Raw genomic sequence first — 415,668 nt, forward strand, 5'->3', positions numbered from 1 at the left:
CTCAACCTGTAGCCCACATTAGTAACTAGTAGCGTGTGGCATAAGTGGTGCTGTGTGACTTCTGAGCTAGATCACAAGAAGCCTTGCAGCTCTTCCTTGTTCTCTTAAAACTCTCACTATGTGGGGATGCCAGTTGACATGTAAGAATTCCCAGAACCCCAGGACTGTGGCATTGTGAGGAAACCCAGGTCAACCACGTGAAGAGTCACATGGGGACAGATGCATCGTCAGCCCGTAGCCCTTCCAAGCATGCCAGCTGAGGTGCCAGACATGGCGAGTAAAGAAACCATCCTGCATACCAGTCCCTTAAGTTTTTAGATAACTTCTCCAGCCCCATCTGACTGTAGCTGTGAGAGACCCTAATTGAGAACCCTCCAGCCAAGTGCAGTTGACTCACAGGAAATCCAAGGGATAAAAATCCATTGTTCTTAAGGCTTTACATTCTGGGATAGTTTGTTACACAGAAATAGGTAACCACAACAGACACTGTTTAGCTTCCATATTTTTCTTGTATTATTTTTTTCTGCTCCCTGTTGAGGGAATCAAGCTGTTGTGACCTCAGCTGGGAACCTGACCACTCTTCAGGGCATGGATGCTGAAATGATGTTCCTGAGCGACCAGCAGGGAAAATTGCATGACATGTAATTATATAATTAGGCATTTCTGTTTAGGCTCAGGAAATAAATATGAGGGAATGGACACTGCTCTTCCTCAAGCTTCCTGGGAATGGGATGGGGGGAGCTAGTATCAGAGGATATTTCTGTCAGGAAGTTCCTAAAATGGGTGTTCAGAGAGGAAGAGGGCCTCTGTTAGAATTTCTGTCTCAATCATGTGAACTATTTCAATTAAAGTTTGTTGTTGTTTTTTTTAATTCCTCGGACAGCAACCATATGGTTGTATTTTGTTTGGAGGACAATTAGATTAGAATCTTTCCCAAGATCTTATCTTATGGTGCCCTCAAAATTGTCCATGTTTCTAAGAATGATGGTGTTGACAATCAGTGTTATATTGTCTTTGATTCTGTTCTATTAGCCTCTCCTTCTCAATAGGTAAATAACATCACAGCATTTGCTTTTCACCTTTCATTCCCAGATCTTCAAGTGTAGATTTGTCATTATAATTCATTCTTGGCCTCTGATGGACAGTTATTCATTGCCTTTATTGTGTTGACAAGATCATGTTTGTTTCAGCAGCCTGTGCTGTTCCTTTCGCAAAGTCAAGAGTTCATAGACATTAAAATATCTTCAGCTCTTTACTGAAGGAAATATCATCTTCCTATTAGTTTATAGTAACCTCATCTTTTAGATGAAAAAGCAGGTAAAATCCTAGACCTTCTCAAGGTCTGAGCTTCATAGTGTTCAGGTGGAGAGCTGGTGTGGATTTTAACTGTTTTCCACCTAATCCTCCTTGTCTATGCAGGCAGAACATGACTGAAGGGTTACTTCTAGAGTTCATCCAGTAATGCTGAAATAGACTTTGGCATTAGACTGATGATTCAATTTCAAGCTATTCTTGTTTAGTTGGGGATCTTAGGTGTGGTACTTAAACTTTATACCCTAAAAATTCTTTTTCTTTTTTTAAATATAAATTTATTTATTTTAATTGGAGGCTAATTACTTTACAATATTGTATTGGTTTTGCCATACATCAACACGAATCCACCACGGGTGTACACATGCTCCCCATCCTGAACCCTCCTCCCACCTCCCTCCCCATACTATCCTTCTGGGTCATCCCAGTGCACCAGCCCCAAGCATCCTGTATCATGCATCAAACCTGGACTGGCAATTCGTTTCACATATGATATTATACATGTTTCAATGCCATTCTCCCAAATCATCCCACCCTCACCCTCTCCCACAGAGTCCAAAAGACTGTTCTATACATCTGTGTCTCCTTTGCTGTCTCTCATACAGGGTTATAATTACCATCTTTCTAAATTCCATATATATGTGTTAGTATACTATATTGGTGTTTTTTTCTGGCTTACTTCACTCTGTATAATAGGCTCCAGTTTCCTAAAATTTCTTATATGTAAAATGGGAACCATAGTATAATGTAATGTTTAAAGTCATTTTGAGGGTTACATGAGAGATTGACCCGAAAGTGAATGTCTAATAAATGTTAGCCACCTGTCACTTGCTCAAGTGTTTTATAGGGTAGGTCACTGTTGTGATTTGACTTATTGATCACTACTCTGGAAAGGTTAAAAGTGCACCTATTACAGGGACTTCCTTGGTGTACAGTGGATAAGAATCCACCTGCCAATGCAGGGGACATATGTTTGATCCCTGATCCAGGAAGATTCCACATGCTGTGGAGCAACTAAGCCTGTGTGCCACAACTGTTGAGCCTGTGTTTTAGAGCCTGTGTGCCACAACTATTGAGTCCATGAGATCCTGAGAGCCACTGCTGAAGCGCTCACTCCTAATGCCTGTGCTCAACAAAAGGAGCCACTGCAAGGAAGTCATGCACTGCAAGGAAGAGTAACCCCTACTCGCCGCAACTAGAGAAAGTCAGCACACAACAAAGACCCAGCACAACAACAACAAAAAATAATGTAAAAAGCGCACTTATTACAGTCTTGATCTGCATGCTCTTCAGATGGCTTAGATCTATCACGTCCTACCTGAAGAGTTTATGGTGTTCTTCCTGGATTGAATCCCCAGGCTTTCTCTCATCCAGTTCATCTTCTAGGGCATAACTTTGAGAAGGCCACTTCTCTGCTCAGAAATTTTCAATGGCAGCTTGGAGCCAATCTTAATCAAGTGCAAATTTCTTAACTTGGCACTCGAAGGCCTTCCCCAGTTGAGCCTTGGATCTACTCTTCCAGATTTAGTGTGTTCCCTCTGCTCTCACCAGACAAGGAGAGTCTCATGCTTCTCCTAATACATAGCTGTGCCCCACCCCCTCACACCTGACTACTCACATGGTTCACTGTTTGAAATACACATCATCCTCTATTTCTATATCCCCAAGTTCTACCTACCCCTCAGTGAAGCCCTCAGTCAACAATTGTTTCCTTCATGAAGATTTCTGTTATCTCTCCTGCTTGGAATCATCTTACTCCTCTAAGTATCCAGAACCTGATGTTTATACTTCAGTTATGCAGCAGTCTAACCATCTCATCCTGTGTCACCTTTTTCTCTTTTGCCTTCAATCTTTCCCAGCATCAGTGTCTGTTCCAGTGAGTTGACTCTTTGAATCAAGTGGCCAGAGTTTTGGAGCTTCAACTTTAGCATCAGTCCTTCCAAATGAATATTCAGGGTTGACTGGTTGGATTGAGATGGTAAGATAGCATTACTGACTCAGTGGATGTGAATTTGAGCAAACTCTGGGAGATAGTGGAGGACAGCCCATGGGGTCACAAAGTTGGATACGAAAATTTAGTGACTGAACAACAATGCAGCAGTCACAACCTATCTTTCTTGTTAAGATGTAAACTTTATGAACATATTTCTTACCCATATTTTTATTTGCCATAGTACTTAGCCTGGTCGAATCAGTGCTTCCCAAATTATCTGTGAAAAGGAACCAGCTTTTAAAAAATTGCAATCTATTGTGGACTAGAATGTTTTTAAGTAATAATAAAAATGAATTATTAGAGAAAAGAAATAAAAAACAGACTTACAAAATGCAAGCCTAAATATGTTATTATTAGAATCAATAGACATATAATTATCTTCTCGAAGTGCTATAAATGTATCTAAACACTCAGTTTCTGTACTTTTCTCATCTGCTACTAGTAAGAATTCATCAACTCTGTCAGATAATAGAAAAAAGTATATTCGTTTCTTCCCTGGCACAGAGCTCCTAAAGCCCTTGTGATTTCCTAAGTAACAAGCGCTAGGAGCATCTCCTATTCTAATATTTGGTCTTTGACCCTGGTTCCTGATACAAGGCTCCAAAAACCCTTATAATTTCCTGGGAGTTAGGAGCGTCTTTTATTCTAATGAAGTGACTCTGGGTGAACTCCTGAATAGTTCCTGGATGGGGGCTAGTCACTGGAAAGACCAAGCCTTGGTTAGAAGCTTGAAATGTTCCCAGTTTTATAGGACTGGGCACTTAACCTGGGGAATCCCATGCCATCTCCAGGTAGACAGAGTCAGACCTGGTTTAAATTGTAGGACGCCCGCTAGTGTTGCAGAGAATTCTTGGGTAGGGGAAAGTACCCACATATCTGGTGTCAGAAGTGTTGTGAGTGTGGTAGATATACGAAAGTAAAGGAAAAACATAGGAGAAAAACTTAATTTTTCCAACTCAGACTGGCACGGGTCCACAGACCACACACTGAGAAGCATGACTGTATAGAACTGGTCTGTAAACAGGTCTATTGTATAAGTAAATCCATGGAACAGAGAATGTTTTATAGCAAATTTTCTCCTGTAATTTTCAATTATTGTCTCAGGTTTATTCTTTGAGAATATAGGATAATTAATTGTTAATAAACTATGATGAAATTTGCTCACACTGGCTTACTTCTGAATGTTATATTGGTATGTTTAAACAAACAAACACAAGTATGAGTTTCTTTCTGAGAGAAAAAAGGCAGAGTGGTTAAATTGCTATATATCAGATGTTCAGAGATATTCCCTATTGAAGAAAAAACACTTCTAGGCTTAGTGTTTTGTCTTAAATAATTTAATTTCAAGAAATATCTTTTAAACTCATAAATATACATCACACAGTTTCCATGGTTAGTCAGGAATTACACTGAAAGTTCATTAAATCACATCTAGGGAATTTAAGTGAACTCAAGTAAGTAAATTAAGTGCTGAGTTAATTAAGTTGTTAATTAGTTAATTAACTGTTATAGTTTTAAGTGATGCCATTAATAAACTGACATAAATTTCAGTTTTACTTTCCTATATTTAGAAGGTCTTCATAGAGCTGTAAAAGCTTGAGGGCCTAATTCTTTCCATAGAGTTTTGAAGCAAATACTAACATATTTATAATAAGATTTTTATTATTTAGGATTGAAGGCATTTTGAAACAATTTGTCTAATTGCCTTTTTTCTTTTTCTTTTGTAAATCAGAGGATACTCTCTTCACCTGCTTTGTCTTAATGTAAAATAAAATATCTAAGGGAAAAAGCAGAAAAGTACTCACAGTGCATACCCAGTTTTATGTGTGCCAAGACATTTTCTTTTGGTATTGTTTTTAGACAAGAGGGTTTTGAAAAAGTAAATTTCAATTATTTGCTGTGAAACAAACCATCCTCAAACTTGATGGCTTAAAATGGTAGTAAATCATTAATTTAGTCTACAGTTCTACAAATTGGAGAGGGCTGCATGAGGACAGCTCATTGGTCCTGACTGGGACTGGATGATCCATTTCTAAAATGGCTCATTCACACAGCTGGAACTTGGTGCTGGCTTTCGGCTGGGAGTTCAGCCAGGGCTGACTCCTGAGCCTTGGACCTTCTCCTCAAGATCCTTTCCACATGGTTGCTTGGGCTTAATCACAGCATGGTGGCAGACTTCTTTGAGTGAGTTTTAAGAGGCCTACATGGAAGCCGAAAGGCTTCTTATGACCCAGCCTCAGAAATCACTTAGAGTCAGGACTTCCCTGGTGGCCCAGTGGCTAAGACTCTGTGTTCCCAACGAAGGGGGCATGGGTTCAATCCCTGGTCAGGGAACTAGACGCTGCAGCTGAGTTCACACGCCACAGCTAAAGATCCCACATGCTGCAACTAAGACCTGGTGCTGTCAAATAAATACATAAAAATAAATATAAAAGATAAATCACAGGCTGTCACTTCTGCAGGATTATATCAGTCAGTTGGGTCACCAAAGTCAGTCCAGATTCAAGGGGAAGGGAATGACTCCCTCTCTCAGTGAGAAAAGTACCAAGGATATAAAGGAATAATTCAGTTCAATAAATTAAGACGGATTTGTGAACTCACATAGTAGGCTCTGATATTGAAAAAGGTGGAGATTAAAAATTTTTTTCTCCATTAGGGATACCTGACAGGGAGCTTAACATTAAAATCAAAACCATAAGCAAATAATGTAGTAGACGATACACTGGATTTAGATAGAAGATCTGAATTTCAGTTAAGGTTCTGTTGTAACTATCTAAGAGACTTTCAGTTCAGTTCAGTTCAGTTGCTCAGTTGTGTCCGACTCTTTGCAACCCCATGAATCGCAGCACACCAGGCCTCCCTGTCTATCACCAACTCCCGGAGTTCACCCAGACTCACGTCCATTGAGTCAGTGATGCCATCCAGCCATCTCATCCTCTGTCAACCCCTTCTCCTCCTGCCCCCAATCCCTCCCAGCATCAGAGTCTTTTCCAATGAGTCAACTCTTCACATGAGGTGGCCAAAGTACTGGAGTTTCAGCTTTAGCATCATTCCTTCCAAAGAAATCCCAGGGCTGATCTCCTTCAGAATGGACTGGTTGGATCTCCTTGCAGTCCAAGGAACTCTAAAGAGTCTTGTCCAACACCACAGTTCAAAAGCATCAATTCTTCGGCGCTCAGCCTTCTTCACAGTCCAACTCTCACATCCATACATGACCACAGGAAAAACCATAGCCTTGACTAGATGGACCTTTGTGGCAAAGTAATGTCTCTGCTTTTGAATATGCTATCTAGGTTGGTCATAACTTTCCTTCCAAGGAGTAAGCGTCTTTTAATTTCATGGCTGCAGTCACCATCTGCAGTGATTTTGGAGCCCAAAGCAATAAAGTCTGACACTGTTTCCACTGTTTCCTCATCTATTTCCCCTGAAGTGATGGGACTGGATGCCATGATCTTCATTTTCTGAATGTTGAGCTTTAAGCCAACCTTTTCACTCTCCTCTTTCACTTTCATCAAGAGGCTTTTTAGTTTCTCTTCACTTTCTGCCATAAGGGTGGTGTCATCTGCATATGTGAGGTTATTGATATTTCTCCTGGCAATCTTGATTCCAGCTTGTGTTTCCAGCTTGTGTTTCTTCCAGTCCAGCGTTTCTCATGATGTACTCTGCATATAAGTTAAATAAGCAGGGTGACAATATATAGCCTTGATGTACTCCTTTTTCTATTTGGAACCAGTCTGTTGTTCCATGTCTAGTTCTAAATGTTGCTTCCTGACCTGCATACAGATTTCTCAAGAGGCAGGTCAGGTGGTCTGGTATTCCCATCTCTTTCAGAATTTTCCACAGTTTATTGTGATCCACACAGTCAAAGGCTTTGGCACAGTCAATAAAGCAGAAATAGATGTTTTTCTGGAACTCTCTTGCATTTTCCATGATCCAATGGATGTTGGCAATTTTATCTCTGGTTCCTCTGCCTTTTCTAAAACCAGCTTGAACATCAGGAAGTTCATGGTTCACGTATTGCTGAAGCCTGGCTTGAAGAATTTTGAGCATTACTTTACTAGCATGTGAGATGAGTGTAATTGTGCGATAGTTTGAGCATTCTTTAGCATTTCTTTGGGAAATCCCAAAGCCTTTCTTTGGGATTAGAATGAAAACTGACCTTTTCCAGTCCTGTGGCCAGTGCTGAGTTTTCCAAATTTGCTGGCATATTGAATGCAGCACTTTCACGGCATCATCTTTCAGGATTTGAAATAGCTCAACTGGAATGCCTTCACCTCCACTAGCTTTGTTCGTAGTTATGCTTTCTAAGGCCCACTTGACTTCACATTCCTGGATGTCTGGCTCTAGATGAGTGATCACACCATCGTGATTATCTGGGTTGTGAAGATCTTTTTTGTACAGTTCTTTTGTGTATTATTGCCACCTCTTCTTAATACCTTATGCTTCTGTTAGGTCCATATCATTTCTGTCCTTTATTGAGCCCATCTTTGCATGAAATGTTCTCTTGGTATCTTTAATTTTCTTGACGAGATCTCTAGTCTTTCCCATTCTATTATTTTCCTCTATTTCTTTGCACTAATCACTGAGGAAGGCTTTCTTATCTCTCCTTGCTATTCTTTGGAACTCTAAATTCAAATGGGTATATCTTTTCTTTTCTCCTTTGCTTTTTGCTTCTCTTCTTTTCACAGCTGTTTGTAAGTCCTCCTCAGACAGCCATTTTGCATTTTTGCATTTCTTTTTCTTGGGGATGGTCTTGCTCCCTGTCTCCTGTACAATATCATGAACCTCCGTCCATAGTTCATCAGCCACTCTGTCTAGCAGATCTAGTCCCTTAAATCTATTTATCACTTCCACTGTATAATTATAAAGGATTTGATTTAGGTCATACCTGAATGGTCTAGTGGTTTCTGATATTTAAAAGGAAGATAAGGAGCCTGGGAAGACCGTGCGCCGTGGGCTTGGACCCGCCCAGTCCACTGTGGTCCGGAGGACCAGTAAAAAAAATAAATAAATAAATAAAATAAAATAAAAGGAAGATAATAATATCTGACCTATTGGTGTACATCACAGAGCAACTGAGAAGTTCAAATAGGTTGCTATATAGAAAAGTGTATTTTAGATAAAAGAACAAATTATGTGTATTTGGCTGGGCATTCTTACTGCCAAAATACACCCATTGGATTTTCTTTCTCATATGCATCTGTTGTTAATTAGTCTATACTGCATTTTATTTATTTGTATATATCAGTAACCCAGAAATATTGAATTACTGTCTTCGTTAGGAATCATGACTGCATGACCTCAGGCAATCATTCGGAGGATAGAATTATACATTAGGAGCTTGGGCTTTGGGATGGGCAGAGTTGGGGAGGTATAGGCACCTTACCTAATTTTGAAATAGTACCTGTGAAAGAGCAGTGCTAGCTTGACTGGAGGTTGAGTTTCTGCTGCTGCTGCTGCTACTAAGTCGCTTCAGTCATGTCCGACTCTGTGCGACCCCATAGACGGCAGCCCACCAGACCCCGCTGTCCCTGGGATTCTCCAGGCAAGAACATTGGAGTGGATTGCCATTTCCTCCTCCAATGCATGAAAATGAAAAGTGACTTTTGCATCAGGCCATAAATCTGGAAGCATGAGCCCTGGTGCAAGAGGGTGTCAGTGGTTGCTAAGTGGTTGGAATCAGTGGTGGTAATCATGGCTGTGGCCCCACAGAGGAAGCCAAAATGATCTCAGCTGATCCTAATGAGGTCTTGCCATCAGTGAGCCAAACAATTGGTATCTGAGAAGTAAGTGTTAGAGATAAGAGTAAAGGAGTTCAATTCAGTTCAGTCACTCAGTCGTGTCTGACTCTTTGCGACCCCATGTACTGCAGCATGCCAGGCTTTCCTGTCTATCACCAACTCCCTGAGCTTGCTCAAATTCATTGTCCATCAAGTCAGAGATGCCATCCAACCATCTCATTTTCTGTCATCCCCTTCTCCTCCTGCCTTCATTCTTTCCCAGCATCAGGGTCTTTTCCAACATCAGTTCTTCACTTCAGGTGGCCAAAGTATTAGAGTTTCAGCTTCAGCATCAGTCCTTGCAATGAATTTTCAGTGTTGATTTCCTTTAGGATTGACTGGTTTTACCTCCTTGCAGTCCAAGGGACTCTCAAGAGTCTTCTCCAACACCACAGTTTAAAGCATCAGCCCTTCGGTGCGCAGCTTTCTTTGTGGTCCAACTCTCACGTCCGTACATGACTACTGGAAAAACCATAGCTTTGACTAGACAGACCTTTGTTGACAAAGTAACGTCTCTGCTTTTTAATATGCTGTCTAGTTTGGTCATAGCTTTTCTTCCAAGGAGCAAGTGTCTTAATTTCATGGCTGCAGTCACCATCTGCAGTGATTTTGGAGCCCAAGAAAATAAAGAGTAGAAGAAGGAATTGACTAAATCTAGCCTAAAGATTAATGGTTGGAGATGCTTAATGAACAGGACTTTGATGTCCCTCAAGAGAGCAAAACATTCCTGTGTCTTTATCCTGAATGTAAAACTAAGTGGAATATCTGCCCAGCCACTGGGAAGGTATGGGCCTTGTGGGTTGGGTCTTGTTCAAGTGTTAACTTAACAAAAGTAAGAAAGCTATAGACCTTCTTCTAAAATCTCTTCAGGCCTTTCTTTGACACTTAATCAGTGTTGTACATCCCATTTCCCTTACTGCAAGTGAAATCCTGTAGGGCAGGCTGACCTCTTAGCAAAGGAGGCTTAGTCAATGCTTGGTGAATTGTATTTCTGTGTGAGTCTAAGATATGTTATAGCAAATGTTAGATTGGATACTGAGGAAAAGAGATCTTATTGCATACTTGTCATAGATATTGGCTTCCTTGAAGAGTGGGCAAAAGAAAGTGGAGACAAACCATTTTGGGTAGTGAGTCAACTACTTTTGCTGCTTCCTAGTGCATCCAGGGTTCTCAGGTGCAGTTGAGTGGCAAAAAATGGGTAAGATGGGCTTGACTGAGACTTCTAAAAACTCACAAGTTCGGAGTTGAGTGTGCACAATGTGTACTTTGTAGAAGCAGAATTCTACTCATGGGAGAAACATCTATGTAAGCTTGAGATAGCACCAGGGACTTCTCCCAGTGTAGGGCAGAAATGGGGATAGAGAGTGAATAAAACAAATATTCCACATGGTGATAAAAGTGTAGTTGTAGAAATGGAAGAGCATTATTTCCTAAGACAAGAAATCAATAGATGCAAACATTATACAGAAATTTTCTTTTGTCTAGTCAGTCAGGAGATAAGTTATTTATCAAATATTCAGGATCTTAGAATGTCCTGCTAGGATTATACTTCATGGGAAACACTGTTGATTATTTATTCAATATCCATTCTTTCTTTCTTCTTCAATAACAGAACTCAAAATTGTTGAATCTGGCCATGTGCCTAGCCATGAGATGACATTTTCAGATTTTGTTGCAGATACCAAGGATTCAGAGGTGACAAAGTGGGGCTTTCCAATAATTTTTCTGAAAGGGCAGAGTTGGCTGTGAAGCATAGCTTTTGTGCCACTCCCTTATTTCTTTTCTTCCTGCCTAGAATGCTAACATGATGGTTGGAGTTGCAGCAGCCATCTTGGGACCATGAGGCAAACCTGTGGCTGAAAGTTAAAAAGTACATTATTAGAACAGAAAGAAAGTGTTTGTGTTTTAGATGATCATGGAACTGCCATTCTAGTCCCAGACTATCCACCTCTGAAAAAGTCTCTCTTGTCTCAACCAGTAGTATTTTTGGTTTCTGTTGGTTATAGTGGCCAAGATAAATTCTTTCTTTAGGGTATTTAATACAATAAAATTATCTCAACACTATAGAGATAATAAATTTATTTTACTATCTTTTTAGCCTCTTCTTATTCCTGAAACAATTAAGCTATATTATAAGGATCCTTAAAATACAAGATAGCATAAGCTAAAAATGTCAAGCCCACTCTGAAAGTGGAAATATCAAAAAAGATGTTCTTAGCGTACTTTTATCCCCCTTCAGTTTTTATGATTTGTATCAGGATCTTTGAATGCCTTATAGCTATCATTATGGAAGTCATATGTTGGAAATTCTGGCTAATAGAGAGTCCTATTTAGTTGAATTCCACTACAGAGAGCTCAAGGTAGTATAAGAGAAGCTGCTCTAATTGGCCATCATTTGTTCAACTTAGCAGGGTAACTACAGAGTAACTTTCCATTTCTTTGTAAAACATACTGAGTCATGCCCTCTATAGCTTGTTAAGTAGTACCCAGTCCTGTAATCAGTTGTATTTCTTCTGAAATTTCTCTGTACCAATTGTACCTGTTATAGTAATCACGTACTTTATTTCAATGTATGGTTTGGTATCTGATAAAAGGGAAAGAAAATAGTTGTTTCTATGAAAACTAAGTTAAATGTTTGAAAAGATTATAAAGATAAATTTTCCATGAGTTTTTTGCTTTTGGATTGGGTATGAAGAAGTCCATTGTAATTGGAGAAAAGAAAATCTGTCAAAGAATTTCCAGTTTGCTTTGAAAGAATCTTTAAAAAGTATTGCATTTTAGTGTGGTGTGAAAAAAAATCCATGGGGAGCTCCAAAAGAATGGACTCAGAGTAAAAAAGATAGACCTATATCCAAAATTGATTCAGTTCAGTTCAGTTGCTCAGTTGTGTCCGACTCTTTGTGACCCCATGAATCGCAGCACGCCAGGCCTCCCTGTCCATCACCAACTCCCGGAGTTCACTGAGACTCATGTCCATCGAGTCAATGATGCCATCCAGCCATCTCATCCTCTGTCGTCCCCTTCTCCTCCTGCCCTCAATCCCTCCTAGCATCAGAGTCTTTTCCAATGAGTCAACTCTTCGCATGAGGTGGCCAAAGTACTGGAGTTTGAGCTTTAGCATCATTCCTTCCAAAGAACACCCAGGACTGATCTCCCTTAGAATGGACTGGTTGGATCTCCTTGCAGTCCAAGGGACTCTCAAGAGTCTTCTCCAACACCACAGTTCAAAAGCATCAATTCTTTGGAGCTCAGCTTTCTTCACAGTCCAACTCTCACATCCATACATGACCACTGGAAAAACCATAGCCTTGACTAGATGAACTTTGTTGGCAAAGTAATGTCTCTGCTTTTGAATATGCTATCTAGGTTGGTCATAACTTTCCTTCCAAGGAGTAAGCGTCTTTTAATTTCATGGCTGCAATCACCATCTGCAGTGATTTTGGAGCCCAAAACAATAAAGTCTGACACTGTTTCCACTGTTTGCCCACCTATTTCCCATAAAGTGATGGGACCAGATGCCATGATCTTCATTTTCTGAATGTTGAGCTTTAAGCCAACTTTTTCACTCTCCTCTTTCACTTTCATCAAGAGGCTTTTGAGTTCCTCTTCACTTTCTGCCATAAGGGTGGTGTCATCTGCATATGTGAGGTTATTGATATTTCTCCTGGCAATCTTGATTCCAGCTTGTGCTTCCTCCAGCCCAGCGTTTCTCATGATGTACTCTGCATAGAAGTTAAATAAGCAGGGTGATAATATACAGCCTTGATGTACTCCTTTTCTTATTTGGAATAAGTCTGTTCCATGTCCAGTTCTAACTGTTGCTTCCTGACCTGCATATAGGTTTCTCAAGAGGCAGGTCAGGTGGTATGGTATTCCCATCTCTACATGTGTATTTAAGTGTTTTAGTTAAAAATGAAATGTTTAAGGTACATATGTTTGTTAATAATTCACCACTCTATCAGACATTTTAAGTTCATTATTCCATTAGGATGGTAAGATGGCTTCTGCCGGTGTGTACAGAAATCACAGTGCAGGCATGTCAAATAAGGCAATGAAATCCAAGAAGTAGTTAAATGTACCAGGTGGAAAGTAAGTGATGCTGGTATTCCTGCTACTGTGTTACCCTTTGCTGCTGGTGGGGGAGCAGACATTACTAATCAATCACAGTGCTCAGTTGGCTCCTTTTCAATGTTGAACACCAAGTAGCTACTACCAGTCAATCAACTGGCCCATGATATGAAATCTGTTTGTCAACCATGATTCTGAGTCGGATAGTATGGTAGGTGAAAGTCATGGATTGGCATGTCACTTGTGAGGCTGTGCAGGTTGGCAGTGTGTTAGGAAGATGTAGGGGAAAGGAGATCTGGTTGGGACATCCATCATTACATGGATTCCTAGAGTCCATCTGACCAGTGTTCCCTACCTCTTCACTCCATCAGTACTTCTTTCAGAATTATACTTTTGATAGAGAGCATGATCTTGTCAGAGATAAAGTTCTATTGGGCTGTCTTTCAGAGTCACTGCAGCTGAGACATGCCTAGGTGCTTGGTCTTGGCAGCAGAATATCCAGGTTTGATCCTAATGCCATTATTTCCTACACTAAGGCAAGTTACTTAACTTCAAGTTTCTGTTTTATCAATAGTGAATTTAATAGGATTAAGTGCATGGAAAGTATAAAGGACTGGTTCCTACCACCTTCATACTCTCTACAGCAGGGTTTTGTAAACATGAATTCATAAGCTTTGAAATCCTACACACATTTTTACACTCAGGATCTATGACTTGCATCAGATTCTCAGAGGAATCTGAGATTAAAACAAAAGTGAAAAATGACAAGAAAAACTTAAGGTTTTTTTGTTCAGAGCAGTAGTTATCCAATTTTAATAAATCATCTGAAGATCTTGTTAAAATGCCAGTTCTAATTCAGTAAATCTGGGATGGAGCCTGAGTCTCTACATTCCTAACAGGCTCCTAGTTGACTCCAATGCTGCTGATCCATGGATCACACTTGTTTAGCAAGGGTCTGAAGTGTCTACTTCTTTTTTTCCTTTTATAATGTGAGAGGCACTGTAACAGTTTTAACTCATGACCTATGGGGTTTAGATAGCTGGAGTCTGCTTTCTGGCTTTGACCCTTACTAATTCTATAATCTTAGATAAGCTGTTGAACTTTCTTCTGCCTCAGTTTCCTCATCTGTAAAATGGGGGAAATACTAGTACATCCATAGTAAGATTGAAGGAAAAGCTCTATGCAGTCATTGAAAAAGACCAGGAGCTGACCGTGCCTCAGGTCATGAGCTCTTTATTGCAAAATTCAGGCTTAAATTGAACAAAGTAGGGAAAACCACTAAGCCATTGAGTTATGACCTAAATCAAATCCCTTATGATTATACAAAGGTGACAAATAGATTCAAGAGATTAGATCTGGTAGACAGAGTGCCTGAAGAACTATGGATGGAGGTTCATAATATTGTACAGGGGGCAGTACTATCCCAAAGAAAAAGAAATGCAAAAGGTGAAGTGGTTGTCTGAGGAGGCTTTACAAATAGCTGGATAAGAAGAGAAGCAAAAGGCAAGGGAGAAAGGGAAAGATATACCCAACTGAATGCAGAGTTCCAGAGAATAGCAAGGAGCAATAAGAAAGCCTTTTTAAATGAACAATACAAATAAATATAGGGAAAAAATAGAACAAGAAATGGTAGAGATCTCTTCAAGAAAATTGTAGATTTCATGTGAACATTTCATGCAAGGATGGGCATGATAAAGGACAGAAATGGTAAGGACCTAAGAGAAGCAGAAGAGATTAAGAAGAGGTAGCAAGAATACACAGAAGAACTACATAAAAAAGGTCTTAACAACCTGGATAACCACAATGATGTAGGCACTCGCCTAGAGCCGGACATCCTAGAGGGTGAAGTCAACTGGGCATTAGGAAGCATTACTACAAACAAAGCTAGTGGAGGAGATGGAATTCCAGCTGAGCTATTTAAAGTCTGAAAAGATGATGCTGTGAAAGTGCTGCACTCAATATGCCAGCAAATTTGGAAAACTCAGCAGTGGCCACAGGACTGGGAAAGGTCAGTTTTCATTCCAGTCTCAAAGAAGGGTCATGCCAAAGACTGTTCAAATAAGTGTACAATTATACTTATTTCACATAATAGCAAGGTAGTGCTCAAAATCCTTCAAGCTAGGCTTCAGCAGTACATGAACTGGGAACATCTAGATGTGCAAGCTGGATTTAGAAAAGTCAGAGGAACCAGAGATCAAGTTGTCAACATCTGTTGGATCATAGAGAAAACAAGAGAATTCCAGAAAAAACATCTACTTCTGCTTCATTGACTAAGTGAAAGCCTTTGACTGCGGATCACAACAAACTGGAAAATTCTCAAAGAGATGAGAGTACCAGACTACCTTACCTGTCTCCGAGAAACCTGTATGCAGATCAAAAAGCAACAGAATTGGACATGGAACAGGTGACTGGTTCATAACTGGGATTGAGTATGACAAGGCTATTCAATATGACAATAGCTCCAGTTGAGCTATTCCAAATCCTAAAAGATGATGCTGTGAAAGTGCTGCACTCAATATGCCAGCAAATTTGGAAAACTCAGCAGTGGCCACAGGACTGGAAAAGGTCAGTTTTCATTCCAATCTCAAAGAAAGGCAATGCCAAAGAATGCTCAAACTACCGCACAATTGCACTCATCTCACACGCTAGTAAAGTAATGCTCAAAATTCTCCAAGCCAAGCTTCAGCAATATGTGAACCGTGAACTTCCTGATGTGCAAGCTGGTTTTAGAAAAGGCAGAGGAACCAGAGATCAAATTGCCAATATCTGCTGGATCATGGAAAAAGCAAGAGATTTCCAGAAAAGCATCTATTTCTGCTTTATTGATTATGCCAAAGCCTTTGACTGTGTGGATCACAATAAACTGTGGAAAATTCTGGAAGAGATGGGAACACCAGAACACCTGACCTGCCTCTTGAGAAATCTGTATGCAGGTCAGGAAGCAACAGTTAGAACTGGACATGGAACAACAGACTGGTTCCAAATAGGAAAAGGAGTACATCAAGGCTATATATTGTCACCCTGTTTATTTAACTTATATGCAGAGTACGTCGTGAGAAACGCTGGGCTGGAAGAAACACAAGCTGGAATCAAGATTGCCGGGAGAAATATCAATAACCTCACATATGCAGTTGACACCACCCTTATGGCAGAAAGTGAAGAGGAACTAAAAAGCCTCTTGATGAAAGTGAAAGAGGAGAGTGAAAAAGTTGGCTTAAAGCTCAACATTCAGAAAATGAATATCATGGCATCCAGTCCCATCACTTCATGGGAAATAGATGAGGAAACAGTGGAAACAGTGTCAGACTTTATTTTTTGGTGCTCCAAAATCACTGCAGATGGTGATTGCAGCCATGAAATTAAAAGACGCTTACTCCTTGGAAGGAAAGTTATGACCAACCTAGATAGCATATTGAAAAGCAGAGACGTTACTTTGCCAACAAAGGTTCGTCTAGTCAAGGCTATGGTTTTTCCTGTGGTCATGTATGCTTGTGAGAGTTGGACTGTGAAGAAAGCTGAGCTCCAAAGAATTGATGCTTTTGAACTGTGGTGTTGGAGAAGACTCTTGAGAGTCCCTTGGACTGCAAGGAGATCCAACCAGTCCATTCTAAAGGAGATCAGCCCTGGGTGTTCTTTGGAAGGAATGATGCTAAAGCTGAAACTCCAGTACTTTGGCCACCTCATGCAAAGAGTTGACTCATTGGAAAAGACTCTGATGTTGGGAGGGATTGGGGGCAGGAGGAGAAGGGGTCGACAGAGGATGAGATGGCTGGATGGCATCACTGACTCGATGGACGTGAGTCTGAGTGAACTCCGGGAGTTGGTGATGGACAGGGAGGCCTGGCGTGCTGCGATTCATGGGGTCGCAAAGAGTCGGACACGACTGAGCGACTGATCTGATCTGATCTGATGACGAGGCTATATATTGTCACCCTGCTTATTTAACTTATATGCAGAAAACATCATGCCAAATGTTCATTTCATTCTGGATTGAATGAATCACAAGCTGGAGTCAAGGTTGTTGGGAGAAACATCAACAACCTCAGATACGCAGATGATACCAGTCTAGTGGCAGAAAGTGAAGAGGAACTGAAAAGCCTCTTGGTGAGGGTGAAAAAGGAGAGTGGAGAAGCTGGCATGAAACTCAGCATTCAAAAAAACTAAGATGCCATCTAGTCCCAACATTTCAGGGCAAATAGAAGGGGGAAAAGTGGAAGCACTAACAGATTTTATTCTCTTGGGTTCCAAAATCACTGGATGGTGACTTCAACCATGAAATTGAAAGACATTTGGTCTTTTAAAGCAAAGAAAAGCCACGACAGGCCTACATAGTGTTTTAAAAAACACAGAGACATCACTTAACCAACAAAGGTCCAATTAATCAAAGCTATGGTTTTGCCAGTAGTCATGTACAGATGTGAGAGTTGGACCATAAAGAAGGCTGAGTGCCGAAGAATTGATGCTTTTGAATTGTGGTGCTGGAAAAGACTCTTGAGAGTCCCCTGGACAGCAAGGAGATCAAACCAGTCAATCCTAAAGGAAATCAGTTCTGAATATTCATTGGAAGGATTGATGCTTGAAGCTGAAACTCCAGTACTTTGGCCACCTGATGTGAAGAACTGACTCACTGGAAAAGACCATGATGCTGGGAAACATTGACGGGGGGAGGAAAAGAGGGTGACAGAGGAAAAGATTGGATATAATCACCAACTCAATGGACATGAGTTTGAGCAAACTCTGGGAGATAGTGGAGGACAGAGGAGCCTAGTCCTGCAGTCCATGGGGTCACAAAGAGTCCGACACAACTTATTAACTGAACAACAACAAAGTAGGATTGATATAAGGGATACATTATGTTTCACACATTTATTTAACCCCTATGTAATGAGCAGTCTCAGTCTCAGTTGGCTCCTTCAGACTGCTCATTATATAGGGGTTAAATAAATGTGTGAAACATAATGTAGCCCTCTCTTAGGGAGATAATATAGCAGAAAACCCTTATTTAGTCTAATTTTTTAAAAACAAACTAATTTGGATTCTAGAACATTTCATTTTCCATGTAATTCCTAAGTAGACAAATAAGACCTGGTACCATAAAGTAGTAATCGTGGTGGAGTGCTTATGAAGAGTGGCAGACAAGATCAGGGTCACTCTGCAGTGTATTGCAGAGAGGGTTGCTCATCCAGGTCATGTAAGGGTGAAGAAGCAGCTCTGGATCAGGACTGTCTACCAGCTGAGTACCCGCCCTAGAGCATGTGCCTCCTCTAGGGGCTGGACACTAATGAGCGCATCTGTTTATCTCTGCTCTTGCCTCTGCCCCGTGCAGTTAGGCCCTCAGATCACACAGGAACAAGCACTTCCCAGACATGCAAGATTGGGATGAGGAAGATTTTCCCATTTAGCATTACATTACGCCTGCGCCATAATGTTATTTCTCTTGTCAGCGTATTGTGTTTAGCACGTAATTCTCTTCTGAGAGAATATTTGTAAACAGTGATTCCTCTCCTTGACCCTGCCTTTTGGATCTAGTTTTTTTTTTCAAGTAAATCAAAGCTGTGGCTAAATCATGAAGCAAGAAGATTATCTGTTGATTCATGTATGTATATTTTTCATTTTAAAAATGGGTCCGAGGGAGTTCCCAAGATAGTGGAATAGAAAGACTCTGAGTTCACCTCTGTCATGGGCACAGCAAAACCACAACTATTTACAAAATACCTATTAATGAAAAAGACTGGAAACCATCAGAAAAGAGCTGCTACAACTAAAGATATAAAGAAGGAACCACAATGAGTTGGGTCGGAGGGGCAGAGTTGTGGTATTGTCAAGACCCACAAATGGGAGAATAATTACAATTGCAGAGTTCTGCCCAAGGAGTGAGGGGTCTGAGCCCCGACGTTGGGCTCCCTATTCTGGGGGTCCTGTGCCAGGAGGATGTGCCCCCAGGACATTTGGCTTTGCTGGCCAGCAGGGATTACTTTCAGAACCCAGAGGACTGTGGGAAATAGAGACTTCACTCTTAAACGGCTCACACAAAATCTCACATACTACAGGACCTGGGGCAGAAGCAGTAATTTGAAAGAAGCCTGTCAGACCTAAGCTGATTTGGAGAGTCTCCTGGAGATGCAGGAAGCAATTGGAGCTTACCCTTGGGACACAGACACCAGCAGCAGCCCTTCTGGGGAGCTCATTCTAGTGTGTGGAACCTGGTGTTGGCAAGTGCCATTTTGGAATCCTCCTTCGAGCTTATTAGCCTCAGGACCCAGCTCCATCCCAGCCTACCAGCCTGTAGGCACCAGTCCTGGGATGCCTGAGGCCAAGCTACTAAATGGGTGAGAACATAGCCTCACCTACAAGAAGACAGTCTTCCCTAAAAGCCCTTGAGCCCAGAGACAGCCCTGCACATGGCCCTGTGTACCAAAGGGCCCAGCAACTGGCCTCAACACCAGTATGCAGGCGCTGGACCTGGGACCAGGTCCTTGCAGCCAGTGACTCTCAGGCTGCTCTCCACTCAATAGTGGGCAGGTGTCAGTCCCAGCATCCCCTGGAATGTCCCCACCAGAGAGCTGTTTTAGCCTCAAGAACAGCCTCACCCATCAGTAGGTGGACACCAGTTTGGAACATGGCAGCCCCATAGCCTACTGTAATTCGATGTAGCTCACCTGTCAGCAGAAAAGTACCAGCCCTGGGACTGACTGGGCCCTGACCTTGCACACTAGTAAGCCAGCACAAGCTTTGGGACATCCTGGACTCCACAGGCAGCCGTGTCAGGAACCAGCCCCACCCACCAGCAGCTTGACACCAGCTCTGGGTCCTCTGGGCCATCTATCCAGGCCTCAGGACTTGGTCAATTAATCTAAGACAGAAGAGGCAAGAATATACAATGGAGAAAAGACAGTCTCTTCAACAAGTTGTGCTAAGAATACTGCACAGCTACATGGAAAAGAATGAAATTAGAATATTTCCTCACACCATATACAAAAATAAATTCAGGTGCAGTAAAGACCTAAATAGAGGACTGGAAGCCATAAAACTCCTAGAAGAGAGCTGTCTTTGGCATAAATTGAACATAATCTTTCGGAGGTGAGGGGAGATTTGTCTCCTAAGGCAAAGGAAACAACAGCAAAAATAAATGGAACCCAATTAAACTTAAACTTTTGCACAAAAAAACTTTTACACAAACCATGAACTAAATGAAAAGACAACCTACTGAATGGGAGAAAATATTTGCAAGTTATGTGACTGGTAAGAGGTTAATATCCAAAATATACAAACAGTTAATACAACTTAATATTAAAAAAATGACCTAATTTTAAAATGAGCAGAAGGCCTGAATAGATAATTTTTCTGAAGAAGTTAAACAGGTGGGCAACAGGGACATGAAAAGTTCTCAACATGGTTAATCATCAGAGAAATGTGAATTGAACTACAATGAAATATCGCCTCAGACTTGTCAGAAGGGCTATCCTCAACAAGACTACAAATAGCAAATAGTGGTGAGGGTATGGAGAAAAGGGAACCCTTGTACCCTGTTGTGAGAATATAAATTGGTACAGTCACTGTGGAAAACAATACGGAGGTTCCTTAAAAAACTAAAAATAGAACTACCATATTATTCAACAGTTCCACTCCTGAGAATATATCCAGAGAGTGAAGCCACTAATTTGAAAAGATACATGCACCCCAGTGTTCATAGCATCATTTACAATAGCCCAGATATGGAAGCAAACTGTCCAACAAGAGATGAATGGATAAAGAAAATGTGGTCCATATACACAGTGGACACCTTCCATTATATATATGGCATCACTGATTCAACAGACACGAACTTGGGCAAACTCCGGGAGATGGTGAGGGACAGGGAAGCCTGGCGTTCTTCAGTCGTGAAGAGTTTTACATGACTTGGTGGCTGAACAACAAAGCATATATGATGGAATATTACTCAGCCATAAAAAAATGAAACGTTGCCATTTGCAACAACAGGGATGAACCTGGAGTGTATTATGCTTAGTGAAATAAGTCAGACAAAAAGACAAATACTTATGTTATCACTTATACATGGAATCTAAAGAAATAAAAAAAAAACTAGTGAATATAACAGAAAGAAACAGACTCACAGATACAGAGATGGGGGAAGGGACAAAATAGTGGTAGAGGATTATGGGATACAAACAACTATGTGTAAAATAAATAAACTACAAGGATGTATTATACAGCACAAGGAATACAGCCAGTCTTTTATAACTACAAATGGAATAAAAATCTATACAAATTTTGAATCAGTAAGTTGTATACCTGATACTAATATGACACTGTAAACCAAGTAAAGCTCAAAAAAATTACATGAAAAAAATGGGTCCAGGTATATGCAGATTAAAAAAAAAGATTAAAGTTTTTAGGATTTAATTTGTACAGATTAGTTTCTTTCGACATCAACTTTATTGAGGTACAAGTTATATAAAAACCACACTAATCTTAAATGCATAGGTCAATGAGCTTTGACAGAGTGTGTACCTGTCATAACCAATGCCACAGTCAAGATACAGAACATTTCCATCACCTCAAAAGGCTTGCTTGTGCCCATCTGAAGTTTCTCTTGCCCCAGGTAACCACTGGTTTGATTTCTACGATCATAGATGTGGCTGTTTGGGATCTATCATGCAAATGGAATCTTATGAATGAACCATTTTATGTCTAGCTTGTTTTGCTCAATCCTCATTTGAGCATCATCATTTTGTTATGGGTATCAATAGTAGAATTTTTTTAAAAAAACATTTCATTTCATTTTGTCAAAATGTCAACCCTTATGCTTGCATTATAAACCAATAATATGTGCACTTTGAAGCACGTTTTTTGTGTTTTCGCATAGGGCAACTCCAAGGTTGAGAATACTGCTATGTGCTGACATATTTGAGCAGCTCTGCGGTTTAGTCGCTAAGTCGTGTCCGACTCTTTTGCGACCACACGGACTGCAGCCCGCCGGGCTTCTCTGTCCATGGAATTTCCCGGGCAAGAATACTGGAGTGGGTTGCTATTTCCTTTTCCAGGGTATCTTCCCCAACCCATGGATTGAACCTGCATTTCCTGCATTGGCAGGTGAGTTCTTTACCACTGGGAGTTCTTTAGCCACCAGGGAGACCCTGGAGCAGCTCTGAGTATTTTGTAATCGTGATGGCCCTATGGGGTAGTGGGAAGACTGTGTATGGTCACGGCACCAGCCCTGTCACAGATTATGAGCGAGTTTCACCACCCAGTAGGATTTCGCTATCTATTTGTGTTAGTCTTTGCTGCTTCCTGAGGCTCATTCTGGGGCTGACATGTGTGTGTGGTCTTGGGGATGGTCACTGAGCCATGGAGCCAGCAGAGGGAGCAGGAGTCAACAAAAATGACAGAACTTGGTCAGCATTTTGAACTGGCCCCTGTGGTACAAGCCACCTTCAGCACAGCGAACCCACTGTTCCAGACTTCAGCAAGTCCTCTGGGAAACCAATTTTCAAAGTGACTTACGACTCTGGATATGATCTTTCAAACAGATTTCTCTGATTAAGTGAGATTGTAGTTTTTATAAAATACTTTAAATATAAGAGATTTGATTGCAAATGACAGGGAAGATTAAAAAAAATAAGAGATCCCTTATAAGGATGTGGATCCCTTATAAGCAAATAAAATAGATTCATATTAAAAAAAACTTTTGTAAAGTAACCTTTAAATGCTATAATTTAATAATTATTACCCTAGAGAAGAATCTTTAAAAAAAAAAGTTAAAAGGGGCCTCTCAAGGAAAAAGGAAACATAAACAAAATTAGATTGAGTCATCAGAAGTATAGTTTATAGAATTGTCAAAAATAAAATATAACCTAATGTTATCTGAAAATAGAAGTGAGTTTTTAAAAGTGGTTTACTGGGAATGATGAGGGGAAGGGACAGTTAGGTAGTTGGGGATGATCATGTACACACTGCTATATTTAAAATGGATAACCAACAAGGACCTACTCTTAGCACATGGTACTTGGCTCAATGTTATGTGGCAGCCTGGATAGGAGGGGAGTTTGGGAGCTGAATCTCTGCTGTCTACATGAAACTGTCATAACATTGTTAATTGGCTATTCTGTAAAACAAAATAAAAAGTTTGATAAAGAGTTTTAAAAAAGAATCTATTAATTAAAAAATAGAAGCAATTAAGTGATTTTACTCTGAAGCCAGATCTGTAGAAGTGCAGTTAAATGGATATTTCATGCCATGAAATTCCCCTCAACTACCATGTCAGCACCTTCAGCTCACAGAATTATTTTTGTTCGCTATTCATTTGCTTCTATAAACATAATTGATGTTACATGAAATATTTATAATCTTATATTTGGTTCTCCAATTCTTCTCATCATAATATCAAACAACCTCTAACCAAAGAGGGAAATTAGACTGGATGTGGGTTTCTGGGAAATATTCTGTAGGCTTTTGAACACCAGGCCCACTTCTCCTGCTACAAAGTGTTGTTTTGAAATAGTAATAACTAGTTTGGTGAAGACTTTTGTCATTTTCAAATGAACTTGATAATAGGTGAGTAAGAAAGTCAAATATGCGATGACTGGCATCTTTCAGGTAAAATTGTGCATGCTCAGTCGTATCTGACTATAGACTGTAGCCTGCCAGGTTTCCTTATCCACGGGATTCTCCAGGCAAGAATACTGGAGTGGGTTGCCATGCCCTCCTCCAGGGGATCTTCCCAACCCAAGGATTGAATTTACAGCTCTGTGTCTCCTGCACTGGCAGGCGGATTCTTTACCGTGGTGCCACCTGGGGTCAGAGAATACTAAAAAGGCCAGGGAAGATGAATGAGAAGAGCATAAAGGGAAGGGTGGAAATTAAAGAAGACCTGTGTAGATAGAGACAACCTGTATCTGCCTTGCATCAGAAAATCTTTCACTTGTTGTAAAGCTACCTGATGAACCTTTATAGAAAAGATGAATCTAATGTTATTTAACAAGCCTGTACCACAGAGAAAGAAAGAAGCATCCTGATTATTTTTATTAGGCCAGCATAACACTGATCCAAAAACCTGACTAAGATAGCACAAGAAAGAAAACCACAGACTAACCTCACTTTTAACTGTTGATGCAAAATTCCAAGTAAAATACCAGCAGAAAGATTCCAGCAGTACATTGGAGAAAATATACCATGACCAAAAAATTTTTGCTCTAAGTATTAAGTCCATTTTAACTGGGCGGTTTTAAAACAAAACTGCAGGGCTGGAACTGCAGTTTTAAAACTTTTTTCAAACAGTTTTTTTTTAAAACAAAAAAAACAGATCAGTGTTTGCCAGGGGATGAGGTTGGAGAATGCCTAATTACAGTGGAGAAGCAACACAAGCGAATTTGAAGGGGTGCATGTGGATGAACTATTCTGTGTCTTGATTGTGGTGGTGAATGCATGCCTCTTAGCATTTGTCAGTAGGACCACACATCAAGAAAGTGAATTTTACTGTATGTAAAAACAAGTATTTTAAAATGTTAAAAGCACTCAAAAGCAAATTAAAAAACAAAACAAAACAAAACAGAAAAGCCTCTCACTGTAACACAGCCAATAAAGTCACTGATTGATTAGGTAAGAAATAAAGTGATGGTAACACATTCAGTTTTTCAACTGTAAAATGGAGCTAATAGTAATACTTCTTTCCCAAGGTTGTTATGAGATTCTGCCTTGCACAACATCTGGCACAGAGTAAATTATTAATAACCATTATTAGTGATGAAGGGTAGCCATTAAGTATACAAATCCTATAGGAAAATGCCTGGGTTCAAGTTCTGGTTTGCTCACTTGTTAGTTGTGTGAGCACAACTTGAGTAGTCATTGAGTAAGTCACTGAGTAAGTCATTTTGCTTCTGCTCCTCTTAATCCTCTTATTTTAAAAATGTGGATAATGACAGAGCACACATCAGAGGGTCAGTGTGAGGCTTAACTGAGTTAATCACAGTAGAGTACATGGGACAGGGCCTGGCAGTGTGCAGTAAAGAGAGGAGGGGAGTTGTAAAGAAATGGTGTCGGGTGGGAGAAAGGCCCCCAAATTCTGTGAGTTTATGAAAAAAAAAAAAAAGAGAAAAAGGAAGAGGAAGAAGAAATGACGGGAAAATAAAGGGTTGTAGACATTTGTTGATTTTACTGTGGAGTTGTTAGCCATTAGTAAAAAACATGTGACAGGACATAGTTTAAAAAATGTACCTTGTTAAAAAAAGATGACATGATCCTCTACATAGAAAACCCTAAAGACACCACCAGAAAATTCCTAGAGCTAATCAATGAATATAGTAAAGTTGCAGGATATAAAATTAATACACAGAAATTCCTTGCATTTCTATACACTAACAGTGAGAAAACAGAAAGAGGAATTAAGGAAACAATCCCATTCACCATCGCAATGAAAAGGATAAAATACTTAGGAATAAATCTACCTAAAGAAACAAAAGACTTATATATATAAAACTGTAAAACACTGATGAAAGAAATCAAAGATGATACAAATAGATGGAGAAATATGCCATGTTCATGGATCAGAAGAATCAATATAGTGAAAATGAGAATACTACTCAAAGCAATCTATAGATCCAATGCAATCCCTATCAAGCTACCAACGGTATTTTTCACAGAACTAGAACAAATAATTTCACAATTTGTATGGAAATACAAAAAACCTCGAATAGCCAAGCAATTTTGAGAAAGAAGAATGGAACTGGAGGAATCAACCTACCTGACTTCAGGCTCTACTACAAAGCTACAGTCATCAAGAGAGTATGGTACTGGCACAAAGACAGAAATATAGATCAATGGAACAAAATAGAAAGCCCAGAGATAAATCCACGCACCTATGGACACCTTATTTTTGACAAAGGAGGCAAAAATATACAATTGAGAAAAAACAATCTCTTTAACAAGTGGTACTGGGAAAACTGGTCAACCATCTGTAAAAGAATGAAACTAGAACACTTTCCAACACCATACACAAAAATAAACTCAAAATGGATTGAAGATCTAAATGTAAGACCAGAAACTATAAAACTCCTAGAGGAAAACATCAGAAAAACAGTCTCTGACATAAATCACAGCAGGATCCTTTATGACCCACCTCCCAGAGTAATGCAAATAAAAGCAAAAATATACAAATGGGACCTAATTAAACTTAAAACTTTTGGACAATGAAGGAAACTATAAGCAAGGTGAAAAGACAGCCTTCAGAATGGGAGAAAATAATAACAAATGAAGCAACCGACAAAGAATTAATCTCAAAAATACACAAGCAGCTTATGCAGCTCAATAACAGAAGAATAAATGACCCAATCAAAAAATGGGCCAAAGAACTAAACAGACATTTCTCCAAAGAAGACATACAGATGGCTAACAAACACATGAAAAGATGCTCAATATCACTCATTATCAGAGAAATGCAAATCAAAACCACAATGAGGTACAATCTCACCCTGGTCAGAATGGCTGCTATCCAAAAGTCTACAAACAATAAATGCTGGAGAGGGTGTGGTGAAGCGGGAACCCTCTTACACTGTTGATGGGAATGCAAACTAGTACAGCCACTATGGAGAACAGTATAGAGATTCCTTTAAAAAAATGGAAATAGAACTGCCAACAATCCCACTGCTAGGCATACACACCAAGGAAACCAGAATTGAAAGAGATATGTGTACCCCAATGTTCACTGAGACCAAGGGAGCCAAAACAAAGACAATAGCTTGCTACATTACTACAGTGTCAAAGGCAGGGTGAATTTGCATTACAGGAGTGTGAACATTTCAAGGCAAAGTAGGTCATGAAACAGAGACCTGGAGACTCTGTTTAATGATTCAAACCTCTTATGCAGCCCATTGAATAACAGGGAGGTTTCTCTGTATGACCGTAGTCATCCTCTAGTCACTCAGGATGACTCCAGTGGATGTGTTGCTAGTGGTCATAGGGAGCTGGGGAGCCCCCATTGGATCTTTATCATTGGCCTCATCTCTAAAAATCACATAAGTCCCAAGAATATGGGAAAAATAATAATATTTAATAAAATGAGAAAATTTTTATCTGTATGTAAGTTAATAATATAGAATATGAAATTCTGTATATGGACCTAATTTGGTCAAACATATGCACAGAAAATGACTTGAATGAAACATGTTAAAATAGTAAAGAATGGTTGTCCCTGGGTGAGAATTACAGATGACATATACTCTTTTCTTTATGTTTTATATCTGTTATATTTTCTATAATAAAAATGTTTTACTTTTTTAAATGGAAAAGAAGGGATATTAATACATTTAACTTAAAAGGAAGTTTCCTTTCCAAATTCATATCCCTACGTGTTGTTTAGCAACGTAAGTCTGTTTGCCATTTGGTGTGCTTTTCAATAAACACTTGAATTACTGGCCACATTCTCTAACCTCCAGATGAAGCTCAAAGCTTCTCAGTCAAAAAAAAAAAAAAAAAAAGGCTTCTCAATCTTATTTCAGCTCCAAGAAAGAGAGTCTCTGATGTAGGTCAACAGCATAATGGATATGTATGTGTTTGGCTGATTCACTTTGCTGTACATTAGAAACTAGCACAACATTGTGAAGCAACTATACTCCAATAAAAATTAATTTAAAAACAACATAATGAAGTCCTCAGAAACCCAGCACAAGCCACAGTGGTTGGAGCTTGAGTGGGAGTGATAAAGACATCCAAAGCTCCCTCTTCCCATGACATGCTTCTTTTGGGCCACTTCCTGTCACTTCTCTTGCTTTCTCCTCTCTCAGCTACTGTAAAAAGATGGTGTCTGTATTAATTTGCTAGGGCTGCCATAACAAAGTACCACAGAGTTTGTGGCTTAAACTACAGAAATTTTATTTCTCACAGGTCTGGAGGCCAGAAGTCTGAGTTCAAGGTGTTAATGGAGTTGGTTTCTTCTGAGAAACCAATCTCTCTCCTTGGTTTGAAGACAGCTGTCTTCTCCCTCTTCTTCACACAGATGGTCTTGCTTCTGTGTGTGTGTCCTAAGGTGCTCTTCTTTTAACAACACTAGTCATACTGGATTTAGGTCTACACAAATGACCTCATTTTATCTTAATTACCTCTTTAAAGGCCCTATCTTCAAAAACCAGTCATACTCTGAGGTACTAGAGATTCAGTTCCGTTCAGTTCAGTTCAGTTGCTCAGTCGTGTCCGACTCTTTGCGACCCCATGAATTGCAGCACACCAGGCCTCCCTGTCCATCACCAACTCCCGGAGTTCACTCAGACTCACGTCCATCGAGTCAGTGATGCCATCCAGCCATCTCATCCTCTATCGACCCCTTCTCCTCCTGCCCCCAATCCGTCCCAGCATCAGAGTCTTTTCCAATGAGTCAACTCTTCGAGTGAGGTGGCCAAAGTACTGGAGTTTCAGCTTTAGCATCATTCCTTCCAAAGAACACCCAGGGCTGATCTCCTTTAGAATGGACTGGTTGGATCTCCTTGCAGTCCAAGGGACTCTCAAGAGTCTTCTCCAATACCACATTTCAAAAGCATCAATTCTTTGGCGCTCAGCTTTCTTCACAGTCCAACTCTCACATCCATACATGACCACTGGAAAAACCATAGCCTTGACTAGATGAACCTTTGTTGGCAAAGTAATGTCTCTACTTTTGAATATGCTATCTAGGTTAGTCATAACTTTCCTTCCAAGGAGTAAGCATCTTTTAATTTCATGGCTGCAGTCACCATCTGCAGTGATTTTGGAGCCCAAAACAATAAAGTCTGACACTGTTTCCACTGTTTCCCCATCTATTTCCCATGAAGTGATGGGACCAGATGCCATGATCTTCATTTTCTGAATGTTGAGCTTTAAGCCAACTTTTTCACTCTCCTCTTTCACTTTCATCAAGGGGCTTTTGAGTTCCTCTTCACTTTCTGCCATAAGGGTGGTGTCATCTGCATATGTGAGGTTATTGATATTTCTCCCAGCAATCTTGATTCCAGCTTGTGTTTCTTCCAGCCCAGCGTTTCTCATGATGTACTCTGCATAGAAGTTAAATAAGCAGGGTGACAATATACAGCCTTGACGAACTCCTTTTCCTATTTGGAACCAGTCTGTTGTTCCATGTCCAGTTCTAACTGTTGCTTCCTGACCTGCATATAGGTTCAAGAGGCAGGTCAGGTGGTCTGGTATTCCCATCTCTTTCAGAATTTTCCACAGTTTATTGTGATCCACACAGTCAAAGGCTTTGGCATAGTCAATAAAGCAGAAATAGATGCTTTTCTGGAACTCTCTGGCTTTTTCCATGATCCAGCGGATGTTGGCAATTTAGATTAGGATTATAAATTATAAATGTTGGGGGGATAATGAGGCAAAGAGCTGACTCATTGGAAAAGACCCTGATCCTGGGAAAGATTGAGGGCAGGAGGAGAAGGGGACAACAGAGGATGAGATGGTTGGATGGCATCACCGACTTGATGGACATGGGTTTGGGTGGACTCCGGGAGTTGGTGATGGACAGGGAGGCCTGGCGTACTGCGGTTTATGGGGTTGCAAAGAGTCGGACATGACTAAGCGACTGAACTGAACTGGGGGGATAAAATTCAGCCTGTAAAAGAGTTCAAATTTTTTTCTTTCTGGACTAGGTCTGTGCTCATAGAGTCAAGGAAAGGGAAAAAAAAATGCTGCTTGAATTTCCTGGATTTATTACGGCTCACCAGGTTAAGACATCAGAGAGGGATTTGAATAATTTAAGCCCAAATCTGCATTTGTCTAGAGTATCTATTCTGGGCACATAATCCTCTTAAAACTGTAACTATACAAGGCTGCTTGAGGATTTGAAATCTTGGTTATCTCTTCCTTGGAGACATAACTAATATATCATTAGGTTCAACTTATCACCAAATTATTGGATGGTTTCTGCAAGGAAAAGCAAATTTGAGAAAAGTGGTATATAAGAATCTTATTCAATAAATGATGGGGAGTGGGATATCATGAGGTAGGGTGGTAAAAGAGAGGTCTACTCTGGTCATATTACCCATAATGGTTGGTCAACATTGACAGTCTTTGCTAAAAATGAGAAGAACCCTTCTGGGCAACTCATGTGGAATTTTAAGGAAGAAGTTATCTCTCCCCTTTGTCCAAGGGATAGATATTCATAGCATGTACTTTGACCTCTTCCCAGTCACAAAGAAGAACACTGAAAGTTTTGTAGTGTGGAACTTAGGTCCTAGACCTATGAAAGAGACAAGCTCAGATCTATGAATTTTGCCTTTGCCCAGCCAGCAGATGGTGCCATTTTTCTAGGAAACTGAACCAGAAACAGTTTACCAACTGAAGAGTTTGCCTAAAAGAAGCAGAAGATGTTAAGAAGAGGTGGCAAGAGTACACAGAAGAACTATACAAAAAAGATCTTAATGACCCAGATAATCACAACGGTGTGATCACTCACCTAGAGCCAGACACCCTGGAATGCAAAGTCAAGTGGGCCTTAGGAAGCATCACCATGAACAAAGTTAGTGGAGGTGATGGAATTCCAGTTGAGCTATTTCAAATCCTAAAAGATGATGTTGTGAAAGTGCTGCACTCAATATGCCAGCAAATTTGCAAAACTCGACATGGCCACAGGATTGGAAGTTTTCATTCCAATCCCAAAGAAAGGAAATGCCAAAGAATGTTCAAACCACCGCACAATTGCCCTCATCTCACATGCTATCAAAGTAATGCTCAAAATTCAAGCCAGGCTTCAACAGTATGTGAACTGAGAACTTCCAGATGTTCAGCTGGATTTAGAAAAGGCAGAGGGACCAGAGATCAAATTTCCAACATCTTTTGGATCATAGTAAAAGCAAGAGAGTTCCAGAAAAACATCTATTTCTGCTTTATTGACTCTGCCAAAGCCTTTGACTGTGTGGATCACAACAAACTGGAAAATTCTGAAAGAGATGGGAATACCAAACCACCTTACCTGCCTCCTGAGAAATCTGTATGCAGGTCAGGAAGCAACAGTTAGAACTGGACATGGAATAATGGACTGGTTCCACATTGGGAAAGGAGTACGTCAAGGCTGTATATTGTCACCCTGCTTTTTTAACTTATATGCAGAGAGCATCATGTGAAATGCTGGGCTGGATGAAGCACAAGCTGGAATCAAGATTCCTGGGAGAAATAGCAATAACCTCAGATATGCAGATGATACTACTCTTATGGAAGAAAGTGAAGAGGAACTAAAAAGCCTCTTGATGGAAGTGAAAGAGGAGAGTGAAAAAGTTGGCTTAAAACTCAACAGTCAGAAAACTAAGATCATGGCATCTGGTCCCATCATTTCATGGCAAATAGATGGGGAAACAATGGAAACAGTGACAGACTTTATTTTTTTGGGCTCCAAAATCACTGCAGATGGTGACTGCAGCCATGAAATTAAAAGGCACTTGGTCCTTGGAAGAAAAACTATGATCAGACTAGACAGTATATTAAAAAGCAGAGACATTATTTTGCTGACGAATGTCCATCTAATCAAAGCTATGGTTTTTCCAGTGGTCATGTATGGATGTGAGAGCTGGACCATAAAGAAAGCTGAGCGCCAAAGAATTGATGCTTTTGAAGTGTGGTGTTGGAGAAGACTCTCGAGAGTCCCTTGGACAGTAAGGAGACCAAACCAGTCAATCCTAAGGGAAATCAGTCCTAACTATTCATTGGAAGGACTGATACTGAAGCTGAAGCTCCAGTATCTTGGCCACCTGTTATGGAGAACTGACTCATTGGAAAAGACCCCAATGCTGGAAAAGATTGAAGGCAGGAGGAGAAGGAGATGACAAAGGATGAGATGGTTGGATGGCATCATTAACTTGATGGACAATGAGTTTGAGCAAGCTCCGGGAACTGGTGATGAACAGGGAAGCCTGGCGTGCTACAGTCCATTGGGTTGCAAAGAGTTGGACATGACTGAGCGACTAAACAGACTGAGTGAGCCAGATTTACCTTGAACTTTCCATTTGGCCTTCAATGAGCTATGTGGGCACCACACTCACTGTGTTTCTATAGATGCTCATGTATAACCAGTTTCTGTTCTAGAAGATTGTATTTATCTTAACTGCAGTTAAACACACTAAAATCTTCAAGCTTCTCAGTATATCTAATCCCTATTCAAATCTTCCTAGTTATTCCCCATATATCTTTTGTAGCAAGTTTTGTTCAATTGAATCCAATCAAGGTTCATCCATTACATTAAGTCATTTTGTTTGTTCAGTCTCTTCTAGTATGAAACCCCTTTTCCCTTCCTCCTACTTCAAACAATAATTTTTTTCTTTTTAACAGACCAGGGCTATTGTCATTTAGAATGTCCCACATTTTGGACTTGTCTGATTGTTTCATCATAGAAACGTCATTGTTCTTAACTTACATGCCTCAGAAATCAGAGCCAGAAGGAACGGTTTTATATGCTACAAGTTGTGGTACACAGGCTCTAGAGCACGGACTTAATAGTTGTGGCCCATGGGCTTAGTTCCTGTGTGGCATGTAGAAGCTTAGTTCTCAGATCAGGAATCAAACCCATGTTTACTGTGTTGGCAGGTGGATTCTTAACCGCTGGGCCACCAGGGAAGTCCCCAGTAGAGAAGTTTTCCTTTATAACCTAGGAATTAATTATCCTTGCTTTTATAGGGGCAGTTAAATTCTTAGTTTTGCCTTTTTAATTTCCAATTTTCAGAGTAAGTAGTTGAAGTCAGTCATTTCCACTGGTGCCAAAATTGTTTTTCTTTTGCCTTTTTAAAGAAATAATCATATACATCTATAGGTACGTATGGCTTTTCATACATTGACTATTTAACAATTTGTTATAATCATTATTCTTTTTGATGCTAAATTTTTCCAGATTTGACCAGTGGAAGCCCTATAAGTTAGTGACTGTGTTTTATTGATAAGATCTCATAATACTTTTAGTAAGTGCTTCCTTGCTTTCTGGCAAGATATCCCACTGTGTACTTTCCCTTCCCCAGATTTGCAATCTTATCTTCCACAGAGAAACTCTGGTTCCTTTTATTAGTGAGAGGTATTTAGAAGCCTAGATCCAGATGTGAGGAGTGCTAATTGCTACTGCAGTTTCCTTGCTTCCAGATGCTTTCAATGGATAGAATTAGGAAACATATTTCAAAAAATCAAGAGTTTATAATAATATTTCCAATTAAAATTTAACACTATATTTTTTATTCTCTTTGATTTTATATATATATATATATGTTCGTTTTTACAGTAACAATTTTAGTTCCTAATAACATTAACAAATTTACTTATTTGCTTTACTCTGCAGTATTTTAAACAATAGTGCCAATATTACTACTATAAAAAATGAAGATTTCTTTACTTTATACCTTTCTTTTGGCCTTTATAACATATCTAACTAATATGGATAGCAGTGTACTTAGCTTAAAAATCACTTGAGAAATTTTGTCCTCTGTGTGATTATGTTAAAAATTTGATAAATGTGTTTCAGTTTGCTTCATTTTGTTTTAAATCCAGCATTCAGTTCCTTTCCTCTTCAGTTAATTTTATTTTTGAATTACAGAGAATACTTATATGAGTCAAAGGTCAAAATTGGTAAATATGTAAATTCAGAGAAGTCTTACTTCCATTTTTCTTGTCCTTTTTAAAAATTAGTTTCTGTTTTATTATTCCATGTTTATTTTTTCAGTAACAGGTAAGTGGACCTAACAGGAGCAGAAGATATTAAGAAGAGATGGCAAGAATACACAGAAGAACTGTACAAAAAAGATCTTCACGACCCAGATAATCACAACGGTGTGATCACTGACCTAGAGCCAGACATCCTGGAATGTGAAGTCAAGTGGGCCTTAGAAAGCATCACTACGAACAAAGCTAGTGGAGGTGGTAGAATTCCAGTTGAGCTATTCCAAATCCTGAAAGATGATGCTGCGGAAGTGCTGCACTCAATATCCCAGCAAATTTGGAAAACTCAGCAGTGGCCACAGGACTGGAAAAGGTCAGTTTTCATTCCAATCCCAAAGAAAGGCAATGCCAAAGAATGCTCAAACTACTGCACAATTGCACTCATCTCAGTGCATGCTAGTAAAGTAATGCTCAAAATTCTCCAAGCCAGGCTTCAGCAATATGTGAACCATGAACTTCCTGATGTTCAAGCTGGTTTTAGAAAAGGCAGAGGAACCAGAGATCAAATTGCCAACATCTGCTGGATCATGGAAAAAGCCAGAGAGTTCCAGAAAACTATTTCTGCGTTATTGACTATGCCAAAGCCTTTGACTGTGTGGATCAAAATAAACTGTGGAAAATTCTGAAAGAGATGGGAATACCAGAACACCTGATCTGCCTCTTGAGAAATTTGTATGCAGGTCAGGAAGCAACAGTTAGAACTGGACATGGAACAACAGACTGGTTCCAAATAGGAAAAGGAGTACGTCAAGGCTGTATATTGTCACCCTGCTTATTTAACTTCTATGCAGAGTACATCATGAGAAACACTGGACTGGAAGAAACACAAGCCGGAATCAAGATTGCCGGGAGAAATATCAATAACCTCAGATATGCAGATGACACCACCCTTATGGCAGAAAGTGAAGAGGAACTCAAAAGCCTCTTGATGAAAGTGAAAGAGGAGAGTGAAAAAGTTGGCTTAAAGCTCAACATTCAGAAAACGAAGATCATGGCATCCAGTCCCATCACTTCATGGGAAATAGATGGGGAAACAGTGGAAACAGTGTCAGACTTTATTGTTTTGGGCTCCAAAATCACTGCAGATGGTGACTGCAGCCATGATATTAAAAGACGCTTACTCCTTGGAAGGAAAGTTATGACCAACCTAGATAGCATATTAAAAAACAGAGACATTACTTTGCCAACAAAGGCTCGTCTAGTCAAGGCTATGGTTTTTCCTGTGGTCATGTATGGATGTGAGAGTTGGACTGTGAAGAAGGCTGAGCGCCGAAGAATTGATACTTTTGAACTGTGGTGTTGGAGAAGACTCTTGAGAGTCCCTTGGACTGCAAGGAGATCCAACCAGTCCATTCTGAAGGAGATCAGCCCTGGGATTTCTTTGGAAGGAATGATGCTGAAGTTGAAACTCCAATACTTTGGCTACCTTATGCGAAGAGTTGACTCATTGGAAAAGACTCTGATGCTGGGAGGGATTGGGGGCAGGAGGAGAAGGGGACGACAGAGGATGAGATGGCTGGATGGCATCACTGACTCGATGGACGTGAGTCTGGATGAACTCCGGGAGTTGGTGATGGACAGGGAGGCCTGGTGTGCTGCGATTCGTGGGGTCACAAAGAGTCGGACACGACTGAGTGACTGATCTGATCTGATCTGATCTGATGTATTATCCTCTTGTTTTTCCATCATAAAAAGTAGAATACTATAAACTCTGTTCCATAATTTGTTTTTTGTTTCATTTAATACCATCCTGAAGATAATTCCATATTGGTATATAGAAGTCTTTTTCATCCTGTTTTTATGGTTGTGTGGTTCTCCAGTGTGTGGATATTTCATAGTTGATTTATTCATTTCTTTATTGAAAGACAGGTGGACCTGTGGAAATATTTTTAAATTTTTGATATTTTTAGATGGAAATTTTTAAAAATGTGTCTCAGTCTTTTTTAGAGTGATTTTTTTTCTTGATGCCTCATGTTCTGATTTGTTTTTCTTTGAAGTTTAATGCTTCAGAGAATAAATCTTGTATGTCTTTGGGGGATAGTTAAATGTTGCTGCCTGGCTGCTTAGAGAGGAGGGAACTGCACTCTAATTATTTTCCATACAAAATTTTCAACCAGTCTTTAACGCTTGCTTCTCTCCCACTGCAACTGAGACTACTGATTTCTGAGCCTTTCAGGGACTTTGTGTGGGGGTGAATCAGCATCTCCTCATTGTTTTCTGTTCCATAGGCATTTGAATTTCAGCTTCCTTCAACTCTGCCAAGTCAATTTTGACTTCTTTATCTGCTTTCCACTCCCAGAAATTTTATTGAATTAACACTCTCTCTTCTCTGGTTCTTTGCCCTTTGTCTTTAACCCTTTATGGTCATTTTAATGGGCTTTTAGAAGTAAGCAAAAATAATGCATAACTAAAAGCCCCTCAAGCAGTTTAAATCTTCACTATTTGGGAAGAAATATTTTATTTTTGAAATATTTGAAGATCCCCTAAAGCCCCACCATGAATCCTAATGTGTATTATACTAGAATTACCTAATTGTTACCCTGGTGTTGGACACTTAGATGGATTCCAATTTGTTATTACAGTAATGGCACAATATGAGCACATTTGTACATCAATTATCATCCACAATTATGGCTATTTTTCTATTTAAATTGTTTAAATTTGCGTTTCTTCAAGTATATATTTTCTCCCATACATGTATGAGGATCTGCATTTCTTTTTTTGTGAATTGCCTATTATGTATCATAATATTTATGTTATATATTATTATAATGTTTAGATATGTTAAATCATTTTACTTATTGCATTTTTTTCTGGTTTATTGTTTGTCTCTTAATTTTTGCTTACTTTTGTAGGTGCAGACATTTCTCATTTTGCACAAGCACACCAGAATTTTCTCTATTTCTTCTATCACTTTGAAGCTTAAAAATATATTTGCTTGTAGATATTTAGTAAATATTTTCATAGATTTTCATAGATAAAGATGTGAGAATCATTAGCATAGAGATCAGAACTGAGATTGCAGCAGCTCAATATGGGGAAATATGGCAAGAGAAGATTTGGGGTTGATGAGAACTGAGGTTTGGGAAATACCCACAGTAAGGGAGAGAAAGAGAAAGTGGACTTGGTGAAGAACTAGGCAGAGAGGTGCCTGAGAGAGCTGTGTTGTGATTTAAGTACTCTGAAGAGTGTGAAAGCCTTATGAAGCCTAAGAGGATCCTTCCTGAGTGTTACTCGTTCTTGCCAACATGCTCCAAAACCATTCTTGCAAATGCTTAGGCGCATCTGAAGACAAGCATGTTGAAATGGAGAAAAAAAGTGTTAAGTTTCTGTGTGATGTAAGAGCATCATACCAGGCCCTTTTGTGTAAATTTACCAGACCCTTCTTAGCACTTAGAATCACTGTTTTCTCAAGCAAATCTAGTGCTGCAGATGAAAAATGTCAGGGAACCCAGCCCTCAACTATTTCTTTTCTCTTCCTATTCAAGATGAGTTATTAAGTAGCTGGATGCCAAGACTATTGTTTCTTTGCTTTTGTTAATTTTTAAAAATTTTAATTTAAATTTTTTTATCAGAGTATAGTTGATTTACAGTGTTGTATTAGTTCTCTGTGCAGCAAAATGAATCAGTTATACATAATTCAGTCTTTTTTAGATTATATCTCCATATGAGTCATTACAGAGTAGTAAATAGAGTTCCCTGCATATTTTGGTTTTGGTTTAAATTGAAGTATAGTTAAAGATTACTATTTCTCAAATAGAAAGTTTAGCTTTCCAGAGCATTAGTATGTACCTTCCCTTAGGAAACGTGAATAAGAGCTACAGAACTTGCCACAGTTGATGGAGAACTATGATTTTCCAAATAGGATATATATTTTTTAAATTGTATTGAAATATAGTTGATTTACAATGTTGTGTTTAACTTCTGCTGTACAGCAAAGTGACTCAGTTATACAAAGTGACTCAGTATTCTTTTTCATATTCTTTTCTACTATGGTTTATCACAGGATTTGAATATAGTTCCCTGTGCTATATATAGTATACCTTCTTGTTTATTTATCCTCTAAATAATAGCTTGAATCTGCTAACCCAAACTCCCAGTCCTTCCCTCCTCTGTCCCTTCTTCCCCTTGGAAACCACGGCCTGTTCTCTTTGTGAGTCTGTTTTTGCTTGGTAGATATGTTCATTTGTATAATCTGTTAGATTCCACATATAAGAGATATCATATGGTATTTCTCTTTCTGACTTATTTTGCTTAATATGATGATGTCTAGGTCCATCCTTGTTGCTAAAAATGGCACCATTTCATTCTTTTTTGTGTTTAATATTCCACTGTATATATGTACCACATGTTCTTTATACATTCATCTGTTGATTGGCATTTAGATTCTTTCTATGCCTTAACTATTGTGAATAGCACTGCTGTGGGCACAGTGTCTTTTGAATTACAGCTTTGTCTGGATATATACCCAGGAGTAGGATCGCTGGATCATGTGGCAACTATATTTTTAGTTTTTAAAGGAACTTCCAATACTGTTTTCCATAGTGGCTACACCAATTTACATTCCCACCAACAGTGTAGGAAGGTTCCCTTTTCTCCACACCCTCTCCAGCACCAAATGGGATATTTTGACCTTGCTTCTTCCAATTCTTGGACCCATTCTTGGTATTTTCTTCTATTTCCCAACCTTTACCATCACGACTCTAATGAGAACTCTATACCACTGTTTTGCAATAATAGCTGCTGGAAAAAAGCCCTCTGTATTTTTACGGGATTGCTTAGACTGGAAAGTGACGCTGGATTTATGAGGTTGTGGGATTTCCCAAAAGGGCAGAGCAGATAAGGGATGGGCCACAGGAAGCAAAAACTGTGAATCTATTTTTGCTGAAGGTAATAATTGGCCCACCATTTGTCAAGTAAACTAGTTATTTTGTAGATAACTTAAGTGTAAACTATATTCATAGTGAGATATCAGAGATCACTTAGGCTTTTGACCACATTTTTAATAGCATCACTGCCTAGTTCTGTTCAGTCAGTTCAGTCGCTCAGTTGTGTCCAACTCTTTGTGACCCAATGGACTGCAGCACGCCAGGCTTCCCTGTCCATCACCAACTCCTGGAGCTTGCTCAAACTCATTGTCCATCAAGTTGGTGATGCCATCAAACCATCTCATCCTTTGTCATCCCCTTCTCCTCCTGCCTTCAATCTTTTCCAGCATCAGGGTCTTTTCCAGCGAGTTAGCCCTTCCAATCAGGTGACCAAAGTATTGGAGCTTCAGCTTCAGCATCAGTCCTTCCAATGAATATTTAGGACTGATTTTCCTTAGGATTGACTGGTTTGATCTCCTTTGAGTCCAAGGGACTCTCAGGAGTCTTCTCCAAGGCCACAGTTCAAAAGCATCAATGCTTTGGTGCTCAGCATTTTTATGGTCCAACTCTCACATCCATACACGACTACTGGAAAAACCATAGCTTTGACTAGACAGACCTTTGTTGACATAGTAATGTCTCTGCTTTTTAATATGATGTCTAGGTTGATGATCATAGCTTTTCTTCCAAGAACGAAGTGCCTTTTAATTTCATGGCTGTAGTCACAATCTGCAGTGACTTTGGAGCCCAAGAAAATAAAGTCTGTCACTGTTTCCATTGTTTCCCCATCTATTTGCCATGAGGTGATGGGACTGGATGCCATGATCTTAATTTTCTGAATGTTGAGTTTTAAGCTAACTTTTTCACTCTCCTCTTTCACTTTCATCAAGAGGCTTTTTAGTTCTTCTTCACTTTCTGACATAAGGGTGGTGTCATCTGCATTTCTGAGGTTATCGATATTTCTCCTGGCAATCTTGATTCCAGCTTGTGCTTCATCCAGCCCTGCATTTCGCATGATGTACTCTGCATATAAGTTAAATAAGCAGGGTAAGTATACAGTATACAGTATACAGCCTTGATGTACTCCTTTCCTGATTTGGAACCAGTCTGTTCCATTGTTCCATGTCTGGTTCTAACTGTTGCTTCCTGACCTGCATACAGATTTCTCAGGAGGCAGGTAAGGTGGTCTGGTATTCCCGTTTCTTTAAGAATTTTCCACAGTTTGTTGTGATCCACACAGCCAAAGGCTTTGGCATAGTCGATAAAACAGAAATAGACGTTTTTGTGGAATTCCCTTGCTTTTTCAATGATCTATCGGATATTGGCAATTTGATCTCTCATTCCTCTGCCATTTCTAAATCCAGCTTGAACATCTAGAAGTTCTTGGTTCACATAATGTTGGAAGCCTAGCTTGGAGAATTTTGAGCATGACTTTGCTAACCTAACAAAGTAATGTCTAGTTCTGTTGGTGGTGGTGATTTAGTTGCTAAGTCGTGTCCGACTCTTGTGATTCTGTGGACTGTAGCCTGTTAGGCTCCTCTGTCCATGGGATTCTCCAGGCAAGAATACTGGAGTGGGTTTCCATTTCCTTCTCCAGGGGATCTTCCTGACCCAGGAACTGAACCTGGGTCTCCTGCATTGCAGGCAGATGATTTACCTACTGAGCTATGAGGGAAACCCTCATAGCTAGTTCAGTTAGATTCCACTAATTTCATTTAGATTAGTGACATATTAATGGTATAGCCTCTCATCTTTCAGGGGCCAAATGCAGAGTATTCCAAACAAATTACCCCTGTGATGATTCTTTGGATGTTCTAAAGATTGCCTTTTAGTAACAATTTGAACATTTGGGTTTCCATGGCCTTAAAATCCAGTGCTGGTTAAGGTGACCCAAGCCTAAACCTTGGCTCTTAGTTTTCCATTCTTATGAGGATTACTGTGATGAAGGAGCAGTGATTTGAATAAGCAAACATTTACTGAATACCAACTGAGTGCAAGAGCTAGTGATGCAGTTCTTGTTGCACTTTCTGAGTAGAACACCTTGTGTGCACTGATGCAGGAAACAGAGGCAGGGAGGGTAGAGGAAAACCTGGAAAGTTTTCAAGATTAATTAGCACGAAGGTGGGGCATTTGGGATATCTGGCACCAGATAGTAATCAACAGTACTAATTATACTCTCATATTAAATCAGTTATGGTGGGTGAATTGGAGTTGTCCAGGCAGTATGGTTAAGGATGCTGCAGCTGTTGTGAACTTCTCTTTAAAACATGTTCACATGTTTCTATAGCTCAGGTAATAGTGTACTGCATTTTATTTTGCTCAGTTTTTCTTAGTGCAAATGATCCCCATTTTTTCAGTTGTAATAGAAAATTGAAATATGAGAGTAAGACAGACTAACATAAAAATCACCTGGAATGATACCTTCTCCATCAAATCACTGCTACATAGTCAACACTTTTTATTTCAGTTTCTTGAGGGTGTTCATAGTGCTGTAAGGGGCATATAGTGGATCTTGAGGCATAAATTCTAAATTGTATGGCTTCATTATTAGAGGGGAGAAGACTCTGTAATGTGTTCTTTTCATTAGTATTTCTGTTGGGAGATTAGATGGCCTTTGAGACTGTGTAGGGCTGGCTGCTGGGTTAGAGAATGTATTTCACTCTTGGAGCACATGCGTTCTTCAGTAACATCTTTCTGTGAGGTTCAGGTGGATGGCATGTACAGCCTGGTGTGACCTGTCTTTAACTGCAGTTGGTTTTTAATAGACTAGAATTGTGCTTTAGTCTTTGGGCACTGATTTCTGTGCCATTTTCATGAAATTTAATTCAATTCACCGAAATGTGTTAAGTGCACAGGATATGCATTTAATGCATTTAGTTTTCTCACATAGCACATAAAAATGAAAAAAAAAATCCCTTTCTCTTGTTTTTTAAGAAAAAAAAAAACCTGTGATTAAGAATGTTTATGGTCAGTGGTGACATATACTCACATAGGATGCCTCTAAAGAGGGAGAATATGCTGTCCTCTGTATTTTTTGTAAATTGGTAGTTATATCTAGAGTCTGTTAACTCTAGAGGATTGATCAGGTTTGAATTGAATCATTTTTGGCAAGAACACATCCATCGGTGGTAGTGAGCATATGTGCATTAAGTCATAGAATTCCTGGTTGTCATTCTTCTGTCCTGTTAGCAATCCTTGATGATATTTGCCTAGATCCCTTAATTCATTAGAGGTTGCAAAGTGTTGGTATTTTAATTCTATCTTTCCTGCTTCATTTATTAACTGGTATACTCTAGAAAGAGAAATGTCTCATCAAGCATTTGCTTACCACGAGATAATTTTTATAGGGACGTCAGGATAAATACTTAATTTGGGGGCTGAATGGCATTATTATTTTTGCTTTAAAAAGTCAACAGTATTTTAAGAAATTTATAATAATAATATAAAAGATCAAAACTCTTGTATCTGTCTAAGTAGTTACTTTTTCTGGTGCTCTTAATCTCTTCTTGCAGATCAAGGTTTCTATTCCATAGCATTTGCCTTTAACTTTTGGAATTTCTTATAGTGCAGGTGTTTGCAATGAATTCTTTCAGTTTTTGTGTATTAGAACGTCTTTAAAAATTTTGAAAAATATTCTTGTGGGTTATAGAGTTCTGGGTAGATAGTTTTTTTCTTTCAATTTAAGAATGTCATTCCATTGTCTGTCGTCCTCCATTGTTTCTGATGAGAAGTCAGGTCTCCTGTGTGTAATATGTCAGTTTTCTCTGACTGCTTTATTTTTATCTGTGGTTTTTAGCTGTTTGATTGTGGTATGCTTAGGTGTTGTTGCTGTTCTAATCTTGCTTAGGGTTTTAGTTTTAATTTGTTTCGATTTTGCTCCAAGTTGATATGTTTAGTCAATTTTGGAAAATTCTTGACTATTATCTAGTTAACTATTTCTTGTGTCCCATTTTATCTCTTTTTCTATCACTCTAATAACACATGTATTCGAATATTTTATATTGCTTCTCAGATCTCAGATGCTTTATTCCACATTTTTACATTGTTTTTCCCTTTTGAGTTTCCTTTTGCGTAGTTTCTTTAGACCTATTTTCAAATTACTTCCTATTGCAGTGTCCAATCTGCTGTAAGGCCTTTAAGCGACTTCTTCATTTATGGTATAATTTTTACTTCCAGCATTTCCATTTGTTTCCTTTTATAGGTTCCTTTACTCTGCTGAAACCCTCCATGTGTTGTTCACGATGTTCTCTAGATGCTTTGACATATTTATCTTAAAGTCCCTGTGTAGTAATTCCTCCATCTGGGTGTGTTTCCAATGATGGTTTTCTCTCTTGACTTCTCATGGGTCACATTTTCTTTTTACTTCATGTTACTTGTAATTTTTGATTATAAACCAGCCACTTTCTTTAAAATAACAGTAGAGATCGAGATCAAGAACATTTACTGTTGCAGCTTTAACTTGATTCAGTTCTCCACTGGCTTTGGATATTTCAAATATAGGACTAGGACTTTCTCTTCAGTGAAGATTAGGACTGAACACTGGTGAGATTCCAGGAATCTCTTTTTACTTTACAGGTGAACTATCTGATTTTTGAGTTATGGGAGAGTTCTCTGTGCATTATAGGTTGGCTGTCAGCTTTTTGAGTCTTTGCAGAGTTCTCTTTGTTTTTCCAGTTCTGATCTTGCCTGGAGACACAGCAACTTTTGGAAGGCTGCTTCACAATACTCACGCAGGCTGGAGGACCTCAGAGGCATTTCTTTTGGCTCTTCTGTCCCACCCCCAACCTTTGGAAACTTCCCTAGCACATTTAATCCGCTAGAACAATTAAGACAAGAAGAAGTTTGTTTAAATAAGAGTGATGCAGAAATGTGTTTTGACCATTGAAATATAGAATCTGACTCTGAAGGGTACACATCAAGCTACATGGAGATGAAACTCCATGAGAAGGCTGCCCCCTTCCTTAAGAGCACCTGTTTTCCCCTGGGGAATGTCTCCTCCACTGTGAATGGAAGAATAAGTCTGACACCCACGGGTGCTGTGCTGGTGGATTTCCTGCTACCTGGAAGGAAACATCAGGAGAGAAGAGCATTACTCTTAACACTGCTTTCTGCCCTTTGCTTTCACTGCTCCATTTCCCCTAAGGTGCCAAGCTCATTCCAGCTTCTGAGTCTTTGCCATTGCTGTTCTCCTTGCCTGGAGTGCTACTTCTCTAAATGGTCTGGAATAGGGGTCCCCAAGCCCCTGGCTGCAGACCAGTAGGAACTGGGCCGCACAGCAGGAGATGAGTGGCAGGAAATGAACAAAGCTTCATCTGCTGCTCCCCTTCGCTCACCTTACCCCCTGACACACCTCCCCCAATCTGTGGAAAAATTGTCTTCTGTGGAACTGGTCCCTAGTGCCAAAAAGGTTGGGGACCGCTAGTCTAGAATGTAAGCACCACAAGAGCAGAGACTTCATCTGTTTTTTTCACAGCTGTTTCCCCAGTGCCCAGAACAGTGCCTAGCCTATAGTACAAACTCAGAAAATGATAGTAACTAAAGGAATGAGCCTTTTTCTCCCCTTCCCCAGTACAACCAAGGACAGGCGGCAATGGATGACTAACACTTGACATATCAGGCCCTTTCCTGGGATCCTCACTCTTGAGCAAAGGTGTTGGAGTGATGAGTGTAAGTGGGGGACGTTGGAGGTCGTTCACTGCTGCACCTGTAAGTGCCAGGAGAACATACTGAAACTGGTCCTTCCTCATCTGTGGCTTATGGAAACAGCCTCATTACTCTATAGCCTACACTTAATATTTTCCCTTTACAAGTACCACCTGAATATAGCTGGACTATTTAATTATAGGAAGCTTTCATCATTCTGTGTGCTTTTTGGTTTTGTTTTTCCTCTTCCTGGCTTGTTACATAAAGTTAACCACCCCCTACTCTTTGACATTTTAGCCCATACTTGTTTTTGCCAGGCACCTTTTATTCTTTCCTTCAGAGAAACTCTGTTTAACACAAAATGCATTTTCTTAATAACTGGTTTTTTGTATGATCATTTACAGCTAGTGGCAACCCTCAATGTCTTGCAGAAATAAAGGTTGAGAATGGCTAGTGTAGAAGCCAAGTTTTGGAAATTTTTCAGTACTTGTGACCATTGGAGGAAATGACAGTCAACCTTCCTTCCAACCTAAATATTGTCTGTAGGCTGAAGAAAAACCATTATTCCAGAATAGCCATAAACTAAAAACCCTGGATTGACTTTTTAGAAATATATACCATGGACGTTAGACAGTTTTCTTAGTAATGCTCCCCAGGCCCACCAGACTTTCTCCCCCACATTCAATACATATGAAAATGTGCAGAAGCAGTAAACACTAAGCATTTTGTTTAGATATTAAACTTTGAAGTGTTGCATCAATTTTTAATGTGCAAGCTATCCTTTAAAGGCTCCTCTAGGTTGCTGTTCTCTCTCAGAGAAACACTCGAGGGTCATTAGCCAAGCTCTCGGGTTACAAGGAAAAGGCCTACTTCAACGCGAACCCTCCTCAGAGCGGCTCCTGAAAGCCGATATGTAAGCAGAGGGCAGGCTGGCTCCGAATCACTTAAAGCCTCCATTTCTAAAACTGTGTTCGCTGAAAAGTTGCAACCCCAGGAATTTCTTCAGTCAACAGAACTTAGGGCTCATTTCTTGCAAACAATTGCTAACTGGAGGAGAATCGTCTAGAACATGCCTGCACAGCAGTTTTTATTGGTGGAATTAGGGGCCTAGGGGAGGAATGTCTCTGGAGTGAGGGTCACAGCCTTGTTTCCCCCCCAAACATGTCATCTGACAAGTTTCTGCAATATTTGAGTGAGAAGCCGTGTCTTGACTAACTGGGCTTCTATGGTAAGTGTGGCCATAGATGGACGTTCCCCACCGTTTATCCTTAAGTGGACCGTGGGTTTGTAAAGCATGGCTGCCAGACAAAGTCAGGACCACGGTACCTGACTTGGAATCAGTAGTAATGGTGGAAAGGAGCACCTATTATGAACTTAGTTTACTTCATCCATTTGTCTGTTCATCTGATCCATCACTTACTGCAATATTTATTCAGTGCCTTGAGGCCAGAAAGCCCTTCTGCTGTGCTTCAGGAGTGTCAGGCAGCTAGTCTGTTTGAAGCTTAATGAGCTATAGGGTGAGTGGTACAAGTTGAAGTTGGGTAGTCAGCCCATGGTCGCCTATGGAGGTTACTCTGTCATTGGCTTATGTACCCATTAGAATAGCCTCAGCCTCTTTAGCTACATCCTGAGAATAGGTAGGTTCATTTGAGCCTCAGAAAGATCTGGAAAGCACATACATGGTACAGTTTCAGACCTTTGAAAGCTGTGCTTTAATAAGACTTTGCTGCCAAGTTGTTTGGAATATAAATGTGACAAAGGATTTGAAAGGCAGGAATAATAGAGGATGGAATTGCTTGAAAGGTGCCTATTGAGACTTTGAGAACTTTGTGAATCAAAGGTTTCCTACTGATCTGCAGCTTTGGTACAAACTGAATATAACTAACACAGAAATGAAAGAAAAGTTTATGCTTTGGATATTCGGTCTGGATCTTCACTAATGACCCAAAAGGACGGGAGTGTGGTTGAAAATTTATGACTCCTTTATTATCTGCCTCCGTTAGCTTCACTGTCTAATAGGGTAGCCACTAACCACATGTGGCTATTTAAATTAAAATTGAATACAACTAGAAATTACTTCCTCTGTCACAGTACCCACATTTCAAGTGCTCAGTGGCTGCATGTGGCCAGTGGCTATTGTATTGAAGAGCATGGTTAAGACCCTGTCTATCATTGCAGAGAGTGCTACTAGACAGCACTGTGAGCAATCATGTGAGGTTAAGAAACGGAGATAATACGGTGTTTCTTTGAAATGCCCTTTCCTGTTCCCTGAGGGGTTATTCCAAAACTTCAGCTCACACAAGCTTTGTAGCTCACGCAAGCTTTGTAGCTCACCTCTTCCTTGTCTCTTTTAGCAGCTGGTTGTAACTCCTGCTATGGAAAATAGACATTTGGTGGTGACCTTTTATCTCTTGGCCCTCTATCCGTACCACCTGCTTCTTTGCATCTATACCTATATCCTCATCCTTTCTCAGGAAGGAAGCAAATCCCTCCATCTGTGGACTAGAATCGATTCTTTCGTCATATATATATATACATGTATACATGTGCATATATATATATATACACACAGAAGTTTTTATTCTTTTTTTTAAAATATATTTTTATTTATTTGACTGTGTTGGTTTCCACATGTGGGATCTTTTGTTTACACATAGCTTTTTATTTTGAAATAATTATAGATTCATAGGAAGTTTGAAAAAATGTAAAGTGGAGTCCTATATATCTTTCACCTAGTTTTCTCCCATGGCAACATCTTGCATAATGCTAATAAAATAATAAAATAAAAATAAAGCAAAAATTCATCGACGTTGATACAACCCACAGAATTTATTCAAATCTCACCACTTTCACATGCACTCATGTGTATGTGTGCATGTATGTGTGCCTATATATTTAAAACATTCAAGAAAGTTAATAATGTATTAATAATATAATAGCCTTTTGAAACTGGCTTTTTTTTACTCAGAATAATTCCCATGAAATCCATTCCAGTTTTTTGTATCAACAGATGTTTTTGCTGAACAGTATTCCATAGTGTGAAAATGCCAGTTTAACCCTTTACCCATGGAAAAACATCTGTTTGCATTTTTGTTTTCTCAGTTTTCCAGGCTATCACAAATAAAGCTGCTATAAACATTCATGGTTTTGTTATGTGGTTTTGTAACTGATGTGCAAACATAAGTTTTTCTCTGCGATGAATGCCTAAGTGTCCAAATGCTGGGCTGAATGGTAAGTCTAGAGTAGTTCTGTTAAGAAACTACTTCCCAGAGTGGCTGTACCAATTCACATTTCCACAGCGATGGATGAGTGATCCAGTTTCTCTGTGTCCCAGCCAGCATTTGGTGTTACTGCTATTTTTAATTTTAGCCATTTTAATCGGTGTGTAGTGATATCTTACTGTGGTCTTAATTTTCATTTCTCTTTAATTTTTGTAAACATGATTAATGGTATTGAATAACTTTTCATGTGCTTATTTGGCATATATCCTCTTTGATGAAGTATCTTTTCATGTCTTTGAGGAACATCTCGCCCAGTCTCTATTTGGATTATTTGTTGACTACTGAATTTCAAGAGTTCTTTGTAAAATACAAGGCATGTCTTTTCATACTCTTCACAGAGTCTTTGGTGGAGCAAAAGTTTTGAATTTTGATAGAAGTCTCTCTCCTATATATTTAACTTAAATGTTTAGCCTTTTTTTTTTTTAATCTAGCCTTTTCTATTGCACATTTTCCCTTAGTGCATCATGGTACATCTATCTTGAGAAATGCATCTACCCTGAAGCATGTTTCTTTTCCTGTTGTTATATCAGCTAACACTGCCATAGTTTAGCCCCAAAGAGACACCTGAAAGTCATCCTTGGCTCCTCTGATCCTTTAATTTCTATTCTAACCACCCACCCAAATCCTGTCTAAACTTACTAAACATTTCTCAGTTTCACTCTATATCATATTTTTATCCTCAGTGCTATAGTCTTAATTCATTGCTGTTGTCTTAAATCCTTATTATTTCTTGTCGGAATCATTGCACTGAGTTTCTAATTATACTGCTGGCTTCCAGTCTTGCCTAACCTAAAGCCGTTTCTATATTGCTACAGAATGATCTATCCCAAATGCAGCCCAACCATGTTATTCTCCTGCTCAGAAAAAATCCTTAAACACCCTTAAATAGCTTACTATCATATCCAGAGTAAGTTTAAATTTTTACACATGATGTACGGTGGCTCTGTGGTAAAGAATTTGCCTGAAATGCAGGAGATAAGGGAGATGCGGGTTTGAATCTTGGGTTGGGAAGATCCCTTGGAAAAGGATTCAGTTATTCAATTGCTGGGCTGAATGGTAAGTCTAGAGTAGTTCTGTTAAGTAACTATTTCCTGGAGTGGCTGTACCACTTCACATTTCCACATCCAGTTTCTCTGTATCCTGACCAGCATTTGGTGTTACTACTGTTTTTAATTTGGAGGAGGAAACAGCAACCCACCCCAGTATTCTTGCCTGGAAAATCCCATGGACAGAGGAGATTGGTGGGCTATAGTTCATTCATAGCGTCCCACAGCGTCAGACACAACTGAGCACTTGAATACTGTACTGCCTCATATCCCACTGCTCCCTCACACCTAGACGTTGGCTCCAGCCATTCTGGTTTATTTCAGTTTCTTAAATGCATTGCGATTTCTTGATTCTTATGCTCAGAATGTTTTCCCATGCTTCTTTGCTTGAGGCCTCTGATCTATATTCAAGATTCAACAGATGGGCAGGTCCTCCAAGGAGACTTCCCTGATGACCCTAGGTAGGTTTATCTCCTCTTTGCTCATATCAATCAAGGCAGGGACTGTATCTGTACATATGTATTTATTCCTAGGGTTTAACAATGTACTCGGTATATAGCCTACAAAATTACAGAAGAAATGAGTGAATCTTAGTCATTAGATCTCCTCAGTTTTGAAAGTACCCATTTCTCTATCCTCACTGGATAGTAATCACTTGAGGGCTGGAACTGTCCCTAGTCTCTATTCAGAGCATGTGCAGAATGCCCAGCTCACAGGAAATTCTCAGTATTTGTTGGATAAATCAATGAAGGGCAGTGTGGTAGACTCTAAGTTAATTTTTTTCCCTTTGCTTATCCTCAGAGGTGGGCACTGAGCCTAATAGTAAAATTGTTTTTTACTTTAAAATTGTGTGGAAAAGAACAGAAATTATTGATGGCTTAAATTACTCATGTCTGAGTGAGTACTTCTGGTTCAGGTACAGTTGTATCTGCCCTGAACAGCTACAGGAAGGCAGAAGGCTACTTTTGTTGTTCATAATTTAACAAGTACATACTGACCTTTCTGCCACTGGACAGCCACTGAGTAACAACAAGGATCTATTCTCATATAGCTTCAAGTTGGATCCTGTTGTGAGATATTGTTGGTACAAAAAGAGAAGTTAACCTTTTGTATAATCCTTTCTGAAATAGATAAGGTTCTTTGTGGTCTTATTAAAAGAACTCATGATGATAAAATAAAATTTATCTGACTAATTTTAGATTATTCTCTCTCTTTGATGCATGCTGAGATTCAGTGTACAGTATGTAAAAATTAGCCAGGGCTGATTCTAAGAGAACACTTAGAAAGCCTCCCTCATTTCCCTCATTCATCCATTTCCTCTATAAACTCTCTTACTCCTCTTGCAGAAGGGCCCCTCACCACCTTCTCACTCCCCAGGTTCCCACTGCCACAACTCAGCAGCACACCTAACCCTAGCATCCTGGATTAAATGGGACCTGTTATGCATTTATATACCATAGGGGTGTCATCTCATGTCCTAAAAACAGTTCAGTTCAGTTCAGTTGCTCAGCTGTGTCTGACTCTTTGTGACCCTGTGGACTGCAGCACGCCAGGCCTCCCTGTCCATCACCAACTCCCAGAGTTTACTCAAAACTGATGTCCATTGAGTCAGTGATGCCAACCAACCATCTCATCCTCTGTCATCCCCTTCTCCCACCATCAATCTTTCCCAGCGTCACAGTCTTTTTAAGAGTCAGTTCTTTGCATCAGGTGGCCAAAGTGTTGCATCAGTCCTTCCAATGAATATTCAGAAGTGATTTCCATTAGGATGGACTGGTTTGATCTCCTTTTAGTCCAAGGGACTCTCAAGAGTCTTCTCTAACACCACAGTTTAAAAGCATCAATTCTTTGGCACTCAGCTTTCTTTATAGTCCAATTCTCACATCTATACATGACCACTGGAAAAACCATAGCTTTGACTAGATGGACCTTTGTTGGCAAAGTAATGTCTCTGTTTTTTAATATGCTGTCTAGGTTGGTCATAGCTTTTCTTCCAAGGACCAAGCGTCTTTTAATTTCATGGCTGCAGTCACCATCTGCAGCGATTTTGGAGCCCAAGAAAATAAAGTCTGCCACTGTTTCCATTGTTTCCGCAACTATTTGCCATGAAGTGATGGCACCGGATGCCATGATCTTAGTTTTCTGAATGTTGAGTTTTAAGCCAACTTTTTCACTCTCCTCTTTCACTTTCACAAGAGGCTCTTTAGTTCTTCTTTGCTTTCTGCCATAAGGGTAGTGTCATCAGCATATTTGAGGATATTGATATTTCTCCCGGCAATCTTGATTCCAGCTTGTGCTTCTTCCAGCGCAGCATTTCTCATGATGTACTCTGCATATAAGTTAAATAAGCAGGGTAAAAATATACAGCTTTGATGTACTCCTTTTCCGATTTGGAACCAGTCTGTTGTTCCACGTCCAGTTCTGACTGTTGCTTCCTGACCTGCATACAGATTTCTCAAGAGGCAGGTCAGGTGGTCTGGTATTCCCATCTCTTTCAGAATTTTCCACAGTTCGTTGTGATCCACACAGTCAAAGGCTTTGGCATAGTCAATAAAGCAGAAATAGATGTGTTTCTGGAACTCTCTTGCTTCTTCAATGACCCAACGGATGTTGGCAATTTGATCTGTTCTTCTGCCTTTTCTAAATCCAGCTTAAGCATCTGGAAGTTCATGGTTCATGTACTGTTGAAGCCTGGCTTGGAGAATTTTGAGCATTACTTTACTAGTGTGTGAGATGAGTGCAATTGTGCGATAGTTTGAGCATTCTTTGGCATTACCTTTCTTTGGGATTGGAATGAAGACTGACCTTTTCCAGTCCTGTGGCCACTGCTGAGTTTTCCAAATTTGCTGGCATATTGAGTGCAACACTTTCACAGCATCATCTTTTAGGATTTGAAATGGCTCAACTGAATTCCATCTCCTCCACTAGTTTTGTTTGTAGTGATGCTTTCTAAGGTCCACTTGACTTCCAGGATGTCTGGCTCTAGGTGAATGATCACACTATTGTGATTATCTGGGTCATGAAGATCTTTTTTGTATAGCTCCTCTCTGTTTTCTTGCCACTTCTTAATATCTTCTGCTTCTGTTAGGTCCATACCATTTCTGTCCTTTATTGTGCCCATCTTTGCATGAAATGTTCCCTTGGTATCTCTAATTTTCTTGAAAAGATTTCTAGTCTTTCCCATTCTATTTTTTCCCTCCATTTCTTTGCATTGATCACTGAGGAAGGCTTTTTTTTATCTCTCCTTACTATTCTTTGGAACTCTGCATTCAGATGGATATATCTTTCCTGTTCAACTTTTCCTTTCACTTCTCTTCTTTTCACAGCTATTTGTAAGGCCTCCTCATACAGCCATCTTGCCTTTTCACATTTCTTTTCCATGGGGATGGTCTTGATCCCTGTCTCCTGTACAGTGTCATGAACCTCTGTCTATAGTTTTTCAGGCACTCTATCAGATCTAATCCCTTGAATCTATTTCTTACTTCCACTGTATAATCATAAGGGATTTGATTTAGGTCATACCTGAATGGTCTAGTGGTTTTCCCCACTTTCTTCAATTTAAGTCTGAATTTCTCAATAAGGAGTTCATGATCTGAGCCACAGTCAGTTCCGTCTTGTTTTTGCTGACTGTATAGAGCTTCTGCATCTTTGGCTGCAAAGAATATAATCGATCTGATTTTGATGTTGACCATCTGGTGATGTCCATGTGTAGAGCCTTCTCTTGTGTTGTTGGAAGAGGGTGTTTGCTATGCCCAGTGCGTTCTCTTGGCGAAACTCTGTTAGCCTTTGCCCTGCTTCCTTCTGTACTCCAAGGTCAAATTTGCCTGTTACTCCAGATATTTCCTGACTTCCTACTTCCTAAAAGCAGTATTCATTTGTTTTTAAGTAAAATGATTGTGGAGCATCTCAGAATGTAAGAACCAAGAAGAGGCTTCATGGTTCTTGCTATGCCCAGCATACATCAGAACTGCTTTTTTTTCTTTTTCCCCCTCAAAGATGACCAGTTAAGAAGGACAAGCTGTCAGGGTTAACCTTGGGTCTCTTGTGATCATTCACTTTAATGATTAGTAACTTCATTCCTGTCTAGCCACCTAGTCCCACAGTCACACCTTGAACCTTGTCATTGCCAGAAACGCCTCCATCTGAAGTTTCAACTTTGGATATCCTGCTGTCTTACCACAACCTCTGCCTTTCTCCTTTGCTTGCTCAGGTACCGAAGGATATAATCCTTTGATGGTATTTCCATAGCCAACCCACTGATCCCATCTCTTTTCTCTCCTTTTGTTTTCCTCTTCTCCAAGTAGATTCCATCATTCCAGGAATAATCACTCCTTCGCAAATAGTGTCAAATTTCCTGCAGTTTCTCTGTGATACTTATCAAATCCCCAGCCTTGCAAGAATCCTACGGTCTGTCTCTCTGGGTCTCCATTTGAGCAGTTCAGTGCTGCTAGACAGTCACATGAGCTTGTGGACTGGTTTCACTGGAAATACATGATCTTAAGCCTCAAATTGGCATTAATCTAACACTGCTTTCTTCTTCCTGGTAGTCTTTTTTTTGTCTTTACATGTCCCATGACCCTTTCCATCATCACTCTCAGCTGGTACCTCACCCTTAAAGTCTCTTATCTTCCCTGTTCATTAAAACTGGCAAAACAACAACAATAAGATATAACCATCATTCAGTTTCAAAAATTAACATTTTTATATCTTATTTAATTTACCTCTCTTATTTTTTTAAAAGAATTCCATACCAAATCTCAAAATCTTATGTTTTTCATTCTTTTGCATGCTTAATTATGCAGCTCTAATCAACAAGGACTTGGGGGGAAAAAACCTGCTCACTGTGCTGTTATCATACCTTCTACAATTAGTTGCATAATATTATCTAATAGTGGGTTTCTCAACCTTGGCACTATTGAAATTTGGGGCAAGATGATTCTCTGTTTTGAGGAAAGCTGTTCTGTGCATTGTAGGATGTCCAGGAGCACTTCTCCTCTCTGTCAATAGATGTTAGTTACCCCACGGTAACAGCTAAAAGTATCTCCAGACTGGGAGGCAAAGTTAACCCTAGTTGATGAACCATGGATCTAATATGAGTTTATATTTCAGTTTCCATACTTTCTCAACATGTCTTTTGTAGGTTGGTTTATTTGAATGAGGATGCAGAGAACAGTGATCATTATGCTTATCACTACCTTTTATGCAAGAGAAGACGGATGGGAAATAGGCCCAGGAAGAAAGGACTATAAGAGGAGAGGGCAGCAGTGGAGATGCTAAAGTTTTGAAGGTAGAAGAGAAGATATTCTTGGTGTAATTTTAGGGAGATTCTAGTGGTAAAGAGGGTTGACATCTAACAAGACAGCTGTGCCAAGTGCTCAGCAGCAGAGGGACTTGTCCATAGGCTGTGACTGTGACTATCTGGTCAGGAGAGTCAGGGCTGTGCTCTGGAAGACTGGCAGAACTTGGCAGGAATGGGAGCCTTCATTCATCCAGACAGTACACCGTTCTTAGATCCTAACTGGTAGTATGTCCTGCTTCTCTCTCCTAGTCACCAGAAGAAGACTGAGGAAATCAGAAAATATCCACATTTGAGAGAGAATCTCAAATTCAAATCTGAGCCCACCATACAAGATCATTAAATATTTAGAGAAAACAAATGCTATGCAAGAGATCTGATGACTGAAATGAACAAAATAACTTAAATCTGGAGGAAATAAAAATCAAAAGGAAACTTTGAAAGGTACATACTAAAATGCTTACAAAGAGTCAGAAGTAAATCCAATAATCACAAAAATTGACTCTTGGACAAGGTAAAAATTAAAATGAAATGTAATTGTATGCTGTTAACAAAAAGCATGCCTGAAAACAGCATATAAGATAACATATAAAGAGAAAATATGCTGGAAAAAAAAAGCAAATATTGTAATAGTAATAGCAGTTCAAATGGAATCTAAGGCCAAAAAACAGCAAATGAGTCAAATAAAAATATTTAATATTGATACCATGTACAACTCACTAACATTTGATACTCTTGAAAACTTTGTTACCCAAAGTAATGATTCACACTATAGGAACACAAACTGTTTAAAATACTAGGATAGATAAATTCCAACTATTAAGGGAGATTCCAGAAACTAACAGATTGAGTAAACAAATAATTAAGATTTGAGTGCTTTTAGTAATAGAGCTAACGAGGTATGTATATATAAATTTATCTATGTATGTATATTTCTGTGTTTATAAGGTTTTGTATTTACTGAAAAAAGCTTTAAAAAAAAACTCAGATGGGGCAATCACAAATATTTACCAGAAAATATTTATTTATCAGAAAAAACCCAAAATATATATCAATATATATTTCAAGAAATAAAATTATTCCATCTATTTATGATGTAGTTATGTAGTTATGTAGCTACTAGTTATGATGTAAAAAGTTAGAAATGAGTATAAAACAAAAATCTATTCACTTGATAATAATATTGTGCCTCTTTCTCTTATGAAATAATAAATATTGTTTATTTCAGAAAAATAATAAAATGAGTAAAATTTTGGCATATATAATCAAGAAAAAAAGTTCTTGTATAAATAGCCTTGAGAATAAGAAAGAAAATCTGACCACAGATTTGGAGAACATAAAAAATATTTTATGATTCATTTCTTCATTCAGTTAATATCTATCAATCTCCTATATTAATATACTATTTATACAATAAACTTAAGCATTTACACAATTTTTCTAAAAAAAATTAAACAAAATTCACTCAAGCAATATAAAATCTGAATAGCAAAAATTGAAGAAGTTGCAAATATAGCCAAAGATCTATCTCTTAAAATTTTTATCAGTCCCAGAAGTTTTTAAGTATTGATTGATATCTACTAAATTTTTATGGAACAGACAATTCCTATGTTATAAGAACTGCTCTAGAGAATCTATGGGGAAGGAAATGGCAACCCACTCCAGTATTCTTGCCTGGAGAATCCCACGGACAGAGGAGCCTGGCTGGCCATGGTCCATAGGGTCGCAGAGAGTCGGACAGAACTGAAGTGACTAAGCACGTACTAGAGAATCTAAAAGCTGGAAAACAATGCTAACTCATTCTGTGATGCTAAGGTGACCCTTGTGCTAAAATTTAACAAGATTTGTGCACACAGAAGAGAAACCACAGGCAAAGTCACTAATAAAGTTGACATGCAGGACTCCTATATAAAAGCTAACAATCAAAATCATACCTACATTAAAGTGATAGTATATTGTGATCAAGTAGACCTAACCTGACAGTAGAAACACAAGGAAGTTTCAATGTTAAACTACTAATCTAAATCACTAGTTAAAAGTTCAGAGAAAAAAATCATATTATGTCAATAGATGTTGAAAATATATTTGACAAAATTCAACACCAATTCAAGTTTCCCTGGTGGCTCAGTGGCAAAGAATCCACTTCCCAATGTGGAAAACACAGGTTCGATCCCTGGTCATTGAAGATCCCACATGCCGAGGAGCAACTAAGCCTGTGTGCCACAATTACTGAGCCTGTACTCTAGAGCCCAGGAACTGCAGCTGCTGAGCCCGAGCACTCTACAGCCTGTGCTCTGCAACAAGAGAAGCCACCGCAGTGAGAAGCCTGTGCACCACTAGAGAATGTCCCCCACTCTCTGCAACTAGAGAAAAGCTTGCAAAGCAATGAAGACCCAGCACAGCCAAAAATAATACATAAACAAACATTAAAAAGAAATTCAACACCAGTTCAAGTTAAAAACAAGGAATGAAAGGAAACCTTCTTATAAGGAGTTTCTCTTAGAAACCTACAGCAAAAGTCATATATAATGATGAAGCATTGGAAGCATTCTTTTCATCTGTGGATAAAGCACAAGGATACTAATCACTAGTGCTTGTATTGGAGGTTTTGACCCATGCAATAACACACAAAAATAAATAGGCAAATGTTTGAAAGGAAGAAAACATTTATTTCATTTGCTGATAACATTGTTATCGTTGACCCAAGGCAATAAAATGGCATGCTGATAGAACTGTACACTGCTACAGACCAACTACCATAGCAGCAATAGAAAAAAATGTCAAAGAATTAATCCTACTCAAAGCATTTGTTTTCACCACTGCTCCATCTACACCAAGAGCTCAAATTTATGGTCTTTATTGCTCCACCTGGCACAAGGAGAGAATTCCTTGGCTTCTATTTTGTATTACCAACTCCTGACCTGGGTGCATTCTGAGTGACAGAGCCCAGGTCACATGCTTGTGCCCTAGCTGCAAGAGAAGCTGGCAAAGTCAGTATCTAGCATTTTCACCTTCTTTACAAAAGATAAGTTCTGCCTTCCATGATTCATAAGGTGGATAGTTCCCTCAACCTAGAAAAGGATTTAGATGCTCTGCACTGAAAACAATGACACGTGTCCACTAGAAGCATCCCTATTCTCACTAATAATGATTCTTCAGTTATTCTGGAATTACCAGTAAGCAAAATGAAAAAAAAAGAAAAAAAGAGGCAAAAATAGACATAGAAATAAAGTTGGAGATTAAATTATTGCTATTATATATGGAGCTGGTTTGATTATTCTCCTAGAAAATACATGAGAAACAACTAAAATGTTTTCACAAACAATAGAATTCATCCAGTTGTCTGGCACAAAATTAATAAATAGATATATCTTTATGTGGCTTGCTAGATTACCTAATATAAAAAAACATGGCACTTACAATAGCAAGAAACATGAGCACTCAATATAAAACTTGAATAGGCTTCTGAAGGATGTAAAAAGAAGACACGAATAGAAAGGCATGCCATGCTTTTGGGCAAGAAATCAAAAATCCTGAGCATGTTACTGATATTTCTCCATAAATTAATCTATACATTTAACATGATCCCCCTCCAAAAATTTTCAGTAGCAATTTTATTGGAACTTGATCAGTTCAGTTCAATTCAGTTCAGTGGCTCAGTCGTGTCCAACTCTTTGCGACCCCATGGACTGCAGCATGCCAGGCCTCCCTGTCCATCACCAACTCCCAGAGTTCATTCAAACTCATGTCCATTGAGTCGGTGATGCCATCCAACAATCTCATCCTCTGTTGTCCCCTTCTCCTGCCTTCAATCTATCCCAGCATCACAGTCTTTTCCAGTGAGTCAGTTCTTTGCATCAGGTGGCCAAAGTGTTGTATCAGTCCTTCCAATGAATATTCAAGAGTGATTTCCATTAGGATGGACTTATTTGATCTCCTTTCAGTCCAAGAGACTCTCAAGAGTCTTCTCTAACACCATAGTTTAAAAACATCAATTCTTGGGCACTCAGCTTTCCTTATAGTCCAACCCTCACATCCATACATGACTACTGGAAAAACCATAGCCTTGACTAGATGGACATTGTTGACAAAGTAATGTCTCTGCTTTTTAATATGCTGTCTAGGTTGGTCATAGCTTTTCTTCCAAGGACCAAGCGTCTTTTAATTTCATGGCTGCAGTCACCATCTGCAGTGATTTTGGAGCCCCCCAAAATAAAGTCTGCCACTGTTTCCCCCTCTATTTGCCATGAAGTGATGGCACCGGATGCCATGATCTTAGTTTTCTGAATGTTGAGTTTTAAGCCAAATTTTTCACTCTCCTCTTTCACTTTCACCAAGAGGCTCTTTTGTTCTTCTATGCTTTTTGTGATAAGGGTGGTCATCTGCATATATGAGCTTATTGCTGTTTCTCCCGGCAATCTTGATTCCAGCTTGTGCTTCATCCAGCACAACGTTTCTCATGATGTACTCTGCATATAAGTTAAAAAGCAGGGTGACAATATACAGCGTTGACGTACTCCTTTTCTGATTTGGAACCAGTCTGTTGTTCCATGTCCAGTTCTAACTGCTGCTTCCAGATGTGCATACAGATTTCTCAAGAGGCAGGTCAGGTGGTCTGGTATTCCCACCTCTTGAAGAATTTTCCACAGTTTGTTGTGATCCACAAAGTCAAAGGCTTTGGCATAGTCAATAAAGCAGAAATAGATGTTTTTCTGGAACTCTCTTGCTTTTTTGATGATCCAGATGATGAACCAGACAATTTGATCTCTGGTTCCTCTGCCTTTTTGAAATCCAGCTTGAACATCTGGAAGTTCATGGTTCACGTATTGCTGAAGCCTGGCTTGGAGAATTTTGAGCATTACTTTACTAGCATGTGAGATGAGTACAATTGTGTGGTAGTTTGAGCATTCTTTGGCATTGCCTTTCTTTGGGATTAGAATGAAAACTGACCTTTTCCAGTCCTGTGGCCACTGCTGAGTTTCCCAAATTTGCTGGCATATTGAGTGCAGCACTTTCACAGCATCATTTCACAGCATCATCAAATCATTTCAGGATTTGATATAGCTCATCTGGAATTCCATCACCTCCACTAGCTTTGTTCGTAGTGATACTTCCCAAGGTCCACTTGACTTCACATTCCAGGATGTCAGGCTCTAAGTGAGTGATCACGCCATCGTGATTATGTGGGTTGTGAAGATCTTTTTTGTATAGTTCTTCTGTGTATTCCTGCCACCTCTTCTTAATATCTTCTGCTTCTGTTAGGTCCATACCATTTCTGTCCTTTATCGAGCCCATCTTTGCATGACATGTTCCCTTGGTATCTCTAATTTTCTTGAAGAGATCTCTAGTCTCTCCTGTTCTATTGTTTTCTTCTATTTCTTTGCATTGATCTCTGAGGAAGGCTTTCTTATCTTTCCTTGCTATTCTTTGGAACTCTGCATTTCAATGGGTATATCTTTCCTTTTCTCCTTTGCTTTTTGCTTCTCTTCTTTTCACAGCTATTTGTAAGGCCTCCTCAGACGGCCATTTTGCTTTTTTGCATTTCTTTTCCTTGGGGATGGTCTTGATCCCAGTCTCCTGTACAATGTCACAAAGCTCCGTCCATAGTTCACCAGGCACTCTGTCTATCAGATCTAGTCCCTTAAATCTATTTTTCACTTCCACTGTAGAATCATAAGGGATTTGATTTAGGTCATACCTGAATGGTCTAGTGGTTTTCCCCACTTTCTTCAATTTAAGTTTGAATTTGGCAATAAGGAGTTCATGATCTGAGCCACAGTCAGCTCCCGGTCTTGTTTTTGCTGACTGTATAGAGCTTCTCCATCTTTGGCTGCAAAGAATATAATCAATCTGATTTTGGTGTTGACCATCTGGTGATGTCCATGTGTAGAGTCTTCTCTTGCGTTGTTAGAAGCGGGTGTTTGCTATGACCAGTGCATTCTTTTGGTGAAACTCTGTTAGCCTTTGCCCTGCTTCCTTCTGTACTCCAAGGTCAAATTTGCCTGTTACTCCAGGTGTTTCCTGACTTCCTACTTTTGCATTCCAGTCCCCTATAATGAAAAGGACATCTTTTTTTGGGTGTTAGTTCTAGAAGGTCTTGTAGGTCTTCATAGAACCATTCAACTTCAGCTTCTTGAGCATTACTGGTCGGGGCATAGACTTAAGATTACCATGATACTGAATGGTTTGCCTTGGAAATGAACAGAGATCATTCTGTCGTTTTTGAGATTGCATCCAAGTACTGCATTTCAGACGCTTGTTTACTACTCCATTTCTTCTCAGGGATTCCTGCCACAGTAGTAGATATAATGGTCATCTGAGTTAAATTCACCCATACCAGTCCATTTTAGTTCGCTGATTCCTAAAATGTCGACGTTCACTCTTGCCATTTCCTGTTCGACCACTTCCAATTTGCCTTGATTCATGGACCTAACATTCCAGGTTCCTATGCAATATTGCTCTTTATAACATCGGACCTTGCTTCCAACACCAGTCATATCCACAACTGGGTGTTGTTTTTGCTTTGGTTCCATCCCTTCATTCTTTCTGGAGTTATTTCTCCACTGATCTCCAGTAGCATATTGGGCACCTACCGACCTGGGGAGTTCACCTTTCAGTGTCCTATCTTTTTGCCTTTTCATACTGTTCATGGGGTTCTCAAAGCAAGAATACTGAAGTGGTTTGCCATTCCCTTCTTCAGTGGACCTCATTTTGTCAGAACTCTCCACCATGACCCATCTGTCTTGGTTGGCCCTACATGGCATGGCTCATAGTTTCACTGAGTTAGACAAGGCTGTGGTCCATGTGATTAGATTGGTTAGTTTTCTGTGATTGTAGTTTCAGTTTGTCCTCTGATACCCTCTCCCAGCGCCTACCATCTTACTGGGGTTTCTCCGACCTTGGACGTGGGGTATCTCCTCTTGGCCACTCGCTGCTCCAGTGCTGCACAGCTGCTACGGACAATGTGGAAAAATAAATAAGCTAGAATAATTAGCAAAAATTCTAGAAAAGAATGATGGAATGTATTTGTCTTTTCCCCCCAACTTTACCAAGAAAAATTGACCAATATAATTGTGTATATTTAACGTGCTTAAGATGTACTCTCAGGGACTTTCAAGTATATAATACTTTATTATTAACTGTAGTCACCATGCTGTGCATTACAGCCTTCAAATTTACTCTTCTTATAACTGAACGTTTGTATTCTTTGACCTATATTTCCCTATTTCCCTCTTCCCAGCCCCTGGCAAGGGAGGGGTTTTTCTTGGTAAGCCTTAAAACAAACAAAAACACCAAAAGGATAAGATACGGCTCTTGAATATATACAGTCATTTGATATGTGGTAAAGATGAAGTTACAGATCATTGGGAAGTTATAGAATTGCTCTTTTGATTGGCAAAGATTAAAGATTACTAATATTCAATGGCGGAGAAGATGTGGAGAAATGTATAGATATGTAAATAGGCATGAGGTTTATGGGGAACATTTTCTTAGTATCTCTTTTGGAAATATATGTATGCCTTAACTTAATAATTCCACATTTAGAGATTAATCCCAAATAAATCTTTACATTTGTCCACAGAGGCCTTAGGGAGTCATTTTTAATAGGAGAAAATAGATTATGAGTATTCTTATAAGTAAATTAAAGAACCATGTGTCTACGGGAGCTTCCCTGTGGCTCAGTGGTAAATGAGGAGACACAGTGGTAAATGCAGGAGACGTGGGTTCAGTCCCTGGCTTGGGAAGATCCCCTGGAGAAGGAAATGGCAACCCACTGCAGTATTCTTGCCTGGGAAATCCCATGGACAGAGGAGCCTGGAGGGCCACAGTCCACAGGGTCACGAAAGAGTCAGACATGACTTAGTGACTAAGCAACAAAATATATCTATACTGTACAATATAATGCAGCAGTCAAAACAAATGAGGTAAAAATGAGAAAGTTCACATAAAGTGATATGTGGCATTTCAAAGACTAAAATTTTATCCCTCCCCTGACCCCTTTCATCTTTGGTAACCATAAGTTTGTTTTTTATGCCTGTAAGACTTTCTGTTTTGTAAATAAGTTCATTTGTATCATATTTTAGATTCTACATATAAGTGATATCATATGGTATTTGGCTTTCTCTAACTTACTTCTCTTAGTATGACAATCTCTAGGTCCATCCACATTGCTGAAAATGGCGTTATTTCATTCTTTTTATGGCTGAGTAGTATTCCAGTGTGTGTGTGTGTGTGTGTGTGTGTTTATTTCAGCCTTCCCAGGTGGCACTAGTGGTAAAGAATCCACCTGCCAATGCAGGAGACCCTGGAAATGCGTGTTTGATCCCTGGGTGGGGAAAATCCTGTGGAGCAAGAAATGGCGATCGACTCCAGTATTCTTGCCTGAAAAATTCCATGGACAGAAGAGCCTGGCGGGCTATAGTCCATGGAGTCACAAAGAGATGGACATGAGTGAGCACATACAGGTATATAGGTGTATATGTGTGTGTGTGTGTGTGTGTGTATGTATATAAGTACACACACACACATATCTACACACACACACATATACATATGGGCTTCCCACGTGGCTCAGCAATAAAGAATCTGCCTCCAAAGCAGGAAACACAGGTTTGATCCTTGGTGGGGAAGATCCCCTGGAGGAGGGCATGGCAACCCACTCCAGTATTCTTTCCTGGAGATCCCTGGCAAGGGACAGGGGAGCCTGGCAGGATAGTCCATAGGGTTACAGGAGTTGGACATGACTGAAGTGACTGAGCATGCACACATGCACGTGCACACACACACACACACCCACATCTTTATCCATTCATCTGTCCATGGACATTTGGGTTGCTTCCATGTTTTGGCTCTTGTAAATAGTGTTTCTATGAACACAGGGCTGCATTATTATTTCAAATTAGAGTTTTCTCTAGGTATATTCCCAGTAGTGGGATTGCTAGATCATATGGTGACTCTGTTTTAGGTTTTTAAAGGAAATTCTGCACCGTTTCCCATATACATTGGCAATTTATGAAGCTACTCGTCTCTTGCCATTTGTGGAGCTTATTGGAGAACTCTGGTCCTGGAAGGCCTCTGTAAGCCCTCTCTCTACAGCTGTATAAAGATTAAGACAGCACAAGAACTAGGGGAAGGACTGCCTGAGACAGTTCCTGGGGTTGAGTCTTTACTTGATTTTTCTCACTTTGAAAAGCCTTTGCATGTTTGTATGCTAGTTTTTATTCATTCCTGCCCTGACTCTCCATGACAGTTTTACAGAATAATTATATATTCTTAAAAATAGATCATCTTATTAGATTGAAATAAAGGATCCCTGGATGGCAGTGGGTATGCAAAGCCCATCTCAACATCCATCTTTTGAGATATTAAATCTCTGTGCCCAGTCAAAGCAGGCACTCCATCAAGCTGCTGTCTTCTTTCTCAAGGCCCAGGCTCCTGCGATATCCCAAATCTCAGCCTAAATAAGACACAGAATGAAGACATGTCTTGGCTATTAGAAGGAGCAAATGTATGTATGAAGGTTAGCTCTCATTGATTATAAAAAAGCATAGCTAGTTCTCTTCAGAGGATGTGCTTCTGTGAGAATGAATGGAATTGCCTAAACTGTATGGAAATATTTCTTTGAGCAAAGTTGTCTTCTCCAGAGGAACTGGAGGAGGGGGTTTCTGGTTGACAATGAAGCCTAGATCTCAAAAGATGGAGATGGCATTCTGAGGCTCCTGGCATCCTTTGCGCATCCTGGCAGGTCCTGGATATGCACACAGTCTCCCTGGGGGCATGGAAGGAGGATGACATGGCTATAGTTGTTAATTCTGAGTTTTAAAGATTTTACTGGGATGTCTGTCTCTCTCTCTGATCTGCCTATCTCTGTCTAGAAAATTCGCAATTTGAATTAAAAAAAAAAGACACGTATTTCTCTGATAAAAAGGTGAGAATTAATATAAAATTATAACCAAGAAAAAAAGAGCACATTTATCACAGGCTTCATTGTAAAGCTGCAAGTAATTCTAATACAGAGTCCAGTTTTAAAAACAGATTTTATGAGGTTTTCATTTCTATGAGTTTAAAGACTGGCTGCTTTGAAATGCCCCACAAAATACCTAAATGATGGATGCATTAGAACAAATGTAGTTTAAATTCAGTAATAAACTCAATCAGTCCTAAATTTTAAAACACAAAAACAGGTAAAATACGGCTGACACTGGAGTGTGAGCAGCACAGTTACTGCAGAGCTGATCTGGGGGTTGGGATCTGGCAGCAACCCCATGCTATTCCACCATCTTTCAAGAAGAGAAGCTTCTTTGAATTCTTTTGTGTCTCATTCAACCTGCTGCATGAAAGTACAATCAATGGTCTTTACTATTATTATCAACAAAGTGTTCTATAAATGTATTTCTCTTCAAGGACATCATTCCACTGTATGGAGATTTCATGTTTCTTAAATTCCTAGTGTAGAAGTTCTAGCAGCTGTCTGGCATTATTTTTTCTTGTGGATAAATAAGGCCATCTGAGTAAATATTGTAATTAGGACCATAATGGCTCGTTTTGATTGCTTTTAATAAATAACACCAACCAGAACTGTCTCTTAGATGTGACACTAATGATCATTAATGGACAAGCGGTTAGATTTACATTAGAATTTCTTGGCTGAAAATCTTTCTGAATGCAAACTACAATGCTGTTAAAGGAAAAAAATATGCAAAACTTTCTGCAAATGTTTCATTATCTTATAATAATCTGCAGGAACTCAGAATAGAAAAATGCAAGAAACTAGGACCTGGTGTAACTCAGCAGGTGTTTTGTGCAGAAAATATAGGTAAAACTGAGATAAAGAGAGCAGGATTGGACCATTGTAAGCAGGTCTAGGATCTGTTCAGTCTTCATTTTAGAAAAGGTTGGTAAAATTTGGTTAAAAATAAAAAGTCATTTGGTTAAAAATAAAAAAATTAAAAAATTTGGTTTAAAAATAAACTGTACGATGTTAAAATCTGAAACGTTCTAGCCCACTGGAAACCTTAAGATTATAGAATTTTACTTTCTGATTACCTAAATGGTCAGATAAAGATGGCTCACAGTGACATCACAAGCCTGTGATTCTTTTTGCAGTTACATCAAGTTGCAATTATATCTTTATGAAATTTAAAACAGATGACAACACCTTCATTTATTTGAAATTTGCCCTTTCACTCTCCTTCCTAAAAATTAGTCTTTCTATTTCTCTCACCTTCTTAACAGTCATTGATTATAAACAGATTCTTTAGAGACTTAAAGTTTATTTTAGCTTTCTTTAAAAAAGTAAAGAAAGAGGAATTAGGATTTTTTAAATTAAAAATGGCAAAAGTGAGCTCTGTAGGAGTTCCCAAGAAATCGCTGTCGTGACACTGGTAAGCATGTTCCAAGCAGAAGGTGAGTTTGAGCTCCAGACAGCTGCCAGCAGTAGCACACGCCCGTAGCACCAGAATCTGGGATCTGTCCTTTCTAGTGAGCCAAACTGCTGCCATTCCTTTGGACAAAGTAGGCTTTGGAAATATTGAGAAGGAAGCTACTTGTCGTCAGTACCCTCTCCTCGTCGCCCCATTTCTGTCACCATCACTTTGCAGATGGAGCACCTTATCCTATGTCATAACTCTCTGAAGCCCACTTTCCACCAGCCAGGACACCCCACCTGGGTCTGTGCATTCGTTCACCCGATTGTATGCAGGTTGACTGTGTACCAGTCATTGTCCTCATCCCACAATAAAAATGTGATATTGAACTGGGTCTTGAGAAACAATAAAAAAAAAAAACCCTATGAGATAGACATGTAGACAGGGTTGTTCTAGTTGGAGAGAAGAGTGTGAAGAAAGTCATGGAGGTTTACAGCTGCCTGACTTATTGAGAGGAAGGCAGGTAGTCCAACGTAACTAGAAGCAGGTTATGTGGCACGTGGAAGCTGGTTTGGGGGTAGAAAGAGGAAGGGGTGTAGGTGTCAGCTAGACTATGAAGGGGTTGAGCACTAGGTAGAGAAGACAACACCAGTTAGCCTGGTGAGAATTTTAGGGTAAGTTGGAGTGGGCATGGTGAGGTTTGCAGCGGGGTTTGGCAAACCAGAGCCTGTGGACCAAATTTAACCTACTGCCTGCTTTTGTACAGCCCAGGAATATTTAGGAATAGTGTTACATTTTAAAATCAAAAGTCAGGCATTGGAATTTCATAAAAACTCAAATTTAAGTATCCACAAAGTTTTATTGAAACACAGCCATGCTCATTTGTTACTCATTGACTACTTTTGTGCTACAAGGATGGGATTGAGTAGTTGGGACAGAAACCATATGACTCACCAACCCTGTAGCATTCGCTAGCTGGCTCTGTTTAGAAAGGGCTTCCTTGATAGCAGTCAGTAAAGAATCCGCCTGCAATGCAGGAGACCCCAGTTTGATTCCTGGGTTGGGAAGATCTGCTGGAGAAGGGATAGGTTACACTCTCCAGTATTCTTGGGGTTCCCTGGTGGCTCAGCTGGTAAAGAATCCATCTGCAATGGGGGAGACCTGGGTTCAATCCCTGGGTTGGGAAGATCCCCTGGAGAAGGGAACAGCTACCCACTCCACTATTCTGGCCTGAAGAATTCCATGGACTGTATAGTCCACGGGGTCCCAAAGAGTTGGATATGACTGAGCAACTTTCACTTTCTTCTGCTTAGAAGTTACACTGGGTCCTGTCCTAAGCCTTTCCAAAACAAAAGAGTAGAATATGAGTGAGGAAACCAGAGCAAGATGAGCCCTGCACAGATAGTGGAAGTTTTAGGGGACTTGGTTTAACTCATTTATTAATTCCAGTGATGTGATTTCCCCAGCACTTATTCTCTTGTAACATAGTTGGAAGTTGTAGCACATCATGTTTCCTTTAGTATGAGATACATGGGTTAAATTTTGGAAGAGGGGGTTTAAATTAAAAAAAAAATTCAATATGATTTCTGGGAAATCTGGAAGCCTATGTTGGCAGTTGTGGGTGACATGCATTTTCAGAAGCATTCACATGGTTGAAAAGTCATATGAAAAAGTATCTTTAAGAATCAGGCATCTAAATGAATAAAGGAAATTGCTGAAAGCTTTTCTAACCTTTAAAAAATCCATCTCTCTTTGTGAGAGCAGTAATGCCAATCATATTTCTCCTTCAGTGTGGGTAATTTTTAAATTCTTTTCATAAAGCTAAGAGACATTACCTTATACAATGTCTTTAAATTTTTTTAAAGCAATCCTTACTTGCCAGACCCTCCAAAATTATAATGACATAGTGTTCCAGTTAGAGGAAAAATAATAATTGAGAAAGTCCAGTTAAAGAAAGAGTAAAGCAGCCATAGGAGAGATAAATTGGTAGGTTGTGAGACCAAGGTCAAGCTGCCTGTGGGCTGTCGTACCTGATCTCAGAACATCCAGTGCTCCCAGCTGAGAACTTCTGCCTCCTCTGGGGTGATAAGAATAGAGGTTGTATCAACCAGAGATCAATTATAGCAAAGGAGAAACATTTCTAGTTCTTTTAAGCAGAAGGAGTTGTAATAGTGAGAGCTGCTTAGGAAATAAATGGGAGCCTGAGGAGCAGGGTTTATATGGGCCTTTGGGAAGAATTCTCAAGCACAGAAGAGTTTAGCAGCCAGGGGAACAACTATTTCTTCCACAAAGGTGGGGAGTCAGTAGCCTGAAGTTGGATCAGAAATCTTCATTTGCTTCCTCTGCTACCGACTCTCATGCCTAGTGCTTTATTTGCTTGGGCTCCAAAATCGCTGCAGATGGTGACTGCAGCCATGAAATTAAAAGACACTCGTTCCTTGGAAGAAAAGCTATGACAAACCTAGACAGCTTATTAAAAAAACAGAGACATCACTTTGCCGACAAAGGTCGTTTAGTAAAAGCAATGGTTTTTCCAGTAGTCATGTATGGATGTGAGAGTTGGACCATAAAGAAAGCTGAGCACCGAAGAATTGATAATTTTGAACTGTGGTGTTGGAGAAGACTCTTGTGGTCTCTTGCATGGCAAGAGATTGAACCAGTCAATCCTAAAGGAAATCAACCCTGAATATTCATTGGAAAGACTGATGCTGAAACAGAAGCGCCAATATTTTGGCCACCTGATGCAAATAGCTGACTCATTGGAAAAGACCCTGATGCTAGGAAAGATTGAGGGCAGGAGGAGAAGGGGATCATAAAGGATGGGGTGGTTGGATGGCATCACCAACTCAATGGACATGAGCTTGAGCAAACTCCGGGAAATAGTAAAGGACAGGGAAGTCTGGTGTGCTACAGTCCCTGGGGTCACAAAGAGTCAGATACGACTGAGCAACTGAACAACAAGCCTGGTGCTGCTGTAGACATACATCTCCACAACTGTCTTCCAGTGACATTTAGCCAAAGCAGCCAAAAACCTCACTTTCATGTTCCAAAGTGTGCCCATTTTGGCTTAAATATTTTGGATTAAGTATGTGATCAGAAGTATGTGATATTAAGAAGAGATGGCAAGAATACACAGAAGAACTGTACAAAAAAGATCTTCATGACTCAGATAATCACGATGGTGTGATCACTGACCTAGAGTCAGACATCCTGGAATGTGCAGTCAAGTGGGCCTTAGAAAGCATCACTACCAACAAAACTAGTGGAGGTGATGGAATTCCAGTTGAGCTATTTCAAATCCTGAAAGATGATGCTGTGAAAGTGCTGCACTCAATATCCCAGCAAATTTGGAAAACTCAGCAGTGGCCACAGGACTGGAAAAGGTCAGTTTTCATTCCAATCCCAAAGAAAGGGAATGTGAAAGAATGCTCAAACTACTGCACAATTGCACTCATCTCACATGCTAGTAAAGTAATGCTCAAAATTCTCCAAGACAGGCTTCAGAAATATGTGAACCATGAACTTCCAGATGTTCAAGCTGGTTTTAGGAAAGGCAGAGGAACCAGAGATCAAATTGCCAACATCCACTGGTTCATCGAAAAAGCAAGAGAGTTCCAGAAAAACATCTATTTCTGCTTTATTGACTATGCCAAAGCCTTTGACTGTGTGGATCACAATAAACTGTGGAAAATTCAATAAACTGTGGAATACTGAGACCACCTGACCTGCCTCTTGAGAAACCTATATGCAGGTCAGGAAGCAACAGTTAGAACTGGACATGGAACAACAGACTGGTTCCAAATAGGAAAAGGAGTACGTCAAGGCTGTATATTGTCACCCTGCTTATTTAACTTATATGCAGAGTACATCATGAGAAATGCTGGGCTGGATGAAGCACAAGCTGGAATCAAGATTGCCAGGAGAAATATCGATAACCTCACATATGCAGATGGTACCACTCTTATGGCAGAAAGTGAAGAGGAGCTAAAGAGCCTCTTGATGAAAGTGAAAGAGGAGAGTGAAAAAGTTGGCTTAAAACTCAACATTCAGAAAACAAAGATCATGGCATCTGGTCCCATCACTTCATGGGAAATAGATGGGGAAACAGTGGAAACAGTGTCAGACTTTATTTTTTGGGGCTCCAAAATCACTGCAGATGGTGATTGCAGCCCTGAAATTAAAAGATGCTTACTCCTTGGAAGAAAAGTTATGACCAACCTAGATAGCATATTCAAAAGCAGAGACATTACTTTGCCAACAAAGGTTCATCTAGTCAAGGCTATGGTTTTTCCTGTGGTCATGTATGGATGTGAGAGTTGGACTGTGAAGAATGCTGAGTGCTGAAGAATTGATGCTTTTGAACTCTGGTGCTAGAGAAGACTCTTGAGAGTCCACTGGACTGCAAGGAGATCCAACCAGTCCATCCTAAAGGAGACCAGTCCTGGGTGTTCACTGAAGGACTGATGTTGAGGCTGAAACTGCAATACTTTGGATGCTGGGAGGGATTGGGGGCAGGAGGAAAAGGGGACAACAGAGGATGAGATGGCTGGATGGCATCACAGACTCGATGGACATGAGTTTGAGTGAACTCCGGGAGTTTGTGATGGACAAGGAGGCCTGGCGTGCTGCAATTCATGGGGTCGCAAAGAGTCGGACACGACTAAGTGACTGAATTGAATTGAACTGAACTGATATGATCAGAACCCCAGCTGCAAGGAATTCTGGGAAATGTAGGTTTCAGGTTTCTATCCTCTATGTAGGGAGGCATACTGGAAGGAAGTGAGAGAGAACGTGGAGGCTCATCATTTGTGTTCATTTCCTATTGCTGCTGTAGCAAATTACAGCCAAACAACATAGATTTCAGTTCAGTTCAGTTCAGTTCAGTCATTCAGTCGTGTCCGACTCTTTGCGACCCCATGAATCGCAGCACGCCAGGCCTCCCTGTCCATCATCAACTCCCGGAGTTCACTCAGACTCACGTCCATTGAGTCAGTGATGCCATCCAGCCATCTCATCCTCTGTTGTCCTCTTCTCCTCTTGCCCCCAATCCCTCCCAGCATCAGAGTCTTTTCCAATGAGTCAACTCTTTGCATGAGGTGGCCAAAGTACTGGAGTTTCAGCTTTAGCATCATTCCTTCCAAAGAACACCCAGGGCTGATCTCCTTCAGAATGGACTGGTTGGATCTCCTTGCAGTCCAAGGGACTCTCAAGAGTCTTCTCCAACACCACAGTTCAAAAGCATCAATTCTTCAGCGCTCAGCCTTCTTCACAGTCCAACTCTCACATCCATACATGACCACTGGAAAAACCATAGCCTTGACTAGATGAACCTTTGTTGGCAAAGTAATGTCTCTGCTTTTGAATATGCTATCTAGGTTGGTCATAACTTTTCTTCCAAGGAGTAAGCATCTTTTAATTTCATGGCTTCAATCACCATCTGCAGTGATTTTGGAGCCCCCCCAAATAGTCTGACACTATTTCCACTGTTTCCCCATCTATTTCCCATGAAGTGGTGGGACCAGATGCCATGATCTTCGTTTTCTGAATGTTGAGTTTTAAGCCAACTTTTTCACTCTCCTCTTTCACTTTCATCAAGAGGCTTTTGAGTTCCTCTTCACTTTCTGCCATAAGGGTGGTGTCATCTGCATATGTGAGGTTATCGATATTTCTCCTGGCAATCTTGATTCCAGCTTGTGCTTCATCCAGCCCAGCATTTCTCATGATGTACTCTGCATATAAGTTAAATAAGCAGGGTGACAATATACAGCCTTGACGTACTCCTTTTCCTATTTGGAACCAGTCTGTTGTTCCATGTCCAGTTCTAACTGTTGCTTCCTGACCTGCATATAGGTTTCTCAAGAGGCAGGTCAGGTGGTCTCGTATTCCACAGTTTATTGAATTTTCCACAGTTTATTGTGATCCACACAGTCAAAGGCTTTGGCATAGTCAATAAAGCAGAAATAGATGTTTTTCTGGAACTCTCTTGTTTTTTCGATGAACCAGTGGTTGTTGGCAATTTGATCTCTGGTTCCTCTGCCTTTTCTAAAACCAGCATACATTTATTATCATACAATTCTGGAGGTCAGAAGTCCGATGTGGGTTTTCTAGGGCTAAGATCAAGGCATCAGTAGAGCTGTGTTCCTTCTGGAGGCTCCGGGATAATCCATCCATTCCTTGCCATTCTCAACTTCTAGAGGCTGCCCACTTGGTGGCTCAGTGTTAAAGAATCTTCCTTCCAATGCAGGAGATGTGGGTTTGATCCCTGGGATCCCTGGGTCGGGAAGATGCCCTGCAAAAGGAAATTGCAGCCCACTCCAGTATTCTTGCCTGGGAAATCCTGTGGACAGTGGAGTGGAGCCTGGTGTGTTGCAGTCCATGGGGTCACAAAGACTTGGATGCGATTTCGCAACTAAACAACAGCAAGAGGCTGCCCTTACATCTTGGCTCATGGCCTTTTCACGCCATTATCTGCTTTCATCATCACCTTCTCAGTCTCTAACCTGAAAGTATCCTTCTTACAAGGACTCTTGTGAGTATATTGGGCCCACCAAGAGTCTTAATTTAGTCACATCTGCAAAATCCCTTTTTCCATGCAAGGTAACACATTCACAGGAATTAGGATGTCACCATCTTCTGGAGGGGAGAGAATTATTCAGCCTAATTATTCAAATTAGTGAGGAAGGAAAATGATGTTTATTGAGTATCTGCCATGTTCCAAGAATGTTATATATTGTACATTATCTCATCAAACATTCACAACAACCCTTCAAGGTAGGCTCTATTATTCCCACTACAGATGAGAAAATGATATTAATAGAATTTCAGGAACTGGCCCATCATTTAGTTATAAAAAGAAGTGAGCTATGAAAAGACATTGAAGAATTCCAAGTGAATATTACTAATTGAGAGGAGCTAGTCTGAAAATCCTGCATGATTTCAAGTATATGACGTTCTGGAAAAGACAAATTATGGAGACAATAAAAAGATCAGTAGTTGCCTGGAGTTAGAGGAAAGAATGGATGAATAGGCAGAGCACAGATCATTTTTAGGGCAGTGAAACTATTCTGTATGATGCTATAATGGTAGATACATGTCATGATGCATGTGGAAAAGCCCATAGAACTGTACTATACCAAGAGTGAACTCTACATGATAAATTCATTAATAATAATTTATCAGTGTTGATTCATCAACTGTAACAAATATACCAGACTAATGCAAAAATGTTAATAATAGGGGACACTCTGGAACTGGGGAGGGAGTATATGAGAACTGTGTTTTCTCTTCAATTTTTATGTAAACCTAAATTGCTCTAAGAAATCAAACACATTAATTAAATTAACAACAACAAAAATTAGCCCAGCTGGCATGTGGCAGTGCTAGTAGTTAATCTCAGAAATGTTTGGTTCTGAGAATGCATGTGATTCAAGTGATCCTGCGAATTCTGGAGGTCCTGGTGCCCTCAGAATTTCCTAACTGGAGAATCTAGAGGCTGACAGCGATGCTGTCATCACAGGAGTCACAGTGTGCTTCTTCCTTTGTCACTGTCGATAGTTTTGACAGTATTGAGAGTGTCAGTGGGATTTAATGTGTTTCCTGCCTGGTCTTGGCTTACTGATAGGGGACTGTTAATTCCATTGTCTTTAAGTAGTCAGTTACAGGTTTCTCATGGCTATCATACACCATCTACCCATGAAATCTGCTTCTTCCAGAGGTGAATGAAGTGCTCTCCACATAGACTGGTCCTACTTGCCTGATGACATCTTAACAACAAAAAAGCATTGTTTTAAGTCTGAACTTTGGGGGAAACATTTGTTGGTAAGAATAAAAATTTGGCCAGTGGTGGCTCAGATGGTAAAGTGTCTGCCTACAATGCGGGAGACCCGGGTTCAATCCCTGGGTTGGGAAGATCTCCTGGAGAAGGAAATGGCAATCCACTCCAGTACTCTTGCTTGGAAAATCCCATGGATGGAAGAGCCTGGTAGGCTACAGTCCATGGGGTCACAAGGAGTCGGACACGACTGAGTGACTTTAATTCATTCATTCATTAAACTAAGAACTACCCTTTTCACTATTCACTCTTCACCTTCTCTTTGAGAGGAGGGAATGGTGTTGATGCACTGAAGCACTTGAAACTCTAGTTTTTCTGCCCTTTGTATAATGCATGCCCTTTGTATTTATATCTTTAGTGAGATCCTTTTATCAAAAGTCTTAACTATGAATTCTCTCCCTTCCTTTGCATGTGCCTGCGTGCTAAGTCGCCTCAGTCGTATCAGACTCTTTTGTGACCCCATGGACTTAAACCTGCCAGGCTCCTCTGTCCATAGGATTCTCCAGGCAAGAATACTGGAGTGGGTTGCTATGACCTCCTTCAGGGGCTCTTCCTGACTCAGGGATTGAACCCGTGTCTCCTATGTCTCCTGCATTGGCAGGGGAGTTCTTTACCAGCTGAGCCACCTGGGAAGTCCTCTATCCCTTCATCTTGTACCGAGTGAAATATATATATTTTGGTAGAGCATAGAGATTAGAAAATATAGGTGAATAAAAAGACAATAAAACCATGAAACTGTTATCTCTAGAGATAACTACTGTCAACTCAGGTGTATATACTTTTATATCACAATTAGGTTTATCTCATAAACTAACTCTGAAGATAAACTGTCCGGGGACCCAGGATCCCCTGATTTTGTTGTTCCCTTATTCTGTATGCAGGTTTCCAACTAAGTCTATGAAGGATACCTGATCTCAAACCATAATATCTATTCCAGGCTGAAGCAATGGGGAAGGGGATGGGGTGAAGAAAACACACCACTCCTTTTAGCACTTAAGAATCTGCCTACAATGCAGGAGCAGCAGGAGATGTGGATGCAGTCCCTCAGTTAGGAAGATCCCCTGGAGGAGGGCATGGCAACCCACTCCAGTATTCTTGCCTGGAGAATCCCATGGATAAAGGAGCCTGGTGGTCTACAGTCCATAGGGTCACAAAAAGTCGGACATGACTGAAGCGACCTAGAACACACACACACATACAACCTACTGGTCACAATTTAATCATGTTAGCTACAAGGGAGGTGGGGAAATATTTTCTTTATGTGGCCCTTAGCCCAATTAGCCATCAGAGATAGTATTAACTAAGAAGGAGAGAAAATAGATACTGGTAGATGACAATTTTTGCCAAACACTCATGTATGAAAAAAACAAACAAAAAATAGAATCATAACATTTTAAAAATTAAATTATTTTTGGCTGTGCTGTATCTCTGTTGCTACTCTGGCTTTCCTCTAGTTGAGGAGCGTGGTGGCTACTCTCTAATTGCAGTACACGGGCTTCTCCTCTTGTGGAGCATGGGCTCTAGAGCACAGGCTCAACAGTTGTGCGCAAGCTTAGTTGTTCTGTGGCATGTGGGAATCTTCCCAGACCAAGGATCAAACCCATGTCTTCTGCATTGGCATGTGGAGGATCATGTTTTTACTATATTCCTAACATGATTTTTTCCTTATTACAGTGTAATGTTCATGTCTTCCAGAGCTCTATGTATGTATATATGCATGTGTGTACATGCTAAGTCGCTTCAGCTGTGTGCAACTCTGTGCAACCCTATGGAGAGTAGCCTGCTCCCAGTGGGATTTTCCAAGCAAGAATACTGGAGTGGGTTGCCATGCCCTTCTCCAGGGGATCTTCCAGACCCAGGGCTTGAACCTGTCTCTCATATATACCTGCAAATGTTTTTTTAATGAAATTATTTTACTTTATGAGCAATGAGTTTCTTCAAATTTTTGATGTTATAAACAAGTTTGTGGCAAATATTCCTGCATATACCTCTCTTCAGATTTCTTTTACTCTTTCTGAGAATACATTCCTAAGAGTAGACTTTCTGAGTCAGATAGAAAGCACATTGTAAACATCTTTCATGTACATTTTTAGAAAAGTCTGGTGGCTGGAGCCAGCATGTAGCAACTCCTGAGTGTCAATTGTCTGCATTTCTTTCCAACTTCCTGTTCGTTGATGTCATGGTGGTATCTTGAAATTAGCCACAGTGGGAGCATTTACACCATGGAAAATAGCAAGTACTGCACATCAGAGCCATTTTTTTTTTCTTTTGGAGAATCAACTTTTAAACATTTACTAACACACTACTGGAAAGTAGGTATACAAATCTCCAGTCCTCACAGTTTATAAGGATTCATTATTTTCACCTCAAAATCCATACTAGTGCTTAAACAGTAATTATTCTAACTGTAGTATGTATATTCTAATATTGATAATTCAGGATATCTGTTGTTATCTCTGGCTTTTCTTTTTATAAGTTGTTTAGAGAGCAAAAACAATTTGGGGTATACTTGGATAAATTTTGTATTCAACCAGATCGGTATGGTCCATTAAGGGCAACCAAGTTTTGCAGAGACTTGGCATAATTGTGTGATAATTCCAAAAAGTGTCTGTACTTTAGAAAGTTGTTATTTCTAAAACCCTTTTAAATAATTGCTTTGGCACACATTGTCGATTTGTAAGGAACATCAAGCTTGGTGACTCATAGAGAGAAAAAGAGGAGAAAGTGATTGGAATTCCAGGAGGGCATTATCTAACTTTCCATGGCCCTCCCCTACCCTCTACTTAAGCCCACAGGTGAGGTTCATCCAGACCTTGACCCCTGCCCCACCTGAGTAGATGGCAAGCCACTCTACTAATGAGGTTATATAACCTATGTTGCAGTGGAATAAAAGTTTGAGTCACTGGGTAATCTAGTCCTAAGAAGCTACTAGAATTCTATGAGAAATTATAAATGAAGGGGAGGCAGCCTAGCATAATGAAAATAGTACTAATTTGAGAGTTAAGGTCTCCAGGATTCTAGGCCCCACTCTGCCATTGGGCCATGCAGAGTCTAATGACTTTCTCTATCATGTTTCTGCTCCACAGATTTCATTTACTGATCTAGCCAACTAGATTGGTGCTTCATTTTTCCTCACCACTCGTACATGTTTCCTGTGCTGCTGTGCTTAGTCGCTCAGTGGTGTCTGACGCTTTGTGACCCTATGGACTGTAGCCTGCCAGGCTCTTCTGTCTACGGGAATTCTCCAGGCAAAAATACTGGAGTGGGTTGCCATGCCCTCCTCCAGGGGATCTTCCCAACCCAGGGGTCAAATTCAGGTCTCCTGCCTTACAGGTGGATTCTTTACCACCTGAGCTACCAGGGAAGCCCATGTGTGTCTGACAAGCACCTACAAGGAGCTACTCAAGAAATTCCCATGTGTAAGCAGAGTAGTTTTCCACCCAATACATGCATGGGGTAATGACTTAACCTCTAGCTGACCATATGGTCTTAGACAAGCCTCAGTTTTCTCATCAGAATGGGAGTGTGGGAGGATTGGATTCAATTTGAGATCTGAAGTTTAATGAGTCTATGAAACCAATTAATCTGCATAACAAATGTCGGGGAATCAAAGTAGCCTCACCAATAGAAACTAAACTCCCTTTTAAAGGCATTTGATCTAGCTTCCACAGAGTGCTCTATGATGCTAAGATTGTATTTTATATATGCTATAATTTGGTTCTCACTGGAAGAGCGCAGCAGTGATGCAAGAGGCTGTTTGTAAACTTATGCCATTGGGGAATGCTTGTGCCTTGTGATTGTAAGGCCTATAACTCACTTACACACAGACATCAATATTGCTTCAAAGTCATTGGGGAAATTCCAATTATCTTAAAGCCATCTATAAGATATGTATCTTTTACTAAGTAATATGAATATGAAGTAAGATCAGGTTCTGGATCTGAGCTGCCCTCCATAGTGATCACCTATGGAGCATTTCAAATGGTATTGTCTCTGCAGTTCTCTCTTTTCTCTTATCAGAGGCAGTAGCCCCTCCAATCCAAGTTGGGTGGTGCAACTGAAATTATCATACACTGCCAAAAATTTCTTCCACCAACACTTTTGAAATGTTTGTCATTTGAGATGGTATTTCTGGGTTTCTGTCTCTACCATTCACTTGGTAAGAATGTTGTAATATACATTGATCACTGACACTTGCCTAAGATGGACAACGCAGTTGCCAAGGGTGTCAGTTTTCTAGGGTTAGTGTAAAAACCTGCCATAAACTTGGTGGCTTAAAACTACAGAAATGTATCCTGTCATGCTTCTGGAGGCCAGAAGTTCAAAACCAAGATGTAGGCAGGATTGCTTCTTCTGAAGGTTCTAAGGGAGAATCCGTCCATGCCTTTCTTCTAGCTTCTGGTGGGTGCCAGAAATTCTTGGTGTTTCTTGATGTGGAGATGCATCACTTCTGTCTCTGTCTTCACATTGCCTTCTTTCTGTCGCTGTGTCTCAAATCACCCCTGCCTTTCTCTTACAAGAACACCTGGTATTAGATTTAGGGCCCGCCCTTAAATCCAGGAGCTTCCCTGGTGGCTCAGACGGGAAAGCGTCTGCCTGCAATGTGGGAGACCCAGGTTCGATCCTTGGGTTGGGAAGATCCCATGGAGAAGGAAATGGCAACCCGCTCCAGTACTCTTGCTTGGAAAAATGATCTCATCTCAAAATCCTTAACGTAATTACATCTGCAGAAACCCTGTTCTCAAATAAAGTCTCCTTCATAGGTTCCAGGAATTCGGACATGAACATACCTTTTGGAGGGAGAGGGGGCACCATTTATCTCACTTTACCAGAGGAAACCATGACAAAAAAAGAACCTAGGATAATAAATTTTGACCGGAAAAGATGGTTAAAAGATTTAAATGGTGGTATTAAGATATTAAGTTGAAATTGGGGATAAGGTTGGGGATGGGAAAAGGAGAAGTAGTTTCCATTTTACCGGATGCACATTCTGAAAAGGGAGCTAATAAAGTATGAAGAAAACCTTGTCTTTGGTCTCTCCCTGCCAACTGAGTTCCTCGGCTGAAAAATCATTGGCTCTCACGCTGCTGGTACCAACTGCGAACCTGGAGGTGTGACTAGGACTGAACCATTATGTGTGTGTTGTTTTTTGGCTCTTTTATAAATTTGTTTATCATTCATCCATTTCACAAACCTTTAATGGGCACTTACTGTGTTCCAGGACATGGTGGCCTACCTCCTTCCTAAGTGCCCTGTTGGCATCTTCTGTCTCTATCTGTTGGCTGGGTTCAGGGTTCTGTGGAGTTGCAAATGTCAAATCAGTCACTAACATTACAGTCAAATACAGTTAAAATTACCCTAAAAAATTCCTTAAGACATCTAGGAAGTATACTCACATGGTTCTCTCTCTGTCTGAATAACTGGTTCAGACATAACAAGCAATCACAATAGGGAGACGAGCTTTCTTCCTCTAGCATTATTTCAATTGTTTTATTTTTTCCTTTGCCAAGCTTACAGAATAAAATTTGTGAAAATTATACAGGTATTTCATGTGACTCTAGCTAAAACCACATGAGTAAGCTGGTGGAGATGTAATAATGGAAACTTTCAAAACTGTGTGAGCCAGAGAAAACCATAGGGATATTTTATTTGCTTATTTAGAAGTCATTATTGTATAGTTGGAAGAGACATGGACTTGGGGGGTCAGACAGGTCTGTGTTTGAGAACTGTTTGATTACTGTTTGATTACTCTTTTCTGTGTGAAACAAAATTCCATAAGAGAGTTATGAAACCTACAAAAAACTTAATTGCCTCATGTTTATTTAATGGTGTCTCAGAAAGGGAACACCAGTCAGGTATCCCCCCAAACACAGAAAACAGCTGAAATCTTTACTGAAGATGTTCCACAGTAGAAGTCTGTCTATGCATATAGTATACTTTCTTAAAATTTCTTCTCTCACACCCTTTTTCCAGTATTTCACACATCACAGATGGCATTTAAAATTCCCATTTTTCATTCACTTAAATTTTGCAGATTCTCCCCAAATTGTCTACTCTGGCTTCTCTCTATTCCCTTCATCTGGCTTTCCTGATCTCAACTTCCTGTCCTTCTAAAGGAATATCTATGAGGTGGTTTTAGCTTTTTTTCAGTTCTCTTGACCACATTTTTCTCCCCAGTTAGATCCAAAAAACACAAAGCAAACCTACGCAGAAAATTTTGGATTAAGTGGGATTTGAACCCAGTAGTCTGATTTTGCTACTTTTTAGCTATGTGACCTTGGACAACTCAACCTGATTCTGATCCTCCTTTTTTTCTTCTTCTTAATTTTTAAAGTAAAGATTTACCAACTCGGTAAAGGTGATTTGAAGATGAAGTGAAATAAAATTATTTTTAGATTTCCTATCACAATACTATTTCAAATCCTAAAAGATGATGCTGTTAAAGTGCTGCACTCAACATGCCAGCAAAGTTAGAAAACTCAGCAATGGCCACAGGGCTGGAAAAGTTCAGTGTTCATTCTAATCCCAAAGAAAGGCAATGCCAAAGAATGTTCAAACTTCTGTACAATTGTGCTCATTTCACATGCTAGCAAAGTAATGCTCAAAACCCTTCAAGCTAGGCTTTAACAGTACATGAACCAAGAACTTCAAGATGTATAAGCTGGATTTAGAACAGGCAGAGGAACCAGAGCTTAAATTGCCAACATCCATTGGATCATAGAAAAAGCAAGGGAATTCCACAAAAACATCTACTTCTGCTTCCTTGACTACGCTAAAGCCTTTGACTGTGTGGATCAAACTGGGAAACAACAAACTGGGAAAATTCTTAAAGAGATGGGAGTACCAGACCACCTTACCTGTCTCTTGAGAAATCTGTATGCAGGTCAAGAAGCAACAGTTAGAACTAGACATGGAACAATGGACTGGTTCAAAATTAGGAAAGGAGTGTGTCAAGGCTGTATATTTAATTAATTGAAAGGAGATCCAACCAGTCCATCCAAAAGGAGATCAGTCCTGGGTGTTCATTGGAAGGACTGACGTTGAAGCTGAAACTCCAATACTTTGGCCACCTGATTTGAAGAGCTGACTCATTTGAAAAGACCCTGATGCTGGGGAAGATTGAGGGCAGGAGGTGAAGGGGATGACAGAGGATAAGATGGTTGGATGGCATCACTGACTCAATGGACATGGGTTTGGGTGGACTCTGGGAGTTGGTGATGGACAGGGAGGCCTGGCGTGCTGTGGTTCATGGGATCGCAAAGAGTCAGGCACAACTGAGTGACTGAACTGATATGCGAGCACATGATGTGAAATGCTGGTCTGGATGAATCACAAGTTGGAATCAAGATTGCTGGGAAAAATATCAACAACCTCAGATATGCAAACGATACCACTCTAATGGCCAAAAGTGAAGAGGAACTAAAGAGTGTCTTGATGAGGATGAAAGAAGAGAGTGAAAAAGCTGGCTTAAAACTCAACATTCAAAAAATGAAGATCATGGCATCCGGTCCCATCACTTTATGGCAAATAGATGGGGAAAAAAATGGAAACAGTGGCAGATTTTATTTTCTTGGCTTCCCAAATCACTGTGGACAGTTACTGAAGCCATGAAATTAAATGATGTTTCCTCCTTGGAAGAAAAGCTATGACAAACCTAGACAGCATCTTAAAAAGCAGAAACCACTTTGCTGATAAAGGTCAGCTTAGTCAAAGCTATGTCTTTTCCAGTAGTCATGTATGGATCTGAGAGTTGGACCATAAGGAAGGCTGAGCACTGAAGAATTGATGCTTTTGAATTGTGGTGCTGAAGAAGACTCTTGACAATGCCTTGGACAACAAGGAAATTAAGCCAGTCAATCCTAAAAGAAATCAACCCTGAATGTTTTTTGTAAGGACTGATGCTAAAGCCGAAGTTCCAATACTTTGGCCACCTGATGCGAAGAGTCGACTCATTGGAAAAGACCCTGATGCTGGGAAAGATTAAGGGCAGGAGGAGAAGGGGGTAACAGAGGACAAGATGGATGGATGGTATCATCAACTCAATGGACATGAGTTTGAGCAAACTCCATGAGATATTGAAGGACAGGGAAGCTGGGTGCTGTAGTCCATGGGGTCACAAAGAGTTGGATACGACTTAGTGACTAAACAATAAATCACAATGTTAGCTGGTCTTCGGCAATCAAGAATATGCCATCTTTCTCTTTACTCTATAGACAGACCTTTGTGAAGAGACAAATCATAGTCAAAGGCTGCCTGGTCAGTGTGGAATCAGATCCAATGAATGAAAGCTCTGTGCATGTTATATTAATTAACTGATAAATCCATGCCACCACTAGGATTGTTTTGCAATGGCAACTACAGGCCAGGGGTCTGCTTCCGACCAATAATTTGTTTTTGGACAAGTTCCCAAAATAAAGGAAGAATGTTCAAATACTAGCCCATCAAGATATTTCCAATGTCTGCTACATTAAATCATTTTTATTTGGTCTTTTTCTTCTCTTTCTGTAGATTCTTTTTTGTGAAATTAGTTGTAATTACTCTCACTGTTGGTACATTTCACAAGATTGGAAAATGCTCTATTAGTACAATGTATTAGAGCAGTACTAATGTCATAGTAAAGCATTAGAAGTATTTAGTCAATTAATAGGTTTTGGATTTATTCTACTTTCATCTTGGCTTCACCTTCAAAATATATTATTACTGCTATTGTTATTGTTGTTTTGATCTCCTTTTCTCCTTCCCCACTGCTACATCTCTTGATATAAGCCATCACCATCTTCTGTGTAGATGACAGGCTCAATCACTAAGACGTCTGTAACTCTTCCTCCCTATATAGCAGGATTGCTATCCACATAACAGTTGGAGTGGCCATGAGGCCATGTCATTCCTCTGATGGTTATCCACCTGTTATTTTATCTGGAATCAAACTCTAACCTCCTACAATGACCTCCAGTGCCCTAATGAAATGGTTTTGCCTCTGTAAGTCATCTCTTGCTTCTCTATTGATGCTGATGTTGGAGCCATGCTGGCCTGACATCTGCTAACACATTTTCCCTCAGGTTCCCTCTGCCTAGAGTGCCTTCCCTCCATCTTTACATGGCAGCTTCTTATCATTCAGATCTCTGTAGAAACTCCTTGGCCACTTCATCTTGAGTTGACCTGGCCCTCCCCCAATCATATCATTCTACTTTTCCTTCCTGCTATCCACTACCCTCTGATATTTTGAATTGATTATATAATCACTTATTGTCTGTCTTCCTACAACTGAAGTCTCTAAGAGATAACATGCGTACATGTATCTCCAGTGCCTAAGATAGTGCCTGGAACATAATAGGAGCTTGATAAACACTGTCCCTCTATACAGAGATTTACCATGGACTTATGTGTGAAAACCAAACAAATCCTTGGTTCTTTTCCCTCCTTGTTAGAGTCTTGTCCTTATTTGGGAGTGTCCCTTTCCAGAGCTGCGGGGCTCTGGGTCTTCACTAGGCTTCCTTATCACAAAGGGAAGAAATCCAGGTTTTCTGCATCCTCCTCCTCCTCCAGTCAGTTTTCTTTCTCCAGGCTGCTTCTGCTCTGTGTAGAGTTCAACTATCTGCCTCAATTTTAATTATTCAGTGTTGAATGGGCATATTTGCATATGCAAATATTTGAGGAATTGAAAGGGCAATTAACAGATGTATATTTGAGATTATTTAGAAGTATCTTTGTGTCTTCTGCTTTCTTTACTTCAGTGGCCCAGTAGTAATTCTGTTTTTAGTGATTCTGTGTTTCTCCATCCATCATATTTTCAGATCTATGCTAATCTGAGTCAGAGTTCTGGAAGATATTGTCTTAGAGTACAATTGAAAACTACTGTTTCAATGCCTTTCCAGAACCTAATAAAATATTTCAAAAGTACTTCCATTTTTCCCTATTTCTACCTGGTTAATGATTCTCTCTTCAAACTGATCAATAATTATTATTATAATTATTTAAAGACCTATATAAATGGGCACTATGTTGGATGCAGTGGCAGATACAGAGAGTAATAAGACCAAAGCCTAGCCCTCTGGCACCTTATAGCCCCACAGGAGGCAGGTGACGTGGAGACTAATTACCTTCAAGTTGGTGTTTGGAGGATGACATAGCATCTAGCATAAAACATTTGCCATCCCCCAAAGCTACCAATTGGGACTGGTTTTGGTGATTTCCCTGACATTTCCCGGAAAACAAAGACTTCCCTCTTGTGGTTTGTACACAAATTTTTTCAACTAACTACACTATTGAAGGAAAATGGACCTATATCATTTTATTGTTTAAATAAGCAAATGACCAAATTAAGTTCTTATTCTATTTCAGACTAATTAATAGAGCAGGCTTGCCCCAGCTGCTGACTCCACATTCTAAAAAAATTTTTAGAGCTTTTTTTCCCTTTCATTCACAGAAAATAAAGTCTTGGTGGGTGGGGGCATGGGAGAAGGAATCTAGAATCCAGAAAAGGTAGTGTCTGTTCCTGACTGCAATTTCTGAGCTAAGTGTAGTGGAATATTCCCCTGAATCCTTGAGAGGAGACAGAGCACTTAGATGGCAGCAATTCCCAAGGGTACTTAATTGCCCGTGGTATAACCTAGGGAATGGGTGAAGGAGACCTTGAGAGCGTCTGTTGGGAAGCAAGTCCTTTGCTGCAGCGCTCAGGCTGAAGAAAATACAGCCAAGAAGTTGATGCTGCAGCTGGGCACTAGGGCTCCATGTTAATGGGATTGAATTTTATTCTTCCTTTCCTTTTGGAACTCCAGTAGTCTTGTGATGCAGAAATTTAGAGTAGGGAATTGCAGAGTGAATAACTTTTTGCCCTCATTTAAACTGACAGTTTGTAGGACTTCTTAAAATACCAATTTTTATTTTTCTACTTTCTATACATTATTGCTAGAAACACATTGAACACTGAATTTCTTTTTTCTGAGTGACATATCACCACTGTATGAGAACAATCAATAGTCTTTATTAAACAAATATTTAGCAGCATCCTTTAACCTGAAATTTGAGTCTTTTTCAGGCTTTGTGTCATGAATAGATAATTCTGCTGATATCTGCCTTTGAAGTCTAAGAAACCAGATAACTTTAATCAATCCTGATACTTAATTTTTCTTTTTCCAAACCTTTTGGTTTACATTTCTTCATTACTGAGCTATAAATTGATACTCTTTAAAGCACATTATTATTATTAATTTTTTTTTTGCAGGTAAACCTTTTAATGCAATATTAACATAATTCATCCGAGTTTTATACAAATAAATGAAGCTACAAAAATATTCAAAGACTTTTTATTGAGAGTAACACTTAGGTTTTCCTCATGTTTTTTCATGTTCCTAATGGATCTATAATGATTCTTTGATTTAGTTTTATAACTAGAATTTTAAAGTTGGAGACATCCACTCAAATCTTTCAATTTTCCTAAGAAACAAAGACCTGGAGATGCTAAAATCACTATCCAAAGGACTAAACCTCAAGCCTTTGACCATCAGTACATTGTGTTTTCCATTTAATTGAGGGAGGCTGGGTGAAAAAAAATGACTGTTTAGCTGAGTCATAATCCGTGGTAGGAATTTTTAATAATTTATGATTCCCAGGCTTTTGCAACATTTACCTCTTTCCTTCTGGTGAATTTGCTAGTGTATCTGCGAAGAGCAGGTGTGAGAGCTGTGTGGTCAAGTGTATTGGGTGGGTGAGAGTGTGACTTTGAGAAGGCGATGGCACCCCACTCCAGTACTCTTGCCTGGAAAATCCCATGGACGGAGGAGCCTGGTGGGCTGCAGTCCATGGGGTCGCTAAGAGTTGGACATGACTGAGAGACTTCCCTTTTACTTTTCACTTTCATGCATTGGAGAAGGAAATGGCAACCCACTCCAGTGTTCTTGCCTGGAGAATCCCAGGGACGGGGAGCCTGGTGGGCTGCCGTCTGTGGGGTCGCACAGAATCGGACACGACTGAAGCGACTTAGTAGCTGCATAGAGTGTGACTAATCTCATTCTTAAGTGTAGTGGAAGAGCAATTGAAATAATAGCAGATGAGTACTTATTTCTTGTCCAGGCTCCATGTTAGTATTTTCAGGTGTACATTTCTGGACGTTGTCATTTGAATTGGAGTCCTGGTTTGGCCATGTCCGAATTGGATGACTTTAACCAAATTACATTTTTGTACCACAGTTGGCACATCTTTAGAATGAGTATAATAATAGTTCCTACTTTATACTTTATCCCTCCCCTTAGTCTCCCCACCTGCCCACGTCCCTCCCCTCATAACCATAAGTTCACTCTGTAAGCCTGTGCATTTGTTAATATTTTATAAGTAAGTTCATTTGTATCATTTTTTAAGATTGTACATATAAGCAATATCATATGATATTCATCTTTCTCTGACTTATTTCACTTAGTATGATAATCTCCACGTCCATCCACGTTGCTGCAAATGTCATTATTTCCTTTTTCTTAATGGTTGAGTAATATTCCACGATATGTGTATACATCAGTGGAATATTACATCTATATCCATTCATCTGTCGATAGACATTTAGGTTGTCTTGGCTATTGTAAACAGTGCTGCAATGAACATTGGGATACATTTGTTTAATGAAAAGTAAAATGCTAGTAATATTAGTATAAGATTAAAGTGATATTTCATGCTTGTAAACATTGGCCTTTTAATAAAAAGGGCTTGGAATTTTTAAAGTCTGTTTTTTTATTCTCTATGGTGTACAGTAAGGTTTGGAGATTTTAATTCAGTGTCGGGATTTTGTTGGACATGTTGATAAACAATGTGGGCCTCAGTTTTGCTATCTCTAAAATAGAGTCAGTTGTAGTCTCTGTTTATCTGGACCTTGTAGGATGTTGCAAGGATGAGAGACCATGTAGGTAGACGCTCAAGACTTGGAAACGATTATTATTCATCCCCCTTGCCAAATGCTTTCCCAGTGGAAAGGCATGATCCATCATGCATAAGTTAAAATTTATATTGTAACTTCTGAAACATAAAGGATTGTTTCGAAGGAAACTAAGATATCTATGTGCAGGAGGAGAGTGAGTAAAACTTGAACCACCTGCCCTGAATAGTGTAGGTTGGGAAGAAGTGGTGACAGGAGGACCATCACCCCACGTCTTGCAGCAGCCTACAGATCCAAAAGCTCGGCCACTGCCTCATTATCCTGATGACTCACAGAGCCAGAGTACTTTCCCTCTCCTCTGCTGTCCTTTTAAATTAAATTCATTGTTCTACAAGATGTCTGCGGTTCCCAGAAATGACGCAAGCTGTATGTGCCCTATTCGAAGTCCGGACATTTGACTCTCAGGACGTTCTCCCAGGAGACCTGGATCCTGCCACTCACCACTCCAGCTGCTGACATTTCCAGTAACTGCTCTTCTTCCTTCACAGAAGCTTAGAGAGGATTATGAATAGATGGATTTCTTTTTAAAAAGTCTTGCAAAGCCTACCTTTAAATTTTTGGGTATCTTTGCTAAAATAGAAAGAAAAAAGTCAATTCCTTTGATATTAGTTGCCCAAATGGGTAATATTTGACAGCCTAGAGAGTGCAAAGCAGGCATTTTACAGTAGTTTAAAAGCTAAAGGAGAGGTAATAATTAACACATTAATTAACCAGTTAATGCACATTGGTTCTTGTTCAGCCTCTCGTCCTTGAAACAGGCTCAAAAAGCTTTTAAGTCTTGTAAAAATGGGAGGCACACTTTCTTGAGCATCTTTTGTAACATGGAATAATTTAAAAACAGCAAGCATAACACATCCGCTCTGAGACCACACTTATCGGAAGTGTGGTTGGTCAGTAGGGAAGCTGTCCTGGAAATGTGCCCAAATAGTGAGTCAGCAGCTGCCATTCCAACCACATCCCATCTTTAAAGGATGGCGTTTGCTATGTAGTTTTTTTGTTTTGTTTTGTTTTTAATTTACTTATTTTTAATTGAATGATAATTGTTTTTCAATATTGTGTTGGTTTCTGCTATACATCCACATGAATCAGCCATAGGTATACATACCTATTGTCCCCTCCTTCTCACCTCCCACCCCTCTAGGCTGTCACAGAGAACTGGTTTGAGCTCCCTGAGTCATATAGCAAATTCCCACTGGCTATCTATTTTACATATGGTAGTGTATATGTTTCCATGTTGGGCTTCCCTGGTGGCTCAGATGCCTGCAATGCAGGAGACCTGGGTTTGATTCCTGGGTTGGGAAGATCTCCTGGAGAAGGAAATGGCTACCCACTCCAGTATTCTTGCCTGGGAAAACCATGGACAGAGAAACCTGGTGGGCTATATAGTCCATGGATCACAGAAGAGTTGGACTCGACTGAGTGACTAACACTCTCACTTCACTTTCCACTCCATTGCTGCCCTGCTAATAGGTTCATCAGTACCATCTTTTTTTAACCAAACAAAAAGATTGCCTTGTTATTCTCCCTTCCATTGTTAGCATTTTCCAATATAACCAGGGATGTTAGCATTTGACATTGTACAACAGTCCTGTAAAGTACTAAGGGCAGGCATTATTTTCCCCATTTCACAGATGATCAGAGGGGTCAATGACTTTGACCAAAAGCACACATCCAGCACATAGAACTGGCTCTGACATGGAGGACTTCAGATGCCCTCACCGTGGCACTGAATGCAATCAGAGCCCCTTGAGGTGGATGCAAAACTGTGGTGAGAGGCTGTCAAGGGAAGACCCAGAGCTCTGGGGGGTGGGGAGTGGTAATTTGGGAATATTAAAACATACACACTCTGCTGTAAGGACCTCCCATTGCATCAGTGAGCAGTGCAGGTGAATGCGTTACTGCAGAGAAGCATCCCTGTATCCGGAGCATCTGCAGTGTCTGTCTCTGAAACAGACAGCTCACTGCATGAAGACCAGGTTTCCAAAAGAGTGTAACCTTTAGAAGGTGGTGCTTGATGTAGAATATACACAAATTGTAATACAAATTATATTATAAGATATATAATAAATATACATAATAAATACATTATGCTTATATAATATAATAATTTCACATTTTTAGTGACTGCTGATCCATCCGCGGTTGACCCCTCTTTTGAGTTCTCTTCATAGAGGTCTTGTCTCTGCTTCAAGCTAGTGGATTAAATTTTTCTTTTTTTTGTTAGGCCCTTTGTAAAAACCAGTGGCCGCCCCAGGCCAGGAATAGGGCACTTTGCCTGTATTATTGTGTTTAACTTTCACAATAACTCTACTTTTTAAATCTATTTTATGGATGAAGACACTGAAGCTTGAAAAGATAATTTGCCCAAAGTTACGTATGATGTTACAGGTCAGATGTTCTGGTTATCTATTGCTGTATGACACATTGCCCAGGAATTTGATGGCTTATCATAACAATTGTTCTATTGTGGGTCAAGAATTTGGGCAGGGCTTAACAGAGAGAGCTTAACTCTGTTGCACGTGGCATTGGCTGGGTGGTTTGACTGGGGCTAGAAAATCTTATTTCCAGGATGGCTGACCACATGACTGTGCTGTTAGTCAGGGTCCTTAGTCCTTCTCCATGTGGCTGCTATGTGGCTAGGTTCCAAGAGTGTGTACTCCAGAAGACAGAAAATGGAAGCTGTCAGTCTCTTAAAGCCACATCATAGAAACGGTCATGATGATTCTTCTGCTGTATTTTATTGCTGAGAAAGTCATGGAGCTGTCCAAGACTCAGAGAAAGGGAACATAGACCCAAATTCTTATTGGGAGGAATGTCAAAGAATTTGCATGTTCAGTCTACCACAGCAAGGATGAGAATCCAGACTGTAGTCACTAGGCCATATAGCATCTCAACTAGTACAATACCCTATGCTTTTCTCAATCACTGCATCTCTTTGTATGACAGTGACTAGACTGTAAGCTCTTTGAGGGCAGGGATCTTGCCTTATACATTTCAGTTTGGGCATAATATCTACCTGAGCATAGTTAATGATCCATAAATGCTGAAGGAATGAACAATGGAGAACTGAGCTTTAATCCTGGCTCTGCTTCTATGTAGCTCTCTTAGCCCAAGAGGATATTGAACTACTCTAGGACTTGGCTACCTATTCAGTAAAATAAGGGTATGGCATTAGATGATCCTTAAAGCCTTCCTTTTCCCAGCACTACTGCTGTATTAGTCTGCTTGTGCTTCTATACAGAATACCATCAACTGGGCAATTTAAACATCACATGGTTATTTTTCATAGTACTGGAGGCTGGGGACTCCAGTATCAAGATGCTGTTCCATTTGGTTCCTGGTGGGAGCCCTCTTCTTGGCTTGCAGGTGGTCACTTCTTACTATATTCTCACATGGTGGAGAGAGAGAGAGAGAGGGAGAGAGTGAGCACTCTGGTCTCTTCCTCTTTTTATAAGGCTACTAATCCTGTCAAGAAGGCTCTACTGTCATGACCTCATCTAAACCTAGTTAACTCCCCAAGGCCCCACATCTTAATGCCTTCACTTTGGGGGTTAAAGCTTCAATATGTGGAAGGCATGCAGTCCATAACAACCATTCTACTAATCTACTCAAATAATTTCAAATGAAGAGTGCTCAGAAACCTGAGCAGGAATCAAGTAACCTGAGAGTGAAAAGAGTATAGGAAATGGGAGTGTTCTACAGACAAGTGCAGAGAGGCCTCTGGAGAGAAGGGCCTTTAGGCTCAGATCTGATACTTGAGTTACAATAATGGCACTTGGAATAGAAAGAAAGTTGGAGGAGGCTTTTTCAAAGGTTGAAGACACTGGATTTGGGAATTAATTGGCTGCGAGGGGTAGGAGAAAGTTGTAAATCAAACTGAGCACCTCATTTTGTACTTGGGTGACTGGGGGAATGCAAATTTATCTAACAGCAGTGGTCCCCACTGAAGTACTCTTGGGCTTCCATTGTGGCTCAGCTAGTAAAGAATCTGCCTACAGTGTGGGAGACCTGGGTTTGATCCCTGGGTTGGGAAGATCCCCTGGAGAAGGGAAAGGCTACCTACTCCAGTATTCTGTACAGTCCATGGGATTGCAAAGAGTTGGCCACAACTGAGCAACTTTCACTTTCACTGGTCCCCAACTTTGAATATACAGAGGATTACCTGATGTGCCTGGATTCCTCTCAAGACCACTCAGATTAGAATTTCTAGAGATGGGCTGGAACATCAATATTTTTTCAAAGTCCCTCAGATGGTACCATTGTGTAGCCAGGGTCAATGATTTCTAATATAGAGTTAAAGGCACTAGATTTCTAGATGCTATGGAATGATAAGAAACTGAGGACCAAAGACTAATAACTCCCAAATAATTTGGGGAATAGGTTGTATAGTATGTAGAATAATGGCTTCCCAAAGATGACCATGGAGCTTCCCTGGTGGCTCAGTGGCAAAGAATCTGCTTGCCAATGCAGGAGACACAGGTTCAATCCCTGGATCAGGAAGATCTCCTGGAGGAGGGCATGGGAATCCAGTCCAGTATTCTTGTCTGGAGAATCTTATGGATGGAGGGGTCTGGCAGGCTACAGTCCATGGGTTCACAAAAGAGTCAGACATGACTTAGTGACTCAACAACAAAAGATGACTACATACTAATCCTCAGAACCTGTTAATATGTTTTTACATGGCAAAGGGGGGTTTAAGGTAGCTAATCAACTGACCTTAACATGGGGAAATTATCCTGGATTATCTAGGTAGATCCAGTGTAATAAGGGTTCTTTAAAAAGTGGTAGAGAGAGAGAGAAGGAGAGAGACAGAGGCATATGTGCCATGGAAAGATAACCAGGGAGAGGCAACATTATTGTCTTTGTACATAGAGGAAGGCAACCATGAATCAATGAATGTGAGCTGCTGCTAGAAACTGGAGAAGGAGAAAAAATCGAGGATATTCTAGAGACTCCAGAAAGGAATGAACTCTGTTGACACCTTGAATTCTTGAATTTGACCTGATGAGACCTGTGTCAAACTAATGGCCCACAGAACTGTAAGATAATAAATTCGTGTAGCTTTGTGCTTTGTGCTCAGTCATGACTGACTCTTTGTGACCCCATGGACTGTAGCCTGCCAGGCTCCTCTGTCCATGGGAATTCTCCAGGCAAGAATATTGGAGTGGGTTGCCATACCCTTCTCCAGGGGATCTTCCCAACCCAGAGATCAAACCCAAGTATCCTGCATTGCAGACAGATTCTTTACTATCTGAGTCACCAGGGTTGTTTTAAGCCACTGAATTTGTGGTAATTTGTTTCATCAGCCTCAGGAAACTAATATAAGTGATTAGTTCAAGAAGGCTTCCTGGAGGAGGTAAATCTTGATAAACTTGTTTTGCAGAAACATTGTTGGTGGAGAAAAACTCAGGGAGATAGGTGTTATACATTTGAGTCCATAAGAAGAAAAAGTCAAGAAAACTCAAGGCTATATAATACCTACCCAAAGTGGTTAAAATAAAAATTCAGAGGAATGAGTGATTGTCACTAAATTCCCCAATGGAGTCAGAGGCAAAGCATTCTCAGGAATTTTTCTCAGAAATGTTACTTGAATTGTGATTAACTTCACAGCTTTAAAGGCTGACAAGACACTTGCTTTACCTGGATGGTTTTAAATTACTTAAGTCAGCAAAGAAAGCTGATAGAATCTGCAGCTTCCATACAGCTCATCGCCTGAATGTAAATCAGAGCTTAACATTCCCATCATTCTCTCTTAATCAGATCTGTAGACTCAACTGATTTCTTTTTATTGGGTCCTCCTGAATAAAACAAAAAACAAAAAAAACAGTTGGATAATCACATACACACACAAGATGAAAGAGAGAAAGAGAGAAACCTTTCATATGTACATTTATTCATTAAGATATATTTATTGAAATTTATGTATGAAATGAACTGTGTTAGGGATACATCAATGAATGAGATAGGCAATGTCCTTGTTCCCATAGAACTCACAGCCTGGTGGAGAACAGACAAATAATCAGGCAATTTCTAGTATAGTAGGTTGCTGTGAGAGAACATGAAAGGGGCAACTGACTCAGTATGAGGGTGGAAAGGGAGAATTAGATCAGAGGAGGCTTCCTGGAGGAAGATGACTTCTAAGCAGCATCAGTTAATAGTTAAGATAGTTAAGAATGGAAATTCTCAGGCTTTTTAAACAGATCTATTAAGCCTGAAATTCTCTGAGTGAGGCACAAAAATCTATGTTTTAGTATATCACTGGGTGGTTCAGATATACACTAAAGTTTGTGTACCAGATGATCATACCTGGCCTGCATGTGGGAATCACTTGGAGCATTTTTATACCTGATGCAGTCTCCCTGCTCTTAGAGCAACTGATTCTATTGGTCTGGAATATAGCCTGTGAAGCAGTATTTTTTTAAAGCCCTGGGTGATATTAATGTGGTTTTGAAGTGTAGTTAGTGTCGAGGTCACTCCTCTAAGCTGACAGCTGAAGCACGAGTTAGCCAGGCAGTGGGGCTGGTGGGAGGGCAGGAAGGACATTACAGGCAAGTGTGCCAAAGCCCAGATATATGTGGGCCCCTGATAAGGCAGGCTAGAGAGTCCACATGACAATATTCTGTGGCTTAAAATAAGGTTCATGGGTATGAGTTTAAGTGTTTATTGCAGTACTTCTTAAACTTTAATGTACAGAGAAATGATCTGAAGATCTTGTACAAACACAGACCCTTATGCAGGAAGGAGGTTCGGTCTCCCTCACTGTTGCTGAGCACACATGTCAGAGTGGATGGGGACTGCGACTGCAGAAGGATGTATGTATCCATAGCCCCAGGGCCAACATAAGGGTACCCAATTAGGGTGAACTGCAGAGGTCTGTTGCTGGGCAGGTATGTTTTGAGAGCAAGGAGGAAAGATGCAACCTACCACAATCTCCTAGCCTGCTCTTCCTATTATTTTCCATCAAGGTCGTACTGCTTTTAGCTGAGCAGTAACCCCCTCCACCCCACAATCTAGCTGAGTGTGTCCCCTGGCCAGGCCAGCAGAGCCGGCTCATTAAGTGACCATTGGAGCTCTCTGTAACTTGCCAGCCAGCCAGGAAGGCGCTGGCCGAGGAGGGGAGCTCTCTGGGGGCCTCTCTTCCCTCTTTCCACCTCCCCTGGCTGACAGCGGCGGTGCCTGCGGCAGAACCTCCCTCTGCAGCAGCCCCTTGCACTTGGCTCGCACTTCTGGGCGCTGTCCATGGTTGCAGCATCTTTCGGCGCGCCACGTCAGGAGGCCGCAGCGGGGCCCTGCGATTGGCGGAGGAGCCCCTCGCCATCCGCCAACACTCCCGCCCCCGCGCCCCAGCCCCGGAGCTCCGGCCCCACAGGCGCGTGCCAGCCAGCGTGCCAGGAGCGCCCTGGGGCTCCCGGGCGTCACACCCACTTTCCTTATTAGGGGAGAGTCGGACGCTCCGAGCGGGCGGCGGGGCTCGGGGTGGGGTGGGGAGCCCTGGGAGGCGACAGCCGAGAGCTCAGCCACAACCTCAGCCGCCTCCGAGCGGTAGGAGGGAGCAGCTGGTCGCTGCGTCCCAGGCGGCCACTTTCCGGGGACCCGGCTCCTCTCGCCCGGGAGCAGATAGTCCTCTGCGCCCTCCGGGTATCTCCGGTCCATACCTTTCTCAACGACATGGAAGAATTTTTGCAGCGCGCCAAGTCTAAATTGGTAAGTTGAGGGCGCAAAGCTGTGTGCGTTGGTTCGCGCGCGCGCGTGTTGATGGGTGGGCATTACAGCAGAGGAGGAAGAAACAACTTTGCCACTTAGTTGTCAGGGAGTGCGGGCTGTCCTCTGGAAAGAATCTCTGCGACTCTGGGGGCTTACACCAGGCAGTCTGTCTCCATAATCCGCCCCCAGAGGCAAAGCGCCGGGTGGGGTGGTGGTGACCTGGTCGAAGCTGGGCGCTGTGTGTCCAGCTCTGATCTCTTTGGCTTGTAGTTGGAGAGACGCAGATCCAGTCAAATCAACAGTTTGCCCCAGAAGGCTAGAGGATAAATGGATGTGGTGGTCCTTGCGATAAAAGAGCCCAGACTTCTGCAGATGCAGTACGCTTAAGTGTAAAGGGAAGCTGTACTTTAGCTGAAGGGGATGACAAAACCTAAATGAGGAAGTGGTAATGCCGACCTAGAGGAATGTGTGAGAATAGCAGTTTACCCGAGCATCCCTTACATGGGGCTTGCTCCTTCCTGGATCGAGTCTCTCTGGGCCCTATCTGTCTCTTGTGGCAGAAGCAGAAGGGGAAAACCTCAACTGTTGCTGTTGCTTTGGGGTTTTCCAGATTATCTGTCTCCTGGAAGCAGACCAGCGTGTTGGCTGACTCTGTTTTACTGTACTGCTGTCCAAACAGTGAAGGGTAGTTTCTCACTGTGTATACTGACAGTTGCTATACATTCTGGAACAACAGAGTCTAGCAGTTTCTTGATTCCAAATTGTTTTGGCTCTCCAGCATTGCAGTAATGAGCCTAATGGAAATGTTTCTCTTTTGGCACTTAACAAAAAAGCTTTTGCCCATTTGGAAGCAATATCTCTAATGAACACTGAAAGCACCTTTTATAGGCCTGGCATAGGAGGAATTGCATAATTTATGTTGCCTTTAACCTTTAAACCTTCATAAAAGCCAAAATACAAAGTCTGCATTAAGATGACGTCTTAATCACAAGGCACGGTATTTGCAGGGTTTTTTTTTTTTTTTTCTGTAACTCATTTACCCTTGCACAACAAAGGGAGTGAAGATGAATGTGTGATTCTTACAGAGATTTAACTGTAAGTATCCTTTAAGAGACCTTTAAAGTTGACTAATGCTAATATAAATACTTTGTTTTCTACCTTAAGCCTCCCAGAGACTGATAATCTGTGGGGATTTCAGAATAGAGGAGGTTTGTGATTGTTTCTGTGTTTACTGCTGACCCTCTTGTGGGTTTACTTGAGCACATGAAGGAAAAAACTGAAATACTTGCATTTCTTTTTTTCTTTTTTTGCATTTCTGATAGTATAACTATGCTCTTTGTTCTTTTTCTAACATTAAGTGAGAAATGATCAAAAAAGATCAATTTTGGCAACTTACTCATTTTTTCCATGGATAAAAAAATGTTGCTCAATCATCACGCAGTTGTAAACTGCACCTGTGTTCCACTCCTGTAACATTTATTTTAATAATAAACATTTAGATTGTGGGGTCTGATGTGAGCAAGCGGTTTGTCTCATTTCCGAAGAGCAATTGCTGAGGTGAAAAATTCCCTGTTTCAGATTAATTAGGTTAAAGTCATGCTTAAGTTTATTTACTGAGTCCTTTCATTAGAGGAACAGTTGCTCTTCATCATTAAAAAAAAGATGACAGGAAAAAGAAGTGATTGTTTGTAATACTATTCCCAGTTTCCTGCTTTAGCTGGAAGACTAATTACTGCTAATTTTATCTTTTTTCTTGTAATAGGTTTTTTGTTAGCGATCACAAGTAATCTTTCATCTTTCGCCACAGTAAAGGTGGTTTGGTCACTTTTAGTGTCACATTTTCCCCCACAAATTATATTTTCTAGATAAATCAAAGTTTTACTTAATATACAACATTCAACTATAGTAGTAGGTAAACCTTTTACTTTAGAGGAGATATATATGTATATATATATTCACTCTTTGTTTAGGAGAAAAAAATTAAGTCAGTAATTATGGCATTCATTTGTGAGAGGTTTATTCACAACAGAATTGTAGGGTTTTAAAAAAGTAGGTTAATTCTTTGGGAAACACTTTAGGAAGAAGAAAATTATCATGCTGGTTCTCACCTAGACTTTATTAGACCAGAACTAGATTGAATTTGGTGTTATCTTTAAGCCATTTTCCATCAGAAGTTGATATAGATTTCTCTCTATGAAACCTAAAAAAATGTCTAATGGGCAGGGATTATTTCCTACCTATTTGACTTCTTTCTTTGATATTCTGTACATATGATATATATCTTTTAATGATTTGAAATAACCAATTCCCTTTTAAAGTCTTAATGTTACCAAACCAAACTTGGGTTGGCTTCCCTGGAAATAGAACTGCATTTTCTTGTACCATAACCCAGTGTCAGTAGATTGGCTTTACTGAGTACAGGGAAGCCAACCCAAGTTTGGTTTGGTAACATTAAGACTTTGAAAGGGAATAAACATGTATAATATCATATAAGAAGTGAATCACCAGTCCAGGTTCGATGCAGGATACAGGAAGCTTGGGGCTGGTGCACTGGGATGACCCAGAGGGATGGTATGGGGAAGGAGGTGGGAGGGGGGTTCAGGATGGGGAACACGTGTACACCAGTGGCGGATCCATGTTGATGTATGGCAAAACCAATACAATATTGTAAAGTAAAAATAATAATAATAATAATTAAAAAAAAAAAAAACAAATGCAATGTTTATTTCAGGTTCCAAACAAGGAGTCCAGTATTTAGTACTCAAAAGGCCTGAACTCCCCAATAACTTTTAGGGAAAGGTTTTAAAAGTCATGGTGAGGGACAGGGGCATTGTAGGGTACACGATCAACTCATGAGCATTCTTCTGATTGGTTGGTGATGAGGTAATTGGGACCTCACCAGTTTCAGACCTTCTCTGGTTCCAACCACTCTGGGACCTATGTGCTTGTGGGCAGCATATAGTTAACTTCTACCTGATGGGGGTTTCAGTGTCTGAAAAAGAGCTCAAAGGATATAGCTCAGAATATTATCTATAACTCTTAAGAAGTCCTTGACTTTTTTTAATGGCTAAATTCTTATGATTTTGTCTTGTTTTTCTTTCTTTCTGCATTTTTTTCACTTCCCTGATCAAATTTATTCTTTGGAGCTCAAGGAAGGCCGAGGAGGTTAAAGTTTTTCCTGCAGAGGCAGATGGAGAACGCGGGAGGGGAGGAGTCTGCTCCAGGCAGGCCCTGTAGGGTCTTGTTGTGTTGCATTAACATAACCTCTTCATCACTGGAGCTAGCTAGTTTCAAAGACCAAAGAAATTTTAAATTGTAAAATGGAATTACTGTTAGCCGTAGATAAAATCTCCAATAACCAAAACTTTGGAGAAATTGTTTGTATGCCCTTTCTTCTGACTAGGAGCATTTATTATTCATCTGTCATTGTGAGGAGAGAAGCTCTGCTGTTCTAGGCCAGGCCCTTGGGTGGAGCAGAAATCTTTGAAGTAGAAGGAAGGTTTTTCATTTTTAATCAGGTAGCTTGAAGCTTATTTCTATTGAAATTGGGAGAGTGGTCTCCTAATTCTTTTTTCACCTCAGTTCTGCTAGTCCTCAAACTGAGGCAGATTCAGTTACTTAATCCCATCCGACTTTTCCTTAAATTTACCCTTCTGATACTTCCCCTTCATTCGTGAGAATATGTGGTATTTATGAGAAATGACAAAAGTAAACCTCAAGTATGGCCTAAGAGAGATCACTCTCTTCTGAAGCTCAAATGCTTCTCAAGGGGGCCTGCCTCCTGCCTGGTAAGAACTGGCTTGGGTACCTGCAGTTTCTCTGTAAAACACCTTAGCTGAAGGCGGAGGACAGCAAGGGAAATAGTCACTCCTTCCAAGCACAGTCTCTAGAAGTGGTGCCTTCTTGACAACTAGGGAACTGATTCAGTTATTTTTAAAACAATCAAGACACTAGAATTAGCACCAGGAGAGCAAGACCCCCCAAGGCAGTAGGGATGGAAATCAAAGGATGATGCTTGTTACCTGGGTTCCCTTCCCTTTAGGAGAACTCAGCTATGTTTCTTTTTCTTTTTTAAAACCAGTATTTATTTTATTATACAGGAGGATGAATATATCTTCCTGTTTTTACTGACCATTTAGAATTTTTTCCCAGTCTATTGAGAATTGTTTTGCAAAGCAAAAGATGATTGTTTTGCAGAGAATTATTTTTCAAAGTGATCCTTCAGTCGCTGTGGTTTATTCCTTTCTAAGTTTCGGCCATCGCAGATCAGCCTGAACAAGTCATTTCTGAGGGATAACCACACATCAGTTCAGTTCAGTCACTCAGTCGTGTCCGACTCTTTGCGACCCCATGAATCGCAGCACGCCAGGCCTCCCTGTCCATCATGCTGCTGCTAAGTCGCTTCAGTCATGTCCAACTCTATGCGACCCCATAGACGGCAGCCCACCAGGCTCCCCCGTCCCTGGGATTCTCCAGGCAAGAACACTGGAGTGGGTTGCCATTTCCTTCTCTAATACATGAAAGTGAAAAGTGAAAGTGAAGTCGCTCAGTCGTGTCCGACTCTTTGCGACCCCATGGACTGCAGCCTACCAGGCTCCTCCGTCCATGGGATTTTCCAGGCAAGAGTACTGGAGTGGGGTGCCATCGCCTTAGGTAACCCTTATTTTGAAAAAGTCATTATTTGATCCTCCAGCTATGTTTCTGATCTGGATACTCACTGCTCAAACTAGAAATAAGAGCAAAAACACATTTTCTTTTTCTCCTGCCAGTGCCCTCTTGACTTTTCCACCTGCCCATTCTGAGCTGAAATAGGGACAGAGATCAAATTCCATAGTTCCAGATCTATCTTTACATTTTAGCTGCACTTTCCATTTTCAGTTATACCATTTCTGTAGTGATATCTTAGTCATTCTTAGACTCTTTCTGTGGTAAGAGAAATTGAAGATGGGGAGGGAATGAGGGCTTTGAGCCCTAGCCTGTGATTTGGCAAATGTCCTCCAATGTCATAGTGGTTAGCTCAAAAAAGTGTTCAGGCCAAGACAGCCTTATGATGTCAGTTAATGGTCCAAGTTCCCATGAACTTTGGAGAAAAAGAGGAGCTAAATGAGGAATGAGACCCCTGGAATTCTGACTGGCAGGAAGCCAGGGTCTCTACCCGGGGCAGCCTGGCCGCTGAGCCTCTCCCACTGCCAGACCACACCAGCTGATACAAGTCAAGGGGTGCTCAGGGCTGGGGGTAGCTGCAGCCCTCGTGCCCTAGAGCTGGGTCATGAGCCAGCATTGGGGGAAGTGTCAGCTGCAAGCAGAAGGATACAGGGCACATCAGTATCCCAGAAATGCTGTGGGGAGAGGGTCACTGTCACCGCCAGAGTCTGGGGAATGCATCTGCCCTCGAGCAGTGCCGGCTGCAGGTGAAAGGCTCATTTCTGCAGTGGAAACTGGTCCATATGTGGACTTCTGTAGTAGAAAAATCCTGGGTGACCCTAAATGTCAACTGACACTCTGCTGTGTGGCATAGGGACAAGGAAGCACATTCAGAACTCCAAAGGACCAACCACATCAGAGTTGATAGAGGAGATGAGGTTTCAAAAAAAGAAAAACACTGCAGTGTGTCTGCAGAGGAATCATCTTGATTGGAAATTGAGAAATATATCCTTCCTGACTTCCTTTATAGAAACAAGGTCATATGTATCAATAAAAAGCATCTTTAAAATGAATGTTCCATGCCTTTTAAAGGGCCATGGTGGTAAGGACTAAGAAGGATGGAGATGCTGGTAGAGCAGTTTCATTTGGAAAGCTGAGCTCATTCTGATCACAGACTGCAGGATCAGCTCCCTCCCCATCATAAGCCTGGGCTGGCGCACTTGAGACTGTGCCTCCTGTCAGAGCATTCCCAAGCCTGAAACTCAGGAATCCAAAACACTTTTGCGAATGTGGTGTCACCGCCTTAGGGGCTGATGAGAAAAGAGCCCTTGATTGCCTTAGTCCTAGAGTCAGCTCCATTTCTCACTGCCTGAACTTTCAAATTGGAGAGCTGTGGTTTGTTCTGGCCCCAGGGCCAGAGAATGAGAATTTTTCCGGGTAAATCTCAGAGTAGATTGGTCTTCTCAAAGATAAAGAATTGGTGACTGCTGTTCGGACAGCACCTCGGGTCTGAGAAGATGCAATCAGGTGAGCAAGGACACTTTTTAATCAGAAATTTGGGGAATATTTTATAACTAGCTAAAAAAGCGACAGCTTTTGTATAACTTGTTTGTTTCTCTGTAGCATTAATTTGGGCAGATATTAGCAATGTTTTAGATTTGGTATATCCCCCTGGGGAGCTCTTGTAAGCAATAGTGGTCTAATGATGGATGGGTCACTCTTCCTTTACATCTACTTCTCCTTAGGGTCCTAGATGAGCAGAGAAAAGGGTGAGGGGTAAACACCTGGGTCTGAGTGAAGGCTTCAAAAGAGGAAAGAAGCTCTGGGACCAGAGAGGTCAAGTGCATGGTGTTGCCTTGGTCACTGATTCTTTTTGAACCCTAGAGTGATGGAGCTTGGAGTCTTTCTTTGAAAAGAAACTGGGGAGGGGCAGGGCTGATGTATTCAGGAGGCAGAATTCACAGGAACTTTGATATGACTGGTGTTCTCTGGGTTTGTGCAGTATGCAATCACACATTGCATTATGATTGTAATTGTATTATTACAATATTACATTTGTGCACATTGTAATTATGCACAATCACACATGGCCACCCTGCCACGGGTCCCAGAGTAACCTACTCAAAGTCTCTGGCAACGTTCCAAATCCATTTCTATCTGAGCTCTGTGGCTTTGGGCTTTGGTTTCTAAGGAAAAATCATCTTTCTTCTTAAGAGCTCTTGGGAGGCTAATTGGGCACTAGATCGCCCTGAAAAATTAGATCCACAAAGGTTAGGTCAGAAAAATTAAGCTGATATTACAGCCTTGGGTTTTTAATCTGAAAAATGAGATAATGACACCAGCTTTGCAGCCTTATCAGAAAGCCAAAATAATGTACCTACAGCCCTCGGCACAGAGCTTGAAACAATGGCTACTTTTGTTCCTTTGCCCCCAAGGTGTCCTTTCCTGCAGTTCCTTGTCTCAGTGAATGTCATTAGTATTCATCTGGTTTCTCCAACTGGGAACTTCCTTTTCCTCTATCCCTTCCCCACCCACCGAATCTCAGACATCCAGATGATTCCAATGGCCAGCTAGCCAATTGATCCCCTGCAGACCACTCTCCTTCCCATTGCTGCCAGCCAATGTGAAAGTGTCTTTTATTTCTGTCACATCACTCCCTTAAATCCTTCTTATCACTTTCCATTGCTCTTAGGAGAATAGACAACTCTCTTACCCTGACCCTAGGATCTGACTCATCTGCTGCCCAGCTTCTGCTGGCTCCTTCTCCTGGTTTAAATAACCCCTACCTCTTCTTCAGATCAGGCGAAGATGAAGGGAAAACTTTGCTGAATGACCCCTTTCCACCCAACCTCCCAGTTCATGAGTCTAAGTCAAGGTTTTGGGTGATGTTTTTAGATCATTTATCGTAGCTTGTTATTATATCTCTATTGGGCATGTGTGTTTGATTAATGAGAGTAGGGACCAAGGTCTCTGTATGGATTTGTTCCAGAGACCTGTACTCCAGAACCTGGTGCAGTGCCTGAAGCTCAGTAAATGGCCTTTGTTTGTTTGTGAGAAGCTTTTTTTGGGCAATTAATCATTCCTCATTATCTTTAATTAAGCCCTACGTGAGGGCTAAGTTGCTTCAGTTGTGTCCAACTCTTTGCCACCCTGTGGACTATAGCCCACCAGGCTCCTCTGTCCATGGGATTCTCCAGGCAAGAATACTGGAGTGGGTTGACATGCCCTCCTCTAGGGGATCTTCCTGACCCAGGGACTGAATCCATGTCTCTTACATCTCCTGTATTGGCAGATGGATTCTTTACCAATACCACCACCTTGGAAGCCCAGTTAAGCCCAAAGACCTTTCCAATCATATTTCCTAGAGATCATTTGACGCATTGCTCTCTTTAGCTGCCAATCTCTTGTCTCTGTGTTCAGCAATGGTTAGACAGATACTTTTTTCTCAGAAAAGAAATCCATGGTTTGTTGCCTTTGCAATAACAAAAATGTTGGAGAATGGGGAGGCAATGATGCTGCTGTTGGCGTCTTTCACATGAACCACACCAAGAGGACTAGGTTGTCTCTTTCTGTTGGTGATCGCAGCAGAAGATTGTTCAGTTCTTCCCACGGTAGTGACTCTGGTCACCATATACAGGTTACCAGTATCAAACTTGTTGAAATCAGTCATCTTGCCAGATTTGAAATCAATCTCAGTGGAGTCATTCATTTTGGAAGGGAATCAGGATAGTGGATGATACAAGCATCATGGGTCACCAGATGAGGGATTTTTGGTGCTACAAAGATCTTTCTTACTTTGCACAAATTGTACTTGGCTCCTCAGGTATAATTCAGTGAACAACAAAGCCACCCTTGTGTTGCAAATCAGACAGAAGTTTTCCCCTTTCTTGCCAATGCTGGTGACATCCTTAAAGCCAGCAGGTGGGCTGTATCAATTTGGACCTTGCCATCAGTCTTAATGAGCCATTGCATGCAGATCTTCTTTACTTCATTTCCTGTCAGCAAATACTTAATCTGTTCCTTAGTAAAAGATGAGGGGAAGGTACCCTCTCAGCTCGTGGGGACCAGTTGATGGATGAGGAGCAAATGCCCTGGTCAGTTTACTCAGCATTGGATGCTTTGGAGCTGCTCCAGCCTTCAGGGGCTTCTTGGGGCCACGAGTCATGACTGCATGTGTCCCAGTCTTTGAGACCTCATGGACTGTAGCCCATGAGGCTCTTCTGTCCATGGAATTTTCCAGGCAAGAATATTGGAGTGGGTTGTCATTTCTTACTTCAGGGGATCTTCCCGACCCAAGGATCAAATCCTTGTCTCCTGTGTCTCTTGCATTGGCAGGCAGATTCTTTACCACTGAGCCACCAGGGAAGCCCTGAGCCATGACTGTGCTAAGCACAAAAAGGTGGAAGTGTTTTTAGAATGAATGGAACCATAAGATAAAAGCCTTGCAGAACTCATAAGACACTATAGTGGCCAAAAAATGAATAAATGGATAAGCAGATGCAGACTTTTAGAGACCTGAATCTGGAGAAGGGCTGGCCATAGTATATGGGAATTCGGGTTGGTTTACTAGAAGGAGATGAGAAATGTTAAGGTCGAGGAGTGCCATACAGTGATTTTATGTGGTACACACTTTGTACAAAATGTTACTGTAAAATAATGAGCCTAGTTTTTATGCTAATTGCTTGGAATCTGTAAGAATTGGTGGATTAAAGCATGGATGGATTGGAGAGAGGCAAGGAAGGGTATGGGCACTCTGCAAAACCACACTGGGCATCAGTAGACAGAGTGGAACTACTGGAGCCTTAGATCTTCCACTGTGTGGTCCAAAGGGGAAAAATTAGACCCCCAGTCCCAGCCATTTCACCAAGCTGGCCCAGCTTGTTCTGCTGCTTCTGGGCCAGCACTAATGTCATGAGACTAGCAGGGAAGATTTTTCAGTCCTTGATAGGAAAGTTGAAGGCCTTCCAGACTGGCCTCATCAGTCAAATGACATTAAGACTGTTGCAGGTGTGTATGTACTAAGACAAGAATATCTCTTTCACCCACAGTAATAAAAACACGAAAATGATCACGGTGAATAGGAGAGCCAGGAAGCCCTATTTACATTTTATAGAAACAGGGATGATTTTAATTTGACTGAAATTTGTTGACTATCTGTCTTATCCCTAAGAAATATATTTTTCTGCTTAATACTCAAAACAGCCTTGTGAGGTAGCTATTATTTCCTTTTGCAGTTGAGGAAACTGAGGTTCAGGTGGGCAAGAAGTTTGCCCAAGTTTTCAAGTCAGTAGAGAACAGAGCCAGTGTTTGCTCCCAGGTCATCTGACTACCATTCCAGGACCCACTCCCACATCTGTGTCTTCCCACCAATATCCTGAAACATTTCATTTTCTTTAAATAAAATGCAAGCAACTTGGCAGGTTTATGGGAGTGTTGGGTAGTGAGTTAACTTTGACCCAAGAGAGGTTCATTTCTCTGTTTTTGATTATTTTATATTAAAATATCCTTGGATAATTGACTAATCAATCAATATTATTGAGAACCTACTATGAGAAAGTTATGGTGTGGGACTATCTATGATTTGGTTGAATAAATTGGGAGACTGTTTCACTGTATGCCCAAGTGAAAGAAAAATAAAAGACCAATAAACTACTTGGAAGATAGGGCCTGTGACTAGCTTTTAGAGTGACTGGAAATATTGTGGGTATTTAGTGAATTTTTGATAATGAGAATGGATTTTTTAAAAAGTTAGAATTTGCCCCTTAGTTGCTATCAAAGTTGTGAGTACAGTTTTTGGTTTTCCAGATTCCTCATTTTTTTTGAACAAACAACTGAGTTTTTAATGTCCTACAGTAAGCTTCCTTCTGCTTTTTAGATTTCTTATGTTAAGAACTGATACATGAAAATATGTGCAAACATTATTTCAATTTAGAAACTTATTTAGATTTAGTAGTATTATATATAATATTAAAGGACACTTGCTCCTTGGAAGAAAAGCTATGACAAACCTAGACAGAGTATTAAAAAGCAGAGACATCACTTTGCTGACAAAGGTCCATATAGTCAAAGCTATGGCTTTTCCAGCAGTCATGTATGGATGTGAGAGTTGGGCCATAAAGAAGGCTGAGTGCCAAAGAATTGATGCTTTCAAACTGTGCTGCTAGAGAAGACTCTTGAGAGTCCCTTGGACAGCAAGGAGATCAAGTCAGTCAATCCTCAAAATCAAATCAGAAATCAACCCTGAATATTCATTGGAAGGACTGATGCCGATGCTGAAGCTCCAATACTTTGGCCACCCAATGGGAAGAGCTGACTAGTTGGAAAAGACCCTGATGCCGAGAAAGAGTGAGGACAGGAGAAGGGGGTGACAGAGCATGAGATGGTTGAATGGCATCACCGACTCAATGGCCATGAGTCTGAGCAAACTTCAGGAAATAGTGAAGGACAGGGAAGCCTGGCGTGCTGCAGTCCATGGGGCCACAAAGAGTCGGATACGACTGAGTGATGAGCAACAATAACAACAATATAGTGAAGTTCTCAAAAATGCATTTTGAGCCAAACCTTTTTCCTCTGTAATTTTATCATTACCATTTCATTTATGAATAATGTACAATTAAATGTGAGCTCCAGTTCAAATCCCAGGTTCTGAATATAGTCAAAAGAATTCTTTTAAACTCACTATTAACCATAATTTCCATATCATTATTAAACATATTCATACACATTATCTTTTTAATTGGAGTATAGTTGATTCACAGACATTCACAACTTAGTGTTGTGTTTGTTTCAGGTGTATAGCATAGCGATTCCATTTCATAGATATGTGTATATATATTCTTTTTCAGATTCTTTTCTGTTATTGGTTATCAATTATTGAGTATAGTTCTCTATGCTATACAGTAGGTCCTCACTGGTTATCTATTTTATATATCAGATCAGATCAGATCAGTTGCTCAGTCGTGTCTGACTCTCTGCGACCCCATGAATCGCAGCAGGCCAGGCCTCCCTGTCCATCACCAATTCCCGGAGTTCACTCAGACTCACGTCCATCGAGTCAGTGATGCCATCCAGCCATCTCATCCGCTGTCGTCCCCTTCTCCTCCTGCCCCAATCCCTCCCAGCATCAGAGTCTTTTCCAATGAGTCAACTCTTCGCATGAGGTGGCCAAAGTACTGGAGTTTCAGCTTTAGCATCATTCCTTCCAAAGAAATCCCAGGGCCGATCTCTTTCAGAATGGACTGGTTGGATCTCCTTGCAGTCAAAGGAACTCTCAAGAGTCTTCTCCAACACCACAGTTCAAAAGCATCAGTTCTTCGGCGCTCAGCCTTCTTCACAGTCCAACTCTCACATCCATACATGACCACAGGAAAAACCATAGCCTTGACTAGAGGAACCTTTGTTGGCAAAGTAATGTCTCTGCTTTTGAATATGCTGTCTAGGTTGGTCATAACTTTCCTTCCAAGGAGTAAGCGTCTTTTAATTTCATGGCTGCAGTCACCATCTGTAGTGATTTTGGAGCCCAGAAAAATAAAGTCTGACACTGTTTCCACTGTTTCCCATCTATTTCCCATGAAGTGGTGGGATCGGATGCCATGATCTTCGTTTTCTGAATGTTGAGCTTTAAGCCAATTTTTTCACTCTCCACTTTCACTTTCATCAAGAGGCTTTTGAGTTCCTCTTCACTTTCTGCCATAAGGGTGGTGTCATCTGCATATCTGAGGTTATTGATATTTCTCCGGCAATCTTGATTCCAGTTTGTGTTTCTTCCAGTCCAGCGTTTCTCATGATGTACTCTGCAGTATAAGTTATGTGGTGTGTATATGTTAATCCCAAACTCCTTATTTGTTTTTCCCCTCCTTTCACTTTTGGTCACCATAAGTTTGTTTTCCATATCTATGGATTTATTTCTGATTTGTAAATAAGGTCATTTGTACCTTTTTTCCCTTCATTATTGTCACTCTCTTGCTGGAGACAGATAAGTTGGATTTGGCTGAGTGAGTAAGTATAGATAGAGTGAGCACAGCCTGGGTGTCACAGCTGGCAAGAAGAGCTGAGGTTAGGAGTTAAGATTTCTGCTATTTGCTTCACTTCTGCTCTCCAGACTGCCAGCTTAGCAATGGTGCAGAAGACTACTGGATGTACTAGGGACCCACACATGGGAGTGAAGGAAAAGAGGGAGAAAGGAAAGAAGAAGGGTGGGGATGGAATTGGAAAGGAAGTAGGAGAAAAGCAAAGAAAAACAGCATTCGAGGGGAGGAAAGTTTGAAAAGTGGTGAGACATAGAAGAAAATCTTTCCAAAAGCTCAGGATGAGTTATCTGCAAGAGTAAGAGCTCATTCATGTGTCTGGAGTTCAAAGTTTCCAGAAAACTGAAAATTACACAAAGGCAGCCTTCCTTCAGACAACTGCCATTGAGTATTAAAAACCTACCTTGAGAATTAGTTCTTTTCTCACAGGAAAATCCCCTAAATTGTCTTTCTGAGCTGATTGGTATGATGATATCTGAAAGTCATGAGAATGATGGGAATGCAGCAGACTCACAAATGCTGGCACCGATTTTATGTCATCCTCATTATTTAAGCTGGGCTTTGACAGGATTTGTTTCTCTGAGTGGGGTGTGGGAGGAGTGGGAGCCAGAGGTTGCCATTGCTGGTAACGTACAATAGGGAACTGCACAAACAAAACAGGCAAACAGACTTCCAAGAAGTGGGCCCAGATGCTCAGCAGGTGGCATTCCATCTGATGTAGGGTAAGCAGTCCTGAACACCTGCACAGACTCTGGCGGCCATAACATCAATGGCAGAAAGTTCACAGTAATGACCCTGAATAGTCAAGGAAGAAAAATTATTTAAGCTTGGTGTCCTGTTTAAGAGAAGGTGGGGGTATGTAAGCAATTTCATAAAAAAAATCCAACTCAGATAATTAATGTTAAAAAAAAAAATAGAACAGCAGTTGTTACATGGAGGGTAAGCTTCAGTTGTCTGGAAAAGTCCCTTGCATGGCTGAGCTCGTTCTTAAGTGAAGCCAGATATGTGAAATGTCATGGTTTATAGCAAGTGATCATGAGTCAGGATGGAGAGTGATGATGGTGCTATAAATGTGAGCCTGATGTGGGAAAGCATAAATAGGCCCATGGCACATATGAGATGTGAGAAGCCCCACTCTACACTCCCATTCTGAATCAAGAACTTTACTCTGGTTCTGGGCTCCATAAAGAAGTTGAAGCAATGACCTTGGGCCTGTAAAATAAGATCCCTAAGAACAACTGGAGAGGGAGGGGCTTCCTGCGGATGGATTTTCTATTATTTGGAAAGTTTTAATGAAAGATTTCCCCATTGTAGGACCCATTTCTTTCTTTCAGTTGGAAACAACAGGACTTTAAGAATTAAAGTGGCTTTTTTGGTTTACTGTATAGGACAGGGAACTATATGCAATATTTTATAATAATGGGAAAATAATTTGAAAACAAATTTACATGTGACTGAGTCACTTTGCTGTACACCTGAAAATAACACATTATAAATCAACTATACTTCAATAAAAATTAAAAAAATAAAGAAGAATAAGTGGCTTATTTTTAAAGAAGCCCAACAGTTCAATTAGGTCTTTTTTTGCTGTGAAAAAATGATCTGTTGGAGCTTCCCTGGTGGCTCAGTGGTAAAGAATCTGCCTGCCAATGTAGGAGACACAGGTTTGATTCTTGATCCAGGCAGATCCCACGTGCTGTGCAGCAACTAAGGTCATTCGTCATGACTATTGAGCCAGTGCTCTAGAGCCCAGGAGCTGCAACTACTGAACCCATGTGCCACAACTACCAAAGCCCCAGTGCCCTAGGGCCCGTGCTCTGCAACAAGGGAAACCACCACAATGAGAAGCCTTCGCACCCCAAAGAGAGAGTAGCCCCCGCTCAGTGCAACTAGAGAAGAGCCTGCATAGCAAGACCCAGCACAGCCGTAAATAAATACATTAAATTATCTATTAATTGAAGGGGCAAAAGAGAGATGTACATGTTTGCTTCTTGCTTTCCACAATGGAAAAGAAGGAAGGGCCCAGGGAAGAAGCTCAGCCTGATGGAGGAGTGTTTTGCTTGTCTCACACTCTTCATACACATTTTCTCTAGCAAGTGGCCCATGTTTCTGGCCAGACCAGCACCTTTCCCTGAGAGGACAGAAGTGTGTGACAGGTGGGGAGATTAGCTGCCCCTGCCACTGGTATGTCTGAGAGGACACGTGCTCAGTTGCTTCTCTGGGACAGCAGTGTCCCCAAGTCCCTCTCCAGGGAGGCTGAGGGCAGGTCGCTCTCTGGCCTCCATCCTCTGCTTTGTTAACACTTTCATCTCTTCTCTGCCCTTAGCAACCTGGTTTGGTTTGCATGCAGCATCTCCCAAATGAAATATCAGGTACAATTCTCTCATCCTTCGGCAGCTACCATATAAATGGACTCCCAAAGCCATTGACTTGGGGAGGCCTGGATTTTTTCAAAGAAAGGTGAACAGAATTTTGACCAATCCTTGTGCTTTAAGATCAAACCAGTCAATCCTAAAGGAAATCAGTCCTGAATATTCATTGGAAGGACTGATGCTGAAGCTGAAGCTCCAATACTTTGGCCACCTGATGTGAAGAACTGACTGATTGGAAAAGACCCTGATGCTGGAAAAGATTGAAGGGAGGAGGAGAAGGGAACAACAGAGGATGAGATGGTTGGATGGTATCACTGATTTGATGAAAATGAGTTTGAGCAAGCTCTGGGAGTTGGTGGTAGACAGGGAGGCCTGGCGTGCTACAGTCCATGGGGTCACAGAGAGTCAGACATGACTGAGCGACTGAACTGAACTGACTGTGGTTTAATCTAATATTCATTTTCGATTTTTACTGTGATCATCGGGAGAACTTTTTTTTCTTTTTAGATTGTAGGCAAATTGAAAACATGGTCTTAGGAAATGTATACAGGTCATATATATAGTCTTGGTCACTCAGCTGGTATCCGACTCTTGGCAACCCCATAGACTGTAGCCCACCAGGCTCCTCTGTCCATGGAATTTCCCAGGTAAGAATACTGGAGTGGGTTGCCATTTCCTTCTCCAGGGGATCTTCCTAACCCAGGAATCAAACTTGAGTCTCCTGCTTGGCAGGTAGTTCTTTTCTGTCTGAGCCACCAGGGAACAGGTCATAGAAAAAGATAAACCAGAGGGAGAATTTTATCCTATAGCTGAATTTTTGTGAATCTGACATAAAGCCGTGCAGAAAGCAAAGCCACCTCATTGGTGTGCAACTCGTCATGAGCTTGTCACTTGGCTGCCTACCCTTGGACCTTGGCCTGAAGCTCCATCACTCTTTTTTCCAGTCTCCAAAAAATCCAGACATAAACTCACTGTGGTGGATGCAGACCAAAATGCCATTCCAGAACTGGCTTTTAAAACATTTTGAAAAGTTCATTAGCTCTCCATACTGTTATATCACTCTGAGCCTAATGATGGGGAAATGTATTTTTCACATCTGTGGGATTATTCCATGTCAAAATAGCCTGCTGACCAAGCATGACATCGCTGTAAAAATCAGTTCACACACACACAGGGTTTCATAGAGTGGCATTTACATAGACTGCTCTGATGTATCTCATAAACATGGAGTCATGCTTCTGACTACTGGCCTCTTCATTGGACTTTTGCTCTCAGAAAGATTTATATGCATCCACCCTGATTGCTGTGTTACACTGGACACACCCTGGCCCGTCACTTCTGGGAGTGCTGTGGGAACAGGCATTGAGATTCTGTGTGTTTAAACAGCATTCTGTAGCTGTAAACTTTTATTAGTGATTTCTTGCTTTGACACTATGGGTTATTTTAATCACAGACCTTTACATTTGAGACTGTGATACAAGGCTAGATCCTTAACACTGCAATAGGTGACTTTAGACTGTCTATTTTAACCTCCTAATATTATGTTTTATGCTTTGTTTATTTATAAAATTATAAACATTAAAGCAAATTTGGGAAATAGAGGAAAGCTGAAAATGAACTGTAAACAATGGGAAAAAGCTTAAAAATGACTCATTTTCATTGGAGCATGGCTATTGGCAATATTATGGCAAGGAGTTTTCTTATTCTTTCCTGTGTGGATTAAAATAGGATATTAATACATTTTGGGCTTCCCTAGTGGCTCAGCGGTAAAGAAGGTAAAGAACCATACCCCCCCAACCCCCGCCCCTGGCCCCTGCCAATGCAGGAGACACAGGTTGGACCCCTGGGTTGGAAAGATCCCCTGGAGAAGGAAACGGCAACCCACTCCAGTATTCTTGCCTGGGAAATTCCATGGACAGAGGAGCCTGGTGGGCTACAGTCTATGGGGTCGCCAAGAGTCGGATACCAGCTGAGTGACCAAGACTATATATATGACCTGTATACATTTCCTAAGACCATGTTTTCAATTTGCCTACAATCTAAAAAGAAAAAAAAGTTCTCCCGATGATCACAGTAAAAATTGAAAATGAATATTAGATTAAACCACAGTCAGTTCAGTTCAGTCGCTCAGTCATGTCTGACTCTCTGTGACCCCATGGACTGTAGCACGCCAGGCCTCCCTGTCTACCACCAACTCCCAGAGCTTGCTCAAACTCATGTGGACATTACGTTCTGTCCACGGGGTCATAAAAGAGTCGGTTATGACTTAGCAACTAAACAACATTCATACATTGGGTACCCTGATTTTTATTTTACTTAACATAGCTTATTAAATATTTCCCTATGTAATAACATAGCATTCTGAGTCAACATTTTAAATGATAGCATATATTTTTATAAAAAATATACTGTGGTTGAACATTTTGATTGTCTTCTTTCTGCTGTTAATTATACTATAACAAATATCTTTGTACCTAAACATGTTGTGCTGTTTAGGATTAAGTCCTTAAAACAGTTTTTCAAATATGTAATTATTGGAGCAAAAGATATAAACAGTCTCAAGTTTCTTGCTAAATCTTTCCAAATTGATTTCTGAGTGAAACCCACCAAATTTTAAGACTTAGACTCAGAAAGGTTAAATTGTTCCACAGAACATTGTGAAAGAGTCAAATAAAATTTTCAGGTCTCTTGACACCTAGGTCTGTGCTCTTGACAAATTTGAGAGACTGTGCAGTACTACACTAATTTAAAAAACATGAGTCTGATCAAATACTCTGAAGCTGCCATGCTGTTAAATTAAGACAATCATAATACAATCTATGCCGCGTCAGTTACACATGTTGCCTGGGACTAAGAAGCAGAATCTGCCACTTTCTCTTTTTCTTTTGACTTCGTCTCTGAATTATTAGAAGGCAATGGCACCCCACTCCAGTACTCTTGCCTGGAAAATCCCATGGACAGAGGAGCCTGGTAGGCTGCAGTCCATGGGGTCGCGAAGAGTCGGACACGACTGAGCGACTTCCTTTTACTTTTCACTTTCATGCATTGGAGAAGGAACTGGCAACCCAGTCCAGTGTTCTTGCCTGGAGAATCCCAGGGACAGGGGAGCCTGGTGGGCTGCCGTCTATGGGGTCGCACAGAGTCGGACATGACTGAAGCGACTTAGCAGCACCAGCAGCAGCAGCTGAATTATTAAAAACAAAATAAAACAAGCCTGAGCCTTATGGAGCAGTCAAGCTAGTTGCTGTTATACTTGGTATGGTAATTCAAGCCATAGTATTACACTTCATAACTGCCTCCACCTATGTGATCTTATTTGATAAACCTTTGGTAGGACATGTTATTATATCTACATCACAGAGGAGAAGAAAAAGGCCAGAGGTGAAATCCAGCCTTGCCCAAGGACATGCAGCCAGTTAAGTGGCAGAGCTGAGTAGAGAGTGTCTTCTGAGTTCCATGCCTTTGCTTCCAATCTTATCAGTAGGTACAAAAACTGGTCTACACTTTCAAAAGGTAGTCTAAAGGTTTCAGTTGGAGTTTGCTTGCTTGGTTCCATCTCCATAAGAGAAAATGACAAGTAAAAACGTAGAGCCCATGTCTAAGAGGGGAATATCCAATGATGAAACACATTCGGACTGAAGTCATGTTGCAGGAAGCAAGGCAATGGCAATGGCACCCCACTCCAGTACTCTTGCCTGGAAAATCCCATGGACAGAGGAGCCTGGTAGGCTGCAGTCCATGGGGTCGCGAAGAGTCGGACACGACTGAGCGACTTCCCTTTTACTTTTCACTTTCATGCAAAGCAAGCCAGCTGAGCTTTGCAGTATTGTGAGATGGCCTCTGATGAACAGTTTGCAGATATGAGATTCGTGGGTGTGTCATTGGTGGAAGTGTGCTGAGCCCCCCAGGCTCTGGAGACCAGGTGTCACCTGTGACAGAAGAGAGGGACCTGAGAGGCAGGTCTCTGGAGGGCCTGTGGACAGCATCCTTCATACCGAGGTGGGGCGCCAGGTGCCTGGATATCGCTTATGTCAATTTTGGCTGAGAGATCTTTGTAATGAGGGGAAGGGAATTTAATTGACTGTAACAGGAGCTCTTTCCTTCTTATGAAGGAAGTGTCATTTTGTCAAATTCTCTCTCTCCATCCACCTTACACTATTTCTCCATTTGGGTCATATTCGTTAACAGGCCAAAAACTTAAGCGCACCCCATATTGATGCAATAGAGTAATTTTGCTGCTGCGGCTGCTCAGTCGCTTCAGTCGTGTCCAACTCTGTGTGACCCCAGAGACGGCAGCCCACCAGGCTCCCCTATCCTTGGGATTCTCCAGGCAAGAACACTGGAGTGGGTTGCCAGTTCCTTCTCCAATGCATGAAAGTGAAAAGTGAAAGGGAAGTTGCTGAGTCGTGTCCGACTCCTAGTGACCCCATGGACTGCAGCCTACCAGGCTCCTCTGTCCATGGGATTTTCCAGGCAAGAGTACTGGAGTGGGTTGCCATTGCCTTCTCCAATAGAGTAATTTTAGTTTCGTGCAATTTAATGTAGTTTAAGCTGAATTCTTCACTTTCAAAAGACTTGCACTAAGAAACACATAGATCTCCAGACTAACATTTCTTATCTCCATTGCATTACAGAGGCCACATGGTTGCTAAATTTAATATGCACAAAGATTAAGATGCATAGGGCACATTAGCCCTTGAATAGAGGGCCTGGGTTGCCTGTATCTTTCTTAAGAGTTTGATTCATTGATAGTGGTGAAAAAAATGAAACACCCAAACTGAACTGAAAGGAAATTTAGGGAGATAGAGCTCAAAGTTAGTCTGGGCTTGAAATTCTGTAATTAATGAAATTTTCAGGTTTATAGGACACCAGTTTTACTAAAAACCTAATATGACTTTTTAAAAAGGAGGAATCTATTCTCTAACAGGATGAGTCATATATGGTACAGTACTTTATTTATAGATATTGTGTTGGGAAGCTTTAATATATGCTAGGGAAATATACTTGGGTTGATATTTTCCTGTAAGCGTTGGGATGCGAGTGGAAATCACTGACTCTGAGAGACTTGGCTGTGTAGTTGTTAAATTATGCACATCTGCTAAATAATTAGCATGCCTGTGGGGGAGGAGGTGCTTGAAGTAAATCCTTGTGTGCCATGACTTCTAGCATCCAGCTTCTTTCTGAATACACTACTGTTTTTCTGAAGATAGAGGGCAGAGAACAAGGAGGACCAGATAAGAGTATTCAAGTTAAGCTAGTATCTTCCCATTAACAGTCTCCCTTGCCTGGCCTTCTCTTTGCCCTCATTTCCTCAAAACATCTTTCGCCTGCTTCTTACCCTCACCACTCACCCCTCAGAAAAACCTCCTTATGGCCAGCAAGTAATAGAACTGACATCTATCAGTATTTACTCTGCAGCTTACATATGTTATTTCATTTGGCCTTCACATCAGTCCTTTAAGAAAGGTATCATGGTGCTCAGTCTATAGAGGGGGAAACTGAAGCTCAGGGAAAGTCAAGTGACTTGTTTAAGGGCGCATAACTAATGAACATTGGAGCTAAATTTCTAGTATGCATACCTGAGAGTCTTAACCTATGTTTCCAGTTTAACATACATCAGGGGCATAATACACTTACTTTGGGAAGAGTGGTCATTATGGCAGCACTTACTAAGTTTTCCTGTGTTGGAAAGTCATCCTGGAATTGTAGTACAGTGCAGATTCTGAGTCACTGCAGTTTGGGGTGGGACCTGGGATTCTGCTCTTGTCACAAGCTCAGGTGATGCTGATGCTGCCAGCAGCCCACCCTCCTCCCCACCATAATTTCAGCAGTGAGGTCCCAGGGCGTTGATTCACTGGAGGCAGAAGGCACCATTCATGGCCCCTTTAAAGTGTGTGTCAATCCTGAATATTCATTGGAAGGATGGATGCTGAAACTGAAGCTCCAATACTTTGGCTACCTGATGTGAAGAGCCAGCTCATTGGAAAAGAACCAATTGCTGGGAAAGATTGAGGGCAGGAGGAGAAGTGGGTGATAGAGGATTAGATGGTTGGATGGCAATACCAATGGACTTGAGTTTGAGCAAACTCAGGGAGATGGTGAAGGACAGGGAAGCCTGGCATGCTGCAGTCCATGGGGTCACAGAAAGCTGGACACGACTGAGGGACTGAACAACAACAGAAGCTGGAGGTGCCCGCCCCCAGATGAAATGGAAATGTTTCCCAGAGGACGGGCTGCCTTACTGCGCTTTCCCTTAGAGCAGGGGACTTGATGGAGCAAACACAATGTTGGGGTCCAACTTTTTTTTCTCTTAAAACTTCACGGTTCCTCTCACCACTGTTTGGTCCCTCTCTTTTCTAGTCCTTATCTGTCTTTCAGGCAGCCCTTTGGCATCTGGATGCTCTGCTACTTTCTGTTTCTCCCTCCTCCCTGGTGTTAGTGGTGCACGCTTGTATGTGCTGCTTTGCTATGGATGGAGTTCCTTTATTATTTATGCCCTTTTGTTGTTGGCTGTTGCTTTGTCTCTCTGCTTCTCCGATGTGTTCTTTGTTCACAGTTTCGTACAGCCTACTTTGCCCGTTCCAATTCCTTTTCCCTTAAGCACAATTCTGCTTCTCTTGACCCTGTGGGAAGCCCAGAAAGGCTTTCAGGATGTCAGGTTCTGTGGGATGATCAGCAGCCACCTTAGAATTTTTAGGAGTCATTTTAGATACTGCTTTGCATCTGTCAGCTTTCACCAGGTTGTGTTCTGGTGGCAAAAATCCTCAGTGTCAGTGACTTTCAGCAGATAAGGCATATTTCACACTTGGGTTACAAGTTGCTGAGGGTCAGCGGTGACTCCAAGCCCATCTTCATTCTGGGATGTAGGCTAAAGGAGCAACGGTGGCTTGGGATTGGCTGCTCTTGGGGCAGAAGAAAAGTAAGATTGCTGGTAGGTTCAGCAATGGTTCTAAGAGCTTCCGCTCAGAACTGAAATAAAGTCCTGCTTCTGTTCCATTTATCACGTGAAGCTTTCTTTCTCTGTTGCCCCCTTTATCACACCAGGCTGGAAGATAGTATGCCGTCTCATAAAACAAGCTCCAAGTTAAAAGAATGGTGGTACAAGTCAGCATTCTTCCCGCTACAGCATTCTATCCCCTTATGGAAATCCTTAATCCCAGTAACACGTGAATCATTTTTACATGTATTTTTAAAACTACTTTGAATGTCATCTGTCTTTAAATAGTTCTTAATTTTTTTCCCCTTTATGTGGTGTCAGAACCTTCTCTTGGAGTAAATAATCACTTAGCCAAAAGGTGTGGCACATACAGAGCAGCTGCTGTGAAGATTTTAAATACATGGTAAACCTCTTCTATGGTTGTTGCCTTAATTCTGTCTCCTGCTGGTGGCTTCGTTCCAAAGTGTCCCTGTAGCTAGGGCATGTTCTAGAGGCAGAATTTTGTATGGAAAATAAAATGGTTACAGGGAATGAGAAGACCTGAATTGTAGTGATTTTCCTTTTACATGGGAGCAGTGTGGCCTTGGCAAATCCTTGATTCTTTCTGAGTTTCTGCTTCTTCAATTGCAAATGAGGAGCTAGGACTAGTTCAACAGTTCCAAACCAGGAGCTTTAGTACTTTGAGATCTCCTAAGTCAAGGATTCATTTTAGCATTTCAAAACTAATACTATTACATGATAAATAAAAACTCTCGAAACATGGAGTCTACAAACGAAAGAGAAGGTTAAAGGGATTCTATTATTAAAAGATTGAGGAACAAGAATCAGTTCTTATTTAACTTTCTTATACCACTTTCCACAAAATTGGGCAAATTATTCATATCTTCAAACCTCAGTTTTCTCATCTGTAAAATGGGGACAATTTACAGTCTGTCCCAGGGGGTTCAGAGGGTTGCTGTGAAGATTAAATGAGACTGTGCATGTGAAGCACTTCGACAGTGACACTCAATAAATTGTTTCTGTTTTCCTGTTTCTTCAAGGTAGGTTCAAAATTACCCAACGAGAATATTTTTGATTAAACTAGCCCCAACTAGATTATGTTGTAAATGTCTTTACCTTCAGGGTGAACCTGGAGTTGTAGTGAACCCAAGGTTGGCTGGATTGATTACTTTCTTGGAAACTGTAACCCGTATGTATTTTGTGCAAGCTCTTTATCTGGTTATGCCATCTATCAACTGATAGCATCTGGACCCAGCCAGAAGATGAGTGGGGAGAGGAGAAAAGACACGAGGGAAACATATGAAAACCAAAATTCCTGGAACAGAGAGCAGCATGCCTGTTATATGCTGTTTATACTATATGTACTCTGAATGATCATTGTTACCACTTAACGATGACTTATGTGCCTGGCCCTGTGCTAAGTACATTGCACACGCTGTCTCTTTTAACTTTCTTGCCCACCCTATGAGCTCTTTCATTTTCTGGCTAAAGCAAGTCACAAGGCCAGTCCAGATTCAAGGGTGGGGGAGAGATAGACCCACCTCTCTTCTTGATGGAAGAAGCTGCAATTTTGTAGGTGTGTGGATAAAAAGAGGGACCATTTTTGCAATCAGTTTGCAACAGCCTTTGTAGTATAAATAGTACAGAAGATCATGCATTTCCCTGGAGTAAGATACATGCCCAAGAAAAGGGGAGTCAGGTGCCAAGGGCCTCCTAGCATCATTCTCTTCATTACAGATAGTATCCAAGAGGCAAATGAAACTGAAATGTGATCCGATTGTTTGGTGCATTCTGGAGCCTGGGAAATCAGAGATAATAAATATACCCTTAAAAGAATATGTGAAGATGAATAGTTAATTAAAAGTAAATATATAAGGAGTGAAGCACCCGCAATCCATATTACAGTGAGGATGAACCTTGAAAACATTATGTGAAGTAAAAGAAGCCTGTCACAAAAGGCCACATATTATTGATTCAATCTATATAAAGTGTCTAAGATAGGTAAATCCCTATATACAGACTGCAGATTGGTGGTTGCCAGGGGCTGGGGATACAAGTGGACAAAGAGAAGGATCTGTTTAACGTGTGCTGGGTTTCTTTTTGGGATGATGAAAATGTTTTGGAACTAGGTAGTGTGATGGTTGCCCAACATTCTGAATGTACTGAATGCCATTGAATTGCTCACCTAAAAATAGTTAATGTGTTATTTGAACTTCAATCAAAAAAGTCCCAAATGTAGGGCTTCCCTGGTGGCTCAGTGGTAAAGAATCCACCTGCTGATGCAGGAGACATGGGTTCAATCGCTGATCTGGGAAGATCCCATATGCCACAGGGCAGATGAGCCTGTGCAGCACAACTATTGAGCCTGTGCTGTAGAGCCAGGGAGCTGGAACTACAGAGCTACAGAGCCCGTGTGCCACAACTACTGAAGCCTGAAAGCTCTATAGAGCCTGTGCTCCAAAACAACCGAAACCATTGCAGTGAGAAGCTCACACGCCACAACTAGAGAGGAGCCTCCACTTGCCGCATCTAGAGAAAAGCCCGTGCGGCAACAAAGACCCAGAAGAGCCAAAAAAACCCTCAAATATATAATACGTGTATGTATTTACTCATATATGTGCCCATGCATGGTAGTTTTGCTCTTTTATTAGTATAATGTTTCTCAGAGTTCCTAGTCTAAGGACCCTTTACACTCTTAAAAATGATTGAAGATGGCAAAAGCTTCTGTTTATGTATGTTACATTTATCAATATTTACCATGTCAGCAATTGAACTGGAAAAAATTTAACATCAATTTATTCATTAAAAATAACATAAATCCACTACATGTTAACAAAATAACGTATTTTATTAAAAATAACTATATTTTCCCAAACAAAAATATATAGTGAGAAGTAGCTAATCAGCTACTTATATGCAGAGTACATCATGCAAAATGCCAGGCTGGATGAAGCACAAGCTGGAATCAAGATTGCCGGGAGAAATATCAATAACCTCAGATATGTAGATGATACCACCCTTATGGCAGAAAGCGAAGAAGAACTATAGAACCTCTTCATGAAAGTGAAAGAGGAGAGTGAAAAAGGTGGCTTAAAACTCAACATTCAGAAAACTAAGATCATGGCATCTGGTCCCATCACTTCATGGCAAATAGATGGGGAAACAATGGAAACAGTGTCAGACTTTATTTTCTTGGGCTCCAAAATCACTGCAGATGGTGACTATACCCATGAAATTAAGAGACACTTGCTCCTTAGAAGAAAAGCTATGACCCATCTAGACAACTTATTAAAAAGCAGAGACGTTACTTTGCCCACAAAGGTCCATCTAGTTAGAACTATGGTTTTTCCAGTAGTCTTGTGTGGATGTGAGTTGGACTATAAAGAAGCTGAGTGCTGAAGAACTGATGCTTTTGAACTGTGGTGTTGGTGAAGACTCTTGAGAGTCCCTTGGACTGAAAAGAGATCAATCCTGAATATTCATTGGAAGGACTGATGCTGAAGCTGAAACTGCAATACTTTGGTCACTTGATGTGAAGAACTGACTCCTTAGAAATGACCCTGATGCTGAGAAAGATTGAAGGCAGGAGGAGAAGGTGTGACAGAGGATGAGATGGTTGGATGGCATCACCGACTCCATGGACATGAGTTTGAGCAAGCTTCAAGTGTTGGTGAAGGATAGGGAAGCCTGGCATGCTGCAGTCCATGGGGTCACAAAGAGTCAGACATGACTGAGCGACTGAACTGAACTGAGTTAATCAGCTCATAATTTAATTGCACAACTCCTTTTCCTTCTGGACAACCATTGGTCTTCAGAATGCATCAGAAATATTTTATGCATATGCCTTATTTTTACCACAGAGTATTAAAAGATGTGTTTACTCCAGGTTTGAGATTTAACTAACTTAGTGTTTTCTTTAACAGTTTCGTCAAGGACATTTGTAAATGAAACCAGCAGTAATTGTCCTGCAGGGTTGTGGCAGGGAAGAATGCAGCGCCTACTGGTCTACCTTAGTGCCACTGCTTTGATTCTTGCTAAGGTCCTGGCAGTTTTACCCACCATTGCTTTTGTTCCACTGTGCCCATGTCTGCTCAGCTAAAAGGGCCAGTAATGTCTTCTCATTAATGAAAATAGATTTGACTTCACAGACTCTCTGAAAGTGTCCCAAGAATCCCTAGGGGAAGCGTCTGAAAAACCACAAATGCAAGACTCTGGGTCCTTACAGTAAAGTCTAAGACTCATGAATTGCGTGTACTTAAAACATGCATGGCTTCCATTTTTTATTATTATCATTATTTTAAATTGGAGGATAATTGCTTTACAATGTTGTGTTGGTTTCTGCCAGACAACAATGAGAATCAGTCATAATTATGTATATATCTCCTCCCTCTTGAGACCCCCTCCCTCCCACCCACCTCCCATCCCACCCCTTTAGGTCATCACAGAGTGCCAGGCTGGGATCCCTGTCTCATAGTGCGGCTTCTCACTAGCTGTACACAGTAGTATGTATATATCAATGCTACTTTTTCAATTCATCCCACCCTCTTCTTCCCCTGCATGTGTGGCTTTTAAAAATGTTAGACCTGTTTCTTAAAAGACTGACTAATCTCTACAGTAGAAATAAAAAACAGGGCCATGTTTTAATCAAATTTGAATCTTTCTTTCTGATACAGTCCCGCCTATGGACTTTTCCTGTGCTCTTTGCCCAGACTGCTTCTTTTCCAGATATGTGATAATTCCTCTCTCACCTCCTTTGGGGCTTTACTTAGCTATCACCTCAGAAACCTTCTTTGGCCATCTCCTCCAAAACATTGTCCCTTCCCCAGCATGCAGACAGACAGACAGACACACACAGAGTTATTAATACATTTTCTGTTTTTTTTTTTTTAATATTTATCCCTATTTTATTTATTATTAATTTTTAAATTTTATTTTCCCCATTAAAATATAGGCTACATAAAAGCAAGGATTTCCTTCTTTGTTAAAAGCTCCTAGAGCAGTGTCTGGCACATTGAGGATCAGCAAACATTTGTCAGATGTTGTTGAATACAGCATAGCTAAAATGCAACTGTAGATATTTATCATGTCTTAGCAAAACGATAATGCAGGGGCAGTCCCAACATGAATTGCATAAGATGTGCAATGGGAAAAGGGTTTTGTGATACAATAAGTTTGTAAAATATTCTCTCGCTCTCTCTCTCCCCTCCCCCACATGGAGATTTGTAATGAACTAACATGAAGAGTCTGAAGGGCGTTATGATACATATGTTTAAACATTGTTAAACTCAGGGTTTTCCAAACTTTTTGCTAGTGTTCTCTGTAGCTCTAGTTCCCTGGGGAATACTTTCCAATACACAGCCTCCCTAACTTTTCAGCATGACTGTGATGGTCAATGGGAATAAAAGCTAGGGATTTGCCTAATATGCCTTGGGGAGTGATTTCAATGTAAGATACTATCATTAGGTCATCCATGTGGAAAATAAAATGTTTCATTTCATAATTCTTGATTTTATGTGCTGGTAAAACATTTTGGTGGTACAGAAGACTGAAAGTGAATCTGTATGTATCCATGTATTTTAAAATATATATGTAAGATAAGAGTAATGCCTAGTAGTTCAGATTGCTTTTGGGTGGGTGAGAAGGTGGGGGTTAATTAGAACAAGTAGTTGGACTTTTTATAATTTTAGAAGAGAGCTTGAGAAATGCTCTAATCTAATGATGCCTATCATGGAATAAATTAAATTGCTCGGAGGAGTGAATACTAAAGGAAGAAAAATCCCTGCAGACTATTTAATAATCTTTTTCCTCATAAGAAATCTTTACTGTGCACCTTATCACTTTTCTTTTTAAACTTTTCTAAAGTCTTTTTATTGAATTTGTTACAACATTGTTTCTGTCCTGTGTTTAGATTTTTTGGCCACAAGGCATGTGTGATCCTAGCTTCCCCACCAGGAATCAAACCTGCACCCTCTGCTTTGGAAGGTGAAGTCTTAACCATTGGATTGCCAGGGAAGCCCCATGCCTTCTAACTTCTCTTTTTTTAAAATATAAATTTATTTCAATTGGAGGCTAATTACTTTACAATATTGTATTGGTTTTGCCATACATCAACATGAATCCACCACAGTGTACACGTGTTCCCCATCCTGAACCCCTCCTACCTTCCTCCCCATACCATCCCTCTGGGTCATCCCAGTGCACCAGCCCCGAGCATCCTGTATCATGCCTCGAACCTGGACTGGCAATTCGTTTCACATATGATACCATACATGTTTCAATGTGATTCTCCCAGATCATCCCACCCTTGCCCTCTCCCACAGAGTCCAGTAGACTGTTCTATACATCTGTGTCTCTTTTGCTGTCTCACATACAGGGTTATCATTATCATCTTTCTAAATTCCATATATATGCGTTAGTATACTGTATTGGTGTTTTTCTTTCTGGCTTACTTCACTCTGTATAATAGGCTCCAGTTTCATCCACCTCATTAGAACTGATTCAAATGTATTCTTTTAAATGGCTGAGTTCCATTGTGTATATGTACCACAGCTTTCTTATCCATTTGTCTGCTGATGAATACCTAGGTTGCTTCCATGTCCTGGCTATTATTTTATTTTATGTCCTGGCTATTATAAACAGTGCTGCAATGAACACTGGGGTACGTGTGTCTCTTTCAATTCTAATTTCCTCGGTGTGTATGCCCAGCAGTGGGATTGCTGGGTCGTATGGTAGTTCTATTTCCAGTTTTTTAAGGAATCTCCACACTGTTCTCCGTAGTGGCTGAACTAGTTTGCATTCACACCAACAGTGTAAGAGGGTTCCTTTTTAATCCACACCCTCTCCAGCATTTATTGCTTGTAGACTTTTGGATTGCAGCCATTCTGACCGGCATGAAATGATACCTCATTGTGGTTTTGATTTGCATTTCTCTGATAATGAGTGATGTTGAGCATCTTTTCATGTGTTTGTTAGCCATCTGTATGTCTTCTTTGGAGAAATGTCTGTTTAGTTCTTTGGCCCATTTTTTGATTGGGTCGTTTATTTTTCTGGAATTGAGCTGCAGGAGTTGCTTGTATATTTTTGACATTAGTTGTTTGTCACTTGCTTCATTTGCTATTATTTTCTCCCATTCTGAAGGCTGTCTTTTCACCTTTCTTATAGTTTCCTTTGTTATGCAGAAGCTTTTAATTTTAATTAGGTCCCATTTGTTTATTTTTGCATTTATTTCCAATATTCTGGGAGGTGAAGTGGGTGATCTAGTCAACCAAGTGTTGTTCTAGGGGTTCAAGAACCCTAGATACTGGCTCATTTCTGGTCCTCTCTAAGTAACTTTTTATTATGCAGCCAGAAGCTCAACTTGACTGTGAATGAGAAAAACCAAGCTGAGGGGGCAGTGGCTTCTTCTTAAGAATGGTGTGGTTTACTTTCTTGCTCAGGACCATCTTGCTTGGTATTATTTTTCAGTCTCTAAGTTGTGTCTGACTCTTTGCTACCCCGTGGACTACATCATTACAGGCTTCTCTGTCCCTTCACTATCTCCCAGAGTTTGCTCAATCTCATGTCCATTGATTCGGTCATGCCATCCAACCATCTCACCCTCTGTCACCCCCTTCTCCTCCTCCCCTCAATCTTGCTCCTCTCCTCCGAAAGATTGCCACCTTCAAATCTCTTACACATGCATGTGCTTTAAGAGTAGAGACTGCTCCACTGCTGTTACCTTTCCTTTCTTCTCTTCTTCAGTAGAATTTAAAGAGGAAATTCAGCGCTCTAATTGGCTGCACTGTCCTTGAGGTCAGTCTGCATTCTTGCACTCAGAGTCATTGATGCCTTGCATCTCCAGTGGCCTTGGGGACCATCTGATTGACCATAGTGCTGACCTTTCTTTTGTGGAAAGGTTTTTCTGAGAAATCAGCAGGACCCAGCTTGTCTTGCTAATGTGGCTATTGATTCCTACTCCTGCTTTGCTGAACAGCTTGATCAGCCTCAGAATCTGTCAATAACAGCACCACTCCAAAACCCTCACTTCCTGCTGGGTCTGGATCATACTAAGGGTCATAGTATATCTTTATACTATACCTGAGTGGATTTTATTTTCTGTCTTGAGTAAGTGTATCCTCTAGACAGATATTCTTTCCAAGTCCCAGTGTTTGGAAGTGATATTATAAGAGGTAGCAGTTGCTTGTTCCTCTAAAAGCCTTTAATTGTGCATTATTTATAACCAAAATTTCCTTCCCTAAATACTAGATTATTTATTTGCCCATACTTGGTTTCTATACCCTACTGTACATTGAAGCATTAATAAACAAACTCAAGAGAAAGTCAGCAGCCAAAGGAGATCTCTTTTGAGCAGTATGATTGGAGGGATCCCTAAAAGGTCACCTTTAAGTCTTGAGTGCAGCCATACTTGGAATTCCCCCATTGGAAAGTCATTCCTTTGATTTTTTAAAATGAAAAATGTGTAAGTTCTCTTTTAAATTGCAAGTGCCTCTTTTACATCTACCTTCTTTTGTAGACTTGTTATAGATCATTAAAACTGAAAGGAATCTTAGCAATCATGTGCTCCAACCTCCTTATGTTGTTGTTGTGGTTCAATCAGTAAGTTGTGTCCAACTCTTTGTGGCCCCATGAACTGCCACGTTCCTTATGTTAGAGATGAAGAATCAGAAGCAGAGAAGACAGGAGTTCTGGAACGAGCATTCCCAGCTAATTAGTAGTAAAGTTAGAATCAGTACCCTGTGTCCCTTGCCTTTTTGCCTGGAAGCGTGTTGTATCCTATGGTATCCTGAGAAGACAAGTTTCTTTTATGTGTCAACCTATATTAAATTCCATTCCTAAAATAATTTCATGTAAAGCAGTTTGATTAGCATTTCTCTGGAGGTCACCATAATTCTAGAGATGGCAGGCATTGGGATAACGTGTATAAAACTTCCTCTTGGGTTTAAGTCACTTCTGAGATCCAGTGGTTATTTTTAAATAAAGTGGCATGTTTGGGTAGCAGTGATATTAGAAAGGTAAGTGCTAGAAAGATGGGCAGGCACTGAGGGTCTATTTGTCAGTTTCACTAAAAATGGTGGGATGGCCACTGGCCCGACCCCCACCCTCCACCACCAAATGTAATTGGTGGTGTCTGTGTGTGAGGGGAGGAGCCCTGGTTAGCACAGAAAGGGGAGATAGAGCAAATGAAGGCGAGTGAAACTTTAAAAGACAGTTGTTCATGTAGGTGTCTCCATGGAATCAGCATCACCCATTGTCTACTGTGGAAAAATCCTGAAAAGTTCAAAGGAAACTGGCCCCAAAGAGGGGCAGTGATGTGTCCAGGAGGAACCTTACCCCTAATCCCTCTGGCAGTGTGGGTCAGGGACATGGAGGGTTCATATTCCTCAGCAGAATAAGCTATTCCTTGCATTTATGAACTATCTTTAACTGTTTTCTGTAATTCACCTTGGCCAAATCCAAATGAGATTTTGAGTTCTGAGTATTAATTGTATATTTCTATTTCTGCTTAACCATTTAAATTGTTTATTTCTAAAACCCAAGACTGCTGCTCTGTGTCCATTGAAACAGGTTTTGCAAGGAGACTTTTGGAAGTGATTTCTTCTACTTCAGGGAAAGAGGAATTTCTAGTAGTAACGTATCATAGAGCCATGGTTCTTAAATTTCAGTGGGCATCATCTTCACTTGGAGAGCTTGCTGAAAACACAGGCCTGGGCCCCATTTCAGATCTACCTGATGAGACTATAGCAGATGGGACCAAGACTGTGTGTTATTAAAAATCCTTCTTCATGCCTCTGCATGGCCCTGTGATTTTGATGTTCTCCCATTTAGGTATTTGTCAGAGGGATGTGGGGCTTCCTAGGTGGCTCATTGGTAAAGAATCTGCCTGCAATGCAGGAGTTGCAGGAGACACAGGTTTGATCCCTGGGTTGGGAAGATCCCCTGGAGGAGGGCATGGAAACCCACTCCTGTGTTCTTGCTTGGAGAATCATATGGACAGAGGAACCTGGAGGACTACAGTCCATGGGGTTGCAGAGTTGGACATGACTGAAGCGACTTAGCACGCACGCACACACAGAGGGACATAGATAGGAAAGAAGGATGGTTGGCGGTGATACAGTTTTAACTGCTGGGAGAATCCCTGTGCCCAAGTTCCTAATTCATTCATTTATAATATTTATTGATGTGCACACATTTGGGACTTACCCAGATCATAAAAATAAATTTCATGCACATGGAATTAATGTTTTTAAATTGGTTACTAACCTTTTAGTGTTAATTTATTATTAATTAATGCAGCCCCCAGACACTACAGTGCTCCCACAGTCCCTCTTTCTAATCTCATCTTGTGAGAAGAGTTAATACACTCCTTCAGCTATAAGCTCTTTCTACTGTTTTCCTTTATCTCTTCTTTTATATTTCTCATATACACTGATTCTGAGGTATTGCTTGAGTCTGCAGTTCTAGCATTATTCCTGTGATGTTTGAGCCAGTTTATTAGAATTTATATGTCTGGTACCTTTAGATGTTAATTCTAAATTAAGCAATAATGCCAAGTGAGGCTCCAGTGACAGGATAGAAAATGTCGACTGTCTTTTACCAATTAGCTTGACCTAGGAGTGTAAGTCACATTTAAAAAATCATTTTCATTTCTCTTTAATGTCATAAAAATTTATTAAAGCCCTCTTTAGATTTTTAAAGTAATGACCAGCAGAGTCAGTCTTGATAATTGCTTATTTTGTGTTATATTCATGTGTTCTCTCCATCAGTAACAATAAAAAAAAATACTTGACTCTGGCTCAACACATTATACTTCCCAATGTTCTTTTTATTTATTTGCTTTGAAATTTCAGCTGCACTGGGTCTTTGTTGCAGCCTGTGGACTTTCTCTAGTTGTGGCATGCAAACTCAGTTGCCCTGTGGTTTGTGGGATCTTAGTTCCATGACCAGGGATCGAACCTTCATTCCTTGCATCAGAAGGCAGATTCTTAGCCACTGGACCACCAGGAAAGGACCCTCCAATGTTCTTTTGCCCTCATCCCTGCACTTTTTAAATGGTTTTGCTTGGAATCCTGTGAGTTTCAAAGAACATTATTCTTTTCCTTGTGTAACAGGTGAGACAACCGAGACCCAGCCTGACTAACAATTTGCTGTAGTGATTCAATTTTTGATGTTTAATGTAATTGTTACCACATGTGATTCTGGAGGCAGTAGGCTCTCCTTCCATTTAAAACTCCAAATGATGCCACAACCAAATCAGAAGCTTTATATGCTGGTGTTGCCTTTTGGTAGTCATAATTAAGATAGCATTTATTGGTGCTAATAATTCAGGATTACGTCTCCCTAATAGATGTACTGAGCAAGCACCACGGTGACAAGATAAGTTGCCCTGTTTTGTTCCATATGTCTGTGTTCTAAGTATTCCATAGTTTTAATTGGTTCCCTGCAGAATAACATTTACAAGCATATGGTATGGAAAATGCTGACTGCTTTTGTTACCATGTATTTTAGTACTTGTGGTGGCCCTGGTTCACTGGGCCTTTAAATGTAATTATGAGGTTATTTAATTCACTTCCTGGTATATTTTTTCTTAACCTGTCCACCACGTGTTAAATGCTATCAATATAGTGTATATGGTAGCCTGTGCACATTTGGGCAGAAAACTAATTCAAAAAAGCTTTCTCTGTCGATCTGTGCTGCAAGACGCCTTCTCCCACCTCGCCTCATGTGCGGTTTATAAAGGCACTGCAAGGCTGCCTGCAATTATGCTTCAGCAGAGGATGCGCTGTTTGGAGCCCAGAAGAGCCAGGAGCTCTCTGGCACCTTGTTTGGGAGATTTACCAGCAATTCGTTGAAAAGGGATTGCAGATGTGAAATTAGACTCAAGGATTGAAGAGGGGACCAGCTGTATTTTTGGATATCTGAGCTCCTTTGGTACTTTGGTGTTTTCCTTAGGGAGTGCTGTAGCAGAGTGCAGCTGAATTATTAATATTTCTGAGACTATGTACAAGCCATCTTTTTTTTCAACCTTTGTATTATGGAAAATTTCAAACATACACAAAAATGGAAAGCATTGCATAATGAACCCTCAGTGGACCTAGGATTTAGTGTGTTTGTTTCCCAGGCTGCCAGCACAGATTACCTACAACTGAGTAGTTTAAACAATAGAAATTTATTGCCTGACAGTTCTGGAGGTTGGAAGTTTGAGATCTAAGTGTCCCAGGGCCACGTTCCCTCTGAGGGCACAAAGGAAGGGTCTGTCTCAGGTCTCTCTTCTAACGTCTCGAGGACTCAGATCTGTTCTTTGACTCATAGATGGCCTTCTCCCTGTGTCTTCATCTTGTCTTCCTTCTATATGTATTTCTGTGCCCAGATTCCCCCTGTGTACAAGGACACAGTCATCTTGGATTAGGGCCCACCCAAATGACCTCATCCAGCTTAACTAATTACATCTGCAACAACTCCGTTTCCAAATAAGTTCAGAGACACTGGAGTTTTAGAACCCCAACATAGGGATTTTGAGTGGGTGAAACTCAACTCATAACACTTATCAGGAATTACCAGTGCTTTGCCAATCTGTTTCATCTCTTTCCACAGCATCTTCCCTTGCTTCTTTTTCAGTTGCTACAGTCATGTCTAACTCTTAGCGACCCTATGGACCGTAGCCCTCCAGGCTCCTCTGTCCATGGGATTTCCCAGGCAAGAATACTGGAGTGGGTTTCCATGCCCTCTTCCAGGGTAGCTTCCCGACCCAGGGATTGAACCCAAGACTCTTATGTCTCCTGCATTGGCAGGCAGGTTCTTTACCACTAGCATCACTGTACATTTTTGCTTCCTGGGGGATTTGAAAGCAAATCACAGACATCATGCCATTTCACCTGTAAACTCTCATTTTACTTGAATCTCCAGCTAGTAAGGAGTTTGTAGGGGTATATGTGTGTGTGTGTGGATTTCCCATAAATATTGTGCCCAGTCATTTTTGACTTATGAGAAGCATGGAAAGAAAGTAGAGGCTCCTGCTGCTTCTCAGTCTGGGAACCTCTCACCTCTCTTTTCTGGAAGAAAGATTTTCTCAAGAAGCTTCTTGACACTTTAGGGAAGCTACTGCTCCTGTTCTCTGTGCTCCCACACTGTTTTTTCAGTGACCTGTGACATATGAATAATCTTATTGTTTTTGTAGCAGGGTGCAGAAGAAATGAAAACAGACTGTTTGCTTATACCTCATTGCTCTGTTCCCCTCCCCTATTCCCTAGAAAGAGAGATTTTCCTAAGAGCTCATGGGGATCAAAGAGCTGAGAAGAAACCCATGGAGGGTGGGCTGAGAGAAGGGTCTAAAATGTGCCACTGAAGCTGCGTTAGTGGTGGGGCTGGCTGATGCTGTGCTCTCAGTGGAGATGATTGCAAGTAAGCATCAGTTCTCCAAAGGACCAATCTTCCAGTTGACAAGGACTCAAATGGGTATGACATGGTGTCCATTGTTGCCAGGTGGGGCCAAACAATGGAAACTTTCTAAATATGCCGTTGTCTGTGCTAATCTGTATAAAAGTTTATAGCTTTTACTTATTACAGTGGAATTACCTATATCATTATTGTTGCTGTTCAGTCACTAAGTCATGTCCGACTCTTTGTGACCCCATGAACTGCAGCACACCAGGTTTCCCTGTCCTTTGCTATCTCCTGGAGTTTGCTCAAACTCATGTCCATCGAGTCGGTGATGCTTTCCAACCATCTCATCCTCTGTTGTCCCCTTCTCCTCCCGCCTTCAGTCTTTCCTAGCATCAGGGTCTTTTCCAATGATTCAGCTCTTCACATCAGGTGGCCAAAGTATTAGAGCTTCAGGTTCAGTCAGGACCTGTCCTTCCAATGAATATTCAGGGTTGATTTCCTTTAGGATTGACTGGTTTGATCTCCTATATTGTAATTACCAAATACCATACTACCATAGTAATTCATGTTTGTTGGGTTTGCCTGAGATAATAAAAAGTTGACCATGATCATTTTAAAACTTAAATGAAACAACCTAGGAGGCAGAGGGAGATAGGGCTGTGCAGAGCCTTGGAGGCACCACATTACTAGAAACAGTCCCCACTGCAGTCAGCCCATGGGCAAGGAAGCTGTCAAATGCATGGCTTTGGAAATACCAGCCCTGGGGCAATTACCTCCTGTGATCTCTGCTCACCAGATTTAACTTGGGAATACTAAAGGATCTTCCATCCAGGATTCTGAGAATTTTGTGAAATGATGCCAGGATCAGAGAAACTGCAGCAGTGGCTCTGCAGTTGTCCTGGAGGCACCATTCACCTTGAATGCATGTGAATGGCAGCGCCTGGGCACAGTTCTGTGAGATGTAAATGGTGCCCCCTGGAGTAGTGAGACAGTGAGGTGCTCTCTGCTGTCACTGTTGTTACTAACTGGTTGTTGCCTCTTGAGTTTTTGTCTCTGGTTAGCTGGGGTTTGCTTACCAAGCAAGTGGAAAGAGAGGACCATCTCCCCCATCCAATGGTCCCACATTCTCTCCATCTTTTCTTGCTCTCATCCCTCATAGTACTGGCACCTTCCTACCACCTCAGCCAGAAGCTTAAAAACATTTTCTCCCCTTTTTTCCACCCTGAGATTTTAAAGATTTTAAGACATGGCTGAATTAAGAAGTCATACACCACACACATGCGTGCACACACACACACACACACATTACACGTTGAGGAGTCTCGCTCTCTTTTTTCTTTGATGAAAATTTGTATGTTATATGATCTAAGGGCTCTTAGTTGCTATAGCCTTCTGAAATACAGTCAAACAAACCAACAACAAAAAAGCTTGGGAGGGGAGCATACAGTAGGACTGATTTGTGAAGATAAACAATACTCTATTAAACAGTTGAAGGTCACTGCTAAGATGCAATGACTCCTTTGGGTCTCCAAACCACAGATTCACTTCTCCAGTTGTTGTTCGGTGAGTAATTGACAAGTATTCCTAATAAGACTATTTGTTTTTACATTAGTATCTATACATAGGGCAGTGGGGTTGCAGTTGTCATAAGGCAGAAGTGTTAGCTTATAGTTTCAAATATTTGGAATTTTCAGAGCAGATACCACAGTATTAAGAAACTAAGATGTAATATTCAGATTGTTATTGGAATTTTTAACTTCTGCTAAAGACATTACTCAGAAAAAAATACTCTCTTAAGAAAAATAAAATGGTAAGAAAATTCAAGTCTTTAATTAAAAGTTTTACATAATTCATCATTGAATATAGCCAGTAGCCCAAAATGAACAAAGTTATATTTTATAGGATTAGTGAAATATTTTAAAAGCTGATGTCGTCCACTTTACAACTACTTATTATGGTGAAAAGTTTGGTGGTTATTATGTATTGTTAAGGTTGCCAAATATTTTTAAACCTTCATTTGTCATTCTTTGGATATGTATTTTTTGTATTGAAAGTTCAATGTGACACTTATTTAAAAATTAAATAACAAAATCTTCCTCTAATACAGAAGGTTTCTTTTTTATGACTAATTATTTAAAACAAGGCAGAAAGCTTTGTTCAAATATTTTATATTAAAGGTAACTTTTTCATAATGAATTTAATTGATGATGCCCCTTAAAATGTCAAAAATAAAATTCAAATGAACATATTGAAATTTTTTCATATTGAGGGGCTATGTTTGGACTCTCCAAGCAATTCTCTCAATAGAAGAGAGTTGTTTACTATGGGCAAAATGTATGGGCAACTGAAACACAGGTCATTTAGTACTTAGAATCATAAAAGCATATTATCCTAGGTTTGGAAGGAGCTGATGCTTAGAAAACTGGAAACTTTTCATTGGAAAAGCTTGTTCTTCTCAGAGGGTGATACTTAATTTGTTTCTGCTTTTAAAACATATGAAACAGTACTTATGCACATATTTCTATATCTATCTCATCTGTATCTATCTCCTATGGCAGTATTCTGTGTCACCAGACAGGTATTTTAATAAATCTTTATTAAATACCCAACTACTGTGTGCCGGCTGCAGTTTACTTTTAAAATGAGTTTTGTATTTTGCAAAATATTGAAAGAGTGAATGAGAGGTCCCCGGGAAGGTGAGAGTTCTTCTTTCAATGAAAAACACACAGTGTAATAAATAATGGCATCATTAAAATTGTCATCTTTGCAAAGTACAGTCATTGCCCTGCATATCCCTTGTACACGGTCCCCCCAACCTGCATCACCACATCTTGCTGGAAGTGCAGCCTCTCCTTCTGCCTGCCCCAGCCGCTGGTCGATTCATTACTGTCATCTCTGAGAGGCTTTCAGACATTCCAGGTGTGTGGTGTCACCTGCCCGACATCCCTTCCAAATACAGACGTTCACTCGCGTGAGTATTAAAGCAATAGATCTTTCTTATGACAACAAAAGCTGACTGCAGCAAAGCAAAGCTTCTGGGAAAAGCCTTCCGAGTACATCTTGGCTTGTTCATGGGGAGAGAAAACCTGACTAATTAGCTTCAGCCCTCCAATCTGAGGGAGGAGAACTAATGAACAGATCAGAGCAGCCTGTGCCACACAGTGAGAGGCTGACTCTGGAAGAGGCAGCAGGTTAAGAGGACTTGATCTGAGGAAAGACTCACGAAAGAAGGTTCTGAGAACTTAGTGTAGTGAACGAAGTCTTTTGTTCTTTTCCATGAGGACCAACTAAAGAAAAGTTAAAATACTTATGAATCACAATTTTTCCAGTAAAAAAGGAAATACTTTTTTTTCCCCCACATGGCCCAGCATGTGGGATCCTAGTTCCCTGACCAGGGATTGAGCTCACGTCCCCTGCGCTGGAAATGTGGAGTCTTAACCATTGGACCACCAGGGAAGTCCCAAAGGAAATACTTTTTTTTTTTTAGGAAATACTTTTAATCGAGGAAAAAAAGTAAATTCATACAACTTATAAAAACTTTAAAGATGGGAAAAGTAGCAACAAAAATTAGGGCTGTTACTTATTAAATATTACTCTTCAGGGCAAATTTGAGAAGTAGTAGCATAAGAACAGCTTTCTAGTCTTTTATTTTCTGACTAATATTGTGTTTTGAAGCTCACTGGGTTGGGTGTTGCCTGCCCATCCCTGGGGAAAGGCTTTGTCCTAGAGATGCTTCTGCGAGTTGCTCCAGCTTGTATCAATGACCCCTATGGGCAGGCTTTCATTTTATAGAATTCCCTTGGTCCCTGTCCATCCTCTGGTGCAGCTACTGGGGAAGAGGGTGGTTAAACTAAAAGGGTTTTAGCTTCTCAGTTTCTACATAGGTGTTAACAGTAATGTCGCTTCCTCATTATTCCCATGTGCTCCTCATTCAAGGGGTTACTCACAGCAATGGAGTTGATCAAACTGAGCAGGCCTGGGAGTGTGTGTGTGTGTGGATATATGCTATAGAACCATCAACACCTGTCTGCACCCAGATATACATCCTATTTTCAGAAGGCTCTGTATTCTTAGCAGCGAGCCTTGAAACTGTGTTTAGATGGGTAGAAAATGACAGGTAAAGTGAAATAGTTCAAAAGTCATCATACCTTTTGTTATTTTGGATCTTCTCCCTCTGTTTTCGTATAAAGTATTTACTACAAAAATTTTGCAGAAACAGTACATGTCATATATTTACTGAGTCAATCTAAGTTTCCCATGATCTATTGATAAAAAACAGTTTATAAAGACCCCCACACTTTCGGCACCCACCTCTTGTTCAAAGTGCGTTTCTTCCTTCGGTAGATGAGGAGAGTAAAAGAGCAGGGAAGCAGATCTGAGTGCTTTAGTGAATCATGATTGAAATCTATTGGGCGCTATTTTTCCACCTCTTAAAAATTATTTTAACTTATTGCAGGCAGGATAAACATTCAGATACGTGCACATAGGAGTGTGGGAATAACATTAGACTGCCAAGATGAAGAGGGAAGAAAAGCAAACCCACAAAAGTAAAGCAAAGTGAAGGCTCTCAGTTCTTTATTTTCCTCCAGTAATTTTCCTGATGCAGATTTAACCTGACAGCCCTTGAAAGTCTCACTGGTTTAGCCCTCTAAATCCTAGTTCCACTGCAAACATTTTCTTTGTTCAATTACATCACAGAAGATTCCATTGGAATTATGTCAGGATCTATGGACTGGCTTTCTCAGGTCTAAGGCAGTTTGGTTTTCCAGTGCTGTGTGTGGATGGTATCATAAAAGCTGCTGTTCTCCTCTACCTCTACCTCTAAGACAGAGATGAAAAAGAGTGTCCAAAAGGGCATAGGGTGTGTGTGAGCGCTTGTGAGAGTGAGTGGGATGAGGAAGGTTAAGGGCTGAGGAGCAGGCAGACACATCACCTTCCTGGTCTGCTCTGTTGGTCTCAGTCTAAGCCCATGAGCTCAGAATTTGGGGTTCTTATTTATTGCTTCAGTCCATCCTTTCAACTGATATTTAGTTGAATGTTTTTACCAAGTACAATTCTAACTGCTGAGTCACCCCTAAGGATGGAAACCAAGACATACTCTGACTAGCTGCGCAGAGTGTGAACGGCCCAGGCTTTTCCCAAAACCTGATGAAAAGGGGTTTCTCTCCCTGCTCCCCTTCTTCCTTCTCTCTCTCTTTCCCTTCCTCCCTCCCTCTCTTTTTTCTTTCCTTTCTCTTCCTTCTTTCCTGAAAACCTCTTTGCTCTCTTGTCTCAGTTTCTCATTTACTTTTAACTATGTTTTTGAACACACACCACAGAGAGGCCAGAGAAAACACAGATTCATCATCCAACTTGAGAAATTATCAACATTTTGTGAAAAGGGCATTCTGAACTTGAACACTTAATCTTCTGCTTTGGGGAAAGCAGATGTATGTCTTATCCTATTTGTGAGTAGACAGTAGGAAGTAATTTGAACTTTATGACACATTTTCCACATTTTGTCAACCAAAAGGAATAGGACATAACTGCAAAATAGAGGTGCACACATGAAGTTTTGAAATTCCTTGGAAAAATAGTGCCTTGGGGCAACAACCTCACTAGCTCTGATTGTTAATACGATAAATACCCCTTTTGTCTTGAAATCACGCAAACTGGAATTTTAAAATTACTCTGCACTGGACATCCATTAACCACTTAAGTGCTGGAGCTGCAGCTGAGTAACACCTGGTAACTAATTATAGTGAAACCTGTCTGTGGGGGTTAATGGATCAGGGCCCAGCATTGGGCCTGCTTCACACACACACACACACACACACGCACACACATGCACACACACACACACACAGATAGCAAGTCATGTTTTCGTAGAATTCCACAGTGTATTATTCTCCCCTGCTTGAGACATTTAAAAACAAAATTACTATAACAGGTATATCTTCAGAATAATGAATAAATTAGAATGTGTAATAGAGTCAGAAGTCAAGTGTTTAAAATCCTAAGAAGAAAAGGGAAATATGTGATAATATGTGATAAATAATAGTCATAAAATCTGTTACTATAAAAAATCACTTTAAAGCATTTTTTGAACGTAACCCCATGAAGTAGACAGAATGAGTATGTCATAGTCTGGAGTGTGTATGTGTATGTGTGTGTGTGTGTGTATGTGTGTGTGTGTATGTATGTGTGTGTATGTTGTGGGGGAGAAATTCAGAGAGAGACCCCACTATGAAATGAGAGTCTTATACTTGAGAGAAGTATGATTACTTGCAGTCTGTAATATAATTTTTAACTTTGGGGCTATTAACAAAGTGTTAGTCCATACTACTGTTGTTTTACAAGAACATGATAGATATAAAAATTAAAAACCCTCTTCTGCCTAACTGTTATATCCAACCATTGTTTTCACTAACAAATGCTGCTTCGAGCATCTGCTGTGTGCAGAGCACTCACTGCTTTAGGAACTCTGGGGGATACCAAGTTCAAGATGTGGCCAGGGCTTGCAAGGAGCTATTGATCTAGTAAAACTGAATCTCTGATACTTGAATAGCTGACCCCCCAATGCATGGATTACTAGGAACTAAAGATTGCACACACCAACAAATGAAGAGATGTACTGCTTATTTTAATTTGTGTTTTTGACTTTTATTTCTCCATACTCCACAGCAGAAGTAGAATATTGCACCAAAGAGGAAGCCTGGTGGACTTTAGATGGAGGTTGAAGTTATTACTTCTTCTCCTCTTTATTTCTCAGTTCTTAGTTTGTCCTCTATAAAAAATGGTCTATTTTTTTCTTATACAAAAACATTAGTAGAAGTCTTTTGAGTTCATTCTCTCAAGACGTATATTTATTTCTGAATTCTGTTCATGTATTACTAGACTAGGATATGACACATCATAAAATGTAGTTTTAATAAAACAGAAAACTTCAAAGGATGAGATAAATAGGAGTTTATGTGGTTTGTTTTTTCTCACTTTGGAAACTATTGATGGGTTTCAACTGGGTGAACCCACGTCCTTTTCTAACTATAGCCTTGAGTAAATCTAACTTTAGTAAATCTAACAACACCAGTAGTTCCCTTTGAAACTGTATTTAATCTAGGATAACTCGAGCAGTCCTTTTCAAAACCCAAATGCAGATTTGTTCTGCTGTTGACAAAAGCCAGATGGTCCTTGGGAGCTTAATCTTGGGTCCTCTTTAAGGCCATGGCTTCCAAACATGTCACATTATTCTTAGACTTTCCTGCAGACCTACTAATTCTGAGTATCAGGGACGGGCTCAGTAATCTGCATTACAAACAATGTCCTAGTAGGTGATCCCAGTGCAATCAGCAAGATGTTACTGTCACCATAGCAGCATTCTTTTCTTCTGAGAAGCAGGACCCAGAAAGAAAGAGGCAGCCATGTGAAGTAGTGGGGAAAATATTGGAATACATCTTTGCAGGTCTTTATAGTGATCTAACTCATTTGTCTGATAATAGGTGCTATGGATAGTCTATAATTTATCAAACGATTCCTTGGTTGTTATACATTGATGTTGTTTCTTATTTGTTTGTTTTTTCCTTTTGCTTCTGTTACAAATATCTGCTTCGACAAATATTTCTCAGGATTTTATTGAATATCCATATTTAACAATGGATTTTGAATTACAATGAGGAATTTAAAATACCCATATTTATTGGTGATTTTATTTTTATAGAATAGATACCTAGAAATGAAATAAATGTTGGATCAAGAAGGGTCAACATTCTGCATCTTAAAGGGTACTGTCAAATTAGTCCTACATTGGGGACTAATTGGTTGTAGTATTCCTTACTACTGCCTGCAATCTAACCAGCAGTGGGTGTGAGCATTCCCAATTTTTTTGCCAATTTGATGGGCAAAAAAATTAAATTATTGTTGATCTAATTTGCATTTCCATGACTACTAATGAGACTGAATTTCCTTTCATTTATTCATTTTTTTCTTCTATTAATTGCCTATTCTCACTTCTACTGATAATTTCGTTGGTTGTCTTTTTCTCAATCAACGTGTAGAAACTTTTTTTGTGATAGAAATATTGCCCTTTTAATAGCAAGATGGTACAAATATTATGCAAATATTATCTCCTACTCTTTATTTTTTATCATTTTCCCCACAGAATTAAGTAGCCAAATCACATGTTATATGTATGTATTTTTATTGGGATGTACTTTACATGTAATACTGTGTTATATTATACTGTATTCTCAGGAGTATAACATTGATTCAATATTTGTATTGAATATTTGGGAAAATTTGTATTGATCATGGGGAAATGATCATTACAATAAATCTAATTAACATCCATCACCATAATAATTATAATTTTTTCTTTGTGATGAGAACTTTCAAGATCTAGTCTCTCAGTTCTGTCATTCTTTTAGGCCTATCAAAATTTCACTGCTTTTAAAGATACCTAATAGTGAATGATACATTCAACACCTTAGATTTAAATTTAAATTGCATCATCATTTTTATATGGGTCTAACTATAAGAGAAGTAAATGGATTTCAGTCAAAGCAAGAAACTAAGGCAGAGTCTGACCTGTATTATTGCAACGATTTTCAGAAAACATAGTAGGTAGATTGAGAATAAGATGGTAAGATAGTACAAAGTGTATCATTCATTGCTCTTTAGTGCTTGAAAAGATAATGTCATATTAAATAATGTATGCTTATTGCATACTTAATGCAACTTATTGAACAAGCTGTTCCATAGATGCCCGAGGCCAGAGAACAAAGTAATATCTTATTGATGTTTCCAGAGTTGAATTTGTTAATAATACAGTATTTTAATTCAGCAGTGAGGATAGAATAAACATCCTAAAATGATATGCAGTGAAAAATTCACAAAAAAATATGTCCATATGAAGACACCAGTGTCCATAGGAAAAAAATGACCTAAAGCACTTATAAGTATAATAAATATACTATTAAAGTACTATTTTGCCTAGCAATAAGATAATGCTTAAACAGAGCCGAAGATTTGAAAATCAGTTATTTCTGTAGGTGAAAATGTAAATTTCTAGTTTTCTAGTAGGCATTAAAATATTTACATTCTACATTACCTACGTTACCCAGAAATATAAAATTCAGAAGTATATCTTGAAGAAATAACTAGAGATGGGCATAAGAATACTATGTTCCTAATATTCCTTGCAGTCTCTTACTTATATTATCAAAAAATTAAATATTAAGTTAATTTAAGGTTAACTTAGAGCCACCCATAGACTGGGTGACTTAAACACCATAAATTTATTTCTCACAGTTCTGAAGACTGGAAGTCCAAGATCAGGGTACTGGCATGGTTGGGTCCTGGTGAGAACCACCTTCTGGAATTACAGAAAGCCTCCTTCTTCTGATCTCACACAATGGAGAGAGATAGAAAGAGGGAAATAGACAGCACAAACACTCTGCTGTTTTATAAGAGCACTAATTTCATCTTGAGAGCCCTACCCTCATGAATAAATCTATACTCAATTATTTTTCAAAGATCTCGTCTCCAAATACCACCACATTGGGGATTCGGGCTTCGACATTTGAGTTTTGAGGTGTGCAATTCAGTTCACAGCAAGATCTAAGCATAGCAAAGAGGTTAAAGACAGCAGAAGGTCATAAAGCTGTGTGGACCCAGATGTACATCTACATGAGGCTAGATGGAAAAGACTACACTTCTAAAGTCTGAAAAGAGGAAGGTTGAGAGATTATTAAAATCTGTGAAACCATGGAGGACAGACTTCTGGGATGGGGCATCTATTTAAGCTGAAAGGAAGCAGTACTGAAAGGAAATTAAAGGGCTACCCCACCAAGTTGGTAATAAATGTATGGACACAGTTCCCCCAAAAGTGGAATGGCTGAAAATGATAAGATGTAGGACAATTCCTAAAGGAGCTCTTTAGAAAAGGTGAGGATTTTGGGGGGATCATCCTTGACCTTTTCTGGTTGAAGCTGTGGAGGAAAAATAATAATGTTTTCCCCCAAAATTGTCCTTTAGGACATTGTCAGTAAGAGGATCTTGAACAAAAATATAAAAAATTAAATGCCTTAAGTAAAATAACAATTACAGCCCAAATCATTATTATGATTGAGGAAGTATGAAAACCATATATGAAGTCATTTCTTTTGAGAACATTGTATTTGCAAGATGGGTAGCAAACAGGTTGAGGAAGACGGATTCAGCTGAGAACAACAATGAATGTTTGAGTCAGTGTCAAATGCCCCAGCTAAAGGGATCCTGACCCCAAGGGCACTGGGGACCCAGATGCCCACCCAAGAAGAAGGGCCTTGTGCAGTAATAGCTGAGTGTAGCTTTTGGCTCCCCCCGTGCCTTCTCACAATGGCCTCTACGTTGGACCATCTAGAAGGGGTACAGATGCGCAGTCTGAGCCACTTATAGCTGAATTTGCTCAGATCGACTCTTGTCCCTTATTTTCCCCAAATGAGAGATAGTAAAAGAGGGCCTTCAGCATGTCAAAGAGAGGCTGAAGGAAAATGTTACTGAGGTCAGGTGGGAGGGCGGTGAGCAGGGAGGTTATAGACTATGCTTCTCTGACTTGATTAAGTTTCAGTTTTGTCAGTACTGACTGAGACAATTCAATTATGTCAAAATCATTTGAGTTTCGTCATTGAAAGCTTTTTGCCTTTTCCTAATTTGCTGGTTTATATTCATCTAGTACGTCACCAATTAAATTTGGACATCTATGAGAAAATCAAATATAAACAGTCTATGTCCTGAATTTGTAGATTCTGGTAAATGTTTTTGTTTTTACACATAACCTGAGGTACAGCTCTCGGAAGAAATCAGTTACAGCCTCCCAGTCACTTATTATTATTTATTAACTAACCGTTAGAATTAAACTGGACTAAATGAGGTAGCCAGTGGGCCAGAGTATCCTATTTGGCAATATCATAGAGATTTTAAAAAAGCACATATGATGATTCAAGGAATTCTATATATATAACCAACTCCCACACCCTTCCTTCATACCTAGAGATGTATCCTCACAATTGATACCATTAAGCCAGAAAGAATGAAGAATATCTGTAGTTTGGATCATGGAAAGAGGTCCATAGTATACTGTTAAGTGAAAATAGGAAGTCTCTAAAGACTGGGAATAGAAGCACTCCATTTAAAAAAAGAAAATATTTTTAGTTGAAGGATAATTGCTTTATAATATTGTGTTGATTTCTGCCATACATCAACATGAACCAGTTATAAGTATACATATATCCCCTCCCTCTTGAGCTTCCCTCCCATCTCCCACCCCATCCCACCCCTTTAGGTTATTACAGAGCCCTGGTTTGAGGTTTTCTTTTTTTTGTCTTTCTGACTTACTTCACTCTGTATAATAGGCTATAGGTTCATCCACCTCATTAGAACTGACTCAAATGCATTCCTTTTTATGGCTGAGTGATATTCCATTGTATACATGTACCACAGTTTCTTATTTATCTGTTGATGGACATCTGAGTTGCTTTCATGTCCTAGCTATTGTAAGTAGAGAAGAACCCTGTTTTTGTAAAGTATATGTGTCAGTATACTTGTGTAAATTTAAAATGTGGAATATTCAACAATATGTTAACAGTGGTTATCTTTGTTTTAATTTTTGTTGTGTCTGACTTTATAATGACCTGTATTTCTTTCCTTACCAGAAAAAGAAACAAAAATAAAGAATAAAATACAAAAGTTTCAGTTGGTGGAGGAAATTCCTATGTTTTGGGGACTTTGCATAGAGTGATAAGTTTTCTTCTTTGCTTTTTTAAACTTTTAATTAATGTCACGCTGTTCCCTCCAGCCTGTGCTCCCTCTGAGTCCCAACCTTTTCTCAGATAGTGGTAAGATTATAAGATGTTCAGGAGGTCAGAAGTTCTATACATCATCTTAAACCCAAGGCCAATAACAAAAGGCATCTTGCTCATTTACCAAACAAACAAAGAATGTGACTTTATCCATATCTGACAGAGATGATCAGGGGCTTTTGTCCTTGCCTTTGGAGGACCAGGTTGCTCTGGACTCTTTTGTCCCTGCTGCTCATTTGGCTGTGGTTCGTTATGCATCCCTCCCTCCTGGCTTTCCTGGTGACTGTGACTGGCCTGGAGATAGGGACTGAAAGGAACATTAGTAGCATGTAAGATTTCTTCTTGCCCATCTGTGAGTCTCCTGATTTAGAATCATGGCAGCCTTCAGTACACAGGGTTCTTCTGGGGAGAAACTGAGCCCTTTTCTGTGCCACCCGAGCCAGCCTCCAGGAAGGAAGACCCCTCATTGACTTGGAGTTAGAAGTAGTCAACTGCCAACTGTTTCTGTTCCTGGATTTCCTTGGAGATACCATCCAGTAAATTCAAATGACTTCTTTTTCTCTGGCATCTTCGTTTGCTGGTTAAAGATGAGGGACTAAGAAATAGGCTCTGCATCGGTGTGCGATGAGGGGACTCTCCAACTTCTGTAGGCTTTGTCTATAATGATCATTTCAATTCATTATTTTTGAAAACATTTGCCTGGGATTTTTAAGAAAAGAGAGTAGAGTAGGATGGGTATGGAGAAACCATAGTAAAACTGTGTTGCAAGGGCTTGTTGACTAAGGTTAGTTGTGGGGCTGTGGATGTAAAGTACCAGGTGGAACAGCTCTGTTTCTCAGAGGGTGGAGTTATTAAAAAAAAAAAGCGAAAACAATGGAGGGGCCTGAGCTAATGACAGGGCTCTGGAAGCCCTCTCTCTGATCAATGCTGTTTTGATCAGAGTGTGTTTGAAAGTGCTTTTGCCTGACAAGTACAATTTGCTTTCATGGGTGGTTGAATCTTAATGCTTAGATATTTCTGTGCTTTTAAAAAGAGGTAAGAAACTTCATGAAGAAATCTCATTATAGTGATGTATAGGATTACACTTTGAAAGCATATGAAGATTGTGATCTGGAATACTGGCATATTCAATATATTTTCTTTTATATGTTGATTATGAAGAGATTCTGTCCATCTATTCAGAAGTTCAAGGTATAGTATAAGTTGAGTACAGTATCTATTTCAACCCATTATGAAGATTCCATTTTGTTTTGGGCTTGCTCAGCACTGGATGTAGATAGGAGATGATAAATCTCTGTCTCCTGAGATTCCTTAATGCTTGGTGTGCTTATATCAAGATCAGGGAATGGCTGTTTTCCTGCCAAATCTACTCTCTCCTAGCTGGGAGTTTATAAAGTCACATTTTGAAAATGTATATGCTAGGCAATAACTATTTGTTGGAACATTCTGGGCATTGTCTTACTTTGTACCTTGGCCTGAGATAACTGGAGGTCCCTTTTCTTCACTTTAGATCTTTATTAATATCACCTTCTCAATGAACCTCATCCCAGGGCACCCTAGCCTGCTGCTGCTAAGTCACTTCAGTCGTGTCCGACTCTGTGCGACCCCACAGACGGCAGCCCACCAGGCTCCCCTGTCCCTGGGATTCTCCAGGCAAGAACACTGGAGTGGGTTGCCATTTCCTTCTCCAATGCATGAAAGTGAAAAGTGAAAGTGAAGTCATTCAGTCATGTCCGACTCTTAGCGACCCCATAGACTGCAGCCCACCAGGCTCCTCCATCCATGGAATTTTCCAGGCAAGAGTACTGGAGTGGGGTGCCATTGCCTTCTCCAAGCCTTCTATTCATCCTTATCTAATTATTGGCTCTTTTTATCTCCTTGCACTAAAATGCAAGTGCCATGGGGGCTGGGATTTTTGTCTGCTTGGTTCAGTGCTGAATCCTTAGAGATTAGTATAGTGCCTGGGACACAAACAGGATTTTATTAGTTGAATGACAATAATTAATTGAATTGGTAAAATTGTACATATGTCACTTTTATTTGGGCATAATTTGTCTGTTTGCAAATACTCTAGACCCCAATTTGAATTGTGTCAAGGGTCATAGACTTTAAGATTGAGCATCTATGAGTCTGTGAATATATAGGGATGTGACACAGGAAGGGCCCACAGGCCTGCTGTGAGGAGTGCAGGGTGTCATTGTGGTCAGGAGACTCTTCTCAGTTCTGTGAACCAGTTTCATGGTTGCCCCTGTGTGGAGCCACTGATGCAAAGTGGACCAAGTACCTTAAGGATACCCTGTTACCAGCCTCAGACGCCTGAACTCAGTCCCAGACTTTTCTGACTTTCTTTGACCCCTGTTTTAACTCTGATCATACGGCCAAGGTCATTTGTGGTAGGAAGCTTGAAAGTGGGACCCGTATTCTCTGGCTGTTGACCTCTGTTTTGAAAAGCCAAATCCTGCACATTCCTTGGGTTCACCTACTGGTTGAATTTATGTAACTAATTTCATGTTTTATTCCTCCAAGCAAGCAGAAATCTGTCTAAGCTTGGTTTCTACAATACTTGACTTTTGCTACCCTTTAATTATATCTTAGTGGGTTTGGGTAGGAATCAGGCTCTTAAGAACATCTGGAATGTTTTTTGAGGTTGAGTCTACTATTTTAAGGGTCACCAAAGGAACCTTCTGATTTTGATGTCCCTTTTCTTTAGTCTAACAATTTTAGCCAGCCTGAAATTTCTAGTCATCCTTTTGGATTGTGGCATAATTCCTGGAAGGTCTCTTTAAAACGAAAGTATGTTACCTTGGTGAGTAACACATTAATCTGGGAGTACTCATTGGCGTGGATTCGCTATGGAATTGCTAGTGAAGGGGCAGATAGATCCCTGGTAGGATGGCCACCAGAATGATGGAGGTGGGAAGATAGTGTTGGAGCCTGGGAACTGGGGCGTTGACTGGAGATGGCAGACATAGTAAATGATGCTGGAAGAAGTCATGACTTTGAAGGAACTTGATACATGGGAAGAAGGGGATTCAGGAAACAAATAAGAAAACATGAAGACAGGGATGTGGGCACCAAAAAAAAAAAAAAAAAACAACTCTCGAAGGTTTGTGTTGGGATCTTCTACAGCCTGACCTGCAAGTTGATACATGCTTTTTTCTCTTTAAATGAAGAAGGATGAATAAATCCTAATCTTAGAAGATTCCCCAGTTGTGAGAATTGGCCCATTATGTTTGGGCTAACAATTTTATTTAGCTCCTTTCTCTTTCTAATTAATAATTGGCTTGGGCTTGGAAATGCATTGACTCCCAAGTCTTCTTATTTTCCCCCATGTCTTCTTTGGTGCAAGCTGAAAGTTGAATGCAGAGCTGTGCTGAGGAATTACCAAACCTAGACAAGGAGGCAGATAGATCAGCTTTGGAGTAATTTTAATGCTATACTTTTATGAAGCCTTGCTGTATTTAACAGGCGTATTTAACATTCTTGCCCCCTCGATCCCCATCCCTGCTCATTTTGTAGATACTGAAGTCATTATGGCATTATTGTGTGATTAGTGCAGGGCAGAAGAGACAGAGCTCTTTGTACCAGGTCATGGGCTCTGGGAACAATCCTAGTCCTCTAACAGCCTCTACTGACCTATAAAAAGTGTTGTGAATCTTCTTACTGTCTGCCTTCCAAGAGATATGGGAGGAGAAATGACGTAATGTCTACTTAGACCTTCGAGCTTCTCGGAAGAACAGTCTACAGTAATATGATTTCTTAATGCATTTATTTGTGTTGTAATGGAGTATAATTGCATTTATCCCAATTTCTTTCTATACCTCTAAATCTGACAGTCTCGCACAGGGGAAGCAGTCTGGCTTTGGGAGTAAGAACTGGGTCTAGACTAGAATCCTCCAAAAGTACAAGTGTACTAGCTATAAAGTTATGAGGTTGAGGAAAGGAGGGTGGGAGAGGAAGGAGTGGGAGCTACAGGTGGTGATGCGGGGGAGGCAGTGGTTATAATTATCTTCAGAGTGTTTATAACATTTTAAAATCCTATTATTTTACTAAAGATCAACATGTCAATATATTTTAAAATATACCTATTTGTTTTAATTTACAATATTGCATACTGGACAACTTATATGCAATATTGATCCTGCCATCATTCTCTGTGCTCATAGGCTCTTTAATTGAGCCTCCTCCAAGATTTACCTTATTATGTTCCTCGGGTCACAGTTTGGTTGTTGAATAACTAATTTCTGAGTCTGATATGGTAGTTCTCTACAAATACCAACACGTTTATAGATTCAGTTGTAAGAGGCCTAGTAAGTTACTAAATAATCCTTTTTCTTTGTTCTGTAGAAAAAGGAATAACAAGTGTTTTTTTTTAATTGAAATAATCAATTAAACAAAATCAAATAACCGATTGAACAGTGGATTTTTTGAGTAGCTTTTTGAGCAGTATTACAATTGAGTTGGCTTTCTAGTAAGTCGTGAAAAGAGAAATTAAAACAAAAGATGAAAAGCTGAGGAAGTATACATAAGCATCATCCCTGACATTCCATAAATATGTCAGTTTAGGTTACCCTTATCGTTATTGGACAGTTTTGTTGTGGAATTTTCTGGTTGTGATTGGTTCTTTAGCACTTCTAATCCAGTGTTTTATAAGGAGGTCAGCCTTATATAAAGAATTTTAAGCAACTGTTGAGTTAACCAGGAAAGAAAACAGTATGTATATCTTCTCTTTCAGAGAGGTGACAGTATACACTCTTTAATAGCAACTGATTTGTATTTTTGGAGCAATAATACTGATCATATTACTTTCTATGGAGGGAAGAAAAGCATTACAACAATTTTTATTTGTTAAATTATAGAATATAATGCAGAGAGCGTATCCTGTCACTCAAAATGTGGCATGAAAAAAATAAATTTCTACCAAATAGTGTTGCACACCAGGGACATATGAAAAAAGTCATTTTTTCTCTCAAAGTGAGAAGAACATCTTGTGTAAAGAAATGATATAAAATACTAGGGAACTGTTCTTTAGACAAAAATAATCTTTTACTAAAAAGTGTTGACTTGGAGATATAGTTCATGTCAGGTTACTTTGTGGATGATCTTAATACAACCACATTTTTATTGGAGGAGGTCATTGAGAGCAGTGACTACCAGTTGACCTGAGAGCTAGACTCTGGCAATTGGAGGTTCCTCTTCCCCTCCCCATCCTTGAAATGTACAATCTGCCCATCAATCCCACAGCAGGAACTATTTTTACGGACACAGCCTTGAGTGAACAATGTGTTGTTGAGATCATGTGTCACAGAAGCCAGTTAAGGCCTCTACATAAACTTTAAAGATTCTGGTGGGCAGGTGTGGAGATACACCTGTCTTGTGGCTGCCCAAGGCAAGCCTTGTAAGTAGGTTCCCTTGCTTATTGAACCTGCCACCCACCCATCTGGAGTGGGCTGCATCTTCTTCAGTCTCCCCTTGTTCTCTGTATATGGGGGCCAGTTTCAGGTTTCACCCAGGAAAGTTCCCAAGGTTGTGAACCGATAATTTTCTGTTCTTGACAACTAACTAAAATTTTAATGAGCATTTCTGAATGTTAAACATGTTGTACCATTTTAGGCCCTTATATAAAACAGTTATGAGTTTTTGCAATTGTGTCTGAATATAGCTAAGGCATACATACTTTAAAAAGTTGAAAAATATCCACTTATGTTAATCTGTTGTTAAATTGTGATGTTTTATTTGAATTTGTTTCAGAATCGAAGCAAACGTTTGGAGAAGGTCCATGTGGTTATTGGACACAAATCCTGTGATTTGGATTCTCTCATTTCTGCCTTCACATATGCTTACTTTCTAGACAAGGTGAGTGGAAAGAAGGTCATGTATTTTTTAAGAAATTACTTATGTATTTTTTATTTTCAGCTGTGCTGGTCTTTCTCTAGTTGCAGGGAGCAGGGGCTCCTCTAGTTGCGGTGCGTGGGCTTCTTACTGTGCTGGCTTCTCTTGTTGAGGAGCACAGGCTCTAGGGTACTTGGGCTTCAGTAGTTGTAGCTCCTGGACTCTAGAGAACAGGCTTAATAGTTGTGGTGCACGGGCTTAGTTGCTCCATGGTATCTTCCCAGATCAGGGATTGAACCTCTGTCTCCTGCACTGGTGGGTGGATTCTTTGCTACTGAGCCACCAGGGAACCCCAAGATTATGCTTTTTATATTTGGATTATGATGTAACTTTTATAAACAGATGTTTTCCAGAAAAACAAGGAAGCTACTAACTTAATTTTTCATGTTCTGGTTTATTGTTGCAAAGAATAATGTATTATAATTAATTAATCAACAAATATTTATTGGTCACTTACTACATGTTAGGCATTGTTCTAATTATTTCTTACTGAGTCTCTGCATAAATATTTATTTCAATAGGATCGATTTTTTTCAAATAAAAAGTTTAAAAATGTTATAATTGTTGATTACTTTTGTGGAAATTCAGAGAACTGACAAAAGTAAGTGTCAGAATTTCTTGTTTGCCTTTGTCATTCTTGTTGGATAATCTTGCCTTTGGGAGTAGAAAAATATGTGCAAAATAATCTGTGAAGATTACATGAAGTATAGAGCACACTGGCTGAAATTTTCAGTAATAGAGGTGTTACCTTCCACATCTGTATTCTGTTTTTGCCTCTTAGCCTGACTTTGTACAGCAAGGTCATTCTCAGTTAACAATAATCTCCCTTGAGTCAGAGTCTTCGTACTCTGTGAAGCCATACTATAACATGCCAGTGGAGGTGGAAAAGACCTTTCTTTAAGTAAATTGTTTAAAAATATCCATTCCATAAATTCATCAACCCATATTGAAGCATCACTTTAAAGCCTAAAAAAGTATATTATGAGTGTCTTGGTGCTATGTCTAATTTGACACAATTTTTAGTTTTCTGGAGTGCAATTTGTTTTACTCCAATTTTGTTTGGATCCTTGACTCTGATGGTGTGCATAGCTGATCTACAATGATTTACATTCCCATGAAACCTAGCCTTCCAGAATGAGCCGTAGGTGGCAAGAATGACTTTAGGGCAGCAGCTGACGAAGTGCCAGGTAAAATATTCCGATTTTGAGATATGACTTTCTAATCATATTTATCTTAAAATTTGCTAAACTTTACAAGGGAGATTAATTGGTATGAAGAGAGAAATGTGCCTGTGTCAAGATATGCATTTAAATACTAATCTTATTAACGGGATTTTTTTTCTTATTTATTTTGTATTGACGTATAGTTAATTTTCAGTATTGTGTTCAAGAGTAGAGCAAAGTGATTCAGTTACTTTGCTGTACACTTGATTTTCAGATTCTTTTCCATTATGTCACAAGATATTAAGTATAATTCCCTGTGCTATGCAGTAGGTCCTTGTTGACTACCTATTATATATATATATTAATATGTATCTGTTAATCCAAAACTCCTAATTTATCTCCCCCAAGTCCTGCCCACCCTTAAGTGGGTTTTTTGACTTCTAGGAAAAAAGCATTGCTTGTCTTGAGAACATTAGAGTTGCCTGAACCAGACTGATTTTTAGACTGATCATGGCATGGATTCTTTTTTTTTTTTCCTTAATGGGATCGGAGAGGTTGCTTTAGGTTGTAGAGTTGTTGCTCAAAATCTCACAACTTTGTCCAGAGGAAAGTTTTTTTCTCATTTTCTATGCCACAGTGAACCACTGATACCCTTGTGCAGTCATTAGAATGCGTGTGTGCACACACATACACCTACCCACTAACTCCCCCCACACATAGAATCCTTCGCAGGGACAGATCTTAAGTCTTCAAGGAACTACAGTTTATACCTACTTAAAGGAGGAAAAGTTTTCCTAAATTCATCCTTCTGTCTATGAAATGAACATGTCAGATTACCATGTCATGGACTCTTCGGAAGTCATATAATAATAATGACAGCACTGCCACTAACTTTGATGTCTTGAATGAATATAATAACATCCAGCAAAAGGAGTGGGCAAAGTAGTTGTCATAGTACAATAAGGAGATGTGTGGCCTCTTTCCTCCTTCCAAGACTCACGACTAAGCATGGGGACAAATATGGAATTACTGAAGGGTCACATACTGGGAGCTTGTTAAGCTCTGTGTCTTCCTCTTAATTTGCTGCACCCTGCTCCCATCACGGGTCTGCATCTTCATTTTAATTTTTCCTAAGAACCTGGCTACTCCCTCTCAAAGTATGAACACATAGAAGGACAGGGTTTGCAGCTTTGCATGTCTGACTCTGTTTAATTACTTTTCACTCTGGTAGGTAAGCCCCATTCTATGGAGGGGAAAACTGAGGCTCAGAGAGGAAAATGGCTTTCTCAAAGTCAGACAGAAGAGTCGGGTTAGTTTTTCTGACCCCCACTCCAGAATAGGTCCTGCCAGAACAGGCTCAGACTGCATAGCTCTTGACTTAAGTTTCAGTATCAGGAGTGCAGTATAACTCTCGCAATTAATAAGGAAAAACATCTTGTTGTGCATAAACTGGTAATGATTATTACATGGTTGTGATTCTGTATTAGCCTGATAGGTGGGATAAAACCCATCTTGTTGGAATGTCTTTGTATACCATAGTAGTAGGTGATTCATTTATTTCACTCAACAAATATGTATTGTGCCAATATGTATTTGTGCCAATACAGATTGGCACAAATCTGTTTTGTGCCAGACCATTTTATGCACTTAGAAACATGAACAAAACTGACAAAAATCCCTGCTAGGAAGGGGAGATGGATGATAAAGATGTTAAGACTGTGTAATAAACACTGTGCTTGTGAAAGAGCTAGTGATGATGTGAGAACAAAGGCCATTTAGTTTAGGCAAAAATCCAGTCTTTCCAAACCCCACATTCTCTCAGTGATATTTAGGGTTTATTGCTATAGAGTTATAGTAATTTTTTAAAGCACCTTCATTTTCAAAATTCTCATGGAAAAATAAGTTTATTATTGTGAATCTGAAATTCTCTAACGTCTACCCATCTCCAGTTTCCCCCATCATTACAGTTTTTTTTAAAAGAGGTTTGTTAACATAATATTTTTTTTAAGATATAAAACATTAATAGAAATCACAATCTGGTAGTCTGTGAGCCAAATCTCGAGTTTTCACTAACCTACACAGTATTTTTAATTAAAAGGTTTATTGTGACATTGTAACAATTAAACATCACAGATAACACCCCCACATCTAGATTTCTAGCTTCTCTTGAGTAATTGAAGGATTTGCCTATCCTGGAATGGAATTTTTTGCATGGAATCAATTGACTGGAGCTGAGTGGGAGGCATCCCATATAGATGTGACATCTGGGTCTTTCTGTGTCAGTGAAGTTTTTACCTGGAGCTTCCCTGTTGGCTCAGCTGGTAAAGAAGCCACCTGCCAAAGAAGAAGACACAAGAGACACCAGTTTGATCTCTGGGTTAGGAAGCTCCCCTGGAGAAGGAAATGGCAACCCACTCCAGTATTCTTGCCTAGAAATTTCCATGGACAGGAGAGCCTGGCGGGCTATGGTCCACAGGGTCACAAAGAGTCGGACATGACAGAGCGCACACACGCACACACACACAGTCTTCCCCTGCCCTGTGGTCATCATTCTCATTTTTTGCTGATTCCGTAAAATGGGCAGATTTGTTTCCTATGAAGAAGAAAATGTATATATTTTAAAATTGTGGAGACGGTGAAATGAGACATAAAAAATTTCAAGAAAGGCAAGAGAAGTTTCATGTGGAGTAACAAGAGATTAACAAAAATTAGGGACCACTTAATCCATGGAAAATGCTCTGCTCATTGGGTTCATGAAAAACTGGTTATGAATGTAAAGTGGTTTAGCGAGACCAAAGGACCTTCATTCCCTTCCCAGTTACCCTCTGGCTTGAGAAAATGTAGTTGTATTTTATCCTCCTGCTGCTGTCAGTGATTCAGCCAACTTTTTTCTTGGTAGGTCAGCCCACCAGGGGTTCTCTGTTTGCCCGTGCTGAACATACCGAGAACTGAATTCAATTACTTCACTGAAACAAGGTTTATTTTAGAAGAGCTAAATATCTCTGAATCATCCCACATATTCCGAGATGAAATTAATCTGCATCAGCTAAATAATGAAGGGAAGTTATCTCTAACACTTGTTGGCAGCAACGTACTGGCAAGGTAAGGCTCTGGAAGGAGGTTTGATATTTTATAAAAGATTTTTCTGTGCCAGGTATTACCTTGTTCAGGTTTTTTGTGATTTGGAAAGATGTATTAAAGGCAGATGACATTTCGAAGAAAGGGAATGTGTTTTTTCTCTTATAGCAAAATTGCGCTTTGCCAAGCCTCTGTTTTCACTTTGGCGTTTCAGATATGACATCTTTGGGTGGAAAATACTTATAAAATAGACCAAAATTTTAATTTTAAATCATTTCAAACACTTTCTTATAGCAACGCAACAGTCCTTTATACTGATGCTGAAAATGTATAATGAAGATTGAAATTAACACTAAATAAAACTGAAAATTCTTAAGAAAGAAATCTTGGTGGTGAAATGGAAAATTATGTACATGGGCTAGGAAAGCCATTCAATCATTGGCTCCTTTAGTCATAGCATTTACTATAAAAGCAGGATGGATTCTATAAAGTTCATGTAATTTGAACTCCTTATTTTATGGACAAGAAATGTGAAACCCATTCGCAAATGACTTGCCCAAAGTAGCACATGCAGTTAATAGAAGAGTTTGGATGAGAACACAGATCTGTTTCCTTCAGTAAGTACTTAGGAGTTGCTAACTGGTGCATGGATCTACAGATATTATACATAAAGAGGAATAAGACAAATTTCCTGCTGGGGACCAGCCCAGCTGATCCAGGGTATTCGAAGAAGGAGAGACGGCCTAGGCGACTATTTATATGCTAATTAGAGATATAGGGAACAATAGAATGAGGATAGCTCAGTAGGAAAATTCAGTGGAGAAAAGAAGCTGAGTAGCTTGGTTTACGCTGGGAGACCAATAAAACTTCAAGACAAGAAGTTTGCACCACTTACGTGATGCAGGCGCCCTCTCGAATAGCGGAAGGTGTCTCACCCTAGACACCTTCTCGAGTGGGTCTTAGAAGCCCAGGCATGATTAGTAAGCGTGGTGGGTTCCGCGCTCCAGATGGAGACTCAGCTGGAGGTTAGAGGGAAGAATGACATGGGGAGACCAAGCTGGTGAACAAGGCCCGTAGCTTTATTTTTAACAGGGGCTTTTATACCCTAAGTTACACATAGAGGATAATAGGGGATGCAAAGTCAGCAGTCTTTGGTTCTTATCAAAAACCAAGGTTTCTTTCCTGCAAATGTATCGTATACAAATGGTTTAGGTGATTTACATCATCTTCTGGCCAGAAGGCCTACTAACATTTTATGACTCTTGACAAGGACTTATCAACAAAGACTTACTTTCTCTAAGAGTAATTATTTCAAGGTTTGGCACCATCTTCCAAAGATAAAATTGCATTCCTATAGGCGGATGTGTAATGGGTTTACAAAGAAAGAATTTATTACCTTAAGGGTCTAAAGTTACTAACACCAAGGCCACTACTTATTTTTTCTACATACCCACTATTAATTGATACATATTCAAGGATACAATTCAGGGATGTGAAAACTTGGCAACAAGCATTGACTCATCAATGAAATCCTTTACTAGTTTATTCTGACAGTTTTTAACTCTCTGAGAGGCTCTAAGCTATTTGAATATCTTTGCTTCCCATGCCTCTGGAGGCTGGGAGACTGTAAACAATCGTATGCATAGCTGCAGGAGTCCGGGTAAACTTGTCAGGTGAGTTAGAGAGCCATCAGAGGGGTTTGGATTTAAACACTCCTAATTGCCCAGGAACTTTATTAATTGGAGCTGTAAGTTAACTCTTTGACAGAGAGAGCGAGATGGTGGTAGGGGACAGCCCCCAGTAAAGTCAGAGGTGAGAGCACAAAGCAATAAAGTAGGCAGACTCTGGTTTTTTGGGGGAAAATGCTTGAGAATATCCGGGGACTCCTGAGGCTCGATCCCGCTTTGCGTATGCCGAGCCTCCTTCCTCATGACCTTTGTCATGAGTGGAATGCCTCACCGGCTCCCGCAATTTCCTGCCTTCACAGTTCTTACAACCCATCACAAAGAGTCCCATTTCAATAAGCTCTCTGTTGCTAGTGAGTGAAGAGTCCCCAGTTAAACATCTCAGCCCTCTGAGGTGATAGTTTTTTGCGACTTTGCCCATTTGCTAATCATTGATATGGCATTCACCCGTGGACATTGACCTTAGTATGCATGAAATAAAATGTACAAGTATCTGATTTTTTATCTAACTTTCTTAAGGAAGCATATTTAGGTATGAATACATTGTATTGTCAGTTGTGAAGTTCATTCAGTTATAAAGAGTTTGGAAAATGATCTGCCTCTGTAGGGTTGTTTTTATCCCTATGATACTCAAAACACTCAAAATTCTTTTGAATAATACTTATTAATTAGTTGTTAACTGGCTGAGAGTTATTCATAGGTTATTTGACTGACTTCCATTATCATTGTTCAGGTTGATCATGTGTTTGACTAAATTTATGTGTTAACTTTTTCAAACTAACTATAACACAAGGAGATACGGAAAGAAGCAATGCAAGATGCCAGAGAAGGGAACTATGAAATTTGTGTCAGTTAAGATTTTAGGAAGAGTTTTGTTACTGATTAAAATGGAAACATTTATTCTGGTTTTGAGACTGAAGTTGTGAAGCCTTGCTTTGGGATTGTTTATGAAATAGAATGTTTTTCAAAAATAAACTGCAATTTTCATTTCCTTCATTGCCATTTTTTGAGTTTTGGCAGACAGAATCAGGTCAGTTTTATCAACCTCTGTCTTCCTGCCTTTGATAAAAGCCAACTATATCTCATATAAAAAGAATGATGTAGAAATAAATAATCTAGAAGTATTTTTTTTCCAGCAACATAACTGAATGTGTAAGTTTTGGATCCAGATAGTTAAGAGTTTAAATGTAAGTAGTCTACTTACTAGGGCTTCCCAGGTGGCTCAGTGGTAAAAAATCTACACACCAAGCAGGAGATGTGGGTTTGATCCCTGGGTTGGGAAGATCCCCTGGAGAAGGAAATGGCAACCCATGCCAGTTCTTGCCTGGAAAATGCCATGGACAGAAGAGCCTGGCTGGCTATAGTCCATAGGGTTGCAAAGCGTCAGATTAAATAACAATAGCAGCAGTAGCAGTCTTACTAGCTGTGTGGTCTTGGTCACTGTTATTTAATTTTATTTTTACACAATATTTAAAGGTTACAATCCATTTACAGTTTTTACAAAGTATTGGCCATATTCCCTGTGTTTGTAATGGTCACAGTTCTTAACCTTTTCGTGCCTTTTTTTCCCACCTACAAAAATAAGAATCTTAATAGAACCCATTGAGTAGAGTCAGTTTATAGTATAAAATGTAATAATATTGAGAAAGTATTTATTACAGTGTCCAGCCTGTAGTGGAAACTCAGTAAATGTTAGCTATAGCAATGATTACTATTGTTGTTATTATTATTTTCCAACAGCCAAACAAGAGATGGAAGTGCTAAGGTGTGAAGGTCTTCAAGGACTTTTGGGGATGTAATTAATTAAAATGAAATGTGAAAACACATAAAGAATAAGTCATGTGAACTCATTTTTGGTTATTAAGAGGAAGTCATTTGTGTGGAAACAGAGATTAAATCATTCCAGAAAGTAAGAAAATATGCCCTCTTTCTCCTCCTCTCCTCCATTTGCTTTCCAGTGAGGACAAAACTTTAGAATCAGCAGTTGTCAAGGTCATTAATCCGGTGGAGCAGGGCGACGCCGGCTTAGAGTTCCGAGAGTCTTCGTCGTCTCTGGTGGTGAAAGAGATCCTCCAGGAGGCTCCCGAGCTCATCACCGAGCAGCTGGCTCATCTGCTCAGAGGTGAGAGATGACTCTTTCCATTAAATACTGGAAGGCTTAATGGAGTGTCTCTAGACTCACTCATGCATAAAGAGTGTGATCCATTCTTGGGTTAACAGTCCCTTTCAAGACCACGGGAAGCTTCAGCAGAAAGGCAGGGAGTAAAGAGTTTGTTAAAGAGTAGCATTATATTGAATATTAAAAATGTACATTTAGAAATAGGCATGAAGGATCTTTGCTGTTTCACTAGACAGGAATATTAAATGTTTCCACTCCACAACAGCATGGATATGGGCTGGAATTCCACATTCCTTCATTGAAATGTCTCCTGGTACTGATTCATGCTCGTTTATATAATACTACGTGGATGGCAAAGTCACCTACCCTCCTTTTGATGATACTGTGCAGGACTTTTATGGTTAAACTGCCACTTCTTTCTCTCCCCATCAGGTAGTGTTTTCCATCTTCACCCAGTTAGCTTTAAGCACTGTGTTCTCAGCACCCTGTCATCAATTACCCTCCTCATCTCTTTCCTCATCTCTTTTTCATCTTCCTCAGTGGGGTCTATTACTTCTAAACAGTGGTTTATAAGCTGGAAATTGTCCATTGACTTTGGTGCCACAAAATTACCACAAAAATTCCATATTGTCTCATGTAGGACAGTCTGGGGTTTTATATAAAGCTGTTTTTCCTCCTTTCAACAATCCATCTTGAACATGATAGACTAAGTTTTTCTCAGGAGTATTTGACACAGGGAGTGAAAAACAGTGATTAACAGGCTGAAACAACTAAAAAAAGAAAGAGAAGTCCAAGAATATGGTGACAACTCCTTTAAGGCTTTCCCCCCCCTTTTTCCTTTGCTTCCTCTGCCTCTACCAGAATTTGGAGGGAAAAGGATCCAGGACTTCTATAGTTCCTATAAATGTCTTAGAACCAATGGCCCCAGTCAACCTGTTTTAAATACTTTTCTGGCTATGGACATCTGTAAAACTGTTCTCTGGGAACCTGTGCCTTCAACTAAACTAAGTAACCACAATCATTTATCTCTGACAGAACAGAAGGGAAATAAAGGCAACTGGGGATCTTGGCCAAAAGGGAAGTTGTTTGACAGTGCAAATATGTGGTGCAGGCAAACACTAGAGAATATGTTTTTAAATTATTTTGAAACTAAGAAGTTTTGTTTATTGTTCAAAAAGATACATGTGTCATTTAGTAGGGAAAAATGTATTCAATGAACAGTTCAGCATGATTTTCCATAAGTAATAAGGTAATATCAAACTGTAGTACTTGGAACAAAGATATGACTTTGTTGCTGATGATGACAATGATAACGATGATAATAATGGTGACATTCAGATTTAGGGAATTAGAATCTTGTGGCTCAGATGGTAAAGAATCTGCCTGCAATGCAGGAGACACAGGTTCTATCCTTGGGTCAGGAAGATCCTCTGGAGAAGGGAACAGCTACCCACTCTACTATTCTTGTCCGGAGAATTTCACAGACAGAGAAGTGTGGCGGGCTACAGTCTCTGGGGTTGCCAAGAATTGGACGTGACATGTCCAACTGACATGAGGAACCAAGCCTTTGATGGATATTACACTTTAGATGCTTCTTGTTAGTTACCTTAGTTTTAGTTTGCAGAGTTGCCAAGAATTCGAACTATGGTAAAGGACCTTGTTTTTTTTTTTCATCATCAGAGATTTTTCGTAACTTTGGGTTTGAAGGGGCCTTGGGAAGCTGGCAGAATAAGACTGTCACTTCCTTGTTGCTTGGAAATTGGAATTTGGAAAGACACAGTCCCTTTCCCTGTGAAGACTGCCAGCACAGACACTGTCATGAGAAAGCCAAGGTTGCTGAAGCCTGGCGGTAGAAGACATGGGTGGTTTAACATAGTAGAAAGAGAGCTCTGGAGACCTTTGACTGAAGTGTGGCACGTGCTTATGCGTGTATACATTATGTGGAGGGGAGGTGGAGCATTTTGGAATAGTTTGGTCAAGATGAACTGAAGAATGATGATCCCATGAGTTTGACTTTAAAAGGGTAGCTTAAGTGTTTGGAGCAAGAAGGGCAGTGGCCACTTTTTAAAAGCTCCTGACTTTAATAAATATAGGAAAGGAATCAAGTTGAATTTTGCTATACTCACTAAACTGAAAATTAGATTTTATGGCTTTCTAATCATGTATTAACACCAAACCTAAAGGAGTGTTTTAAAGGGAAGTCTTTTTTATATGCCTATACATAATTTTAGGATTCATTATTTTCATAATGTAATTCTTTCTAAAGTGTTTTCTGTAGAAACAGCTATGATTTATTTTGCATTTTGGGGTGTTCAAGATGATCATTAATTTGACACACATTTCTAGACCATTTATTATGCATTCTTCTAGGTCTTGAAGGGGTGCAAATTTCTACACACACTTTTGCCATAAAGAATTTTGAAAAATGTCTGTTTCCAGATGTCATGATGTTAAATATTTAGTTAAGATTTGACTTGCTATACACTGAAGCAAATACATCGCTGGTTTGGAGACTTGCATGTCATCCATGCCTTCTTAGGGACAGCATGTTTGTATAATATTAGAGGTCCTTTTCTACTGTTTTCATGAGAAAAGTGCCGAGTAACCAAAATATTTTTGCAAACTCTTAAAGTAATCATGAGGCAAAAAAAAAAAAAAATTTAGTCAAGACTTGAAATAGTCCTTGAAAGCATCGTAATTGGACCTCTATGGAAGATATGTTATTATAAACTTTGTGCCAAAAAACCTGAATATACTCCGAACTAAGTACTTTGTCAGTCTAACTGTTCTTTGCCTTTTGTTCTCATGGTCACACCCTAAAATCCATCATGCTGAGGCTGGTGTGCTGTAAATGGATTTCTTGAGCCAAGATATTGATCCTCTCAGTCCTTGGAGAGGACCCTTAGTATGCCTCTTAGCCTGGTATACTGAAAAAAAAAAACACAAAAAACCCTGTGATTTTCAGTGTATTCCTTAATGTGCAAAAAGGTTGGGCCTATTCTTTTTTAGTATTTCTTGTTAGTTCCTTCTCTTCTGCTCAACTTCTAAGTATTGCAGTACCCTAGAACTTTGTCCTGGGGGCATTTTTTATCTGTACAGTACTTAGATTGCCTCATTTAGTTCCAAAATCTCACATGTGACACACAGGCTGTGACTCCTGTATCTCTAACCATGACCTCTCTTTAGAAGAGCAGGTTCATTTCCAGTGCCCATTTAACATCTTCACTTGCACGTCTAATTAGCACCACTACTTCAACAGGGCTATCATGGAACCCTTTGGTTCCCTGTACCTCCAAACCTACTTTTATCCCAGTTCCCTAATAGTAGTAAAAGGTACTGACAGCCACCCAATTACTCAAGCCATTCAAGCTAAAAGTGATGCTTGATTCTTTCTTTTACCTTTCCTCCCTCACTGATGCTTTGACAAGTCCTGCTGACTCTACATCTAAAACATAACCTGCATCCATCTACTTTTCTCATGATAACTACTAGTATTTCAATCCAAGTTACTCTCTTTGACTAATGCCATAGCTGCCTGACTGTTGCCCTATTTCCTTCATAAAATCTATTGCTTACAAAGTGATCATAAAAGTATAAACCAGTCAAGTCAATCCCCTGCATAAAATCCATCATACTCAAAATCCACACATTCCACCCTTACAATCCACAACACAATCTTGCCCCTGCCAATTCCAACTTCATCTCATGCTCTTTTCCCATTTTCCCATTGTGTGCTCTAGGAATAGAGGCCTTTCATCCTTTCAAATATGCCAAACTCTTCCACTCTTGAGGATTTACATAAACTGTACCTTCCTTCTGAAATGCTTGTTTCTATCCATCTACTTAGCTTTATCACTGTATCTCCTTATTCTTCTTGGTCCTTTATTCCAGAATATAAGCTTCATGAATAAGAGACCATACATGTTTTGTTCACTGCTCCATTGTAGAAGAAATGGAGTAGCCGTCATAGTCAATACTTGGATGCAATCTCAAAAACAACAGAATGCTCTCTGTTTATTTCCAAGGCAAACCATTGAATATCACAGTAATCCAAGTCTATGCCCTGACCAGTAACGCTGAAGAAGCTGAAGTCGAATGGTTCTGTGAAGACCTACAAGACCTTCTAGAACTAACACCCAAAAAAGATGTCCTTTTCATTATAGGGGACTGGAATACAAAAGTAGGAAGTCAAGAAATACCTGGAGTAACAGGCAAATTTGGCCTTGGAGTACGGAAGGAAGCAGGGCAAAAGCTAATAGAGTTTTGCCAAGAGAACGCACTGGTCATAGCAAACACCCTCTTCCAACAACACAAGAGAAGACTCTACACATGGACATCACCAGATGGACAACACTGAAATCAGATTGATTATATTCTTTGCAGCCAAAGATGGAGATGCTCTAAACAGTCAGCAAAAACAAGACCCAGAGCTGACTGTGGCTCAGATCATGAACTCCTTATTGCCAAATTCAGACTTAGATTGAAGAAAGTGGGGAAAGCCACTAGACCATTCAGGTATGACTTAAATCAAATCACTTATGATTATACAGTGGAAGTGAGAAATAGATTTAAGGGACTAGATCTGATAGACAGAGTGCCTGATGAACTATGGACGGAGGTTCATGACATTGTACAGGAGACAGGGATCAAGACCATCCCCAAGAAAAATAAATGCAAAAAAGCAAAATGGCTGTCTGAGGTGGCCTTACAAATAGCTGTGCAAAGAAGAGAAGCCAAAAGCAAAGGAGAAAAGGAAAGATATACCCATTTGAATGCAGAGTTCCAAAGAATAGCAAGGAGAAATAAGAAAGCCTTCCTCAGCAATCAACGCAAAGAAATAGAGGAAAACAATAGAACAGGAAAAACTAGAGATCTCTTCAAGAAAATTAGAGATACCAAGGGAACATTTCATGCAACGATAGGCTCGATAAAGGACAGAAATGGTATGGACCTAACAGAAGCAGAAGATACTAAGAAGAGGTGGCAAGAATACACAGAAGAACTGTACAAAAAAGATCTTCACAAACCAGATAATCATGATGGTGTGATCACTCACCTAGAGCCAGACATCCTGGAATGTGAAGTCAAGTGAACCTTGGGAAGTATCACTACGAACAAAGCTAGTGGAGGTGATGGAATTCCAGTTGAGCTATTTCAAATCCTAAAAGATGATGCTGTTAAAATGCTGCACTCAATATGCCAGCAAATTTGGAAAACTCAGCAGTGGCCACAGGATTGGAAAAGATCAGTTTTCATTCCAATCCCAAAGAAAGGCAATGCCAAAGAATGCTCAAACTACCGCACAATCTCGCTCTCATCTCTTGCACTCATCTCCCATGCTAGTAGGGTAATGCTCAAAATTCTCCAAGCCAGGCTTCTGCAATACATGCACCATGAACTTCCAGATGTTCAAGCTGGTTTTAAAAAAGGCAGAGGAACCAGAGATCAAATTGCCAACATCTGCTGGATCATCAAAAAAGCAAGATAGTTCCAGAAAAACATCTATTTCTGCTTTATTGACTATGCCAAAGCCTTTGACCATGTGGATCACAATAAACTGGAAAATTCTGAAAGAGATGGGAATACCAGACCACCTGACCTACCTCTTGAGAAATCTGTATGCAGGTCAGGAAGCAACAGTTAGAACTGGACATGGAACAACAGACTGGTTCCAAATAGGAAAAGGAATACATCAAGGCTGTATATTGTCACCCTGCTTATTTAACTTATATGCAGAGTGCATCATGAGAAACGCTGGGCTGGAAGAAGCACAAGCTGGAATCAAGATTGCCAGGAGAAATATCAATAACCTCAGATATGCAGATAACACCACCCATATGACAGAAAGTGAAGAGGAACTAAAAAGCCTCTTGATGAAAGTGAAAGAGGAGAGGGAAAAAGTTGGCTTAAAGCTCAACATTCAGAAAACTAAGATCATGGCATCCAGTCCCATCACTTCATGGCAAATAGATGGGACAGTGGAAACAGTGGCTGACTTTATTTTTCTAGGCTGAAAAATCACTGCTGATAGTGATTGCAGCCCAAAACTAAAAGAAGCTTACTCCTTGGAAGGAAAGTTATGACCAACCTAGATAGCATACTAAAAAGCAGAGACATTACTTTGTCAACAAAGGTCCATCTAGTCAAGGCTATGGTTTTCCAATGATCATGTATGGATATGAGAGTTGGACTATAAGGAAAGCTGAGTGCCGAAGAATTGATGCTTTTGAACTGTGGTGTTGGAGGAGACTCTTGAGAGTCCCTTAGACTGCAAGGAGATCCAACCAGTCCATCCTAAAGGAGATTAGTCCTGGGTGTTCGTTGGAAGGACTGATGTTGAAGCTGAAACTCCAAATCTTTGGCCACCTGATGCAAAGAGCTGACTCATTTGAAAAGACTCTGATGCTGGGAGGGATTGGGGGCAGGAGGAGAAGGGGACGACAGAGGATGAGATAGTTAGATGGCATCACTGCCTCAATGGACATGAGTTTGGGTATACTCTGGGTGTTGGTGATGGACAGGGAGGCCTGGCGTGCTGGGGTTCATGGGGTGGCAAATAGTCGGACTTGACAGAGCCACTGAACTGAACTGAACCACTGTTCTTTTCTCTGGTGCTGCAACAGTGCCTATCATATAATAGACCCTCAGTGAATCCTGTCATGAAATGAATTTTGCAAGATTTTTTTATATCCTTCTGTTTTATGACTATGTTGATTTAGTTGGTACTATGATATTGTATTAATAATTTCCATTTCATTCCAGCCCATCCCTCCAATATTCTTAATGTCCAGAATTTGAACATTGTTCCTTCCAATAATATCCTCACCCCTTTTTTTGCTTTTAGAAATCTTTGTTTTGGTATTTTTCAAGTGTTTGTTTCTGTTTTTCATTTTATATATATGTATCTTTTATATACATATATATATATAATATTAGCCTTTCATGGAATATAATACATGTCAGTTCAGTTCAGTCGCTCAGTCGTGTCCGACTCTTTATGACCCCATGAATCGCAGCACACCAGGCCTCCCTGTCCATCACCAACAAGAATATAAAACATAAATATAAAAATATAAATATACAGCTCAGTGAAATATCAGAAAAGGGACATCTTTTTAACAATTAATCAGGTAAAACGTGGAACAAGATAACCTCCTTGTGCCTCTCCCCATCACAGCTCTCTCCCTCTCTAAGTAAAGATAACCAATATTTTGATCTTTACAGCACATACCTTCCTGCTTTTCTTTAAATTTTACCACCCCTATGTGTTCCCCATAACCCTAGAGATTGGTTTTTGTCTCTTTGGTGTATTATATAAATGGTATCATATAGTGTACACTCGTCATTTTTATCATATCCCTTCTTTTATATTAAATGTAGTATCTATTTGCACAGGTCAGTCATCTATCTATCCATTTATTATTTATATTATTTTTTGTGTCCTTTATTTTTCCATAGAATATTCCATATGAGGTGGCTTACAAAAATGCATGTAAATATAATAAAGCAGAAAAAAGAGTCAGGGTCAGGAAACATACCAATAAATAAACCTAAAGGAGTAAAAGTGTGTTCTGTTTGAAAGTTTGAATATGAGCCTCCTGGAGTCAAGAAAAAAATAGAAATATAATTAACTGTGAAATTCATATTATTAGTGAAATAAACACATATACCAGTTCCTTATTCAAAGAATATCTAGGTCTGAAGGTTTTTCATTACATCATCCTTTTTGAAAGGACACCTAATATTCATAGACATTCTCCAACTCTTACACACATAATAGCGTTTTATACAGGTACTGGGCAGTGTATCGCACACTTTTCTGCTCCTCAATCAGCATGTGGGGATTTGTTCTAATCAGCTTGACCTTTAGTCTAGTAAAGACTAGACTGTTCCTGTTTCAAGCCTCTTTTTCTATACAGGCCAGTGTTTTTCCTAAATATAGGAAATTAATACTTTAAATTAGTCATATTGGAATCTTTTGTAGTCTTAGTCTTATACTCACTGCTCTAGCTATATGTCAGAATGTTTGTATGATGGGATAATATTATATTCAAATATGGGGTAGAACCTGATTAATATGGATGCTGTTAAAGGATCATTTGTATACCAATTAAAAGTAGGTGTCAAGCTGCCAGTGAAGAAATAACCTGCTGTGTTTATCTAATCATCTCCCCTGTCACTCTATCCTCTGGACCTTGGCAGGACAGTTATGGATAAATGCCAACAGGTGACACAGCCATGGCAAATGTGTGTTCAGGCTCTTTAGGGCATTTGACAAAGTTGACACAATTTGCATTTTCTTGAATTAATACTTCTTACAATAGTTAAATCTTGCTGCTGTCTTTTAGTAGGACATATCTCAAACTTAGAAATTTCAGGATGCAGCTCATGAGCATCAGTTTCATCTGAAAAGGCATAGACTGACTTATGGAGATTGCTTTCTAATTACTTGTATAAGAAATTATCTGAAAAGAGAATGTGCTCATTCAGATGAGATCATAAATGACCTTGATTTTTGGAAATCTGTCCTTTCACTTCTTCATCCCCTCCCCATCAATGTTTTTGCTGTTGTGGTTCTTGTTCTTTGTTTTATTTCTTTTCTCCTGACTTTTCATCTCCTCTTCCTCTTCTTATTTTCTTCCTCCTACTATTTGCTTCTAAGGCTTATTATTATTTTCAAACAAGTTACCATCTGTTCTGTCTAAAAGTCACATACAGTCATGGTGGCCTAAAGTTGGTGTTTGGTTACGCCCTGAGTTTGTACCAAAAGCAAACAATTATAGACCTGTGAGACTCCTCAACCTGTATTCATTTTCTGCAGAAATGTTTACTAGAGGGCTATTGTCAAATTTAAGGTCCATTAAATTGCTGAATCATCGCACTGAGGATTTGTGTGCCCACACGTGTATTTGTGTGCCCACTTGTGTCTTTGTGTGTGTGTGTGTGTGTGTGTGCGCTTTCTAGAACTAGCTGGCAATGATGAGACTGCAATCACTGATTACCAGGCAGGTTTCCATCAAAACCACAGCTCACTGGACCTTTCATGTTTCTTTTCTTTGTACAAGGCCTTGACAGAGCCACAACTTGAATAGTGAAACAAATAACAGCAATTGCTCTTAGCTGAAGAAGTGGAAAAACTATGCCCTAGGTTTTAAAGAAATAATTCTCTCCTTCTGTCGGTTGTTCTATTTGAATGTTAATAAAGAATTGTTGCTTGCTATTTTCGTAGCCTGGATTAACAGCTTCAAAAAGATCCTTTTAAGGAGATCTAATAGGAGAGGAACAGAGCCAGACCTTTTTTTTCCTCTCTTGCCCAAAGAGTGAATCATTCATCTCCCAAAATGGTTACAAAGTCCAGAAGGAATTACACGGCTGTTTTCCTTAGGAAGAGGGATGGCCTGAGTTGGGGGAAGGGGATAGAAATTATTTTTTCTGCTAGATATAAAATCAGAACAATTCCTCAACCTTAGAGTGTTATTTCTTTTGCCTTATAAAGATGAATTTTATTCTTAAATTTAGGCATTTTAAATTTATAAGATTACTAAGCATTTGAATAACTTGTTCCCTCTCCTTTGCAGTCAAAAATACAAATTGTATTTTCCATTTTTTTCTCCTTCTTTCTCCCGCCCCTCCCCCTCTCCATTATTTGTCCTTTAATTTTTTTTGTTTCAGTTTGAAAAAAATGATCCCAAGTGAAACAGGAAAGAGGTTTAAATCCCTTCTTTTCTGCAAAGAATTTATCATGCAGAATATGCCTTGACTGTGGTGAATGTTTTCCCCAAACAACTTCTGACTTGATTAGTTCATGTTTAATATTAACGCACTGCAATTGCTTTTGGGAAGAGGTCCTTCACTTCTCCATTCTTTTGAACAAAGAATATGTGGTTGATTTTTTTTCTCTAATGGAATGAAATATTTACTATTTTATTATAATTGCTTTCTTTGTTACTTGTTGGTAATTTATCATGGTCTTTGAAGAGCTGGGACACTTTTGTATACATGCATATGAATTTAAGGATTTTTTTAGTTCTGCAGATTTAACTGGAAGTTGTCAACTCCTATGTCAAAAATAGGTTTGATTTTGCTAAGAGGTGCTTTTGGCTACTCTACATCCTGCTACTGATATTTAACTTAAGTATGTTACTAAATGGGCCTCTAGAGTGAAGTAGAAAAATTTGCTATAGATGAATCCCTTGAATAAAGTTGGGCCATAGCCTTTCTTCTGCAGTAAAAACAACTCAGAGTATGGTGAGCATCTTTTTTACTTATTTTTTTTTCCTGCTTACATCAGAACATCATCTCTTTCTTAATTGTCAAGTCAAAATTATAATGTCAGAAGTTCCTTTTCACTGAATTATTCTGTAGGATACTGTTTAGTGCAATACCTGTTAGATTAATTTCTGAATACTGCCTTTTTCTGTATTTTAAAATTAAACTTGTTAAACTGAAGAAATTGGAATCTTGGTTTGACTGTAAGCCAGGCATATTTTTGTGAAATTTATTACTAAATATTTATATTTTGATGCCATTACAGTTTAATTTAGATTTGATTTTCTAATTGCTAAAGATTGTTTATAGAAATACAAGAGTTTGTATTACTGACATTATACCCAGCAGCCTTGCTAAATTTATGTACTGTCTTAAGTTAATTTGCATTATTAATTAGTTAATTCATTTGTTAATGAATAATTAATTTATTTGTATTTTCATTTTTAAGTTGATACACATATCATCTGTGAAGAAGTCAGTTTTTATTTCTTCTTTTTCTTTCTTTACACTTTCACCCTTTTTTGTTCTTGCACTTTTACTTCTTTTACCTGTCTTATTTCTCTGGTTAGGATTCACACTGCAGTGTTAAATAGAAATAGCATGCATCTTTGTCTAATTCCTCATTTGAGGTGGAGGTCTTTCATAATTCACAGTTAAGGATAATGTTTGCTTTTCTTATTTTTTTTTTTTTTCTCTTTCTTTTTAAATTGTTTTATTTTTCAATGTTTACAATATTGTGTTGGTTTCTGCCATACAACAATGTGAATTAGCCATAACCTTACTTGGTTTTTATAAATGCCCTTCATCAAATTAAGGAAGTTGTCTTTTATTTCTACTTAGCTGAGATTGAATAGGATTAAATCTTGGATTTTATCAAGTAGTTTCACAACTAGATCTTTACTGAGGTGGCCATTTGATATTTCTCTTCTACTAGGGCGCTGAATTACGTTAACGTTGGAATGTTAACTTGGGCCTTTAATTCCTAAAAAGCCCCTATTTGGTGACAATTCAATATCCTATTATATATTGCTATCTTGATTTGGGGCTAGCTTTAAAAATTTTTTTTGCAACTATACTTATGAGAAAGATCTGCCTCTGTTTCTTTTCTTGTACTGTCTCTACTGAGTATTGGTATGAAGATTATGCTGGATTTAGAAAATAAATTGGGAAGTATTTTCTCTTTCTAATCTTTGGGAGAATTTGTATAAAATTACTGTATTGTTTTCTTAGATGTGTGGAACTATGGATATTAAACTGTGGATTCATTTTAAAATAAATGGGAAACCATCCCAATTTTAAAGTTCTTTTCCTATCAGTTTGGCAAGTTGAGTTTTTCCAGAAATGTCCATTTCCTCTAAAATTTAAAATCTATTAAGATTATATTTATCTTTAAAAATATTTATTTATTTGGCTGAGCCAGGTCTTAGTTGGTACACGCAGGATCTTTAGTTGCGACATGTGGGACCTAGTTCCCTGACCAGGGATTGAACCCTGGCCCCGTGCATTGGGAGTGTGGAGTCTTAACCACTGGATCACTAGGGAAGTCCCCTATACTTATCTTTTAAAGTCATTAGAATCTGTACTATGTCACTATTTCATTTTTAATATTGGAAAATTATACCTTCTATCATTTTGTTTTTTTAATCATTTTCAAAAACCATATTAGTTTTTTCCAAGAATCAGTATTTTGTTTTATTTTCCTTATATGTGTTTCTTTTTTATGTATTTAAGTTTTGCTCTTATCTTTATTATATCCTTCCTTCTAAATCTTTTTAGTTGAGGTGTTTTTTTTTTTTTAACATCTCATGCTTTTGAGGTTATAAAATTTCCTCAGCACAGCTCTAGTTGCATCTTACAAGTTTAAATGTAGTATTTTCATATCATTCAATTAAAATATATTCTAATTTATGTTGTGATTTTTCCTTTTACCATGATTTGGAAGTATATTGTTTATTTTTCAATTTGGAAATTTCCTAGTTTTGTTTTATTATCGATTTTTAGACTATTTTCGTGATGGCTATAGACGATAGCTCATTGTAATCCTCTGAAATTTGTTGAAGTTTGTCTTAACAAGTGGCCAATTTTGGTTAATGTCTCATTTGTGTTAGAAGATAAAGTATAGTCTGATGTTGTTGATAATGCTAAATTTATGTCAGATCAACTTTTTTACTCATGTTGCTCAAATAATCTATATATTTACTGATTTTTTTTCCTGCTGGTTCTTAGAGTTGCTGACAGATGTGTACTAAAATTTCCCACTGAGATTGTGTATTTATCTCATTCTTCATCCAGTTCTGTCAATTTTTGCTTTACATATTGGGAAGCTATTAGGTAATGTTATTAGTAATGTTATTAGTTCATGTAAAGTTAGGATTGATGTATCTACCTGAAGGTTGATTCTTTAATAATAAGCACATATTTGTCTTAATCTCAAGTAATTCTTCTTGTCTTAGAGTATCTAATATTAGTATATTATACCAGTGTTACGTCTTTTTCTACTCTTTTACTTTCAGTCTTTCAATATCATTATTTATCTAAGGTGTGCTCATGTAAAAAGTATATTGCTATTGTAGTTTTAAAATTCAGTTTGATAATTTTTGTCTTTTAGTTGAAGTAGCCCAGCTGGTAAAGAATCCGCCTGCAATGCAGGAGACCCCAGTTCGATTCCTGGGTCGGAAAGATCCGCTGGAGAAGGGATAGGCTTCCCACTCTAGTATTCTTGGGCTTCTCTGGTAGCTGAGCTGGGAAAGAATCTTCCTGCAAAGTGGGAGAACTGGGTTTGATCCCTGGGTTGGAAAGATACCCTGGAGTAGGGAACAGCTACCCACTCTGCCATTTTGGCCTGGAGAATTCCATGGACTGTATAGTCCATGGGGTCACAAAGAGTCAAACACAACTTAGTAAATGAAAAACGAGCAACAACAAAAAAAACATAACATCAAATTTACCAACTTAAACATTTTTAAGTGTGCAGTTCAATAAAAAGTATACCCACATTGTTGTGCAGCAGAGCTCTAGAACTTGTTCGTCTTGCAACACTGAAACTCTGTACCCACTGAACATTCATTGTCTCTTTCAGTTCAGTTCAGTTCAGTCGCTCAGTCGTGTCCAACTCTTTGCGACCCCATGAATCGCAGCACGCCAGGCCTCCCTGTCCATCACCAACTCCCGGAGTTCACTCAGACTCACGTCCATCGAGTCAGTAATGCCGCCAGCCATCTCATCCTCTGTTGTCCCCTTCTCCTCCTGCCCCCAATCCCTCCCAGCATCACAGTCTTTTCCAATGAGTCAACTCTTCGCATGAGGTGGCCAAAGTACTGGAGTTTCAGCCTCAGCATCATTCCTTCCAAAGAAATCCCAGGGCTGATCTCCTTCAGAATGGACTGGTTGGATCTCCTTGCAGTCCAATGGACTCTTAAGAGTCTTCTCCAACACCACAGTTCAAACGTATCAATTGTTCGGCGGTCAGCCTTCTTCACAGTCCAACTCTCACATCCATACATGACCACAGGAAAAACCACAGCCTTGACTAGACGGACCTTTGTTGGCAAAGTAATGTCTCTGCTTTTGAATATGCTATCTAGATTGGTCATAACTTTCCTTCTAAGGGGTAAGCGTCTTTTAATTTCATGGCTGCAGTCACCATCTGCAGTGATTTTGGAGCCCAGAAAAATAAAGTCTGACACTGTTCCACTGTTTCCCCATCTATTTCCCATGAAGTGATGGGACTGGATGTCATGATCTTCGTTTTCTGAATGTTGAGCTTTAAGCCAACTTTTTCACTCTCCTCTTTCACTTTCATCAAGAGGCTTTTTAGTTCCTCTTCACTTTCTGCCATAAGGGTGGTGTCATCTGCATATCTGAGGTGATTGATATTTCTCCCGGCAATCTTGATTCCAGCTTGTGTATGTTCCAGCCCAGCGTTTCTCATGATGTACTCTGCATATAAGTTAAATAAGCAGGGTGACGATATACAGCCTTGACGCACTCCTTTTCCTATTTGGAACCAGTCTGTTGTTCCATGTCCCGTTCTAACTGTTGCTTCCTGACCTGCATACAGATTTCTCAAGAGGCAGATCAGGTGGTCTGGTGTTCCCATCTCTTTCAGAATTTTCCACAGTTTATTGTGATGTAATTGCTCTTACATTTGGGCTTAATATGTTGTTTTGCTATTTGTTTTCTACTTGTCTCAGATTTTCCCCTTTTCTCTATCTTTTTTACTGTTATTACACTAAATAAGGATTTTTACTATTACATTTTCCTTCATTAGCTTGTTAGTTATGAATTCCTTTTTAGAAAATTATTTTAGTAGTAATTAAGATTACAAAATACCATTAATTTATCTTATAAATCAATATTTTTACCACTTGCCTGATAATCCAAGAACCTTAGAGAAATTTGTTTCTACTTGAAGTTCTAAACTGAAGTTCAATCTTAAATTTGTTACTGTTGAAATGTATTTTAATTACACATATATTTTAAACTCCACATTATAAATGTTTTATACAGTGAACATTGATTTATTCTTACTCTTATATTTATATTCTCCAATACTTTTTCCTTCCTGTTTTTTTTTTTTTTGCTACCATCTATAATAATTTTCTTCTTCCTTTAATGTTTTTTGAGTATGAATTCTTCTTTTGACAAATACTTCCAATTTATATTTCTAAAAATGTCTTTATTTTGCCTTCATTTTTTCTTATATTTCAGTATGTATGTATGTGAAAGTCACTCAGTCATATCCAATTCTTTACGACTTCATGGACTATAGAGTCCATGGAATTCTCCAGGCCAGAATACTGGAGTGGGTAGCCTATCTTTTCTCCAACGGATCTTCCTGACCCAGGAACTGAACCAGAGTCTCCTGCATTGCAGGCAGATTCTTTACCACCTGAGCTATCAGGGAAGAATTCAATATCAGCAATTTTTTTATATCAGCACTTTGAAACTGGAATTTCAGTGTCTTTTGCCTTTCATCATTTTAGATGAGATAAGGGCTCAGTTTTAGTGTAGTTCCTTTGACAGGAATATATTTCTTTTTCTCTGATATATACTTTTTCCTCTGTGAGTTTTAGCAGTTTTACTGTCACGTGCCTAGAGGTAGTTTCTTTGTATTTATTCTGTTTTGGATTCATAATTTACTTTGAATATTAGGATAATCTCCTTCATTAATTTTGAAAAATGATTGGCTGCTCTTTTCAAATATTGTTCCGTCTCCTTTTCTCTCTCCTTTCCAAGGGGAACCCTATTGCATATATCTTAGACCTTTTATCTACGTCATCTATGTTTCTTATGATCATCTCTGTTTTTTGATAATTTTATTATTGGTTAGTTCTAATCCATTACTTTCCATGCCTTGAACTGGCCAAATCTCCCCTCACCTCAGTGCCTGTACACGTGCTCTCTCTGGGTCACGGTCTCCCTTTACCTTGCCTTTGCCTTAAGTCACTTATTATTCAAGTCTCGGCTTAGCTTAACTCTCTCTAGGAAACCTTTTATGACCCCTAAATTCTTGCCTAGATTCAGAGTACTGTGTTTTTCCTCAGTGATGTTTCTTATCCCCCTCATATTCAAAATGTATGTGGGACTTTCCTGGTGGCCCCGTGGATAGGAGTCCACCTGCCAGTGCAGTGGACATGAACGAGTTCGCTTCTGGTCTGGGAAGATCCCACATGCCTGAGCGCAGCTAAGCTCGTGCACCTCGACTACTGACCCAGCACTCTAGAGCCTGTGAGCCACAACTGCCGAGCCTGCGTGTCGGGACTGCTGAAGCTCAGGCACCTAGAGCCTGTGCTCTGCAGCAGGAGAAGCCGCCACAAGGAGTGGTGCACTGCAACTAGAGAGTAGCCCCTGCTTGCCACAACTAGAGAAAGGTTTGAGCAGCAACAAAGATCCAGCACAGCCACAAATAAATAAAATAAACTTTTAAAAACCAAAAGAAAATTTATGTGTTTACTTATTTGTAGCCCCTGAACAACTATAAGCTTCAAGCGGCAAGGCTTGCATTATTCCAGCCATGAATCATTAGCATCTAGCACGGCACTTGGCTCATAATAGGTGCTCAGCAGTTCTTTGCTAAAGGAATGAATGAATGAATAAGATGCTTTAAATGTATTTGGCAGTATTTATTTTTCATGATGATGTTTACATTTATTGACATTTTAGTATATGACCTTATACGCTGGTAAAATAGCATTATTTCTGTTTTTAAAATAAGCAAATAGAAACAGAGAGGCCAGATGACTTGCTTGGGGCTTTTCCAGGATTTTCAATGGTGAATGTGTATCTAATCTCTATGTACTGTAGATTTCCAGGTAGATGTCAAGATTATGTACCAAAGTTTTCTCCCACTCACTACTTCATTTCTCCTTTTACATTTTTACCACTGTAATTATCATTTGGGCTACACTGAAAGCTAGAGAGATGTATCACCCTGATTAATCAGTAATTTTGAGGATTTTTAGAGAGTTTAATCATTCATCACTAAGCAAATCCTCCTTTCCCCCCTGACTCTGTGTTAGTCTGGGCCCAGGGTATAGGAAAAGGGCATGTGACAGGTGGTAGCTCTTCCCTTTTAAGGTGAGATTATGTATAGAAATTCTAGAAGATTGTGAGAGGTTAGTCATTCATATTATCAAAGTGCTTTGTAATCGAAACCTGTGAGTTAGACCCAGCTTATGAATCATTATAGTTAGATGTTAGTAAACAATTTCAAAACTGTGTGTTTTACCTGGAAGATTGGGGATGGATTCAAAATTCACTACCTTATCAGATTCTTCTGCTGCTGACACTTTGGCTAGGAAATCCTTTAATTGTTAAGAGGAGAGAGTTCTTATATAAAATCAGTAACATGGTGAATGAAATGATTTTCTCTGTGATCTCTTAAAGGTATTCTTAAATAGAAATATTAAGTCATATTTAATATTTTTAAATAGTTTATCATTAACTTCTATCCTGAGAAAGTTTAAAACTAATGTGTATCATTTTTGTGTATTTGTGTGGGATGGGGAAACATTTTATTTCTTTATCTGTAACTGTGCCATAGAGTGTACCATACTCAATTCAGTTGTTGAGATTACTACTAGAAGAACAGTGAGGCAAGACAGACAGTATCTGAAGGGTTTTCTAAAAACTGCCTCTTGAATGTTACACAACGGAGGCCTCTGGTTCAGGCAGGAATCTGGAAGTGGAAGCAGAGTTCGAGAGACCAGAAGACACTGACTTTCCTGAGCCCCATCCTAGCTTGACTAGAAAGTTTAAGGGTGATTTTATTCATGCCTTTCAGGTAGCATCCTTTTTAAGTGGATGGCCATGGAGCCCAAGAAGATCTCAGAAAAGCAGGAGGAAATTCTTTCTATCCTGGAAGAAAAATTTCCCAGCTTACCTCCAAGAGAGGACATTATCAACATCCTGCAGGAGACCCAGTCCAGTGCTCAGGGTGAGTGACTGTCCCCCAGCTGTGTCGTAGCTGCCAAGGGGGGTTCGGGGTGTGGATTGTTGCTGGGCCCTAGGAGGTGCACTTGTGTGTGCCTTCACTTTCTTCCCTAATGTTCATGCTTGGGCAAAGTTTTTAGGAACATTGTGTTGGCTCACCTGGAAGCAGACAGTTCGCGCTGCAGGCCTTCCTCTGAGGCCTTCGTACCTGGATGCGTGGTTAATTCATGCATCTAATAGGCACCCCGGATGCATCGTTACAGGAAATCCCTGTGCTGGGAGGGCTCTATTTTGAGAATATGACATGAACAATGTCAAGCGCAATGGGATTTCATAAATGAATTTGAGAAAAAAATAAGAGAAGACTCTTAAGCAGATAAAATTATTCTGTAAGTCTAGGCTTTGTCAAGAGAGTGGATTCCCTACTTCAGTTGTTTAACAATAGTAATAATAACAGCAACAGTTCATTAAGTGTCTAGTATACATGAGGTTCTGATGGTACAGCTTTGTATGAATTTTCATACTGAGTCCTCATGACAACCCTGCCAGGTGGAATTATTATCCCCAATTTTCAGATGAAAACGCTGAAGCACAGAAAGGCATCTTTGCTTTCGCATCATCACACACACAGCTGGCAGGTGGCCAGGCCAGGATTTAAACCCAGGATTTAAACTTTAAAGTGTACAGCTTTCTCCCTTAGTTTGGAATCCTGCAGGGGCAGAGCCTGAAGCAAAGCAATATATCTGGGAGGTGATCCCAGGAAACACTGATAGGGCTTGGAGCACTTTAACCAGCAAGTTATCTTTGTGGGATATCAGGCCTTTATCCCACTAAGGAACTCTGGAAAAGAGTGTAAAATTTCATGGCAGAGTTTTCCTACCCGAGGGGTACAGTGGCGTGTTGGAACTTGTTTATTGGAGCTCCAAGAGCTGACTGTTAAATTTTCAGGTATTTTGTGAGTGGGTTGATGTTGGGTTGGCAGGTTGAAGTAAGCCACAGTAGGAGTATTGACAGCACAGAAATTAACGCCATGAATCAGGTTTTGTTAGGAGTATACCACTTGGAATGTTGAGGGTTATTAGTTGCAGGGACTGTTAATTTTCCTGGGGTGGGCTTTGATGGCCAGAGAAAGCCCTCAGGAAGAGATGCAGGTGCCGGTGGTTGAGCGACTTTCTGGGGCCTGAAAGTCAGAGGAAATGTGGGCGGGGCACCGACATGCCTGACACACCTTCTGTTACATATGCACATGTGCGGATATGTGTGCACGTGTAGCATGGTGATATGCATTTTGTCATTCATTTTCAAAACTAGATCGAACTTTTCATGTCACTATATAGTATATAAATCATTTTATGCTGTAGTATGACAGATGGCAGCTTTTCAATCTTTGAGTGGAAAAGAAATATTTAGTAGCTGTCTGTTTCCCCATACTGCTCTGATTGATAGTGTTATAAGTTGAGAGGGCAAATATTAATAATTGGCAAATAATAGTTGACTCTGCTGACTTAATGTACATCTGAGAAAGAGATACATGCTTTACTGGGCTTTAGTATAGGTCTTCTCAAGAGTTTAGACCTGCTCTGTTGTAAAAATGTAGGGTTAGAATTCAGTATTAAGCCAGATCCTTTCCTGTTTTCCATGATAGATTTTATTGAATCACATTGGTCTGCTGACTAAAATTATGCAGTTCTAGATAATTTATCCCTTCTGGATTATTCTCGCATCATTTAAGAATCCCATAGCTCCTATTGCCAGAGCCTATTACAAGGGTGGCCAACTTAATTATGATAGATTTATGGGTCATATTTATAAAGTGCATTGTGAGTAAAATTACAATTGAAAACATGGAGGCTTTCCTAAATGCATCCTGAAAGCAAATTTTGGCCTTCCTATTATTTGGTTATTTACATGGTTATGTTGGTTTTTCTTGGAGAAGGCAACGGCACCCCACTCCAGTACTCTTGCCTGGAAAATTCCATGGATGGAGGAGTCTGGTAGGCTACAGTCCATGGGGTCGCAGAGAGTTGGACACGACTGAGTGACATCACTTTCTTTCTTTTGACAGTTCCTTTTGGAGAAGGACATGGCAACCCACTCCAGTGTTCTTGCCTGGAGAATCCCATGGATAGAGGGGCCTGGTGGGCTGCAGTCTATGGGGTTGCAGAGAGTCGGACACGACTGAGCAACTAACACACACACACACACACACACACACACGTTGGTTTTTCTTACCTACTCCGCTTCTCTTCTCTGCTTCTGTCTGTTGTGGGTTTTTAGTCTGACCTCTGAGTATTTAATCTTCTGGGCTCCCCTGAAGATTACTGGTTTCAGTTGGATTTGGTCCACAGAAGAGTTAGAGATATATGGGGCATAGGAGTCAAAAGAAGGGGAAGAGACAGTTGTATTTCTTCCCTGCTCCCTTCCTGTTTTGGTGCTTAGTTTCTGGCAACCCCTCTTCTACTATTTCAGATATCTGTTTCCTTCACTTGAACTTCTGCTAGTATCTGGATGCCTCTCTTATTAATTTTCTCAGTCCCACCCACATCTCTGTAAGTGTCCTTCCATTAAAGAATCTTCTTTGGCATCCGGAGGGGTGAATTCTGTTTCCTGCTGGGATCCTCACTGATGCAAATATTATCACTATGTGATTTTTTGCCTTCATGTGTGTGTATTATGGTTAAAAGAGATAAGAGAGGGGAAATACTGAAATTAAGAGGGTGACGTCTTCAAATAAGGAGGGAGGAGGGTTCAGGATGGGGAACACATGTATACCTGTGGTGGATTCATTTTGATCTGTGGCAAAACCAATACAATATTGTAAAGTTAAAAAAATAAAATAAAATAAATATTACCAAAAATCTCCCTCAAATATAATGTTTTTTTCTCACCCACAGGTTTAGGTATTGAACAGACAATGCTGAAGAATCTAAAGGAACTTTCAGATGGAGAAATAAAAGTGGCCATTAGCACTGTGAACATGACCCTGGAGGTAAGGGTGGGAAAGCTTTTTTGGCAATGATGGATTTTACACAACTGCATTTTGAGCAACTGGAACTGTTCTCTCTATTGCATAGTTAGTGTTAATCTTTTGCTGCAAATACTTCCTTATGATGTATTTGACTAGAAATGTGCCTTATTATTTTGGATGAAAACACTGTGCTAAACCAATGAAAGATGCCAAACAAACCTGGACTCCCGAGATGAGTGCCATTTCATTCATCTCAGAATAAAACAAACATCTCAGAAAAACAAAACAGACCCACATGTGTATACATGTATGTGTATTTATATGTATGTAACCTATTTAGCAACAGTGATTATCTGTGTGTTTGGAGAAGGAAGTTTAGATTCACTTCCTTTATCTGTGCCCCACCCTGCATTATCCGTAGATCTTTTCTAAGAAACTAAGTTGTTCTTTGGATTCTGTAAGCTCTTTGGATCCATGTCATTTTGATAATCAATGATGAGAACTCTAGAATTAATAAGATCCTCCTTCCAATCTGTTAAATGAATGATCCAGAGTGAATATAGCTCTTGATTTTGTGTATTTCCTTGGTAAATTGTCTTTTGTCTACTTTGGGGCTTTTCAGTGACTTGCATGTTAATCCTAACTAGCCTAACTAATGGAATTATATTTTACAGAGGCACATTTGTGTGGTGTAGAAGTCTGAGTTTTTTTTTTTTTTTTTTTTTTTACTGTTACATTGCCTTGATCAAGTGATTCATCTTTAATTGAGGCACTGAACTCTCAAGTCAAGTTTATGGGGATAAAAATGGCTGAATAGGACTTGGTGTTTTAGGTTTTAGAACTGTATATTGCTATTCCTTTTATTTGTTTCATGGTAATGATTACCATATCACTGTGTATATTTCTAGGGCATGTGTAGGGCCATGCCTCAGAAAAACCAAGAACATACCAGGCTCTTTTTTTGTGAGTTCTTTGTAAAATTATTTCTATTGTTTTGATAATGTAGTTTGACTTGTGGATCCCATATGAGTACCAGGAGGTAGACTGTTGTCACTAAAGACACTCACATGTAATGGTGATGTAGTGCCTCATAGTATATAGTACACATTCTCATTGCATGTAGAAACTCAACTGTTTCTATGGACTTTTGCATTGATAAATGCTCCCTATAATTAGACGAAGATGTGATTCAATGCAGGAAATACATGCAATTTGGGATGTAGTAACCAGATAATCACCTTCAATTAGAAATCTGCTTTGTGTCTAGAAATGCAAGGAAGACATGGATCTTGCAAGGGTCAGTAGCTCTGAGAATCATTTCTCCAAGTTCAAGCCTTAGGGTTTTCTTTCTCTTTCCCTCCTCCCCTGTCTCCCTTCATTTAATGGCAACTTATTAGGTTTTAAATGCCTTGTTTGGAATTCCTTTCTAAATTAACATAGAGCATCTTGTAATTGCTTAGGGAACTGTCTATAGTTGGCAAATTATTTTAAGGCTATTATTATTATTATACACTTACTGTAGCTTTAAGGTACCTTCATTTATAATATAGGTGTATACAAATAGCTTTGTCAGATATGTTAAACTGTAAATGTTTGTCAAGGTGAGTAAGTGATAAAAAGATCATCTTAATCTTGAGAGTAATTTACATAGAGGTCCAGTAATTAATCAGGCCAATAAATACATCTCTGGAAGAGCTATATGATCTTCTGGGAGGAGGGAGAAAGATTTTATACATATAAGAAGGTATGCAGATTAAACTCTAATCAACTGAATGAGAGCTTTTCACTTTTGCATGGATATTAAGGATGACTGAGCAATGGAGAAGGAACTCCTTAGTATCATAGTGTATCTTCTTTGAAAGGGAAAATGTACACTGTTTATTTAAGCTTTTAGTTGGAAAAATCCCCAAGCTAAGGGCAGAGTTTGGTTTTCTCCATAAATCAAGCTGTGATACAGTGGCGTTTTCACAATCTGTCTGTGTTTGATTATATTTCAGCATTCCTTTCCTATCTGCATTTAAAAAATCATGATAGAATCCCACCATCTTATTTTGTGTATTTTGGAACAACTGTCTAATTGCCCTTTAAATCTAGATATAGTCTCAAAGAAATGTCCTTAGTTGCTATGGATTTCTAAATCTCATTTGTCCTCCAAAACATGGTTGAGACCTAGCTACTTCCTGATGACTCCTGGAAATTCTCCATTTCCTATTACCACTTGCAAAATTGACCAACTTAGGACTTAAAAATATACTGTATCTTCCATTAATTTTGAACTTGTTTTAAATATTTAGTCATAGTTAGACAATATTTTAAGTTAACTGGAGATAAAGATGGTATTGTTGAGTTCTATCTCGCTTTAATTTCCTGGCAAAATGCTGGAGACATAGTAGGTACTTGGTAAACACAAATCCATGTTGATGTCTGCCCTTTGTTCCTTTGATATCTGATTTTTATTTCCTTTTAAATTTAAGTAAGTCAGCTAGGAAAGCAAAGCCATCTATCTCTGCATCGAAAACAACTTACTTTGTTTCCTTCCAGTCAGTTTCAACGATAGCTGAAGGCTGAGATCAGATAGGTAAAATATAGGCCATATATTTGTCAGTAGAACTGCTTCTCCACTTCTTCAAAAATTGGTTACTTGTCCCTGGAAAGAATCACCTAGAAGTTCTGTGTGATACCAGGGCAATAAAAAAGAGGATTCCTTACATTTTCAATGGCCCTTTGCAATGCTGCAGCTCCACAGTTGTATGTGTCATGACCTTTATCTGCCTGGTGACCCAGTTAATTTTTTTGGGTGGAAATATTGAGAAAATGAGAAGAATTTGTCTCCTTGCGACACACATAGCATGTTCGTTGGAGGCAGCACTGGTTTGGGCTTTAGAAACCACTGCCTTTAACAGATGGGTTAATTCTACCACATAAAAAGAAAGCTGCTAAACCTTTTGCCTCTCATTTGTATTGTAGTACATCTCACAAATGATAGTTGTTCTAATTAAGGTTATATAGGTTACTGAAGGGGCTTCCCTGGTAGCTTAGCTGGTAAAGAATCTGCCTGCAATGCAGGAGACCCCAGTTTGGTTCCTGGGTTGGGAAGATCCACTAGAGAAGGGATAGGCTACCCACTTCAGTGTTCTTGGGCTTTCCTGGTGACTCAGACGGTAAAGAATCTGCCTGCAATGCGAGAGACCTGGGTTCAACCCCTGGGTTGGGAAGATCCCCTGAAGGAGGGCATGGCAACCCACTCCAGTATTCTTGCCTGGTGAATCCCCATGGACGGAGGAGCCTGGTGTGTCACAATCCATGGGATCACAAAGCATCAGATGCGACTGAATGACTAAGCACAGCACAGCACAGGTTACAGAAAAATCTACCCTTCAAAGTAAATAATTACAATAATACTCTTTCAGTGCTTTGTTCAATATATGAGGTCAGAATGAGTATGACTTTGAAAAGCAGTAGATAAAATGGTCTCATCAGAAGCATGGCCAGAGTGCTGGTTCTTGCAAAGAGTGTTGGAAGCTAGGACAGTGGAAAAGATACTGTTGTCCCATTTCACATGGTTTCCAGTTCATTATGAGTCTGAATACAACACACATCTTGTGGGGTGTATACTCCACATATTGGAATCTATTTCATTCATTATGGTTGTGCCTGATCTTTTGTGACCTTTTCATTGTTTGTCAACTAGATTATCAGAAAAGAGACATGGATGGTTTTGATTTTGTTCCAATCCTTCATTTTAATGGAGGAACCAGTAGAGAGAAATGAAGGTTATCAAAAACAAAAATCTATGTTGAAAACTTTAAATAATAAACCTTAGGGGAAAAAAGAAGGGAATTTATGGATATTAAAGAGTGTGCTTAACTGGGAGAAACTTGGCCTTTATGCTGTTGTCAGCAGAATGGAGTGATTATAAATCTTGGACCTACTTTACTCCTAGTAAAGCAGTATATCTAGATGTTAAGGGAAGGGAACAAAATTTTCCAGTCCAGTCCAGTGCCACTGCAGCAAATGAGATTGCTCATGGCAATACCACATGAATAGTTCCCTTGCCAACACCAAGTATTATTACATCTCCATTAAGCATCTCCCAAAAGGCTGTGAGTCATTACCATGTTTCTTCAGGAAGAACAATAACCAGGCACTGACTTGATCACTTTTGCTATGACTGATCACATTATGAATTATCCCATAAATATACTCTATCAGTCTACTGCCATAACAGAGCACCACAAACTGTGTGACTTAAACAATATAACCTTATTATGTCACGGTCTGGAGGCTAGAAGTCCAAGATCTGCTATTGGCAGAATAAGTTCCTCCTGAAAGCTGAGAGAATCTGATCTAGCTTCTGGTGGTTTGCCGGCAGTCTTTGGTGTCCTTCAGCTTGTAGAGGCATCACCTTGGTCTCTGCCTTTGTTGTCACATTATCGTCCCTCTGTGTATGTCTCCAAATTTTACCTTTTTAAGGCATATTGGATTAGGGCCCAAGTATAATGACCTTATCTTAACTATTATATCAACAATAACTTTATTTCCAAATAAGGTCACGTTCTGAAATGCTGAAGGTCAGGACTTCAACATGTAATAAAACTGTGAATGAACCTACTGTCTGTTAAGCACGTTTCATCTGTCACTCACACGTGTTTTTATCTTAAATCAGTTTCCTTTAAATGAGAAACAGTGGGAATTTCCAATTCTTGAAGTTTTGTCTCCTTTATTTGGAACTGGAGTCCGAGGGAATAGCTCCAACTCGTTTTCTCTCTGGGGCCCCCTCATGACCAGACTCTGTGCTATTTGAAACCTGGAATAGAACACATGGGATGCATTCTGGTAAAGTGACTCAGACCTCTGACTCATTCTGCCCTGCACAGAGATTGCCAGAAGAGCTGCACCTTGGAACACTGCAGAGGGAAAGATAGCAGCCTTTTCCCTTAGCATTCAGAACACAAACCAGAAATTATTCCCAATTCCCAATAAATTCCTTCCTAGTAAAAGTTGAACATCTACTCAGACTGCAGTGAAGTATCTTTGCACCATTGTAACTGGTGATTTCAGACTGAAAGAACCAGTCTGAAACCTGGTTTACCAATTTTAAGCATCAAATATGATTTTTCATTGTTTGAGCTTGGAGTTTTTTTGGAGTTTGGGATGAAATCACCTTGAATATTTACCTACCTTATTCTGTCATAAAATGTGTAGTGATATTTGAGGAAGTAGATATTACTTTTGATTAGCATATTCTTTAAAATGCCAAACACTTATGCTGGAGGTGATTTTTCAAATCTGTTCAGCAAATCAATGGAACTATGTGTAACCACTGCCTTTGTTTCCTTTTGGGTCCAGGGCTTCCAACTCCTACTTGTTGAGAAGGAGTTGACATTTGATGATGCATGCTCACGATATATCAGGCAGTGAACTTGCAAGCATTGTCCTATTTAATCCTCATAGCAACCCCATGGTAGAGGGGATATGATTACCTCTGTATTGGTTAAGGTAACTCTAACAGCAGCAACAGATGAACCCCACATCTCAATACATAAGACTCAATACATAACTTATCCATTTTTGGTTATGCAGCAAAATCCAGTTTAGTGTTTCGGGTTGGGTGGCCAGGGGTGATTCAGATACCATCTTTTAATACGTAGCTCCCAAGGTTGCCTGAGACATCTCCATCCTATCTCTTCAAGATGGAGAAGAACTTGGAGGGCCAAAATTGGAAGGTTTTATGGATCTTGTCAGAACATAGCATCTGTCACTTCTCACATTACATTGGCCCAGTCACATGGTTACATCTGACTGCAGGGAGGCTGAGAAATGCAGTCTAGTTACTTGCCAAGAAGGAGAACCAGTTTGATGAACAATCAGCCAGTCTCTGCCACAGTCTCCATCTTGGAAGTGAGGGTTTTGGAATCTGGGAAGGTTAAATCATTTGTCTAAAGCAGAGCTGAGACCAAAATCTGGGTCTGTTCTGTCCAAGCACTGTGTTTATTACGTGGGGTATGATGCCCACTCAGGGGCTCACTGGTAAGTCACCAGGTGTCAGTCATTGTCTGAACTCCAGGTGTCAGACAGCCTAGATAGACATCCTCAAGCAATCCTTGGTTGGAACTCTTATTCTCCATACTCTTGGTACCAAGCCTCTTCCTCTTTATGTTCATATCTTTGCTTCTTTAAAAAATCATTTTAATTTTTGACCTTGTGAAGTGAAGTGAATACCATGTGAAGTGAAGTGAAAGTTGCTTAGTCATTTCCGACTCTTTGTGACCCCATGGACCATACTGTCCATGCCATTCTCCAGGCCAGAATACTGGAGTGCGTAGCCTTTCCCTTCTCCAGGGGATCTTCCCAACCCAGGTCTCCTGCATTGCAGGTGGATTTTTTTTTAACAACTGAGCTATCAGGGAATCCACGTAAGTTCTAAGAATTCATAGTAAATATAATTATCAGCTCCTCAGATAGAGGAGATTTGGAAAAATAAGTCAAATAGATAATAATAATAATAATAAATAGTACTATGAGGTGAAGGATAGGACATGATGTAGGAAGGAAGGAATTCTGATGTTTTTTGGCTGCCTGCCTCTAGAATTCAGGGACATGGGTATTCTGGTTTACCTGCTTGAGATATAACTTTTTCAAATCTGTGTTCAGAATAGAGAGCAGCCCAATCAGTGGAAATTTTTAGTGGTAGAGATTAAAAAGAAAATGAAACAGTGTTACTTTTGAGCACTGTTGTAACTCCTAAAAGGAAATTCTGAGCAGTTGAGGTGTTAGGAGTTCTCAGTTCAAATCTGACTGAAGAGTCCAAAGGTGTTTAAAGCAAATGACAAGCACAGTTAGGTGGCTTTCATTGTGTGAATTTAACAATCAGTGTGTGCGTGTCATCTGAAGTGTAAATTACAATATGAAACTAATTCAGAGATAATAATTCATAGCTTCTTGAGGACAATGGCATAATGAAAAAGTGACACCTGAAATTAGAGTGTGGACTTGCGTTCCTACTCTGAGCTATGAGCAGTTCTTGGTAACCAGACATAACTGAAATGAGGGACTTAAAATTCCCTATTTAAAAAATGGTTTATCGTATCAGTGGCAACAACACTTTGTCTGAAAAAATGTCCTCAGCACCGGAAGCGTTTAAAATTTAGAATCCTTATAATTTGTAGGTAGGTAGCTCCTTTTGCAGATGGCCAAAAATATTTCAAGATACCAGATGAAGTCTACAAACTAGTCTCTCTAGAGTACGTTATGAAATTCCTGTTTTATATCTACAGTAAACTGAAGTTAAAAGGCAACTTGATGTTTTCATTGTTTTTACCTATTGTCCACTTTCAGATGGATTCTCAAAACTTGACCTAGCTAACCATACTTCTCTATATTTATTTCTTTCAGTGGTACAAAATAATACTTATCATTTAGAGATCAGACATTTCCTCGTTATGTGCTGTGCTGTCTTTGCTATGGGATGGCGTCCTGGACCTTTCTCCTTCTTCTCTGAAATGCTATAGAAATGTATCCATATGGAGGGGGTAGAAAAGAAGGAACATAGAAAACATAGAGCCTGGGGACTTCTCTGGTGGTTCAGTGGTTAAGAATCTGCCTTCAAATGTGGGGGATTTGGGTTCGATCCCTGGTCAGGTAACTAAGATCCCACATGCCATGAGGCAGCTAAGCCTGTTCCTATGTGCCACAACAAAGAGCCAGAGCAGCCAAAAGTACTTTCAAAAAGAGAAAGAAAGAAAACAGAGGCTGCTCCAGGCATAAACTCTTCTCAGGACCCAGGAATTCCCACTGACTTCCTGGGCAACTGTGCAGTGGGAATGAGATAATAAGATCAGATGCTCTGAAGACACTGCCCCATCAAGAGGCTGTGTGGAATTTAAGGGATGCTAACTTGGAATACAGAATGAAGCAGGGCAAAGACTAATAGAGTTTTGTCAAGAAAATGCACTGATCATAACAAGGCCTCTTGAAACAACACAAGAGAAGACTCTACACATGGACATCACCAGATGGTCAACACTGAAATCAGATTGATTATATTCTTTGCAGCCAAAGCTGGAGAAGCTCTATACAGTCAGCAAAAACAAGACCAGGAGCTGACTGTGGCTCAGATCATGAACTCCTTATTGCCAAATTCAGACTTAAATTGAAAAAAGTAAGGAAAACCACTAGACCATTCAGGTATGACCTAAATCAAATCCCTTATGATTCTACAGTGGAAGTGAGAAATAGATTTAAGGGTCTAGATCTGATAGATATAGTGCCTGATGAACTATGGACAGAGGTTCGTGACATTGTACAGGAGACAGAGATCAAGACCATCCCCATGGAAAAGAAATGCAAAAAAGCAAAATGGCTGTCTGGGGAGGCCTTACAAATAGCTGTGAAAAGAAGAGAAGCGAAAAGCAAAGGAGAAAAGGAAAGATATAAGCATCTGAATGCAGAGTTCCAAAGAATAGCAAGAAGAGATAAGAAAGCCTTCTTCAGCAACCAATGCAAAGAAATAGAGGAAAACAACAGACTGGGAAAGACTAGAGATCTCTTCAAGAAAATTAGAGATACCAAGGGAACGTTTCATGCAAAGATGGGCTCGATAAAGGACAGAAATAGTATGGACCTAACAGAAGCAGAAGATATTAAGAAGAGATGGCAAGAATACACAGAAGAACTGTACAAAAAAGATCTTCATGACCAAGATAATCATGATGGTGTGATCACTGACCTAGAGCCAGACATCCTGGAATGTGAAGTCAAGTGGGCCTTAGAAAGCATCACTACGAACAAAGTTAGTGGAGGTGATGGAATTACAGGTGAGCTATTTCAAATCCTGAAAGATGATGCTGTGAAAGTGCTGCACTCAATATGCCAGCAAATTTGGAAAACTCAGAAGTGGCCACAGGACTGGAAAAGGTCAGTTTTTGTTCCAATCCCAAAGAAAGGCAATGCCAAAGAATGCTCAAACTACTGCACAGTTGCACTTATCTCACACGCTAGTAAAGTAATGCTCAAAATTCTCCAAGCCAGGCTTCAGCAATATGTGAACCATGAATTTCCTTCAAGCTGGTTTAGAAAAGGCAGAGGAACCAGAGATCAAATTGCCAACATCTGCTGGATCATGGAAAAAGCAAGAGAGTTCCAGAAAAACATCTATTTCTGCTTTATTGACTATGCCAAAGCCTTTGACACTGTGGATCACAATCAACTGTGGAAAATTCTGAAAGAGATGGGAACACCAGACCACCTGATCTGCCTCTTGAGAAATCTGTATGCAGGTCAGGAAGCAACAGTTAGAACTGGACATGGAACAACAGACTGGTTCCAAATAGGAAAAGGAGTTCATCAAGGCTGTATATTGTCACCCTGCTTATTTAACTTATATACAGAGTACATCATGAGAAACGCTGGGCTGGAAGAAGCACAAGCTGGAATCAAGATTGCTGGGAGAAATATCAATAACCTCAGATATGCAGATGACACCACCCTTATGGCAGAAAGTGAAGAGGAACTCAAAAGCCTCTTGATGAAAGTGAAAGAGGAGAGTGAAAAAGTTGGCTTAAAGCTCAACATTCAGAAAACGAAGATCATGGCATCCGGTCCCATCACTTCATGGAAAATAGATGGGGAAACAGTGGAAACAGTGTCAGACTTTATTTTTCTGGGCTCCAAACTCACTGCAGATGGTGACTGCAGCCATGAAATTAAAAGATGCTTACTCCTTGGTAGGAAAGTTATGACCAACCTAGATAGCATATTCAAAAGCAGAGACATTACTTTGCCAACAAAGATCCATCTAGTCAAGGCTATGGTTTTTCCAGTGGTCATGTATGGATGTGAGAGTTGGACTGTGAATGAGGCTGAGCGCCGAAGAACTGATGCGTTTGAACTGTGGTGTTGGAGAAGACTCTTGAGAGTCCCTTGGACTGCAAGGAGATCCAACCAGTCTATTCTGAAGGAGATTAGCCCTGGGATTTCTTTGGAAGGAATGATGCTAAAGCTGAAACTCCAGTACTTTGGCCACATCATGCGAAGAGTTGACTCATTGGAAAAGACTCTGATGTTGGGAGGGATTGGGGGCAAGAGGAGAAGGGGACGACAGAGGATGAGATGGCTGGATGGCATCACTGACTCGATGGATGTGAGTCTGAGTGAACTCTGGGAGTTGGTGATGGACAGGGAGGCCTGGCGTGCTGCGATTCATGGGGTCGCAAAGAGTCGAACACAACTGAGCGACTGAACTGAACTGAACTGAACCTCAAACATGACTATTGGACATGGGTGCAGAGGCAGAGAGAAAGAAGGCACTGGGAGGAACTACATGCCACTCCAGGAAGCCCAGGTAAGTTGATTGCTGGTGAATGAACAGGGTAGAGTCAGTGTCCCAATTGTTGGTATTTTACTTGCTGCATCTCTGGTGGATACTTTGATTCAAATTTGTATGAAAATATGTATTATTTATAGCCATTCTTTCTTTTTATTACATCCCCACTCCCAACATATCCATACATCTACTTTGCACCAAGGACATGGAAGAAGAGGGTTGGACACTCCAGCTTAGCATTCCTGAGGTGTTGAGTCCACCTGGCTCCCCACTCACTGGCTTCTTCTTAAAGTAAAATGGTGTTCCAATTATCTACTGCTCTTTAAGAAGCCATCCCCAGAGCCTAGAGACCTAAAATATTATCTCTTATAGTTCTTTGGGTTTGGGGGGTTCAGATGGGTAGTGTTTACTCAGGGTTTCTCATGCAGTTGTAGTCAGATGGTAATTACCTGTGAGGTTGTTTAGGACTCAGTGGGCACGGGCTTCTCATAGACTGACACTAAGATTCCAAGAGAGAGCCATAGGAGTGAGCTTTCTAAGATGCAGATGGAAGCTCCAATTCTTGTTACGTAATTTGAAATATCTCAGAATATCCTTCTGTCATTTTTTATTGGTCATGCAGTTCCCTAAGGTCAGCCCAGATAGATGATAAAATAGAATTAGCAGTGGTGGCTGGCAAATGTTTAACAGTGGGCTCTCTGCGGGGTGGGGGAGGGGGGGGTAAATATATATATGTGTATGTATATCCACACATATTACTGGTATGCAGGATATATGGCACACAATTTACAAATGATATACTCTTTATTGTAAATTCTATAGTATTAGTTGATTCCTACAGTATGAGTTAATTAATTTTAATGCAACTCTTGTATTACCAATTGATAAACCAGTATAGTTCCAACAAGAATGTGGTTGATGTTTTTGGCTTTTTAACAAAAAAGTGAAACAATGAAGACTGTTTTTCTGAACTGTGCCTGTAACAACATGAATGACCTCTTCGCCAACTTAAAGAATAGTTTTCAAATACTGGAATAACGTGTCCTCAGAATTTTTTGTGTGTGTGTGCTATTCACAATGTGATGGCTAGAAACACAATCCATTTTTTTTTTTCACAATCCATTTTTAAGTGTGTAATTATTAACAACTTTTCCTCCATTACTTTCTTAAGACAGGCACAGAAAAGGCACAGCTCTTTTCTGAAAAGAGCTAGATAGTAAATATTTTAAATTTTGCCAAAAAGAAAAATTGAGGACTTTATGTGGGAACTTATATAACAACTGAAAAGCGTTTAGCTCATTGGCATACGGAAACAAGCAGTGGGCTGAGTTTGGCCTGTGGGCTATAATTTGCCAACATCTGCTATAGAAAATCAATAAAACAATTAAGCTAGCTTTGATTTGTAGTGTTTGCCAATTTTCATAACGTAAATACTCTTACCATGGGCAATTTCAAGGTACTAATGTGATATCGTCAAAACACGGTTAGAGGGGACTTCCTTGGTGGTCCAGTGGCTAAGACTCTGACCTCCCAGTGCTGGGGGCCTGGGTTCGATCCCTGGTCAGGGAACTAGATCCCACATGCCGAAACTAAAAGAGGCCATGTGCTGCAACGAAGACCCAGCACAGCCAAATAAATAGATGAATATTTTTTTTAAAAACACGGTTGGCTAAAAGAGCAGATCTGAGGTAGTATCCCAAAAAAGAAAAGAAGAATAGATCATCATCATGTTATACACTTCCCAATCTGTTTTTTTTTTTTTTACAAATAAAATGGTAATGCAGTTAAAGTGTATAACAGATGCAATAGATGTAAATAATCTCAAGCACATAGATAATGTAGTAGAATAATTAGGAAGCGATGAGTTTTGAGAATTTATGACTTGTTTTTAGTATGATTTATATAATGTGTAATATTTAATTTTTATAATGGCTGTGTTTAATTTATAAATGGTGGGTTTGCAAATTTCCTGAAAATTTTACAGTCATCTGTTACCAACCTGTACAAGTCAGTGAAAGCACACACACCACTGGGAATTAGACCCCAATTCTTTTTTTGTATATTTTTTTCATTCATTTTATTGAAGTGTAATTGATTTAAAATATTGTGTTAATTTCTACTGTACAGCAAAGTGATTCAGTTTTATACACTTATAAATTCTTTTTCATATAATTTTCCATTATGGTTTATCATATGATTTATCATTATGGAACTTCCCTGATGCCTCAGATGGTAAAGAATCTGCCTGCAATGCAGGACACCCGGGTTTGATCCCTGGATTGGGAAGATCCCTTAGAGAAGGGAATGGCAATCCACTCCAGTGCTCTTGCCTGGAGAAGTCCATGGACAGAGGAGCCCACCAGGCTACAGTCCATGGGGTCGCAAAGGGCTGAACATGACTGAACGACTAAAGCAACACATTGAATATAGCTCCCTGTGCTATACAGTAGGAACTTGTTGTTTATCCATTCTGTATATACCAGTTTGCATCTGCTAATCCCAAACTCCCAACCCATCCCTCCCCCTTGCCCCTTCCTCCTTGGTAACCACAAGTCTGATCTCTATCTATGAGTCTGTTTTACTTTCATAGATAAGTTCATTTGTGTCATATTTTAGATTCCACGTATAAATGATATCATGTGGTATTTGTCTCTGTCTGACCTACCTCACGTAGTATGATAATCTCTAGGTGCATCCATGCTGCTGCAAATGACATCATGCCATTATTTTTTACGGTTTAATATTTCATTGTATATATGTACCACATCTTCATTCTTTCATCTGTTGGTGGACATTTAGTTTGCTTCTACGGCCCAGCTGTTGTAAATAGTGCTGCAGTGAACGTTGGATACATGTAACTTTGGGAATTAGTTTTCTCTGAATATATGCTGAGGAATTGAATTCCAGGATTACATGACAACTCTGTTTTTAGGTTTCTGAGGAAGCTCTATACTGTTTTCCACAGTAAGTGTACCAACTTACATTCTAACTAACACTGTAAGAGGGTTCCCTTTTCTCCACACCCTTTCCAGCATTTATTTGTAGACAGAATGATGGCCATTCTGACTGGTGTAGCTACTACCTCATTGTCGTTTTGATTTATTTCTGTAATAATTAGTCCAACCAGTCCATCCTAAAGGAGATCAGTCTTGGGTGTTCTTTGGAAGGACTGATGCTGAGGCTGAAACTCCAGTATTTTGGCCACCTCATGCGAAGAGTTGACTCATTGGAAAAGACCCTGATGCTGGGAGGGATTGGGGGCAGGAGGAGAAGGGGACAACAGAGGATGAGATGGCTGGATGGCATCACTGACTCGATGGACGTGAGTCTGAGTGAACTCCGGGAGTTGGTGATGGACAGGGAGGCCTGATGTGTTGCAATTCATGGGGTCGCAAAGAGTCGGACATGACTGAGCGACTGAACTGAACTGAATAATTAGTGATGTTGAGCATATTTTCATATGTTTTTTGGCCATCTATATGTCTTCTTTGGAGACATGTCTATTTAGATCTTCTGCCCATTGGGGGCTTTCCAGGTGGCTCTAGTGGTAAAGAACCCATCTGTCAATGCAGGAGACATAAGAGACATGGGTTTAATCCCTGGTTTGGGAAGATCCCCTGGAGGAGGGCATGGCAACCCACTCCAGTGTTCTTGCCTGGAGAATCCCATGGACAGAAGAGCCTGGCGGGTTACAGTCCATAGGGTCACAAAGAGTCACACACGACTGAAATGACCTAGCATGCACGCCCATTTTTGATCAAGTTGTTTTTTTTTTTTTGATATTGAGCTACATGAGCTGTTTATATATTTTGGAGATTAAGCCCTTGTAGGTTATTTCATTTACAAATATTTTTTCCCATTCTGAGGGTTGTCTTTTTGTTTTTTTCTTTGTTTCCTTTGCCTTTTTGGCTTTTATTTATATTGCTTTGGGAGACTGACCTAAGAAAACATTGGTACAGTTTATGTCAGAGAGTATTTTGCCTATGTTCTCTTCTAAGAATTTTAAAAAATTATTTGTTTGTTTATTTATTTTTTGGTTGCATGAGGTCTTCATTGCTGTATGTGGACTTTCTAGTTGCAGCAAGCAGGGGCTGCTCTTTGTTGCAGTGCATGGGCTTCTCATTGAGATGGCTTCTCTTGTAGGGAACATGGGTTCTAGGCACTCAGGCTTCAGTAGTTGGGCTCATGCACTCTAGAATGCAGGCTCAGTAGTCGTGGAACATGAGCTTAGTTGATCTTAGGAATGTAGAATCTTCCCAGACCAGGGATTGAACCTATGTTCTCTGCATTGGCTGGCAGATTCTTATCCACTGTACTAACAGGGAAGTCCTTCTTAGAGTTTTGAGGTGTCAAATCCTATATTTAAGTCTTTAAGCCAGGTAGAGTTTATTTTGTGTATAATGTGAGGGTTTGTTCTAATTTCATTGATATACATGCCACTATCCAACTTTCCCAGTACCACCTGCTGAAGAGACTATCTTTTCTCCATTGTATATTCTTGCTTCCTTTGTCAAAGATTAATTAACTTAGGTGTGTGAGTTTGTTTCTGGGTTCTCTGTTCTATTCTGTTGATCCATATGTCTGTTTTTGTGCCAATGCCATGCTGTTTTGATTACTGTAGCTCTGTAGTAGTGTCTGACATCTGGGAGGCTTATGCCTCCTGCTTTGTTCTTTTTCCTCAGGTTTGTTTTAGCAATTTTGGGTCTTCTGTGTTTCCATCTAAAGTTTAGGATTATTTGTTCTTGTTCTGTGAAAAATGTCATGGGTAATTTGCTACGGATCACTTTGGGTAGTATAACCATTTTAACAATGTTAACTATCCCAATTCAAGAGCATTGGACCCCAGTTCTTGATGTGAGGTGAAGTGTATGCCCTTAGGGAGGGAAGGAATTGAACGTGGCCAACTTTGGAGACCATTTACCAAAGAAAGGGATTGCTCCTGGTACCCAAGACTGTGTAATCAGGTTCTAGGCTTTCTTCTGTGAATCAAGAAAAATTAGGATCTCTAGATGGGTAAGATGGGGAGGGAGGTGGGAGTGATGTTCAAGTGGAAAGGGACATGCATAAAACTATGGCCAGTTAATGGTGATGTTTGGTAGAAACCAACACTACTGTAAGGCAATTATCCTTCAATTAAAAATAAATGTAAAAAAAAGAAAAAGTAGGATCTTAATTTATGATTCCTTGTTTACTTATCTGATTTTATGCACTTCAGTCAGTTAATAATCTTGGCCTAGTTTAAGAGTGGGTAGGGCCATGCTGCAGCTAGAGATAATGGGTCATGTGCACAGTACTGAACAGCACTGGGTAATTAGTCTTTAGAGTCCTCAGTTCAGTTCAGTTCAGTTGCTTAGTCATGTCTGACTCTTTGCAACCTCACGGACTGCAGAATGCCAGGCTTCCCTGTCCATCACCAACTCCCAGAGCTTGCTCAAACTCATGTCCATGGAGTTGGTGATGCCATCCAACCATCTCATCCTCTGTCATCCCCTTCTCCTCCTGCCTTCAACCTTTCCTAGCATCAGGGTCTTTTCCAGTGAGTCAGTTCTTCACATCAGATGGCCGAAGTATTGGAGTTTCAACTTCAGCATCAGTCCTTCCAATGAATATTCAGGATTGATTTCCTTTAGGATTGACTGGTTTTGATTTCCTTGTAGTTCAAGGGACTCTCCTCCAACACCACAGTTCAAAAGCATCAATTCTTCAGTGCTCAGCTTTCTTTACAGTCAAACTCTCACATCCATACATGACTACTGGAAAAATCATAGCTTTGACTAGACAGACCTTTGTTGGCAAAGTAATGTCTCTGCTTTTTAATAGGCTGTCTAATCTGGTCATAGCTTTTCTTCCAAGGTGTAAGCATCTTTTAATTTCAGATGGCTGCAGTCACCATCTGCAGTGATTTTGGAGCCCAAGAAAATAAAGTCTGTCACTGTTTCCATTGTTTCCCCATCTATTTGCCATGAAGTGACGGGACCGGATGCCATGATCTTCGTTTTTTGAATGTTGAGTTTTAAGCCACCCTTTTTACTCTCCTCTTTCACTTTTATCAAGAGGCTGTTTCGTTCCTCTTCACTTTCTGCCATAAGGGTGGTGCCATCTGCATATTTGATATTTCTCCCGGCAATCTTGATTCCAGCTTGTGCTTCATCCAGCCTGGCATTTTGTATGATGTACTCTTCATAGAAGTTAAATAAGCAGGGTGACAATATACAGCCTTGACATACTCCTTTCTTGATTTGGAACTAGTCTGTTGTTCCATTTCTGGTTCTCCTGTTGCTTCTTGACCTGCACACAGATATCTCAGGAAACAGGTAAGGTGGTCTGGTATTCTCATCTCTTGAAGAAGTTTCCACAATTTGTTTAGAGTCCTACTTGGATACAAACATCACAGCTACCCCTGCCTCTACTCATTAGTCACCTCCCATGGTGGGGACCAAGGCTCTTGTCCCAAAAGCCTTGTCTTCCCCCTCTGGTCTCTTCTATTCAGCTAAAGACATTCAGTAATGTATCCTGGTTTGTCACCAGTTTCCTCCCAGGTTTTACCATCATGGGCTGAGCTAGTGAGATCTCATAACATTCTTTGAACTACATTTTTCACAAATCTTTTTTTCCCAGTCACTTCCTGTCTTTCCTATTATTTATAGGTTTCATAGTTTTTCCTTTTCCATACGACCCCTGCTCCTTTTCAGAAACCCTGATCCATTCTTCACTGCCACTTCTCCTACCTACATATTACCGCACTTTCTTCCAGTAACTTCTTAATTATTTGTAATTAAAAAGCCAATAAAAAAATCTTTCTATATATCATCAAAATGTCTAAGGCTCTTCACTTAAATGTGATATTTCTGGTACTCCTGTCACCTTATTTGGGAATCTCTCTTGTAAGTTCATGATCACTTTGGGAAATGGGCATATTACAAGAAGGCGTTTTGAATAAATTAATGTATCACTGCAACTTATGATAAATAAAAATTATACATTCTTAGACCTTCAAAAGTAATAAGCAGGCAATTCTGTTTTACTGAAATCCTTCAGTAGGAGCAGTAAGCTGAACCTTGCCTTGTGAAGGAAATGGAGCATCCATGCCCACCTTCCTGAGAAATGAGCTCCATGATATGCTAGAATTCGGCACCTCTCTTCTTAAGACCATTTAATAAATGTTGGTGTTTGGAGAGCTAATAGGTGTGCTTTGGTTCTAGTCCTTGTAACTTCCCATAAAATGACAAAGAATCCAGAACATAGCCTGTTAAATTAATTCATTCTCAACTTCAGCACTGCTGAGGGAATTAAGAAATAGCATTTCACAAAATATATTGGTGACAATTTGAACTTTGTATAGAATAATATCTAATTCTCTTTTGCATGTTTCTTTACAAGAAGGGAAACCCTCAGGACATAGCAATATGCTAGGATGACTGCTCCTTCACTCTGTAAATACATTTTTAAAGTGTACTGTTATGTCACTTTGATGGTTTAGTTTCTGGAAGGATTTGGCTAATTACATTTCTAGGAATGTACTCAGACCAGTTTTAGCTGCCCAGCATTACTTTTAATAGCAGCTGTTACTTACCTTTTCTCTCACTTATTTTCCTCCCTCACCTGCTTTTGAAGTTATTTTGCAGATTTGGAGACCTGACCTTGGTTTAAATTAGTTTGTCTGTAACACTCCTGTGAATCATCTGCAATATTTTAATGGTTAATTACTGCCTTGTATCAACTTGTCAGAGAAAAGCAGGCAGGAAAATTGTTCCTTTTTTTGTGTGACAAAAGAAACTTGTTCAAAAGAGAATCAGTGAAGTGGGCTGGTGGATGCCCCTTTCCCATCCGTGTAGGTAAATGCTGAATTGATTCCTTAAGTTATAAGACTTGGTACATACTGAGCTGAAATAATAAATTTACACCAAATAGCCAGTGGCAATTTAAATAAATAAGAAGACTCAAACAAAAGAATAATTTAGGATTCTTTCCAGAATAGACACCTTGTTCCTTAATCAACAGTGATTGCAAAGATTGGTTGTGTGGAATTTGTGGGGAAAGAGTGGGTTATGGTAGGTTGGTGGTGTCACCTAGTGGCAGAAAAGGTAAAACAGAATAAGGTGCAAGAACTAGGATTTGGTAATTGTCTTCTTTTAGTCTTTAATGGCACCCCACTCCAGTACTCTTGCCTGGAAAATCCCATGGATGGAGGAGCCTAGTAGGCTACAGTCCATGGGGGTCGCTAAGAGTTGGACACGACTGAGCGACTTCACTTTCACTTTTCACTTTCATGCATTGGAGAAGGAAATGGCAACCCACTCCAGTGTTCTTGCCTGGAGAATCCCAGGGACGGGGGAGCCTGGTGGGCTGCCGTCTATGGGGTCGCACAGAGTCAGACACGACTGAAGTGACTTAGCAGCAGCAGTCCTTCAAAAGAATAATTTAATGCTCCTTGTATTCATAGGGTAGCACTAGTCAATACCTCAAATATTTCAAAATTTAAAAATAGATATAGTAGTATCCAGCATTTGTTGAGTGTTTCAGATCAGTTCAGTCGCTCAGTGTTGTCCAAATCTTTGCAACCACATGGACTGCAGCACGCCAGGCTTCCCTGTCCATCATCAACTCCCAGGGCTTGCTCAAACTCATGTCCATCGAGTTGGTGATGCCATCCAGCCATCTCATCGTCTGTCATCCCCTTCTCCTCCTGCCTTCAATCTTTCCTAGCATCAAGGTCTTTTCCAGTGAGGAGTCAGTTCTTCGCATCAGATGGCCAAAGTGTTAGAGCTTCACCTTCAGCATCAGTCCTTCCAATGAATATTCAGGATTGATTTCCTTTAGGATTGACTGGTTTGATCTCCTTGCTGTCTAAGGGACTCTCAAGAGTCTTCTCCAACACCACAGTTCAAAAGCATCAATTCTTTGGAGCTCAGCTTTCTTTATAGTACAACTCTCACATCCATACATGACTACTGGAAAAACCCATAGCTTCGACTAGACAGACCTTTTTTGGCAAAGTAATGTCTCTACTTTTTAATATGCTGTCTAATCTGGTCATAGCTTTTCTTCCAAGGAGCAAGTGTCTTAATTTCAGATGGCTGCAGTCACCATCTGCAGTGATTTTGGAGCCCAAGAAAATAAAGTCTGTCACTGTTTCTGTTGTTTCCCCATCTATTTGCCATGAAGTGATGGGACCAGATGCCATGATCTTCGTTTTTTGAATGTTGAGTTTTAAGCTAACTTTTTCACTCTCCTCTTTCACTTTTATCAAGAGGCTGTTTAGTTCCTCTTTGCTTTCCTCAACTTCCATGGGAGCAGGTATAAGGGTGGTGTCACCTGCATATCTGAGGGTATTGATATTTCTCTCAGCAATCTTGATTCCAGATTGTACTTCATCCAGTCCAGCATTTCTCGTGATGTACTCTGCATATAAGTTAAACAAGCAGGGTGACAATATACAGCCTTGATGTACTCCTTTTCCTATTTGGAACCAGTCTGTTGTTCCATGTCTTACTGTTGCTTCTTGACCTGCATACAGATTTCTCAGGAGGCAGGTAAGGTGGTCTGGGATACCCATGTCTTTAAGAATTTTCCACAGTTTGTTGTGATCCACACAGTCAAAGGATCTGGCATAGTCAATAAAGCAGAAATAGATGTTTTTCTGGAACTCTCTTGCTTTTTTGATGATCCAGTGGATGCTGGTAATTTGATCTCTGGTTCCTCTGCCTTTTCTAAATCCAGCTTGAACATCTGGAAGTTCACGGTTCACGTATTGCTGAAGCCTGGCTTGGAGAATTTTGAGCATTACTTTACTAGCGTGTGAGATGAGTGCAATTGTGCGGTAGTTTGAGCATTCTTTGGCATTGTCTTTCTTTGGGATTGGAATGAAAACTGACCTTTTCCAGTCCTGTGGCCACTGCTGAGTTTTCCAAATTTGCTGGCATATTGAGTGCAGCACTTTCACAGCATCATCTTTTAGGATCTGAAATAGCTCAACTGGAATTCCATCACCTCCACTAGCTTTGTTGGTAGTGATGCTTTCTAAGACCCACTTGATTTTGCATTCCAAGGTGTCTGGCTCTAGGTGAGTGATCACACCATCATGGTTATCTGGGTCATTAAGATCTTTTTTGTATAGTTCTTCTGTGTATTTTTGCCACTTCTCCTTAATATCTTCTGCTTCTGTTAGGTCTATACCATTTCTGTCCTTTATTGTGCCCATCTTTGCATGAAATGTTCCCTTGGTATCTCTAATTTTCTTGAAGAGATCTCTAGTCTTTCCCATTCTGTTGATGTCCTCTATTTCTTCGCACTGATCGCTGAGGAAGGCTTTCTTATCTCTCTTTGCTATTCTTTGGAACTCTGCATTTATATGGGTATATCTTTCTTTTTCTCCTTTGCCTTTAGTTATACCATACATTTTATTTTTATTTTCTCAAACCTCCATGACTGCCCTTTGAAATAGGCCCATTATTATCTTCAGTTTGTAAATTAACTATAAAAGACTACTCTAGAAATGGTAGTTCATGACATGAAGTATTTGTGGCTATCTTTGGCCTTCCAACATTTTAGACTAGCATTCTTTTCATGATGCCATTATGAAATCTAATTTTCAGTGTCTTTATAATGCCTATTCCAAGAACATCTGCTGGTGATGCTCCATTGTTTTGGTTTCTAAGTGTGCTTTCATTTTAACCAAAACCAAATAGGTCATCTTGTATCTACCCGCCCATGGAGCCCTAACAGTGAGGCTCCCAACCTACACTACAGTAACTGACATACCAGCTCAGCTTATAACACATCAGGCTAGCTGATCTGAATTGAAGAGGAGGGTTTGAAAGCATGTATTCATCTCATCCATTCATTTAATCACCCACTAACATAATTGTTTGTCATCAAACAGTTTTATTGAGTAGCTAGTATATGATGAAATATGGACTAGATACTATAGTAAAAGCTTATGAGTGATTGGTAATTTTAATTGGCTTTAATGGGCCAATACAGACACCAAAGTTTCTGACTCAGTAGCTCTGGATTGAGTCTGATAACTTGTGTGTCCAATAAATGCCCTAAGATGCTAATGTTGGCTGTTCCAGAGACCACATTTTGAGTACCGTTGACTTAGAGCCACTTGATTCAGGTTCCAACTTTTGGACACGTACTCTTGCCTGGAAAATCCCATGGATGGAGGAGCCTGATAGGCTGCAGTTCATGGGGTTGCTAAGAGTCGGACACGACTAGGCGACTTCACTTTCACTTTTCACTTTCATGCACTGGAGAAGGAAATGGCAACCCACTCCAGTGTTCTTGCCTGGAGAATCCCAGGGACGGGGGAGCCTGGTGGGCTACCATCTATGGGGTCACACAGAGTTGGACACAACTGAAGTGACTTAGCATAGCATAGCATACACAGATACTGAGGAAGAAAAGTGGCATTCATCAGACTTCTAGCACTATGTTAGCTGCTTTATATTAGTTATCTTTTAAAATCCTGATGCCTTCCTTATGATGTACATCAGTCATTATTGTATTTATTTTACAGGTGATTAAACTGACTCAGAAAAGGGAAATAAACTACAGAGTGGGCATTCCAATCCAGGGACATCTGATTCCAAAGTTCTCAGTCTTTCCTAATTGTTCTTTGTTGGGTCACAGAGGAGGAAGCTAAATGTTAATATCAATGATTACCTCGTCTGTATCTTTCTGGAACTGTCTTACTGAGTTAGCTGGCTGTGGACATAATTCATGAGAGATAAGTTCTGGTATGAGAGATAAGAAAGTTCATGTTTCCCCAAAACTTAGTGGCTTGAAAGAGCAACAATTTATCATTTCACATAATTCTACTGGTCTTGTCTGAACTTACTCCTGTGGTTACAGTCAGCTCATAGCTCTGCTGAACTGGTTGATCTAGGGTTGCCTCATTCATGTAGGTGGAGTCTCAGCTGGGAAGGCTGGAATGAATAGCTAGATGGCTGAACCTCTCTCTAAATGTGGTTGTTCAGATCAGATTTCTTCACTTGAGAGCAGAAGCCTTCCAAGATGGTAGAAGCAAGAACTTTGGGCTCTTGAAGTTCAACAAGGTCCTGCCACATTCTCTTGATCAAAACAAGTCATGATATGGGGCCAGGCCACACAGAATGAGGAAAGAGACTCCACCTCCAAATGGGAGGAGCTGGAAATAATCTGTTAATCATTTAAAATCCACCAGAACCTCCAGACAAGACTCTATGTTTCTCAAGTAACATTTTTGTGGTTTTAATTGTCTTAGATTTTATTCAGAAGAAGGCCATCCTATCAGATGTTCTTAATAAGGCCATTGCAAGAGTCAAGTTACCAATGAACATTGGGAGAGGACAGTCAGGAAGTGAAGTTCTTGCTTTATAACTGATCTAGCTGATAAATCTGCTTCCTACAATGTGACTAGCTTCAGGGCTTCCAGATTTCTTTTCAGGCTTAAAGGTCTCCAGTAGTAGAGAAGGTTTTATGAACTTCTTTTTTTTTAAGTTTATAAAGACCTGCTTTGAATTTTCAAGAATTCATAAAAACAGGAAATTTTAAAGAGTAAAAAGACAGGATGATCAGGTTCAGTTCAGTTCAGTTAAGTTCAGTTCAGTCGCTCAGTCATGTCCAACTCTTTGCGACCCCATGAATTGCAGCATGCCAGGCCTCCCTGTCCATCACCAACTCCCGGAGTTCACTCAGACTCACGTCCATCGAGTCAGTGATGCCATCCAGCCATCTCATCCTCTGTCGTCCCCTTCTCCTCCTGCCCCCAATCCCTCCCAGCATCAGAGTCTTTTCCAATGAGTCAACTCTTCGCATGAGGTGGCCAAAGTACTGGAGTTTCAGCTTTAGCATCATTCCTTCCAAAGAAATCCCAGGGCTGATCTCCTTCAGAATAGACTGGTTGGATCTCCTTGCAGTCCAAGGGACTCTCAAGAGTCTTCTCCAACACCACAGCTCAAAAGCATCAATTCTTCGGCACTCAGCTTTCTTCATACTCCAACTCTCACATCCATACATGATCACTGGAAAAACCATAGCCTTGACTAGACAGACTTTTGTTGGCAAAGTAATGTCTCTGTTTTTCAATATGCTATCTAGGTTGGTCATAAAACCCTTAAGCTTAACACAGGGAACCCAGCTTGGTGCTCTGTGATGACCTAGAGGGATGGAACAGGGGGAGGGGAAGAAGGCTCAAGAAGGAGGTGATACAGCTTATTTGCATTGTTGTACAGCAGAAACCTGTACAACATTGTAAAGCAATTTTCTTCCGATTAAAAATAAATAAATACTTGGGGGAAAAATCCTAAGCAATATGAAACTGAGCGAGTTCATATTTGTCTATGACATAATTTAGTTTGAAAAATATGTTTGTACATCTCAAGCTTCATACTTGTAACAAAATAGTATCAGGCCCAGCAGAAACAGGTGGCCCATTCAATTAATATAATTTGAGGTCTAATAAAGTGAGTTGTTTTATTAGGTGAAGGCAGAGTGAGGGATACTGCTAGGAAGAGGTTAGTGAGCCTGAAAGGAAAGGGAAGGGAGAAGTTTCTAGAACCTGGAAGGAGAAGGTTGACAAGATAGGGCTATCTCAGAAAGAGCCTTTGGTCAAGGAGTGTCCAAGTTCAAAGTGACTCCAAACGAAAGGAAATAGAAGACTATACTCGCTGCCATCACTCTCCTCCCTCCTTCCCAGCACCTGTTCGGGTTTTCCATTGGCTGAAGCCAACAGGAAACCAGAGTCTAGAGGAGACTCTTGATGCTGTCCAGAAGGTCATTGTGTGAGTACTGGCAGAGAGCAGAGTGGAGCAGGAGGGAGACCCACTCTGCAGGGACCAAAGGAAGATGACTTGCAGGGAAACATTCAATTAAATGTTCAACTGATGGATGGAGACAATAGATAATCCTCTCCAAAGTCATCTGTGAGACCTGTTACAAAATTTTCAAAAGTAGATGAAATCTGATTTTGAGGCTTTTGAAGTTCTTACCATCTTAGAATGAATAAAAGGATTTGAATTTGGAAATATAAAAGAGACATTTGAGATAGAAGTGTCCCATGTGACTGGTGGGGGGGTCATCAGTTCCTTCCCTGGAGCCTGGGCAGTATGTTTTGAAAGGCCATCCAGAGAGACTCATAGATACCCCTTTCAGTTTGGGAGACACAGTGGGCATGTTTTCATTCTTGCCTGGAAAATCTAAAGGACAAAAATGTGCTGACACCTACGTTGACAGTGGGACATAGAATAGGTGGCTGCATGCAGTCACCTTCACCCCAAGAAAATTGTTGGGAGTAGTGGGTGCAGAGCTATTTATGCTAGGTCAGATCTGGGCTATGTGTGCAAGAGAGCCAGCGTGCATTATTTTTAATAGATATTGTACAAGTGGGCTGACTTGCTGGGGTCAGAGAGAGCTTCTTCAGGGCTGGGGGACATGAGAAGTGGATTCCATCCATCCAGGAGCACAGGGAGACAGGAGATGAGCGCAAGTACAGACCCACAGGGAGCCCATGAAGGTGACCCACCTGTGAAGTGCAGAGAACTCTAAAATATAGGTACACAGAAAAGTACTATTAGTCTCCCCAGTCACATCTGACTCTTTGCAACCCTATGGACTGTAAACGTCCAGGCTCCTCTGTCCATGGCACTCACTCCTCTGTCCAACTCCTCTGGACTCCTCTGTCCAACCCACTCCAGACAAGAATACTGGAATGGGTTGCCATTCCCTTCTCCAGGGGAATCTTCCTGATCCAGGGATCGAACCCTGGTCTCTTGTATTGCAGGCAGATTCTTTACCATCTGAGCCACTAGGGAAGCCCACACTGGAAAGTAACAGCCAAGTAATAACTTTCCTGCTTATCTGACTTCATCTTACTTTCCTCATGCTCCAATTCCAAAGTGGTCAGAAACTACAGTTGGCAAGATGAATGAGGAGTCGAAGGGAAGGTGGGGAAAGAATGAACTGATCACGCTCCCTCCCACCAGTACCTGGCCTTGCTAGGGGAGGTAGAAATTTAACTCTACTAAAGATTGCAATTTTGGCTACTCAGCTTAGGCTTCGTCTTGCAAGTGAAATGCCTGAGAAGCTTTGTTACCTAAGACCATGCGGAAAAATCTTTAGGTTTGCCTTTTTTTTTTTTTTTTACATAGGATCAAGGTAAGAACTAACCCCACAGCATGAACTAACTGCATATTTTTAGTTCTGCTTGCACTGCATATCTATACATATAGAGAAAGCCGAGCTACTGTTTCCTCTAAGATAAGGTGGTCTTGTCCCTCCCCCATTTCATACATTCCTATATGCCGGGTATTAGTTCCTTTGTGAGTTCTTTCTTCTTAAAAAACCACCTCAATTTTAACTATATGAGAATCTGTTGGAAGTTAGATGGAGAAAGCAGCAAAGGAGGTGGCAAACTGTGTGTTTTTGCTTATCTTCTAAGGATATCCCTGGGCTTCCCTGGGGGCTCAGCTGGTGAAGAATCTGCCTGCAATGCAGGAGACTCCGGTTCTATTCTTGGGAACATACCCCAGAGAAGGGAACGGCCACCCACTCCAGCATTCTGGCTTGGAGAATCCCAGGGATTGTATAGACTGACTGAGAGACTTTCTCTAAGGATATCCCTGGGCCTGCAACATTTTGTGTATATGAACCTGACGCAAAGTGATTCAAAACTGAACCATACTTGATAGGAAAGTATATTGATGTCAAGATGAATATTAAAAGCTAATATGTGCAGGACCAAGTTTGGGGTCATATTTAACCAAGTGACATAAAGAGAAGAAAAAAAGCTTCTTTCTTTGAAAGAGTAAGAATCCACTGTTAGAACTTTCCGATTATGAGTGTATATATTTGCAAACAAGTTTCAAATATATGATGCTTTCTCCTTTGTATTTAATTAAGATTTATTTACAAGTGTGAACTTTTGATAGACATCCTTTGTTTGACTTTAGGTTTTGTTGTTTGCCAGCTCTCCCATTTTATACTCATGTGTGTGTCAGGCACCACAATGGCACATGAATTTGTTTGTGTTGCTAAAGAAGCAAGTAAACATGTTAACATTTAATCTTCCAGTAATGGAATCGGAAACAAAAATCTCAGCAACTTATAATGCTGTTCAGAGATATTTTTCTGCTGCCTGTTGTGAGAAGTTAGGGTATGTAAAATAAATGATGTATGGAACTGTAGGAATGCGACTTTTCCAGACTACCTTATGTCTAAGGAACATTAAACATAGGGTTCTCGTTTAGCAAATAAATAACCATTCATTTCAATGGCTGCATAGTCTGGACTTTCGTGCATATTTTTGCAAAGATAAGGAGAGGCCATTAGGGATTTAATATAAAATAAATCGCCAAGGGGTCTTCTTGTAGTCCTAGTCTCTCTGCCACATGGTGTGTTACTAATGTGCATAAATGGGCTTAAATGAATTTGTTATCTGTATTACATTTGCAGTATGTATATATTTATATATTATTTTTTAATTGTGTTTAAAAATAAAACATTAAATACATCATTTTGGAGAGTTGAAAACGTAGAATAACGTAAATCAATCAGCTTCAATTAGTATTAAAAATGTCAGACTATTAGATTTGCCTATGGGTGTATTTACCCCACAGAGTTTAATATATCTTAGTTTTGTCATCCATGAGGTAGTCATATGGTTAATTTGTCACCTTATAAGAATAGACTGTTACAATCTAAGCTCGATTAATGACATAACGTTTATGCACCATTGAAAGGGTCCTTGTCTTGGTTGTTTTATTGATGCCCTAGGTCAGATTCTGAACATCGACTCTACCGGGTTCTGATGGCTTTGACTAACTGAGGAGCTTTACTGGTTTAATCTTATTTCCAGTACCACATTTACAGAAAGAAAGTGGCAGGATATGTTTTGTATCATACTAAATGATTTGATCATATTTATTATTGGATCCATCTGTAACTCACTCCAGTATTCTTGGCTGGAGAATCCCATGGATAAAGAAGCCTGGCAGGCCAGTCCATAAGGTTGCAAAGAGTCGGACGCAACTGAAGCAACTTAGCAGGCAGGCATCCATCTGGTAGTTACTGTAAGAGTTTACCTTTAGACTTTCTCTATTTTTTACATTGGTAAGAGGAAATTGTATTTTAAAGTGATAAATGAAAATTATTTCCATTATGGTTAATAACTTATAATCTGGTGAGATTTAAAAGATAGATATGGTCTTCTTTAGATTAGATTCTGGAATGCTTCCAATTCATTTAAATATTACATGTTTTAAAATGTAGTAACTCATCTCATAAGGAAAGCTTTGATGTCTGCTCAGTAGAAATAGCTCTGATTAAAGAAATCATCATTTTAAGAAATTAGTTACTTAGTGATGCCAATTAGTTTTTATTGCTTTTCATTAATAACCTGCTAAGTGATGGTGAGTTGTATCCATGCTAAAATTTCTATATCTTTTTCATATTGCAAATGTAGACTCTGGTATAAGTATATTCTAATGTTCTTCTGCTAATCAATTTTATTTGTGACTACTTTTTTCAAAGAAAGCAAAAATTGTTTTCTGAAAGGTATGCAGTTAGTGTTTCCTTTTTAAGCAGTCTTAGTGTAATATTATCATATGTAGAAATGTTCAATTAAAATATTTATTAGCTAACTACTAGAGCTTGGTTAATATCTTTTACTCATGTTTGTTTCTGAATACAAGTGAAATCACTGTTTTATGATCTACTACATGAAGAAAGGCAGTTGGGAGCATGTGCCTGTAACCTTTGCATTTGATTCTTGAGGAAAATGCTGCTTATTTTGACTTCTCTAAATTTGACCAATTTATCATGTGAAGATTGTTATCCTTTGCTTTTATCACTGCTTTACTGATGATGTTTATGGGGCATGGGCTTTAACAGCAGGAGGTGTTTTTTGAAAAATGTTAAGTGTAAAATATATCTTGTAATTTATTCATATGTTATCCAGTATTGGTTTCTACTCTATGACAATGTATGCACACAATCCAATATTACAAGTAATCTTAAATAGATTAAAATTGCTCTTGGTTCTCTATCAATCCAGGTGAACAAACAGAGGGCCTGAGGCTCAGTGCAGGGATGAGTCTGTGTGCAGAAGACTTGGGTTCAGTGTCCTCCTTTTTCTGAAGCACTAACAGATACAAAAGTTATTTAACCTCGAGGTTAGCAATCCATTGCCAAAAACATGCTACAGTGCTTTGGGCTAACAATTAAAGGTTAAAAAGATGAATTGGAATTTGGATATTTTAAATTTAAAATAATAACACCCATAAATGACAGTAAAAAAACAAGAACCTCATATGCATTTTGCTCTGCTATTTCCAAATAAATGATCAATCATGTCTCTGATAGTCCTAATCTAAATTGATCTCTTAGCTACTGCTGTTGCACATTTCAGGGGGCTATTTGCCACATAGGGGACATTTCAAGAAAATAAACTTTAGGGCAATGGTTCTCATCTCTTTTGTGGCCATTGAATGCTTTTTAGGTTTTTTGGTAGGTGTCACATGTGAGAATCAATAAATTACAAAGTACTCTAAGTCAATATTGATTTCAACACAATTGTTACTGCACAAAACAGAGTTTATGGTATTAATGAAGGGGTCCAGAGTGATCACACAATTTCCTGTTTGCCCTTGCAATTGTGGACCAGAACTTTTGCCATCCTGACCACTCTGGCTAAATGTGCTCATGGGTCAGAGTTCTTTAATGTTCTGATAGTCTGATACACAGGTGTACTTTGTCTAGGGCCAGCGTGGTACAACATGACTCCTCCTATTTTTAACTTAGAAAAAGTTACACCTCGCCCTACCCCTACTCTGAATCTCACAGGCTCCCTGTTCACTATTCTATTAAGACTCTGTTGTAGCAATCTGTATGCCCAATTGAGGCAAAAATAAATTTTACACACGGATCAAAATTTGGCAACATACCTCTGGCTTGCTCCTGGTACATTCATTGAAAGTACTGATCTTAAGTTTTGATATCACTGTCCTGCATATGAAGTCTTCTAGCCTGGTGACGGGGACTGGATCCTGTGTGACGCTCTAAGGAGTTCTTTTGTTGAAGTTAGCTCCAGGCAGGACAATAGACTGGAGAAGTGCCTTTCCTCAGTGCCTCTCCTGACAGTGGCCTGAATCTTATGATTTTCAGTTTGCAAGAGTCAGAGAAAGTCAAGTCCAAGGAAAGAGATTTTCACACCATCCATTTACTACAAAAACCTTTCGCTCCTAGATCTGTAGCCTAGTCGTGTGCTTGAGGACTCTCTCAGGATGGTAGAGATAAAGAGGAAGCCTTGAACTTTCTGTGACTGTTTGAGGTGCTCGGTGTAGGTCCCTGAGAACTTCAGATGCTTAATCTTTAGGCTTTTTCTTCTTGGTAAGAACTTCATACTTAAAAATATGCAATTATTCACCCATGTTCATACTAGCACTATTCACAGTAGCCAAGAGGTAGAAGCAATCCGTGTCCATCCACACAAGCAAAATTGATATCTGCATACAATGGAATATTTTTCAGCTTAAAAAAATAGGACATTCTGACACAGTTCTTTTACAGAATCGTTTCTGTTCCCTGCCCTCTTACGATGCTTGTTTCTTTGCACATCCTTCACGAGAGTCCCTGTTCTCTGTGGCCACTTCTCCCTGCTGTACCCTGACACTTGGCATCCTTTTCTGCCCTTTATCTCTGATCCTCTTGACCTTCTACCAAGTTCTTTTCGAGCATCCATAAAGTCCTATCACCTCTATCGCCCGAAGACTCACAAAGCCCTCACCTCCTCCTAGGCCCAATGCTTCTACCTTAGTTCACGCTCTTGCTCTTCATCCTTTGAACTGTATTGCAGACGCTCCTTTCTGCTCTGCACCCCCTGCCTTAGATGCACCCCTCTCTAATTCCTCCTCTTCACTTTCTAGATTTCGAGTTGGGTCATACTGTTCATCTGCTCAAAACCCTTCTGTGCCTCTCCATCACCTGCTGAATCAAGTCTTGCTCCCATTTTACTTCGGCTGCACTTTCTACCCTCCTTCCTGCTCTTCATTCCTGCCGCGGGAATGACGCACAGGTGATGTTGAGGGTTCTGTGTCCTCTAGTGGCCTGCGCTCACACCAGAACACATCTCTCACCACCACTGCTTTTCCTCCTCCTGCTTCCCTACGGGGGCTTCCCAGGTGACGCTAGTGGTAAAAAACATGCCTGCCAATGCAGGAGACGTAAGAGACGCGGCTTCCATCCCTAGGTCTGGAAGATCCCCTAGAGAAAGCATGGCTATCCACTCCAGTATTCTTGGCTAGAGAATCCTATGGACAGAGGATCCTGGCAGGCTACGGCCTATAGAGTCACAGAGAGTCAGACATGACTGAAGGAATGTAAAGCATACATGCCTGCCTGCTGACTCCTAAGCCCTTGAGACTCAGAACCTGCTTCTCTCGAGATACTTGAGCAAGAATTGGGATACTTAAAAATATGCAATGGGATATGCCTCTTTGCTCTTCCAGTTCTGTTTATATTATTCTATCAGAGTGTTTATCCCTTTGTTGTAAAACTTCTGGTTTGCTTAACTGTCTCCCTCCTCTAGACTGAGACTCTGAGTATGGAAATTTTGTCTTCTTGCTCTTCCTGTGAATTCCCAGCCTATAGCACAGCGCCCGCACTGAGTTGTCCCCTGTGAATTCAGTCCTAGTGAATCCATCAATCTCTTAATCCTCTGCCAGCTCCAGTTCTGTCTTCTAAATTTCCTTATTTTCCTCATTCAGATCCTTTTCCCTGCATTTATTTCTATCATTTTCACCATTCCTTTCCTGCTTTTCCTGAGTGTAAGGGGAGCCATTATAGTGAAGTTTTACTTTATTAATAATAGTCCTTGTCATTCAATGATATTGTTCTTATTTTTGGTCTTTGAGTCAATCAGTCCATGACAGCTTCTGCAGACCCTCTTCTTAGTTGTTTAAAATATTCTTTGGGGGTTGGCAGAATTTGTAGCTTGGGTCACTGTTAGAAGAGTATCATGCTTTCTTTGTCAATGTATGTGGCACAATTTTATTAATGACCCCCATATCTTTTGAATAGGATTTTTACACAAATTATACACATAATATTAGAATCGGGATTAAACAAAATGAGGCATCTATGAAGTGTTGGAATAGTTCTAACCAATAGTTCCAAATAGTTCCAACTTATAAATCAAAGTTCCCTTTGATTTATAATATTCTGCAATTGTTTTACAATAGTTTCTTCATCTCAATATCAATTTATTTGAGAAATTCTCTCAATATGAAAAGTCAGAGTCCAGGCAGAAGTGAGTAATTCAATACCAAATTAGTTCTGGTCATTTAATTAAAAAGTTATATATGATTTTTATGTACTCCCAAGATTTTGAATTAATGGGATATAATCATCATGAGTTATAAAAAATGGGATATATGACTCACTAAAAGTCCCATATTTGGATGGTATTAATGAAAGTCTGGTTTTTAACATGAATGAAATATTTATACTTCTTTGTCTTTCCTTCATCTGCCCTTTTTTGTCCTTCCTCATGCCGTCTCTCTTTCTCAAACTTGTTTACAAGAACTCATAGGATAGAGATAATGGGGACACATCTCTTCTGGAGAACTTACCCTGGCTCTCTCAGGGGCCATCACAACTCAAAATTAGGTTGGATTACAAACCAAGACAAGTTGAGTCCTGAACTCCCTGTGGATTGAGGGTTGTCTTGTCTGTTTCAAGATCCAGTGGTATCTGATAAGACGTAATTTACAGAATGACCTTGGAGGGACCAGTAAGGCAGAATTTTTTCCAAAGGCAGGAGTTTGTGTCAAGTGCTTGATTCCTCTCAACATTAGTCTGGGTCTTACCAGTTTGGTGACTGTAAAGTTAGGGTGCTTTGATAGTATGCAAATGTCCTTGAAGACCCCCACCATTGATGGTGGCATTATCCAGGAGAACGTAGACTTGATTTTAGGTCACCTGTGTGCCTGTAGCTGAGTCCTACACTGAATACATAAATATTATTTACATAGTTTATATAAATTCGTCATGTAGGTTGGACAGTGCTCCTTCTCTGCATCCAGCAGCTAGAGCCCAGCCACCTGGGCCAGTGTTGTTCACTTACACCCCCATTCACAGGTAAGGACTGTCTGCTGTCCCTGACCATATGTTAGAGCAGCCAGGGTCCATAACCTCCTCCTGCCTTACTTCATGGCAGGCAGAAGAGTGTTAGGGGGATTTTTTCTTTCTGTTAGGTCTAGATCAACATACCAAATCATTTGGGGAATAGTAATAATCATTGGTATCATGTATCAAATGATGTGTGTGTTCCAGACACTGTGTTTCAAACTTAACGTAATTTGTCCCATTTAATTCTTATGGCCACTCAATGAAGTGGTTACTGTTAATAATCCCGTTTTATGGAGCAGATGTCTTAGACTTACAGAGGGTATATGGATGTGTTAGTCGCTCCAGGCTTCTCTCTGTCCATGGGATTTCCCAGCCAAGAATACTGGAGTGGGTAGCCATTCTCTTCTCCAGGGCATCTTCTGGACCCAGGATTTGAACCTGGGTCTCCCACATTGCAGGCAGAGTCTTTATCATCTGGGCCACCAAGGAGCTAATGAGTACCTTGTTTACAGAGGGTATATGTTAATAATCTCCTCAAGGTTACTCAGCCTCAGGTGGTGGAGGAACTAAAATTTAAGCCCCAGCAATCCATGTCTAGAGGCTGAGCATGTGTTGCCTGTGGTGCCTCCCAAGTGATAAGGCATATGGCCTGAGTCTGAGTTCCTGCCTCTGCCTTTCGCTTTGTGAGCACATTTATTTATTTTCTCAAAACCATGGTATCTCATCTGTGGGAAAGAAATTTTAAAATCTACTTCATATAATTGTTTTGATGATTTAGTATGTGTAAAATATTTGGTAGTTGTGTATATGTATGAAGTGCTCAATGATAGTGACTGTCTTATTTAAAACAAAAAAGAAAGAAACTTGCCTTGCTCTAGACAAAGCAATGCTTGTTAAGAAGCCAGAGGGTATCTGTGGTTGCCTAAGTCCTTACTGGGTAGCTTCATCATGTCTTTAAAGGCTCATTCCTTTTTGAAAGTCAGATTGGAAGGAATATCAGATTTGCTAAAATTCTATATATGGAACAAGGAACTACCAAGTAGAAAGAAAAAGACTGAAATTCTAGACCTAGATTTTCAATATCCTGACTAGGTAAGCTTAAGCTAACCATGTCACCACCTCTGAGCTTTGTTTGTTTTAAGAATAGTCAAGGGCTGTGTGTGGGAATAGGGGATAGTAAATTCGATGTGCTTTACAGACTTTGAGTAAAAAATTCTATATTCCAAATATAAGCTAATTCAAACTAGTGATACTATAGTGGTTGAATAAATAATACCTAGAGTTCCTGCTCTCTTCTTGTTCTCTTCTTGTCTGAATGGAGCTACATAGAGGTAAGGGATTCACCATCCCAAGCCACTTCCAGGAAGCTCAGAGGTAAGGGATTCACCATCCCAAGGCACTTCCAGGAAGCTCAGAAGTAAGGGATTCACCATCCCAAGGCACTTCCAAGACGCTCACAGACAATATGTATTGCCATCAGAGGTTCTAATGAGATGGTCCCTTGATTGGCAGGGATGACCTTACCTTAGCTGGAGTGATTTCATTGTTCTCATTAGTCGTTGAGGACCCTTTCTACCGAACATGTGTCAACCTTTTGCCCTCCTTATAGAACACATTTATAACTTTTGCCTGTATTCCCTCTCTTGGAGTAATAACTATCATGTTTATTGTTTACTGTATGCAGTATGACTTACATTATTTACTTTATTCTTTGTATACCTATCACATTGTGTTTCAACGAGTATCCTTTTAGTCCACTAATTTTCAGCCCCTTCCACTAGTTTTCAACCCCTTCACCCCCTCTCAATGGCCTGAAAGTTCCATCTGCATTCTCCCTTATCTGTATGTTATCCATGCAGATGTAGCAAACCCCGCCTGGTGAAATACCTTGGATTTGAGCAATTCGTTTCACTAACACTTTATCTTTGGACAAGTTACTTAGCCATAGGCATCAGTGTTAATGTCTGTAAAATGAAGAAGATAACTTTTCAGGGACATCATGGGGATTAAAGAGAATGTCACTGCAATGAAGTACAAGCCAGCACACAATGAATGCTAGCATTCCGTGGGTAGCTAACCTAATAATGCCCAAATCTAGAAAGGGGAAAAAACCCTTTACATTAAAAAAGCAAAGTAAAAACAGAGTTGAGGAAATATTTACTAATTATTCACAGATTGTAGTATTATTAATGAAGAGTGATTACAAAGTATTAAGAAAATAGCCAAGTTCCTAATTTAAAAGATGAACTAAGGACCCAAACTAGTAAAGATGCTTAACCTTGTGCTGTGCTAAGTTGCTTCAGTCATGTCCAACTCTGTGTGACCCTATGGACTGTAGCCCACCAGGCTCCTCTGTCCATGGGGCTTTTCAGGCAAGAATACTGGAATAGGTTGCCATTTCCTTCTCCAGGGGATCTTTCCAACCTAGAGTTCAAACCCAAGACTCTTCATTGGCAGTCAGGTTCTTTACCATTAGTGCTACCCTGTGTATTTAAACCCTAATATATACTTTTTCTGATAAGATTATTCTTTTTTTTTTTGGAATAATGATGGCAAGAGTGTTCGATTCCAAGCATCAGGCCTATTTCTGTCTGCCCAAACCATGCCCCTTTGGGGAATGTGGGGAAGACTCCTGCTGCCCCTCATCCTTCTCACCTGCTCTCTGTGAGGCTATGGTCCTTATCTCCTCTGCACCCCACATCTGTACAGCCTCTGCCCTTGAGCCATGCAGGGAGTTGGCATCCTGCTCTTGGCTACTTTCTCGCGCCCTCTTCGGGAAGTGGACGCAGGTCAGCGCTGCTCCTGGAGGCTCCAGCCTATCTCAAGTGTTCAACCCGGCTCCTTCCACCTTCCTCCTTCCCAGCCCCAGCTCAGCCCTTTTCCCGGGTCCTGTCCACATCTTCCTTGAGGTCTCCCTGCATTGAAGCTTTCTTCCTTCTCTTTCTGATTCTTTCTGCTTCCTTCAGTTAGATGCTTCAGAGCTCTTCTAGAGGCAGAGCGGTCTGGTTCTTTTTCTTTTTTCCAATCCATCATCTATTCCTTGAGTCCTTTTGCCATTACTTAACAGTATGGATGCCCCATGATCTAACTTCTATGAGATAGAAACCAGAAAGTTAAATGAAATCTTGGGAATGAAAAGCACACTGTTTGCTATACTTAATATTTTGGGGACTTCCCTAACAGTCTAATTTTTAAGGCTTCACTTTCCAATGCAGGGGGTGCTGGTTCAATCCCTGGTCCAGGAGATAGGATTCCATATGTCTTGTGGCCAGAAAACCAAAACATAAAACAGAAGCAATATTGTAACAAATTCAATAAGGATCTTAAAAATAGTCCATGTCAAAAAAAATCTTTTCAAAAATTTATTATCTCCTACTTCTCATGTGTGTACTGTGGGACAAAGACCATATGGAGCAGGGCTTGCCTACATTTGGCTCTAGCTAAAAGGTTTTAGACTAACTCATATTCACAGGTCATCAAGGAGAAATGGGTTTCCTCTTTTCAGGTCAGGCTCACTGGCCAACCTGGGGTAATGGATTTTAGAACCCACAAAATGAAGGCAAGAAACAGTGGCTGTCAAGGACATTTTGACTCCAAAGATGAGTTATGAATATCCATTAATTGGAGGAGAGAGTGAGGAGAAGGCAGAAGTGAAGAAAGAGAAGATTTAACTGAGCACCTGCCTCTGGCCAGTACTGTGACTGGGTTTTCACGTGGGATCCTGTTGAATCCTTGTGAGGATGCTGGACAGTAGATCCGTATTTTCACCCCCATTTTGTGGGTAAAGAAATAGAGGCTTGCAAAAGGTCAGGGATTTCTTACGCAGGGAGGAACGTGTCCAAACCAGGATCCAAACCAGGTTCGTGGAAAGCAGAAAAATGGTACTGAAAGGAAACGTATCCAGCATCGCAGTTTGTTGGTCTTGGTTGTGAAGTCTTCGGAGTCTGAACTTTCCACAAAAACAAGGAGCAGTCTCCTGACAGAGGTAAAGGGGCGGGACACTTTTGGCTTCTCTCCTGAGTTGTTCATTTAGAAAAACAACTAAAGCAAAACAAACAAAACCCAAAACAAAAAACCCAAATACCAAGAAAGAAAAAAAACAAAACAAACTATTTTGTGTCAGAGAGAAAAGTCTCTAGATCTAAGACAAAAGAAACCTTGGTTCTCTAAATATTTGTCCTAATAGATTTTGACAGTCTCCTCCCGACCTCTGCTTTCTATTCTACTTCACAGTAATAGCAATAGACAAGTGAAAGAATCAGTCTTAAACTTGAACTCCAAATAATTAAAAAACTGTACTGTTCTTGACCTCAGAAAGTTTGGTCATGTGCTGTCTTTCCTTGGACTTGGGAGCCTTATTGGGTTTCTAACCATGTTGTATCTTGGATGCTTGCTGAATATGATGACACTTAAAATAAACTGAGCAGAATTAATTTGAGGATATGAAAATAATTTCTACTTGTGTGTCTCAGTCTGATATTTGCCATATGGGAAGCTCAGCATCCTCCTCGCAGCAGGCCTAATTTATGGCAAACACAAATCCACAGTCAGTGAACATGGGAAAACATAGCCCTTCTCCTCTTTATTTTTTTAAGATCGACTGTGGACTTCTTACTTTGCTTTGCCTGCACTGATTCTGATTTGATTAAATGCAGATTTCCTGGCAATAGGGGTGGGAAGTAGGTTGCTGCTGATGAGTACAAGAATATCAACAACATCATTGTCTTAATCAATTCAGGCTGCTGTAACAGAATGCCATAGACTGGGTGGCTTATAATCAACAGAAATTCATTTTTCACAGCTTTAAAGGCTAGGAAGTCCAAATTCAAGGCGCTGGCAGATTTGGTGTTCTCTGAGGGCCTGATTCTTAGTCTTCTTGCTATGTCCTCACATGCCAGAAGGGGCAAGGGAAGCTCTCCAGGGTCTCTGTTATAATTGTGTTAATCCCATTCATGAGGGCTCAAAACCTTAATCACCTCCCAAAATACCATCACAGTGGGGATTAGGTTCCAACAGATGAATTTTGTTGTGGTTGGTGAGGCGGGGTGGGGGTAGGGTGTGTGCTGGGGGTCGGGGGGAGGGTGTTGTTGGACACAGACATTTGGTCTATAACAACCACCAAAGTTAAGGTGAAGTTTTCTGATTTTTGTATTAGCTCAAGATGGCAATGTACTTATAAAAGGGCTTATCTTGAAGCTGTGCATTCAAAGCATTCCCTGCAGAAATGTAAAAAATTTATTGTCTACCTGAAAATACGAAGATGGAGCCTGAAGGAAATTCTGTTGAAGACTTAAGCTCCTATTTGGCCCTTTTTTGAGTCTTCCCAGGAAAGAATGACTCTCAGGAGTTTTTACTTGCTCTTCCCAGTAAGTCAGGACAGCTACTGTAACTCCATCTTGAGGCTCGTGTACGCATCTTTTCCTGAGACTCAAAACAACAAAACAGGGACTTAGATTTGGAAACTGACTTGGTCTGATGAACCAGACCTGTCTGAGCCTGCATGCCAGGAACTGATCAGCTCCTCTGTACTTGCAAATCTAAGTTTTGCTCTTTCCTTATAAGATGTGTGATCCCTGCAGTCTCTAATCACCAGATGGAGGCCCACTCAGGTTATCATCATCTTCAGATGGGGCTTCCCAGGTGACGCTAGTGGTAAAGAACCAGCCTGCCAATGCAGGAGACGTAAGAGACATGAGTTCAATCCCTGGCTGGAAAGATCCCCTGGAGAAGGAAATGGCAACCCATTCCAGTATTCTTGCCTGGAAAATCCCATGGACATAGGAGCCTGGTGGGTGCAGAGTGGGAGATGACTGAAGTGACTAAGCATAGCAGTCAGAATGGGCAGGTCATAATAACTAATACATCAAAGTGCTTCAGATGTGTGAAACACTATTCTGAGAGCTTTCTCTGCATTTGTTTAATACAACAGGATATCATCACCATAGTCATCAACATCCCCATTTTACAGATGAGAAAGGTTGAGTTTTATCCCAAGGACGCATGACTAGTCTGGCTCTAAAAACATTTGACCACTTCATCTCTGGAAGGTTTACAAAGGGATAATGAGTGCTTTGTGAGTTGAGTTTAAGGTCCAGTATAATAACTACCAGTTAGATTCACAGAATGTTTTTAATATTTTTTAAAAATACATTTACTTGTGCTAAGTGTACGCATGGTAAGACATGTGTCGCTTTTGATTGGAATAGATCTGGTTAGCAAGTTAATATCGATGACTTCTTCCTGTTCTGATTCTTATACCTTCAGTAAAACTAAGGAAATGATTACTTAGGAAATGCTTTGTCCTTAGAAGACAAAAATTTTCAAAGAGTAGGGTACTGTGAGTTCTGAGGCTCTCATGGTCTGTTACACAAATATTTTAAAACCAGTTGAGGGCACAGAGAACTTAGTTGATGATGCTTTCAGAAGCAAGTGACTCTTGAAAAGACTCAAAGGATGAAGAAAAGACAGGTAGAAGAAGGCATCCTAGACAGAGAATGTTGTGAGGGCACCTATGAAAAAGGAAGCATGGTGACTGGGAATGGCGAGAAGCTGGGTGTAGCTACAGGATAGTGTTGGCCTGAAACCAACAGACTGCCAGTTATTTCTCCAGCAAGGATGGGTTTATTGGGATCAGCAGGGAACTGCAGTTAGGGGTGGAGAAGGCAATGGCACCCCACTCCAGTACTCTTGCCTGGAAAATCCCATGGATGGAGGAGCCTGGTAGGCTGCAGTCCATGGGGTCGCTAAGAGTCGGACAGACTGAGCGACTCTGCTTTCACTTTTCACTTTCATACATTGGAGGAGGAAATGGCAACCCACTCCAGTGTTCTTGCCTGGAGAATCTCAGGGACGGGGGAGCCTGGTGGGCTGCCGTCTATGGGGTTGCACAGAGTCGGACACCACTGAAGCGACTTAGCAGCAGCAGCAGTTAGGGGTCTGTGGCTACATACAAATCCCTGCATGGAGGGAAGGAGATCACATTTATAGAAGGAAAAGAAGTCTGGGATGGCTAAAATAAGCAAAGTCCATGGCTTTTCATTGGCTGAGTTTTTGCCAGGAAAGAAGAGGAATCTTTCTACTTCCTGATTGGTCCCGCCATCATCACAGGATGTGAGAACTCCTCCTTGGTCTCCCAATTCTATTTAATTGAGGTTTCTATGAATTATTTTTTTATAATAGGAAAAGTAGACATCTGTAGTCAGAGGTGAATAGATAAGGAGAAGCTGGCCTGTGAAGGACGTTAGGTACCATGTTACTAGATCTGGCTTTCTCTTCTGAGCAGTTGGAGATTAGAGTCCAGGAGAGTCTAGTGACCATGGGTGCATTGCAGAGGTTGTTGGCATAAACAGGCCAGGATGGAGCTCCTGAAGGTCTGAATCAAAGAAATGCTTTTGAGTATGGAGAAAAAGGGATGAAAGTATGAAATATGTGGAATTTTCTGCCTCAAAAAAGGAAGGAACAGAAATTAGTAAGAATGAAATATATACAAGTATATACAAAAAAGATAATAAACGTGGCACGTGATTAAATTCTTTAAAGTCAGCAATAAGGATAAATGTATACTAAATTGAATAAATTGATACTTGAGAATAAAATAGTAATATATATTATAATGATGTAATCTAATAATAGAATAAAAACTACTTTGTTGAGAAGAGAGTAAGAAAAATTTTAACAAAGAATCCAAGTGATCTAGTATACCAAAACATTGTAAGAAAGAGTCATTTGGAATTAGGATTTTTGAAAAAAAAAATTTCAGCAAGTTTAACAAATTAATAGGACAGATAAATGTATGAGTTCCCAGTGGCAGTTCTCAGATGTAGCAAATTCTGTGACTCCTTGGTAGACCAGGGAGGTAGGGAGGGCTCAAGGGGGCAGGCAGCATCTGAGATCTTTCTCCTGATGGTTGTGAAGGTCCAAGAGAGATCTCCTATCTCCAAACAGTGCAATCAACCATACATCCTGCTTCTGTGACTGTCTCCCCTCAGACCTTGCATGCGAGTACTACAAGGAGCCACTGGGTTTTTAATTTGCATGACTCCATTGAGGATTGTGCTCTTAAGTGCAATCAGTAAAAAAATGAAAAGGAGACCATCTAGGAGGCAAAAGAAAGAGGGGAAGATAATGAGCTTGATTTGGAATGTTTTGAGTTTGAAGTAACCTGAAGTTCAACTAAGGTAATATACTCAGTAAGCATCTGGGCGTTCAGCTTAGTGGTTGGGAGGGAAATCAAGTTGTGTTGTTGTTTAGTTGCTAAGTCATGTCCAACTCTTTTGCGACCCCATGGACTGTAGACTGCCAGGCTCATTTGACCATGGGACTTTCCAGGCAAAGATATTGGAGTGGATGGCCATTTTCTTCTCCAGGGGATCTTCCTGACCCAGGGATCGAACCCACCTGCTTGGCAGGTGGATTCTTTACCACTGAGCCAGCTGGAAAGCCCATGGAAATCAAGACTTGAGAATTTTTGTTGTTCCTGGGGAGAAGGACCAAGTGACTGAAGAAAGGATTAGTCAGTAATGTGCTGGAAGTAAAGATAAAAACAGGGAAGCAAAAGCTAGAAGCTAACGTACATCAAAAAATAAAAGAGAGGGAAGGCGCCAAGATGGCGGAGGAGTAGGATGGGGAAAACACTTTCTCCCCCACAAATTCATCAAAAGAGCATTTAAACATCGAGTAAATTCCACAAAACAACTTCTGAATGCCGGCAGAGGACATCAGGCACCCAGAAAAGCAACCCAACTCCTCGAAAGGAGGTAGGAAAAAATATTAAAGACAATAAAAGAGACAAAAGAGGGAGGGACGGAGTTCCGTCCAGGGAAGGGAGTCTTAAAAAGAGAGAAGTTTCCAAACACCAGGAAACCTTCTCACTGCCGAATCCGTGCCGAGCTTTGGAAGCACAGAGGGCAACATAACAGGGAGAAAAAATAAATAAACAATTAAAACTCGCAGATTGCAGCCCTACGGTAACTCCCCAGCAGAGAAGCAGCGCAGGCGCCTGCATCCGCCATTAGCAAGCGGGGGCGGGCAGGGAGCGGCGCGGGCTGCATCGCTGAGAGTAAGAATCTGGCCTGAATACCCTGAGCACTATCTGAGCGAAATAATTTGGGCTAGCAAACCAGACTGTGGGATATCTACCATGCGAAAAGCCAGCCTAACCTAAGACACCGCCAGCCCGCGACGGAACAAAGGACTAAACAGAGGTAGCCAGCTGCAAACCTTCCCCCCGGTGACAGGCAGCCAGAGCCGGAAGGGGGCAATCGCAGCCCCAGAGAGACATTATCTATAAAACTGGCTTCTTTGCTAACTAAAACTTATTGGGGGTCTGGACGGTCAACATCTGCCTGAGAAGGTGCGCCGGTTTTACACCCAGATAACCAAGTGGCGGGGAGGCGATAAGTTGCAGCATTGGCGCTCGCCAAACACCTCATCACCTGAGCTGCTCGGACCTGGGAAGAGCACAAAATGCAGCCCCAACTGAGTCTGCGCCTCTGAGGACTACCTGAGTGCCTGAACCTGAGCGGCTTGGACCTGGGAGGTGCATGCAACCCAGGGCCAGCCTCGGATTGTTCCCGGAACAACCTAGAGCCTGAGCAGTGTGGGCAGGGAGGCTACACGCGCCGTGAGCGGGGGCAGACCCAGTGTGGCTGAGGCACTGCGAGCGCACGCCAGTGTCATTTGATTGCAGCATCCCTCCCTCCCTCCCCCCCATAGCGCGACTGAACAAAGAGAAGAAATACAGCTCCCCCACCAGAACACCGACACAAGCTTCCCCTAACCAGGAAACCTTGACAAGCCACCTCTACATACCCACACACAGCGAGGATACGCCACAATAAAGAGAACTCCACAAACTGCCAGAATACAGAAAGGACTCCCAAACTCAGCAATTTAAACAAGATGAAGAGACAGAGGAATACCCAGCAGATAAAGGAACAGGATAAATGCCCACCAAACCAAACAAAAGAGGAAGAGATAGGGAATCTACCTGATAAAGAATTCTGAATAATGATAGTGAAATTGATCCAAAATCTTGAAATTAAAATGGAATCACAGATAAATAGCCTGGAGACAAGGATTGAGAAGATGCAAGAAAGGTTTAACAAGGACCTAGAAGAAATAAAAAGAGTCAATATATAATGAATAATGCAATAAATGAAATTAAAAACACTCTGGAGCCAACAAATAGTAGAATAACAGAGGCAGAAGATAGGATTAGTGAATTAGAAGATAGAATGGTAGAAATAAATGAATCAGAGAGGATAAAAGAAAAACGAATTAAAAGAAATGAGGACAATCTCAGAGACCTCCAGGACAATATTAAACGCTACAACATTCGAATCATAGGGGTTCCAGAAGAAGAAGACAAAAAGAAAGACCATGAGAAAATACTTGAGGAGATAATAGTTGAAAACTTCCCAAAAATGGGGAAGGAAATAATCACCCAAGTCCAAGAAACCCAGAGAGTCCCAAACAGGATAAACCCAAGGAGAAACACCCCAAGACACATATTAATCAAATTAACAAAGATCAAACACAAAGAACAAATATTAAAAGCAGCAAGGGAAAAACAACAAATAACACACAAGGGAATTCCCATAAGGATAACAGCTGATCTTTCAATAGAAACTCTTCAAGCCAGGAGGGAATGGCAAGACATACTTAAAATGATGAAAGAAAATAACCTACAGCCCAGATTATTGTACCCAACAAGGATCTCATTCAAGTATGAAGGAGAAATCAAAAGCTTTTCAGACAAGCAAAAGCTGAGAGAATTCTGCACCACCAAACCAGCTCTCCAACAAATACTAAAGGATATTCTCTAGACAGGAAACACAAAAATGGTGTATAAACTCGAACCCAAAACAATAAAGTAAATGGCAACGGGATCATACTTATTAGTAATTACCTTAAACGTAAATGGGTTGAATGCCCCAACCAAAAAGACAAAGACTGGCTGAATGGATACAAAAACAAGACCCCTACATATGTTGTCTACAAGAGACCCACCTCAAAACAGGGGACACATACAGACTGAAAGTGAAGGGCTGGAAAAAGATTTTCCATGCAAATTGGGACCAAAAGAAAGCAGGAGTCACAATACTCAGTATCAGATAAATTAGACTTTAAAACAAAGGCTGTGAAAAGAGACAAAGAAGGTCACTACATAATGATCAAAGGATCAATCCAAGAAGAAGATATAACAATTATAAATATATATCCACCCAACATGGGAGCACCACAGTATGTAAGACAAATCCTAACAAGTATGAAAGGAGAAATTAACAATAACACAATAATAGTGGGAGACTTTAATACCCCACTCACACTTATGGATAGATCAACTAAACAGAAAATTAACAAAAAAAAAAAACAAACATGTATCTATAAAGCTCACTAAAGCAAAGCACAGTAAAATGAGGTATGGCAATAAAAGGCGTTAAATTTATCAAAAAAAAAAAAAAAAATAAAGTGCTGAAAAATTAAAGCTGTCAAAAAAAAAAAAAAAAATCCTAGTATTCTTGGAGAGCAAAGTCCCATGCCCGAGGCGCATGGGAAATTAGTGCTAACTTATCATTGTTTAATCACTCAGTTTGTGTCCAACTCTTTGGGACCCTATGGACTGTAGCCCACCAGGCTCCTCTGTCCATGGAATTTTCTCAGGCAAGAATACTGGAGTGGGTAGCCATTTCCTCCTCCAGGGATCTTCCTGACTTAGGATTGAACCTGCATCTCTTGTTTTGGCAGATGGATTCTTTACCACTGAGACGCCTGGGAAACCTGGTGTTAACTTAGGTGCATGGAATATACTCTCAAGAAAAAAAAAAAAAAAGCTCCTCCTATGATCCCACACCAGGGATGAGAGGAAGAGTATGAACCTGGACATCCTCTGAGAGAAGCCAGAAGCCCCAGCAGTCGGCTTCACTGTTCTGCCTGTTTCTTCCTGTCTGGAATGAAGTTCCCTGCAGGGACTTGACACCCCAAGGCATGACCTCACCCCCTCCACACACACACACACACACACACACACACACACAGGCTACACCGTGGACTCATCTAGTCCCATCAGCGATTCTCTAAGGCTCCACCATGACCTGTATTCCCTAACTCACATTCTATTGCCTTGTTAACTTTTGTAAACAAAAAATGTTTTGAAAGTTCTATAGAAGAGACCAAAGTATTATCATGTGCTTTAAACTGTGGAACAGACAAAATGTCTCCGAAGTCGAGATATCAAAAAAAATAAAATAAAAAAATAAATAAATAAAAAGTCCCCTAAATCAAAGACCAATTTAGAGTGTCTGTGAGACAGAGACCTGTCTCCCATTCCCTTGCTTGGAACCCTGCAATAAACATTGTGCTTTCTTTACTGCAACCTGGTGTCCGTAGATAACTTTTGCAGTGCTTCAGGTTAGCAGACGTGAGTTCAGTTTGGTTACATGGCATTAATTGCCTACTGTCTTCACTCTAAGTTAAACCACTGACCTATACTATGCCACATCCACATATAAAAATTTTCAAGCAAGAGAGAGAGGCGGGGAAGGAAAAGGAAGAAAGAAGGGAAGGAAAGAGAATGAGAGAAAGAAAGAAACAAAAGAAAAAAAAATAAATAAAAGAAGCCAGAGATGGTCGGAAGCTAGTATCAGTATTAGGAGAATTAAACTCATAACATTGGGCTGATAGACAGAATCCCTGTGCTCGACCCTGCTGTTGACTGGGGCTTATAGAGACAAGGACAGTGATTTCTCAAAGTCCTTTGTACCCTTGTTTCTGTTGACCAGTGTAAGCTTAAATCTAATATTTTTCTGATCTCTGCTGTTGGTATCATTTAAAGTTCTTTTTTTTTTTTATTCTTCATGAGCATCAGTTCAAAGATAACCTTTATTCATTGGACCATCAATGAGCAAGGAGGGATGGAAGTTCAGAGCTATCTGTGGGAGCACCTGAGCTGCCTGAATCCTCTCCAAGCCTAGTAAATGAGTCCTAAAAGATGAGAGGATTCAAAATCTGGCTTCTGCTGAGAATTGAATATTCCTCCAAAGTGCCTGATGCACAGCCCCAGCTGGGACCTAATGCAAGTATTTTGCTTAAGAGAACTTGCAAATGCGAGGTGCTTCTAACAATATGTGTCAAGCAGTGTGGAGCCGATGGTAGGAGTTAGATTTATGCATATTGTGGTTGTCCATTTCCAGCTGCTTTTGTGAAGTCAAACTTTTTTTATGTTAACGGATCACATTATTATCACATTTAGTGGAGAATAATGAGATATGATGGTGATACATCATTGGCAGCTCATAACGCCATTTGAAAACATGCTTGTTTTTAAGTCTGCAATAATGGGTCAGAGAGAGAGAGGCAGTCTGACGTGCACACAGTCACAACACAGCTCTGAACAGCTAGTCCTGAGTAGCTCTTTGTAAGTGTTTTTTTTTTTTTGCCAGGAGGGAACCTCAATAGTGGCTCACAAGAGCGCCCTATTTCTCTCAATTAAAGGGATAAAGATATCTCAAAGTTGAGATAAGTGACCTATGGGATTTGCTAAAATTCTGGCGAGCACTCCATATAGAATGAAATGGATAGAGGCTACCTCTGGGGATTAGCATTGCATGGATTCTGTAAAAAGTTTGTTTGATTTTGTAAAAAAAAAAAACATTCAGCTCACCCAGAGGCTACAGGAGTCAGAGGAGAACACAACACTTGCCATCCTGGACTGCCAGAGCCTTCTCTGCAACCAGTAGGCTGTTCTCCCCTCTGTGTCTCTCCTTCTTCATTCTCTGTCTCTGTTTTATCCTTGGAGGAGGAGTATGGACGGAAAGAGAAATGGAGTATATTATATAGAATGATATAAAGTTCTCTGTCTTGGCCCCACTCCCAAAGCCTAGGGGCATGCCCCCACAAAATTCCCTATGTGGCTCTTGTATCCCATCCCATAAATTTAACTAAACCTTTTGGAATCAAGCATTTCCTCCCAGCATTTACTATTTCATTGATAATAAATCCCATAAGTGTCCTTATTTTTTGTGAGGTAAGATAGTCTCGTTATTGGGTTGGCCAAAAAATTCATTCGGATTTTTCCATAGCATCTTATGGAAAAACCCAAATGAAAACCCAAATGAACTTTTTGGCCAGCCCTATATTAAAAACTTTACATCTTTCAAGATTTAGAAGGCGAGGAAAAGCCTCTTAGAGAGAACAATGTATGACTGATTTGTCTGGAGAATTAAAAATTGGAGAGATTTTGTTTGAGCACGTGAGAGGAGGTGATGGTGATGACTAATGAGGCTGAGATGGAGAGAGGCAAAGGCATGGAGAGCCTCAGTGCAAGGCTAAGCATTTGAACTTTATGCTGGAAAGAAACAGAGGGGAGGGATAAAGGACTCAATCATCTTTGGGTTGTAAAATACCAATAGTATACCTCAGGAGTTTTCTAGTTCCAGCAGTGATTATTTAAAACAATGTTTGCATAAGGATGTGGAAGAGAGAATATGTAATTAAATCCCCATAGCTTCATGTGGCATAGAATTCTAGAGTTTAAAAAAAAAAAAGGTTGATCTGTTAGGCTTAATTGGAACAACATTTTGAGCTTGGAAATGGACACAAAAGTGAAAAGTTAATTTCATTGTGGACAAAGGCACTTAGGACATTTGTGCTCAGATAACTCACTCCATATTCATCATCATGTGTGTGCTATTGAATATAGCCTTGGGAAGGGCCTGAGACTCAATGGAAGACAGTTTATCAATGCACTGTGCCAGTACTCTACTTTAGGAAAAACTGTCAATAAAATATTAGTCAACAACATGAACATATTTGGTCTTTGAACCAAATAGAGAATTTTATCCTACCAGTGTAGAAAGGCCACATTGCAGACCTGGAAACTAAACCTTGAAAATTAACATGAGTAGATTGACAGAGAATGTTGGAACCAGAAGGGGCCTTAGAGATCAAGTGTTGTCATGCTTTTATTTTGCAGGTTAGGAGATGGAGGCTGGGAAATAGAGATGGCTTGGTCATGGACAGGCAGCGGGGCTAGAATCCTGCCCTTGTAACCTGTGATTATCTCCTTCCCTGCTTGTTCACCTCACTGTCAGCACAGTATTTGGATTGGTTTGTTACATGTCTTGTGACTCCATCTTGCCTATTTCTCTCATTGGTAATGCTCACTTAGTGACTACATTTCAAATCCTGAATCATTTTTCAAATAAACATCCATAACGGGATCTATTTCCTTGTTTCCGCATTAAGGAGCACATCAATTTATGTTCTAATGTTCTTCCCCGACAAGCAAGGCATAGGGCAAAACTTGTTGATGTCCCAAGACGACGGCAGGGTGCCTCTTCCTGAGATGTGGGAGAGTGAAGAACAAACACCCAAGGATAAGAAAGGAGCCCAAGTAAGGATCTTAGACTCTGTGAGATAAATCCAAGAGCTCCAGACAGACCATAGGAGCCAGGCACAGAGAATGGACAGTACATCCCGGGAGGCCAGCGACTAGGCAGGATAGAAATGAGCAGAGGATGCCGAGGCCGTTAAGAATTTTTGAGGAGGAAATCCCATGCTCAGTGTTGCTTTATAAAGTTGCTATTTCTGTGCTTCCTTTTGTATTTGTGTGTGGAGTATCTAAAAGGGCAGAAAACGTGCAAAATCATGTCTCTTCAGATATTACACTTTCATCTTGCTGTTTTCAGTGACAACAGTTATCTCAGCTGCACCGGATGTGCGGCCTCTGTCGGGTGAGTCATCAGCCCCTCTTGTTTTCTTCCTGGAAACGTAGGCCACCGTGAAAGGTGACAAATGGCAGATATCAGCACTCCCTGACCTTTTGTTGGGGACTATACATGAGTTGTCAGCCTCTGGGCCTCACCAGCACTCTCTCTGTTGCTTCATGGAGTGCATAGAATGTTATTACCTGTCTCACTGGGTTGTTGGCGGGAACATGAAATAACCTTTGTAAAGCTTCTCTCGCAGTGCCTGGCACATATCTGGTGCCCCACACTTGCCATTCTCCTGAGCTCCCTTCCACAGATCCCACAGGTCATAGGACTTCTGGTTAGAAAATGCACAATCAAATACGGTTGATGTTTGTTAGTGATCTCCTTTGCTTTGGGCTCTGTGCCTCTGTTTAATTGCCATATCTTCTGTATGCACTGCTTTGGGCTTTTAAAAAGAAACTAAGGAAATGTAAGACACATAATGTGAGAGGTTAAGAAAGATGTTGAGGTTCTCTAATTCAAAGTTCTTGTTTCATAGACAGTAATCTAAGACCTAGAATATCTGCTGAGGTTACACAACTAAGTAATTGCAGGACTGTGGCTAAAAGCCATGACTTCTGGCTTCTGGTCTGGTCCTCATTCTGTCGTGTAACTCATGCCAGCCATCAAGACATCCAGTAGTCTTTGGTGCGCTAAGAAAAATAGTGCAATGATTCCAGAAATGCATCACCACTGAGACCCAGAGTGGACTAGCTCTTTGGTTATTGATCTTGGTATTTACTGGTATTTACTTGGTATTCACTAAGTATGTGTTATCAGTCTTGTTGTGGTGAAGGGGTTTGTTTAATTTAGTGAAGCTATGAGCCATGCCATGCATGTGTTATATTTCATTAAGCTATAAAGCATATAGTACCCAAGGAAATATCTCCAAAGATATACTGCTTGTAACTCCAAAATTTTACTTTTATTTGATATATTTATATAGAACTTAACACATGTACTTAACACAGGTACTCTCCTATAGGTTTTACAAAAATTAACTCAGTTAATCCTCATGATGATCCTGGGAAGAAGTTTTATTGTTATGCTCATTTTTCAAATAAAGAGAATAAAGCACAGAGATAATAAGAAATTTCCCAAGGTCATCTAAATATGAGGAAATAGAGTCTGGCTCCAGAGTTCATGGTCTTAACCACTCCACTGTATTGCCTCTCTAAAATGATGTATTGCCTCTCATAAAAATGCAGAATGTTTCTCCCAGCAAAGGCATTCACTCACTCTCTCCCTCTCTGGAAGTTCTGCTGTCTCACTTCTTCTCTAAGGGGTCTGAAGTACATTTGAGCTTTCCCAACACTGTCTAGGTTTCTGTGTCTCCGATTATCTTACTGACCGACATCCTACATCCAACATCCTACCATCCAACATCTCCATGGTAAAACCAAGTAAGCCATTTTAATTGACTCCTTCATCCATTCAGTATGCTGTTTGCTAGGTACTGGGGATAGAAGGAGATCAAAAATACATGGTTTTTATCCTCAGGGAGCTTTCAGTCTAGTGGGAGAGCTAGACATTAAACAAATAAGCACACAAATAAATGTGTATTTCAAACTAATTTAAGTGGTGTGAAGAAAAGCATCCTGGAGAAGGGAATGGCTACCAACTCCAATATTCTTGCCTGGAAAATTCCATGGACAGAGGAGCCTTGTGGGCTACAGTCCATGGGATCACATAGAGTCAGACATGACTGAGTGACTAACACTGTTCTAAAGAAAAGCATAGGGTGCTGCTGTGAGAAAATGTAACAGCAATATAACCGCCTTTACATTACATGGGGAGGTTGTGTAAAACTTCCTCGAAAAGGTCATTTTTAGGCTTATAAATCAAGGTACACCAGAGTAGGAGATTAGGGTTAACAGCATTGCAGGCAAAGGGAACAGCAGTGCAAAGGCTCTGAAATAGGAGATCAGATCAGATCAGATCAGTCATTCAGTCGTGTGAGATAGACCGACACATTCAGAAAATTGACAGAACATCCTTTAGGAACTGAATGGGTCATAGTGCATATGGGGAGGAGAATGGCATGACTTGGCTGGAGAAGTGGTCAAGTCAGATCCTCCAGTGCCTCACAGTAAACAGTGGATTTGTGAGATTTTCTTCTAAGTCCAATGGAAGCTAGTGTAAGACTCTAAGAAGGTAGGGACATGGTGAAGCACAATGGGAAGGAGGTAAGGACACACACAGATGAAATAGAGGTTTCCATTACAGACCAGGGGGGAGGTGACAATGTTTGGAAGCAGGATGAGGGGCAGTGGAGCTGTGGTAGACGAATTTAAGGTATACTTTTGAGTTATAACTAACAGTATATGTTGATGGACTGAGTACAGTGATTAAAGAGAAATATAATGCCTTAGATAATTCTCAGGTGTGTTGAGGGATACACTGCATTTGCTGAGGTGGGAAACCCTGGAGGTCAAGGTAGCAAGCACAGCCCCAGCTTTGCAGTGCAGTCTGTGTGGCCCTGGGCAAATCCACAGATATCACCTGATGCCCAAGCCTAAAAAACCATCTTGTTTTAGCCTCATCTTGCTTCTTGGTTTTAAATGAATCTTGAATACAGGTGGCCAAATTGGTCTCACAACTTTTCTTCCAGTTTAGGATTTTTGATATTTGATACTTTTTACTTTTTTCAGTGAAAATTTAAGTCTGAATTAGTGGTCATGGTAGGAGATTATTACTTCATTATTGCTTTGCTGGCTGATAACCAAATAAAGGTAGAAAATATTAATATAATTGGATCTTGTAGTTATTACTAGCTAGTTTAAAAAGACTTTGGAGGGATATTGTATAGGCCTGATGATTTAATTGCACCACTTTGGTAATCTCTTTTTATGCCTCTGTTGAATTAAAAGCTAACAAAGATAATTCCTTAAGAAAATACCATTATTTTTCCTAACTATGTAACCAACAGTCCTTGTCCCCAAATGGATTTTACAAGTTATGAGAATCTACCTATCCTCTGGATTAGTTTTTGTCCTTTCCTGTAATAAACTTGTATTTTATCACATGATTTCTTTGTGAAAAATATTTCTCTGCATAGAAGAAAGTTTATCATTTGGAATGTTAAATGCAATTATATTGACATATGGTGATAATGGGATAAAGCATACGGGTTAAAGGTTGCGGGAACCATGGCTTGGCAATTAGCGATGTAAATGAAACATTCATTATCCATCATGCTGAGAAGTTGATGAACTGTACAGTAAATCTGAGCCCACAGTCAGGACTGAGATAAGTCATTTCAGACAATACAGTGAGTATTTATGAGCATCAGGGACACTGTTCCAGATTCCTGTTATAGAGATTTCTTTACATATTGATTTATATTGAATAAAGACCTTACAAAGTCCAAACCACAGTGCTTTCCTTCCACAAGAATATATATGAGAATCTAAAACCTTCTCTTAAGAGGAAGTATTTTGAGAGCTGAAAGTGACTAGATATTGACAATTAATATTTTCCATAAAAGTCCATTCCAGAAAAAAAAAGATGTTCAGTAGATTACTTGTCTTGAAGTACATCCATGACATATTTCACAATAGAACCTTGATTTTTGAGGAAAATTATACATTTAGAGATCTCAGTCTTTAGAACCTTAATCTTGCAGGTTTGATTATGCACAAGTAACTGCTATTTTTCCATTCTCTACCACATAATTAAAGGACATTAAGATACTTCAAAAAATAATGTTTAAACTTTTTACTTTACCTATTGCCCATTTAATTATCTTGTACACATTCCGAAGTATTTCCTGTGAACATGAGTATTACCCATCCAGAAAGTTTAAATCTGATTTTATATTTTACTGAAATCTATTCTTTCAAAATTTTTATCATATAAAATTGTGCCTTCAAAAGTGAGAAGAAATCACTGAGGAAATATTAAAATATCTTTTATTAAGATAATTCGTGACTTATCTGAAAAACTCAAGAGGTCATCTAGGAAAAACGTATTGTACAGCCATGGTACTTAGTCTTTGCCCAGAACCAGAAATGCCTTTGTTAGTAGCTTTACTTTTTTTTTTTAATTGGAATATAGTTGCTTTAGGGCTTCACAGGTGGTGCTAGTGGTAAAGAACCTCCTGTCAATGCATGAGATATAAGAGGAATAGGTTCAATCCCTGGGTTGGGAAGACCCCCTGGAGGAGGGCATGGCAACCCATTCCAGTATTCTTGCCTGGAGAATCGCATGGACAAAGGAGCCTGGTGGCCTACAGTCTATAGGGTCGCAAAGAGGCGGACACGACTGAAGCAATTTAGCACAGCACAGTGCGTAGTTGCTTTAGGGGCTTCCCTGTTGGTTCAGTGGTAGAGAACCCACCTGCCAACGCAGGAGACATGGGTTCAGTCCCGGGGTAGGGAAGATCCCCTGGAGAAGGAAATGGCAACCCACTCCAAAATATTCTTGCTTGGGAAATCCTGTGGACCAAGGAGCCTGGTGGCTATAGTCCATGGAGTTGCAAAAGAGCCAGACATGCCTTAATGACTAAAAAACAACACAGTTGCCTTACAATGTTGTGTTAGTTTCTGTTGTACAGCAAAGTAAATCAGCTGCACATATACAAATACTCCCTCTTCTTTGGATCTCCTTCACGTTTAGGTCACCACAGAGCATTGAGTAGAGTTTCCTGTGCTACCAGTGTGTTCTCAATAGTTATCTATTTTATATATAGTACCAATAGTGTGTATATGCCAATCCCAATCTCCAATTCATCTCACCCCTCCTTTTCCCCCTTGGATCCATACCATTGTTCTCTATGTCTGTATTTCTCTTTCTAATAACCCAAAGAAGATCGTATTATCACCCCACTTTACAGATGAGGACCCTGAGGCTCAGAAGTGAGAATTGACCATCTAGTGATCCAAGTTCACACAACCAGTAAACATATGGGCTGAGCCTCAGACACCACCCTCTCAACCCCAAGTCTTCATCAAACCACTTTGCTACTGAGCTTACTCTGAACTAATGTCCCCCCACCTCTGACTATTCCTTCATTCCAGGCTTGCTCCAGTTTGGGAGCCTTCTTCTCGTTATCATCAGGCATCCAGTGCTTTCCACTTTAATCATCTCCCCGTATCAAACCAGAAACAATTAGCTTTTAAGACTGTAGGAGGGCTTCCCTGGTGGTTCAGTCGTGGAGTCCCCCTGCCAATGCAGGAGACATAGGTTCAATTCCTAATCTTGGAAGGCTCCATGTGCCATGGAGCAAATAAGTCCATGTTCCACGACAGTTGAGCCTGTGCTCTAGAGGCCAGGAGCCACAACTGTCAAGCCCACGTGCCACAGCTACTTAAGCCCACGTGGCCTAGAGCCCGTGCTCTGCAAGAAGAGAACCCACCACAGTGAGAAGCCCGTACACCACAACTAGAGAGTAGCCTGTCCAGCAATGAAGACCCAGCACAGACCCCCCAAAAAGAGACTCAGAGAAAATTATCCATGCCAATGAGCTAATTCATTGTTCCATATCTTTCTGGGATGGAAGTCCACATTTCTGCCTCGAGAGAATGCTGGCTATCTAGAGAAACAAGAGAATGAGAAATATGAGAGTTTTATATGAGAAAAAAAATCTATAAACCCTATGGAAATTATAGATGCTTGTGAAGAACAGAGGAAAAATAAAGTTTTGACTTACTGGCTAAAATTAGTATCATTTTTTGAGTTACTTAACATTTCTTTTTAACTTCCAGGTGCTCGCTTTATAATTTTCTATTTTGGTAACTATGTTGTATTTGATTACAACAGGGAAATATATTCAGTCATCATAGAATGTGGCTTATTCAGGGGATCTTTGGTCTATCACATAAAAAAACTCACAACAATGACCAGGAAGATGAAGGTCCTAGTATTTTGGCCAGTAACCCAGTCTAAACTGAATGTCTGGAAGGGAACACTTATAAGGCCTTACTGATTATGCATACCTTTATGCTCCTTGTAAAACAGCCCTAGATATTTGACTGAAATCAAAGTTCACTTGTGTTTACTGAATTATTAATTTTTTCTCATGAGTTGATTACTCTGGAAAACTGAAAATTGGTTTTTATAGTTATAAAGAATGAATATTTAGAAATAAAGTCAGTATTCTTTAACCTGTCTTTTCCAAAATCTGATACCTGAAAACTGATTTGAATTCATTGAAAGCAAACCAGAAACTGTAGAGGGCTTCTCTGGTGGCTCAGTGGTAAAGAATCTGCCTTCCAGTGCAGGAGACATGGGTTTGATGCCTGGTGCGGGAAGCTCCCACGTGCCACAAAGCAGGTAAGGCTTTGAGTCTCAACTATTGAGACTTCTCTAGAGCCCATGCTCCACAACAAGAGAAGCCAGTGCCATGAGAAGCTCATGTACTGCAAAGAAGAGTAGCCCCTGCCTGCCGCAACTAGAGAAAAGCCACAGAGCAGCGAAGACCCGGCACAGCCAAAAATAAATAAAATTATTAGGGAAAAAAAGGTAAACTGTAGAACCAGGAATGTTCCTTAGGAATGGAGATGATAGGATTGGAGAGTAATGACAGCAGTTACAATAGAAAGGGTAGGACCTGGTGTTGTGTTGAGCCAAGAGCAAGAGAGTTGGGGTCAGAAATATAGTTGTGTCACTGGCCTGAGGACCAGGTGAGCAGTCCCTGTGCATTTTTCAGAGGGTGTAAGACATAGGAGGATTGGGCTGAAATGGGGTGTTGTAAAATCAAGTTTACCCTCAAGAAAACTTGAAGAGTTCTAGGACAAATGTAAAGAGATAATACTCTTTCCATACCTGAAATATGGGTAGAGAAAGAAAATGCTTTTTAAAATGAAAAAATAAAACAGCAGTATTGTTCTCCTTTGACATCAATTTCAAAGAGATGTATGTTAGCTGGCTGTTTTCATCTACAGTCCCAGTATCATAAGATTTTTCTGTTTAGTCATTAGATCTTTCACACAAGTGTTTAATGAACAAGGGTGTGTTTTTCCCATGCATACCTGATTTTCTGTCTAATCCTACTCAGCTCAGTTTGGCAAGTGACAGGGAGACTTTTCTTCCTCTTTGGGATTGAAGTATTGTTTTATAATTCACGGAGTGATCCCAGTATGCTAAGAACTTGACATAAATGATCTCTGATTTTTACAACCTCTCTTTGGAGTCAACATTCGGGTTCCCATTTTATAGATGAGGAAATTGAGGCTCGGGGACAAAAGGTTATTCACAGCTGCTAATAGAATTTGCACTTACATTTTGCTGTCCCTAAAATCTGAAACCTCTTCACTGTCCACAGGCTCTAGATCTCACTTGGCCCCTCCATTTTTAACTTAAAAATTTTTTTAATTTCTCTCTGATTTAGAGAAGTGAGCGTATTCCTTTCCCTGTACTCTGCCCAAGGTTTTAAATAGATAATCTAGTTGTTATTTGAAACAATCCAATTAAGTTTAAAAATACCTGTCCTTTCCTAGCCCTGTAGACTTAAAATAGATCTGCTGTCTCCTACACAGTCATTTCATTTTGTTTTCATTTGCTCCTTCTCTTTATAGTTCCCATTTCTCTACTTGTTTTAGTTCATCAATTGCATTCCACCCTCTTTTTGTGGGGTTATATCTGCCAAAACTAATTAACACACAAGGTCTCCTAAGTAAGTTTTCTTATTGTTAAATTCTCTTTGTCAACCAGTTGTAACATAGGAGCAGGCAAGCTAAGATTCAACATGATTATTGTACACATTTGTTTAAGACATATTGAATAGTTTGTATGTGATGTGATGGCAGGATGAGTGCATGACAATTAAAAAAGTCAGGTAACATGAACAAAGACTAGATTGTCCAACATAAATAAATTTTTCTTTCAGTTTGTTCATTCTGGTATCCTCCCGGTGTTTAAAAAGCTTTCTAATTCTTCAATAGAGAAGGTTAGGGAGTACTGTGGCTTGTCTATTTCAATCCTGCCCAATTGGTGCATATATGGATTCCAAGTTTTCCCTTGAGCTGCATGAATTCCAGTGGTAACAGCAAAGTCCACTTTGGTAAAGTAAAAATGTGTTAGGAAAAATAAGTGTGTATAAAGTAATAGGAAATAGAAGAAGTGGTGGAATCTCAGGTAAGAAATTCCAAAGTAAGAAATTGTATTGTTTACTTGCTTTGATTTGTTTTTTATTCTTGCTATAAATTATTCCTTTTCTCAGACAGAAAGATTTTGGAGCAAATATGAACTTTTCCAGTTAACAGAAAAGAGCAAAAAGTGACCTGGTTGTGCTTCTCATCTTTGTTAGACTGCTAGTTTTTGTTTTCTTCTTGAAGTATAATTGATTTACAGTGTTGTATCAGTTTCAAGTATAGGGCAAAGTGATTCAGTTAGACATATATGTATACATATGTGTGTGTATATATATAAGAATATATATTAACATATAAATATATATGTTAAGAAAAGCTATTACCAACCTCTACAGCATATTAAAAAGCAGAGACATTACTTTGCCGAAAAAGGTCCATCTAGTCAAAGCTATGGTTGTTCCAGTAGTCATGTGTGGATATGAGAGTTGGACTACAAAGAAAGCTGAATGCTGAAGAACTGATGCTTTTGAACTGTGATGTTGGAGAAGACTCTTGAGAGTACCTTGGACTACAAGGAGATCAAACCAGTCCATCCTAAAGGAGACCAGTCCTGAATATTCATTGGAAGGACTGATGCTGAAGCTGAAACTCCAATACTTTGGCCACCTGATGTGAACTGACTCATTGGAAAAGACCCTGATGCTGGGAAAGATTGAAGGTGGGAGGAGAAGGGGACAACAGAGGACGAGACGGTTGGATGGCATCACCAACTTGATGGACATGAGTTTGAGTAACTCCGGGAGTTGATGATGGACAGGAAGGCCTGGCGTGCTGCAGTCCATGGGGTCGCAAAGAGTCGGACACGACTGAGCAACTGAACTGAACTGAACTGAATGTCCTTCTTCAGCTTCTTTTTCATTATGGATTATGACAATAACCCATAGTAACCCAGTTACAAGATATAGAAAATATTCCCCTGTGCTATATTCAGATTCTTTTCAGCATCTTATCCATTACGGGTTATAACAAGATACTGAGTATAGTTCCCTGTGATGTACAGTAGGTCTTTGTTGTTTATTTATTTTATGTATCGTGGTGGTGGTTTAGTTGCTAAGTCATGTCCAACTCTTGCGGCCCTGTGGACTGTAGCCCGCCAGGCTCCTCTGTCCATGGGATTTTCCAGGCAAGAATACTGAAGTAGATTGCCATTTCTTTCTCCACGGGATTTTCCTGACCCAGGAATCGAACCCGGGTCTCCCGCACTGCAGGCAGATTCTTTACCGATTGAGCTATGAGGGAAGCCCATTTTATATATAGTTGTGTGTATCTGTTAATCTCAAACTCCTAGTTCATCCCTCTGTCCTTTTTCCTTTGATCACCATAAATTTGTTTTCTGTGTCTGTGAGTCTGTTTCTGTTCTGTAAATAAATTCATTTGTATCTTTTGTTTAGATTTCACATATAAGTGATATCATATGATATTTATCTTTCTCTGACTTACTTCTCTAAGGATGATAATCTCTAGGTCCTCCTGTGTTGCTACAAATGAACTTTTGTTGTAGTTCAATTGCTCAGTCATGTCCGACTTTTTGCGACCCAAAGAATAGCAGCATGCCACGCTTCCCTGTCCTTCACCATGAGCTTGCTCAAACTCATGTCCATTGAGTCAGTGATGCCATCCAACCATCTCCTCCTCTGTCATTCCCTTCTCCTCCTGCCTTCAATCTTTCCCAGCATCGGGATCTTTTCTAATGAGTTGACTCTTTGCATCAGGTGGCCAAAGTATTAGAGCTTCAGCTCAGCTTCAACATCAGTTCTTCTAATGAATATTCGGAATTGATTTCCTTTAGGATTGACAGGTTTGATCTCCTTGCAGTCCAAAGGACTCTCAAGAGTCTTCTCCAAACCAAAGCTCAAAAGCATCACTTCTTCAGTGTTCAGCTTTCTTTATAGTCTAACTGTCACATCCATACCTGACTACTGGAAAAACCATAGCTTTGACTAGATGGACCTTTGTTAACAAAGTAATGTCTCTGATTTTTAGTATGCTATCTAGGTTTGTCATACCTTTTCTTCCAAGGAGCAAGCACTTTTTAATTTCATGGTGGCTGAATAATATTCCATTGTATATACAGGTATATATCTCACATCTTTATCCATTTATCTTTCATAGGCCACCTAGTTTTTGAAATCCATGTGTATGACTGCCTATCAATAATTTGAGTGCATGTGTGCTAAGTTGCTTCAGTCATGTCTGACTCTTTGCAACCCCATGGACAATACCTGCCAGGCTCCTCCATTCATGGGATTCTCCAGGCAAGAATACTGGGGTGGGTTCCCATGCCCTTCTCCAAGGGATCTTCCCCACACAGTGATCAAACCCGCATCTCCTGCAGCTCCTGCACTGCAGATGGATTCTTTACCACTGAGCCAATGGGGAAGTCCATCAATAGTTTACATTGTCAAAACTTGCAGTTAGCCCTTCTCCAGGTAAGAAGACTTTTGCAAAGTCACAGAGGCTGTCCTTGGTTTTTCTTTAAGAGTTAGCTAGAGCTTGGAGACAAATAATTCCCAGAGTCTAGAGACATATGTAGGAACCATAACAAGTGATTGGGTAGTATCAGACTATGTCTTGCTGTGTTTGCTGTGGCCCAAAATGACTAGTGTAGGTTTTTTAAACAACTAAGTAAGTATTTTTGACAAAATGATTGTGAACATTGAACTGAAAAATCCATCTCTCAGAGAGCCTTTATATATCAATAGCTGAAAAGCCATGGCAACTCTGTAACTTCTGTCTGTAGTGGGCAATGGTGTCTGCAAGGGAGAAGCATTGCATTTTGGCACTCAGTTCAGTTCAATTGCTCAGTTGTGTCCGACTCTCTGCGACGCCATGAATCGCAACACATCAGGCCTCCCTGTCCATCACCAACTCCCGGAGTTCACCCAAACTCATGTGCATCGAGTCGGTGATGCCATCCAGCCATCTCATCCTCTGTCGTCCCATTCTCCTCATGCCCCCAGTCGCTCCCAGCATCAGGGTCTTTTCCAATGAGTCAACTCTTCACATCAGGTGGCCAAAGTATTGGAGTTTCAGCCTCAGCATCAGTCCTTCCAATGAACACCCAGGACTGGTCTCCTTTAGGATGGACTGGGTGGATCTCCTTGCAGTCCAAGGGACTCTGAAGAGTCTTCTCCAACACCACAGTTCAAAAGCATCAATTTGTCGGTGCTCAGCTTTCTTCACAGTCCAACTCTCACATCCATACATGACCACTGGAAAAACCATAGCCTTGACTAGACGGACCTTTGTTGGCAAAGTAATATCTCTGCTTTTTAATATGCTGTCTAGGTTGGTCATAGCTTTCCTTCCAAGGAGTAAGCATCTTTTAATTTCATGGCTGCAATCACCATCTACAGTGATTTTGGAGCCCCCCAAAATAAAGTCTGACACTGTTTCCACTGTTTCCCCATCTATTTCCCATGAAGTGATGGGACCAGATGCCATGATCTTAGTTTTCTGAATGTTGAGCTTTAAGCCAACTTTTTCACTCTCTTCTTTCACTTTCATCAAAAGGCATTTTAGTTCCTCTTCACTTTCTGCCATAAGGGTGGTGTCATCTGCATATCTGAGTATGCAGATTTAGGTATGACATAAATCAAATCCCTTATGATTATACAGTGGAAGTGAGAAATAGATTTAAGGGACTAGATCTGATAGACAGAGTGCCAGATGAACTATGGACGGAGGTTCGTGACATTGTACAGGAGACAGGGATCAAGACTATCCCCATGGAAAAGAAATGCAAAAAAGCAAAATGGCTGTCTGGGGAGGCTTTACAAATAGCTGTGAAAAGAAGAGAAGCAAAAAGCAAAGAAGGAAAGGAAAGATATTCCCATTTGAATCCAGAGTTCTGAAGAATAGCAAGGAGAGATAAGAAAGCTGTCCTCAGCGATCAATGCAAAGAAATAGAGGAAAACAACAGAATGGGAAAGACTAGAGATCTCTTCAAGAAAATTAGAGATACCAAGGGAACATTTAATGAAAAGATGGGCTCGATAAAGGACAGGAATGGTATGGACCTAACAGAAGCAGAAGATATTAAGAAGAGGTGGCAAAAATACACAGAAGAACTATACAAAAAGATCTTCATGACCCAGATAATCATGATGGTGTGATCACTGACCTAGAGCCAGACATCCTGGAATGTGAAGTCAAGTGGGCCTTAGAAAGCATCACTACGAACAAAGCTAGTGGAGGTGATGGCATTCCAGTTAAGCTATTTCAAATCCTGAAAGATGATGCTGTGAAAGTGCTGCACTCAATATGCCAGCACATTTGGAAAACTCAGCAGTGGCCACAGGACTGGAAAAGGTCAGTTTTCATTCCAATCCCAAAGAAAGGCAATGCCAAAGAATGCTCAAACTACCGCACAATTGCACTCATCTCATACGCTAGTAAAGTAATGCTCAAGCCAGGCTTCAGCAATACATGAACTGTGAACTTCCAGATGTTCAAGTTGGTTTTAGAAAAGGCAGAGGAACCAGAGATCAAATTGCCAACATCTGCTGGATCATCGAAAAAGCAAGAGAGTTCCAGAAAAACATCTATTTCTGCTTTATTGACTATGCCAAAGCCTTTGACTGTGTGGATCACAATAAACTGTGGAAAATTCTGAAAGAGATGGGAATACCAGACCACCTGACCTGCCTCTTGAGAAACCTATATGCAGGTCAGGAAGCAACAGTTAGAACTGGACATGGAACAACAGACTGGTTCCAAATAGGAAAAGGAGTATGTCAAGGCTGTATATTGTCACGCTGCTTATTTAACTTCTATGCAGAGTACAGCATGAGAAACGCTGGGCTGGAAGAAGCACAAGCTGGAATAAGATTGCTGGGAGAAATATCAATAACCTCAGATATGCAGATTTTGGCACTAGAATAGGTTAAAAACAAAAACCAAGCAACAAACACAGAAATCTTTTTTCCTTTAGCAGCCTAGGGAGCAGAGGTTTTCTTGTTTTCCTTTGTCTTTGGAGACCTTTTGCAGTTGACTCCATAGTCTAAAAGCCTGGCATGGAGTTCAGGGATTTGTGAATTGAAAGGCAGCTTTGTATGGAAACAAGTATGCTGTTCTCTGACTTGTGTGGCCAGTTTGCTGCAATGTTGCTTTGTATCTGGCATCAGTAATGTGGAAGCATCTTAATGAACCCACTGAGTGGCATGCTGTTCATGTTGGCCTTATCACAAAGGAGCATTTATGTTGTCATTTGATGGAGTAAGCTGGAGTGGTTTTTCCTGCCTCACTCAGCATACTGTCTGCAAAACACACTTGACTGGTCTGTGGTCTTCATGGGCAGTACAAAGATTATGGTGACTTCTTCCTTGGGAAATGCTTGAAAATAAAAGCAGAATGCATTAGCAGATTCTCTGATCTACTCTTCAGCCAGAATGACATTTAGGTTTGGTTTTCCCATTTTCTGGTTCTTGCTGAATTTTCTAAAAATCAATGTGCGGAATGAATATTTAGCAAATTTTTAAAAATGTCAATTACCAAAAACTGTTTTTCATGTATACATTTTACAGCCATTCAGAACTCTGTTCAGTGTTACTAGAACACCATCTTTAAACTCTCTATTTAAACTTACCATTCTCACTCTGCCACCCAGCGAGCCCTCACCCCAACTCCATCTTACTTTTCTTCATTGCACTTATCTTCCCGTGACCTTGTTCTGGTTTGGGTATGTCTCTGGCTAGTATGGAGGATCCTGTGAGCTGGGACTTGGTTCACTTCTACAGTCTCACACCTAAAGAGTGCCCAGCACATAACAGGACTTCAAACAATCTTTATTGACTATTTGAATAAGTAATACATATTTAGCAGCTTTGGAGGATTTGACTTGTTAAAACTTATTACTTCTATAATTAAAATTGTTGATAAAGTTAAATGTTTTTGGTAGTAGGAATTATTCAAAGTGAAGACCTATAAGTTCTTTTTTAAAAACATGTAGCATAAAATAGAGATGCTAGTTCTAATCTAGAGGGTGAGCAGCTTTCTAGGGAAGAAACCCATACCTGTGTGATCCTTCTCTTTAGGCAGCAGTGCTGGGCTGGCAAGGGCGGAGGTGGAGGAGCAGGAGGAGATGGGAACACCTCTGACCTGCTGTGATACATGTGGCTGGAGAGCAACTTCCAAATCATGGAAGGAAGAATGCAGAGGGTCATAAAAATGTGACTGTACAACTCATCACCACCTCTAGCCCCTCTTGCTCTTTTGGGAGCCTGAGCAAGGAGCCCAGAGGATTAGAAGGACAGTGAAGATGAGAATAGCAGACAAGGGACCTGAGAGGTAGATGGGAGAGGCAACTGAATGAATACAGGAGCCAGTGTCTTCTTCCACTAGCTGAGCTTTTAAACCACTGGCAGAATTGTACTGGGAAGGCTGGTTTCATTTAAAGACTCATGATGGAGCGTTTAACACATATAGAGGGAGCCGATGAGTCTTTCCTATGTTGCTGCTAAGTCACTTCAGTCGTGTCCAACTCTGTGCGACCCCAGAGATGGCAGCCCACCAGGCTGCCCCGTCTCTGGGATTCTCCAGGCAAGAACACTGGAGTGCATTGCCATTTCCTTCTCCAATGCATGAAAATGGAAAGTGAAAGTGAAGTCGCTCAGTCGTGTCCGACTCTTAGCGACCCCATGGCCTGCAGCCTTCCAGGCTCCTCCTTCCATGGGATTTTCCAGGCAAGAGTACTGGAGTGGGGTCCCATTGCCTTCTCCTTTCCTATGTTAGGAGAGGAGAAAGAAGAGAAGTCAGCAAAGGAAGCAGGGAAAGAATAACAAGAGTGTTGTCATGCTGTCATAGAAGCTGAGGTTCTGGAAAATTGCTTTAGAAAAATAAAGGAGATGATCACTGTATGGCACAGGCAACTAAACTCAGTGCTCTGTGGTGACCTAAATGGGAAGAAAATCTAGAAAAGAGGGGATCTATGCATAGCTGATTTATTATGCTATACAGCAGAAACTAAGACAACATTGTAAAGCAAATATACTCCAATAAAAACTCATTTTAAAAAAAAGAGACAATCAATAGGATCAAGAGCAATTAAGCAGTGGAAAATGAGAAGAAAAGCCATACTGTTTGAGTGGGTTGTTAATTACTATAGTCAACAGTTTTAGTAGAGGGAAGGGTTTATGCCTTTGTTCAACAAATATTTATCCATCACCAAGTATGTCTGAACACCAAAGAATATTCAAACTACCACATAATTGTACTCATCTCACACACTAGCAAAGTAATGCTCCAAATTCTCCAAGACAGGCTCCAACAGTACATGAACCATGAACTTCCAGATGTTCAAGAGGGATTTCGAAAAGGCAGAAGAAGCAGAGGTCAAATTACCAACATCCGTTGGATCATCAAAAAAGCAAGCGAGTTCCAGAAAAACCTCTGCTTCTGCATTATTGACTATGCCAAAGCCTTTTACTGTGTGGGTCACAACAAACTATGGAAAATTCTTAAAGAGATGGGAATACTAGACCACCTAACCTGCCTCCTGAGAAATCTGTATGCAGCTCAAGAAGCAACAGTCAGAACTGAACATGGAACAACAGACTCGTTCCAAATTGGGAAAAGCGTACATCAAGGCTGTATATTGTCACTCTGCTTATTTAACTTATATGCAGAGTACATTATGCGAAATGCCAGGCTGGATGAAGCACAAGCTGGAATCAAGATTGCTGGGAGAAATATCAATAACCTCAGATACGCAGATGATACCACCCTTATGGCAGAAAGTGAAGAAGAACTAAAGAGCCTCTTGATGAAAGTTAAAGAGGAGAGTGAAAAAGCTGGCTTAAAACTCAACATTCAGAAAACTAAGATCATGGCATCTGGTCCCATCACTTCATGGCAAATAGATGGGGAAACAAAGGAAACAGTGACAGACTTTATTTTGGGGGGCTCTAAAATCACTGCAGATGGTGACTGCAGCCATGAAATTAAAAGACACTTGCTCGTTGAAAGAAAAGCTATGACCAACCTAGACAGCATATTAAAAAAGCAGAGACATTACTTTGCCAAAAAAGGTCCATCTAGTCAAAGCTATGGTTTTTCCAGTAGTCATGTGTGGATATGAGAGTTGGACTACAAAGAAAGCTGAGTGTCAAAGAATTGATGTTTTTGAACTGTGGTGTTAGAGAAGACTCTTGAGCGTACCTTGGACTGCAAGGAGATCAAACCAGTCCATCCTAAGGGAAACCAGTCCTGAATATTCTTTGGAAGGACTAATGCTGAAGCTGAAACTCCGATACTTTGACCACCTGATGTGAAGAATTGACTCACTGGAAAAGACCCTGATGCTGGGAAAGATTGAAGGCAGGAGGAGAAGGGGATGACAGAGGATGAGATGGTTGGATGGCATCACCAACTCGATGGACATGAGTTTGAGTAAACTCCGGGAGTTGGTGATGGACAGGGAGGCCTGGTGTGCTGCAGTCCATGGGGTCACAAAGAGTCGGATACAACTGAGGAACTGAACTGAACTGAAATATGTCTGAGGGCTTCCCAGGTGTCGCTAGTGGTAAAGAACCTGCCTGCCAGTGTAGGAGACTTAAGAGACACGGGTTCAATCCCTGGGTCAGGAAGATCCCCTGGAGCAGGGCACAACAACGCACTCTAGTATTCTTGCCTGAAGAATCCCATGGGCAGAGGAGCCTAAGGGGCTACAGTCCATAGGGTCACAAAGAGTCAGATGTGACTAAAATGACTTAGCATGCATGCAAGTATGTCTGAGACACCATCCTAGATAGTGGGGAATGTGGCCAAGAATAAGACAGATGAGACTATGATTTCATGGAGCTTACTTCTACTTGGAGTAGGGGGTGAAGCAGCTGTGATATTGGTGATGGTGGAGAAGATGATAAATAATAAATAAGGGAAATAAGATAACTTTAAATACTGATAATTTGAGTGTGTGTATGTGTGGGGGGGCATGAACAGATAGTGACAGTGGTAAGATGGTGAAGGATAATACTTCGATTGATTTAGAGAAGAAGTCCTCACAGAAGAAGTGATATCTGAACTCCCTGTAGAACAAGAAGAAGCCCCAAAGAAAAAAGGCTAGGAATAGCACATTTTAGGTTGAAATGGGGCAAATGCAAAGATGCAAAAGCAGGAACAAGAGTGATGTATTCAAGAACAAGAAGGCCGGTGTGACTGGCCATCCGAGAGTGAGGGAAAGTGGTACAAAATGAAATGAGAGAGGTGTGTAGGACCCAAACCATGTGAATGAAAGCAAGATTCCCCAAAGAAATGGATGGGAAGATGCATTGTCTGTGAACACGATCCCATTGTCTAAGAAGTTTCATTTAGCAGAGAGAAATAAAATGTTAACTGGTTCAGATGCAGAACCTAGTAACACGTATTTTATTTTAAATAATAGAGAATTGAGCATCCTTAAAGACAAAAAGGGAAGAATCCACAAGCAAAGAGAGAATTGACTCCTTTTCCTTCAGTGACCATTAGTAATATATTCTCCCCCCAAAGCACACAGCCACCCACTAAATGTTGGCATTAATCTCATACAGATAGGCTTTGCCTGGAGAGTGAACATATGGCATCCCCTGAAACTTTCAACTCTGCTTAGAGCTCATTTGTAAAATCTAAGAATGACACTGTACTTACATGGGACATTTAAAACTCCTAAAGAATAGACACTGGGAAAAAACAGAAAAGAATAGACACTGGGTCAAGGATTCTAAAGCTAGATGTTAGAAACCATCTAGTCTAACCTCTCTGTTTTGGGTGAAGGAGGAGACTGGGGCACAAAAGTATATTGGTTAGACCACGTTCAGAAAGCTAGACATTGATGGTGGAGACCTGATTCTGTCTCCTAATTCCTGATACAAATGTCTTCTCACTAGATAAGGCTGTGCCTTCAACATTAACATCTGAAAGTCCAAGGATGGATAGATGGATGGATCCATGCATGGGTTATTCATTTATCTATACAAGAAAGATTGAGCAACCACCCAATCAAGCAGTGTGCTAATGGCTAGAATTGCAAGTATGAGAGCTGTTTATAGTGCCTTTCACCACTTCATGCCCTTTCTTTCCTCAGTCTATTCTAGGCAGGTTTATAATCCTGCCCTTCTATTAGGATTTCTCTGATCAAGGTTATTTAAAACCTCTGTTGTCAAATTTAGGAGTAATTTACCTGTTCATATCTTTCTTGGTATCTCAGCAGCATTCAAACCAATTGATTGCTTCCTGCTTCATGACAACAATTTTGTTTTGGTTTATAAGACATAATTTTGTTCCGCCTTCTTCCTCCCATCTTCTAGAAGTTCCTTTTCTATTTCTTTTGCTGACTTCTACTCTTCAGCTTAACTATTAAATGTTGGAGTTCCCAGCTTGATTCCAGCTCATCTTCTTTTCTGCAACTCCATGCCCACTGTAGGTGATTGTATGTCAGTGATCCCTAAATGAACATCTGCTGCTCACCTCAAAACTTGCATCTCTCACTGGCCTGTTTGGCACCTCCATTTAAATGTCTGATAGGTAACTCACATTTAACATGTCCTAAACAGAACTTTTGACTTTTTCTTTAACTCTGCTTTGCACCATTCTCGTCCCTTTTTCTCATTAAATTCATTTTTAGCAAGTGTTTTCTATGTACCAGATTCTATTCTAGATATTGGGTATAAAGTCATGAGCGAAACAGACAAAACCCCCTGTGGTCCAGTAGTTTATGTGCCAGTGGAGGGAGAATGATCTCAAGGAAGCCAAGCTGATGATGACTTGTTTAGTCCAAAAAGTACCTTATGTTGCTTGTCTGGAGCAAACTAAGTTGCTGGCACTCAAGTGTATCCATTTAGACTCCTCACATGTCAACAGTCAAGTTCATGGAGAAGGGCCCTGCTCTGCAGCTCAGTCTGATTCTGTCTTCAGCTGCTATGTACCCACACACGAGAATGAGGAGTAAAGGATGTATAATCAGTCATTCTGCATGGCATACATTTTGAAAACACAAAAGAAATGGGGTAAACTTGGAGACTTTGGAAAGGGATGGGCAGAGGATGGGATTAAAATTATAACAAATATCTTACAACTTCTCTCTGATTTTGTTAAGAGATAAAATGAACATTTATGAAACCTGTGGGCTGATACAGAACAACTGGGAAAACTGGAAAAAGTGAATTTTAAAGGTGGGTTTTCTCCAGAAAGCTCAAGCCAAGCAGACAACGTCTTTGCACAGTCAGTCTCTCTCTCCCTATGTTTCTCCACCCAACACTCTTACCTCCTTTATTAACAGGTTATCCAGAGATGGCTTTGAATGACTTTTTCCTATATGAACCCGCACTATAATGTGTTTGGAAACACATTAAATCCTTGCAGAACTCAGATGCAACACTTTTTATGGGTGACCTGAACATAGCACAGTGAATTACAACACCAATATGGCAACCTCCAATTTGGCTAAAAGATCCTTGTTCCAACAGTCCTTTTTGCTTAAAGTTATCTGGTCCCATCACTTCATGGGAAATAGATGGGGAAACAGTGGAAACAGTGTCAGACTTTATTTTTCTGGGCTCCAAAATCACTGCAGATGGTGACTGCAGCCATGAAATTAAAAGACGCCTACTCCTTGGAAGGAAAGTTATGAGCAACCTAGATAGCATATTCAAAAGCAGAGACATTACTTTGCCAACAAAGGTTCATCTAGTCAAGGCTATGGTTTTTCCTGTGGTCATGTATGGATGTGAGAGTTGGACCGTGAAGAAGGCTGAGCGCTGAAGAATTGATGCTTTTGAACTGTGGTGTTGCAGAAGACTCTTGAGAGTCCCTTGGACTGGAAGGAGATCCAACCAGTCCATTCTGAAGGAGATCAGCCCTGGGTGTTCTTGGGAAGGAATGATGCTAAAGCTGAAACTCCAGTACTTTGGCCACCTCATGTGAAGAGTTGACTCATTGGAAAAGACTCTGATGCTGGGAGGGATTGGGGGCAAGAGGAGAAGGGGACGACAGAGGATGAGATGGCTGGATGGCATCACTGACTCGATGGATGTGAGTCTGAGTGAACTCTGGGAGTTGGTGATGGACAGGGAGGCCTGGCGTGCTGCGATTCATGGGGTCGCAAAGAGTCGGACACGACTGAGCGACTGATCTGATCTGATCTGATCAACCTTAAAAATGATCAAGGAATTTGTCCCAGACCTTCCAGGTCTGTTGATGTATAGTTTGGAAATATTTTAAAGCAATGAAAGTTCTATGACAGTATTTTGAAGTATTTTAAAAAATATGATAGACCTAATTGACACAGGTGGTCCCCAACTTACCATGGTTCAACTTACAACTTTTCAACTTTATGAGTGTGAAAGCAATACACATTCAGTAGACATCATACTTCGAATTTTGATATTTTCTCAGGCTAATGGTATGTGGTATGATACTCTCTGGTGATAGTGAGCAGTGGCAGCAAGCCATAGCTCCCAGACAGCCATGAAATCTTGAGAGTAAAGACTGATACACTAATAACCATTCTGCTCCCCCCAAAAGTTCTGTTTTTCTTTTACTGTCCAGTATTCAATAAATTGCATGAGATAGCACCTTATTGTAAGTAGGCTATGGGTGAGATGATTTTGCCCAACTATAGGCAAGTGTTCTAAGCACTTTTAAGGTAGGCCAGGCTAAGCTATGAGACTCAGTAGATTAGGTATACTGAAAGCATTTTCACCTTATGATATTTTCAGCGCATGATGGGATTATCAGGATGTTGAGGAAGATCTGTAACATTATTTGAATCATAATTTATGAGTCATTTAAAAATTGCATGTATAACCAATACAATAGCTCATGCTCAGTCACTAAGTCATGTCCAGCTCTTTGCCTTGTAGCCTACCAGGCTTCTCTGTCCATGGGATTTCCCAGGCAAGAATACTGGACTGGGTTGCCATTTCCTTCTCCAACAATAGCCATAAATTTCATGTAATGCTATAAATAATGTATTCTGAAAGCTAGATAGGGTAAATGAACTAACACATTGCCATTTGGAGCTTATGGTTTTTTTTTTTTTTTTTTACTTTGATCAGTGTTCTTAAGTAAAAAAAAAAAAAAATTAAAGACATATTTTTAAATTATTTAGTGAAAATTGTGTATTTTCATCAGTCTTTTAATGACTTGTTTTCCAGTGGAAATTCAGAGCCATCTAGTGACCAAAAATAAAATGTTTAAAATAAACATAACCAAAAAATATATAAATAAATCCTCCCAAGAAGGAGAAAATCAGTTACTTAGCCCTGGTCTTTGAGGCCCAAAGATAAAATTATATCCAGCTCATGCCTACAAAATCAGAGTTCCCAAATTCAATAAAATATATCTTTGGGTCCTTTGGGGCCCAAAGACTACAAACAAGACTTGGAACATGTCTTACTAATTTGTGCAGTGTTTGAATGCAGATATCACCTTATCAAATGAGATCTGTGTGACCTACACAAATAAAAGTTACTCTTCCTCACAGACTCTTTTGTTTTAAAGAGATTAAAAATTATACATTTATTGTTTTATTTAATTCAAATAATTTATTTTTGGCTGCACTGGGTTTTCATTGCTGCATGAGGGCCTCCTCTAGCTGTGGCAGACGGAGGCAGCGCTCTAGCTGTGGCGCACGGGTTTCCCATTGTGATGGCTTCTCTTGTCGTGGAGTGTGGGTCCTAGGGCTCATGGCCTCAGTAGCTGTGGCATGTGGAATCTTCCCAGACCAGGGATCGAGCCTGTGTCCTCTGCGTTGGCAAGCGGATTCCTAACCACTGGACCACAGGGAAGTCCTCCTCATATATTCTTATCCCTTTTCTTGATGATGTGTTCTACTCTTGAGCAGTTTATGTATTTTCTTTCTGGAGAAAAGAGAAGCTGTGGGTGTCTTTCAGGAGGTGAAGCTGATGGTGGAAGGAGTGAGAAAGTGTGGGGTGGTGCTCAGCTCAGTTCCCAACTGAGGATTCTATTTATAGTCATTTTGACCAGAAGGATTTGGGCAGTTCTGTTCATTCAGTGAAGCTCTGTTGAATCTTGTTAAGTACAGGTTTCTTGCTAGGCACAGATGTGGTAAATCTATGATGTGCTTGGGGAGCCAGCATGTTCAGCTTGGCTGGTGGAGAGCAAGTCTGAAAAGACACAGTAGGAGGTGAGGGTGGCGAGGTAAAACATAGCCATGATGTAGAGCACTGGGACACTTACATTTTACTTTTGGGGGACTTTGACTAACTTCATGGTAATATTTAAGAAGATTAATGTGATTACCGCATGCTGGGTAAAGAAATGACGGGAAGAGCAGTTAGGTTGTTCTGATAGTTTGGGACAGAAATCATAAGCATACAACCTAGAATTATTACAGTCAGAAACAGTGGTCAGAGAAAAGATGAATCTTTGGTACTGATATGGGGGAAGAATGGGTGGTCCTGTAAAGGGTCAATGCAAAATTTCTGTCCTAGATGATAAGGAAAAGAAAGATAATACCAGTGATAGAAATAAAGACCCCCAGGGAAGTAGCTGATGTGTCATGGGGAGAGTATGAGTTTGGTTCACAGAAAAATGTTCCGTGTACCTGCTATGTGGACACTGTGGCTGCTGTGACAATAGGCTCCAATAGCCAGTGACCCAGGGAAGAGCAAGTTAGTTCCCCTTCTACACCTGGGGGTCAGATTAGATGCAACTGATCAGCTCTTTCCCAGGTGCATCATTTTATTATAACTAATTTATTTAAAATCCAAACAACTCTGAGAGGTAGCTATTAATATGTGAATTATATCAAGGAGACAACAGAAAGTCAAAAAGAGGTAACAATGAATTCACAGTCACACAAGAACGCTGTGACGGAGGTGACTTTGGATGCACCGTTTCCAGGACACCTCCCTAAATTGTCTCCAGCAAGACCCAGACAAAGAGGTGAGCAAGGCCCCTAGGGTTGAGAACGCTGCCTGCACCGCTGTCGGTGCCCTCTAGCCAAAGGGCTTGTTTCTTTTGATCTGGAGTCTGTGTCTCCAGCCTTACCTTGCACTGCAGCAAGTTCTCGTCCCATTTGCCACCTTCTGATCTTCTCCTTCCTGAGCCCTCTGAGCCCTCCCAGGCTTCACTGCCTGATCTGGATCCCTGGTCAGGGGTGGCCATGGCACAGAGAAGGGTCAGAGACTTGACTTTGAGTTCTTAGCCATTTGCTGTTTTTTGTTTGTCTGTTTTCTGGACTAGTCACAGAAACTCCTTGGAGCCTCAGTCTTCTCTTCTGTAAAGTGGGAGAAATGCTACCTGCCTATCAGGATGGCAGGGGTTAAATGAGATAACGTAGATATAAGCACTTTTGTGGATTATGAAGTTTGCCAACAAAGGTCCGTCTAGTCAAAGCTATGGTTTTTCCAGTGGTCATGTATGGATGTGAGAGTTGGACTGTGAAGAAAGCTGAGCGCTGAAGAATTGATGCTTTTGAACTGTGGTGTTGCAGAAGACTCTTGAGAGTCCTTTGGACTGCAAGGAGATCCAACCAGTCCATCCTAAAGGAGATCAGTCCTGGGTGTTCATTGGAAGGATTGATGCTGAAGCTGAAACTCCAATACTTTGGCCACCTCATGTGAAGTGTTAACTCATTGGAAAAGACTCTGATGCTGGGAGGGATTGGGGGCAGGAGGAGAAGGGGACAGCAGAGGATGAGATGGCTGGATGGCATCACAGACTCGATGGACATGAGTTTGAGTGAACTCCGGGAGTTGGTGATGGACAGGAAGGCATGGCATGCTGCGATTCATGGGGTCGAAAGAGTCGGACATGACTGAGCGACTGAACTGAACTGAACTGATGACATGTAAGATGCCTGCATTCGTTTTGATACCCCAACTCAACAGGGCCATCATTTCCTCTCCTTGTTATGCTTACTTGATTCTTTGTCAACTCCACAGCACTAACCCAGAAGACCCATCAGAGCCTGCCAGACTGAGATTTATGCATGCAGATGCCTCTGAATCTGAATCACTAGTGGCTAGACAGGACTGAGGGTTCAATCCTACTTCTCAGTTTCAATAATCCAATGTTTAAGTAAGGTCTATACGGTTTGCCCTGAAAGCCTTAGTACAGTTTTACACATTAATAGTGTCAGATGTATATAAACTATAAACTTAAAAAGAACTTCTTTTGGAAGTGTAATTATTTTTCCTTTTTTTACATTTATCTAGTTTTGTAAGTTTTGAGTAATTTTTTATTATTGGAGATTAATTGCTTTACAAATGCTGTGATAGTTTCTGCTGTGCAATAAAGTGAATCAGCTATATGTATATATATATCCCTTCTCTCTTGAACCTCAAGAGTTTTGAGTACTTTTGAAACTTCATATTTTCTTTTAAAATCTCCTGATTGAAGATAACAAATGTTCACTGGAAACAGAAAATTATAGCTGAAAATTATTTTTTTCCAAATTTACAAAACTGAATAAGTAGAAGAAGAATAAAAGTAAGCTTTCAAATCGTGTTTTATGTACTTTTTAAACCATGTATACTTCTGAAGTCATTAAAGCTTAAAACTTCACTAAGACTTTTGGGATAGTTTTATAAACTAATGCTATTTTTCTCAGATTTTCTCAGAGTGTGGTCCATGGATGACAGGCACGGAATCTTGTGGAGTGCTTGTTAAAATGTGAATTCCTGCTCCTGCCTCAAATCTCTGGGGTAGGGGCCAGGAATCCACATTTTAAACGCATTCCTTATGTGATTCCTCATGAACTCATGAACTAATATTTATTTTCAGTGCTATAATCTCTTAACCATTCCACAAGAAACAAAGCTTTGGGTTTCATTGATATATTCTTCCTCACCCTGATTATTATCACAATTATTAATACCAATCAGGCCATTTTTGGCCATGATTTATGGGCATTTTCTAATACTAGTCATCTCCAATAGAAAAACTCAGAATAGCTTATGGATCATTTTGTTTCAAAAATCTCAGCCTTGTAAAGTAAATCAGACACAGAGGAAGAAATATCCTATGCCATCCCTTATATGTGGAATCTAAAAAGAAATGATACAAATGAACTTACAAAACAGAAAGAGTCTCACAGACTTAGAAAACACACAGTTGCTGGGGGAGGGATAGTTAGGGAGTTTGGGAAGGTCTTGTCAGTTCAGTTCAGTTCAGTTCAGTCGCTCAGTCGTGTCCCACTCTTTGCGACCCCATGAATCGCAGCACACCAGGCCTCCCTGTCCATCGCCAACTCCCGGAGTTCACTCAGACTCACGTCCATCGAGTCAGTGATGCCATCCAGCCATCTCATCCTCTGTCGTCCCCTTCTCCTCCTGCCCCCAAGCCCTCCCAGCATCACAGTCTTTTCCAATAAGTCAACTCTTCGCATGAGGTGGCCAAAGTACTGGAGTTTCAGCTTTAGCATCATTCCTTCCAAAGAAATCCCAGGGCTGATCTCCTTCAGAATGGACTGGTTGGATCTCCTTGCAGTCCAAGGGACTCTCAAGAGTCTTCTCCAACACCACAGTTCAAAAGCATCAATTCTTCGGCGCTCAGCTTTCTTCACAGTCCAACTCTCACAAGCATACATGACCACAGGAAAAACCATAGCCTTGACTAGATGGACCTTTGTTGGCAAAGTAATGTCTCTGCTTTTGAATATGCTATCTAGGTTGCTCATAACTTTTCTTCCAAGGAGTAAGCATCTTTTAATTTCATGGCTGCAGTCACCATCTGCAGTGATTTTGGAGCCCAGAAAAATAAAGTCTTACACTGTTTCCACTGTTTCCCCATCTATTTCCTATGAAGTGATGGGACCGGATACCATGATCTTCGTTTTCTGAATGTTGAGCTTTAAGCCAACTTTTTCACTCTCCTCTTTCACCTTCATCAAGAGGCTTTTTAGTTCCTCTTCACTTTCTGCCATAAGGGTGGTGTCATCTGCATATCTGAGGTTATTGGTGTTTCTCCTGGCAATCTTGATTCCAGCTTGTGTTTCTTCCAGCCCAGCCTTTCTCATGATGTACTCTGCATATAAGTTAAATAAGCAGGGTGACAATATATAGCCTTGATGTACTCCTTTTCCTATTTGGAACCAGTCTGTAGTTCCATGTCCAGTTCTAACAGTTGCTTCCTGACCTGCATACAAATTTCTCAAGAGGCAGGTCAGGTGGTCTGGGAAGGTCTTGTACACACTGCTATATCCAAAATGGATAACCAACAAGGACCTACTGTGTAGGACATGGAACTCTACTCAGTGTTATGTGGCAGCCTAGATGGGAGGGGGTTTTGTGGGAGAATGGCTACGTATATATGTATGTATATGAGTCCCTTCACTCTTCACCTGAAACTACCACAACATTGTTAATCAGCTCTACCCCAATAAAAAATAAAAGGTTTAAAGTCTAAAAAAAAAAAAAGACTCAGACTTAATCCTTCTCTAGAGCCATTACTACTCTACATAAACGACAGTTTTTGACAACTCACATCACTCAGAATGTATCCAAGCAATCAGTGGAAGCTTCTCTTTGATTTGGCCGGTTGACAGTGTTTATTCTGGCAGTAGTTAGTATATCTAAATATTAACTAATTAATCTAGCTTGTAATATTCACTGCTGGTTTCGTTGAATGAGGTGGGAGTAGGTCAAAGCTGCAGACCATTCGCTGTCTCCAAATGCAAACAAAGTAGCATTTGTTTGTAGGTGGAACCAAATGATTATAAATGAACAAGCTGGCCGTCTCCTGGGATTGGACAAAAAGGTCCTGTAAACGGAGAATTGTATCAACAAACAGCTGTTGGGAAAATACTATTATGCTGTAATAGCTGCTATTAAAATCCATTAGCAATCTTGATGGCCTGTTTGAATTTGATGCATCATTTGCTCTGAATAGCATTTTTTTCCTAAAGTTTTCTAGTAGAATTTATGCAGATTGATAGGCAAGTGCAGTGACATTATGGGAGATTAATACCGATTATACACTTTGCCTGCACTAGCTAATCCAGCTCTGAGAATACTGCAAGTACTACAGTTTAATTATCACTGGGGGAAAAATACACAGCATCCAAAAACATCCCCAGGGTCTACTCACACTTAGTGTGAAGCATCCGATTTGTTTCTATGACAAACGTTTTATCAATAGGCAGGTCCCCTGTTTCCCACTCTTAACAACCCGGCTTTTCCTCATTCTAGACTCTAGGGAGTTCTCCAGGAAGGACGCAGTGCTCTTGGCACACATGCCTGCCCGAAAACATTATATATCTAATGAGATTTTAAAAAACACATGTGTTGGCAAACAGAAGGCAGCTGTTGGAAGGTGGAGGGCGCGTCTAAAGGTTGGGATGAAACTCAAGGCGGCTGAGCTGCCGGGAAGAGTAGGGAAGTAGCGCCACCTGGCTGGTGAGCGAATCAAAAAGCTTCCAGGAGTTTGATTAACCCAGAGAGGAGAACGGTCAGGCCCTGGTCTGTGCCAAATTCCCGGTTCCGCTGCGTCCCATGGGATCAAGGATATACTTCGCGCAGATTAGAAGAGACACCAGGGTAAATGTACTATCCATATTGGGAGAATTAAATCACAACGTAATTTTGTATCTGAAAAAGTACTTCTTTCTGACAAATGCATCAATTTGCAAGATCTCTCATCAACTGGAGGATTTCCAGGTTTTCACCCTAAAGGTTCTGTAAAGACCTGCCTTTTAATAAGACTCTGGGTGTTTGAATGCATTTTCAAGTTGAAAAAGCAAGATTGGAGAGGACAGAGCAGTTATCTGGATTACCTTTTCTTCAGTGAAGGTACAAAATCTTAGGTAGGTCCCACATAACTTTTTCTTTAAGCAAACTCTCATATGACTGTCACTTACATTATATTTATCAATGTTTTGTGTGAGGATAGAAAACCATTGATTTAAAATACAGATTTACTTGAAATTCTGTATGATCAATGTTGTAAGTACTTTTAATTAGATCTTATGCACATCTTGAATCAGTTCCTTCCCCAAATTTTGGACTCTGGGACTTCAAGGTTTAGAATCTAACATTTAATAGGTTGAGAATTTTAGTTTGTTTAATGAATGAAAAATTTTAAATGGCCATTTTAGAAGTTCATCCTTTCTGTTCCTAAAAACTGAGTTCTCTTTTTAAAAAGTCCCCTTTACCCTATGGTCCAATAATATCTGCTCAGGTTATAAGTGAAACAGCAAGCTGGCAGTTGTGTTATGGGGCTGGAGATAGTGGGAGTTCATTGTTTTTAAATTACATTTTATATTTAGACTACTATTCAGAGGTACTTTGTTGATTATTCTGGCCTAAGGAATATTGAGTGATAAGAAATGGTCCCAACAACTTGAAGTACCAACTAGTCCTGGAATTTCATATGTTAGGTTAAAAGGCCACAGGGAGGTAGGAGGGCAAGGAATCTCTCTAAATCATTAACTTTGTGTTGTCAGCTGTTTGATACTTCATATTATTGCACTTTAAATATTTTTGTGACAGGTATTTTTTATTGAACACTTATAGTCAGCTCTGCTGTTATGCTGGTTCTGGAAATGTGGATTTATTCCAGTACAACTAATATATTAGGGAACAGCTTCAGCATAATACAAATTTCATTTTTAATTGTGCATGATTTTGTCCTTGAGAAATACCAGGCGAATGCAGAAAATACCACCTAACTGAATGGAGCCCAGTAGGAAGATACAAAATACATGTGCATCACACACAGACATCCCCTCAAATGTGGACCAGCTCCTTCAGTTCACAGCATGTGTTATAACCCACACCCATCCTTGTCTGGTGTTAGAACTTTCAGTCTGATTTCAGATGACCCTCCTTCAACCACTTCACAGTAACCCCCCAAGTTATAACTCTTCCCAGTGCCCATTTTGGAAAGCAAACTGTAAGTCTTCTCAAAGTGTTGTATTTATTATAGTATTTATTAGTCACTTACCATGTACAAAACTGCTACTATTTTTACTGGACTCCTTTCTTTTTATTAATGTGTCACTAACGAAGTCTTTGTGGATTGTTCCCCGTCCTTATGTTTCCAATAACCTCTGTAGTTTTTAATGTGCACTTTCGCATAGGAATTTTTTAGCCGGCTTGTGCCACATTCTAGCAGAACTAACTGTACTGTATGACTAGTGCTTCATATATATTAATGTATTTATTCCTAGCAGTGACTCAATGAAGTAATTACTTTTTTAAATCCTCATTTTACTGATGAGGAAACTGAGGATGAAGTTCAGTAAACTGTTCAAAGTCAGTTACTGGCATTTAAAGTTTCGTTTCAACCCACAGTGGGCTTCCCTGGTGGCTCTGGTAAAGAATTGGTCTGCAGTGCAGGAGACTCAGATTCGATACCTGGGTTGGGAAGATCCCCTGGAGAAGGGAATGGCAACCCACTCCAGTATTTCTGCCTGGAGAATTCCATGGACAGAGGAGCCTGGCGGGCTACAGTCTATGGGGTTGCAAACAGTTGGACACAACAGAGTAAGTTTCACTTTGAAACCACAGTGGGTATTTTCTATTGGCAAACGTTGTTGCTGTTTAGTTGCTAAGCTGTGTCTGACTCTTTTGTGATCCTGTGGACTATAGCCTGCCAGGCTCCTCTGTTCATGGGATTTCCAGGCAAGGATACTGGAGTGGGTTGCCAGCATATCCTGGTCATAAGACAGATGAAGTCACTGTTGAGCATCAATCTGTGGGTGAACTCTGTTTGGAATATTATTCTGAACTCTCCAATTCTGTCTGTCCCTCATTGCTCAGAGTCCTGCCCTTTGCTATCTCTTCTTCCCATTGTAAATGTCAGCCCTGCTTGGCCACTGGGTGAATTCCCTACCTCCTTTACATCCCAACTCAAATGCCAGCTTCAGCAGGGATCCTTCCCTGACTTCTCCAGGCAAGCTTGTGGATTCCTTCCCCTCAGTTCCCGACCAGGCTTCCCAGGTGGCGCTAGTGGTAAAGACCCTGCCAGCCAATGCAGGAGTCATAACAGACGCAAGTTTGATCCCTGGGTCTGGAGGAGCCCCTGGAGGAGGGCACGGCAACCCACTCCAGTATTCTTGTCTGGAGAATCCCATGGACAGGGGAGCCTTGTGGGGCTACGGTCCATAGAGCTGCAAAGAGTCAGACACGACTGAGATGACTTGGCACACACACGTGCATTTCCCAATTAATGCTCTTTGTTCATACCTCCATGGAACAACTTAGAATCTACTGTTCTCAGTTGCAGTAGGATTGCAAACTCCTTTAAGGTAGGAAACTTAACACATTTTTTGTATCTCCAGAGTCAGGCACTTGATATTCCCTTCTCGAACCATCTATCCATCCATCCACTTCTTTATTCATTCATCCATCCAATCATTTATTCACTCACTCACTCATTTATTCAGTAAATATTTATTGAACATATACCATGGGCCAGACAGTGCTTTCGCTATCAAGGACACAATATGAACATGATAAAATCTCTGCTGTCATGGACCTAACATTCTGTCAGAGGAAAGGGAGATGAACAATAAAGCAAGCAAGTAAATATAGAGTATGATTTTGGGTCTTGAAAAATGCCTTGAAGAATAAGAAATCAGTGTCAGGGAATATAGCAGACCTTTACTACATATCTGTTTAATAAGTAGTTGAATGAATAAAAAATATTTAACAAGGTAGAAAAGAGTGAAAAGGAAAGCTGTCTTTAACAAAATTTTAAGAACCAAAGTGATGGATTTATGAAATGTCCTATATACTTGATCAAGTGGAAAGCAAGTGCATAAATTGCCAGAATACCTCTGCAAGCATCTGAAGAAAGAAAATCGGAGGAGTTTGGCATGTAAAATCCAGCAAGAAGTTGAGTTAATGTTAGAACTACTTGAAAGTACTTTTATAAAAAATGATGTTCATGCTTACCCATATAAAAAAGTGAATTAGTAGGAGATTTGTTAGGCTATGGTAGAATGTTTTCTGTGGAACTGGTGAGTTTGGGATGTCCTGGAACATTTAAAAATTTTTTACTTATTTATTTATTTTTGGCTGTGTTCGGTCTTCATTGCTGCATGCCGGCTTTCTCTAGTTGCGATGAATGGACACTACTCTAGCTGTGGTGTGTGGGCTTCTCACTGCTCCCTGGCTTCTCTTGTGGAACACAGGCTCTAGGTGCACAGGCTGTAGCATTGTGCCACTGGGGCTCTGGGGTGGGGGCTCAGTCGTTGTGGTGCACGGGCTCAGTTGTCCCACAGCATGTGTAATCTTCTCAGACTAGGGATTGAACCTGTGTCCCCTGTATTGGCAGGCAGATTCCTAACCACTGGACCATCAGGGAAGTCTGTCCTGGAACATTTTAATTCATGAGAGAGTAAATGCAGAGATGGGCAGTGCTAACATGTCATAGATTGGCTGGCAAAAATATTTGTTGGAAACGATTCCAGACTGTTGAGTCATGAGACCTGAGGTCTGGTCTTTTGCCTCCTGACAGCCATGTGACCTTTTACAAGTTTACAATCTGAAACATGACAGATTTTGACCAGATCCATGGTTATCAACTTTGAGGACAAATTGGCATCATTTAGGCAACTTTAAAATTATAGTATTAATACTTTGGAGTCAGAATGCCTGACTCCTAATCCTTTTAGAATGTGTGGTCTTGGGAAATTTATTTAATTCTTCTGTGCCTCAGTGTTCCATCTCTGTAAATTGGAAATGATATTAATATCTATATTTACCTATCCAAAAGGATTATCTTGAATAATAAATAAATGAATCTATGTAATATGCTCAGAGCAGTGCCTGCCATGTTGTAAACACTCAACTACTCATTGTTATTATCAATATCCAATTAGGGAGAGTCAAAATAGATAGGAAAAAAGCTTAAGGAGACAATTTTGCCTCCATATAAGGAAAAAAATGTTCTAATGAACCTATTCAGAAATGAAGTGAACCATCTCAGGTGGTCATGACTTTTCCTATCTGTAGAAATGTTCTATCCCAGATTTTATAACCACTTGGCAGAATGAGGTATAAGAAATTCAATATTTAATACTTGGGTGGGTGATTGAACTAAACAACCTTTACAGCCCATCTCAAACCAGCATTCAATCTTATTCTCACTTTAATTTTAAAATTATATGATTTTATGAAGAACGTAACTAATCTGTCTCTCTTGAGAAGAAATTTCGAAGGATAACCCTTTGAAGGATGTCTTGGGTTTTCTTGAGATCTGGATGTGGTAGTTCTCCACATTTAAATCGAGTTGTAGAAAAGTTCACTGCTTTGAAAGTCATCACTAGTTTTGTATAGCATATGATCTGGATATTCCCTATTTCCTTTCTATCACAATAACTAGTCAAATCTATTTAGGTATTCACATTGGCTTGAAGTTGGCTGGATTAGTGAGACTTTCTAGTAATATTTTCTATAAGAATTTTTTTCCAAACTTGATCATTTCAACAAACCAAACAAACATTCTGCCACATTCCATTATGGATTTGTCTGCTCTGCTTCTCAAGAAGATACATATTTAGAGTTCTTGTCCTTCCACCGGCAAGGGCAGAAAGGGATCTGAGATATAGAGAACAGTCATTTAATGATCTGATTGTGATAAAGGATTTCTTATTCTTTAAAAGTGAAGTATAAAATGGAAAGTGGTTTTGTTCATAGCAACTATCCAAAGTGAAAACCTTAATGGAACCTGGAAGAAATGCTAACTTAAGTGTGTTTTTCATTCCAGGACTTTTTCTGACTCTAAATCTCTCAATTTAAGGAACTTCATTGATGAGTATCAGTGTTATTGAACTTACTGAGGTTTCGTGTGTGTGTGTGTGTGTGTGTGTGTGTGTGTATGTGTGTGTGTGTACCCTAGGGAATTGCTGCCATCTGTCAGTGAAGAATATCTAGCATTCTTGCAATGAACAGCTGTTTGTATCCATCCAGACTGCTTAGCAGAGTGTACGAGAAGAGGCAATTTATGAGGCAAAGGCGAGTTCAACTTCTTTTGCATTATGTGTATGTTAACGGTTCAGATTTAGGTGGGCTCATGTGTGGAGCCAAAGAGCTTGGCAAATTGATATAGCAGGGACCTTCTGTTGAACATTAATCATTTCTTTTCTTAAACTTTATACTTGTCTCCTAGTACAGCTCAGTAAATAACAATGCATTTCTATGCCGTTTGCATTTTGCAGCAGAGACCCAATATCAGTCCACATTCCCACCAACTATCCTTTGGTTATACGTTAGCAACTTCCAAATTCTGACTTTAGACATGGCCTTCAATTCATTTGTAGAGAGGGAAACATCTCTCAAGAGATATCATATAGCTCTCTTGGTTTTCATACAAGTACCTCAAACTCACAAGGCAAATGTGAACTTGTTCCCTAGTTTCTAATCCCAATGCTACTACCTTCATTCAAGGCTTCATCGTGTTTCACCCAGAATATAGCGACCAAGACAGCAATGAGCCCATGGGCGCCTTTGTGCAAATTAGGGCAAGATCCTTTCTTCTATTGACAGTGCCCCAGTCCCCAAAAATGGCTTTGTGAGTGGATCATGGCCTGGATAGTGGAGGTTATTTCAGCCCCACTCTCCCCTCTTGTTGGATACTTGAGCTCAGAGCACAGCCTACAAGTGGCAGCCCTGCCAGTGAGACTCTTACAGGCCCCATCTCTTTTAATGGCTTTCCTATCTTGAATACAAATCATCTGCAGTCTGCCCTTCACAATGAAATGTAAATCTAACCATATCCTGCTCCCTTCTTACAATGTTCATGGCTCTCCAGACATTCTGACTCAAGTGGAACTGCCCTGCATGGGAGATAAAGACTTTGAGCTTCTGATCCTTGTACCAACCTGCACTCCTTCAAATAATATCAAGATTTCTTTTCATTATCTTTGGAGAAGGAGGCCTTCCTAGGGATGGGAAATGTCTGAACTTTGGCCAGAATTCCTAGTAGAACAAAAGTGGAGAGAACCAAGGGAGAGAGTGGAAATGAAGGAATAAAAGAGCTATTTTCAAAAAGAAGAAATTCCCCAAAGAGATCTGTCGCCATCCTGAAGCAGTATTGCTTCAAAAATTCCTTCAGGGACTCATTTCTTAAGGGGACCAGGTGATTTTCATCCTTTGAGTTGTCTTTCCACATCCAGGAAGCAGTTGCTGAACAGAAGTCCAGGTAGTGAAGCAGAGGGCAGAACTTTGGGGTCCAGTAGAACTGGGTGTGAACTGAGGCTCCTCCTCTGACTACCTGTGTGACATTCGGCAAGTCGCTGCCCCTCTGAGCCTCAGTCTCCTTACCACCAAAACGGGTAAGGTAATAGGATTATTGTGGAAGATAAATGAAAATGAGATGATGTGTCTAGACTAGTACAATCGCCGGCACAGAGAAGAATCAGTAAATGTCTACTTTTACGTTAGTTGTGTGTGTATTCAGTCACTCAATCATGTCTGACTCTTTGCAACCTTATGGACTGCAGTCTACCAGGCTCCTCTGTCCATGGAATTTTCCAGGCAAGTATACTGGAGTGGGTTGCCATTTCCTCCTCCAGAGGATCTTCCCGACCCAGGGATCGAACCTGTGTCTCCTGCATTGGCAGGCAGATTCATTACCATTGAGCAAAAGACAAAAACCCACTTGACACTAGTTAACCACCCCCTTGCCAAAGCAGGAAGAAAAAAAAAAAAAGGAAAGGTTTCACTGGCTCATATTACTAACCAAGGACTCTCCACCTCTTAGCTTTGCTTCCCTCTGCGTCTCTCTTGTTCTGTCCTTCATAGGACAGGGGCTGTCTGAAGTTTCACTGTCAGAGACGACAAGCTTCTCTAAGCTTGGAAGGACATTGACTGATGCTTGTAGGGACACACCCCCCTTCCCGTTACCTGTCCCCAAGGGTACTGAGAGTCAGGTACTATGATTAGTCCCACCTGGACCAGCTGCCCATCCCTCTGGCCAAAGAAAAGGATCTGTTAACAGGAGAGTAAAGTGCTGGTTGGACAAAAGCAATGGGCAGCTACTACTGGTTTTCTTTCTCCTTTGCTGGAAGGTAAAAATCAGGACCCACTGAAGCAATAGCTTCGTGATCTTAGTCAGACAAGACCGTTGTTTTCTTGCCCTCTGTATACCCGCTGCTTGATCAGTCTCTGCTTCACCTACCCTCTCCTCACCTGAATGACCTTCTCACAGCGCCTAATCAGTAAAATGACTCCATACTTGCTCCAGGCCCCAGCTAATGGTTGTTCTAATCTTGAGATCAAAATGTCTCCACTGTGATAGCTTATCAAAGGGGCCTGTGAGGGGTGTGCTTTTCTGCTGGTTTCCTTGGTAACCGATGAGCCAACCTGATGTCAATTCCCCATATAACTGGTCACTTCCCTCCCACTACCCAAGCAAAGGCTGCTGCTGTGGCATTCTGGCTGCTGGCTGCTGGCTGCAGTGGGGGTGCCGCCCCAGGACCTGGCTTCAGACGTGTAAGTGCCCCCATCCATGACACATGGATGTCTCTGTAGCTGACTCTGGGCCCTTTCCTCAGTCTTGAGGCTGGGCAAGTACAGGGCTTGCAGGACTCTGGGGTGCAACCCCACAGGCAACTTGGTGCTGAGAGTGCGTTTGACCTGAGGCATTCTGCTGGAGCAGCGGTCCCCCCCTTTTGGACACCAGGGACCAGTTTTGTGGAAAACTGTTCTTCCTTGGACTGGCGGCGGGGGCGACAGGGGGGCAGCGGGGGGTAGGGGAAGTCTGTTCAGGCAGTAATGGGAGTACTGGAGAGCAGAAGATGAAGCTTTCCTTGCTTGCTCTTGGCTTACCTCTTGTTGTGCGGCTTGGTCCTAATGGGACAGACCGATAGTGATCTTTCGCTCAGAGGTCGGGGACCCCTGTGCTGAAGAACGGCTACTTCTGGGTAAAGCCTACCCAGCTGTGAGGAGCCAAGTAAAGATGCTCATCAAGGCATGAAATAGTCGACAGTGTCCTTTGATCTGGTCCCTGAAACTAGGTCCAAGATATGGAACCCTGGCAGATAAGTGAGGCACAGCCATGGTGAATGAAGGTGAGAGCTACAGTTTACATTGGCTAGGACTCAGGAGTCAGGGCTTCTGTTTCGAGGAGGATTAAACTAAGGCATTCATGGTGGGGTTAGAAGAGGAAGAGAGAGATTGTCTACCATGGGAGGAACATTGCACAAGCTTGGAAGGCAGTGCTGGGGTATGCCTTTGTAAAGCAGATGAGCAAGTTCGGCAAGTTCATGTTGTCCCACACCCGGATGTTTAGAGTCGGGTGGGTGTGGAGGCTGCCTGGGTTTAAGGCTGAGAATGCAAGAGGGGTGGAGAGGCATGGACATGAGGTGGGAGCAGACAGCTCCACCCTTGGGGTCAACAAAACCTTGGTCTGTGTGGTCCTCCAAGTCTCTGCACACCTTGTCACTGAGCCCCTCATCGGGGAGGTATCTCCCCACTAAAGGAAGTCTTCTGTGATCCACCCTTTATCCTAGAAGGAATTTCCCCTAATCACTCATCTAGTGCTTTAACTTCAACCCCCTTTATTGCTTTGACCTTGGAATGTTTGGTTAGCCTAATTTAAATCTTATAAGGATAGTTGTCAACTGAATAGAGGGTTAAAATAGCACAGACTCAACTTGGCATAGGAGATGAATCTGCAGAGTATTTTCTTGTTTGGGTGGATAATGACTTGCATTTTGTTCAGAAAGAACTGACTGTTTAACAAATGAGTTGCTGAAGGCGCCTCAGTTAACTCTCATAACCACAAGTGCTTATTAGTGCACTTGGACTAACTTGAGCATTTTACCCCAACGCTCTACAGTCTAAACCAAAGACAAGCTCATGGTTCTTTTTATTAGTCTCTCATTTTCTTTTTATTGTATTTTTAAAATTTCAGATATATACATGTTTGTTTTATTAAGAAAATGAGGTAAGATACATAATGAAACATGTAAATTATCCTGCACTCCCATATCTTCTATTACCTTTCCCCAAGGTAATTAATCTTAACAAATTCTGTTTACACAATTGCATACTGATGAATATACATATATATGGGATTATGGAATATGTAATTATGTTAACAATAAGATCATACTATATATATTATTCTGGAATTTTCTTTTTTCTCTTCATAGTATGTCAAGTAAAGATCTATACCTAACTCAGTCTTTTAATATTAAGTGATCTTTCTTTCTGTGGTTGAATGGGACATGACTGTCCTTTTAAGGAAGAGAGACTATACTCACAGAGGGACAAACTGTTTCCAACTTTTTGCTACCACAAAACAATGCTACATTAACTATCCTTGTACATATATATTTATATCATATTTCTTTTATTAAATAGAATAGTTTTGCAAAACTATTGTTGATTCTTAAGTTATTTTTAATATTAATAATGTCAAGATATTTTCTAAAATTTTGTTGTAATCGAAGTTCTTTCCAGTTATATTAGAGAACTGCTTTCCTGTACCTTGAACACCTCTGGCCTTTTTCTCCCTTTAAAATGTGAGACATCTTGATAGAAAAAATGGTATCACATGTGTGTTTAATTTGCTTTTTCCTTTGTTACTTGTGAGATTGGACTTTTTTTTTCCACATGTTTGTTGACCATTTATTTTTCTTCAATTGTAAGTTTATTGCTTTTGTTTTAAATTGAGTGGTCTGCCTTTATTATTATTATTATTGGCATTTTGGAAGGTTCTGTGTGTCAGGGATTAATAGTTGTTTTGTCATAAGTGCTACAGATAGTTTTTCCAGTCCATTATTTGTCTTTTATTTTGTGATGTGTTAAAACACCACTTTTAATTTTTTTTTAATTTTATAAAGGAAAAGAGTCTTCTTTCTTTCATGGTCTTTGAGTTGTTGGGTGTTCTTCAAAAGCTCTCCCACGTATAGGGTTATGTAAGTAGTATCCTTGATTTTCTTCAAATAGTTTACTTTTTAACTTTTTATATTTACATCTTTAATCTAGAAAGAATTTAAGTTTAGCATTCTTTCTTCAGATGTGTACCATTTACATTGACATCATTGATAAATCAAAATACTCATTTCCCAATGAGTTTGAAACACCAGCTTTGTTATATAATAGGCTTCCTGGACTTTTTATTCTGGCTCATGAATCTATAGCTGATATTTCAGTCAGTCAGTTCAGCCGCTCAGTCGTGTCCGACTCTTTGCAACACCATGAATTGCAGCACGCCAGGCCTCCCTGTCCATCACCAACTCCCGGAGTTCACTCAGACTCATGTCCATCGAGTCCGTGATGCCATCCAGCCATCTCATTCTCTGTCGTCTCCTTCTCTTCCCGCCCCCAATCCCTCCCAGCATCAGAGTCATTTCCAATGAGTCAACTCTTCGCATCAGGTGGCCAAAGTATTGGAGTTTCAGCTTTAGCACCAATCCTTCCAATGAACACCCAGGACTGATCTCCTTTAGAATGGACTGATTGGATCTCCTTGCAGTCCAAGGGACTCTCAAGAGTCTTCTCCAACACCACAGTTCAAAAGCATCAATTCATCAGCACTTAGCTTTCTTCACAGTCCATCGCTCACATCCATACATGACTACTGGAAAAACCCATAGCCTTGACTAGACAGACCTTTGTTGGCAAAGTAATGTCTCTGCTTTTGAATATGCTATCTAGGTTGGTCATAACTTTCCTTCCAAGGAGTAAGTGTTTTTTAATTTCATGGCTGCAATCACAATCTGCAGTGGTTTTGGAGCCCCCTAGAATGAAGTCTGACACTGTTTCCACTGTTTCCCTATCTATTTCCCATGAAGTGATGGGACCAGATGCCATGATCTTCGTTTTCTGAATTTTGAGCTTTAAGCCAACTTTTTCACTCTCCTCTTTCACTTTCATCAAGAGGCTTTTTAGTTCCTCTTCACTTTCTGCCATAAGGGAAGAAGACACACTGGTCATAAGGGAAGAGAATGCACTGGTCATAGCAAACACCCTCTTCCATCAACACAAGAGAAGACTCTACACATGGCCGTCACCAGATGGTCAACACCAAAATCAGATGGATTATATTCTTTGCAGCCAAAGATGGAGAAGCTCTATACAGTCAGCAAAAACAAGACTGGGAGCTGACTGTGGCTCAGATCATGAACTCCTTATTGCCAAATTCAGATTTAAATTGAAGAAAGTAGGGAAAACCACTAGACCATTCAGGTATGACCGAAATCAAGTTCCTTATGATTATACAGTGGAAGTGAGAAATAGATTTAAGGGCCTAAATCTGATAGATAAAGTACCTGATGAGCTATGGAATGAGGTTCATGACATTGTACAGGAGACAGGGATCAAGACCATCCCCATGGAAAAGAAATGCAAAAAAGCAAAATGGCTGTCTGGGGAGGCCTTACAAATAGCTGTGAAAAGAAGAGAAGCAAAAAGCAAAGGAGAAAAGGAAAGATATATGCATCTGAATGCAGAGTTCTGAAGAACAGCAAGGAGAGATAAGAAAGCCTTCCTCAGCAATCAGTGCAAAGAAATAGAGGAAAACAACAGAATGGGAAAGACTAGAGATCTCTTCAAGAAAATTGGAGATTCCAAGCGAACATTCCATGCAAAGATGGGCTCAATTAAGGACAGAAATGTTATGGACCTAACAGAAGCAGAAGATATTAAGAAGAGGTGGCAAAAATACACAGAAGAACTGTACAAAAAAGATCTTCATGACCAAGATAATCACGATGGTGTGATCACTCACCTAGAGCCAGACATCCTGGAATGTGTAGTCAAGTGGGCTTTAGAAAGCATCACTATGAACAAAGCTAGTGGAGGTGATGGAATTCCAGTTGAGCTATTTCAAATCCTGAAAGATGATGCTGTGAAAGTGCTGCACTCAATATGCCAGCACATTTGGAAAACTCAGCAGTGGCCACAGGACTGGAAAAGGTCAGTTTTCATTCCAATCCCAAAGAAAGGCAATGCCAAAGAATGCTCAAACTACCACACAATTGCACTCTCTCACACACTAATAAAGTAATGCTCAAAATTTTCCAAGCCAGGCTTCAGCAATACATGAACCGTGAACTTCCAGATGTTCAAGCTGGTTTTAGAAAAGGCAGAGGAACCAGAGATCAAATTGCCGACATCTGCTGGATCATGGAAAAAAGCAAGAGAGTTCTAGAAAAACATCTGCTTTATTGATTATGCCAAAGCCTTTGACTGTGTGGATCACAATAAACTGGAAAATTCTGAAAGAGATGGGAATACCAGACCACCTGACCTGCCCCTTGAGAAACCTGTGTGCAGGTCAGGAAGCAACAGTTAGAACTGGACATGGAACAACAGACTGGTTCCAAATAGGAAAAGGAGTACGTCAAGGCTGTATATTGTCACCCTGCTTATTTAACTTCTATGCAGAGTACATCATGGGAAATGCTGGGCTGGAAGAAGCACAAGCTGGAATCAAGATTGCCAGGAGAAATATCAATAACCTCAGCTGATGTTTAGTTGGCATCTATTCCTTGACAGTATTTTCGTGATTATACCAAACATATCTTTAGCATCATGAGAGATCACAACTTAATTTTGTAGTTTAGGGAGGAATTACATAAAAAAAGCTTCCCTGGTAGCTCAGACGGTAAAGTGTCTGCCTATAATGCGAGAGACCTGGGTTCCATCCCTGGGTCTGGAAGATCTGCTGGATAAGGAAATGGCAACCCACTCCAGTACTCTTGCCTGGAAAATCCCCTGGACCGAGAAGGCTGGTAGGCTACAGTCCATGGGGTCGCAGAGTCAGACACGACTGAGTGACTTCACTTCACATAAAGAAAAAGAGTCTTCTGATATTTGAGAACACTGTTAGTGTGTTTGATCTAAAAACTCAACTGTTGGAGAAATAAATACTACCTACAGCTACGATGCATCTATAGACCATATTTTTTTTATTAATCAGCAAATGTATTATACTTAAGGGAATTTTTTGGTTCATATGCATAAATAAGTTACTTTAAAATTTTTTATGGGTATAACCTGAGCCATTAAGGCTTGGCTAGAAATTCTCTTTGAAATCTTTATTTGGCCCCAACTCTAGGGAAGAATTCATCTGGTATGGAGTTCAAACCTTATTCCTTTAGATAAATGCAAGAAAAGTCAAAATAAATGAGATGTGATTACTTTTTATTTTTGTATAACTCATTGTTTAGTTTTGGTTATGATGGGTCCTCGTTGCTGTGTGTGCGCTTTCTCTAGTTGCTGCAAGCAGGGTTACTCTTCCTCGTGATGAATGGGCTTCTCGTTGCGGTGGCTTCTCTTGTTGCAGAATACAGGTTCTAGGCACATGGGCTTAGTTGCTCTGCAACGTGTGGAATCCTCCTGGACCAGGGATCAAACTCATGTCCCCTGCATTGGCAGTTGGATTCTTAACCCACTGTACCACCAGGGAAGTCCCTAGAAATTATTTTTTAATTAAAAATGTTTTCTAACTTCTGGAAACATAAAAACTTGAGTCAGACAACAGATAACCTAACTAGAGGAAATTTGGCTATCTACCTTAATCACTGAGAAATTTCTACTTAAATATAAAAATTTTAATTTTAAATAAAATGTTGAGTTAAATAGAAAGGTTTTATAAGTTATTCTAAAGCAAGTAAAGCATTTCTCTTGCAGTGTGTGGGAGCCACTAAATGTCTTCATTGAGAAAGTAAATTTGGGACAGTCCATCATTTGAATTAGAGTTTATATTAATGAGATTTCACTTTAATACCTTCTGGCTCTCTCCATTGACTCATGTTGGTGGTCAGTCAGATGACCTCTCAATGGCTAATTCTAAATTTGTCAGCATATAATTGGATTGCTGCTCTTTTTCACTGAGCAATGGATAGTCAATTTTTAACATCAAATTGGTGACTCAAATTAGTAAAGAATCTGCCTTCAATGCGGGAGACCAGGGTTTGATCCCTGGCTTGGGAAGATCCTCTGAAGAAGGGGATGGCTAACCACTTCAGTATTCTTGCCTGGAGTATCCCATGGACAGAGGAGCCTGGCGGGCTACAGTTCACAGTTTTGCAAAGTTGGACACGACTGAGCAACTAACACTTTCACTTTCTTTCTACATCTGTAAGGGCTTCCCCAGTAGCTTAGTTGGTAAAGAATCTGCCTGTAATGCAGGAGTTCCAAGTTTGATCCCTGGTCTGGAAGGATCCCCTGGAGAGGGAAATAGCAACCCACTCCAGTATTCTTGCCTGAGAAATCCCATGGACAGAGGAGCCTGGCAGGCTACAGTCCATGGGGTCACAACAATTGGACACAACTTAGCGACTAAACCACCAACCACCACCATCACCACTACATCTATAATTCCTTATCTGCCATTCTGAAATCCAAAAACTCTTTGGCAGTAAACTCTGACCTGATATTTATAGTCTTTATCCCACTTTATACATTTTGTTGCATAAATATTTGTGTGTTTTTAGCAACAAATTGTGCCCTAGCATAATTTCCATTATGTGCTGCATATTACCTTTCTCAAATAAGACATAAATCATGAATTACACAATACTGGTATTTGGGGAAAGGCTCAGTTACCTATATTAATGAAGGCATTAAAGAATATTAGTAACATCATTTATTGAGTACTTAAAGGCACTGGTTTAAACTGTGAGCTTGAGTCTTCACATGGAGACACTTAAAGACAGAGTTATGTTGGATACAACTGCTATCCCAATCAGGAATGCTGGCATTTATTCTCACTTCTTCTGTAAATTTGCCCATGAGATATTTCATTTCTGCAAGGTGGCGTTCTGTGTGGAAAATAGGGTTGTAAAAAAGTCACATCTTACCACAGCGACCCACAAGATTCTTGTTAAAGGCAAAGAGATGGATGGCTTTGCTCTTGGCCCCTCAAAGCACTTTGAAGCATTCATTATCCCCCTGGGTGAGAGTAATGGAATGTGCTAAGGAATCCACTCATCATGTCCTTTGGTCAAGGTCCTTAAACCCTTAGCTCCTCTTTGCCTGTTTCCTCACTTATCAAATGAGCTCAAAAGCCACCTTTGCCCATTTCACAGGGTGATTGTGAAGCTCTGATGAGGTAACATATGGAAAGGGCTGTGAAAGGTAAAGAAAAAAAAAAGTGGTCTGTGACACAGTCCCTTTCACTTCATCCTTCTCATCTTCACCAAAGTATCTTGAATTCTAAAATACAACAGTCAGAAGTCCTTATCGTTCAGAGTTCTAAATGTAGGTTACCTCGAGTTGGGTTCTCAATAGAAGGAAAGCAATGAAAACCAGGATGATGCTGAGTACTCACCGAAATACATGCCCCTCAACAGCCATAGTTTTGAGGCTAAAGTTATGTCTTAGAAACCTGCCATCTTCAGAGTGCCAGTGAGCTTGCAGACCCGCAGTGGTTAAATCAATAGTTAATGATGTTCGTCATGTAATTTGAGCCTCTAGTTTGTTTATGCTAGACCAACTTTATCCATACTCCAAACAAATTATCTCTTATAATTACCAGCCCGAAGATAAATCTCTAAATGTTTTTCTGATGATAGTGCTGTGGTTGGCAGGTGTTAAAAGTGCCTCCCAGGGACAAAGATTGAAGATGAGCTTGTTTCCGCAAATCCTTCAGGCGAGGATGTTGCGCTTTCTAGCCTGCCATGTGCAAAGGCGCCTTGTATGGTGCCCTGTTAATGAAATCTAATAGGCAAAGGTCGTATATCTTTACAAAGAAAAATGCAAAGCTGGGATGTGATAAATGGGCTCCGTGGGGCTCAGTGGATGAGGTTTGGTGAGAAAACCCATGTTTGAACAGTCGGCATGGTTTCTCTGTAATGTTTATGCCTTAAATATCACCCTGTAGTGATTCTTCTCACCTGGTAGAATGATTAAAATAAATACAAAAATAAGAAATCTCTGTGTCTTTAGTACTTTGAACCATAGTGACTGGTCATCCAATGTTAACATTAAACATTATCCACCAGAATAGTTTGCCTTAGAGAAAAGCTGGAGATCTTTAAAGAAATCCTTTTGTAAACCTACCTATTAGTAATGTATCAATGTTTCTTAAATGCAGAAGTCTTATAATCTATATATGTTGATGAGCATTATCAAAATAGTAAGTAATGCATGCAGATGTGCAGGGCTATATCCAACAATTTACGCTGTTTGGAAGTAGATTGAAAATCAACATGCTTGATTTTCATCATGCTACAATGCAAGAATAAGTTAAATTTGGAATTATAAAGAGTTAAATAAATCAGATATCATTGAATTGAATCACTGCTGGTTTTAGGAGAAGTTACTAGTTCATTTGCTGTAGTTGTACTGCTGAGCTAAGAGACAGTTCAATAAATCAACTCAAGCTTGATGGATTCTTCAATTCATTGAAATGAGTGCGTGGAAGAGAAAAGAAATCTCTTAGTATTCCCTCTTTGACAAAAGGGTATGCAAAGAGCCTGAATGGATGAATGGTTGATTAATTTTGCCAGAAATTTTCTTGACAGCAGGAAATGTGTTTTTGCATTACTCTGTTTGCCTGGGATTTATTTGGTAGAATATGAATTATTGCATGTAAATTTGTACCTGAGGCTATGTTGCTGAAGTAGATGGCTCCTGGTGAGGTTTCTGACTATGAGACCTATAGTATTTTTTTATGGTTTTGCACTCTGCCCCCTTAGGGGTTGCCCTATAGCAGTTTGTATAAATGTCTGCTCTCACTGACATTAGTAGTAAAGTCAAGCACTGACAATGATTCAATATTGAGCTTGGTTTGGGTGATCATCTATGGCCCTCCTAAGGAAGGATGGGGCTGGAGGCAACCAACTGCCGATGTTTGATAATTTCTAGACTCATCAACTGGCAGTTTACTTAGCCACTTACCTTTACGGAAGAGAAGACACAGGTATCTCCTTGTGCTTCTGCTTACAGTAAGCCTACAAATAAATATGTTTCTTAGTTTTATCTCATCAAGAAGAGGTACAACCACATATGGAAAGACCTAGGCTGCTATTAATGACACTGAACTTAGTGAGACTAGAACTAGGAGTAGCCTCCTACTTACCGCTTTCATACCCTTCCCATAAAGGTCAGTGTTCTTCTGCACATCATTTTCTGGATCACTGTGGAGGGTAGGAAAGCTTGTGGTTCTTAGGACTCTCCTGGGGATGTAGGTGATGCTATAATTGCTTCCATTGAGAACTCCTCGGCTGCCATATTCAGATGTGGGAATATTGGAAAGCCCAAGGATGAGTCTACTTATGAATTATTTAGCAAATATCCTGTTCATTTTGTCATCCTTCTAGGGGTAATACAGAACTTCCTCTTTCTTTTATGTACTGGACCAGAACTTATCTATAGTACATGGCACATCATATAATGCTTTGCCTAATTTTGCAGTCTGTATATGTTTTGTTTGCATACTGACACCATTTCTCAAATGCCTGTCACCATGGTGCTAATACTATCTCTGAAAATAAATGTATAGAGAAATTCTTTTTTATGGAAGTATAGTTCATTTATAGTGTTGTTAGTTTCAGGTGTACAGCACAGTGATTCAGATATATAGATATATAATTATATATATATATCCTTTTAAGATTCTTTACCTTTATAGGTTATTACAAAATATGGAATATAGTTCCCTGTGCTATACAGTAGGTCCTTATTGGTTATCTATTTTATATATAGTAGTGTTTATGTTAATCCCAAACTCCTAATTTATCTGCCCCCTCTACTTTCCCTTTTGGTAACCACAAGTTTTCTGTTTGTGGGTCTATTTCTGTTTCGTAAATAAGTTCATTTGTATCATTTTTTTAGATTCCACATATAAGTGATATCTTATGATATTTGTCTTTCTCTGTCTGACCTACTTCACTTAGTATGAATATCTCTAGGTTCCATCCATGTTGCTGCAAATGGCATTAGAAAAATTCTCTTAAAATAGGTTTACACACAGACACACACACACACAGATACAAACCCTACTAGACCACAAGGCTGCAAAATAATTTCAACCTACTATCCAAATTTGACTTTTGATATTTTCTGCTTAGATTACAATAAAAGAATGAAAAGTGATTAAAAGACAACTAACTTAAGTTCCCTTTTGTGTCCATATCAGATATGGCACTCAGAGTGAAATAAAGACAGATAGCATATAAAAATGTACTAAAACAAAACTCAAACTTGGGTTTTAGTCACTGCTCTACCATCAATTAACTACATGTGATACTAGGACTATTCCTGAAGCTTCTTGAACCTCATTACTCTTATCTGTTAAGTAACTATGGCTATTTTTTTTCTTGCTACTAGCTAGAGAATTGATAAACGTCAACTAAGATTACTTTGATCTTATGTAGAAAATCCAACATTGCTCTATAAACGTAAAATTTTACTTTCCCTTGAAGTGTCAGTACACCTTTAGGTTTTGATTCCTTTGTTCAGTAATAGGCTGCATCAGCCTAGGAAGCTAGTAAGTGACCTAAAATCTCTTGTGGTCAGCCTTCTAGTTACTTTTGCTAGTTCCCTGTCCTTGGTTACTAGGAGTCCAGCTGGTAGACTCCCCAAATTCTTTAGATCCCTTGATGACTTAATTTTCAGCCACTGAAGGGCTAGCCACTAGCTGTGATTAATGAGGAGAAAAACCTCTCTTCTTTCTCTCTTTCTGAAATGTAAAAAAGTAATGATTTAGAAGAAAGGATTTTCTCTTGAAGTGGCCTCTCCTCCTGCAAATGTTGACTTCTTTTATTATCATTTATCAGGTTTTCATAAGTTATAGACTTGTCTGTCTCTCTCTGTAGTTCTTTGGTTGTGACAGAAACTCAACTCAGATTTGCTTTAAGGAAAACAGGGAACTAACTGCTCTAGTAAATGATAATTCCAGGTGGACCAAGCTTCTGGTACTCTTGGACTTGGAGCCAAACTGTGTCATCAGAGCTTGTCTCTTTTTCTCTACCTCTCGCCTCTTTGTTGGCTTCTGTCTCAGGTAGCTCTCCATGATTCCCCGTGATGGCCAAGGGAGCTTCAAACAAATGTGATCCTTAGATCTCAGAGGAAAGAAGAAAGAGCTTCACATAACTCCTGTGAAGGCTCTGACTGACCAGCTCAGGTCATATATTTTCCTGGAACCAAGTGGGTGATATAGCCAAGTGGGTGAAGTACAGGTTGGCTGGGCCTGAGTCACCCGCCACACCGAGCTCAGTTTAGGAGTAAGGACAGCCCCACACAGCCGCACCACATGACAAGAGGTCCTCCCCAAAGGAAGGAATGACAGACAGAAAAAATGCACGTGTCTATGGCAAACTAAGAGCTTACCTTGTGGCTCAGCTGGTAAAGAATCCACTGCAACACAGGAGACCTGGGTTTGATCCCTGGGTTGGGAAGATCCCCTGGAGCAGCGAAAGGTTACCCACTCTAGTATTCTGGCCTAGAGAATTCCATGGATTGTATACACCATGAGTTCACAAAGAGTCTGACTCAACTGAGCAACTTTCACTTTCATGGCAAACTGCTGCTGCTGCTGCTGCTAAGTCGCTTCAGTTGTGTCTGACTCTGGGCAACCCTGTAGACGGGAGCTCATCAGGCTCCTCCATTCCTGGGATTCTCCAGGCAAGAATACTGGAGTGGGTTGCCATTTCCTTCTCCAATGCATGAAAGTGAAAAGTGAAAGTGAAGTTGCTCAGTTGTGTCCGACTCTGTGCGACCCCATGGACTGCAGCCTACCAGGCTCCTCCGTCTATGGGATTTTCCAGGCAAGAGTACTGGAGTGGGGTGCCATTGACTTCTCCATCATGGCAAACTAAATTCCTCTAAAACCTAGTATTTATTATTTATAATATTCTAAGCACTGTGCTAGGATCTTATATTAACTATCTCATTTAGTCCTCTATAAATTATGAATTAGGTATTATTATCCCCATTTTGGATGCAGAAATTAAGGCTTTGAGGCTAAGTAAATGACCCTAAGTCATGTAACTATAAATAGCATAGCTCAGAATTAGAGTCTGTCTCATTCACAGCCAAGGGTCTTTATTGCTTCATGTATTACATTTTCTGTTGTAAGTTCAGTAATAGTAAAATTTACACATTTTTTTGGTCTTTGTCACCTTCCCCACTGTCCCTGATAACCCCTAGCTTCTGAATACCCTTTCATCTTAGGATTGTTAAATCACTGAATATCAAAACTTGAAGGGAACTTACAAACGCCTGCCCACATCCCGTCATTTCAGTGTAAGGAGAGCATTTGGGGACAGAGAAAAACCAACTTGTTCTCTTGTTGCCCAGACTTGATAAGCCATTCCACCCAATAGTACTTAACCTGAATCTTCTAAAGAAAAGGATTCCAATAAATATTCTTTTTTTGATAATCAAACTATCTTTTAGCTACAGAATTCTTTAAATCATTAATATTATCTACACTTCAGAAAGAGAAAACCTAAAACTTTTTATAAGCAGATCACTTAAAAAAATCATTTCATGGATCACAAAATAACAAAAACTCTAAAAGAGCAAAATGATACTGTGTTTTATGGTGTGTCATCGAAAATCATGTCAAAATAAGGACAATTCAATGAAGTCTCTGACCTCTTGTGTTGTAAAGAGTTCATAGGATGTTCTGAAACCTTGTAGGTGAGGATTTTAATTATCTGTTTTATCCACTTTTTTTTAAACCCCCTTTTATCCACTTCAAATCTTAAATATCTAAAGAAATATCTGTGGTTCTAGGATGATTCCCAAGAAACTGCATAGTCAAAGAATGAAGACAGAGGCATCTGGTTTGGAACAAGTTCTGTTGGTCAGGAATGTCATTTATAAGTACAACTTAAGATGCTGCTGTCTGTCTTTCAGACGTTGCTATTGTGTGTATCTGTTGGGATGGGACTGGGGGAGGTTAAACCCAATGACACAAGGGGTGAGTAACTTGCTTCTTTTCCCCTCTTAAGGACTCACACCTGTGGCAGACTCAGTCGGGTAGCAGAGTGGCCTTTTTCAGCAGCTAAAAAAAATAAATGACTCTACTATTATTTTCCCAGCTTCCCAGGTGGCTCAGTGGTTAAAAAAGAATCCACCTGTAATGCAGAAGACTATGGTTTGATCTCTGGGTCAGGAAGATCCCCTGGAGAAGGAAATGGCCACCCACTCCAGGATTCCATGGATAGAGAAACCTAGTGGGCTACAAGTCCATGGGGTCGCAAAGACTCAGATGTGACTGTGTGACTAAACAGCAAGGTGATTTCCCCAGCTATCCTGCTGCCTAACTACTTGCAGAATTAAGGTCCTACTGTATAACACAGGGACCTATATTCAATATCTTGTAATAAACCATAATAGAAAAGAATATTAAAATGTATATGTATAACTGAAGCACTGTATAGCAGAAATTAATACAACGTTGTATTGGGTTGGTCAAAAGGTTTGTTCAGGCCCACCCCAGACCTACTAAATTAGAATCTGCATGTTAACAAGTCTCCAAGGTGATTTGTATTAAAGTTAGGCTCTGGGTTAACATCTTGTGACTCAGAAGTCCTTAGTTTTGTGGGGTGGGGAGGTAGAGTTGTATACCCTGCCTCTCCTAATAAAAGCTCTCTCGATCTTCCTATCCATCTCATGCAGAACTAGACACGTTCTCCGTTTGGCTCCAATATCTAGTAATGATAACCTCGACTGAATGCTCCCCATTCACTGACAAGTCTTTACAATGCATGGGGGCATGTGTACCCTTTAACCGAATCCAATGTTTACCAAGAGTCAGCTGTGTTTGCTCTCAAACCTGTTGGTACCAGTTGTACTAGTTCATATAATTACACAATTTAAAGAAACTGATGAAATAGGAGTGGAAAAAGATAGTTATTTCTAAGATGAATGCTTTGGAAACACTCAGTGAAATGAAATGTGCTCTCTGAAAATATGCTCTCAAATTTGGGTGAAACAGCTATAAAAAATTGAGAGGGGATGATAAAAATGCACAAGGAATCCACATTCAGATTGTTTCACATATGTCTAAGTTTTTATTCCACATTAATGAAACTGAAACTAGAAATGGCAAATTATGTGTATGGTCTTTGCAACAAAGAGAATGGGAAGCTCCTATAGACCCATGCTCATAAAATATCTAAAAGGTCCTGGCTCTATATGAAAAAAATATAAACACATGCATAATTTTAAATTCAAAATCATATAAAATTGCTATTTTATTTTATAATAGGACATTATAAATGTTGGTGATGGACAGGGAGGCCTGGCGTGCTGCGATTCATGGGGTCGCAAAGAGTCGGACACGACTGAGCGACTGAACTGAATTGAATATTACACTGTGTATATACTGTATAACTTTATTTTTAAAGAGTTAAGTAGAAGCGAAGAGTGATATTGCCTTCATGGACTCTTCCTTTTTAAGATTAGGAATTTGAGGTCCAGAAAGGTGAAATATCTTGCTTTGGCTTCCCAGGTGGCACTAGTGGTAAAGAATCTGCCTGCCAAATCGGAGACATAAGAGACGTGAGTTTGATCCCTAGGTCAGGAAGATTCCCTGGAGTCGGAAATGACAACCCCACTCAAGTATTCTTGCCTGGAGAATCCCATGGACAGAGGAGCCTGGTGGGCTATAGGGTCGCAAAGAGTCAGACACGACTGAAGCAACTTAGCATGCGTGCATGCGTGTGGGTCTCAAAGTGTAGTCCTCAGAGCAGCTCTATCAACATCACTCAGGAGCTTACTAGCAATCATGATTCTGGGTGGACCCAAGACCTACCAAACCCTGAGAGTGGGACCCAGGTGTTTGTTTCCAGAAGCTCTCTAGGTGAATCTGATACAGCTTAAGTTTGAGACCCATCGGACTTGAGAAATAGAACCTGGAGAAGAACCTGTTTCTCCATCAGTCTGGCCATTACAGTATCTGGCTGATTTGTCAGGTACTTTCTCTGAACCTGACAGTTCTTTCCCTCAGAAATTTTAGAGTTTATATAGTTTAAACAATGGGCTGCAACAGAAAACTCTCAGACGGAAGAAAGATTCTTTTCAACATACAAAGAGTAAAAAGAAATGCTAAACTGTACCTAAGGATCAGAAATTTCTAATGAACTAATTGACAGATAAACTTACTGTTAATACAGCTGTGGCTGCTTTTCTTGCTGCTATTGTCATAGGGTTACAACGTTTTGAGGGCTGACTCTGAGAGATACGAGGCTAAGTGTTTTACAGACTGTTTCATTTTGTAAAGGAGATTATTATCTTCATTTTTCCGGATGAAAGAATTGAAGCTTAACATGATCAAGTATCTTGCCTGAAGGTGCAGGGGAAACAGGATGTGGAATTAGGATTTGAATCATGGACTGTCAGATTTCAAAACCCATGCATTTAAGCACTTGCACATTTGGGGAGGAGTTAGAATTGCATTTTTAAAAATGAAGTTGTGAGCATCTGTTTTTGGGATTTGTGTTTTCTCCCTGACTCTGAAAGTTCACTCAATAACTATAGAGTAGAAATAAGAACTATTGATATAGTAACTATGTCTAAACAGCATGAATTAAAAACTGTTTCTTTTATCTGTGTATAACACTGTTCTTCATCTTAGCTGCACATTAGAATAATAGCTGGAATCCTCTGAAAAATATTCTGATGCCCTGGCCCTACCCTTTGCTGTTGCTGTTGTTGCTGCGTCACCTCAGTCCTGTCCGACTCTGTGCGACCCCATGGACTGCAGCCTACCAGGCTTCTCCGTCCATGCGATTCTCCAGGCAAGAACACTGGAGTGGGTTGCCATTTCCTTCTCTGGCCCTGCCCTTAGGCAGTCAAATTTAAATTTCATAGTGTGGGGTCTGAGTGTTTTTTTTTTTTAACAGCTCCCTGGGTTATCAGCTCCCTAAGGTATAGCCATGGTTGAGAACCAGTATGATATACAGATTCAGATAATTCAGGCTGAGAAATAAATTTTGATGAGTCTTCCCTTGTAGCCTGTTATCAGTCAAGGATGCTAGCCATTCACCGAAAGCTCAAGATGCCCCAGTCAGATTGCATTGCCCTCCAGTATCTGCTGTTTTCTAGGGTTACTATGTTTGAGCAAATGGCAACCCACTCCAGTATTCTCACCTGGAAAGTTCCATGGAAAGAGGAGCCTTCATGGGGTCACAAAGAGTTGGACACGACAGAGCACAGCAACAACAACATGCATATTATTGTCAGGAATCTCAAATAGAAAATTCGATTTAAAAAAATCCCCTATTTACCCTTAACTGACCTGGATTAATACAGTTTTTCTAGACTTAAACTCTGGGAAATACCTAGGAAAACATGTTTTTCCTGGCACAGGAAGTAGATGCTTTAGTACAATCCTGGCTCTGACTTTTAAATCATCCTGCTTTTTCTTTTGTTTAAGAGAATGAATATGCTGTTTATTTTATAAGCTTGCCAGTATAAACTCAAAGACAATTGATGAGAATTTAAAAATTTTACCAGCCTAGAAAAGGGAAATATTTGGCCAGTTAGTACAGAGTATTTGTGTAAAAGTTTCCTATCTAATTTTTTTCAAGTCCTCTCGCCTCTTAAACCAGAGAGAATTACTGAGGTATCCTGCTTATGCAATAATATTTCTGAAAGAGTTGAAGGGGATTTGAATTATTTAAGTTTGCAAGATTCTTCTATTATTCTCTGTTTTTCTTAGGTAGGGTGTTTTGGTCCTGCAGGTGACATTTGACAATGTCTGGAAATGTATTTGATTGTCACACCCAGAAGACAGAGTTTAGCTACTGGCATCTAGTGAGTGGAGGCCAGTGATGTGGCTAAACATCCAACAATTCACAGAACAACCCCCACAGCAAAGAATGATCCGCAAAGTCAGTGAGGTCAAGCGAGAAACCCTGCTCTAAAGTTACTACTTTCTACCTGTTATGAATTTAGATCTCCCACCCCTGCCCTTGGGGTATTTGGCTTGCTTTGAGCCTTTCTATAAATAGCTCTTATATAATATAAAATGATAACATAGAAATATAACTCTTGTGCCACCAGATTTAGCCCAAATACTCGCTGCCTCTTGGGTAGGGCCTGAAGATAATCTCTGACTTGTATGTAAAGCATTTTGATGCCCTGCACATACAGTGCAAATAGCAATGGAAGTTTGACAGTTAAAGGGGAGACTGAGCAGGAGCCAAAAAGACTATCCCTCACCATGACCTGAAAGAGTAGAGATTGAGGAGGCTTGGCCTCTTTATCCTGGATTGCATACTAGTATTATGTATTTTTGATTGATTAAGCATAATTTTCATTTTATAAGTCACAGTTACATGTAATATGTTACATTTTATATGTAACAGTTACATAGATTTTTTTGATCACTCTTTATAATACCTCTCTTAACTGAGATATAAAGTTGCATGAAATGCAAGTTAACTAAGGTTATCTCTCCCAGCATCATGTGTCTTCCTATAACTTGTGCTTGGTTGGCTGGAAATAAAACAGGGATTTGGGGAATAATGTGTATCTGTAGGTTTGTACAGATGTGTGTGTATGACAGCAAGAGATTGGGTAGCTCTTTGTGCCTGATATCTAGGGTGCCCACCTAAAGGTTTATCTGCTCACCACCACAGCCCCCACACCCCCCTGCCAAGAAAAAGTATCTTATCTTATCACTCTTGCTCTGACAGGTACCATACCTGTATTATGTGGTTTTTCTAATCCACCTCAATTGCTAGGTATCCAGCCCAAGTGGGAACAACCAGGATTCTTCCAGGGTTTTCAAACTCAAGATCAAGAGGGAGTGAGTCCTGAATAAATTTGAAAGGTCTACCCTGGAGCTGCTACCACCCACGTTTCCTGCCACAAGGAGGATGCTAATTGGTGGCAGGAGAGGAGAATGAAGCCAGGAGAAGAGGATGGAGAAGCTGAGTGGCCCCCACATCCCTAGCAACCCTTTCTCTCTTCTCAGCTTGTCCTCCACTTCTTCCTTTGCTTTTTTAGAACACTCACCATATCTTTGTGAAGTTTGAGTGAAAAACACCAGTTTGAGTGCAGTTTCTGTGACGTGGGGCCAAGAGAGTCACAGCAATACTGTGTTCTTACCTGAAAATGAATTCCTCAAGCTCCCCACACACAGACGTCTCCAAATGAAAATGAAACCACAAACCCCGGAGTGTTATCTGTTTGCAGGAGGGGGTTTCTGGTAATTAGATTAGAATTGCAACAAATGGCACACACAGACTGTTGGCTCTGCATGTGTGCTCTAAGATTGGTGTTTACCCTATTATATTCCAATTTAAGAATGTCATAAAGTTTATCACTGAGCAAATGGAAACTAGCAAGAGCAAATATGGATGGTGAGAGGTGTGTACCTTGATATATAGATATTGCAGACTCCGAAAGAAATCACTTTTGTTGGGTTGATAGCAAAGGGGACACAACCATATTCCCCACTTAAACTTGGTGGTGGTTGGGTATTTTTAGCAAATGAGTTGTCAGCAGAAAGGCTTCATTAGACCCATCAGGATATCTGCCCATGAAGAACGAATCCCAAACTGTACTGACAGTTTCCTTGAGCCAAAATGATGAAGCACCTCTGACAAGAGCCATATTGTGCTCCCCATGTGAGGAGCAGGAGGAACAAAAGAGACAGTTTGATCTTCATTTGGTCAGGTTAATATTGACACAGCTTAGAGAAATCAGACGTGTGTGCAGTGTACATGTGCAGTAACGGCTCTGGGGGCTTGACTGGTGGTGTCCATAAATCAGAAAGGGGTACCCAGAGAGGAAGGAAGGCTTCCTGCTTTCTTGAAATATTGTTCAAACGAGATGATTTATTTTTACCAAGAAAAATAAATAAAGCCGTGTTTAAGCTCATGGTTTAAAACAAGCTAATGGGTTTTTTTTTAAAACATCTTTACATAATTATGGAAATAATTTATTATTATTTGGTAGCCAGTGTGTTTCCCAGGTTCTGACATTGTAAAAATAAAGGATGCCTCATGAGTGGATTTCTTTGGAGAAGGAAATGGCAAACACTCCAATATTCTTGCCTAGAAAATCCCATGGACAGAGGAGCCTGGTGGGCTACAGTCCATGGGGTCACAGAGTCAGACATAACTGAGCACATGTGCATGAGTGGATTTTCCATTATGCATAGGTCCTGAGCTGTTCAGTCCCATACAGAAATCCTTATAAACATACAAAATGTGGTCCACTGGAGAAGGCAATGGCAAACCACTTCAGTATTCTTGCCTCCAGAACCCCATGAACAGTATGAAAAGGCAAAAAGATAGGACACTGAAAGATGAACTTCCCAGGTCGGTAGGTGCCCAATATGCTACTGGAGATCAGTGCAGAAATAACTCCAGAAAGAATGAAGAGACGGAGCCAAAGCAAAAACACCCAGTTGTGGATGTGACTGGTGATAGAAGCAAGGTCTGATGCTGTAAAGAGCAGTATTGCATAGGAACCTAGAATGTTAGATCCATGAAGCAAGGCAAATTGTAAGTGGTCAAACAGGAGATGGCAAGAGTGAACGTCGACATTTTAGGAATCAGCAAAATAAAATGGACTGGAATGAGTGAATTTAACTCAGATGACCATTATATCTACTACTTTGGGCAAGAACCCTTTAGAAGAAATGGAGTAACTATCATAGTCTATGAGAGTCCAAAATGCAGTACTTGGATGCAATCTCAAAAACAACAGAATGATCTCTGTTCATTTCCAAGGCAAGCCATTCAATATCATGGTAATCCAAGTCTATGCCCTGACCAGTAACTGAGGAAGCTCAAGTTGAATGGTTCCATGAAGACCTACAAGACCTTACAGAACTAACACCCAAAAAAAGATGTTCTTTTCATTATAGGGGACTGGAATGCAAGAGTAGGAAGTCAGAAAACACCTGGAGTAACAGGCAAATTTGGCCTTGAAGTACAGAATGAAGCAGGACAAAGGCTAATAGAATTTTGCCAAGAGAGCGCACTGGTCATAGCAAACACTCTCTTCTAAAAACATAAGAGAAGCCTCTACACATGGACATCACCAGATGGTCAATACCAAAATCAGATTGATTATATTCTTTGCAGCCAAAGATGGAGAAGCTCTATACAGTCAGCAAAAACAAGACTGAGTGCTGACTGTGGTTCAGATCATGAACTCCTTATTGCCAAATTCAGACTTAAATTGAAGAAAGCAGGGAAACCACTAGACCATTCATGTATGACCTAAATCAAATCCCTTACAATTATGCAGTGGAAGTGAGAAATAGATTTAAGAAACTAGATCTGATAGAATGCCTGATAAACTATGGACAGAGGTTCCTGACATTGTACAGGAGACAGGGATCAAGACCATCCCCATGAAAAAGAAATGCAAAAAAGCAAAATGGCTGTCTGGGGAAGCTTTACAAATAGCTGTGAAAAGAAGAGAAACAAAATGCAAAGGAGAAAAGGAAAGATATACCCATTTGAATGCAGAGTTCCAAAGAATAGCAAGGAGAGATAAGAAAGCCTTCCTCAGTGATCAGTGAAAAGAAATAGAGGCAAACAATAGAATGGGAAAGACTAGAGATCTCTTCAAGGAAATTAGAGATACCAAGGGAACATTTCATGCAAAGATGGGCTCAGTTAAGGACAGAAATGGTATGGACCTAACAGAAGCAGAAGATATTAAGAAGAGGTGGCAAGAATACACAGAAGAACTGTACAAAAAAGATCTTCACTACCCATAATCACAATGGTGTGATCACTCACCTAGAACCAGACATCCTGGAATGTGAAGTTAAGTGGGCCTTAGAAAGCATCACTATAAACAAAGCTAGTGGAGGTTACGGAGTTCCAGTTGAGCTATTTCAAATCGTAAAAGATGATGCTGTAAAAGTGCTACACTCAGTATGCCAGCAAATTTGGAAAACTCAGCAGTGACCACAGGACTGGAAAAGGTCAGTTTTCATTCCAATCCCAAAGAAAGGCAATGCCAAAGAATGCTCAAACTACCGCACAATTGTACTCATCTCACACGCTAGTAAAGTAATGCTCAAAATTCTCCAAGCCAGGCTTCAGCAATACATGAACCGTGAACTTCCAGATGTTCAAGCTGGTTTTAGGAAAGGCAGAGGAACCAGAGATCAAATTGCCAACATCTGCTGGATCTTCAAAAAAGCAAGAGAGTTCCAGAGAAACATCTATTTCTGCTTTATTGATTATGCCAAAGCCTTTGACTGTGTGGATCACAATAAACTGTAGAAAATTCTGAGAGAGATGGGAATACCAGACCACCTGGCCTGCCTCTTGAGAAATTTGTATGCAGGTCAGGAAGCAACAGTTAGAATTGGACATGGAACAACAGACTGGTTCCAAATAGGAAAAGGAGTACATCAAGGCTGTATATTGTCACCCTGCTTATTTAACTTCTATGCAGAGTACATCATGCGAAACTCTGGGCTGGATGAAGCACAAACTGGAATCAAGATTGCCGGGAGAAATATCAATAACCTCAGATATGCAGATGACACCACCCTTATGGCAGAAAGTGAAGAACTAAAAATCCTCTTGATGAAGGTGAAAGAGGAGAGTAAAAAAGTTGGCTTAAAGCTCAACATTCAGAAAACAAAGATCATAGCATCTGGTCCCATCACTTCATGGCAAATAAATGGGCAAACAGTGGCAGACTTTATTTTTTGTGTGTGCTCCAAAATCACTGCAGATGGTGACTGCAGCCATGAAAATTAAAAGATGCTTACTCCTTGGAAGGAAAGTTTTGACCTACCTAGACAGCATATTAAAAAGCAGACATTACTTTGCCAGCAAAGGTCCATCTAGTCAAAGCTATGGTTTTTCCAGTAGTCGTGTGTGGATGTGAGAGTTGGACTATAAAGAAAGCTGAGCACCGAAGAATTAATGCTTTTGAACTGTGGTGTTGGAGAAGACTCTTGAGAGTTCCTTGGACTACAAGGAGATCCACCAGTCCATCCTAAAGGAAATCAGTCCTGAGTGTTCACTGGAAGAACTGATGCTGAAGTTGAAACTCCAATACTTTGGCCACCTGATGCAAAGAGCTGACTCATTTGAAAAGACCCTGATGCTGGCAAAGATTGAAGGTGGGAGCTGAAGGGGACGACAGAGGATGAGAAGGGGATGTCAGAGGATGGGTTGGTTGGATTGCATCACCGACTCAATGGACATGAGTTTGGGTAAACTCCAAGAGTTGGTGATGGACAGGGATGCCTGACGTGCTGCAGCCATGGGGTCACAAAGAATCGGACATGACTGAGTGAACTGAACTGACTGAAGTGGAGCCACAGTCTAGCTCTTTTCTCACTGAGCCCTTGAATCCATACTGCGTTGAAAGTTTTGATGATTATGGGTATGTCCTTAAAGGAAATGTAAATTATGCTGAGCTTGTAAATAAGGTGATGACATATTCATCTTTAATTGGTTGTGAACCTTCCCACATCCAAGTATTCTATTATTAACTAGCTGTGAGAGACTGCCTAGGACCATCCTTTTATGAAGTAGAGCATATAAGCATCTTTTTCCAGGGCAACTCTGTTGGACTAAGATTGGTTCTCTCCTGATGGGGATGGTGAGCATGAGGCAGGATGCCAACGTGCTTAGTTTCAGGTTGATCCCGGCTTGTAAAATCCTGTTCTTATTCTTTGAAGCATATTGTATACTTCCCTGATGGGATGGATGGTTTTGTAAATGAAGGGATATGTAAACTTGCTACTATACTTCAACACCATCAGTAGTCACTGTGAACCCTTAAAAAGAGTATGGCGATTTGTTTGTGCCTTAAAGGAGGAATCAGAACTACAACGTGCAACTTTGTGGGGACCGCATAGGTTCATTAACTGACCTACAGCTAAACTGTGCTGTGCTTGTGCGTCTGTTCATTGTTTCCAGCGTTTCAAGACGTCCGGACACTACTGCCAACACTTTGCTGTGCGTTAACCTCTACATATGAAACCTAACAGTTGCTGAACTTTGTAAATATGTGAAATTTTAAATTTAGGTAGATGCAGTTTTTGTCTGTTTACTGCTCTTCTCAGCTTTATTTGATAAACTTGCATTTTGAGGGTTGTCTTGGCAGTTTTAACTTTAAAAAAAAATCAAGGTTGTGGCTTGCTTGTGTATACTGACAAGGGAGACTTGTTAATAATAAACAGAAGTAAATGGAGTAGCAAAACTTTTATGAAATTAAAAGTGGCATTAGTAGTATCTTTGAAGAATTTTCTCACTTGGGAAAAACAAGGGTTAGAACCTGGGCTCTGCAGTCAGATGCGCCTGGGAGCAAGTCCCGTTTTCACATGTGTGAGCGCTGCGAGACATCAGTTACTTGTTTTCTCAGTGCAAAACAGAAACGCTACCCACGTCATCTGGGCACTTTAAAGCTTAAATGAGATGATGCAAAGCACGTAACAGAGCTTAATGCAGAAATGGTCTGATTAAATTGTTTTAGGCAATATACCTTTGGGTTAAATGAAAATTATGTTCATATGTACATGTATATGTTCATTTATATATTGCAGTTAATTTTCACAAAATCTTTTTACAAAAGGGCTCTTTTTTTAATGATAATATGTGCTGTTTGGCTCTATTTTCAAAATATGATGCATAATATAGTTTAAATAGATCAGTGAAGTTTTTACTACTAAAATGAGTTGGCTAGCTTCTGGGAATAAGAACAATAGTTTTTTTTTTTTTTAATGACATGTGGTAAAAACGAGGTGAATATCTTTGCCTACCAATTAAAGTGTGTACGAAAAACAGAATAAATAAAATCTCTTTAATTTATGCATTTTGTGCTCTCATAAATCATTTTCCTGTCAAAATTATCAGACTTTATTATTGCTGAATATTTTAAACATCATAATGAAATATTGGTAGCATAAATCATGAAGCTTTCAGTAAGAACGTTTGTGTACATACCTCAGCATTTTTCATATATCTTGATTTAAAAAAAAAAATAGTCCTCAATCTACAAGTAAATCCACACAGTATAAATGTCAAACCATCCTCTTAAATTTCAGTAACTCAGCAATCCATGCTAACCATTGTGCTTACAAGGTAGTTATGGATTGTCATACTATGTTTCTAAGACTCATTCTTCTCAAAGATGAAACTGTGTGAGCTTGTATTTTAGTCTTGGTAATGATTTCTATATAAGCTTCCTATCTACAGATTCTATCTACTCACTTTTCCTATTTCCTGCAAGAAGAAAAAAAATTCAGACATGATAAATCTATAACTTGTTCTTGACATTAGAAAATGATTTATTTTTATTTTATTTAGTAAAAGCATTACTCAATAAATTTCATCTGTGATTTGCAAGAGAGACAACTGTTTTGGATTAAGTGTGTAGTCTAGAGTATTAGATCTAAATGGAAGGTACTAGCATGAGGAGTAAACTCCATTGAAGGTGATACCAACCAGGGCTCTTGGCCTTCCTTAAGCAATAGAAATTGGTAAGAGGCAAGCTTTTATTGGGGCCCCTGCTGCAGCAGTGGGGGGCAAAAACAAGTAGCAGTTTCCCTTGCTTACTCCCCTGACTGACTGATCCAGGGATCCGGGCAAAGCGGTGGCTTAGGTGGTTGGCCCATGCCTTTGGTGGTGAGTGCAGGGGGCACTCACTCTTGCCTGGAAAATCCCATGGATGGAGGAGCCTGGTAGGCTGCAGTCCATGAGGTCACTAAGAGTCGGACACGACTGAGCGACTTCACTTTCACTTTTCACTTTCATGCATTGGAGAAGGAAATGGCAACCCACTCCTGGAGAATCCTAGGGATGGGGGAGCCTGGTGGGCTGCCGTCTATGTGGTCACACAGAGTCAGACACGACTGAAACGACTTAGCACCAGCAGCAGTAGGGGGCATGCATGATACCTGATTTTGCTCCCAACACCTTGTTTTTCTCCCTGCTCTTCAGAAGTGGCAGTTGAATTTTGTGGTCTTTTTGTGTTGTCTTGTCCATAATTTGCCCCAACTGCCCACAGGTGTATTTATTTTTTAGTCCCTTATCATTTCTTTGTATTTTGTTGCTTAAGGAGACATTTGTCCAGGTGCAAGCATGCAGCAATTGGTCCAGGTCCCAGCCTGGCACAAAGGTAGTATGGCACTTGGAACGATGCAAAAGACTCTATCCATGGTGCTTTGGCTGAAGAAAAAATCACTGTACGTGTTTTTGTTTTATTTGTGTAGTGGCAAACTGAAGCTCGTTCATTGACTTTAACCTAGAATTAAGGATAAAGCATCCATTAATGAGAAACACTGCCTGATCCAGAGTTTTTATGTTATTTTACTTTTTAAAATGACTTTGCTTCAGGTGTAACTTCCTCTGTAATCTCTCATCTAGGAATTTTACATGTGATTCACTTCAGTGACTTGTGTGTGATTATGATTACGAAGTTCACAGTATTAGAATATAAGGCAAGAAATTGTAATATGAATAATCAGTTGCTGTACCAAGAATTTGTGAAATACTTTCTATGAATCTAATTATTCCCGTGAGTCCTAAGCATGACCTTTGCTGCTGCTGCTGCTGCCAAGTCACTTCAGTTGTGTCCGACTCTGTGCGACCCCATAGACGGCAGCCCACCAGGCTCCCCCATCCCTGGGATTCTCCAGGCAAGAACACTGGAGTGGGTTGCCATTTAGAGATTTAATGTTTATTGTCCATTATATGCCAGGCATTGGGCCTGCTTTTTGATACACATTAAGTTCTTAGTAATCTTAACAGTTTTATGAGGTGAGGGCTTACAGATGAGGACTTTAGAGAAATTAAGTAAACTCACTTAACACACTCAGCTAGTGAATGGCAAAGCCAGTTAGCCTCCAAAGACTTTACCAGGAGCTTCGGAGAAAGTACCCCAAGTTAATAGAGAGACACAATGTCCACTTTAATATCAAGATTCTTAATACCCATTGTATTTTAATTTCAATATATATTATTTGCATACATATAGAAGTGACATTCTAATTTTATATGATTATAGAAATTATTTTCTACTTTACACTATGTCCGATGTTTTCTTGTGTTATTAAGTATTCTTTGATAGTGTGGTTTTTAATACCAACATAACATTCTTTTATGTTACGGTTCCATAATTTATTGAACTATTTCTCTATTGTAGGACATTTAGATTGTTTCAAAGTTTTAGTTATTATAGTAATCTAGTGAATAGCTTTGTCCATAAAACTTTCATGTGCATATATAATTATTTCTTTGGAATATATTTCTAACAATGTATAAGAATGCCCATTCAGCCGTATTTACCAATTATAGGAAAAGAGAACATAAAACATTATCAAAGGTTTTCTTTGATTATTAATGATTTCAGGTATTTCAGTTGTGAATTATGTTCACCAACTGTTTTTTTTCTATTGCTATGTCTACTTTTTTGCATTGGTTTATAAGAACTCAGTTTCAAGGACATTAAACCTTTCTCTTCCCTGTTTTTTTTTTAAAAAAAAAAAAAAAAAATAGTAAATATTTGCATTGAGAAACTCTTGAGTGAGTTTTAAGCTCACAAGTATCATGGTTTTGGCTACATTTTTCAAAGCTCTGTCTTGGTCTTGTGTGAAGAACTAGTCATAGGGAAAGGAGATGAGCCACTTCAGAGAGACCAGTTGGGAGACTGTCACCCAAGTTCAGGGGAGAGATGATGGTGACTGTGGCCATGACAGTAATAGAGATGGAAAGAAGTGAGAGAAGTGTTTGGACTTGAGATATGTTTCAGAGGGAAAGTTAATAAGAGTTGCAGATGGATTATGTGAGGAATGAAGGGGAAAAGAGGATAAAGAATAATTCCTAGATGTTTGATTTGAGGAACTGGGCGAATGGTGGTACCATTTCATGCTATGGAGGAAACTGGGGTGGAGGTAGGTTGTACTTTATTTGAGACACTTATGAGATATTGATGTGATGATATCACATAGGTAAATCAGGTTAGCATTCAGGTGGATGTGATTTGGTTGTCACTGGCAGATAGATGATTTGAAAGCCATGTGACTGGATGAAATCACTAAGGAGAAAGTGTGAACAAGAAAGAGGTTAGAAACATTTAAAAGTTGACTAGGGGAGAAGCAGCAGCAAAGATGACGGAGGAGTAGCCAATGAGTTGAGAGAAAGTGTAATGACGGGGAAGTGAAGGAATTAAGTGTTTCAAGAAAGAGGGAAAATCAACCTCATGAAATTATTGGGAGAAGTCAATTAAAGTAAGAAGAGGAAATAGATTTTTGGATTTGGTGACCTGGAAATGATTGATACTTTTGAGAAGAGCAGTTTCAGTGGAATGATTGGAGGGGCAGAAATCTGACAGGAGGGATTCAGAAGACAATAGAATATGTACATATGGGTGTTGTAAGGAGAGTGGTTTTTCTCTCAAAGAATGTGCACATTTAAGGACTCAGTTGTTTATAAGACATTATTTAGATCACTTATTTCATGTGATGTACTAAAGCTAATAGGCATATAGAATAAAAACTAAAATTTTCAGAGTAATGGGTTAAGAACTAAAATGGGATTTTGTGAGAGAATGGAATTTTCCATTGCATTTGTCCAAGTACTTTCAACCACAAAAGTAGTACGTCTTTTGGACACTATCACTATCTTGGTTTTTGTATTAGTTAGAATATAGCCCTGCCATTTCTGTTTGCCTGCCCTTTGTCCTTATGATCTATCACCAACCTCTTCTGAGGGCCCTTGACATCTACACCTTGGCTTTTGGCCAAGAAATAGCAAGACCTTTCTCTCCCTACATTTTCAGGCTTTCTACTAATTTCAAAACCGGGAATTGCTCAAGCAAAATAACTCATGACCTCTAAAAGTCTCTAACGATCTAATCTCTAGATCCATGAGTGACAAAAGACTGCGGCTGGGACCACTTGCCTTTCTTCCTAACTGATATGTTGAAATAGTCTGGGCTTTCACCAGTCAATTTTCAGGTTTAACAATTAGTAATATAACTTCCTAAATTTCATGCAACAATCTCAGGCTGGGGTCATATTTCAAATATGGAGGGTTGGATGATGGGTGTAGAGGTGGTAAATGAAGGTTGTATTCCTCTATTTTCTAAACCTTTGGCAAATTGGGATATATATATGCATATAATTTTAACTTCAGGTGGGGAAAACATTTTGGAGATATTTGAGCAGATTAACAAATAGTATTTGTATACATGTAACTAAAACAGTAATTTATCAGGTAGAAGGCAGATGGGGGGAATAAAATGCCAACCTGTATCTACAGTGGGTTGTGTTCATGATGAAGTGGTATTTATTCAGGGCCAGCCTAGCTTGTCAGCAACATAAGAGGTGTCGCAGCACATGACTCCCTGTGTAGCTAGAAGACAATAATAAATTATCTCCTATGCAAACAGCACCAGCATAAAAGCAGAACAAACAAACCCTGCCTCCCAGATTCCTGAAGAATCTTACTCTTTTGCTTGTTTGATTCTGTTTTAAACATGAAATTCCTGGCATTATCCTAAAGCCAGTGAGATTGAATCTGGCTTGGGCAATTTTATTAGGGTGGATAGGACATAGTAGTTGACGATCTCTGTTTTGGGGTTACTGTAAAAGATAAGTATTTTGTTTCTTGGGTTCACATAAGTCTTTGTTTTATCAATACTCTGTGATCCTGTGGAATTCAGGGCCACCCAGAGGAAAACTGGGGAATTATACAAAGGAGCTTGATTCTAAGAATCACTTGAGGTACATAATGAAATTACAGATTCTTGGACCCAATCCTGGGCTGCTAAATGAGAACCTCTGACAAAGTAGCCTAAAAGTACACATCCCATGGTGATGTTAATCATGAGGCTGGAATGAACAGCAGGGAGCTGAGGGCCTGAGTCAGTAAAAGGCCCATGACAGCACTGAGTGCAAAGGGTTGGTTCACAGGAAAATATATAAATTAAAAATGGCTCCCCAGAGCAGTGCTTTTCAGATTTCCATGTGCATTTGAATTGCCTAGGATTTGTGGGAAACACAGATTCTGCTTCAGTAGGTCTGGAGTGTGACCTGAGACCCTTCTTTTCTAACAAGATGCCTGATGGTGCCAGTGCTGCTGGATTAGAGTTTAGCAAGATCTTGGGGCCATCATTTTAATACAAAGTCCAGAGAGATTGGAGCTAAGCCATCTTTTTTGAATAGCACATATTCCACAAGTAGGGCTTTGAACAATGCTGATTCTCTTGAGTGCTAATCTTGCACTCAGGTACCAGTAAAACCTGCTTTCTCTTGTGTGAGGGAACCAGCTAGAAGGGTCATGGTAATTACTATTGTGTGTCAGAATCTTTTAGAAGTGGTGTGTCTTCTTTCAAGGGTTTATAAATATGTTGGGGGAAATGAGTTTATGCACATCATGAAAAAATATTTTGAAAGGAAAATTCTAAGTCTTTTTATGCCAAAGCCTTTAGTCATTGGAGATAAGATGTACATGGTTGTTGTCCATTATTGTTTTCCTTTAGGACCTCATCTTTTTTTGCAATTCATAATAGCAAGAAGCTCAGCATTGAGATTCTTGATAGTTAACACCAATAATGATTTGAAATAATTTTATCTATTGAATGCACATTGTGTATAAGGTCCAATTAAAAAAACTCATTCTAAAAATCTACTTTTGTGAGTGAATTAATTTTTGAAGTACTTATTTAAAGATTCTTATTATGACACTTGGACAATAAATTAAATGCATGAAAGCTGACTGTGTGCATACTTCCAAAAGCTATTGTATTTGAGCATCATACATTTCATTACCAGGTCCATACAGTAGACCCTTTGTATTCATCAGCAATGTATCCTGAGATCTTTGTGAATTCCCATGTGCACTTCCTTGTAACCAAAAGTGAAAGTAGCCTCATGAGACAGCTAATGAGAGTAGTGGCCACAGGAGTAGACAGCAAGCCTCCTAGAGGCAGGGAAGCCACTGATGGGTTGGATCCACCCAATGGCCAGGTTTCTCATTTTCTCTCTCGGTGACCTCATCAACCTTGACATTCAGCTCAGCAGAATTACAGAGTACATGTATTATGGGATATTTCAAGTGGCTAAATAGTCTAAGCTACGAATATCAAATCCACAAGTGTTAAAGAGCTACCATATACAAACATTCATCTGGACATGAAAAAAGTCTGCACCTATATGTGCTGCACTGTTTAGCTCTTCATAATGGTTATTTGAGGTGGAGGTGTATGGTATTTCCACTTCCTATGGGCTGCTTTTCTGTACTGCTTTAATGTTTTACCAGTGCCATGCATAATTCTGATGACTTTGTAATCAGGAAAGAATTAACAGAATTCTTTATATCTCTTGAATGCACATTAAGGTGATTTTCATTGAGTAGAGCTATGGATTATCAGGTGAAGATTATGTGATTGTCATTTACAGGTGTTATTAATATTTTATATATATATATATATATACACACACACTATGATAAAGGATTATGTAACACAGGTTGGTTTTCTGTGTCTCTCCATTCATTCAACAAACTTTTCTTGAGCAACTAGTATATGCCAGGCATTATGCTAGGGGGTAACATATGGTCTTCAGTGTATTGTTGTAGGGAGAAGGCAATGGCACCCCACTCCAGTACTCTTGCCTGGCAAATCCCATGGACGGAGGAGCCTGGTGGGCTGCAGTCCATGGGGTTGCTAGGAGTCAGACATGACTGAGCCACTTCACTTTCACTTTTCACTTTCATGCATTGGAGAAGGAAATGGCAACCCACTCCAGTGTTCTTGCCTGGAGAATCCCAGGGACGGGGGAGCCTGGTGGGCTGCTGTCTATGGTGTCGCACAGAGTCGGACACGACTGAAGTGACTTAGCAGTATTGTTTTAAGAAAGAGAGATAACCATGCAGACAAAAAGTGGGTCTCATTGTAGTTAATAAAATTCAAAAAGGCCAGAACATTCCCACAGGTGATGTGAGCTACAGGTCTGGGTATACTCTGTGATGATGGGTCCCTTTTCCAGTTATTCCTTCCTCTTTAGATATCACATAGAAAGAGCAAGCAGATCTGACATTACATCCCTGACACAAATCTCCTAGATTTCTACATTGGAATAAAAAGAATTTGGTAAACTCAGTTGAGTATATCCTCAGGAATTCTGCTTGGAGTTAATAATCATTAGAAAATAATTACAGAAAAAAACAATAACTTCCTCCTACTTTTCTAGTGGGTTGTAATAATATTCTACAGACATTCCTATGTCATGTGAACAGTAGAAGGAAAAGTATGTTTTATAAAGTCAAACATTTTAGGGGAAAGATGGTAAGCTATTTGTTCCTCTCTAAACTGTTCTTAATGGTAACAACAACGATGCCTTCCTTTCTTGGTTTAGGAAAACAAAACAAAACAAGGAATGTATATTTCAAGCCATAGTATGAAAAATTTGCAAACTTTCTCAAAGTGTTTATTTCATTTGTATCTAATAATAAGTATCATTTGTAATACATCTTAAGACTGGACAAATTTGTGGCATGATTCACCAGAGCCGAGTAGCTTGATGTTAATATCAAATTGCCTGTTGTTTCAGAACTGTACATTTCACAGCAATATCACCAGTGATTTGAAAGCATTCACAGACAAGTTTGGTTTTGATGTCCTCATCCTCCTGGCCAGTTACCTGTCAGAGGAGCAGCAGCCCAGACAACAGATCGCTGTGTATTCTGAGAACCTAGAGCTGTGCAGTCAGGTAAGAACTTCCTTGACCCAACGATTTCACGAATCCCCATCTGCTGGCTCTCAGAACATGGGGTAGAAGATGGCAATGGACCGGTGGCTTAGAGAAATTAGCCCAAGAGATAAGGTCCTAGAATTTGAGTTTTAAGAAATGTTGGAGGCTGGGTTTCCCTGGTGGCTCAGTGGTAAAGAATCTACCTGCGAATGCAGGAGACACTGGTTCAATCCCTGATCTGGGAAGATGCCACATGCAGGGGAGCAACGAAGCCTATGTGTTACAACTATTGAGCCTGTGCTCTGGAGCCTGGAAGCTCCAACTACTGAGCTCACGTGTGACAACTACTGCAGCCCATGTGCTCTAGAGCCTGTGCTCCACAACAGGAGAAACCACCACAGTGAGAAGCCCATGCACCGCAACTAGAGAGTAACCCCTGCTTGGTGCAACTAAAGGAAAGCCCAGCGAAGACCCAGCACAGCCCAAAACAAATAAATAAATAAATTGATGGTAGCTTAAATGTTACTTTAAAAGAAGAAATGTTGGGGGTACTTTGCACATTTGGCTAGTTATTTCTCAAATTTTTAGTTTTGATGGTATAAATTAACTAATTAATTAATTAGTGTTAAGTGCTTTAATTCAGTTTTTAAGTTTTTAGCTGTTATGCTCTGTTACTAACCAGAATTGGCAGTGAGGTAAATGTTGGCTTTTTTTTCATTTTTTAATTGAGGTATAATTGACAGATAGCCTTATATTAATTTCAAGTGTACAACATAATGATTCAATGCTTGTATATGTTGCAAAATGATCACCACATTAAGTCTAGTTAACATCCATCATATATATAATGATATTTTTGTATAATTATATATTTTTATAATATATAATTTTTTTTTCTTGCAACGAGAACTACTCTCTACTCTCTTGTGTGCAAGCTAAATCCCTTTAGTTCTGTCCAACTCTGTGCGACCCTATGGATAGTAGCCCGCCAGGCTCCTCTGTCCATGGGACTCTCCAGGCCAGAATACTGGAGTGGGTTGCCATTCTCTTCTCCAGGGGATCTTCCCAACCCAGGGATCAAACCTGAGTCTCTTATGTCTCCTGCATTGGCAGTCAGGTTCTTTATCACTTGTGCCACCTGGGAAGCCCTTCTACTGTCTTGGCAACTTTCAAATATGCAATACAGCGTTGTTAACTATAGTCACCAAGCTGTACATGACATCCTCGTGACTTATTTGTAACTGGAAGTTTGTACCTTTTGACTCCCTTCATCCATATAGGGACTTTAAAAGAGCCCCATAACCATTTCTTTTCTTGGCTGAATCCATAAAGAGAAAGATCATATCTTTTTCACCCAAATAAAAGTCATCATCCTTTGGGTGCTGTTTGCTTTGAGGATTGCTACCTGGTAATAACTAACAAAATTTATTCCCTGACTAAATACCTGTTTGGTTCCCAATGCTTAATAACTGATCTGAAGCTTTAATCAAAGTTAGTATTTTGACACAGCCACTAATCAAATACCTTGGACACCTTGGACATGTCGGAGAAAAACATACATTTTTCAAAAAAAGTTTTCCTCCAGGTACTATAATAAAATTCTGTTTGGGTAATCAGTCAAACCATCTTGGTTGAGAGCTGAGTCTTTTAACCCAACGTTTTCATAATATAAGAAGTAGACAAAATTAGGACTTCCCTGATGGTGCAATGGATAAGAATCTGCCTGTCAATGCAGGGGGCATGGGTTTAATCCCTGGTTTGGGAAGATTCCATGTGCCATTGAGCAACTAAGACCCCCATGTGCTACAGCTACTGAGCCCATATTCTAGAGCCCATGAGCCACAACTGTTGAGGCTGCATGCTGCAATTACTGAAACCCAAACGCCTAGAGCCTGTGCTCTGCAGCAAAAGAAGCCACCACAGTGAGAAGCCCATGCACCGCCGTGAAGAGCAGTACCCCTGCTCACCACAACTAGAGAAAGCCCACACAGCAACAAGGACCCAGTGCATCCAAAATAAATAAGTAAATTTTTTTAAAAAAACAACATTCCTTTTTTAAAAAGTCAGTGAAAATAGGCCAGTGATATACCAAATCAGGCATATTTAATAACTAATATGGGACTATACATAATTCATTATAATATGGATGACACAGACATAGAACCATTTCATCACTTATCTTTCCTCACTAATGGCTTAGACACCTGGTCTACTCACAGATGGCTAGAGGTGAAGTCTCAACTCCCTTCTTTTCAACATCGTCACTTTCTGTCCCCCAAGAGATCCATTTCTTGACACTCTCCAGGTTCTCTGTGCCCTTAAGTCCAAGTGTGAACAAGCCCCCTTCTCTTGCTGCAGATGCATCTGATACCCTTCTGACCCATCTGTGAATTGCATCACCAGCCTGTGGCTTTTTCAGTACTTTGTTTCACACAGTTTCAAAGCTTTTGTTATGTCTTATAAATAAAATTTTATTATATCTTTGGTCACTGGTTTCCTAGGGATGGGACTAAAGTCTCCTAAGCCTCTAAAACAGTGGTTTCAAATCACTTTTTGTAGCAAACTGATTTAAATGTTGGTTAATCTAAAACAGACAGAAGTAGAAGATAGATGAAGGGATTAGAAGCCCTTGAGTTGACTCCACCCTGTCTCTCCTCACCAGCCCTCCCCATCTATCACTTAAGAGACATCTCCTTGAGATCTTAAGCAACACAAAGTCAGGACTGTTCTAGAGGAATCCTTCTTTGGCCATGTGGTCACAATTGGTTAAGGGTCAGCCTCTATAGCTCAGTTGCCTGAGTTCAAAAATGTGGCTCCATCCATTGATACCTGCGTGTTGTTGGTCAAATTATTTAAACTTTCTGTGTCTCTATTTCCTCACTGAAAAAATGGGGATAACAGGAGGGCTACTACGGGGCTTCCCTGGTGGCTCAGTGGTAAAGTATCCACCTGCCAGTGTAAGACACCCAGGTTCGATCCTTGATCCAGGAAGATTTCACATGCTGCAGAGCAAATGAGCCTATTGTGCCATAACTAATGGGCCTGAGTCTGGGAGCCACAACTGTTGAAGCCTGCATGCCCTAGAGCCCCTGCTTTGTAACAAGAGAAGCCACCTCAATGAGAAGCCCACACACCTCGACGAAGAGTACCCTCAGTTGCTGCAACTAGAGAAGAGCCCAAGCAGCAGTGGAACCCCAGTACAGTCAAAAATAAATAAAAAATAATTTTTGGAAAATTTTCTACCTTGTAGAATTATTGTGAGGATTAAAGGAGATATTGCACATAAAATCCTTAGAACTGTGCCTGGCATATGAAAGCAGTCAATGAATGTTAATTATTATTATTATTGTCTATGTGAGCTCTGTATTTATAACTGTTTTTGTTGTTATTACCTCCACTTATCCTCTGGGGCCATTTCAAAGGCCCAGTGTGCAAAATGTCCTCAGCATTTCCCAGGAAGTCATAGAGCTACAGCGCAGTTTTGGCCTCACATCCGCCTACTTTCCACGGAAGCTCTGTCTATTCTGGGCTCTGTCAGTGCTTCTGGGGGCAGGAAGAGAAGGCTGGAGCCTGAGTGCTGTTGAGAAAGCTGCCCCTGGAAACTGCTTCCTCTTCCTACTTTCTCCTTTACCTTAAAGCAGGTCTCAGCTGCCTATGACAAACAGGAGTCTTCCTTCTGCATCATTTTCCCTAGTCCAATATTTTCCCCCCAGTTTTGTCTACAACTAGCATTATCTCTGCCTTTTGCAAAGCTGAATTTTGCTCCTGTTGGATGATGGCATTAAGTTACACTGAGGAAAGGATTTAAGTAGTTTTATCTCTCTTTACCTATAACTTTTTAGAGCCAGCAAAACTGAGCAACTGGATTTGGGGTTCAACAAAAAGCCAGTTTGGTTGGATTAGAGAATGTGGTGGTAAATTAAGTTGAATTTGGTGTGTTTTTCATTCTACTATTCTGAGTTCTGTCTTTTTTTCTAGACAGATGAACACAGATTAATTTTATATTACAAAAAATTAAGAAAGACAAATTGCAAAGGGCAAAAAGAACCTGAGTGCTCACACAAATCCCTGTTCCTCCCCAACAGATCTGCTGTGAACTGGAAGAGTGCCAGAACCCTTGCCTGGAGCTGGAACCCTTTGAGTGTGGCTGTGATGAGATCCTGGTGTACCAGCAGGAGAACCCTTCGGTGACTTGTGATCAGGTGGTTCTCCTTGTCAAGGAAGTCATCAATAGGAGGTGTCCGGAGATGGCCTCCAACAGCCGGACATCCTCCACAGAAGCGGTGGCAGGCAGTGCCCCCCTCTCCCAGGGATCTTCAGGGATTATGGAGTTGTATGGTTCTGATGTAGAGCCACAGCCCAGCTCCGTGAATTTCTTGGAAAATCCTCCTGATCTCGGCGATTCTAACCAGGCCCAGGTGGATGTCAATGCGGACCTGGTGAGCCCAGACAGTGGGCTGGCCACCATCAGGAGCAGCCGCTCATCCAAGGAGAGCTCCGTGTTCCTCAGTGACGACAGCCCTGTGGGAGAAGGGGCGGGGCCTCACCACAGCCTCCTCCCAGGGTTTGACTCCTACAGTCCCATCCCCGAAGGAGCAGTAGCGGAGGAGCATGCCCGCTCTGGAGAACATGGTCAATCATTCGACCTTTTCAACTTTGACCCAGCACCCAGGGTTTCTGGGCAGTCCCAACCATCCTCCCGTTCTGCAGACTACTCCCCAACAGATGACTTCTTCCCCAACAGCGATTCCTCAGAAGGACAGCTCACCATGGGGTCTAAAGAACTTGACAGGAGGGGGATGGACATGCCTAATTATTCATCCAGTTCTCTCTTGTCAGGGGCTGGCAAAGAGAGCCTCGTGGAATTTGATGAGGAGTTTGTCCAGAGACAAGAAAGTCCCAGGGATAATTCTGAAAGAAATTTGAGCCTGACAGGTTTTATGCAAGATGAATCTCCTTCTCCAGAAAGTCTAAAAACTGTTGGAAAGAGGATCCCACCAACACCTATGAACAGCTTTGTGGAAAGTTCACCATCCACTGAAGAACCAGCTCTGCTCTGTTCAGAAGACATGACCCCCAAGACAGTCAACACAGGCCACCCAGGGCCACCTCTAACCCGGGCGCGATGCAGCAGCTGGTGGGATGGTTTGGAAATCGACTCTAAAAATATCGTGGATGCATGGAGTTCCAGCAAGCAGGAATCTGTCTTCCAGAGCCCTGAGTCCTGGAAAGATCATAAGCCAAGCCCAGCTGATAGAAGAGCCTCAGACTCTATATTTCAACCCAAGAATCTTGACTTCCCAAAGTCAAGTCCCTGGGAGTCAGAATTTGGTCAATCTGGGCTGGGCAACAAGAATATTCAAGACTCAGATGAGAAAAACTTCCAGTTTCAGGACATGCCCCCTGAGAAATCACGTTTGCTGAATGTTTCTCCTCATGGAACAAACCACCTGATAGAAGACTTCGCTGCCCTGTGGCGTTCTGACCGCTCTCCCACAGCCATGCCTGAGCCGTGGGGAAACCCCACAGAGGATGAGGAACCAGCTGCTGCAGCGTCATTCCCAGCCTGGAGTGCATTTGGTGAAGAAGGTGATGCCAAAGCTTTGAAAAATACTTGGAATCTGCACCCAACGAGCAGCGAGACACCTTCTGTGAGAGACCCAAACGAGTGGGCCATGGCCAAAAGTGGGATCGCTTTCCCTTCAGAAGACCTCGTGGACAGTTCACCCAGTGAGGCAAATAATGAAGCGGTTCAAAAAATCTGGGGCAAGAAGAACCATGACCCCAGGGATGATATTCTCATATCTGGAAATCCCACATCTGATCTGGATCATCCATGGAATAGTTCTAAGCCAGCAAAGGACCATCAGAACAGTGTGGTGGACCCAACAATTAGGGGCAAAATGTACAAAAATGTAGATTCTTGGAATCTTTTCGAGGAGAGTAACAAGGAAGGAGGTTCAGATGTCCCAGCACCTTGGGAGGACTCCTTCTTATCCTATAAATGTTCTGACTACAGTGCATCCAACGTCAGGGAAGACTCAATGCCCTCCCCCTTAGATACCAACTACTCCACCTCTGACTCTTATACTTCACCAACATTGGCCAAAGAGGAGAAAGAAACCAAAGACAAGCCACTCACTAAAGAGGAGGGTTTTGAGTCACAAGATGCTAATTGTACTGCAGGGGGCGCTGACATGCCTCCTCAGTCCCCGCAGCAGCCACCAAGAAATCGAATGAGTTCAGGTCCTGGGAACCTGGAAATGTGGGCTTCATCTCAGGCAGATGGTGGCACAGAAATAAATGCCACCCATAGCCCAGATAAAGATCTACTCCAAGTAGAGCCCACGGATGATCAGAATGTCTCCTTTGAGGATGACATGGGGGAAAGCAGCCAGTCCAGTTATGACGACCCCAGCATGATGCAGCTGTACAACGAGACGAACCGACAGCTCACACTTCTGCACAGCAGTGTTGACGCCCGGCAGGCAGCCCCTGACAGCCTCGACACGTGGAACAGAGTGATTCTGGAGGACACTCAGTCTACTGCAACCATCTCGGATATGGACAATGACTTGGACTGGGATGACTGCAGTGCGGGCGTGGCCATCACTGGTGAAGGTCAGGCACAAGGGTACATGGCGGAAGGTAGCGAACCTGAAACCCGATTTTCAGTGAGACAGGTAGAACCCTGGGGCGTGGAGTATCAGGAGGCAAATCAGGCAGACTGGGAACTCCCTGCCTCTTCTGAGCACAGCCTGGACGTGGCTCCTGATGAATACCACGTGCTGAATGAGAAAAGTGGGCAGCTGATCGCGAATAGTATTTGGGATTCTGTCATGAGAGATAATGCCATGTCATCATTAATATTACCTAGCCCATCGTATGCTACAGATACAGAACAGAGCAGATCACCTCCTGAAACAACCAGCTCATTAGAAAAAATTCAGGATAGTCACATTGCAGACGTGCTGGAAGCCTCTGAAGCCAGTGAGTCTGAAACAATCGATCCTGACAAGCAGGACACATGCAGAGGAACCCTGCCAAGTGATTCGGCATATTTGGTGACCAGACTTGAGAATCCAGAGCATTTTGCATGCTCAGATCCCTGGAAGGGTCCTAGCTATGGACAAAAGGAAAGTGAGAAGGAATTCCACGGAGCTGCTGATAGGGAGAATTCCAGTGATGAGCTAATGGATGGAACCTCAGAACCTTCTGGAAAAGGGCAAGGTAGCCAGGAATGCCCATCCCCAGCTGCATCTGATCATCAAGAAATCTCCAATGAACCAGGCAAAATCAGAAATTTTTCAGTGACTTCCAGTCCTCAGACCAAGGAACCCCAGGAAGTATTAGAGCAGGAGAAGGGGTCTTACACTCCAGACCCCTGTGATGTGCAAACAGAGGTGTCCGAAGATCACTTGCCAGCAAGAGAGACCTGTGAAGAGCACCTCATAAGCCCCAGAAGAAATTCAAGTGAAACTACTGAAATTCCAGGTAGGCTGAATTCCACAAAAAGTGTGTGTCTACCTCAAGTGGATGTGGAGAAAGCTGAAGAATGTGACATTCTGGAGCCAGAGAAAATTGACCAAGAGCCACCTGATGAATGTCCCCAAGGCCTTGACTCTTGGGATGGCCCTAAAGACAGTGATGTGCTGGTCAGTGGTGCAAGTTCTGAGATAACTATGAATCTCGAAGTTAGGAATACTGAAAACAGCCCTCCAAGAGCCAATTTATCAGGAAATGATGACAGAGATAGTATTTCTAGTGAGTATACACTTTCAAGTGCATCCAGTCCTGACATAAATGATTCTTCGGCTACATTGCCTTCCTGGGACCAAGGACTCAATACTGGGCATCAGAAGGAAAATCAAAATGATTGGAATACACAGAATCGCCAAGAATCTGAACTAATGACTACTGATGGTCATGCAGAAGTAGTTGCTGAAATGCAGGGTTTGGAGAAAAACAGAATGGACAGGTTTGAAAGGAGCTTAGATCACAAGGTTCCTAAATTTTTAGAGTTTTGGGGTGACTCAATAGATGGTGATTCCTTTTCTTCTTTATCCAGCCCAGAAACAGGTAGATATTCTGAATATTCAGATGCGTATCAGGAAAGAAAGCTAGTGGTCAGCCATCAGGAGAAAAATGAACGTGATCTTCCTGAAACTGTACAGCCAGAGGACACCAGCTTCATTTCAACAAGCTCAGGTTCTGATGATGATGGTGAAGGCTATGAAGAGTCAGTGGAGAAAGAGATCCATTCGGATACTTGTCAAGTGGCTCCGAGTGAACTCAGAGCTTGGGATTCATTGAATAAATCTAATAAGTCCTTGGCCACAGCAGATCCTGAATCTGAGCAATGTTCTGTCTATAGAGGCAGTCCAGAGCAAGCAGAGAATGAGAATAAGTCAAACCCATCCTGTGATGATCAACAAAGCAGCCCTGATCACTGGAATTTCTCACCAGTAAGGAAGACTGAATTACAGGTAACATCAGTCGATAAGGAGACAAGGTCTTCTCCAGAAATAGGGAGGACAGGAGATGTCATATGGCAAATATCTCCCAAAGCTGAACCAAATAATGAAAATTACTCTAAATTGGAAATGGCTGACTTCTCAACTGAGAGCACGGAGTGGTGGAAGCCCTCCCTACAGGAAGGGCGACCAATCGAGAGTGCATTTGAAGGAGAATTATCTAACTCAAGTGCTGTGCTAGAAATGAATTCCTCAGTGTGCGAAAACATGGGTCCTTGGGGAGTGCCCATTCAGGGTGATACTGAATCCCTGGCACTACATGGTACCAATCCTTTCAATGATAACCATCAGTCACCCTTTTTAGATCATAATGGGGAGAATGCCCACGAGCAGCTTTGGAACATTCAACCAAGGCAGCCAGACCCAGAAGCTGATCAGCTTAACCAACTTGTAATATTGGAACAAATTAAAGACACAGATTCCAGAGAACAAACCTTCATGTCTTCTGCCGGTGATGAACTCTCCTCTGAAGTGCCTACGCAAGAACAGTGTCAGAATTCAGTGCTGTCTGCCTGGGACCAGCCAGACTCGTCTTGTACTTACGCAGATGAAAATGGATGCATTGTATCTGGTGTAGCAACAACTGAGTGTCAAGAAACAAATTGGTGGGAAGAAGAAAAATCACACCCAAGTGAAATGACAAATTCAAACATGACCTCTGAAGATTTCCCTGCTGTCAGTTCTCCCACCCAGATGATGAACAAGTCAGGCTCTGAATGGAGTGACTCTACCCCTACTGAGGGCCCCCAGGGCACGTTTGTTCCAGATATTTTACACGGCAACTTCCAAGAGGGTGGGCACCTGGCCTCATCTTCGCCCGACTTGTGGATGGGTGTGAAACAGCCCTTCAGTGTGAAGACAGATGGTGAGAATCCTGATATACTGACTCACTGTGACCACGACAGCAATTCCCAGGCTTCCAACAGCCCTGATGTTTGTCATGATTATGAAGTAAAGCCAGAGACTAAGCAGCACATGGATGCTGGGCTGGGACCTGAAAGGGAAGCCAGTGAGTTATATCTCACCGAGCCAGAGATAGATGAAGAATCCAGACAGGAGCCTGGGCAGGAATTTGTCCCTTATACTTCAGAACTGTCCTCTGAAAATGTCATTCCACTGCCTCCAGTCAGCGAGCAGACAAACACAAATGACTCATCTCAGCCTTCCTCTCACGAGTGTTTTCCTGAGCCTTCTGAAATTAATGGTGAAGACAATGCAGGCTTAAAAGCATCAGAACAAGGAGCCAACCCAGATATGGCACCAGATTTGGAACCTGTTGACAGAACAATCTCAATGATTGAAAATGTGGAAACTGGTATTTGTGTAACTTACCAAGAGACAACTGTGGATGACAGTAGATCTTCGATATCAGAAGACTTTCTTCCTCAGAGGCAGACCGATGCAGGGCACTTGTTGGACCGTGAGCAGCCCTCTGTTACTGAGAATCCTGCCACGGTTCCTGATGCTTTGCTAGCCTCGGACACTTGTCTGGATGTCAGTGAAGCTGCCTTCGACCACAGTCTCAGCGATGCCTCGGGTCTCAACACATCCACGGGAACAATAGATGACATGAGTAAGTTGACATTATCAGAAGGCATTCCTGAAACGCCATTTGATGGGGAGACAGGGAAGCATGATATCTGTTCCTCTGAAGCCTCGTGGGGTGACTTTGAGTATGATGTCATGGGCCAAAATATTGATGAAGACTTAATGAAAGAGCCTGAACACTTTGTCTATGGTGTTGACCCTCCCTTGGAAGAAGATGCCCTGAAGCATGAGTTGGTACCTTACACACCTCCCTTTGATTTATCCTATCTCACGGAACCTACTCCTGGCATCAAAACCACAGAGGAATCTGGGACTCCAGAGGATGAGTCTCTGGGGAGCGAAGCAGCAGAGATACTGCTTTCTGCCCTTCCTGATGAAAGAAACCAGGAAAACCATGCTGAGACCACAGACAGACAGCCCGAAGGCCAGCCAGTTGTACTGCACATTCACGAAGACCCTGAGTCTGTTCCTTTGCCTGTCGGAATTGATGCCAACCCTGAGTTGTCTCCATCACACATTGACTGGGAAGTAGAAACAGATCGTTCAGATTCACCAGCAGGTGGAGACATAGGACCACCAAGTGGTAAGAAGCCTTTCATTCCTCCAGGCTTGAGAAATTGAGCTTTCATTCAATTTGTAAAATGCACTCTTCCTACCAATGTTGGTACAGAGGAACTAACTACATTTGCAGTGCATGCTTAACCAAGTCTTGACTTACTGCAGTAATATCTACTGCTTATATAATAACTATCCTTGAGAGTGCATGCAAATTAAACAGCTCTACAAAATAAAAGTATTTTTTTTTTTTTTTACAAAATAAAAGTATTTTTTAAACTCTCTCTCTTTAGATAGATCATTTGCAAAGATCACAAGTCACATAATGTGTTAATGAAGCCTTGTTCTCTCCTTCTCACCTTCATTTTTCACTTCTAGGTGCCAGTGAGGGAATATTAGAGTTGGAAGAAGAAAAAATAATTCCTACCAAAGAGCCTGAGCAGGTAAAATCAGAACATGGGGAGGAAAGGAACACTGAGAAGAAAGAAGATCGTCATGCATTGCACATGGATTACATACTTGTAAACCATGAAGAAAATTCACTGCCAGAGCCAGAGGCCTGTGAAGCTAGAGAAATCACATCGGAATTAGAAGAGCTTCACGTAGATTCCGAGGAAAAAGGGCTGCCAGAAACTCAGTTAGCCAGCTCCCCGGACACAGGTCAACCAGCTTCCTTAAATGAAAGAAATCATCTATCTACAGAAAGAATGTCTTCCAGAGATGATAAGAGATCATCTTCTGAAAGCCCTGGGCAAGACCAGAGTTGGATGGTCTTGGGCCGTAGTGAGGTTAGTGATCCATCATCAGAGACCATGGACTCAGGACCTGGATGGTCTGGTGAGGCTGTGGAGCCAGCCTCTGATCACAGCTTGGGCCAGAGCCCCCAAATACAGATTCTGGAAGAAATGAAGCCTCTAGAATCTTTAGCACTAGGTGAAGCCTCTGATCTGGGCAGCCAATCACGGAGGAGCAAGAGCCGAGGCAAAGCTGGCCCTGATGCAGTTATGTTGCAGCCTGTCACCCATGACAATGAATGGGAAATGCTTTCACCACAAAACATAATCCCTGAAATGGAAATGGAGGAGGAGACAGAGTTTCTTGAGCCCAGAACAAGGAAACCAAGACGGAATGGGTAAGCAAAAAAAACATTTATTTTTTTCCTGGAAACTATTTTGTTAGGGACTGGGGAACCTGTGAGGGATTATGGAGTATGAAGAATATCTAGATGATAGGAGCTTTGCTTACATGTATTGCAAAGCATAACATCAGTGAAAGCAGCTGCTAGATAACCATAAGGATAATGAGATTTGTGTACATTTTCAGCCAAAAAAGGCACTTTAGTTTCCATCCACAGTCTTACACTTACCTTTCTGATTTCATCTAACTTACCTAACTTCCTTCATCTACTCAATACCTGTTTTACTTTTAAATAGTTAATTGGTACTGGAGGGGAATAGATACACATTTATTCATAGTGCAAGGCAGTTTGCACACATTATCTTACTTAATTCTTACAACAGCCCTCAGGTGGTAGGTTTTAATTTTTATACATACTGGTGGAGGGTGGGGAGTTGGGGCTCAGAAAGTTTCTATAACTTGCCGAGAATTAAGTAACCAGAGTGGGCGCTCTGAGATTCAGTTTTCACCCCCCAAAACCTGTGTTTTCCAGCATATAGAAAAGGTGATTCTGTTTTTATGTGAGTGGGAATGAGGAGACTCCATAGCAGGCTTAAAATCTTAATGTGAAACGTGCATTCCTTAATTGACTGAAAATTTGCAAATAACCATCAAACCAGTAATTCATTCATTCATTTGCTGTTTGGATTTTGAGAGTCTGCTCTGGCCAAGTTTCTGGGTAGCCAGTGGACATCGTTCTTGCTCTCAAGTTTCCAAGCCCTGCTAAAACTGTTTAGGGTGGTTCATTTCTCTTCACTTGCTCTGATAAAGCACCCCTGCTTCCAGGGACAAAAGGACATGTTGTGAAAAGTATCTTAAGTTACATGTTTCCTCCTTAAAGTAGTGGAGAAAAAAGTACCTTTTTCTTACTCATTTTTTTAAGTTTAGTTTTTAGCTTATATTGGAGTACAGTTGACTTACAGTGTTATGTTAGTTTCAGTTGTATGCAAAATGATCCACTTATATATACACATAAATCCATTCTTTTCCAGATTCTTTTCCCATATAGGTCATTACAGAGTATTGAGTAGAGTTTCCTGTGCTATACAGTAGTCCTTGTTGATTATCTATTTTTATATACTGTAGCATGTATATGCGGAGAAGGCAATGGCACCCCACTCCAGTGCTCTTGCCTGGAAAATCCCACGGACAGAGGAGCCTGGTGGGCTGCAGTCCATGGGGTCGCTAAGAGTAGGACATGACTGAGCTACTTCACTTTCACTTTTCATTTTCACTTTTCACTTTCATGCATTGGAGAAGGAAATGGCAACCCACTCCAGTGTTCTTGCCTGGAGAATCCCAGGGATGAGGGAGCCTGGTGGGCTGCTGTCTATGGGGTCACCCAGAGTCGGACATGACTGAAGCGACTTAGCAGCAGCAGCAGCATGTATATGTTAATCCCAAACTTCTAATTTCTTCCCCCACAACATTTCCCTTTTGGTAACCATAAATTTGTTGTTGAAGTCTGTGAGTCGGTTTCTGTTTTATAAATAAGTTCACTTATATAATTTATTTTTAGATTTCACATGTAAGCGATACTATATGATATTTGTCTTTTCTGACTCACCTCATTTCATATGATAATCTCTAGGTGCATCCATGTTGCTGCAAATGGCATTGTTCTTTAATAGCTGAGTAATATTCCATTGTCCGTGTGTACCACATCTTCTTTATCCATTCCTCTGCTGATGGACATTTAGGTATCTTTCTCCTAATTATTTTAGGAGCATAAAGGGCTTTATACACCCATATGCTCTCTGCATGTCAAGGCAGCTGGATTTCAGCCTGGTTCTACCACTGCCAATTACGTGTTTTAATTAACCCTAGATTTAAGTTTCCTCATCCATAAAATTGGTGGGTTGGGCTGGAGGATCTCAAGTCTTCCTTCAATACTGAATCCTGCAACTTTAATTTGTGTATCAATAGAAAATGTCCAGAGAACTTTGACATTCACATTTCTCCATGAAAGGAACAGAGAAATCAGAAAGAACAGTGGAGGAATGTTGAAGGTTAGCAAAGTGCTATCGAGAGTTAAAAGCTGTGCCCTGTTCAAGTGCAGCTTCATAAATCCAGACATTTTCAGTTGGCCTAATCTTTCTTTCTTCCTGTCAAGCTGTTTCCTTCCAGAGAGACCTAAGATCCGTTATCAGAAAGAGAGTAGCAGATGGATCCCAGCGGCCCTGCTGGCACTGTTATAGATTGAGCTCAGAACACAGGCAGCCTTGAGTTGGCTGAGCTATTGTTTGGCTTCTTGTCTGCATTTTGCACATGCCGCTGAAATCCAGCAGATGATAGTGTTCAGTGGTGCCACTTCCCCCTTTTAATGAGATTTCTTTGCTCATCTCTTTCTGCTCAGTCCCTGCAGGAATGAACATTTTCTCACAACTGGGGAAGGGGACAGATTTTCCCACTGGGATTTGTTTCTCCTTTTACCTAAATAATTTACTCTGAAGTATTTGAAAGCTTTTCTCTGTGCTAGATTTTGGAAGGATGTAGAATTATCTAAAACAGTGGTTTTCTGAATGGGGCCCTAAAACCAGCAGGCCCTAGCATCATCTAGTACTTGCTAGGAAGGTATATTACTTGCTCTACCCCATACTTCCTCAATCAGGAACTTCACTCCTCTGTTTCAGTACCTCCTCCAGGGCATTCTGATGCACAGTAGTTTGAGAACTGCTGGTCTGAAACTTAGTCCCATCCCTCTAGGAGTTATTTGATAAAAGAGTTCAATGTAAATGAAAAGGTAGATAATAGTGTGATATTTAAATCAAGATAGTTGATGGCCAGTGTCTGTTTAAATATAATTAGCTACCAGTTATGGATATTTGCCCTGGACCAGGTTCTAAGCATTGTATATGCAGTCACATGTTACCATGGCAACCGCATGAGGTAAGGCTTATACAAGGTAGGAAACTGATGTTTAGGAAGTTTGAATTGCTTTTCTGGTTTATAGTTAAAAAGAGAAGAAGCAAGGATTTGAAAGAGCCTCTTTATGTCTGGAGTATGTGTTAATGCTAGTAAATTAAGAGAGAGGCATTTGTGTAGATACTTTTTTTTTAATGGGAGGATAATTTATTTACAGTGTTGTGATACAACGTGAATCAGCTATATGTGTACATATATCACCTCCCTCGCAGCCCCCTCAACCCATCCCATCTGTCTAGGTCATCACAGAGCACAGAGCTGAGCCCCCTGTGCTATGCAGCTCTTCCCACTAGCTAGCTGTTTTACACATGGTAGTGTATTAATGTCAGTGCTCCTCTCTCCATGGGCGCCACCCTCTCCTTCCCCCACTGGGTCCACAAGTCTTTTCTTTATATCTGCATCTCCAGGTTCATCAGTACTATTTTTTAGACTTTATATATATGTGTGTGTGTTAATTGTGTAGAATACTTTTATGGAGGAGGAACAAGGATGGCTTATTATCCAGCTACATCAGGAGGCAGGGTGCCCAGGACCCATGACACTTTAAAAGGCCCATGAGAAGTTTTTAACTTTCTTTTCAAATCAAAAGAAAAAGTGATTGTATTCCTATGTGATTTATATTCTGGTGTGGATTATATTTCTTTATACCAATGCAGATGTGAAACAAAGTTTTAGGGTTTTGTTTTGTTTTAGTAAGAGAAGGAGCCCATGGAAGCAAAATGCAAAAGACCTACAGAAGTCATGTTGTGGTCCTGAGAGGTGCAATTTGAGATAGGCATTAAAGGAAGGTCATAGTCTGGAAAGGTGAAGAAATGGGTGAGAGGCTACTGAGTTAACTGGGGGAGAGCAGCATAAAGGAAATCTGGAGACTGGAAGGCGATCACAGAAGCAATGAGAAGATAGCCATATTTTTCACACCAAAAACCTGGAGATGTCTGACGCATCATCTAATCATAGGCCAAAACCAAGACTATCTAGAAAAAAATATATTAAAATCTGATCTTCAGAAATAAAAGTAGGCTGATAGTATACATAAGATGATATACCAACTGCAACCTGACTTCTTGCCCTCACATCACCCAGCCACACCCTCTCTGAGCTCCCACACTGTTTGGAGAGCAGTAAACCATATTTTCAGAATCTGAGGGAGCATTGGAAAGATAACGTTTTCTCATTATACCACACCTACTGTCTCTTGTTAACAAAACTTATTGTGAGTGCTGGGAAATAAAAGTCTCCCTTGATATCTTCACCATTGTGTTCTAGTTCCTAGGACTCATCTTCCCAGATGCATTTGCCAACAGCTTGGTCATCTTCCAGGTGTAGACCCACCCGGGATTGCACGCCAGTTCCCCTGAGAGTGAAGCATATGCCTGGTCTTTCCTGTGTGGCCACAGAGAGCATCTGCGGAGTAATCTGTGGCACACAGGCTTTTCTTAAAGCAAGGAACCATGTATATGTTTATTTTAAGGAAGGTGTGGTTGCAAGAATGTCATGTGAAGAAAGGGTAAATGGTATTAGTGTTCTCCAGAGAAACAGAACCTATAGGAGCAATATGTATGTATGAGAGAGGGAGAAGGGAGGGAGGGGAACTTGTTCTAAGGAATTGGAATTGGTTCATACTGTTTTAGAGGCTGACAGGTTTGAATTCTGTGGGTCAGGCTAACAGGCTAGAAACTCAGGCAAGAGTTGTTGCAGTCTTGAGTCAGAATTCTGCAGGGCAGCAGGTTGGAAACAGGTAGAGTCTCTTTGTGGTAGATCTGAAGAGTGTTCCTCTCTTTTCAGGAAACTTCAGACTTTGCTCTTAAGGCCTTCAACTGATTAGATGAGGCCCACCCCCATTCCAGAGGGTAATCTCCCTTACTCAAAGTCTACTGACTTCAGTGTTGATCATATCTAAAACATATCTTCACAGCAACATCTGGACCCGTGTTTGACCAAACAACTGGGCACCATAGCCTGTCCAACTTGCCTCCTAGCATTATCAGAGGTTATATTCAGGAATCTGAACTATATACTAACAGCATGGAACTAAGAGAGGATGGAACGTTTGTAAATTCACCATTGGAATTATGTAAAAATGGGATGATTGCTATACAACTCTGTTGGCTTTCTATAGGTGTGGGGCAAGGATATAGCTGTGTGGGATGATAAAAGGAAATAATTTTCAAGAAGACTAGGAAAGCTGATAATACTTGCTGAGTCTTTTGTAGATTAATGCAGCAGAGGGCAGTGGGTGAGAAAGCGAGGAGAGGGATGGAAAAGAGGGGGAGCTGTTGTCACGTGTCCTTTTGAAACAGAATGTTTAGAAGTAACCTAAGAAGGCAATGGCACCCCACTCCAGTACTGTTGCCTGGAAAATCCCATGGATGGAGGAGCCTGGTGGGCCTCAGTCCATGGGGTCGCTAAGAGTCGGACACGACTGAGCGACTTTACTTTCACTTTTCACTTTCATGCATTGGAGAAGGAAATGGCAACCCACTCCAGTGTTCTTGCGTGGAGAATCCCATGGACGGAGAAGCCTGGTGGGCTGCAGTCCATGGGGTCGCACAGAGTCGGACACGACTGAAGCGACTGAGCAGCAACAGCAGCAATCCTTATATTTATGGAGCTGTATCTTTCAGTTTGGGGTATGGTTGGTTTAGAGTTAATGTTAGTTTCAGGTGTATAGCAAAGTGAATCAATTATACATGTATCCATGCTTTAGATTCTTTTCCCATATATAATAGAGTATTGAGTAGAGATCCCTCTGTTATATAGTAGGTTCTTATTATCTATTTATATTAATATATAGTAGTATATTTGTCAATCCCATTGTCTCCTAGCCCTGTGAGGTGAGTTATTTGATACTCCCTAAAATAAGAAGGCAATGGCACCCCACTCCAGTACTTTGCCTGGAAAATCCCATGGACGGAGGAGCCTGGTGGGCTGCAGTCCATGGGGTGGCTAAGAGTCGGATACGACTGAGCGACTTCACTTTCACTTTTCACTTTCATGCATTGGAGAAGGAAATGGCAACCCACTCCAGTGTTCTTGCCTGGAGAATCCCAGGGACGGGGGAGCCTGGTGGGCTGCCGTCTATGGGGTCACACAGAATCGGACACGACTGAAGTGACTTAGCAGCAGCAAAATAAGAAAAGGACTTCCCTGATAGCTCAGTTGGTAAAGAATCTGCCTGCAATGCAGGAGACCCTGGTTCGATTCCTGGGTCAGGAAGATCCACTGGAGAAGGGATAGGCCGCCCACTTCAGTATTCTTTGGCTTCTCTTGTGGCTCAGCTGATAAAGAATCTGTCTGCAATGTGGGAGACCTGGTTTGATCCCTGGGTTGGGAAGATCCCCTGGTGAAGGGAAAGGCAACCCACTCCAGTATTCTGGCCTGGAGAATTCCATGGACTCTATAGTCCATGGGGTCGCAAAGAGTCAGACACGACTGAGTGACTTTCACTTTTTAAAATAAGAAAGACCTTTTAAATACAATATATTTCATATTCCCCATGACCTGCTTCTTACGGTGATCTCTGTGCTTTCTTTTTTCTTTTTAAACTAGTGCTTTGGGGCCCTTTTTTCCCTAACAAGACTATGGGAAAGAATTTGTCTTTCTCCTTTTAAGTGACACCATTAGATCTTTTTACATTTTTTTCATGAGACCTTCTGAAATAAACATTTTCTGTCTATGACTTCTGGTTGAGAAGTTAGTACATTGGGTCTTACACCCATGTAAATGTTGAAAATGAAAAACGGGCAAAGGAATAATCCGTCCACTCTCTCTCAAGGCTGGTTAATGATCTGTTTGGGCTTTCAGAAGAATCAGGCTCTTTGAGCTCATACTGCCTCCTCTCTAGGTCTTGCTGTTTGAATGGGCTCTATCCCAGTTCTAAACATTTGCCCTTTCTCCAAGGTAAATTGATACTCTGTAAACTACAGTGTTCCCTTGTTTATTTACTGTTTTCTGGTTTTGCCCTGAACCAAACCTGGAAGACCAAACTTGGCACTGACTCTGTTCATTTATTTTTGTAATTATATTTTATCACTTGGTGTGTTATATTTGGTGACCTGGTGGTGATAATTAAGTGTATTTAATGTCCTTTAAATTGGCACTTCATTCAGGCCTTAGTCTCTCTCTCTCTCTTTTTTTTTTTTTTAGTTATTTTGGTGTCTCCCCCACCTCCATTCCACTTCTGCCCCAGCCACCTCTGCACTTCTGGCCAGCCCGTCCCAGAGTAGACTTCCAATAAGTGCTGGCAGATAGACAAATATATTTTCTTTAGTCCATCCAGTTTCCATTTGCAATAGACATGGCAAGTTTTATTATCCCAATTTCACAGACAAAAAAATTGATTCAATAAGAGAGCTGTTTAATGTCATCCAGAAATGAGAAAATGGTAAAGTTAAGACTTGAACTTAAGTCTTCTCCCTTCTAGCTCAGTGCTTGTCAAATGAGACAGAGAGTAACCTTTTTCTATAGATTCAATTTCTATAGATTGATGTATTTATTCCTATTCTCCTGTTGTCCCATGGAAAGTTTCAAGTTCAAGAGCCAAAGTTTCCAAAGGGAGAGTTTGAGGATAACTGAGTCAGAACTCACCTCTGACTTTTCACACTGTCATGTGACCCGTTACTGGGCTCTTTTCACACTTGAGCACTTACTTCCTGCCTCAGCAAATCCATCATGGCTACTGCCATGTCAGTGAGCTGCTTCTCATCTGTGAGGTGTGGCACCAACTCCAGTGGCTGGAGGCCAGAGGGAGGTGAGAGAATCAGACCCTTTGGTGTAAATATCTATATCTGTACATATATATATATTTAATATTCTATGTATTTGGCTGCACTGGGTCTTAGTTGTGGGACACAGGATCTTTAGTTGTGGCATGCTAATAACTCTTAGTAGCTGGCATGTAGGATCTAATTCCCTGACCAGGGATCGAACTTGGGCCCCCTGCATTAGGGGCGAGGAGTCTTAGCCACTGGACCACCAGGTAAGTCCCAGATGTGGTATTTTGTGGTGAGGAATTTTATAGTGAGAGAAAACCACGGGCACTAAGATGAGGTGATACAACCCAGCTGTCTCGTGGGAGAAACACCCACAGAGGAGCCCTTTTGTGCTGTGTTGGCTTCTAACTTGAGGAGAAATCCAAGGATCCAAGGTACTTCTCTGGCTGAAATGGGCAAAAGGTTAAACCTGAGGTCAGAAAAAAAGACCTCCTCCATGATAATTGATGGCTTTGAGGAAGACAAGAAGTCATGTCTTTTGAAAGCAAAATGTACTAGTGTATCAGGGACTCAGCAGGAAAGAGATGACACATTCGAATAAAGATAATTGAAAAATACTTAATAAAGGGAGTATTTACAAAGACAGTGGCAACTTTTGAGGAACTCACAAGGAATCGTGGGGTAACCCAGGAATAGTAACAGAACAGCTGTTGTTATTCCTAGGCCTCAGGAGTGAGGGGAAGCGGTGAGTCCCAGACCCAGAATGAGAACTTTGGGTAGAAAGGGCCATTCAACAAGGAGCAGGGCATGGTCAGCCTGAGGCATTCTGGAAGAAGGAGGCCTCCTTCCTTCTTCCTCTGATCTCCCTCCAGTGGCCCTCATGGGTCAAAACCAAGTGGAATTTAGAGAGTGAAGGGAGGGAGCCTTCCAGGGAGAAAAGCAAGGTAGAACACGTTGGAAAGTGGACCTGAAGAAGCAAAGAGAAGCTAGGCAGCATAACTGGCTTAATTGGAGAGTGATGGAAGCCTAGGTTCTGAAAAGTGGGCTGAGTTACATATACGTACAGGATCAGTTTGGTATACCTCCAGTGCATTGGAGGATTTGTTTTCAAGATACTTATGGGAGTTCCTTTAAGACAAAGGCTGTCAAAAAGTCACTCTAGGATTAGGTCACCCTTTGTAGAAATCCAGGCTATACCAATGGAGGAAATTAAAATATTTTCCCTTCATTTTAACTGTTGGCTAAAGGATATGGCTTTTTAAAATTGTTGATATAAGAGAGTTTGGTTCTAGGTAATGGCTGGGAGTGGGTTTTTTTTTAATTTTTAAATTTATTTTATTGAAATATAGTTGATTGATAGGGTTAATTTACAGTATTAACGACTGTATAGTAGAGTGATTCAGTTATACATGTATATACATTCTTTTTTACATTTTCTATTATGGTTTATCATGGGATATTGAATACAGTTCCCTGTGTTACAGTAGGCCCTTCTTGTTTATCCATTCTATATATAAGAGTTTGCATCTGCTAATCCCAAACTCCCAATCCATCCCTCCTACACCCTCTCTCCCCCTTGGCAACGACCGGTCTGTTCTCTATATTCATGAGTCTGCTTCTGTTTCATAGATAGGCTTGTTTGTGTCAAATTTAAACTGTACATATACGTGGTAATATGTCATATTTGTCTTTCTCTTTCTGACTTCGATTAATACGATAGTCTCTAGGTCCATCCATGCTGCTGTAAGTGGCATTATTTCATTGTTTTTTCATGGCTGAGTAGTACTCCATTATATGTATGAATCACATCTTTATCCATCCGTCGATGGACATTTAGATTGTTTCCGTGTCTTGGCTACTGTGAATAGTGCTGCTATTAACACAGAGGTGCATGTATCTTTGCAAGTTATAGTTTTGTCCAGATGTATGTCCAGGAGTAGGATTGCTGGATCATATGGCAACCCTATTTTTGTTTTTTGAGGAAGCTTTGCACTTTTGCACTGTTTTCCATGATGACTGTACCAGTTCACATTCCCACCAACAGTGTAGGAGGGTTCCCTTTCCCCTACATCCTCTTTAGAGCTTGATATTTGAAGACTTTTTAATGATGGCCATTTTGACTGGTGTGAGGTGGTACTTCATTGCAGTGTTGATTTGCATCTCTCTAGTAGTTAGCAGAAGAAGGCAATGGCACCCCACTCCAGTACTCTTGCCTGGAAAATCCCATGGACTGAGGAACCTGGTAGGCTGCAGTCCATGGGGTCGCTGAGAGTCGGGCACGACTGAGCGACTTCACTCTCACTTTTCACTTTCATGCATTGGAGAAGGAAATGGCAACCCACTCCAGTATTCTTGCCTGGAGAATCCCAGGGACAGAGGAGCCTGGTGGGCTGCCGTCTGTGGGGTCGCACAGAGTCGGACATGACTGAAGCGACTTAGAAGCAGCAGCAGCAGTAATTAGCAATGATGAGCATCTTTTCATGTGCCTATTGACCATCTGTATGTCTTCTTTGGAGAAAGGTCTATTTAGGTCTTTTGCTCATTTTTAGATTGATTTGTTTATTTTTTTTATTTTTTTTCTTTTTTTGAGCTGTGTGAACTGTTTGTACATTTTGGAAATTAAGCCCTTGTTGGGAACACCATTGGCAAATATTTTCTTTCAGTCCATAGGTTGTCTTTCATTTTGTTCATGGTTTCTATTGCTGTGAAAAAGCTTATAAGTTTACATTCCTTTTGTTTATTTTGCTTTCATTTCCATTGCCATGGGAGACAGATCTAAGAAAACATTGGTATGATTTATGTCAGAAAATGTTTTGCTTGTGTTCTCTTCTAGGAGTTTTATGGTGTCGTGTTTTATATTTAAGACTTTAGGCCACTTTGAGTTTATTTTTACATGATGTGAGGGTGTGTTTTAACTTCACCGATTTACATGTGGCTGTTCAGCTTCCAGGGAGTAAAATTTTTAATTCACTTACTTAAACTATTTGAAATGTTGATCAACTGAGAATTAGAATTTATGTTAGACTGAGTGAAAAATACGTCACGCATATGGTCCTTTATGTGTTCCAAACCGTACCCTGGATTAAGCCCAGCCAGCTGAGAACTATGTACCTTATCGTGTTTCAGAGGATCACACACAGTTTCTTTATCCTGTTTTTTTTTTTAGATTGGAATATAATTGCTTTACAATGCTGTGATACTTTCTGCTGTACAACAAAGTGAATCAGCTATATGTATACATACATCCCCTCTCTCAGACCTCCCTCTCACCTACCCCCACCATCCATCTAGGTCATCACAGAGCACTGAGCAGAGCTCCCTGTGCTTTATAGCAAGTTCCTACTAGCTATCTGTCTTACACATAGTAGTGTATTTATGTCAAACCTAACCTTCCAGTTGTCCCACCCTCCACTTCCCCCCTGTATCTATATGTTCACTCATTCGTTCTCTATGTCTGTATCTCTATTCCTGCTCTGGAACTAGGTTCATCTGTACCATTTTTTATAGACTCCACATGCGTTCATTAATAAGTCTCCCAGTTACTGCTTACATCTCTGATCACCAAGACCACTCCCTCCATCAGCCCTCAGTCCTTCACATCACACTCTTCCAGTTTGGTGACTTCGTGCCAGCCCTACTCTCAATCTAGGACTCTCCTAACATGGCTGGCTTATTCTCGTCATTTGTGGTTCTCCAGAGAAACCTCCTATAACTGCTTCATCTAGAGTAGTAATAACTGTATACAACCAAGTTATTCTAGTTCTCAATCAGGGGCACTTTTGCCCGTCGCACCTAGGGGACATCTAGCAATATCTGGAGACATTTTTGGTTGCCACAACTGGGGCCAGTACTACTGTCATCTAATGAGTAGAGGTCACACATGCTGCTAACTTCCTACAGTGGACAAGAGAGCCCCCCACAACAAGGGTTATCCAACCCCAAGGGCCAGCAGTGCCCGGGCTGAGAGCCATGCTCTATCCCACCGCCCTGCTCTGTTTTCTTCCTACCACTGTTCCTTCTCTGGAAAGGTCTTCTGTTTAGCTAATTGATTTTGTTGTGTCTGTCCCCACCTTGAGAATGGACCCTCTAGAAAAGCACACATTTGATTTGCTTGTTCATTACTATACCCCTGGTGCTTAGAACAGCACTTGCCACATATTTAGGGGCCCCATAAATACACCCAATGAAGGAATGGAAAAGAAAGTCAAGTCTGTCCAACATAATTTGCTTTTAATGAAGAAGATAATTACTAGTGTTTGCTGCTTCCCTTTCCAAAGGAGACATGCTCAATTTAGTTTGGCAGTGACATAGTTCAGGTTGCCGTAACAAATTGCCATAGATTGACTGGGTGGCTTATAAACAACACAAATTTCTTTCTCTAAGTCCTAGAGGCTGGAAATTCAAAGTCAGAATGCCAGCGTAGTTGTGTTCTGGTGAGAGCCCTCTTCCAGGTTTCGTACTTCCAACTTCTCATTGAATCCTTATGTAGTAGAAAGAGTGAGAGAGCTCCTACTCATGTGTCACTCTCATGACCTCACCTAATCCTAATTCCTTTCCGAAAGTCCCTTCTCCTAAAAGCATCATACAGGGCAAGGTTTAGGATTTCAACTGAAGAATATCTAGGAGATATTCAGTTCATAATAGGAATATGCATCTTTTCTAATGTTGCAAAAATCCATCTTTCTTTTGAGACCATAGTTACCTATTTTTGATATTCTCATACTTTTTATTATAGTTCTTCCAAGATTCTTACAGCTTTTCTGTTTGCTTAGAGTCTTGTTACCCATTTCATTCAGTTAGCCTCATGGAGAAAAACAGGTGTGCCTGTTGAGTTTTTTGTTTTTGTTTCTGCTTTTGTTATCCATTGCCTATACCAGTTTAAATTGCCAGGGGGGAAATTAGTCTATTTACTTAGTCATCTGTTACATCATCAACTCAAGTAGTACTTGGCAATATATCATCTTCAAAGACCTTTCATATTATTGCTTTTTCAAACTTCAATTCATTAAATAATAATTTGAAAGTGTTAGGCTCTCAAAGAATAACTAAAAGTCCCCAGGATTGACATCTACTATGTCCTTTTCATCTATATAATAATCAGGAAGCTACTTATTACATTTAAGCAGCAATTCTTTTTTTAAAAAATAATTGTAACTGCTCCAGTGAAATGAACAAGACAGTATATATCCTCAGATGCCCAGCTGTCACTGAACTAGGGCTGTTTTGCCTTGACACAGTCTGAGAGAAGATCCTGCAAGACAAGAGGAAACACTGTTGTTTGTAACAGATGTCCCATACTTCCCCATTTAATGAAGTGCTACTTAATGTTTTAAAGGTATCTATGATGGACCTGATAACAATAACTTAATCATTTTCCATGTCAACTGTTGACTTTTTTAAAATTTACTTTTAATTGGAGAATAATTGCTTTACAATGTTGTGTTGTTTTCTGCCGTACAACAGCATGAATCAGCTATATGTATATATATAGCTCTTGAGACTCCCTCTTGAGACTCCCTCGCACTCCCCTATCCACCCCTTTAGGTTGTCACACAGCACCCAGCTAGCTCCATGTGCTATACAGCAGCTCCCACTACTATCTAGCTACACATGGCAGTGTATATTGTTAGATATTGAGGACAGGTTCACTTACAGTGTCTGTTCTACAACATGTAACTCCTCTTTCTGCAGCTCCAACCACTACGTTTTTCCACCTGAGGAGGGACCCCCCCCCTAATGAGCCAGCACTTCACAAAGCAGAGACCCCATTTTTAGGCCTCACCCTGGATACCCAGGGTACAGCTGGTTCTGGAGCCATCTCTTCTCTGGTGACTTCTGGCTCAGCTTGACTTTGGAAACTGCACTGGTTTTTCGCTGAACCCTGCAAAGTCATGACCCCCTAGGGGCCCCACCTCCAATTCTCCATAACTAAACAATAGAAAGCATATGAGAAATTATTTTCATAACTGCTCATCACTTGGGAGAATTTTTGTAGGCTTTTAGTTTAAGTAGAGGTATAAAAATTCACTTCTTCCTCTTCTGCCTTCCCTACTGCCCTCTTACCGCCCCCAGCAGCTGTGGGAAAGACATGAAATGTCCTTCATTTTTAAGACTAGGAGCTAACATTTCTTAAATATTTACTATGGCCAGGTCTTCCATTGAGTAATTCACTTTCCTCTTTTATTGGAGTTAGCTCAATTGGAGAGGACCCCAAACTGCCCTATTCTACCATAGCACCCTCCCCAACTCACCTACCCACTATCTCCCACAAGAAACAAAAAGATGATGTAACATGGGACTTCTGACAACCTAGTTCTGAAGGTGGTGCCTGTAGTTACTTTGCACATTGATATGTTGCCTGATTGTGATCAGAAGTCTTAGTTTGATTTGTCTGACAATATATGTTTCCTTTGAAGATGATACTAATGAATGTATGCTTTTCATTCATATTTCATTTGACATAACTCCATCAAATATTTCTGTTGGCATTTTTAGAATTAATAAATTATTAGTAGCTAATAAATTCTTTTAACCCAGGCTCTCTGAAATCTCTACCTGGATTATCTTGCTTTAAAGTAACAGTACTGTTATTATCCATTTGTGAGTCAGCAGTCTGTAGTTTAGTAACTACTGGTCCAAAGTTGCTAATAAGTAGTGGAAATTAGATTTCAAACTCAGGACCTCTGACTCCAGGGTCTAAGTGCTTACTGGTCACGTGCCTTTGTTTCTCAATAACCAAAGCTGTATTGATCTTGGGCAAACATCCTAACTTTCTCTAGAACCTCTAGTTGGATTTCTTTATGTATCTCACTATGCCTCCATAGTCCATTTTTATTATGGTTTTTTTTTTTTTTCATTTTTATTATGGTTTTGACCACTGTCTGTGAAATGAAAAATAACGACACTATTATCTTACTGTATGTGCTGTGTAGCTGAAGGATTTTTTTTTTTTCTTTTTTTAAGAGGTTTCGGGGGAACTGTATTGCTTCCAGTCTGTGCTCTGAGCCCATTCACATTCAGTCTTATTTAGGAACAGGAGTGACAACAGTATTTCTGAGCAGACACAAAAATCAAGAGAGGGGCATTTCTGACTCCATACCCTGACTGATGTAGTCTATATTCCCAAATGAAACTCATCACAGCCCCAGCTCCTTCCCCTCACAGAAGCAGGCAGCGGTGGTGAGGGCTCACTGGGAGATCTGGCAGACCGGTGATCCTCCGTATTTAGATGTGCCCATGATCACGTGACCAGAAAATGGAGGCGACTCTGTATTCCCAGTTAACTGCTCCAGACAGGGGATGCTGAGGAGCCTTAACCGAGCATCCTTCTCACTCTGCAGCCTCCTCTGTCCTCAGAAGGTAGGTGTGGGTCCTGGTGCGGCTTTAGGAGGGTCGTTGAAGGCGGTCGGGTTGCAATGGAGAGTGATACGCTCACAGACTGGGCTATTGCAGCTTGGAAGTTGGAGGGGCAAGAAGGGAGGGAGTGACAGGATGCAGAGCTCTGCCCAGTCCCTTGCAAGTGACAGCTGGCAGCTGCGTTTCATTCCATATCAACTCATACTGGAAGGGCTTATGGTCCTGCATGCTATCTCCTACCCCTCCCTTGACAATCAGGTAATTAGGTAAATAGACTCTGCACAGCTATAAAGATTTTTTATTCGTGTCTGTGATGAAAATGGAGATAGAAAATCAAAAGAAATGACAGTTTGGAAACTGTTTAGGACTCTAACCTAATGGGTATTGAAATGTTATTTGGATTATTTGACAAGCAGAGTGGCCCTGATATGATGGCATTTTAATTTTTTATGTAATTACTAATAGTTATTGAAGCTAGTAACATGCACTTCTTTTTATTTCTGATAGATTTTGTAACCTTTAAATCTTACCCAAGTTCTAAGCTGCAGAAATAGGTCATCTTTAAAAATGGGCTTATGTTGTTCTCTATTGCTTTTTTTCAAAATCAAGACAGAAAATGATACTTAGAGAATATCAGTATTTCACTGAAAAGCTAAGTTATGTTAGAAACTAAAAAAAGTTATCCCCTGGTTAATTTCAAACAAGAAATGCATAGGTTATGAATTTCCTATGTGGAAACCAAAAAACTAGACTCCCATCTAAAAGGAGTGGTTTAAAGTGTGATTCTGCCTGAGATCAGAATACTGGTCATAGTGACTTAAAGGGTGGAGGACATGATTTCTATAAACTGCCACCCGCCATACCTCGCTTCTTTCATAGGAGCTGTTAATGTTGTGTGGATCTTATGTAAATTGCTATTTGGGCACAGCTTCTGGGCTCATTTCCCGCCAGATGGTCCCCCCCACCCCGACCCCCTCCTAGAGAGAAAAATAGAAGGCATCACTGAATGAGTCCATTTCAAAATGTTCATTTGAGAGTTTTCTTAAAATCATGATTGATCACATTCACACATTGTAAAAACTGGAGTCATTAGATTAAACTTCCTTGTAATAAAAAAAAAAAAACATGACCCATGATCTTTCTCTTAATTTAAAGAGACAGGTTATCTGGCAGGCAGAAAGTGCCTTTCTGGAAGTGTCTGTATCAGTAAATTACACTTATGCAGGCCAGTAGAAGCTCTGTAGTTAAAAGCAGCTTGGACTTCACTCTGCAACTCAAAGACAAATAAATAATCTGAGGCTGTTGGCTGTTGTTATTCACAGTCAGCAACACTTGAAATATCCTCAGGAGATTTCTTTGTAATGCAAAGTTACCCTTTGCATCCTAAATAAGATCTGAAGCTTTGTAGGTGCTTAAGGGTAATGAGCCAGTTTCTCCTTCCTATTAACAAGAAGTCAAATTAACTTTTTCCCAATGGTTAGGGCTCTCTCTGGTACTTTCCAGTGAATTTCCATTTGGATTTTCATTCTTTAATATTTTTGTACTCAGGGAAGGATTTATCTCATATTAAATAAAGGATCACAGTACTTTTTTTGACCTTTAGACTTCATATTTTCTAGCTAGCTAGAAGACAGTGGAGGGTTTGTACATAAGTTCAGGTACTCAATATAGGTTATGACAAGAAAGCTTGAGTTCACCTATAGCAAATAAAAGCTTGTTTTTTCTTATTACCTAGCCTGGAATTGCTTTGCCTTGCCAAGATTTTGCAGACAGAGGCTTTACTCGAATCAACTTCCTGCTAGAGCGGTATTTGAATTTGGGATGGGTTCTCAATTCCTCATCCAGTCTAGTCAGTAGGGTAGCTGGGGGAGAGGGGAAGGGATAAGAGGGGGCAGACGGAAAAGTAGTGAAGGACAGACTCTGTGCCTGGTATCCTGCCTGCATCAGAATTAACAAACAATATTTGGTTGCAGCTTTGTTTCTGGATTAATAATGGCAGGGATCATAGGGTATGGTGGATAGGTATACAAACATAGCAGGAGAAGAGGCAGGAGTGGACTCCCCTGTCTGAACGTGATGATCATGTGAGGGCTCAGTTTCGGTTGCTAAGATAATATGAGCTGAAAAAAATCATAGAATTCATTTTTTACTCACTTCCTCACTTTATAAGGAAGCAAGTGAGCTCTAGTTGGAGTGAGGGACTGGCTCAAGATCACAGTCAGTGACTGTGCCAGGATCAGAACTCAGGTGGCCTAGCTCTTTTAAATATTCTATTTATTTGGCTGCACTGGCTGTGGCACTCAGGATCTTTAGTTGCAGCATTCGAAGTCCCAGTTGTGACATGCTGGATCTAGTTCCCTGACCTGGGATGGATCCCGGGCCCCCTGGATTGGGGGCATGGAGTCTTAGCTACTGGACCACCAGGGCAGTTCCCCGGGGGGGCCGGCTCTTGATCTAGTGCATTTCCGTTCATCCCAGGGCCTTTGAGAAGCCCTTAGTTAAATCTGAGTTTACCTGGTAGCTCAGATGGTGAAGAATCTGCCTGCAGTGTAGGAGACCGGTGTTCAATCCCTGGGTTAGGAATATCCCTTAGAGAAGGAAATGGCAACCCACTCCAGTATTCTTGCCTGGAGAATCCCATGGACAGAGAAGTCTGGCGGGCTACAGTCCATGGGGTGGCAAAGAGTCGGATACAACTCTTTGTCGGACACACAAAGTGACTAACACTTTGCTAAATCTCGTCCTTGTATTTATATTTCTCAGAATTAAAAAACAAAACAAAAACAAAAAAATTCTACTGCTCTTCTATTTTAAGGGTAAGGTGGCATTTCCTAATTCCTTTACAATCCTTAGAAATTTGGGAGAAAGGAGACTGAACTCTCTTCTCAGAGCTTGTGCATTTATTATGAACAAGATGCTATCTACCCCTAAAGACTCCATGTGATGCAAAAGCAAAACTAATGGCTCTCAAAGGGTAGTGAATGAATGAGAGCTAAGTCACTTCAGTCATGTCCAACTCTGTGTAACCCCATGGCCTGTAGCCCACCTTAAAGTCAATTCCCTAACAGGTGGAACTGAGGGGCCCTGGGCCCTCAAATGAGGGAGAGCCTCACTCCTTCTCTTTGGTTGTGGAGGAACAGATACAGGATTCATGGTGGCTTAGTTGGGGGAAGAAGCATTTCAGCAGAAGGGAATATAAACCATGACAGTTTATATAAATCAAGACAGTTCTTGAGAACTGTCTATAAGACTTGGGAGCCTAGAAGCTCATGTCATCCGAAAGGTAGAACATTTGGAGATGCTAATGGTGGGTTAATCTAAATGGTGGAAAGTCCTGAGGGTCAAAGAAATTTGCATCAAATTGGGAAGCCAGTGCTTTTTTTCTTTTTGAGTAGGGAGTTGTGATTGGCAATAGACTGGCAGTGGTGTGGAAGAGATGGGAGGCAAGACGGGAAGTTGGTAGTCCATGTGAAATAGAATGGACTGAAACTGCCTAGGATGGAAAGAAGAGAGGCAATTATAGAACTGCAGACATGGAAGAAAGGCATAGTACTTGAAAATGGAGGAAGATATGAACCTTCTGGTGAGGTGCCTCATGAAGAACCAGCATACCATGACTGAGAATCTGCAGCCTTGCTGCCCTCAGTACAAGTTAATAAAAGTGAGCTGAAGAAAGCGTGAGGCTCTCTCATCTGAACAGTATAGAGTCAACTCTGGCAGAAGCACTTTCAGAAAGCTAAATCTACATCTGATTAGTCAGCCTTAGGTCATGGTCCCAATATTGGGCCGTGGTTTCTATGACAACACTTCCACTGTTAGCAAGAGCAAGCTTCTATCTAGATCTACAGAGGTGGACCGGTTGGAGTGGGATGTAAGGAAGATGGTGCCTTTTTCTTCCAGTTGTCCCCTTCCTTCATGGGCAGTGGCAGTTTGAAGACAGGGATCAGGCCAAATGGTGCCCCTCACAAGCTCCAAGTAGATTCTGACTCCTAGAGTAGAACAGAATAAGTCTTGATAGTGGGCATGGGGGTTGGGGACAAAGAAGGGAGGAAAGAAACAGGAGAGCTCAAATGTCACCTATCACCATTCCATCTCCAGCCTATCCACAAGATCCAGTCCCAATATCTCTTGTGTGGAGACTTCTAGGTTCATCTACTCGGCCCACATGTGGAGGAACTACTCCTGTCTCTGAAATTCCATGATTATTGCGCATGGATTTTACCCTACTGTTTTGTGTGAACTTGCATGTCTTTTCCTTCTTAGTCTCCTAGCTTTTAAATTCTTAGACACACAGAGAATGTGTGTCTGAATCATTCTCTTTGTAATATACCCTCCTCCAGACTAACACTTTCCACGTGGTTCTAGAACTGAAACATTTGTTAAATTCCTACCCTGAAAGAATAATAGCCTGAGAAACAAACAGTGAGGACCAGAGAAGCTATTGTACATCCATCAGGGCTTATGGGAAACTGGTTTGGAAGCCCTACGTGGATAATCAGATTTGGTTAGGGGTAGTTATGCCTTGAGACAGAGATCTTTCCAAGTCCCTCCAATCCAAAAATTCAGAACTGAACATAGGCTTCCTATATGGTGGCCTGTAAAACAGGTTTTAGTGTTGTCCAAATCTAATATGGAAACCCCATTCATAAAGCTACCATTGCCCATGAAGCAAGAGTAGAATACAAATTTTGCCACTTAAGCAGTTACATTTTTCTATGTTCAACTCCCAAAAATACCCAGGAAAGGTTGATGAAGTTGAAAGTTTATAAATAGCTCTTTCTAAAATAGGAGTAACACCTGTGATCTCAGGAGAGCAGCTGTGCACAAGATCTGTTAGGAGGGCAGGTAAAATGGAGATGAGAGGAGAGATAGAGAGATTATTGAGTATGGAAATGTCAGTATCGATAACTGAAAGAAGGATAGCTTGGCATGGAGTAAAGCCCCACTCCTGGGCTGAGCGAGGGGAAGTTTTCTTTGTTGATTAGAGTAAGTTCAGGGGTGATCAAAGGCCTTGATATAAGACCTGAGACTGAATTTCCCAGGAGAAGCCTCTAATCAAAATTTTCATGCACTTAACAGTTCATAGACTCGAGGCTTGCTTTTGACTTGCTTGGTCATAAGTGGCTGGTCTTAAGCTGTTAAATAAGTTAGTGCTGGGAAATAAAATTATCAGCAGGGACTTGGTAATTAGAAACTGTGAGTTTCTAATACCAGACAGAGTCTTGGAATCCTGTATACTGCTATAAATCTGTGAAAAACAATTATTTAAAAACATAAGCACATTTTTTCCTCTAAATGGGTATCTATATGTATACAATGAAGACATACCCATGTTAAAAAAAAAAAAAATAGCTAAAAGAATCAGCTCTCCCCTTGACATTGGCATAGCTATATGATTACTAAATATATCCCTCAGGAGAGTAGGAAATTAATCAAGTCTCATAAATTAGCTTCACAGAATGTGATTATACTGTACAGTGGGACATGTGTAAGTAAAGGTGAAGGCTTTTTTCTCTCAGCCATGAGGGACCTCACGTGGGCTTCTCTCCTCACCTCTAGATCTGTCAGATAGCAGTAGAAGGGCTTTCTAGTTACAGGAAGGACAGAAGGACTGATACACCCCTCCTTGAAACCCATGCTAATAAAGATCAGATACTGTATTCATTTGCTTGAGCTGCCATAACAAATGACCGCAGACTTGTTCAGTCACTCAGTCATGTCCAACTGTTTGTGACCCCATGGACTGCAGCACGCCAGACTTCCCTGTCCTTCACCATTTCCCAGAGCTTGCTCAAACTCATGTCCATTGAATCAGTGATGCCATCCAGCCATCTTATTCTCTGTTGTCCCCTTCTCCTCCTGCCTTTAATCTTTCCCAGCATCAGGGTCTTTTCTAATGAGTCAGTTCTTCACATCAGATGGCCAAAATATTGGCGCTTCAGTTTCAGCATCAGTCTTTCCAATGAATATTCATGGTTGATTTCCTTTAGGATGGACTGATTTGATCTCCTTGCTGTTCAAGTGACTCAAGAATCTGCTCCAATCTGTTCAAAAGCATTAATTCTTCTGTGCTCAGCCCTTCTTTATGGTCCAACTCTCACATACGTACATGGCTACTGGAAGAACCATAGCTTTGACTAGACGGTCCTTTGTTGGCAAAGTTATTTCTCTGCTTTTTAAAACCCTGTCTAGGTTTGTCATAGCTTTTCTTCCAAGGAGCAAGAGTCTTTTAATTTTATGGCTGCAGTCACCATCTGCAGTGACTTTGGAGGCCAAGAAAATAAAGTCTGTCACTGTTTCCATTGTTTCCCCATCTATTCACCATGAAGTGATGGGACTGGATGCCATGATCTTCATTTTTGAATGTCGAGTTTTAAGCCAACTTTTTTACTTTCCTCTTTCACCTTCATCAAAAGGCTCTTTAGTTCCTCTTTTCTTTCTGCCATAAGGGTGGTGGCATCTGCATATCTGAGGTTATTGATATTTATCCCAGAAATCTTGATTCCAGCTTGTGCTTCATCCAGCCCGGCATTTTGCATGATGTACTCTCATATAAGTTAAATAAGCAGGGTGACAATATACAGCCTTGATATACTCCTCTCCCAATTTGGAACCAGTCCATTGTTCCATATTCAGTTCTAACTGTTGCTTCTTCCCTGAATACAGGTTTTGCAGGAGGCAGGTATGGTGGTCTGGTATTCCCATCTCTTTAAGAATTTTCCACAGTTTTTTGTGATCCACACAGTCAAAGGCTTTGGCATAGTCAATGAAGCAGAAGTAGACATATTCCTGGAATTCTCTTGCTTTTTCTGTGATCCAGTGGATATTGGCAATTTGATCTCTGGTTCCTTGGACTTTTCTAAATCCAGCTTGAGCATCTGGAAGTTCTCGGTTCACATACTGTTGAAGCATAGCTTGGAGAATTTTGAGCATTACTTTGCTAGTGTATGAGATGAGTACAATGGTGCGGTAGTTTGAACATTCCTTGGTATTGCCTTTCTTTGGGATTGGAATGAAAATTGACTTTTTCCAGTCCTGTGGCCACTGCTGAGTTTTCCAAATTTCCTGGCATATTGAGTGCAGCACTTTTATAGCATCATCTTTTAGGATTTGAAATAGCTCAGCTGGAATTCTATCACCCCCACTAGCTTTCTTTGTAGTAATACTTCCTAAGACCCACTTGACTTCATGCTCCAGGATGTCTGGTTCTAGGTAAGTGACCACACCATCCTGCTTGTCTGGGTCATTATGATCTTTTTTTATAGTTCTTCTGTGTATTCTTGCCTCTTCTTAATATCTTCTGCTTCTGTTAGGTCCATAGTATTTCTATCCTTTATTGTGCCCATCTTTGCATGAAATGTTCCCTTGGTATCTCTAATTTTCTTGAAGATATCTCTAGTATTTTCCATTCTATTGTTTTCACAGACTGGATAGCTTAAATAGCAGAAATGTATTTTTTCCCCAAATTCGGAAGGCTAAAATTCCGCTATCAAGGTGTTGGCAGGATTGACTTCCTCTGAGACCTCTTTTCTTGGTTCATAGATGGCTGTCTTTACCTGTGTCTTTATGTCGTCTTTCAATGGGTGTCTCTCTCCTAATCTCCTCTTACAAAGACACTAGTCATATCAGATTAGGGCCCACCTCAATGACCTCACTTTAACTTAATCACCTCTTTAAAGATCTTATCTCCAGTTATGCTCACATTCTGAGGTTAGGATTTCAACACATGAATTTGAGAGAGGGGTGGGCATTCAGCCCATAATGGTTACCTTAGGAACATGGCAGCAGATGGGCCGGGAGTTCCTGCTGGTTCTGTGATTTGTGACTGACCACACACTCGATTTGTCATTCTTCAGTGTTGAGTCAAGGGTCACTTCAGGGGTTCCATAACCACCTTGAAGATTCAATGAATGTGGCAGGCTTAGTTGAGCCCCAAATCTTCTAATAATAATAAGCATAGTATTCAACAATATAATAGAACTTTTACCAAATTCCTTATTCATTATCTCTGAGATCTCACACTAATCCTCCTATCATACTCATTTGGCAGATGAAGAAACTAAGTCTTAGAGTGGTCAACTAACTTTACCACAGTGACACGGTTATTAAGAGGTGGGCATGGAGTGTGTTGATCGTAATAACTCTTCATGATAGATCGCCTCTCTGTGAGCACTGGTTTTTCTGAGTTATCTGTGGGCTGAGAGCCTAAAAAGGAACTCCTTGTAGGAGAATGACTCTGGGGACAGAGGTATGAAGGATCTTTTTACAGCTTTGAGTTGGGGATCTAAAGTAAGGGAGGCCATAGTCCTCAAAGAACACTGAAACCGTAAGTGTGATTCAGAACTTTCCCACTGCTAAGAGATCAGCTAAACCTAGATCTGTTACACCCTAACCCCTGGGAAGATGGAGGAAATGAGAACCAGAGGCAGGGATGGGAATTAGGGACTTTGGACATGGGAGCTCAACCCTGGGGTTGAGCGTGTGTCAGCTTCTCCTCCAATTCGATGTTGTCCTATTTATCCGGTTTCGCTTTTGCTGTCTGTGCTTTTGGTGTCACATTCAAGAAATCATGGCCAAATCCAATGTCGTGAAGCCTTCCCCCTATGTTTTTTTCTAGGAGTTTTATAGTTTTAGGTCTTCCTTTTAGGTATTTAATCCATCTTGAGTTAATTTTTATACATGGGGTAAGGTAAACATCCACCCTTGTTCTTTTGCATGTGGATATCTTGTTTGCCCAGTGCCTGTTTGTTGAAGAAACTGTCCTTGCCCCACTGAATGGTCTTGGTATGTTTGTCAAAAGTCGTTTGACCATTTATGTGTGGGTTTATTTTTGGTCTCTCTATTCCATTGGTCTGTGCTTCTGCCTTTACGCTGGTACCACTCTGTATTGATCTCTATAGCTTTGTAATAAGTTTTGAAGCGAAGAAGTATGAGATTTTAAACTTTGTTCTTTCAAGAATTGTTTTGGTTATTTGAGATTCCTTGACATTCCATATATTTTAGGATGGATTTTTCTATTTCTGCAAAAAATACTCTCGTGATCTGAAGCACCTGCCTTTGTAAACCACTTTTCTATTTTAATTTTTAACAAAATTACTGCAATAATAACCACAGCAACATCTAACTTTTCTGCAGCATCACCAAAGTTGTGCCAGGCAGTGTTCTCTATCCTTACTTAAATCAACTCATTTAATCCTTACAACAGCCCTTGACATAACTATTGATAATTTCCCCATTTGCAGATGAGAAAACTGAAACGCAAAGGGGAATTCTGCATCTTAACTGAGGTCATGCATTTAAAAAGTTCAGAGTAGGATTCAAGTGCAGGTGGTCTGACTCCAGAGTCTCAGGTGTTAGTCGCTGTTCTGTACTTTCCCTGGAAGAAGAAAAAATAGCATACAGGAGTTCAGGCTGCATTGGCTAGACTCTTGGCAGGTGTAGTCCAATTCGTGCAGATGTATTGAGAGGCCCACACATCTCACTGGGTTATGTCTCACAGCTGTGCTTTCCAAATTTTGTTCTGCATTAACACATTATGAAAAGGTGTGGGGGAGGAAGGGAGGAAGAGAGGGAAGAAGGAGGAAAGGAAGGGAGAGGGAAACAAGAGAAAAGAAAAAAGGTTCCTTGGTAAAAAATCAAGTAAGCAAAATCAAACATTTTATTTTCTGTAGAACAGCTCAGACTCTATGACAGGGATCACATGCATTAAAAGTCCCCAAAGTGTTAGTCGCTCAGTCATGTCCCACTCTTTGCAACCCCTTGGACTGTGGCTCACTAGGTTCCTCTGTCCATGGGATTCTCCAGATAAGAATACTGGAGTCAGTTGCCATTTCCTTCTCCAGAGCATCTTCCTGAACCAGGGATCAAACCCGGGTCTCCTGCATTGCAGGCAGATTCGTTACCATCTGAGCTACCAGGGAAGCCCAGTGTCCCCAAAGGAGGCTATAATAGATGGTGTTTCCCAAACTCACTGGGCACAGAGCCCTACGGCAGGGATCTGTAGAATCTCTCCTCTGGGACAGGCTTTGGGAAACGCTGGCTTAAACAAATGTCTGGACGCACCCCTTCTGTGTGTCTTTTGCCAGCAGGACTGTTTGGAAAACTCAGACACAAGTCCTCCTCATGTGTCTGTTTCTGTGTTTATCCCTGTCAGTCACAAGCCTCAGTACATGGGGAGCTGATGGAGAGAGTAGATTTCAGAAATCTGCCCATATCTTGCAGCAGCCTGCTTCCTGGGGTCCCAGGGGTCTGATAGGTGACTCCATTTTCAACCATAGCCAGTGACTCTGTGAGAATAAAAAGATAAAGAAACTTTATGCTAGAGGAAAGCAAGGAACAATTGGGCCACTAGGAAGGAAATACCAAAAATAAAAATAGGGTGGTATTACCAAAGGCATAGAGTGCTCAAGCTTCCACCATGTGTATGTTCAACAAAAGCTCACTGGATACTGGCTGCCAGACATTGCTGCCAGGCCCCCAGGGTCTCTGTGGGGCACAGGATGCCAGTGGACCCTTTAGGACCCAACCATTGGCCCATCCAGATGGAAGTGTTTTTATTTTCGGCCCCAATTTCTTCATCTGGCAAACGAAACAGACAATGATACCCTAAAAGGATGTTATCAAAAAAGTTTTAATTTTAATTATATAAAATATAAAGACAGATACTACATAAAACCAAGGAGTTGTTTTTTTCTTTAAAGAAAAAAAGAATAGTAAAATTTTCAAAATCCAGAAAAAAAAAATTTAAGAACAAAATTCAAAACTGAAAAACAAAAAGCAGCAAATCTAAAAAAATAAGGAGGTAGTAAGAGGAACCAAAATGAAAAGAACAGATAATTGGAAAAGAGAAATGGTTATGAGATAGAGTACAGCTATAGACTGCAAAACAGAATTAGATAAATTTTAAAACAACCCACTGCAAAAGAGAATCAGCAGTCACCATGTGGAGCAGATAGTGGCTGTGGCTTATTTATTTTAATATCCCCACTGGCTTGCAGAGATCAGACCTTCAGACAGTACTGGTGAGGATGAATGGATATGATAGACAAGTGGCCAGGGGGGCAGCAGGCCCTCTGCCAAAATCAGCTTATCAAAGGCTTGACTTCTCTGCCTTTTTTCAGTCATGTTAATATTCAGTTTTCTATGTGCTTTCTGGGCCTGCTGCGTCCTACTTTAATTTGGAAAACATCAAAACCCTGATAATACGACAGTGGGCTGTGACAGTCTACTATTGATACTGAGACACAACTGAAATTACTACTATCTAAGCACTTATTTCTAATATCAATGAATTTGTTCAAATGAGAATTTCTAGAAACTCTTAGGGAATCTTATTATATTTAAATTCATCTTTAAAGTGTTGCCCATGTTGGTGTTTTAAAAATTGAAACAACATAGAAAAGTAAATAAATAAAAAGTAAGAAGTCCCTTTCTCCCTGTATTACTCCATGTGCATGCTGCTGCTGCTGCTAAGTCGCTTCAGTTGTGTCCAACTCTGTGCGACCCCATAGACAGCAGCCCACCAGGCTCCCCCGTCCCTGGAATTCTCCAGGCAAGAACACTGGAGTGGGTTGCCATTTCCTTCTCCAATGCATGAAAGTGCAAAGTGAAAGGGAAATCACTCAGTCATGTCCGACTCTTAGTGACCCCATGGACTGCAGCCCACCAGGCTCCTCCATCCATGGGATTTTCCAGGCAAGAGTACTGGAGTGGGGTGCCATTGCCTTCTCCGACTCCATGTGCATAGCCACTACTAATAGTATATTTCTATTTCTTCTAGATATTGTCTATGCCTAAAAATATGTATAAATGTGCATGACTTTATATAAATTATATCATTCTAAACAAATACCACCTAGTGATTTATTAATTAAATATATCTTAGTTACCATTCCTGTCAGTACATTTAGAAAGTTTTTGCATTGATTTGCAGTGATGACTTTCATGCTATATTTAATCACTCACCTGTTAAATGTTTAGATTATCCTTTATATGTTTTCAAAAAGAACTGAGTAGAAAAATTCCTTTAGTGAAGTACTAATTAGACTATGGGCTTCCCAGGCGGCGCAGTGGTAAAGCATCTGCCTGTCAATGCAGGAGATGCAAGAGATGTGGGATTGATCCCTGGGTCAGGAAGATCCCCTCGAGAAGGAAATGACAACCCACTCCAGTATTCTTGCCTGGAAAATCCCATAGACAGAGGAAGCTTGGCAGCCTACAATCCATGAGGTCACAAAGGGTTGGACATGACTATATTTAGACTTTATTTACTTCAGTCTATTTGGTGGAAAAGACAATTCAGGTTCAAAGCTGAGGGCAAAATGGTACAAAGTACTCAATCTCCCTGAAACAGAAATGGCAAGAAACTCTTCATGATTGGATTAGATACTTCTCCCAAGGTGCCTGTGTGTTTTTCTTTTAGTTGAGGTATAGTTGATTTGTGTATAGCAGAGTGACTCATATATGTGTGTTAGTTGCGCTCAGTTGTGTCCGACTCTTTGCAATCTCATGGCTTGTCCATGGAATCCTCTAGGCAAGAATACTGGAGTTGGTTGCCATTCCCTTCTCTGGGGGGACCTTCCCAACCAAGGGATAGAACTGGGTCTCCTGCATTGCAGGCAGATTCTTTACCATCTGAGCTACCAGGGAGGCCCAAGAGAAGGAAAATGAGTATTCGTTATTAGATTCTTTCCTATTATAGATTATTATAAGATATTGAATATAGTTTGCTGTGCTTGCTATACAGGTCCTTGTTACTTATCTATTTCATATATAGTAATAAGTATCTGTTAACCCAAATTCCTAATTTACCCCAACCCCCTTCCTTTCCTATTTGGTAACCATAAGTCTGTTTTCTATGTCTATTAGGCTGTCTCTGTTTTGAAAGTAAGTTCATTTGTATCATGTTTTAAGATTCCACATATAAATGATATCGTATGATATTTTTCCTTCTCTGTCTGTCTTCACTTAGTATGATAATCTCTAGCTGCATCCATATTGCTGCAAATGACATTATTTCACTCATTTTTAGTGCTAAGATTCCATTGTTTATATTTATCACATCTTCTTTATCCATTCATCTTTTGATGGGCATTTGAATTGTTTCCATGTCTTAGCATTGTAAACGGTGCTGCTATGAACAGTGGGGTTCATGTATCTTTTTAAATAAGAGTTTCTGTCTTTTCTGGATATATCCCAGGAGTGGGATTGCTGGATCATATGCTAACTCTATTTTAGTTGTTTTTTGGAAATTGAGGTACAGTTTATTTACAGTGTTGTGTTTGTTAGTTACTGCTGCTGCTGCTAAGTCACTTCAGTTGTGTCCAACTCTGTGCAACCCCACAGACAGCAGCCCACCAGGCTCCTCTGTCCCTGGGATTCTCCAGGCAAGAGTAGTGGAGTGGGTTGCCATTTCCTTCCCCTTGTTAGTTACTACTGTATAGCAAATGATTCAATTTTACACTTACATTCAATTTATACATTCTCTTTTATATTCTTTTCATTACGGTTTATCATAGAATGTTGAATATAGTTTTGTACTATACAATAGGACCTTGTTGTTTATCCAGTTTACATGTAAAAGCTTACATCTGCTAACCCCAATCTCCAATTCCACCCCTTCCTCAAGCTCCTCCCCCTTGAAGACTACCAATCTGTTCTCTGTCTGTGATTCTATTTCTCTTTTACAGATATGTTCATTTGTGTCATTATTTTAGATTCCACATATAAATGATATCACATATTATTTGTCTTTTTTTTTCTGACTTGCTTCATTCAGTATGATAATCTCTAGCTGCATCCATGTTACTGCAAATGTTATTATTTTGTCCTTTTTATGGCTGAGTAGTATTCCATTATATATGTGTACCACATCTTCTTTATCCCTTCATCTGTTGATGGGCATTTAGATTGTTTCCATGTCTCGGCTATTGTGAATAGTGCGTCTATGAACATAGAAGTGCATGTATCTTTTTGAGTTATAGTTTTGTGTGGATACATGCCCAGGAGTGAGATTGTTGGATCAAGTGGTAATTCTATTTTTAGTTTTCTGAAGAATCTCCATACTTGTTTCCACAGTGGCTGCACCAACTTACCTTCTCACCAACAGTGTAAAGGGTTCCCTTTTCCCCACACCCTCTTTAGCATTTGTTATCTGTAGACTTTTTAACGATGGCCATTCTGACTGGTGTGAGGTGGTACTTCATGGTAGTTTTGATTTGCATTTCTCTAGTAATTAGTGCGGAGAAGGCAATGGCACCCCACTCCAGTACTCTTGCCTGGAAAATCCCATGGATGGAGGAGCCTGGTGGGCTATAGTCCATGGGGTCGCTAAGAATCAGACAAGACTGAGCGACTTCACTTTCACTTTTCACTGTCATGCATTGGAGAAGGAAATGACAACCCACTCCAGTGTTCTTGCCTGGAAAATCCCAGGGACGGGGGAGTCTGGTGGGCTGCCGTCTATGGGGTCGCACAGAGTTGGACATGATTGAAGCGACTTAACAGCAGCAGCAGCAGTAGTAATTAGTGATGATGAACATCTTTTCATATGCCTTTTGGCCATCTGTAGAAATGTTATTCTTAGTTTTTTAAGAAACCTTCATGCTATTCTCCCTAGTGGCTGCATCGGTTTACATTCCCACCAACAGTGTAGGAGTGTTTCCTTTTGAGAAATGAAATTTTATTCAAGTTGTTTTCATATAGAATGAGGGTCAGCAAACTATGGCCTCCAGGCCAAATCTAGTTGGGCACCTATTTTTCTACCTAGTTTTATTGGAACACAGCCACGCCCCTTCATTTGCATGTTTTATGGCTATTTTTGTGCTACAGCACAGTTGAGTAGTTGTGACACAGACTGTATGACCTGCAAAACCTAACAAATTTAGTATCTGGACCTTGACAGGAATTTTGCTGACCCTAGCTCTGGAGAAGTCAAAGACTTAATTCCCCTGCCACACCCTAGGGATCAACAAATATAACTGCTTGAGCAGCAGTCGAAAGAGTATCTCTTTGGGCTCCTGTTGTTCATATTTCTGGGGCCAGACTGTCCACACTCCTGAGTGACTAAGGGGAAGTAAAACCAAGGCAGTGAGGCCATTGCATTGCACTGCTGGGGAGAGGAATCCTTGTGAACAGGTTTCCTCAAGCGGGAGGGTAGCATGGGGGAGGCATTTACAGACTCATTTGCACAAACCAGAAATCCCAGGTGGTGCCGAGCTGCTGGTGAGGAGGACGGGCAGGGTTTCTGGAGTCAGTGCTCAGACTCTGGACACTTACTTGGTCAACCTCCAGAAGCTGCTGACTGCATTTCTGAAGACAAATAAAAATTTCCATTTCTCTTCCTCTTCATTTCACAAAAACCTCATCCTTATTTAGCATGCCCGCCCCCCGCCCCAACCTTCCCCCTACCCCAGGGTGCATCAGAGAGGTATTTTTATCACTGTGGGAGAAAGCACTGTAAACTGTACACTGGCTGAGCTTCACCTGATTATGTTTAGAGCAATTGCTCTTCTGCGATCATCACTTTTGTAAGAATCACCCAGATTTCTGAGTTGTGTTTTTGTGTTTAAATTTTTAAAAAATTGCTTTATAATATTGTGTACATCCATTGTACTAGTTATCTAGAGGGGTGAGATGGGGTGGGAGGAAGGCTTAAGAGGAAGGGGATATATGTATACATTTGTCTGAATTATGTTTTGAAGAAAGTTTAACTTGTTATGGAAAGTGATTTGTTGGTAGAGAATTTTGGTGGTCAAGTTCCATTACGTGATAAGACTTTATGAGGAACTCTTTGCTAGAAGAGCAGGGCATCCTCACATCTCTAAATAAGGGTGTTTATTCAGCAGCTAGTTATTCACCTCCACCACATGCTAGGCCCTTTGCCAATTACACATGCTAAGCACTGGGAGAACCTGCCCTCATGGACCTCTGTGTGTAAGTGTGGAGGTGGGGAACAAGAGTGGTCATGAGTGTGGGAGGTAGGGCAGACAAGCTAGGAAGAGATTGTTGTAAATCATGAAAAATATCCATTTGATGTGAGCTCAGGGTACTGTGGAACTTGACCTAACTGTGCAGGTTGGGGATGAGCCCTGTGGCCGAGATGTCTAAGCTGAGTTGTAGATTGTACTTGGCCCTAAGCGAGGGCCAAGTAGGGAATGGGCACTGGCCAACGTAGGGAGTGTCTGAGGGGAGAGTAAGCTTGGGTGTATCCTGGGAAGCCAGACCGTGAAGTCTGGTGAGCCACACTCTGGAGCCAGGCCCCTTCCTTTGGGGCAATGGGGATGTGAAAGGACTGAAACAAGGTTAGATTGAGAAGGTTGGATACTGAGCAATGTGGAGGGGTGGGGAGTGAAAACAGAAACAGGTTTCTGCTAGGAAGAAAATGAACTAAGATCGTAGCAGTGAAAGTAAAGAGGAGAAGATGAGGCCAGTGTATAAGACTGGATTGTCAGGATGGTCAACTGGATTGGGAAGAAATGGTAGAAAAAGAAGGAAAAGAAGAATGAATGCTCATTTTGGGGATTGGGAGCTCAGCGACATTCACCGGGATGGGAAGATGTTAGCTGACTATTACCATGTAATAAATTGTCTCAAAATTTACCTTAAAACAACAAACATTTATACTCTCATGGTTTCTGTATCAGGAACTAAAGAGCAGATTAGATAGTGGTTCTGACTTGGGGTCTCTTACGAAGTTGCTGTTGAGACATCAGTCATCTGAAGACTTGACTGGGGCTGGAAGACCTGCTTCCAAGGTGAGCCCCTCACATGGCTGTTGGCAGGAGGCCTCAGTTTCTGCCTGGATTTTTATAGGAAGCCTCAGTTCCTTACTACATGCTTGAGCATCCTCTGGATGTGGTGGCAGCAGGCTTCTCCCAGGGTGAGTAATCCGAGAGAGACCAAAGAGGAAGCAAGGCACGTGCTTCTTGGGACCTAGTCTTAGAAGTCACACACTGTCACTTCTACCTCATTCCATTCTTTAAAAGCAAGTAACTAAGTTCGGTCTATGCTTAAGGAAAGGAGGATTAGGCTCCAACTTCTGAGGGGAATGTCAGAGAATTCATGGACATTTTTTAAAACCATCGCAGGGAATGTAGGCTGTAGCAGACCTGTGTAAAAGAAAGCGCTGAATTCAGTCTTATACATGTTGAATTCAAAGTGCTTATGAGTCATCCAAGTTGTGAACTGTATATTGGCTTCAGAAACAAGTATATGCCCCTCTGCAATGTGATATTACATCATTTAATTTAATCTTCTTAACAACAAATACATTATTGATGTCTTAAGGTCTTAGAAAAAAATGTGGGACTAATATATACCCTGCAGGCAAGAGGTAGAATTCTCCATGCAGCCCTGTTCACAGCCAAGGATCTAATTATTATCTGAAAAGCAAAGGGTTTAAATGATATTTAGGCTTTCCTTCTATCCCTCCTCAGTGTTCCTTAAATGGTAGTGCTCATAAGGCTACTACAAAGGATTTTATACAGAGCGACATATGCTATCATTCAAGGGTCGTTTGGATGACAAGCGATTTTTGCTACTTGGCTATTCTGAGAATTCAACTCTGAGTAAGGAGACTATATTATGTCTCTCTCCTCTGAGAATCGGAGAACAGATGGCTGTGGTTTGTGGGGTTTTGCAAAATCCCTAGAGAAGGTAGTAACTGGGTGAGTGCCAAGTGCTTATCTTCTATTCATTTTCTGTCTTCTCCTTTCCCTGTTCTCCCTTCCTTATCTGTCCTCAGCTGACTGGCTTATAGGAGTCACCACACTTATGTGTTCTGGGGTGAGTGAGGTCCCATGGGGTAGCCAGTTGTTGGCAAGAACCTCATTTCATGAGCTCAGACTCAGCTTCCTAAGCTCCCATCCTCTCCTGATATCAGCTTGATTAAGCTGTGTGTGATCCCCAGTACAGCCTGTCTTACCCCCAGTTGAGTAATGTGATAAGAGCTCTGGAGCTTACAGAGTAGCATGTACCCTTACCTTAAATTGTGCTGCCCACTTTATCAGATTTCCCTGATAATTCAGTTGGTAAAGAAACCGCCTGCAATGGAGGAGACTCTGGTTTGATTCCTGGGTCGGGAAGATTCCCCTGGAGAATGAATAGGCTACCCACTCCAGTATTCCTGGGCTTCCCTTGGCTCTCAGTTGGTAAAGAATCCACCTACAATGCGGGAGACCTGGGTTCAATCCCTGGGTTGGGAAGATCCCCTGGAGAAGGGAAAGGCTACCCACTCCAGTATTCTGGTATGGAGAATTCCATGAACCATATAGTCCATGGAGGCACAAAGAGTTGGACACGACTAAACAACTTTCACTTCACTTCACTTTATCAGACAGGGATCCTAAAATGGAAACTCTCCAACCCTTGGTCTTTAAAGGGCTAATTTATGTATTTAACAAAGGCAGGCAAGCACCTGGTGAAAGATTTTCTTCTTTTTTCATTTTATCTCCAGGCCTAGAGGAAGCAACCTTACCAGTCCAGTGTGTCTTATTTGACTAGAAGAAAATCAGGAGAATTTTAGGAACTCTGTCATGAAAGAACTTTCTCTTTATGTAATCATTTCCCAAAATAAATAAGCATAACTATCCAGTATTTTTTTAAGAACAATTAACATGCTTAGCCTGCTACCCTATTTCTATGGAGCTGTATTTCTTAATGGTCAGTCTTATAAAAATGATTATTCCCTGGAAATGGTGTTGTCAGCTGCTGAGTGTGCACACCTGTCAGGAAACATGAGCATCTAGAAGTGCTGTGTGTGTGTGTGTGTGTGTGTGTCTTGGTTCACTGCTCATTTGCTGTTAAGAAGACCCTGATCCTGGACAGGGCTAATCCTACAACAATTAAATCCCTCCAGCTTCAGAAATGCTGGAAGGATATACAATGTAGAACGGGCTTACCTTTGTACCTGGTCTAAAGGCAAAAGGGTGGATTTAACCAGGTACCAAAGTTTTGCTGTCGTGATTAGTCTTTTACTCTGTGGTGTCAGGACTGCCATGCTACAGCATGCTGGTTTCTTTATGAAGACACGTAAGTACCAGAAACACAAAATCTGGTAATAGAAATTCTTCTAATAGAAATGAGATCCATTCTCAAATGGAAGAATTCCATTTATATCACTGGCCCCCACTTGGTGCTGTTTGTGATGAGATAGGTGCCCACATTTAGTATAAATAGCATGAAGTTACCTAAGGGAATGGTTCTTTTTCTAACTTCCTGGATTGAGTTGAGCCCTTAGCTAATTCATTCATTTTATTTTCTAATATTTGAGTTCAAGGCTATTTATTTTACTCTAGGAATTTCTTTAGCTACTTTCACAAGTTTTGGTATGTCATACTTTATTGTTCAACAACTTACAAATATGTTTTCCAGTTTCCAGTCTTTTTATGATTGATTTCTTATATGTCATCCTGAAGTCAGAAAATAAAGTACATGCAGTATAGTGGCTCAGATGGTAAAGAATCTGCCTACAATGCGGGAGACCTGGGTTTGATCCCTAGGTCAGGAAGATCTGCTGGAGAAGGGAATGGCTACCCACTCCAGTATACTTGCCTGGAGAATTTCATGGGAAGAGGAACTAGGGGCTCACAAAGAGTTGGACATGACTGAGTGACTAACACTAACTAAGATTGACTTTTGGTATTTTACATGACATTTTATACAATTTTCAAGAGTTTAAAAAAAAATGTGTAATTTTCTTGAATGCAGATCTCTCCATTAGATTAAGTTGTGTTAGTACTTTGTTCAGATCTTCTGTATCTTTATGCATATTTTTCAGATTTATAAATTCTTGAGACATATTCAAGTTCCCACCCATGAAATCAATTTCTCCTTATAATTGACTTTTTTCCGCCTATGTTGTTGAAAGCATATTGACTCTGGATCAATATACCTTCTGAGAAATTCCTCCTTTTATCATAAAGTATTAACTTTCTTAACCCTTAATAATGCTTTTCTGCCCAAAGTCTATTTTGTTTGATACTAATTTTGTGACACTTGCTTCTTGTGGCTAATGTTTTTCTGATATTTCTTTTTATAACACTTTATCATAAACACTTCTGCATTATTATTTTTAGATGTTCCTTTTTTAAGCAGCATGGCTTCTCAGGGTAAATGACATTACCTGCTATGACCGACAACCCCAAATCTCAGTGCTTCAACACCATGAAGATTTTAATTCAGTTCAGTTCAGTCGCTCAGTCATGTCCGACTCTTTGTGACCCCATGAATCGCAGCACGCCAGGCCTCCCTGTCCATCACCAACTCCCGGAGTTCACCCAGACTCACGTCCATCGAGTCAGTGATGCCATCCAGCCATCTCATCCTCTGTCGTCCACTTCTCCTCCTGCCCTCAATCCCTCCCAGCATCAGGGTCTTTTCCAATGAGTCAACTCTTCGCATGAGGTGGCCAAAGTACTGGAGTTTCAGCTTTAGCATCAGTCCTTCCAAAGAACATCCAGGACTGACCACCTTTAGAATGGACTAGTTGGATCTCCTTGCAGTCCAAGGGACTCTCAAGAGTCTTCTCCAACACCACAGTTCAAAGCATGAGTTCTTTGGCACTCAGCTTTCTTCATAGTCCAACTCTCACATGCATACATGACTACTGGAAAAACCATAGCCTTGCCTAGATGGACCTTTGTTGGCAAAGTAATGTCTCTGCTTTTCAATATGCTATCTAGGTTGGTCATAACTTTCCTTCCAAGGAGTAAGCATCTTTTAATTTCATGGCTGCAATCACCATCTGCAGTGATTTTGGAGCCCAGAAAAATGAAGTCTGACACTGTTTCCACTGTTTCCCCATCTATTTCCCATGAAGTGATGGGACCGGATGCCACGATCTTCGTTTTCTGAATGTTGAGCTTTAAGCCAACTTTTTCACTCTCCATTTTCACTTTCATCAAGAGGCTTTTTAGTTCCTCTTCACTTTCTGCCATAAGGGTGGTGTCATCTGCATATCTGAGGTTACTGATATTTCTCCCGGCAATCTTGATTCCAGCTTATGCTTCTTCCAGTCCAGCATTTCTCATGATGTATGCTGCATATAAGTTAAATAAGCAGGGTGACAATATACAGCCTTGACGTACTCCTTTTCCTATTTGGAACCAGTCTGTTGTTCCATGTCCAGTTCTAACTGTTGCTTCCTGACCTGCATATAGGTTTCTCAAGAAGCAGATCAGGTTGTCTGGTATTCCCATCTCTTTCAGAATTTTCCACAGTTTATTGTGATCCACACAGTCAAAGGCTTTGGCATAGTCAATAAAGCAGTAGATGTTTTTCTGGAACTCTCTTTTTCAATGATCCAGCAGATGTTGGCAATTTGATCTCTGGTTCCTCTGCCTTTTCTAAAACCAGCTTGAACATCTGGAAGTTCATGGTTCATGTATTGCTGAAGCTTGGCTTGGAGAATTTTGAGCATTACTCTACTAGCATGGGAGATGAGTGCAATTGTGTGGTAGTTTGAGCATTCTTTGGCATTGCCTTTCTTGGTGATTAGAATGAAAACTGACCTTTTCCAGTCCTGTGGCCACTGCTGAGTTTTCCAAATGTGCTGGCATATTGAGTGCACTTTCACAGCATCATCTTTCAGGATTTGAAAAAGCTTGACTGGAATTCCATCACCTCCACTAGCTTTGTTCATAGTGATGCTTTCTAAGGCCCACTTGACTTCACATTCCAGGATGTCTGGCTCTAAGTAATTATTATAATCTCATATTATTTGTTCATTAAATGGCTTTTATTGCCAGTTCTTCTGTTTACAGCATCTGCTGGCAATCTTTCGTAATGTTTTTCCCTAGTGTAATTTGTAGCTTAGCGGGTGTGGGTTGGGGGTGTTGGTGTGAGGTCATCTTTTAGAGGGTTTTTAACTTTCTCCTAAGTGGGTTTCCAGTGAATCCTAGTTAGTGCAAGTAGCACTGCCAAGTGGTTTCATATTTGATTCTTCTGGAACCTTGGGAATCTTGGCTTTTAATGGTCCTAGGTGAATTTTAATTTTAATTTCTTGACTTGTGTTTGCTACATCATTCAGGTAATATAAATCAGACACACTTGGCATACAAATAGTGTGTCTAATTCTCACTGGTTGCTTTTTATTTTCTACCCAAGATTCCAGGCAGACTATGCTTTCTGAGGCCAGAGGATAGAGTTTGTTCTCACTCTCTTTTCATTAAGAGGGCGGTTCTTTAGGGACCATGGCCTTATGTGGATGTTCAGATCTAGGTCTTTCTTCTAGCACCTGGAGGTCTCTTCTCCTGTGGGGCCCTAAGGCCTATGTCCAGTCAAGAATGCTCCAGACTACCTTTCTTCAGCTTTCTAGAATAACTGTTCATTTCTGGCACCTGGAATTTCCCTTGGTCTCTCTCAAGTTTGGAAATGTATTGATTACTTTTAGGGTGTTCTGTCTTACATAGCATTTCTTTGCATTTATAACTATAAATGATATTACACCTTGTCAGACACTTTCTAATCTCTTCTTTTTAGCAAATAAAGTCTCAAAGTGACAGCTCAAGGGTTTCTACCTTGAATGTAATAGCATTGTTTTATTTTGATTAAACTTATGCAACTATTTCTTTTAGGCAAGTGATTCTAAGTTTCCATGTATAGTGATACAAATCTTTCTTTGAGAGCAAACTTGAAAAAAATAAGTCAATTGAAATAAAAGTATTAAGTAAACTGACAAGGGCTAGGTGACTGTGACAAACCCATAAAGGTAGTATGTTAATATTCAAGTTTATAAATACTTGAAAGCCTTTGATGCTCTTCTGAGCTTTGTCCTCATCTTTTAAAGTGTTCTTTTATGTTTTAACAACCTAGACAGGAAGATGTGTACATCAGCCTGAGCCTGGGCTGAGAGTGTAAGAAATCAGGGCATAGTGTGAGTCAGATACTCCCTTCAAAACAAGCAATAAAGATCGGAATATACAGTAGTACTACTCAGAATGGGTTGGATTAGCATGTTTGAACAAAGAAACCCAATATCTCTGGGTAGGACAAAACAAAAAATTCTTTCTTGCTCATATATCCAGTGAGCTTTGTTTAGAAGGCAATGGCACCCCAGTCCAGTACTCTTGCCTGGAAAATCCCATGGATGGAGGAGCCTGGAAGGCTGCAGTCCATGGGGTCGCTGAGGGTCGGACACAACTGAGCGACTTCACTTTCACTTTTCACTTTCATGCATTGGAGAAGGAAATGGCAACCCACTCCAGTGTTCCTGCCTGGAGAATCCCAGGGACGGGGGAGCCTGGTGGGCTGCCGTCTATGGGGTCGCACAGAGTCGGACACGACTGAAGTGACTTAGCAGCTGCTCCTCGTAGCTGTCGGGCTGAGCTCCTCCATAGGCACCAAGGTGGGGAACAACACGTGGCACCCATGGTTTCTCCTAATTCTTCTTCCCAGAAGTGAAACCTGCCACTTCAGCCACCATTTCATTTGTCAAAGCAAGTCGCATGCCCACCTTAATTTCAGAGGAGGACAGGGAGGTACACTTCTACCACGTGTGCAAAAAGTGGAGAGCCAGAACTGTTTGGTGAAGATCAGTGATGTTTATAAAACTGCCCAGCAAACAAACAATTCCAGATCCATCCTCTAGATGGAGATGTGGAGCTAAGCATCTTTTGGAGAGGATGGCCACAGTAGAGTCAGTCTTGTGTTTACAACTCCCCCCAACCTGTTTGGTACCTCCTTGCTGTATACAGAAGACCCCAAATTAAGTAGTGACTACCGATGGATATGGTAAAATACTTACCTTCACGATGGATTGATTAGTTACCCAACCGGTCCTGAGAGGCGTCCATTACTGATGTAAAACTCCATGCTACTTCCTTGCCAATTATTCTGTTTGGCTGCTGTATTTCTACAAATATTTATCGGCCTAATGTATGAATGTGGTAGTATTGACAATGGCTGCAACTTGGGTTTCTCCCAGGTTTGCCTCTGGTCTATTCTGGTTCAGTGTTCCTTCTCTTTTTCCTGGAGTTTCCTAAAAAAGTCCGCATGGCCTTCTGTAATATCTGTGGGTTTGTGGGTCCCTCGCTTCTGATCACTGCCCGATCACAGCTTCAGTTTTTCTCTTCCCTCAGGTATGTTACTTTTGGTTTTCTAGCACCTCCTTAACAGGGTCTCTGCTCTGTGTTGCAAAAAGACATTGAGAGACAAAGGCTCTATTTACTAACTTCAGTGCATCCGGGGCACTTACAGTCTCTACGGAGATCTGTTTAGCGCTGAAACTTACCCTTACCTGGGCTAATACTCAAATTTTAGGAAACTTAATTATGTTTTGTCTAACCACGACACACACTTCAGTTAAATTACTGATCCTGCATTATGTTTAAAGTGAGGGGACATAATACCTTAAACTTACTTAGTCAGTGCTTTATAATTTTCAGAGCACTTCCTCATTCTGTTTATTCTCCACAGTCCCTGTAATGTTGGGTATTTATTATCTTCCTTTAAAATCACAAAGATAATTAATTTTCTCAAGGTTAATCAGCTTGTCAGTACTAACAGTAGAACTATAACCCATAACTAGACCCTCATATCTAGGACTCTTTGAATTACTCCATGATGTTGCCCATAGCTTAGAAACATCAACAAAACCTGCAAAAATTTAAGATGGATATTATCTGTTTTTAAACTTCGTATTGGGCCTATGGCCAGCACCCTTATGTGCTCTCTGAAGCAAGTAGATATGATGCCTTTTTTTTTTTTTTTTTAAGGTTGACTTATAGGCAACTAGGGAAAATCATGTATGTGTGCATTTAGGGAAGTTCAAGTTCAGTAATTCAATCCAACACATATTTATCGAGTGTTTATACCAGGTGCTGGAGATGTAATAGTGAAGAAGACAGACATGGTTTCTGTCCTCATGAAGCTTCAAGGCTAATGGAGAAAGCAGTTACAATAGACAGCAAAAGGAACTTCAATAAAGGAGACAGCATTTTTTTCTTTCAATATTATTTTTAGGCATTGCACAGTCTTTTTTTATTGGTGAGGGAATGGAGACACAGAAAGATTAGATAATTTGCCATATGACACAGTAAGGGATGGAGCTAGGATTTGAATGTAACTCCTCTCAGCAGCATTTCGCTGTGTCACAGGTACTACAGGGTTGATGTCAAGGAGAACACAGACAGATGACAAGGCATCATTGCAGGGAGATCTGAAAAACTGCAGCAGTATAGGAAACCCAGACAACTATCCCTCTGGGTCCCAGGTCTTTCAAAACTGGGGCCCCTGGAAGGCCTTCTCTTTGCCCACTACTCCCACCTCCACTGCTGGACAGTTCAGTTTGCTGCCTCCCAATGCAGTGTGTCTCTGGCAGGAGTTATCTTATTCCTGCCATTACATTATTGTCTTTGGCTCACATGCTGACCCCTCACTCTTTTCGACTAAGCTGCAGGACTCATTTCAGAGAACATACACAGCAGAAGCCATAGCAAGTATATAGAGAAAGAAACTCCGTATGTTTTTGAAGAGGTGTGTAGGGTTGACAGGTAAGGATGAAGGCATTTACTTCTCTCAGGAGCAGCTCTGAGTTTTTGGTAACAGTCATTATTATTTTAACTCCATCATCCCATTTTCATGACAAGAATGAGGCTGGTCTATTTCAGTCTTCTGTATCCTTAGCACAGAGTAGACACACAGTACATATTTATTGAATAAGTGAAGCAAGTTGTTATCACTAGGGACATAGGATTTTGTTTACATCATAGGCTTTATTGACAGTAAGGGGTTTAACTTGGATCCTGAAAATATTGATCATCCAGGTAAGCAAACTTCAAATGTTTGGTAGACCTGGATTGAGGTGGAGAGGAGTCGCAATAAGAGAGGGAGGGGGAGAGGGAGGGATTAAATTTAGGACTTTAACACAAAGGTTTATCATGTTTAAATTTAGAAGGGTGCCTACATCAGAGGTATTTACCCTAGATGAGAGAAATTACAGGAAAGCGCCCAAGAATAAAAATATATAATTGTGACAAATGGGGATGTACTGAATGAAGGTCAGGAGATAAAAATAAGGGGAATTTATTGTGAACAGTTGTTCAATTCAGTTCAGTTGCTCAGTCATGTCTGACTCTTTGCAACCCCACGGACTGCAGCATGCCAGGCCTCTATCACCAACTCCTAGAGTTTACTCAAACTCATGTCCATCGAGTTGGTGATGCCATCCAACCATCTCATCCTCTGTTGTCTCCTTTTCCTCCTGCCTTCCATCTTTCCAAGCATCAGGGTCTTTTCAAATGAGTCAGTTCTTCGCATCAGGTGGCCAAAGTATTGGAGTTTCAACTTCAGCATCAGTCCTTCCAATGAATATTCAGGACTGATTTCCTTTAGGATGAACTGGTTGGCACTCCTAGCTGTCCAAGGGACTCTCAAGAGTCTTCTCCACCACCACAGAACAGTGGTTAGCTTCCTACAAAAGCACGTGAATTTGCCACAGTTTCCTGAGTATTTGTCTGTTCCCTTCCACTAGTCTTACCAAGTGGGCTAATATAAACAGTTCCAGGTTCAAAACTGATTAGAAAAGATAGTAACTCATGACCAAAACCATCTTCATCAATGCGTAATTCACAATGAATTTTTAAATATTCAAAGGAAAGAAAATATTAATAGTTGGTACCTCCTCAGGGATGTCAGGCACTTTATATTCATTGCTTAATCTTTCAGCAGCTCAGTGAGGTAGGTGGTATATCCCTATTTTACAGAGAGAGACCAGCAGAGTATGCTTTCCTGTACCCATAGTTTAGGTAGTATGCTCAAATTTACACAGAGGAAGAGATACATACAAAGTCAGCTCTGTCCTTACTCCAGAGCATGTATTACATCTCTTGTTGGAAAGAAACAAAGTTACATGTCTCCTTAAATATATTTTATTAGTTATTTACTTTTCCTGTTTTTGAATTTCTCGAGGTGTGTTTACTTGTGTGAGCTGACAGAAGTGACTGTCTATGTGCACAGAGTAAAAGCTGTGTCTGTGGTTCTCATTCACAGTAACTGCAGAAAGTCTGTTTTCTAAGTTGGGGCCACTTCCAGTGAATTCAGTACGTGTACTAGGTTTATTGAAAATACTATCCTGGAATCTTGGGGTTTCCTTTTCAAAGAAAATGAAATCCCACGCAGTGTTTTACACCATTTGCTTTTTTTCTTTTTTCCAGACTGCTGTCAGAGGATGTGGGAATGGACATCCACTCTGAGGAGGGGATGCTGAGTCCCACTGCTGCAGACATGAGGCCAGGTGAGAGAGTGTTCGTTCATTTCTTTCAGCGGTGTTCTATATCCAAACGTGTTCATTATTCAGTGAGAGAACCATTTCCTGTGCATCCAACTTGTGATTTCAGTGATAGAGGTGAAGAGAGTGAGAAAAAAAAATGTGTGAGGAAGGTGTTAGGCTTGATGTAGTTAATTACAGAGTCGACTTGAATAACCAACGAACGCAGGCTACCCTTTGTCTCCCAAGCCGTGCCTAGATCTGCCAAAATGTTTTCAGTTCCTGTGATAATGGTTGCTTTTTATCATAATACCAAATTCTAACCAACATCTAAGTTCACCAAATTTATACTTAAGTGTGAAAATATTTAAAACTAGTGATTTACAGAGAAATGCAAATCAAAATCACGAGGTACCATCTCATGCTGGTCAGAATGGCTGCTATCCAAAAGTCTACAAACAATAAATACTGGAGAGGGTGTGGAGAAAAGGGAACCTTCTTACACTGTTGGTGGGAATGCAAACTAGTACAGCCACTATGGAGAACAGTGTGGAGATTCCTTAAAAAACTGGAAACAGAACTGCCATACGACCCAGCAATCCCACTGCTGGGCATACACACCAAGGAAACCAGAATTGAAAGAGACACGTGTACCCCAATGTTCATTGCAGCACTGTTTACAATAGCCAGGACATGGAAGCAACCTAGATGTCCATCAGCAGATGAATGGATAAGAAAGCTGTGGTACATATACACAATGGAGTATTACTCAGCCATTAAAAAGAATACATTTGAATCAGTTCTAATGAGGTGGATGAAACTGGAGCCTATTATACAGAGTGAAGTAAGCCAGAAAGAAAAACACCAATACAGTATACTAACGCATGTATACTGTATACTGTATTGGTGTTTTTCTTTCTGGCTTACTTCACTCTGTATAATAGGCTCCAGTTTCATCCACCTCATTAGAACTGATTGGGAGAAGGCAATGGCACCCCACTCCAGTACTGTTGCCCAGAAAATCCCATGGATGGAGGAGCCTGGTAGGCTGCAGTCCATGGGGTCGCTAAGAGTCAGACATGACTGAGCAACTTCACTTTCACTTTCCACTTTCAAGCATTGGAGAAGGAAATGGCAACCCACTCCAGTGTTCTTGCCTGGAGAATCCCATGGATGGAGAAGCCTGGTAGGCTGCAGTCCATGGGGTTGCACAGAGTCAGACAAGACTGAAGCGACTTACCAGCAGCAACACATGTATAATGGAATTTAGAAACATGGTAACGATGACCCTGTATGCAAGACAGCAAAAGAGACACAGATGTATAGAACAGTCTTTTGGACTCTGGGAGAAGGCCAGGGTGGGATGACTTGAGAGAATAGCATTGAAACATGTATATTATCATATGTGAAATAGATCTCCAGTCCAGGTTTGATGCATGAGAGAGGGTGCTCAGAGCTGGTGCAGCGGGATGATCCTGAGAGATGGGATGGGGAGGGAAGTGGGAGGGGGGTTTAGGATGGGGAACACATGTACACCCATGGTTGATTCGTGTCAATGTATGGCAAAAACCACTACCATATTGTAAAGTAATTAGCCTCCAGTTAAAATAAATTAATTAATTAAATAATAAAATTAGTGATTTAATATTAAGAATGCTTAGTATCCTGATTATTAAAAAAAAGAAAAACCCTAAACTACACTCTAAGTTATGACCCAAGGCATACACAAAATGGAATTTAAAGTTTTTAGTTGCAATCTGTATGACTCCCACTTTGTACTAGGCTCTCTCCTTTGCACTATACCAGCTATAGGATCTTACCTAGATCCTGAACTCTTGAGATTATTAGTCGAGCCTAGATTTGAAAAAGAAGGGAGTCAACTTTTTCTGTCCAAGTATTTAAAGTATATTCTTCAAAGTACTAATCACGTGACAAAACTATTCTTAAGTGTTCTATGGCAGAGTAAGCATGGCAGCCACTGCTCCACTCTACTCCACTCTTCAGATTCACAGTTCTCTCTCTTTTCTTTTTTTTTAAATTTTGGCCATGCTGTGTGGCTTGTGGGATCTTAGTTCCCTTACCAGGGATCAAATCCTGGTCTCCTTCGGTGGAGGTGCAGAGCCCTAACCACTGGACCATCAAGGAATTCCCACAATTCGCCTTTTAAATTTAATTTTTATTTTATATTAGAGTGTAGTTGATTTACAATGTTGTGTTAGTTTCAGGTATATAGCAAAGTGATTGTTATGCATAAACATAATCCATTCTTTTTCGGATTCTTTTCCCACGTAAGTTATTCAGAATATTGAATAGAATTCCCTGTGCTATATAGTAGATCTTTGTTAATTACCTGTTTTATATATAGTAGTGTGTACATGTTAATCTCAATCCCACAATTCACTTTTGAGTAATACAGGTGCTAAAGCTTTCATTATCCTGTAGGGTAGCTGTTAGCCACATGTGGCTATTAAAGTTAATTAAAATTTAAAATCAACTTGAAACGTACAGTTTGTCAATTGCACTGACTTCATTTCAAGTGCCTAGAAGCCACATATATAACATTTCTATCATCATAAAAAATTTTTTTTGGACAGCACACCTCTGAGAATCCCTGTGGAATCCCAATGTTTTACAAACTTCTTAGTCAACAAGTGTGTTAATCAGTCAGTCATGTCCGACTTTTTCTGATTCCATGGACTGTAGCTTGTCAGGCTCCTCTGTCCATAGAATTCTTTAGGCAAGAATACTGGAGTGGGTTGCCATTTCCTTCCCCAGGGGATCTTCCCGACCTCGGGATCAAATGCCGTCTCCTGCATTGCAGGCATGTTCTTTACCATCTGAGCCACCAGGGAAGCCCCTCAATGTTTTACAAACTTACTGGTCAATAGAAACTTTTTTCCCAAGTAATATGTAAAGATAGTACATGGAACACAGTTTGGGTGTTGTTCTATACAGAAAAAAATCTTAATGACAAAGAAACAGTGTTAGCTTCCTTGGGACAAGACCAGAGTTAGAACTGCAGAATTGATCGGTATACTACATGGCCTTCAAACCTTTTGTTATAGGGAATCCTGAAATGTTTACTGTTACTGTGTCTCTGTACCATTGTTTAGCTGGGATCAACTTGGTTAAATATTACTTCTCCAGCTCTGCTTCTGATAAGTGAAAGGCACTTGAGCAACAAGATGCATATTACAGGGAGCTAATTCCATGAGCCTTACATGAGGAGACTATCACTATGGTACAAGAACCAGTGTCAGGCAGTATTGGCATAAGAAGTAATGACTGCTTGACCAAGGAATGTAATCTGGGAGGATGCCTCAGTTTTTTTGAAAAAACAAAGAATGCCAGCCAAGGAAAGTTCATAATAGAGTTGTCAAGAACTAAAGAGATGTATGTGGGGAGTATCTGTAAACATAACAGATAAAGTTCATATCCTCTCACAGGAATAAAGTCTACTTGAATCATTATGATAAGTTATGTGTAAAGCTTAATTGTATCTCTTAATATGCATCATAAAAAATGTAATCCAATATTGTCAGTGTCAGGTTTTCAAACCCGAACAGGGCAGTTCTAAAGACTAGATCTCTGCCCATTTAGCAATGACTCCCACTTCCTATTTCTGCATGACCAGAACTGATGTGGCTGGAGCAAGCCAGTACTGAGGCCTACTGGTCACGAAGGGGTCCAGACCCTAAGTAAGGACTTTTAGCAGGTGGAGCCTTCGCTGAAAGGGCCTTCAAATTGTTTTCCACTGGGGCCACACCCACTGTTGGCAGTCCTGTGTATGATGGTCTAACACTTACTGCTGCTCTTGATCTTCTTTAGAACCGCCTAATTCTCTGGATCTTGATAGCACTCATCCTCGGAAAATCAAACTCACAGCCCCAAATATCAATCTGTCTCTGGATCAAAGTGAAGGGTCTGTTCTCTCTGATGATAACTTGGACAGTCCAGATGAGATTGATATCAATGTGGATGAACTTGAGACTCCCGATGAAGCAGATTCTTTTGAGTACACTGGCCATGGTAAGTTGCCAAGTTGGCAGGCGGAAGTTAAGTGAAAGATTATCTAATCATATCTAATGGCATCTAAGTGGCATTAGGAACAAACCTCCCATTGTGTTGCTGCTGGCTGCTTTCTTCTGCTGTCTAGAAGCTTCTGTTTGTATCTCAGGTCATAAGTGGTCATGATTGATGGTTTAGATCTGGACAGAACAGGTATGGTTCACAGAGGTCATACACAACCATCACGCCTTTGTCAAACCCCTACGCTATGCCAGGCCTTGTGTTTGGCTGAGATTGGAAGAAAACTGTTACATGCTGTGTCATAAGAAAATTGGGACTGGGTTTGCAGAGAAAGAGAATTTAATCTGGAAGATTAAAACTTGAAGTGGAAAAATTAGAGCTTACCAATTTCTCTGTACAACCTCTCATGGTCTGGAATGTTCTTTCCCACACATTCTACATGGGTGGTTCCTTGTTTTTATTCGGATCTTTATCAGATGTGACCTCCTCAGAGAGGCCTTCCTTGACCTCTGTAATCAAAGGTATCCACGCCACCCCCACCATCTAGTCACACTCTCCCTCAGTATTAATTTTATTTTCCATGTGTCACATTAATTGAAATCATATAATTTAACTGTTTGCATCTCACTTATCTTTCTCTTCCCATTAGAATGTCTGCTCCATAAGGCCAGAGACTTTCTTATGCTTGGTGCTATATCAGCAATAAAGTAGGAAGGAAGGAGGGATGGGGTAGGGTGTGGTGGAGGCAGAATAAAAAGTCAGAAGATTAAAAACTTGCTTATCAAACCTGGACATTCCTGATATGATTACCAGTCTTATTATATGATTTAATATATTATATCATATTATATGATTACCAGTTCTTTCTCTTGCTCAATGAAATTGCTTTTGTTAAGAAATATATACACAGTATTTGCTTTAAAAAATGGCATCATGTAGTTTCAGCTTTACAGGGTGGCATTCTTTGACTTTATAAGTTTGAAATTGAAAGTAAGAGAATCTACTATATCTATATCTATATCTACCTCTTTGATATATTGTGAAAATTAGTAAAAAGAGAAATACCACAATTGAACAGATGCCCTGACTTTTAGAGCCATACTGATTCCAGCAGTTTCCTTCATAGAAAAACGTAACTAGGAAATTAGGAGAGTAACATCAAATTACTTAATTAACTCAACCAATGGTCATTGAGCAGCCAGGGCTACAGCCACAACCAGCCCTAGACTCAGACCCTGCTTTCACAGTGTGGAAAGCTTTATTTCCTCAAGCTAAGAGAACAGGATGTAGCTAAACTACTTGTATTATAGTTTATTATGTTTAAGTAGAGATTTGATATTGCATTTTATCATGTTCTTAGATTCATATAGTTATCAGGATATCTGTCCCTGTGAGTTGAAATACACGAATAGGAGGTGAAAGGTCTTGACTTCATATTCTTTTCTGCCGTCTCAGACACTCTTCCTCAGCCACGCCATCCTTTCCAGCTGCTCCCAGCTGTCCCAGTCCCTTTCGTGCTAATAAACCTTCAAGTGTAAAAATCATGCATTGACTTAAAATCTCAGAGAAGACAGCTGTGGCATGACCCTGCAGGTCCCACCCTCTCCTCCCCCTGTACTTCTCTGTTGCCCTGGAGAACCGTGTCACCCCACATCTGAACCTTTTATTTTTATAAATAGTAAAACTGTCAAGCCAAGTGGTGGTGGCTGAGCGAACTGGTAATTAGAGCTGCCACTTGCTGACATAGTTCTTTTTATTTAGTTGACATAGTTATGTTGAAAGAACCAGTTTAACAGCCACAACCCTGCTTTTAGGTCTTAAGAGAATTTTAGTGTAAGTTGAATTTTAAAGTCCACCTTGATTTTCACATGAAAGGAGTATGTTCAGTCACCATTTTAAGTAAACAACAGCATTAAATGTTGAAAACACTAAGTATATCTGAATAGCTATATTTTATAATGCAGACATAGATAACTTTCTATAAAAGAGTAATGTATATTAGAGTCTCAAAGTATGAAAGTAATGCTTGAAAGCTGCACAGTTTTGTTGTTTTTGTTTCTTATGTGAGTGTTATAACTAGGCATATACATTCTAAACAAAACTGGAGTTTTTAAGTCACAGGGTTTAAAAAGTGTTTGGTCAGTAATTAATTTTATTTAATGAACACTTCGTAGTGCTTGCTGTGTATCAAGGATCTGTGCTAGCTGCTTTATAAATATTAACTGTATTAATCCTCATGTCAACTCTGTGAACAGGTATTATGTTACCCCCAAAGGTTTAGTGATTCACCTAAAGTCACATAGCTAGTAAATGTCAGAGCCAGCACAAAACCTGAGTTGTTGTCTACAACTCCTGGGCCATGCTCCTTTTCTACAAATACACTGACAGTGAACAGGAGGGTCTCTTTCTGCGTTAGGATAGCATACCTGAAGTCAAGCCTAATGACCCACCTTCACATTTACATGCTCTTTTAATCCCTCCATTTTGGGGTGACTTGAGGGCCCTTAGTTTCCCAAGTGCTTGAAGGATGTTCACACCATTTGCCTGTTTTAGTCAGTAGCTCATGACCAAGCATTGATGCCAGATTATTTGTCCACGGTGTGATTTTGCTTATGGAAAAAATTCCGAAGCTCATTATCAAAAGATGTTAAGTTGGTCATCCCTTCCAAGCAACGTTCTTTAATAATTGTGTCCGAACTGTTGGAAAATACCATTCAAAGGATGATATAATGGAGGCTTGATGTCCTTTGATATGTATAAATGCCAAAGATATCAGAAATATGTAGATAGTGAAGGATTTAACAGATTAGTCTTTTTTTTTTACTAAGGGAGCTCAGATTTTTTAAAGATACTTTATTTAACTAATTCTATAAACTTAAAAATATCCAAAGGTCATCAAAAATTATGATGACCTATTTCTGTTTTCAAACTGACCACAGAATTATTTTTACCATAATTCAGATCTTAGCAAAGGCATTTTGTAAGGGAAATGGAAAAAATGATAAAGAATTTTAGCCAGAATATTTCTGGTAAGAATGCTGTAAGAAACATTCATGTGCTCATGTATGTTTTCTTCCTAGGCTCCTAGCAGTGTTTAGTGACCTCGTTTATCTTTTCTAAAACTAACCCCTAATGACGGACAGTTTCCTATGTGAATAAGGTAGCCTCACATTTTTTCCAGATAATCAGGTAGTCACTTCATATAACTTCCATTTCTGTGGTCATTATTTTCACAGCCTGTAGGCAACCAGCTTATGAAATCAACTCCCTGTTTTAACTCTGCTTATAAACCAGTCAAGTGTGGAGCTTATTCTATTTTACCCACAAGCAGCCTTACATGATAATGGTGATGTGGTCTGAAAAGACGATTTTTCCTTATATTTTTGTGTGCTGAGTTTTCACATTCCAATTAACTACATACCTGTTCTAAAGAACTTTAAAGACTTTCTTAATTGTGTATAGGATGTCTTTCTTCTAACCAAAAGTTCAAATGGAGTGGGGGGCAGGGGGTGGAGTGTGAAAAGATGAAAGTGGGAAGACCATCAGAAAGTTACTCTTGTCACCTGGGAAAAAGATGTGCTTAGGACTCTAGCCGGAGAAGGCAATGGCACCCCACTCCAGTACTCTTGCCTGGAAAATCCCATGGACGGAGGAGCCTGGTAGGCTGTGGTCCATGGGGTCGCTAAGAGTTGGACACGACTGAGCAACTTCACTTTCACAACTCTAGCAATAGCAAGGAGACTGGAGAAAGCCCATTTGAATCCTAGCTCTGCCCTTTCCAACTGGACTGAAACATACTTTGACAGGAAAAAAGTATTTTCTCAGTTTGTGATACTGACAGAAGATGAAGCTTCATTCTGTCAGGAAAAGTCTGTAGAGATATGTTCATATGCTTTTGAACAATTTGAAAAAAAAAAGATTATTTTCCTTAAAAAGCTCCCTCCCCCTAAAATTATATAAGCTTCTAACTCAACAAAACCTGAATACACATTGGATACTAAGTAGCAATAAAAGGGAGAGATGAAAGGTATATTAAGAATGAAAATTAAAAACTAGTTAATAAATCTACTTGAGTATTTAGCATAATATTAAACATGTCTGGAATGATGAAGTGTCATTTAGGAAGCACTCCTACAAATTAAATGAGTAACATTCAACCTATTCTCTAGGTCAACAGTCTAGATTAATACATAGTATGTTCAAGATTTATATATTAATAACTATGGCTATGTTAGTGATCAAATATGTCATGAATAATAATATCTAAACTCATTTTCTTCCTGGGAGTGATTTCTAAAGAGAATACATTTGGGGAGGGGGGGGCTTTTTGGCTTAAAAAAAATTAGAAGTTCAAACATAATGAATGTCTTTGAAGGCATTTTCAGATTATTCCCATTGTCAGTGCAAGGGCACAGCATAGAGACCAAGTCCCCTTTACAGATCTATGTCCCTACTGGAGGCCACAGCTGACCTCATCTTCCAATGGTTCATATGATCATCGACGGTAGAGTCCTCACTGTGATCTTTCAGTACAGGGTATTCAGAGCCTGTGTACTAAATCATTTCATCAAAGACAAAAGGAAATGTTCAAGTTGACTTCTCCCTTGTGTACCAGTGCTAATTGACTTCAACAGCAAGCAGCAAGGGAGAAAAGCTTGTTATTCAGAAAAGAAGACAAAGAAAATCAAGCATTTCTTAGTGATGAGAGCATGAGACGGAACATTAAATTTGGAGGGCCTAGGGACAGAGATTTAAATGAGACCTGAAACTTTTGCAAATAGTGAGAAAATGATGGCAGGGGGAAAGATGGTAATTTATAGTTGTAGAAAAAGAATTATTAAGATCAGGAAGATACTGTTAATTCAAGGGAGTAGAACAACTTACCTTCACTTCCTACTAGCTTATATTGTTGACTTTTAGAATTCAACACCTTAGGAGAGTGTACTGTACTCCTAGCTATTTCTTTATTTAATTTACATCAATCAAAAGAGGTAGGGAAAGGAGGTCCCAAACAGGGTAAAGGGGTGTTGGCGATGATGCCTACAATGTAGGTAAGAGCAGGTGTATACTGGAACCTCAGAAGACAAACCCACATCTGAGCCCAGAGGTCTGAGAGAACAGAGACAAGTGGGAAAACAGGGTCCTGGGAAGGGGAGCTGTGAGGGGCATCCAAGGGCCCTAACTCAAGTGGGACGGGGAGAGCTGGAAGGGATCTCAGATAGGGAGTCCAGAGCAGATGGATGGATTTGGACAAGTGACACAGTGCTTAATCTGAAGCCAAGGTTGCTAGTTTCCTGTCCTGAGTAAGCAGCGAGCGCTGGTGGGAATACAGAGAAAGCCAGAGTGAGGCCAGGCTCTGTAGGCGGTGGTAGCTACTGGTGTTGGCAGAAGCGGCTAGGACTGCTTCCCAACTGGGCTTCACTTTGCTATTCTAAGTCACAGGTAATTAGACATGTTTGAATCTGTCTTGTGACATCTTCTGGAACATAATTGTCCTGTTGTGGCTCCCTTACAGATTACCTATATTTCCAGGAACTTGTCCAAGCTTTATTTACTCACTCACCTTCCCAAGTTCTACTGAAAACTCTGTGCAGGTTTCCAAGCTAAGTGTGAAGTGGGTTGGTGGAGGCAGATTTTAAAGATGAAATTGGCATGATTCCTTAGCCCAAGGAACTCACTGCATTATAGTAAAATAAATGAGACCGAGACAATTACACATTCAGGGTGCAGTATGATAGCTTAGAAGAGTAGAAAAGGTAAGGGTTTGATTATATTTCCTTCCTGATTCTGTGATCTGAGGTAATTACTTCAGAGTTTTTGCATTGGTATCACATCTTCCACTACATCTTCTCTGCCTGCTAATTTGGTAGATGCTTAATAAATATTGCTGTTACTGTTATCAAAGTGCCATTAAAAGAATGCAAGTGTGGTGTAAATCAAAGGCAATTTCTTATGAAATGGAAAGTTAAGAATGATAACACCTCACAGAATTATTGTGAAAACTATAAATAAGCCTTTATTACCAAATTACATAAACATACAAAGAATAACCATTGTGAAATTCTACTAGTACTTGAAGTAAAAAGGGAAACAATTATTGCTTATTATTTAAAAAAACTAAATATAGTTGCTTTTTTTTTTTTTTTTTTGATGCACAAGAGTGAGTAGTAAATTTTTCCCCAAGAATGCTCAGTGGGCTTTTTCATTACCTTGGGCACCCACAAGTAAGAGTCCTGTGAATTTGGGGGCTTGGAGCACTTCTGGTTTATAAGGTTGTTTCTTACTTACTGTAAAATCTTTGTGTAGCATGTTTTGAAAAACTTATAAGAAGTTATATCAAATTAATCTCCAGATGTGCTCCCAATAGAGGAGGTTCAAGCCCATTGTTAGAGTCTTAGAATGCAGGTCTAGGCTGGCAGTATCATCAAGCTACCGAGCTGAGGGGCCCCAGAACACTCTGGGCACTCAGGTTACACCAATATATGTGGCACAAGGAAAATAAGGCCTGATGAATAATAGCTTTTCACACCATCAGAAAGACCACAGACCACAACCTGTATGATCAAGGGAGGAGTTAGCACGCAGTCTATCCCCATCTTGGACCACTACAGACACAAGACAGCTCCAGCCCTTTTCCTATCCCCACCCTCAGCTTAGCCTTACCAATGGATTGGTCATTCAGTCTGTCAATTAGGAAGACCTCACTGAGTGTCCTCGATGAAGTTGGGATGGTGTCAAGCTCGTTCCAAGCTGTACAAACAAGGAGTTCATCAGGTTGAGCCTGCCGGGAGGTAGCTAGTTGTTGAACTGCCTCACCTGTGGAGGTCCTACCCATTCATCCTTGCTCTGTGCTTCATTTACAGAGGATTCCACAGGCAACAAAGATTCTGGCCAAGAGTCAGAGTCTATTCCAGAATATACGGCAGAAGAGGAGCGGGAGGACAACCGGCTGTGGAGGACCGTGGTGATTGGAGAACAGGAGCAGCGGATTGACATGAAGGTCATCGAGCCCTATAGGAGAGTCATTTCTCACGGAGGTAGTGGAGCTTTGCAAATCTGGGAAGCCGGGGGCCCATATTCTTTTTTTTTTTTAATTAGAAAACCAAACTAGGGTTCTCTGCAGCATGACATCCCTATCAATGCTGATGCTACTAGACAGTCAACATTCAGGGCACTGTAGAGCTGCGTGTATTATTCATATGCAATTCAGTGAACACCGGAAAGCCTACTACACAAAAGTAACTTTCCAAGGTGAAAGATGCCTTTCACACCACATATGATAGCTGTCATCTGTGCAAAGTTCTTGAAAGCCACAGTTGTCAATTCAATAGCATCTGTATGGAATTCCTATGGATTTCTTGTAGGGTTTTAACTGAATTGTTTTCAAGTCTGTTTTTGACATGGCCTGCAGTAAGAGGTGCTTTTAATTCCAGAACAATCTTTTGAATCCTCTTCAGAAGCTTTAGGAAATCTTTTGAGACTCAGGCTGGTCCCTTCCCCACCCCACCCCCACTTAAAGTTTGCTTTTCTATAAACTCCATTACCTCTGTGCCTGACAGTAGCTTGCTCTAGCCACAGCCTCCACCTGCTTCATGAGGGACAAGGGAGAGAAAAAGCTCTGTTTTATATTTTCATTGCTGTCTTGGAACTACAGGAGCCTGAATTTTGGATTCACAATAAATAACATGAGCACAAATGACACATTGAACATTGTCAACTTCAGAAAATATAAGTGGCTTTGGGGGCTTTTTTTTTTTTTTTGCTGCTGCATGCACAACTCTCCTGCAGCCCTAAGGCACCACCCTAACTGTTCTAGGAAAAGTATAAGCTGACAAGGCAATTGTTCTGTCTTCCTTAACAAGGACAGGGGAATAAATGTCTTGGCACTGCATTAAACCTCAAGCTTTGGTTTCCTATCAAGCAGAAGGATGTTTTGCTTTTTCCTTCCAAGTCCCCTTCACCACAGATTTCCCACTTTCTGCCCCATGCATTGCTCCCTCCATGTAAGTATCAAGACCACCCAGGGCTCCCACCCGTGACAGAGAAGGGAAACGCCTATGGGTGTTCCTGGCCCCGACCTTCCTTTTTCCTTATTTGAGCTGAAATGGTAACATGGCTCAGTGAGAGCTCCTCTAAGAAAGATCTTTCCCACAGGCCTTTGGAATGAGAACAGGCTTAATCTTGCTGAAAATGACAGGCAGCTGGCCATAGAGTCAATCCTGTTGTTGTTCTAATGAAAACAACAATCTGAATTTACCTAGATTTTCCCAGAAGATCCTTTACACCTACCCGTCAGGTATTTTTGATTTGTTTGCTTTTTAGAAAAAAAAAAAAAAAAAAGAAAACAAAGGCTAATATAAACTAGCCTGTGTACATTCTAAAAAGTACAAGAAATGTAGAAAAGTCTGTCAAAGTAAACCGAAGTCGCCCAGTGACATGCCCTGTACATTTTTACCATTCAGGTCATAAATCAGTAGTCCCTTTGTTGTAAAGAAGGCAGGCTCATGGCTCCTGTGCTTTTATAAGGCCAAGTTCTCATTAGCTCAGCAGACTGGCCTGCTTATTCCCTCAACCACAGTGAAGTTGGGTGGATGGAGCCCATGGTTCTATTCCCTGAATCAGGATAGAGTGATTATCGTCAGCACACTGGAGTCCAAAAAGTGACTGCTTCTGCCCATCTGTTCTTTGCAAAGACACCTGCTAGCTCAGGGATAACCTGGTTTGCTGTGCCCTTCCTCCCTGCCACCCCTCCCACTGGCACTGCCCCTCTCCGTTCCGTGTTGTGAGCTCCTTATCTGTCTGTGTGACCGTCTGGTTTGTTGGAGAGAGAAGGCCACCTTCCCTCTCTGCCTGGCTCTGCCTCGGCCTCCTCTAGGCGCCGGCCTGCATGATGTGCCTCTGGCTGCACCCAGCAGATCATGAGCGAGATGCCACCTCTTCCTCCACCCTGACCAGCCTTTTGCTCTGTAGGTAAAGACAGTTCACACGTTACTTCTGAATTTGCCAAAGCTTTGCTGTCTTGGAAACTCATATCACTTTCTTAGACCTTAATGATGACACTCCCTAGTTCTCAGTCTATTGGGTTTGTCACCCTGGCTTCTGATGAGCATTTAAAAAGCAGCACCCAGAGCGAACAGAGATGTCATTTTGGTGTCTGGCACTTTGCTATGAGAACATTTTTCTCACTCAGGCCAGAAAGAAAGTGCCAGCTGTCCGGTGCTCTGGACAGCTAGCTGGGAGTGATTAAAAGCTCTGCTGAGGTCTGCTGCAAAGCCAGGCCCTGCAAGTGTCTGCACCAGTTGGGAACATCTGTGTGTGAGAGCAGTATTTGAACAAATAACTCAGCCTCCAGCTTTGGTGACTTCATATGAGCTGTGGCCGGAGTCCCTGTACACAGTGTAGAAGAACAGAGTTCAAGGCCCATCTTGACCACCACTCACACTGTGGCCGTGGTCATCACTTGACTCTCTTGGGCCTTGGTTGCTTCCTCAGTAAGAAAAGGGTGAGCTCAAAGCCGGTGTCACCTCCTGCGAGCCCACGAGTAACATTCCTGCTATCTGCTTATACAGAAAAGCAAGGAGAGGTCTGGGTGGTTTGGATTAGCCCACAGTGTGGGGTCACTTTGAGGCTAGAACTGGCATGTTGGAACCTGAAGCAGGGAACACAATGAAATAGCCAAGGGCACTCATGCCAACGCGTTGTAACGAGGAGTGTCCTGTCTTGTGTTTTTACTTCTCATTTCATTATAGGAGACTCAGGTAACCCTCTGCAGTGTTGCTGGACAAATGACCCTGGAAAGGCTGAGGAGAAGAGTTGCAGGCTGGTGTGTGTGTGTGTATGTTTTGGTTGCGCCTGTGGCATCTTTCCTTCTCTCTCCATTCCATTTGCTGGCCAGCAAACTTGTGTTCCGTCCCTTTCATGCCTCTCTGTCCTGCCTCAGGTAAGGTTTGCATTGTTGCTTCCGAGGGTCCCAGGAGACACCACGGTGGGATAGCTCACACAGCTCAGCACATACACTCTGAACTCAGTTACTGAGAAGAGAGTCTGATAAAATACATGGTCTAAAGAGCCAAACTTCACTTGAAATCTGCACTCGCTGACGGGGAACTTCACTTGAGTAAGCTGCATATTTAGCACAGAAACTGGGTTAGCTGACCTCCTTGGAGGCATTGGCAAAGAACAAAATTCAAATGGTCCTATTCATTCACGTTATTACACTTTGCCAGCAGTTGCTGTCTGGAATAGCTCCAAAGCCTGACAGTGACGGCATGGCTCTTGATTTAAAAGGAAAACTTTCATGACAAAATCTATCTTTTTCTCTTTCCTTCCTTACACACTATATCTCCTCATTGCCTTCTCTTTCTTTTGCCTTTTCTCTTCCTACAAATCCTCTGCCCACAAATGCAAAATCCATCATTTGTCAATTTCAGTGATTTCTATAGAAAGAGCCATTCCCAACTTGGTCACTGATCAGGACATGGTAAGTTGACCATTCAATATTCCTTTGGCTAAATAAACTCAAGCAAATGCATTACTACAACATTCCAAGGACAGACAGCAGTGACACAAAGAGATGAATTGACATTTAAGATGACTTCTGAAGTAGTTTATAAACCTCAGTCTTTCCTTAAAAAAAAAAAAAAAAAGAACAGACATTCTTAGAAATTCTCTAGAAATAGAAAAAGAAATCAAACAAACTGAGCAGTCATGATCTCGAAATTATCCTGACACTCTGGAGCCTGACATCTACATTTAAAGGTTTTAAATTTAATTTTTATTTTTATTAGAGTACAGTTGATTTACAATGTTGTGTTAATTTCAGGTGTATAGCAAAGTGATTCAGTTACACATATTCTTTTTCAGATTCTTTTCCCATATGGGTACATGGGAATATCTACAGAATATTGAGTAGAGTTCCCTGTGCCAGACAGTAGGTCTTCGTTGGTGGTCTGTTTTAAATATAGCAGTGTGTACATGTCAATTTCTCCTTTTATGGCTGTTGGCATTTGCCTTATATATTGAGTTGCTCATGCATTTGGTGTATATATAGTTACAACTGTTACCTCTTCTTCTTGGATTGATCCCTTGATCATTATGTATTGTCCTTCTTTCTCTCATAACAGTCTATTTTGTCTATCGGTATTGCCGCTCTAGCTTTCTTTTTTCATTTGCATAGAATACCTTTTCCCATCCCCATTTTCAGTCTGTCTGTGTCCTCAAGAGCTGAAGTAGGTCCGTTGTAGACAGCATTTATACATGTTTTGCTTTTGTATACATTCAGCCAGTCTATGTCTTTGGGTTGGAGCATTTAATCCATTTACATTTAAAATTATTATTGATATGTATGTTCTTATTGCCATCTTGTTAATTGCTTTAGATTTGTTTTTGTAGGTTTTCTTTCCTTTTTTGTTCTCTTGTGATTAGATTACTATCTTTAGTATTGTATTTGGATTACTTTTTCTTTTTTTGTGTGTTAATCTATTGTAGATTTTTGGTTTGCAGTTACTATGAGGTTTTGATATAGCAGGCTCTCTCTCTATATATACATACATACACAAGATTGGTTTAAGTTGCTAGTCTCTTAATTTCAAACGCATTTCCAATATCCTGCATTTGTACTCTCCTTACAATTGCTGGTTTTGTTATATTATTTGTGTGTGGATCATTTCATACCTTTACTGCATGTTTGCCTTTACCAGTGAGCTTTTCCATTTGTAATTTTCTTGTTTCTTGTATTGGCTTTTTCTTTTCTGCCTGGACAAGTTCCTTTAGCATTTATTGTAACATGGGTTTGGTGGTGGTGAATTTTCTCAACTTTTGCTTGTCTATAAAACTTCTGATTTCTCTACTCAATCTGAACAAGCCTTGCTGGGTATATTCTTTGTTGTAGATTTTGCCTTATACCACTGTAAATAATCCTGCCAGTTCCTTCTAGATTGCAGTTTCTGCTGAAAGATCAGCTGATAACCTTATGGGGATTCCCTTGTATTTTATTTATTGCTTTTCCCTTGTTGCTTTTAATATTTTCTCTGTCTTTAATTTTTGTCAATTGGATTAATATGTGTCTTTGAGTGTTCCTTCTTGGGTTTATCATGTATGAGACTCTCTGCACGTCCTGGACTCTAAGTGTTTCCTTTTTCATGTTAGGGAAATTTTGGGTTATTTTCTCTTCAAATATTTTCTCAGGCCCTCTCTCTCTCTCTCTTCTCCTTCTGGGACCCCTGTCATGTGAAAAGTGTTTGTCACTCAATTGTGTCCAACTCTTTGCAACCCCATGGACTGTAGCCTGCTAGGCCTCTCTGTCCATGGAATTCTCTAGGTGAGAATACTGGATTGGGTAGCCATTCCCCCCTTCTCTAGGGAATTTTTCTGAACCAGGGATCAAACCTGGGTCTCCTGCATTGTAGGCAGATTCTTTATCTGAGCCACCAGGGACACCTAATAATGTGAATGTTGGTGTGTTTAATGAATGGCAACCCACTCCAGTAGTCTTGCTTGGAGAATTCCATGGACAAAGGAACCAGGTGGGCTACAGTCCTCATTTCTTTTAATTCTTCTTTCTTTATTATGTTCCACAGCAGTGATGTCTACCATTCTGTCTTCCAGCTTGCTTATGCATTCTTCCTCATTTACTCTGCTGTTGATTCCTTCTAGTGAACTTTTCATTTCACTTATTGTTCATCTGTGTTTGTTCTTTAAAGCTTCTAGCTCTTTATTAAACATTTCTTGTATCCTCTCTGTACCTCCATTCTTTTTCTGAGATCTTGGATCATCTTTACTATTACTACTTCAAATTCTTTTTCAGGTAGACTGCCTGTCTCCACTTCATTTTGTTGTTCTGGTGTTTTATCTTGTTCCTTTGTTTGGAAGATATTTGTCTGTTTTTGTGGTCATCTCCATTCCTCCATCTGAGCCACCAGGGAAGCCCCTATTCCAGATGCAAGACTGCAATTCTTGGTTCTGGTGTCTGCCCCCTGGTGGGTGAGGTTGGTCCAGGGACTTGTGCAGGCTTCCTGGTGGGAGGGATTGGTGCCTGCCCACTGGTGGGTGGAGTTGGGTTTTGTCCCTCTGGTGAGCAGGGCCATGTTAAGGGGTACATTTTTAGCTCACTACTTGCTGGTGGGAGGGGCTATGTTTCCACTCTGTTGGCTGTTTGGCCTGAGCATGCAGGTTGCTTAGTGGGCCCAGGTCTCAGTTCCAAAATGGTGACCTCCAGGAGCGCGCATACCAATGGGTATTCCCTGGGATGTCCACCACCAGTGTCCTTGCCCACAGTGAGCTACTTCCAACCATGCCTCCCCAGGAGACCCTCCAAGACCTGTAGGTAGGTGCTTTGCCCTGGGCCCCAGTGCACATTAAACTGTGTGTGTCCTCCCAGAGTGGAGTCTCTGTGTCCCCTAGTACTATGGAACTGCTGTACTGAAGCGCCCCTGGCCTTCTAAGCAAAATGCTCTAAAGGCTCCTCCTCCCAATACCAGACCCCAAGCTGGGGAGTCTGATGTGAGGCTCCCACAGGCTACTCTTACTCCTATGGGAGAACCTCTGCAATATAATTATTTTCTAGTATGTGGTTCACACACCCAGGAGGTCTGACATTTGATTATATTGTGAAAGAGTCCCTTCTACTGTTTCTTGAGGCTTCTTCTTTGTCTTTGGGTATAAAATATCTTTTTTTTTTTGGGAGGGGGGAGGGTGTAGATAGGCCCTGCTCCAGTACTCTTGGCTGGAAAATCCCATGGACAGAGGAGCCTGGTAGGCTGCAGTCCATGGGGTCGCGAAGAGTCAGACACAACTGAGCGACTTCACTTTCACTTTTCACTTTCATGCGCTGGAGAAGGAAATGGCAACCCACTCCAGTGTTCTTGCCTGGAGAATCCCAGGGACGGGGGAGCCTGGTGGGCTGCCGTCTATGGGGTCGCACAGAGTTGGACACGACTGAAGCGACTTAGCAGCAGCAGCAGCAGCAGATAGGACTGAGTCTTTTTTGTTGATGGTTGTTCAGCAGTTAGTTGTGATTCTGGTGTTTTCATTGAGAGGAGGTGAGCTCAAGTCCTTCTACTCTGCTATCTTGTCTTTGCCTCTCCTGATGTCTTCAAAAGGATGCTTTTGTACTTGTATTTAAGATGGATTCATTATGTCATTTTTTCTTTTAATGAACTCTCTTTTTCATTGCACTGAGCCTTAATTGCATATTTTAGTGGAGTTAGGATTAATGTCATTAAGCCACCCTATCCTTTGTGGATTTCTATTCAGCTATGAATCTTCCTAAATGAAATTATTTGTGGAACAAACACTTCTTGTATGAAAATATATCTCCTTATGCCATTTTCCTTCATACCACCTTCTTTAAAAAGTTGGCAAAATACCTACATATTGGAAAAGATGGGACTAAAGCAAAAAATCCAGAGGGAAGCTACTGCGGTCCTGTTTTGCAAACGTGTTGCATCAGGTATACACTTACATAGGTAGCATCTTCTAAGATATGTAGCATTATCTGCAGCAGCCTCAAATTAGTAATATACACAAACCCATAATTTGATGTATTTTTAGTTGGTATCACTTTCTTCCCCCACCTCTTTTGTGGCAGAGTCATACTCTCTATCCTTGTAGAAAACATCTCATTAAACTGCTTTTCGAGAGTTAAGCCCATCCAAATCTATATCTAGCCAGTATTTTACTGCCTTGTAATCACCAGAGGGGTATTTAGAGTTCTGAAAAAGTGAAACACGCCAAATTCTGATCAGGCTTGAGGGTGTGTTCTGTCCTCCTACTCAAAGCTTTGACGAAATCTCTAATGTTTCTAAAGCCTAGAACTATGTTATATGATACAATCACAAATATTTTTAAATGGATGTTAAAAAATGAAAGTACAGTGCATTGCTTCCATTTTTTAAGTCTGGAAGACACGTGAGATTCTATAGACAAATTTGTAGACATGTGTTTCAAAGATGAGTTTTCAAGGAACACAGAGTTTACTACAACTAGGAAATACTAAACAGGATCAAATAGAACCTCTCTCTTAGCAATTAAAGGAAAGAGTGTTATACAGATTAGCTTTTTTATTATATAAATTAGAAGCCCTTAAGTCAAAATGTGTTGCCTCACCATCCTTTGTTTTTAAGTTGAATATTTATAACCCACTTACACGACTATGTACAATACATATAATCATCCATAATACTTGGGTGCCCTATATATGCAAATATATTCACACTATGTATTGTATCTTAACCACTGCAAGATAATTATATGTGTATATACTTACAGAAGTATATCGTCTTTATAATAGTCACTTAAAGATATATCTAATACATCCACATACATACACTTGCCAAGGCTTCCAGATTTATCCTTTAGGTTAAATAGTATCTTGTTAAGAGTTTCAGTTGGTTACAAATGTCTTTTTGTTTGTTCCCCAGGATACTATGGGGACGGCCTAAATGCCATCATTGTGTTTGCCGCCTGTTTTCTGCCAGACAGCAGTCGGGCGGACTACCATTATGTCATGGAAAATCTTTTCCTGTGAGTGATGCTTACAATAAAATGTTTTGAGTTAATGTCTGTGGGGATGCAATGGCAGATAGAACATCTTTAATAAAAGGAAACAGATGATGTACAATTTGATGTAGAATTTTCTAAGCCTTTGATTAAAAGTCAATGAAATATGTATCAAGGTAAATTGCTCAAGAGACTGAAAGCTTCAGAGGAGCTGTTTTGTCAGGAGAATGCACTGAAAACAAAATGAACACAGTTTGGCCCATATTTTTAAATTTTGTAGCATTTTTTTTGGGTGAAGTGTTATTTTGGTTTCCTGATAACATGTTCTTAGTCAACTGATAATAACCTGACTTCATTTATATCTGCCTTTATTTAATCTGACTTGTCCTTTAGTGTACAATAGCATTGCTGATATTTTTGAAAGTTGGGTTTCTAACCCACAGACTTTTCAAGTGTACCTGCATTAAAAAAAAAAAAAACAAAGATAACTGTGCAAATAAATGAGTAATACTCTCAGAGAAGTGATCTTAGGTAACTGCATTCTTCTCAAGAAGAAGAGGTAATATGTGCAACCATTCTTAAATGTTATGCACCCTGTAATTTAAATATTATATAATTATGGTGAAATAAGATGAACTCTATCATGTGGGAACTTAAAACACGTCTCTTCCTTCCTGTGATCAGATATGTAATAAGTACTTTAGAGTTGATGGTAGCTGAAGACTATATGATTGTGTACTTGAATGGTGCAACCCCAAGACGGAAGATGCCAGGGTTAGGCTGGATGAAGAAATGTTACCAGATGATTGACAGACGGTATGTGGGGCTCTATTAGCTAATCACTATTTTGACTTCCTCAATAACTCCCATCTCCAGTGACCTTTTAGTTTACCAAAAATGCAGTCACAATTTAGGAACATTGAATTAATGCTGATTTGAGATGATAAATTTTAAAATATTAAAGTATCACTCAAATTTTAAATAAAGCGAATCTTCCCCAGATTTTGTTAAATGTTACTAATCTCAAACTTGGTGACAAGCATTTTAAAGTATGCTCATGCGTTTGCCATATGGAGGTGCAATTTGAGCTGATAAATCAAAGTCCACGATTCTTCACTGGTATCATGCGGCCTTGCTGCCCTTTTTGTGCACTAGCGTTATTGTGACTCAGGCAACCCACGTGCCCTTATTTCAACATTCACTGTTAATTCCAGCCCATTTGGTGACTGTGTGTGCCCCTTCCTCAAGATACATCACGTCTATTCATACTGGTTTTATTAGAACCAAACACATTGTTGCCATCTACAGGAAAACTCATAATAAGCATACAAATTTATGATGTTTTCTATAGCATGGCTTCCTCTCGGATGTGGCTCCCTGCAAAGCAACATGCGAGTGCCCCGATATAGTAACTAAAATCCGTTCATCATCCAAACATACATACAGTAGCACTGCTAATGCTGAAAAATATGCCAGGATATCCAAAACGTTAATCTGAAGGCCAGATAACCACATGCTTTCATTATACACAGGAAGAAACCCAGGCTCAGTAGAACTGGGTATTCATTTCAAAATATAAAAAATAATGCTGACAAAAATGAATAGCATCGTCAAACAAAAATATGCCATGATGGTTATAGATTTTTGCACTCCAAGAGTATGACCATTCTATTTTACATTTATTTCTGTGGGAAAATGAGGTTTGAATTATGCAAGTTTCAAATTATATCTCATTGCATTCTATACCTGCCTACCAGATGACAGTAACTTACACAAGAATTCCCTAATATTTATATAAATATATATACACACACACACACAAATACTTTAATTCCCATTCAAAATAGGTTATGAGTAATTTTTTTTTCTTTTTCAAAATAGGTTGAGGAAGAATTTAAAATCATTCATCATTGTTCATCCATCTTGGTTCATCCGAACAATCCTTGCAGTTACACGACCTTTTATAAGGTATAGTCATTATTACAGTAAAAGTACTAGTTTTTTAAAGTATGTAATTCATTGTTCCTCTACACAAAAATTCATAAACCAAGAGAGTATTTAGGATAATATGTTTTGCCTCTGCCTTTCCTGAAAATATACTTTGGACTGCCCAGCAAGAGACTCTAAGAGTGAGTATATTTTCATAGTGATTATTTTTCCCCTATAATTATAAAACATGATCTCTATATTGCTTGCTGTAAACACAGAAAATGAAATAGTGAGGTTTCTGTATAGATAGTACTATTAAAGCAATAAGGGCTTCCTTGATAGCTCAGTTGGTAAAGAATCCACCTGCAATGCAGGAGACATGGGTTCAATCCCTGGGTTAGGAAGATCCCCTGGAGAAGGGAAAAGCTACCCCACTCTAGTATTCTGGCCTGGAGAATTCCAGGCTGTGTAGTCCACGTATAGTCCATGGGGTCTCAATGAGTCAGACACGACTGAGTGACTTTCACACACATTAAAGAAATATGGTATTTTGTAAAGAATCAAAGAGGTAGAGTATACCATGACAATGGAAATCAAAGACACATCAAGGACAGAAACATAAGCCAGACCTTAATTATTTTGTTTCTTCTGAACAAATACCATGGAGGTCACCTAAAGTGGGTTAAGAGTCTGTGCAGCCATTTTGAGAGCTTTGTTTTGATCATCCATGAGCCTTCTAGGTTTAAATTCACTTCAAATCAGTAAATATTTGTTCATCATCTATTTTATGTTAGATGCTATATAACCTTACATTTTCGGAATGAAAAGAAAAGTAAGATATGCCTCTTACATAGTAAAACTGAGACAGTTAAATGAAAGGGACACTATAGATTTTCTAGAAAGCTTTAAAAAATAGAATAGGGAGGGGCAAGATAGGGGTATCGGATTAAGAGGTACAAACTACTAGGTATAAAATAAATAAGCTACAAAGATATAGTGTACAGCACAGGGAAAATATGCACCATTTTATAATAACTTCAATGGAGGATAGTCTATAAAAATAATGAATCACTAAGTTGTATGCCTGAAACTAATATAATATTGTGAATCAAGTATATATCAGCTAATTAGAACTTGCCTAACATCAGAATACAAATTATATAAACTGAAATTTTTCTGTCTCAGTGTTATTAATGAATCTGTAAGAAAAATTCTGATCACTTCACTTCTGGAGAAAAAATTAAAGGTTAAAATCTTTTATATTTTTTAATTACTATATATATATTTTATTGAAGTATAGTTCGTTAACCATGTTTCAGGTGCACAGCAAGGTGATTCAATTATACATATACACATAATTACTTTACAAATTATTTTCCATTATAGGTTATTGCAAAATATTGACTATAATTCCCTGTGCTATACAGTAAACCTTTGTTGCTTGTTTCATATCTATTTTTTTAAGTTAGAAATTGAGCGTTCTGTGCCTTCCAGAATCTCCTTTTTTTGTCTGTGTTCACTTATATTTATTTAGCATTCCCATCCACTACTTCCAACAACTGGGTAGCAGGATTCAACTAGTTTTCCTCTGGCAGGAGAGCTCTTTAAATTACTTTAAAGCATAATACAAGCCTTTAAGATATATTTTTAAAAAGCTACTAATTTTAAGATTAGCAGAAAATGCTTTGACAGGCACTAGGAATAAATGTACAATGAAGAGCTTATACAAACTTTTAATGAGTAAAAAAGCAAACATTAGAACTGATATTGATTCACTGATGTTTGTTTAATAATTCAGTTTCTATTTTAAAATAAATATATTTCTCCTTGGTAAATATTTATTATGGCAAGAGTATGAGAAAGAATTCTAATTCAACATTTATTGAAGGGAGTTTCAAGATAATAATAATTCCCTTCTCTAGGGGATCTTCCCAACCCAGGGATCAAACCCAGGTCTCCCACATTGCAGGTGAATTCTTTACCAGCTGAGCCACAAGGGAAGCCCCAATAATTAAAACAAAAATAATTAAATTATGGCAAGTAGTGTTGTGGTAAATTACATGTAATAATGGTTTACATTTATTGAGTACTTACATGCATTATTTTATTTAATCCTAATGATGGTCTGAAGGAGGCACTGTTTACCATTTCTGTATTGTAGCAAAAAAACCCTAAGGTTAAATGAGGTCAAATAAATTGTTCAAACCAGGAGCCAGCAAACCATTCTGTAGAGAGTCAGATATTAAATATTTTAAATGTTATGGGCCATACAGTTTCAGTCACCACTACTTAGCTCTGCCATGGTAGGACAAAAGCCATAGATAATGTGTAAATAAATAAGTGTCCCTGTGTTCCAATAAAACTTGATTTATGAACACTGAAGTTGAGTTTTCTGAAATGTTTTACATGTCACGAAATAGTTTTATTTTAATCATTTTTCAACCATTAAAAAAAATGCAAAACCAGTCTTAGCACAAAGATATAAAAAACCAGTAATAAGTTGGCTTTGGCTCACAGGCCATAGTTTACCAACCCCAGGTCTGTGGTAACATAGCCAAGAAATGATAAACTCAGGCTCTGAACCCAGCGTCTACCTAATTCTAAAGAACACATATTTCAAGTACTTAAACATTATGTTCTACAGTTTCAGCATATAAAACCCTCTTTAAAGATCCCTGTGAATCAATCTATGTTAGTGTAACAGATTTTTTGACCTGAAAAAAGAGGTCACTAAAATGTATTATAGGTCTTTTCACTGCTAAAGGGTAACACCTATGACAGAGGTATATAGCAAATTCTTTTTTTTAATTCATGTATTTTTAAACTGAAGTATAATTAATTTACAATGTTGTGTTAATTTCTGGTGTACAGCAAAGTGATTCAGTTTCTTGTATTCAGATACATATTTGTAACTAAATACGAAAAAGAGTATTATTTTCAGTTACATATTCTTTTTCATATTCTTTTCCATTATGGTTTATTGCAGGATACTGACTATAGTTCCCGTGCTGTAGAGTAGGACCTTGTTGTTTACCTGTTTATTTTAATATAGTAGTTGGTATCTGCTAATCCCATCCTTCTAATTTATCCCTCCCTCCTCAAGTTCATTTTTTTTAAATGAACTGTCTGTCTGTGTCAAGCACTGGGTTAGGTGCTGCAGTTTGAGAAATTAAATAGCTCAATTGATTTCCTCAAAGAGGTCACAGCCTGGCAGCTGACACAGGTAGACAAGAAAGCAGCTGCAATAGAGGGAACAAAGGAAGCTGGAGGGTGATAACTCAGAGTGAGGATAAGTTTTAAGGTAACAGGTGAAGATTGAAGACAGAGAGTCTGCATCGAGAGAGGCTTTCCAGAAGAATGCATCCTCAAGGTGAGTTTTGAAGAATAGGATTGGCTAGCTAAAGCCAGGTAGAGGAAATAGCAGGTACCAATACACCAAGAAGAAAAAATATTCTTTTTCACATTCAGTTACAAATACATATCTGAATATGAGAAACTGAATCACTTTGCTGTTTAGAAAACTGTACATTCCAGTGTGGAGGTGTCCTCCTGGCATGACTTCTTCTGCCTTCTTATTCTACCCCCTCCATTTTTTAAATCAAAATCTGAATTTAGCTCAGAAATTCCAGAGGAAGGAAGTGGCCTAATGTGGCATATCGTTAGTAGTGTGTGTTCACCCAAGGCTTATCAGGACTTGAAGTGACTGTTCGCAAGCCACAGCCAGTAGCCCATAGTCAAAACTGCAAGTAAAATGTGAAAGCTGGATGTATGCAGAGGTGACCTTGACAGCATCTTCTCAGTAAACTGGGGAGGCCTTTTCATTAGAGACCATTCAAGGGAGTTTGATGCCTGATCAAGTTCCCTTTCAAGTGGAATGATATATTTTTAGAATTAGTTTGCTATTACACTAGTAATACAAAAATGTCACCTTCTTATAAAACAGCCAATCATTATAGGTAAGTGGCACCTTCTGCCACTGACTGAAGGTGAAATCTGGGCAAATACTTAACTCTCTATGTCTAAATTTCCTTATCTTTAAAAAGAGAATGATAATAGTACCTACCTCATTAGGCTATCACAGAAAATGAGTTAATATGTGTCTGTGTTAGTTGCTCAGTTGTGTATGACTCTTTGTGACTCCATGGACTGTAGCCTGCCAGGCTCCTCTGTCCATGTAATTCTCCAGGCAAGAATACTGGAGTGGGTAGCCATTCCCTTCTCCAGGGGATCTTCCCAATTCAGTGAATGAACCTGGGTTTCCTGTATTGCAGGCAGATTCTTTACCATCTGAACCACCAGGAAAATCCCCAGAGTTAATATATATTAACCAATTAGAACAGAGTCTGGCACATAGTAACAACTCAAATAATATAGCTATTCTTCTAAGTCAGAGTGCTGGGGGCAAGGAGATAAGGATTTTCAAAAAGAGGCAGAAGTCTGAGGGATGGAGGAGTGACTGAAATCTTTCTTCTTTTCTTTTTTTCAAGTTCCAAATTCAGCAGTAAAATTAAATACGTCAGTAGTTTAGCAGAACTCAGTGGACTGATCCCAATGGATTGCATCCATATTCCAGAGAGCATCATCAAGTAAGTCCTGATGGTTTTGAAGATTTGGTAAGAAATACTGCATGTCTGGAGAAGGAGATGAGAAAATAACTGACTCCTGGAATATGGGGAAATGCTTATCTTTTGTTTTACATTTAAAACAAATAATAAATATTCTCCAATAAATATATTTCTTTTCTTATAACCTAGAGATAACTGTTCTGTTCTTGTAGATCTACTTTCACATGATCTTCTATGGTGTTATTGAGATTTGCTCACTTTCACCTTGAATTTACTACCATTTTGGGGAAAGCATAAATTTAACACTAATCAGTGTATTTGTTACTTCTGTCTTGCATGCCACACAAAAGGTAGATTTTGTACACAGCCTGGATTTCTTCATTGCCTTATATAAAGTAATTTATCTGCTTGACCCAAGGAAAAGAGAGAAAAGTTACCCCTTTCTCTGATTTCTTCATGGTTGCCTCCAGGTGAAAGATAAAGCAGAGTGGTGGGTGGTGCAGTCAGGAATGACTTCCTTACTCGGGACCTGGTAAATAAAGCCTGTAGGTAGAAAGCATGGATACTTAAAATTGTAGGATTATACTGCAAAAATAGTAAAAAGTCAACTGCTTGGAGCTGGGGCTTAAAAATGTGATGCTGGAAAATGAACCCTCCTAACTGGTTAATTGTTGCAAAGAACTATCGTTTACTGTCGATCATGTTTTTCTTTCACTATGTCTAATTTACTGGCTTTCTGTGTGATTAAAAGTGGGAGGAAGGTAACCATCAACTCAAAGAAAACAGTCAAGGATACCCTATCTTCCTCCATAAGATGGAGAGCAGAATGGACCTCCCAATTCAGGCTTCCAAAAAAAGAGTTCCCTCACTTAAAAAAGGCACAGAAACTGGAAGGAAAAGACTCCCATTTAATGCATGTCTTCTGTTCTGGGTACAAGAAATGCTTTATTTATATCCTTTATTTAATCCTCAGAGAAAACGCCCTGTTTACATATAAGAAATGTCACTTAGGAAGGGGATGTTTACTTATGCAAAGTAGGAGCAGGAACAAGGAAGAGATGGAACTAGAATTTAAATCCAGGTGAGCCTGGAATCAAAATTCCCAGATTTCTTTACCTCCTGTAAAATATCCATCTAAATAATGGGTATATTTAGATAAATATAAGGGGTATATTTAGATAAAATATCCATCTAAATAAATACCCATACCCTTCTGGGTCACAGCTCAGAAGTAGCTGCAAGTTTGGTTTTCCTGCATCCCAATATCAGGTGTGAACAGAAGATACAGATTGGGTTGATAACTGCCAGTTGGCTTAGCTGAATCAAGCTGAGCATGCATAAGCTCCTGATGGTGGATGTAATCCTCACTGGCTTTATAGAGTCCCCAGACCAGCACAACTCACAGCTCTGGCCTGCTGCCTCAAAAAGAAGACACCCCATCTCCAAAAAAAGTACTAGCACACCCACCTCCTATTATGCAAAAGATGACAAGGATATTCCATCTTCAAGTGGACATGACCACTGGCCACTTTCTAAGTGAGTATGCTCCCTGCCAGTGTGGCACTGGGAACAAGAGAAGAGAATGTGCTTTGGAGGATCAGCATTAGATTTGAACCTTCTTCCCACTTTGCCTCTCTGAGACTTCAGGAATCCTATTTAGAACTCTCTGAGTCTCAGCCTCAGCATCTGTGAAATGAGAAAACAAGGAGCAATTAATTCATGGCAAGGTCCTGAGAACAGAATGAGAACCATGAACATAAAGCACTGAGGAGCCACCTGGCACAAAGTTGACAAGCCAGAATGTTATTTATTGTAATTGTGTTGCTTTTCAGTTCAGTTCAGTTCAGTCACTCAGTTGAGTCCGACTCTTTGCCACCCCATGAATCGCAGCACGCCAGGCCTCCCTGTTCATCACCAACTCCCGGAGTTTACCCACACTCATGTCCATTGAGTCGGTGATACCATCCAGCCATCTCATCCTCTGTCATCCCCTTCTCCTCCCGCCCCCAATCCCTCCCAGCAGCAGGGTGTTTTCCAATGAGTCAACTCTTCGCATGAGGTGGCCAAAGTATTGCAGTTTCAGCTTCGGCATCAGTCCTTCCAAACTTACTGTTCACACAGGGAAGTTCAGTTGAGAAGTTAAACTTGCCTGAGGTGCTTTTCATTCATCTACAAGTCAGGTTTTCTATTTGGGAAAAGTTTCCTCCAAAGGAAGGTTCAATTTGGAAAGATTTTCTTCTGGAGGAAGAAACTTACAACCGTGCATATCCTCCCCATGTGTCCTGTCTTTCGTAATCCATCTCCTCTGGCTGTCCTTTCTCTCATTTCTGTAACTGACCCTTGTTGCATCATTTTCATATTATGCCATTTTCAAACTGGTAACAAACCATAACTCTTTCCCATTACACAAGAGCAGGATCTCATCCAATCCCAAGGCCAATATTCAGCTGGGATAGAATGCATCAAAGGGCTTAAAGGAAAGAAAATTGAGCCCAATCTGAAATCAGGTTTATAATCACTGATTACAGTCAGTTCTTGTTATTTGTGGCAGTGATGTTCTTACAGATCTAAATAACATACTGAACCATTGTTTTCAGGGGGAACACGGGGCTAAGTTTCTGTGAGTGCTTGGTCACAGCATTCTCCTTTGCCAATTAACATACAACCTTGTTTTATGTCCATTTCTGTTTAAAGATACCTTACTTGATCTGTATTGTTGATTCACTTTGAACTTAGGGCCAACAACACTATAACCTGTGCCTGAACAAAGCTTATCTAACACACACATACCTCCCTAAGGCCCATCGCAGCCATCCTGTACTCAGGAATACTAGATGATACTTAAGCATAATGTTTGGGGAACATTCTTAAAGAGATCACCAGCAAAAAAAAGCACAAAAGTAATAAAAATAAACATGCCATGACACAGACTGTAAAAGGCCATTTGTTTGCAGCGTGAGAGCTGAGACGAGAAGGCAGAGCCCCACTGGGCTCCACCTCAGCTGGGAACCCACACAGCAGGTGACTGAAATTTCTGGGCACTCTGTTAAAGTCCACAAGTGACCATGAAAGTGCCAAAGTATTGCTTAGGAGGTTGCAACTATGGTTTAGCAAGTAGGTGAGTTTGTGAACACTCCATCTGCAAATCATGAGGATCGGCTGTATATAACTATAAATTCAAAATAATTGATTGTATTGAATATAAATAGGTTTCCTCCCCAAAGGCAATTTGACTATCATTTGGGTTCGTCTCTCACGTTTTGACTGTCCTGTCATTTTTTCCATCTGTCCACTCATTTTCCTCATTGCATTCGTTTTTTTATCCTGTAAGGTACGATGAAGAAAGATCTTATAAGAGAAGTGTGAGGTAAACGTCTCCTGTTCTTCAGTTCACGCTGGATCCTTTGTGTGTGTGTACACCAGTGTCTTACTTGTGGGTGACCTCAACAGGCTACCAGAGGAAGAGGTCCTGGTATCAGTCCCTTGTAGTATATCATTTCCAGTCTTTGTCGTGTGTCTAAAGCTGTTGAGGTCAACCTAATTTGCAACTGAAACCTACTAAACCAGATACATCCCAGACTTGGCCCAGGCTGCAAGCTAATTTTAACTAGCCCTGACAACTGCTGTGGCTGTTTTCAGCTTTATTTCAGCCAGCATGCTTCCAGTCTCCTTGCAAGTTTTGTATCTCCCTTTATGAAGGACTTTGCAAAGGAAACGTACATAAACACAGACTTGGGAGTTCCTAAAACACCATATGTAATTGAAGGCATGTGTCTTAGGCTCCAAAGGTTGGTTTTTAAAAGCACATACGCTCCACTTTCATTTGGCTCTGCTTTGACTTCTTTTTTGTGACTCTCTCACGCTCTGCTTGCTTCTTGTTTCTTTTCTACACTGATAATTTTTGCTCATGCAGACTGGATGAAGATCTGAGGGAAGCATCTGAAGCAGCTAAGTAAGACTTGGTTTCCATTCAGCAGCTGGCAGTGATGTTGGCTTGCATTTCAGGAATGAATTGGGAGAACCTGCATGCCTGGTGTTTTATTCTTGCATCCTGATAATAGTGCTGCCCTTGAAAAGTTTCCTTTGTTCCATGATAGATGTAATTTCTCTTATTTGTACTACAATCTGTTTGTCCCCCTAATGATCGTGGTTATCTTGTTAAACATTTTTTTAAAATATATATGCAATTTTAGGCACCACAGCAAAAGAAACACATCACAGGCAGTGCCATGAATAGTGTAACAGCTAGATGATCACTTGCATCATCTGACTGAGGCAATAAAACCTCACTAACTCATACTAATGCAGAAAAATGGTAGCAACGTGAAATACTTCTATAGAACCAAATTCCTGAATTTCCAATATTTTTTAAAAAACTACTATTCAGTGACTGGGAAATATAGCTTAACTAACAGCTTCTGACTTATTTGCATGAGTACAAAAAATATTGCTCACTATTATTATAGTTTTCAAAATAGCAAAATCATAACTTTAATGCAAATATAAAATGAATACATGCCAATAATTTTATTCAACTAATTACTTAACCAAGGAACCAGTAAGCTGTTAAAAACCAGTTCAAAGAGTATTTGAAAAGCTAGATATCTATAAGCAATTTATAAAGGAATATTAGGATAAAAATGTTGGTTTAGATACAAAATTGATTAATGTTCAACAGGGCAATAAACTGTACCTCAGGGTGATCTTTTCCGCTGGACAGAAACTATTGCATCTCTGCTCAGTAAAAATCTGCAAGTTAATATCTGCGTCTACAGAGCTGTAAGATCAATAGGAAGTCAACTCAACAGTTCTTCTAAAGAACATCCAGTAATTTGATTTCCAGTTCACAAATAATTTTTCTGACACTGTTAAATATAAACAAGAATATTTGCTGCATCAAGCTTCTCCATTGCAAAAGTTGCTTACACTGTTAATTTTTATAACTTGTTCCTATTTTAATAGATATTGCAAAAGCAGAAAGCCTGGACAATGTCTAAACAACTACAAATTCTGAATAAGTAAGATCTAAGTTAGTGAAGCTTTTCCTATATAGATATAAATGCCAGTTCGTCATGAAAACAATCCATTAAAATATTTTTCCCTACATGTTTGTAGCAGGTAATCTGTAGAATTATTTACCTAAAGCATGGATCTTTTGGGTTAAAAATTCAAGGAAAGGTTTTTGCGTAGAAAGCTTAGCATTAGTGTAGATTACCGTTAAATGTGCCTATATAGTGGTACAGTGTACCCTGTTAGCATTTATCTGTGCTCAAATTGCACTGTCATGAGATTCCCGCAAAGAGATAGCGAGCAATTAGTTTCCCTTTCAAATTCTTTTTTTTTTTTTTTTTTTTTAGGATAACAGATTTATTAAATTAAGAAGCTGTTTTCAAGACAAAAATATAGGGAGGGAACATCAGTAATTTTCCAGCCAAACCCACTATGGAGTCATAGTCATGTGCTCTCATTATTACCCTAAAATCTTGCCTCCTTCAATAGATACCTTCCCTCTATATTTCTACTCTTCCTGCTTAGCTACCATAAGAGAACGTTTATCACTTTTGGCTTAGTTGTGTAGCTTTCTTTTTTCTCTCAAATTCTTCATGGTTTACTTATCTACCTCCACAGACCCTCTCCCCAAAGATCTAAATGGTCTTGGCTGGTCCTGAGATGTCTTGATCGCCTTCCTAAAGGAAGCAGCAAGCTCATGCCTAGTACATAGTAGATGCTCAATAAATTTCTGCTTCATCAATTGGTGAATGTGCATAAGACTAAGATCACTGCTGAGGCGCAGTGCTTCTCAAACTTAACAGCACATCAGAATCACCTACAGTGTCCTGGGCCTCACCCCCAAAGTTTCTGATCAGCAGGCCTGAAAATCTGTATTGCTAACAAGTTCCCAGTAATGCCAATACTGCCAGTCTCAGGACCTTGCTTGGAGAGTCTGGCTGAATAAAACTAATCAGATTTGTCCTCAGAAGTCGATGCTCTTGCTTTGAATTCAATGGGTAAGCCATCTGTCCGAATTCCCCATTAATTTTACTTCTTCTGATGGTGACATTATAGCTATGAGGAACCGAAAATGTGGAAGGAGAAAGAATTTTACTGTTGACCCCACAGATGATCGAAATCCCACAGAATCCTACCATTTCCGCACGCTAACTATATCTTCTTAACTACCTTTGAGCCTCTGAAGTGGTCCCCCAATCCTTGGACCAATTATGTTCAGAAAACATAATCACTGCAGATCTATGGTTACAGGTTCCTCTTATGAACAGATGCCCCCTGACTTTCCACGTGACCTTAACTAGAAAGCTTCAGGCTGTTTCTAACAAAAGCAAACATATACCCTGTCAGGGAACAAAGCCTATCTGTTCAGTGTTTGGCTTTAGTCCTATTAGTGTTTTTAAACATTCACCCTTTCCCCGTTAGGGATACCACCTTCACCTCTAACTGACTTTCAGAAGGAGATTCCCTCAGCCAGTCTTATTTTTCCCTTAAACCTTAAATTCTGAACAGGAAAGAAAATATTTTAAAAAGGATAAATTGTACATAGAGAGTCATTCTTATTTTGCAGAAGGGGAGGAATCTATCTGTTGCCTTTGGAGTGACAGTAGTACATGAACTGTAAAATGCTCTTTGCTTTGGAAGGATTGCTGCTGCCGCTAAGTCGCTTCAGTCGTGTCCGACTCTGTGCGACCCCAGAGACGGCAGCCCACCAGGCTGCCCCGTCCCTGGGATTCTCCAGGCAAGAACACTGGAGTGGGTTGCCACTGCCTTCTCCAATGCATGAAAGTGAAAAGTGAAAGTGAAGGCACTCAGTTCTGTCCAACTCTTAGCGACCCCATGGACTGCAGCCTACCAGGCTCCTCTGTCTATGGGATTTTCCAGGCAAGAGTACTGGAGTGGGTTAGGGTTAGGGTTAGGGTTATGCAAAGTTAAAAAGCAGAAACGCTAGGTTTAGAAGACTGCCTGCCTTTTCTTGATTCCATTTCAGCTTTACTAGGTTTTTCTAGCACACTGTCAATGCTTGCCTGACTGTTCCCGTTCACTAGAGTTGCCAACTATCTTCTATAAAAATACCACCACCAGAGAGAAGGGTAGGGAGTGAGGGGGAAAAGCCTTCTGACTTTCTCAAGGAACTAGCCTTTTGCCATTTGCAAAATACCTAACGTTAATAACCACACCTCTTATGTGTAGACAGAAACCTTTGCTTGTGAAATTATCACATTACAGAAGGAGCTCTCACGTATAAAAAGGAGCGCTATGCTGTGCTGTGCTTAGTCGTTCAGTCCTGTCCAACTCTTTGTGACCCCATGGACTGTAGCCCGCTAGGCTCCTCTGTCCACGGGGATTCTCCAGGCAAGAATACTGGAGTGGGTTGCCATGCCTTCCTCCAGGGGATCCTCCCAAATCAGGGATCAAACCCAGGTCTCCCGGAATACAGGCGAATTCTTTACCGTCTGAGCCACCAGGGAAGTGCAGAATCTCTTAATATAGTGTTTCTTTGCTGAAAATAAAATATTTACCAGAGGGGGGAAAAGTAAAAAGTTGAAGTGTTAAGTATAATTGGAAATTAAAGCAACTTTGAAATTTGCTAACAGAGGAATCTCACAGAATATCAAAAGCAGCTTAATATTACACAAACAAGCATAAACATGTTCATACACAGTAATAAAACTCTCCTTATTTTATGGTTACATGTTTCTTTCTGGACATGATCAGTTTCGGTTAATGTCAGGACTGGCTTGTTTGACCAGAACACAGCTGAGCTGTGTCACATTTTTTGTGACAATACCAAGGAAAGCTGACACTGGCATTTTCCCTTTTAGTGTCTTGGAAAATCTTCATTGTTGTGAAAACTGCAAGTTAACTGGGTTCATATATGAATAAAATTAGAGGGATTGTCCTTTGTGCATAAAATATTATATTATGTGGGTTACAAATAAAAATTTGTAATACTCTGTTCACCAAACACTATAGATTTAAAAGTCAGGAAGAAAATAACAAGGATAGAAGAGACATGGAGGTCTTGGGAGTTTTCAATCTTCCTTTTATGTTTCTGAATCAGGAGCAATTACTGTTTGCAAAACTGACGGTAAAAGAATCAGAGCTTAGTCTCATCGTCTGTTCAGGCGTAGATTAGACGTGTTCAGTAGTAGCAATGGGACCACACTAATCAGTTTCAGTTCAGTTCCATCACTCAGTCGTGTCTGACTCTTTGCAACCCCATGGACTTCAGCACGCCAGGCTTCCCTATCCATCACCAACTCCTGGACCTTGCTCAAACTCAAGTCCATCGAGTTGGTGATGCCATCCAACCATCTTATCCTCTGTTGTCTAACCGGTTTAAAAAGTTCAAATCTGTCCTGTTTATAAAGTGGTAACAGTAGAGAGAATGTTTACTGCTTCCTTTTTTTTCCCCTTGCACTCAGAACTAGCTGCCTATACAATGATCCAGAAATGTCTTCTATGGAGAAGGAGTAAGAATTCACCATCAATAACAATTATGTGGTTACTCATTGTATTGTATGGCTGGGCTCTGAAAGACAAAAATACATTGAGGATTGGGTAAACACCGTTTAGATGTTCAGCTTTCACGTTCTCTATGCCTGAAATTATAAACTTAAAAAGAAATGTGTCAGCTTAACACCATCTCATTCATGATCACCATTAGATGTCTTAAGGAAAACCCAAGTCTTTACTTGGTGTTCTATTTTCCCAGCCCCAAAATGAGGAGAAAATGAATATTAGAGCCAGATGTAAAAGCATTTGGGCAAGAAGAATCCAACTGTTTTCTGAATTACATCATCCATATTTTAATTAGTGAAAGTAGGGACTTCCATTTGAAATTATTATTTTGGTGGGTGGGAGAGAAAACATCCTTATTTAGAAAATTCAAGAGGCAGCTCAGCCTGGATGGAACTTTAGAAATGATCTTGTCCATCTAGCCTCATCCTGTGAGAAATAAAAATTGAGCATGTGTTTACCATGTGCCAAGTTTTAAGTAAAAAGCTGCACCCACCCTATCTCATTTTTATCCTCAAAACAAGCCAAGGAAGTACACTGTACAGATAAGGAAAGAGCAGCATAGAGAGATAAGCTGTTCAACTTGAAGAATGGCCCGGAGCTGGGACTGGAGCCTTTGCAGTGCAGTTCCAGACCCAGTGGTTGTGGTTTTAAAGTCAGAGACAGGTGGCCTTGATGCTGGAATGGGTGTTCAACCTCTGATCTAACCATGGAGGACAAAATTTAAGCCTAAAACAAAAGGGTTCACTGCTGTCCCGTCAGTTTCAGGGAATAAGCTGTGATCACTATCATGTTCTCAGAGAGAACTTGGCCCTCCAATCACGGGCTCTTAATTGGGTGTGGGTTGTGGAGAATTTAACATTGTCCTCCTCCACAGGAATCCAGAAGGAGGGGCAAAGATCCGCATTTAAATATATCCGCTATTGTCACCTTTTGTTCTCTAGTGACCTCCTTTTCCCTGGAGGAGGTCTGAAGGGAAACTGGAAAATCCCGGTGCACTGGCTCGGGAGTTGCCACGGTGACCTTATAAGGAAGTTTATGCACAAAAACTCAAGGGAAGGTCTTTACTGACAAAGAACAAAAGCCTTAAAGAAGACCTTTGAAATCGCACAGCTACTTTTCTGAAGGTTTTACTGGTCCCACCTTTTTGAGATGAAGACAGCAATTGCTTCGAGCAAACTGCCACGCGAAAATTCTACAAAACAAAAATACCATAGTCCATCTAAAAAAAAATTTTTTGGCAAATCATCCCTCTCTCAGCAAAGCAGCGCCCCCTAGAGCAGAGTCCTGCACCTACAGCTAACGAGCTGCGTGGGCAGAAGGTCCCTCACTAACCTACAGCTGCTACATCTTCGGGCTTACCCACTCCTCTGCTTGCCTTGTCTGTTTTGCTCCCCATCTGTATATGAGGCTGTCTGGGTTGGGAACAGGGCAAAACACCGCTTCTGGTTGGGCTTCATTCCAGGGCTGGGCATGGGGATGGGGGTGGGGGGGATGCAAATTGTTAATGTTACTTGCCATTTCTTAGAAAATATTAGTCTCCCTGCTTCCCCTTTCATCAGCCCTCTCTTTCCTAAGCTCTTTCTTACCAGGCACATGATCACAGTGTGGAGGATGAGATCTGGGATGAGGGGCCAGAGTGGCCAAGATTTTTTTTTTGCTGACTTCCTGCTCTGGATTTCTGGCTTTATTTAGCATCAGACTAAGAGGCTTCATTTACCTTCTAGTTTCTGAGTGGAAGCATTTTACACCTTCTATAGTTAGTATTAAATGGATAAGCTGAAAAATGGGCAAAGACTCTTCCAAGGAGCTCAATTAGGCCAAGAATAAGACGTACAGTGTGCTGATGCTGTCATGGCCTCTCATTTCCTCAGAGAGAGAAGGGAAGGTTAAGTCCATCTCCCACTTTTCCTATAGAAAACAGGCTTATCATTAAACAATGTTGTCTGATACTTTGTAAAAAACAAAGAACAAAAAAACCTCATTTAACACATATTAGGAGCCAAAAATAGCCTATAGAAAATTATCAAAAAGTTACTATGTCTCACTGAAAAATTAGGTTATAGAAAGTGAAGCCCATCTGCCCAGTGAGGAATGCTCCTTTCATGTTTGAATTCTGATTAAAAGTTAAGTTTTTTTTCCAAAGCATACTATTTTGAAAAGTAATCCAGATGTTTGTCTCCTTCACACTCAGGTTAGGATTTTATTTTTTTCATTCATCTCCTAAAACCTGCAACATGACTTTTTATATTTTTACATAAAAAGTGTACATGGTCCAGAAGTGGGTCTGTGCGGGGAGGCTTAAATTAATAGTGTTGTCCATAGCTTCATTAGCTCCACAAGACCACTGCTGCCTTGTAATCTTCAGGTGGTTTCCTGGATTTACTTAAAAAGCATCCACTTTTGACTATCTTCTCGCTCTTTCCATAAACTCGATGATTAAATTTCAGTTTCTCAGCATTTGTGTACCAAAACCTGAAGGGATAAATTAAACCCTAAAAGGTTTACAAAAAAGTCAGTATGAAAAATGAAGTGCTTCAAAATGGTCTGTTGTTTTCAGATTTTTATCAGGTGCCTTGATGGTGAAACAAAGTGACCATGTATACTTTAAACTTTTAAAGATGCTTTCAAGTATTTTGACCCAGATTCTACTTTTCAGACAGTGTGCTCCAAATTTTGATTTAATAAATATTCTCTTGGTCTATGAAAGACACTGAGCCACCACCATGTAAATACCAATAAAATTCCAATCATCAGTCAAACTTAATATATTCTTTTGGGAATAACTGCAGCTGGGAAACACATTTTTGAAGCAAAAACAAAAGGACCTGTTTTTTGGAAAAGCATATTAGAAAAAGATTGATGGGTCAGAGTGGATAAAAAGAAGACAGACACCTTTATGGTAAAAACCCTGTTGATAAGGAAACAAGTCAGATCCTTGAGGGCATAAAAAAGAGATTAATATCCATGACAACCTGGCCTCTCCTAATAGTCAGTATGGCTGGGTTTGAAAACTCCCAAAGGACAGAAGATTATTGCAAGTAGAGTAATTAAGCAGTGAGATATGGTTTTCTCATTTCAGAGACACTGAACTGTTACTATTACTTACTCTACTGCTGCTGCTACTGCTAAGTTGCTTCAGTCGTGTCCAACTCTGTGCGACCCCATAGACGGCAGCCCACCAGGCTCCCCCGTCCCTGGGATTCTCCAGGCAAGAACACTGGAGTGGGTTGCCATTTCCTTCTCCAATGCATGAAAGTGAAAAGTGAAAGTGAAGTCGTTCAGTCATGTCCGACTCTTAGCGACCCCATGGACTACAGCCTACCAGGCTCCTCTGTCCATGGGATTTTCCAGGCAAGAGTACTGGAGTGGGGTGCCATTGCCTTCTCCACTTACTACTGAACTAATATTACTGCTACTAATAATAGACATGTACTGTATGTTCATTATGTATAATTGAAAACACTTTAGACTAATCCTTAGCAAGCTATTCTATTTTGCAGATATAGAAATGGAGACTTAGAAAAGACAGGTAGCCTGGCCAAGGCCCCAGGGCTAAGAAATGGTAGAATTGCTGAGGGTACCTCAAAGGAGTATGCCTTACTGCTGTACCCTGGATGGGTTAGCTTTATTTGCAGAACTATGAGAATGAACAGGGCTCATTTGCTGCAGATTCCACAAGTAAAGCACAGTAACCTTTGCAACATATAAATGTAAGGCCTCCCTCCCTCCAGAGAGAGGAAGGGCAGATCTAAGCGAAATCCGCACATACTTCCCAAATTGCCCGATTCAAACAGAACATTTTTCTTTCATTTCCTCCTCTGCGTGTTCACTGGCTGTAGTCAGTTTCTCTGGTAGGTGTCAGAAAACTGTGATATGTTCACAAGAGGTAGAAGAAAGACTCAAGTGGCCCAAAGACATTTTCGGCTTATTCCCTAGATATTTGGAAACTCAACAGACATTCTCTTTCCTTTTTTTCATATATTTTTTTTTAATTGAAGTATAGTTGATTTACAATGTTGTGTCAGTGTAAGGTGTATAGTAGTGATTCAGTGTGTGTGTGTGTGTGTGTATACATATTCAGATTATTTTCACTTGACCTAGAGATTATCATACTAAATCAGATGAATATCATATGATACCACTTATATATGGAGTCTAAAAAAAATGATACAAATGAACTTATATACAAAATAGAAATAGACTCTCAGAGAAAACATTTATTACATTTTGGTCACCAAACTCAGGAGACATTCTTTAAAAACAAGTTTTTCTTAGGTTATAAGAATCCATCTCATTAAGGTAGCTGTGCCCTTTTCAGGCAAATCCTTTGGCTTTAGAAAGTGTTGGAGGGTGAGAGTGAAAACAGTGGAGTCACAGCCAACAAGTCCCCAACATGTACCCTGGAGGTGAAAGCCGGTCCCTCACACCCAGGGACATGTCACACACACTCTTCAGAAGCACGCAGAACCCAGCATGTGCGGTCATGGAAATCACAGATGATTCGGGAGCAAGGTGGCCTCTGCCTGTGGGGAGGGATGGGTGGCCCAGGGTAATGCTTGCACTTGGCTTATTAGGTTTTTTTTTTTTCCCTAAAATATGATAAAATACAGCTAACACAAAATATACTATCTTAACCATTTTCAAGTATACAATTCAGTAATATTAAGTACATTCATGTTGGGCAATCAATCTCCATAACTTTTCGGTCTTGCAAAACTAAAACTCTGTTCCCATTACATCACAACTCCCACCCCACTACACACCACCCCTTCTACTGTCTGTCTCTATAAATTTGCTCTAGTGGAATTGCACGATATTTGTCTTTTTACAACTGGCTTCTTTCACTTGCCATAATGTCCTCAAGGTTCATCTATGTTCTAGTTTCCTTCCTTTTAAAGGCTGAATAATATTCATTATCCTGGAGGAGGAAATGGCAACCTATCATTATAGGTATACACCAAATTTTGCTATCCATTCATCCATCAGTGGACACTTAGGTGGCTTCCTCTTTCTAGCTTTTGTGAACATTGCTGTTATGAACGTGGGTGTAAAAATATCTGTTCGAGTCCCCATTTTCCGTTATTTTAAATATATATCTAGAGAAGTGGAATTCTGGGTTATATGGGAGTTCTATTTTTAATTTTTTGAGGAACTTCTATATTATTTCCCTTAATAGCTGCACTAATTTACATTCCTAACAACAGTACACAAGGGTTTCCTTTTCTCAGCATCTTCGTTAGCACTTTTTTCCTATTTTTTTAGATCATAGCCATGTTCATGGCTGTGAGGTAGTACCTCAATGTGATTTTGAGTTGTGCTTTTTAAAAACAGCTTTATTGAGATAAAATTTACTCATTTAAACTACACAGTTCAGTGGCTCAACAGTGTCACTGAGTTGTGCAAGCAACACCACAATCAATTTTAGAACATTTTCCTCACTTGTAAATTACTCTGTCACTCCCATTTCCCTTCACCCCAAGTCCCTGACAACCAGCAGCCTACTTCCTGACTATATCTGCCTGTTCTGGGCCTTTCCTATGAATGCAGTCACATGAGCTTTAGGGCTGGCTTCTTTCGTTTAGCCTCATGTTTCCAGGGTCATACACGTAGTAGCAAGGTTATAACTTTTCACGTTAGAAATGTACTTTTGATGAATTTAACATACAATTTTTAAAACTCCAAGACACTTTATCTGGGAGGAAGCATCAAAGGTGCTACGCATGAAAAAATGTCAACAGTGGTTTTATTTGGATGATGGCCCAACAAGTAACTTTAAAATTTTATTTTTCTTCATCGTTTTCTGTAATTTTCAGAAATAGAAAAATAAACATGTGCTTCTTTTATAATGAGGAAAAAATGTATTATATGTCTTTCAATGTATCCAGTCTTTTGTCTTTGATTTTATCATTTATTTACTTGACTGTGCCAGGTCCTAGCTGCAGCGTGGAATCTAGTTCCCTGACCAGAGATTGAACCCTGGCCGCCTGCATTGGAAGTGCAGAGTCTTAACCACTGGACCACCAGGAAAGTCCTGGAAAAAAAATTTTTTTTTTTTTTTAAGAAAATACTGGAGGGTTTTTTGCCATTGTTTTATTGTTTACCACTGTCATAATTTAGCACTTGTCATATATTCCTTATATCAGGCAGATCATTTATTTGCCTCTCAAGAAACAGTCATTTACAAAAAAGGAAAGGTGGATTTCCAAAATGCAATAATATTCCTTAACCCATTTAAAAATGAGCTGGCACAAGTCTTTTGCCCTCTAGATCATTTTGAAAGGTGTAAAATGCTTCTAGAAACAGTTTGGCAAAAATAAACAGACTCCATCTTTTAGAGAAAGCCTTGGCAACTCGGGGAAAACTGTGTTTTTACCAGATTGGTCTAGTATAAGAAATGTGCATGAATTATTTTCAACAAGTCCTCAGGAAAAAAAGCAACAAGCACAGGCTCCCTGAATTGTTACTGTTTCTTATTCAGTTTTTCATGTTGCTCATTTTTTTTTCTTCCTTTCTTTTCAAAGTATTAATCTGAAGCTGAAAGAAAAGCCCTAGTTGGCCACATCTGGATGAAGGGGCTGCTTTTCTGCTTCGTGGTTCTGTTGAAACATACCTACCTGGAAGAGAGAGCACTGATGGTACTCTGTTTCCACTTTGCACTACCTGCTGCCATTCTAAATTTCTAAGGGGAAAAACAGTAAGAGAATCTGTTTACTCTTAACATGTTTTATGGAATTGTGTGTATTTTCCTATTTTGCCAATTATGTGCCTCAAAGATTTTAGTTGAACCTTAGCAAGAAAGTAGGACCTTCCATTTCAATATTTCATTAACCCTTGGTACAGTGGTATTTCGTCTCTTTGTTGACTGCTGTTGACCACTGAGGTAACTGCAGTCCGCTATTCACTGTGAGTGGATTTCTCCTTGGTGATCACTTCAAGTTTAAAATACACAGGACTCAACAGTCCCTAGGAAAGTTGGCCCCACATAAACTCCACCTTTCAAACCCTAAGCTTGCTTAAGATAGCCATACATAGACACAGCTGTGACACCACGTCAGTTAGGCATCCACTTGGTTCTTGTCCACATTTATTCTAACATCTCCAAAGGAAGCCAGGTTTCCTAATGCACACCAATTTCGTTTTAGTTATCAAAATGGGCATTGTGTTTTCTGTGAATTTGGTTTTTTAAAAAAGTCATTTCTTCAGTGAATGTTGAGGACCTCCAAACTGAGAAACTTAAGGATCCATGTTCACATTTCTGGTAGCTGTCTTTGATTCAAGCCATGAACTTAGTTCAAGATGTCACACTTTAAGTGCTAAGGATACTGTGGAAGGCAGCCTCTCAGAAATTCATTCTTTGGTAACACTGAGTTATCTGAATCTCTCTCATATGCATTATAAAACATAATCTGCTTTAACACACTCACAGGCTTAAAATTAAATATGAGTATGTACTATCCTTTGCAAAATAGTTCTTTATAGTCTTCATATGTTTTTTAAAATACCAGCATGGTTTAGAACTCATGGGCCTCTAGAGGAGGGAGGGGTTGGTAAATCTAGCACCCCGACCTGTTTCCACATGGCCTTCAAGAACGGTTTTCATGCTTTGGGTTGAAAAAAATTTTTTAATATGTCATGACATAAGAAAACTATCAAATTTCAGTCCCCATAAATAACATCTGATTGAAACATGGCCACACAAATTTGTTGACAGACTCTCTGCAGCTACTTTCATCTTACAGCAGCAGAATGCAGTAACTGCCACAGACCACGTGGCCCACGGGGCCTAAAACATTGACTCTCTATAGACAGCATTTGCTGAGCCCTGTGCCAGCCCATGCAACCTTCCTCGGCCTCCCATTTGTACTCAGATGCTGGTTTCTCTAACAGTATGCACAAATTAGGCCGCAAACTAATTTCCTCTTAAAAAAGTAAACTTTTGGCATCCACAAATCAGTAAGACTCACACCTGCTGACAAAGGCAAGGAGTCCTAGCCATGAACACATGGCTCAGGTTGTGTTTACACAACCCAAAGTGAAGCCTGCTTAGAAGGCTTCTGGCTGTTCAGAGGTGTTGCTGAGGTCCTGTCCTTATCCTGGAAACTATCCACAGACTCCACTATCACATATTATTAACACGCTCTTCAAAATTAAACTGTAGTGGATACCAGGGTACCACCATAGTCTGAGGGTGATAACTGTCTCTGGGAGAGCTTTCAGGGACATGTCAAGCCCTGGGTATCATAAGCTTTGAAGTAGACATCTTTGCACAGGTTTCTGAATTGCACTGCCTTCATCTGCTTCATGTCTGTCCTGCACCCACCTGCCAGACATGCCTTCATACACACAGGTCAGCTCTCTCTCCTCCATAAGCCATAGTTACTATGTCCCCTTCTCAATCCCTTTCCACTTGGTATCCTACTAGATCATTCTTCTGGGTCTCCACCCTCATAACATCTGGCTTGTCTGATAGAAAAACCCTGGAGCACGTCTTCTTCCACAGCCCACCTCCACCTTTGGCAGCCCAAATTGTGCCTTTCCCAGAACTTAGCATGGACATAAGCGCAATGACCTGGTTTCCCAATTTGTTCACCCAGTTTGCTCACTGTTGCCCTGGCATCATTATTAATAATGCTCTCTCACTCAGTAAAGTCCCATTTTGGAAGATGAATTATGTGGTCCCCTTAGCCACAGGAAGTAATGAAGAATTCAGTGTTCAGCTTAGAGGTATGAACTGGAGGACATACAGCTGTCCATAAAAGGTTCTTGTGACAGTCAACCAGACACAACAGCCTTAGCATTTACATTGTCTTTGAACTTGTCCAGCCTGTTCATGGAAGGCTACTCAGGTGGTATTCTGTTTGGAGTTTTATCTTCCTATGTGGAAATTATGAGCATCTTTCCTGATCAATGATTTTGTTTGGACTGTTCAATGGGCTGCATAACCATTCTGATAGTTAGGCATCTGCTATTTTATTATCTTAAAAAGAAAATTTAATTGCACGTGCTAGATAAAAGCTACCATGTAAATTCAAATCAAGTGAATAGAAGCCTAGAAGAATTCTGAAAAAAATAACCCTTCAGCAAATAAGTAGACAGATGTAAACATTCACACCATTAGCTATCTAGCTTTTGCGTTCTGAGCATTCTTGCTTTGGTTCTGACTTCTGGGAACTGTTTGCACTTTTCCTGTAGATTTGTTGTTAAGGGAACCAAGGGGTCATTGGGGCCAAAGTATTGTTTTCCCAAAGTGTCAACTGCTATTCACTTAGCTCCTTGATTAAGAGAAAGAACAAAAATCTGCACAGAAGATATTGTCAAGGAGTAAGAAAGTCTGTCTGAGGGCAGTAGCTAAGGGTGGAAGAAAACCCGGAAGCTCCTGTTGAAGCCATACAGTGTTTTACGGGGTTATCTTCTAAGACATAATACCGACATACGTGAGGAAGTCACTACACCAGGCCTTTGTGTTATTAAGGTCTCGTTTTAAGTATTCAGTTATGGTACTGATTTTGCAACTCTCATCTAATTAATCATAATGCCTCTGTAGTTTGCTCCCTTAGAAATATTTAGATGTGCACAAATGAATCTTTTATATGTTTAAAGGTTTTTTTCTACCATGTATTGGATTGCTCAGAATAAAGTATCTATTAGGTCTTTGTTTTAGTAAATAAATTCTATCTAAATAGTGTGAATTGATAATATAAAAATATGTAACAACACTATATATATTCATATATATATATATATAACCTCTCTGTATAATTCAGAAATAAAAAAAAATGGTTCCACAAGTGATGGCATTCTTTCTCTGAGTCAGTAAGAATCTATTTCCAGCTTCACTTTGCAGGAGGTCTTATCTGGATGTCAGTCTAGCTGGGCCCTCAGCTAGAGGCATTCTAGTCACCCAAACTTTATTCCCTTTTCATTTTTGTTTTCCATGCCTCAAACAGCTACACTTTCAAAATGTGTTGTTTGCTTCCTGAGAAAGCAATTTCTCACTTTGGAAGCATCTCTCAGTTTCATGGTTACTTGATTTTGTCAACTTTTCCTTTCTCTGTCCCTTATCTTTCCAGAGCAGAGGTTTATTTTTTAATTAAAATGGATTAAATACCATTTTAAATTTAGGTTCTTTAATTTTTACTTTCACAACCATCAAACAGCACTGGGAATTACCACTGAGATTTTTTTTTTTAACCTTATAAACAAATGTGTGCCTCTGCCTCTCAGAAAGTTTGTTGGAATAACCAAATGAGAAGTTGCTTTACAAAAACTGAGACACTTCATGTCTTCGTGATCTAAGATTTAGTGCTGGTGGATACTGTCCTCTACCTAACTAAGAGAAGAAGGACAAGAGAAGACTGAGAGGTACTGACAGGCAAATGAAGGGCACGATATTACAAGGTGGCGGTTACGTTCATTCTGCTCCCATCACCTAACTATGGTTGTGGGGATGGGAGGCAGGTTAGGCATCCAGCACTAGGGGAAAGGATGGGTGAAATGTGGAGGATACACACATGGTATTGACACAGCTACCAGAAGCAAATTATACACTGAGAGAGCAACACTTCAATCATGGGGCAGAGTGGAAAAATAAGAACTCAGTATTTATAGTCAAGTGTCATTTATGTAAACTCTAACCCCCCCACACACAATATTCTACAAAGCCCATGCACAGTTAATGACTTGGCATGCTCATTAGAGTGAGTACGGGGGTAAGGGTAGGAGTGGGGACCCAGAATGAAGCTAGAAGTCTAATTAAAAATCAAAATAAATAATAAGCTTTTTAATTGGCTGAAGTTAAAGTAACTAAAATGAAAATACCTTAAACTTTCAGCCATAGATCATAGAAAAGCCGTGTTAAGGTGCTTTGGGATATCAAGGGGCTGTTCCCTTCTACTGCTTCTCCTGTGGTTTTAACATTTCTCTGCATTGGCTGCATCAGTGCTCTGCAGCTGCCAGAAGCCTGTCCTGGGCTACCCAACCCTGAACAGTCATGGAGATTTTAATAAAACTGGTGCCTTCTTACATATCAATCCTCACACAGTTGTAGGCTTTATAAAGCAAGGAGATTGCTCTGTGAAGCTAATTTTCCTAGAGTTTCATTCACATCCATTCAAAACAATTCTCTTTAGTCAAGCAAAATTATTTATTTTCAATATATAGCCATTTTAGTGATACTCAGATGACAGACACCAATAATTGCCATCCACTAACTCTTGTCTTACCCTCAGTGAGACACCTACACCCTCGATGCTTAATCATGCCCTCCTTTTGAAACTCTTCTCCCATAGATTGGTGAATTGAATTGTCCTTTCTCTCCCCATATTTGTTATCTATTGGTACTTAACAAATTACAGTGAATTCTCATTATTTGAGGAAGTTACATCCTATTAAGGCAAAGAGAATATTGAATCAGTGCATACTGAACCACCGCTCCTACAGGAAAACAGGGTTAGGTTCCTGTGAGCCTCTGGTCACATTTCCATCAAGTGATCAATAACTAATCTTATTTTATATGTGCTTCTTTTTACAGACGCTTTCTTTAATGGTATCTTGTTGAGTCACATTAACATTGAACTCACAGCCACATTGAATTCACAGCCAAATCCTGAATATAACTCACGCCTGAATGAAGATCATCTGTTACATGAATTTTCTCTGTAAGGCACATTTCCTTGCACTTAGGAACATTAGACAGTACTTCAGCTCTATGCTTGGAGACTAAATAGTAAAATTAGCAAGAAAAATCACAAAATTCCAAAAACATTACACTAAATAGACTATGAAAAAGTTGTGTATTTACAGTGTGAGAACTGGAACCAGAAAGGTGAGTTTTGCTTTGTTCAACCTCATCTGGGAACATGTGCATCAGATAAGTCAACTTTCACCTTTCTGTATATGTCTGTAAATGATCATGAAAACAAGATGAACATGGATTTGGGGTTAAAATAAATTTTAGTGAATAGGGGAATTTGCAGTTATGGGAATTCTTAAATAATGAAAATCAACTGTGTATGCCAAGACTTAGCAGCCTGAACATCACACATTTATTATCTCATTTTCTATAAATTGGAAATCCTGATACATCTTAGCTAGGTCCTCTACTTTAAGGCATCTCACAGGCTGGCAACCACAGTGTTGGCTCAAGGTCTCTCACAAGACTGATGTCATCAAGATGCTGACAAAGTTTATGGCTCCCTCTTGCAAGAGGTTCAACTGGGAAAGAATCTGCCAAGTTCATTCACATGGCTGTTGGCAAGATTCAGTTTTTGGAAGGTTGTTGAACTGAGGGCCTCATTCCTTGTTGGCAGTTAGATGGAGGCTACCCTCAGTTCTCTGCCTCACGGACCTCTGCAACATGGCACCTTGTTTCCCTGACAACAAGAAGAGAGAATTTGCTAACAAGAGGGAGGGGGCCATTTTTATAACCTTATCACAGAAGTGACATCCTGCCAATTTTGCTGCATTCCATTGATTAGAAGCAAGTCACCAGATCCAGCCCCACCCAAGGGGAGAGGATTGCACACGATGTGAACCCTGGGGAGCTGGGACCATCGGGCGCCTTCTTTGATGTCATCCTATCACGCCCCCTTAGCCTTCTGCAAGCTCCTCTTTGTGCTCTTCTCACTGTAAATGATGGTGTTTCTCAATGTTTCTCTTCTTTACGGTTCTACCCTTTCCCCAATGACTTCAACTAGCACGTCTTTTCAAATTATTCAAGATCCAGTTTCAATCCCAACCTCCAAACCCCCACCATCATTTTCTCACTCAGTCTCTGGGCTCCCTCCATTCTCTGGGGAAAAAATTAAATTATTCCTCTTCTATGACCTGTTAGGACCATTTCTCTACTATCCCATTCTCACTGAAATTACACATACTGGGATTTAAATCCTGCTTCTGTTACCAGTTATATTATTTTGGACTACTCAACTTCTTTGAACCTTAGTTTATTCATTTAAAAAATGTGGATAAAACTCTTATCTTACAAACTTATGTAAGAGCTAAATGGGATTTAAATGTCCAACCTAATACTTAATAATAGAAGGCATTCAATAAATATTAGTTTTCCCCCACCCTGTTCTTCATCTTTGCACTCACTCAATCTTTTGTCTGTTAACTTGCCAACTCCTCCCAAACCAGTGCCAACCCCACCTAACCATGTTAGCCTCTTGTTTTCTCTCCCACTTCCTTTTTTAAATAGACTAATTCTCTTTAATCCTCTTCCTCTTCTCTCAGATATAGCCATTTTATGCCACTTCTGTCTTATTCTACCTCTGCTGCTGCTGCTAAGTCGCTTCAGTCGTGTCCAACTCTGTGCGACCCCATAGACGGCAGCCCACCAGGCTCCCCCGTCCCTGGGATTCTCCAGGCAAGAACACTGGAGTGGGTTGCCATTTCCTTCTCCAATGCATGAAAGTGAAAAGTGAAAGTGAAGTCGCTCAGTCGTGTCCAACTCTTCGCGACTCCATGGACTGCAGCCTACCAGGCTCCTCCGTCCATGGGATTTTCCAGGCAAGAATACTGGAGTGGGGTGCCATTGCATGCTACCTCTAGCTCCTTCCAACTTTTCCATCTCTTATTTTTGCTCAGTTTACTTCTGGTTTTTACTTTTTATTTGGAAACCATCTCAAACTTGCAAGAACAGAAGAAAAAAATTACTTTTCCTGAAATATTTGAGAATAAGTTGTCTACATAATGCCTCCTCACCTCTAGATGTTTAGTATACTTCCTACAATCAAGGACATTCTTCTCATAACCTAATACAACTATCAAAGCCAGGAAATTAACACTGAAACATTACTATGATCTAATCCACAGATGCCATTCAAGTTTCACCTGTTCAAATTTATCCTTTAAAGTAAAAGGATCCAGTTTGTAGGAGACAGGAAGAATAAAAGAAAAGCAGGCCCCAGCAAGGGCCGCAAAAGAAATTTATAATTATTGATAAACTGGATGCTATAAGGTATGAGACTCTTGGAACAAGTCCAGAGGGAACAGTTCATAATCTTGAAAACAAGATATGATCCTGGGGTCAGAAAACTGACCCCAGACTGTTTCTCAACTGGCGTCTCAGAGCCACATGTTTTACGTATCTGATGGAAAATCTATAGATAAGAATATTAGTCTTAGTTACTGATTTGTTATTGATTACTGTTTCCTAATTACTCAATGGTTAATGATCATTTTGTTCTTTGGCCCTGAAGTCCACATGAGTTATAATTTAACTCCCTGCACATTCTTTCATTCACGGCTGGAAGTCTAATAAAGCTGCTTGGATTCAGTTTCGGGACCTTCACCTTGGAGCGGTGTTGGTTCCCTGATCCTCGCTTTTCTCTGAATTCTAGTGTCTCGTTTCTCATTCTCTCGCCGTATCACACTTGTGGAAACCCCGCTTGTCGAGCTGGTCTCGACACCAGTTCAGAACCACATGTGATATTTAGTTGTCACATGTCTCTAGTTTCCTTCAATCTAGAACAATTCTTTAGTCTTTCTTTGACTGGAAAGACTAGTTTTGAAAAACACTGACACTTAAGATCTCTCACAGTATTCTGTAGAATGTGTCTTGATTTGGGATTCTTTGTTGGATTCAGGTTATTCATCTTCTTCGGCATTTATAACTCACAACTGATTTGTATTTTTCTCATTGTATCCTGGTGATATTCATTTGAACACCTGAAGAAGATTCTGTCTATACGGCTTTTGATGGGGATGTGTCAAAAAATACAGAGCTTGAAGGGGCTCCCACTGGTCAGATTTGGGACAGTTTGAAGATCAAAATAAATAATCATGCTAATAGATTATAATCTGTTGAATAAAATACGATTCCATGAATTTATATCATACTGAACAACAAGATAGTTATATACACTCACAGCAACTCCCCAATACTTATTAATTGTGAAAGGAAAAAAAAGTACTTTTTTTGAGCAAAGGACTCATAAAAAGGCTTTCCTATTTGAAAACTCAATAGAGGAGGAATTTCCAATATAAAAAACATCTGTGGGGACTTCCCCGGTGGTCCATTGGCTAAGACTCCTCGCTCCCAATGCAGAGGGTCCTGATTTGGGTTTCCCTGTTGGATTCATGTTATTCCTCTTTGGCATCCATCCATCCCTGGTCAGGGAAGGAACTAGATCCCACATGCCGCAACTTAAGAGTGCGCATGCTTCAACTAAAACGTCCTTTATGCCACAGTGAAGACCTGGTGCAGCTAAATACATACATAAAAACATCTTTACATTCTGTTTAAAATTATTTCCTCACCAGAATAATAATTTCCAAACGTCCATACTGGTTTGCACCCTTTTCTTATAAAGAGAATGAACGAATTTTGTATAGTTTCATATTGGTTATTTGCCATCATTAAAAGTGATTCATGATCATTTTCTAAAAACTGGAAAATACAGAAGAATAGGAAAGGAAAACAGTCTCTTCTGGTATCACCACCGGAATGCAAGCACAAGTAACATCCTGGTAGGAACTCGATGTTTATGTGACATACTCAAGATCACACAGCTGGTGAGTCAGCACTGGAACAAAAACACAGACCAGTGGTCCTTGCATATTTGAATTGTCCTGATGCTGGTCACTGATACCTCTTGTTCTAATTGATTTTCTCAACATATAAAATAAAATAGCTTCATTTTCTGTTTCAGGAAAAATACATGCTTATTGAAAAATAAATAATATAGAAAGTACAGAGTAGAGAGTAAAATCACCCAGTCTTACTTACCATTCAATCACATCACTGTTTATTAATACATTATAATGCATTTATCTGGAAAATCTTTCCATATATATCATCATAAATTTTTTATGTATGTAGGGAGAAGGCAATGGCACCCCACTCCAGTACTCTTGCCTAGAAAATCCCATGGACAGAGGAGCCTGGTGGGCTGCAGTCCATGGGATCACTAAGAGTTGGACACGACTGAGCGATTTCACTTTCACTTTTCACTTTAATGCACTGGAGAAGGAAATGGCAACCCACTCCAGTGTCCTTGGCTGGAGAATCCCAGGGACGGGGGAGCCTGGTGGGCTGCCGTCTGTGGGGTTGCACAGAGTCGGATATAACTGAAGCGACTTAGTAGCAGCAGCAGAGAGAAAGAGAGGCAGAGTTTGTGTTCTGATTATCTCTCCATGTCCAAAATTCTTTTTGATAATTTCCTAGAAGTAGTATACCTCAGCTGAAAAAAATTTAAATTGTTGACAAACACTGCTAAACCACCTAAGGAATAATTACATTAATTTAGACTGTCACTGTATGAGACACTGCATTTCTCCACATGCTGTCAGAGATTAACAGAACTACATATTAGTTAAAATGGCTAAGGACAGATTTTAACAAGTAATATGTTATTGCAATGGGGAAGGAGGTTCGGTGTAAACTGAAGTCAGCTTTGATCGGTACAGAGGTAACTGGGTATTTTAAAGAGAAAATGAAGGAGAAGAGAGGAAGGTGAACTGGGGCTCAGCAGAGTAAGGGAAGTGAAAAATCAGAGTGTGTCAGTGTCAGTGCTGATTATGACAGCTGTGTTTGCCAGCTGGCAGTTACTGAAACCAGGAGTCACCCCCCTCACAGAGACTGGGAAACAGGCCCCAGCCTTCCTGATGAATGCATTTTAGTGGAATGGGTTTCAGGTCCTTTAGAAAGACACTCCTGAATTGTAGGGGATAGGCTATATCTCAAAGGGACAGAGGTAGGATTCACAGTTGTAAGGCCTTTTTACTAAATGCTCCAAGAAAGGGGGTTCAGGGGTCAAGAGTCAGGTGTTGGCTAGAACCAACAGAAAACTCTTTTGACAGTCTTGACTTTACTCAGGCAGGCAATTTAAGCGGAACTTGGGTCATCCTAGGGATGTGACCTGGAGCAGTTAGAAATTGTCAGTGCTGAAGTCTTTTAATGTGGGGGCAGAGGGGTTGACAAAACCATTTTTGTTGATAATTTGTAGTTTTCATAGGCCAAGGTTGGGAGCTAGTCAAGAAGAGGGCTCAGAGGAGCCTGGCTAGAATCTAGTCAAGGAAACAAAACCTTTGTCAATACTTGTCAATACTAGGCTTTGATATGTTTTTAATTTTGACCATTCTGAAAGCAAGAAAAAGTTACCATTTTTTTTCTTTTTTTGATACCATTGTTTTTATATTTTTTTATTTTATTTTTAAACTTTACAATATTGTATTGGTTTTGCCAAATATCGAAATGAATCTGCCACAGAAAGATATGGTACATATACACAATGGAGTATTACTCAGCCATTAAAAAGAATACATTTGAATCAGTTCTAATGAGGTGGATGAAACTGGAGCCTATTATATAGAATGAAGTAAGCCAGAAAGAAAAACACCAATACAGTATACTAACGCATATATATGGAATTTAGAAAGATGATACCATTGTTTTTAATTGCATTTTCTTGAAATTAGTAAAACTGAACTCCTTTATATATATATTTATCTTCTGTTATCCATATTTCTTCTTCTGTGGATTGACTGTTTATATCCTTTACCATTTTTTTAAGTTGAGATACTTATTTTTCTACCTACTGATTTGCAAGAGAGTGTTTTAGTTTGAAAATCTGAGAATTTTTCTTAATCCACTTGGCATTTAATAACCTGTCCTAGGCCACACTGCCCTGAAGACACTCAAACACTATTCCTGTGGCTGTAAGGATCAAATCAAGAGATGTTTCACCAATAAACTCAGTCAGTTGCCCTACTATCTACCCCAACGTTTTGTCCCTGAGGTTCTCTGAAAGAAGAAGGCCACGATGGGGCTCCCAGCTCCTGAAGGCATGTATATATCTCTGGATTGTAGATCAGACTCATAAGTTCAACAAGGTATGCTTCTCTGACCTCTGATAAAGCCTAAAAATCCTGACTACAAGCCTCTTTCTCTCCCTGCACCTTTCCCTCCTCCCAGGCTATACAGGGCACAGAACAATCCATAATATATAGAATGCTGTGATAGAATGCAAATCCATCTCAAAAAGCTGTCAACTTCCTGTTTTTCTGGTTGACTAGTTAATAATGTTATGGACAGAATGACCTAGAGTCTGGTTTGCAGATATATTAATTCAATGGATTGACAGCCATGAAGAATAAAGAAAGGATATATTTAAGGACTGATCTGGCCCACTTCTGTCTCATACTAAAGAGATGAGAAGTCTTCAAGCTCATGAGAAGGATGGAGACACCAAAGGCCAGCCTTCTGAAAATGCAGCTCCCTCTAAGGTCACAAGGAATGTTGACATTCTCAAGTCACTCCTGAGGAATACTGGAATGACCAGTGGGCTTAGAAGAAAAAGAAGCCTCACTCCCAGATCAGATCAGTCGCTCAGTCGTGTCCGATTCTTTGCAACCCCATGAATCGCAGCACACCAGGCTTCCCTGTCCATCACCAACTCCCGGAGTTCACTCAGACTCACATCCATCAAGTCAGTGATGCCATCCAGCCATCTCATCCTCTGTCATCCCCTTCTCCTCTTGCCCCCAATCCCTCCCAGCATCAGAGTCTTTTCCAATGAGTCAACTCTTCGCATGAGGTGGCCAAAGTACTGGAGTTTCAGCTTTAGCATCATTCCTTCCAAAGAAATCCCAGGGCTGATCTCCTTCAGAATGGACTAGTTGGATTTCTTTGCAGTCCAAGGGACTCTCAAGAGTCTTCTCCAGCACCACAGTTCAAAAGCATTAATCCTTTGGTGCTCAGCCTTCTTCACAGTCCAACTCTCAAAAACCACAGCCTTGACTAGATGAACCTTTGTTGGCAAAGTAATGTCTCTGCTTTTCAATATGCTATCTAGGTTGGTCCTAACTTTCCTTCCAAGGAGTAAGTGTCTTTTAATTTCATGGCTGCAGTCACCATCTGCAGTGATTTTGGAGCCCAGAAAAATAAAGTCTGACACTGTTTCCATTGTTTCCCCATCTATTTCCCATGAAGTGATGGGACCGGATGCCATGATCTTCATTTTCTGAATGTTGAGCTTTAAGCCAACTTTTTCACTCTCCTCTTTCACTTTCATCAAGAGGCTTTTTAGTTCCTCTTCACTTTCTGCCATAAGGGTGGTGTCATCTGCATATCTGAGGTTATTGATATTTCTCCCGGCAATCTTGATTCCAGCTTGTGCTTCCTCCAGTGCAGCGTTTCTCATGATGTACTCTGCATATAAGTTAAATAAGCAGGGTGACAATGTACAGCCTTGATGTACTCCTTTTCCTATTTGGAACCAGTCTGTTGTTCCATGTCCAGTTCTAACTTGCTTCCTGACCTGCATACAGATTTCTCAAGAGGCAAGTCAGGTGGTCTGGTATTCCCATTTCTTGAAGATTTTTCCACAGTTTATTGTGATCCACACAGTCAAAGCCTTTGGCATAGTCAATAAAGCAGAAATAGGTGTTTTACTGGAACTCTCTTGCTTTTTCCATGATCCAGCGGATGTTGGCAATTTGATCTCTGGTTCCTCTGCCTTTTCTAAAACCAGCTCGAACATCAGGAAGTTCACAGTTCACATATTGCTGAAGCCTGGCTTGGAGAATTTTGAGCATTACTTTACTAGCGTGTGAGATGAGTGCAATTGTGAGGTAGTTTGAGCATTCTTTGGCATTGCCTTTCTTTGGGACTGGAATGAAAACTGACCTTTTCCAGTCCTGTGGCCACTGCTGAGTTTTCCAAACTTGCTGGCATATTGAGTGCAGCACTTTCACAGCATCATCTTTCAGGATTTGGAATAGCTCAACTGGAATTCCATCACCTCCACTAGCTTTGTTCGTAGTGATGCTTTCTAAGGCCCACTTGACTTCACATTCCAGATGTCTGGCTCTAGGTCAGTGATCACACCATTGTGATTATCTGGGTTGTGAAGATCTTTTTTGTACAGTTCTTCTGTGTATTCTTGCCATCTCTTCTTAATATCTTCTGCTTCTGTTAGGTCCATACCATTTCTGTCCTTTATCAAGCCCATCTTTGCATGAAATGTTCCTTTGGTATCTCTGATTTTCTTGAAGAGATCTCTAGTCTTTCCCATTCTGTTGTTTTCCTCTATTTCTTTGCATTGATCGTTGAAGAAGGCTTTCTTATCTCTTCTTGCTATTCTTTGGAACTCTGCATTCAGAGGTTTATATCTTTTCTTTTCTCCTTTGCTTTTTGCTTCTCTTGTTTTCACAGCTATTTGTAAGGCCTCACCAGACAGTCTCCACCTTAAATAAGTAGAGATGCCTCATAAATGAAAAATATTATGCAGGAAAAGACGTTCTCCAAACTAAGAACGGGAGTCAAGGGTCTACCCTTTGGGCCACTGGCCCAAAGTTTAGAGAATGTGGTGTGAGTAGAGAAGCATTGATCAAGCAGGAAAGAAAGTGATCCACAGGTTCAGCACTTGATGTGCCGTGCTTAGTTACTCAGTCATGTCCAAGACCCCATTGACTGTAGCCTGCCAGGCTTCTCTGTCCATGGGGATTCTCCAGGCAAGAATACTGGAGTGGGTTGCCATGCCCTCCTCCAGGGGATCTTCTCAACCCAGGGACCGAACTCAGGTCTCCCACAAGGTAGGAGGATTTTTTACCATCTGAGCCACCAGAGAAGCCCACAGCACTTGCCAGTATTAATATTTACTTTCTTTATAATCTGTATGTGGCTTCCATCTTTCCTTTTCTTTTCTCTCCAGTATGAGAAGATCTAAGAGGTCAAGAGTTACTGTCATAACAGTCTTTGATGAAGAAATGCCTTTTGACCCCTAGATGACGTGGAAATTAGATCTCACATAAGGATATATGTAATGGAAGCACAAACAGAAACTCCTGCTATATTTTTAATTTTAATCTTCCCCCCAAAATTAAAAAAAAAAAAGGTAACAGCTGTTGTAAAAATTTCAGCAAAGATATATTTAAAGGAATGTCCCCTGTATCATTTATTTTATATTACAAATGACTTCTCTTGTGTTGTTGGAAGAGGGTGTTTGCTATGACCAGTGCATTTTCTTGGCAAAATTCTATTAGTCTTTGCCCTGCCCTTGGACTGCAAGGAGATCCAACCAGTCCATTCTAAAGGAGATCAGCCCTGGGATTTCTTTGGAAGGAATGATGCTAAAGCTGAAACTCCAGTACTTTGGCCACCTCATGCAAAGAGTTGACTCATTGGAAAAGACTCTGATGCTGGGAGGGATTGGGGGCAGGAGGAGAAGGGGATGACAGAGGATGAGATGGCTGGATGGCATCACTGACTCGATGGACGTGAGTCTCGGTGAACTCTGGGAGTTGACGGACAGGGAGGCCTGGCGTGCTGCGATTCATGGGATCACAAAGAGTCAGACATGACTGAGCGACTGAACTGAACTGAACAAATGACTTCAAAACAATAATTTACTCACTTTGCTCATTAATCTACAATTTGGGTAGGACTTTGTAGGGATAGCTTATCCCTGTTCCACATAGGATCTGCCAGGGCAGCTTGGCCGGAGGCTGGGGTATCCACTCACAAGTCTGACTCAACTGGATGTCAAGTTGTTTAAAAAGTCAGACAGATTTAAAGCTACAATTCTCATGAGGATATATTACCCAGATGGTTTTTAAAGAAAAATGAGAATCATAAATAAAAAGAACAAAGTAGTCTCCTCCTACTTGTTAAATATAATATTTTGAATTTAATATATATCTAAAATATAATATTTTAAAGTTAAAAACTTGACTTTCACAGAACTATAAAGTGAATAGGTGCCAAAGATTTATTCAACTCATTAATTAATTACATTAATTATTAAATAAGATGTTAAGACTGACTAAATGGATTAAAAACCAGTAATGTATATAGCAAGAAAAAGCAAGAGAGTTCCAGAAAAACATCTATTTCTGCTTTATTGACTATGCCAAAGCCTTTGAGTGTGTGGATCACAATAAACTGCAGAAAATTCTGAAAGAGATGGGAATACCAGACCACCTGATCTGCCTCTTGCATATGACCATCCATATGCAAGTCAGGAAGCAACAGTTAGAACTGGACATGGAACAACAGACTGGTTCCAAATGGGAAAAGGAGTACGTCAAGGCTGTATATTGTCACCCTGCTTATTTAACTTATATGCAGAGTACATCATGAGAAATGCTGGGCTGGAAGAAGCACAAGCTGGAATCAAGATTGCCAGGAGAAATATCAATAACCTCAGATATGCAGATGACACCATCTTTATGGCAGAAAGTGAAGAAGAACTAAAGAGGCTCTTGATAAAGGTGAAAGAGGAAAGTGAAAAAGTTGACTTAAAGCTCAACAATCAGAAAATTAAGATCATGGCATCCGGTCCTATCACTTCATGGCAAATATATGGGGAAACAGTGGGAACAGTGGCTGACTTTATGTTTTCAGCTCCAAAATCATTGCAGATGGTGACTGCAGCCATGAAATTAAAAGACACTTACTCCTTGGAAGGAATGTTATGACCAACCTAGATAGCATATTCAAAAGCAGAGACATTACTTTGCCAACAAAGGTTCATCTAGTCAAGGCTATGGTTTTTCCAGTAATCATGTATGGATATGAGAGTTGGACTGTGAAGAAAGCTGAGCACCGAAGAATTGATGGTTTTGAACTGTGGTGTTGGAGAAGACTCTTGAGAGTCCCTTGGACTGCAAGGAGATCCAATCAGTCCACTCTAAAGGAGATCAGTCCTGGGTGTTCATTGGAAGGACTGATGTGGTAGCTGAAACGCCAGTACTTTGGCCACCTGATGCCAAGAGCTGACTCATTTGCAAAGACCCTGATGCTGGAAAAGATTGAGGGCAGGAGGAGAAGGGGATGACAAAGGATGAAATGGTTGGATGGCATCATCAACTCGATGGACATGGGTTTGGGTAGACCCCAGGAGTTGGTGATGGACAGGGAGGCCTGGCGTGCTGAGGTTCATGGGGTCGCAAAGAGTCGGACACGACTGAGTGACTGAACTGAACTGAACTGAACTGAATGTATATAGCATATCAGGAATGATCAAATTTATTTTCTAATAGATTCTTAATCACTTACTATCCAAAGATGCAACAAAATGCCATGTTTGGAGTTATCATTTCTACTGGAAGAGTCAATTGTATCTCTACTGAATAATGCTCATTTCTGGGGAAATGACTTCCATTGCTCAGTCTCGGTTGATGTACCGAACAAACCGTCCCTCCAAAATCCCATTGTCCAAGACAGGCATGTGCCCCAGGCCAAGTCAAAAGGGGCATTGCATTCTCTCAGTGCGAGATGCAGACACAAATGTGTCCCCCAACCGGGGGCTGAAAGACATAGTCAGACTTGGCTGGGACTTTTGTAGGAGCCACTGCATTTTCAGGGGCACTTGATCCTGGAAGGTTTACGGTCTGAACCTGCTGCCAGGTGTTCTGGTATTACATAAAGCCTGAAAGGCAGAAGTGCATGAGGATGGAGACAGACAAGAGAGGACAATGGCATCTTGATGACTTGAATTACACCCTGGATACCTGCTGCCTGACTACAGCCCTAATCCAAGACTTCTCAGTTATAGTCAATATACTTCCATTCTTTGGTTAGTTTAAGCCAAGTAAATGGATTCCTCACAATAGACTTCTCCAGTCCTGGCTTCTCCTTCTATGCTAGCCCCCTAAACATATATTCATATTCACTTCTCTGTGCTTCAATTTCCCTTCTATCAAAAGAATAAACAATACAAAGAATTGTCAAGATTAAATACATAATAAACCCAAATATACTTTTACAAATGCTAAAGCAAAAGAAATATCACATAACTTTTCCTAAATTAAATTCTATCTAGTACTGTTCATTACTACAACATGAACCCTCCCAATATCAGTCATTATTGGGTGTTCTTTAACTCTTGAGTGTTACAGTCTGTCAAAAAATTACCTAGGAAAGACTGTTTGGTCTTTGATATATACCATGGTTGCTACCGGGATGTTTGTTATCCAAGACCATGCATGCTACACACAGGCAGGTGGCTCCACAACCTCTTTGTCATCTAGGGGATTAAGCAAATTTCACACAGCTCCTGAGACTAAAGTGCCAATCACAGAGCTGTACCAAGTATGTCAGCTCATCCATCAGGAGTCCTACTGGCTGCTAGGACACTTGCATACAAGACATGTATCCTTGTAGATTCCTCTGCCCACTTTTCCTCATGCCCCTGGAGCCACTGCTAATCTTGAGCAATTCCCTCTCTTTCAACCCAGTGACTCCATCTCCAGGTCATCTCTGCCCGCTGAGGAACACCCGGCTAAATTCACCTCCCACATAAGAGCCTGGATCACATTCTATAACAGATTCCCTGTAACTTCTGATCTGGGCAGGGAAACACACAAAGAAATTAACAACCGGTGATAGGCAGCCTCCAAGAGGACTCCCCGTGGTCCCCACCTCCTGGTCCTCACACACCCGTGTAATCCTCTCCCCTTAAGGGTGGGCTAGACCTAGTGACTCACTCCTAACAAACAGAATACAGCAGAAGTGATAGAATGACGCCTCCAAAATTAGCTTAAAACAGCAAGAACGTCTAGTCTTGTTTGATCTTACTCTCCCTCACTGCTCTGAGGGAAGCCAGAGGCCAAACTATGAACTTCCCCAAAGAGGATCCCACGTGGCAAGGAACTAATATCTAGGACCACGGCCAGAGAGAGCCCAAGGCTTGCCAAAAGCCACGTGAATGAACTTGGAAGCAGATGGATTCTCCCCAAGATTCGCCTTGAGATGACTATAACCCTGGCCAAAGCCTGGAGTGCAGCCTCAAGAGGGACCCTGAGCCAGCTACACAGCTGACTCCTGACTGACAGAAACTGTGAGATCAGAAATGGTGCTCGTTTTAAGACTTACTAAGATTTCAGATAATTTGGTACACAGTATCGTATTACTAATACACCACTTTCAGGATCAGAAGTCTAGAATTGCCTAGAAAAGCAAGTGAATTTACATTTTCCTTTCTTTGAAAGTCTATTCAGACAGGGACTAGGGCACAGCAATTAATAGCTTGGTAACTTATCCCATGACAACCACAAGCAAATTACTTGAAATGATACAAGAGGGCTAACAAGAAGCTCTACCAAGGGAAATTACCACCTTCTGGCATTGACAGTCCAAACTTCATCCCACAGTGAAGATAATCAGCACGCTTCTAAGCCCCTCCAATGGAAGGAAGAAACAAGAGCCTGAGGCTCAGGGGAAGGGCAGGGAGGCAGGGGCTACAAGCCCCTTCAGCTGCTCACTGGGATCCCTCAACAAACCCAGACCTTTTCCTGTGTCTGTGAGAAAATAACAAGTTTCAGTCTAGGTGCTCAAGGTTAATGGAATTTCTAGATAAAAGTCCTCAAAGGCTAGAACTCCTATCCCTAAAAGAGAACCCTGTCCTAAATGGGAAGATTCTGGAGCAGTCCTGAGAATAAAAGTCTGCCATGAAGACTGCTTCCAGGAACAGGAGCCCCTTAGACAACTCTGGACACAGAGGGAGTATCTGTGGGTCCCAGAGGTGGGATTATGGGACTCAGCCATGGTGTCCACCACCATGAATCAGAACATTCATGCACAGGGTGTGGGGCAGGCTTGGCTCCCCCACTGCCTTGGTGCTCAATGTCAGGGGTTCCCGCAGAAACCCAACCGTATTCAAGACTAATCATGGAGCCTAGACTGGCACCACACTTTGAGCCCTGAATGTGGACAGAATGCATCTGAAAATGTTTTCTGGTCAAATATGTTCTTAGCGCTCCACCATTATTCAGTCAACAGCTTTCCTGCTTGTGTGAGCCCTCCTGTTTATCCACGTGGGCAACAATCAGGATAGGGAAGGGAAACCCAGTGCTGGAAGCAGAACGAGACTGAGGTATCTCTCCTGGATGCTTCTGCCTTGCCACCTGCGACAGGTCTTGTACTGTCCCCTGGAGGATGGAAATCCTGATTGCAGTGAGAAGCAAAGATTGGGATCCAGTAATGACTTCCTCAGGGCCAGCGTCTGAGGTGTTTTAAGCCACCGCCTCACCTTCGGTGAGCATCTGGTATATGAGAAAGATCACCGACATGAGTCACATCCCCTGAGTTCTCTAGTCATGGCTTTTCTACCTAATGGATGGGTGACCGAACATCTCTGAACTTCAACTGAAAAAATCAAATTAAATGAGAACACTTCTGGTTTCTAGTCCAGAATGTAAAGAACTTGAGAGTTGTCTCTCCTGTCTACACACACACACACAAAGATGAACAAACTACAGACTAGTAACCCTTATCTCCCCAAAGAACTGAGGTCACAGGCCAAACATCTGCCTCCCCAAACTGAAGAGACCAACAAACAGATACAGAAAATCATAATTTTTTGGAACAGAAATCCAAGAGCAGAAACCTTGGAGAGAATCAGAACCCAGGTAGGGAAACCTAAATATAACTAACAAATTTCTGGAGACTCAGTGTGAACAAGTCTGAGAGTTAGAGATCCTCACCTTTTGTAAGTTTTATGTCCAGGAGCCCCACTAACTTTTCACAGTGAAGATCAGAGAAAAATTCCCTAGTGCTTCCAGCAGGAAGGGAAAATGGCTGTTTTTATTTATGCCCAGAACATGTTGTTCTGCAAAGCACTGCCTTTAAGAGTTTTACTAGACCCTAACCTACTGGGATTTTACCAGAGCCTGGAGATGGAAAATATTCAAATCCAGTCCCCTCTAAGCCTTCCTGTCTTAGCTAACAGAGAAAAACAAAATGAAACTGAGAAGCATTGGCAAAGGTCAGCACAGGCTCACTAAAGACTGAGACCTAATCATAGGAGCACAGAGCACTTCCTCCCTCCCCTCATCCACCCTACCCCGACCCCCCTCGCATCACAGGGCTCCTGTACGATAGGGGAACACGATGGAAAGAACTGTGTGTCTCAGGAAAGAGTTAAGAAGTCTCTAGGGAAACTCAGGGACAATGAAGGAGACAAAAATAAGGATGTCAGTGGACAAGGAGCCTCTCACAGCTCCAGCAAACAGTAAACACAGCTTAATGCCTGGCCAGATCAACATAAATTCTAATTCAGCTCCTTTTACTCAGTACATCATGCCCAGTTTTCAACCCAAACTTGTAAAACATCCTAAAAGACAAGCGAAATGATGAATGTGCAGTATTATAGACTAGATCATCTAAAGCAGAAACGAATTTTTCTATACCTTAAGCTAGTTTGCTCTCTAAGCCTGCCCCACCTGACAGGAACTAAAGGTTGCTTTTCTAGGGGCATTTTCCAGAAGCCAGAGTAGGTGAATAGCCTAGGGGAGCCAGGATGAGCTGTACTGCCCTAACTTCTCCACTCCTCTGGAGCATAAGTGGCAGTGGTAGTATACCAGATAGTGCCAGTGGCTTGTTTGTGATACATTCAGGCTATGGATCTGAAGGTTGGCCTTTGGCTTGGCCTGGAGCTTGAGACCTAAGTCCACCTGCCCACAACCTGGAATCAGCACCCCAGACTCTAGCCAGCCTGGCTCCAAGAGGCCTCAGTGGTCCTGGTGAGATAGGCCTGGGATCGGGGTTCATGAGTTGGTACTTAGGCCAGGGTGATTTGTTTTGCCCAAGGGTCAGCAGCTGGGTTCATGTTCTTCTACAGCCAAGTCTGCAGCCCTCCAGGTTGGGGAAACAAAGGGAAACCCACGGCAGTATTGGGAGGCTGTCCATGCTGGGCCCTTCCCCTTGCCCTCCTGCTGCTTGCTGAATAATAAATAGAACTGTGTTCTTTAAAAAAGTTTTTTTAGGTGGGAGATTGACAACCTGATAAGATGAAGTAAGATGAGAAGACCCAGTCAGGAATCAAGTTTAACTGGGTAACTCTATGCAGTGTCTGAATGATTTGTGTATAGATAAGAAAGGACACGTCATCAGAGTAGGAAACAGACCACTAAAAAATTGAAACACAGTGGCAGACAGACGCCCCCTTTGGTGAGGGTGAATAAAAGGACACTGATGGGGTGGGTACAACATAAAAGGGTAGTGACCGGAGATGAGAATGTCAAGGTTAGAGAGGAAGCTGGATGTCCCAGGGGGACCCATCAGGAATGGTGTCTTCCACCAGTTTCCACAACACAGGAAGTTTAGCTCCCCTGGGTGTTGGGCGGCACCCCTGGCTGCAGTGAGCTTGATGGAAAGTCTGCAGAAAGCTGTCTTCAACAGGGAGTTACCAAGGTGGCCAATGGAAACAGAAAGGACCGCCTGCAGCCAGAAGCGCTGCAGGGAACAAGACGGCAGCCAAATCCACGCACTCCCACGTCCCCATGCCATTACAGGCCTTCACACTCACCCCAAGGCATTCTTTCACCCCGTCCTCCCTGGGAGTCTCTCTCCTCCGTTCATCCAGGTTCTACTGGATTGTACAGAGGCCCTGGGTAGCACAAGCTGTGCTGGGAAGAAGGATACAGGAAGGAAGGGAAGAGATTAATCACCATTTCCACAGAGACAGTGAGTCCTGGTTCAGGTCAGCCACTTTCAGGCATGTTTCCAAGCTGGGAAATAAGAGCCCAGGTGACATGGGGTGAAGACCAAAACAAAGGGATCCCACAGGAGGCTAAATAGCCCTTTAGGGAAAGATTCTCCAACCCCATGAAGTGCTGACTCACCCAGCTGTCATCTGCACCCCTACCCTCTCCGCTTCACTTCTGACAGCCTCACTTTAACTCAGACTCAATGGGACTTGATTTCAATCCTCCCCAGACAGTCCCAGGTGGCTTCCTTTGTCCCTACAGTCACAGGTGTGATGTTCAGCCTTCCCTGGAGGCTTAGATGTGGTCCACCCCCTTATCCAATGCCTCTTCCTCCAACAGGAGCTTGTTTCTCTCCATTCACCAGAGCCTCTCTTGAGGAGGCCCTACAAGCAGCATGAGGAAGCTTCTAGACTCTCTCCTCCACCTTGATGAACAGGAGCACCTGGAGAGAAGAGTCATCAATGGAGACAATTTCCAAATTTAGGAGAATGAGACAAGGTCGGGCTGAGGTCAGGCCACCCATTAAGGTCTGGGAACATCTTGGAGACACTTGTTGACAACAGGACACCACAGTCATGTCATCCAGCCCTTTGGGACCAGTGAAGGTGAACGAGTATCCCACCCGTAGGCTGCAAGAGCAGCAGGCAAGGAGCCAGTTCTTCCAGGGTGTCCTTGTCTGCTCAGTGAGTCTGGGTGACAACTATCCTGTTCTTTGGTGGTTTTTTCCCATTGGAGTCCCTTCTGTCTTACTCAGGGGGACATCTCATGGCCCCTCAGTCCTAGCACAGGCTAGGGGATTCCCACTCCTTCCCTGCCCAGAGCCTGTCCAACCCCAAGGTCCCAGAAGTCACTGTAGGAAGAGTAGGGAAGAGATGAGAAGAGACACACAAGAGCAGTTCTCCTGAGCCAGGCCACAGATGAGTGACAGATCTGTTATAGACAAAGCTATATGGACGGAAAAAGCTAGACAGGGAGACAGAGAAAGACAGAGTATATACCATCAAATATGTAACCTTGTTACTTACATGTTAGAAGTATTGACAGGTTAATAGAAACGGTATAAACAATAGGGATTTTGTTGAGAAGCTGGAAAGTAGGAGGGAAGATTTAGCAAACCCTTTATAGAGAAAGCAACCATAGTGTGAATAAAAACAAACAAAAGATATTTCTGCATACAACTGCAATTACTCCCTTAAGAGGACTGATTATGATAAAAGAAGGTCTCATGTGTCATATTAGGATAGCACAGATGTACAGGTTGATAGTGATTTGGGAGAAATGAATTGTGCTGTAAAAAATGAAAGAGGAATGGGAGTGGTGGTGAGATAGAATTCACAGCACTTAGCCCAAGAGAGAATCTGCAATAAAACAATCACGGACAGAGTTTAAATTTGATTGTGGGGAGGGCTCACACCTCTTTGTTACTGTCTTTGTTACCCTGACAGTTTCTTTAAGAAAGAGCACTTTGCGTAGAAGTGGATTCTTTGGGGTAAACTTACAAAGAGTCCTGTGGCTAGCTTGATGTAAGGTCAAAAAAGGTCACATGGGGAAGTTGTCCTTGAGGACAGCAGAGGATATAAATGTAATTTCCTGGGAATTTTCAAAAAATCCTGGGAAAACGTCAAACTTGAAGACTGTGGAATTAGTAAAGATCACCAATTGGTAAAGTTGGACCCTGATATAATCAGTGTTATATGTGGAATAAGTAGAATACTGCACTAAAGTAAAATGAATATAATGGTGAAAAGTTGAAAGCCTTTCCACTAAGATCTGGAACAAGACAAGGATGCCCACTCTTACCTCTTCTATTCAACACAGTATTTATTGGAAGTCCCAGCCATAGCAATCAGAAAAGAAAAAAATAAATAAATAAAAGGTATCCAAATTGGAAGGGAAAAGGTAAAATTGTTCATGATACTATAGATAGAAAACCTAAAGGTTCTACACAAAACTACTAGAACTGATAAACAAATTTAGCAAAATAGCAGGATACAAGATTAAAATACAGAAATCAGTTGTACTTCTTTAAACTAACAATGAAATACCAGAAAAGGAATGCAAACAGTCTGTTTTAAAACTGAATTCCAAAAAATAAAATACTTAGGAATGAACCTGACCAAGGAGGTGAAAAACATACACACTGAGAACTATAAAACATTAATAAAGGAAATTGAAGATGATTCAAAGAAATGGAAATATATTCCATGCTCTTTGATTAGAAGAATTAATATTGTTAAAATTGTCAAACAACCGAAAGCAATCTACAGATTTAAGGTGATCCCTCTCAAATTACCCAGGACATTTTTCATAGAACTAGAAAAAATAATCCTAAAATTCACATGAAACTAGAAAAGTCCAGAATTGCCAAAGTAATCCTGAGGAGGGAGGAAAAAACAGCAGGAGGCATAACTGTCTCAGACTTCAGACAATATTACAAAGCTACAAAAATCAAAACAGTGTGGTAGTGAAACAAAACCAAAAATAAGCATGAATGGAATGGAATAGACAACCCAGAAATAATCCCCTGCACTTATGGTCAATTAATCTTCTACAAAGGAGGCAAGAATATACAATGGGAAAAAGTCTCTACCACAAGTGGTGTTGGGAAAGCTGGACAGCCACATGTAAATCAATGAAGTTAGAACACAGCCTCACACCATACATAAAAATAAACTCAAAATGGCTTAAAGACTTAAACATAAGACATGACATCGTAAAACTCCTAGAAGAGACCATAGGCAATACATTCTTTGTAATAAATTGTACCAATGTTTTCTCAGATTAGTCTCTCAAGGTAATAGAAATAAAAACAAAAATAAACCATGGGATTTAATCAAACTTACAAGCTTTTGCACAGAAAAGGATACCACAAAGAAAATGAAAAGACAGAATGTGAAAAAATATTTGTAAATGATGTGATAGACAAGGACTTAATTTCCAAAGTATACAAGCAGCTCATACAATTCAAGAACAGCAAAAACACAAACAACCCAATCCAAAAATGGGCTGCTGCTGCTGCTGCTAAGTCACTTCAGTCGTGTCCGACTCCTAGAGACCCCATGGACTTCAGCCCACCAGGCTCCTCCGTCCATGGGATTTTCCAGGCAAGAGTACTGGAGTGGGGTGCCATTGCCTTCTCCACAAAAATGGGCAGAAGACCTAAATAGACATTTCTCCAAAGAAGACCAATAGGCTTATGAAAAGATGCTCAATATTGCTAATTATTAGAGGAATGCAAATCAAAACTCAATGAGGTATCATCTCATACCAGTCAGAATGCTCATCATTTAAAAGTCTACAAATAACAAATGCTGGAGAGGGTGTGGAGAAAAGAGAATCCTCCTACACTGTTGGTAGAAATGTAAGTTGGTAGAGTCACTATGGAAAACAGTACGTAGGTTGCTCGGAAAACTAAAAATAAAATTACCATTTGATCTGCCGATCCCACTCCTGGTCATATATCCAGACAAAACTATAATTCACAAAGATACAAGCACCCCACTATGTTCATAGCAGCACTATTCACAATAGCCCAGACATGGGAGCAACCTAAATGTCCATTGACAGATTAATGGATAAAGAAGATGTGGAACATTGGTTCCCTGGCAGTTCAGGTCAACCTCTAACTACAGCAGAGGAGGGATGGACCACTGGTTCAGCTCCAGCATCTGCAGAGAGCAAGAAGATTTAGAGGAGGGGGTTGCTTTTTGAATTTCTGGCTGGGAAGAACTACCATCCACATTCTATAAGATAAGGAAACTAAAGTATATGAGCAAAAATACCACATATCAAATTAGACAATTATTAAGACATAAAGATAATGTTTCCCTTTCTCTTATGTATTCCTTTAAGGAACCCCTAAGATCACAGAAAGGACTAGCAGGTGGTAGTGTCTGCAATTGAACCCAGATCTGCCTGGCTTCAAAACCTGGCTCCAGACTCTCATTTTCTCAAAATGTGGCCTGGAACATGAGCATCACCTAAGGGCAGGGCCGGCTCTATAATACGTACGGCTCAGTACAAAACCAAAATGTGAGCCCTTTGTTCAAAAAGCAGGAAAAACATACCATGACAGGTACTGAAGATACAGTTTTTTCTTTCCTCCACAGCCCCTCAAATTGTTGCAGTGTTTTATATTTGCTATTTAATGTCATTCTAAGTACAGACACTTTAAGATTTTACATTTCTAGCATGGATTTCCCATTTATCCTTTTATCATGTAATGCCGGTTTTAAATGGAGAAGTAAAGATAATTCATATGTGGAATCATACAATTTGTATTTTGTAATTGTACACACAGATGAATTTTGTTCTTCACAGAACAGTGGAAACACTGAATATATCAACTGTTATTCTACCTCTTAATAAGCACGTATTCTATGAACAATCTGTACCTTCTCTTTCCTGATGAGTAAGGAAGGAGTGAAAGGAAATGAAACTTTCCCTTTCTTTCTGCAGCATCATTTTTAGCATAAGTGGCTGGCTTAATAAAGAGAAGCAACATAAAAGGGTATGAAATGGTTCCTTGGCTATTCATGTATCTTAGCACATCATTTCCTTCTAATTGGTTCACAGCATACTCTGGTTCCAAGCCTGTCAGTGCTCCTAACCTTCCTGTCTTGACATAACACATTCCCCTCTACTTGCTTTGAGACCTGCAGAACTCCCACCAGAATTCATACTCATGGGTCATTTCCCATTGCAGTACCCAATGATGGTGTCATAGCAAGAAGCTGGACAAGCATATTCATACTGCACTGCACACATCTGCTCCATTCTCACACAGGCCACACTGGACCATCCAGCTTTACCTTCAAAACACAAGTTCAAATTGAAGATTATTAACAATTTCAAGAGGGTGACAGCAGACCATGAAACCAAGCTCAGCTCCCTTCTGAGCACAGGGCCTTGTGAAACTACACAGGTTTCAGCCCTTGATGCTGGCTTTGGCTGGGAGCTTGCTAGAAATGCAGGTTCTCAGGCTTCCCCCAAACTTACTGACTCCACCTGCACTTCAGTAAGATCCTCAGGTGGTCTGTGGGTGTGTGCAAATCTAGTCTAGAAGACTCTGTCTCTCTGGCTGCATGCTGACCTCATGGTAAGTGGAAATGTTTTCTCTGGTCTGCCCCATCCTTCTGTCTTCTCCCCTTTGGGCCAACCTGCAGCTCCCCCAGGATGTTATCAACCTGATGGTCTGCTAGCTCTTCTGAAAACTTATGTATGAGGCTCTGCTGAAATCCCAGGTTTCATCTGCCTTCATCTAAGACCTGTGTACATTCATGAATCCCTGAGGCAAGAAAGAAACCACAAAATCATATTTCAGGGGCTGAGTCGAAGTGGCACTCTCCCAAAAGATGAAAAGTCTTATTAATTTATATCTCAGTGTGTAATTGAGATGTCTTTATTATTGAGAATTCAAAAGTGAAAATCCTGTTTTCTCCCATGTTTGCTATTTCATTCCATTTATTTCCCTACTTTTGCTATTTTTAAATTTTCCTAGAGTGTATGAGGATTTACTATACTTCTCTTTTTACTTTTGCTTGAGATTTCCTCATGATCAAAAGTCAGAGAAATAGTAATAACCTTCCAGAAAATCTTTAAAAGAAGAAAAAAGGGAGAGAAGAGAATGGAAAATGTAATTCTCTTTAACACTGAACGTGTTTCTAAAAATAATAATTTTTAAAAAAGAACTTAAATCAGAATTAGGAAGCTTTATCTTCTTGTTTCACTTTCAACCCCAGAAGTAAAATAGAATCACTCTTCAGCTAAAATAGAATCACCCCTCGGCTTAGGAGCAGAGCTTCACTGCACTTCTGCGTTGTAAACCAATATGGGATTTTCTTACACAACAGTGGCTCCTCTCCATCTGTGTGGGAGAGCAGTTTTTTTTGTTTTTTGTTTTTGTTTTTTTAAAAAAGGAAACACAAAAGGAGAAAGAGAAAAGAGAAGAGGGAAAAGGAGAAGTTTTGAAGACATCCATTATTCCTTTGATAGGAATGGCCTCTGATCCCCCAGAACTTCATAGTTAAGCCCACCAGAAAATATCCTCCAATGGCCAAGCTTGTCAGAAGTCAATACTGGCTCAGTAGCTGCTCATAATCTTTCAGTACCTTTCTGACATCTAGACACCTGAATTTAAAAACCAAGCTTGAGTGTTGCCTGACCAGAACTGGAAAAGGCATACAGAGAGGTGGCACCCCTACCCTAGGGTTAGGAGTGAGGAAGCAGCACAGAGGCAGTGAGGGAGCAAGATCTGGATCCACAGAGAGAGTGGGGAGCATTCCTTGGACTCCTGAAGGCCTTGGGCTTCTCAACAGTGCCACTCCTCCCCTCCCCCCACCCCCAACCAAGGCTGGAGCAACTAAGAAACAGCTCCTTGGAGTTGGATTTTTGCTGTATATGTATGCTATGAAGTATTTCCTTATACACTTTCCTGCTTGCACAATGGTTGCATTCTCTTTTGGATCACTACCTCAGGACATTTAGTAGCATGAGTGACAGGGACATTTTAAACTCATGGGAAATACAAAACCCCCTTTGTGGGCATTGGTTTCAGCTGCCGCCTCAGGTAACAAAGGTTGAGCTAAGTTTTCCTTCGTTTTCTTTCCTTATACACTGATTCCCTAGCCAAGATGCTATCAAGTAGCCTGCTGACCCACAGACCAGGGGAGAGGAGGAGATGGAAAGCAAGTTAATTCACCATATGGAGAGCTGGATATCTGGATCAGGAGACAACTGCACTTCCAAAGCCAGATCAAAGTCAAGTTTAAATAGTTAAGTCCTGCTTCAAAAGCTGTAGGCAGAGAAATATGAGTGGATCTGAGCTGGACTCAGAAGTGAGGAACTCTCATTTTCCGTCCTCCATTTTTCCAGGATCTGGAGCTAGCAGGTTCTAGGATGGAAGTCCCCACTATCTGCAGTGCAGGCCCTCCAGTGAGTCAGACCTTGGTTCAAATCTTGTGATTGCTCTTGGGCAAGTTAACTTCTCTGAACTTCATCCATAAGATAGGGACAATACGATCATATATCTCCTTGACTTTCTGGGAGGAACCAATGAAAAAATAGATGCAGCTGCTGAACAGACTACATAGAGCTTAGTAACAAACAAACAACTAGAGGTAGTTGTTGTTTTTAAAGGGAAGCTACTGCCCAGAATCACAGCCTCCCGTGTTTACAAAGAACACAGTGAAAGGCTCATCAGGAGCTGGTGAGGCCCTGAGTTACTCATTTTCCACGTAACTAACCCAAGGTCTGGCGGCAAGCTACAGGCCCAGGTCATAAGCAGGTGGATCCACACCACTGCCTTCATGAGCAACAGCTTCTCTTCCTTTTTGCATGATTTCC

General features: G+C 40.4%; 1 protein-coding gene, 1 long non-coding RNA gene and 1 pseudogene across 6 annotated transcripts; 1 reads left to right on the forward strand and 2 right to left on the reverse strand.

Moving 5' to 3' along the window:
• Positions 1-93,541: 93,541 nt before the first annotated feature.
• PRUNE2 (prune homolog 2 with BCH domain) lies at positions 93,542-389,695 on the forward strand. 4 transcript variants are annotated; one of them, XM_070375739.1, is made up of 19 exons: positions 93,542-93,767; positions 146,695-146,799; positions 150,898-151,100; positions 154,720-154,883; positions 172,435-172,587; positions 175,478-175,572; positions 291,186-291,344; positions 295,412-301,991; positions 302,342-303,095; positions 345,285-345,364; positions 349,166-349,366; positions 356,230-356,403; positions 364,786-364,888; positions 365,549-365,680; positions 366,746-366,832; positions 371,281-371,379; positions 374,690-374,725; positions 379,794-379,841; positions 386,412-389,695. In XM_070375739.1, exons 1-19 carry the CDS (start codon positions 93,732-93,734, stop codon positions 386,440-386,442), a joined length of 9,240 nt encoding a protein of 3,079 aa, XP_070231840.1. In that variant the 5' UTR covers positions 93,542-93,731; the 3' UTR covers positions 386,443-389,695. The 4 variants fall into 4 exon arrangements, with proteins under 4 accessions (XP_070231840.1, XP_070231841.1, XP_070231842.1 ...); XM_070375740.1 differs by lacking the exon at positions 379,794-379,841; XM_070375741.1 differs by lacking the exons at positions 374,690-374,725; positions 379,794-379,841.
• On the reverse strand, positions 101,773-102,576 carry LOC138988938 (small ribosomal subunit protein eS4-like; annotated as a pseudogene).
• Positions 367,530-408,458, reverse strand: LOC138988899 (uncharacterized). Of its 2 annotated transcripts, none has more exons than XR_011465145.1 (4): positions 408,144-408,458; positions 372,826-373,044; positions 371,796-371,901; positions 367,530-371,424 (listed from the first exon to the last, which is right to left on the reverse strand). It is a non-coding gene; the product is annotated as an uncharacterized lncRNA (long non-coding RNA). The 2 variants fall into 2 exon arrangements; XR_011465144.1 differs by lacking the exon at positions 408,144-408,458 and adding an exon at positions 376,052-377,900.
• Between the last annotated feature and the right edge of the window lie 7,210 nt (positions 408,459-415,668).

Source organism: Bos mutus, chromosome 8 (assembly GCF_027580195.1).
Source record: "Bos mutus isolate GX-2022 chromosome 8, NWIPB_WYAK_1.1, whole genome shotgun sequence".
NCBI lineage: Eukaryota > Metazoa > Chordata > Mammalia > Artiodactyla > Bovidae > Bos > Bos mutus.

Coding starts and splice junctions, on each gene's coding strand:
- PRUNE2 (XM_070375739.1), top strand. CDS start 93,732: ATGGAAGAATTTTTGCAGCGCGCCAAGTCTAAATTG. Junction 151,101..154,719: donor GGCAGCAACGTACTGGCAAG/GTAAGGCTCTGG, acceptor TTTGCTTTCCAG/TGAGGACAAAACTTTAGAAT. Junction 301,992..302,341: donor AGACATAGGACCACCAAGTG/GTAAGAAGCCTT, acceptor TTTCACTTCTAG/GTGCCAGTGAGGGAATATTA.